Source organism: Cyprinus carpio, chromosome A16, assembly GCF_018340385.1.
Source record: "Cyprinus carpio isolate SPL01 chromosome A16, ASM1834038v1, whole genome shotgun sequence".
NCBI classification, from domain to species: Eukaryota; Metazoa; Chordata; class Actinopteri; order Cypriniformes; family Cyprinidae; genus Cyprinus; species Cyprinus carpio.
Window position 1 is genome coordinate 18,384,375 of NC_056587.1, and position 576,716 is coordinate 18,961,090.

The 576,716-nt window shown below is 35.7% G+C and overlaps 27 protein-coding genes, 4 long non-coding RNA genes and 1 pseudogene across 65 annotated transcripts in view; 8 read left to right on the plus strand and 24 right to left on the minus strand.

The window, feature by feature from the left end:
* Window positions 1-779: 779 nt before the first annotated feature.
* Window positions 780-27,261, minus strand: LOC122148033. Of its 3 annotated transcripts, XR_006162028.1 has the most exons (8): window positions 26,871-27,261; window positions 19,701-19,775; window positions 18,137-18,271; window positions 17,276-17,442; window positions 16,149-16,358; window positions 15,798-15,973; window positions 9,967-10,051; window positions 780-1,379 (listed from the first exon to the last, which is right to left on the minus strand). It is a non-coding gene; the product is annotated as an uncharacterized LOC122148033 (long non-coding RNA). The 3 variants fall into 3 exon arrangements; XR_006162026.1 differs by having other exon boundaries at window positions 15,798-16,358; XR_006162027.1 differs by lacking the exons at window positions 780-1,379; window positions 9,967-10,051 and adding an exon at window positions 12,378-12,896 and having other exon boundaries at window positions 15,798-16,358.
* Window positions 27,262-32,350: 5,089 nt separating this feature from the next.
* Window positions 32,351-35,363, minus strand: LOC122148073. The gene is made up of 5 exons (XR_006162069.1): window positions 35,252-35,363; window positions 34,642-34,742; window positions 33,303-33,370; window positions 32,907-32,963; window positions 32,351-32,813 (listed from the first exon to the last, which is right to left on the minus strand). It is a non-coding gene; the product is annotated as an uncharacterized LOC122148073 (long non-coding RNA).
* Window positions 35,364-58,381: 23,018 nt separating this feature from the next.
* dpys (dihydropyrimidinase) lies at window positions 58,382-68,701 on the plus strand. Its single transcript, XM_042773087.1, has 9 exons — window positions 58,382-58,837; window positions 59,793-59,951; window positions 60,161-60,340; window positions 62,954-63,143; window positions 63,604-63,760; window positions 63,930-64,071; window positions 64,203-64,345; window positions 67,960-68,167; window positions 68,283-68,701. The coding sequence occupies exons 1-9, from the start codon at window positions 58,586-58,588 to the stop codon at window positions 68,355-68,357; spliced, it is 1,506 nt and encodes a 501-aa protein (XP_042629021.1). The 5' UTR covers window positions 58,382-58,585; the 3' UTR covers window positions 68,358-68,701.
* A 391-nt stretch (window positions 68,702-69,092) lies between these two features.
* On the minus strand, window positions 69,093-72,893 carry LOC109087805 (dendritic cell-specific transmembrane protein). Its single transcript, XM_042773088.1, has 4 exons — window positions 72,824-72,893; window positions 71,356-72,432; window positions 70,115-70,447; window positions 69,093-69,630 (listed from the first exon to the last, which is right to left on the minus strand). Exons 2-4 carry the CDS (start codon window positions 72,418-72,420, stop codon window positions 69,571-69,573), a joined length of 1,458 nt encoding a protein of 485 aa, XP_042629022.1. The 5' UTR covers window positions 72,421-72,432; window positions 72,824-72,893; the 3' UTR covers window positions 69,093-69,570.
* A 494-nt stretch (window positions 72,894-73,387) lies between these two features.
* On the minus strand, window positions 73,388-223,522 carry LOC109087787 (regulating synaptic membrane exocytosis protein 2-like). 19 transcript variants are annotated; one of them, XM_042773089.1, is made up of 29 exons: window positions 223,311-223,518; window positions 222,702-222,862; window positions 203,273-203,305; window positions 201,997-202,101; window positions 197,813-198,023; window positions 196,354-196,365; window positions 188,061-188,338; window positions 162,981-163,801; window positions 154,220-154,413; window positions 150,886-151,005; window positions 149,018-149,117; window positions 148,434-148,557; window positions 146,988-147,034; window positions 146,015-146,127; window positions 144,539-144,586; window positions 142,886-143,016; window positions 141,750-141,942; window positions 141,248-141,401; window positions 136,927-136,995; window positions 133,927-134,062; window positions 132,817-132,882; window positions 129,436-129,627; window positions 127,743-127,852; window positions 126,788-126,820; window positions 78,541-78,682; window positions 77,476-77,588; window positions 77,253-77,354; window positions 77,020-77,159; window positions 73,388-75,856 (listed from the first exon to the last, which is right to left on the minus strand). In XM_042773089.1, the coding sequence occupies exons 2-29, from the start codon at window positions 222,845-222,847 to the stop codon at window positions 75,641-75,643; spliced, it is 4,149 nt and encodes a 1,382-aa protein (XP_042629023.1). In that variant the 5' UTR covers window positions 222,848-222,862; window positions 223,311-223,518; the 3' UTR covers window positions 73,388-75,640. The 19 variants fall into 19 exon arrangements, with proteins under 19 accessions (XP_042629023.1, XP_042629024.1, XP_042629030.1 ...); XM_042773090.1 differs by lacking the exon at window positions 126,788-126,820; XM_042773096.1 differs by lacking the exons at window positions 126,788-126,820; window positions 144,539-144,586; window positions 154,220-154,413 and adding an exon at window positions 154,583-154,650 and having other exon boundaries at window positions 141,750-141,921; window positions 223,311-223,517.
* Window positions 223,523-225,232: 1,710 nt separating this feature from the next.
* LOC109070255 (ddb1 and cul4 associated factor 13) lies at window positions 225,233-232,253 on the minus strand. Its single transcript, XM_042773110.1, is given in 12 exon segments — window positions 225,233-225,580; window positions 225,977-226,140; window positions 228,693-228,828; window positions 229,617-229,781; window positions 229,867-229,949; window positions 230,027-230,104; window positions 230,281-230,436; window positions 231,065-231,154; window positions 231,267-231,374; window positions 231,599-231,626; window positions 231,628-231,796; window positions 232,073-232,253. Coding segments are annotated over 12 exon segments (1,335 nt in total). The 5' UTR covers window positions 232,143-232,253; the 3' UTR covers window positions 225,233-225,492.
* A 723-nt stretch (window positions 232,254-232,976) lies between these two features.
* On the plus strand, window positions 232,977-235,482 carry zgc:101716 (uncharacterized protein LOC492784 homolog). The gene is made up of 6 exons (XM_042773111.1): window positions 232,977-233,232; window positions 233,789-233,884; window positions 233,963-234,106; window positions 234,184-234,470; window positions 234,577-234,709; window positions 235,203-235,482. Exons 1-6 carry the CDS (start codon window positions 233,128-233,130, stop codon window positions 235,458-235,460), a joined length of 1,023 nt encoding a protein of 340 aa, XP_042629045.1. The 5' UTR covers window positions 232,977-233,127; the 3' UTR covers window positions 235,461-235,482.
* A 127-nt stretch (window positions 235,483-235,609) lies between these two features.
* Window positions 235,610-239,202, minus strand: LOC109070256 (protein FAM83A-like). The gene is made up of 4 exons (XM_019086842.2): window positions 238,044-239,202; window positions 237,086-237,253; window positions 236,676-236,800; window positions 235,610-236,013 (listed from the first exon to the last, which is right to left on the minus strand). The coding sequence occupies exons 1-4, from the start codon at window positions 238,551-238,553 to the stop codon at window positions 235,815-235,817; spliced, it is 1,002 nt and encodes a 333-aa protein (XP_018942387.2). The 5' UTR covers window positions 238,554-239,202; the 3' UTR covers window positions 235,610-235,814.
* A 2,768-nt stretch (window positions 239,203-241,970) lies between these two features.
* LOC122148034 lies at window positions 241,971-244,894 on the minus strand. The gene is made up of 2 exons (XM_042773112.1): window positions 244,013-244,894; window positions 241,971-243,870 (listed from the first exon to the last, which is right to left on the minus strand). The coding sequence occupies exon 2, from the start codon at window positions 243,855-243,857 to the stop codon at window positions 243,156-243,158; it is 702 nt and encodes a 233-aa protein (XP_042629046.1). The 5' UTR covers window positions 243,858-243,870; window positions 244,013-244,894; the 3' UTR covers window positions 241,971-243,155.
* A 464-nt stretch (window positions 244,895-245,358) lies between these two features.
* LOC109087725 (uroplakin-1a-like) lies at window positions 245,359-250,832 on the plus strand. Of its 2 annotated transcripts, none has more exons than XM_019101928.2 (8): window positions 245,359-245,474; window positions 245,665-245,767; window positions 246,106-246,306; window positions 246,464-246,538; window positions 246,729-246,836; window positions 248,908-249,084; window positions 249,607-249,690; window positions 250,139-250,832. In XM_019101928.2, the coding sequence occupies exons 2-8, from the start codon at window positions 245,705-245,707 to the stop codon at window positions 250,184-250,186; spliced, it is 756 nt and encodes a 251-aa protein (XP_018957473.1). In that variant the 5' UTR covers window positions 245,359-245,474; window positions 245,665-245,704; the 3' UTR covers window positions 250,187-250,832. The 2 variants fall into 2 exon arrangements, with proteins under 2 accessions (XP_018957473.1, XP_042629054.1); XM_042773120.1 differs by having other exon boundaries at window positions 245,444-245,474; window positions 245,652-245,767.
* Window positions 250,833-251,543: 711 nt separating this feature from the next.
* LOC109087749 (rho GTPase-activating protein 33-like) lies at window positions 251,544-301,884 on the minus strand. The gene is made up of 24 exons (XM_042773113.1): window positions 301,732-301,884; window positions 283,366-283,434; window positions 278,437-278,471; window positions 276,905-276,996; window positions 275,503-275,587; window positions 273,427-273,513; window positions 273,078-273,215; window positions 272,136-272,228; window positions 271,610-271,732; window positions 269,713-269,790; window positions 269,542-269,623; window positions 269,266-269,328; window positions 265,709-265,858; window positions 265,524-265,626; window positions 265,194-265,338; window positions 264,685-264,767; window positions 264,470-264,577; window positions 263,126-263,271; window positions 259,234-259,390; window positions 258,888-259,027; window positions 258,714-258,788; window positions 256,522-257,267; window positions 256,203-256,383; window positions 251,544-255,958 (listed from the first exon to the last, which is right to left on the minus strand). Exons 1-24 carry the CDS (start codon window positions 301,748-301,750, stop codon window positions 253,230-253,232), a joined length of 5,727 nt encoding a protein of 1,908 aa, XP_042629047.1. The 5' UTR covers window positions 301,751-301,884; the 3' UTR covers window positions 251,544-253,229.
* Window positions 301,885-302,153: 269 nt separating this feature from the next.
* On the minus strand, window positions 302,154-309,370 carry LOC109087748 (RNA-binding protein 42). Of its 5 annotated transcripts, none has more exons than XM_042773116.1 (11): window positions 309,284-309,370; window positions 308,686-308,751; window positions 308,442-308,565; window positions 307,950-308,010; window positions 307,784-307,852; window positions 307,323-307,489; window positions 307,063-307,224; window positions 304,590-304,727; window positions 303,721-303,838; window positions 303,425-303,619; window positions 302,154-302,695 (listed from the first exon to the last, which is right to left on the minus strand). In XM_042773116.1, exons 1-11 carry the CDS (start codon window positions 309,358-309,360, stop codon window positions 302,583-302,585), a joined length of 1,290 nt encoding a protein of 429 aa, XP_042629050.1. In that variant the 5' UTR covers window positions 309,361-309,370; the 3' UTR covers window positions 302,154-302,582. The 5 variants fall into 5 exon arrangements, with proteins under 5 accessions (XP_042629050.1, XP_042629049.1, XP_042629048.1 ...); XM_042773115.1 differs by having other exon boundaries at window positions 307,063-307,221; window positions 307,944-308,010; XM_042773114.1 differs by having other exon boundaries at window positions 307,944-308,010.
* Window positions 309,371-310,497: 1,127 nt separating this feature from the next.
* On the plus strand, window positions 310,498-313,765 carry LOC109087780 (B-cell receptor CD22-like; the record flags this gene model as incomplete). Its single annotated transcript, XM_042773124.1, has 4 exons — window positions 310,498-310,655; window positions 311,993-312,361; window positions 312,686-312,952; window positions 313,524-313,765. Coding segments are annotated over exons 1-4 (918 nt in total), but the record flags the coding sequence as incomplete, so codon positions are not given.
* Window positions 313,766-315,485: 1,720 nt separating this feature from the next.
* LOC109087778 (neural cell adhesion molecule 1-like) lies at window positions 315,486-326,494 on the minus strand. Of its 3 annotated transcripts, none has more exons than XM_042773123.1 (17): window positions 326,358-326,494; window positions 324,930-325,001; window positions 324,036-324,236; window positions 323,809-323,946; window positions 322,739-322,882; window positions 322,528-322,645; window positions 322,222-322,376; window positions 321,306-321,439; window positions 320,946-321,063; window positions 320,658-320,825; window positions 320,451-320,570; window positions 319,905-319,907; window positions 318,566-318,693; window positions 318,275-318,440; window positions 317,971-318,166; window positions 316,943-317,050; window positions 315,486-316,531 (listed from the first exon to the last, which is right to left on the minus strand). In XM_042773123.1, the coding sequence occupies exons 1-17, from the start codon at window positions 326,419-326,421 to the stop codon at window positions 316,492-316,494; spliced, it is 2,073 nt and encodes a 690-aa protein (XP_042629057.1). In that variant the 5' UTR covers window positions 326,422-326,494; the 3' UTR covers window positions 315,486-316,491. The 3 variants fall into 3 exon arrangements, with proteins under 3 accessions (XP_042629057.1, XP_042629055.1, XP_042629056.1); XM_042773121.1 differs by having other exon boundaries at window positions 323,764-323,946; XM_042773122.1 differs by lacking the exon at window positions 319,905-319,907 and having other exon boundaries at window positions 323,764-323,946.
* Window positions 326,495-329,237: 2,743 nt separating this feature from the next.
* Window positions 329,238-337,738, minus strand: LOC122148035. The gene is made up of 4 exons (XR_006162029.1): window positions 337,004-337,738; window positions 336,003-336,102; window positions 332,137-332,230; window positions 329,238-332,025 (listed from the first exon to the last, which is right to left on the minus strand). It is a non-coding gene; the product is annotated as an uncharacterized LOC122148035 (long non-coding RNA).
* A 2,330-nt stretch (window positions 337,739-340,068) lies between these two features.
* Window positions 340,069-343,561, minus strand: LOC109087782 (sulfotransferase 2B1-like). The gene is made up of 6 exons (XM_019101972.2): window positions 343,282-343,561; window positions 342,662-342,870; window positions 341,338-341,464; window positions 340,959-341,053; window positions 340,684-340,864; window positions 340,069-340,582 (listed from the first exon to the last, which is right to left on the minus strand). Exons 1-6 carry the CDS (start codon window positions 343,418-343,420, stop codon window positions 340,467-340,469), a joined length of 867 nt encoding a protein of 288 aa, XP_018957517.2. The 5' UTR covers window positions 343,421-343,561; the 3' UTR covers window positions 340,069-340,466.
* A 2,858-nt stretch (window positions 343,562-346,419) lies between these two features.
* Window positions 346,420-350,893, minus strand: LOC109087783 (transmembrane protein 147-like). Its single transcript, XM_019101973.2, has 8 exons — window positions 350,734-350,893; window positions 350,257-350,369; window positions 349,635-349,704; window positions 349,469-349,534; window positions 348,855-348,991; window positions 348,602-348,686; window positions 348,279-348,400; window positions 346,420-346,729 (listed from the first exon to the last, which is right to left on the minus strand). Exons 1-8 carry the CDS (start codon window positions 350,884-350,886, stop codon window positions 346,609-346,611), a joined length of 867 nt encoding a protein of 288 aa, XP_018957518.2. The 5' UTR covers window positions 350,887-350,893; the 3' UTR covers window positions 346,420-346,608.
* A 1,152-nt stretch (window positions 350,894-352,045) lies between these two features.
* LOC109087738 (glyceraldehyde-3-phosphate dehydrogenase 2-like) lies at window positions 352,046-365,204 on the minus strand. Its single transcript, XM_042773126.1, has 12 exons — window positions 365,129-365,204; window positions 364,100-364,204; window positions 357,747-357,807; window positions 356,775-356,871; window positions 356,176-356,282; window positions 354,807-354,897; window positions 354,599-354,717; window positions 354,366-354,447; window positions 353,890-354,041; window positions 353,645-353,807; window positions 353,458-353,555; window positions 352,046-352,443 (listed from the first exon to the last, which is right to left on the minus strand). Exons 1-12 carry the CDS (start codon window positions 365,187-365,189, stop codon window positions 352,374-352,376), a joined length of 1,206 nt encoding a protein of 401 aa, XP_042629060.1. The 5' UTR covers window positions 365,190-365,204; the 3' UTR covers window positions 352,046-352,373.
* Window positions 365,205-394,815: 29,611 nt separating this feature from the next.
* On the minus strand, window positions 394,816-397,170 carry LOC122148036 (transmembrane protein 91-like). Its single transcript, XM_042773127.1, has 2 exons — window positions 396,644-397,170; window positions 394,816-395,357 (listed from the first exon to the last, which is right to left on the minus strand). The coding sequence occupies exons 1-2, from the start codon at window positions 396,968-396,970 to the stop codon at window positions 395,214-395,216; spliced, it is 471 nt and encodes a 156-aa protein (XP_042629061.1). The 5' UTR covers window positions 396,971-397,170; the 3' UTR covers window positions 394,816-395,213.
* A 7,719-nt stretch (window positions 397,171-404,889) lies between these two features.
* On the plus strand, window positions 404,890-407,934 carry LOC122148037 (synapse differentiation-inducing gene protein 1-like). The gene is made up of 2 exons (XM_042773129.1): window positions 404,890-405,320; window positions 407,748-407,934. The coding sequence occupies exons 1-2, from the start codon at window positions 405,129-405,131 to the stop codon at window positions 407,883-407,885; spliced, it is 330 nt and encodes a 109-aa protein (XP_042629063.1). The 5' UTR covers window positions 404,890-405,128; the 3' UTR covers window positions 407,886-407,934.
* An 8,983-nt stretch (window positions 407,935-416,917) lies between these two features.
* Window positions 416,918-419,553, minus strand: LOC109087773 (synapse differentiation-inducing gene protein 1-like). The gene is made up of 2 exons (XM_042773130.1): window positions 419,255-419,553; window positions 416,918-417,100 (listed from the first exon to the last, which is right to left on the minus strand). Exons 1-2 carry the CDS (start codon window positions 419,444-419,446, stop codon window positions 416,963-416,965), a joined length of 330 nt encoding a protein of 109 aa, XP_042629064.1. The 5' UTR covers window positions 419,447-419,553; the 3' UTR covers window positions 416,918-416,962.
* A 28,303-nt stretch (window positions 419,554-447,856) lies between these two features.
* LOC109092389 (synapse differentiation-inducing gene protein 1-like) lies at window positions 447,857-450,104 on the minus strand. The gene is made up of 2 exons (XM_019106170.2): window positions 449,648-450,104; window positions 447,857-448,175 (listed from the first exon to the last, which is right to left on the minus strand). The coding sequence occupies exons 1-2, from the start codon at window positions 449,972-449,974 to the stop codon at window positions 448,014-448,016; spliced, it is 489 nt and encodes a 162-aa protein (XP_018961715.1). The 5' UTR covers window positions 449,975-450,104; the 3' UTR covers window positions 447,857-448,013.
* A 3,514-nt stretch (window positions 450,105-453,618) lies between these two features.
* Window positions 453,619-455,658, minus strand: LOC109085357 (synapse differentiation-inducing gene protein 1-like). The gene is made up of 2 exons (XM_019099917.2): window positions 455,156-455,658; window positions 453,619-454,072 (listed from the first exon to the last, which is right to left on the minus strand). Exons 1-2 carry the CDS (start codon window positions 455,477-455,479, stop codon window positions 453,914-453,916), a joined length of 483 nt encoding a protein of 160 aa, XP_018955462.1. The 5' UTR covers window positions 455,480-455,658; the 3' UTR covers window positions 453,619-453,913.
* A 15,487-nt stretch (window positions 455,659-471,145) lies between these two features.
* On the plus strand, window positions 471,146-475,642 carry LOC109051380. Its single transcript, XM_042773319.1, has 12 exons — window positions 471,146-471,674; window positions 471,762-472,296; window positions 472,462-472,557; window positions 472,644-472,873; window positions 473,060-473,238; window positions 473,329-473,416; window positions 473,603-473,950; window positions 474,066-474,183; window positions 474,478-474,569; window positions 474,652-474,766; window positions 474,896-474,986; window positions 475,428-475,642. The coding sequence occupies exons 2-12, from the start codon at window positions 472,035-472,037 to the stop codon at window positions 475,471-475,473; spliced, it is 1,665 nt and encodes a 554-aa protein (XP_042629253.1). The 5' UTR covers window positions 471,146-471,674; window positions 471,762-472,034; the 3' UTR covers window positions 475,474-475,642.
* Window positions 475,643-479,759: 4,117 nt separating this feature from the next.
* LOC122148074 lies at window positions 479,760-480,679 on the plus strand. Its single transcript, XR_006162070.1, has 4 exons — window positions 479,760-479,775; window positions 479,962-480,011; window positions 480,134-480,177; window positions 480,553-480,679. It is a non-coding gene; the product is annotated as an uncharacterized LOC122148074 (long non-coding RNA).
* Window positions 480,680-483,944: 3,265 nt separating this feature from the next.
* LOC122148038 lies at window positions 483,945-488,331 on the minus strand (annotated as a pseudogene).
* An 18,200-nt stretch (window positions 488,332-506,531) lies between these two features.
* Window positions 506,532-522,191, minus strand: LOC109060980 (phospholemman-like). 3 transcript variants are annotated; one of them, XM_042773133.1, is made up of 9 exons: window positions 522,038-522,178; window positions 520,280-520,376; window positions 512,666-512,716; window positions 512,426-512,461; window positions 512,275-512,298; window positions 512,098-512,172; window positions 509,866-509,902; window positions 509,724-509,767; window positions 506,532-507,177 (listed from the first exon to the last, which is right to left on the minus strand). In XM_042773133.1, exons 3-9 carry the CDS (start codon window positions 512,697-512,699, stop codon window positions 507,158-507,160), a joined length of 270 nt encoding a protein of 89 aa, XP_042629067.1. In that variant the 5' UTR covers window positions 512,700-512,716; window positions 520,280-520,376; window positions 522,038-522,178; the 3' UTR covers window positions 506,532-507,157. The 3 variants fall into 3 exon arrangements, with proteins under 3 accessions (XP_042629067.1, XP_042629065.1, XP_018933703.1); XM_042773131.1 differs by having other exon boundaries at window positions 520,276-520,376; XM_019078158.2 differs by lacking the exon at window positions 520,280-520,376 and having other exon boundaries at window positions 522,038-522,191.
* A 585-nt stretch (window positions 522,192-522,776) lies between these two features.
* Window positions 522,777-525,956, minus strand: fxyd11 (FXYD domain containing ion transport regulator 11). Its single transcript, XM_042773134.1, has 7 exons — window positions 525,843-525,956; window positions 524,297-524,341; window positions 523,815-523,847; window positions 523,657-523,671; window positions 523,365-523,439; window positions 523,241-523,265; window positions 522,777-523,102 (listed from the first exon to the last, which is right to left on the minus strand). Exons 2-7 carry the CDS (start codon window positions 524,328-524,330, stop codon window positions 523,075-523,077), a joined length of 210 nt encoding a protein of 69 aa, XP_042629068.1. The 5' UTR covers window positions 524,331-524,341; window positions 525,843-525,956; the 3' UTR covers window positions 522,777-523,074.
* A 7,317-nt stretch (window positions 525,957-533,273) lies between these two features.
* Window positions 533,274-550,035, minus strand: LOC109072368 (serine protease hepsin-like). 2 transcript variants are annotated; one of them, XM_042773136.1, is made up of 13 exons: window positions 549,817-550,035; window positions 548,999-549,105; window positions 544,542-544,643; window positions 544,416-544,457; window positions 541,886-542,015; window positions 541,639-541,755; window positions 541,214-541,254; window positions 540,962-541,127; window positions 539,288-539,484; window positions 538,065-538,160; window positions 535,242-535,384; window positions 534,935-535,099; window positions 533,274-534,848 (listed from the first exon to the last, which is right to left on the minus strand). In XM_042773136.1, exons 2-13 carry the CDS (start codon window positions 549,015-549,017, stop codon window positions 534,795-534,797), a joined length of 1,272 nt encoding a protein of 423 aa, XP_042629070.1. In that variant the 5' UTR covers window positions 549,018-549,105; window positions 549,817-550,035; the 3' UTR covers window positions 533,274-534,794. The 2 variants fall into 2 exon arrangements, with proteins under 2 accessions (XP_042629070.1, XP_042629069.1); XM_042773135.1 differs by having other exon boundaries at window positions 549,811-550,035.
* A 4,027-nt stretch (window positions 550,036-554,062) lies between these two features.
* LOC109072365 (sialic acid-binding Ig-like lectin 14) lies at window positions 554,063-556,829 on the plus strand. Its single transcript, XM_042773137.1, has 4 exons — window positions 554,063-554,235; window positions 554,388-554,783; window positions 556,059-556,158; window positions 556,244-556,829. The coding sequence occupies exons 1-4, from the start codon at window positions 554,181-554,183 to the stop codon at window positions 556,266-556,268; spliced, it is 576 nt and encodes a 191-aa protein (XP_042629071.1). The 5' UTR covers window positions 554,063-554,180; the 3' UTR covers window positions 556,269-556,829.
* A 695-nt stretch (window positions 556,830-557,524) lies between these two features.
* On the minus strand, window positions 557,525-565,047 carry LOC109072366 (B-cell receptor CD22-like). 2 transcript variants are annotated; one of them, XM_042773139.1, is made up of 12 exons: window positions 564,717-565,047; window positions 564,583-564,632; window positions 564,000-564,356; window positions 562,918-563,175; window positions 562,158-562,427; window positions 560,419-560,688; window positions 559,563-559,832; window positions 559,156-559,237; window positions 559,022-559,070; window positions 558,827-558,925; window positions 557,961-558,062; window positions 557,525-557,842 (listed from the first exon to the last, which is right to left on the minus strand). In XM_042773139.1, exons 1-12 carry the CDS (start codon window positions 564,881-564,883, stop codon window positions 557,777-557,779), a joined length of 2,040 nt encoding a protein of 679 aa, XP_042629073.1. In that variant the 5' UTR covers window positions 564,884-565,047; the 3' UTR covers window positions 557,525-557,776. The 2 variants fall into 2 exon arrangements, with proteins under 2 accessions (XP_042629073.1, XP_042629072.1); XM_042773138.1 differs by having other exon boundaries at window positions 557,938-558,062; window positions 564,717-565,046.
* Window positions 565,048-574,686: 9,639 nt separating this feature from the next.
* LOC109072359 (ral guanine nucleotide dissociation stimulator-like) overlaps window positions 574,687-576,716 on the minus strand; it is a 24,108-nt gene continuing 22,078 nt past the window's right edge. For all 4 annotated transcript variants that reach the window (XM_042773142.1, XM_042773141.1, XM_042773140.1 and 1 more), the window contains 2 exons: window positions 576,455-576,569; window positions 574,687-575,696 (listed from right to left, as the gene is read on the minus strand). In XM_042773142.1, the coding sequence (XP_042629076.1) occupies window positions 575,515-575,696; window positions 576,455-576,569 (297 nt within the window). In that variant the 3' untranslated portion in view covers window positions 574,687-575,514. The remainder of the gene's footprint in view (window positions 575,697-576,454; window positions 576,570-576,716) is intronic.

Consider the following 576,716-nt stretch of genomic DNA (forward strand, 5'->3'; position numbering starts at 1 on the left):
AAAAAAAGAACCTTTTTACATCCTTGGAATCTTTCCATTCCACAAAGGTTTTTTTTTTTTTAATGTTAATTTTCTTTAGACTTTCTTTCTTTAAAAAGTTTTTTTTTTTTTTTTTTTTTTTTTTTTTTAAGAACTGATCACTGACAGGTTCTTCTGTAGCATTGCTCTGAAAACACCTTTTTGGAACCTTTATGCCATAGAAGAACCATTTTGCCCCCAAAAAACGTTCAGTGAACAGTTCTTAAAATAACCTTTTTTTCTTAGTGTGAAGAACATTTTAATAATATAAACAATCTTTTTTTTTTTTTCTCTCATTATAAAGACCCTTTTGCACAATAGAAAGTTTCCATGGATGTTAAAATTCCTACTATACCGTACATTTTCATGCTCCCATCATGTTTGTATATATATGTAATATATAAATATATAAATATGTCTGGTAAAATATTAAATGTGTTTTTTAAATGTTTCATATATAATATTTTATAATAATATAAACATGGTTCAACTTTAAAATCCATCTACTTAAAATGTTTCAAGAAAAAAAAAAATTTCTTGAAAAAATTGTTTGATTTATTAATCAATTAATATTTTTCCTGTATTTTCAAGATCCTTTTCATCACTGAAATGTTCTTTGGGAAAAAATGGTTCTTCTATGTCATTACTGAAGTGAATGTCACAAAACATTTTTTTCCCCGCAAATAACCTTTCAGTGAACAGAATCTTTTTTTCTAGTGTGAAGAATATTTTAATAATCTAAGGAACTTTTTTTCCCCACCTCTATCTGTGCAATGAAAAAATATGTTAAAAGTTCTTCATGTAACCATCAATGCCTATAAAGAACCTTTATTTTTAGGAGTGTAGGTAAATCCTCTTTTTACTCTGCAGGATAATTTCTCTTGGTTTCTCATTGTAAGTATTTTGCCTAGACTGAAAGCTGCCAATTATGATATTTTGGAGCCTCAATGTGTGTCCTGCATTGCTCATGTCGATAGTGTGAGATTATTTTATCATTAGTGCTTGTGTGTGTGGCGTTCTATAGAAACGTAGTGTGTATCTGAGTATAGCTACAGCATTATCAGTGTGCCATGTTCCCGCTGGTCATGGCACCGTGCCCCCTCCAGCATCCGCAGCGTGCCAACAGATGTCTGTGAGCGTGCCCGCTTCTCCACCCTGCCAGCGCCAGCCCTCTGCCCAGCAACACACTTCTACACTTCTGCTGCACACCTTCTTCTCTCCGGCTTTTTTTCTTCCCTTCTTCTCTGTGTTATTCCTCCATCTCTTTGTTTTCTCTGCACTCATCCTCTCCTCTTTTCACTGCTGATTTCCATCCCTCCATTTTGAAGCTCGTCTTCGGTTTGTGTTTTGTTTTCTTGGAGCTGAAATCAAGTAAAACACACAGAGATGGAGGTTAAAAATAATTTGACATTCTGTGAAAGAGGATTTAGTAAATAAAACAAATTGTTAGAATAATGATAAGAAATTAGTAAATTTTTTCTTGACTTTCTGAGGAAAGACAAAAAATTAGAAGGATTTTTTTTGTGTGTGTGTTTTGCAAATGCAAACACGATCCTTGTTCTCTTGTTTTTTTTTTTTGTTTTTTTTTTACATTTATTTTTATTATTTACTGTTTCAGATATTCATACCCCACTGTCAGATTTTCACTGAAACTAAAATATATAAATAAATAAATCACTTTGTAAAAATGATAAGTGTAATATTTTACTGAATCTTAAAGATTAAATTTATTTTTTAACAGTCTTTCTAATTTCTGGATTTTTAATATCTGTTACATATACTATAAGATAATTATAGGGAAATTATCAAGATTATTACAATTATATATATATCTGGTTAATATAAATTATTATTATTAATAATTATTATAAGAAATCATAAAAGGTATTCTAGGTGAAATACTATATTACTTATAATAGAAACAGTTCCACTAGTCAGTACTTACCCTAATTTTAAGAATAATTTAGATATTGCATTAAACATAGTTTGTTCCCGTTGTCATAACTATAAAACTCTGTTTAAATAAAATAGAAAATAAGTGATATTTAACATTTAGCCTTGGATATATACAGACAGACAATTCTGATAAACTATAATATGTAAATCATCTTTCTTAACTCTTGTTTTCTTTCAAGCAGTGAAAATGACAGTAAAATGCTAATTGGATTAGTTTTAATCTAATAACCTCTTCACACAAGCACTATAAAAAGTAAGAAGGCGCTATTGTTACCTTAATGAGTTATTTATACCTGCCCTGACCCATAAAAATTACTTTTGTTGTTGTCAGGTTGATTCAGCCTTATTAAATGACATTTCTGACTTATTTTAGATGTTACCAAATGAAGCAGATTATTTTAGGTTACCTGACAAAACATTTTTTACACTGCAGACTCAAAGAAATGACAGCAAGAGCTGTGAAACATTGCAACACTTACACTGTACAGCTTGTGAAACAGCATGTAGACCCATTAAGAGAGAACCAGATTTAATACAGTTACATAACTGATGGGTTTTAAGGACAGCAACAATTGTTCTGCACTTTTAATACCCATTTAATCATAATCTATCACCACTAACCGAGTACAAGATATCTTATACCTGATGATCAATGTAAGTGTGTATTGCATGGACAAAATTTTTGGAAAAAAAACTGAGAAAAGTTATTTTATTTAAAGAAGTCAAAATTATTATTTTGCATCCTGACCATCAGAAAGATACATTTTTATGTTTTAGAGCTTTTTTACATGATAATACAGGCCTAATAATTTTTATTGCATCTTACAACAAGACGATCAACATCTTTTACGTCCAGTACTGAGCACAATATCCTCCCCAGGGGATATATTTGCAGTCTTCCTTTCCGTTTAGGTTTGCGAGGATAATATTCCGTGGATATCAGTCACAAACAGCATATGAACTGGCTGTTCGCTCTGACAGAATAATTGCATTGAAATACAGCTGCACGCAATTTCTGCAATACCTTCATTAAAGGCTGCCAAGGGAGGAAAATACACAGAATATCGAATTGATTAATCTATAATTATTAGATTACAAACGGCCGGGCACAGTCCACAACAGTTGCGGTTAATTACATGCTTGCAGGGAGCACTTGCGCCCATGACAGATGTAACAATAACGGCATAATATCACATTTCTGAGCAGAGCTGCCAGTTAATCAGAGACCCTTATTCTAATGCGCATAATATAATTGTCTGATCCATAGCGTTTCATCTAAAACATCTGGACTAGAACATTTGTATTTGGTGCTATTTCTTTCTCAGTTGTTCTGTAGCGTGATGGTTTTGGTCAGTACAGCCGCAGAAGCAGCAGCACAACGCGACAAGAAAGAGAAGAAAAAATGCATCTGTGTGTATATTTTCACAGAGAGGTTGGGTGTAGACAGCTCTGAGAAGTGAATCTACATCTGCCAGCCTCCATGCAAATAGCGCCGCCATACTTAATGGTGAAACCTTCGATGAAAAACAGATAAAAATATTAAATATTCAGGCGTCCCTTTCACCCAGTATCAAAAGGCTCCAGATGTGCTGGGCCGTAGTTGTTATCGGGCGGCCAAACGACAGGCATTGAAAGACATTCCTCTGAATTTCAGACCATATAAAAGTGTTTTGTACGATGCAAATGAATGGTAATTTTTGACTATGGAGGAGAAACGGGTGGGTGCCAATAAACCCTATCATTTGGGACTAAAAGTCCACAAACGGGAGACACTTTGGATTCGCCTTGCCTGTCTTCCCGCGTTAGATGCCTGAGATTGCCGCGAAATTAATCCATTTAACAATCTGTGGCTTAAAATTTAAGGATTTCCAGTTTTTTTGTAATATCAATAAGTTCCAATTGAAGAGAGAATTCTTTTGCAATTCAGGCATGTGCGGGCGATAACGGAGGAGTTGGCATGGAAGGCAGGCAGAGATGGATTAATTATGCAGGGAACATGGAAATTCTGCTTATCAACGCTTAGCAAAGGAGCCCAGCTCACATAATCAGAAAAACCAGGATGAAAAAATATAACAATGCGGTGGCACCTTCCAGCTCATCGTCTTACAAGTTAGATTCTTCCTGTAATTAAAAACTAACATACAATTATATTCATATCTTATAGGCAGACTATGAGTGGTTATGTGTTAAATATCAGCAAGGGGTATAAGGGCTGAGGTGGGGGTATTTCAAAAACACACACACACACACACACACACACACACACACACACACACACACACACACACACACACACACACACACACACACACACACACACACACACACACACACACACACACACCATCTTACACAGGGATGGAGGTCTCTTGGGATGGATGGAACTACTTAGGCAGGAAAACTTAAATTATCATTTAAAAGCCAGGAAAGACAAAGCTAGCGGAGCTCAGAGACACCCGTTTATTTACTGCTGGCAAGAAGGGAGGATATATATGCTCTGCTGCATTCAGTTCACACTTATCACAGGAAACTTTGAAGGGAACGTCAATGGATAGGCTGCGCAAATCCCAACAGAGCATGTGTGATTCTGGCACGCGGACCTTTGGCGGTGTTTTCACTACAGAGATATGGTGAATAATGCCGAATGATGGGTCATTTCTACTTTTGCGTTTAGAAAACTGGGATTTTGCAGTAACGCTTGCAAAGCTCTTTGTTCCTGACACCGTTTGGTGTTGCAAGGAACAGGAATAAGGTGGCAAAGCTTAATCCAAAACAGACCCTGATTTCTGCTGTGTTTCTTTCGTTCTGTTAAAGATACCTCTGTTTCCAGTTTTGTTGTCCTATCAGAACTGCTGTGTGAGCCAGAATGACTATTACAACTACAAATGCAAGGATCATGGAAGTTTCAGCACTTCACTGACAGTCCTTTCGTCAGCAAACACCAGTAGCTTTTAAAAGGGGCTCCTTGCAAATACATTTCTCACTCGTGACCCTTCCAAACTTTTACATTTTAGCAAATTAACTAAATTAAATATTGGAACAAAGCATTCCAATGTGAGTTTCTTTGACCCGATAATTCTAAAAAACGCCTACATTTCATTCACCTGGCATGTTTTTTGATACACATGAGGTCTGATTAAGTTTGGTTGTAGTTTCTTCTCCTTGTCTTTCTTTTCTGAAAATGGTGCTGAGCCCAACTCTGTGAAAGAATGTACCAAAGACAAATAGTGTAAAGCTGAAAGAAATGCATTTAAAGGAATAGTTCACCAAAAAAGGACAATTCTTTCAGTATTTACCCTCATCCTCTCATGGTGAAAAATAAATCATAATCAACATCAGTCACATCAGTCACAACACAGGCCTTTTTTTCTTTTTTTTTTTTAATTTCAGCAAAGGGTATTTTTAGTGAAAAATCTTTAACAACATAAACCTGAGGTTATATTATTATTATTATTTTTTTGTTGTTGTGAGGAGCAAACCAAAAATTTAACTACTTTTGGAATATATAAGTCTTGTAAAATAGCACACTGAGCCCTTTCACTTTCTGACCACACTTTTAAAAAATTACCATGAATTTAATGGTAAAAGACTGTAAAAATGCTACAATAAAAACCTGTTAAATGGTTAATGGTAAGTTCCCCTACTATATACAGTATGATGAAAAACTGTATTGCACATTACATGCCATTTTACGGTAGTATACTGTTTTTGGAAGTGAAAAACATTGTATAATTTACAGTGAATAACCTGCTTTACATTTCAAATTTGATGTTTTTTGTTGTTGTTGTTGTTGTTGTTTTGTTTTGTTGAAATAACTATGTTTCTTCTTATTTTTTTTCTTATCAGTTGTGTACATTAGGGTTGTATGTTACATTTAATGTTGTTCAATTAATGTTTATTGGATTATTTCAGTTTCGTGTGTTACCATGATGGTGTTTAGTGTTTGTGTGAATGACACTGTGCACCTTCTATATATATATGTTAATATTTAAAAGCTGCTTGGTTCATCATGTGATTTTCGCATCACCACCTCTTTTGGTGCAGTGTATTACAAAAGTACAAAACAGATTTCAGTACTTCAGTGGGTTGGTACTGTATATTAACATTATATCAGTTAATGAAATCATGGTATTTAATTGTAAATTTAAGTTAAAACCATAAACCCTAAAATGCTGCTACTGTACTTTTTACGGTAAAATTCTGGCAACCACAGCTGCTGGTTTTTTTTTTTTTAAATTGACAATATGTTTTATTTATTTTTTTTACAGTGCATTTTTTTGAGCACTCAGACTACTTTCCAAAATACTAATTTCAGTTGATTCAGTTTATCTTCAGTGTTTCTTTATCTGAGTGCATCTGCATTCGTTTAACTGATGTTTACTCTCGTATAGGTACAGTACACACACTTCAGCAAATCTCTGTTTTTTGACTGCATTGAATTCTCTTGCCTGCTAAGATGTGCCTAAATGATCTTCCACCTTCCTGAAACACCTTGCGTCTGCCTCTTTTGACACAGACCAACAGATGAAAGAAACCAGGGTTAGGCGAGACCAAATCTCCTCAGTTCATTTGCAAGATTCCTGCAGCTTTGAGGGATGTACCGCACCTGTTGCCGATGTCTCGATTCCGTTTTTTGATCGGGACGCTCCCTGACAAAGAGCAGAAGTGGAGGCAGAATAGGAAAGAGAGAGTGGATGAGATCCTTATCGAAAACTCTCCACTGGACAATGCATTTTTCTCCACCATTCAAATGTATCTGCGAATGCTTGAGCGGTTCATTTCAGCCGATCCCATGGGGTGACAATGGAGAGGAGAAATGAGTGATGCTATCTCTCTCCTGATGTCATTTCCCTGATCCGCCTCATCCTCTGGCCCTGTGTACTTCCATTAATTAGAAAGCAGAGGGATTTCCACTCATCATCTCATGGCTTTCTACTTGTCTACTATCTTAAGACCTCTTTCCACTGCTCGGGGAAGTCAGAAGGGAAAAACAAGCATCTGTTTCGACCCTACAGCATTTAGGCTTCAGGAAGGAATTTAGCAATTTAAAGTCTGATAAAATAAGAAAATAAATGAAGTGGTGAAGCTTTGCTTGACTGGAAGTTTGATGGTTCACTTAAGAGGGTGTAAAATGTATAATTGGTAGTTTCGGATTAGTCTTATGCATAATGTACCAAAACACCTAAATCAAAATCTTTCAGTTCTACATAGATAGATAGATAGATAGATAAATGTCATAAAAATAATAAATCAAAAAGAACTGTTTAATCTAATAAAAAAATTACTGTTTTATCCAAATATATACAGATAGATATAGATTTCAATCATTATATAATTGTGAAATATTATATAAACATATGTAATAATATGTTACTCTATATAGTTTAAAAATATAACAAATATGTTTAAATATTAAAATAAGTATTAATAAAATAAATAATTTACAACTGTTCCGTCTAATTTAAAATTGCTTAATGTTTGTTGAGTATTATTCCATTAGCTTAGCAACATGCTAATTCCAAATATTAAAATATTTAATAAAAAAAAATCAACTAACATTTTTAATCAAATTAAAAGCACCCCACACTTTTTGTTAAATAAATACAAAAATAAATAAATAAATAAATAGTTGTAATAATACAATGTTTGGGTGCATATTCACCCAAAATACTTTGGAGGAACAAGTATTTAATAAAATACAAAAATCTTTTTTTGCAAAGCCACCAGAGGGTGGAGGAGGCAAAAATGTCATCAATTTTTCATTCTAAGCGGCAAAGCTAAAACGACCAATTTTTCCTGTTGTCTCTGTGTCTATGAGGACGCTCAGGGGCAAAGACCTGCAATTAGCAGATATGTGGGTGGGCATCTTCGACTGCATCGAAGCATGTTAGCACAATGACTGTAGATGAGTTTAGAGCGAGTCTGAGTCTTAGACATGTCAGTCTCCTGTCTGGAATATGAAGACGTTAACGCTGATTAGTCTCTCTAATTAAAGCACGCTCCCTTGACACCACAGATACATGAACTCAAGGCTTGCATGCAGTCGTGTGGGGGTGTGTTTGTATGAAAGATGTCGAACTGCAGCCCTATATTAACATGATGTACAGTATAGTGTTTGTGTCTCAATGCTCAAACTTTATTCATAGTTTGAGTGGAAAAGTGATGCTCTTTGTCTAAAGCCTTTCTCCTAAAATCCCTTATATAAATAAAAATAGATAAATATACTCTTAAAAACAAGCTTCCAAACATAAGTTTTCACAGCAATGCCATAGAAGAACCATTTAGGGTTTTCTAAAAAACATTTTAGTCAACACTTCTTAAAAGAACCATTTTTGCTTAGTGTGAAGAGCATTTTAATAATCTAAAGAACTGTTTTTCACTATAACTAACATTTTGTTCAGTGGAAAGGATCCAGTGTTATTAAAGGTTCTTCATGGAACCATCAATGCCAATAAAGAACTTTTATTTCTAAAAGATATCTGAGTATAGAGCTATACAATTAATGTGGATACTGTAGATCAGATTTTTTGGTCCTGGAAGAATTTGACAAGAATTGATTTCATATTAAAGAAGCTTATGCAACTTAATTGTAAAGTCTCTTCAAAAGTGCAATATTCACAAAAAATCACGACTTTGCTTCTTGGCATGTTTAAGAGAGTTCATGAGAGAAACAACTCTCTGGAATGATAACTGAATCATTGTTTTGAATTAAATTCTTTCTACGAATTGACTCAACATTGATTAGTTACTGTCTTGTGAAGTGAAAAGTTGCATGTTTCTAATAAACAAATCATAAAGATGGGTTGCTTCCCAGCTAAAATAGGAGTTCTCTATCCATAATATTGCGTTCTCCAGTGAATAGGTCATTTTATCTGAATCAGGAGAGAAATATGGACAGATCAAGAACCGTTTACAAGCTAAAACGGTCCAAACAAAGCTCTAAACAAATATCTGGGTGGATTTTGATGTAAGAGAACTACAGGGGATGGACTTTTCACTGGAGGAAGTGTTATTATGGATTATGATCTCATATTTTGGGTCAGAATCGATGGTTTAGTGTTAAAATGTTTCTTATAAATGCAGTTATTCACTTCACGAGATGTTAATTGATGGACTGGAGTCATGTGGATTACTTGTGGATTATTGTGATGTTTTTATCAGTTGTTTGGATTCTCATTCTGACGGCACCTATTCACTGCAGAGGATCCATTGTTAAGCAAATGATGTAATGCTACATTTCTCCAAATCTGTTCCAATAAAGAAACAAATTCATCTACATTTTGGATGGCCTGAGGCTAAGTATATTATCAGCAAATTAAAATTTTTGGGTGAACTATTCCTTTAAAATTGATCAATAAGTGAAATTTGACCACTTTTATGATTTATGATACAGTACTTTCATGGTGCTTTTGTGTCTTTTTTTTTTTTGAAGCTTGAATGCTTCAATAACTAATAATGGCATGGAAAGTCATGCATGAGGATGAGTTAATAATCCAAGAATTTTCATTTTTGGGTGAACTATCCTTTTATCCCCTGACGTATGTTCTAATAGGAGATGAATCTGATTGCGAGGCCTCCTCGTCTCTCTCACCCTCCCGCACAGGTTCATGACTGAGCAGAAAAGGAGACGCTTCATCTGTGAGATTAGCTCTGGCAGGCCGGCCGCTGGACATGGACTTCAGGACAGACTTAGTTCTGGGTATTGAGATCCATTCGCAGATGACAGATGAAATCTGTCTCCTCCGGCAGGACGTGTATCTGCAGGTGATACATGATCATAGATAATAGGACACGAGGTGGACGGTGGGGGATGGAGACCATGGGGCCCCTGATCTCTGCCATGCTGATGTCACTGCCGTAGGTGGCTCACTAACTCCACCCCTAACCTCCATACAACAAATCACATGCTTACAACCTATCCAGTCATCCTCACTGAGCATGCATTGAGTATGTGTGTGTTTCTGTGTGTGAGAAAGAGTAAGAGCAACTCACAGAAGTTTTATCTCATCCCCATCTGTGTGGTCTCAGGCATGATGATTTTGGACCTTGGCCACATCAACCTTCATGCCATCCAGAACTAGAGAAAAAGAGACAAAGGGAGGAGGTGAATGAATGTCATTTATAAACACTATGTTCATTTTAGTCCTATTTTATAGTAGGGTCAAATTAGGCTAAAATCTACCCCTTAAAGAAAACATTTCACCCCAAAATCAAAAACTAGTAATATTTTAAATAACAATAAATTCTAACATCTAAATTGTCATTATTTTGTAAATAAATAAAGAAATTGTGAAAAAAAGAAAGAAAGAAAGAAAAAAAAAAGTTGTAACATGTCTGGACACCTGGATGTTCTATTATTATTTTATAACCATACTATATATATATATATATATATATATATATATATATATATATATATATATATATATATATATATATATATATATATATAATATATATATATAAATATTATTATTAAAATGTTATAATTATCATTATTTCATAAACCTAGCTAATTTATTATTAAATAAGTTGTTATTATTATTATTATTATTATTATTATTATTATTATTATTTATAAGCCCTAGAAATTTATTACTATTTTATTTATTAATTTAAAAAAAAAATCATCACTTAAGACCATTTGTCTGTGAAGAGTCCTTTTATTTTTGGAGAACAGGTGAATCTCACAAAACATAATTCACTTCAATATTAAAAGCGAAATTATTTTTATACAAAGCAAATTTATCCTATTTTAAGGAACACTGATGCTACTAATACATATAAAACTGTAACTGAATTATAAATATGCATTCTAATAAATATATAGCTTTAAATACATTTTCTTAACACTGAACTCGTTATAAATATGTGATCTATTCCCAATTACATTAGCTTTATGTTGCATTCATTTATAGAGCACTGTTCTATCAATGCTAAAAAACAAATAAATGTTACTAAGCTATGTTTTCCCATTTTTAATACACAAAGATTTGTTCCATTAAGTAAATTCTGCATTTTCCCCAGTGTTTCTCTCTCTATAAGATGATCAGCCCTGGAGGCCTGTAGTGTAATATAGAGAGCTCCGACTCTCCGCTCTCCATTTATCTTATCACAGCAGGACACCTGTGGAAAGGGTGAACACTCAACAATTATGTGTTTCTGCCGTAGAACTAAAACACTGAAAACACTCTCAGGAAACCCATGGAGAAACCAATGGACTACATTTCACTGAAGTAAGCGAAAGAGAAATATAAATGTTTGGTTTTGAAAGTCTAAAAAGAGGATCAAGGTCTGAGAATGAAGAGCAATAGTTTTAGATAGTCTCAGTGTGTGTGCCAGACTTCATGATAATGAAAACTCTTGTCACGTGAGACTTTAATGAAAATACAGAGATTTAATTTCATCCACATTAGTCAATTCCATATGAAAAAAAAAAACAACAAAACAAATTCTACAACTCAGTATTTAGATAATATGTGATTTTTCCTCCCTCACAAAGGTCAAAATCCCAAGCTAATGCTCTATTCACAGGTTTTTATTCAAATGCTCTGATAGTACTTTTTAATTAATTTCCATAATGAAACACTTAATCAGCTTCAGAATCCTAGGCAATGATACAGAGATTTCGTAAGTTCTCTGTCAGAAATGAAACATTTTTCGGGTAAAAAAAAAAAAAAAAGAGAAGGAAAGAGAGCGAGAGAAATCCAAGACCTAATCCTGACTCCAAAGTCATCCGTCTACCAGCACTATATGCTTTAATTACCTTCACCTTGATAACATGCTTAATTGCTATTGCACTTTTGTTTGTTTTTTTTGTTTTTGTTTTTTTGTTTTGTTTTGTGCACCTCACCTTTAATGAATTAAAAAAAATAAAATGAAATGCTTTTGAGGCATTTATTATGTAGTTATATAGCAAAATTAATACAGCCTTAATTAAACTCATGTTTTTTTATATGTACAGATATTGGCATCATTCTGTAAAAGACTCAACTGTGAGGTGAGGATTAAATCCCTTTCATGTCAATGTAAAAAAATAAAAATAAAAGGAATAACATATAAATAAATAATTAAGTAGGGCTATGACATGTAATAATAATAATGTGTTGCTGATCCAGTGGGAAAGTTCAAACTGCATCGGTTATCAGCAGATGAAGAAAAATTCAACCCACTTTTTGAATATCCACAATAATATCTGCATTTGGCCTTTAGTTAGAATGAGAATGTTCTCATTCTTTGGCAAGTGTGAAACAAGAACTTATTCTGAACAATGTGATAAATGCTTACTTAAAAGTCTGTTTTATTAAGTATTTTTCTTTCTCTTGCATTGTGTTTGTTTTGGTAGGAGTGAGTAACACCTGTGTAGAGTCACGCTAATGGCCTTTTTTAACGCTCTGCTCAAACCCATTTAAGCACCAATCCTTTCACGACTTCCTTCATTTCTGATGTAATTTCCTCCCTGTAATTACTCTTTTCGTTCCCCTGTTTATCAGACAATGTACCTGCAATGGAAATATAAGACCTCGACTAGCCTTTTGCCGGACAAAAACAAAATTTAATTTGATGTGTTTGGCTGTCAAACATCATTGTTGAAGGGATGCAATTAAGACAATATTATCTGTTTTTATTTTAGTGTTGGAACTGGGACATGTGGAAGCTTTATGATAAGCAGTGAAATAAAACTGGCAGCTATCTGTAACGGTGACTTCAGTGGCTTCCAGCGCAATTAACGGTGCATTGGCGGTGTGGAGATTGCTGGACTGCCCCGTTAACACAGGATGCAGATGTGATCGTCGGCAAGCCAGGTGAGGAAGCAGTCGTTTCAGTTTTGTGTAAAACCACAGACCCCCGGGGATGTTAGATACTCCACTTACATGTACCTCAATGTCAGTCCCTCAAAAGCATTTCATCCAATTCATTCCCTAAAAATAAAAAGGAAAGAATTGCACTACCATGTTACGGTTAAAATAAAAAACAAATACATAATAATGATGATTAAAAAAAAACAGTAGCAAAGTATGTGTTGTAAGTGTAAAATTAAAAATATTTAGCTATTTTTTATTTTTATAATTATAATAATAATGATAAAAAACAGTAGCAAAGTATGTTTCATTAGTGTAAAATTAACCATTTTTAGCTATTTTCTATTTTTATAATTATAATAATAATGATAAAAAACAGTAGCAAAGTATGTTTTGTTAGTGTAAATTTAACTATTTTTAGCTATTTTTTAATTTTATAAATTTTCCAGGGCACATTTTGCACCAATTTAGTCCCTAACAAAAAATAAATAAACAAAAATAAATAGTATACTTAATATAATATAACATAATATAATATACAGTATGATATATATATATATATATATATATATATATATATATATATATATATATATATATATATATATATATATATATATACACAGACACACACACACACACACACACACACACACACACACACACACACACACACACATATATATATATATATATATATATATATATATATATATATATATATATATATATATATATATATATATGTATTATACATGTCCAAAAAATAAAAAATAAAAAAAATAAGTTGATACCTTTATACTATTTTGTTTCTTTCATTTTTTTCTTTTTAATTGTTTTTGACAGAATATTTTGTAGAAGATTTGCCAGATTAGCAGGGAAACCGCTAACAGCAATGCTGTCAGATCTTCTTTCAACATCAGTTGATAAAGGCAGCAGAAGGGCATTTCATTGAGAAGTAGAGGATTATTTAGAAGAAAACAACCATGCAAAAAGTAGGTTGTGTTTGTCAGGACTGCATCCCAACAGCTGAATTCATTCTCATTAGAGCCATTTGTGCAGCTTCCACAAATCCCAGGTGGCCTCTTTTATTTGACAGACTGCTGTGCAGTTAAAGTGTTGAGATGCAAATTTGTCTCCCATTAAAATCTGAATGCTTGAGTAAAAGAGGTCTCCTACAAACTTCACACGGCTTCATGAACATCCCAATCCATTGCTCGTGGTTAACAGGCACTGCATGATTTTGCAGATGCATTTTTAGGGGAAAGGGAAAGTGACTGTGATTGACAAAGAGGACAGCATTATTGTAAGGTTTACAGTGTATTAAAACTCACCATGTACAGTATGACAGTATCACGTTCCCAAACAACTTTACTAAAGTACATTAATCAGGATCTAAGAATCATCTAAAAAGAATATTGTTTTAATTTACTCACCCATGTTTTTCATTCTTTCAGTTATTTCTTATCCAGAACCTGTTCAATTTACAAAAATGTGATGTGACTGAACACTGTACTAAATATTTTCCAGCATGAATCCTACAGTACAGCGTGATCAGCTCGATTCCAGAGCTAATGACTCTTATGAACCTTTTCTTTTTAGTGAAAATATAGCAGAAAAAAAATTATATATATATATATATATATATATATATATATATATATATATATATATATATATATATAGCACAACCAGAAATGTTTAGTTTTAAATCAGATCCCATTAAAAAAACTTTCTGCCACTTTTGGGTTGTTGTACTATTTTGAGCAAATCCAGCTTTTCTCAGACACAAGCTATATGTGACTGTCAAGTGTTGGGTGTCCCAGCAAAGGGAAATTAATGGAGTTCAGGCAGCAGAATTAGTTCTTGTGTTTGGTAAGCGTCTGTGGGTGCCAGAGCGCAGGTGGACAGCTGTGGGGGACGTCTGTGTCTCTCACACTTTACTGCACAGGACTCTCTCTTTCTCTCTCCCACCGCACACAGAACATACTCTCTACCTGCCGCTTTAACATTCATATGCAGCGCTCTGATTGATTGTGTTGACAGATTAAAGTGTGAATCTGAAACTCCAGATGTTTGGAAGCACTGATAATTGTGTTTCAGTTCAGTATTTCAGTGTAATCCTAATGGATTTGAATTAGGGGTGGGGGGCAAAATTTTATCATGATATGAGTCCATTTATCACAGGAGTGGTATTTATAAATGTTGCATATCAAGATTTTATACAGTACACACACACATATATATATATATATATATATATATATATATATATATATATATATATAGTTAATCTGCGATAATGATATGATATGTATAGTTATTTCATAGCTTATCTAATATATTATTATTTCTCTTATTATTATTATTCTTTTTAGCCTGACTGATTTGTTTCCACTTTATTTCACTAATTAGACCATTCATCTGCAATAATGATAAAATCACCATAGAGCAATTATTTTTTTGCAGGAAATTTTACATGAAATAATATGCTGAATTTAAAATGAAATGTACTTATAAGTGAAAAGTACTTCTTTATATATATATATATATATATATATATATATATATATATATATATATACAGTATATACAGTACATCTTTTTTATTTTAATTTTGCAGGAGATTCAACAAAAAAATGGTCTATACAGTAATGCCAATTTCTGAATAATCTGCTAAATTAAACATTTTACAAATGAAAAGTGCTTCATTTTATTATTATTTTCTTTTTTGAAAACAAGAAAAAAATCTTCACATTATGAAAGGCTGGACTTAAAAGACTCAAGGTAAAACTAATAATGTTTTATGAAATGGATAGTTGTGAATGAATGAGCAACATTTAAAGCTGTTATAAACACCTACTTTTCACTGTTCAGTCAATTCCTGATGGATAAAATTAAGCCCTACCATTTTTTGTTGAATATTCTGATTTACTCATAAATACATCACTTTACTGAAGTTAAATGGACTGAAAACAATGTATCATGTTGATTTAATATCTAAAAGACTGTGCACTTCACCTTCAAAGAGTCTTGTACACAATTCTCTCTTGATCTTGATCTGATTGTCTGTACATTCTTCCTGTTCTGGACTGGATTGGGACAGCCGGGCAGATCAGACTGCAGAGCGACAGGCCTTGTTTCTTCACCAAACCACAATTAACAGGAATGGTTATTCTCCTTGTCCTCTGAGTTCCCTGCAATGCAAATCCCAGATAGAAAGGGTTGGAAAATTATGCGAAAACTTGGGAGGAGAAAGTGGCTCACGTCTGTTTGCCGAATTAATCGCTTTATAAATGGCTCCGGGCCAGGCAAAAGTTAACATTTGCAGTTTCAAAGGTTTTCAGCGCTTGCAATGAGCCATGAAATTACTGCATGCTGGTGAAAATGGCAGCTGATGAAAAGCCCACGGAGCAGGTCCCACAGGCGGACAGGCAGCACTGCGCGGGAGGGGAACGCAATCGCCCTCGCCTGCCCGACAGCCACGTGGAGGAAGAGGAGGCAGTGAAGGTGTTGCTTCTGAGGAAGTGCTTTCTGCAAATGAGGCCACCTGCTCTTCATCACCCAACCGCATGGAAATACCTATCAGAGATGATGTCCGGGTATAACTTCAAAAAAATATATCATAATATATCATAATATATATATATATATATATATATATATATATATATATATATATATATATATATATATATATATATATATATATATATATATATATATATTAGTTTAAAAGTAACAATAATGGCTTTATATATATATATTTATATTTGATATGACATTTTAAATTACACATACATGCTTATTACAGCCATTCATTTTACTAATTTTAAAATTAATTTATGAATTTACAATTTAAAATTAAATAAAATGAAAACAGTAGTTCATCCTTTTTTTTTTTGCATCATCATGCAGTTCTTAGAGACAGCATTCCAGATTGACCAGAGGCTGGCACGAAAAAAAAAGATTAAATAAAAGATTCATATTTAGATATGAATTGTACACTACATTCCAAGTCATCTAAAGCCATATGATAGCTTTGTGTGAAATTAAATGATAATTTATCCATCATTTTTTATCTACTGCAGCTCTCAAATCAAATATAACCCATATGACACATTAGAAAATATTAAACATCACTGGTTCTCAATCGTCTTGCAAAGTCATGAAGTCAAACAGGATTTGATTAGAGAGATGAAGATTATCAGTCAAAAATGGCTTCAATTTTATTTGTTCCTCACACAAAACTGTAGCATGGCTTCAGAAAACTTAGTGCATATGGACTACTTTTTTATTACTAGTTGAAATACACTTTGTCAAAAGGCTGTTCATTTTTTTTTTTTTGTAATATTTATAATTATATACACACACACACACACACACACACACACACACACACACACACACACACACACACACACACACACACACACACACACACACACACACACACACACACACACACACACACACGCGTCTGTTTGTTCATAAATTACCTGATCAGTCAGTCAGATTGACAGAATCTTGCAGACTCTTGTACACTTTTGTTTTCTTCAGTTTTATTGCTCCAGGTAATGACCCGTCCATGACCAATTACCCTGACGTAAACAACCTAGGCTTTTGTTCAGCACACACACGTTCAACGGGAACACTGCGGAGACGCCTGCAGGGGAAAATGAGGTGCAGCTCCATGAAATACTGAAACACACTGTGCCAAAAGTGAAGTTCCTCTCCAGTGAGGAGGTGTGCGGTGCTACGCAGATTGCCTGCTTCCACGGGCGTAAATATTCTGATTGATTTCAAACACTCTGAGAGACGCCGGTTAAGCATTTTGTCTGGAAACGAAGCGTTTTATTAACGGGGCTGCTTTTATTTTCGAGTGTCGGGATTGTTGACATCCTGCGGGTTGTTTTTTGGTTTTATTGTCAACATTCTGACTATGCATGCCAATTTATTTTTAGCTGCGTGTATGCATTTCTTTGTCTCAGTATTAACGTTTGAGAGAACTATGTGAGAGATGAAGTAAATATTCAACATGGTTGGATGTGCATAACATTTAACTCAGAGGAATCTTTCCTCAGAGATTATATGTTCAAACAAGTCTTTATCATGTTATCCTTCTCATGAAGCCCGTCGCATTGGGCTAAAACTAGAATGACATGGAATTTTTGCTAATCTAAATTTTACTAGGATGTTTTTTAGTAAATAAGTTTTACGTGAGCTTAATTTGATATCTCCTTCCTTCTGTGCTTTCCTAACACACCTTAGAGATTAACACTCATCTCAAATCTCTCTGTGTGTGTGTGTGTGTGTGTGTGTGTGTGTGTGTGTGTGTGTGTGTGTGTTGGGTTACTTACATTTACACTGGCAGTTCCGTCTGAGCTGAACTTGTCACATGATGCCAAAGCTGGCCGCTTTACCAATCAGTAATGATAATAAAAGCATTTTCAGGGGTGTTGCATACATTTACATCATCCAGGTCTAAAAAACTGCTGTAAAAATAATGAAAAGAAAGAGTGTTAAAGCTGTTCAATAACTGCAAAATGATTCACTAAATGGCCCAAAATTGCTCAGTTTTTACTTTGAACTATGCATTTTAATCAACTAATTCACTAAATTTCACCATGGCTGTGTTCATACATTAAATGTGAAATTAATTTGCAATTACGAGTGAATTGCAGGGGAATTCGTGCTGTTCCAGACATCACCTAATGCTGCTAATAGAGTTTCAGAGTATGTTTATCTAGCCGTTGGAGTATCAGTGACATTTAAATATGTTATGCCTGGAACAGGAATCGCTAATATGTTATTGTTAAGTCAGATTAAATGTGTACAGGATGTGTTGGATATTTATAAATGAGCACTTAATTAATTAAAGAATGTATTAGTGCTTAATGCGAGTTGTTAACTTTCCCTGCACCCTCATTAATATGAGCCCTATAGGGATTGCAGAGCTGCATTTCAGCATCCTGCAAAGCAGTGCTCACTCACTTTCCCTCATACTCCTCCCTTTTCCTTCATTTTTTTCTCCTCATGCACCTCTCATTTCCTGAGACTGATGGCTGACAAAGTAATTAATCACCTGCAGACGGGAAGTGTTTCCGATGTTGAGCAGCTGACTGGTCAGATCTGAAAAGATTCTTGCACTTTTTATATCTCAAGGTTTTGTTTTATTGAAACAACAAGATTTACAGTTTTTTTTTTTCGCTTTATTATTAGTGAAAAAACTTTGGCTTTTTTCACTTTAAATAAAGTACATTTTTACACAATACATATCGAAATAGATTCTTTTTTATTGAACTCTTTGTTCAGATCATCTTAGTTTTAAACATTTATTAATTCATATTTTTATAATGGCTTGTTATACTTAAGAGTGAAAGTCAGGGACAAGGGTAAAACAATAAAACTGAAAAAGTAAAACTATACATTAGCAGCAATAAATTATGAATTCATGATAAGAAGTATACAGGGCATAAAAGCTTTTTAGTTTGCCTTCATTTAAATTTTGTGAAATATAAGGTTACAATTTTGAATTTTAAAATCCAAATACAAGAAATATTAAACAATAATATATGATTTAATTGTTTTAGCCTTGTCCCAGAATTCCAATCTTTAACTATATTATAAAAACATACTAAAAATACTTAACTAATCTTAAACTATAAAAAATCCATTAGAAAAAAATGTATTAATTAAAACTATGTAGTTTAAACTATGATGATCTAAATAAAGAGTGAAATAAAAAATCATCAACTTCAATATTTAGATTTATATACATTAACACAAATTATGGCTTTCCCTCAGGTGTGGTGATTTTTAAATTAATTCATTTTTTTTTAGACGCTAGTGTACTTAGTTACCAAGGAGACAAGTGTCAGAGAGAAGAATATGAAATATGACACACGTATGAAGAAAACTCACCGTAAAAAACACTTTTGATCACCGTTGTATAGAAAAAAGCTGTCTGAAGATGCTTCAAAATTCTCCATTTGTGCTCTATGAAGAAATAAAGGAACATAGGTTAGGAATGACATGAGTAAATGATCATAGAGTTTTACTTTTTGGCAATAATACTCCATAAAATGATTTTGTAAATATCTGCAACTTCCATCAGTTATCTATTGAAATTAACAGAACTGGAAACACATCTGAAGAGTTCAACTCTCCGTGTGAATGACAAAAGCTCACAAATGTCACCATGTTCTCACACACACTTAACTGACGTGAAGAGCAGAGAAATGTGCAGCGACGACAGTCCCAACACAAGCTCACCGCTCAGAGCAACAGCATGCTGAGCAGTCAAAGGGCAAACAACCCCCCACGCCACTCGAGCACTTCCGCTCAGGCCTGTTCCCTGCGGAAGCCACCGGCTCTGCTACTGGCTCGTAATTACCATCGGCTCTCCAGAACATTCCGTGGCCTCACCATCTGTCCTCTCAGCAATGAGCAGAGAAGCTCCAGTCACCTCATGTAGCATTTAACAAATGGGAGGCTGCCACCCGACTCAGCCGAGGTTCAGGCACTACAAGGGGGCAACGCTCCCTGCCTGGAGGAAGAGTATGACTGGTGCACCTGGAGCCACCTTGAACCATCACGAGCAAAATCAAGACATTATTAGATGTCTAAAAAAAAAAAAGTTCAGAAAGTTTTGTAAATGCTGTGCACTACTGTAAAAAGTTTGCTTAATAAGTACTAATAAACATCCAATATACTAGTACAATGCATTCTAAGCAACTAGTTAATAGTGAGAATTGGTCCCTAATTGTGTTACCCATTTATTTACAGTAAATCAAATATACAGTAAAACAGTAATATTTCAGTATATTTAAAAAGGTAATTTATTCCTGTGATCAAAGCTGAATTTTCAGCATCATTACTCCAGTCTTCAGTGTCACATGATCCTTCAGAAACCATTCTAATATGCTGATTTGCTGCTCAAGAAACCTTTTTTTTTCCAGGATTCTTTAATAAATTGAAAGCTCAAAAGAACGGCATTGAAACAGAAATTTGTAAAATTAGAAGTGTCTTTAATGTCACAATTTAATGTCAATTAAGTGCATCCTTGAACTAATTTCTTGACTTAAAAATCATACTTAGTTATTTAGGTGTTAAAGGTGCCCAAAAGGAAAATTTATGTCAGTATTTACTCACCTTATTGTCGCTCCAAACCCATATGACTGAATTTCTTTTGTTGTGTGCTTCAAAAATTATATATATCAATTTAACTGAAACAATTGACATTTTCGCATGTTGTTTGGTGCAGCTAAGTTTGTATAAATTACACACTTCACCATTATATTTTTTTTCTTAATGATTTATCTGATCACACTTTATAGGCTTTTATCATTTAACATCCATTTAAGAGCTTCTTTCCAAGATCTTTAACACTATATAGGCCCATAAACAACCAGTTTTAAACTAATTAAGTACTAAAAAATAACCTTCCTTGTTACTGCTGTCTACAAATCATTGGTACACATTATTCTAAAGAAATAAAAAATTTGTTGAAATCTTGCTCTACCTGAAATGACTTTCCTTTTTGTATGACGTCATCAATCTTCTCAGTTTTACATCCACTTTTCTACTTACTTTAGTCTCATTTTTTCTTGTTGAATATCTTGTTTCACTCATAAATTAAACAATACAGAACTAAAACAAGTTTTATTTTGATTTAAAATTATAATTTTGTCTCCTTGTAAGTCTATATTGATTTACCTCATCCAGCAGGTCACAAAGTGAGCAACCAACTTGTTATTTTCACCTGAGGCGAATGTTGAACGCCATCAGAAAGCTTTGGAAAGTTCTGTCAGATCTGTTTTAAAGCAGGAAAAGTTGTTGCAGGCCAGAACAGAAGCCTCTGATCTGTGAGCCGAGACGCAGGGACAGTTCTCCATTTCTGACGGGCTAACAGAGAGAGAAAAGCGAGGGAGTGAGAGAGAAAGGGCAGGCCTGCCTTGCGTGAAGTTGCCTGTGATTGTGTATTCATCTGACCCTGAAGTAGACCGCAATCCAGACGCTTTCTCAAACGGTTGATCTTCTGCACATCAAAATCGCCTTGAAGACAATGAAAGAAAGTGTCTGTCTAAAACTTTTGTCTGGAATTTCTCCTTTGTGTCTGTCTCAAACACTGTTTACATTCGACTCGAGTTTTGGCTAATCATTTCAAAAGTGGCTTATCTTCATCATTAGGAAAATTAAACCTTAATCCATGCTATGGAAATACGTCCTGTAAGCATTCTGCTTGCGAATTATACAAAACTCACTTTACTCAATCATGTTTTTGCAGTTTCTTCAGCAATATGTCATTAAACCTGCTTGAAAACAAGCTCATTTCATTAAGTCAATGCAAACTTATACAGAATGGCTTGAGCTGAACACAATTCAACTTAAATGACACACAGCAAAATTGTGTAGTGCAGACCCACAGCACAGACAAAAATCACAAATGAGACCTCAGCTGTTTTTCATAGACAGCAATGAGATTAAATAAACAGAGAAATTGAGCCCTGTATTCTGTGTCCTCTAGAGATTCAGAGAAGATCTGTCAACATGTTACCAAGTCTGCAATCAGTAATTTCAAAATAAATTCAAGGATAAGGACAAAATTATCTGAGCTGTGTTCATTTTAAAGCCAATATGTGTTTACTGTATGTCTCAACCATAGATACAATGATAAAATAAATGCATATTTCTATATAAGTATATATAACATTTATCCTTATTTAATGTCATTGCTTCTGAATTTGAAGCGGTTTATATATTAAAGACACAATTGTTCATAAATTTGGGCTCAGTAAGATTTTTTTTTTTAAGAAATAAATATTTTTATTCAGCAAAGATGCATTAAATTCATCTAAACTGAAAGTAAAAGCATTTAAATGTATTTTAAATGTAGACTTCTATTTTAAATAAAATATGTTCTTTTGTATATTCAAAAAAATCCTGTTAAAATGTATCATGGTTTCTGGAAAAATATTGAGCAGCACAACTGTTTTCAACACTGATAATTATACAAAATGTTTCTTGAGCAACAACTCAGCAAATTAAAATGATTTCTGAAAGATCATGTGACACTAAGACTTGAGTAATTATGCTGAAAATTCAGCTTTGCCATTACAGAAATAAATTACATTTCAAAATATACATATTAACATAGAAAACAATTATTTTAAAATGTAATAATATTTCACAATTAATTTTTACTGTATTTTTGATCAAATAAATTTGGTGAGCAAAAGTCTAAACTTTTAAACAGCAGTGTGTAGTGTGTGAGTCTGATTGCTACTATCAACCAATGTAGGACATGTGGAGCCTTTGCGAAACCTGTCCGGAAACAGTCATTATTTTTGCGACTAATGCTAATGGTACAGTCTCTTCCACAAGAGCAACTTCTGTAAGTGCAGCGAGCTCTTTGACAAGCCTGACTGGAGACAACGCAGAGAAATAAGAACGGCTCTGCATAAGCGGGCCCCGCGGGGAGAGGCCTTTAGCTTGTTAGACTGAGCGACTCAACACGGCTCCTTTCTGCTCCTGCTGACATTTCCAGTGGCACTGTCTGCAGAGACAAACTCAGATGGGACCCAAGTGAGTCGGAGTCACTTCCACAGCGGCGACGCGTGCACCACCACAAGCTCTCAGTGTGAAATAAGCTCCCAGAGGAAGACGCGAGGAGACAACTGTCACCCGGGTCGGAGGAAGGGAGAGACTTTATCTAACTCACTAATGAACGATTGTCTAATTTTCATCAAACACAGTCACAAAGCCTTGGCCCTATCTTTCACGAAACACTGTCATGATAAAGGAATGTTAAGAGAAAGAGGGAGAGACGGAGGAGCAGAACGAAGGATGAGAACTGTCAAGAGGTCAGAGCAGGACTGGAAAAAAAGAAAAGCGTGGAAGTTCTCTCCCTCTTTATCTGTCGCTTCCTGTGCTTTTCCTGGCGAGGAATAATCTGCAAGTACAGACGATCGCGCGCCGCTGGAGATAAAACACGGATGACAAAATATCAACTTTCTGCTACAAAATACTCCAAAGCTGTTTGATTAGAATATCAGCAAAGACAGTAATTAATTTCAACTTTAATTACTTGCTGTACATGCCGATTAGATCGCAGGTCTTAGATGAGTTATTAAAACAGCAGGGAAATGTGCTTTGTGTGAATATGTGAGCATTAATAAAAGAGCGTGTTAATGTTCTTACCTCTCTTAACCTGTGTGCTGAATGATGAAATTACATCATGCACAGAGACTACAGGAAAGACCTTATCAGATCTAAAACACTTTGGTGTGTGAGTGAGAGTTCTTTAGAGCTATTTGATTTAACTCAGTGACCCGACTCTTTTGAATCTGTTCACCAAAAAGACTATAAAGATTTATTTACTGTTTAATACACAATCGATTCCGCATTTGTGACCCTGGACCACAAAACCAGTCTTAAGTTGCACGGGGATATCTGTAGCAATAGCCAAAAATACATTGTAGGACTTCATTTGGACAACTTTAAAGGCAATTTTTTCAGTATTTAGATTTTTTTTGCACCCTCAGATTCCAAAATTTAAAATAGTTGTATCTCGTCCAAATATTGTCCTATCCTAACAAACCATACATCAGTGGAAAGCTTGTTTATAAATGTATGTATTTATGTATACATCTCAATTTAGAAAAACTGACACTAAAGACTGAAGTTTTGTGGTCCACAGTCACTTTTAGTCTCAGTGGCCACAGTGTATGGAAATTGTGAGGAAAATTGGGGATACATGTGTTAGCTTAGTAACTGCTATTGAGGTGAATGGGAATGTGACTAATGTTCTCAATAACTTTTGTGCTTTATGTGTTAGGTTAATGCCACAATGAAACAGAAGTACCAACATATCTTTTGTTCAGCAATTTCTCATGAAAAATTGAGAGCCGGGTTTTGGTTCAATCTAGTGGTTTTTGATTGGATGGAGGCACATCAGACGGTTCGCAGTCGACTGAAAGAAATGGGAGGGTTTAAGAAGTGGACTAAATGATTGGAAAAGTACAAGATATGTCACCAGAGAGAAGCCTGTCACTGATTAAACATAAAAAGCACATTCACAAACTAACTCTTGGTAGTTTAATTTACCTGCAATCCAACTGATAGCTCTATCAGAATAGAAAGCCTTAATGTTAGCAAATAAGTCTGAAATATGATCCAAATTCAAATCTGACTGAATATTTGGAGTCGACGTATAGCAACACTGTCTCAACCAATAGCATGACTTGTAGGTGTGACTTCATTTGCCTGACCAATGGAAGAAAGGGGGAGTGTTCGGAAACGGACTCAAACGTGGCACTTGATAACTTTACAAAAACAAAAAATTGTGGTAGATATATACATACAAACAAAAAACACACCATCTACAATCAATGAATTAACACACATTTTTTCCTCAAATCTTGTGCCATGGAGCCTTTTTAAAGGCATTATTTTAAAATTAAAAACAGATATGTGTTTATGTTTTTAGAATTGAACAAAATAATTCATGAATATTATTAATAAGCACCACATGATCACTGCACAATGATTCTCTTTATACATTACAGAGGGTTTCTGTCTGTCCTGGCGAGCAAGCTTCGGACTGCTATTGCAGAGCTGAGTTAAGTTGTTCGTTTTAAATCCCATGAATCAGGGGCCAGTTGGGTCTAAGAAGGCCACAAAGCATCACTTGACTCAAAATGAACTTTTCCATACCAATCAAAGCATCATCAACCGTGCAAACGCATGAGCGGCCCATTTCTCAATGACAGCCTAATTAATTTACCTCACTTATAAATAAATTTTTAGCTCCTTTGGGCCGAACTCACAAAGCGTGGTGTGAAGAGTTTGTGGGAACGGCTAATCTGAAAATCCCCGCCACACAATAACGGGAGTGACAGCGGAAGGGTGAATGAGATAAGTCTCGGTAATGAAAGTGGACGCCAGAAGAAGCGGACAGTATGTAATGAAGAGAGAGTGAGGGAGGGATGTTTAAAAACAGTTCAAGAAGAAAGATAAAGAGCGCAGGGACGATGTTATCTGCAGGATTGAAGAAAAGCGCTTCAGCGGCCGAATGCTTCCAATCATTTAATCGGCGCGACTCCACCCAACCCCGTCCTGTTCTCCCTCATATGCCATTTCCAAACCCCAAACAGGCCGCTTTCAGTGTTTGTGAGAGAGACTGAGAGAAATGCTTTCTCAGGTCAAAGTCCTCTTACAAGGACACAGTAAAAGTTAGTGTTTTGTGATGACTAATAAAGATACACATTATAATTTTTGTTGTATCAAATGTTATTTACAGTGCTGAATATTGATAATTATTTTCATACTGTGGCAGATATCTGGAAAGAAATACATACAATAAATTGTAACCTTAAATTATTTTTAATTACTGTGCAGATGCACTTCCCAAAATCACATCGCTAACTGTAATGATTCCTTCTTTTCAAATAAGGGATTCAAGTTATCTGGTGAAAATTCCTGTCTTTTTTCATATTGCAATATACACTGAACAAAATTATAAACGCAACACTTTTGTTTTTGACCCCATTTTTCATGAGCTGAAATCAAAGATCTTTTTCTATGTACACAAAAGGCCTATTTCCCTCAAATATTGTTCACAAATCTGTCTAAATCTGTGTTAGTGAGCACTTCACCTTTGCCGAGATAATCCGTCCACCTCACAGGTGTAGCATATCAAGATACTGATTAGACAGCATGATTATTGCACAGGTGTGCCTTAGGCTGGCCACAATAAAAGGCCACACTATTAAAAAAGTCCCTTTATTTGTAAAAAAAATAAAGCATGCACAAATAAATATCCAAATATAAAAAAAAGACAGAAAGAAAAAAACAACAACAACAATATAATAGACAATACTGAAAAATATCTCAACACGTTCACATTTTGCATTACTCAAACAGGTCATAACATCTATAAATAACCAAAACTTTACACATCCCTTTAAATTAAGGTAAAACATTACCACAGGGGTGGTTCCAGTGAGAGAATGAACTGATTAAATTCAAAATCTGTAAGTAACTTGTAAGTGTTAAAGCATGCTGTGTGAACAGTGATGGTTTCTACCTGACCTTTTTACATGTCCATCTGTGTAGAAATGAGTCTTGGTTCCTCCTGTCTGTCTGATCCTCTGCCCCTCCACCTGTGAGAAGCAAGAGAAGAAAACGTTTATCCCTAAAATCCACTACAACTTAAATGTCATCAGCAGCTTTTGATAGTCTATGTCAGCTGAATCCATTAAAGTTCTGTTGGAAGGGTTATCTCACAGATCTCCATCTCCATTCTAGTCTGAGCTTGAGAGACACGCTCACAGACTGCCTACAAACCATCTGATGCATATTACACACAAAAATGTCAAAAGCTGGCTGCAATAGCAAGCTGCGATCTGATTAGCTGGCTTTATAAAATTTCAAGGAGTCAGTGCACTGGATTTATCAGTTCACCAGCTTACAAGTTTAAGGATGCTACAATGAAGGAAGAACTAGCACTAGATCTGATCAAATTTGATGGCTCATGGCATCACATTTTTTGGAAGATATTCAATATATAAAGTCACTTGATGACTTGATTAAAAGGAATTTTTATTATTAAATAAAAAAAAATAAAAAAATTATTATTATAAAATAATATTAATAATAATAATATTATTTATACAAACACACAAAAAAAAAAAACACACACATAAACCATAAAAAAAAAATATATATATATATATATATATATATATATATATAATATTATATTTAGTGACTTGTGAAATGTCTATATATATATACAGTATATGTGTATGTGTGTGTATGTATGTATATTCAGGCACATTTATAAATGCTAATTATTATATTGCTATTCTATTATTGTAGACATTTTAGAAGTGATTAAATATATGCGTGTGCTTTATGTATCAATAATAAGGATGTGATATGATTTTATTATTACAGTACTTTATTTAGATATAATTTATGATATTTATATGTAAGTCACTTATATACATTATATATATAAGTGTGTGTGTGTGTGTGTGTGTGTGTAAATACTGTATAATATTATTATCAATGATAATAATAATAATAATAATATTTATATTATTATTATTATTACTATAGGCTTTATAGATATTTACAATCATATAATAATAATAATAATAATAATAATAATAATAATAATAATAATAAAAATAATAATAATAATAATAATAATAATAATAATAAAATCAATTACTTACCCTCATCTCTTTCCAAACCCACATGACTTTATTTTTTGTAAGAGACACAAAATTATATATCAATACAATAACAAAAACTATTAAGCTTGATAAAACACTTATTACAATGATCGATCTGTATTTTATTTTTATAATTTTTTTCAGTTTGTTGTCTATGGAGTCGAGCACCAAACCAACATTTTGGATGAAGGGGAAACAACAGGAACAGAACAGGAATGTGCTGGCCTCTCTGTTTAAACAAAGATGATGATAAGATTTCAAGACAATAACAGAGGTGAGATAACTTAGCCACAAATAGCGTTAGTAGACATTTAATATGCTCCAAAAATGAGAGATCGGTCTGCCAGAGATACACATATCAGTTCATTCCTCTGTATCTGTGTTCTTTCAGAATCAGAACGAGCCTAGAGCAGAGATAGCAGTAAACAGAGACTGCGTTAGCATTGATGTGGTAGCATTGACCTAGATGTTTATTTAAATATTTAAATATAAATATTTAAATATACTGGGACAACAATAAGTTCGTTTTAGTCATGAACAACTCTTAAAAAAAATAAAAATAATTCAAGATTCAAATCACTAAGATGAATCAAAATCTCCAACAAGAATCTATAAACTATAAAACTATAAAACAAGACACTGTACACTATTATACACTATAAAACAATAAACTATAAAATAATGAGAAAAGTTCAATATTTGCTTGGAAAAAAAAAATATATATATATATATATATATATATATATATATATATATATATATATATATATATATTGCTTTGTTGGTTATTTAACACTCTTACTTTTGACCAAATGAATGTGTCCTTGCTGAGAAAACATAAATATCTTCACTCTTACTTTTGACCAAATGAATGTGTCCTTGCTGAGAAAACGTATTAATTTCTTAAAAAAACAAACAAACAAACAAACAAACAAAACAAAACAACAACAAAAACAACCCTACTGATCTTAAACCCTTTTTATTATTATTATATATTATTATATATATTTTCAGCATAGCAATGTGTTTAATATATATATATATATTTTTTATTGATTATGTTTACATCAAAAGAAAACATACCATTTTGTTGAATCATTTTTGTAATTTATGCAAATGAACGCATTCGCACAAGCACCGGCTCTGGAGAGGTGACTGATTTGAGAGGCGCATGGGTAGATGGATGCACAGCGCCCAGCACAGCGGTTCGGAGCAACAGAGAAATAATTAGCAGATAATAGCAGATTGTGCTAATGAGAGCAGCATTTGACTAGGACACTTCACTCGACCTCCAGTGTTTTTCTGGCTGTCCGAGAAAAACGCCTGATTTATAATTACACTCCGCAATGCACCATGAAATTGTTATTGTGGAATGCCTTTTTGAAAACGTTATCAAACAATTATTTTAATTTTTCCCCTGCTAACTGTTGCATTCGTGTAGTAACTGAAGAAGACGGGCACGGCCGCACTCTTGCTGCGAGGATGACGGTTCATGCAGATGAACGCCTCCTCTCTTCCTCCCTCACTTCCTCCCGCCCTCTTTCAAGGAATGATGCAATGGCAAATAAAATAATACACAGATAAAACTGAAATATTTTGTGACGTGGTGATAATCACTGCTAGCATACGTGCCACTGATAGCAGGCAGTTGCAAGAAGAAAAGAAATAATCCTTTTTTCGCGGGCTTTTAAAAAATGAATCTGAGTTGAATCACATCAAATGAGAGAAAAAAGCCACAACTCAAAGACAGCTCCAAGATGAGCCAACTCTAGGAGAAAATGACCGATAAAGTTCTAGCCAAAATATGATATCAGCCTGGGACGTGTCTCATTAGAAATGTGTGTATGGCGTGGAAGCAGCTCGCGCTATCTGCCGGTGCCTGGTTTGCCAGCTGATAAGAGGCAAATGCAAATGTCCTGATAAGAACTGAATGCAAATATTTATGATATGATATTCCCCGGGAATTATGTGTGGATAAAACAAAGTGCATTATTTCCGGAATTCCTTTTCAGGTTTGCCAAAATGCCCCCCTTTTTGCTCGGAATTTGCATTTCTTCAAAATAGATTGGGCCGCCGTATTATGTTAAGCTATTTGTTTGCCGAGGACGGTAATTAGTTACTGTAATTACAACGATGACAGTTTCTAAATTGTTTTTAAAGCATTACAGTGTGTCTGTGCCTGGAGATTGCAGTACTTATTTTAGGATTTAAGCAGTTGCTGGAAGAACTCCCACACGAGGGCCAGAGTGGGATGTTTTTGAACTACAAAGCGGCCATTTTCTGAGCAAAGACGGTTTTGAAAATGTCTGTTAATTTGCACTAATTGCTGCCTTGACTGTGTTTTGTAGTTCACTGGCTGATCGGGGACGTGTTATTGATAGGAAGTCTAGAGGGATCAAAATGGCCTCGCAAAGTTGATATGCGCGTGTACGGTCGGCGTTTAGGAAAGACTTTTATGCTTTGTGTCAAGGAACAAATTGTTAGTGCAGGCATGAGTGTAATTACGGAGCAAAGTCTCTGTGTTGCAGACGTGTTCTCAAACTCGGTGTACTTTAATCCTTTAAAGAGCATTTCATAAACGAACGGCCTAAAATTGGGGATTTGAACTCACACAAGCTGTTGTGTCAAATAAATGCACAACACAACTAAGCTTTTGAATGGAGAGAAGCTAGCTTTTTGAATACCTGGCGCTCCGCTCTGTTAACAGTTCCCAAATGTCTATATACTTCCGCTGATGGGGACAGAAGACAGTTTGCGCCATCACTGAATCTTTATTGTCAAGAGTTTGCAATTTGGTTGCACGTCACTACAAATGACTCGATATAGTCTAGACTCTTACGAAACGGTTCTTTTTTCATGCCTCAAGCGTAACAAGTTATCGAATTGTGTATTAAGGCTTTAAATGACATTTAAATTAATATAATTTCTGATTTGTTACTTAAAATGTTGTAATAAAAAATTTTAAATAAAAAAATATATATAATAAAAAAAAAATTTAAAATACCAAATATGTTTTCTAAAATAATTTACTATTTTTAATAAACAATTATAATATTTAAATAATCAATTTTATTAATGACACTAAAAGAATCATTCATTTAGTAGCTGGGGACCGTGAAATCGGAAACTGAATGTCATCTCTACTGCATGCTCGAATACATTTCTTTTTGTTTCAGTCAGTTGTTCTCCAAGTCTTCTCCGATCCCTGACTGCAAAACAAAAATAAGAACTGAACTTTTACAGTATATGATGGACTAACTTTTTGAATAGTCCACTTAAATATTTTACTGACCATGCAACTTTCCTTTTGTCTGTTCTTTCTGATGCAACATGTAGGAAAACTAAAAGATCTTCTTGTGGACCGCTGTAAGCATTTCTCGCGACATGCTTCTTTTATTACACGCATTAGCAAAGAGTCACCTTGACCATACGACAGCATGCAGAAAAGAAACATCATTGTTTTACAAGACTGATGAAACTAAATAGACTGAGGGAGTAAAATACAGAGGAAAAAGGATGAAAAGATGTTTGTAGACATTTTCCCAATGAGGTACGCTACAAGCCCCTCTTCAAATCCCAGCCCAATAATGAGAGTGGTGATATTCTCAGGCGTTCAGCTGTAAGTGTGTAACAGGATTTCTTACACTCTTAATCAGAGGCAGCCATGTTGTCTGTCTGATTCCCTAAAGCCCCGAGGAAGGCATCTTAACCGTATATGACGGCGGCCACGTTTTCTTCACAGGAGACACTTAAAAATGAGGGAAATTGTGGTCAACAAGCATGAGACAAATGTAAAATATATGACTCGCAATGACAGAGTTGCAAAGTTGTTTTACAGCAATACCTCATTTTTCAGTTTCGATTTGAACTTTGTCATTTAATACCCTGTGGTAAGAAATGTCTGTAGTCTCGACTGAATTTGGCTAATGCTTCCCTCCATTATGCTTCATTTAAGTGTCAACTTTCTCTCAGATGTATTTCTTAAAAACCCAGTGCACAAATAAAACGACTGCTGACATACAGTAAGAATACAGAGCTGTAAAATGAATGTGGATAGCTCAGATCTCTTCTGAAACTCTAGTGGAGACATGCAAGTTGACTGAAGTCGTTTTCTTGCGAGAAAAATAACAGCAATAATAAGAATCTGTTGCTATTGATTCATTCAGAGATCGCAGACTTTGGCATACTGGAAAATTAGACATTTTTGAGATCTTGTCAGAAGCTCTTCTGAGGTCTTTTTTTTCTCACTAGAAATTCCAAAAGGATGCTTTACTAAGGGTTTGTTGAGAAATGTTGAGGTTTTTTTTTCAACTTTGGTATCTTGTCAAATCTGTGCACAGTTTTTGAGATCTCTTTTGAAACTCTAGAGGAGGAGAAAAATTTCAGACTCAGTTGTCATATTTCTGTCTAAATGAAACAAATGAGACATTAAAGAGAGCAACAAATTACTCAGCATCCTCATATTGTGTGGAAATGTTTCAGTTCTTGGAAATAAAATTTCCTGCTTTAAATGTTGATGACATTAGTGTAGATAAAGCCGTCTGTGTCCGTAAACACAGAGCCAAAGGGATTTAGATGTGCTGGTTTTATCTGTCTTACACATTTTTTTTCCCGGAGCACCAGAATAGTACGCCTGCCCCAGGTTGTGGGGTGACCTCCCAGAATGCACCGCAGCGATGTAAACAGACAGCGAAGGATCATCCCTGTGCTCTGTTGATGCAGCCCCCCATTCAGAGCTTAATTAGCACTTTGCCACTCTGATCACTCCGCTTTTCGATTTAACAAGATCCCTCTGAAATTACACAGGATTAAGAGAAGTTGGTTAATAAATTAGGATGTGCATCTGAAATTTAATTGCATCTTAGACCATTAATTAACAAGCTACCTATGCAATAGTTACTGTGATTTCTGTTAATTAGTGGCCAGTTCTGATAAAGTCTCCCTGAAAAAAAGAGAAAACAATTAGCTTATGGAAGCGAGTGTCTTAAAAAAAAGAAAAAAAATCCTAATTGTTCACAGTAGAGGTAACATAGCAGAGGAGATAAGCATTCAAGTACACATTTTAATTAAGGGGTAAATCTAAATATTTGACGTTCATTGGGGAATTAATACGTACTCATTACAATTACTAAGCTCATTGCTACAATGAAAACAATACATCATGTTCCTGCAACTGAAACACTCACAATAGTTGATATTTTTTTTTGTGTGGAGGGGCAGATCCAAGGACGACTGATTTGTCCTTTTGTGCCGTTATCTGAAAAAAGGAAATAATACTCACCATCTTATTGCTCGTTCTGAACATGAGAGTATTCAGATGCAAACAAATCTCCTCATGACCGACAACATCTGTGGAATGAATCAGACAAATTAATTTACGCTTTAAGTAATTTACATTGGGTATCTGCATGACATCATATGATGAAGTGCACGGAAACATCACTGACCTTGAGAAAAGACACTACATGCCCACAATGCTCTCATTTACTGCATTCAAATCATGTCATAGTGATCTTTACAAGCTGATCAAATATGAATGACATTACAAATTTGTGTGTGTCATTTAAAAAAGTCATTGTGGGAACGAATTGGGACAGTAATTGGTCATAATTAAGCTTGTGAATGTAGTATATTGTACAGTCTAAATACCAGAGTAAATATATACTTGTACATTACATTAGAAAGCACATTAATAAGTATACATTGGTTAAATCTATGCTGTATATGATAGTAAATAAATACATATATATATATATATATATATATATATATATATATATATATATATATATATATATATACATATATATATATATATATATATATATATATATATATATATATATATAGAAAGAGAGAGAGAGAGAGAGAGAGAGAGAGATCTAGATATGTGTGTGTGTGTGTGTGTGTGTGTGTGTGTGTGTGTGTGTGTGTGTTTAAATATATATGTGTGGGTTTGTGTCTGTGTTTAGTACACACACACACACACACACACACACACACACACACACACACACACACACACACACATATACTGTATAGAGAGATAGATAGTATGTGTGTATGTATATGTATATATAATATAGATATATACATACATATATAGAGAGAAATATGTGTGAGTATATGTTTGCTGAGCATATAAGTTTTTTTTTTTTTTTTTTTTTTTCAGGAGGTAAGAAAAATATAATGAAAAAAAATCACAATCAAGAAACACCATGGCTGCAATTATATTCAGTTAATTCATCACTGGAAATGTAAAAAAAAAAAAAAGTATTTCACAGTATTGAACACAGTGTGCTCGGATGTATGGTGAACAGAAAATGTGCTCACTACACCCAGTATGCATGCCATATACTGCAGGAAGAGTACAAATAATATGGTAGTAAACTTTTCAAATCAGATTAATTAAAGATAAACAGTGATAGTCACAAACACTCTTGAATATACTGTACAGTTTATGTATTCCTCTCTCTCTCTGGTGTATATAGCAGGCAGTGAGAAGGCCTGGGGGAGAGAGCATAGACTGTCTGTCTGAGGTCCCCACAGGGACTGGAGTGTTTATGAGTGAGCACGTGTGTGTGTTTGTGGGAGTGTGTGCAGCTCATTAGCTCACTTACGTAATTCAGGAAGTGTCTAATCCTCCTGGAGAAGAACACAGCAGCATCAGAACGCCGTCAGCAACACGCAGCCTGGGAATGCAGCACAAGCCCACAGAGCACTGAAAATTTCAACACACATTTCTCATTTTATTATGCAGAGATTTTGACGGCTGAATCCTCTGATTAACTTATAACGTGATATAAGTCCATGTTAGTGGCTTGTAGTTTCGAGCCGCTCTTATCATTCATCCTGACTCACGCTGCACCATGACAGCACACTACAGAGCATCATTTAACCTTTACAACACACATATTGATCCGTTTTGGTTATCAGACCACGATCAGAGCGCCATGTTTCACCCAACTCAGGTTCACAATCACTGACAAAGACTGCTGCACAGATCCCTGCAGGCGTCACAGTGTGAAGAACTAACAGGCTTTTAATTCGCAAGCCTTATTATGATCATTAGCATATACACTTATACAGTGGCCCTGAAATGCATTTGAACACTTTAAAATCTTTGAATGTCATTGGACTAGATGCAAAATACCAAACCAAATCCCAAACAAATGATGCTAGTGCTTTTACCAGAAATAACTTATTTGCAATTGTAAGAAATCTTCCTACCTGGTCTCAAGGTGATTTTTAGTGGCTATGCTTACTCCAGCAGAGTAACCATAAGCATTAAAAAAAAGATAAAAAAGAAAATCACATTAACTATGAACATGCTCTGCTAACATTTGACAATCACAAAGCATCACAATACTTTCAGTCTTAAGTTCAAATATTGTTTTTGGGTAGTACATTTTCATGCCTCCATTATATGTTTATAACATCCAGGATAAAATATTAAACTCAGAATTTAAAAAAAATGAAAATCATGTTAGTTTTGATGTACAATGACATTTAAGTGCCATGAAAAATAAATAAATAAATAAAAAAGATCCAACATTTCAAAAATAAAGTTATAATAAAAAATACAAAATAACTAATAATAGTCATTGTACAAGTGAACTCAAATTGCCCAGAATAAAATCTTGATTTCAAAATTAAAGTTGTAATATTAGAGATATAAAATACATACAATTCAAATAAATTTTGTTATTGAATGCAGTGTCATTCATATATTTTTGTCCTTGACTTTAATGTAAAACCATATAAATATTGCAGCACATTTAACACATCACAAAAACAAAAGGCTGAGGACATTGTTAGTTTAAGCCCATGAGTTTCTGATTAAATCATCATGTAACAACTGAATACGTACAAAGGTGAAGGATGTTAAGCGCCGGTGATGCCTCGTATTCATGTGGCGAGGACAGTGATAATGCTGCTTACAATTCTTTAAAAACCATTATGGTTGTTATTATTATTATTATGAATGTAGGGGTGGTTACAAAATTCCCTGTTCATCCCAACCTGTCCTATGATGCGAATAATATCATCGACGGCACAAACCCCTCAACAATACTGACAGTGTGTCACAGATAGAGATGCTCACCAGAGAGCCTCTCGAATTTCCTCGACATGCTGATAACAGAAAGATTCAGCATCAAGAGAGCCACTTTAATAGGCTTCTTAACTCTTGATCTTGAGGCAAAATTAAACATACAGTTTAATTGAATCGCAGGTTCAAATGACAGTCATCCAATGATAAATTATTCTCTGTGCATATCACTGATTTCGATTCTTTCTCTTGCACAGGAAACAGTTTTCAGCCTTAATGAATTACACAAATTTCAAAATGAATGGCTGGCTGCTTCTGAGAGATATCGCAGTGCTTTGTGAATATTTAGATTTCGTGTTGAGATTCAAATGCAATAAATCCTAGACAGCAGCGTTCAGCTGAAAGCAGAAAGAAAGATCTTTGCTTTTTACATAAAAAGCCTTGCAAACCATTTGATACAGACTAGAATTAGAGAGTGTATATGAGAATATGTGTTTTTTCTCTTCTGGTATTATCACAAATTTGTATTTCAGTGAAATGATCTTCATCTCCGGGAAATTATCATCCAGCTTGCTCAGTGTACTTTACTGTCTCATGGATGAAATCTGTTGTCTGGGATTTACAGTGAAAACAGAGAACATTTGACTTTATTTCCAACTGGCCAGTTTTCTTCTAGTTCCATAGATAATCTACTTCTTTTATTAATGTTCCTATACTCCTCTTCAGTTCATTTGAAATTCATTTCTTGTTTGCTCTTGGTATTTGATCCTTTTAAAACAAACAGGCTACACAATTTGACAATTTGTCACTAAAAAGAATAAAAAAAAAAATCAAAATCTCCAATTATAGTCAATTTAATGACAAAAATTAATCAGGAAACCAACTATGAAACAAAACGTACAATTTTACATACATAAATATCAAAAACTTGAAATAAATAGTACAAATTTACATAAGCATGTGACAACTGACATCACTGTCCTGAGAAAACGTTATTTATAATCACAGGTAGGCTATTACAAAAATATGCTTATATTGCAGTTTTAGTTTGATGGGCAGAATATCTTTTAAGACATTTGTGAACCTACAGTACATACAAATCACCTAGATAAAAGCAAGCATTTTTGTGATAGGACTTTTGACTCAAAACTTTTTCCCGAAATACAGCCTAAATCTTCACTGGGTGACAACTAGCCCCGGTCTCCCCAACAATTCGTTGCAGTTATTTTTGTATATTTAGTAAATTAATTTAGTAAGTACCCTACATTTAATTACACAACTGCGTTTTTGTTGGTCACTACATATGCTGAATTACTTATGTGACTTCAGCGACACACGCAGAATTGAATAATTCAACTCGATCTTGTCCCAGAAGACTTCTCAACTGCATTACCTGCAGAACTTAAACAGACCAACGGCAGGCACAATAGCTGCATTCACACGCTAGTTTACATTTCAGCTCATTTTGACAAACCCTTCATGTGCACAAACACGCTCATGAAAGCGAGTCAGCGGAGGCTTTGTGTTTTCTCTGGCAGCGGAAGTCGATGTCGTTTGAGGCTCTTCGCTGCGAGCTGCAGGATTGAGCCGAGGGGCCCGACAGCTGTAACGCATCTCCTGGGACGGTCCAGAGGAGATCGGGCCGCGGTGACATGGCGCTCATTAGCAAGAGTGAAAGGAACCCCTCGCAGATGGCTGTCAGCGTTCAAAACACTCTCGGATACACCAGACATGTCAATTGAGGTTTGAGTTCCTTCTGCTTGATTTTATGACACCGCAATATTCAAGCAGCGTTTATTTCGTTCTTTCCTCCATCCAAAGAATGGAGGAAAATGGAAGACGGGAGCACGCTGACATCTGAAAATGTGTTTTCTAATGAGCGTGCCATCTACCTAACAAGAGTCTCGGCTTGTCATTCATCAACACAAATTACCGGCTCTGCATTTGACGTGTTCTCGCCGCTGCGGATGACAGCTTCGTCTGTTCGGCAAACAGAAAAGTGGGAAATATGGCAGCTCCTGTTTCCGTGGGGCCTCTGAAATCAATTAGTTTGTTTACCTGTCACAGTTCAAACGAGGACCACGCTACCACAAACCTCATCATTTCCATCACGCAGCAGTCACCTGCTCCTCTGGTGCTTCATAAATAAATGGACATCGGTCCAGATGTAATGTAATAAGAGTGATTCTATCAGCCCAGCTAGATCTCATCAATCTCACAGCAGCTAATTGCAGGGACACCTGGTGTGTTTATGCTCTTGGAGAGAGATGCCACAGCTCAAATGCTTCCTGAGGACCAGATTCAGTCTGAACACATAACACCAGACAGTTTCACCCTGCCAACTGAAACTAACTAAATTAAAGCAAGACATTTTAAGGCCTAAAACACCAACAAATCAAAGCGTCTTCGCTCTCATGCAGTATTGTGACTGATTTAGCTTTTTTGGCCCTCGTAAATAGTAGATATTGTTTTACAAGTCATGTTTTTGGGAGTAAAATATTTCATATTAGACCACAATACTCAAGTTATTATGGAAGCCCATTTCCACCATGGGATAAAAAAAAAAATAATAATAAAAAATTAAAAAAGGTTATCACAACTTTTTAGCTCACAATTCAGACTTTTTTCCACAAAATTTGAAGACAAAGTCAAAACTGTTATCAATGCAGAATTCACAAATTTGAGAAGAAAAGTCAGAATTGTGAGATATAAGCTCACAATTGCAATCATTTTTGAGAAAAAAAGTCACAGTTACTTTTTCTATTTTTTATTCCATGGCGGAAACAAACAGAAAAAAGTTTAAAGTAAACTTATAATTCAGAGAAAAAAGTCAACATTGCAAGACATATACTGAGAATTGTGAGATATAAGCTTGGAATTGCAAGGAAAAAAGTCTGAATTCTCTCACAATTTTGAAAAGATAATATATCTTGCAATTCTGAGTTTATATCTCAAAATTGTAACTGTCTTTTTTTTTTTTAGAACTGATTTTAGATCTTGCTAATTGGAGTTCATATCTTGCAATCCTGAGATTGTGAGATAAAACGTCAAATTTCGTTTAATCCTGTGGCTGAAACAGGCTTGAGGCTGCAATCCGAACATAGCGTTACTGTACAGGTCTAGAATAGAACTAAACCAACTGAAAATTAATGATACTTGTTACTTTTTAAAAATAATGTACCTAACACTGATGTACCCAACCAAATCTGCACAATAAATCTGACCTGTTGGCCATCGTTCCCTTCTGAAAGTCTTTCAGGTATTTGCTGAAGCTCAGTTTTGGTTCTGTAAGCAGTTTCGACTACAATAAAAGTGTCCGTGAACGTGCAATTGGTGCAGCTCAAGCTGGATTAAAAGTTGGGCTGCAGGATGGTAATAATACTGAAAGAGATATGAAGCAATGCTGCAGCTGACCTACTTGTAAAGCTCTCAACTTTTTCCCCTCTCATTCCACAACTCTAAAAATAACACACTGTCCAATCTCAGAAATATTTCAGGCATTCCTTTGACCTCTGGCCATCATATAACGGCACTCACAGCAGGGGTTGATTGCTAGTCAGAACTGAATTGAGAATAATGAACTAGAAAAAAACAGCAGCAAACTGGATGCATAATTTGAATTTAAGGGAAAAGAATTAAAAGAGAAAAAATCTACATACAGTATACTTGTAAACAGAGAGGGAGAGAGAGAGTTTTTTTCTTTCATTATGAGCAAAATCACACGCGTAGCAATGCGATATGGCTGTATATCAGCATGGTTGTGATTCGGCCTAAGCACAAGGCCACAGGCCGAGTGCCGAGTGCTGTATAAGTGATATTGCTCATTTATACAACAGTTATTTCTGGTCCTTGAATCTGATTGGCTTATTGCCTTTTCCAGTGGTGTTATATACTAGTTACAACAGAACTCCAACTGTTTCACCGTTTGTACCCCTCTGCTTGCAGTATTTCTCACAGCGAATGTCATGCCGGATGCCCAAATCCACTTTAATTTTATAAATAATACAGTTTTTGTCTCACAGAATGTAGTTTTAAGAGTTTTATGGGTGAGAATGTACTTTAGACTTCAACGTTTTCAGAAGTGTGAGCTCCAGGGCGTCAGCTGTTCAGTGCCCATGAACATGCTGAGAGCAGCCTCACCTCGGCCAGATCGATAAATAATAAAATACAAAAAAGTTTATAGAATTATATTACAATTAAATTAAAATACCATATAATTTTAAATTGGCGGTCTATAGTCCTTATTTCTTAGTCAACTTTTTTCATTTGAAATTACACAAAAATCAATATCATACATAATCTTCACAAATATAGGTCAGGATGAGCTAAATAAACCTATCACTGCATCCAAACCAAAAACATGCCTATTAGATCCGGTACCCACTAAATTACTGCAAGAGTTGTTACCTGTAGCAGATATTATTAACTCATCGTTATCTTTAGGTCACGTCCCAAAACCATTCAAGCTGGCGGTTATTAAGCTTCTTATTAAGAAACCACAACTAGATCCTAATGAACTGGCAAATTACAGACCCATTTCAAATCTGCCGTCTAAAATTTTTGAAAAGTTGTGTCTGCTCAATTGTGCTCCTTCTTGCAAAAAAAAAAAAAGACCTCTATTAAAAATTTCAGTCAGGTTTCAGGCACCACCATAGTACAGACACTGCACTTGTTAAAATTACAAATGACTTCCAAGTCTGCATCTCATTGCTAGTTTTACTTGATCGTAGTGCTGCATTCGACACTATAGATCATGACATACTCATAGATGGATTACAAAACTATACAGGTATTCAAGGGCAGGCTTTAAGATGGTTTAGATCCTACCTGTCCGATCGCTACCACTTTGTTAATTTAAATGCTGACCCATCTCAGTTATCACCAGTAAAGTATGGAGTGCCACAAGGATCTGTCCTAGGTCCTCTGCTATTTTCAATATACATGTTACCCCTTGGTAATATTATTAGAAAATATGGAATTATTTTCCATTGTTATGCTGATGATACTGAACTATATATCTGAGTAACAACCATATGCTATATAACAAGACCAGATGAAACTTCTAAATTACCTAAGCTAACAGAGTGTATTAAAGATGTAAAAGACTGGATGACTAATAATTTTCTCCTATTGAATTCGGATTAGACAGAGATATTACTTATTGGACCAAAAAGCAGCACACAGAATCTCTTGAATACAATTTGCAACTAGACAGATGTACTGTTACTTCTTCTACAGTCAAAAATATGGGTGTTATATTAGACAGCAACTTGTCTTTTGAAAATCAAATTTCCCATGTTTCCCCCAGAAAAGCTAGTTCATGCATTCATGACCTCTAGACTGGACTATTGTAATGCACTGCTAGGTGGTTGTCCTGCATCTTCAATAAACAAGCTACATGTAGTCCAAAATGCAGCGGCTACAGTACTTACCAGGTCAAAAAAAATATGATCATATTACCGCAATCTTACAGTCTCTGCACTGGCTACCTATTAAGTTCCGTATCAGTTACAAAATATTATTACTTACCTACAAGGGCATTAATGGTTTAGCTCCTGCGTACCTAACTAGTCTTTTACCACGCTACAATCCATCACGCTCCCTAAGGTCAAAAAACTCTGGACTTTTGGTAGTACCTAGGATAGCAAAGTCCACTAAAGGAGGTAGAGCTTTTTCGCATTTGACTCCCAAACTCTGGAATAGCCTTCCTGATAATGTTCGGGGTTCAGACACACCCTTTCTGTTTAAATCTAGATTAAAGACACATCTTTTCAGCCAAGCATTCACATAATGTATCTCATAATCTTGTACTGCAGTTATATCTGATCAAATGCACATTACTACTCCTTAGCTTGGGTTGCACAAACCATTCTTGCTTGGTTGGAACAGCAGCTACGCTAATTATTCTCTATTTGTTTCTCTTTTTCTGTCCAAAAAATTGACATCCCGTGATTACCGAACACCTGAGAAGAGATGTTGCAAACCCCTCAGAGGACCTCAGATGACGCCAACCCTGAAACAACATAAACTACCAAATGTTGCTACAAGTTTGATTGCAACATATAATCATTGCTATTAATAGTGTTCAATTTCATATATATATATATATATATATATATATATATATATATATAATTTCTGTGATTATTGTCTTAATTAGGAGAACTGTATATCTTATTAGTTGAGAAAAAAAATCTACATATCTAAAGAAAAATACATATGCATAATTAGGTTTTTTTTTTTTTTTTTGCAATGCAGCAAAATCATCATCCTGTCATTCTAATTCATGCTCCAATCCTACATCCATGAACTTAAAGGAAGCTAATTCATAATTTTATTCAGTCCTTATTGATAGATGCCAAGAGCTTTTACCTGCTTCCATACAGTATATGCCAGAACAGATATTCATGCAATGAAGATAAATAACGTTGCACCTCTCAAAAAACAATGCACATTTGTACTGTACAGTATATATTAATGCACAGATAAATTAAAACTAAGCTGACATGAATCTGTAATAGGCATGATAAATTCTTTACAAGCCAGCGTGACTCTCTTGTTTCTATTGTTGTAGGTTTAGTTGTTTTCTCCATCCAATCGGTTTATAAACTACAGAATAAAGGAAAGGCAGAAAGCAGTCCTATTTTCTCTTTTCAAACAGAGGAATTAATTTGCTTATGAGGTTTTGCTTTGTAAATAGTTTGTCAAGGCAGTCAATGAGCCAGGAACTATTGATTCCGAATCTGTTTTGGGTTTTTGATCAACTAATAATGGCTTTATTTATCTTATCTGGTGTGTTGGTGTGTCCATTTCTCTCACAGTATGCACATGGCTCTTTGAGATGAGATGGAATTAGATCTTAACACATCCAACCCTCTAATTGTATATCTTGGTGGGGTTCCATTAGCCCAAATCAAAGGGGATGCTGACACACAGTTACACAATACCACGGCTAGCTGCATCTCACAAAAGACGACCAAAATTCGCCTGACTGTGCTTTCTACAGAGCATGCGAACCAACTCATTAAAAGATGAAGTCGACAGCATCCTCCCAAGCAATTTGGTATTATACAAGTGAAATTAATAGCGTAAAACAACCTACTGGAAGAAGCTGTCAGCTGGAGTCCTCAGAGCTCTGCTGTAAACACACGTGTTAAACCTTACAGCAACGTGCCTGTTTAGAAGAAATGCTAGCAACTCGTAGAGCACCACACCACAAAAATTTGAGAAAAAAAGGTTATGGTTTCTATTCAAAGAATTCTGAAAAAAAAGGATCACAGTTTCTACAAAACTGTTAAGCAGCATACAGTAACTGTTTTCAACATTTGAGCAGCAATTTCTGAAGGATCTTGTGACACTGAATGAATATTGTCAATGTTTATGAAAGAAGTCTCTTATGCTCGTCAATACAATACACAGTAAAACAGTACTATTATGCAATATTATTACTATTATATTATTTAAAAAAAAAACTGTTTTATATTTTAAAATACATTAAGAATTTATATTTAATTTCCTGTGACGCAAAGCTGAATTTTCAGCATCATTAATCCAGTGTTCAGTGTCACATGATCTTTCAGAAATCAGTCTAATATGCTGATTTGCTCACTGGTTCTTATTTTGTCAATTCTGAAATCAGTTTTTGCTGCTTCTTTTTTTATCATTATAGATGTCTGTCACTTTTAATAAATTTATTGCATCCTTGCTGAATAAAAATATTCATTTCTTTTCTTTTTTTTCAGCATATTAGAATGATTTCTGAATGATCATGTGACACCGAACACTAGAGTAATGATGCTGAAAATTCAGCGTTGCACCACAGGAATAAATAACATTTTAAAATGTATTCAAATAGAAAACATTTTTTTTTTTTTTAAATAATAGTCATAGTAATATTATTGCACAATATTAATGTTTTTACTGTATTAGCTAGCATAAGAGACTTATTTCAAAATCTTAATATATATATATATATTTCATTTTCTTAGCATGTTGCTATCTGGTTACTGGGATTTTCATAATGACATTGAAATTATGTTTGGTGTGGTTGTTCCTTACTGACCCAAATTCAAGGAGTTTAAATATGCCTCCCTTCAATGTAGATTGGATTTATGTCACTTATATGCCAGTTTTAGCATCTTCTTGGCAAAATAAAATAAAATAAACATCATAACCAAAAAAAATAACATAAAATAAAATAAAATCACTTCAACAAATGCACAATTTAAGGAATAATTTATACAGCTCAAACGATTCAAGACAAGTTATGTTGTAAAGTAAAATTTTTAGGATTAGAAGTTCAAATGTTAAGCACAGCCAGAAAAACAGCAAGCAATACATTGAGCAAACCTCATATCTGTATAGACGCAGTGCTTTGTTCGGCCCAGTTTAAAGCAAACAAGTGCTTCTGTAGATACAGGCCTCTGTCTTGAGATTGCAGGTGCACATACAGCTGCCAGACCTTTGGGATGAGTTTTATTTTTTTGTCCTCTTCTCAGCTGTCACTCAAGATGATGGTCAGCTGCGGCTGGAGATGCACAGAGGCTGCTGTCATCCACCATCACCATCACCCTCTTTAACGATGGAGGTGTGTGCATCTGACACTCACTGGGGAGAGCGTGCAGCCTGGATTCAGTGAAATGCTATACAGAAACTTTGGGGCAGTAATGAGGAGATTTGACATAACTGTAATATTAACCAATGTGCAGCACTGTTTCTGGATTGGGACACGGTAAAGCAGTGAAAGAGGTGTGGGCCGGCAGCCTGCGGGGTTTTACTGTAACAACAAGAGCACAATCAGTATCCTGACATGAACTCAAGGCATTGTGGAGCCATATGACAGGGACATGTCTGTCACACCTAATGGAGCAAATACCAGAAATATCCACCCCACTTTATTCACCAAGGTAGAATTGCACCAGCCGTCCATAAATGGGGTCATAAAGTTCATACTTATAACTGTTAGTTTGTAACAAATTGTACTTAAAGGAACAGTTCACCCAAAAATGAAAATCTGCTGAAATAAGTTGAAATGACAATTTGCTGAGATTGCTGAGAATAGATTTGGAGAAATGTAGCATTACATCAACTGCTCACCGCTGGATCCTCTGCAGTGAATGGGTGCAATGAATGCTACATTTCTCAAAACATGACATATGTATGAGCAACTTGCTAAAAACCACTCATCTTAGAAACCTCATAGCAATGTTCTGACAACCTACAGCATCACCAGTGTTATTGTTAACAAAAACTAAAACTAAAAATCATTTTTGTTTACTGAAATAAAAATAAATTACATATATTATATGAAAAACTTCAAATTTAAATAAAAATTAGAAAACTAACCCGGCAAGTAACTGAAACTAAATAAATAATATATATAGAGAATAAATTGAAGTTGAAGTAATAAAACTAAAACTAAAATACAAATAAATAGAAAATAAAGCTAAACAGAAATACTTAAAAAACAAAACTAAAACTTAAAATAAATTTATAATGAAAACTGAAAATATAACAATAAAAAGTAATAAAAAAATGTATAAATACGATAATAGTGTGTAAATTATACTAAAACAACATTGCCTATCACAGAAGCAGCGGGTTTTGCACATAATCATCTCTCACATTTTCCATTCTAGTTCACTTTTTTAACTTTAACTACAAAGAGCCTATATTGGCATTGTGGGAAATATATGAAGCGACGGGGCTCTCTGGGATTATATAGAAAAAGGTAAGAACAATTCCTATACTTTGTCTTTATGTACCTACAGTTTTACACAGTTCCTTCCCTAAAACAATCAATTTAACTGTATCTATTCACCGTGGCTGATAAGCAGCCATCAATCACAATGAACATCCTTTGATGCTGGCATAAATGAAATATCACACTAATTGAATCATGCGGTTATGACATGCTAGTTTGTTTTCCTTCACACGTCTGCAGGAACAGACTTCAACAACAAAAGTACACGACAATGTCACATTTACACTTCACAGCACATTTCTTCTGTTTATCACGTGTTTGTATGATCTTTCGACGTCTTTAAATGAAACAATTAAGTAATTGTGCATAAGGTCAAACGCTACACCCACGCCGGAGCGAAATTGAATTTCAAGGGTGTTTTCTTTCATTTCCGTTCCCATCCTCGGCCTTTAAGACACAAGAGTATCTGTTCTTCTCCCATGTAAAAAAAGAACCCTTTATCAAAGCATTAAGATATGATTAGAGTGACATTTTCTTAAGAAAAGCAAAAGAGTGTGAGAGGGAGAGAGACGGAGTAGAAGAGCACAAGCGTGAGACAGACGGCATCGTGAAAGGAAAGGAGAACTCCATACTGCAGATCATATCGCTCGCTAGCATACATACTGATCTTTGAAGCAGCTTATTACAGAGTACACTAAGAAGACAAGTGGGTCGGTGTACAGATCAGAGGAGAGCGCGTGAATGCACCTGCTAGAGTTTGCTATCGTTGGGATGGTGTCAGTCAGCGTTGAGGCCTGCCAGCCGAGCGGCTTCCCTCGCTGTTTTAATATCAGACAGGTCTTGTCTTTCAACATCCGGAGGGACTAGTTTAAATTCATAGAAGAAGATTTTGCGATTACGATCGTGCAAACTAGAGAGGGAATCTGTGACATTGATGGTATATAAGTGAACATGAATTTGAAGCGCATTCTTTCCAGACAGTTTGAGGAGAGCAGGTGCTACAGATGTATGAGCCTTATTGCACAATGAAGAAAGAAAAGTTTGTTCATCAGAGTTACAGACTGAAGCCTTGCTGATGGACTCAAATCATGCATGTAAACCCAATCCAGAGTAAAATGACATTTTCATACTTTTCTATTTAGTCCTGATGTTCTGCTATAATATGAAAGCAAGCAACTGTATTATCAACAGACCTTCAGTTTGATAATATATTGGCCAATATGCTGATTGATTCTGCACAAAAATGTAGTAGCTTCTTTGTTTCTTTGCAACTGAAGACAGAAAGACATGAACATCTTGGTGTGTAAATTATCAGGAAATTTTAATTCTGGAGTGAACTAATCCTTTAACCAACCTAGACTACCATGGGAATCCATTTCCAACACTTTAGCTACCAGTTTTCCACTTTTTCATTCTCTCTGCTCACCATCTCATTCTTCCTTTCCTTCCCAAGCACTCTTTGGAATAACAGATGCAGATTCTGGGCACTGATGTGGGACAGTGAAGTCACACTCTTCCTGGAGCGTGTTCCCGCCAAGCGTGGCGTCAATCCGCACGTCTCCTGCTGAGTTGAGACATCTGACCTCTGCTTAATTAAAAGACCACACTATCTACAGCTCTGCACAAGAATCAGGGAGTTTGAGAATAATTCTTACTAATCGCTAATTAAGATTTGGCAGAACAACAAAAAGACACTTATGAAAGAGTCTGTTTTCAGAGATGGAGAAAAGGGACTCAGGTAATGTTGAACAAAAGTTTGTTATGGCAGCCACAGAAGTGAAGACTTCCTGTCTAAGAACTTACTGTATTTATGTAAACTACAGTTCAAAAGTTTCTTAAGCTCACCAAGACTGCAATTATTTGATCAGAAATACAGTAAAAATAGTAATATTGTGAAATGTTATTAAATTCTATTTTAATATATTTTGAAATGTAATTTATTCCAGTAATGCAAAGCTAAAATCATAATTACTCCATTCTTCAGTATCACATAATCAGAAAACATTCCAATATACTGATTTGCTGCTAAAGAAACATTTTTTTTTTTTTTTTTGGAAACAGTGATACATTCTTTCAGGATGAATAGAAAATTCAAAATAAATTTAAGATTTCTTAAAATATAAATATTTTGTAACATTACAAATGTCTTTACTGTCACTTTTGATCAATTTAATGGTTCCTTGCTGAATAAAAATATTAATTTATAATAATAATAATAAAAAAAACTTACTTAACCCAAACCTTTAATTAGAAATTAGAATTAGAAATGCAAATGCCATACAAATAAATCTCCTCAGAAGAAATGCACAAAAAAATTAACTTGCAATGATTTCAATATTTTGTAATTAACATGTAACTAAGCTAATTATGTATTGAAACATAACATCCACACACACAAATATTGGGTAGAGCAGTCTTTGTAGCTTTCAGTTTCCACTCTTCAGTGTTTGTTTAAACAGTTTAAAAAATTTTATATGCATTTCTGCTACTGTATAAAATAATTACAAATATTTTTATAAACATCTGTTTGATTTTTTCACTCAGATATTTTCCACTAAATATAGAAATGTTGTGCAACTGAAATAAGTTGAAGCTGAGGTACTAAAATGTCTAAAACTGAAATACAAATTAATTATAGTGATTGGCAAATAAATAATATCTAAAATAATAATAGTAAAAATCGTCACTGGGGCAGTAACCTCAAAAATAAACTATATCTTTCCCTAAAAGGAGCAAAGTAGTAGTACCATTAAGGGTTTAAATAAGGTACAAAGGTGTCCTTTTGAAGGTACAATTTTGGCTTATTTTTCTGAAAGCATATATGACTTACTGTACATGTGCTCTTCATTTAAGAACAAATGATTATTTGATTGAGATGATTATTATTGTCTAACTGTAAATAACTGTATAAACAGCACCATAACTCTAAGAGTAACTAATCTGTGTTTGGACATTCCCACAGGTCTGCTAGCATCCCTGCGGTTGGAGCCGTTTTCTTACACCATCTTGTGCTGGCTGCCTCAGCGCCATTGGCTGTCATTGAGTGCCGACGCTTGTTAAGAGGATATCATTATCATGTGCTTGTCACAGTAAGCTGCAGATTTGGTTAAATATAGCAATGATGCTTTGTTTCCGTCGCTTTTATTTGGGTGGAATAAAGCTGATCCCTCCCATGACCGTCTCGCTCAAAGCACAGCCAATATCAACGCTGGGCTGAAGAGTGATTGAGAAGGGTCTTACACGTTTCAAAGCATGCTGGGAAACAGGGAGCAGGCGTTAACCCAAAGTATTAGAGCTTACTAGACATGTCTGCATGCTTTTTGGCACTTCATAGAGAAACCTCTGATTTTGAGGTCTTTGCTTTGGCTGTACTGTAGTATTTTTGGTAAAGCTGATAGTGGGAGGCATATGAATGCTTTTGAAATTATTAAAGGAAGATTTCACCCAAAAATGAGATATTTCACCATTATTTACTCACTTTCATGACTTTCACCCGTATGACTTTCCTTCTTCCATGGAGCACAAAATGCAATGCAAAATTAATTACTGTAAATAATTGTCTATTTTTCAGTGAGTATATTAAAAGATATCATCTAACCTGGTAGCAATTTTATTGCTATCAAAACAATGGCACACAAAACCATACGCTCGTAACACATTTATCAGCTTGAAGATGGAGCGATAAAGGAGAGATTAATTTAGTGTGCATCCTCACAATCATTATCATCTCCTCTGGCGCTGTAGTTTTCCTCAGAGAGCTTGTAAGTATCTGCAGGATCTCCAGCACAGCACCTTTACATATTTATTTAGCTGTCATGTGAATCTGTGCAGATCATCAGGACTGATAGTCAGAGCAGGGAGGCAGTAATTGTTCTCTCTGATAACGGCTGGCTGCCATGATGCCCGTGAGTTCATGCAGTACAGGGCTTATAGGGAATAGAGATAGTAAACATTTCAGATCATTGTGACAGTGAAATTAAGTTTTCAGTATCATATAAGATATAACATACAGTGGGGTCTAAATGTAGTTCACATTCTTTGTTTTCCCATTTAAAGCAATAGTCCACCCAAAAATGTAATTTTGCTCACCTTCAGGCCATCCAAGATGTAGATGAGTTTTTTTTTTTTTTTTTCATCAGAAAAGATTTGGAGAAATTTAGCATTACATCACTTGCTCACCAGTGGATCATCTGCAGTGAATGGGTGCCGTCAGAACAAGAGTCCAAACAGCTGATAAAAAGATCATAATAATCCACAAGTGATCCACATGACTCCAGTCCATCGATTAATTAATGTATTGTGCATTGAAAAGCTACAGGTTTGTAATAAACAAAACCATCATTAAGGTGTTTTAACTTTAAACCGTCGCTTCTAGCCAAAATATTCATTATCCATTGCACTTCCTCTAGTGAAAAAGTCCATCCCCTGTTTTCCTCACATCAAAATCTACCAACATAATTGTTTAGAACTATTTCAGACTGTTTTTGCTTATAAACTGTGCTTGATCGGTGCACATTTCTCTCCTGATTCAGACGGAGTGACTTTTTCAATGGTGAAAATAATATTATGGATAGAGGACTCATATTTTAGCCAGAAACAACGGTTTGAAATTAAAAACGTTTGGATTTGTTAGTTACAAACATGCTGCTTTTCGCTTTACAAGACATTAATTGATGAACTGTGAGTCATGTGGATTACTTGTGGAATACTGTTTAGACTCTCATTCTGACGGCACCCATTCACTGCAGAGGATGCATTAGTGAGCAAGTAATTTAATGCTAAATTTCTCCAAATCTTTTTCAAAGAAGAAAAAACTCATCTACATATTGGATGGCCTAAGGATGACTACGTTTACAGCTAATTTTAATATTAGAGTGAACTATTCCTTTAAACCTGGAAGTAGAAAGTAGAGAGACTTCATGTAAAACAAAGAAACACTATAAGGTAAAATGAAGAAGACATTTTCAAGACTTCTAGGTCACTAATGAAATGTAAGCAAATTAGTGTCACTGACCATGTGAACAAAAGCTCAGATTGTGTTGCTTCCACTGAAGCACAACATGACTGCATAAGTTAACTGAAAAGCTGGTTTATTTAGATTTTTGTATTTATTTATTTTTTGAAAAACATCCTACATTTTTACTATCTAAAAAAAGAAGAAAAAAAACTCATTCTGTATGATTTATAAGCTTTTGTAGCTATTTGGTGTATATTCAGGTTTAAGTCCCCACCAGTATAGAAAAACATGAACATACACACATCTATATTTACATCTACATATACAGTACATATTCACACAAATACCTGACTCAGTATAAAATGAAAATGCAGATTTCTTTGTCAAATTGGATGCATGAGAACTCTGCTTCCCAGCATATATGAGCTCTTCCAGCTTTTATCATTTTTCTTGAACTCTGTGACATTTGGGGAAGAGCTGGCCCAGGTCATGTTTTACCTCCTGTGAAAGGAGAATATTAACATCACGAAGAACTTGAGACATGGAAAATGTCCTTTTTGATTCCCGGCCGATAAGAGCAAATATCAGCCTTTCTGTTCTAAACAGGATGTTATTGCACTGCTCTCTGATTTCACAAGACCACTGACCCACAGTCCTCTTCTACTTTTATAACATTGCCATTTAAAGTATTTTAGAAATACATCTCTGCGTGAGGATGTCACAAGGGTCCTGCAAATATCTGTCTTTGTGGATAAAATGTACAGATCACGGTTGAGGCAAAACTGCACAATTCAAATTACTTGCACACACACACACACACACACACACACACACACAGAGAGAGAGAGAGAGAGAGAGAGAGAGAGAGAGAGCTCATTCAGTTGCTCAATGATGCCATCTAGCTGTTCAGCATCCAGACACAAATAGAGATGCTCATTTCACCAGAGAGACAATAATAGAAATAAATGTGTGTATTGCTGTGATCACTATTTGTATTCACTGTGCCTTTTGTTCTTGGATTTCTCCAACTTCAATTATAAGAATAGCATTAAAATATCAATTAATGCCTTCAGTGGTAAGTAGATTTATTCATTCGAAATAAACATCAGATTGCTGCAGTAAATGATTTCTGGAACGTAATGTAGCTGGGGACGCAGGAGGCAGTTTGTGTGCGATTATCGGCTGAAACGTGTTTGCAAATCTTTTAATTACCCCAACGAGCAGCGGATTCAGAAGGTTCACAGGACGTACTGTAACTGGTGGAATCCAAAAGCATGTGTTTTATGATTTACATTCACCCCACATTCTTTAAAAACATTTCAGGACAAAATATTTGAGAAAAACCCTTGGTCACTAAACAAACAAGCAACAAATTCGAGCAAAAACATCTAAATACTGATTTCCTGAGAAGAAACATAATACGAATTCACAGTTATTAGCCAAGCAATTTACAATTACAAGGAACTTAGCTTGGTGGTTTGCACCTGTAAACATGTCATTTCAAGTGTTCATAATATTATAGTCTCTACATGCAATATGCTTGCAGGGTGTGAATAAAAGAGTAAAAATAGTAGATAGATTATGTTAGTAATCAAATCAATTAAAGGAAACACAATGAATGCAATAAATTTAATGCACTACACAACATATGCATTCAAGAACATTCATTTCAGAATGAAATGTAATTCACTGCCCTGTAATTTTATTTTTATTTTTTAAATATTCAATATTTAAGCCAGGTGTGTAACCATGAAAAATTGAAGCATGCCATACAAAATTGCAATGCATATCCAAGAGATATAAATTTAAAATCCTGAAATGGGTCCTAAAATGTACCGTGTGTATATTTTTGTGTATATTATTATTAATACAGCATTAAGCTAAATATGCTGCATAAACTGTAAAGCAGTGGTTCTCAACTGCTGGGTCATAATTTCTAGGTCTGTTCTGGAAAACAAATGCTAAAATGCAAATAATAAAATGCAGTCAATATGTTATTTAGTTTGAAATGCCCATAATATTTCCCATAATATTTGACATTGTTGATGGCAATGGCTGTGCATCCAATAAAAATTTAACTGTATTTTGCAGCAATTTTATCTGTCACTGTAGAAGCTGGATGAATAGGTCGTGTGGCATCTCCTAATTCTCAAAAACCATATACCAAAACCACACACACACATACACACACACACACACACACACACACACACACACACACACATATATATATATAAATACATTGCCCACACTACATAAAAAACGGGTTTAATTGCAACCATGATATGTTTTGTGTGGTGAATCACAGAATGTTGAAATGAGAAAACATTGAAATTCAAAAGAAATGTAGACAGAAAATCATTAATTTTTCTATTTAACCCATGCTATGTTATTAATTGTGCATTTTTTTTTTGCAGCCTATGCAGTTCATAAAAATTGCACCTTTGTTCATAATTATGAAAATATTTTGGTCCTGAAGCAAAACCAGTTGAAAACCACTGCTTTAAAAGTCAATATATTTCATTATAAAGATCCCCATAGCTTGGTTCTCAATCATAAAACAAAACTCAGCACAATAACACACCCTAAGAGAAACACAGGTCTGCTGGAGTCCTTCTTGTGCATACAGTCAGCTTCTGAAAAGCTTCAGCAGAGAGATACTGTTAAAGAGCATGTAATACTTTCTTGATTTAAATGCAGTTTTTAATTGGATAGAGCCCCATTATTTTTCAATACAGAAAGGGCAGCGAGGCACGCAAAGCTCTTGAATATTTCTGCAAATCGTGTTCGACAGCATAATGATTAAGCATGGCACTAAATTTGCCTCACAAAATGAAAAGCAAACTTCATGCAAGGCGTAATTTAATTGTTCCCCTTCACATTTTCCGCCTCCCATTGTTGGAAGCTTTACGTTCACTGAGTCTCTGCAGTGCTTGACATGCCATTTTGTGACACATTCAAATCCTGTGACATTCGAGACACTTTAGATGCTTCAATCTATCAAGGCAGAGATATACATGCTGTGTTGTTGTGATTTACTCTACAAACCCAGAAATCAAGATTTAATGAAAATACTATTGTTGTTAGATTCAACAATGTTTTCCTCTGCAAATAAAGACCTACTCGTTGAAGCTTCTTTTTCACTAGTTCATGTATTAACAACATGGGAAAATGGCTCATATCTAAAATAGCAATTGTATACCATTAAAAATCAGATATGAAATAGTCTTTAGTGGAAATACGTATGGTTATGATTGAGCCTTTCTCTCTCAATCCTCTGTAATACAGATAAATGTTGCCATCTGCTGGCATTCATGCATGTATTCCCACTGGTAAGGAGTATTCTAAACACATTTAAAGTGAACATGAAATCAAAATCCACTCTGTTTCATTTCTTAATGCATATTCCTGGTTTAATCGTGAATGAATCATAAAAATGCCTCCCCAACTTGCTCCAACTTCCTTTTCAGCTTTTTTTAGGATTTATTTTTCAACCAACCAACTGGTATTCCTCTATATAATATACCAATTTCTTAGAATTCAATCAATTCCTCATACATAAGCTCCACCCTGATTTTTTTCTTATTTTGTTTTCACAAACATTATGAAAGTAAAATGGTTTTGAAGCAGCGTTTCACTGTACTCAGTTTAACTTTACCTCAGTTTGTAAAAACAAAGGGAAATATGTACAAGAATACAGTACTGGAGTACTAGAGGGTTTAAAAGCAGAAATTTATTTTTTGTTGTTGTTTATTCATATTTTTATTATTCCATAAAAGTGCTATTTGATCAGTATTGTTCAGGTTTAAAGTTCAGATTTACTGTATTTACAGAGTTTACTGCATACTACTTTTAATTACAACTACTGGTAATACTACTGCATTTATTCATAGTGATTAATTTAGATCATTATATGTTACTATTTCCAGCAATATAAATATATGAAATTAGTAAGAGTAGTATGACACTGGCAAAAACAAGCAAACAAAAAAAGTTGTGGTTGCCAGATCTTTAACGTAAAAAACACAGTAGTAAAATTTTAGGCTTTTCAACATACTGCAGTAAATATTTTGAAGATGCGCACGTCATGCACTAAGGTTATTCATATATATATATATATATATATATATATATATATATATATATATATATCTATATATATATACTGAAACCCTAAAAAAAATCCAGTTTTTAAATTATAAAAAATAATTTTACTTGAAATAAAAAAAACTTTTATTTCTCGTTTTAATTTTAAAAATTAATTTAATCAATTAAGCAATATGTTACATAAAAACCTAATGCACAAAACTGATAAGAAAAAAAAGAAATCAAACTTTTAGTGTCAGAGATATTTCTGGGAGTGTCAGTTTTACAGTTTTTTTTTTCATATAAGATGACAAATTACAGTATTTTACATTAAAAGCCCTGTTAGATTTTTTTAGCTTTTAGTGAACTTACGCGGTTTTTATTGCAGCATTTTTACAATGTTTTACCATTAAATTGACGATAATTTTTTTTTACAGTGCATGCTACAGTCATAATATGAAAGATACTTTCTAAACGGCAGAGGCGTCAGACGCGTCTGGCAGCCGATGATCACGTTATACGAACGCAACTGCTTCGATAAACAAACAACACTTTCTGAACTCTTCCAGACTTGATGAGCGAAAGTAAATTCTTATCCCTGTCTGCAGAGGCGCAGTGTAGATGCCCTAGCTTTCTTAATATTTCATACTCTGATTACACTTCAAATCACCCTGTAAATCCTCTTAAGGCATGCAGAATTGTTCAGCGTGTGAGGGAGAAAATGAGTGAGAGAAAAAATAAAGATAAAGAGAGAGACAGAGAGAGGTTAGGTACTTATAAACCCTAAAGGCTTGCTTATCTTTCCAGCACATGCATCTTTGTGTCTCTCGTGCATGTCAGTTTTCTATTTTTTAACACAGCAAAGACAAAGTAAGCTGCACAAGATGCTGTGACAGTGAAAAGACTTTCCCTGAACCGGCTGATGGAATTCACAGCTCTGAGAATACTCCTTTGCTACAACAAAAAGACCCAATGGAAACCAACAACAACAAAATAAATCATTATAGTCATTATTTATACACTCCGTCAAATCACTGCAAGTAAGAACAATACTGCCAATGCAAATGAACCAATAAGCACAACAACAGCACAACTTTTTGGTGCAGCTAACTTAAAGACACATGACATGACACGAGAGCTTGAAGAACTTGCCCCTGATCGAGCACAAGAAAAGAGCAAAGGATGTTGCATCATTTGAATATTGATTCTGATTGGTAGGTTTGGTAAAATAGTCTTTGCCATCATCCTCTAAAATTTGTGAAGTGCAAGTCTGTTCACAAGTGATATTTGCCTTCATTTGCTTTGATTTGTCTTTGTTTTCGTCTCAAATCTTATTCACGCATGCTCATCACTGAACTGATATCTCATTTAGAAAGTACATTAACATTTGGGAAAGAAAACAAAACAAAAAACTGAAGGACAGTTGTTATGTGAAGAAAAAAAAGATTACGACATGAAAGAATGAATAAGAGTAGGCTAGTAGTTAATGCAATGCAAAGACTAATCAAAACAGAACTAATTTAAGACTTTACCCAGATAAAATACGAAATTGCTATTAAATGTATACACTACAGAAATAAAATATGGAATACTACCATTGTAAAATCTTTGTTCTCATATGTTTATGTACCTGGTACCTCTACAGTGCTGCAGAGGTCAGTGTCACAGCACTGGGGATTCAAGATGGCTTTGTTTTGTCCAAAATGTATGCTGTCAGTAACACACAGCATCGTCTTACTGCTACCTACAAAGACAATTAAAAAAACTTGTGATATTTTTCATAAGCATGTAATGCTTACTGTTGTATATGGTGACAGAGCCACACTTAAGAGGATATTTTGTTCGATTTTGTTTGCATTGTTCAGATGAATTGTATTTGTAGTTGCACTGGTAAACATCTCAGTGCAAGCACTGAAAGATGAAGACAATATCATATAAAATGCATTTGTTTAATGCATCAGTTTTTAAATGTAATTACATTTAAATTCAATTAAATAACAAAATATACTAATAAATTTCATAAGTTTTGTTAATAAATATAGAATAATTATAACATAATTATGCTGAAATCTAAGGCAGATCTAAACAATTTTTATTCAATATTTTTGCAATTCAAATTAGACACATTTGGAATAAGAGCAAGAAAAAAAAGAATATTCAAATGGATTTAGGTCAGTATCTGGAAGCGGTCATGTCAGGTTGTAATGACAATATTACATGAGTCCACTTAAGAAGAAAGATTACTCTAAATAAGCATCTCTAGTTTTATTGCTGCTTTTGAACTTTTATGCACATTCAAATTTTGACTGATATCCCAATTTGTAAGCTTTGAGTCAAGGTGTTGCATAATGATCTAAGCATATTGAAGCTAATTTGCCTTTCAAAATAGCTGAAAATAAGATGTCTGATCAAGTACTTTATTGTTCCTAGATGCATAGCACATTGCAGATCATGTCAAAGACACTGTACCATAAACATGTTCACTGATGATCAATCATATTTCGCATAATGTAGCATTTCTCTTAAAATGATTGAGAGATGATATCTTCAATACAGCATGCAAATATCAAGATATCTGCTGCTACTGTCGGGGAAGAAGTTTCATTTGGGATTCATGTTCCTCACACTGAATGTCTCTGAATCCCGCAAGCAGCTATACTACATTTCAGATCGTTGTAGATGTTTCATGTAGTCCACAACTTTCTCTGTCACGTTTATAGGCTTATACCACAAGAACTCAAACAAAAATGGGTAAATGGTGCCATCTCGAGGGCGGAAAATGTAACCACACAAAAAACAAAACAAACAAAAAAACAACGGAGAACTTGTGCACAATAAAGAAAACACAAAATATTACAGGATTTATAGTTCGTTTTTCTTGGATAAAAGTCTTGCTAGGAACCGTTTATTAATCGGAGGATTAACAGATTGAGTTAATAAAATATTTCATTTAAAATCAATAATTGATTTCGATCAAGCACTTGATGTCGGCCGAATGTACAGCAGGCTAAATTGCCCTTCCTATATTAGACATCCTTCAAATACTTTTTTATGCCATTTAAAAAGGTTACCATGATACTAGCTTACTATGCATCTGATCTTTGTTGTTCGTTCAAATGAAAAATCAAGGTCATGATCATCATATCAGATTTAATACACGAGACTATTATAATAAAATAATATATTTTTTTTAAAAAAAGTAAAAGAAAACTCTTTATAAAGAGTAAAGACTCAAAAATCTTTTTTTTTTTTTTTTAACTAACCATCCGTACGAACCGATTGCCTCAGATGAATCATGTTCATCATTTCGTTCACTTGTTTGAAACAGGTCGCCCAAGTTTCGCAGTTGTGTTTAATCACGTTTAAAGATATCCTGACACTTTTTGTTAAACACAACGTGTATGCTAAAGAGAATACGATGATATAAAAGGCATAAAAGTTTGTAGAGTCCTATATTTAGGACCTGGTGGCTTCTGGGAACACTCTGAGTGATGAATTGATTTGAACCTGTTCACTGAACCGAGTTCAGATAAATCATGCTCATCATGTCAGAAACAGGCTAAACGGATAGGTCGGTTGGGCGGGTTTCGCAATGAAATGGGTGAGAGGTTTTAAAAAAAAGCACTTCTAACCCAACACTGACAGACAGTGATTCACGTTTCTAGAGTTGCATGTTTATTGAAGAAAACAAATTCATCTGTAGAGCATAATTTGGACTCTTTTTAATCATCGTTTAAACGTGCATTAGTAAGCTAGTAAAAAGAAAATATGACAACTCAAAGCCGGATTTTAATTAAAGGAGGGAAGGTGGTAAATGAGGATTTCTCGGAGATGGCAGACGTGTTTATTGAAGATGGCGTTATCAGTGCAGTTGGCTCAGATCTGCAGGTAGCAGCTGGCACACGGGTCATCGATGCCACAGACAGACTCGTGCTGCCCGGTGGAATAGACACTCACACACACATGGAGCTGTCATTCATGGGCACCACAGCTGTGGATGACTTTCATACTGGTACCAAGGTAAATACAATTGATGAAAATCGTTTTGTGCATCCATTATTGTTCCTAAACTCATTTTAAATAATCATTTTAATTTTTGAAATGAAATAAAAACATTGAAATTACACATAATGTCTGGAGCCCCTATTGATGGCATTAGTCTCATGATTCTAATGATGTCTGGTTTGTTAGTAGCTCATTTGAGGTAATCCATTATTAAATATTGTATATTAAAACTTTGTTCTACTCATTTTTCCTTCCTTCTAGTTTCCCCTCTTTACTGTGACGAATTTACTGTATTCTTGCACATGGAGCAATTCAAATAAGCTCAGTGTGCTTGTAACAGAACATTATGGCTTATACATTTATTTTCACCTACTGCATACTGGCATCGTCACTTAAATGTCTTACAGGACAGAACAGTCACTTGAATGCCATTGGATGCATGAACTATGAACTTAGAACCTAACAAAATATAAAAGAAAAAATAGTTTTAACTTTATCATATTTTATACATCAGGCTTTTATGGCCCATATAAGGATTTAGTGAAAATAAGAGAAACATCAATATTACACAGAGGATGAAACTGAGCAAAAATATATGCATTTTGGTACAGATATTGTTATATATATGGCCAAAAAGTAAGATGATATATTGATAGCTTTTAATGTGAATCAGTGATCTCTATAACAGTATGTATATAAATGCATATAAATATCACTCGATAATATGTCTTAGTAAGCTGATGTTTAATGCTTAGTTTTATGATTAAAGCTCTGTAGTTTTATTATATAAAACTAATTTTGAGAGGCAAAACATATAATGTAATGCAATACAATGGTGATTGATAAAACAAACGATGTATGGATAATTAAGTAAACCTGAGTTGCTTCAGATGTGACTAGAGAGTTAATTTGTAACAATGTAAGTGTTGATGTTCCGTTGCTTTACTTTGCTAATACCATGTGTCCACAGGCCGCAGTCGCAGGAGGCACGACTATGATCCTGGACTTTGTCATCCCACAGAAGGGGTGTTCACTTTTAGAAGCCTATGAGCGGTGGAGAACAACGGCTGACCCCAAAGTCTGCTGCGATTACTCCCTTCATATGGCAGTAACCTGGTGGGATGACACTGTATGGCTGCTACCATATATTTCAAAATAAATACATTATATTTTAATTATGAACATTGCACTAAAGGTCATTTTTTAAATATGAATTTACAAACTGTTTCATTCTACTTAAGTGTGGTCCTCCCTCATGGTGGGATTACATGGGATTTTCCTCTGACTATAAATGTGATCATTAATATCATTAACATATAAATCTGGGACTTTCTCTAGGTCAAGAAGGAAATGGAGACTCTTGTTCATGAAAAAGGTGTCAACTCTTTTAAGATGTTCATGGCATACAAAGACGTCTTCATGCTGCGTGACCATGAGCTCTTTGCGGTATTTGCCCAGTGTAAAGAGACTGGAGCAATAGCTCAAGTCCATGCAGAGAATGGAGACCTTATTGCAGAGGTGAGAAGTATTCTGAGTTTATATTTATGACATAAAATTACAATTCTGCTTCTTGTTTGCAGCCATTCAAATTCAAGAATCTACCATGGAACTATGTTCTAAATGACACACAACCTTAAAAGGTACCCTAAAACACTAAACTTGATGCCAGATATGAGGGGAGAACCACTGTTTTCTCCAAATAAGATTTTGGTGAAAAGTTTTTAAAATAACCTTCTTTTTTTCCACTCTAAATATATATACATTTGTTTTTGGAATTGAATGGTTCCATGGATGTTAGAGGTTTTTCATGGAACCACAGATACCAAAAAAATAAATAAATAAATAAATAAAAAAACTTTCATTTTAAGAGTGTTGGATCTGTTTAGAAACTCTCTTTGTCTGTTAAGAGATCCCCCCCAACCAAAGCTCTCTGCTCTTTCGCCCCTGAGTTAAACTTCACCATGATTTAAGAAGAGTACACCAGTGTGCAGGTGTTTCTTGTAAATCATTCTTTAAATGCCAAGTTGATCAAGCCCTAAACAAACAGGCCATGTTACACAAGAACTGGCCTGTGCTTTTAAACTGCACACATTTTTTACAAATTATATCTGGTCAAAAGGTCAAGGGCATATTGTGCTGAGAACTGTTAGAAATGTAATGTTTAATGTGATTTTATTTTTTAACGAACAATAACCAGCTATTTTTATCTCGTAAATACTGACCACATTTATTTTTAGACAGTCTATTGCCCAACATGTGGCAAAAAGCAGTAGAAAGAACCAGATGTGTCATGTAAGTCTTAGAAAGGTCAGAGTTAATGGAGCAGTTTATGATATGCCACTAAAAGTACATATTTAGGCAATTTATACTGAATGTTAACATTAACTGAAATACATTTTGAAATCCTGGCATTCTTAGAACAAATCACATGACAATTACAAACATGTGAAATATGATTCCAGTGGAGGGCAGCACATGTATAAATGAGTTAATGAAGCTGTGTGTTGGCTGGCTATGTTTTTCACTAGTTTCAGAACGACTATGGTATAAATCATGTACAGGGAGACGAGGTGTAACAAATCGGTCAGTTAGAGCCTCAGGTAGGATAGAAGGAGTCAAGACCAGACTTGACAAAGACTAAAACACATATCTTAAACAACAACTCTAAAGAGAGACCGCAGGTTCAGGTTCTTGACCAGTAGTTTCTCAAAAGAAACTAAAAGATCCAAAACCAAAAGTGCAAAGGAATGCTTTTCCCTCTCTCTTTCTCTTAAATGAAAATAAACCTTAAATTAAATTCTTAAAGACACAGACCATAGTCTCTCAGTAGCCACACCCATACTTTCAGCATTTTTTGACATAGTCTATCCTTCCTCTTTCCCCTTCTTTAGAAACTCAAGTTTTTTTTATTCAAAGACTCTTAGTAAACTGTAACTTCTGCCTTCACTAATTTTCTAAAAGATAACTTATTAAATTGGTATTTACATTCAAAACAGCATCAGAAGAGGGTGACAGAGAGAGAGAGAGAGAGAGAGAGAGACAGAGAAGCCCAAAATCTAAAGCCAAAATCCTACTGACTTAGGGTAAAAAAGGTAACATTTTTCCTTGGTGTTTCACAAATCGCAAAAACAACTTTAAGTGCTGTATTATGCACGTCAGGCCAGTAGTTGGGAATGTCACTTTGTAAAGAAACATGTAATAGGCCTGGGCATGACATAACTGTTTTCACAATTTTCAGTGTTTTTAATTTACAAAGAGACAACAATGGTATTGTTTTCAAAATCATGTGCACTTTTAAACCCATTTAAAAAAAAATGCATTTTCAGGCTCCCAAAATACCCATAAATGTTCCGTTTTTAGTTTGAAATGGTGTCATGTAAACGTCCCCTTATATTGAATGGCATGGTGGTGAGATCTCTTGGAGTGTTCCAGTAAGCAACAACCGAGTCACAACTCACAACCTTAGCAACCGCATAAAACACCATAGTGACCAACCACATATGAATGCACTTAAAAGGACTCAAAACATCTGGCAACCACTTACAACACCTTAACCACTTACTAAAACATTCAGAACACCTTAGCAACCAGCTACGACACCATAGCAACCACATAAAAATGTACTTAAAACACCCACAGCATCTTAGCAACCACTTAAAACATTCCAGTTACCACATATGAATGCACTAAAACTTAGAATACCTGGGAACCACTAAGACACCTTAACATCTATGTAAGGTGACACTAAAGACATTCAGAACATCTTAGCAACCACATAGCAATGCCTTGGCAACCACCTATGACACTAAAGCAAGATAACATAAGAATGCATTAAAACACTCAGAACACCTTAGTAACCACATAGCAATGCCCTGGCATTGTGGCAGTGAGTTTTGCAAGGCAAGCATCACTCCTGTTTTCTTCAGAAAATGTAAAAATATTTTCTGCTTTGCAAGCACTGCTATTTCCTTCAGAAATGCTAAATATTGTTCAAAATCTTTAGATTATAGTTGCTAAATCTGAAGAATTTTATGCTGATGAAGCATGCTGAGATACAGTTGATGGCTGTCTCACAGAGCATGCATAGATTAGATTTTCTGTGAACATAGATTTGCTTGTGTTCTGACACAGGGGGCTAAGCGTATGCTCTCTCTGGGCATCACGGGTCCTGAGGGCCATGAGATGTGTCGTCCAGAGGAAGTGGAGGCTGAGGCCACACAGCGCGCCATCACTATCGCCCATGCCGCTAACTGCCCGCTCTACGTAGTGCACGTCATGAGCAAATCTGCAGCGAAGGTGGTGGCTAATGCACGCAGAAATGGTGGGTAAAATGAAATGAGACAAGGCAACATGATTATTGATAGGACAAGAGTTTCAAAAACTTACAGGCCTGAATTTGATGTTTTCTGATGCAAATCATAAAATCAGTTCAATTATTTGAAAAACAAATCTTTTATAACATTATAAACTTAACTCACTTTTGGTCAATTTAATGCAGCATTGCTGAATGAAAGTATTAAAAGACTTTTGAAAAAACTAAATCTTATTCTAAACCTTTGAGCAGTAGTCTATAGGAAATACAATAAAGTTGCATCCTACATTAATACGGTTTCATTCAGAAATTGGTAAGATTGTAGATTTAAAATTGGGGAACAACACCATTTAATGTTAATGACTAAGATGAGTTGGTTTTGGCACCTTTGAGGTGATTTCTACATTTCTAAACCAGATTTTCAAAAACTCAGTATTGATCCTTTATCACACTGATTGTTTCTTGTCAGGTCGAGTGGTGTTTGGAGAGCCCATTGCGGCTGGACTGGGCACAGATGGCACTCACTATTGGCATAAGGATTGGGCTCATGCTGCTAGTTTTGTCATGGGCCCACCTTTGAGACCAGACCCCAGTACCCCTGGATATCTAATGGACCTGCTGGCCAAGTATATGTGAACTTTCACGGTTTCAACATTTACTAACATTTCCGTACAAACTCGCATGACTTTCTTTTCTTCCATAGAATACAAAAGTTCAAGCATGTCCCAAGATGAAAAAGTAAGGAATATTAAAAGCATCATTAATGATGAGATGATAATGTGCATTATCTTACAGTGATGATCTAAGCGTAACAGGAACCGATAACTGCACATTCTCAGTGTGCCAGAAAGCCCTTGGGAAAGACGACTTTACCAAAATCCCAAATGGAGTCAATGGTGTTGAAGATAGGATGTCCGTAATATGGGAGAAGGGAGTGGTCAGTATCTATCTATCTATCTATCTATCTATCTATCTCAATGTAGTGCTGACCTTTAACTTTCTCATTCTTGGATGTGAGGTGCAGCGATCACAAAAATAACTCACAATTTGTGGTTTTATTTTCCCTAGCACAGCGGAAAAATGGACGAAAACCGGTTTGTAGCTGTCACCAGTACTAACGCAGCAAAAATCTTCAACCTTTATCCTCGAAAAGGAAGAATTGCTAAAGGCTCTGATGCAGACCTGGTCATATGGGACCCAAAGGCCACCAGGTAACTCACAGCAGCCTAGAAAACTACATGTGACCTCATTTACATGCCCTAATGAATAATGAGCCCTGCTTTATTGTGCAGACATTCCTAACAGCCAGACATTTAATATGAGAAAAAGACTACATCTACTTTAAATACATTTTAATAGATGGCTGGAGCTGTGACGTCAAAACCCAGAAGACTAAATCACTATTTCTATTAGGGATGGGAAGTTTGGATCATTTTACCGACTCGGACCTTTGAGTCTCGTTCAGCAAATGAACAAATCTTTTTTCGAGTAATTTCGTTCATTTTATCAACGTATAATTCAAATGTTACGTGTAATTTCCCTAACATCTACTAGTACTTATGCAAACGTTGATCACACTACAAACAACACAAAACTATAATGCTATAAAACAGAAAAGATTAATTTATTGTTTACCTGGTTCTTCAGTCTATGATTAGCTCACCTCAATAACCTCAATAACCTTATCTGAGAAGTCCTCCGGTTTGAGTCGTTCCTTCATCACGTGACAGCCCACTAAACTTAACCAATGCGGTCTGAGCCGTTAAGAGAATTGATTAGTTCATCTCTCGAGTCTTCTGGTTTATCGAGTCATTCGTTCATCATGTGACAGACCCATAAACTTAACCAATGCATTCTTGAGACGGAAAGGGAATTGATTAGTTCATCTCTTGGGTCTTCGGGTTTATCGAGTCATTCGTTCATCATGTGACAGACCCATAAGCTTATAAAAGGCTTTAACCTATCGTTTGTTCTTTTGTCACATGACGTGACAGCATTGGATAGAGAAATTAACTTACAAGCTTCCTTACAAATGGGTGCATAGTTATTATTATTATCATAATCATCATCATCATTATTATAATTATTTACTCTTACAGTTACTGAGTTTCTGGTCTCAAATTGTAGCTTTTTACTTCTTACAGTTTACAAATGTGTGAATTTCTGTCACGATGGTTATTTTCCATACACTGAATGTTGTAACAAAGGTAATAAAGAGTTGGTTGTTATTATTATTAAGTCTCTTTCCAGCTCAAGACTGCATTGGTTACGCTATGGGTCTGTCACGTGATGAACGAATGCCTCGATAAACCCGAAGACTCGAGAGATGAACTAATCAATTCTCTTTCCGGCTCAGACTGCATTGACTGAAACAGGTAAACTACTACTACAACCAGTACAGAACCTATAGAATATTGCGCATGCGCGACTGAACGAATCACTCCCCGAGACGACTCGTTCTTCCCGAGTCACATTAAAGATTCGTTCAAAATGAACGAATCGTTCAAGAACGACACATCACTAATTTCTATTAAAAAATAAGGTCTGTGGTAAACTTGGACATTTTGCACCCCCAATTATACGAATTTCCATAGTCAGGAATTGTTTTAATATTCCAATGGGCCGTTTTGTGACATCACAAAACCCGGAAAACAATGCTGTAGTCTAAACGAGCCGTTCGTTGTAGTTCTTGAAAAAGGATTTTTAAAAAATGAAATATGTCCCTTTGGAGTGGACTTTAAGATTTGTAACTTTGTAGATCTTTTTTTTATGCCCAAACATACACATTACACACTGACTAAAATTCAAAAAGTGAAAAAGCATAATAGGACCCCTTTAAGGGTTTGCATTTAAACAAACCACTAACCCTAAGTATTGGGAAAAAAATGATATCTGAAACTCTACAGCTTTTTGAGGAGATGTGTACTTTTACTTTTCTTAGTCATCAGACTTACAGTTTTCACCTGGTGGATAATAAAACAGGACAAATTGTCCCATAAACTTTGATTGAAAGAGGCACTTGAGCCAAGTTTGGATTGTATAATTTCATGGGCTTCAGCTTTTACATATCTTCATTTCATGACTTCTCAAGTTTATTTGTAATTGAATAAGTCAGCAATGTTGTTGAGCTTTGTACATCACTTTAATTGCTATGTTTTTGTTATTTGGCTGAAATGAGCCAATCTGCTTGATATATTTCAAAAATGAAATCTATATACCTCAGTTTTTGGAGGGTCTTTAGTCACATATTTGGACCTGACATAAATAGAAAACTAAATCTGTAAAGTTTGCTTTAAAATGCTTTGAAATGTATAAACATCTGTAGGCTCAAATACCTGGGTTGATGGTTAAGCATGTTTCTACATGAATGGGGTCATACAGGTTCTATAAGTGCTGGAAGTACTGAGGCAGATGTTGCCATGACGAAGCATTAATACAGCGGATTGGCTGCAAAGACGTGACCATAAATGGAGAAACTGAAGCGTTCTTCCTGCTCAAACGCGTCGTCTGTAAAGCGCACGCATGAGAGGAGAGGACGGAAACAGCAGACGGCCGAGGGTCTTATGTAATTGGGCCACGTTGCTGTTCCTTTTCCCCCATGAATCTGGGCTGAATCCTCCTCCTCCTAGGCAAATAACCAAATAACCATGTGAGTTAAGCAGCGAGGAGCAATGTGCTGAAATTTAGTGCACAGCAGCGCTGCATTAATCAGAGCTGAGCGCTTGTGTAAGAGACCGGTGACGCTTATGGGTCCATATTTTTCAATTAGGGTCAACTGGATGACTTGTATGTTCCTAACAGAAAATAATGGAAAGCAAGACAGTTGTACACGATATTTGCATTAACCTACACTTTATGTTTAGATTGAAACATAATTGTACATCACATTTGATTGGACTGACAGGTAATTCTATTATGAAATTGCATAATTATCCATCCTTAATTATTAAGACAAAGCATTATGATTTTACCACTTGTAAGGGTTAATCATAGGCACCAAGTGATTAATATTCAATAAGTTGTTATACCAAGTGTAAATGTAAAACCAAGTTTTTCTGCAAGCAACATAAAAAATTCAAACTTAAAAGAAAGAAACTGCAAAAGGGAAACTGTCAGACACCGTGAAAGAGAAGCTGTCAGAAGATAAGAATGAGTTTGCAATATTTTAGGCAATATATTTCAAGCAGTACAACCTTTACCCTCAAATTTGGGACTATAGCATTAATCATTTTGAAATGCTGTAATATTTATTGTCCTTCAAAGCATTATAATAGATGCAACAATAAATGATAGTTCACAAGGCATGCAATTTTTATACATAACAAATCAGTTAATGGAAACGTTGTACAGGCAAGTTTTTAGTCAAGCTGAATACAATGTGAAAATGAATATCCTTTGCACTGTATCAGTTGATGGAATCCACAACTTTAACTATCTTTCTAAATTAGCTCTTTAAGATGATAGCTGTCATCTTAATGGGAAAACTTATTTTTGCTGGTTTGTCTCAGTGCTGGAGACAGATGGCCATGCAGAGCTCATTCTTTGAACTGTGCTGATACAGCAAAAGAATGGTTAAAAAACAAGCTGAATATGGGAAACAACAGATTTGGGCTGAAAAACTGTAGTTTGCAATTTTACACACTTTAAATTGGCTCAAAGGTTCTTCTGCTGATTTATTAAAGTATTTGTTTTAATACCTACAGTACATGCTAATAATTATATATGTACACACTGGTTTACATCATATATAAGTGTAAGTCAGTAAGTAAACTTGCATATATTCATGTCTTTTGTTTTTATTTATGTAATCTTATGTTGTTTTTAGGGTGATTTCAGCAAAGACTCACCACCAGGCTGTGGACTATAACATTTTTGAGGGAATGCTGTGTCATGGGCTTCCAGTGGTCACGATCTCCAGGGGGAAGGTGGTTTATGAAAATGGGCAACTGTTCACAAACCCGGGCGCGGGACAATACATCCCACGGAAACCCTTCGCTGAATTTGTGTACAATAGAATTAATCAGCGGGAAAAGGTCAGATAAGTTTGGGCTCTGCTTTAAGACTGCCCAGCAGCATCCCCTAAAATTTGGAAGTGTGGTCATTGTGTGCAATATGAACTATAGTTAATGATTATGTCTGTTTTTTTAGGTTGGAAAGCCCAGTGCTGTGTGCAGAGAACCGTACACTGGAGAAATCATATCTGTAGCCCCAAAAAGATCCTGAATCACGGAAGAAAAATGTTTTATAAGATGAATTTGCAGTATACTATTAAAAATGAAGCCTCTAGTTACAACCAAAAAAATAGTTACAGCCTAATGCCACAGAAGATACTTTTCAAGCTTCACAAAGAAGTTTTTGGTGCTGCAAAGAACCCAGAAACCAATGCACTACTCTGAAGAACCCATAAAACCATATTTATGGGTTCTCTCTACAGTGGAAAAAGATGGTGCTTCAAAGAATGACTGAAGGAGCACTTAAGCATTAGTGATAAACAATGATCAGTTCTGAGATTCTCCTGTAAATTGTGTTTTAAGTCCTCTCCTAAAATTACAGTTTTGTCAGATACACTTCTTGTTTTTTTTTTTTTTTTTTTTTTTTTTTTTAAAGCTACAAAATGTTTAAATACATTTTTATAATCTACCAATGAGAAGAGTAGACTCTTAAGTAGAAGAGAGACTCTGAGAAGAGATGATTTTTTTTTTTTTTTTTTTTGAGAAAAGCTACTTTTATTCAGTTAGGATGCAACAAATTGACCAAAAGTGACACTAAAGACATTTATAATATTGCAAAAGATTTATATTTCAAATGAATGCTATATACAATATATATATTAAAAACAAATATAAGTAAATATTCACTGTTTACAACACTGATCATGAGAAATGTTTCTTGAAAATTCAGCTTTGCTATCAAAGGAAAAAATTACATTAAATATATTAAAATATAATATTTCACAATATACTGTTTTTACTGTGTGATCAAATATATAGAGCCTTGGTAAGCATAAGATCTTTCAAAACCATTATAAACTCTTACCAACCCTAAACTTTTATAATGGTTCTGTACATGTTTTGTATTTTATAGGATACAAGTTTAAAATGTACGCATATGCTCATTGCTCAATGACTTCCACCTCTATCTGAGTCATTTAACCCCTGAAGAGCAAAATGAAAACCATTGTCCCGGTCACAAACAGTGTGTGATGACCACTAGGGCTCCTTGGTCCATACAGCACAAATTGATCACTAGGGCCCAGTGGCCAAATATCCACTTGCCTCTTATACGCTGATCACTGGGTCACCATAAACAGGACACTCCTTTCTACAGTGCAATGAAAAGGTACACTTTTTGATAAAAAGATGTGTGAATGTTGTGTTGTCAATATACTCTATCAAACCTGCGATTATGGCTGGTGTGTTGCAAATTTCAAGTATATTTAAACAGCATCAGGGTTTGTCCTCTGCTTATGGAAGAGTAAGGGGCACCAAAAACTGGGCTGTGATAAAAAAGAAAAAAGATTTTGTTTATAAAATATACATTAAACCAGTTAAGGACAAAACATCCCCTGCAAGAACTTAAATACAGATGTTCACACAACGTTTTTTTTAATGTATACTAAATGTATCACAAAACAATCACAATGCAAATGTGTGCTGCAATACCATAGCATCTATCAATATACACCTTTTGCTACTGTATATTTCTGGAGAAGCAAAACTGCAGACTTGTTTTAAGAGCATATATTTTGAATTAAATGCGTTATTCTTACCTCACTGGTAATTTCAAAAGCATAAATAAAACTGAGTGAGGTTTATTCTTAAAGCAAGAAGAAATCCAACTATTTAAATATGGGGTAATAAATTTAAACTTAATTTATATTTTCTCCTAAAACAAGTCTTTGTATGTTGCACGCTCAAGTAAATTTATTCAGTTTTAATATATATATTATATTTACACGCACTAGTAAACCTGTGACCAACCTGCATGGCTAAGGTCGTCAGACTTCCTTCATGCTCTTCTGCTTTAGTTTTGCACCGCTTTCTTAAAATCTGTTCATGTAGATAGGCAGCTCTTTTCTCTGCAACATCTGAGAAAAACTGTTCGGATAGCAAAACCCTGAGCTGAACCATCTGTGATGACAGCAGAATCAGAACAAGCAGCAAGGCCAGGACCACAGTCAGAGGAACCAGAGACTGATAGAGCCACAGTTCCGGTTCAGGCAAACACTTCTTCTCAAACAGAGACACTGTGTAGGAAAAGTCTGCCCCTGTTGCATTTCCAACAACAGGTAAACCTAGAAATAATGTGGCTTCCTTTAAAAACAAAGGAGAAATGGAAAGAAAATAATTACCTATATGAAATTCAGACATCAATTACCCACCCTCACGTCAGTCTGGAGTTGTGTTTTTCTTTCTTTCTTCTGAAGAACACAAAATATATTTTGCAGAATGTGGTCCAAACAACACTGGGCCCCATTGACTTTTACTGTATGGCAAAAAAAAACAAACACAGATTTTTTTTTTCTTCTTTTTTTTCAAAGAAAGAAAGTCATACATGTTCGGAATGACATGAGGGTGAGTAAATTATGACAACATTTTCATTTTTGCATGAATTATCCCTTTAAACCTACAGAAATGAAGATGATTGTTGTGGCTACAGTATGTTTAAACTGGAGCAGAATACATTTGTCTTTTCTTTAGTTCACACACAATTCAGATATGAATGAGAGTGAAACTGGATTCTATAACCAAAGTGACTGTATTTACCAAAACAAGTACAAGGTACATTCAAAAACAGCTAATTATGATTGCCATTATATGGATAGTTATAAACGGTTTGATTAAAAGAGAGTGAAACCAGTTTCTTTAGGCCTTTCTACTGTACCTTGCTTTTATACACAGAATGTGAAAAAATATATGTGGTTATGTTCACACAACAGAAAGATATGATGGTTATTGCTGGTTAACATGCTAAATAGCTGTTTGTAAACAAATGCTGTTTGGGATTTTTTTATATAGTAGGCCTACTGTAGGCTAGTATATTTTATTTTACATGGATACTTATATTTTTCATTCTTGTTTTTTTTTCCTCTCTGAATACAAGGATTTCAACGTCTTTAGAGTGCTAAATACATATTTTCATACTCAGTTTAGTTATAGAAAAATAAAAACATTAAAGGATCCAATTCTCTGTAAAACAATACTGCAACTTTCTTGTTTACCTGAAGTTTTATTCCCACAGGAACATGAAGTGGCTCCAGTTCCCCGAGCCGCTTGCTCAGAACTACAATAAGCCAGTAAACCAGGGAGTCTAGACCGATAAACACCAGCCAGGTGAGACAGTGAGTGAATATGGGAAGACTGAACTTGAGCATGGCTTTCCACCACCGAACCGTCGGACGAATGGACGGAGTCACTATATAACGATGCGATTCGCTTTTGGTGAGCGGAAGAACGTACGGGTTTCCCTTTTCCCTTTGCTGCTCGTCAAAACAACGGAAAGTTTTGGTGATGTATATATTGTTGTACTTTTTGTCCACGTGGAATCTTCTCAGGTATAGAGCAGTGAGAAGTACAAGAAATAAAAGACCTAATGTTGGAGACATTATCTTTCCTATTGAAGACAAAGCGTTGGTCAGTGCTAACACATTTTGCGCGGTCTGGTTTAAAGCCTGTTCGGCCTCTGTGAGGTGAATTTTAAAGTCCTCAGAGTCCACCTTTGCTTCTAGTGTAAAATCTGCATGGTAATTCCCTAACGGCAAGTTTATAAAGTAATTTTTAAGTTGCTTTCCCACCCACTTTAGCATTTTAATATAATTCCCTAGGGGTTCTGTATTAACATCCAGTAACTTTTCCTCCAAGTTGCAGAGCAGGCCTTTTGCAAGCAGTTTCATGTTTCGTAACGTGTTCTGGATGTTGAAGAAAATCACTGAACTGGTTCCTAAAGTGAGAAGAAGGCTCTTCGTTTCTTTCATACCCATCGAGATCAAAACCAAGGCTCCGAAACAACGGATCCTTTCTGAGAAATACATCGCTGGGGTTAAGCTTATACAAAAGACACAAGTGAAGGGAAGCGAGACCTCCTGAGCACATCTGAAGGAAAAGTGGAAGATGAGGAAGAGGAAGGTGCTCAGAATAAGGCTGGTGCTAAAACAGGTCAACAGGAGGAGAAGTTTTTCCTTCCAGCTTTTTGTGGTTTTGGTCGTGTAGAGACCACATATTCTGGACCAGACCCTTCGTAGTCCTCCTGCCAGTTGATGCATTTTAGCTCCAATCATCATCATCATCGTCTCAATAACCTGAAAGAACAGAGATTTTGAAATGGTTAATGATTTCATCACTCTAATGTCTGCATTATTTTGATTTACAGTGGCCGCAAAACATATTTAGACACTTTAGCCACACTTAAAAATGTGATTATCATTTAATTAGCTAACCCAATATAAAATCAAGTGAATTATTTTGTAATATATAACAGCAAAAACAGTGTGGCTTAAGTTATATAATACCAATTGTATTATATAATATCATATAATTAGAAATATGTAATGTTGACTGAAGAAATGGTGAATCTGTTACAATACAATTTAGTCTATTTTATTATTTATGAGTTAAACACCATATCTTATTATTTGAAGTCATGCAAGTATTTCACAGTTAGTTAAACTATTTTTTAACTTTTAAACGTACCTTTTATTTGTCAGCAGTCTTGTCAGCTCGTGAGTGTGTTGTGACAGTCCAGCATTCATCTTTTTAATGTAAAAGAGGAGGAAGCGATTTCATCCCCCAGTGTTTTCCTTCCTTTTTTAGCCATCATCTCAGCACTTACTCATAACCAAAGAACAGCACGCACAAAAACCACCTCATGATTAATGTGTTTTCAGGGTAGAAAAATAACAAGTTGTTTGTGGAAAGCTGCATGCTTGCTTTCCAAGTATCTTGATCATTTTGATAATGCAGGGAAACAAAACAAATATTCTAGGGCAAAATTATAGCACTACATTTATGATATAATGAATAAATAACTTAAAACAATTATTATTTTATATATATATTACATATATATGTTTGTATATACACAGTACATTGCTATTTACCATTGATATATTCTACAGTATATAATGAAGCTTTTTTTCTCAAATTATGTATTTTCTACACTTTTTAAGTTAGGCTAAAGCTGTATGCATGTGTGAGTGTGTGAGTACTATATGTTCTATTGTTTTGCATGTCATGTCAAGAAACATTAGAGACGTATTGCTGTTGTTTGCGAACGCTCATTTTCCAGTGTAATATCCATTTTTTATTTTTTCATTTGAAAAATAACTTACATAAATCTCTGTACTCAACCATACTTGACCAAGACATAGCCTTGGCATGAACACATCGCACCAAAAAAAAAAAAAAAAAAAAAAAAAAAAATCCAACAATAGAGAAGGCATTTGAAATAGAACAGAACATACCTTTGACATCATGAGACATTATACCACTTCCATAACATTTGACAATATCTAGAGAGAGATTTCTATTAAAATTCTGTAGATTGTGACAGACGTACACATGAATCATAATTGGACAAAGCGTGATAAGTTTAAAAAAAAAAATCATATTGGTTAATCAGAAAAGTTTATTTTCAAAGGAAGAGGTGTAATGTCTCAGTGTATTATTTCCATTCAGGCAATAAAACTATGATTCCTAAACCTCTCAGATATAAGAAGCTCTGATTATTACTAAAAAATAGAAAATAAAAAATAAACAGGTCTTGGCTTGTAAATAAACTAACAAAAATATATTAAATGACTTGCTTTCTCGAAACGAAGAAATAAAAACCAAAGTTATATTGTGTGGCAATATCATCGTCCTGATGTGCATTTCTCTGCAGACAGCATCATGCTCGGAAAACTGTACAGCACAATACTGCGAAAGTCAGTGAGCTGCAGCCGTCTCAGGTAAAAAGATCTCGTGAAATTTTGGGCTCTTTTGTCAGGAATACTGCAGCTCATATTTCCGTAAAGATATAAAAATCCCTGGTCACGTTTTTCTCTTAAATTTGTCAACAAAGTATGATTTTACAAGGTGGAATGTTCATTCTGAATTTTTGCCCTTCTGGTCCGTGTGAGACCACTGCCTAATTTTCACTAAAATTCAATTCAGGGTGAAGGGGGGAGAGAGGATCGTCGTCGACATGCACTGTACAAGAAACTGCTTCTTTTTTTTTTCTCTCCAACTATCGTCTTTATCAAAACATGCTGAGTTACTGGAAGATGTGCCCAAGCCATGTTGCCAAAAACCCTTTTCAACATGCTTGTTAAACGAGTGAACTTCAAACAATATACAGACTAAAACTAGAAGAGCTGGAGGAAATGAACAGCCCTGAAAATGAAAATTAAAAGAACTGGAACAATATCGGGGGGAAATCTGACAAAGGAAGCAAGAAGTACAGAGAGTTTACCCTGGGACAAGGGAGAAGTAGAGAAACGTACAATTTGCACATCATCTTTAGCTTCATAAGGCTTACGCCTTTACAATAATAAATCATAGACATTTATTTTTTTACGACTTTGTCACATGAACAGATTTCTCACTGTAAATAAAATGTTAAACTTGTCATTTATCTGCTTGTCTGTAAAAATACAGTAGAGAGACCAATAAACGGTCTACAGGACACAAAACAAGGTTTCATGGTTTTCTTTTTTTTTTTAATCACACGGTAGCATTCACTCCCCATGAAAATCATGCACTAGTGAAATTTATCTTTAAAAATAATAGAAATTGTTGAAAATGGCTGATCTGATACATTTTTCTTTTCTTTTTTTTTCTTGTCATCTTTTTTTGTAAGTAGCAGTCTGAGAAAATTATTTTCTATCCACTTTTTTTATGTTCAGCTAAAGTTGTGTCCATGCAACAAAAAAACTTGTTATTTCTTCTTTAGGTTTCATACGGTATCAAGAGAAGTACTTCAATTTGATCTTAAAAGATGATTCAAACCTACATTTCATCTCTCTATTGACTGGGGAGTGAGGTGTTCATTCCCACGTCATGTTCTTGTTTTGTGTGTACATTTCTGGGTCTGTTGGCATGGCTTGACCCAAGGAACACTGTTAGCCCATGTAGATACAAATACATCAACATTAAAAGAAACATACATGGAAAAAGAAAGTTGAAGAGAACATTTCACCCCATTAAAAAGGGCTTCTGAAGAACTCGACTTGTCAGTTCTCAGTCCAGACTCATCTCAAATGGCTTCAAATAGATTCTAAAAGCAGGAATTGTGACGTTCCTCAAGCTAAGGAGGCCATTTTCCAGCTTCGTCTTGTCCCTGCCCTCTAGGGGTTGCTCTTTTTGCACACAATTTGTGCAGCATTTTTTGCGACCGCTTTTTTCACCCCTAAGAAACAAGCTCTGAACACACAACATCAAGCATGCAGTGTTACCGGGGGGGCGGGACCTGTCGCAAATCTCAAACTCCACCCAATGGCTGCTACAATAACGCTAGATTTCAGAAAACTGCTACGAGCGTCCGAACGGCCCAGACCCGCTGTCGAGAGATGACTGGGAAGCTCTTCTGGTCAACGGGGCCAAAGTTGGGTCGACCAATGAAGAGGGAGGAAAAAGCTTGAACCAGCCAATAACCATGTTTGACAAGTCCAGATCATCTAAAAGTATCTGAGCAGCTCCCATGAAGGATTTGTGGTCCATACGTCCATACTCTCCCCACACAATGATCTACGATTGGAAGAGAATAAACGGTCATCAATATCTAGTCACAATCACAGAAAAAAATGACAATAAATGACTATAAATTAGTGATAGGCTTAGGCCATGGCTCATAATAAAAAATGTAAAAGCTATCTAAGTCAATATACTGTAAAAAAGGTGTTGCTTTAAATTCATTTAAATTAGTACTATCAAACAATTATTCACAATTAATCTCATCCAAAATAAAAGTTTTTTTTGTTTACATTATACATGTATGTGTATTGTGTATATTTATTTTGTATATATAAATACACACATACAGTATATAATTTGAAAATATTTACGTTTATACATTTATATATTCATATTCTTATATTTTATATTATATTTAAATATATTTAATATATAAACAACATTTTTCTTAAATATATGCATGCATGTGTTTGTATTTATTTATACATAATAAATATACACAGTATACACATATATTATGTAAACAAACTTTTATTTTGGATGTGATTAATAGCGATTAATTGTTTGACAGCACTAATAAATATATTTAATATATAAACAACACATTTTTTTAAATATATGCATGCATGTGTTTGTATTTATATATACACGATAAATATACACAGTATACACATATTATGTAAACAAAAACTTATTTTGAATGTGATTAATCGTGATTAATCATTTGACAGCACTAATTCAAATATATTATCTTATCTTATTATGCTCATACCATTTATTCAGCAATTAAATTATTATTATATATGACATGGCTTTATACATAAAAAAAAAATACAACAAATATTTTTTTTTAATAAATACATTTATATTTAAATAATTTTTAAATATTATATATATATATATATATATTTCAAAACAGTTATGTAATATATATATATATATATATATATATATATATATATATATATATATATATATATATATATATATATATATATATATATATATATATATATATATATATTATTTAGAAAATATATATATTTTAAAATTTATACACACATATACATGTATACATTATATATACAATATACAATTTATATATTTTTTTTTAAAATTTAAATAATATATATATTATATTCGATTCAATTCAATTGTAGTAATTGTACATAATGACCTAAAACTGGTAAATAAAACCATTAGTGATGACATTTTACCTGTAAAACCTTTCCTCCTGGGGTCTCTTCAAATGACAGCTGCTGCTGGTAAAGAGGGTCTAGTGTTTTTCGTGCTACTTTTGTTTTCTTCTTGGCTATGCAGGCACCATTCTCTAGTAGATACACCTTTACGTAAGGGGCTGGAGAAGATGAACCACAGATGGAGTTTAATCGTGAGTGATGAGTTTTCAAGTGCCTAAGAAATCACCATCAGAAAGCGTAACCACACTCACCTGGCAGTGCCTTAGAACCTGGTTTTCCCACAAGGCCTCTGGCTCGGATGACCTCTACCTCTAGGGCTCCTTTCTTTTCCACCATCCCGATCTGAATGTCACCTAGACATGGAACAAATCAAGGATATATGAGTCACACATGGGTAATAATGCTGTAGGGATTTTGAGTGCTACTGGAGACACAAGTGAAGTGTGTATACAGAACCAATAAACAAGAGCTCACCCATAGGGGGCGTGGCTAACGTCTGTCTCCCCACAAGCTGGGCGGGGCCAAGTCCATCCAGGAAATCACTGAACTGACTGTCAGAAGAGAGTCTCACTCCAGCGAAAATGAGGCTGAGAAGAAAAGGTTTTGATTATTTTGATGCATTTACAGTGGAAGTGTCTGGGCAAGACATTCTGCTGGGTGTAAAAGCAGTTAAATTTGTTCTGCTGTGCAAAAATGTAGCTGTAATGTCATCAAAATTGCTGTTTTTGTAGATCAACTTCTTATTACTACCTGTAATGTGGATTTTTCTCCATGTAAATAGTTACTTTCTGGTGTTGCTGCATGTATTCTGTAAAAGTTACCAGGCTTACAACTTTAAATGACATGGCAGCAGGTGAAAGATTAGACAGACACTTATTTTATATAATGTTTTAATCCTAAAGTGATACTTTGTGTCAATGTTCATTATTATTAACATTTGGTGCAACACCCTGACCCATAGACTTTCATTATAAATTGACATTACTGTCAATGCAATTTTTGTTTAAATACAATCATGAATAGAATTTATTTTCCATCGTAAATGACAACAGGTCACAGATGTTTTATTATTATTATCATTATCATTATTATTATTAATATTATGTATTTTAATAATATTTTTTAAAACATGCATATATACAGTATAACATTTATTTTTACTATGATTATACATATTTTAATATCTACATTTATAATATACATATCATCATCATTAATAATAATTTATTATTATTACTATTAATAATAATAATAATAATAATTCTTTATTTTAATAATTATTTAAAATAAGCATATAAATAATATATTTGTTTTATTGCTATTTTTAATTCATGTAAATTTATTATAATATAAATAATAATTATTATTAATTATAATTAATAATAACAATTCATTATTAATATTAGTAGTATTATTCATGTATTTTAATAATAATCATATTTGATAAAAATTTATATACACATACACATGTACATACAAATACATGCATTGTCATGTTTGTCGGCAGGATTCTGTTTGCATGTGTGTTTTGTTACTCACTTTCCCTCTGAGCTGAAGCTGTTCATGCTGCCGTCAGTGGATTCGCGGCTGGCCTGCCGGGTCATTCTGCTTCTCATCTCTACGGCCAGTCCTGTCTCTGTGCTCCTCTGGATAGTGCTGCGCAGCTTCTTTCCTCCTGCTTCTACGGCGACAGAGAGAAAGAGAGACAGTTTGTCAGTCAGGATATCAAGACATCTCAAGCAGAGTGATGAAGGACACGTTACTGCACATCACCCAACAAGCGGCTCAGATGTGACCGCTGATGTGTTGTTGATCTAGACGGAGTAATATGAAGGTCCAGACACACATGGTTCTGCTCCCACAGGATGGACCGAATTCAAAAATTTCTTGTTTTTGATACAGTGCAGTTTTTCTGTTTCTATATCTGGCCTACAGACATGCTATAGTGTCAGTTATGTGAGATGCAGGGTGATTTGACACGACGGGTTACGCAGGTGCACTGAACCACAATTAGGCATGACGTGAGCAAACACCTCAACCTGTGTCAGCATCCTCTGAGCTGAACAATTCACAACTGACATAAAGAAAGAAGTAGTACATGTTAAATGCAATAACCAGCCTTTTGACTTCACAGGTGATGTGTGTAATGTATTTAATGTTAAAATACTTTCTTCTATATCAATTTAACATGCATAAAGTATAAGAAAGCAATTCTTAGGTTGACTTCCTAAGGATTGTAAACACTTTGGCGTTTCAACTCAATCAGTAGGGTTATTTTAAAGCAGGACTACCTATTTATAAAGAGCTTGGGAAACTTGTTTGGAAATAATCATTATTTCTGGTGCTGCTAGTGGAGCAGATATTACACACTTTTTAATTATATAAGGTTTCCCAATGTATGCTAAAGAGCTGTCACCATAACAAATGGGAGGAAAACATTTTTGAAATATATTGGCATTTTTCATTTTATTTTGGTTGTTTTATGCTTTATTTAGATTTGACAGCTAACTATAACAAAAATCTTATTGTATATGTAAAAAAAGAAAGCACACTGCATTCTTTATTAATACCCTAAGTTGCAATGTTTCATGCCACCTGTAAACCACCTACAGTTAGAGTAATGACTGTATTACTTTGCAAAACAGTAGTTTATTCCCGTTATTATGATTCATTGCACAATTTTACCCAAGCAATAAGTCACCTGAGGCTAAAATCACTGTTAAGCTGTTAAACGCGTTCTCTTGTTGCTTATTGCTTTATTTACTACTACTAAATGTCCAAAATTTATGCACATCCTGTTCTTTTAATGCAAATGCAAAAATACAACTTAATAAAATGATGCAGTAATGTGAGGGCTACTCAGAATGCAGAATTCATTTTAAATAGGTAGGAGAGAGAAGGCTGGCTACAGGAAGCAGACATGGCTGAGAGTAAACCATTCAATCTCAGGTCACACACGGCAGGGTTGATATTATTTTCATTCAATGTCATCCGCCTCTGCTTTCGGCCCTGAGAATAAGCTGCACACAAGAGAATGATGAACATAGCGGCGGATGTTACTGTCCTTTTCTGTACTAATAGGACAGTTGTGTATAATAATCAAGAACTTCTAACGGTTGTGGTCTTGTTGAACTTAACCGAAAAAAACCTGAGAAATAATGATGCACAATGTCAGAAGACTCAATTCAATCATCCCTTAGACTGACAGTCCACCCAAAAATTAAAATTCTGTCTTCATTTACTCACATTCATGTCGTCATTCCAAACCTGTATGACTTTCTTTTTTTCTGCAGAATACAAAAGAAGACATTTTGAAGAATGTTGGTAACCAAAGATTTTCAGTTCCCCTTGACTTCCATTGTACTCTTTGTCCATACAATAGAAGTCAATGGGAACAAAATCTGTTTGGTTACTAATATTCTTAAAAATATCTTCCTTCGTGTTCCACAGAAGGAAGTCAGTCATACAGATTTGGAACAACATGAGGGTGAGTAAATAATGCCAATTAAATTTTTGCGTAGACTGTCGCTTTAATGAGCCATGTTTTCTGATCATGTCTTTAAAAAGCTCTATTAAATGGTGTGACACTATCTTCATGACTATCTTCAAATTAAAATACTCCTATATTAAATTGTAAAGTATTTATACATCATTATAGTATTTGTGTTGTACTGGCTTTGATTTATGCTGATTTAAAAAACAAAACAAAACACTATTACAGTATTATTCTTGTAGTACAATAACAATAATAACCATCAAAGTACAATTTCTGGATTCATTATGGTATTGACAATTTTGGGAGAAATGTGCTTAATTGTAATGAAAAAAAAAAACTATATCCTTCGTTTTATTGGTTGCACCTACACTTTATTTGGTTGCACCTACACATCACCCAAAATGTATTTGTTCTGCAAGATATGAAAAGTCATCTGATATTTCCAATGATATTAACCTCTATAGCGATTGAAGGGGAAGAAAGAGAGATGCTGTAGAGAAAGGAAATCAAACACCTTCAAGGTCATAACACATGACGATGCTTGAGTCCCACCAAAACACACTGCATGACTATTAAGTGCTATAAAACCATCACAACAATTTCTGCACATGAATAACTATTTTCCTGACAGCCATGCACAATTCTTCTCATCATTTATGTAAACTCCACCAGAAAACCATGAATGACCATGAACCAAAATAAACATGAATGAAACAGTTGGTATGCTCTATTAAAACAAATATCCTGCAAAATGCATGAACTCTGACATGCAAGATGCTCATTTGGACATCTCCACATGTGACACATCTTACCTCCATCTTCCTCATCGAAAGAATTCATGCAGGGGAAGTAGACAGCCAGTGCTTCGAATGAAGCCGACAGACTCATTCGGCTCTGGGAGCGCTGCATGCGGCCGCCGGTGCTGCCCGCACCTGTGCTCGTGGTGGATGTGGCATCGTGGCTTTGCCTGCCCATGTTTACAGCCGGGCCGAATGGAGAAGATGCTGTTGTGCTGAGACTGCGGACGATGGGCTAAACTCAGAGTGCAGAGTGCTCTTAAACAACATTTAAACTGCAGCGGATGCAGGACGGGCACTCGCTCCAGTCAGGGTTGGTTTTGGGTTCTTCAGCTGGAGAACGTTCTGCGTCGACTGATCTCCCTGGAGTATGCAGCATTAGTGTGCATTCGTTCGGCGCAGTGAAGCTGTCAGCTCTCCTCAAGCTATCTCCTTTCTAACACACGCAGGAGGGGGGAGGAGGTGGAGCTTGGCTCCTTTTCTTGCATCCTCCCCCAGCCAATCAGAGGCAGTGGTGTGCCTCAGCACTTCAAATGCTCCTCCAGGCACATGAGCTTTACCCAGAGATACTGCAAATGTGTGTGTGTGGCCATTAGGAACCTGAGCATCTCTTACCCTGACTGTCCACATCCCAGTCACCCACAGTTCACGTGATAAACACACACACACACACTTGCACGAACACAGGCTGATAATTCCTCCTTTCTCTTCGGCTCTTAAAAAGACAAGATTTATTTCACCGTGCTGACGTGCATCTTTTATCTCCGGCCTCCACCTCTCTCTTCACTATCTCCCAGTGTAAATGTTTACCACAGTAGATGTCCGGCCACAGAAACAGCTGAATCACTGCTATCCCAAAAAAATATCCCTGCAAAATGCATTGCAAATATTTGCGTAGTCATAACAGGAATAGCAGCCATACCCAACTACTTTCAACAGTCACTCAAGGTGTCACATTCAGAGAGAAACAAGAAACTGTGTGTCTAATGCAGGCTAAATTACTAGGTTTTAGCATTATGCACAATTTACAACCATGATAGCAGATGCGTTCTAGGACAATGCTATGTGGTTTCTACAGTGCTATGAAGGTCGAAATCACCCAAAGTCTCTATGACAGGATTCTCAGTCTTTGATGCCAAAGACCTCTTTCCTAAAACATAATGACAGCTGTGGATAAAGACCCATTTATACTATATTTTAGGGCTGTCAAGATTCCTCTATTAAATTCGACTACTTGGTTATAAAAAATCCTCAATTGCATTGTGTCCTTGTCGATTACCCGGCAAAATACCGGAAGTGGCACATTCTACGGACGAGAATCCATGAAAAGCATTATTAGACCGTTTTCTAAGGCTGCACGAAATATTAAAACTATTTAAAAATCATAATAAAGCATAGTGCTATTGTGAATTCACAAAGGCTGTGATTCAATGAAATACATATATGCGCTACGGGTTTAATAAGCGCTTTATTTCTATGCCTGTAGGTTATGTGCATCCACTCAAAGTAAATGCTGCTCCACACAAACAGTTATCATTTACATGCGCGGACCGTCTCTAATTCCATCTTTGCAAATTTTGTAAGTCTGAGTTGCTTATAACGTTCATCTGAGAATATTGTGCATCATTTTATCAGATTTGTAAGGTAAATCATTTATAAACCTGCACCAAAACAGGAGAATACATCATTATCTTTCTAAATATGCTAACTGTTCATCGCAACTTCAAAATAAAAGTTTAAACCCTTGCTCTGAGTTTGCATGTTTTGATGTCCACATGTTCTTGTTCAAGAAATGACAGGAGCTGTAGCATTTCTATAATAGAAGTGGCCAAACAAATTTAAATAAAAAGTTGTTTATTCAATATTAAACGAGAGTTAAATTGCACCGTAAAGTGTAAAAACAATCGTCGGGCTGCTGTAGGCAACTGATATTAGACATAATGTACATAAGATATGATTGTTGTTTTATTACAATGTTTTTTTTTTCAGTTTTGTTCAATAAAACCATATGATTACTTGCTTTAGACATTTTATTTGAACCAATTATTATTGCCTCATTGCTATTATATATGTATTTTAAGTCATTTTAAAGTCTGTTATTCGCCTAGGTCTATTTTTTTTTTTATCACAAAAAATATCAGATTTCTTAATCATAAGAATAATTGACAGATTACACGATTACCAAAATAATTGTTAGGGACAGCACTACTATATTTATAAATTAATAAAAAAGCATTGTTAAAAAAAGTTTCTAAAATTAAATAATTGGCTTTTTTTGTGCTAAAGGCAGAAGAAAATATTTAAATATTATCTGCAAAATATTTAAGATGGATTTAATAACCCACCTTTGTTCTGCTATTATTGTAATTTTAGATAAATAAATGTGCAGATAAACATTTCAAAAGGTGAAAGTGCTTACGAAAATCTAATAATGTTTTTTAAACAATGTGCACATTGTCCATATATATATATATATATATATATATATATATGAACAATACACACACACATATACATAGAGATATACATATGATTTCTGAAGTATCATGTGACACTGAAGACTGGAGTAATAATGCTGAAAATTCAGCTTTGCATCACAGGAAAATTACATTTTATAAAATACATTTAAACATGTTACAATAGAAAACTGTTGCATTAGTGTTTTTACAGCCTTGGTGAGCATAGAAGACTTCATTAAAAACATTTAAAAATCATATTTCCATGCACACACACACACACACACACACACACACACACACACACACACACACACACACACACACACACACACACACACACACACACACACAAATACCGTATATATAGTGTCTTCCATATCTGAGTATGTGTTTTATATCTGTCACTATTGTGATCTGGTATCTGGTACTACTCTGTTCCATTATGATTCATTTTGACTTGTTTATGGCTCTTTGTGAGGTCTGACTTTCTTCTAGCAGACATGAAGGAACATAACACAGTGTACCGTTACTCCCAAACCTGCCAGAATGCACTCTCATCCTGATTCACTACCAAATACGAGAAACAGTACAGGGGGCAGAGGTGACATCTCATCATCTTCATTAAACACAGTAAAAGGAAGGAAGTAGACAATTACGGCCCAAAGACTGAACTAGCCTAAACTAGACCTTGACTGTGAAACTCACCAGGACTGACAGCCAGAGAATGGAAGATGTTTTTTTTTTTTTTTTTTTTTTTTTTTTTTTTTGTTTTTTAACCCAACGTATTAAATGCTAAAGTCAAACAAAAATTATAATGACCCACATGTACAAATTGGACAATCTGAGACTTAAGCAAAGCACAAGCAAACTCAATTAATTAAGTCTCCTGAGCTATGAAAGTACAACCTCTGAAAAAATAAAAGTTCCCTTGGGTTACCACATAGAGAAATATGCCAACATTCTCTAAATCTCTTAAACTTCTCTGTTGCAAGCAGTTTAGCTAATACTTAGCACATAACTTAATAATTCTGGGAAATGTTGATAAATGATTCATGATTCACATAAACAGTATGCAGTCTGAGACTTACAAGCAAAGAACTACAATATAAACCAAATGTAGTCAACACAATCAGTCATAAGGGTTCAAAAAAGTGCAGATTAGAGGAAAACATCTATGAATCAGTGTATTCAATCAATCAGCCACTACACTATAGTGGCTACTACAAAAAAATACAGATGATATCACTGGAAAGGCTGTACCACAGCTTCTTTGTACAACAACCACTTTATCATTAGCATTTCAAAGAAAAAAGCCTCTTCATAATGTTTCCCCCTGCCAGTTCCATTGTAAATATCTATTCATCTACGCAAGTTGGTCACAGTCATTCAGTAAATGGTTCAAGAGTTTCAACTGGCCTACAGTCCCATTATTTGGACAAATGTCAATTGTGTAGAACTATGGTTTTAAAACACTGTCCTTTAAAATGCCACTTTGAGGTGAAGAGCAAATATTACACAGGACTAGTTTATCTGCACCAGAAATTTCCGAACTTGTTTAAAGTGACCAAATAGATTACTTAATGTCATCTACATGAGAACAGCACAAACCCTCCAAATCTTCAAGCACAGACTTGCTTTTTTCATAAGAATTCTCTTCAAAAGAATTTTTGCTGTTGTTGTTAATGACTTTGTGTCAGTTGAAGAATGATGGTTCATATTGTAATTTTATATTATATTATATATATATATATATATATATATATATATATATATATATATATAGACAGTCTGCTCAAAAAAAAAAAAAAAAAAAAAAAACACAAAAATAAACATTTTTTATGATATTTTAAATACCGACAGAAAAACAGACAGTCTGCTCATGCCTGAGAGACAAAAACATCTCATACTACAGGAATTTTAAGAATAATATAATAAATGTGATTTGTGACGTTTAAAAAACAAGGGATATTTATTTAAATGTTCTTTAAAATCCAATAATATGTTCATTTATTTGTATAAATCATCTTTATATCAAAAACCATGTCCATATCGACAAGTGAAACAACTGAAAAAAGATCTTTACAAATATGACTGAGTTGAACCATTATGAATTATGATGTCCATATCAAACCAAATTTCAGATTAATAGAGGTCATCAATACAGCCTCAGAAGCCTCAAATTAACTGGCACTCAACTCGAACATGAAAACAAAACCCATGAAAGCACGGACAGACCGCTCACGCCTCAGACATGAGAACATCTCATATTACTGGAATTTAAAGAACGTCACGCATAAGAAAAACACTAAGATGTAATGACCTTGCAGTGCGCCATGAGATGGGGCAACAGTGTGTGAGACTGATGATGTTTTGACCAGCTCAGGCAGCCGTGTGCAAGAGTGTGTGTGTGTGCGGATAAACATTTCTACTGAACGACATGTTTACATCCTCTCATACCTGCCTTCATCTCTGCACTGTTTCATGCCACACCAGTTCAGAATAACCAGCACAACATCAGAGGATGTAAAAGTCATTAGCACAGGAACTCTTCAGAAAGCACTGCAGAATTGGAAATCTGCAAAAAATTCAACTATGTCATCACTGATCTTCATCGACTGTGTGTGCATTAAAAATCAAGGAAAGGTCTGGGTCATACTGCACCACAAAAAAATAAAAATAAAAATAAAATTAATATAAATAATTTTTTTGCATTGAGAAAATCATGGCTGTTTTTATGAGCATTACATTTCTTTTTCATTATGACAGTATTTGCATGACCATTAAACACATCCCCTTAAACTCTAATTACCATAATATAAATAATAATAATAATTATTATTATTATTATTATTATTACTGTTGTTGTAGTTGTTATCAACAAACTAAATTCAGTACAACAAATACCATCATAATAAATTATTTAAATTGCACTGTACAAATGTTCTAGAATAATAAGAATCATAAAATGATTAAATCATATTTTATATAATACCTTTTTATATAAGTTATAATGGAACTTCACTTAAATTTTTATTGTCATTTAAATCAAGTCAAAAAAAAAGTTTTGATTTTGATGTCATAGGTTTTCATCAATTGCATGTCTGGGATGTGAAATATGGCTGGACATTTCTTGACAGTTTTCATGATATTCATCTTTAAAAATCACCTTCAGTCAACATTAAATAGATATAATGTCTTTCTGTCAGCTGTGAAGTGATAAACCTCACACTTTCATTCTCTTAACATGTCTAATAAAGAGACGGGCGATTCAGATGGAGTGACGACCACTTCCTCTGCCAGTGTGTGGACAGATGGAGAAAGACAGAATAAACTCTTTAGTGCTTTACTAACAGCTCAGATCGATAGAACTGGCATCTGTGCAGCTGACAATGTCTGCAAATACCAGGGGTCACCAAACTCAGTCCTGGAGGGCTGGTGTCATGCAGAGTTTAGCTCTAACTTGCCTCAACACACCTGGCTGGAAGTTTCAAGAAGACCTAGACAGAGTTTGATCAGCTGGTTCAGGTGTTTTTGATTAGTGTTGGAGCTAAACTCTGCAGGACACTGGCCCTCCAGGACCGAGTTTCGTGACCTTTGGCAGAAACAATAACTATGAGACTCTGATCGAGATATTTGTTTTAAAGCAGACAGTCATCATGTACAGGAAAACATGCATGTGTAAAAAGATTCATTCTGCATGGCTGAGATTCAAAACAATATTGAAAACACATTCACAACAACAAAAAAGAAAAAAAAAGAACAGAAGAATATAGTTTGGTTTTTCCCTTCAACTGCTTAGTAACTCAAGTGTCAGATGAGGAACAGGATCACTGGACTATTTCGCATGACCTTGTTTTTGAAATAAGGAAGTCCATCTATGGCTGAGTCTTTAAACACAGAGACATTCATGAGACGTTCACTCAAGGACAGCAGACCCAATAAACAAAGACTGACTGCAAGACGCGTGCTTTCAAGTTCTTCGACAATGGGATCAAAAGAAAACTGAGAAAACAGCAGCACTACAATATTTTAGAGATGATGCAACACAAGCAGAAAATATGAACACATAATACTAAAGCATTCCGTTTTCAAATGCAATGAGTCATAAAAAGACCTCCTTGGTGTAATAGAATAAAACTGTTGCACCATACTAATGTTAGTTACTAATTCTTACAAAAAAAAATCTAATTAATTACATGCTATGTTAACTAATTAATCAAGTGAGCTACTTATCAACAATCCACCAATACCATTGTTGAAAACTTAGCTGATATCATGAGCACATTAACATATGACCTCACACATTTACATATCAAGGGATTTCAGTATTTAGCAATTTTATCTGTATATTGATCAATGACAGTATAAACAGTATGAAAGAGGTTAATCAGTCATAATCCTTGAAGAAATAATTCACAGTCCATAGGATGTAGATTGGTTTGTTTCTTCACCAGTACAGATTTGGAGAAATGTAGCATTGCGTCACTTGCTCACCAGTGGATCCTCTGCAGTGAATGGGTGCCGTCAGAACGAGAGTCCAAACAGCTGATAAAAATATCACAATAATCCACAAGTGATCCACATGAGTCCAGTCCATTAATGAATGTCTTATGAAGTGAAAAGCTGCATGTTTGTAAGAAACAAATCCATCATTAACACATTTTTAACTTCAAACAATTTCTCTATCCATAATACTGCTTTCGCCAGTGAAAAGTTGCCTCATCTGAATCAGGAGAGGACTGGACTCATGAGGATTACTTGTGGATTATTGTGATGCTTTTATCAGCTGTTTGGACTCTCATTCTGATGGCAAGTAATTTAATGATTCATTTTTCCAAATCTGTTCTGATGAAGAAACAAACTCATATCTTGGATGACCTGAAGGTGAGCAAAATTAAGCACAATTTAATTTTTGAGCGGACTATTTCTTAAAAGGCACTGTGGCAAAACTGTCAGATTAAAATTAAGCATCAGTGACAGTGACATACAGCTAAGTATGGTGACCCATACTCAGAATTCGTGCTCTGCATTTAACCCATCCAAAGTGCACACACACAGCAGTGAACACACACACACCGTGAACACACACCCGGAGCAGTGGGCAGCCATTTATGCTGCGGCCCCTGGGGAGCAGTTGGGGGTTCGGTGCCTTCGGTGCCTTGCTCAAGGGCACCTCAAGGGCACCTCAGTCATGATATTGTAGGCCTGAGACAAGATCAGAGAGTGAGGGTGGAAAATGGTTATGAAAAACTAAATTTTTTGGTGTAAGATGCCTTGAATAACATTATAAGTGGACTTCATAAGTGCACAAAATGCAACAACATGCAGTGGTACAACATGTAGCAAAGTACACAATATCTCATTTAATAAAGCACAGTTAGACCATAATTAAGCCAATATTGCATCTTTGTAAATCTGGTTCATACAGCAGTGCAGCATCTTATCATCTCTGTCACCATGGTGACACTCTGGAGGATATGCATTATCTTTATCTTTACAACCAATGATCAGTGATAAACCCATGACGATCATCATGACCTGACCTTAAAAAGCCAAAATAACATACGCCTTGTGAATAGAGAGAAAAAAATCTATTTTTAGATTACTTGAATGTTTTCTGTGATTGTTTGTGACCTGGAAATCTCAATATAATTTTTTTTCCTCCTTGGTAATAGTGTATTACCAGGGTCACGAAACACTAGAACACTATGCTAGTTATTCTGATTTGTTGTTCTTTGTTTGAACTCAATGATAAGTCTGCAGCATCTCCTAATTATTCATGAGACTGTGTGGTCTAATCCTATGAGAAGGCACTGTCTCATCATTATTTATGGCATGGATTTTTCTTATAACAGTCACTTCACGTACACCTTTCAAGTCCAAAAATGTGCTAGTATTCATTTAAATTGACTATATCCTATTTTTATTTATTTTTTTGCATCAAAAACACAGTTTAGCTTTTTATGATAATTTTCTGCCCTCTGATCCTTATAATTATACAGGCTTTTTTGATGCACTTACATACTTTCATACAATTTGTAAAATGTGATTATTCATGGGCTGTAGAAAAAAGCCATTAAATACTTATTATATTGTCTTTTAAGACTAAGTTTTGAGTTCTGAAATTTAAAGTTTATCTACTATTACAGTATTTATAATATTTTGAGTTAGCTTTTATTTTTATATTTTCAGTTTTAGTCGTAATTTATATTTGAGTCATTTTACATGCTTTTGGAATATTTATTAGATTTTTTTTCTTTACTTGATTTTATTTTAGCTTTAACAATTTTATTACTTCAACTTAAATTTATTTAAAAAACTTTAATAATTTTTATATTTTAATTTAACTATTTCAGTTATCAAAAACATTTTTAAATAGTTTTAGTTGAGTTTAGTTCACTGTGGTTCTAGCGCAATGGAAATACGTTTTTGCAACGTTGTGTTATCCTTGATAAATATTATATTATATAATTTTTTAAAACTTTTTTTTTGTCAAATAAATCTCAAAATCTGAATATAAAACTCACTACAAACAACTCAAACAGTGGCCCCTATAAAAAAATAAATATTTAAAGAAATAATTTTTGTTCATTTATTAAACTGCTACTGAAGAACTGCACAGGGGCCAAGAATAAAACTCTGAATAAAACTTTCCTTCTCCAAACACTAAATTTAGGGTTTGCTGAACATGATGTCCGCAGAAGAGATATGACAATGTGCATATCCATCGAGTCCACCAGACAAGATCTACAAGAGAACTGAGCTGGCTTATCTATGGCCACACATACTCACAAAACCCCACTGAGACCAATTACATCCTCGTCAAGCCAAAGCACAGCGCTGAGATCAGAGCTCAGAATAAGATGAATTATCGCTTCATCTTCTCATAGCTTTGCTCATTTCCAGGATCGACGGAAGGCGGCTGGGCTACATTCCACCTTCTGAGAGCCGTTCATTTGCATAAGATCTAGTGAGGGGATGAGAGGGGGCTGTGGAAAATCGGATCAGGGAAAAAGCTGCAGATCACCATGGCTACAGAGAATGTGACTTGCTCTGTGTCCGTTAACCAGGTTTGTCACACTGGAAGATACTCGTGTGCTACTCTCTACAGCTGCATTTCACCATACATGCCTTCATGCCTTCTGCAAAATTAAACATTAACTTACAACCATCATGTAGCCGGATTCTTGTCAGTAAAAGAGGGCATGAGTACCAAAATACCAGAGTATTCAGGAAAATATAGCCAAAAATAGTATTTTGTATTTTGGTCTGTTCTGATTAGTAGAGGCTTATGTATGTCAGCCAATAATTAAAATACTACTATCAACACCAAAAAATAGTAACAAAGCTAACAAATAAATATTTTCTTTGCATATTTCACTGAGATAGAACCAAGTATTTAACATCCAAAATGATATCCAGCAGCTTCAGATCTGTAAAGGTCAGAGATGTGTGATTATATGGAGACAAGTTTCTGAAGTGTGGCAAGAAGGAGCTGACGTATGTTCATTATCAGTACAGAATGTTTGTTCTACCAGACGATGGGTTTCATATGCTGCTCTGTCAGGTCAGTCTGAAAAGTTCTGACCATGTCAAGCTGTGAGTGACCCTTTGCTGGGACAAGCTCCAAACATTACAGGCTGAAACTTGTCTGTCTGAAACCCTTTGTCTGTTTAACCTCATGTTTATTATAACTTGTAAACACACTTGCAAAATGTCAACTTTCCATGTGAGCGGTGCTCTCAACAGCGCCAAAGGTCTGCTAGCTCCCAATGCATTATATAAATAAAACTAGACAAGTAAAGTTCGCAGACAAACTTTGAAGTTGGCTTGAGAAAGTCTTGTCTGAAGGTTTGGAATAGCTTTGAAATGCTTAAAGTTTAATTTTAATTGTTGAAACTGAAGTTTGGAACAGAGTGGGAACACACGTTTCTTGCATGATTTAATGTAAATTAACACGTCACAATCACAATTTACATGAATTAACATTGTGCTAGCATAATTTAACATGTCTCTAGCATGTTGCTTTCATGACTCTAGTATGATTAGCATGTTGCTAGCATGTTTCTAGCATGATTAGCATGTTGTTAGCATGATTACCAAGTTACTAGCATGCTGTTAACATGTTTCTAACATTATTAGTATGTTGCTAGCATGACTAGAAATTTACTCCCATGCTTCTAACATGATTAGCATGTTTTACTAACATGTTTCTATCATAATTAACATGTTACTAACATATTGTTAGCATGATTAACATGTTTTACTAGCATGCTTCCAGCATGATTAGCATGTTGTTACAATGTTTCTAGCATGATTACATGTTGTTACAATGTTTCTAGCATTGTTCTAACATCTAGTGTGTTACTAGCATGTTGTTAACATGATTAGCAAAGTTACTAGCATGTTGCTAGCATGTTTATAAGATAATTAACATGTTACTAGCAATTTGCTAGCATGTTTCTAACATGTTTCTAGCATGATTAGCATGTTGTTACAATGTTGTAAGCATGATTAGTAAGTTACTTGCATGTTACTAACATGGTTACCAATTACTAGCATGACTGTAGCATTATTAGCATGTTGTTAGCATGATAAGCATGTTACTAGCATGTTTGCTAGCATGTTTCTAGCATGACTAACATTTTACTAGCATATTTCTAGCATGATTAGCATGCTGCTAGCATGTTTCTAGCATGATTAGCAGGTTAGTAGCATGTTGCTAGCATGATTACCATGTTACTAGCATGCTTCTAGGCAGTATCTTATAAATATTAAATTCTTTATCTTTTTTTAACAAATAATCAGGTGCATATCCTTTAAAAAAATTTTTAGCCAGGTCACATCAGAAGGGCTCATAAAAAAACTACAATTAATTTAAACCACAAATAAAATAATAATAAAAAACAGAACTCACCATTTTAAGGGCAGATACAAGGATTTTGCGAACATTCATATAATTTATTAACCACTTCTGTCAGGACACAAAAATGTGCCTCTATTCATGTGAAGTAGAGTAGCATGTACTGTATCTGGTTCAGTTAAACAAGCAGGCCAGCAAGACGGGGCCGTCCCCTGCGACGCCGCATTACCCACCATCTGCCCGTGCCAAGTGCACGCCATCTACTCATCTGATGTACCTTCTGCTCTGCCTCAAACTCAATTGTCTGGGGAAAGGTTTTTAAGAGCCACTCAATGAAGCTTTTCAAGTGCCCGCAATATTTTTTTCCAGACTGTCCGTTTCCCAAACCACATTGTTAACAAATGAACAAACCATTAATCCTCAGAAAAACATGCAGCATGGAAAATCATCTATAATAAGAGCTACAAGATGCTAGCAGTAATTAAAAGAAAGTATTTTTAAACGTGCATTTGGAAACAGTATAAAGCGAACGCCTCCTGAATATCTTAAAGCCCAACACATGCAGCAATATGGAAACCCACTGCCCTCTACACGTTTAAGGACACTGGGACAAATTCACAAAAATGTTATGCTACCTTGCTACTTTTCAGTGCAAAACCTTTTTCAAATCAGAAATGCTCAAAACTTTACATTCCTAAAAGGATCCAACAGGGTGCTTTTGTAGCAAAAGGTTCTTCATGGAACCATCAATGCCAATAAGGGGTCATATGACATTGCTAAAAAGAACATTATTTTGTGTATTTTGTGTAATGAAATGTGTTTATGCGGTTTAAGGTAAAAAAAAAAAAATAACATTATTTTCCACATAATGTACATTATTGTTTCTCCTCTATGCTCCGCCTTTCTGAAACTCGTGATTTTTTACAAAACTCATTGGTCTGAAAAGCGAGATGCGCTCTGATTGCCCAGCTATCCAGTGCGTTGTGATTGGCCAAATGCCTCAAGCATGTGACGGAAATGTTACACCCCTTGTCATAATGTGATGTGTGTCCCGGTCAGAAAACTGGCGCGACAAGACAAAAACAATAAAACCCATTACAAACGAACCATTTGTTGCATCCAGTGGGGACATGATTATGGATTATAATAACTTTTACTGTCTTTTTACACGTTGCATTGCATCGTGCCGCGTAAACATAAAGCCATGTCTGGATTTGTGATCGGAGAAACGACAAACAACAAGCTACTCTACACTGCTCAAAACTTGCATTTGAATCATCAGTGGCAAATTCTTTCCATAAGTAAACGTACTTACAGACTGTGAGTCAGAACAGCCGGCACTGTAGTCTACTCTCCCAGAATCAGGAAACAGTCATCCATAAAATGTGCTGCACACATCTGAATATTTTGGTTGAACTGTTCTGGAACAGTGTTGTAAATACAACTTAACCACTGATTTCTATCCAAGTCCCAATACTCAATGCCAACATAAAAAGTTTCCCTTTTACGACGAAACAGCATCTCCACAACATGGCGCCGGCGGCAACAGCAAGAATAAAAGTTATACCTTCTTTCTTTGCGTGAACATTTAGGCGGTGTTATGCAAATCTTCCCACATCGTGACACAGACGTGAGGGGCCGTTTTTTAAACAAAGAGATTTAGGAGGGTGTGGACTAGTCTTAACTTTTAAAAAAGAATATCTCTTTGGGTTTGAGACTTTAGTCTTTGCAACTTTAGGGATCTTATCTATTCACGAACAGCTTGTAACACTCCAAAGAGAAAGGAAAATTTGAAATCGCCCTTTAAGAGTGCAATATAGATAAGCAACATGCACTAGCCTCAATGGCACCTAGAGTGAAAAACTGCTTCCTTGTCCGGGAAACATATTTGGATGGGTCTCGCTCCTGTAGCATATGAGCCCTCCATGAGAATCGTGGAAGCTCAAATGGCTCCAGGACTGAAGGCTGAGGGCACACGGATGAGATTACATCGATTACACTGATGGGCACACCAGCGGTTTCAACTTTCCCAGGATGCATTAGGTGCCTGTGGGATTTTTGAAAATCTATTATAGTGCTGCAGAGAGAGAGAGAGAGAGAGAGAGAGAGAGAGAGAGAGAGAGAGAGAGAGATGCTCCATCAGCTGTGGATGTGTGATCTTTTATATCTTCCTACAGGAAAGAAAAATGTGAGACTCTCAATATCTCAATTGTTTCTTCTGAACAGCAGTGGGCCAGAACAAATTGGAGATTTTTTAAAATCTGCTGCTCAAATTTAGCAAAAACAGCTGGCAATCAAAAGTCAAATTTCTATATGAACTCCAACTTCAAACTCTGACAAAATCTCACACAACCAAATAATCAGAGCTAACCTGTCCTCATATATGTTATACATTTGCACTCTTAACGAAAACAATTCTCTCGAGGAGAAAATCTGATACAAACTTGATTTATTTAAATGAAACTAGAACTAGCTAGATCTGCATGATAAATAGTATTTTAATTGTGATCATGATTTATGCTTCTCTCGATTAGCATCTGTCAGCAAGCATAATCATCTGCGATATTTGCCTGGTTATTTATCCAATTTTTTTTTTTTTCATTTGACACTTGCATTATCTTGCACTGACAACAAGCTTCCACAAGCTTTCATTCAAGTGGTTTGCCAGATGTCAAGAGCTTCTTTCTTTCATTTTACTCTCATGTTGCGTTCAAAAACTGCGTACAACTTCTGTCACTATGAAAAAATACTAAAGATTTATGTAAAAACACAAAACTTCTACTGTTTTGGTTTTTATTACAAAAATGTAATAATTCCCTTCTATTTTTTAGTATTATTTCTATTGTGTTAGTGCCTAATTTGACCCACATATTTTTTTCATGCAAAATCAGCTGCACAGATGCTTAAAAAAAATGTTTTTTTGTCATGACTTCTTGTAGTGAATATCCGCACACTGAGGTGCAAATAACTACAAAAAAATGTTTAATCATTTTTACTTACTTAATTATACAATAAATTTTGTTTTACCTGACTCTTTAGCAAATTGCCTATAGGTTTTCCAAAATGCATCTATGTGTCAAAACTGTGCACGCACATTAATGAAATGATAAATATTCAAGAAATACGGATTCTTAAACTTCACACTGTTTACACTGTTTTATGCGGTTTAAAAACAAAAAACAAAAAAAAACAACAACATTTGCAATTGTTGAATACCAAATATTTCAATGGTTTATCTTCTGAGAGAATCTACTTCTTGTAGATTTCATGTAAAAAATTATGTTTAGATAAGTAATAAATAAAAACTATGTGGAAACAAGATGTGCTAAAATAAACCATACAAGTTGACAAAGTGTAAGAATTCTGATGCAATCTAAAATGACCATAATCGTGATAAAAATTTTTGAGCAAAACAACAATTATCATGCAGCTCTACTAAGAACTCTTGAGCCTTAAAAGAGCCATATCCGAGCCAATCCAATCTTGTGTATTGTGTTTTGCCAGGGTGAGCATATAAAAATCTGCAGAGAGCACCGAACATCAGGTGTTTTCATCTGCACTTGCACCTCTGTCCTCTTTGCTGACACAGATCTGGAGGCAGGGGAAGATCAGCAGAGGTTAGATGCAAGATGGTTCTTCATGGAGCACTGGGTATAATTACAAGAGAATTCAGGCCTCCTAAATGCCTAGATGAACAATCATGTACCATAAATCAGAGCGATGATTCAGCTTGGTCATGAATAAAACTGCAAGGCTTCAGCTCCATGAAGCTCTCTCCTGCAGAACTTGTCATCAAAGATTAATTAGAGAGGTCCACAGGACTCCAGCGGTCTCTCATGGACACTCACAGTGCTGAGATACAGTAATTTAACCTGGAATATGAAGGCAAATTATTCCATGTAAATACAAAATGGACATACACTAAAATAGTAACAGCTATGATGCTACAATGTTCTGTGTTAAAATCAAGAAACATTTCTTGTTATTACCAATGTTGAAAACTGTTGTGCTGCTTAATATTTTTGTGGAAAACATATAGGATTCTTGACAGGATTTCTCATAATTCTCGTATGAATAGAAGAACAGCATTTATTTTAAATTTGAAGATTCTTACAAAAAAAATTGCCCTTTTGATCAATTTACAGCATCCTTGCTGAAGATAAGTATTCATTTCTTTTCAAGTAATATTGGGTTCAAAGTAACACAGACTGTCCATGGTGCCCCTTGTAATAAAAAAATAAAAATACTAATGCCCCTGCAAACCTAAATGCATTATAAAACTATGAGCAATAGCAAAAATAGCATAACTCCAGATAAAGATGCACGCATGCATTTTCTACAGTGTGTCTAATCTGCGTGCACCATAAAATAAGTCTTCATAGCGAAAAAGAAGTGAATTAGACGTAGAAGACAACAGTCTCAAGAGATCTTCAGTCCAGTGTGTGTATGCACATTTCACACAACACACAAAACCATCTTTTCACTCAGTAAAGGCCTGGAATAACCTCTTTTTGAAACATGTATCTGTGCAATATGCCCTCTCTAAGATGCTGTCAGGCTTTCTGAATTAAGCACAACAAAGTGGAGCAGGCAGCAGAGTCGGACTCGGCTGTGAGAAACAGGCCAGGGATTTCAAACCCCTGTATGCGCACGCCACCTAAAAGCTCTTGCTGAAAAATTGATATGCTCTATGATTCACATCTCGTGAGGTGGTGTTGTTGTTCAGAGCTGCACATCTCAGCCAGAACCAATTTCCTGTAGTCAGTGAAAGCGTGCCACTGTATTGAGCGAGACACTGAGCAGACGGCTCCAAATAAATCACCAAATAAAACAGCACACCGGACCAATAAATACAATTTCCACAATATGCACAATATATATCACTATATACTGTAAGTTTATAGGTTATAACTGGAAAAAGTTGAAGTACTAAAATTACTAAAATTAAAATAAAAACAAAAGCAAAATTATAAAAGCTAAAATATAATATAATTGCACATGCAGCATCTCAAATGCTGCTATGGCACAGCATTATTATTGTTAATTAAATATTAAAATTGTTTTCATGAATTGAAATAAAACTGAAATGAAATAAAATAAAATATAAAAATTAGATAAAAATCAAATTGGAAATTAGAAATGTTGCCTTTGCAACTAACTGAAATAAAATAAGTTGAAATTACTAAAACTAAGATTAAAATGAGAATATAAAAAATAATAGCCTATTCATATTATTAATAATAATAATAAATACTACATCTGGCAACAATTGCTAACAATAAATTATTACATTTATTTACAATTTTTACAGACTTTACTCAGTGGATACAACATCCATGTCCCTATTTATTTTGTGCCAATTTCCCTGAATTTAGAATTTTTGTTCTCTTGAACACACTGGATGGAAGTGCTGCTTTAGGCACAAATTTTTTTTGCAATATTTCGATTTTCTGCAAGAAATAAATTCACAATTTGGATGGAAACATTATATATAATATATGAACATAGCATTCTATACCATATCTTAGATGAGAACAACTCCAATTGTAATGAACAATAATAAATGATTTTAGAGAAATGCAAGAACAACAACAAAAAATGAATATTATGCTGCCAAATTTCTTCCAGAAACAACAACAAAACAACTGTGTTTGTGCTCTTTTTTTTTCTTTGCAAGCAAAACACTGTTAATGGAAGGATGCTTAAAGACATTACAGACAAGCAGAAGACACAACACATCCCACGAGATATGACAGAGTGCTACTGCCCCTGGCAACCAGCCCAACTTATTAAAAACACACTGCCAACCACCTGCCATGTGCAGGCTGAGCACGAGCCGTCTGATGGGCTGTGTTCATTTCTTTGGGCATGTGATCTACCTGCACACCACCATTCAGACCTGAGCCAGCCGGTGGCAGCCAATGAGGTGATTAGAGGATGAGTGTTGACTCCAGACGGCATAGAAATCCACTGACCTCAGGATAAACAGAGTGACATTTTCAAAAGAGTGTTTTTATCAGCCGCTCATTGACTCCAACAGATGAGATAAACATGACCACACTAGAGAATACACTCACGCTCCTTAAGTACAGCAAACCATGCAAACTCTGGACAGACTGAATATGGGAGAAAACACATTCTGTGCAGAAATGATGTGAAGCATAACTAGAGCTTAGAGTGTGCTGTAAAGAGAAATCAGTAATCTATAAAAGAACTAAGAAGGTGTCTAAGAACTGCTGTGTACTGCCAAAATATTTGCCGTTTTTATGAGATTTAATAGTGTATTCCATAAAAAAAACGTCTTGTGGTGATACCATGGTACAATGGTGGAGTCAGATGTCAATTCTATAATGTCCAATACCACGTTACTGAATTATTATTATATTACATGTTATTTAAATGGTAATCCAAACTAGTACTACAACAGCTGTCCAAAAGTTTTGAGGTCATTATGAAAATTAATCTAAATAAAATAATAAAAAAAAAAAAAAAAAAAAAAAAATTCATTGATAAAAAAAAAAAAAAAAAAAAAAAAAAAAATATAAATATATATATATATATATATATATATATATATATATTTCTCTCTCTCCGGGATGTTCAAAAGAACAGCTTTTATAAAAATTTAAATCTTTTGTAACATTTTAAACTGTCACTTGTCGTCAATTTAATGCAACATTGTATTACATTTCCTAATATTAACTTAAAACAAAAATACTTTGACCAGTTGCTTAAACCATCTTGTGTCTGTAGCATAATATTTATCATAATATCACAGAGTAATTCCAAAGTAAATTTCCAAGAAAAAAGGTACAGTATCAACATGGTAAATGTTTGAAAAACCATGCTTTTCTAGACATGTACTTTAGTAATACTATGGTATTTTCATATACATCATGATACTGAATGCTAATATATTCATAAAGTATGCAATTTACATTGTACAAGGTACTTCAAAGTATACCATAGTATATGCACAGTACATGTCGAAAAACAAGGTGATACCATGGTACTTTTTCGTGTACAATGAGAATAGAGTAAACTTAGCAAAAAAGTACCAAAATATGCCATGGTTCAAGCTATTTTTTCTGGACGTGCTTTGGAGTGCCACATAAATACAATTCAGCATCAGGGTATACAGTATATATCATAAGTAGCATGGTATTACCATCTGATGGCTGTGAGATACGCTTCAGACTGCAGCACCTGAGAATATAAAATCATCAAGAGGGCAACAGTGATGCTTCATTGACGGCTCCTTCCAGGGTTTGAACCTATAAAGTACCAGCCCAGAGCTTCAACCATCCTAACTGCAATGAAATATTAATGAGCGACATGGGCACTTTAAATCAGTTACCAAACAAAAACCATCCAGCAACCTGCCATTTCAAATAAAACAATCATAATGCAACAGCCCTCTACCACAACACAAAAATATTCAAACTTAATGCACATCTTCGACAAGAAGACTTGTTATTACTATGATAAAATGTACAAATACCATGTTTTTGGACATGTACAGTAATATAGTAATATCATGGTATTTTGATAGCACTAAATGATTATATTTTTATGACGTCAAAGAATACTATAGTATTGCAATGATAAATGTCCAAGCACATGACATTACCACAGTACATGTCCAAAAATCACAGTAATACCATGTTACTTTATGGCAGATGAAACAATCATAATGCAACAGCACAGAATGTTCCGAATTTTAACCAGCTGGATATTCATTAATTGCACACTCGACTGAAATGAAAAGCTGCAAACAGTTGGTGAACTTTTGTCACTTTAGAGAAACGGCAACAGAAAGAAAGAATGGTGTGAAACAGAGGGTCTCAATTATTCGGTGGTCCTCGGTCCTGCTCCGACCCAATTTACACTTTTGAGAAACAGGCTGTTTAAACAAAAGTTATTAGGTTGTTAGAGCTGATACAAGAAAAGTACGCTCATTTAAGGGTTGAGAAGAACATACAGACAACAAAAGGAAAATAAAGGACGCTGAGTTAGAGACAAACATGAAATGGACAGACGTTATTGGACTCCTACCTGTCTGGCTGAGCTGCGAGGCGCTGCGGCTTTTTCGGCTCAACCCCACGACTGCCGCCATCTTGGCGCCAATACTGGAGCGTCGTTTCTTTTCAACGGTTCCCACCAGGCTCACGGCCGTGTCCGACTGGCTGCCGTCAGTCTTCTCCAGACTGCACATGTCTCCGCCGATGCTGGTGCTCTTGGTCATGTTGCCCCCGGCCGCCGTTCCCATTTGCCTGTTTTTCATTTTGGACGTAAATTCACTGTCAGTGATGGACCGTAGAGGAGAGACAGAAAGAGAGGAGGAGAAGCAGTGGAAGGGAAGAGTAGAGGATGGATGGATGGATGAATGGATGGATGGATAGATCAATGGATGGATAGATGGATGATGGAAGAGAGAAAGGAGAGAGTTAGGTAAGTGGAGGGTGAAGGGGAACGGAGATTCAGGTCAGAATAAGGTCAAAGCCAAGGTTAAAGGGTTTAGGCCTCCAATCAGCTTAGGTTGCTTCACGGGAAATTATTGGGATGGGCCTCTGTTCTAGGTGTTAAGTTTTAGTAGTCTAACAACAAGTAAACTGAGTAAAATAAAGAACAAGGTATATTCAACTACCAACAGAGAGAAAACCTACAATGTTAAACAACCGTCGCTAGCTCTCTCAAAAGTGCTTATGCCCATGATGCACACTTACTGTCATTTGAAATCAAACATAAAAAAACAATAAACATGAAAATAGAAAATAAATATACAATGGTTACTGAAGCTACAGTATCTTGCTACACAAAAGCCTGACGTTAGCATGTTGCTAATGTACCAAAGCAATATTCATAGAATAATAAACATGAAAAACACATAGCACAGAAAGGTATAGGAGAAAAACGTATAATTTTGCGTAAATTTTAGCATTATGGGATTGATGGGAGCATGCCTATATTGCCTTAAAATGCTGTCTAGCAGCTCACTGTGATTCATTTAAGAGTCACAGCTCACACACTTCCCACAAACCATCCCTAAAAAAAGCATACAAACTAGCAGCAGTTCACCAGTTTCATTCTAACTGATATGAAAAACATTTCAGGCATGAAGCATCCAGTGAAATGACTGAGTTTGATCTGTTAAGTTCACTTATTCAGCACTGAAATGCATGCTGGTCTATATACCACATAGGCTGGTGTATTTTTCTTTCAGCATGACAAAAAAAAAAAAAAAAAGAGGACACGTGTAAAAAGATTACATTAGCATCTCACGTGGCTGTGAGCGAACTGTGAAGCGAAGAGACAAATGACTTCCTGGACAAAGGATCCTAATGAAATCTTAATGATTATAAATGTGTTTAAATGATACACATTCAGCCATAGGTCTGCTCTTCTTCATCATCAATGCAATTAGAGCCACAGAAACATACGACGGAAATCAATGAGCTCTGACAACATGTTCTTCAATTACTACAACTAGACTTTTCAAAAGGCAGCTCTGTCCAAAAGCCCTGCTCAAAATACAGCCGTGCCACATCAATCTGTCTGTAATCTGGTAATCTTAGACCTGAAACATTTGGGACTGATATATTTCATGAGAAAGAGTGGAAAATACTGTTGTAGTATCAGTATAGATCACTACACACACTACATCAGTGGACTTCTATTTATCACCAATCAAAAACACAGAGAAATCACACCAAATAAATCACATATGAAATCTCTTTCATATCTCAATTCTTTTTCTGAGAAAGCAGTGGGATTAAACAGAGACTTCTGTTATTTTTTAGTTTAAAGAAACTGCTAACAATGTCTCAGAATGTGCTTAGATTTGCCAAGACACCAAAAACTGCAATGAAGACGTTCTCAAACACTTCTCATCAAATGTACAGTATATTTATTTTAATGCTCAATAATCTTACTATATGCCAACCATCATCCTTTTTTTTTCCCCAAGCAATTTTAAGCAAACATCTGAGACAAAGTTTATACTTGCTTTACTTCTTGTCACCTGGCCTGGGCTTGCAGTGCATGCATCACACGCATGCGTCGTTTACACCGAAGCAGAGACAGACACATGAATGTGTTCTATGCAAACAGCACTGAAAAAATATTCCAAAATTATGGTTTGTTGCATTCAAATGATGCATTCAAATGTTGATTACAAAATGCATGCACATGTTACATTGTCAAAGCTGCTACAAGGGGTGCAGGTCTACTGTTGTCATTATGGAGCAATATGACTTGAGCAGAATCAAATGTGTAGAGTATGTTTCTAGCCTGATTGTAGTGATACGAGTCTCTGGGGAAAATCACAACCCAACACAACATTCTGAGAGTTAAATCACGGCTCTAAAGAGATACTATTACATTGAGTGATTGATTGGACGGGATGATTCCAGACGCTATATTTATCATGCGGACAGCTCCCTCCAGCAGTGCTGCATGTGAGATGCTGGCAGACTCTCACGTTTCACGGAGAGAAGTGTTGCACCGCCGCAGGGCTTCAGATGGCTATTACCCTTCTCTCATCACTGTAATGAGAACGGCTCAAAGCGATGTGACCGACACAAAACCCAGGTGGAGATTAACACTGGACGCCAATTTACAAAATCCTTTATGCTGCTGTGATGACAAGACACATCTGTCTCTCTGGATTATGTCTCACCACCTGATTGACAGAGGGAATTATCCGTGCAATAGTTTGCAAACAAATTCACAAAGACAATAAGAACATTATGTGGTTGTACGTAAGGGTTTATATGGATGGACAAGGACTAATCTGTAGTTTGAAAACCTGGCCAGAAGGTCAAAAACACTAAAGTCTGAGAAAAAGAGTGTGTCTCCAAAGAGTAACTTCTCAAAGGTGCACATCCATCCAGATATAAACTGTCAGCAAGGCATTGCTCCAGACTGGTTTCAGAAGTTTTATTAATCGTTTAGAGAGTTTCTAGAAGCAAACCATACTAAAATATTTTTTTTTTTATAAATGTCATGAAATGAAAATGGCATGAGAATAAGTCACTCCTCCAAAATGAGTTAAAGTAAAAATAATAATAATAAGCGAATAATAATAATAATAATAATAATAATATATATATATATATAATATATATATATATATATATATCTATATATATATATATATATATATATATATATATATATATATATAATATAAAACAAAATATATCTCAAAAATATTTTGAGTCTTGAACATAACACAGAACTGCAAACATATACAATTAATATACAATAGTAGTAGAATTGACAATAATAATATTTTGGGTCTTCAACAGTGTTATTTTAATATCACTGCCACACTATTATAGTTTTTGTTAATATATAGAATTAAATTCTATTTTTCTATTTTCGGTTTTCATTTTATTTGTAGTTTTAGAAATTTTGTTTTGTTTTTGTCATTCATTCATTAAGTTTTAGATTTTAGTTTTAGGTTATTAAGATTTTTTTGTTTTATTTATGTTAATATTTATTTTAATCATGTCTTTTTTTCATTTTTATCATCAATTTTCAAATATGTCTAGATTTTATTAATATTCAGATTTTAGTTAAATCTTATTTAGATTTAATTATCTTACAACATCAAACTAAACAATGAGGAATGTTGTAGCTGAAAAAAACAGTGCAAGTTTTTTTATATTTTATTTTCAGTTAAAGTTTACTTTGTTTTAAGTAATGATTTTTTAAAATATAGTTTTAGTTAACATTGAAAACACTAATAAGGTTAATAATAACCCTGTTCTTGCACAACTCAGAACATGCTAAAATATGAAATTATTATTATTATTATTGTTATAATTAATTGTATTATATTTTGAAAAGAATGACAATGACTTGAGATACAAAGTGCAACATTATACTGTAGATAGCAGCCAGTTAAACTGGACTGCAGGTGACGGGTAAGATGCAGATTTCTCTGAAATACTGCACACAAAATCAACTAGACTGTTTCAAAGACTTTAATCTTTAGATAATGAACTTTCTTGAGATGTGTGTAAAGAGCATGCAGAAGTGCTGCCACTGCAAGTGCGATTCAGCCTGCAGTGCTATCTGACAAACACACAAGACCTGTGTGTGTGTGTGTGAGAGAGAGAGAGAGAGAGAGAGAGAGAGAGAGAAAGATAAACACAGTTTGACTACACAACTAAAAAACTAGAAAAAATAAGCATTTCTCCAGGAATCGGTCAAACACCTTTAATATCTAAAAAGCTATAATAATACAAATCTAAATGTAAAGTATAATAAATGGTGATGCAAATTCACCAGAATTTAGCCAATCAATCAGAAAACAGTCCACAGTTTTAGATTGTACATTTAATTGCATCTTTTTTAAACACTTCTTAACTTGAAACCACAGTGACCAGAGGAACAAACAGGTCACATGGTCTGTGGCAGTGTAAAGAGAAGTCATACACTATCTGTAACGGATCATTGAGCATTCTGACAAACCGCATGGGTTGTTTACTGGAGGATTACTAATGCCTTGATGGCTTCAGGCACTTTGGTGTGTTTGAATCTGGTCAGCTCTAGAAAACTCTCAGCGATTAATAAAGTTGGCCTTCTGAAAAGGCTGTCAGTGCAGAGCAGTACCTGGTGTGATATTGTATTGAAGTACTGTATGACCATTCATTGAGATGCGACAGTATACATGTTAACAGATGTGCACTATTGAGTTAACCTGCAGGCAGGGCATTCATGACAAATGGCAACGCTGAATGACTCCTAGAATGAAATTATACTGTTCTTTTAAATTATTATTATTAAACTTTGGTTTGAAAAAAAAAAATGAATCTCTACCATAATTATATTGATATGTTGGCATTACCTGCTATGAATTAAATAAATATAAACAAATAAACAGACAAGACGACGTACATGCTTTGATTTGAATCTCTGAATCTTTGAACTATATCTTGAGCACTAAGTTAAAATGTTGGCCTTACCTGCTCTGCAAATAAAATAAAATGAAAAAAATAAAATAATAAATAAAGTAAAATACTTATGAGTTTTGATTTGAATATCTGATTCTTTAAAGTAAATCTCTTAATCTTGAAATGCTGGCCTTACAACATTGGCCTTAAAAAAAAAAAAAAAAAAAAAAACTCATGGGGATTGATTTAAAATATGAAATAAAATAAAGACTTATTTGGTGTGATTAAAAAAATAAATAAATAAAAAATTTTTGAATTAAAATAAAATTATGTTAACAGTATAGCAGGAAGGCAGCTCACTAGGTTTTGATACAGAGCCATAGTTTTCCAACCACCGCCTGATGACAATATCAGTTTCTCTAATCTGACTTACAGTAGGTCACCTGAGCATCACTGTCAGCAAGACCATGTGCCACTGGATTACACCAGGATCATAGGATGGTCACAAAAGCACATCCAGACAAAGTGGACATCTCTCTACCAAATGCCAAAGTCTCCATCCAAAGTTTCTCCTGATGGTTTTTTAGGAGGTCTTGGCAGATAAGACCATCCCTCAGGCAAATGCACTTGGAGCGTCGTAGTGTCTCTGCGGGAATGTTTTTACTCATCCACAGCTGAACAGACTGTTCCTTTTTCATGCAGATTTTGCTAAGTGCATTTTCATCTAGGCCACGATGTTCCTTTACACCAAACAAAACCTGCATGCTATTTTTTGTGTGCACGCAGTGGCTCAGGTCCATTTTCTTGATTTAGAGGCATTCTACACCTTAAATTTGGACCACTGAAGTGCTAAAACCAGAGTAAGCATAAAACATCCTCTCTCTTTGACGGAATGTGCGTGGTTTAAGGATTTATTTTTTCAGGTTCATGGCATTGCATCGCCTTGCTATGATAGTTATGCACTGCGTAACTGTAAGAAAATGCCACCATGCCTTCAAATTCGCAACAAACTTCAGGTCATATTTCACCATGAGACGTAACTCACATAATGTCTGAAGGGTGCGACCTGTATGAACGCATTATAATAACATACTGTGCAGGGTGGAAAGGGATGCAACAAATATGATGACAAAAAGACATAACAATGTGGGCACCATCTCTGTCCTTGAATTTATATAGAGGAGGTGATGCAGAAAATCAGTTTCTATGGAAACGGTGCCCTGGGTCCTAGGCGTTTCAGTTAATTGTCTGTCTAAATGAATGTAGCCTATTAAGGACTCCAAATTCAGTTATGGCATGAAATTCAGTCATAACCACTATTAATACATATTTCTTCATGTCAAAAACACAAGGGCTCTGATGGCCTGAATAAAATAAAATCTGCCCCTGAGCCGCACACTAATATCTATCGACACACAATAGTTTTTTTTTTTTTTTTTTTTTTTTTTTTTTTTTTTTGGAAACTGACATGGTGGAAATGTAATGGATGGAAGATGTTGACAGTTTCATCTTCATTTTACAATCATGGGGAAAAAACTTGGTTTTGCTTCAACAAACACAAAATATACATTTAAAATTGTGTTAACTATCATGCATCCTCTCCTAAAAGTTATCATATATAGAGAATGTGTCAAGATCTGATCTGTCAGCAAAAACAGGTCATGATTATTAAAAATCAAAAGAAAAAAAAAAGTGAATAGCTCTCAGTTCTCAGATCCATTCTAAAATGTGAGCTGCCCACATAGGTAGTATTTTAAGGCCTTATGTGTGCGTTCTTGCTTTTTTTTTTTTGTATTTTTTTTAAGGTACTGCCCTTCAGAAGCTACAGAAGATACTAATGTGTTTCCCAGAAGACAAAGTACAGTACAATTTACCCTGATCTTCAAATCTTCTTAATGTATCGTGTTTCCTTCTGGAGCATCAGTGAATGTTTGAACTGTTTGTAATAGTTGCGTATGAGTCCCTCAGTTGCCATCAGTGTGAAAATTAAGGGTTCAAATATGCAAAAGACGACGGAAAACCAAAGAATTTGCTTGACCTGGAGGATTTTTCTGAAGAACAGTGAGGAGTTTCACTGTTTTAACTATATATATAATTCTCACTGGGTTTTTAGAACAGCGCTATAATGTTCTCCGGTCTTCTCCATAGAGAACTGACCTTTAAATGAAATGTGATGCAGCGCTAAACTGCTGCAGGCGATGCTAATGAAATTTAGTCCCATCATCGACTTCCAGTCCTGATCAAAAATGGCAAACACTGAAAGTGTGGTAGAGACGACAGCATCCATCTTTTCTCATGCTTGAAAACAGAAAGTGTCTACAGCATCCTGCAAATTAAAAATGAGCTTTCAAAGCTTACTCAGATGGTCTCTTATTGACCTTTCTGAAAATTAGATGCTTATGATTGGATACAGAGCAGAAAGTCAGCATTAGTATCTGATCACATTATCACAGCAGCTTCGGTTTCACATTAATGATGAAGCTGAATGTAAAATAGCAATGAGATGATAATATTATCATTAACATTTATTAATTAAATGTTTAAAGAAGAGTTGTCCATTAAAACAAAACATGCTATAAACAACATAATTATGCTTTATGACCATATTTAAATCCTATAATTTTTCTACCGTCAAAGAAGCATTTCAAGTACCACCTAATGCAACTACAGCCAACTCGCCTCATCAGCTCAAAACTTACCCACTGCAGGCAGCACAGAATGAGACAGAGTCTATCAAACAGGATTCAAATTTGCATTTGAAAACAGCTTATATCGAGCACAACAAAACACATGGTCAAAATCAAACAGAAGCAACTGAAAAACTGACTGACAGATTAAAAAATTTATTTTTAAAGTCAAATTGCTGTGGACTGTAGGCTCAATATATTGACTCTGAAAGCCACTTTTGTAGCTCTGTTGAATTCTGCCACAATAACATCTTGGTAACTTTATTTAAAGTGCCCCTATTATGCCATTTCCAATATTGCCTTTCATGCAGTGTGTAATGTAGCTGTATGTGAATGTAAACAATCAGGAAGTTGTTAAGCCAAAAGTGCACGATAAATAAAGTTATTGTCTCCCAAAATAAAGAATCGACTCTCTACAGCCTAAACGTGTCGAATCCCACATCCGTGACGGCTACAAACACGTCTTTTTACTGATGGCTTCTCTAATCTCGGGGAGTAAAAAAAAAAATCAACGAGTTCAACATGAGATTCACTAAACGCTTGCTCTTGAAAGATGGCTCAGTACCTGTTTATTTGGACCAGTTGGCTCCACTGAATCACAAGTACGATAAATAATAGATGTTTATATTTTTTATTGAGTGTTCAAAATACGGAACTATGGCAATGAGCGCATTGTTTCCGATGCACTGTACGTGGTAGACCAATCAGAGTAGAGTAGGCTCACAGAAAGGAGGGTTTTAGAGAGACTGAATCTTTGAACTGCTTCGAACGAATCGTTTGAGAATCACTGGAAAATAAAGTGATATTAAATGCATATTTTGAGAAAACAAAGGGTTTTTTGACCTTGCATGCATGTAATCATATATTAGGAGACTCCCAAAACAATATTAGGACCCTTAAAAATGGTATAATAGGGGCACTTTTACTACATTAGCTAACATTATTGAATGCATTAGAAGTATTTTCATTATTCCATTTAATTTCAAAATTTATTAATGCATTATTAAAATATAAAGTTGCATTGTTATATTACTGAAATGAACAGTTGTATTTTTTATTAAGTAATTTTAACAAATATTAATAAATAAATGCATTGCTCATTAACCTTTTAACTGATGAATCTTATTGTTAAGTGTTTTATTGTAGGGTGTCTTAAATTAACTTTGTATTTTATCTGAATAAAATGTGATATTTGTACTTATTTTAAATTAATTCATTATTTTATTAATGGATTTAGTTATTAAGTTAAAGAGAATTAAACTTCATTTTCTTATCCTACTGTCAAATATTGTTTTTCTTGTTTTAAGAATAAAGGCTAATAATACCACAGAAACCAATGGAAATGAAAAAAAAAAAAGAGTTGAAACATCTTATGACCGTCTTATGACACAAGCTTCAGCAGCCACTCACAAACCTCACTGACTCTTTGTGCCTTGTAAGGCAATGCTAAGTAACCTCTTTATGGCTTTGTTTTCCTGTTTTCTTTTTTTTTCCACTTTTCAGTTTCATGTATATTAGTCATGAGATTGCATAACTAACCCACAGAAAACTGCCACTAGAACACATGCCTCTTATATATTGCAAAAAATCACCTAATGAGAAACAGTGCCTGTGGCTCTTCCATCATCGTCAATGCAATCGCCACTGGCATCGCTTCCTGTTTTCTCAAAGCATGCATTGGCTGATCCAACACGCCTCAGTAAAAAGAGACAGACAGAAAGATCACCATTGAAGGCAAACATTTTTTGCCTCTTCAGCTAAATCACTGTTCCTTATACACAATCTGAGTCCATCCATTCGCATGTTCATTTAACGCAATATGATCAACGATACGCTTCAAAGGTCTGCGTATGCTTCCAGTCACTTATTAAAGGAAATTGTGTTCCTATTTCCCTCATTACAAACTTGATCAGAGTCTAATGCATTGCTCAGAGGCCCAGATGACATGTGCAGTGTCAAAACTGAGAGATGATGAACATGAGCTCAGAAATATCACAAATATAGTGATGAGAGAAAGAGCTGGACTGATGGACCCCTGGTACATTTATGGGTGAATCTTATTTCATCAAGAAATCAAAAGAAAGGAGATATGATCTTTTGTATAAAGAAAATTAAACCTGTTTTTCATGACATTATTGGCATTATTTCATCACAATTAAGCCTGTTTTCTTGATTACTAAATGTAGTTAATGCAGTAAAGAAAATCTCATTTTAATTACTGTAATGCAATATTTTTCAATTTATTTATTCGTTCTCTTTAAGCTGTTAAGTTTATATTTTTTAAGTTTAAAAAGAAATGACATTACAGAACCGAACAGCCAGGTTTATTACAGTTAACTAAAACTACAATAAAACCTATTACAAACATTTGCATATATATATATATGTACTGTATATATATATATATATATGTACTGTAATATATATATATATATATATATATATATATATATATATATATATATATATATATATATATGTACTGTACTGTATATATGTATGTATATATATATATATAAACAAAAAAATTACTACAATTAAAAACACGATTAAATTAACTAAAATTTAAATTTATACAAAACTACTATAGTTTATATATAAACAAAAACTAGTAAAAAAATACAACAAACATAGAACAAAATTACTAAAACTAAAATATAAAAAAAATTACAAATACTAAAATAACTAAAATAAAGCATTTTACAGCATAGCAATTACAGTATTTTACTGTAATATAATTATAACTCTAAAAATCATGGTGTGTCATTTGTGTCAAATACTGTTTTTGATTTTAATGAGAATGGCTGTTAGCTACAGTATAAAATAAAATTACATCAAATACAAAATCTAACTCTAACTCCCGGTTTCACAAATAAGGCTTAAGTCTGGTCCTAGACTAAAATGTAAATCTGTTTCAGCTGAAAGAAACTTGCACTGATTGATCTTAAAATATGTCAGTGCCTTTGTTTTGTCTTAAGATGTACACCAGTAATGCTGGTATGTTTATAAAAATTACTTAAATGTCCTAATTGAACTATGGACTAATCCTGGCTTAGGCTAAGCCCTGTCTATGAAACCATGCCTAAATAACATAGAATAAGGGACTGCTTAATTGTCATGAAAATAAGGTCAAAATGCATTATAAGATCAACTGAGTAATTATGAACCTGTATCTGAATGGAGGCCTTTACGTGGGTAAAAGGGTTATTAGAAGGTTTGGAGACATTAAAATAAAACATTTCATGACAAGTTCTTAATAAGCCTCAAATAAAGCCATCATAAGTGTTGAATTTTAGTCGCAGCACATTAAAATACCATACAGACACTTAACACACACAAGCAGCAGCAGCACAGCGCTGAAACATGGCTGATACATTCATCATGAGCAGGTCACCATGGCTGGCCATCTACTGTATCTATACACTCCTTTCACTAGACTTGAGTTAGGAGCTTTAGTTCAAGTTTCCAACAAGCTATATCTGGAATACATAATTATTTAGGTCGTCCCATAATAAAGAAGGAATCCTTGACTTAAGAACGCAATTCCAAATTCTCCATGTTATTACTGAACTATGCTATGTTTGGTTCTCATCCTGAATGTGCACACTTTTTTTTTTATTCAAATATAGATAAATCTATCTGCTCTATAAAAAGAACAACAACAATAATAATAATTATAATAATAATAATAATAAACGTTGTTGTTGTTGTAAAAAACTAACACAAATTTACTAAAACTTTAAAATTAATATATATATATATATATTATTAATATTTTATATAAATAAATAAATAAATACTAAAAGTAACAGTAATTTTGACAAATCATTTAAATATAATTAGTATACTGCATTTTTTATTTTTTTCCCCCAAAATTACTATCACTTTAAGGGTAAAACTTGGAAACTCTGAAAACCATTCAAGTGCACCTTGTTTAGGCATGAAAAGAATATACAAGTAGTATGTTTATATCCTAAGGAATGTCTTGTAGTTATGGTATAAGATACAGCTGGTTGCCATGGCTATAGTTTACCTGAGGTCCGTCTCTGAGACCGTCCTCTGGGCCACACCCTCTTCAGACTCCTCCTCCAGCTCTGCCTCGTCTCTGTCTACACTATCTGTCTGTCTCCTCAGCTTTCCTGCCCTCCCCCCTCCTCTCTTCATCCCTCTGTCCTCCTCTAACCCTCCTTCCTCCTGTAACGCCTCCCCCACCGACTCCTCCCTCTCCCTGGAGAGGCTCCGCCCCTGCACTGCATTGCTGTGGTTGTGGCTGGCAGAAGTAGAAGCAGAGGTGCAAGCAGCATGCAGAACAAAAATGAAGCACAGTATAGGTGTCAACACTACTTGAATGTAAACTGTAAAGTAAGAATGAATGAGTGACAACACAACAAAATAACGCAATGCAAACAGTAAAAACAACAGAAGCCAGACAGTAAGCACATATGAGGAAACAAAATGTGTTTCAGAGCTTGCAGAACTTAAATATTGATGTCTAGTATGTTATATGAGAGTGTGCTAGGTTGCTGGTGATTATTATTTGCTAGCATTTCAGTAAAAGTAACTTTGTGTTCACTGACATGGAGTGAATTATGAAAATGTCGGACGACAGACAAACGCTATAAAAGTACACTGCCATTCAAAAGTTTGAGGTCAGTACGATATTTTTTTGAAGAAGTCTGTTGTGTTTACCAAGGCTTCAATTATTTAGTCAAAAAAGCAGAAAAAAACAGTAATATTGTTAAATATTATTACAATTTAAAATAACTATTTACCATTTTGAATATATTTAAATATGTAATTTATTCCTATGATGCAAAGCCGAATTTTCAGCATCATTACTCCAGTTTTCAGTCATTCTATATGCTGATTTGCTGCTCAAGAAACATTTCTTATTATTAGCAATGTTTAAATCATTTGCTACTTAATATTTTTGTGGAAACATGATGTTTTTAAGGATTCTTTGATTGAATGAAGAGCCTTTATCTGAAAGAAATCTTTTGTAACGTAAATGTATTTACTGTCAAATTTTTAATTAATTTAATTTATTCTTACTGAATTAAAAAAAACAATAATAATCTACTGTAACTGACCCCAAACATTTGAAAGGAAGTACATAAATGTAATGACTGTAAAATGTATAGTCTGCATTGATTTGAAGCCAAACTCTCCTAAACTGAACCCAATCCTGAACACCCTTAGACCCAGAAAATGATGAAGCCGGCAGAGCTATATTTCTCTCAGGCCATGTACACACTGCAGCTAAATCACTCCTTTTCTGAGTGCTTAATCCTGTTCTGCACACAGCAGGTATTTATAGGAGTGATAACCTCATTTTATAACCAAATGTATGTCTGGAAGATTCAGATATGAGATACATCTTGACCCATTCGTAAATGTGGATACCAGTTTAACAGATACTTATATCCAAAGCGACTTACAAATGAGAAACAAAAGCAATTCAATACAGAGCCAACAATATTTATAGCACTTATGTAGAATTCAATTTTCATGTCGTCAGACTAATATTTTGGCTAAGAACTAACTGTCCACTTTAACTGAAAGAGACCAACCACAGTCAGTTTTGTTTTTAGAAGCCATTTAAGACAATCGGTTGGGGAAAAATAAATGTTCATATGAACTGCTTTGAATTTCAATTTAACTTCCTTGCCTCCAACTTCAAATTCTGTGTACAGTTTCAATTCAAATTCAGGAATTACATCGTAATAAGGCATTTTCAGTTCTGAATGGTGCATAAACTGGGTAAATATGAAGACGACTGGGTAAATAAAGATGTTTCCGGGAAGACTAGTTCGACATTTCAAAGAAGTGGGTCAATGAAATTAAAACGGCAGGATTTTGCATAGTTTTTGCTAGTTATGTGTGCAATATGCATTTGACGGTCTACTACAGTTTACTACTGTAGTAATAACTGCCAAATGATAATGGTGTTTCCAGCATTGTTGCTATTGTTCACTAAAACTAAATCTAAAAGCATTAAAATCCTTTTTTTGTGTGTGTTTTTAAATATTGTAATAAAACTGAAACATAACAAAATATAAATATTAAGATGAAAGAATTAAGCTAAAAATTGAAATAAAGTACCAAGCACTAAAATAGCTAAAACTAAAATAGAAATAAAAATAGAGCTAAATAGAAATATTAAACAAAAAAAATAGAAATGACAAAATCCCATAAAAAATAAATAAATGAAAACTGAAAAAATTAAAATAAAAGCTCATTCAATAATAAATACTGTAATAATATAACTTTAGTTTGGTCCAAAACACTACAACTATTAAACTATTATTAACTATTATTAATTAGGAGATGCCAAAACATGAGGAATTCACTCCTGCAAATAAATGCGGTAGTCATTCACAAAACACTAGACAGTATGTACGTGGCCTCAAAGAACAGCCCTCGCTGTGAACTATACCTGGACTAAATTTAATGCACAGATTTGACAGTGATTCTGACTTGAGAAGAGGCCGTCTCACCTGATCTTGCGGCTGCCCCGCGGCCGTTCTGATTGGACTGAGATGTAGCTCATGCTGCTGAATCGAGATGCACTGCTGGTTCTCGACACAGCGGACACGTCGCTGACATCACTGTCCGAAGATTTGGCCGAGAGGTTTTCTCCACGCTGAGGATCCCTGCCTGAACGCTGCAGAACAAACACAAACACAACACATGCAGTCAGATGCTTAGAAACAGCAAACAGAAAATACAAAGGGGTTAAAGGGCAGAGAGGCTAAGTGGCGCTTTCTTTTTCACTTATCTGACCAATAGCAAATGGGGAGAAGGGCAAAAATGACGGTAGGATTTTTTTGGGGGTAATGTGAAACTATTGTTACTTTTCTATGCATTACTTCCATGCTAGTGGCACAGAAATTTCACACAAACTAAGAGCTTAATTTAAAATATATACAATGAATTAAAATAACGAATGATAATAATTGAAAAATAGTAACAACAGCACCAATAATCAAAACTGAACAACAACTACGATAATAATTGAAAAATAAATGATAACATTTCAAAAATAAATAATAATAATACATTCAAAATAAATAAAAAATCATTTTAAATATCAACAAACAAATAATAATAAATTAAAAATTTAAAAACAACAAACAAATAAAAATTAATTCATATAAATAAATAGATAAAACAATACATGACTAATAATAATACAATTTTAAAATAAATTAAAGCTCAAACTGTACAATATGGGTTTGATTCCCAAGGAATGCATGAACTGATAACATGTTTACCCTGAATGCAAAGTAGCTTGTTTTGGATAAAAGCACAAATACATACATTTTAAACACATTTTTTTTTTTTTTTAAGTAGCCTAAATAAGACAACAAGCATCATTAAAATGAAAAGCCATTGCGTTTACACTAAGGAATTCCTGGCTATTCTCTCTTGGATGGACATGGAGAGGTACAGTATTGTGGGATCTTATGTAACATTTATTTATAAATTGCTCATGGCTCGCTATGCTGATTATAAACATTACGTCCTAAATGGTGCCTCTATCAGACAGACCAAACAAATTGAGTCTTTACCTGCTATTAATAGAATTCTGCAGAACTCGAGGGCCAGTACAATGCTTTTCATACCACACGCTTAAAAGGATACAATGGGAAGGCGATATGGCTGTATATGGCACTGAATCTCAGTGTCCAGTGCACATAAATTCTAATGTATATCCTGAACAGAGACTATCCTAAACCTGGAAAACTATATAGGTCTATAAAATCTCCCAACTGCGGGAAGTGGGTCACCAAACACACATCATGTTTAATCTATGATCTCTTAAATTCAAATAAGCAATCTGAATGGCTGAAAATTGCTCTGCTTTTCTGACTACTTGGACCTAGTTTAACTAGTTTAACTTAGTTAGCAAAACTAAAGCTAAAAGCAAAAAGGAGCGAGCTAAACTGATGCTTTTTAAGGGGGTGAAAGAAGAGCTTGTAAAATAAAATTAAATAAAAATAATGAAAATAAAATAAAAAAAACTTTAAACATAACATGCACAAGCATGCATGCATATATTTTAAGATAAATCCAAACAAAAATTACCTTGTCTATATGAACATGTACATTTTTTTAAAGGTAGAGTATTTAAATAAAAAAATAATAAAAAATATTATTTTTCAATTATTATTATCATTATTATTGAAGCAACCAGGAGTATTATTTCACTGTGATGACCTCAAGTAGCATGATTGCAACTTAAACAGAAAAAAATTATTAGAAATACAAATATTACAACTAGAAAACACACTCGTTTATCGTTATCATGAGTGATGAACCATTTGAATCATTTAAAAGTTAGTTTTGAACAGTTTTTCACATTAAGTACTGGAGCATTAGACCACATTTACTTGCCTTGTGATAGTCCTGTTCCAGTATCCAGTCCCATCCCTATACCTGTTCATATTCATTCACATCCACCTCCACCTCCCTCCTCAACTCCTCAACATCCATAGCACCTATAGTATGGATCACAGCAGAAGTCAATGAGGTTGCGTGTTTGGAAGGCTGTTGAAAAAGTGCCTCACTAATGAAGCGTCTGAATAATGTAGAATGGTTTAATAAAGAAATCTTTCCCATCTACAACAGTAATGTACAACGCTGAACTAACAGCGCTAACTAACATTTTTCATGAGGTGTTTCATACAATGCAGCATGATCACAGCTAATGCTTCTTGGGGAAACTTAAACGTTAATTACCATCTGAGCATATGAGACATCTGTCTGTTTAATACCAAAAAAAAAAAAAAACCTTCATCAAAATGCCTGTCATCATTTTTAAAGACGTTATTATTAAAGACTCCACACATTTTCATACTGTAAATCATGCAGCACAGAGAAGTAAAAAATATATATAAATAAAATTATTGCAGCAAATTATAGAGGGGACAGTACAGTGTTCACTAATCAAAAAGCTAACTAATCTTTTTAGCTATTTTTAGAAGAGTTTGCTTGTGTAATAAACTCTTGACAAGTCACACAAACCTCAAACTTCACACCTCACCTCACACACTTTACCGCATCTGAATATCAAAGAGTCATACACTATTAATAAATCAGAGCATTAAATAAATTAAGTGCATGTGCAAAGTTCAATTAAATTATATTGTGGTATATTATAGTGTTAAGTATAATTAATATACGAAATAAATTTAGTGTTCTAATTTTTTTTTAGTATGTTATGTGGTTGCTAGGGTACTCTAAATGGTTGCTAGGGTGTCATATGAGACTGTAGCATGTTTTTATGCAGTGCTAGGGTGTTCGGTGTATTTTAACATTATTTAGCCGCTAGGGTATTCTAAGCAGTTACAAGGGGGTTGTTACAGGTCCTTACTGGCCTGAGTCTCTGTAATACTAAGACTTATATTGATGAAAAGCACAATTTCATGTTTGTTCGTATAGCAAAAAGTCATATAAATGTACAACTAAGCAGTCCGTTTGCACAAGCAAAGAACTACCCCTGTCTTTGTTGGCACAGGTGCCATAAATGTCAATAGCAATTTTCTCTTTCCAATAGCAATCGTGCTGTTAAGTAATTAACATGTTCAGCAAATTACCCAATGATTACTGCTCTCAGAATCATTAGATTAATTGGATTTAATTGCAGTGCTATAGCGAAGTTCGTACATGTAGGATATGTTTTGATCTTAATGCCACATTCACAACTGAAATCACTTTCAGAAAGCTTTGCAGCATGGGAAACCTTCCTAAAATTCAATCCATATTCAAAAGTTTAGATATCTGCAATGCCAAAACCACACAACACACTTCATTCTCTAAACTCTCTCTATTGCTTTTAAGTTGTTCAAAGAGAGATGGGGGGATGAAAATAAAAAAGGATGAAAGTGGATGCAAATAAAACTGAAATTGACATTAACACCTTCTGAAAATAGCTACGATGTGATACATCTGCACTTATGCTGTCATGAAGCCAGCTTCATTAGCTCAAGCCATAACCAAGAACGGGTTCAGGAGATAAAAATCCCATTCCTGTTCTCCATAGAGAAATTCATTTTAAACAACAAAGTAGTGAGATTCAATTTCATTTATATAAAATAGCCAAATTATTCATCATTCTGAGGAGTGATCCACCAATCAAAAAAGGAACTGTTACTGTGGAAACAAAAATCTCGATTAAAAAAAAAGTTAATCGTTGACGGTCCACTGCTATAAATCATTACGAAGGACAAAAAAAATCTAACTCAAACTTTCAAAATGCTTACATTTGTACGTACAATTCTGTTCAAAAGGTTGGGGTTAATAATGTTTGTTTTTGAAAGAAATTAATACTGTTATCCAGCAAGGACACATTTAATTTGATCAAAATAATGAAAATCTAAATCTAAATATTTTTTGTTGTTACTGAAGAGCTCTACTTCAAATAAATATATTCATCCAAAAAAAAAAAAAAAAAAAAAAAAAAGCATATTATAATGATTTCTGAAGGATCATGTGACACTGAAGTCTGCATTAATGATGCTGAAAATTCAGCTTTGATCACAGGAATGACATTTTTTAAATACATTAAAATAGAAAACAGTCATTATAAATTGTAACAACTGTAACACTGTTTTTACTATATTTTTAAGCAGCTTTATATTTTGTTATCTTTATATTTTTTCCCCGGGCGCCGCAGCATAAATGGCTGCGCACTGCTCCGGGTGTGTGTTCACGGTGTGTGTGTGTTCACTGCTGTGTGTGTGCACTTTGGATGGGTTAAATGCAGAGCACGAAACCTAAATATTTACACCACACCTGGCTGTATGTCACGTCACTGTCACTTTCACTTTAAGATACTTCTTTTAAAAACATCAAAAAATCTTACTGATCCCAAACTTTTGAAAAGTAGAGAACATAGGAATATTTTGCAATAATTTTCACATCTATTGTTTTATGATTGTTAACAATAAGTTAAAATGACTGGTGTACCATTATGACTAGAGCTGATAAGGAAACTCATGAGCTTCACAGCAAACAGTAACTCCTACAATGTGCAATAAAGAAACTAGGTGAATAAAAAGGGGCAGAGAGAAGGAGTGATGGATTTAAAAGCCAGAGAAGACAACCAAACAGCAGAAAGAGATGGAGTTCGCTTTTCAGGCACAGTCCCAGCATTTACTCCTCTATGGTTTTTACACTCATTACAACATAGAAAAATTATAACAGCTACTGTAGATTTGAATAGATTTAACTGTGTACTGCAGTTGAATCTCACAAAGCCCGTCAAAAAATGTCCAGCTCTATGTACACAATATATGTAAAAGTGTATTCTAATTGATACCGTATTCCGTTATTAATATATATAATTTTTAATGCATATTATAATTTATATGACATTAATTTAAAAATAATGTTTTAATATATTATTATAATTTACTTAAAGAAAATTAAACCTTTATATATATATATATATATATATATATATATATATATATATATATAGATATATATATATATATATATATTTACGTTTAAGATATTTTGCACTGACACAGTGCCCAAATCTCTTTACTTAAATTAGTTCTTATTTTTTCTTTTGAATTGGAGGGGAAACATGTGGGAACTTGCCTCTGCTACTGAATTAAATATAAAAAAGCTAAATAAGAGTTTCTTTTCTCACAATAGTTTTTTTTCTTCACAATTGCAAGTTTACATCTTGCAATTCTGACTCTTTTTCTCAGAATTGCGCACTATAAACTAGCAATAGTTATAAACATTTAAAGTCAGAATGGTGACTCGCAATTGTGAGAAAATATCAGAATGGTAAGCTTCTTTCCTCAGAATTAGGCTTCATGATTCACAATTCTGAGAAAAGAAGTAGGAACTACGAAATATAAACTTGCATGTTTCAATCATCTTTTTTCTTTTTTTATACCATGTACGGAAACAAGCTTCCATTGAAAATACATGTTCTTTGTGAGATTAACCCTAATATTCACACTGCTCACTAACCATTAGCTAGATTCTCTAGATGATAATCAGTATTCATTTTTTGGGTGAATTGTTCCTGAACTGGAGTGCGACAAACAGAGAGGAGCTGGGACACGGTGTAGAGGAAGACAAGAAAAGCAAAGCAGAAGAAAGGACAGACCTGAGTTTGTCCGACTGGGGGAGTCCGTGTCTTCTGGGAGGGTGGGGGTGAGGGGTGAGTGGGTCACATCACAAAAACGGACAGACAGACAGACAGACAGACAGAGGAGAGGGGTGTGAGAGGAGGTATGCAGAAAGAAGGATGAGAAACCAGGGGCAAAAACACACGGGAGGGAACACATCAACAACAACAACACCACAAACACCACACAAAAAATGAGGGAAACATACAACAAGCAGATAAAACCACAAACACAAGTTTCAAGTTCCATGATACAAACAGAAAAGATCATTAAAGAAGAGCAATTAAAATAAATCACAGTTCAGAGGGAAAACACAAAAAACAGCCAGTCCTGCTTCAAAACAAACCCTGAAACACTAGAGGAGTGTTAACAGAACATGCAGTCAGGAATGAATTAAAAAAGACCTGTGGAAAGAAAGGAGGATAGAAGAGAAAGGAGGAGGACAGTCTCCACAAACCCTGAAGAGAAATAACCTTCATTTGACAAGACCAGGACCTGACACCAATCGGATGCTACACAACACTCACAGATACATTATGCTACAATATCTAAGCAAAATAACAACAACCATTTACTGCACAAAATCATTGTCATACTCCAGGTGATTCGAAGTCTTACAGTAATTTTCTGGCAAAGCAGTGCTTTGAAATGTAAAATTGCTGCAACACGTGGTCCTAATTGGTTTAATTTTGGGGTCAGTAAGATTTTTTTATTTATATACACACACATATATATATAGGTGTGGTTGTGTGTGTGTGTGTTTTGTTTTTTTCCCCGAAAGAAATTTATAGTTTTATTCAGAAAGGAATACAGAAAATACAATATGAAATGTGTCTTGAGCATCAAATCAGCATATTAGAATGATTTCTGAAGGATTATGTGAAAATTCAGCTTTGCATCACAGGAATAAATTACATTTTACAAAATATTCAAATATTCACTTAAATTGTAATATTGTTTCACAATATTACTGTTTTACTGTATTTTTGATCAAATAAATGCAGCCTTGGAGAGCATAAGAGACTTCTTTCAAAAACATTTAAAAAAAAATCATACCAACCCCAAACTTTTGTGGCAGTGTACAAAAACATTAAAAAAAATCCACAAGCAATTTTATCATTGGTGGCCACTGAGTTGTTCTACCATTACTGACCCTGCTTTAGACACTCTGATTTGACAAAAAATAAATAAATAAAATAATAAATTTAAAAAATTAATAAATAAACAAAAATGCTTTGCAGCTAGAGTGGACATTCTGCAGGCATTTTTAATGTATATCATCTGCGGCAATGACTAATGCATCACACCATGAATGATGCATAAATCTCTAAATGGCCACAAGTTTTACAAATTAAACATTAATACAGTCACATCACATCAGAAACGGTCGCAACTCGCTTATTTTGCCTTAAACAATGAATGGACTGAAACTGCGCTACAAATTGCTGTCACTTCCCATTTACTGTAAGCATGCCCAAGCTAAATGCATCTACCTTAAAGAATATCAATAAATAAATAAATAAATAAATAACACTATAGTTAATCTCACGAACTAACAAATTAAAAAAAATAAATAAATAAATAAAGATTCTTTATTGGCGTTGATGGTTCAATGACGAACCTTTAACATTCATGGAACCTTTCCACTCTGCAAAAGGTTCTGTACAGTGGAAAAAGGTTCTTTAGATTATTAAAATGCTTTTTTACACTAAGAAAAATAATGGTTCTTTTAAGAACTGCTCACTGAAAGTTTCTTTGAAGAATCTAAAATGGCTGGCATCACTAGAAAAAAAGAAAAAAACTTTTTGGAACCTTTATTTTTAAGAATGTAGTGAGAACTTCATCCTACACTTCACTCATCTCTGAATCACCCTCTGGAGAAAAGTGTCCTGCTGATCCTACAGTTTAGCCCTGATCACAGATATCCCAGAATCTTTGTTTAGATCATTTGTTCAGTGCTGGTTTAGAATCTTTTATAATGCCTCTGGAGTCTAAGGCCACTTTGCGCTAATTGGACACTCGCCTCCTCTCCATATTTAAATTCTTGTTCTGTGTCTTCACAGAGACCACAATCTGCTGATACGGCTATTTATTTATTTTTTTCTCAGTTCTTCATTGTTCTCTTGAGCTGTGCTTTGATTCGCCGCAGCATTAATCATGCCACGACCCCGCATGCATGATCTTGTGTACCCAAGCACATTTTTTATGCATTAATCACCCTCAATATGATGTCATGCCCCACGGACGGATGCACTGATGGAACATTCATTAACCGGACCTAATATGGACCCTGTTAACCCCCCAACACACACACAACCATCTTATCAGAAAGCTATTCTGGACCGAAATCCTGAGAGCAAGACAAACGCTGTCCTGCTTTGCCACTGACGATGCTTGTCTCATTGTCGTCTCATTTGCGTTTAGCTCAGTAATACATTAAATACAGTGATACAGTGCACTTTTCTTTCTCTTTTTTTATCATCATCTTTCAAAAAAATAAAAATGTTCAGAGCAAAAGAAACATAAAATGCACACTAATTTAATGCACATCTCCAGCATTTTAAGAAAGGTTTTTAAGAAAGATTTTTTTTTTTTAAAGAAATTGATACTTCTATTCCACAAAGATTCATTAAATTGATCAAAAGTGACAGTAAACGCTTTTACATTGTTACAAAATAATTCTATTTCAAATAAAAAATAATAACATTTTAAAATATATTAAACTAGAAAGTTTCTTTTTAACTGTATAAATTAAAAATTGTATAAATTGCATAAAAGATCAAAAGATTCTTTCAAAATGACCCCAACTGTTTGAATGGTAATACATGCTTTACATTTTATTTTATTTTTTTTACTGAAAATAACTAATCAATAAATTGCATTTATGATGTCTCTTGAAGGAAAAGATAATAGAGCTAAACTACTGTGATTTATTTATCTAGACTAAAATTATAGATGATCTTTATTTTATAAATAATTTGGTTTTAGATGTAAAAGCAACCAAACAGTGTGTTTTCATTAATGTATAATTTATGGGTGGGTTTATCAAAAATAGTTGATATTACAATAATAGATGGGTGTGGAAATACCTAATAATTCAAACAAATACACAGCAATGTCAGTCCATGACCGTCAGTACAGAAAACCTTGTGCCAGATTGTCTATTGACCTGACGATTGACCTTCACCTTCCACATTTACTCCACCTGACTGTATTGATTGCACTTATTCATCCAGAGATTTAGAGACTGAAGCCAGTTCAAAATCATTCAGAGGAAGAGTGGAAAGAGCAGACAGGGTCAAGATCAGAGAGGTCAGAGGTCAAACCTGTCTGAGCAGTGGCGTGCGCCGCCTCCTGAAGGCCGTTGGACGAGTGACCAACACTGACCACTGAGCTCTGCTGGTCCTCCCATTTCACCTCTTATCATGCAGGCCATTGACAGAGAGACACAGGCAGCGTTAACATACGGCTCGATGTGTGTCAGAGAAACTGAGGGATTGCAATTCCCTCATTTTTGTGCAGGTACAGTGGCCAAACAGTGGACACACTTCCTTTAGTTTCACTTCAAAAGTGTGCTGGGACATTATTTATTTTTTTGGTTTGATATTTTGTATCTAATGCAATACATTCAGACTGTCTTAGATATTCAAATACTTTTTAAATCCACTACATATTTCATTCATCAGTGTTTGTTTCTGAAATACAGTCTCTGGACGTTACTCCTCTGCATTTAGTTTTTGCTAAAACAGTGTATTAAGCAGGCTTCGTAAAATAAATCAAAAGGTTGAAGAGGTAGACGGAGTAATTCTAGTGATAATTCAGCACCACAGCAGTGAACAGCTCCTTTCTACACATGATTGTGCGTCATCTGCTGGTTAAACCATGCAATTGCATCCTACTAATCAATTCGGTCAATCAGAACCACTGATTTACACTTATATCAAAATATTAAATTCTATTACATCTAAATTTTACTGAGTATAGAAACATCTTAAAATTACTTTAAACAGAACAGTCTTTTAAATAAGCTGAATATCTATCTGGTTGTATTTAGAGTTGGAGTCACTAGCTATAGCGCACAACATTTATCCAGACACAATCCAGATCCATTTAATTCAACACAATCTCTCTACATGTCCCTCATTATTCACAGCAAAATGCATTGAAACACTGACAACCCACACAAGATAGAGATATATGAAAGACGTGAAGAGGGAGAGAGTGACCTAGAAACAGACAGAGAAAAACTAGAAACTGACTCATCCATGCAGAACTCATGCAAGATCTGAGACGCATAAATCCTTCATCAACATTTTTGAGCAAAGAAAAGACATTTTAAAGATGCAAGGACTGGGCAATAAGTACAAATCTCCCTAAATTAACACAAGGAACAATTATTAAACATTTGCAATTCATATGTGCCAATATAACAACACATACTAATAAACAGCTACACTTAGCTATAAACTGAATAACAGAAATGAATCAAACTTAACAATTCTAACTCTAACTTTTTTTTTTTTTTTGGTATGCAGTAAGACTAGAATTGCAAATTAAGAAAGAAAATATGGTCAAGTTTGATTTCATGTTCAGATTCTAAAATGAAATGTAAATACACTGTGACGTTTTGATATATTACCCAGTCTTTAAGGTGAGGAAACATCCTATTAGTAAAGAAAATGAAGAGGAAAATACTGTAAAGCTACACTGCAAACACACGCCTGGAGAGACTTGCCTTTCCTGCCGTTGACCGCAGGGCCGTTTGGCCTCATTTCACAAGCTTTATCACAACAACAGGAGCAATGGAGTAAAAACAGTGCAAGAATTCCAACAAATACACAAAACACAAGTCAAATCCTCCTGTACACTTATTTTGAGTGCCATATGAAAAAAAATATGAGAGTATTTCAAACAGCTGATGTAGAGTAAATACCAGTTGGACAGAAAGCAGAGATGGATGCTGGGAAAGAGGCAGACACACACACACTCCAAACAGACAAGATCTTGTGACAAATACGACGGATGTGGCAGATGGGAGTGGAGGAAGTGTGATCGGCTGGAAAGAGTGCCTGTTTGTGTGTGTGTGTCTACAGCTAATTTTTCATTAACAAACCTAAACCTGATGTAAACCTGAAGTTATGTATGAACTGACCACAAACCAGAACCCAGGTCTCATGATACACAGTACCGTTTGGGGTCAGTTCATACATAACTCAGCTGAAGTCAAAGTAATTTTATTTTATTAATTTTAAGAAATTTATACTTCTATTCATGAATGTTGCATTAAATTGATAAGTGAAAGTAAAGACTTTTATAATGTTAGAAAAGATTACATGTTCTTTTGAAAAAATTAATCACAGTTTTCACAAAAATAATAAACTGCACTGTTTTTGACACTGATTTTGATAAGAAATATCTCCTGAAATTTCTGTTTTGCAACTGCAGGGAATTTTTTTTATTTTAATATATATATATATATATATATAACTGTAGTAATAATAATAATAATAATAATTGCTGTATTTTTTATCAATTAAATGCATCCTAAGATACGACTTATATGAAGTTGCCAGACTATATGTTTGTATATCAATCTATTAGGAGTTGGGCTAGAAACACAGTGAGCATTTAACACACAGTTACTCTACTGTAAGTCACTCAACAATTTGCTAAAAGAAGTAACAGAGTTACAAAATAAAAATAAACTATAAAAATAAACAAAAATGAAATTATATACAAACTTTTTTCAGAAGATTAATGATTCTCAGATTTTTTTTCTGAAAAAACAACAACATTCTAACACGTGTCTCCTCTAAACTTTTCAAATGTTTACAGTCTCAAACTGTCTACACTATCCACATTCATTTTATTGCTCCATACTCCTACTGCATGTCAAAGATGGTCTGCATCTTATTGTATATCTCCGAAAGAATCAGAGAGAAAAATGATACTTAACCGAAACTCCATATGAATAAAATTTTGCAAAAACACCATTTGAGCAATAATGCAAAACATTGTTAGCAAAATGGAACAACATCTGTAAAATCAACCAATGATTGCAAGACAGAAATCTCTGTGATTGCTTCTAAAACAACACAAAGGTCACTGGGAAAACAAAAATACATTTAGAAAGTCTTTTATCACAACATTACACAATCACTGTTACAGGAAGACAAAGGAAAAACTAAAAACTATCTGTTCACATATAAACAGAGTTTGCAATGGACCTGGCTTCATAACCTCTCAGAGAAAGCTCTGACGGTCCGAAATAAAGAGGGAATTCAGCAAATCTGACTTCCAAAAAGCTCTATGATCTAATTCTAGACCCGTCTATAGAGGAGATACCAGCTCAAGACCATTGCAGAAAGGTTCAATTCAATCAGAAGCTCCTTCTGACAGATTAAACCTTCACAGAGGTGTTACACACCTGGAGAAGGCTCAAGTTCTTCACCTCCATCTTCTGAGAGAGGAATGAAAGAAGGAAACATCAGAGCGCACATGCAACTAAACCACGCATGTCATTTAACATGATCATGTGTGTCTCCCGCACTCAAATATAACAACAGGAAGTGACTGGTGCACAAACTGTGTCATATTCAGCCAATGGGGTAATGGTGTAAACAGTGCAATGTTGTGATAATGCATAACGATCCCTATAAAATGACAACAATTCACACTAAAGCATTTTATTATTTTGGTTTATTACTGAAATGACAAGCTTTGTTGTCTTCTACTCGACACAAAGAGGCTCCGCCCACCCATGGGGGGAAACAAACTCTGTTACCAGTTACCCATTCATTTAAATGTAGATAACAATGATTTTAATAAATTTGGCTATTTTTAGAAAGAAACTCAGAAATTGGATTTTCCCTGCAAAAAACTAAATCAACGTTAAATCAATTTATTATTTTTATCTTTATCTTTAAGTCGATGTCTGTTGAAGTTGTACATGAACACTGAGATTACTGGAGCAATCATATTTATTGTACGTTATTTGATTATGTATGATATTTTTCATGTTTACTAACGTAGTTAACTAATGCTAACAGCTGTACCTTTTTTGTAAAAGTTGTAAAAATGTTTTCCATAGCATTTCTATTTATAAAAGTATATGTTTCCTGCACACATTCTTATTTCAACAGAAAATACATTAATGCTTTTTAGGCACGCTTTCTAAAAACAGTCAAATTCTTCATGTCCCCAATTAAAATGAACAGGTAACTACTGTAACTGGGATTTGATGCATTGCTGACTGTATTTATAGCAAACCATAACTTTCACCAAGTCAGTCATTCTGCAGTCCCATCTCTCAAATAAACATCTCTGCATGAGCAAGAGCCAACATGGAGACAAAAAGAAGCTGCACAGAAATGCAAACTTACTTCTTTCCAGCGTCCCTTTTGGAGGCAGTTGTGGGAGCTGTCGTCCTCTCCTGCTGTTCATGGGGGTCCCGGTGGGACTGGTCTGAACCGACCCACCACGAGGATGCGCCCTAGTAGACAAACATAATCACCATCATTATCGTTGTTATGTGCATGTACCTTAATGCTATAGCACAAGGCATTACCCTGAACATTGACAAGATTGCCAATTAAAACAGACTATTATAATAGGGCATTAAACAAGAAGGCATAACAACATTTCAGAGTTGCTCTATGAAGAATAAGCAAATTAAATGAAAGTTGATAACTTATGTAACTATACATTTTAAAAACAGGGAAACTAACAGTTATAAAAGCATGGGCTGATAAGGAGTTGTTTAGTCAGTCATATATATGATATTTCACATATACATATGCTGTAAAATCATGCACATCCATTGGAATGATGCTGAGGATTAAAATAACAATAATAAAACAAACATTATGGTTTGCCATCAGCATTTTGTAAAGTAAAACAAAATTATTTGTTTAATCACAAAGGTAGTAATACACATATATGGCAAATACATTAATATAGATGTCTGTTTGTTTGTCTGTTTTAATCATCGTACCAACTTCTATAGCCTTAAATTATCCTTAAATTATAAGATATGCAGTATAATAATAAATAACTTATTAATAATAAGATTTACACTACCATTCAAACATTTGGGGTAGGTAAGTTTTTATATATATATATATATATATATATATATATATATATATATATATATATATATATATATATATATATATATATATATATATATATTATTCTCTCATGCCCACAAAGGCTGCATGTATTTTGATCAAAAATACAGTAAAATATTGTGAATTATTATTATAATGTTTTCTATTTTAACACTTTAAAAGGTAATTTATTCCTGTGATGCAAAGCTGAATTTTCAGCATCATTACTCCAGTCTTCAGTGTCACATGATCTGTCAGAAATCATTCTGTTAATTTGGTGCTTAAGGAGCATTTCTTATTAAAACAGTTGTGCTACTTAATATTTTGATACATTACTGATGAAGAGAAAATTCAAAAGGAAAGTATCTTTTGTTTTTTTATGTGATAAGACATATTTTTGATCAATTTAATGCATCCTTGCTAAATACAACTATTAATTTATTTAAAAATAGTCCAACTAGTCTGCCATTTTATTCCAAACATTATATTTAGTTTATATGCTTAAATATTCAGTATTACTGTATGTACATTTACTACATTTAACAAAATGCTTGATGCTTTGGCACATGAAAGCGAGTCTTCCACAGTGATGCTGCAAGAGAAGTGTGCGTTTTTCTCCGCCATCACCAAAAACAAACAAAACATATTAGGATTCAAGACAAAATAAACCAAACGTGGGAAATAACAAATGAGTTAAATATCACAATACAGGCATAACAACCAATTGAGATTTCACACCACTCATTGAAAATATAACTGGTGTGATTTGCTACAAAACAAATCATTAAAAAAAGAAATGAATAGTATCTGGTGTATCTACAGATATGAGATGGAGCAGATATAACAGCACTGCTGCAGAGAAGACAGAAAAATCAAAGGGTTGGTTGATTGGATGCAGGGGATCTTTGTTAGCACATGAAGGATGTTTTGTTTGATTAGTCAGGTCTGTTTTGATCTGGGTCACCTCGATAAGGCAGGGGAGGGAGGCGCGGAGTGTCCTGACTGCAGGGAGGGCATCGATGATCTCATGTGGGGGCCGTCGAGTGGCCGTTCTGTGGAGCGAGAGCGACTGTACATGGGCCGCTCCAGCACGGACCGCTGGTCTGCAGAACGGGACCTGTGGTGATACTCATGCCTGTCTGGATCTCTGTAATTCCTGGAGAAACGTGATTGTGGGAAACAGGGCGATGTTTAGTGTGGGTGAGGTCGGTTGGGTCGGGCTGTCGGAGTCTCAGAACCGCTGCATGGCATTCTAAAAAAGTACTGAGAGACTAAAGTTGTCTCATCTTTGGCACTTGGAAGCAACCAATGTCTAAATGTAACCCAGCGCTTCTGTACTGTGACATACTTCAATTTGCTTATTTTATAAGAATGGAAGATACATTAACATCCTCAATAAATTCAGATTAGGACATTAAAATCCAAAATCACAAATTCTACAAAACTCAAATCACAGAAGCATACAAATAAACAAAAAACAGATTAAACGAATAAACAAGTTATTATTAAAAACTGTGGAAGGAAAGATTACTCTCAGATTATTCCCACATTTTTTACAGAAGGAAAAATCCCATCCATTTTATTCAGAGAGAAAAAGATTTTCAGAGATAGATTCTGGTTTCTGCATGTTTTATGAAGGTAAATTTAAGACTTTTGAAGACCTTTGTAAGATCAAATAAAGAACATTTTAGGAATACACTGAAATGTCTAGAAAGCTCAAAAATACAACTTCTAACAGATCTCCATTACTTTTTAATTTATTTTACAAAACAAATAAAAATAAATAAATCACACTACAAAAAAGTGATGTTCATCCCATGTATTTTTGTCTTGTTTTCCAGTGTAAATATTCTAAAGATAGTCTACAGATTTTTAAATCAAAATACATTTTCTTGAGAAGCAAAATAACAAATTCTTGTTTTATGAGATCATTTATACTGATCAAAGTGAGAATTTGCATAAACTCACCTAATTTTGTTCAATTTCTCAGAAAACAAGAATCCATATTTCAATTAGCATCTCAAGTATCAGACCTCCTTATCAATAATTGATGCTTTTTATAAAAAACATCCCTATGGAGAAAATGAATGGGAAAAATGCTTCTGAAACCAACACTGCTAAAACATTTGGCACAGTATAACTTGCAGTAATGCACAAGACAACACAGAGACATGTGTAGTGTATGAAAAGCTGTCCAGCATCAGAACACTGATGTATTAATAATTACTGACATAAACTGTGTAGTAAAAAAAAAAAAAGGTAGGTAAATACAAAAATAAATGTAAAACGTACAAACGTAAAAACATAAGCCAAGATGAAGACAGCTCATGACAGTGCAGCAGGGATGCTCTCGGTGTTGGATATCATCCCATATAATGTCTTCATCCTGAAACAAAAAGGCTGTCGACATGTTAGACAGGCCCCTTCATGTCACTGTACGCCTCTATGACGGGCCATCCTTGCAGGACGCGGTAACCTGACCACCACCCGCTGACTGATGGAACACACACTACTGCCGCGGCTGCCAAAAAGACACAGATATTTGGAACTGACTCACATAAATCTCAAAAGTGTGCATTACACACGCTCTCAACTTTATCAGGGTTTAAGGGAATAATTTTCAAAAAATAAAAATTCCCTCTCAGTCCACCCAAGCTGTAGATGAGTTTTTTTTCTTGCTTCTTTAGATCACTTGCTCACCAGTGGATGTTTTTAACAGCTGTTTGGACTCTCTTTCTGATGGCACCCATTCACTGCAGAGGAACCATTGGTGAGCAAGTGATGTGATCAAAAATCTAAATTTCTCCAAATCTGTTCCGATAAAGAAACAAACTCATCATCAAATTTTCATTTTTAGGTGAACTATATACCTTTAATCACACAACATAACTTTGTTAAAATGTTTTATAAATGTACATAAAAACATCAGATTAATGTACATTACTAGTGAATAACAAATGCTGGACAACTTTTCATACAAAACACTATGACCATTAATAAGCTGTAGGTAGTGAAGTACTGTATTTATGTCTGGTTTACATCATCTCTCACAGTTTATTAAAACAAAACCTGAGCTAGCTGTGAAAATGAGCGCTCAGATTCTTGATGATGATCTTATAAGAAAATGACAATGATGCTTTAGAAATGAATTAAAGGCATACAGTAGCTCACCATTCTTACAAAGACAAAAGCATGTTAGGTTTAATGGTGTATATATTTTCCAACTTTTTGGGGGGAAATATATACATTTGCGGGGACTGTGTACATTAGGACAGAGGGATGAGGAAGTATGTGTCCAGCTATTTCAGCTAGTTTTCTTTGTTTATCTTTACACCATGTATTTCCTAGTTTTTGGTTCGTTCAACCTCATGTCGACATTTATGAGCCACTGGTGACCTGTTGATTTCATGTGCACAACATCATTCTTATACATTAAAAAGTTCACACTTTCTGTATTACAGCTCATTGAATATGATGAAATGAATATAAAAAAAATAGTTTTTAAAAATGTTCAATTAAAATTGATTTAATAATGTAAAGTAATAATTCAAATAAAAACATTAACATAGTTAACATGAAGGGGAGAATTCATATGGGATGTTAATTAAGAAAATAATGATACAATTACTTTTTTTTTACATTTTTTAAATTTAAATACTTCAGTAGCTTTAGGAATTTTTTTCTGAAATAAATATTTTGCTTATTTTTGTGCTTTAAGCTATAGTAATTTATTTTCAATTAATAACCTAATCCATTCAACACTGAAACTTATTTTTTTTTTTTTATTAAAAACAAAGAACTTAAATTTTAAATAAATTATGGGTTGAGTCAGCTGTGAAGAGTGCTTTTTATGAAGTGCACAGTTTGGAGAAATTAGGTTTTAAAATAAATGAACAATTAAGAGTGAAAAATAAGTGAAATATGTCTGAAATTTTGTAGTGGTATTGTCACACCAAAAATAATTGCTTTTGCATGATGCTGCATCCACAACATGTCTGAGAACACAGTCAAATTACAAACTACAAAAAATTACTTGAATAAGCGCACGTTTAAGAAAGATGTATTATGCAGTTATCCTACAGGATGCAGTCAGTGTCACACATGAGGTTGTGAAAATTAAAGTTTCTCAATGTCAGAGACCCTCATGAATACAGGTTTTCAACTACACTACAAAATAGTATCAAACTGGTGGCATCTCATCACGTCACGATTATGAACATGTTAACCTGAAAACCTGGATTCGATAAAGTTCAGAGGAAGTGAGGGTTTGAGAAACGCTTATGTGTTAGTAGAGGCTCTTAGCTGGGAGGTTAATGGGGACAGACACAGGCAGCAATGGCTCTACCTGAGTTCCTCCAGCTGACTGTCATGAGGCTGACTGTGTCGGGTTCGAGGTAAGGTGAGAAAATGACTGCAGGCAGATGGAGAGGATTTATATGGATTTTCAGAAGAGATGAAAAGATTTGAGGGAAGAGAGAGGATCATGTTTTCATTGAAACTGATGATGATGGGATGAACCCAAACTTTTTATGTGGAAGAAATGTGATTACTCTTCAATGACACCAAAACTCACACGTCTAACTGTTTCAAGAACAAAGATCATTTTAAAACACTGTTCTGATAATGCCATTAAAGTGGCTCTAGAAAACAGCATTTTCTTGCACTTAATTGAAATTAAGCTGTTGAAACAATCAAATAAATAAATAAATGACATATAAATGCCCTTCAGGATGAAAAACTGCTACAAAATATAGCCAATTTAAAGAAAAAAATCTAGATCTATTTTTATTCCAGTGCTTGCTTGCTTATTAAGAAACACTAAATAACTTAATCACAATAAATACATGTACTATATCAATAATAATAACAACATTAAATAAAAAATAACATAAATTAATTACATTAGTAATAACAACAAAGAAAACAAACAATAAATAAATGAAATTGCTATATTAATAACAATAAAAAATAAATAAAATGTAAATAAATAAATACCATCATAAGTGCACTTCAGGATGAAAAACTGCTACAAAATAAAACCTTGAAGCAATCTAGTTCTATTTTATTCCAGCATTTGCTTGCTTATTAGGTAATCCTAAATAACTTTTCACAATAAATAAATAAAATTACTACATCAATAATAATAATAAAAATAAATAAAAATAAAAATAATATAAATAAAAACAAACAAACAAACTTGTCTTGTAACAAACTTCAAACTTGTAAGGCCAATGCTGGCTTACTAAAAATAAATAAATAACTTTTTATAAAACAAATAAAAACTCTCAAAAGATCGTTGTTGATTCAGTGACACTCACACACTGTTGTTACACTAGATCTTGTGTTGTGGAGTTCTTGAATCAAATGTTACTGTGATAAACCAACACCCTTAAAATGTGGTTCAAATGTCTATGAAGAGAAAAGGTTGAGACAGGAGAAGAGAGATCCGTCTTACCTCTGAGTAGGGGGCATGCTGGGAGACCGTGAGCGCGCTCGGTTGATGTCGGCTGACCGAGAGCAGTGATTGGACGATAAGACCTGCTCAGGCACAGAGAGGGTGGAGCTCTGGAGGTCCCTGCCGTTTCTATAGTCTGGAACAAAGAAAAGAGAAAGAATGAATGAACATCTGTGCACTAATCATCTGTGGCAACAAAGATTTTTCCTACATGTACCGTACTTCATTTTGAGCAACTAATGCAAAACTGCTAAATGTCTCCTGATAGCAGTTTAAATAGGCTTTAATAAATAAAGTCCTTCAAGCTAAAATTTTAATCGTACCAGACCATCTATTTAACAGTTTTTCATGATCTGTTGTATGCTGCTGTGTATTTTTCATAATAACAGGTTCTTAAATTGTTGTAAAAGTGATATTTTAAAGCTAATATGTTCCAGGCATGAATTAACTTACTCCTATTAAATCAGAAAACAGCTTTCACAACCCAAACAAGAATAATGACTTTTTCCTCATGCAAGAGCCATCAACCCACTCAGCCTGATGGCATTTCATTACCCAGCATTCAGTGCGGCCACGCTAAGGTCAGTGCCTTGCATGATTACAAAAGCTTGATGTTCAACTGACTGTATCGCACATTAAAACAGGCCGAAGGTAGAACATTGTATCAAAATGAAAGTTCAAGGAAGGATTTTCTATCTTTCCAATGGCTTATTATTTACTTTTTTATTAAGAACTTACAACTGATTCTAATAGAGTTTGATGTTTTGCTAAAGGTGTATACTCTAATAAGTATACTAAATATGTACCAACCACAAACGTTGGATAAAATAGTCAATTTATAACTATTTTCTCAGTATTAAATAAGTAAAATATTTCTTATATTTATCTATGAAGGACACTTTTGGTGCCTTTAAATTATACCCATAAATGGCAGCATAATGATGCATAATGCTTATGAAATAAGTCTATTATACTTATCAAGCCTGCATATATTTAATCAAAAATACTATAAAAACAGTAATATTGTGAAATATTATTACAATTTAAAATAACTATTTTGTTTTTGAATACATTTTAAAATGTAATTTATTCTTGTGATGCAAAGCTGAATTTTCAGCATCATTACTCCAGTCTTTACTGTCATAATGATCCTTCAGAAATCATTCTAATTTGCCGCTTAAGAAACATTTCTTATTATTCACAATATTGAAAAGTCATTTTTGATCAACTTATGCACCCATGCAGAATAAAAGTATTAATTAATAAAAATAAAAATAAAAAACGTACAGACCACAAATGTTAGTGTAACTTCTGTAACAACTTTTGTGTCGTCTAAAATGCTGTCTAACCAAGCAGCTCACTAGCATCTGGAACAGAGCTACTGCATCTATTACAGTACAAGTAACATTAATTTGGTCTGTCACGCACACATACTGTATGCACACCCTCATTCTGAACGTGCTCCAGCGCAGAGACTGCATCGGCACTGGTGCATCATGCTGCAATAAATGATGGCTGCTAAACACACGGGCCAGAAAACAACTACAGAAGCACAGAGCGCATGAAGAGAAAGCAGCGATCTATAATTCCTCTGAATGTTAATCATCTCCTCCCGGCGGAAAGCACTGCATCAGCACTTTACAACCGGCCCTGAGACTGAGCCAAAATCAATGAGAAAGAGAGAGAGAGAGAGAGAGAGAGAGAGAGAGAGAGAGAGAGAGAGAGAGAGAGAGAGAGAGAGAGAGAGAGACTGAGGGAGGGTTTCCCTCTATCACAAAGAGCACCACTGGAATTTTAAAAAGGGTGTGTGGATGTGTGGAGGTGTGTTTGTGTTGTTTAGGCTTTCCCTTCCCATCTGAGATGCCCGTACAGATGAACATTTTGGCACCAGTATTAGGTTGATGAGTGGTGAAGACATCTAAAACATACTACTGTACTTTGTACTGTGCACAGCAGGACATTAGAATTTATGAGGAATTAGTCCCACATCTTGTTTTAGTCAACTGAACTGCAAAAAGTTAAGACATTTAGATATGAAAGTGGATTAAAAATGCAAAATAGTCACATTTATTTGTGAGATTATAACTGGACGTCACTGGCTGAAATGTGACTGAATTTTTATTGCTACATATTGCTAAATATTTGAAACAATTATTTTTAAATTGCAGGCAGTATACAGTATATAATGTGTGATACAGAGTAAGAGGTATCTTATTATATATTTTTTAAGTATATACTTTGCAGCATTATTTTAAAAAAATATATACGATTGTAGCACTTATTAATATTATAACTGAATCAGATTTTATTTTCATTATTCAAATATTCATTCAAATTTTTTGTAATCTTTTATTTGAGTAATTATGTGCTTTTGCCATTTTTGTTATTTTTTGTTTGCTTTTTAAAATATTTCTATTTAGCTTTAATACTTATTTCAGTTTTTGTTTTAGTAACATTACAGTTTAGTAAAAGCTCTAAAGTTTTTTAGCTTTGCACATAAACTTATTTTATTTTAGTTAGATGCCAGAATTTTATTTTATTTTATTATATATATTTTAAATAGCATTTCAGCTTTTTAGTTTTGGTTCACCCACAAATATTGGAAAATAATATTTTTTTTAACAATAACAACACCAATACTGCACAATATTCAGCAAGTAGTAAGTCATGTAGTTTGCATTATGCAATGCAAATCATTTCAAACAGTAGTATGCTGCATATACATTACATGCAGAATACAATTTATACTACATAGTATAAAGTAAGCAGTATGCTATTATATTAAAAACACTCTAATACACTAATGCTTAAAAAAAAAATCACATGACCTCATCAAAACGCATGCGTTAAGTTATCATCATTGGGAAATTAACATGGTTCTGTGAGATGTTTGTCTTCAAAGGCAAAGACAGACATCATTTTGAACAAATTTAGCAGTAAATGTCTTCATCACCTCTGTCAGATGGTGTCATTTTCACTGTGTTCCTGCTGACATCTTACCTGATACGACGCCAACACCATCATCACCATCATAGTCTGAGAACTCGCTGTCACTGATCCTCTGAGACCCTACAGCAGAAAAACAGAGACACAGAGAGACGTTAGTCTCTAAGTGTTAGTACGGTCTGAAGCGAGACCGGATCATCTGATGTAGCTGTTCTATGATTTCTGCACTATAACCATATTTATATAATAACTCTGTTCCAAAATCTAATGAGCTTTAGATCTATGACCTACATATTGGGGCATATTCAAGATAATAAACAAAACAAAAAAAAAAAAAAAATTAAAAATTAAAACAAAAAAAACTAAAAAAAAATAAAAAAAAATAAATAAAAAAAAAATAAAATGAAAAGAAATGAAAAATGAAATGAAATAAAATAAAATAAAATGGACATAATAAGTAAGAAATAATTAAATAAATAAATGCTTCACCTCCAAGTATTGGTTAATAATATTTTTATTTAAACTTTTATTTGAATTGTATTTTTAATTAAACAGAACTATTTTTTATCAGCCCTTCAAGGAAATGAATGAAAAATAACATATTTGTAGTTGATATTAGATGTCATTATAGTTGTCAAAATCTAACTTTAATTTATTTTACATTTTCAATTTTCATGTAAAATTTTATTTTGTAATTTTTTGTCATTTTAGTATACTTAAACTTATTTCAGCATTTGCCAAGGCAACACTCTCATTTTCAAGTTTTTATATATATAGACATACACACACACACACACACTTTTTTTTTTTTTTTTTTTTTAAAGATAACACTGGTATAATATATGATATTCCTCATGCCTTCAAATGCAGCTCACTATGTTTTGGAACAGAACTCCTGCTTAACCACAGCTGACAAACACAACTGTTCATTCATCTTCCTCTGTGACGCTCATAAAAAGTGGTGAAGAAGCTTTCTGCACTCGAAATGCCTGTCTATTTCAGACTACTTCCAGATAACCGAACATGTCAGTCAGACGTCTCTCTCTCTTCCAAATCTACAAAACAAGAACAAGCCAGACTGAGCTTTGCATTACGTGAGAAAATGGATCTTCTTCTCCCTTCGTTTCAGTCAAGAGGAACAAACCGAGCTGAACGGCGTCCCTCAGCCCACAGCGGTGACGTTTGCCGAGTTTGACACTCTGAAGCGGCCGTTCCATCACTCAGTACAGATCAAGAATGAAAGCTTATCTGCAGCGCAGTGTTCACAGACACCCAGCCTGCAGTCGCCCACCAAACAGACCCTTGCGCTTCAACGGCGATGACGAGCCAGTAATAAACCTGCTCTCATTTCGTGCGCTCTTTCATAAGCCTGTCCTCTTTTCTCCTTCAGCTCTCTTGTCTATAAATCACTCTCTCTTTAAATCACTAGTACAGAGAAGTGTCAAAAGAGATTCACAAATTTATAAGGAATCACATGATGTTTTCTTGTGACGTCTTGATTATTTGTTAGGGTTACATATAGTTTATGAGACTTTTCTTAGGCAGCACAATGTATCACTGTCAGAAGTTTAAAATAAGTGCAAAATCTGCATTTTTACTAGCCACCCATCATCCAGGTTATCCAGTTCGTATTCAGTCCATGTTACCATTGCAAATCTTTGTAAGGGATGTCTTTATATCATCCTAATTATGTTGGAACATATTAAAAAAGATTTCTGGCTCTATGGTGACACTTTTCAAAACGATTAGCTAACTGCTGTCTGTGAAGAGAAAATTACTGGACTGAACATGATTTGCGGGGATTTTTCTTTGCTTCTGTCTCTTTGAATGAATAAAAACAGCTGCTGTAATTACAAAACCACACAGCAACCAAAAACCAAGAAAACTCACTCTTAAAAGAGAAGAAACTAAACTATTCAAAGGCATTTCACACAAAGGCGAGTTATACACAAAATAAAACTTTGTTTTAGAGATATTATATCATCACAGCTATACAGAATTAGTAACCACAAAGGCAGGGGGAAAAAATAAAAAATGAACAATTAGGACTGGGTTGTATGATGGCATTTATCGCAGCATGATAGAAAAGTGTAGAGTTCTCTGTTTATACCGCAGAAGATATATTTGCACAAAAAAAACGTTGACAAAACAAGTAACAAAAGAAACATGTTTTTACTGTCTGATGTACCGGTTTAATTAGGCATTTGTGAGATAAAGTTTTAAAAAAGGGAATAGTCACATTGTGAGGTATAATTTTGTATTTGTGATATTTACAGTCACAATTGTGAGATGTAAATTAGCTGTTAAGAGAAATAAAGTTGCAATTATAAGAAATAAATAGTTAATATTATTCATTTGTAGTATATAATTTTTTATTTGCGTCCATCACATTCCAAATAATAATAATAATTAAAAAAAAAACACATGATTAATGAATAAACTTTTTTTGTTCAAATGTCTGAGGTCAGTGAGTTTATTTATTTATTCAGCAGGAATGAATTAAACTGATCAAAAGTGAATCAAGGAATCCTGAATAAGAGTATCACTTTTCATGAAAATATTAAGCAGCACAACTGTTTTCAACATAATAAGAAGAAAATTATATTAAGAAGAAATGTTTCTTGATCGGCATATTAGAATGATTTCTGAAGGATCATGTGACACTGAAGAATGGAGTAATAATTCTAAAATGTAGCTTTGATCACAGGAATAAATAGAAAACAGTTATTAAAATTATAATAATGTTTCATAATATTACAGCTTTTTCTTTCTTTTTGATCAAATAAATGTAGTCTCGGTGAGCAAAAGAGGCTTCTTTCAGAAACATTAAAAAAAATCTTACTGACCACAACTTTTAAAAGTTTTAGTGTTTTTGTTGTTGTTGTTGTTTGTTTTTACTCATATGCTGTGACCATTACCATAATGTAAAATTATTCATGTTGTGTATGATTTTTGCTCATACCATCCAGCCCTTCTACAGATAACAACAGTAGACAGAAGTCTGTGTTCACTATAGTATATATGAAGAGATCAGACTGATCTGCAATAAAGAGGGAAAAACAGCAGCACTGGGGAGAATCAGAGGGCACTATGGGAAAATGTGACGGTGTGAGGACATGGTCCACTTCAGTCAGTGTTTGTTTTGTTTTTGATGGGAGTGAGAGGAACAGCAGGGTGGATCCAGAATAAAAAAACACGATCAGCCTGAGCATGCAGCGGTCATTACCTGAGCTGTACACAAACGGGCCTTTGGCTGCAGAAATAACCAGGTCAAGATAGAAAACAATGAATGTGGGACACAAACGCTCATACCAACAGCTGCAGTGTTTCAGAGTTCAGATTTCAGTTCAAATCACTGAGCGCTTATGAATGTGTGTGGTCGTAGGCCCGAAACAAATATAACTCTATGCAAGTATGTACGGTATACACAAAATGCTTTTAGAAACACAAGCTTGTTTTTGCTACTGGAGTTCAAATCATATATATTTTTACATCATTTTTGTCTGTTGTCATACAATTTCAAAAAAGGAAGGATTGCGAAATGAATCACAAGATCTTATGGAAAACTAGTGAAAACATGTTAAAATCACTAAAGGAATAGTTCACCCAAAACCTTAATTTGCTGAAAATTTACTTTCTTTCTAGTTTCTTCATCGGAACAGATTTGGATAAATTTATCATTACATCACTTGCTCACCAAAGGATGCTCTGCAGTGAATGGGTGCCGTCAGAATGAGAGTCCAAACAGCTGATAAAAACACCACAATAATCCACAAGTAAATCAATTAACATCTTATGAAGTGAAAAACTGCATGTTTATAATAAACAAAACTTGTAAAGGAGTTCTTTCATTCTGACGGCACCCATTCACTGCAGAGGATCCATTGGTGAGCATGGTGTATGCTAAATTTCTCCAAATCTGTTCTGATGAACAAACAAACTCATCTACATCTTGGATGGCCTGAAGGTGAACTCAGCTCATTTTAATTTTGGGGTGAACTATTCCTATACTTGCAACCTTGCTTAATCACTATCAAAATTATAAGGAATATATTGTGAATATTCAGTATAATGCCCAAAAAACATGTCCAGTATAATGAAAGACATTTAAAGGTAATTTTATCAAGTATTTGCACTTGCATACAACTGTAGAGTACATTAATGGAATAAGACTTTAGAAAAGATCCTTAGTTTTTTTTTATGTGACAGGAAAATCCACATTCTGCAGTACAAGCAGTTATTATTATATACAAAACTGCTACACACTTATATATGAGCAGTGTATTTATCTGAAATTTTCTGTCATATGTTTCTGCTTTGTGTGCATAAAAGATGTGGGCATGTGAGATAGAGAGGGAGACAGAGAGAGACATACTCTGCAGTCTGCGTGTGGGACTGTCTCCATGCAGCGCTCGTCTCTGAAGGCAGGGGGAGCTCTTCGGTAGGGGTACCGATGAGACGTCATGTGTTTGTAGCTTATACCAGTGCGGCTCATCATCCAGCATCGCCGTTTCCAGCTCTATGAGGATCTACACACAAACATTTGCTTCACATTCAAATGCTCGACAACATATCCAGCTTATCCCATATAGAAATTTAGTGCATGTCACTGAAACTCTAAATGCATGGTTTAACAACAGCTTTAAAAACTTACTAAATTATCTTTAGACTACAACAATAACACATATGCATTAAAAATATAATATGACAAAATAATTCTGATGATTAGTATTACTATTGTTGTAAAGAAAACTATTTTGTGATGCAAACTGTCACTAGTCAGATCTATTATTGCAGCAAGATCAGTTCTAGAGTTTCAGACTTTCAAGCTGCCGAAACCTCTAAATATCTGAGTCCATGATTCATCTTGTCCTCACCTCTCCCAAGAACTCGCTCTCCTCCTCTCGCACCCGGGCCTGGTCCCACAACGTTATCTCCAGCATGCGTTCCCTGAACTCCCGCCGGTGGACGGGGGAATACATAAAGGTCTGGTTCCATTTGGGCTCTAGTGATTTCTTTACTGTTTTTGTTCTTCTTTTGCTTTTGTCACTGGAGAAACAATGATTCAAACTGTTTTTATTTACCATCATGGTAAAAGAACCTTGGAACGAACACTGATATCAACAAGGTGAAGAATGCCATGGGAATGCCGAGCGGGACATGAAAGATCTACTCACAAGTGATTTCTGAAATAGGACATAAGCAACAATAAACTTTTTCAAAAGCAGTATGCAACATTATTGCCACATTACCACGCTATGTTCAATGTTATATTCAGTGTGGCATTCAGTAGCCATCTAAAAAAGTAATAAAAGTTTTTTTAACAGCATTTTTATCCAGTTTTGTATTAAAATCTGTGTCTGAAATTTTGTCCAATCATATAAGTAAAAAATAATCATTTTAAAATGGATTGAATTGCATTGTGGGACATACAGTAGCATCCCATAGGATTTTTACTGTTAAATGTTACTGTTTTTATTGACTGAAATAAAGCTGAAATAATATAAAATATAAATATTAGATGAAAAACTAAACAGAAATTAGAAATGTTGCCTCCCCAACTAACTGAAATTTTAAGTTGTAGTTTAAGCATTAAAATTATTAATTGTAAATAAATAAAAAGTCTTAGAAGTAAATTAATACATAAAACCTAAATGTTAATATTTTCAAAATAAAAAAAAGAAATAAAAAATTACAAAGACATAACTAAATTGAAAAAGAAAAAATTCAAATGAAAACTGAAAATATAAAAATAAAACCTAATTCAAATCATTAATAACAAGTGTAACAGAATATAAATAATACTAACATTACACTAGTATTTCAGTGTACTTTTTTGCACATTTTGCCAAGTCAGAAATATATAAACTTTGCATACTGTGCACAATATACATATTACATACAGCAAAAATAGTGTTATTAGTAAGGTAGTATGCCATTCTGAACATAGCCATACTGATTTTTTTTTGTTTTGTCTTGCACAGTGGCATAAAAGTAACTGCCCCAATCTCACCTTCTGTCAGGGAGGAAGTAGATCTTCACGTAAGGATTGAGTGGTCGGCCGTCTTCCCTTGAAGGCAGGTCCTTTGCACCCAGAATGGTGACGATTAGCTGATGGCCGACTTTGTCATACCAAAGTTTGACCTGCAGGGGGACAAACATCAAAAAACGTCTTTTTGAGAAGAAAAGGGACTTCTCAGACTTCGCATCATAAGCTGCTTCATTAAAACAATTAAGAAAAGAGAGTTTGATTGTTTTGTAGTATTGTACATGCTAAGATGATAGACCAAGCTTGGTACTCAGACAAGTATGAACGGGACAGAAAAATACTTACAAGTCAAACACACAGAAACAACACAAACTTAAATAAAACGCTAGATCTTCTAAACCAGTAATAGCAAAATAACTTTCTATAAAGTAAATGCCTACAAATGTCTGAGTAATGAACTGAGTAAAACATGCAATGAAGGACATTCCATACTTTAAGTTAAAAAACAAGGAAATGTGTTACAAGGAGAGCAGGGTCAAACAAATTGTACCATTACACATTCCCCAACAGAACCAGTGGTTGCTCTGCATTAAGGACGAATATATTTTCCAAAATAGAAAATCTGAAATATTGCTGAAAAATGTTGGAACTGTGTAGAGCTATAGGTATAATGTTGACATTAACAGTGCATTGCATTGTTGTTTTTTTGCTATAAACAACATTAAAATCATTCACATCATGTTTCTTTAGGTACAAGTGGGTACAATTTGCTTATTTCACACATCTCTGCATGTGAGAAAATAAATAAAACTGGTAAAACAGGTACTGTTAAAGGTGCCGTAAAATTATTTTAGACATTTTGCAAACTTGAGCTAGACTTATAAACTGAAATAGCCCTTTATACAATTCCATTCTCTGAAAGCATGTCAGGCAGCTTGATGTCAAAATGACTGACAGGCAGACAGGCTTTCTGACTGGCTAGATTTAGACTTTTTTTTCAGTGACAGAGGCATTTATGCTTTTTTTTAGAACACCTATTTTAGTAAGGGTTAGGGTTAGTCACGTAGCAGTGATATTATATGCGTAGAATAACTTACAGCACCTTTAACATATCCTTTTTAACTGCAACATGAAACTTCCAGCAATGTTAGTACCCAACAAAAAAGTTTTTAGCATGATTAGTATAATTACAAATGTGAAGTACAGTTTTTGAATCAAGTCAGCAAATGAATGAATCTCAAAAATATTTAAGCACACTGAATCAGTTCTTTCGAAAAAGGTACAGATGAGTATCAGGATTCAATGCAGTTTCATGTTACATGGAAAAAGAATCCAATTTTATGTCCCGGCAAACTCTGCATCACTAAAACTTTTAAAGAGACACAGTACTCCCTGCCCGGGTTAATGCCGCAGGTGAACATCTCACAGGGTTTGTCTGCCAACACTCGAGTGTCTCTTAAAACATTTTTTGTGCTAATCCATTGCATGCATATGATTTATGCCTTACAATCAGATAAATATGCTTAAAACAGCAATTGCAATGAATAGGTAAAGAGCTCTTCGAATGCACAAACTGAGATAATAAATAACTGGAAATGCAGTCGTTTTTCAACTTTGCATTTCCCAATGAATTAAAGCAATAGAAGAGAAGTGTATTTAGTAGACAGCAACGATTACCTGAACTTTAGGGTTAAAAGGCTCAATTCTTCTACTAAGGCTTTGGCTCTGGGTAAGTAAAGTGAATGAAAAACAACAATGAAGAGAAATGCAATAAAACTAACCTGAAATGACAATACCAGTTGTTAATGAAACACTAAGAAAGCCGAAAGGAGATTCAATCTAAAGACAATGGCTGTCAGACATTTGAACATATTGCATTGGAATATTCTGATTTCATTTACTATTTTCACTATAATGCAATTAACTGCAATCTCTTCTTCAGAGATTGGGAAATCAGTGATGAGGTTTAATCATTTTAGGACTGAATATTTCCTGTGCATTTTCTAGAACAACCCTCTAAACGGTTTCTTTAGTTCCATGAAAAGACTGAAATGTCATGTCTTTTCTACTAAAAAGTCTCAATGGGCATCTCTTCACAAGAAACATCACTGTTTACATTGAATCTCCCGTTCAGCGAAATACAAAGTAACAAGATTGTTATTTAACACACAAAGACACACACACCATAGAGTATTAGAAATGATTGAATTCAGTGAGATACAGAACAAGAATATGAGACGACACATTTGTATTAAGCCTAAATAATACACCATTCATTTTGAGATTAGTGGCACTGACCCAAAACTACCCATCCATGTCTATTCATTTGTCTATCTGTCTACCCAAAACTACCCATCCATCTATCATCTATCTATACATTACATTACATTTACATTTAGTCATTTAGCAGACGCTTTTATCCATTTTATTATATACATCTATCATTAGCCACCCTGGTTTCTACATATCGGTATCAGCCACTGGAAAACCAATTTTGGTCATCCATTAGCGGAAGTCATTGATTTTTTTTTCATCCAAACAGTATTACCTAGGGAAAAACCTGCACTTCATTTGTTTCACTTAAATCAACCAGCTTGTGCACTTTACACCAGAGTTTGTCATGTTCTACAAGCATGCTGGGTATTTTTACACACACACAATGGGCTGCATGAGGCCTGACTGTAACCTGATCAGGTTTGAGAAGACTACGGCAGCTTTGCCTGATCACTGATCCAATGCTTTATCTCTGATTAAAGCGATTTTAGTCCGAATGAAACTGAAAAGTTGTGAAATGTCCTATATTTTTCACCTCTTTTGCTTCCTGAAGGACACAGGAAGTTTTGTTAATGCTTGTACAGCAATCAAAGCACAAATTATGCAAATTACACGTGTAAGCAATGTTTTATCTATGTATTTATGTCAAGGAATGATGGGAAATGTAGTTGTGCTGCACAAGCCTGAAAACCACTAGTTTTTGGCAAAATTTATAGCTACTTTTCGTCAAAATACGCACTGACCTAAATTTTAAACTTGCAATTAAACTTGTTTCTGATATGAATCCTTATTTGACATAGGGAAAAGACTAAATTTGAACTTTCTAGAATGCAAAACACATTTTGTCCCCTGCACAGGATGTGATTATTGTGAACTTACTGTAAGCTGTCCCGATAAGTACTGTGGGGCATCCCGCAGCACTCCGTGGCTCATGGGAGACGTGATGGATATGGAGGGGCGCTCCATCTTCTGAGACTCAAATGAACTCGAACCTAGAAGAGATTCAGCGTTAAGTAGAAAAACATAAAATTATATACATATATATATTTCCAAACTAACCTTACCAACACTGTGTGTGTATATATATATATATATATATATATATATATATATATATATATATATATATATATATATATATATATATATATATATACATACACACATATACACACACACACACAGTGTTGGGAAGGTTAGTTTGAAAATGTAATAGGTTACACATTACAATTACAGTTTACCCTATTTAAAATGTAAAAAGTATTGTAACTATTTCAATTAGTAATTCAAGTAACTGATTACATTTGATTAATTTTTAATTAATGCAGGGTTAACATTACTGTAGTACTCAACACTGATTACTGTCAGACTTTCAAAATCCTTCATCACTTTAATTAGGATGATAAAGACCTGGTTTCACACATAGGGCTTAGACTAAGCCTGGACTGGTTCATAGCTCAATTAGGACATTTAAGTAATTTTTTCTAAACATGCCAAAGAAAAAAACATTACTGGTGTGCATCTTGAGACAAATTTATTTTAAGATCAATCAGTGCAAGTTTCTTTCAGTTGAAACAGATCAGATTTACATTTTAGTCTGGGACTAGGCTTAAGCCTTGTCTGTGAAACCGGGGGAAAATTTACATTTTAAATCACAGCCACCTAAATTTTAGATGTCAGCAGCTCTTTAAACATTGAAAATCAAATAAGCCAAAAAAAAAAACAAAAAAAAAAACAATATATAGTCAGGCGAGTAAACTAAAAAAAAAAACACCTGTAGAAATGTATAATTAATGTCTCACAGAATCTTATTGTTTATACTGTAAATACAAAACTGAGAAAATGTACTCACTGGATTCCAGTTGTGAGTGTGTGCTTTCTGGTATCCTGGGGATATCGCTGTAATGACAGTGGCACAGAGAAATCAGTGACATTTGCGTTACAGTTTTTAAAAAATGCTTACACTCAGTTTTTGAAACTATGGCTCCATTTCTCAAAACTCTACACACAAAACATGCAAAACGTCACAAATTGTATCTTGCAAAAGCAAACACTTCTTCAAAACCATTTTAACACTTCTTTTAACACTTCTAAAAATGATATTTTTGCATAGTAACTACGCACAAACAAAATAATTAGACATACACGGAAAACTACACACAGATGTGAAAAATGTACAACACTACTCTCGTGTGTCTCTTGCTTGTTTAGAGTGCACAGGAGTGTCACAGCACTCGCACATACATGCATATGCACATACACACTGTATATACAGTATGTGTGTACAACTGATGAATTTTACACAGTTATGCAACTGAACTAAATCAATACTGCACTGACTTGTGCTGTGACACTATTGATTTGTTAGAGCTGCTTCACAGCAGAATTTGAATTTGATACGATTGTGAAGCTGCTGTAAATAAATCTATATTGTATAAAGCACTTTAGAAATAAAGCTGACTTTCTGACTTGGGTTGTAAGCAAAGAAAAAAAAAGAAAGTCACATGATCACTAGGTGTACAGTAGGTCATCAGTAAATGAGAGTGGCATTTAAATGTTTCCCAAAGAGCTGTTAGTTTTGGATGATGTGTGTAATGTAGAGAACTGTTTAGAGTTTTGCAAACTGAGTTTAAAGCACATAATGTGCTTGTAGTTTTGCAGACTTGGTCTAAATATTAGGTAGATGAGTGAATGGTTTCACTGAGTGGTCCTCAAGTACCACTTTTAGCATCCAAGCGTAATGACCCTGAGCACCACATTAGTCTTGATGTGAAGCTTGTGGCAGCAGCCAAAACTCACAATCTAAAGAGAGTTCACTTGGTCATACGTTCTTATTCATTACAGTTAGGACGATTACGAGGCTAATCTGAGGGCAGCGGTTTTGTTTGTTTGCTCAGGTGCTCTAAAGCGGTCATGTCAGACATTCTTTCCCTGATGTCCACTAGTCATTTTAAACCAAAAAAAAAAAAAAAAAAGTTTGGAAAGAGTCTTGTAGGTTTGTTTCTGATTGCAGTTCATGAGGAAAATGCAATAAAAAAAGTTTCATTTTTTTTTTTTTTTTTTTTTTTTTTTAACCCAAACTGCTTCAGAATATGATTTTCATCTGTTAACGATAACAAAAATTTTTTGATTTTTAATTGCTTCTTTATCAGTACCAGCAAAATATTCCACGGTAGACGCATCTGTTGCATCTTTTGTATTCACAGTGTAATTGAATGTTTGTAAATGTAATTCCTGTTACGTTCACATGAAGACCAGTTTCATGTCACACTGAAGAACACTGTAGAGGATGTCGTACCCAATGGGTCGTGAGACCACTAGTTCCACCTGAGGCTCTGGCTTTGATTCTAAAATGATATTGTAAACTTCTTTAAATGTGGCTCCTTGCAACTGTCGGCCGTTCCACTCTAGGACCTGGTCACCTATGAAACAAGAAAATCACTGCAAAACTCTGCAAATCAAACACTCATGCTAGTATTCATTACCAGATTGAATACAGTAACAAACTGTCAGACTAATAGTCCACTAAGTAGAAGTTTGGGGTCAGTAAGATTTTCTTTTTATTCAGCAAAGATGTATTAAATTGGTCAAAAGTGACAGTAAAGCAGCATTAAAGCTTGCATAGTTAAAAAAAAAGGATGATTTGCTTTTGGGCCTATTGTATTTCTCAAAGAATCTTTAAAAAAGTATCATGGTTTCCACAAGAATCTTAAGCTGTTAATCAACATTAATAATAATAATAAGAAATCCAAATAAACAAGCAAAACATAAAAAAAGAATTATAAATAAACAATCAACACAAAACTGAAAACTAAAGTAATGGCTGTTGAAAATTCAGCTTTGTCTCTAACAATACATCAAATACTGAAACATAGCATGTACCTGGTCTGAGATGCCCAACTGTATCCGCTAAACTCCCTTTCCTCACTTTGGTGATGAATGCACAAAGTCGCCCAGACTCTGTCATCTTTCCCCCAACCACCTGCAAAAGACAAAAAAAAAAAAAAAATGTTTAGATAATGATCTAGTGATGTTGAAACTATAGTATATTAGGTTTTGCTTTTGCCCCAACATTTTTACCAAGAAATCCTAATGAAATATCACTGGTATTGTAGGTTTCATGACTCTATAATGAAGGTTTCATGTTGTTAATGTTTAGGTAAGCTACATAAACTCAATTTTATGTGAAAATATTTAATAGTTCTTATAGTTTTATGAAACTAGAGTTCAGAGAGAAAAATCTGTTTCGAAATAAACTGCACAAGTTACACAAGTTCGAGGGTGTGTATGTTATTTCTGTCCACGCTTTTGAAAGAGCTGACTGTTGGAAAAGGCCTGGAGGTCTGTTCCATAAACCACATGACCAATCAGTCTGTGAGCATCATACAAATCAAATCCCCACTAATGGCAGCCCAATGCAAACATACAAAGAAGATTACTAGCTGCCTCCAGGATAAAGATGGCTTTACATAATGAGTGGCATGGAGCCGAGGGCGATTGTGAGTGTGTGTGTGTGTCTCTTTGACAAACTGCTGCTGGGGTAACGGATATAATGCACACGGTAGCACTGAGCTGACACACAGTCAGCCATTCAGAAAGTTAGTTATCAGTAATGATTCTCTGTTTCTCTCTACTCTGCTGAACAATCCATGTAAGTGCTTTAACAACAAACACAAGCTTTGCATTTCTGCTTTTAAACCCTGGAAGCGCACAGCCCTTGTTTACGTCCACTGTAAGAGCTTTACTGTAACCATGTTTTGTCGCTCTTTAAATGTCAATAATAAATTTCAATGAACCTTTTAGACTTTCTCAGTACACATTTGTTAAAAGTAATAAGCATTCGCTCTTAAAAATAAAGGTACTTTATTGGCATTTATGGTTCCATGAAGAACCTTTAACATCCATAGAACCTTTTTATTACAAAGGTCCTTTATAATAGAAAAATAATCTTCAGATAAGAATGTTCTTTTAATAACTGTTCCCTGAAAAGTTATTTGAGGAACCAAAAATTGTATTGCTCCAAATAAGGGAAAAGAAAAACATAAACCCTTTGAAACCTTTATTTTTAAGAGTATATTTAGTATAAATCAAATCAAACAACATAAAATATAATTAAAAATTAAGTATAAATATAAATTAAAAAAAATTTCATCAATTTATAAAAAATAGTGATTTTTAAAAATTCTACAAAATTAATAAAATATACTCAACCTTAAAAATACATGGCCATGTTTAATTTCTCTAGAAGACCCACAATTAATATTTCTGGTTTTTAACAATGGTAGGAAATTATTTATCTGTAGTAATCAACATAAATGGAATAGTTCACCCAAAATAAAAATTATATATATATTGTAAACAGTGCTTGATCTGCACATTTTCCTTTTGGTTGGACTCTTATATTAGCTCCTTTTTTTTCAGCTTTTTGCTTCAGAAGACATTAATTGAAGGACTGGAGTCATGTGGATTACACATGGATTTTTGTGATGTTTCTAACAGCTGTTTAGACTGACGGCACCCATTCACTGCAGAGGATACATGCTGAGCAAGTGATGTAATACTAAATTTCTCCAAATCTGTTCTGGTGAAGAAACAAGCTCATCTACATATTTTCAAATTTCAGCAAATTCTAATTTTTGGATGATTTTTTTTTTTAAAGCAAGAACTCTCCTTAAAAATTAACTACACAACCACGTAGGATATCAAAATCACATATAGAGCATTTCCACACAGGTGGCCAAGTGACTCACTTTCAGTCCCAGAAGAGCTCCAGAGTCGCGGGGAACGCTGCCGTCCTTCATGCGCTTGTTGAGCAAAATCCTGCCAATGAGTCGATCTCCATCTTTGGAGGGCTGCCATGTGACCGGGTGCTGTCAGGTCGAAACCACAACAAACATCATTTCAGAACACACAGAAAGCTGCCAGAGCTGGTGCGGGGACGGCTGAGATGAATTTCATCTGATTTATTGCACAAACTCTGTTGTGATTGCAGGTGTTTCATGGGAGCAAGCCACACGTCTGGGACAAATCAAATAATGTTTCCTAGAGGATTAAGGGATTAGCTCCCCCAAAATGAAAATTCTGTCATCATTTACTCACCCTAACACAAAACAAAACCTAAATAATTTTCTGTTTCCGTGGATTGCATAAGGAGATGTTTTCCATACAACCAAAGAGGATAGTAAGTAGCAGTTGACCGATATGAGTTTCTCCAATGTCAAATGGTCGAACTGGAAACTAGAGAGCAAAATGGTCCATGTGCAAGTGACTTCTGAAGTGATGGGATAGCGTAGCATGAGGAACCAACTGAAATGTCATTCATTATTGGAAGCTGAAATTCTTGTGCTCTCAAATCTTGAGGGTGAGTAAGTGTCAGAATTTTTATTTTTTGATATTTAATGATTAAGCTGCAGAAAACCTGTCTTTAAATGCTTCTAAAAATACATTATTTGTTTTATTTTTATTTTTTACATTTAATGAATGTCTCTATTATAATACAATACATAAATGCTCGATTTCAGATATGAAATCGGAGAAAGATTTATAGGAGTGATCTGGGTTCAATACAAGTTAAGCTATATGGACAAAATCTATGACATGCTGTCAGCTACCACGAAAAAAAAAAAAAAAAATATTGAATCGTCCCTCGGTTGGTAAAACATAAAAAAACTGCTTATAATAGAAAAATATAATGGAGGTCTATGGGGCAAGGCATTCCAGATGGTTTAAAAGCAGAAATGTGAAGCTTGCATTTTTGCTAAAGTGCTTATATTACTTATTTCATACAAATTGGCTGTTTTCTGAGCTATAAGGTTGCCATTTTATTGGTGAGATTCTGCTTCAAGTTCTGCTTACATGTTTCTGGCATTACTCCTGTGGACACAGTTTGAGTCGTTAAAATACACAAATCACATCCCTTAATCTTCACACATACAGTATACTGCAAAAGTGGTTTTAAATTTTAATGCAAAAAAGATAAAAACAAATAAAAAAATAAAACCACCAGGGACTTGCACATTAAGTTAGTAATTCTATCACAGTGAACACATACACTATATAATGTTTAAAGTGGTTATAATTCATAAATAGTATTGTTGTAATGCCATGCCCCATAAATTTGCATTTCCTTTCATGCAGAAGTCATTTATACGTACAGGTTTGGGGTCTGTAAAGTTTTTTGAATGTTTTTGACTCACCGAGGCTGCATTTATTTGATCAAAAATACAGTAATTCTGTGAAACGTTATTAAAATCTAAAGTAACTGCACTGAAAATTAAAAAATATTAATTGCTTTAAAAACTCTTTTTACTGACCCCAAAATTTTGAATGTTTGTGTGTTTTTACAAAATGGCCAAAATTATTTTCTATTGTAGGTTAGGAGAGCTTAACATGTACTTAATCCAGAACATTTATAAATGCTTCATAAATATCTTTTTCTTTTTTCTTTTAGCTAAAGAGCTTATAGGTGGTGTAGAGTTTGTGTGATCTTCTTGCTGGGAGTGACATGCACCCATCACATGCAGAGAAAAACCCCCCAATGGCGGACAGATCCCGCCTCTATCACCACAGCCGAACCCCAACACCACATCCAGCAAACACAAGCTTGAATAATAGAAGAAGAAACAGACAATGTTCAAACTGAAAGCGAGGAGAACAGCATGGAAAGGCTCACGAACACAAACGGTGGAAACCAGTGATCCATAACATGGAGAGCAAAGGAATATGACAGTGAAAAGGGAAAAAAGAAAAACAAACTTTGTGGCAAAACGAATCCTAGCTGGCCATCTCGGAGCGAGTGAGCGTGTGTGTTTCGGAGCAAGTCTCCTGGAGTGTGTGTGGTGGGAGAGGGGGGTAAGGAGTGAGGATTCAAACCAGTGAGGGGGTCTGGGGCCCTACCGCGGCTGACGGGGCCACTAACACGACGATAAGACACAAGGCTGAGAGGGCATGCATCTGACGGGGGAACCCACATTCTCTAAGTGCCATGACAAAACACACAGTCACATGATGGAGTGATTCGCTGCTATATCAACTACGGCAAAGAAGCAAAGATAACAGAGCAAGAAAGAGGCTCTCCAGCTACAGCCACAGAAGAACAGAAATGTAAAACAGGAAAACTTTTTTTTTTACTTAAAAAAAGGGATAGTTCAAGCAAAATTGTTCATGAAGTTCCAATGCCGTATGACTTTCTTTCATGGAACACAAAAGGAAAATTTTTATGCAGCTCACAATGAAAGCATATTTTGACACTGAAGATGCTGAACAGCATTGGTTTTTGTGAGCCACATTTAAAGGAGGAAAAATGTGAATGTAACTTAAATATCAGTCAGTTTCACACAGAAATCAGTCATATATAGTATTGTTCAAAAGTTTCTAAAAAGTTGACTGCATTTATTTGATAAAAAAGAGAGTGAAAACAGTATTATTATTACAATTTAAAATAGCTGTTAATATGCTGCTCAAGAAACATTTCTTATCATTATCAATGTTGAAAACATTAAATTTTCTGCTGAAACCATGTTACATTTTTTCAGAATTCTTTGATAAACACATTGAAAAGAACAGCATTCATTGGAGATTAAAATCTTTTGCAACATTGTAAATGTCTTTACTGTCACTTTTGATCAATTTAATGAGTCCTTACTGAATAGAAGTATTAATAAAAAAAAAATGCTTAGTGACCACAAACTTTTCAGTGGCACTGTAGTTTTAGAAGATCTGAAATTTTGCATTCAAGTCGTACAGAACATTTTCCTTTTTGGAGCTTGACAGCTCTTGGTCACTGTATGCTTTTATTTTATGGAAAATAGCAGCTTGGACATCTTCAAAATATCTCTTTTTTTTGTACTCCACAGAGGAAAAAAGAAAGTCATATGGGTTTGGAACTACACAAATAGAAATAAATGATGGCAGAATTTTCATTTTGGGTGAACTATCCCTGCAACATCCAAAAAGAAGATCTCACCTAATATCATCGGCATTAAAACATCATGTGAAAATGGAACAAAATGAAGTAAATGAAAAGTTCAAACAAAACAAGATCAAATGAAATCAAACCAATGCAGGCTAGAGAAGTCCCAGTACCTTCTCACTATGGCTATGCTCCTCGTTTAGGGTAGTGCTACTGCATGTATCAACCCCCGAGTCTTTAACCTGGGGTTCACACCACTCAGCATCTTCTTCCAAAGAGTGGCCCCCAAAGCGTACCATTTTCTTTTGGCCCTCAGATAAGGTGTGTGACTGCTCAAAAGTTTGTCTTTTTCCCCTTTGACTGTCCCCTATAGACATGGGATAAAAACAGAAAGAAAAAAAAAACATGCAGAATTGAAAATAAATCAAAAGAACCATGGAATGACAAAGAGTGACAGAGAGAGGGAGAAAAAGACAGAGAGAGAAGAGCCAGGAAGAGAGAGAAAGAGGTGGGACATTAGGCTCCGCATGTCTCACCAAAGACATGGAGGAAGCATCGCTGCTATGCCACGTTGTATGATCCCACCAGTGGCCATCCAAATCTCCTGCGAGTGCCACATACACAATCACAGCACACACATACAGCAGAGGTAGTTTGTGAGGACAAAGGAAACAGAGACATGTGGGGAAAAGAGACACTTAATTCACTCTCATACTGTTAAATGTGTCAGTCACACTCATACTTACACTCACACTTCCTGTACATTGTTTGATACGCTCATAACCGTATTTATGCAGCCTAACTATGACAATTTAGGCAAGATAAAAAAGACCTGTCCCTGCTAACTGCAACAAAACTATAGAAGGGGTCAAACGTTTGCAGTGCTCAAAGAAACTTGGCTGAAGTCACTATCTTCTCTGTCTGACTAATAAGATCTGAAAAGATTTTGGGACTAGGCTCTAATACACTTAACTTGAAGAAAAACACACACACAATGTTGGAGTTGCCTGACTTGGCTTCAGTTTAAAATGCAGTCAGTGCATTTTAACTTTGTTAAACTGTGTTACTACAATTGGAGAGCTATGACATCACAATCGGATACAAAAAAAAAAAAAAAAAAAAGCAACCTTAAATATAGACCTTATGCACTAAGGAAACAAGCGCACAGCCAGCTTTGGAATTTTGTCTTTGAACTTCGGCTTTTTGCGGTAGCTCTAATATCTATAGCATCGCTGTTGAAGTAGATTAACTTGTTGTAGACTTAATGAAAATTATCAGGAACATTTGTAACGTTTAAAGCGGCTGCAATAAATGTCAGTAAACAGCTGCGTTTTTGAATGAACATTTAATTCATAAATTCACACGACCTTATCTTTACGCTGTGGAAATACAAGCCAGAAGACAACACACACAATGCTGAAAAGGGGCGGAGCTACATAAAGTCTATAACATAGGGCTTGATCAGATCAAACATGACATCATCCGAACACATCATCATATATGGCTTGATTAGATCTTGTCTATAAGCGCTTATCAGCTTATATCTAAAAATTAAAAACAGATATTTTTGTTTTTTTGTTTTTTTTTTACATATCATTATAGTTTATTAATATTTTGATATTTTATCATTTTTATATTTTCTGTTTTCATTTGGTTTAATTTTTAGTCATTTTGTTATGTGCTTTCATCATTTTTATTAGTTTTTTTTTACTCTTATATTTTTTTTCATTTGGAAAATGTAGAACTTTATATATATATATATATAAATATTTCAGCTTTAGTTTTAGCATTTCAACTTATTTTCAGTTAGTCAACATTTTAATTTTTTTTTTTTTACGTTTCTCATCTAACATCTCTATTTTATTTTAGCTTTATTTTATTTAACAAAACAGTAAATGCAAAAGTAAATATAATACCATGCAATATTTAACATCAGACATGCTAGCGCTCAACCTATGGAACAGCTAGACATGCCTTAAACATCAGATGAACAGAGCGACCAATCATGCAGCAGCTGATCTAAACATGGGACTCATTACATTAAACTTCAAAACACCAGTGCTGGTGATAATGACAGAGAACAGCAGACTTATGGGAATTAGAGCACACAAGAATAAAGGGGTAATTTGGGAAGAAGCCTAAAGCTACTCCTGTAGTACTCACAGACATCCACTGAATGCTTTGGTCCTTGAGAAAGTCATAGAGTATAATAGATGCTATGCATGGCAAAAAACACAGGGGGAAAAAAAAGTAAATTAAATATATATATATTTTCTAAAGTGCAGATTTTTCTAAAGTGCAGATCTCACATAATTAACTCAACCCTCAATTTGTTCTAAACCTGTACCTGAAAGTTTTGTTCGTCTGTTTAGCACAAAAGAAGTTATTTTGAAGAATGTCTGATATTTATGTTTCTAATTTTTAATGTACCAGTTACAGGTTTTGACGATAAACCAGGATAAAAAGTCCCAAACAATTAGTATTACCATTTCATAGTTTTATCATCATTAAAACCATACAATAAAAACAAACAGTTGCTGGTAGTCATTGACCTCCATAGTATTGAAAAATAATAATAATATGGAAGTCAGGGGCTACCAGCTACTGTTTGGTTAAGTACATTCTTCAAAATATCTTCTTTTGTGTTTAATAGAAGAAAGAAATTCATACAGGTTTGGAATGACACTGAGTAAATTATGACCGAATGTTCATTTTTGGGTGAACTATAGGGTGAAAGCAGGTAAATTAGGCCATGTTTTTTCCATTTATCTCAATGACGAAAGTGGCCTAATTAAGCTGGTACAAAACAAAAACAGTAGCTACACAATGCTATTCTCCTGGAGCCCTGCTGCTGTCTCTCTCTCTCTCTCTGTTGTTAAAGCGAGAGCACAGTGGTCTTAGCGGCTACGTTCTGGGATCTATTTCTCTCTCGCTTTCTCGTTCTCGGCAGAAGGCGGAAGTGCTGATTCAGGCCTGAGCACAGCTCCCAGGCCGCTAGCACATGGCTCTCCATCACTCTGACAACTCAATAAAAACCCAGTGTAAACTATTAATTGGATCATTAATTATTGATGCTGTTTTTACTACAAGTGAAGGGGACAGGAGAACAGAGAGAGTGACATGGCGTACATTCATAAAATGAGTATTGATATTTGTCTCCGTGAAGGTTTCTTATAGGACAGCTTTGACTAAAACTGAAGATGCGATGTGATTGGTTCCCCTTGGCATGACATGAAAAATGGGAAATTCATGATGAATGTACTGTATGCATACCAGGCTCTCTATTACGTCAAAATTTTTAGTCAACCCAAGACAGAAAAAAATATACAGTATACACTGTAAAAAAATTACTGTGAATTTAACGGTAAAAACTGTCAAAATGCTACAGTAAAAATCTGTTAAATTGTTTACGGTAAATTCCCCTACTATATTCGGTGAAAAACTGTATTGGACATTACATGTAATTATACAAAAGTATATTATATATAGTATAATTTACAGTTAATAACCGTAAATTGACATTCCCAGAATTCCCTGCGTTACATTCAAATTTGATGTTTTTTGGTTGAAATAACCATGATTCTTCTCAGTTTTTTCTTATCATTTTGTACATTAGGGTTGTGTGTTACACCTAATGTTGTTTAATGAATGTTTATTGCATTATTTCAGTTTCATGTGTCTCACCATGATGGTGTTAAGTGTCTGTGTGAATGACACTGTGCACATTCTATAATTATTATTTAAAAGCTTCTTGTGATGGGCTTTGGTTCATTGTGTGACTTTCTCATCACCACCTGCATTTGTTGGTTATCAGTGTATTATAAAAATACAAAACAAATTTCAGTACTTCAGTAGCTTAGTATATTAACATTTTATCAGTTAATGAAATTACAGTATTTAACTGTAAATTTAAGTTAAAACCGTAAATCCTAAAATGTTTCTACCGTATTTTTTACAGTAAAATTTCGGCTGTTTTTTTACCGTAAATTTTACAGATTTTTTTTTTACAGTGTACATTTCAAACAATTATGAATTTAAATGTGCTTTATTTACATTTCTCATTTTAAGTTTTTTAATTATTTACATTCAAATAAATTATTAATATTAAACAATTTTAATATAAAAATAGTTAATATTTATAATTTTTTACTAAAAAAATACAATTCTCTTTTTCACATAATAATGAATATTATCATTTTACTACACCCACAACAGATGACATATAGATAGATACACACACATACATGTGTATACAAGATATGATATGATACGATATGATATAATTAAGCAAAAAAATTAAAAAAAGAGAGAGAGAAAAATACATTCAGAAATGCTGGAAAATTGTATATTTTCAGTGCTATTAAGACTATCAGTAATTCTTGCGATTTCAACAAAACCACATCCATGCTAGCCAGTTAGATCATTTTAACCAGCGGACAAGTTGAAAAAGTTGAAAAACTTGACAAAGCAGAACTCGCATTCAGTTTCACAAAAATGTGAAAATGCATGTACATGACATGATGGGTAATATATTGCTATGTTTACAGTTGATGAGACGTGCAGATCTCTCTTTAATTACCACTCACTTAGACATAGTAAGTGTCTGCTAAGAACACAGTGTACATTATGTATGAATGTAACCCTGTGGACACAGAGATGGACTCTTTCAAACCTTTTCTCCTGTTCTGTCTACACATCTGCTGATCAATAAAGGAGAGAAAGAACACTACACTAAATCACACGAGGGTCTCCCACTGTACATCAACGTTTCTACAAAGCTTTAGCGCAGGCCGTCCCTTTTCATGAAGAAACTGGTTGTTTCAGCTGACAGTTTAACGAGCACAAGACATAAATAAGATGCATATAGCTGACTGCAATTATATTTGTAATGTGTCATCTGGTAAAGCACCACCCCAAATGTTTTCTAATCACGCATGCTTTTGACCATTACATAATTCGCCATGAATCTCACAATGTTTTTTGGCTGCTTTGAGAGCAGGTCTGAGTGCAGAGCGAGCCTAGAGCCAATCACAGTGGCTTATTCCGATCCGAAAACAGGCCTGCAGCCAAGCGGATGCCATGGTAACCTGCTTTCACCTCATTACATCTGATCTTCAGACAGTCAGACGGCAAAACAAATAACGTCAAAACCTTCATTCAGAACAGGAAGCACGAAGTATAAACTGTCTGCTAGTCTGCTCTAACAAAACAAAGAACAACCAGTTCATGGCTAAAGTCGATCTGTACCAGTGTCCAAAGACATCAGATGTCAAAAGTGACATCCAAGTTTTGGATACTGTGTTTAATGCAGTATTTTATTAAGCTTTTTTTCCCCCCAATTTTTAAATTATTTTCTACCCAGTTTAATATACTACACTGGAGGGTTGTAACCCTGTGACAATTTCCAAACCCTGCTCTCACTGCATCTGAATTTTTATACTGTATAGTATGCAAAAAGCAGTACATCCAATTAAAAGTATGTCTGAATATGCAGTAGTCATGAAGATTTACACCACCATTCAAAAGAGGTCAAAAGGTCAGTAAGATTTTTCAAAAATGTTTTTTAAAAAAAAAGTGTTGTATGCTCACCAAAACTCTATTTATTTGATTGAAAATGCAATAAAAACAGTAATATTGTGAAATAGTAGTACAATTTAAAGAAACTGTTTTCTATTCTAAACCTCTGGGGTCTGAGGGGGTTTGGGGCCCTGGAGAAGTTTTGACATGCCCTGACATTTGTGGGGTTTTTTTGTGCTGCTAAATATATATATATATATATATTTTTTTTTTTTCAGTATTATTTAATAGAAAATTCAAAAGAACTGCATTTATTTGAAAAAGTAATTTTTTTCTTGTAATATTATAAATGTATTTACTGTAAATTTACTGTATCCTTGCTGAATAAAAGCATTAATTTCTTTCAAAAATAAATAAATAACCGACCCAAACTTTTGAATGGTTGTGTATTTATGTGAAAATCCATCAGATGCCACTAGTGGCGCAGAAATATATTCATATTTCAATATGTTTGTGTCAGTAATGTGAGTTTGGTAGAGTCCAGCAGCAATGAGCAAAACATTTAGACTATCATAGGAAAATCTGAAATAATCAATAATAATAATCACTTTAGATTTCGTTGCATGCCAAATTTTAAACCACTAGTGTCACCAAACAAAATTACAAATTACTCTGTCCATCTGCTATTGGTCAGACAAACAGGTAGCCCCACCCCAAATTTACACCATTGGCTGACCACTGCTGCTATTCCAGACCAATCAAACAAACAGAAAAAAAGTTACACTTTTCATGGAAATCAACCTACTTGTAGTTGTCTGAACTAGCACATTAAAACTGGTATAGAAGTATTTTAACATTACATTACAATAAATAAATAATAAATAAATAAAATTACCCACACCATGAAAAAAATGTGTGTATTTAAATAAGAAGCTGAACCAATAATACAATGATGAAATCGTGTAGAAAGACTGATCGTCTGGTTGTAATCATGCAGAAACGCTACTATCCCTGTGCCATATCTCCACTGCGCTCGGCTCTCATGTGTGATAGAGCTGACGGGAAAGGCAGTCTTATCTGGCCTGATGTGCTCTCTCCTCCTCCCTAAAATTCACCTGACCTTCAGAGAGAGCATTACTCCTCTCCTCTGGTTATAAGTGTGACTGTGAAACCTGGAAAAGCAGAACATCAATAATGTAGAACTGTACGCTGGGTTTTGTCCTCGGGATGCTTATATAAGTGGCTCGGACGGAGTTCTTCTCTCTCCAGTTCTCTATCCCGCCTCCATCATCTGGACCCATTCATGCAACTCTGTTCAAAAACCTTACTGTTTGTTGTTTACACAGTAAATAAAGTGCCTGAGATACTCAGTTATTTCCAATATGTTAGCATGACATGTAGGTATGATAAAAAATATATGTTCAAATACATTAAGGTGCATTTAATTTTTTCTTTTCTTTTTTTTTTCACTGTTAAAAAAAGCATCACATTTCACCATATTTCACCTTAATTTAAATTAGCATAACATGAATGCACTTTAACAAATAGTGCCATGATGTAGAAATATTTCACAATTGAAATAATATATATATCCTGGCTACATAAAATAACATAACGTTACATAACATAACATAATAAAAATAATATAATTTTTAATTAGGTTTATTTATTTATTTATTTTTTTTGGGATGATATTTAAATATTACAAGTATTTGTCGTCCATGATTATTTTATTGCGTAAAGAACAGATAATGTGATAAAAGGGCATTTATTGAGATAAAGTGAGTAGTATTCAGCTGGTCATGTTTTCAGAATACAGAATCATCTCATCTCTCTTCATCGCATTTTCTCTCTTTCCTCTGTCTCTCTCTTTCCCACTCTATCCCTCTTCTATGTTATGTAACACAGCCCATTACATCTGATCTGAGGGAACCAAGACCCAGCAATATCCGTCACTGGAGAATAACCGAGAGAACACAACACACACACACACACACACACACACACACACACACACACACAAATATACAAAAGTAGCACACCAGTGTTGGAGAGTAACTAACAAGTATTTTTAAATGTTAAACGGCTGTGGAAATAATCAAAAACCATTCAAAAACCTAAACTGTGTGGCTATCTAATTCATTCTAATTCATTTTTTTATAGCTACATAATTAGATAAACAGAGCAGTTCAGCATTAAGTTTTCAACTTTAATGTTTTTTTTTTTTTTTTTAATTTAAATGTAGTTGAATTTCTTTAAATAGTGAGTAGCATGAAGCCTGTTAATCTACAGTTTCACTGTCAGACACGCACAATCACTCCAAGAAACACACACAGGTATCTGCTCAAACTCTCGCTAATCGCTCACACAACACAGGCCATTCACACACACTGTGAAACATCAGCATCAATCAGAGGTTATCAGCATATGAAAAATTATTCTAAAAGTTTTCATAATCTACAGTAGTTACTTCCATGTAAATAAAACTTAGCAACAATATTAGCAACAGCTTTAAACTGATTGCACCACAGTTCAAACATATGGGGTCAGTAAGATTTATTTAAATGACTTGTTTTTTATATTAATATTTTTATTCAGCAAGGATGCATTCATTTGAAGACCAAAAGTGACAGTAAATACAAATAATGTTGCAAAAGATTTACATTACAAATAAATGCTGTTCTTTCTAATTATTAAAAAAATAATAATAATAAAAAAAAATGCACAACTGTTTTCAACATTTATAATAATAATACATGTTTCTTTAGCATATCTGAATTATTCCTCAAGGATCATGTGACACTGAGGACTGGAGTAATGATGCTGAAAATTTGCCTTTGCCATCACAGAAATAAATTACATTTTAAATAGTGCTGTCAAATGATTAATCGCGATTAATAAATAAGTTTTTGTTTACATAATATATGAGCGTGTAATGTGTATATTTATTATGTATGTATAAATACAAACACATGCATGTATATATTTAAGAAAAATATGTTGTTTATATATTAAATATATTTATATATAATATAAAATATAATAATATAAATATATACATGTAAATACTTTCAAAATATATACTGAATGTGTGTGTGTGTGTATTTATATATACATAATAAATAAACGCAGTACACGTACATATATTATGTAAACAAAAACTTTTATTTTGGATACGATTAATCGCGATTAATCGTTTGACAGCACTCATTTTAAAATATATTAGAAATCAAATAGAAATTAGTCATTTTAAATTGCAATATGTCACAACATTACTGTTTTTACTGTTTTTAATCAAACAAACACAGCCTTTGTGAGCATAAAGACTTCTTTCAAAAACGTAAAAAAAATCTTACCGACCCCAAACTTTTGAATGGTAGTGTACATACATACATAAATTATAAAAAGCTGCATTACCTTTCTCGCTCACAGACTCACTCTCGATCTCCACGTCCTCACAGCTGGTGTACTCCGGCGTAGTGGCCAGTTCCTCCTCTGAGCTGCTCAGGGACACCTGCCTCATTTTGCCGCCCCTCTTGGTCTTGTGAGGTTTGGGCGGCGGCGGCCTGACGGACTCAGATTGGTCGGAACTGAGTGAGTCGTTCCGCAACATGCTATCCATCTTTTCTCGTTTATTCTTCCTTACAGCCGAAACGGGATCCAGGTGCTGCTGCCTGTGGAGGGAGTCCATGCCGGGTGGACTGTGGTTGGACCTCCAGTGGGTGTGTCCAGGACCTGGTGAGTAGTGGGGATCCCCCAGGGGCCCCAAGGGCTCCTCCATCTCTGTGTATGCCAGGGAGACATCGCTGTGGCGCCGTTCATGCCTGAATCGCGAAACCTCTGCATGCATGCGCATCTGTTCCTCGTAAGGTTGTGGTTTGACTGGGTAGCGGGCCAGGTTAGGGTCACTGCGGTAGCGGTTCTGGTACTCCTCCTGCCGTTGCCGTTGAAGCTCGTGCTCACTGAGAGGCGGGCCATCAGGCAGGAAGCCGGGTTCAGGTGGATACTCTTCCTGAGAGTGCCAGCCGCCCCGTCGAGCGCGGTACGCATTCCTCGCTACCTCCGCATCCTCGTAGGAGCGGCCGTAGCCTCCCCGCCACTGGCGGTCTCCGGCTCCGTAGTCAGACGGCGATCGTGGCATGCCGCCCGCCCCTGGGGCATACTGCGAACGCTCTGCCTTCTCCTCCCTTTGGTCGTATTTTTGGTTTGGATCCCTGGTTGCTGATGGGCTTCTTTTCCTGTCAGAAAAAGAGAGCAAACATTGCTATAGGAATTGCAGACATATATTGGAACACAACGACAAATAAAATTGACCTAAGGGCTTTTCACACTTGAAATGGTTAATCCATGGTCATCCAAAATCCTGGTATCTTGTTTAATGTTTTAACCTGCTCATACTTTCCCCAGGGTTAAAGGGATAGTTCAACCAAAAATGAACATTTTGTTATTATTTTCTCACCTTTAAGTTGCCCCAACCTGTACAAACTTCTTTCTTCTGTTGAACACAAAAGTAGATATTTTGAAGAAAGTTGCTAACCAAACAGTTGCTGGTAGCCATTGACTATCATAATAGGGGGAAAATACTATGGAAGTCAATGACTACCAGAAACAATTTGGTTAACCAACATTCTTCAAAATATCTTCTTTCTTTCGTGTTGAACAGAAGAAAAAAAAAAACTCATACAGGTTTAGAAGAACATGAAGATGAGTAAATAATGATAAAGAATTTTTTTTGGGGGGTGGGGGGGGTGAACTATCCTTTTAACAATTAACCCTGGTTATTCACACACTGATGTTTCACACTATACATTCCTAAACGAGTGTGAATCATTGGACAAATGCACCCTTTTTACATAAAGGCTCGAGCATTACGCATATTCATATTTTATGTTGCCGACTGTACTAAGTCTTTCCTGAGTGGACTTTCTGGACTTATTGTTTCTATTAACTTTTATTTCCGTTTTAGTTTTAGTTATTATATATAGTTATATATATTATATTATATATAGCTATAGCTATATTATATATAGTTAGGTTTTTTTATTTTATTAATATATGATAGAAAAAAAATCTAAAATATTTTTAAGGTAAAATCTTACTAAACAAGTCCCTGAGTGAGCGCACTTCATAAAAAAGTTTTCTACTTAATACCAGGACAGTCCAAAAAGAATTGTTGAATGGAAAGCAGGGTCTTGCAGAACATGCATAGAATTGGGTCTTCGCTTTTAAGCAAAAAGGCATGGGTCAATCTTGTATAAACTGACTCATATATTTCTAGACTTATTATGCATCAATTAATGATTGATCCACAAATTCTAGTTCAATTTTTTTTTTAATACACCTTTAAAAAGACCATATATTTTCAATATTCAATCAATTCCTGATGGATAAATTAAGTCCCATCCTACTTTTTTTTTCTAGTTCAGTATGCTGTTTCTTGTAATACTTTGGATTATATTAGAAAAATGGTTTGTAAACAAGCTTTCACACTGGCATTAAAATCATTACATAGACTACCAACAATATTCAATCTTTCAAAATCAGTATCAAAATCCTGTAATAAAACAGCGGCTCGCAGCAATTTCTTTTAAAAACAAGCAACATCTCATTTTAAAACAAATGCTGTTTTACAAAAAATAACCTGCCGCTAATGTGGTTACAACAGTGCTGGCTGTGTGTGTCGGAAAAGTCAAATGACACCAGTGTCCCCGGCATATGAGTTTCATCTTCAGAGGGAATAAGAATCTTTGACTCTTGAGATATGCTGGATGAAAAACTGCATCTATACAGAAGGGTAAAGTTTAGAGCCTTGAAAAGATACAATCCATCCACTGCTCCTCTATCTCTGAGTGTTTGTGATCCGTGTCCATATGACTTCACAGAATTTATCTGTGTTTAGCAGGGTTTGTGCAAATCTGAGCAAAGTCTTAGTATGAAATTAAACTTTTCTCATCAAATAATCTGAGAAAAGTCTCAATATGCACTCAAGTCAAGTCTGCTTTATTGTCAATTCTTCCACATGTACAGCACATGCATACAGAGTATGCACTCAAACATGTCTCAGTTTTTTATTTCAAATTAAATTACATGAACAAAGTCTCATCGTGAACTCAGATATCTCATATTCTCAAATAATCGGAGCTATACTATCCACATTCATTTTTTTTCTACAGTTCTAAACTATTATTGTATGACTATAATTATACATTTTTTTTATTTATTTCTCAGTAGGAATTTTAGGAGAATTGATACTAGAAATGAAACTGAGAAATTTAGGTTTCCTGAGCTCTGAAACAGGCTTTGTGATGCAAATATCGAATCACATCAAATACCACATTGAACATACTGAATGTTTTTATGACCTGGATATGAAGCTAGTGTACTTGCTAGCGACAAGAACACCAGAGTTCAACAACAGCTATCTGTATTTCTGCAGGGTGCTGTGATCTTTAGTGTGCTGTTCAAGGATCTGGAGCGATCTGTGAGCTGTTTTTGAGCGTGTACATGTACTGACTGATTAATGATGGTCTCTCCCGCGTCCCCTGGGCTCTGCTCAGGGGTTTTACTATGGCCGCCGTGTTCCTGTTGCATTATTCAACAGCAGCCTGACAAGTCGTGCACCATTCACAAATCAAGTGCAGCAGACGGCTGTTTGTGTTTAGGATCGTGTGTGAGGAATAGGAACGTGTGTTTTGAAATGTACTGTAGAAAGCTAATATTCATGACAATATACAGCCAGCATTAGTCATTATCACAAATTCCAACCAGGTAAGTCAGATTAGCTACACACACACACACACACACACATATATATACACACACACACACACACACATATACATATATATATATATATACACATACATACGTATATACATACATACATATATATATATATATATATATATATATATATATACACATACATGCATATATACATACATACACATATACACACACACATTATATATATATATATATAAAATAATGAAAACAGAAAATACAAAAAAAAAATTAAGAAAAACAATAACAATATCTCAATGATACTTAGTTAACACTGATATATTAAGATATCACAAATTTGCTTACATATAAAGTGAAAAAAGTGATGTGACATACAGCCAACTATGGTGACCCATACTCAGAATTTGTGCTCTGCATTTAACCCATCCAAAGTGCACATACACAGCAGTGAACACACACACACCGTGAACACACACCCGGAGCAGTGGGCAGCCATTTATGCTGCGGCACCTCGGGAGCAGTTAGTGGTTCGGTGCCTTGCTCAAGGGCACCTCAGTCGTGGGGTATTGCCGGCCCCAGACTCGAACCCACAACCTTAGGGTTAGGAGTCAATCTCTCTAACCACTAGGCCACGACTTCCCCATATAGTGTCATACTGTCCTACTACACTTTTCCTTAACCTGAGAAGTAGTTACATACACTTACATCGTATCTGAAGTATGTTATTTATATCCTCATTATTCCATTCGCCTTCCATTCACTTATTTTATTCATCACTTCTATGAACACTCGCACACACCCACCTAGCAGGCTAATGCATAATATCACACAGCAGTTTATGAAATAAAGATGCTCATTTAATCGCTAACATCACCTGCTCCATCCAAAGCACTAACAGCACAGCTGGGCAGTAAGTAGATGGACAGACACAGGTCACACATTACACAGCATTATTCCTATCTGCACACTAACCTACTACAATTTTTTTATCCTTATCATGACTAGCACTGCAGCTAACCAAGAGTCTGAGTGTGAAAGCTGTGCAGATAGAGGAAGGGAGGGTTAGAGGAAGTGTCATTGCGAACTGACCCAGTTACATGTGATTTTCACCCATGTTATCTGTTGTTTAGTGTGTAATACTGGGAGAAAGCTCCACAAAGCTCACCAACACAGATTATCCAGCATGATAACAAAAGTACTGTGGTGGTACTATACTATGGTACCACTGGCTACCTCTAAACGAAAGAAAAGAGAGAATTGAAATACACACCTTCCCTCGTCAGTCACAACCTTCCTGAAATGAGGCCACACAAACTGATACTACAAAAATCCACTGCAAGCAAGTGAAGAAAACAGAAATACAGTCCACTAACAGCCTCAATCCTTTCAGTAGCATTAGAATCCTCTCGGTTCTGATATCACGACGTTGTTTTCAGCCAGATCAAATCTTCCCTCACTGACAGTTGTGTAAAACCCATTGACTAAAATGTGTTGAAGAATTCCACGAACGCCCTTCTCTCTGATGTCAGTGACATCACAGCACCCACAGACTTATAAGCAGGCGCAAGGCATGCTGGGGGCCCAGAGCCCAGGGCAGGGCTGAAACAGGTTGTAGCGGATGACCTGTGAGCAGAGGTGGAGTTGTTTCTCTGGGACAGGGGCAGCATTACATGCTTCAGCTCAATGCTGATTGGTGGAGATTCCGGCCGTGGCCTGTTAGAGGATTTTTATTTAATCTGGTCTAACTGTGTGCCAGAACAAAACAGCACTCTCTAACCAAACAAATCACGAATTTGTGCTTTTTTCCCCTCGCTCGTCCTTTTTTTTTTTTTTTTTTAAAGACAAGGGCGATTATCTTTGTAAATCTAATTCTGTCTGCTTTGCAAAATAATAAATTGGAACATGCAATAGCTTTAAACATACACAGCATGAACATGTCCAAAAAATGTCAACATCCAAACAGACTACACTAAAAGTCTTTCTGTTGATGGACACACTGAACGATCTCAGAAACAGAGATGCTCTACTCCACTTTAAGCCTTTCTAAGCTGAAGCAAACTACTGTGAATACAGTGATGGTACTCGACGGTGATACCCTGGGATTAATATATACTGTAATCATGTACTAAATGATTATCATATTCACACACCATGGTAATTGTAAGAATACATGCATCAAAAACAATGTTATTATCACAGTATACTTACAAATGAATGAATGAATGAATGGAAATAAATAAGGTAGGTAGTGTAATAGCACCAAATGTACTGAACAGCACTGTATTCTCATGGTATGATTGAAAAAAAAAAAAAAGAAAAAAAAAAAACATAAAATAAAAAAACAACAAAAAAAAACAACTAAAAAAAAATTTAAAAAAAAAATAAATAAAAAAATAAATAAATTGTATTAAGAATAAAATTGTCTACTACCATAGTACATGTACCAAACATGGTATGACATTTTTATGGTTGGACTTAAAATGAAAGAATAAAGAGAATAAAAATTAAATTAAATGAAATAAAATAAATTATCTAAAAACCATTGTATTATTGTGGTATGATTTCAATACAAAAAATAAAAATAAAAAAATGACATGGAATTACCATAACAGGTACTAAACATGTATGCGAAAGAAAACCATAGTATAACTACAGTAGATATATAACAATAAATATAATATTCACCCAGCGGAACAGTTGGTAGCACAATGGCACTCATGCCCAGCACACTGTGAAGTGTTTCAGAACAGGCAGACACAGGAAGTAGCACAGCACTGCATCCCGCCTGTGCGCCACAGTGGTGCGAACGTCATTAACGGCCCCCTCCAAACATGATGCAGACAGCCATGTGTTCCTGTCACATTTACCCCATATCCTTTCAAACAGAAGCATTCAGGCCAACCAGGCCTGCTCTCGTGAAGCTCTAGCAGAGTGTAAAATAGGCCAAAACCCTGAAGAATAATGCAGGAGAATCAGTGCAGGCTGGGGAACGCCTCTTTCCTTCCACAGCTCACTAACAAGACACTTTCACACACACACACACACACATATTCATTTTCCTTTTATTGGGAGTGATTTTTTAATCTCCTTTTACTCCAGTTATTTGACATTTATGAGGGAACCAAGAAATAATGTACCTAAAAACATAAAATAAATAATAAAATAAAAAATATAATTAAATAAAAAAAAAAAAAATAAAATAAATAAAAGAAAAGAAAAGAAAAGAGTACCTAAAACAATGTTTTATATAATGGCAGGATTTTGTTAAAATAAAAAAAAATAAAAAAAGAAAATAAAATAAAATAAAATAAAATAAAAAAAAAAAAATAAAATAAAAAAAAAAAATTTTGATAAAATAAAATAAAATAAAATAAAATAAAAGAAAAGAAAAGAAAAGAAAAGCATGGTATTATTGTGATAGGATTTCAATTTATGACACTTGAAGAATTGTTGTAGTAGAATAACTGGATTTCCATTTAATGGGATTGAAGTGAAACATGAAACATCATTAGCAACTAATTTTACTTCAGTCATTTGATATTTCTGAGGGGAACAATGCATGTCAGGCCTTGATTAAATATTATTGATTGGGAATTTAACAGACCAGAATAGAATTATGTAATATTCATGATATCAAGTTTGAAAAACTCACTATATTTTAATGAAAAAAAAATTAAAAAAAACCTTCCAATATATTTAAAATAAAACACAAAAAAAACACATCTTACACAGAGAGGCCAGGAATGTGCATTAAGAAAATAATAGTGTCCATTTTGATGCCATATTGACCTCTGCTGTGGTCTGTGCTTGATTATTGAAACATACAGAAATATTAAAGTGGAAATGTGTGGCATTGCACAACAGACACCCTAAAGCATAAAGTGCTTCAGACAAACAGTGTGTAATTATGCATAATGGTGTCAACAGGAGCGGCCCAGACAGATCAGCCCAAACACATTTTACAGGAAACTGTAGCTGACAAGCTAAGCAATCAACACCAGAGACCTGCAATTAACATCTTGCGCTGCTCGTTGGGCCCAGGAGGAAATAAACAGGTTTGGAAGTGAAGTGTGACCAATTTGAGCCACATCAGAGCAAGTCTGTCCCCATAAAGACCCATCAAAGAGCTCAGATCCGCCTAACACACAAAAACAAGGACAGACGGACAGAAAGCAGCTGTGATGCTGCCCTCAAATCCTACTGGAAAGCTCCTACTGATGAGTTCAGAAAACGCAATTGTGGTGTGAATGCGGTGGGTTTCATATTTCTTTTATACTAGGGTCAAAGATGAGACGTCCTATTTTGGTTTTCGCATCAAATTAAATTTACTAAAGTGATTTTATATAAAAAACAAAAGAAAAATCTATATTAAAATTTTAAATTTTTTTTTTTTTTTTTTTTTTTTTTGCCTATTTTGTGTGTGTGGGTGTATGAATGTGTGTGTGTGTGTGTGTGTGTCTGTGTGTGTGTGTGTGTGTGTGTGTGTGTGTGTGCATCAATTAAAGCAGTGCATTAATATAGTACAGTGATTAAACTGACTAGGAACTACCTGAGTATTAAACGGTTTTAATGCATACCTGCCAGCCAATCAGAATCCAGTATTCAGACAGACCATGGAATAATTCAAATTCAAATTAAATAGTATTTTGGGAACTGCACTGTGATCCTTAAATAGAGTATTTTAATGTCTACTACTGTATTTAAAAAGGCAAACAAACTATTCAGGTTCCATCCTATTGTACTTTCTGGCTTTTATGACATTATTTTGTGGATGGAGCATTTTCTGGGGCAATATGAGTACATTTATGAGCATGAGAGAGAGTTCATTTTCATGAACACTCAGGAAAGCTAACACTCGAGTTACTCATATCTGAAACCACCTGCGCTTTAGCACAGCACTTCAGCACTTCCCCCACGTTATGAACAAGAACACATACAGTACACTCCTCTCTCTGTGTCTGCTTACTATGAAAAAAAAATACAATTCTAAACATTTAAGTTTCTGTTATGTCAAATATATATTTTAATGAACACATAGTACAATATTCAATTTGATAATCCTTTAAAATAAGATTCCATTTGTAAACAACATAGTTAACATGAACTAACAATGAAAAATACATGTTAATCTCAACATTTACTTACATTATTAAATACATTATTAAAATCAAAAGTTGTATTTGTTCATATTAGGTACGGTACTTTGAACTAACATGAACATTTTACTAACATTAACAAAGAATACCAATAAAAAAATATCTCAAATCATAATTTTATTATATTAAACTAATTAACTAATAACAACAAATTAAAATATATATTGTCAACAAAAATAATTTTTAATATAAAAACAGCTCATGTGAACATTGTTGAATTATAAATTTAAATCAATAGAAAAAAATCGAACTTACCAACTTTAAAATATCTATAAAAATATTAAAATCACGACTTGCCTGATGTCCCTAATGATCTTTAGAAATTCAATGTCAAAATAAAAAATATCATTAAAATCATCAAAATATTAACAACGTCGTTTAATCCTTTATTGCTACAATGAAAATATTTTTGCGTAGAAGCCATTTTAACTCATAAAATGCTAGTTAATTTCACAAATAATTACAAAAAAATTGCAAGTAACACATTGAATTAAACAGCATTTTGAAGTATAAAGACGGAAATAGTACTTTCTCATAAAACAATCAAATAATAACTTTTTACAATGTATGTCAAAAAAAAGATTATGGTTATGGTACGAGTTTCATGTTGGTAAGTTATATTAAATCCTCTTTTTATACTGCTGAAGAAGTTTTCATGCTCTGAGAGTTATGTTTTCATATCTTATATTTCAAAGAAAATAAAAATTCGATTTCCAGTTACATAAGGTTTAAGTTGATCAGATTGATAATTGTAAATCAAACCTTTAATGACCTTAATCAGGGTCTTATTTAATGCGTGGTTGACTGAAGGATCAGTGTCTGTGCCTCCAGCATGTTCTCCTGAAAAGCTGTTTGCGTCAGTGGTTACATTCCATTAGCACGCATTCATGTGGTCTTATTCTTTTACAAAGGTGGATGTAGAAATCTAACATTCACAACAGGCCTTGGATTTCTTTAGAAGGCCTGAGCTCAGAGTGAAATGTACGGTAAAATGCTTTTGTAGAAGAGAGCATGTCAGGTGGAAGAAAAATACTCACAAAGCACGACTGTAGCTCCTTTCAACACTCTGGTTCAATTTAAAGTTGGTTCGTTTCTGCACCAGTAAGCTTTCTGCCCATGCAGGGGATACTGAGCAAACCAAGACAGCCATTCTACCATCTATTTTTAACCGTCATCAATTATGAAAAAAAGCTCCAACAATAATTACAGAAACATGTCAAACGTGCAACACTTTCCTTTGTGTGCAGTGGCATTATAATGCAGCACTTCAGCAAGAAGAGAAAAAAACAGAGAAATAAAACCCCGGTGTCCATACGTCACGGCTCATGTCTGCGGTGCACTTACAGTAATTATTTGACTGATGTATGCAGGGTCCTGCTGTACGATCCGATGGCATGTTATGAATGGACATTCAGAGTGCTTAATATAGCTAGAATCATTACAGCTGAAAGACATCTACAGCACTGCTGATCTGCTCTAAACTGATAATTCCATATCTGCTTACAGAACCGATGCATTCCACCTTCTGCTCATATTACTGGATGTGTGCACAAACTGACTAACACTAAGAAAATAGGACCAAAAAGTAGCATGGTAATAACTTCGTTCAGGCAGCAAGTTTCTGAAACGATGACAAATGCAGCACTATACAGAAAATTCCACTGAAATTTCAGGGGAAAATGCAATAAAACACTGACGGACTTTGCCTGAAGAGAACACTGAAAATATAAACAGAAACTGCAACATTCTAAGAAAAATCTGTAAAAATAAGGGCCAATGTAAAAGAATTAATTTTCCATTATGATTTTTCACAGGCGTTTTACCCATATCTGAATTACGCATTGCATTGTGTTCATGCTTTAGGACTGAAGGAAATGTCTGTAAACTTAACAGAAAAAGGTGCTGGTAATTTTCTGCCTGGACATTATCAGGTTTTTTTTTTCTTTTCTTAAAGTGAACTTGAACAGACTGGATTATATATTTTTCTTTTTTATGTAATATAATAATTTCTATTTTACATAAACACCAACTGATGATAATATTTGGCAAGATACGTGATCAGTATTAAAGTCAATATTTTGTTGATAACCAAAAACGAAACTTATTAAAAATAAATTTAAATATATAAAAATAACTAAAAATAACTTTCAATAAAAGAATTAAAGCCAAAAATAAAATGTAAATATTAGGTTTATAAAACTGAAACAAAGAAAGAAATATAATATGGCTGGGCAAATAACTGCAAAAAGTCAAATAAGTTTAAGAACTACAATTAAAATGAAAAGATATTAAATATTACAAAAAATAATAAAACTATAAAAAACATAAAAATGACAAAAGCACATTAAACGTAAAAACAAAAATGTTATTAAACTGACTAAAACCAAAAATATTTTAAAAAACTAATAAAAATTACTAACATGTAAACTAAAATTGAAAAAAACTGAAAATATAAAAATAAAAGCTATTTCATAATATTAATAAATACTATAATAGTGTATAAATCATGCTAAAACAAAACTGATATGAACAATTTTTTCTAGCCTACATGTAATTTAAAAAACATTCAAACAAAAATAACATACTACAATCACTATTAAAATCAAAACAACATAATAAAAAAAATTCAAAAACTATTTTTTTTTAAATGTCATCATAGTAAAAATGCATAAAGGTGGACAAATCTTAAAATCTCTGGATTATTTGCACTGGCAGATTGACAACGGGTACCGTGGACATGGGCGTCTCAGCTGGTGGTCTTATTGAAATTCTCCGGGAGAGTATTTATAGAGGCTGGAGGTCCCTGCTAAATCACCCCGGGCCAGGAAACCATGCGTAGCCGCAGCCTGACTCTCCCCATCTGCTCCATCAACACACACACACACACACTATATGAGCTTACAAGATGCTACGTCAGCTCTGCTCTCCGATTCACTCACATCACATCACTTCTGTCTGACACGACGGAGAGCACATGGGGCAGAAAACAAACCCATTAAAGGGAGAGAGAGGGTTAAAGAACAACCATGTCCATCACAGCTACAAAAAGTAGCAATGCTACTAGCTTAACCACTTTTTATTAGCTCAGCTTATTACATGATAGTGTAGCTTTTCCACTAACAAGCTAATTTTCCCAACTACACACTTAATACGCGACAGAAGAACAGGTTCCTCAAAGAACACTTCAGTGAACAGTTCCTAAAATAACCATTTTTTTTATAAATAATTTTCCACTATAAAGAACCTTTTGTGGAATGAATGTTAAAAAGTTCTTTATGGAACCACGGATTCCAAAAAATAACCTTTATTTTTAAGAGTGTAGTAGCGGTTTAGCATGACAAAAGCTACATTTGTGAATTTCACATCATGGGCCTAAGGGCAATATTAGCGCTTAGGATGGCAGATTTTATACGAGTACTTTTGAAAACAGAGCTGTCCGAGGTTTACAGAGCATCTTATCGCTGACTAACCTTATCTACTGATTTTAAAATGTCCTTGAGTTCCTGCATTGCCACTGCAAATAGCCGAGTGTCTCAGCAACTGCCGAGTATAACCACAGGTTACCTGAGGGCATTACATTCACGCCACACAAAAAAGCTAAACAAAACTCTTTGGTTGTATAGGACGATTTCTCTTAGTAAAACACAAAAAGCCTCATGCTTTGAGCAGCCTGGGAGATAAATTCTCTGCTGAAACCTAATGACGGAGTAAACACATATTACACAGACTCTCTGCAATGGGGTCTGACCACAGAAGAAAACAAGATACAGAAGAGAACATCTATGTATGCTAAACCGCGATCACATCGTTCAATGGCTTTTCAAGGCTGGTCTCATTAACCCCCGATATCCCCACCGCAATCACACAGTAACCCATCTGAGACGGCACCTGCCTGGCAGCCATACGGCACACAAACTCCCATGTCTGCAAAATACTGAGATAATTAGCCTCATTCTACTGCCGCATGTAGATGATAGTCGCAGTGTCCTGCAGTGCCATGCTAGCATTCACCTAAAAAAACAGGATCCTGTCAACCAAAATTACAATCAACCAGTGGATAACTGCAACAATCAATCCTGCAATTGATAATGGAATTGGATTCTGGGTAAATATTAACAGTTTCCACTGCTAGTATTACTAGTTAGGACTACTAGGAATATCACAGATAAGAAGCTCTTTAAAAATCAATATCAAGGGCTGGATAATTAGTGTGCTTCACATGAGAAATGAACATGGTTATGGGAAGTCACACAAGAGGGTCATGGGATCACGAAGCTACAGGGGTAAAAACAAACAAAAAAAAAGTCAGCAAGCTAATTTTCTTAAAGAAATTAATAATAATACTCAGCAAGGATGCATTAAATTGATCATTGACAGTAAAGACATTAACAATGTTACAAAAGGTTTCTATTTAAAATAAATTTTGTTCTTTTAATTCATCAAAGTATACTGAGAAAAGCTATTTCCACAAAAAATATTAAGCAGCACAACCATTTCAACGTTGATAATATAGTAATAAATGTTTCTTGAGCAGTAAATCAGCGTGAAAATTCAGCTTTGCATCACAGGAATAAATTAGATTTTAAAATGAAGATTTTTTTTAAAAAAAACTTGTAATAATATGACAATATTACTATTTTTTACAGATTTTTTATTAAATAAATGATGACTTGGTGAGTGAAAAAGACTTATTTCAGAGACATTTACAAATTTTACCAACTCCAAACTTTTGGCATCTCATTTGTTTATCCTAGACATCCTAGAAATCTCAAAAAAATATTTCAAATTGTGCTCAAATTGGCCAAGAAATCAAAGTCTGGACTCAAATATATTTCTCAACAAAATCTTACAAGACTAAATGATCTGATCTATACTTCTAGAGTGGATTATCAACAGAAATTTAGATTCAGCTTTCATATCCATTGCATGAAATCCAGAGATGATATGGTGACAAATCCACTTTGGGAGAGGCACGAGATGTGACTGATAAAAGCGCGGAACATCTCGTGACAGGTGGAGGAACACATGCTCTATATATGGCTGTGACCATCAGCGGCAAACAGCTCCATAACATCCATCCAGCCAGAGCACAGAGTGAGACAGACAGAAAGAAGAGCTGGTCTTTCTCAATGCAGAGCCTGTGGTATGTGGGATAGGGACATCTGCTCTGTTTCATGCTCAGAAAGCGCAACTGATTCCCTGAAAGGATGATGGGAGTTTGTTTGTGGAACACACTAATGGCAAAGAGCTCTTCCTCAAGCTAGAAACTACTCCTCTACACCTTACAGAAGATCCCTTCACAGGACGTCCTCCGTAAAGTGTTTAACAGCAGAGGAATTTATATTGCTCAGAGGTTGCTCTCTCATTGATCAATGAGATTTGTGACCTTGGACCACAAAACCAGTCTTAAGTCACTAGGGTATATTTGTAGCAATAGCCAAAAATACATTGTATGGGTCAAAATTATCGATTTTTCTTTTAATGCAAAAAATCATTAGGATATTAAATACAGATCATGTTCCATGAAGATATTTTGTAAATTTCCTACCATAAATATATTAAAACTTAAGTTTTGATTGTAATATGCATTGCTATGAACTTCATTTGGACAACTTTAAAGGTGATTTTCTCAATATTTAGATTTTTTTTGCACCCTCAGATTCCAGATTTTCAAATAGTTGTATCTCAGCCAAATACTGTCCGATCCTAATAAACCATACATCAATGGAAAGCTTATTTATTTTGAAAAATTGACACTTATGACTGGTTTTGTTGTCCAGGGTCACATTTGTCTATGATGTTTCTTCTAAAAAATTCCAGAGGAAAAATAAATCCGGATCACATAGAGAAAGAGCTATAAAATTAATGTGGCTAGCAGCTCAGCTGACTTTTGGAAGAACTTGATGAGAAATGTTTGAGTTCAAATCTTGAGTTCAGTATCTGAGCACAATTTGAGACATGGCATTTGAAACTCTAGAACAGATTTCTGTATAAACTCTAGAATGATGAAACAGAGACCGACATCCCGGAACGCACATTTTCAAAGGAGAATAACTGACTGTAGCATTGTTTTTCAGATAAACAAGTATGCTAACTTAGCATGATTCTTAAATATCTGTAAACATATTATGGTATTTTTATGCTTTAGTAGAGTCAAAAACTTACATACAGCACCTTTAAAACTCAAACTGCTCATAAAGCTCTGCTCTGGCACTGGAAACTTCTCAGTTTCATTCATTTACCTCATCTGCGTCATTTGCCAAGTAATCTCAGATGGCGTTTACTGAAGTCTAATGAATAAACCTGCTGTTGTCTTTCTGTCTCTTTGTGCGGGGGACATCCCTCTCTCTCTCTGTCTCCCCCGCAGGTCTTCCTGTCTCACACATCACCCACAGCATTGATCAAACAAAGTTGCCATGGAGACGCAGCCTCGTGAAGCACTGTCTAGTGGGAAGGGATATTCCATTTAAGAGAAACTTCAAATAGGATTTATCTCTTCTGTTCTTCCCTGTATCTCTCTTGCTTGCTCTTTCTCTGCGGCCACCAAAATTTATTAAGCCAAATGATGCACATGGTCATACAGCAGAGGCTGCATCTTCAATTTAATGAAAGAATTGTGAAAAATATTGATTCCATGAGATTTATCCTTGCATTTTTCTATTGTCTATTCAAAAATCAAAACAGACAAGCACAGATATTTCAGCTACAAAATGATGTTTATATGGAGCCTAAAAAGACTTGTTTATAATTATCAAAATACATTAGAAAGAATAAGACTATAAAATATTATTCATATATTATTGGGCTATGCATTGGGTCATGCATCTCAAAAAAAAAAAAATTGCACCATTAGGATTCTTTTTTTCACATTGTGTCATGATTTCCATAAATAAGAAGGCAAATTCTGCTTGCTTAATTTTGAAAATAAAATGATTACTTGCGTATTTATATTTTTCCCCTTTCATTTGTGGTGAAATTACTACATTCATGACCGTTTTTGTGCAATTCAACGTGATATTGAAAAAAAAAAGTTATGTGAACGAGAGAGAGAGATAATTATTTTATAAATGTATAAAATGTAAATATAAGAACAAGTCTACAACAAATACAAGTCTCTCTCTCTGTAACCCAAAACAAAGACAACCCAAACATTACAGGCCCAACAACAACACACTCACTACACAAAAATGGGAACAATCACAGACATTTGGAAGAAGAGTTTCCCGGCCACATACAAGGCATCTCTAAGGCCCTTATGGAGTTAGCCTGAAGCGGAAAGAACATGGTGTGACTGAATCCGCTCTGGTTTTGGCAGACAGCTCTGTCCTTTAGTAACAGGGAAGTAACGATTCTCTAAGGAAAGACTCTGGCTAGACCATAACTAACCATACCTGATGTCATTTTGGTGACATTATCCTTAGCCCTTTGCCTGATGTCTACCATGAAAACACACAATTCAGGAAAACTCCACTTTAAACACTTTCTCTAAAGAACACATCATCTTGACGTTTCTCTGAAAATGAAACGTTTCTCTGAAATGAAATCGCTGTAATTCAGCAGAAGTTGGCTGCCACATCTTGCCTCCTCCAATCAAGCACAGCACAGGCTTTAAAGCCATGTGAGAATGAGAAAAGGCACAAGAACAAAGGGATGGTGGCACCAAACCTTTGGTGTGAGCGAAGTCTAGCGTGCTGATTTGCTGAGTGTGTATTTGTGCTGGCAGTGGAGGAGGCTCCTGCTGTAGATCCCTGGAGTAAAACGATGAGTTGCTCCCATGGCCTCACTCTTTAAAACACACCATTCAGCCTCGTGCCCTGAGGTCCTTCAGATGTTTACGGTGAGGTGAAGGACCACTTATACGCCTTTTGATGCTATAGCTAGATCTTAGCGGGGGATTTGTGAATGTCTCTCAAAACCTGCCCACTTCTCTTAAGATGCGAGGGCCAAACAATGATGCAAATGACTAGATAAAATGCTAAAATGAATAGTTATCTGATATGGGGTTTTTCAGTGACAGATTCTGATGCCAATATCTAGAGATCTGGATATACACAAGTTATAACAGTATTAAAAAAAAATGTTTTTAAGAAATTGTTATAAATATTGCAGGTATCAATACAACCTTTGCAATTTGTGAACAGAAAAAAATACAATTTAATGAGAGAAAATAAGATGTACACAAACTGTTTACTTTAAAACAATATATAAATTAGCATTTAAAAAAATCTTCATATGAAAGCTAAAAGTCACCAAAAGTTTTATGAATAACTGGCCTGTTTAAAAAGACAAAGCACAAATAATTAAGCAACCATTGATATGTATAGCCGTAGAGTAGGGTAAAACGCCCCTCTGCTGTTTTTCCCAAAATCACTAGATAAAGTCAAGATGAATGTTTGTTGTAACTATGATGACAAGAGTAGAAGTATTCACCGTGAAGCTTACACTGGTGTACCCGAGAGAAAACAGATTTCACAGTAAGTGATCTAATTTTCAGCAGAGAGAGAGAGAAAAAAAAAGTGTTTTAAAGCTTGTGGTTTTGTAGAATATCACAGTTACATGTGATATGATAATAGTAAGGCCTGTAGATAGAGAGCACGTGTGATTTAAGAAAACTATAATTATCTTTTCAGAAGAACTCTGTCCTGAACATCAAAACCTTTGCTTTTATCTTGAATTAAAATATTCGGACTTTAAAAATTTCCTCAAGTAGCTAGTAAGCATCAACTAACAATATTTTTCAAAAAGGCTATAGTAATTTTGTAATTCATAATTCATAATTATATTATTTTTCATTTTAAGCCAAATCTGCCTGTACTCTGATTTTGCTGTAAATGTATAAAAATATAAGCATAAGTATAAGCAAATAGCTTTGTCAGAATGGGGGCATTTTACCCCACCTGGGGGGCAAAACGCCCTCTTGGTACAAATAATTTTTTAGTTAAATATCAAATAACATAAATACTCCGGACATTTTTCACACATGGTTTATAATTTATGTCATTGTCACTAAAACTATGTTAAATATTTTGGATACATTTAATTTTTGTTTCACAGGAGAATAATTATTATTTATTTTTTTTTCTTTTAACACAGTCCTTAAGGGGGGCGTTTTCCCTCACTCTACCCTACACATCTAGGCTATGTAAGCAACAGCCAAATTTCCCCACAACTAAAAACAACTGCAACAAACAACCACTTAAAATATTAAAATATTTTTATTTATTATAGACTACAACCTGTGTCATTCAAAATGCAACCAACTGAAGAAATGTGTGTAATATTCGCATACTTAATTGCGACTGGACATCTTTCTTGCAATTATTAGCATACTGACCTCTGATTGGTCCTTTCTTACACAGCCGCCACTAAACAAGACGCGTGCTGAGTGTCATGACAACGGCTGCGGCATTTCATTTACACAGAAGCAGAGCCACCTCGGAGCCGCTTCGCATACACATTTCTATCTATTCGTGCCTCGCAGGCCCTGCTATTTCCTTCAGGATATGCAAATACAGTCACTTGTGATGTTTTACAAACTCACCCGATGGTGCTGAGCGCCTGTTCCAGGAGCTCCGTCTGCAGAATATTCTGCGGCGGGGTGAAAGCCCCATTAAAATGAGATAAAACCGAGCTACAGAACTGACGCAATGTCTCAAACTGCATTTTCCTTCTTCCTCTCCGCTATCCTGCGTATATTCCCTCTTTCCCTCAGACGAAACTCCTCCAGCGCTCCTCGCTCCGGACGCGCCGCATCTCCAGCGCAACATAAACACGACTCAACTTCCCGATGTATTCTGATCCCGGAGAAGAGCGCGTTCGGATGATGAGAGCGGACCGACACCGGCTCCCCCGGTCATTATGATCCGAATTTAAGCGAGAAAGCGAACGCGCAGCGTTTTCTAAACGCACCGGAGATCCCTCGCGCCTTTATTTATCCACAGTAATCGCGATAAACATCCATGCAAACGCACGCAAGCGCGTCGCGTCCTCGCGGAGACGCTGCTATCAGGATTCTGTCTCCCATCTAGCAGCCATCCGCTTTCAGGAGCACCAGAGCAGCACTACACATCCTCAAGCAGCACTACAGCGCATGTGGCTTGCTTGGGGAGGAGGGGAGCTTTCTTTCCGTGGAGAGAGATGCTCTGCACTAAAAGACAACTAATGTGTGTGCATACTTGATGACCTGAAGGAATAAGAGCGCTAGAGGAACAGAAAACGCTCTCGTGTGGCGTGCACAAGGAATAAGAGCGCTTTTTAACAGGCATTCCTACCTAAAAAAAATGTTCTGCATGCATTTAAAAGCGAAGCAGGGCACTTAGAAATTACATTTTATTGTGAGAGACATGTTAAAGGGGTCATATGATGCAATTTTAAGTTGTCCTTTCTCTTTGGAGTGTTACAAGCTGCTCGTGTATAGATAAGATCACTAAGGTTGCAAAGACTAAAGTCTCAAACCCAAAGAGGTATTCTTTATAAAAGTTTAGGCTCATCCATGCCCTCCTAAAAGGCCTCGTTTAAACACCTCGTTTTGTTTGGCCTTCCAAAAGAGAACACAACTAGAAATCAGTGGTTAAGTTGTATTTACAACACTGTTCCGGAAGAGTTCAACCCAAATATTCAGATGTGTGCAGCACATTTTACGAAGGACTGTTTCCTGAGCCTGGGAGAGTAGCCTACAATGTCGTCTGTGCACAAAGGTTGTTTCTATAAAGTGGGGCAGTTCCAACTTTGCAAGGACAGTCTGGGACTTGTCACTTACAGCCTGTAAGTACGTTTTCATATTTAAAGAATTTGCCACTGATTATTCAAACGTGAGTTTTTAAGCAGTGTAGAGTAGCGCTTGTTTGTTGTTTCTCAGATCACAAATGCAGACATGGTTTTATGTTTACGGGGCACGATATACAATGCAACGCATAAAAAGACGGTTGTTATAATCAGTAATTATGTCCCCACTGGATGCAACAAATGCCTCGTTTGTAATGGTTAATTAATATTTAATCAATACTCCCATCAACACTAAATCACACTACCAAAAGGGGCGTAACTTTCCGTCACATGCTTGAGGTATTCAGCCAATCACAGCACACTGGCTAGCTGGCCAGTCACAGCACACCTCGCTTTTCAGACCGATGAGCTTTGTAAAAATCAACGCGTTTCAGAAAGGCGGGGCATAGAGGAGCAACAATAATGTACAGTATGTGGAAAATAATGTGTTTTTGGAACCTTAAACTGCATAAACACATTGCATTACACCGAATACACAAAATAATGTTCTTTTTAGCAACGTCATATGACCCCTTTAAAGCAGCAGGATGATGCAACCTAAAATCAAGACTGCATAGTTCTACTAATATGTGTTTACTGTACATGCATTTGGAAGTATATTATTGACTTTGGGTATAATATAATATAATATACAACAATTATAATATACAACATTATTTTTAAAAGAAAATTCATGTATTTTTTGTAAAATATAGTAAACTTTTTATAAAAAATAAAAAATAAAAAAAACATTTAAAATGATAGAAAGGATAAACTTGCCGCAAAAAGTGAAAAGTAGACAGAGATAGATATAAAGATAGACCGAATGATTTAGGTACATTTAGGTAGACAAACAGACAGATAGAACTACTGACAAAATGATAGAATGATTGAACAACAGATAAATAAAATGCTTTAATGTTAGATTGAACGATAGTACAATAAATAGAATGATAGATAGATAAACTGACAGAATGATAGAACAATCGATAGACAGAATGATCGATCGACAGAATGGTAGAATGGTAGAACGATAGATAGATAGATAGATAGATAGATAGATAGATAGATAGATAGATAGACAGACAGACAGACAGACAGACAGACAGACAGACAGACAGACAGATAGACAGACAGATAGATAGATAGAGTATTTATAAAAATCTCTCAAAAAGAGATATAGATGCCCATGCCAAACCTAAAATGCATCAGTTGTTTAAAGACCAGTGTTTAAATCATTAAAATGTTAAATGGTCTATAGAGAGCGGGCAGGTGTGAGATCAGAATGCTGATATTGAATTCCTGCAGGTGCATCTTTCATTCTCTTAATAACCCTCTCAAGACGAAACCTCTATATCACAACATCAGCTCCCGTAGCGCTAAGCCAAGAGCATGATCTTGATTACATCATACTTAAAGTGAAACTTGTGCTGACCTCTTGAACAAACGACACAATATGCATGTCCGTCTATATATTGCAGAACCCACTGTGACAAAAGATCAGCACCCAACCATACAAATGACTCATGCATTTTGTATAATTTCAGCTCTAAAACAACCGCTGTTGTCTGTGGTTTAACTTAGGTGTCACGTTGCATCTAGCTACAATAAAAACACTAATGGAATTTATAGATGGAGAGGGAGGAGATACACATGCACGAAAGGCCGCAAAACCCAGGGAAACATAACGGCTGTAATTAAATCTGAATCCCAGTGTAATTATTATTGTTTCATCTAGCAGTTTCACCCACACTTGTGCCGCGTCTGAGCGTTCTCTCCAATGACACCTCCGAGACCAAGACAAATTAGGCTCTTCCCACATTATTTCAGGATATAAATAGCCTGTCAGCACTTTTTCAGGAGAGAAGAATCAGAGTTAATTTAAACATTCTTTAAGATTAATGGAAGTGCTTTTCAGTGATTTCCTGAGCTCTATTCCTGGACATCAAACTATTTAACACATTCTCTCAGCGAACAGTCAGGCATCACGTATGTCAAGTCATTAAAGTAGCACAAAACTATAGGCAATATGTGAGCTATATTTCTTGTCCTAGCAACATTTAAAGGAACAGTTCACCCAAAAGTGAAAATCTGGCTCACCAATGGATCCTCTGCAGTAAATGGGTGTCGTCAGAATGACCAAACAGCTGATAAAAACATCACAATAACCCACAAGTAATTCACACGACTCCAGTCCATCAATTAACGTCTTGTGAAGTGAAAAGCTATGTGTTTGTAATAAACATTTCAAGTAGATGTTAGCAAATCATTTATGGAGGTGGAGGAATTAACAAAATTCCTCATTTGGCATAAACTTTGAAAGCAGCTGCTCACTTTCAAAAATACAGTACTTGTGTAAAGTCAAGACCAATATAGAACTATAACACTCTCTGTTATACAACACTGAACAAATCTGACACTGCCTCGCTACCATATGGCAGGCACATTTTTAAAATCTAACCTTTTGAGGGTAACACCTTAAGTCAGACAGAAAGTGCAAATGAGCATTTACAGTTTTCGTGACAGAACACGGCATATGAACCGATCCGATCGAAAAGAACAGCACTGCTGTTACAGTAGCTTTTTATATATTTCACAGCAGAGAGGCGCTCATTTTGTTCTACTATGGGAAATGTCAGACTACATCCGTGAAAGCAGCTTAAAGCTCACCTGCTGTCCTGAGCCATTCACGGACATCTGCCAGGTAAGGAAGCCAGGGATGGGTAAAGAAACAAATGCATCGCACCAGACAAAATGACCTCAAACTTTAGGGGTAGGAACCAATACCCACACTCTAAAAAAATGCTGGGTTGTTTCAACCCAACTTTGGGTCAAATATGGACCACCCAACCATTGGGTTAAATTTTTACATTAAATTTTTAACCCAAAAATTGGGTTAGTCCAAATTTGACCCAAAGCTGGGTTGAAACAACCCAGCATTTTTTTAGAGTACAAGTATATGAGTACAAGCATTATTACAAGTTTAAATAGCTGATGGTAAAGAATACACACATGGAAAGCATTTCTAAAATTTTTAATTTTTGGTTTTGAGCAAGTTTTGCAAAGGTATAGGGTTTGACACCCAGTTAAAACACTAACTGATAAATTGTACACTACTGTTCAACAAGAATATGGAATTTAGCAAATAATTTTTTCATTTAGCAAGGAAACATTAAATTGATCAATAGTGGCAGTAAATACATTTATAAGGTAACAAAATAGTTCAATTTCAAATAAATGTTATTCTTTCAAACTTTCTATTAATCAAAGAACACTCAAAAACCTTTCATGGTTTCCATAAAAGTATTAAAAGCAGCACAACTCATTCCAACAATGTTGCTTGTGCAGCAAATTATTAAAATGATTTCTGAAGGATCATGTGACACTGAAGAATAGAGTAAGGATGCCGACAATTCAGCTTTGCCATCAGGAATCAAGAATAAATAAATGTTAATATATTTTTAACACAGAAAACATTTCCAATTGTAATATTATTTCACAATATTACAGTTTTTAATGCATTTTATCAAATAAATGAACTTAAGAGACTTTTTCAAAAACATACAAATTCTTACTGTCCCCAAACATGCGGTTTTAAAAACAAGCATACCAAAAAAATATCTATCATGTACACAGACCAACAATTAAGTGATGACAGATCTCGTCTAAAATATGCAATTTTCATTTCAAGTGTTTGTCATTCAAATGTGCTCCTGTTAACATAACGCACACTAACGGCAGGTGAGATCAACACACGGCCCAACATTCCTCTCCTCCACAGGTATTCAGGACCGGAAAATCATACCAGCACACAGTGGTCGCCACGGATTCAAGGGAGCAGGCATCTGTTTCTACAGAGACATCTCTCCAGGACTGAACCCTGACCCCTGAGCAGTGAAGCTGATACAGACATCCCAGCAAAAGAGGGAGAACATTTGATACCAGGGCTCAGAGAGACACTGCCACTGTGTGGTATACGACAGAATCACACTCGCTGCTTACACTGCATTAGCAACAAAATAGCAATGGCAAACAGCAGAAAAGCAGATGAAACCTGAACGAATGCATTGTGTGCTCCATCTGTTGTTATCCCAGCTTCAGTTTCACATAACCCAGGCTGAGGTCTATGTATGCATGTGTAGTTTCATGCAGCTACTTCTCATACATGGTTAATTTGATGTTAGATAATTTAACAAAATATCAAAAAATAATTGATAAAAGAAAAAATAAATAAAAGAAACACCATGGCATTCGTGCTTCTAAAACCTACAAAATGTCATGGGACACTTAAGTGTAATGTTTTCATGCAATTAGCTTTTTGAGTTTCAAGTTTTTTATTCCAACAATTAATAAATGTATTCAGTGTCCTAGCAACTACTCAAACCACCATAGCAGCCACCTAGCAACATCCTAGCAACCACCCAGAACACTTTAGCAACTACTTAGCAACATTCTACTAGTATCCGCCCAGAAATACTTAGCAACAGCCTAGCAGCACCATGGCAACCACTCAACCTAGAAAACACACAAAAAACTCAAGTTGCCACCATGGCAACTACCTACTGTAGCAGTGTTCAAGCAACCACTCAGAACTAGAGGTCTGCAAGCCTGTCGGGTCCCGGGCTAATCTCCTTTTATTGTGCGCCCATATACACGCAGAGCACACATAGGCTACTGTATGAAATACTGTTATACTGATTATATTATAAATATTATAGGATACATCGCCTATGTGATATTCAATGCATACGCACGCATTAGCATACAGGTGACAGTTGACCATGCTAGAGCATCAGAGAGAAGTTGAAACGTAGGGAGTTACTAAAAGTTCCCAATGGTTTGGGAAAAGTTGCATTTTGGAAGAGTTTTGATTTGATTACCACGGCAAACAGTGAGTCAACTGGTCACGTGCACTGCAAAAAAGCCCCAGCAGAAGTAATTACCATGAATGTGTCGGGGGGAAAATAGTAAGGAGATATTTGAATTATTTATTAATAAATTAGTGTTTTCTGAGTCTGTGTCACAAAGATGAAGATGACCATCTTGACCCGCCAGCTCCTCATTGGATGCGGCTTTAGAGAGAATTTTATATTATATTCATATTTTTGGTTATACTTTAAAAAAACAAAAACTTACATTTAATGAACAAATAAATGTGCCAAACGTTTTTCTAAATTAACTTAAAAAAAAAAAAAAAACGAAACGAAATATAGCCTAATCACTTTGACATTACATACAAAACTGAACTATTTTAGCTGAAACGGTAGCGTAAGCTGTTTTGGGAGAAGGTGGGGAAAAAAAGACAGGCTTGGGTCGGGATCGGGTCAAGAATTCAAAAGAGCTGTCGGACATGGGCCGGGCTAGGGCCTGAGTGTCTCGGGCCAGGGCTGGGCTAGGGCCTATATTTGAGGCTCGTGCAAGGCTCTACTCAGAAAAGCCTTAACCCCTTAGTAACCTCCAACCAACCACTGAGAACACATGAACAATGTCCTAGCAACTATCCAAACCAAAATAACAACCAACTAGCAATTTCTTAAAAACTGCATAGCAACACCCTAGTTACAACCCATGAAAACCAAGACACTGACTAGCAGCAACATAGTAATCGCTTAGCCCAGCAACCATTTAAGAATGTATTTGAAACATTCTAGCAACTGCTTAGTAACAACCTAGCAACTACCCAGAAAAAATGGTTCCTTAAAGTAGCATGAATAACTTGAGGAGTGCTGCTGATCACAATGAATGATTTCTAAACACAAGGTTATTGCAAGTGCAAAAGATTCTACATCTTTGCATGCTAAAATTCACATCAACACATTTCATCTGCACTCACCTGATGCTCAAAGGGTCGTTAGGCTTCAGACTGGAGTCGTTATTGAGGGACGCCTGTCGTGGGAGTCCTGGAGCTCGGCTACGGTCCCCTGGAGGACCGTGGTACAGCAGTGGGGCTTCCTGCAGTTTGGCCTTCTTCTCCTGTGGAGCCTCTTCGTGGCGGCAGCGAGGGTCACTCGCACCTGAGGGAAGGCCGTCCCCTGGGCTGCTGTAGAACCAGGCCCCTGACTTGGTGAGGATTTCTTGTTGTTTTCGGCACAGATTGCATACCCACATCACCTGATGATGAGAACAGGAAGTTAGAATCAAAGAAGAACACAAGATAGAGATCAAATCCCCAGTGAGATGAATGACAACTTGCTGTTGTGGGAGAAGCGATTTGTAGAGTTAAATCAGTCATTTCTATGTCAACTGTGAAGCCAGAGTGAATATTGGTATATTTGTCCTGAACCTCATACGCAGGTCCCACAACAAACAGGCTCAAGAAACTGTGATGCTGGTGCAGCTGACAAACAAAACTGCCAAATTACAGGTGAGAGGAAATGATGAATGCTCAACCAATGGCATGAGTTTGGGGCAGGAGCTACCTGGTTTGTCTGACTTATAGAGCGCTGCAGGGATGACGTATTTTTGTAGGCCAAAGCCCATAAACGAGTTTTGATTTAAGCATGGCTTAATGGGTTAAATGCTTGAAACAAGGTCTGTGGTTCAATTCTATGACATAAAATGCATCAGTAATACCCCTTGCAGTGTTGCGAAGTCTGCGGTTTTCCAGAGGAATTTGGCTACTTTTATACTGTTGGTTACAAAAACCCCTCAACACCGGAACAAGGTTTTGATCCCCTGAACGTGATTTTGGAGTGATTTTGATAACCATTTTCCCCCAGAATGACTTGGGGGGCTAGTTTGAATACCAGTTAATCTGTTTTTGTTAGATATATTTTAAAGCTTTTACTTGTCTAGAAAAAGGCAGTTCCTAACAAGTTATTAAATTGGACTGTAGAGGTGGTTGGGGACATTAAACGTCATGATACTGAATAAGAAAACTTATCTACTCACTAGTTCACTTTTACAGCCACAGTGTGTTAAGTAGCGCACTCTTGCAAACCATTCAAACTTTAGGGGAAATTATTTTAAATAAAAAGAGAGATGTCAGAAGCTAAATGGTGGTGACGTTGAAGTGAAGCGACAGCAATGTAGATAATTTACATAAATTTAGCTTTTTACTTCTAGCAAATGTATTTAGACTAAAAAGTATTTAGACAAAAGTTGTTAAATGATAGCAAAATGTGTAAGAATCAAACTTTTGTTAGTCACAGAGCTTATTTTCTGTATTAATTCAAAAGCCAATGGAAAAATCCTGTTGGGTTTTTGTCGAGGAAACCAGGGTAATGCTAATTTTGGGTTGGTGAAGTGTGGAGTGGGGTGGAAATGAAGTGGGTGTTTAGAAATGTATTTGGAAACAATTAGTAGTCATTTTTGCATCAAGTATCACTATTATTACTGTACTCAGGTCTTTACAACCTCTCAAATCTTCTGCTTCAGCAATCCTGAACATCTCCTGAAGTCCCATCAACGAGGGCACGGCAGCCTGACCTTGTTATCTACCCAGCAGAAATGCACTTAGCAGGCAGTTGGCATCAAAGCTGCCATCCAGTTTGCTGGTGGTAATTAAACATGATCTGAGTCTCACCCACACACACAGGCTTTCATCCATCCAGCCTGAATACATAACACCACATCGGCTCCCAGAAATGATGCATCTCACATAAAAAAAATTAACTTGGAAATTCAAATTATTTTCCAGAACTGTTTCTTATGTAAAGCTATGGTATGGCTGGTAATATAACACAAATCGTACTCAATGAACTACTGCAATGGTGCTTTTTGGAAGCTGATAGCCCCTGGTCAGCATTCATTCACTTTGATTCAATGGAAAGAGCAGCTCTTCAGAAGAAGGTGAGCATCACAATAAGTAACTGATGACAGAATTTTTCCTATATTATCCAAACAAGTTTATTCAAAACCAATAATTGTTAGGAAACTTGAAAAGTTTTATATGAGCTGGCCAATAAAATACAATAAAGTGAAAAGGTCACATCTTTCAAGTGGTTTTTGATAAGATCACAGTGAGCAATTGCACTGGGACCGGCTCTGAGACATACCGCAGATGGATGTGAGTGTTATTGTGATGAATGTTTGGTCAGTCAGCGATAGACAAATGAAAAGATGTGTGCAGTGAAAAATTGATAAAGTGCTGAGTGATCTGTCATTGGTGTCAAATGGCAGGGGACCTTTCTGGGTGAATCTCATGAAGCCCGTCAGGAACATGTTCAGGTCATGTTTCACCAAAAAAAAAAAAAAAAAAAAACTAAGCAATTGCAGCTAATGCTGATGCTGATGTAAGTGTTGAAAAAAAAAGTCATTGTATTACAGCATTTTTATTAATAAGAATCTAATGAGAATTACAATTAAGAATAACAAATTGTATAATAATAATAAGGCATCATAACATCACTTCTAAGGACCTAAAACGAATTAAAGTGAGCTTTAGATTGAACAAACATGATGCTATCAATGCTTATTTCTTGGAATGTATGACTGAATAAATAAATAATTATATGATTTGTTTTGATTAATGCAAGATTTGCAAATTGGAAATCATATGATTTGATTAAGCATCTGACTACCTCTGTGGGGTACTGTATGTAAAACATGAACAAACATCAATATGAAACTTGCATATTACTGTATCAAACAGCATAACCAGAGAGGTTGTCCTGGGCCACTGAATATTTTATAGATGTTTGATAAAAGTGAGGAAGTTCATGATGAGAGGAGTGTTATCATTCACCAGCTAAAACACCGCCTGCAGGTGGAACATGAATATTTAATGCGCTTCTATATTTAGAGCCCAGCAGCTCGTAATAGACTACATGCATATTCATACAGTAGGTTTTATTTTCTCTGAACTTAAAAAGGAGCAGTTAAACAAAGTGTTAATTATGCAGTGACAGATTCAAAAACAGACAGATCTCTAAGAGGAAGAAAGCTTATGCAGCTCAGTCCTCTATGAGTACGTCACTTTGTCAATAAGTATCTTAATTATTAGCCAAAATATTGTGCAAATTAAGGTCCAATATGATTTTAAAATTCAGGCTGTTTACATTATGAGATCCATAAATATCAAGCTTCTATTAAAAGAGTGATAGTGAATCTTTTTGTGTGTTTATTTTTTAGATTTGTTATTTTAATGACAAACAGTCTCCCAAATAACAATATGCAGCTTTTTCCATTGCCTGAATCTCAATAACACAATAAAAGCTTATTTATATAATCATTGTTGCCATGCTTACCCATGTCGGCTGTGTATTGTTTGGTCCAAATGGATAAAAATGATGTTCAATAAATCAAAACTCACGGACAGCTCTGCACAGTTTCATAAGCCAAAGTCCTGCGTAACGGGTGACCTTTTAGAGTTGGGGATCAAATGCTCCTTCTGCTGTCAAGATTGTGCTTCAGTTCAGATTTTGCAGGAAAAAGCGAAGAAAATTAATCCTGAGATTGATCCAAGTTGTCAAAAATAGTGAAATAAAAGCAAATGCTTGTGCAGGAAGATGATATAGAGTGATCGGAGCAGCACGTAATCATGTTTTTGCCACCGAGCCACACTAACACGGGTCTCATTATGGATGCATGTGAGCGCACAGCTCCACCGGGGCTGAGTCTGACTCATTACACATGCACAACGCTCACTAACTCTCTTCAAAGGATGCTGATTAAGACAGAAACACTAACTTCAACATCAAGATGTGTTAAATCACTGATGTGCATCAGATATTATGCTTGCAAAAACAATCACATTATACGAGTCAAAATCTGCTAAGGGGTAATAATGGAACAACAGCTTTAAAGTGATTTTTCACTATTATTAACAATAGGATCTGTATTTTCATGGGTTAAAATAAAAGATTTTTGTTACAATAGACAAACGTCATGCCTCAAAACCACTCCTTTTCTGGAAAAAATAAATAAATAAATAAATGTGCGACAACTGAATGTAACATTTTTGACAAGTCAAACATGTTAGTCTTCCAAATCCACATCATTCGTCTATCCATCTTGCATGTCTAGTATTTACGAGAAGCCTGCAGAGGTGCAGAGAGCACACACATTTGCTGGAAAACCCACCCTACAGGATGATTTAATTGTGTTCGCTTTCTGAGGAGGAGGAGAAAATGTCTGTCAAGCTGTCTGTCAGAGACCGTAACGTACCTAATACATAACGCATATGAGTATAAATTTGCTCTTCACTGAAACTGACAGGTGATTTTTACAAAATGTAGTCTACTCAGTTGTTTAAAAGATTAAGGCAACTATCAACGTTTGATAAAATCAATTTCCAATAAAAGTCATTTTTTAATTATTTGTTATATTAAATTAGGCCTTTGCAGATTTTAAAGCTATCGTTCACCCAAAAATGAAAATTACCCCATGATTTACTCACCCTCTAGGCATGCTAGGTGTATCAGAGTTATATTAAAAATGTTAAAAATGTAAAAACCGTAATCTCTAGCATCTGCTAATTGTCATTCATGCGTTCAGAGGATGCAGGCATAGAGTAAGCTTTGGTGAGGATATACTAGTCTCTAGGCTTATATTAAAATCCTTCAACACTTTTCTGCACATTTTTCTGTTTTGCAGGTCACTCCTCACCTGGAACGCACGGATGACAGTTAACAGAAGCTAGAGTGTGTTATTTCAAGAATTCTGAATCCATTTTGACAGCTTTTGCCTTAAATTTCCCTCAAATTTTATAGGAATAATCTAAAATGTAAGATACTATTTACTGAAAACCTCTTCACTGCATCATTCCACATGCAATACTGTTCAAGGAAATTATTTTTTTTTTTTATGTTTTTGAAACTTATGCTTACCAAAGCTGTATTTATTTGACCAAAAATACAGCAAAAACTTTAATATTGTGAAATATTATCACAATATCTGTTTCCCTTTACAAATGTTTTAAAAAGTCATTTATTCATGTGATGAATTTTCAGCAGCCATTACTTCAAGTCTTAAAAACAGGCGATGCAGACTATATTTTTATAGTGTTTTATGGTTTGTTTTATTGGTTTTGTTTTGACCTTTGAGAGCCTGACAATCATGTTGACTACAACGGTCTCTGTACAGAAAAGAGCTGTGTAGAGCTTTCCCATTTGTGTTCCACTGAAAAAGACAACAGCATGGAGGTTTGGAACAACACGAGGGTGAGTAAACCACATAATAATTAAAATCTTGTGTTAACTACTCCTTTAAATCTTTCCAAAATCATTAAAGAAAATAAACATAGATACCCACTATTTTCAGTGTCAGTGAAAAGCATCAGTGGTGAAATTTTCTTTTCTTCTCCAAACACTGACAGTTGTGGTGAAAGAGATCCTATTCGAGACAGCATCAATATTTACAGCTCCTGGTGTCTCGTGCGGCGATGGGAGCTGTCAGACATCACACACTGGAACAGGATAGCGCAGCTGAGTCGAGCTCATGAGGCAATGTCTGTGCATTCACTAAGACTGACTATATATACATCCAAAATCATCATGATGACGAAGGAAAAACGATAGCAGAGATATCTACCTTCACAGGAACGAATAACACTTTTGACAAATCTGTTTAAAATGAGATCAGTGTAATTTCAGTATTATTTATATACTAAGATTTATTAATATTTTGATTAATATTTTAATTTTAGTTTTACTTTTTTAATTAAAACTTAATTTAAGTATTATTAAATTTGTTATGTACTAATTAACTGACAAGCTGTTCATATCCAACCTGATAATGAACGTGGATTTGCGCAGCTTGTCAGTTAACAACAGCTCTGTGTAGTAACAGCTGCTCTATGTGAAATCACACACCTGATGGAATTTACCGCTGATTAGAAAACTGGCTTTAATGACGAGTTGCGCATTAGTTATTGGCCAATATTTATCATGCACCCCTAAACACAATGCTACTTTTGCACCAGCAGAGCAGAATGAAACAAGCGTAAACAACCTTCAGTTTTTCTTCGACCATCAACAACAACTACTAGGTTTAGATATTAAGATATTTCTATGTAAAACTGTCTATAAGGTTCAGAGAGGTAAGAATCACAAGTACTGTCTCCATTCAAACCCTTAATGATGTAAACCACAGAGGGGAGAAACAAAATCCAGTCACCAAGAACTAACCGGCAACCGGATAAAAGCTCGGCATGGTCCTGCTACTGCTGAGATACCAGAAAACATGAGGAAACAGAACTACAGACTAGAGAACCAAGATACCAAAAATCAGACAAACATCTAATACTCAGAAAACAGAGGTAAAATAAATAAACATGAAAACGTCACACTCTACCAGTGCTGCAAACTATAACCAGTAAGAGCTGATAACTCTTTGCTAAATGACCAGGAGACATCTCAATATGGGCAACTGTGGGAATGGAAATCTCCTTAATATCTCTTTTTTTCCCTCCAAGTAGTCTTGAGTCTAAATGGTGAGATTAAATACAAACTGAGACTTTTACCTCCTGCTTCTCAGATCTGTCAACAGAGAAATGCCCCAGTCACATACTATATCTTCTATAGAGTCTCACAATAGATCTCGACAATTTCTCAAACTGTACTCAGATTTGCAGAGCCACTAAATCTGCAAGTACTGTTTTAGAGCAATGAGAATCACTACTGATGCTACATTGATGATGTTTGTTTTAATTTTATGTCTACATTTTATATTTATACATCTGGACACATTATGGTAATAAATGCTTTCATTTTCTTCATGCAAAATATAATTTGAGATTTTTAGATTTTGGAGCAAAATGTGACCTGGTCATGTTTTTATGAAACTCACCCATATACTGTCATATTACTGGGCTTTATCAAGACTATTAGTGAGATCTATGGGGATCACCATAACTCAGAAGTGGGGCCGGTGTGTGACAGGTAACACTCCAGGTGAACCTGCTGCATCACCATCTGTGCTCAAGGGAACACGAGAGTGTTTCTATTGTTCTTCTGCACAAAGCAGCCTGGAGCTGGATGCAACACTTTTACTACACTGTACTCATGCAGCCAAAACAACATGCACAATAAAGAGGCTGCTGTTTGATTGCTCAGGGAGTTCTCATTTAACTATCAACTTTGTCCAAAAAAAAAAAAAAAACGAAATTCTGAACCTATAAATCTACATACAGAATTCAATATACAAATTCCTCATAAGAAACATCTGAGAAGCAGGATATTTAAGCCAAACCTCAATTTGATGCCACTGGAATGACATTGTTGGAACCAACTGTTTTAAATAAATAAATAAATAAAAATTATTATTTGTCTTATCAAACAGCAATAATACAGCTTTATTTTTGTTTCTATGCAAAAACAACAAAAATGAAAATTCACAAAGCTGTTTGTTGTTTATTGTAAAGCTATTATTATGGCTTTCCCTCTTTAAAATAATATGAAAATGTTCTGATGTTGAAATGAGGGGTGATGCAATGTCATCCAGTTGATAATAGCAACATCACAACCATTTCTCATTTAGTACAGGTTCTGTAAGCGATTTCAGCCATTTTGAAAACTCCAAACAATTTGCTATCACTATAAAAACTGTTCATCAAATTTACGAAAAAAAAAAAAAAAAAAAAAAAAAATATATATATATATATATATATATATATATATATATATATATATATATATCTATATATATGTTGTGTGTGTGTGTGTGTATATATATATAAATATATATATATTAAGAATTGAACCATTAACTGCAAGTGTCTATAATATAATATAAATATATGCACACATTTATATATAAACTAAAATATATAAATGAAGTAAAATATACAAATGTTTATGATATAAAAAAAATTATTTTATAGTAAAATACTGTATATTGTATTAAAATTGTTAAAATGTTGCTTTTAAAAAAAGTTGTTTAAGTAAAAGACATCAAAATGTCATCCTGTTATCCTTGAAAAATTGTCACGTATTTTTACAGTGTAACTTAAACCACATACTCTTTCCAAAAACCCATCCTACAAAGTCATGTAGAGCAACCGGACATGGATTGTTTCTGACTGGCTTAAAAAGGAGCCTATCTTACTACCTGAGATATTTCTGCTGCTCCAGAAATAAATAAATAAATAAAATAATCGCTTACAGCACCTTTAATGGAGGTGTGCAATCATCACACTTTTGCAAAAGCTAAATATCAAAGCATAGTCAAGAAAAAAGGGTGCTGACCACTTTATCCTCCTGTTGCAATTCCACAGGGAAGGAAACGCAAGAGAGAAAGACAAGGGAAAAAAAGAAGAGGGGAGAAAAAGTGTGAGTGACATTCAGACACACATAAAGAGATGTTCACGTACTACTGCAGCCAATCACATCGCCGCTTATTACTCTGAGCAAAGTCATTTAAAAGCACTAAGACTGTACTGGGAGAGAAACATCAAAAGGTTAGATAAGCAGTTTCTGGCCTGATACATCCATCGCCCCGGGCCAAGGGGCGCGGTGATAAAAACAGAGGGAGCATCACCCTCTTGTGGTTGTTGCGTTCCCTGCTCAACCCTCAAAGCGGCCAGCAGCAGGACATAACACAAGAGCAAATGCGTTACAATGAGTTGAATGATTTCTTTATGAAATTTTTAATGACAAAAAGAATCTGCATTGATAAGTTCAACTACTTAAAAAATAAAACATGGCTTTTAGCATCTATAAACATATCACACTGTCACAGTTCTCAAAAACATCTCCTTTATGAGCTGTAAATATTGAATATGCTCAGAATGGCATAATACACTATTTTTTGCAGTAAGTAGAGTATAGTGATATCAAATGCAAGTGATATCAAATGCAATTTCTAATATCATTGTAGCTTATTATTTGATTGGATTGCCTAAGGTTAAGACATTTTTACTCAGTACTGGATTAACCCTATAATAGCCTACTGTATCATTTTTTATATGATCAAAACTTTGCTGAAAAATTGTTGTAAACATTCTACTACATGTCATCGGATAGATAATTTATACTTTTATAGTAAACATGAGAATAACCTTTATATTGTTAGTAACATGTCAAGATGAACACTTACTAGACTGAAGCAAGGTTTACTTTATTATAAATAGTTTTTTTTTTTTTTTTTGAAAAATCATGTAAAAATGCATCACATACATACATCAGGCTTTTGAGAAAAAAATGTATCTCAATCATCATTGTATTGCACTGTATTACATGTTTTGCCCCCAATAAATACTACAGAGCTTTGATCATAAAACTACATCTTACTAAAACATATATTATTGATAGATACAGAGTGAAAACTATTCCTATTTATTTTATGTCAGCAGTCTGCAATAATGTTAAAAAAAATCTCATTGATTTACATAAGCTATCAGAATTAAATCTCAGTTTAGACATAAAAATGAAAACATCTGCACCAAACAGCATATTTTTGCTCAGTATGACCCAAGTCTGATCTCCATATTCTTACTACATGAGATACAAGCCTGGTGTACAAAATGATACTCAAAAAAAAAAAAAAAAAATTCTCATTTGCAAGTTATTTCAAAATAGTAGGTAGTGTGCAGTGCATACTTCGCAGTATGCTCTATTTCATTCTGAACACAGTCATCATTACAGTAATGACTAGTGTCCAGCTGAAGTCAGTGCTTGTGTGATCTGAGCAGCTTTACAGCTGTACCTTGTTAGAGCGTAGTGATACTCTTCCTCCACAGCGAGCGCAGAACTTGGTTTGGCAATAAGAACAGAGGTGGCCACAGCCGTCGGCAAACTTGGTTTTATGGCAGATTCCGCAGGTGGGTGCATCACTCTTTTGCTCCTGGGTGCTCGGTGCCTCTTCCCCCATCTTCTTCACCTGGTCCTTATACATTTCAAATTGCTGGTGCAATTTCCTGCAGGAAACAGAACGCAGCCAATCAGAACACAGCAAGAAAACACATTATAAGTGTAAATATGATGAGATATCAATATACTTGAAAAAGAGAACATAAAAATAGGAATATATTTGAAAAATAGGAAGGATTTTGACATGGGTTACAACCAAAAGGACAATTTTATTGCTCAGAGCTTGCTCTTTCATTGCTCATTAGACTTCATTGACTTCATTCATCATTTCATTCAAATATTAACTTAAAAACCTTAAAAAAAGACAATTGCTGACATACAGTAATAGTACAGAGCTATAAAACTAATATGAAGACTAATGAATCCCCATTTGCTCTCCGTGTCATCTCAGATATTTTTTTTTAAATAAATTAATACTTTTAATCGGTAAGAATGCATTAAATTCATTCAAATAATAATAAATGTTTATTGAGCAGCAAATCAGCATATTAGAATGATTTCTGAAGGATCATGTGACACTGAAGACTGGAGTGATGATGCTGAAATTCAGTGAAATAAATGACATTTCATTGGTGGCTGAACTTATCCAAACCAGATCACAAAGATAACACATCAAGCTCACGTGCATTCCTCATATCGACTGTAAAACTGAAACAACTGTCGACATGACAGTATTTATGAGCTGCCCATATAGTTCCAACTACAAAACCTGATCATTTATAAATACATTTAAATAAATATCAATGTGATCTTGAGCAGACAGATCACCTTCAGTGTGTTTATGGGACTTCTATATAAGGGTGCTGTTCAATCATGTACCCTCTTCATTACCGTAAGAGAGCAGAGGGGATCAAAGGCTTGAGACAGACCCTGAAACACTAGCTGAATGCATGCATGACACACATGCATTTTGTATGTCCCCTGTCAATCAGCCGTAGCCATGGAAACCAAACACTGGGGGCTAACGCCATAAGCTGTCGATTAGAGGAGGTTTGGTCCCACATCTGCCCCTGCAACATTCATTAGCAGGCTGAATTATTGAGCACACTGATCTATTTACTACAACAGAATGCCTGGGTATTACCCAGAATTCACCTGGCCACCTCCCACCAAACTCAAACTTGAACACATTCTCACGCTGCTAATCACTATCTCTGACAGGAGAGTTTGAATGCTTAATGCAAAGGAGTTTGTTTCATGTAAGTTTAATGAACACAAACGTCATTGAACTTTTATTAGTCTTTTTGGCTTCAGCATAAACCAATTAATAATAAACTTTTTTTTTTTTTGTGACAAACCATGTTTGTTTCACATATATTGTCTGTGATACCCAGAGATAGCTATTCATTAGCATTCCCATCCATCGCAATAGCATATTTAGCCCATTTCACACTTGTAAAATTAAATATTGATCACTGGTGAAACACCTTCTATATTGTAGTAAAATATTGCATATATATGTTGCTTTTATTAGAAAATGCCAGGGATAGTTTTGACCAGGGTTATAATCAACTAAACTTAAAACTATTAAAAACATTGTAAAAAAAAAATAAATTCAAATGTACAAACAGAATACACAAAATATTAAATTCTTAAAGAAATAACTAAAATAAGGGTAGCACTTTATTTTACAGTCCTGTTCCTCATGTACAAACTATGTACTTATTATAGTAATTACAATAACGATGTAATAACTAGGTACTAACCCTGAACCTACCCCTAAACCTAACCCTACCCCATGTAGTTACCTTGTATTACCAGAACTTTCTTAGATACATGTACTTAAATACACTGTAAGTACACTAAGTACACATACTGTAAAATAAACTGCAACCAAAATAAGTACATTGAGGAACTTAATTACTAACAGTAAATAAACATTTAGTATTAAAACTGAAATAAATTAAACAGTAATATTCAAAAAAAAATTGATTAATTAATAAAAAATGACAAAAGTACATAAAATTATGTAGAAAACTGGATATTCAAGTGAAATTTAAAATTTAAAATTTAAGTTAAAAAAGTTTAAATTAATTAATAGTAAATAATATAATTGATTAAAGGTATAATTATGGTAAAATGAAAACTATATATATATATGTGTGTATATATATATATATGTGTGTGTGTGTGTGTGTGTGTGTGTGTGTGTGTGTGTGTGTGTGTGTGTGTGTGTGTGTGTGTGTATATATATATATATATTATAAAAAAATAAATACACACACAAACACAAAAATACTAAATTAACATTTAAACTAACACTGGTTTCCATTGACAATCACAAGAAGAAAAAAAAACAGGCTTCTTACGCACAGGTACTAACTTTCTGAAGCTAACCGTCCAAACTTCTCAGCATAGTGTCCACTGAACATGATTCCTGTTTAAGTCAGTGACCTTTCACCCCTCTAAGATCAAATCACACCAATGAGCAGGTCTGCTTTCACCGACCCCTTGACCTCTGCCCTTTTACCCTCCGAAAATGTGCACATACAGTACCACTCACTGTCTGACCCCACGCTGCCCTCTCAGATGTACAGCAGATATCCTTTAGCAAATGCAATATTAGATTTAAGTCTGTGTCACAAGACAGTCTTCTGTCAGAAAACATGATCATATGTGTTTGGAATGACATGACTGAGTAAACAATGACAGATTTTACATTAAACTCAGCATCTATCCTCCCATATACACCTGGGCTCCAGACAGCAGTCAGGTGGATGATGGGAAGACTGGAGGAGCTCCAGAGGTCTGGCAGGTGCACTGGCTCAGGTAGCATTACAGACAGCTGGAGACCACAGCACAGCTCACCTCCAGAGATGCATAACCCATAATATAATCATACGCCATTCGTCACGTCTCATCTGACACACAGCAGATAGAGAAGTCAAAGAAACACGAGCCAGTACACTGATACGCACTCCCTTTATGAGTGACATTGCAGCCACCTGAAGACCTGCGCTTTACCCGTTTAAGCTACTTACAAATTTGTAGTCGACTTCTCATGTAATACAAAACCCATGCTTAATGCTGGTCTCTAGTGCAGATCTCGTAATCAAATCCAATTGATGGGCCATAATGAGCGAAACATGCCTGTAGTAGCTAGTATTTAAGGTAATAAATAAGGCCTGTCAATTTATCACATTCATTTAGCATAATTGATTATATTTAACATAATAAAAATAACATCATAAAATATACATAACATAATAAAAATAACTAAATTTCTCTACCCATATGAAACTTGCAACTTAAACTATTAAATATTTTTATTTTCCACTATAATGTAATGCCTTTAAATGATCAGACTTTAGGCACACTGGTAAGTTTTCAAGAAGGTTAAATTCGTTAACATGAGTTGATGCATAAGATATAATGAATGAAGCAAACAAATAATATTTTACAGCATTTACTGATACAGGTTAATATCTACATATAATACATGCATTATTTCTATAAATAAACACTTATCATTATGAATGAACATGAATATATTATTTCGTATTGTGTGTACAATTTATATTTTATAAATAACTATAATTTATACATTAAAATAAGGGGGAGTTTATATGAAATAAGGCAATGCAAAAATATTTACAATACAAAAACATTTGACATTTAATATAAAAAAGTGAATAAGCATGAATTAGCAATTAACAATAAACTGTAACATTTTATATTAAACTGTGTATCTATCCATCGATCTATAAAATTAATAATCAACAAATGCTGTAAAAGACATTGTTCATTCATAATGTCTAATGCACTGATTAATGCTAACAAATTCAATCTTATTGTAAAGTGTTACCAGCAAATGTATAATTAACTCTGATTAATTCATCAAAATACCGTTTAATTAATTTAATTTAACATTTTTGTGAACTGATAGCCCTTGACCATTTATTTAATAGTCAGAGTAGGTGAAAGGTGAGGCACAGAAATGCAACATAACTCAAATTTTGTCTGGGCAATGTAGCGTTTGGAGGGTTGAGGGCAAAGATAAATCCATTCAGTTTTACTTACGTCTCTGACTCCTTTGGAGGCTCTGTTTGCGGTTGGTTTTGGGACTTTGTCTGGGGCTGGAGAACATTATTAACCAGATCAGTGATTCCACTAAAGGGATACCACCTGTATGAACAAGCAGACAGCGCAACTCAAAATCTGGTCTTCTGGTCGACACACACGCCATTATCATCATGACAACTGAAGTGCTGCTACATTCATGAGAAAAACACATGTACAGGGCATGTACAGCTGCAAAAACTACTGGGATAGAGAGAAAGAAAGACAGAGTGAAAGACAGGGACAGCCTGGTCTCAGCCCACTGATTGGTCAGCTTTACGGCCAGTAGTGAAAACACACCGATTTATAAAAATCAATATTTATTACTTTTGGACAAATAAAAACTCTAATTACAAAGTGCACACCAATTCCACTATATTTTCCAGCATTTCTCATATAGCTGATCTGATAGGAAATGCTGTGCAATTTTCCCCAGATTTTTCTACTACTGTGGTAAAAACTATTTCATATAAACTGCCCCTAACTGAAATGTACAAACAAAATGTGCTGTGATTGGTTGCTGTACATGTCAGTCAAACTATCTCTTTAAGAGGGCGTTTCTTGGTTTTGAATAAAATAAAACAGATTTACTGAAAAATATGGTTATGTGAGACTAGAGAAAGAAGAAAATTAGAAAGAGAAATACAAAGATAGAGAACTGAGAGATGGAAAAACTTGGAGAAGGAAGCAGAGAAGCCATAGCGAGTTGAATTTTGAATTTTGCATCCATCAGCCAGGGATATGGTTGTGTATCCACAGATACAGAGAAAGAGACCAAACAGTGTCAATGTGCAACTCACAGAGTCGACAAACAAGCAAAATAAAGCAGGACTGATGCATCCAGCCTATATGTGGATGAAGCTGCCAAAAGCTTTTCAGATGAAGCCATGACAGACTGCGGGCAGCCAATCAGTAGAGAGAGGAAGGGAAAAGAGCCGCCAATCACAAAGGAAGCCACAACAAATGCACACGCCACTAACCAGCCAGGCAGGAATGTCAAAACCTTGAGGTCTCTAGCTAAGATCAGGCCCACACAGAATATGTGCATGGACAAAAACTGCAGAATTTGAGCCACAAATTAAGTTCTGCCCCTTTATTGTTTGTTAACTTTATGTTTTGGCTGATTTTATTATGATCTGACTTGCCAATAAGAGTATTCTGCAGCTTTTGTGGAAAAATGTGGAAAATGGGGGAAAAGTCATCAGATTCTGCCTAGGCCTGACTGAGTGTTACTTACTGGACTGGCTGAGACTTTGAATCTTCTTTGACCCTAAAAATAAAAACATAAGTGAACATATGAGCAGGATGACAACAGAAACAAAAGACAACAAAAGTGTCATTCTAATAAAAAAATAAAAATAAATAAATAAATAAAAACATAACAGCAAAATAAAGAACAATACAAGTAATGTACTGGGCAGTATGATGACATATGGCTTAAAAATCATAATTTAGTCATATCTTTGTTCTCATGGTAGGTTTACAGACAGTTGTATGAATTTGTTATGAATACAATACCAAATACAAAATTAAATATTACATATATCTTACCTTTTGATTTGATTATAAATCACATATAATATATATATATATAATCATATATATCATATATATATATATATAGATAATATATATATATATATATATATATATATATATATATATATATATATGATATATATATATATCTACGTTTTATATACCAGTAAGAATATGTTATGATATATAGCTTTACTGTGAAATAAAATTACTCATATTTAAGATTTAATAAGATACCAAACATTTTGCCACTGTGAATAAAATATCCAAACATATATGAGCATGATCATTTTAAACATGTTCACAAAAAGAAAACATGTAAACACAAGAAACATGCATAATAAAATATAACAAATATTTAAAATAAAAATAAGTAAATAATAGATAAAAGGTCAACAGAAAAAAGACAAGGACATTATCTTTCTGCAATCCACCGACACCTTGCATGAGTCGACACAGAAAAAAAAACACTGCCCACAACACACAGTCCATCAGACTCAATGAGTTGTGCTTAAGACTCAATTAACACATGAATACAATAAAATCTACTCCAAGGAAAGAGGGTTAATGAACACAATCAAGTCTTGGAAAAACTGTATATCAGTCCTGAATATTCATTCAAAGTCATTTCAGATCATGTTTTGCTAAATGTGGACTCCCTTGTTTACCTGTCTGGGATCTGTGCATTTGTGTGTGTTAGTTTTGTGTGTGTGAGGTGGGGGGAGGGGCTACACCAGAAGTTAGAAATGGTTAGATTATCTCCGGAAACATTTTGTGCAAAATGGTAAAACAGTGTGGCACTGCCCCCTAATGGTTAAATATTAAGGAACAGGAAAACAAAGTCAATCTCTGTCAACCTCTGCATCTGGATCACAGGAAAAAGTGCAGCAGTCTCAAACTTGGGAAAAAGTATAATAATAATAATAATAATAATAATAATAATAATAAATAATACACTATTATATATATAGAAATTTTGTACATTCGTTTTGTATATAGTTTTACTGTGTGGCGAGGCAGCTTCCTTCAGTTTCAGTCACACATTAGCACTGTTGTCGTCGTATTAAATTGCAGAAAAATTGCTTGAGACTTGACTTGCAAGTCCTACGAGTGATGTTCTAACCAAATTATCCCTCTTTCTTAGCTGTTCTCAGACTGTAAATTTAACCTCAAATGACTGTCCTCGCTCCTCCTCAACCCTCTCTGTTCTCTCTGTGGTGCTCTTGAGTGGAGGTGGAGACAGAGGCCTCACTGATGTGACAGCTATAGAATGAGAGCTGACTCATCACTTTAAATAACACACCCCACATCTCACCATTAGACTCTCAGCACGCTCCTCTTAAGGGAGTATTCCACCAGCTCCTTCTGTGGCCATACATTTGAATCAGTTGTGAAGAAACAAAACAGAATCAGTAACGCACTTACAATGGAGACCTAGTATAAAATCATTGTAGAGGGTTAAAAAAAAGCAGAAATACAGCTTGTATAAAAGTTCTGCTCCAGTTTTTACTAACATATGATATTTATATACATTCTTCCCTATAAGATTGTGTATTAGAGGTGTAAAACAGCCTTAAAAAAATCATCCTTTTGAGGGGGGACTAAATGGATGTACATCCAGTTTGTGTGTTCCTGAATATATTATCATATATATAATATATATGTGGAGTCTGCTCGATGCAAACAGTGGCTATGTTCAAACTAGCACTTTACCATCACTGTAGCCTGTGCATCTGTTGAACATATGCACATTTTCTGCATGCAATGCATTAATTATTTGTGCAGGAATGTTTTGGGGAATAGACACTGATTAACAAAGAAGATGCTTGCTGCCAACATATAGTATTGTTATGACATATACCAGCCCCAGCAGAGGCTAACAGGGCCATGCTAAACAACTAAACCATGACCCCTTTGGCTAACTGCTAACTTCACTTACAACCCCTTTTAATAGTAGTGTTTTATTCTCCCTTCCTCTTTCTCAAAGCATTCTGAACAATACGATATGTAACCAGGACTCATTATAATTTATATAAGGTCACTAAGAAATGAACATGCTCGACGGTACTGATAGTTGCCATGCTATTAGGACAGCGTGGCTTTGTGTGAGGTTCTCGTGTTAACGTTTACACAGTGGAAACACTAGATTATACATTCATACGCACATGTTGCCACCATCACCAGAACATGTTGCATATGAAAGCACTTCAGTATGCGTAGCACTAAGCTGAAGCACTAAAACTACTAACTGGAAATAAATTTAAAGTAATATTGAATTAAAATTAAACTTAAACAGTATTTAAACAACAAAAAAATAAAATTAAAATAAAAAATTGAAGCACTAAAATTACTAACCGGAAATAAACATAAAACAAAATTGAACTTAAATGAAACCTAAACAGTATATTTTTATTTTATTTTTTTTTTAAAGAAGAAAACAAAAAGTGCATAAAATTACTAAAAATTAAACAAAAAATAAAAAGGACTCAAAATATAAAAATAAAACCTTATCCATAATATTAAAATAGCATATACTGTAAATAATACTAAAATAACACTGACCCACAACCCTTGAATAAGTGCTGTTGCTCATTTCAAATGCAAAGTGGCAAATAACTACATAAGGATTTTACATAAAAGTATTAAAACCACATCAGCAAAAAAGTGTTTAACTAAAAGGGTCAGACAGCCATGTGTCAAGAAATAAGCAGAAAACAGAAAAAAAAAAAAAAAATCAAATCAAATGCATAATATGACCCGTTTTTCAGCTAGCACTAAAATGCTGCTCTGTCTAAAGTGTGTGTGTGTGTATGTGTACGTGTGGACACACTAGCCTCCCGCTGTCAGCGAAGCACAGAAGAGGAAAGTCCTGTTACATAACACAGAGCTGAATCTCTGCATGGGGCATAATTACTCCACAATTACAGCCGCCAGTGTGGCAGTCTGGGCTGGTCAGTGGGGCTGGCAGCGCCCGCGCTCTCCTGTCTGCCATCACTACCACAACACATCAGCTTCCACAACCTTCAACCTGAGCTTAAAGGAAAAATCCTGGGTTACTGTAATGAGTTCTCTCTCTGTGTGCAGTGGTCCAATTCATCTAAACTGTAGCAGGAAAGCTAACCAGAGGGTTTAAATGCAGAAATGTACAGCTTGGTAAAACATTTAGACTAATTTTTAAGTAAAAAATTATTCAATGACTAGCTGTAAAGTCGGCAGAAGAACAATGGCTATGTTCAGTGCATCATCCTAGCATACTTTTGACACAGGTGAAATGCTATCTATATATATATATATAGATAGATAGATAGATAGTTCAGAGCTCAGTAAGATTATTATAATTTTTTTTTAATTAATACTTTAATTCAGCAAAGAAAAATTAAATGAATAATAAAGACAGTAAAGACTTTGGCGTTGTTACAAAATATTTACTTTTTACACAAAGTTCTTTTGAACTTTATAATCACCATAAAATCCTGAAAAAAGAACAACAACTTCCAGAAAAACTATTAAGCAGCACAACTGTTTTCAACATTGATAATAATATCAAATGCAAATCAGCAGATTAGAATGATTTCTGGAGGATCATGTGACACTGAAGACTGGAGCAATGATGCTGAATATTCCATTAAATATTCCAATGTTAAAAATTCAAATAAATTCCATTTTAAAATAAAATAAATTGGAAACAGTTTATATATATATATATCTATATATATACACAGTATATACATGATGGATGGATGGATGGATGGATGGATGGATGGATGGATGGATGGATGGATGGATGGATGGATGGATTGGATGGATGGATGGATAGACAGATGGATGGATGGATGGATGGATGGATGGATGAGATGATGGACTGGATGGAATGATGGATGGATGGATGGATGGATGGATTGGATGATGGATGGCTGGATGGATGGATGGATGATGGATGGATGGATGGGTGGATGGAGGATGGGTGGATGGATGGAGGATGGATGGTAGATGGAGGGTGGATGGGTGGATGGATGGAGGATGGATGGGTTGATGGAGGATGGAGGATGGATGGATGGATGGATGGATGGATGGCTGGATGGATGGGATGGATGATGGATTTGATGGATGGATGGATGATGGATGGATGGATGGAGATGGATGGATGGATGGATGGATGGAGGATGGATATGGATAGATGGATGGATGGAGGATGGATGGATGGATGATGGATGGATGGATGGATGGATGGATGGATGACCGATGGATAGATAGATAGATGGATGATATTTCTATGCCTTTTTTTATTGAGATACGACAATAGAGAGCTAACAGCACTGGATGGAGAGAGGGGAGCGGGAGCGGCAAAGGACAGTGTGTGACAGGTGGAGGGACAGTATGAGACCAGTTCATTTTTATGAATGTGGAAATCTGCTTGTGCATGTGTGGCAACAGGTGGCAGAATCACTGCAGAAAAATGCCAGGTTAACACGACCTCCACTGAACCATCTGAGAGACCACAGAGTGCCACTGAATAAACACACACACACTTGATTAAACCACAGTACACAAGTACACATGTGTGTATGAGTGTGAGAACACTCTCACTTTCAGAATCTAGTACGTCATCTTGCTGCCTACTGCCTATAAGGCATAACATCCTCATAAGTGAATGATTTTGCATGTTTTACAAGAAAAGAACTCCATTAGCCACACATTTAGTGCTGATTTTAAACGAGCTTAGTTTTAGTAAGTTGCTATCGAGTTAAAATTTCTAATCAGAGTGAACTATTCGACGTGTGTCAGCATTTAATAAAGTATTTAATGAAATCATTGCTTCTTAATTATTTTTGCAAGTTCCAAAATCATTTGTGCTGATTCCAAAATTACTTTCCCACAAAATATAATGCAAAATATCATGCTTTCAACAACCCTTTGTATTATTCCTTAATCACCAGAAAAACTGACACAAAGACACAAATCCTGTTTTCCTCTGATTCAAGTTAATTTGAGTAAACTATTTGTTCAATTCTCATCTGAATTTCACATGTATGAATGATTCTTAAGACATTATTTTATGCCTAATCCATGAAAACATGATGTCTTCTGCCGTATATGTGAGAGTTTTACCAAATTCAAATAGTGAAAGAAAGCTACAGAATTTGTGGGGGGGAAAAAAACATATTTATAAACTTTATTTTAAGTATCTGAACATTTTCTCTACTCCTTTGCAAAAAAGTAAATACTTTTCGTTGTCATTAAAACTTTTGAAATTTGACTGCTCTTGTTATTTTGTTAAGTGCATTAAAGCTGATACATATATATAAATATTATAAAATATTAGGCCAACTTTTTTTTTTTTAGATGCAAGGTTGTGTTATATTTATAATTAACATCTGTCACCATCTTATTTTTTTTTTCGCTGCACTTATTGCATTATGAATTATGATTTTATCTTCTTTGAAATTGGCCTTAAAAAATTTATCAAAAGGCAGCAGCATAATTAAGTTTTGGAACCACAAAATGCTCCCTAACTAGGGTTTTGGAACACAGCCTCAATGTGGCATAACTGCATGCTAGAATGAAGGCTGTTCTTGAGCCAAAAGCAAACTAAATTTACAGCTCGCCCTCACACAGCGATGCCTGAAATAGCAGCCGAGTTCAAGGCGGCCCATCACAGAGGCAGACACCTGTTCATTAGGACCATTCAGCAGGATGGCAGGGGAAGTGCCTCCCTTGAACACATCTCCCTTTAAAAGAGGATTAGCGCTGGGGGAGCTCTCGATTCCAGCTGTCATCGGTTCCGCTGTGGCATCTGGATCAAAAAGCAATCTCATTTGAGCTCAGAGCGCCGTGATTGGTCGCGGCAGACCCTGGTTAACCTTTGAGTGACAGCTTTAAATCCCTCCTCACATTTAGCGACACCCCATATATCCAGCTTTCAGAAACGCACGTTCACTTCGCTGATCCGTAAGCAGATGCTATGACATGAACCTAAACACAAACAATCAAGATGATGAGCGTGTAAATCCCAAATGAAAATGGAGAATAGGACAACAAATAAAACATCTGTGGGTCAGTGATCATTTGCATTGCTAAGCCTTTTTTTTTTTTTTTTTTTTAATTTGTCCAGTCTGTTTATTACTAGAATCACTACTTTAATTTAAATAGGCTCCAAACCTATTTAATAATTGACGACCGGCCGTTGAATTATAATTGCACACCTCAGAACGTTCGTCAGCCAATCAGATTCAAGCATTCAACGGCCCCGTAGTATAATGTTAGTTAATGTATTAACTAACATGAACGAACCATAAACAGTGCTTTTATTACAGTATTTATTAATCTTTGTTAAACATAGCATTAATCTGTCTTTTTTTTTTTTTTACTTTCGGTTAACGGTTAAACGGTTAATATGGGCATCCCTATTATAAAGTGTTACCTATTTTCTAGTATTCTTTGATGTACAGAAAGTTCAAAGGAACAGCATTTATTTGAAACAACACATCTTTACCTTGTACACAATGTGGAACATAATGTGTGAAAAACTATGTGGTTACTCCACTAAAACACTTGTAAAAGAAAACTTTCATAAAACCACTAAAAATCATCTGGAGACCAACACAAAATCAGTCATTCTGAGAAAAATATCTTTTATTTTTAAGTATGATTTATTGTATGCTACTTGGTTTGATATTTTATCTAATGCTAATGCAATGACATTCAGACATTTTTAAGCATGGCTTAAGTGTTCAAACCCTTTTGGGGTCAACTTATGTCTACATGAAACAACAGACAAGCATATAAACTTAAGAAAATGAAAGAACCAACCTTTCAGCTCTACTGGGTCTCTCACTCAGTCACACACAGAGTCTCTCTCACACACACACACACACAGTTGTGCTGTTGTCATGCCTGTGGGTGGGGGGAGGGTGCGGGAACATCTCTTAAGAGTAAGTTACAATAATAGCCTACATGACTAACAATAGAGCGGTAATAGATACCCCCAGCATTGTTGGAGAGTGCAATTTCCTGTCCCTGTCCAGAACAAGCCACCAGTAAGTTAAACGCTGTCAGTGTGCTTAACACGTGTTAATGTGGCCACACACACACATACCGTAACAGCTGTGCCAAAAAGTCATTAGTGTGGTTACCAAATCCGATCGGACTGGGTCAGACATAGGACACCTATCATTTCCCAAGAAATTATATACAAAGTAGCCTTCATCCTACATAAGCAGTCGACCATCACAGCGTCATGGAGCACACTTGGACTCAGGCATCAACAAATACACTCTATTAAAGGAACAGATCACCAAAGAATTACATTTTTCATCATTAACTCACCCTCAAGTCATTCCAAATCTGACTTTCTTTTTTCTGTGGAACATAAAAGAAGCTATTTTTAAAGACTGTGGTTGACCAAACAGTTTTGGAGCCCACCGACTTCCAGAGTATTTTTTGTCCATTATATGAATGTTAGTGGGAATGTCAGTGGGAACCATTTTAGTACCAACATTCTTCAAAATATCTTCTTTTGTGTTCTACAGAACAAAGAAAACCATACAGGTTTGGAATGACATGAGGGTGAATAAATGACAGAATTAAGATTTTTTGGGGTAAACCATCCCTTTAAAAAATCAGGCATCAGCTCTCAGGGCTGCTGTCCAGGGTGCTGAAACTGATCTTACAGAGTTACAGACCAGCACAATCTAATCTTAGACAGACCGCCCATTGACTGCTCACTGACCGTCTGATACATAATGTACACTAAAACAGCAAGAGCTGCTGAAATAACCAGTTACAAACTGATAGGCCAGCTTTACAAATTACTAAGACAGGATGCAAGGTTTATATCATTAGAAAAAAAAAATCACTGTTTACAGGTTACCAGAATGCTACAATAAACACATCTGCGGAAGAACTAGTAACCAAGTCTGTGAGGTTCATGGCATTATTAAAGGTACTGTAAAGTGCCTCATCAAGGCTGAATTTATTTGATCAACAAAAGAGTAGAAACAGTAATAATGTGAAATATTATTACAATTTAAAATAACTGTTTTGTTTGAATTTAAAATGCAGTCTTCAGTCTTCAGTGTCACATGTTCAAAAAACATTTCTTGTTATTATCAATGTTGAAAACAGTTCTGCTGCTTAATAATTTTGTTATTCTTTGATAAATAGAAAATTGAATAGAAAAACAATGTACTGACCCCAAAGTTTTGAAGGGCAGTGTATATACTAACGTTTTCTGTCTACAGAATCATTTCTTACTAGTTATGGACAAACAAATTCTGATCGCACATTACTGCAAACACCTTGTGTTTCTGTACAATGCAATTTCCAGAGGTCAGGAACAAACATTTTTACCAGTTGATTTAAAAAAAAAAAAAAAAAAAAAAAAAAAATTAAAAAAAAAAAAAAAAAAAAAAAAAAAAAAATCACATTCTCAGATGACAAGTGAAAACCTACTAGCCATTGAATTTGCCATGAAAATCCTTTAAAAAATATATATTTAAAGCCAATTTGTAACAAGTAAACAAGATGTACATGAGCAGAATTATATATTCCACTAAGTTTTCCATCAGACACATAATTCAGATCACATATTTCTGCTAATTTAGTTTGTGTTTTCTGTATAGCCATTAGCAGAGACTGCAATGCCATATCTTACACACTGGTCAATGAGAGTAACGTCATCTACTTCATACAAACATATTCCTAAAAAGCACGACACAAAACTAAAATGTCAGACAGACTTTATGCTGACAGTTTAAAGCCTGACTAGATGAAACTAAGCCCAGCACACCATGGCAGAGCACTTGCCAATGAATAAACCCAAATAGATTAGTGGAGTTCTGCTGATTACATTAGAGATTTTCACTATAGGCTGTGGGTTGCACAAGAACAATAGTGTCTCTTTGATTCACAATTCTTTCTATACTCCTATCAATCAAACAGATGAGATCCACTCAAAAGGAAGAATTACTGAAGCCAACAGACTAGAAACCATGGAAACAATGCACCAGCACAACTTTAAACGGACAGACTGGTATGATCCAGCCTGTACAAGCACATAAGAAACAACACGGCGTGAAGAAAGTGCTCCGTCGCCACCTGGCATCTCAAATGATCCGATTGGCATCAATACACTACGATTCCCCAGTGAGAACACAATAGTACTGATCTGGTTGATCCTACAGTCTCAGAGGTTTGTAGTGACTCCGATTAGAGAAACTATTAAGACTAAAATCAAGAAACATTAAAAGAAATGCACCAGGTGATAACATCTTTACTGGATCCCATTAAAATACACTACTGCTCAAGTTTCAGGTCAGAAAGTCTCATCAAAGCTTCATTTATTTGATCAAAAATATAGTAAAAAGAGTAATATCGCAAAGTATTATTACAATTTAAAATAGCTCATTTCTATTTTAATATATTTTAAAGTGTAATTTATTCCTGTGATGCAAAGCTGAATTTTCATTACTATTAATTCATTACTATTAATTCATTTTTTCATTATTCTAGTCTTCAGTGTCACATGATCCTTCAGAGATCATTCTAATATGCTGATTTGATGCTCAAGAAACATTTATAATTATTATTATCAACATTAAAAACAGTTGTTGCTTAATTTTTGTGGAATGATGAATAGATAGTTTCAAAGAATAGCATTTATTTGAAACAGAAATATTTTGTAACATTATAATTGTCTTTACTGTCCATTTTTGATCAATTTAATGTGTCCTCACTGAATAAAGTAATTCCATTATATATTATATTTTTTAAAATCTTACTGACCTCAAGCTGCACAGTATGTTTTGTACAGTATGTTTTTTAATATATAAATAGGTTACGGCTCATTTTAAAGTTTGGTTAAAGAATAGTTCATCCAAAAAAAAAAAAAAAAAATCTACTTGTTTTATTGAGGCCACAGAGCTGATCAATAACATCATCCCTCTCCTTTTGTGTGAAAACGCAGTGTTTTTTGAGCAACATGAGGATGAGTAAACGATGACAGAAATTTTGAGTGAACTAATCCATGCAAAACACATGCAAAAAGTAATTTAAAAACTTCCCAGATGGAGCAGAGAGATTAGAATGAGAAAATGGGCCAGACACAACTAACACACAGCTAGAAAAAAACAGTTTTGCGTGTTTTTGCGTCCTTATATATATATAAGGACCAAACTTTAAACTGGACTCTATAAAGGCAAACCATGATGTTTAAAGTATCAACCAAGTGTGTTTGGCATCTGCTCATCAAACAGTCATTCCATGGTATCATGGGAGGTGAATGTTGCCCAGTGCAATGTGATCTGACTGTCAGTTTTTCTACTACCGCACCAGACCAAAGAGAGCGACTTCAGTCCAAAGCTATTTATAGTCGTCCATGAATAACGTGAGGCTCTTCAGGATTTGCATGCAATGAGTTTCAGATGAACCGGTGCCACGTCGCACTCTCACATTTCTGCACTCACTTTGACTGGGCAGCACACACAAGACCCACATCCCTCCATTGCCTCACTGTCCTTCTCTTGACATATACTGTTATGACGCAGGAAAGAAAAACACTTAGTCAACATAAAGTCATTTTATTTTTCAAATCTGATTTGTTTGCAATTAAAGCAGGATATTCAAGGATATCTGATTTTATCTACCAGACACTGACTGCATCATGAAAAGTAAGCGTTAGATAGTGTGGAAAATGTGACATCACTTGAAAATTAAAGTTATTTCAGAGATGGAGCACGTTTTAAATTTTGCCGAACGATTATGAAGATTATTTAGAATAATGTCCACCGCAATTGCTAGATTCCATAGTAATCACTATGGGGTTTTATCTAAACATAAATGTAAAACAAACTTAGAAACATCAAGGCAACATTTCTAAATGCTGCAAACTGATCAGTGCGTGCTGGGTCAGGCTTATGCAATAGCGGCAGCACCACTATATGGGTGACGTACTGCTCTGTGTACTACACTCACGCTGGGCGCTTCCGCTGCACAGGAAACTGGCTGAGTTCTGATTTACTCATACACTGCATATCACAGCATGTTAGTTTGAAGTCAGTTATCCAGTTGTGGTCAACAAATCTATCTTGGATCTTGAGCATACATAATACACATACCTTCATGTTTCATTCAGTAATGCTGTTTAATAATGTTTTTTAACTTTTGGCAGGCCAATTATAAAATAACAGGTTATATTACTTCTGTCTCATTTACCTCATGAAGCTGGAAAGTCAAGTCAGGAGCACTGCATTGTGGGTATTCAATAGATCATTTAAGTAGCACACTCCTTTTACCATTTCTGCCATATACTATAAAGATCAATTATTATTTATACTATAAAAGCATTTAATCAATATTTACAATTAAATTTACTATCAATTTAAATTCTATTTAAATTTTAGTTTGAGTAATTTTACTTATTTCTATTTAGCTTCATTTTATGTCAGTTTTAGTAATTTTTTAAGCTTTTCATCTAGCTTTTAGATTTTATTTTATTTCAACGTCAAGTGACTGATAGTGTCTATACATCAGCAGCAACAGAAGACAATTCAACAACTGAATTCAATAGAGTTACATGTTGATGAGCTAATGATGCAATTAATAAAGGTACAACAACAACAGCTTTCACCTTGTCTGCCATTTTGGATGGATATTTTCAGCTCACCAGATTCTGAAACAAAACATCAAATGAATGAAAAATAGTAAAAATCACATTATGACATGCATTAAAAGTGTGGACAACAGGAGAGGAGGACCGATGGTTACAATAGAAAAGAACAAGATAGAAAGAGAAAGAAATGAGAGAATAGGTAATGCTAGGTGACAGAACATGAGCGAGTCATGAATAGGAAGGCGAGCTGAAACGAGAGGAGGCCAGAGGTAATGCGGACAAACAGAGAAGTCCTGTGCAGCCGTCATATGGCTCACTCCATACACAAAGGCTTATTTAACTTAATCATATTGCATTCTAAGACATGCAATCCCAAAATGCACTGCAACAAGTTCAGTGGGAAAAAAATAAATAAATCCAAAATGGTGGACCAGTCTAGAAAAATTTTCATTTTAAATCCACATATAATTTATTCCATACTGAAAAGCATTGGAAATTTTATTTAATAACAACCTATTTTATACTTAAACTAATTCAAGTATTTCTTTATGTGAGCACCATGATTTGTATGATGGATTACTGCAGGGGTTCCCAAACCCACTTTTTTTTTGAACCCCCCAAAAAATATAAGATGCAAGATATTTACTTAAAGTTCCCCCTGAAATATTAAGTTAATATTTTAATAAATGAACAATACACTTGCATCTTCACAGTTCTGATGTTCAAATGACATGCAAATAGTTCTGATGTTCAAATGACATGCAAATAAACAGATAAAATATGTGATATTTTTTAGTATGTCATTTTTTAAATGAAATTATTAATAATTCCTAATTCTTAAAAGGTTATAACATTTCAAATTCTCAAGCTTTTATTTTGTCAGAATCCTGGGGAAGTGGCGTAAACTTCTTACCACAAAAAAGATGGAAATTCTGCTCTTCACTCTGAAACATGAATACTTATTTAAACAGCAGCCTTTCATCTTATAATAGCACGAAGCTATCACAATAGTTGTTTTATTTCAATTAACTGTGCAGCCCTAATCATATATTTAAATTTTGCATTTGGTTTTATTAATTATTAGCTTTTCATCAACTTATTAACCCCCTGCAGTTCCTGCCCAAACCCCCATTTGGGAAACCCTGCACTACTGCATATGTAGAGCGTTCCAAATCAGTCACATCTGAGGTTCCACTTTAGAATACTGTCTTATAAGGCAGCAGCCTGCTGTAGGCAGATCACTAGGTTTTTGAACAGAGCTAACAGACACACACTGCTTTTACAAACCAGTTCATTAAAGAATTAGTTCACTCCTGAATTAAAATTTCCTGATAATTTACTCACCCCCATGTCATCCAAGATGTTCATGTTTTTCTTTCTTCAGTCAAAATGAAATCAAGGTTTTTGAGGAAAACATTCCAGGAATTTTTTCCATATAGTGGACTTCAATGGGGATCAATGGGTTGAAGGTCCAAACTGCAGTTTCAATGCAGCTTCAAAGAGCTCTACACAATCCCAGCTGAGGAACAGGGGTCTTATCTAATGAAACAATTGGTCATTTTCTTAAAAAATAAAAATAAAAATGTAAATACTTTAAGCACAAATGCTCGTCTTGCACTAACTCGACTTCACACATTATGTAGTAACGTTGGAAAGGTGACACGTGCCGTAGGCAGAAGCACCAACCCAGTGTTTACAAAGCAAACATGCAAAAAGTCAAATGCTCTTTAGGAAAAAAAAAATGTAAACAACGATGTCGGATGATTTTGAAGTTGGAGGAGAAAATGAGATGGAGGTTTTTTTACCCTACCCTAGCTTTTTAAATCACAGATGAAGAACTAACCGCATGTGACCTTTCCAACTTGATTACATAATGCGTGAAGTTGTAGACGCCCATCACAGAGCTAGTGCAAAATGAGCATCTGTGGTTGAAAAGTATATACATTTTAAATTTTTTTTAGAAAAGAAAATCATTTCGCTGTATAAGACCCCTATTCCTCGGCTGGGAATGTGTAGAACCCCTTGAAGCTGCATTGAAACTGCAATTCGGACCTTAAACCGGTTGGGTCCCACTGAAGTCCACTATACGGAGAAAAATCCTGGAATGTTTTCCTCAAAAACCTTCATTTCTTTTCAACTGAAGAAAGAAAGACATGAACGTCTTATAACACATGGGTGTAATAAAATAACAAGAAAATTTAAAACACAAGAGAAAAAAAACTCTAAAACACCCTATACAACATATATCTCTCATATAAAAAGCTAATCAGAACAACACAGAGAAAATAGGTGTGTGTTCTGCAGCGTGGATTGAGCCTCGCTGCGGTCTGTCCCCATGGGGGCAACCACGATGAGTGTGTGGGGGAGGGGGATCTCACTCAGCTCTTTACATTGTAGTGGGGGATGCCATGTGTGTATGAGTGAGTCTACTATTCAGGCTACAATGTTCCTCACCTCCTCAGTGTCGGCATCTACAGACAGATTTGAGAAGGGATTCCTATGATTACTGATGAAAAAATTAGTCTTAGTCTCAGACAGCACACCCACAGTCCCATCCCTGACTGGCTGACGCATAAAACTGCCAAACAATAGCAGCAAATTGGCAGTTCCAATCGGGTTGACTCTGAGTCAGAGGTCCAGGGTTTGCCTGGAAACTGATGCATTTTTATGTAATGTTAATGCAATGAACAATTTTGAGGAGAAAATGTTTGTTAGATTTGCCTAAATTTGGCATCAAATCTTTAAAAGATACTCAGGTATTTGTTTAGTTACTTAAGAGCAAATAAGCTAGATTTCCATAATTAGAACGGTTTTCTGTACATAACTATCAACTGTGGTTGATACCTATTCATGTTAAGCCGGGCTCACACTACAGGAGTTTTAGGTCCGATTTTGCTCTGATTTTCCCTTCCCGAGAATCAGAGAAAAAATCTTTTAAATCAGGATGATCACGGCTATGATTACATCAGCACTTTACATCAGGATAGTAGAGAAACTGCTTGTGAAAGTTTTGTAATAACACGAGTGTCTGTATAAATGTCAAAAACGTACCACATCCGCAAGGACAAAGAGAAGCGTTGGGGTGAAATCGCCTCAGTTTTGAACATACCGGGTGAGTGTAGAAAGCTGCTAACATATGTAAACATTAGTTGCTGAAATGTCAATGAGGATCTGGTGCGTGAGATCATGTGAGGCACTACATCTGGCATGATAATCTTATATCTTGTAGTGTGAGATTCACCATGATTATCAAATCTTGTAGTGCATGTATGTTTAAGATTTGAGGGAAGAAAATCTGCAATGATTCTCCTTGTGTGTGCTGCAACAAGATGTCATAATCACTGAGACTAGTTAATAAATGATAAAACAAACAAATCGGCATTAAATGATGCCATATCTAATAATAGTTTAGTCAAATTTGACCAAATCAAATTTGCTCTCGGATTTCATCAAAAATATCTTAATTTGTGTTCCAAAGATAAACAAAGGTTTTGGAACGATATGAGGGTGAGGGTGAGTAATTAATGACAGAATTTTCATTTTTAGGTGACCTATCCCTTTAAGACACAGTTTTAACATGGTGACTATGTTTATGCAACTGGCCCCTGAATTATTTTTGTTTTTTCTAAATTATTTCTTTCTTCTTTTTTTTTTTTACTCTCTCAAAAAAAATCTATCCATTTTCAACTAAATTCGTACATTTAAACATGAAATCAAAATCATCAAAACATAAATAAATATATAAATAAATACATTAAGTAAGAACATATATAAAACAGAGAGTTGGTTCTGGGAAGCACACATTTATGAATGCCAACTTGAGTGCACTCACTTTCACGGGGCGCTACAATTCTCGTTCTCACCCATAGGCCTCAGTGATCCCAGAGGGAGAAGTGCAAGCCCTCGGATAATAGCACAGCAAATCAGCAACAACTGCTCTCCTCAATGCAATCTCTCTCAGTCAAATCTCCTAAACACCCTGTCTCTCATTCTTTCTATCTCTTTCATAGTTTATAAACACCTCCCCTGGCACACTCTCACTTTCAGCTACTAAAACTCTCCCTCACCCCTTGTCTCTCTTGCTGGATATGTTTCAATTTCTTTGTGGCTCTTCCAGTGAGATGACAGGAAGTTGGCAAACATTTCTACAGAGGGCTTCTTCATCTCTTCATTCTCCCAGGATTCCCTGAGTTGGCTTACAGCCACTGGTGTGTGTGTGTGCGCGCTTGTATTTACGTGTATGACTCTTTAAAAACATCCTGGAACATCCTGTGGCTTGGCTACCATGGATACAGAGATTTATGGTGCAAAAACCACAGCTAATTAGTGACCAGTCGACCAGTTATCCTGCTTGTTCTCCATCACCACCTTAACTAGACAAAGTCTGAGCCTGAGCAACACAGGAGAAGTCCATAACCACTAATAAGCAAATGCCATATAATACATAAAAACATACTGTAACTCAAAACCTCATTCCCAGTCCAAAAAGAACATTTACAGAAACTAAGCTGTAAAAACCGCTCATTCTGAACATCCTCAACATCAGAAAGATGCTTAATTAACACAATTATGATTGCCTACATTTACACGTCAACGCCAAAAACTCATCACAGCAAGGCAATACAGAGCTAGTATGAAGGATACTATCGTTCCTAAACACTAGAAGAACTAATGAAAAGAGTGAAATGTGGTAAAGTGAGTCCAATTTTGTGCTGTTTTTGTCTGTGTGTAGCACCTTCTGCTCTGTAGATATTTGCAATGAACAAATCCAACATTAAGGCATCTTAACTTAAAATCATCACTTCTGACCAAAATATCAGTCCATAATCCCTAATAATGCTTTCTCTATTGAAAAGTCCTTCTCCAGTCACTCTCTCACCTCGAAATCCACCAACATATTCGTTTAGAACTGTTTTGGACTGCTTTTACTTGTAAACAGCCCTTGATTTGCGCATATTTCTCTCCCGATTCAGAAAAAACTTTTTCACTGGAGGAAGCATGGTTTATGGACTCATCTTTTGGTTAGAAGCAACGTTTTAAAGTCAAAATCAATGGACTGGAGTCATGTGGAGTACTTGTGGATTATTGTGATGTTTTTATCAGCTGTTTGGACTCTCATTCTGACGACACCCATTTACTGCAGAGGATCCATTGGTGAGCAAGTGATGCAAGTTATCATACATAGAAGTCTTAAAGGCACAGTAGCAAAAAAAGGGCTGTTTAATTCAAAGGAGGTTATACAATCATTACAGAGGTCATCTGCAAAAACAAGTCTTAAATATACAGTAATGAAAGCAGTCTTTTCAACTTGAACCAGATATGACGAAAAACTAAATTATACACATAAGACCTTGATTAACCTGAGTGACTTTACTAGAAAAAATAATTCAAATTATGATATGACCCGCAAATGAAGGCATGGCCTTGTGGACCAGCGATGAGAATGTGATCAGGCCATGAGTCACATGACACAGGCAGCAGCTCTGCACATTCACTGTTCAGTATAAGTAACAGTCAAAGGCCAACAAGCCGCTGTGTTGTTGTGTAACTCTACACCGGCCGTTTGCACACTACTCTAGAAAAGATCAGAGGCCTTGTGACAGCGTCCACACTGATGCTAACCAACCATCACCCTCCCTTACATGACATCAGCACTTGAGTGGCTAACATTATCTCTCGCTCTCTCAAAACTATGAATGGTGGATGTGTGTGTTTAATAGGGAGGAATCAAGTGACTAACCTAACACACACACACACACACAAGCAGTGAGGTGGCAGTTGGCTTTACATCCATGACTCATGTTTACTTCACTTATTGCACGGTATCGGCTCTATTTCCATGCTGCAGTGTTAATATTTACCTAATGATAGAAGCACGTCTCCACACCCTCGCAAAAAATCCATGAGCTAAAGACATTGCACAGTTACTCACACAACTGCAAATACTTCCCTGTTTGAATCCTGCATAGTCTGTGCATTCATTTATTGCACAAAGTTACCAAATCAATAACTAGGGGAAATCAGATAAGCCATAAGCCATAATTCACCTTAAGAAAATTACAATGTTTTAAGAGTCGTTGCAAATAGAAAGAAACATTTTCAACAAGTCTGGAATCACTGACATAAAGCTGATCAGATAAATATTTATTACACACAAAAGGGCTGCTTAAATTATACTACTAATAAACAATTCAGGTCTTTAGGATAAAGCTCATAAGTAATGATCAAAGTTGTAAATAAAACAGATTACTGGAGCATTGGAGTTATTTACAAGAATAACATATTTCAGTATCTACTTCGAAATAGAACATTTTACAAATAATTACAAAGAAATGGCATGTAACACATTAAATTGAACATTACATTTTGGAGTAAAAATCATTTCTGCACCAAACTTTTTATTTTTCAGTGTTTTTATTTGATATATCCCTAACAAAACAAATCATCTTAGTTCCCACAAAAAAAAAAAACCTTTTTATAAAAATCTTTTAAAAAAAAAATAAAAAAAAAAAAATAAAAACCTAAATAAAAACCTATGGCCCTCAGGGGGTCACAAAAGGGTACTAGTGAACATTTTGGAGAAAAATATTGATGACTGATTATTGATAATCATGATTCTTTTATACTACTGTCAAGCCTAGATACAATATTCATTAGATTTACACATCTAACATTACTTTGAAGGTAGGAAAAGATACGCTATCAATGCTGTGATACTTTCCAAATAATATTTTGATCACCTCTTTTGGCTTTAATACAGCGACAACACAAAAGCAATGTTGTATTAATAATACTATTTTTCAGACAGTATAAATGTACCATTATACATTCAAATATACAGTTGTCTTTACAATTTAAAGTGACAGAGTCCGTCACAAGGTCGTAATAATAACAATATCCAGTGGTCCCTGGCATCAAAAATTTTGAAAACCCCTGCAATACTGACCTATTTCCTCTATTTCTGTAGATTAGATAGCTGTGTTAAACATCCACAAATGTGCACAAGAACATATTTCAGACAAAATCCAACCACTTAAGGCCTATGACAGCATTTCACTTAAATTCATTTTGCAATTATACTGGAAACAAAGTTAAATTCTCCATATTTCCTAACTGAGAACAATCATTCAGTGGGTTTGTAAGTCAGCGGACAGTGCCGTGGTGCTGAAATCTCTGGCGCCGCAGAGTCAATGCTCAGGTCAAAACAACATTAGGTATTCACATCGATTAAACTGGAACAGCGTGCTATTGTACTATGAGCTGTCATGAAGTGTGCGCTAGTAAAGGCGATAATGGCGCATAATACAATCCCAAAGCCAAGAGAATGAAGCGGAAGCCTGATTTCCATAGGACTAATAAACGCAAATGTGATTCTCACCAATAGACACACTGAGAATCAGCACTAAACCTCCGACACTCGGGCTCTATGTCAAACCAAACGAACAGAGATCATTCACACCAGACTTCAACCAACAGCTCGAGATATTTTTCACATACATGTGATCCGCAAAGCTCTTACTTCAACATGGACTGCTCCTTCTCCTCCTCTTTCTTCTGCCTGTCCATGACACCGAGGATGATCTTCCTCTCCTCCTCGGTGAGGTGGCTCAGGTCCGGCATCTCCGGCAGGACAGGCCCGCTGCGGGGCACGGCTGGAGCAGACATCTTTACACGCCGATGCTGAAGAAGATCAATAACCAGACTTAATCCATGATGAATGCAAAGTCTATTTGATCAATCATCAGTGGGTTTTGGTAGCTCAGGAATCAAAGCATCATGACCCACAGCAGCATCTCTGATGAACGTTATGATGTTTTAAAACACTAAAAGAGGGGGTTAAGTTATAATGCTACTATTGAAATGATAACAATGTAAGCTCTTAGACTATATAAGGTGGATTTTAGATCAATTAGATCAATCATTCTTTGAGCAATAGAAGAAGGGACACAGCTGGTCCTTTAAAGGCAATGGCTATTGAAATGATCGTATTCCTGTTAAAAAAAATCTCCTCTTCCTCAATACAAAAAGAATAAGAATAAAATAATAAAGCAGCGATCCATTATGAATAAAATAAGCAGATCACAGCTGTTATTCCAGATCTTAGTGAGGATGTGAAATCGCCTCTTGCCTTTTATTTGTCCATCATCCTGTTCAATCCCGTCTAACCCATCGCTGTCATCGTCCTGGAAAAGTTCTTTTGCATCTCATAATAAATGTGTGCTTCCCTTTTGAGTCCCTCTGCACTGGTGCCTCGCTTTTCTCCAGGTTTGGTAATCCTTGAAGATATCTTAAATACACAAAAATGGATGCAGCGACACAGAATCCCAATTGGAAATGTGGGCGGAGCAAAGCCGCCCGGCTGGGAGGCGAGTTTACCAATCGCACTATGGCGAAGGCTTAGCTTTTAATATTAATGAGGCAGCGTTTGCTTTCGGAAGGAAACCACTTGACGTCAACACGGCCTACTTAATATTCAAGAGAACAGCATTCGCCATTGGAACAGAGGAACTAGACGTCAGCATTACCTAATTAACATTTAAGAACTAAACCTTATTCACTGGCAGGAAAGAGGTATTTGTATATACATAACGTCAGTAGGTTTACCAGAGAAATTGCAATTAAGTGCGCCTTTATTTTAAAATCAAGCATATTTTTCTAAAAGTATGGATTGGCTGTTTTTCATAAATGAGAGAAATGTATTTTGCATAATAGTCTTAAAAGGCATTTAACTTAAATGTATAAGTACAGTCCACAAAAATTATAAAACTGGCCAATTTGATGGAAATCTGTGATTGGGGAACCAAGCCAGCACCATTGGAAGATAAGAACTCGTCGTCAGCATGACCCAATGAATACTGAAAAATCAAGACTTGACCATTGGAAGGTCAGGACGCAACGTCAGTATGACCAAATGAATATTCATCTAAACCTTTGTCATAGTAGGACTCGCAATTTCATTGACAGCCAGTCAAAAAATCATAGTGAAAAGACGGACTGGAATCTGCATTGGATCAGGATCAGCTATACATTCTAAAAATAACCCGAGCAGGGTCCGTTGCCAATAGGAAGTATAGACACATAATGCGTCAAATCATTACAATCTTTATGGAATAGCACTACATTCATTTTAAGAGATGATAAGGCCTAACTACATTTTAACACACTAAATTAAACATCATGTTGCTCATTTCGATTTACAGCTAAATAAAACATTCCTTTCAGCTGAATTAAATATTACTGAGGGGACTCTTTATTCCTTATGAGATTATGATACATGTGCTTTTAACCACAGCAAAATGTAGGATGGTCTTTATTAATATCATATCAAACATTACTAATTCAATGCTTATTTCATTAGTTGATGCTTTTTCAAATACTAAAACATGAAATTTAGATGCATCACGTTCTGACCTGTTCAATATCATACAATGTTAATGGCTTATCAATAAAAATTATAAAGCATTACCAGGGTCTTTGTTCAAAGCACCAGTTTCTTACTGTATATTCAATCCTGAGCCATGATTTCACACATCCTTTGGGTTGCACTGACTGTACATGAGCTTTAAACGAGAGTAGATTGAGATGATAGGATTATGGGCTAAAAAGGTGAAAAGTATGTTATATCTTATTAAAGCATTAAGACTTTTACAGGAAGAGAAAACAGTGCTGGTTCACATTAGCAAATATTACATACATAACACAAACACTGTAAAACATCAGGCATGCTTTTAAAGCTGTATTTAAAATTATATGAGATACAACGGACTCTTTACAATACTTACCAATCTTACCTTACCAATTATTACAGTTCACCATCAGACTCAAAATACACCCCGCATAACATCAGTAAGAACACCTACAAGGTAACCTTGCTCCAAGGTGCATACAAGTTACTTGATTTACATAGTGATACAGGTAATAGTAGAAGGTGATGGTAACATTCACTAGTGCAATAGTGAACATTTTGTAGAAACCCATGTTCACTTTCATCAATGTTTCATTATGTATTTCAGTGGTTTTGGAGTGAAGGCTAAATTGAAAACATGACCATTCACAGATAAAGATTATTTTAATGTTCACAATCAATTATAAAGACAGCAATTATAGTATGATTTCCAGGATGTGTGTCCATGTAAAATTCTTTAGATATGCGTGTAGTAAACAGCAGCAGTATGCCGACAGTTCTTGTTTACACTTAAAAACCTTATTATGGAAGTACAAGAGAGGAAAAAGGGTGAAATATTTTGGAGCTTGTCCGTGTGTAGAGAAACAAAAATCCATCCACCGAAAGCACCTCTTTAAATCTCCTCTTACTCCACAACAGCCACCACATGTTTCTCCTTTTCTGTCAGCAGGGGAACAGATCCCGGCTTGCTGTGTTTGCGGACATTTTGTTCCCTAAAATCACAAACACAGAAGCACAAACATTCAGAATGCCAATCAAACTCAAACATGGATTCATTTCCTTTTGCTGCCAGTACAATGGAGCCAAAATGGCACAAGATACAATGAGATTTAAAGTTGAAAAGTGTAATTTTTTTCCCCCAAGTTTTTTCAAAGTCAAGATACGTATGTAACACAAAGTTTACATTTGCAGCAAATTAATGAATTTCGGGGCTTTAATTGATAAGTCAGTTTTATTGATAGCTGATTGGACTCATTCTGACGGCACCCATTCACTTTAGAGGAGCAATTAGTGAGCAAGTGATGTAATGCTAAATTTCTCCAAAACTGTTCAGCAATTGTTCATTTTTAGGTCAACTATTCTTTTAAGATCTGGTGAAGGGAACTTACTTCCTGCGCCGGGCTTCCCTCATTTCCCGCAGCTCTCTCTTCTGCTTCAGGATGTCTCCAGGCAGGTGGCGGTGACGGGCGATGCGTCTCACCTGTGGATGGTGCTGAAATTTCTCTATCAGCTTCTTGTTGTAGTGTGTGGCAGCTTTTTCTCGGGCGGAGAGCTGTGAACAATGGGAGTTGTGTCATTGGTCAACATTACGGCAGGATAGCATATATACACACACTATGCAACAGTAGAAAAGATTTTACTATTGGTACAACCTGCTTTCAGATTTTATTCATGATACATTTCTTAGGAATGCACTTAAACACAAAAGTGGCAGCACAGATATGCAACATCTTGAGAAGTCTTTTCAATTTGGCAATCATCATAAAATCAACAGCAAAATGCACCACATCTATCTCTCCATCATAAAATTTCTTCAGCTCCCAGGCTTCAGCACATCTCACTCCACACCCCTCCATGGGCTTTTATTCTAATGAAAAGCAATGATTTTTTCAAATTGAATTTGTTTAGGGCAATCTAATAGCTGTTGATGCCATCAAAGTGCTTAGGAGGAAAATCGGAAGGCCTGTTCACTCTTATTTACGAATTTCTTGACATCGTTCACATGAGGGGGAAAAAATGAACATGACTCTGCTGTTTACATGGGGACATCCCATAATGGAGCTCTTCAGTTTGTAGTCCTAAAATTCAGAAGGGAATTAACATATCAACCATGTGATCATTCAGGAATTTCAAATAGAATTTTAGAATAACTTTTTTTATTATTTATTGGTTTAAAAACATTACTTGAAGTCGAAGAGACATTCACACTTTGTTCTACAAGGCAAGGCAAGTTTGCAACATAAGGACTACAACTACCACAAGAATAGACAAATATTTATGCAGCAACGTATTTTTCCTTTTACCGTACTTACTGTTATCATTACCTAAATCTAACTGAAATGAAGCTGAAATTAAATAAAATGAAAAAAAGAAAGAAAAAAAAAAATTAAGCTATGGTACTTAAATTACTAACTGAAATAAAATTAAAATAAAAAAAACTTCACAAATATTTAAAATATTAAAAAAGCACAAAAAAATTAACCAAAATGAAAATATAAAAGCTAACTCAAACAATTAAAAAAAACAAAAGCTATAATATATAAATATTTCTAAAAATTGCAAATGAGCTGGGTTTTTTTTTAAATTTATAATTCCAGTGAGAATTTAGGGGAGAAATGTAATTTATTGTCATGTAAATAATTTCTCAATACACTAATTCTAATAGTGCTAAAAACAGGTTTCATTCATATTATTTATATATATATATATATATATATATATATATATATATATATATATATATATATATATATATATATATATATATATATATATATATATATATATATATATATATATATATATATATATAAAATTGCACTTATGCATTTGGCAAATGCTTTTATCGTAAGTGCATAAGGTGCACATTTTTTCAGTTAATAACCTCGGCGATGTTAGCACTATGCTCTACTGTTTAAGCTACAGGAATGCTTAAGGAAAAATATAATAATAGTTACAGTAACATACATGGACTGCAAGCAGCATCTAATTTTCTATAGAAAGTATAACATTATAAGTGGACTTTCGGGATAGATTAAAGGGCTATAAATGTGTACAATTTATGTCTTTTGAAACAACAGACAAATGTGCTTATGTGCAAAAATCTGTTGCTGTGATTGTAAAACGTCACTCATAGAGGATCAGCCTTACAAACAGTGAATTTTCATAATAATAAAGTAAAACAAAACCAAACTGAAGCCAGTCTCCTTACGGTCTAAAGAGCTTCTCCAGACAGCAGACTCTTGATTCAGCATCTGCTCCTTTAATTAAATGCGCTCATGTGCCTGATAGTTTAATGTCTTCATTATTGTTCTGCTTTAAGTGATTGGCCGATTCAAACTGCTGATAACTGCAGTGAGCGTCTGATCTCTTTAAGTGAAAAGCATCGGAATAAATCTCTCTCTTAAAGTCCAGCAGGAGCCAAAAACTTGCCAGCGATGGGCCGCATGAGGGAATCAGATGCACTAGAGCTGATACGAAATGATGGGGAGAAGAAATTAACATTTACCTGGAGCAGAACCAACCCCTGCCTCAGCAGAACAAAAAGCTTTCCTTCGTATATTTACACAGCAAGTTTACTTAAAGTGACCACATTTTACAGTTTTATAACAATTCTTACAACAGTTATCATTAAAAGGCTGTAAAATATTTTAGCCAAACAGTCCAAGACTTAATCTAAACTGTTTCTGACTGCGAGCAAAACTAACTGAGCCTTTATTATCACTATATGAACTATAAAACTATACCTTTGGACATGTTTGGATTTCCTTGTAATTTAACTTTACTTTATGAAATAGGTGCAGGCAACTTTAGGGCACCATTACAAGAGTTGCTTTGACAAGAGAAATAAAACTCTAGAGCTTTATCCTGGCCAGGTTTCAGAACGTGGCAACACTGCCATAGAAATGCTTAATGAAAGTGATTTGTGAGTGTAATTCATTTTAAGTGCTTTGTGGGGTGGCCACAGGGCCAAATGCAGCAACCACCTGAGTGCATCTGCAACAAACTAACACCCTTAAAAGCTCTCCAATCAGGTATGAAACCTGGAGTCACTGAGTTAAAACTCCATCTGGTTGACTTAGACACGGGGGATCATGCACTCACCAGTCCAAGCTTCTCCGAGGCGTTGGCCTTCCAAAGCCGAATGTTCATCTCGTCAGAGCCGCTCAGGACATATTTGTTGTCAGCGGACCATCTCACACAGATGACATGCTGCATCCGTTTGGTGTGGTACACCTCCCTGAGGATTGTGGGAAATCACATTGAAAGCCACAAATGTACTCCATTTACTTTTGGTACACATTTTTTCCAAGAAAACAAAATATTTACCAATTTTTTTGAAACAAAATTCTGCTAGGATGCATGTCTATTTCAAATAAATGCTGCATATCTTTTTTTAGAATTTTGGTTGCGGGGTAACATTGGGAAACATATCCTAATTATTCTCTGACATTATTTTTACTTATATTTAGTTCTACATTGTAATATATTTAGATTAGCATTTGATTTTTATTGTCTCTTTAATATAAAATGTCAAGTTTTGTGTATTTTTTGTAATACAAAATAAAAAAAAAAAGGATTATACCAGACTTTTGAATTAGTAGTAGTAGTAGTATACCATTTAGTATAGTTTCCACAAAATATTAAAGCAAAAAAAATTGTTTTCAACAAGGATATTAATAAAAAATGTTTCTTAAGCACCAAATCAGCATATTAGAATTATTTCTGAAAGATCATATTCCACTGAAAACAGGAGTAATGGCTGCTGATGGCAGTTTTGCCATTACAAAAATAAATTACATTTTACAAAATTACTTTGTAATCTTTCTTTATGTTGTTTTGCATGACTACTTTGCATTGTTTTTGATTGCAATACGAATGTACAAATATTTGTCATGCCAATAAAGCATCTAAAAAACTGAAAACTGACACACACAGAGAGAGAGAGAGAGAGAGAGAGAGAGAGAGAGAGAGAGAGAGAGAGAGAGAGAGAGAGAGAGATCCTTGGCGTTTCAACACTACACTCACCTGCTGTGGCCTTTGTCTTTCGGAAAGATTCGGATGGTTTTGTCAAAGCTGGCAGATACAAATTCCCTTCCTGTTGGGGAATAATCAACATCCAGCACAGCGGATACATGATCCATGTGCACAGTCACAGGAACATCCAGATGCCTTATATCGTAAGTATAAAGGCTGTAGAAGAAACAGAAAAAGGTGATATGATTTATTTACTCTTAGTTCATTTCTCATGTAATGTTTTATGCTAAAATGAACTCACTTGTAGTCTTCGTTGGCGCAGGTAAAATAATATGCTTCCATTGGGTTCCAGCAAAGAGTATTGCTTCTCAATTGCATAATAACCTGAAACACAGTGTAATTTCATTAGTCATAAATGGCACTATTCATCCATGTGGGCAAAAAGTAAAAATATAGCAGACCTTTCTAAGCGGTGCAGATTCTCTGGTGTCATACAAGACGACACTTCTGTCTGATGCGCAGCTAGCGAGAAGTTCGGTCTGTAATGGGCAACAGGGCAGTTTGTATTATGTGCTGTATTATAGCCATTCCCATCAATCCCATGGTGGTCACCACTGGCTTTGACATATTTGAATCATTGTAAAGCTGCTTTGAAGCAATGCATATTATGAAAAGACCCATAGAAGTAAACTGAAATGAAATTAAATTAGATCACCTCCACAGGGTTGTAGCGGACGCAGCTGAAGCTGTCCACACCCCAGCTGAAGGAGCGGATGGGACTGCTTCTCTGCTCATCCCAGATATCCACAGTCTGCCCGCAGGTTACAAACGTGCCCTCCCTCTGGTGGTGGTCAATGCCAGTGAACACCGCCTGCAAGACACATCAGGCCTGTTAGAAACTGAAAACCTTATAGAACCCTAAAAGTGTGTGCATACTTATAAATATGACTAAATATAATTTAGTGGATAACACTGTAAAACATACCCTAATTATTCACTGACATTATTATTTATTATTGTATTTAGTTTATTTCATTTAGTTTGACACTGCAATATATTTAGATTAACCCCTGCTTTTTATTGTATATTCAATATAAGACTGTGATTTTTATAATAATAATTCATTTTTTGTAAGTCATAAAATTTTTCATTTTAGTTCAGTAATATTGTGAAATGTTATTAGAATTTAAAATAAGTGTTTTGGAATATATTTTAAAATGTAATTAACTTCAATGATGAAAAAGCTGAATTTTCAGCACATTACTCCAGTCTTCAGTGTCACATGATCCTTCAGAAATATTTGAGCTGCAAATCAGCATATCAGAATGGTTTCTGAAGGATTATGTGACACTGAAGACTGTTATTTTGAACTGTGATAATATTTCACAATATTATTTTATTACAATATTACTGTATTTTTGGTCTAATAAATGCAGCCATTTCTGCATATCATAATAATATATAATCTTCAATATAACATGCGTAAGTTGAAACTGTACCTTCCCCAGAATCGTGTTAATTGGTTCCTCCCGAACTCCATATCCTGGTGCCTCCCAGTTCCACTGTTTGATGGTCTTGTCATCTCCGACCTGTTGCATGACATGCAGATTTCACAAAGATGTAACAGCACAAGCGCTTGCTAACTGGATCGCATTCATCCATATCAAGGCCTCACGGGAAGAATATGCAGGATTAAAATACCGTGAAAAAGGAAGTGCCACAAAAGCGGGAACAGATTCCTCGTACAAATCCTTCATGAGCCTGAACTGTCCTCAAACACTCCTGCCTAGGAAGGTTCCACACTTTCACCTGTCAGGAAAAAAAATAAATCAAGTCATTCATCCATACTGAATCTAGATGGTCAAAACATAATTGCATAACTGAAGTTCATTAACTGTGTCCTTTGTCTTGTTGTTTACTGTATTATTGTATGTTGTTCTTGTATTGTAAACACCCTCAATAAATGAAGCTAAAAAGAGCTCCTAAAAGACCCTTAATACTCAAACAGCACAGTAAAATCTTTAAAGGGTTACCTCCCCATCGCAGGCACCAGATATGATTGGAAAGGCTTTTGGCGTGTTTGGTGATGCAGCTGATGCCATCTCTGTGACCATCTAGTGAAGCTACGAAAGGTTTGGCAAACACCCTCTCCAGTTTGGTGGCATTTAGGGCCCTGGTGTATTCCCTGGGCACCTCAAAAGGATGCAGGGTCGGGTCATAGTTCCTGGGCACTAGATAGGGAATATAATACAGTTAGTATATTACTTCCTATTACATCCGGGGAGTCAAACTCAATTCCTTGAGGGCCGGAGCCCAGCTGAGAGTATATTTAACCCTTATTAAACAGACCTGATCCAACTAATCAAGTCGTTCAGGCTTATTTGAAAACTACATGGTATGTGAAGCACGGTTGGAACAAAACTCTGCAGGGCTCCGGCCCTCCATGAAATGAGTGCGACACCCCTATACTACATCAGCCTTTACATATTGGCTTTATGTTTACATACCTCGTTGTATATCTCTAGTCGTCTCTCGAACATAATCGTCCGGGTTTCTACAAAGCACTTTAACTTTCATTCCAGCGGTTTATAAAACTAAACACTCAAAATCTTGACCAAACCTGCAGCGTTCAGAGAAATGTCGGACCATGTGTTTGTATCACGTAGCGCGCACTAATGTGACGTAACACATCCGGGTACTGCAACCATAGAAATACAATTTGGAAGAATGGCAATCAGCATAAATAAGAGGTTTTTTTTTTTTTTTACATAATAAGTTTCTTAATAAATATTTGCTTGTTGTTTAATGATGAATTATTTCGTTTTAAAAGCTTTAGTGAACAAAAAAGAGTGATTGTTTTATTATTACTCGTGTACTGTTGCTCTGCTGTTACTTGTCAGTTTTCATTTTCACAGAAGGAAATGTATTAACGTATTATATCATGTATTATATTATTTAAATGTTTAACAGAAGTATATATGTGTTGTTTTTGAAAGCGAAATGAAACGATGTAATAAATATATTTTTTAAATAATGTAGGGCGTAGCGGAATTAAAAACAACGTATTACATATTTTATGTATTCATTTATTAAAATACTAAATTTACCTCCGAGTGTAAACGGTATAGCGCGGCGCTGTCACGTGGTACCTGATACTTTTCTCAGCGCTGTAACAGAATGGACCAATCAATCACAGTCGATTGCTGGAGAAATAACCGTTATTAAAATGCGGTTTGAAGAGGCGAATTCAAAATCACTTTAAATTAATCGCTATAAGCGATTCTTTTTCTTACCATATAAATGTCTCCATTTCCAATAAAGGCAAAAATCGGATGCTTCTCAAAGGAGGACTGGGCTTTTTGAGCCACAATGGGCCCCTAGAGGCGTGAAAGTTTATGTCTCCTTGGGTTCAGAAGCGAGGTATTCTTATGAAAGGATATTAGGTTCTGATATACGTACACATGGACGAAAGTGTTGCTTTTCATTGACATTTCTGTAATGTTTGCGGGGTTGTGGCGTTTCTTGAGTGTGTGAGAGGAGTCTTACACGCGTGTTTTTAATCATGGAGATTCTGGGCAGCACTTTTGATGATTCTGTGTTTGAGGAATCACGGAACAGAGTCTCAGCTGCTCTTCCCGCTTACGAGCCCAAACTCTGCGAACCTCTGGTGGGTAACGTTACAACACGCAACATTTACAACAAATTACCGATAACACACAGAAAAGGCACATGTATTAACTTACACAACATTTACATGGCATGCGATTTTCATTTCAAAGAAAAGCATGGCATTACTACGGTAAGTTATTGATGGCAGCAAATGCTAATGATGCTTAGATATGTACAGTATTTAGCTGAAAATACCATGGTATGTTTTAGTCAGTGATATTTCACCACATTATAATCATAAATGAAATATGTGCTGATGGTAAGTAACATAACTTTGGTTATAATTACACATGATTGATGAAAATTAGGCCTATATGTCTTCATATTTATAACATGCATAATTATACAGGTGTTTCTGCGGGATTCACACGGTCATAAATAATGTCAGGATGTGTGTGCATGAATATATTGATAAATAATAGAGTATTATATAATAATGCATTTATAAATATTTGTACATATACATTTGTGTGTGTGTACACTAAAATAATAGGCCTAACTTAATATTTCATACAAATAAAATCCTAATCTAACATTTGTTTTATTATATCTAGTGGTTTTGTGAAGATGGAAATGTCGAGGACCCATTAGAAGAACAAAAAACGCTTAAGTTTCGAGGGGACCTGGCCTACAAGAGGAAACAGTATCAGGTATAAAGAGCTGAATTCACCATCCTCTCTCACTGATATCTGATTCATAAGCTGATTGGTGGGTTGTGTCAATGACAGGTGGCTCTGGATGAGTATTTATCCTGCCTCTCTCTCATACCTGCTGGAAACATATCAGTGAAGAGAGATGTGCTGGAAGGGATCGCACGATGCTGCTGTCATCTGGGGAAAAAAGAAGAGGCTCTAAATGCCTGCGAGAAACTGGTAAATATATCAAATTACTTACTCCACTACTAACTCGACTTGTATGTATGCTTTTGCTGATGATGTTTGATTGACAGAGGACAGACGTATCCAACACCTGCCACCTCACCTGCGTGCTTCAGCTGGAACTGAGTGTTCATGAACACTACAGAGATCTGACAAACAGCATCTCCAGCCTGCAGCAGCTGTGCTGTCTTCATCCGTACCATCCGTGGTACTGGCTGAATCTGGCCATGAGCTTTCAGAGGCTCCTGGAGTCTCCTGGGTGTCCAGAGAGATCCAGCACTGAGGAAGAACACGAGAAGCAGCAGGGTACAAATAACATCATACGACTAAAGACCATCATGTGCTTGATTAGAGCAAGGTATGTCAGCCACAACAGAACTAGCTGTTTTTATCTGACTTTGATGTTAACGGATGAATTCAGCGCCAGGTTTGTTCATCTTATTTATTTGGGTTTCTTTATTCAGGTTGTTAATTGAAATCCTACGGATTCAGCAGTTCTCATTTGTGCTGGAAAACAGCCAGAGGGCCCTACAAGACATTGAGGAAGCTCTACATGTTCTGCAGCCAACAGAAAAAATGCTTCAGACAGTCTCAGAGGTCAGACAATAAGAGCTAGTTTAAGAGAGATATGTCCTTGGCATAAAAAAAACAAAACAAATTATAACCCCAGACATAGACTACTCACACAGATCCACCTTTATTGATGCCTTTCAATTGATTATTGTTTGTGCAAACAGTATTTAAAGGAATACTTCACCCAAAATTGACAGTTCTGTAATTATTTACTCACCCTGATGTTATCACAAACTCAGAAGACATGTAATGTAGTGCCTGAACACCTAGAAAATCATACAGGTTTGAAACAACAAGAGGGTGGAAAAATAATGACATAACTTTAATTTTTGGATGGAATAAGTCATTGCAGTGTTTTCTGAATTCACTACTTTAATGTGATGTTAACCCATTGCTGTGCATCTAATAAGTTAGTTATTTCTCTAAATTTATACACATCTCTCACACAACTCCCCAAAACATCTGTAACGAACATCCATGGTCTCACATTAGAAACTGATTATTTATTCCGATCTAGGTGATGGCAGAAGACCTCAATCCAGAGAAGATGAGAGAGGAAAACCAAGATGGAGAGAGTTTATCAGGACTTTATATTAAAGACTTTGATGACAAGTGGTGGAACAAACTCTACACCAAACTGCAGGAGGAGACTCCAGCTTATCCATGCACAGACCACTGGAGGAGACATTTGAATAATATGAATATTGATTGCATTTTTATAATTGAATATGTATGTTTTATTGGAGTTACATGCTTTTACTGTTACAAAGCATAATAAAGTTAAATGTTTTAAAATATATAAATACATTTCTACATCTACCAAGTCTAATAAAGCATTACAGTATCCTGCTCTAGCACCAATGGGAAGTTGCAGGAACACCTGTGTTGTTTTCATTTCCCTGTTTTGGACGCCAAGTTTGGCTCTTCGTATTATAATCTTTGAAAAGTGGGGACTGACAAGCAATGGGGTGATGGATCGTGTTCCTCCGTGGAAGCCATTGAGATCTTTGCGGTCCAGTGGTGACGTTTGGATAGCTGGTTTGTCTGGCCAGGACTTGAGTTGTCGGGAAACTCGGGTTCCTGGGTTGACGAGGTTTCTGTTGTAGGTGGTCAGGAGTGTTTCCAGCAGTTACCGCCGGGCCCATCGGGATCTGGAGTTCCTCAAGGGTAGGCAGAGATCACCAGGATCTGATGTGTGGCAGGTAAATCCCGGGACTGGTTTAGAAATGGCATAGAGTCTACGAAACTCCAGGTCGAAAGGTTTAACCCCGCTGCCTTTGAAGAGTACGGCCAAGCTTCTGTGAACCTGCCAGGATAGCCAGGTGAGACTGTGACGGAGTGAAAGTGTCATCAGTGAAAAAAAACTCAGACAAGAGGCTTAGTAAAAGGTGAAGTTTCTGCATAAATAGCAGCACCATATGGAAAAGCAATCGATATAAATGCATTGGCTCAAACAGCAGTGTGAGTTTGTGGAGAGCACCCACACTACAATGGAAGATGTTGGGAGTGTTTAAAATTTGTCTGAAAACAGCATTATTTTTGCAATTACTGTGGTTTTTTTTAGGTAAAATTCATATAAATGTATTGGGCAAATGTGAATTTTTAGATGCTTCAGCTGACGATTTTTTGAAAATGCATTTCTAAAAGTATATTTTTGTATTATATCTATACCCTAAATTAAAAGAAAAAACTGTATGCAATTCTAAACTAGATTAATGTCAGTCGCTTTGGATAAAAGCATCTCCCAAATGCAAAAAATGTAAATGTATTGCAAACATTTAGCAATAGAGAGCCCACCTAAAGCTGTAATGATTAAAACAAAAATGTTTGAATGGAGACTGTATATTCAGCAGTTAATTGCAGAAAAGAATAGACCAATGTTTGATAAATGCATGTTAATACAAATATAGTGCTTCCTTCCAAGAGCTGTTTAAATAGTAAATTAGTATTGCATGCCAGTACTGATGGGACATTTGAGCGCTCAGATTACCTATATGAGCCAACCAGCACTTTTTTGCAGTCCACAATGATGAACTTCTCTTTCATCTGTCCAGTGAACTTTCTGCCTGATTTAGCACAGTATGTTTGACCTTGAATGCTACGAATAGACATTCTCTGTATGAAGAGATAAAGAAGTAAACATAAGCACATTGGCAAAAAATATAAAGAATCCATCCACATCTATTGTTTCATGATATAACCGAACTAACAGAAATCTGATGTCATGATGAAAAAAGCATGTTACATATATTGAAATTACATTTATTATATTAAATCAAAAGTTTTAACAGTGCCTATTACGTGTAAATATCAGGCTTCTGACCCCTAAACACCTATTGCCAGCAGCAACACATTTCATGTATTGTCAGTGAAGTCAGTTAAAGCAACAGAATAACTTACAGTAAGATGAGACTTGTTGATTTTTACATTTTCACACATGTCCTGGAACAGCTGTAAATTGGTGTGGTCCAGAATGAGATAGACAGAGACATTGCGTTTTCTTGTCGCCTCCAGTATGTCACAGAAAATCTCCACATCGCTGAATGTGTCCATAACTATCGCCAAAACCTTTGATGAGTGGAATTTAGGGAGCAGAAGTTACATTGCAAATTGTGTTTTAGACACCTGCACAGTCAAAAATGTCAGGCACTTTCCACAAATAGAGACCTGCAAATTTAATATATATAGAATTTTATATACAAATATACAAATAAAAGGAGATGCTTAAGCTTTACAATGCTGATGTCAGCTTCAGCCTTTCAGGGGTTAAAACAATTGAACAAATAGAAAACATATGAACAATTAAAATTTGACGTTTAAAAAAAAAATGCAACTCTTATTAAAACTTGGGACATACATTTTAAAAGTCTTTTTTTCTTTTGTGTGTGTGTGTAGTGCAATTTCTACCAATAAACAATTATCAAAAATTAAAAAGTCATAATTACGTTTTTTCAATATTAATAAATTAATATTAATATTGAACTGAACTGAGCTGGATAATGACACTATTGCACTCAGTATTGAAAAAAAAAACTGGTGTAGGATTTACTTTGAGAATTTTCACTAATTATTACAAAGCAACATCAAGTAACACACTGAACATATTAAATATGAAATTTTACATAATATTAATTAAAAACAAATAATTGTGCTAGAAAATAGTTGGATGACAAACTGTTCAATTTGTGCCTCCAATACTTAAAGATAAACAAGCTGTGGGGCACCAAAGTGTACCGTCTTCATGGAAAGTGCTGTTTGTAATTACATGTGCATCTCTCTAAAGTCACAAAAGCGATATTTGAAACAATAATGGCAGTAAACAATCCAAAAATGTCTCTATCAAATGACAGGTTCTTACTTTAGTTGCTTGCCTGATCAGTTCCCGCAGCAGGTTTTTCAAGGAAAAGGATTTGACTGAGTGGAAGAACACTTCCACACTAGGAATCCCCTGCAGATGGTAACTCCAGTCAGCCACCGGCCAGCCGTAATCAAGAACTGGAGGCTCACTCTCTGTGACCGCAGGAAAGTATGTCTCAGAAGAAACTGATGGAGAACTGGACATCTCTTCATCCCTGTCTGCCTCTTCACTGTCAGTGAGAGGCTTTTTAATGTTGTTTAAGATGTACGTTTTCTCCTGCGCTGACAGAAAGTTTGCTTCATTCTCTTTGATCAGCACTTCCTGGTATCCATCGATCCCTCTGTCCAAGAGAGCATCCATAGCCAGTCGTGTGCTCTCGTTGTGACTCAGATCCACTGAAGACACCATAGCATTTGGATTTCTCATCTCTTGAACTCTTCTTCTCATTTTTCCCGTCAGCTTTGGCATCAAGTAACACTGCACTGACAATCCATTACTTACAAGGTTCATGTTGTTTGCATACAAGTCCTCAGCTGACAGATGACTGGTTGACACTTGCTCATTCGGCTTTGATTTTTAGACATTTTTCATGCTCAAGGCCAAACGATTATCCATACAAACACGATGTGGTGCTGCAGCAAATGTCCCCAAGGTGATCATCAAATGTTCATAAATAATGCTGTGAGATGTTCATGCACTGTGCGTCTTTTCATCAGCAGTGCAGGCATTTCACGGCACACTGAGCAGTTCTGAACCAATCTGTCATGTTTTCATGATGGGTGAGTTTAAAACTGAATGTTAGTGCTGCCCTATGGCTTAGTCACTAACGCTCGCAGATGGCTTCACCCCCAGGCAATGGTGGGTGGGGTCCTGTGGTTAACAGGTGAAGTGTTGAGTGAATAATGAGACAACTGCTCTCATGTTTTCCATCACAGAAATGAAATGGTGTGAGGATATGGACGTCACATTCACTTCACCCATGCTTCACTAGGAACCAACAGACCTGTTCCTGTTTCCTGACACACCTGCTTAATGTAAATTCTTAATGGCTTTGTAGATCGAATTCTTATAGTGAAAGTGAACATTTCATGAAAAGTCATACTAAACTAAGCATACATTTTCCCACACCATTTGTGCTACATACATAATTTATACATCAAACCACGTGGCTTATTGAAGAAAGAACCGAATATCATAGAGACTTAGGGGAGGACCCTTTTGATTTGGGCCAACAAACAACCACTAATTCAATTCAATTCAAGTTTATTTGTATAGCGCTTTTTATGATACAAATCGTTGCTAAGCAACTTTACAGAAAATTAAGTTTCTACAATATTTAGTAGTAGCTTATCAGTGATGACTGTCAGTTTATGCGCATTCCGCAGAAATGTTCAGAAAAATCAATAAAAGACGTAAACAAACAGACGATTAACACTATTTACAGCAATTATGCAATCAAACTTATAGCAAAAATGTGGTAGTTCTGTGTGTTGTTTCAGGGTTAGCATCATCTGAGGTCCTCTGAGGGGTTGGCATCATCTCTTCTCAGGTGTTCTGGATCCAGACTGGAGCTTGTGTAAATCCTAGTTACCACGGGATGTAAATCCCGTGGCAAAGCAGAGAAACAAATAGAGACATAATTAGCGTAGCTGCTGTTCCAGCCAAGTAAAATTAATTAGTTTAACCCAAGCTAAAGAATAATAATGCGCATTTGATCAGATATAACTGCAGTCCAAAATTATGAGATGCATTTATTTGAATGCTTGGCCAAAGAGGTGTGTTTTTAAACTAGATTTAAACAGAGGAAGTGTGTCTGAACCCCGAACATTATCAGGAAGGCTATTCCAGAGTTTGGGAGCCAAATGCGAAAAAAAAAAGCTCTACCTCCTTTAGTGGACTTTGCTATCCTAGGTACTATCAAAAGTCCAGCGTTTTGTGACCTTAGGGAGCGTGATGGGTTGTTGTGTGGTAGAAGACTAGTTAGGTACGCAGGAGCTAAACCATTAATGCTCTTGTAGGTAAGTAATAATATTTTGTAACTGATACGGAACAGAGACTGTAAAATTGGGGTAATATGATCATATTTTCTTGACCTGGTAAGGACTCTAGCCGCTGCATTTTGGACTACCTGTAGCTTGTTTATTGAAGATGCAGGACAACCACCTAGCAGTGCATTACAATAGTCCCAGTCTAGAGGTCATGAATGCATGAACTAGCTTTTCTGCATCAGGAACAGGTAACATGTTTCATAGCTTGGCAATGTTTTTTTAAGATGGAAGAATGCTGTTTTTGTAACATGGGAAATATGATTTTCAAAAGACAAGTTGCTGTCTAATATAACACCCAGATTTTTTGACAGTAGAGGAAGTAACAGTACATCCGTCTAATTGCAAATTGTAATCTACGAGATTCTGTGTAATGTTTTCTGGTCCAATAAGTAATATCTCTGTCTTATCTGAATTTAACAGGAGAAAATTATTGGTCATCCAATCTTTTACATTTTTAACACACTCTGTTAGCTTAGATAATTTTGAAGTTTCACCTGGTCTTGTTGAGATATATACTAAGCAACCATCCAGAACACCCTAGCAACCAGATACATTAGCAACTCACTAAAACACTCTGAATGCCTCAGTGACTGCACAGCAACACTCGAGCAACCACCCATAACACCCTAACATTGCGGTGGCAGGTTTTGCATGGCCAAACACCACTTATCACATCAGAAAATGTAAATATCAAGTGTAAATACCAAAATTACTGGCTCATTTTTCAAACAAAATCATGAACAGAGAAGAAAAAATACCACACACTATCATAGCTTGCAAAAGGTTACAATATTTAGACCTTAGCCTAATTGCATTAAATATGGCATGTTTTGCAAATATGGTGGCACGCAAGAATTATTCTAAAGAAAAAATCTAAATGGGTAAATGTATATTCACATTATGCCTGAACAAAAGAATTCAGGAAGATATGGGTAGCCTGAAAATTAAAGAAGTGACAAATAATAATAAACACAAAAAAAAAAAAAATCCTCACTACACTAAATAAAACACATCATACAACAATGGTTCAAAAAAAAATATTAGAGAGATTAACAAACAAACAAAAAAAAAATAAATCCCTAACAAAAAAAACATGCTTGAGTATGAGAATATACCCTTTTTTAAATTATTTACATAAATTTCCAAGAATCTGATCTTTTCCAGAAAACATCTCCATCCAGTTGCTTTGCTGCAAATCTGGCAAAAGCAACTCTCTTATGACTCGGAAAGGCTGTATTCATCATCTCCTTAAGCTTGGGTAAGTCCAATGTTTCTGGATGATGAGCAGACACCAGAAAAAAGCTCTGCTGGAGACCCAGTTTACCCAGAACTTGCCTCACCTCTACAATGGATTTTTCCTCAATCAAGTCTACCATGGAAAGAACCAGGTAACATTCTTTCCCTAGAGAGGATGCTTGCTGCAGCAACTGTATGGCTCCCAATCTAAGCCTCAAAGGAGACACCAGTATGTATACATCACACAAAGAGAGTGCAGATGTTATGCGTTGAGATTCGGAAGAGCTGGACGCACAGGACAGGCTGCCAAGATTACTTATTTTTCCAATCCCAGGAAGGTCCCAAAGACAGACGTTGGGGGAGGGGGAGCGATACTTCACCGCCTCTTTGGTCATTTCAGTGACACCAGTTGAGGCTGCTCGCTCATCACCATTCTCCAGGCCCAAGAGGGCATTGACCAAGCTGGAGCTGCCACAGCCTGTATCACCCAGCACACTGATATCCAGCCGGAAGTGATCGAGACCTGCAAGGATGGCCTGAAGCTTGGAAGGATTGTCTGTGAGATCTCTCGGCTGCGAGAGCTTGGTTATCACATCAAGATGATCCTGGTTTATCTTCTTCGACCTTAAAGCAGTAGAGACCACAAACCTAAGAAAGTAAATGTAGCCAACTTGTTAGATAAATGTAAAATATAGTCTGCCCTGACCCAGATTCAACGCCTTAAAGCTTCATGAACAATGGATTTTCATGCTAGTTCATACTGTTTTTATGCCAGTTAGTGCTTGTTAACAACAAAACTAAGCTAGTGGGCCAACATAGACTTCCTTATGAGCAAACAAACTAGCTAGTTAAACAAGTTAATCAGCCTAGTATGGACACAAGCACACCGGCATCCCAAATTGGAGACCAATGTCCAAAACACAAAAAAGTGTCCAGCAACTGAACCCTGATTTTGAAGAGTTAAGCATGCTTCTGGGTCAACATCCTTTTTGGTCCTAGAACAACATTATTAACAACCAATCAGATTTTACGGTTAGGGCTAACATTAGGGTTAGAGGATTTCTAATGAACCTACAGTATCTTTCCCCCCTAGTATAAGGGTTAGGTCAAATCCTGCCACTATCCCGCAGAATTTGGTCTCCACCCTAACTAAACACAATTAAACCAGCTAATCAAGGTCTTCAAGACCTCTACTAGAAACTTTCAGGCAGATGTATTGGAGCAGGATGGAACTAATCTCTACAGGACATTGGCCAGAAGCAGGACTGGACACCGCCGGGTTAGGTTATGGATAGGTTTGGATTTATGGTAGGGATTGGATTCGAATTTAGGACTGGAATTTAGGAATTTAGGACACCATTATTATCAGCCCAACTTTTGCCTCTAAGGGTTAGGTCATTTTAAGGTTGGGTTTGCATTAGGGGTAGGGATTTGGGTTAGAACTTTTTTTTTTGACATGATTGCTGTTCCAGGACCAATGAACATGTTGACCCCAGAACTCAGGACATGTGTAACGAGCAATGCCTGTTATCTCAGTGAGGTTCAAATGGACAACATTTCATAACACAAAGAAGCTGGCTTACTGTGTGTCATCTGACAGTAATTTAGGAATCCGAAGTACCTTTGTAATCACCACCAGAAACTGACTAAAAGCCTTTTTCCGAAGCTCAGGCAGGGCTTCAGCAAGCACCTTCACGATATCCTTCATCTTCGCAAACTCTGGATCTTGGGGAGCGTTTGAAGTATTCTTGCTGTCTGCTTCTGAATCGGCTGTCTCTCCACATACTTCTTTACTTTTCTTTTGCAACTCCAGTTTGCTAGCTCTCATTCATTCCCAGGAGCAGGTCATGCATGGCCCTGTAGGCTTCTCCTCGACCAGGTCCCAGTCCCGCTCAGCTTGAACCAGAAAAAAAGGCTGATCTCTGCCATGCAATTCCATTTTGAGCCACATGTGGTCCTCCTTGTGCTGATCTGTAGTGAGAACCACTAGAACATCATAGCATGTGGAGTCATACTGCTGGTCGGTCTGGTTAATAATGGAATTTGAGGTTGGATGGCCTTGCACAGTCCACACACAGACATTTGGAATTTGATGGTGTAAAATCACAGAGTCAAAATCAGGAATGCTACTCCCTATATATTCTGCATGCTCTGCTATCCGTACACGTTTCCTCCTGCTGCTGCTCTGGAGATTAGTGTTTAAGTACTTAGACTTTATACTATGTTCCTCATCTGCACTTTCATCTTCCTCCCAGTCTTCTGCTTCTTCTTCCTCGTCTGTTTCTTCCTCCTCATCACCTTCATCATCAGTTTCCCATTCCTCCTCTTCGATTTCCTCACCCGGCCCACAGATTGCAGAAGCCAGCTGAGCATTAGCCTCTGGCGTTCCTCCAGTCACAGCTATGTCTAAAGGGAAACGCTCAAACAGTTGTAGAGCCGTCACCAGCCTGTCAAATCCAGGTGCCCTGAGGGAAAACCTCCAAGGGGCGAGCATACATTTTAATTTTTCATCTGAAAGTTTTTCTTCCATCTTCAATTGGACCCTGAAACAAACAAAAAAAAAACAGCTTACACTAGTTACACTGTGTATCTACTGCGAACACTAATGGTATACAGGCCTAATGGTTGAATTTGACAAAGTGTTCACAGATAAAATGAGAACACAATACAATAATCAATGCTCACCTGTTCTCGAGCAACAAGTAAGCTGCAAAAGTGCGTCCTCCGTCCTTAAGTTCTCCTGGATGAGTGTGTTTGCAGGACAGTCAGCTGTGCTAAAGTCAACAAGATTTCTAGATGGCATTGTAAACAGTTCTCAGGGCGTTTAAGTTTGTAAAAGCATCATGGTGTGCTTAATTCCATTTAACCTATTTATTTCTGTCTTTTGTCTTTTTTTCAATAGTTACTCCATACAGAAAAGTTTCAGGAGAGGTAGAATTCACATCCACACCACAGATTTTCCAGTCTTTATAATTCTACACATTGTATTGCACCACCAAAGACAAATAATAACTGTAATTTTTACAGTATTGTAGAATTTTGTAAAAAAAAAAAATTGAAATTGCGAGTGATGATTACACAATCATCACTGGCAATTAAAAAAAAAAATTCAAAAAATTCACACCATATTTAGGTTTTTTAATTAAGTGTTTTCAAGCACATCGTTTTGTGATTGCCAAAGTGTTTAGAGCATTTCAGCACATTGTTAAGCAGATAATAAGGTGTTTTGAGTATTTTTAGCATGATGCCGTGGTTGCTAGGGATTTCTGGATGGTTGCTTGCCGGCCCAAGTCAAACAAGATCATTATCAAGTCTTAATTGTGCTTTGGTTCATTAGATGACTCGGATTTGTTCAACACTAAGTATTAGAAATAGTTACAGTGATGCTTACCTTAGTCAGTACTACCACTAATAAGGAAAATATTGTGGCATTTATCATATCACATTACATGCTGTTGTATATGGTGTGATTCTCCAGCAGGGGTCAGCATTTCTCCCTGAGCACAAGAGCAACAGGTACATTTAGATGTAATACAAAAATAGCACTCCAAGGTAAGGATTTTAATTTAAAAAGCCTTTATAAATATTTTACAAATATATTTAATAAAATAAATAAAGCCACGTCAGTATTTGATTTCTACAGACATGACTTAAAGGTTTTTTTTTATATTTTTTTTTTTTTTTTTTTTTTTTTTTTTTTATATATATATATATAAATCCTACTTTGAGTGGCCTGGACTACTATTTTTGTTTTAAATTAAATATCCTTCATACCATGTAGCACTATTTCTATACATTGTTCACACATAAATTTAAATGTTTTTGAAATAACAATGGCAACTGTCACCATTTTCCTTAATATAGACACTCCTAGATTCATTTCGTAATCATTTCAATAAAATGTCATCTGGAATAATTGAAAGTACTTGGTGGTGAAAACACAGGGAGTGAAGTTGCCCATCCCATCTCTTGTGGCCTGTATAACCAAAAAAAAAACAAAAAAAAAAAAAAAAAAAAAACAAACACACACACAAAAAAAAAAAAACCCATGACAAACAGGTTTGACGTCATTAAAGTGTCCACAAAAGTAAATGAACGGAATACAGACAGGTAGAGGGAAAGCAGGTGCAATCTCAGACTGGAACAGGTGGGTCCCTCAGTAGCTACTTTTTTCTATTTGATTATTTTAAACAGCATATTTGTCCACTTTGATTTGCTGATGTGTTTGGTTTTGGATTTATTATCTTTATGATCTATACTGTATATTTTTTTTATTTTTCTCGGTGACCACAGATCAGACCATTACCTTATAAATAATCTCCAGTCTATTTCTTCAGGAAAGTGTGACGAGGCCAGACAGAAAAACACACTACAGCCATGGGAGCAGGAGCCTTGACATGTTTGATGTTTGTAGTTATTGCTCTGAATGCAATCGCTGCTGTAAGTCTGAAACAAAGATTATTTTTCTGTTGTAAAGACCTGGTTTCACAGACAGGGCATAGACTGAGCCAGGATTAGGCCATAGTTCAATTAGGATATTTAAGTCATTTTTATAAACATGCCTTAAAATAATAATAATAATAATAATTAAAAAAAAAAAAAAAAAAAAAAACATTACTGGTGTGCATCTTGAGACAAAACAAGGCCACTGACCTAACATATTTTAAAATCAATCAGTGCAAGTTTCTTTCAGCTGAAACAGCTCAGACTTACATTTTAGGCTCAAGCCTTGTAAGATGTCACTAAATATTTTATTGTAAATGTATTTTCCCCTTCAGGCAGCAGGACTGGCATTATTCGCAGTGGCCATTTGGGTAGCAGTAGACGGGTATAAACTTTACCCCATATCTGGCGTGTCAGGGAAAGATGATATCTTTGCTGCGGCCTGGATTGCCATTTTTACGGGCTTTGCCTTCTTCCTCACATGCATCTATGGCATCTTTGCTGCCCTGAAAAGAAGCCGTGGATTCATGATGGTGGTAGGTTTTCATAGGAGACAGCAATCCTAATATCTTCCATAATTACATTAATCACTATTATTCAATATCACCTTCAGTGAGACAATCAATTTTGGATTTAAAATAAACTATCACTTTAATTTATAACTAATTATCTTTAACTCTCATCCTTCCTCAGTACCTTATCATAATGTTCATCATCTTTCTGTTTGAATGCGCATCCGCCATCACAGCAGCGACCAACCGGGATTATGTGAGTACAGTCACCAGCCACTCTGTACTGTATTCCTGCTCTCTCTTCCTAAAGTTTTCTGTTGTTTACGCTGTCCTGTAAATTACAGTCTAAAATGTCATAATCATATGTAATGGAACAACAGCAAATTTACAATGGAGATAAAGTTAGCCTTTTCTTTATTTTTAAAATCCTCTTTCCTTTATTATAGCTGGTTGGGAACAGTAACTTAGTAAAGAAACAGATGCTGCAATACTTTGCGGACAGCAGCACACAAGGAAAGCAGATTACACAGACATGGAACAGAGTGATGGAACAGGTAAACAGAACACCAAAGATGACGTCTTGGCTTTAAACGAACACAACTGCCTTACAACTGTCCAAGGATCATGGTTAAACACACACACACACACACACACACACACTTAGTTAATTTTAGCAAAGAAAAACCTTAATTTTCAACATAGACATGATAGAACGTGCTTTTCTGTTGCCTTGTGAGAGTGGACAAACCAGTTTGATAAACCGCTGAGAATAACTGTTGCAACAGATTGATCATATATCTTCTTGATGGGTTGCTGGCTTCTTATAAATAGTAAGACTTGAGGTATACTGAATTTCAGTGGTTTTACCACAAGTAATGGATGCAGAGGGAATCAAGGTTGTTTTTAACCACCATAACCATGGTAAAAATCACTGCTTATTGTGTTAAGAAACAAAATTAATAATAATAATATTTTTTATATATATATACATATATATATATATATATATATATATATATATATATATATAAATATAAAAATATTATTATTATTATTCATATATATATATATATATATATATATATATATATATATATATATAAAATATATTATTATTATTATTCATATATATATATATATTAAACATACATATACTCTAATCAATACATTTACAAAATTTAATAACAAAAAGTTAATTTTTTCAACATTCTGTTACTGTTTTCTGCAGTGAAAAAAAAAAATGTTTTATTTTATTTTTTTGAATTCGCATGAAAACTTAAATGGTCAAGTCACCTTTATTTATATAGTGCGTTTAACAATACAGATTGTGTCAAAGCAAATCTACAGCATTAAATAGGAAAACAATGCGTCAATAATGCAAAATGACAATAGTAAACACTAATTTTTCAGTTAAAGGCAGTTCATCATTGAATTCAGTGATGTCATCATCCAGTTCAATTCAGTTTAAATAGTACCTGTGCAATCAAGTCAACAATATCGCTGGAAATTAAGTGTCCCCAACTAAGCAAGCCAGAGGTGACAGTGGCAAGGAAACAAAACTCCATCGGTGACAGAATGGAGAAAAAAAACCTTTGGAGAAACCAGACTCAGTCGGGTTCAATTCCAGGCTGCAGCAAAGTCACATTGTGCAGAGGACTCAACTGGTTCCTATGGTCTTGACCTGGTGGTCGTCTGAGACAAGGTCTCTACAGGGGATCTGTATCTGGGGCTCATCTAGTTGTCCTGATCTCCGCTGACTTTCGGGGCTGTAGAGGTCCTCTCTAGGTGCTGATCCACCATCTGATCTGGATACATGCTGGATCCGGGTGACTGCAGTGACCTCGGAATAAGAGAGAAACAGACTAATATTAGCGTAGATGCCATTCTTCTAACGATGTAGCAAGTACATCGGGTGTTATGGGAAGTGTTCCCGGTTCCGATTGTCCTAATTAATGCAGCCTATAAAATCCTTTAACGGATTTGAATATTAGAAATGTGTTAGTGAACAATTATGTGTAAGCCAGGTTAAAGAGATGGGTCTTTAATCTAGATTTAAACTGACAGAGTGTGTCTGCCTCCTGAACAATGTTAGGTACAGTAGGTTACTCCAGAGTTTGGGCGCTAAATAGGAAAACGATCTGCCGCCTGCAGTTGATTTTGATATTCTAGGTATTATCAAATCGCCAGAGTTTTAAGAACGCAGCGGACGTGGAGGACTATAATGTAACAAGAGCTCGTTCAAATACTGAGGTGCTAGCTAGCTTTTAAAAGCAAGATTTTAAAATCTATACGACGTTTAATTGGTAGCCAGTGCAGTGTTGACAGAACTGGGCTAATATGGTCATTCTTCCCGGTTCTAGTGAGGGGAATCTATCACCCTCACACAAAATTCCAGATTTATGTTGTCGATTAATTTACTGGATTCCGGCCGTGAAAACTTGTCAAACAACAGTTAATGTCACCACATATTTATTCTTTGAATTTTATGCTTACGAACACTCTAAAAAAATGCTGTGTTGTTTCAATATTAGAATTAATATTCAATATCAGAAATAGAATTCATCTGATGTACATTTTTCTCTTGATTGTACTGAGATTGATTAATCCCACCTTCTCCTCCATCAGGTCGAGTGCTGTGGAGCAGACGGTCCGTCGGACTGGATTCAGTATAACTCCACCTTTAAACAGATGTTCGGTTCTACATACATCTGGCCCCTCAGCTGCTGCAAGAGACTGAGTACCTTTGAGGTGGAAGATAAAGAAGGCTGTATGGTTGGCAAGGCCAGCACCATATTCCCAAAGGTAACGTTTAAGTCTAATAACACGTCATCTGATTTACAGAAGACAACAGACAGCAACAAACTCATTACTTGCAGGAAATAAAGGAGTTGGTTGTCACAGACAATGGTTCTCAACTGGTGTCACAACACAAAGTGGTCTGTTCTGATTGAAATAATTTAAATGCAAATAATTTAAATTAAAATATTGGCAACTAATTCTGACAGTAAAATAAACAGGCATATAAAAGAGATGAGAAAATCTTTTTTATTTTTATTAATCTTATAAATAATTCTGCATGATGTTGGGCCTATTTAAGTCAGGGCCAGATAAATACATTTCTTTCTTTCTTTCTTTTTTTTTAAGGATATTTTTCTCTATAGAATAAAGAAGATTTACCACTGGTGCACAAATTATAAAATTGTTTCCTGAGAACCAATGTGCAGTGATACAACTTCATATTTGATTCCGTTTAGATGCGCCACTTTACAATACTTCTTGGGGCTTCCGTGTCAATTTATTTGTTGTATTGTTTTGATACTTCAGGGTTGCTTCCAGCACATTGAATCTGTGTTAAGCCGTTACACCTGGGCTGTAAGCTGGTACGGTTTCTCCGTTCTCATGTTAGTGGTAAGTAACATAATCTAAATGTTTTCAAAATTTTCCTGCTTTTAAAACTTGCAATAAAAAAGAAGATAATTAAACCGTCACACCACAAAATGCTGTAAATCAGAATTTATGCAAAAATCAAAGATAGTGTGATGCATGTGTATTGTGTACGCACCAACAAACAAAAATAGCACAGAGGGAATGCAAGAATGTGTCCTGATTGCAAAATGTTTTGCTGTGGACTGTAGGGACACTCTAATGTTCTATGATATGAAAATAAAACAATATGTTGATTTTAAAGCTATTTTTTTACATGTATTTATATTAATACTGTTGTTTTATATATTGGTTTTTATAAGTATTAAAATGTTTCTGTGAACTAGAGAAATTACAGTACTATTATATAAGAAAAAGTCCATTGCACATTACTGGATATTCACTATTCCGATGCACTTCTTCTGTCCTACAGTTTTTCACATTAGTGATTGCCATGATATACTACATGCAACTGGAATAACTACGGACTTCACATGACACATTTGCCAGCTGCACAGATGCTTCCACTCTTGCAGTCACAATACTACAGATGATTGTAGACTGCACATGGATAATTGATATGACAAGTTTCATGCATTCTTGTATAATTATCATACATTCCGTTTTTATGTTGTCCTATAATTTGACCTCCATTAAGCACAAAAGGAAAGTTCCAGGTTCAATACAACTTAATCTTTTAAAAATTTATGGAGTAATGAAGTGCAATAATGTTCAAAGTTAAAAAAAGAACTAGTGAGCATCATCTCATTTTGTTGGTGGGAAAAAAAAATATTTGTAAGCTGCCAAATTAACATGCCTAAGTAACTGATTCAAATATATTCATTTAACATTTTTTATTATGGATATGTTTATTTTATTTTATTTTTCTGGGGTCATTTTAAACTTTTATTTACAATATTGATCAAATAGGTTCTTCAAGTTATTGTATGAATTTGTCTTTATGCCACAGTCTACGCTTATATTTCTTGTATGAATATTTAATATAAAAATTGCTTTGAAATGACTAAATACCAATGAACAGGACACATGTTCTTCATAGGACATCTGTATTTATAACTTACTTGACAATATTTCTGTTTATCAAATAAACGTGACTGTGCTGATGACTCTTCATGTGTCATTGACCGCATATGGAAAAGGGCGAGCAATCGCAGCAAATCCTTTGACAGGCTGTATGCAGGTACATGCCCTGGGAAATAAACAATCCTTAAGAAAGCAAGAACGAAAAGTCAACAAAAGCCTGGCAGCTCTCCACTCCCTGAACCACCCAAACCGTTACTGCTCAGGATAATTATCTAATGCCAATAGTTTGTAGATGTATCAGCAGAGAACAGAGGAGGGCATGTTAGCTTGCGTATGTCAGCTTTAATTTATACTCAACTGGGAGTGTCGCCTTATACTCAGAAACAGACTGGTTTTGCAGGATGCCCAGCCAGGAAAGACCTCAACTTCTCTCATATTACTGTCTACAAAAAAAAAAAAAGGCTCCCATCTCGGAGGGTGGAGACTGCAGCGCAGCAAGCCCTGTGAATTAAAATAAAACAAAACCTAGAAAGAACACTTCTTTTAATAGCAAACGCAAACATTCAGCCTCAGGACATTCGTCCTGGTTTGCCTCATCAACAGGAAGGTTATTTAGTCTCATGGTTAAATGCAATCACACTGTTACTTAGCAAGGTTCATTTTAAAACTTCCTGCATTTTGATTTTCTGTAATACTTACTTAAAGTACTTAAAAACACCCATCATTAGGCCACCTCGTCTGACCTCTGTACAAAAATGCTACAGTATGTTCAGAAATAATGACCAAACTACAGGTTTCGTCACTGACAGTGTCCAAGATTTTAATTCACATATTTGAAAATATTACAAAATAGGATGAACTGCCTTTCGCCAAGTGCTAAAGGCTGAAGGGGAGATTGTTGGACATGTATTTACCCTCAAAGCCACATGCATGAGCTTTCTCACTGGAACGTACAAGCTCACAGGTGTGCTGACATACATAGTTAGCATTAATATTTAGTGTTTTTTAATGAACGTGTCCCCTTGGTTATTCACTGCATAGATATGTATTAAAACAAGAGACATGCAAACACACAGTGTCACATTCTCACTCACACACACTCTTTTTCTCATTTAGAATTTACTAGTGTGGAACTTTGGAAAACTGTAAATAGGGGAAACTGGGCTTAGGACAGGGATTTTATCTAGCTCTTCAATATTTGTTTTCATAACGAATGATTATTTAAAAAGATGATCAATTATTTAAGAGAAGGCACCAATTATTAAACAAATCTTAAGAGATTCCATCCCTGGTCAATTTTAGAAGAATGTCCAGGACATTTTTAATGACCTGAAAGGTACTATAGTACTGAATAATAATAATAATAAAAAACACTGGAACATGGGTATCTGCGGTATCTGATAAAACAACTTTTCTAAGATTAAATTGAAATAATTCTTCTAGGACAAGTGTTGTAGGCATTGAAGGAATTTTCAGGGTTTTGTAGTGTATAGTACCAATTATTCAATTCCTCCTTCACAGAAACCCATAGATATCTGAGAGTGACACATTGTGAAATGACCTACCTGAAATACTTGCTTTGGATTAGAACGCCAATATTGATACACAAATCATCTTACACATTATTTGACAGTGAGCAGAAAACAGTACCTCACTCTCAATTACACACCCTCTCAAAAAATCTGCAATTACTGTTCCTTTTTATGTGCTTAACATCAGACAATCTGTGCAAGACACATTCATTCACATACACACTTTAAAGAAATTAAAACAAAAAACTCAAAGTCCTAATCTTCACATTCTTTGAAACAAATTCAAGAAAGGCAAAATAAAACTATTTCACAATAACTAATTTCATTGAAAACTTACAATAACTTAGAAAACAAAAACAATTAAAATGGAAATAATATCCCACTGTTGCAATCGAAGATAACAAAAACTAGCCATACTCATAAAGTTTCATATAACCACCAGCATCTCTTGAGGTTATTTATTTCGTACTTTGTGGAGGAAGAAAGACATATCAAGCTTGTGCCCCTGTACAGCATGACTTAGTGTCAAATAAGAACCTTAAATCAAACAAAACCCAAAGCAGAAAAACAAAAATTAGCCACTGAGCAACATCCTGTCAGAGTAATAGCAGCTATGTACTGTACCTCTCTGACTCCCTCTGCTGGACAGCACAGTGTGTTCTGGAATGTTTTCATATCTAAGCCACTTTATGGTTCACTTCTTTGATCCTTTTTCCACTCCAATACACACTAATCGCAGGACAGCAATGGGGTCTTTCTGAGACAGAAACACTAGTAAAGACATACCCCACTTATCTTTGTTTCTGTACATTCGGTCTCCCCTTGGGGAGGTTAACACAATTAGTTTCACAACGTGTTAACTTGTACAGGAAACATAAAAGTCTAGTGCTTACACTCTACATCATATCATCTAAAGACACAGGATTTTTTTTGTGGCAGTTGTGCTCTTTAGCAATAACTACGGGTCTGACTTTCAGTTCGGATGGTCCAGTCGGGGCCCGGCAGGCTTCCCTGCCGGTTTAAGCCTCTCTGGTTTCGCAACCCCGGAGGACGGAGAGAAGGATCCAGGACAACATCTCGTCGTGGTGTGTTGGGATACTGGGGAAGCACTGGCCCTGACTGGTATGGGTACTGGTTATATTGGTTGGCCACATTCTGGGGCCCATATCCTCTTGTCGATCCAAGCGCTAAGTTGGAGAAGGCCACTGTAGGTGGAGTGCATGTGTGGGAAGAGTCTGGGAGGCCTTGTGGGCCCCAATTGGGGTATGGGGGGTCCTGATAATATGGTCTTGGGGGATAAGGATTAGGGGTTGTGCTTTCTCCCCGGGCACCTGGGATAAAGTCTTGGCTCCTGTAAAACTTAAGGACTTGGTTGCCAGATGGCATGACGTCAAAAGCTTGTCTATACTGGCCTCCGGCAGATCTCCGCAAGGGGTCTTGACGATGGAAAGGTCCTGATCCCTCTCTAGGTGGCACCTGACCTTCAATGTGCCCTCGAGAGGGTCCTGGAGTGTAGATATTGTATGCAGGTGGAGGCTGCTGCTGCTGGCTAGGGTAGGGATTTGGAGGGTGCTCGAAGTGCGAAGAAGAGGACAAAGAGGACGGCACAGAAGGACCCTCCCTTTCATCCTCTGCAAGCTTTTCAATTAGCAAGGAGGCAATTTCCTTCCCAGTTAGGACTTGAGCAGGCTCTGAGCTGGTACTTTGGGGATCTGAGCGACTGCGGAAATGCATGGCATTGAAGGCAGACGCTGCTATATTGATCACTTTGGAATCTGAGGACACATCGTTCTGGGAAGGGTTATCAAAGATAGCTGTCTGACTTTCTTGCTCTGAATGCTTCTGTTTGTCATCCGGTGGTGACTTGGAAGGTGGTTCTAGCATCTTAGATGCTTGATGATCATTTTCGTCAAGGTCTGTGGTAGCCCAGCCCTTTGAATTAACCCCAGATTCTGGTGGGTTTGGGAAAGGGTAGTTGACGTAGATGTGCTCTGGCTGATCTTTTGTGATTCCTTGCACTGGTGAGGCCTGAGACGGCTTTAAAACAGCATGCTGATGCTGATTCAGTGGCGAGTCTTCCGGTCTGGAAGCCTCAAAGTACCGGTAACACACCTTCCCGTTTTCAAAGTAGGGGTGAAGCTGGGAGGCAGTGTGGTCTGCTGAAGGGGAACGTTGGGGGCGAATCAAGCTACGTTGGTGCACAGACAGAGGCACCATGCCAGTAGAGGAACCCACTCCAATAGATGCGGATATGGGATGCACTTCACTGCGGGACAACCTGACAGATGATGATGTCTGACGCAGGGGACGGGGGTGGGGAGGATGTCCTGATGATCCATCCTGAGAGTGATGGTGAGAATGAGAAAATGAGAAAGAATGAGAGTGTGCTGCGGCCCAAGCTCGTGTGGCCTCAGATGACCACAGCTGGGGAGCCCTACAGCCCCCAGGTCCTTGCGGGTTGTAGGGAGGAGGGCAACCCCTGGAAATAGGCCTTTGATTGGCTGGGTCAGTAAGACGAAGGTTTCCCTCCAGATCCAGCTTCATATTTTGATAGCTGTGGCGTGCATAGCTGGGTGGCACTTGTGGATGCTCAGGTGCACCAATTTCATAGTAAAAGTTCTCCATCTTGGAAGGGTCTTCAAAGGATGGGACAACCGGTCTGATTGGTGTGGACTGGGCCTGTTGCTGTTGTTGGGGAAGGTGTGCAACCTGAGCAGCTTGGCTGGCCATCCTGGCTGCATGATAGCGAGACAGCATGTCAGAGGTACTGCTGATACGCTCAGAGAAAGCTCTGGAAAGTGGTGTGTTCCCTTGCGGTGTACCTGCCAAACGTCGAATGCGACTGGCATCCAATGAGCGACGCATGTAATCATGGCGGTCAGTCTGAGAGAGTGGAACCCTCAAGGGAGCAAGATCAGGGGGCTTGGGTGGCACTTTTGGGCGAGTGGGCTGGAAGGCTCGTACCTGGGCCAGTGGAGAGCTCTCTGATTTAGAATGCAGAAGCTGAGTGTGTGGTTGGGGTGCAGGCTTGGACTGACTGCTAGACTTCTCCTGCTGAAGCTGTGGAGCAGAAAACTGCCGCCCATATGCTGGGGGTTTTCTCTGAGAAGGGACAGCTTCGGTGGAAGAGGGTGGGCTGGATTTTGAGGGCTGTGCTGGAGAAGTTGCTTCTTCATTCTTGTAAATGGGGCTTGGTGTTCGCTCATTGTCTTCAGAGGAACTGGCAGCTGACAACTCAGAATTGGATGTCCTAGAGTCAGAGACTGAGCTGTTAGAAGAGAGAGTCCCAGTGTCCTGCCCAGGTGACCTTGGTTTTGTACCATTTGATTTGTCTGCAGGCTTTTTAGTGGCAGTTTCACCATCATCATCGTCATCATCATCATTATCGTCATCACCCTCAGTCTTCCATAAAGACAAGGGGCGCACCGTGGAGTAGATCTGATTAGGATCAGAAGACAGCAGAGCACCCGCATCAGCAGAAAGGGACCTCTGGAAGCAGACATCTGTCTCATGGGAGGTTCCACTTTGACGGGGACGGTATGGAGGTGAGGCACCTTGTCGCAGTGCCTTGTTGGCACTTTCAGCCAGAGCCAGAGCCATGAGGCGTGCAGGGTTCTTGGGGGGAGGAGGAGGGGGCTGCTGGGATGGAAGGGGAAAACCAGTGGGACCCAAAATACCTGAATAAAGGTTTGAGAGTAAGGAATTAGTAAAAAAGTAGGCACATTAAACAAGAGGTTTCCAAACTTGTGGTGCATGTAAAAATATACTTAATTCAGAAAGTTCTCTCATTGCAAATGTACAGCAATTGGACAAAACCTGCATATGCTGGAAAATTACCCAAAATGATCATGTTTTCTGACACAGGGCAATGATGGTACTTGACAACCACTGCATTAGGCCATAATCAGAGTGTGTACTCACTAGGACCCTTGATTTTGGCAATGGGGCCCAATTTATTGCTGATCTCTTGCTGGCAGCTCTCCGTGAGTTGAAAATCACATGACCTCAGGAGCATAGATATCATTTGGGGTGGCTGAGGTGGTCCACTGCTTGGAAGTCCAGGTTGCAATTCACCAGCTCGTCCACCAATCATTTCCAGAACCAAAAGAGTTAAAATGGTTTACATGTAGTTCTCTGCACATTAAACTGGGATAGATTTCACTTTAAAGGTTTTACTCCAAATAATACCACTACATTATGTCTGTACCCCAACAAAAATCACCAAATATGTTATGCTCACCTTGGCAGGTACACTGATGGCGATCGGATCAGAGATGTCCAGAGGGGGGGATTTTGGCACTTTAGGTGAAAGTGCATGAACCACTTTACGTGTAAAGGAACGCCTCTCTTGAGGGGGCTGAGATGGGGGTGCAGAGTTCGCTGGAGCTGGCGCCTGGCTGTGGGATGGGCTTAGGTTTGATTCGCCCTGCTGGGCTGTGCTAGCGGAAGCATTAGTGACTGCAGATGGCCTGTGTTGACAGAACACTTGCTGAGGCGGAGCTGCTGCAGCCAGGATCAAACTCCGGCGGGCTGCAGCCTCAGATTGATTGAGAACTGAATCTGGATCTTCTGTGATTGAGCGCTGGCTACCAGACCGGGTGTGGGCTTGATGGCTCAGACACCGGTAGGGAGGGGGAGCGGACGCAGGAGGGGATTCCTTGCCGCTAGGATTGACAGCCGTGCTCACTAATCCTATTGGCCCATCTTCCAGGAAGGTGGGGCTAAAGTCTATGACATCTTCTCCCATCCATGAGGCAGATGGTTCATGGGAAAAATCAGGCAACATGTACACACCCTCCTCATCTTCATCTTCATTTTCCTCATCAGCATCACGGGTTTCCTCAGGCAGCAGGCTATCGTAAGAGCGGCTTGGATGAATTCTAGATGGGGAACGCTGGGGAAGGAGCTGCGGATCAACAGAGGCAGCCAGAGAGAAACCATCACTGCTGGAGCGAGGTCTTCGTAAGCGCTGCATCCTTCCCTGACCTGAGAAGAAAACAAAGCATCACACATCACTCTTACTTTTTAATACCTTCAATAATTTCTATATCCAATTTGGTAACACTTTATAATAACTTTCATTTAAAACACATTCATTATATAATCCTTAACAGATCATTAGTATATATGTGTGTATATATATTCACATAGCTAGAAATATGAAATAATGTTCTTGTTAATGTTTACTAATGAACTTACTAAACACTACCTAATGATTAACATGATTATTTCATGTAAATTGAAAAAATTACAAATGTCAGTAAACTTTCAGTTTATATGATCTTTTGTTGGCCCTTGTTTTTGTGTACAGTAGACCTCTATTTACACACCTTAACAAATAATCTATTAATTATTTGTACATGTTATTGCAGTACCCAATCTAAAGTTGAAACTTTTCATCATTTGCAAATGTTTATAAATGTTTATTAAGCATTAATAACTTTATAAGCAGTCATCTCAATGGCAAAAAGTGTCCCGAAAGACCTGAATTTACCCTATTCACACATCTTTACTAATAATTTATTAATCATTTGTTTACGTTTTTTCAGTAGCCAATCTAAAGTTGGAACTATTCATCATTTGTAAATGTTGTATAAACGATTACTAATCATTTAGTACCTTTATGGGCACTGGACTTTTAGCTAAAGTAATAAGGTTTGTGTAAAGATTGGCTGGTTAAGTTTAGCTTAATACTTGTTAAAGACAACTGATTGTAATTTTGGTGCAAAAAAGTTTTTATTTTGCCTCAACACACATTAGTATACTACTCTTCAGTATATCATTATAGAGGACAGCTATTCCTTGAATCATAAATAAATGGGAAAACAAAATATTTTTAAAAAGAAAATATTTGTTCATTTATCAAACCAATATAAAATAAACACATTGAACTGTTCCCTTATAGTAATCAAATTGACCCCGGTATACCTTTGACCCTTTAACCAACCCTTAAACCTACCCATACCACCAAACGTGTCCCTAACCTTACCCGTATCACACCTCAATTGCAGCAAAAGTTTTGTGCATTAACACAAGCTTTTAATCATTTTATAACATCTGTTAAAATCATTAATGGATTTTTAATAAGTGCTTGATCATTTGTAAGTATTTTAAGTGAGGTGACACTTTTTTCAGGACTCTTTGATGAATGGAAAGTTCAAGTTCAACAGCATACGTCAAACATACATTTTTACTCTCACTTTTAATCAGTTTAATGTATCCTTGCTAAATAAAAGTATTCAATTCTTTCAAAAGAAATCTTACTGACACCAAATCTTTGAAAAGTACACACACACATTTTTATAATGAGATTTATGATTAAACATATATTTACACTTTTTTACATACATTTTTTCAAATTTTAAAGTACTGATCTTTTAGGTCTTAAATCGTATTACACTGCTCCCTGGTGTTACCTAATGTCATTCATACCTGTTCCACTATGCTGAGATGAAAGGGACTCTTCACTCTTTGCTGACCTGAGCGTCACACTATCCACCCTGCAACCTAAAGCAAACATAAAACACTAAAAACCAGGTCATTTTCCTCTAACATCTATTTAGGATTAATTACAATCTAAAGAAATATGTAAGATATCTCTTATACCTGCATGAGAGGTAGTAGGCTGGAACAAAGAGGTGATCCTGGTGTGTTTGCGTCGACCTGCCGTTGTAGGTTTCCCAATGGCAAAAAACGTCTTCCAGCTCCCACCTGCCGACTTTCGGACCTTCATCCCTCTTTTCCTCCTAAAAGAAACAAGAAGAAAAATGTAAAATGATTTAGTACTAAGTATCAGCTCACCTATTAACTAAAATGTAATATACCATTCTTATTTTTTGTTTAGTGTAACCAGAAGAAAACAATATATATATTATACATCATTAATCAAAATAATTTAATTTGTATGTTAACCATTCCTTTAAAAGTCATTACTTTGTTCAAAGAAACCTACTTGTCAGCAGGCAGGTCCAGTACAGTGTGAAACTGACTGATAGAGTGGTGAGGAGATCCCTGAAGGAGAAGCGGAGCTTGTGTGCGAGCTTGCGCCTCCTCCAGAGACAGAAGCCTGGTGGACACAAACGACTTGGGTCTGGTCAGAGACTGTCGTGCTGTGCAGTCAGAAAGAGGCAAACCAAAAAACAAAAAACAAAATCAGATTCAGATCCATTAAGACAGAGGACAAAAGCGAGGAAATGCAATACTGCAGCAGAGAGCACAGCGTTCAACAACAAATACGATTCAGCATGATACACTGCAAACGGCAAGACACCTAAGCATCAACAAAAGACATCAGCTACTCCAAAGCTTCCATAGTCTGTGCAGTTCTACTGCAACAAGTTTTGCCGGAAAAATACATGGGCTGGCCAACAGACTGGGAGTTCACAAAATCATACATGGTTAAGGCCAAAAACAAACTCTACGCAAGTACACAAATGCACATGCTTTGCTAGTGCTTACTAAGATTTCACATGCAAAATGTGCAATACTAAGTAAAGTCAGGTAATGTACCTTATAGCTCCTCTTTTAACAATGTTGAGAATTCTTTACATATTTTTGTTACATTATGATTTGTAATTGAGCTTGTATATCTAGGAAAGCTCCTGTTTGTACTTGCGTAGAGCTTTTTTGGGCCTCGGCAAGCCTGTAAAGTCTGGGACATCAGACGAGTAGAGAAATCGAATATAAAGCCTGCAAAAGTGTCACGTTTTAGCATTTTGAAAAAGATTGTAACGCTTGATGTGCATAACATGTAAAAGCTGTCTGCTCAAAGCAATATTTGGGGTTAATTTGTAGAAGATACCTATGATTAATACAAAAACTTAAGCTGACATAACAGATAAAAAAACTAAATGACACTTTACCTTCTCTCATTGTCTCAGAGTTGAGTCCACAAACAGATACACTATAGCTCAGATTTTTTACTATAACATCCATCCCATTCACCCATCTTACCAAATGATTTTCCTCAATGTCCTGCTTAATGAAAACCAAATTTATATAGTGGAAAAGATCAATTAATAGCAATTAAAAACATTTTGCCTAATATTAAGATTTTTTTTTTCTCATATAAACAAAAAAACTGCTTAATAAATGTCAACAAAAGAATTTATTGCCTTATATCCACCAGTGTGCTGTACAGTTTTAACATGTCATTTACATAGGCAAAATATATCTTTACAGCTGTCCTTGAACATAAACAACTGTCAAAATAATCCATCCTTGTGGAAAATTACATAGCTAAATGGCATACACTAACGTTCTAAAGTTTGGGCTTGGTAAGATATTTGAAAGAACTCTTGCTCACCAAGACTGCATTTATTGGATCAAAAATATAGTAAAAAAAGTGCAACTGTAATATGTTGCAAAGCCATTTCTCCAGTCTTCAGTGTCACAAGATCTTTCAGAAATACTTTTGTTGAAACCATATTTTTTCTAGGAACAGAAAATTTAAAAGAACAGCATTTATATAAAATAGAAATAATCTGTAATATTGAGTATATATGTCCTTGCTGTCACTTTTGATCAAAAAAACGTGTGTCGTTTCTGAATAAAAGTATTAATTTCTTCCACAAAAAAAAAAAAAAAAAAAAAAAAAAAAAACTTACAGAGCCCGAACTCTTGAGTAAAAATCCATCCATCCATCCGTGAATACGTCTTACTGACTTATCAGAAACAATACATGGGAGTTTTTAAAGGGATAGCATCGATTCCCACTGGACCCGTGTGGGACACATTTGTGATGGTTGGACGCGCTTTATTGGACTTGTTTTAGACTACTGAAAAATAACACCCATTGACTGCCATTATAAAGCTGGGAAGAACCAGGATATTTTTTAATACAACTCTGATTGGATTCAACTGAAAGAAGAAAGTCATATACACCTAGGATGCCTTGAGGATGAGTCAAACATGGGGTAATTTTCATTTTTGGGTGACCTATCCCTTTAACTCAGCAGTATGTACAGTATGTCTCTATGGCCTATTAAGCTGGCTTGACCAGGTTTTTCCTGGTAGAACAGATTGTGATTTCAGTGTCCACTGCAGAGGGTCAGTCTGGATCTCATATCACGGAGAAGCGTCGTAGCTCTGGGTCCAGATAGGAGGGGTCAATCAAACAGGACTCCCCCCTCGCCTCCTGAAGACTAACCAGACGTGTTCGAGGCTGGCGTGAGATCTTGTGCTCCGCCCCTCTTGTCACTATGGAAACACACAGCTCGCTCTCAGTAAGCCTCACTTACACATGGGTGAGGCCCTTGTAAACATGTTCCACAGTGCTGTGTTAGCAAAGCTCATCACGATAGACTAACTTATGAAAATCACACGTATTATAGGGCTGAGAGACATTAAATATTTACAATTTATTTTCAATAATTTTAAAGGAAATACGTTTTATCACCTCCTTTGTATTGCAATTGGCAAATATGAGAGCAATATGAAAAACTTTTAACAGTCTCTGATTTAAACCTCAGTAAATTGCAAAAGGGTTTGGAAGTTTTTTGATCATTCCAAAAATAAGATTTGGAGTGAAATATATTCACAGAAGTCCCCATGTGGCAGTTTACATAATTTAAATTACTTTAATAAAGCATATTTAAGTAATAATTACTGCAACTATGCATATTCCATATTGGTGGATACAAATAAAAATGATTAATTATTCATTTTTTTCTGGTTAATTTTGTGCAAAACTGTGGAAAACACACCTTGAACATTTTAACTAGATTTTTTATTGTATATTAATTCTTGATTTAAAAACTATGAATTTGTATGTCAGCAGTGGCAGTTTGGTTGAAATTATGGTTCATTATGCATAAAAACATGACAAATTTTTTTTTTTTTTAGAGCAAATTCATATACTGCTGCTCAAAAGTTTGAGGACAGTAAAATTTGAAAGAATTCATTTTTTCATGAAAATATAAATTGATGTTCAAGAAAAACTTCTCAATTATCAATGTTGAAAACAATTGTGTTGCTTAAAATATTTGTGGAAAAAGTTTTTCAAGATGCTATTATAAATAAAAATAAAAAAGAACTAAATTTATTTGAAATAGAAATCTTTTGTAACTTTAGTTTCACTTTTGATCAATTTAATGCATCCTTGCGAATTAAAATTATTTATATAAAAAAAAACTGACCCCAAGCTTCTGAACAGTAGTGTAAATATCAAGAAAAATATCATTAAATAAATGTAATGAATTTATTTAACTATATCACCCAGCAAAAATATATTTAACTTATGTTGATTATTATAGATATTTCATATTGTGTCATAAGGAATGAAAAAGAAAAGACTGGAGGTCACAGGCCTTGTTGTAGGAGTCACATATCACTGTTAAATATAAAAACAAGAATAGCTGCATCTCAGAAGGGAAGAAAACAGTGGAGAAATTAAGGCCTGGAGGCTGCATCAGATACCACTTTAAACCAAGGGCTGGTAGAGGAAGTTATTAAACACATTCTCTTAATCTGTGGCAATTCCATAATGAAAACAAGCCAGAAGAAGCATTACATATGGTGCAATTGCTACTATATCAGTTTACCAGACAACTAAACATAGTGCATTGTCTGCATAAGCAGCATCCTAACTAAAGTTTGTCACTAAGATTGGCACATTACAGGATTGGCTTCTTCCTGAAGGATACAATATTGTTGCCAAAAGAAAGTATCTTTGAAGGCAGCATAATTAAAATGCCTATCTTTTTGCCAATGATGCCTTAAGATGCTGCTTATTTATTAGATTTTGGAACAAAACCAACATCACTGACTGTTTAATGAAAGTGCTGTTTTAAGACACCAGATGGAATGAGTGGTTTACTGATGAGTGTGAACATCTATCAACATACCTGCACTGAAACGGCCAACGGAAGTGAAGGAGTCACTGAACAGAACTTCCACATTGCTGAGCAGAAACTCCACTACCACGGACTGGATGCGCACTTCTTTAAATGGATCAGCGCCATTTAAGCCTGCTACTTCAATTTCTTTGGACCTGACACAAAACAACAGCAGATTCAGCTTCAGACAGAAGAGTTTTAATTTGAAGCCTGAGCTTGTACTCGTAAAAACCACAACGAAAACACTTCAGCTGAGGTGAGAACGTCAAAAGTGACAGAATACTAATCTCATACGAGTGTTTTCAGCAGTAACAAATACTGATATTTTAGCTAAAAATATTATAAATATTTTAAAATCTTGATATTCAATGATCATGCAGAGTTTGACTCCTAACCCTAAGGTTGTGGGTTTGAGTCTCGTGCCGGCAATACCACGACTACCCTCAACTGCTCCCCGGGCTCCTCAGCATAAATGGCTGCCCACTGCTCCGGGTGTGTGTTCACGGTGTGTGTGTGTGCACTTTGGATGGGTTAAATGCAGACCATGAATTCTGAGTATGGGTCACCATACTTGGCTATATGTCACGTCACTTTTTTGGGGGGGAGGGGTGAAATTAGGCATCAAAATATTAGGGCTACAGATGTATAAATGCACAGCAGAAAATATATATAACAAAATATTTTTAAATCTGGCACAGAAAAATAGCTGAAATTATAATTTAGTTCTCACTTACATTATGGCTACTTACCAATAAATTAGTAAATAAATAAACAAAATATTGATTTGAGCTGAAAAGAGACCCCTTTTTGACTCTGTCAGATATGAAACTAGCACCGTTTTTTAGTATTACAGTACATTAAACAAAAATATCTGACTGCAGAATTTTGTGCGTGACCAATAAGAATCAAGTATCTAGGAAAGCCATGTAATAAACTGACCTTAAAGGCATAAAAATTTAAATTCTGTCACCATTTACTCACGCTCAAGTTGTTCCAAACCTGTGTGAGTTTCTTTCTTCCGTTGAGCACAAAATAATATTTTAAAGAATATTGGTAACCAAACAAGGTGACAGTAGCCACTGACTTCCATAGTTTGTTGGTTGGCTACCAACATTCTTCAAAATACCTTCTTTTGGAACAACATGAGGGTGAATAAATGATGACAGAATTTTCATCTTTGTGTGACCCCTTTAACTGCTTCCAATATCAACCATAATCAGACTGATGATTATAGTTTGAAAAAAAAAAAAAAAAAAAAAAAGAATAATAATACTAATACTATAATATACACTAATATTATTAATTTTGACCGAAACAGATATTATGTAGATAAAATTCCATGTTAGGGGTTACCTGAGCAGGTTGGGGGCCCAGACTATGGCCAGGTTCTTAATGTGCATGTTCGTCTCTCCACTGCAGGTGGCCAAACGGGCCAGGTGTTTGATGAGGTACTCCAAAGTGCTGAAATAAACACAAAGACATCACTTACTGTCAGAAAACACAGCTCTTTCAATGTCAATAACAGGTGACACTGCTTGTGATCCATGTGTAGTGAGTATTGGGGTTACCGGTAGTGAGGAGGAGGAAGTTGCTGGATAACATCATGTACTTTCATCATTCTCTCCTCCTCCGTCATCTCTCCCATACATTCCTGGACAGACAGGAAGACACAGCTCGCTTAGGAACTTAAACATTACTTGAAGGTGCCCAGTTATACAGAGGAAGTCTCTGATTTATTTGATCAAAAATACAGTTAAAACAGTATTACTGTGTATTTTTTTTTTATGAACTCTTTTCTATTTTAAGATTTTTTTTAAATATAATTTATTCCTGTGATGCAAAGCTGATTTTCAGCATCATTACTCCAGTCTTCAGTGTCACATGATCCTTCAGAAATCATTCTAATATGATGATTTGTTATTATCAATGTTGAAAATGTGCAGCTTAATATTTTTGTGAAAACAAATTTTACATTTTAAAAAAGTCATATTGTAATATTGCCACGGTTAAAAATAGTTTTGAAACCCTAATTTTGCAGAAGGTTTGAACATAATTTAATAGAGCCGGAGTGACTTACAGCAAACTTGTCATAGAGTTGGTACGTGAGCAGAGGATTGGGCAGCTCTCTGAAGTAGAGTTTACACAGCGAGCCGACGCAGTGAATATCCTGCATGTACACATCTTTCGTCAGGTCTGGAACATTTTCACTGTCAAACTCATGCCTGATCAGGATGATATGCAAGAGGAAAACAAATGTCACGATCATGCATATAAATTAACATTTAAAGTGCGCACAGAATAAAGGAGTGATCAGAGATAACCTCTATATAAACTTCTAGAACAAATTATGTTGTTCAAAATCCTGAAAAGGAAATCAGGGCAGGATCTGGGACATGATTGGACACACCTGAGTTTCTGTATGTTGGAGGACACACCAGAGTGTCTGTAGATGCCATCCACCACTCCATACTTCTCTATGAACTCTGAGCAGCTCGTTAGGACCTGCGGCACTGAAATTTTGATCACACAAAATTATACTTTCTGCAATGTTCCTTTCTCAAAGCACATTAAGAAAATACTCTGTTTCTGTACCGTCTTGGCCGGAGTTGAGGAGATGTTCGCCAAGGTCGCAGCCGAACACTCGTTCTTTCAGGATTCCCCTCTGTTTTAGTTTTTGTTTGGTGGGTCTGGACTTCATGAAGGTGCGCAGGAAGCCCATCAGCTTGCCGTGTTTTTTGGACACTACCAAAAGGGGGTGACAGAGAGCTAATCAGGCAAATGAAAACGTGGACTGCACACTTTCACACACTTCATATTGTATACTGCTAGCTACACACTCAGCAGGGAGCATCTTTTAAATATGTTTCACTTGATAATATGTGTGTTCATTTAGGATACCTGCAAACACAGACAACACGAGAAGTACACAAAAGGGGTTTTAAGTATATAATAAAAAAAACAATAAAAAAAAACAAATTTCCAAGTGAATTTATGCAAAATAAATATTATTACATTTAAATTAATATAAAACATATACAATATACTTAAAACCCTTACATTTAGTTATGAATGACTTTTTGAATGACACTTATTATGTAAATAAATGGGATTGTAAATCTCTAAACCGCTTAGTAACAACTCCTGAGGTATATAAGGCTAAAAAATGCTACATCTACAAATTTCATATGGTGGCTGACAGGCCTTATACACTCGCCATTATTCACAATCTCATTAAAAAGTTACCTACAAACTTCACTAACAGATGAATTGAACATACAAATGAAGCCTTCACATGAGCACTCTTGACCCCTTGAGTGACAAAAACCACACAAATTAATGCACCTAAAAAAGCCAACCTGTAAACTCTAATCTATGAAGTGTACTACTCCTGCAGGTTGTGTTCCATATAAATCAGCCCTAAGTCAAAAAATCATATTACTCCGAATAGGCGATATAGCTATCCATCAATGGTTCTCAACATTTTTTAAATCATTTTTCAAAGCTGCTCATTTTTTTTTTAGAGAAACTAGGAGTTATATATTAAAATAATTATAAATAACTAAAATAATTACATTCCATCATTTCAGTAATTGAATGTTCTTAAGGGTTTACACTTTTTGTTGCAAATGAATTCTAGTTTGTGCTTACAAGGTTTTTACAACAATTTTTTTTACTCACAAATAGCAATTTACAGTTGATAAAATATTTTAGAGCTTGACAAAATGTACAGAATTCATAAAAAATAATAATAGTAATTTTATGACTTAAGACTTTATTAATTTCAATGACTTTTCCAGGTCTTGAAATCACACTTTCAAAAGGCCCTCTTATATCCAGGTTGAACAACCCTCTTTCTTAAATCAAAAGGTAATTGTTAAGGAAATTCTTAAGATAAGAAATATGATTTTGCTTATGTTTTGTCTTTTTTTAATCCATCGTGAGGCCCCCTAGTGAGTCCTGACCACATGGTTGAGAACCACTGCTATAGATACTTCACAAGCCTCAGGGTCAATGACCTGAATGAATGAAATAAATGTAGGTTAACAGTTAAACAGGTTAAATGAGGGCCTTTCGCAACCGTTCAGCAGACATCAACATGTCGGATATGCAAGTCATCATTAATTCCGTCTAAAAAGCAGCACTTTCAAAATTTAGCATCGCCATGGCTTAACCAGATATGACTAAGCCATCTCTTTAAGTTTCTGTTTAATGATAAGTGAAACTCATTTTGACAGTCCTTTCCACTGTTTGTTGCTGGAATCTCGTTGCAACGGGCCTGGTTAGGACATAGTGTTAAAAAGGTTCGATATCACATAGATCAGGCACGATCAAAATCAATCCTCACAGCCTACTAACAAATCCTCATTTATACAACAAGTGGCCTGTAATTCTTCAGCAGATGCTACAAAATGATGGCCACATGAACACTTGAATGAATTATACAACATTTTTGCTGTGTCTTCACCATCCAACACCCATGCACCGAACCTCCCACACTCTCTCTGCCTGCTATATAAACAACCACAATCCATGTTACAAACCCTGCTTGCCTCAAAGGATAGAAGGCGTTAGAAAAAGGCGGATACAGAAATGTTAGTTTAATGTAAGTATCCACTGAAGTTGTTACCAGCCAGGCTTAGGAACCAAGGATGAAGAACTGAGAGAGAAAGAAAGGAACACAATCGACAGAAACATCAAATGCATTTAATTAATTTATCATTAAATAATTTCATTAGAAGTTGCTGCTGTTATGTAGCAGACTAAATAACAACCTGGAATCTTAAATACAAATTTGTTTTGACTGCAGTGCCTTTCAACGCCATACAAATAACCTTGAAAACAGCAGTCATGCCAATATCATCTGCTCTAGAACATCAAGTCACCAAAGCATGCATTTCTGAGAAAAAACAACTAGGGCTGGGCGATATATCAGCTATTCATGATTCGTGGCTGACCGACGGAGGATTTTCAATGGTTGGTGCAAACAGTTTGGGGTCAGTAATCATTTTTAAGAAATGTTTCTTTATTAGCAAATCAGCATATTAGAATGATTTCTGAAGGATCATGTGATGCTATAGACATGAGTAATGGTGGTGAAAAAGGAATAAATTACATTTTAAAACTAACTACTAACTAATAATTAGAAGAAAAAAAAACAGTTATTCATAAATGGTAATATTTCACAATATTACTATTTTAACCATGCTTGATTCTGACTGGTTGACAATATTTATCAGTAAATGCACAGCTAAAGTAGTTTTTGGACCACAGAACCGTTCAATTTGGATACAGTATACACTGCCAAATTATTTTAGTTATTTCAAAGCCACTTGCAGCCTACTACAGTAAAAGAAACAAAAACCACATAGGGGTTGAAATAAATATGACAAACCATTTCCTTTATTATCTATGGAATGCATGCTCTATCTCTGCTCTCTCTTTCTTTTATACACACACTTACAGACTCTCACTTGACACAAAACGTGTGACTTATTAAAAAAGTCTTGTTATTTAAGAGGTTTCTCAGTAGCGAATGTAACGTTATTATTTTTGAAGCTGATAAACTTGCAGCTATGCTATTAGTAGAGATGATACTGTTTAATACAGCTGACAGTCACAGACATTTAAAAACATCTTGAAATAAAACAAATGTCTCGTGATGCGTTAACTATTGTATATAGGTGGAATAACTGACTCCAGACTGTGAATTACAGAAACATATTGCACATCCAAGGTGGTAATGCAGCTACAGTGCAGTATATATTGCCATTTAAAGTCAGCATGATATGAAAATATATTTCCTAAATGCATTTTTTAGATCTTATATGCTTTGAAATTGTAATGTTTAATTAAAATGCCATGATGTATGCTGGACTTCTCCAATCAGTTAATCTGCTTAAACCTGCTCTTGAAAGTTTGTGTACTTTTGGTTCCACATTTGAGTACAATGCTCACATCTCAACATCTAATCAACAACATTTTTTTTGTCTTTTTTCAATATACTGCTACACTCAGCTGTATGTCACAATACAAAATAAAAGATCTGCCGCAACTGTGGTTTCACCATGACTTTAATACTACACCCAGCCCTAATTGTAACTACTGACCCCCCCCCAAAAAAATAATAATAATAATAATTATAATTATACCTGATGTTGGAGAGGAAGGCCCAGTCGTGTTGGTAACACCAGGTTTGACACCAGCATCCACTTCTGAAAAAGCCAATAAAGATGAACAACCAAAATTATGTGTACTGAAGCGTTGATAAACTAGCAAGAAGAGTTCAGAAATGACAAAACTTTCTTAGCAATACTGGTTCTAGAAGTACATTTCTCCATCAATTTTGCAACTATAGATTTTAAATGGCATTTTTACTTCCAGGCCACTCCTGAGTTTTTGATACTGAAGAAGACTGTGCATGATACCTTGCTTACTGACAGGAGCGTTGACCAACTGTGGTCTCTTCTCATTGATTAATTCCACACATTCACTGGGAAAGAAGCCAACCTGAAGAAAAGAGAGGGGAAAGCTGGGCTCAAAGATTACAGTGATTACTGAAGATGGCCCAAATCCGGTCCTAAGGTTTAGATTGGTACCTGGAATCCATGCTTTCCTCTCCACCACGTGGTGTCCTCTTTGGGTGGCATGTCAATGACTGACAAAATATCACCAACCTTTAGAAAGAGGAACAAAGACACATACAAGCAATTAACCCACAAACAGACACACACACACACACATCTAGTAAGATACACATGCATATTACTTGTGCATTGAAACCACCAAAAAACTCTTCAAAAAAGTATATTAACATAGAAAAGGATGAAGACTGAGTCCATATTTTTCAACCACAAGCACATCAACAGCTGCAATCATGTGCACTGCAGAAAAAACACCTCATATATTCTCAAAAACATCCAGTCACAATCAGATTAACATCTCTATTCAAAAGCACTGTTGCGTGCCGAAATACACTTTGACCCAAAATGTATAAAAAAGAGGAAGAGAAATAAAAAAAAATAAAAAAATATCAGTTCCTATCTCTCAGTGGAGAACAGAACGAGAATCAAGCCTGAGATGAGAGAAAAGAGAAAAACAACAAGAGAGAAACTAAATAGGGAAAGTTTTGAGATAAATGTTGATTTTGGTTTGAAAAAGCCTTGCCTACATGTTAAAAATTCAACAGACAAACAGATAGATTAATACAGCATTGCTAAAGTGTTGCTAGGGTGCTTGGATTGGTTGCTAGGGTGTTTCTAGGTGGTTGCTAAGGCTTTTCTATGGGGTTGCAAAAGGTTTAAGAAAGGTCGCTATGGCATTCTATAGACTTTATTTATCTCTGCTAAGATGCGTGTAGTCATTTAAGAAAATTATTTTTTGTTTTATATTTATGTTTAAATATTATTTGTTTTGAAAGAAAACTGTCAGACCCAATTTTTGACCACTTCATACGTTTTGTTTTGTGGAAAGTGCTTTCTTTGAATGAATTTCATTTTGTATAATTTGTATCTTAATTTTAATCGTCGTTTTGTTGATCAATTATTTAATAAAATAAATAAGAACAGTAAAAGTAATGCATCGTGGAATGAAGTGCGTGACGAAATACAAACTAACTCTATGCTTCCGCGGCCTGGAAAAAAAGGCCAAAACAATGCTTGAAATGGTTGCTAAGTCTTTGCTAGGTAGCTGCCAGGTTTTTCTAATTGGTTGCTAAGGCTTTGCTAGATGGATGCAAAGGGTTTCAGAGAGGGTTTTATGGCATTGTTTCATGGTTATAGCTAGATAGATTTCTTGGTTGCTGCTAAATTGTTCTGGGTGGTAGCTAAGGCTTTACTAGGTTGTTATAAAGGGTTGCTAGAACATTCAACTTGAAGATTCAACAGACAGATAAATACAGCATTACTATGTGGTTGCTAAGGTGCTAGGCAAAGTCATAAGGCATTTCTAGGTGGTTACAAAGGGTTCCTGGGAGATTTTTATAGTCTTGCTATGTGGTAACAGCTAGATTGATCCGTTTAAAAAATAATGTCATAGACATGCAAAATTATTGAATTGTGACAGACAGAGAGAAAAAGACAGACTAAAAGTAACACAGAGAGAAAAGGGGCCTCAATGTGTTCTATGTTCGGGTCACCCCATTCTCTGGCCCAGAAAGAGATGCTGTATATGGAGTAGCGTATAGGGAGGGGGACAGGAATAGACATGACGGAGGAGGAAGAGCAGAGAGAACGAAAGTGTCCCAGGACCAGGTAGGCTGTGCATGCATGTGCAGAATAAGGACAGAACAAGAGAAAGAGAGAACTCAAACTGGGGACAAGGTCTTTTAGGAAGAGTTTGGAGTTTATGTTATAGTTTGATGTACAACACTGAATGGAGCAAGCAGCTAGTTGGCTTCGGCTTTGAAAAGCTAAAAGCTTTCATATGTCCCATCTCAAAGCCCTGTTTTGAAAGGAGATATATCAAAACATTGAAAAAATTAAGTGGTCTGAGTACCTCAATGGAGATCTCATCATTAGCCTGAGCAGTGTAACGCTTGATGACGCGAGCAGCAGCGATGGCAGGGACGTTTAAAGATGCTTCTTCTTTTAGCTGGAACCTGTTGCCATGGTTGTCAATCTGTGGAGAGTATGAAAATCCATTACCTGTATTATCACATGACTTCAGGTGGCCAAAATCTCAGAGCATGATTCATTGAAACATGTCTTAGACAAACAGATTCTGCCATTTTATTAACAAAAAGTAGTGTTTGGAAAAATGACAAAATCTCCTGTGATGAATGGGTACTTCATGCCCATGTCTTTCCAAAAAGAATATATTTTGAGAAATTATTTTTTTTTTTTTGTCCATGCAATGGAAGTCAGTGGGCTCCGATGTTGTTTGGTTTCAAACGCTCTTCAAAACATCTTTTGTATTCCACGGAAGAAAGAAACGCATACAGGTTTGGAAAGTCATGAAGGTGAACTATCTATACTAGTGTATGTTTGCATTCTTGCATCTCTTTCCTCTGCTTGTCTCTCACCTCCATCCAGGAGAGAACTGGCCCACAGTTCATCTTATTGTCCACGATCATGGAGAGACGGTTCAGATACTCCGACAACAGTGGCGTGAAGATCTGCGTGAACAACATGCATGTTCAAATGGCAAATTCATGGAGCAGTCAAATGTATCACTAAAGACTGATTTAAAGCAATGTTTAGGGGTCGATATGAGTTAAGCTGACTTAACTCATATGAAAATTTTTTCTGTAAGATTTCACTAAGATACAGGTCCACAAGGATGCAATAAATGTATTAAAATTGTTAGTAAAGACATTTATGTTTCAAGATATTTATATTTGCTAATGCTGTTCTTTTGAACTTTGTATTCATCAAAGAAAAAGAATACTGCGAAAAAAAATTCCAAAAAAATATTAAGCAGCGCTGTTTTTAACATTCAAAAAATGTTTCTTGAGCAGCAAATCAGCATATGAGAATGATTTCTGAAGGATCGTGTGACACTGAAGACTGGAGTAATGATGCTGAAAATTCAGCTTTGCATCACAGGAATAAATTACATTTGAACATATATTAAACTAGAAAACAGTTATTTTAAATTTTAATAATATTTTTCAATCCTATATTGTACTATATTTTGTATTACTGTAAATTCACACAGTCTTGCTCAACATAAGAGACTTCTTTCAAAAACATTATAAAATCTCACTGAGCCCAAACTTTTGTATCTAATCAAACTAGCAGATTTAAAATAATCAAATCATGATAAATCAAAAAACAAATAAAAGTGACATGTGAAAGATTAAGTGGTTTCCTTCCCAGCACAGTTCCTAAGTGTCCGGTCACCGACCTACATAACTGGCCGACGACCTCAATACAGAGCAGCTAACTCTGTTAGTGGTACAACATGAGCTACGTTGAAGCTAAATGTGGAAAGCAGCATTAGTAGCCAGCCTAGTCGTGCTCACCTCCACCCGGTCTCCGATCTCGCACAGAGCAGGAAGGGCCAAGAGCTGTGAGTAACGGCGGTCGTAAATACACTGATGCAGGTGGGCGTCCAGTGTCCGGAACTCTTCGTATGAACGCCGCACCATCCACGTCTTACCCTAGATTTCAACGAAAGAGAGAGTTGGGGAAAGAGGGGCAGAGAGAGGAGGGGGAAGTCAAAAAATTAGATGCCAACAGAAGAGTGGAAGATGCAAAACGATGTGTAGTGCACTGAATTCTTTCAGGTTTGATACAGTCAGATGTGTTTTTATTTGTGGCAGGAGTGGGTGTTTATTATTAGCACTGACTGGGGCATGTGTGCCCACTCACCTGGCAGGACACCTGCACGAGGAAAACCAGATCTTTGGCACTGCCTGAGGTCCAGCTGGCATCACTCTGCTCGTTGGCAAACTGAAGCTGAAGGTGTAAAGTGCAGACATTAATTCATAAAGGTGCAAAGAAGTTCAAGTACACATAAACAAATGTTTAAAGGGAACGTTCACGGTCTTGCATCATCATTTAAGACAGCATATTTTCACTATAACCACTTAATACGTTGTAAGAGCAACTAGTTGATTAGCCTTGTATAAATTAGGCAGGTTTTGTGTTCACTGATCCTGATCTGACATGTTTCAGATACGTACATCTCAATGGGTATTACTTTTATCATGCATCCCGTCATAATTGTGCATTTATGTATGAGCTTACAGGGTGGAAGTCCAATTTCAAGAGGCATTTAGTTGCACTTTCCATGTTTCATGTTTCTGACATTTTGAAATGAGTTGAAAGCAACAACTTAAACACCAAAACATGTCCTGAATTGTATCGGCTGTAACATCGCTTTCAGTCAGGACATATGAATTACTAGAAATTTGCTTGTTTCTCACATTTGATGAAATACAGCTACTCTCAAACACATGACCGTTTATGAGAAGCTGGGAACATCCCTTCACAATAATTCAGTCACAAAAATGGCTGTTTCATATCCATGTATCATGCAAACTTCCTCATTGCTTTGACAATGACTGTAATCAGTGAGATGTAAGTAGTCACACACTCTTATTCAAAGCTACTTACTGTTTTATACAAAACTACTTGAGTCTGGGGGTAGTATATATATATATAGTAGAGTTTATTCAGCAAAGATACATTAAAAATAAAGCAGCATGACTATTTTTATATATTTAAATAGAAAACATTAAATTGTAATAATATTATACAATATTATTGTTTTTACTGTATTTTAAATCAAAAATTTAGCCCTGGTGAATATATATTACAAGTTATGTACCATTGCATGACAAAGAACCACGGTACTAGTATGGTGCATGGCCAAATATATTGTACTGCATTAGCAAATATTACAAAACAGAAGAATATAAGAACTGCATAGGCCCTTTCTGTTTCATGGGGTCAGACCAAAAAAAGACATGTAAAGGTCTTTTATTTTTGTCTTTAGGGGGTTTAGACACTAATGAGACAAAACTCCCACTCCAGTCATGTTGTACAGTCAGTGCGCTCCAGGTGTGTGTGCGTGTGTGTGTGTATATGGCACTCTGCCATTATATAAAAAAAATAAATAAAAAAAATGCAGCACAAACACACAAAACCTTCTTAAATGGATCACAGATTTTAGACATAATGCACTTTGTGGCCGGCGGTTTATATGAGAAGAGCTCTGACATACTGCTGTGTATCTCTGAATTAAGTAAATGTTTCCTCTTCCCTATCAGAGCACACAAACACAGAATCGGAATGTGTGTGTGTGTATGTGTCTTATTGAAGGTCACAAAGCAAGGGTCTGTATCAGCCCTGGAGATGATCCGACTGCATTCTGATATCACCCAGACTCTAACTGTGATGCATCTTGACAACTGAACATGTATTTTACTAAAACACACACAAAAAATACATTTTATATAATATATGGTCTTGGTCTTTAATTGTGCTGAATTCATCATGTTATATTTCATCAAAATGTAAAAGATGAAACCATAGGTCATTTGTGCAGGGCAAAATAATATTAATCAATAATACCATAGCTTCAAATCACAATTTATGTCATTCCTGATAAATAATCTTTTCAGTCCTAAATATGGCAAATTATGTATATATAAAATATTCTAAGCAGTATTTTAAGGTATTATCATAATTGTGCTCCTGATGTAAAATACCTTCTTTTGGGCAAAATAATAATAAAAAATAATAAGAAGCTGATGCTTCTTTCTTACTAAATTAATAAATTTAATATATAAAAATTGTATTCTTTATATCGATTTATTATGAACAGAGCATTACAGCAGCAAATTACATATTTTGTGCATAAATGTGATCCTTCAATATGATGTTGCACCTAACATTTTATTGGAAAGCCAAGAAACTTCTAACTGTCTAACAAGATCTTACCTCGAGAGAACTGAAGTCCACATGTTCATAGTGAAAGTGGGCACAGTCAACAAGCTTGGGGAAGTGACCTTTCACAACAGAAAGCCTGGAAGCACAAGAAAAGGACCAAACGAGTTAACACACAATACACTTTCATCACAGAGAGCTGTGTGTGTTATAAGTTACACGTAGAGAAAACTTCAAAACCAGGTTTAATTTATCTGTTTAATCAAATTAGTCATTATGACATGAGGCACTATTGCTCAGCCTTAGGATTTACACCTGGAAAACAACAAATCACGCAGAAAAATCCTACAGCCTTCTCAGTGCTCTTGCAACACCCACACGCATGACAGTACTATGTACATTTCCTTCAGCTCTAGTTTGTATTTTCAAGTTAAACAGAATGTAGAAGCTTTCGGTATGAATAGCTTACTCGCAGCTTTCAGTAAGCTACTCATAAACACCACAGGGAAACTTTGCATCCCATTATCAGTTATTTCAGAGGGAAGTGAAACTCAGTTCTTCCTGTTTTACAGTGTGTTCAGAGCTCGACAAACCTGAAGTGGCCCTTCACTTCATCAACTATTAAACCAAAATAAAGTCGGTCTCTTTTGGGTCTTAAACCTTTAAGGCTATTTTACTCTTTGTTACAATTGCTTGCTCTTAACCTGAGTTTGAGGGTCTGTGTTACACTTCAAGGGTGTGGTTGCAAGGTGGGAACCTTAGTTAAGAAAGCTGCTTTAGAATAGAGCCCTATGATTTCCCTGATGTGGAAAACAAGGACAGTCATAAAAATGGAAATTACTGTACAATGTGGAATGTCAAGGAATTTGACAAAATTTAGATTAATAAATCAAAAGGCTATACACCTAATCAAACTGCAAAAAGACTACTATTGAGATATCAAGTCTACATGTCTACTACACATACTCATACACACATGTGACGCTCATGGTGTTTTCAGTGTCTGCGATCTCATATATGAGGATGCTCTAGCTCACTCATTAAAACTTTTTTTTTTTAAAGGAATATTACACAATATTAATTTTTCATAGTAAATATCCGTGCATCACTTTGCTTGACAAATTCTAAAAATGAATTAATGTGATTACCACCATTTTGATAATACATTTGCATAAAATCATAAAACAGAATCTAGGAAAAAAAAAAAAAAAACCACAAAATAAAAGCCTTTCGTATGGCACTGATATTGTTAATTGTTATTGTTATTAAAATTTTATTAAATCATTAAAACAGAATCCCAAAAAATTTAAATGGAAACCAGAATTAGGTAAAAAAAAAAAAAAAAGGGTTTCACAGGGCCATATTTAATATTCTGACATCAAATGAATGTATGTCATTGTCTGCACCAAAAGCTCTAGCTTAAAAACTACTGATGTTCAGACTTTCACTTTCTCACCTTTTGCTCATCTTCCCCTTCAAGTTGGCTGAGGCTCCCACAGATCGGGTCCCAGGCTCCCCAGAACTTTCCAGATTATCAGTGCTTCGAGCCTGTATAATGAGGTAGGAGGGTAGAAGAAACTATTTTTATGCTTTGATGGGTCCACGCAACAACACAAAGATCAAAGTCATCCATGTTTCGACAGCAAAAGTATGCATCATCTGAATTCAAAGAGAAAATAGATTATAAATCCTAAATCAGCAGTGATTTTACAGAAAAGATTCTCTGAAGATTCAAAGAGTCACTTTGATTTTAATGTTCAAATCACACTAAGAAAAGCACTAAGGGAGCAGGAAGAAGCTTATGAAGAGACCAGGACTGTTGTCTGCTGACCTCTGGTCTCATTTAGAATAAAAGCCAAGCATTTACACCAAACATTTTTTTTCAAAATGGGTGATCAGTGTAGAGCAGCATGGGTTCAACTTCACACTTTGACCATCAGCGTGTGATCTAAGTGGCCATTTTCAAATCTCCATGGGAAATGAGAATAAGATTTGAGATTTGTGATTGATGGTGGTGCACAGCAAGCGAAAAGAGCATCAACATACAGTATAAGAGAATATGTACATTGTATAGATAAATGGCAAATAAAAAAAAAAATAGAGAGTTTTTAGAAGATATATCAATACAATCAATCATACAAACAAAATATAAAATACAGGCATCACACATAAAAATGTAGGCCTATTTTATATTATAAAAAGATCAAAATAAAAAAAAAATAATTTAGCAATAACCATTTTATCAAAAATGATTTCATTAATATTATATTATAAAATATGCAAAATCAAATATAATGCCAATTGATTTTCTGTTGAACAGCAAAAAGTCTGTTGAAAACTGCATTGATTTTACTGTCGGCTTTGCCTCAAGCTTACAGCTGATGTTGTTAGTAAACATGATGTGACGTGCAGCTCTAAAAAGTTCAGTGCAGACACTCAGCGTTAGAGTTCCAGCATTACAAAACAGCGCTCTGTGCCTTAGAGCAAGAGCTGCGTACACACCGGATGTTTTCTCCCTTATTACTTCTTTTCATGCTTGTCTTTGATGAATAAAAGCCCTGGTGAATTATGGCTAAGACATGCAGATTAGTTCTGATAACAGCGGACCTGTCATGATGACTGTTTGAGTTTCATCAACCTGACAGGCGGTTTCGATGGAAACACCGCCACGGGAGCATTTGGTTGTGAGACAGCACTTCCTCGAACCCCTCGGGGGAAGCACAGATCTCTGCAGCCCTCCTTTAGGTTTGCACAACATCAGATAGTCACGGATGAGTTTAAACACTGGAATGAGGGATGACAAGAGTGGATCTGCCTGCTGCTTTACGCAATGCAATCCTTGTTTTCTTCCACAAAGGGATGGCAAATTAGGAAAGGCCTGCATACTGATAAGCCAATCATTTTAGAGGTGATGATCAGATTGATTTAAGCACTGTGAATGTGGCAGAACGGGAGAAAGGAGGTGTCGGACAGTTCTGTCATACTTACCTTTATTGCTAGCTGCTCTCCCCTGGGCAAGAAACCTTTAGAAATGGTCAGTAGTGCATAAGCATATTAAACAAGTATTAAACCTATACTGTACTGTTAAGCAAGCAGATGTGTGTGCACTTAATTTATTTTTATATAATCTCAAAGATAACAATGAACCTCTCAGTATGTGTGTTTAATTCTATAACTAAGCAGACGGCAAAGCACTGGCACAGGTGTAAACAAATATTGTGTTTGATTTGCATGCTGCAACTCTTAGAGGAGACAAGGAAGCAAAGCTAAAAGCACTGACACACCGACCTCAAAAGATACAATCACTTCTGTCAACCTCTACCTGACCAGCTCCTGATCACAGTTATTATTGATAATCAAAACTATTACAAAAACTGGAAAGAAGAAAACTAGCACTGTAAAGAATAAGTAAACATTTAGTAATCTAAAGCTATAAACATGCACTAAAATATCAACAAAAACTCAGAGAAAATGATCTTGTAATATGCAAAGTATTTTATTATTTTATTTTTAATACTGAATTGCAATAAAAAGCAAACTGAAACTAGTCGTTTTCCAAAAATACAAACTAAATAAAAACTATTAATGAACAGGAAAAACTAACTAAAACTAAAACTTTAAAATACAATCCAAAATAAAATTTTTAACTGGCCATTTACTAATAACATGAACAAAATAACTATCTATGAATAAAATAAAACAAAATCTAAACTGAAACTGAAAATAAATAAAAAAATAATCCAAGATTAAAAAAAAACAAAAAACAGTGAAATTAAGAGTGAAACTAAAACTAATACTAGTCATTGAAAACAATACAAAAAACTAAATAAATACTAAAAAAATTAACTTAGAAACAATAATACAAAACTAAAATTCCCCAATTATACAAACAAAATAAAACAGGTAAAAACTAATTATAAAATTTTCCAATGAGAAAAATTAAGTATAATTAAAACAAATAATTAAAGCCATATATATTTAAAGTAGAGAGACTAGAAATAATAATAAAAAAATAATAATATTAGCACTCGAATTCAATACAAAAAAGTGATTAAAAAACTAAAATTGGCCAACTGACAATTACAAAAAGTATTTAGGAAGAATTAAGCTAAATAAAACAGAAATTGAAAGTAATTTAAAAAAAAAAAGAAATATTTTCAAAAATATAATAGCCCTGCTTCTGATACATTTAAAAATAAAATGTTCTTTTCTGACTCAACCTGCTCCCAGAACCCCACCTCTACATTCAGCTTTGGACTGAGCACACATTCTTCAATCCGTTGATATCTCGGCCTTCACAGCACACGGCTTGAGGATCAGCTGAGATCTCAGAGGAGAGATGTCTGCCAAATCAGTGACAGTGAGAAGAGCTGCCTGCCAATGCCTCACCTATAAACCAGTGGAAATGTATTGCACACTTACACCACCGTGCATAGCCCTGTCTGAAGATATCAACTGGAGTCACACTGATTGTGTGTCAGTCATTATTAAGAAACGTTCCCTCTCTGTCCCTGACTGACACAAGGGTTATTGAGGTAGTCAACATTCCTGCAGTGAAATCAGCATTTTTAGACACTATCGTGTATCTTGTTTAAAAACATTCAAAACTATTTTTTGTTCCATTGCCTTAATATAAATAAAAACAGACCCCATTTACATTCTTAATACATGTCCCATGTCTTACTGAATATGATTCAGCAATCTTTCATCAAAACATAAATGCATTTCTTTTTTAAATAGCCAACGTAATTTAGAACATATATACAGAAGGAAAATAAGAATAATGCTTGCTGCAAAAAAGTTGCTATGCTTCTGGATGGTGTTCTGGATGGTTGCTTTTCGGCCCAAGACATTTTAGTTTCTAGATATGGCTCAGGGTTTGTCAAATCCCTAACCATGAGGATAAGCAACAGTAATAGTCACGCTTGCCTGTAAGTATTCCCTTCTGAATATTGTGTTAAAACAAAATCTAAACTGGATCTCCGAAGAGGCAGCAAGCTTTTATTCAACCCACAGTAAAAAAAAAAAAAAACTACATTTCAACCTTCAAGTGTTCCACATATAATGCTGTGGGTATTACTGCATGTAGCGACGGTAAACGTAGCTGGTTTTAACCAAGGCTGCAGTAATGTTCTGCAAACACGCACCTGACGGACCCGCTGTAGGATTTACAGCAAACAACACACCTGGCGGTTGGCATACGGGTTCACCTGAGATAAACTTGAAATGGAAACTCACTAATCAACCACGTCTTTCTAGTGCACCTCTTCTCTGCTGAATGATAAAACTTGCACTAGTCTTCTTTTCTACCACATCAAACCTTCTTTACTAGTCAGTAAGCCTGGAAAACCACTAATCCATGCCGTTTCTCTTGTGGTAACCTCATACAGTATGTGTTCTCCATGACTGGTTTGTGTTTCTCTGACAGACGCTGTTGAATACAACATACAGTAAGCTGCTCTTGAAAGCTGATTCAAATCTTACGTCTTAAAAACAAAAGCACACAAATTCATAATCCATTACCCAACTAACCAATTAAACCCTGAGCCAACTAGGTAAATATTTCCACATTCAAATTCTGAATCTTCCTTGCTTCATACCTTGTGCATTCTCTTCCTCTTGAACATTTCTTCTGTTGTTGATACTGTGAGGCAGAACTATGGAGGTCAACAAGGTCAAGTACTAGCCACACGTTAGCGGTCATCACCTCCCTATTTCATCGTTTCACCGATTCAGATGCATCCGAGTTCATTCTCCTGCGGTTGGACCCTCCACAGATAAGTGCGGATAGGTGGGCTTTCCTTGGATATTCCCATAAGCATAAACACACTCTCTCTTCACATATTCATCTATCTCGCCTTTCTTACCGTCTCAGACACACAAACAGCTCACGTTCAGAGGCACCTGTTGAATATTTGATGTGGCGATCTGAACGCTGGGTTAACGCCAGGCCTCTGTAACTCCTCAGCTGTTCGCAGGAAGAGAAGGGCTGCTCGGATGACAGAGCATTTGTGCCATTCTCTACACTCGTTTTTGGACATGTTAGGGATGTTCAGGCGCTCTTATTTAGGTGTGTCCTGACAGTTCAGTAAAGAAACATAAACATGTCCCAGTTTAAACTTGGGCTGCTCGATTAATCAAAATATAAACAAAATTGCAATATGCCTTAGTGGCTTAGTGTGCTCATCAATAAGGCTGTGGTTCAAAATAAAAGTTCAACATTCAAAAATTAAGATATTAAGAAGGCAATAAGTATTAGTATTGTACTTTTACAGTTGTAATGTAAAATAAAATTACTATATTATGTTTCTTAAGTACTTGATTTTTTATTTATTTTTTATTTAGAGTATATATTACTATTGCAATTATTTAGTTTTTATTCAGTAGTAATAATAATAACAATCATCATTATTGCTGGTGTTGTTTTATAGCCATATTGATGTTTAATCACAAAATTTTGGCCCTATAAACAAGCACTTGGATTTTTTAAATTGCATTTTAAATGGCAATTTTTAATCAGAAAAATACATTTCCTCCTCAGATCGTGCAGCCTTCGTTTAAACTGTTGGCTGAATGACTTAAGATAAAAAAAATCCTCAGCGTTGATCTAGCAGGCCTCTGTTTGTAGTTCTCAACAGGCTGACACAATCAGTAATCTATCATATTTCTGAGCAAAACAGGATAAAAATGGATGCTACATATCTGAATGAGACCGATAGGTTAAAGAAAAGGAGTTACAAAATAAAAAAGGATGACATCAGCCAAAAATGCAAAGAGATAAGACGCAATATGCCTTAAGAAGGTAAATCGGGTCAGTTTTGATTTCATGGTGACTTTAAAATGCGATCACCATTTCCTTATCCCTCCATCTGAAATAAATGCTTTGCCTTTCTAGAGGCCACAACTTCTGAAAATCCCATCTGAACCTGCATATTTACACATCAGAACACAAAGCCTATTCTGGTCATCCGATAATCAATGACCAGTGGATGCTATACACAGTTTATCTATCTTTTCCATTGCTTTCCGGAAGATACGCACAGACAACTCACAAACAAGAGCTCCAACTCAGTCAGACATCAGAAGTAAGATACAGAAGGGAAGGCAAAAAGGGACACAGATCACAAAACATGCACACACAAACAAGAGATATAATGAGTCTCATTCACTAACCATGCATATGCATGTATTTATGTGTACAACCTGTGTTTTAATCATTTTCATTTGAAAACAGATATACAAGTTCATTTTATCACTTACATTTATTTGAAATTATTTGAAATTCACAATAAACAGAACAACATTAATAAAATTAATATAACAATACAACATAATATAATGAAGCATTATATAATATGTTACTGAATTAAATTTGACTATAAATTTGATGTCACTTAGTTATATAATATAAAAATAAAAAAGTAACTAAATGACACTTACTAAGTCTAAATTCATAGTAAATTCAGAGTTTTTTTTTTTTTTTTTTTTTTTTTGCATATAGCTATTTTTGAAATTGGATACGTAAAAAAAAAAAGCATTTGAAGAGACTGACAAATGGTTAGTACAGGAGAGGGTGTACGAAGGCCCTTACATGGACATGCTTATTACTTATGTTAATTTCTTGCTGTAGACACCCCCTCCCTTATTTAGAATAGTCTGGATTTCTCAACAGTAGAATGAGGGTAGAAAAGAAAAAAACCCACAATTGTGAGTGAATGAGACCCTGTAAGGAGAAAGCAACATGCAAAGTTAAGAGGATGGGTTCAAACACTGTTTCGTCAAATGCATCTGAATCATCTTAATGCAGTGTTTTATCAGTTTACTGTTCCTCTTGCTCAGTTCATAACTGTATAAATGGAGTCAGAGTTGATCCCATCCTGTGTGTGAAGTGCATTAGCGAAGCGGAGCGGCACTTACCGGACATGTCTGCCAGGCTCATCGCTCTCACAAACATGGCGCATTTCCGTACCCACTGGGGTCCTGACACTTGACACAGAAATGGAGAATAAAGGCCATTTAATGTCAGCCATGAGTCTGCACTATAATCTTATACACACAAGGAGCTGCCATAACCCAAATGCTGTGGATTATGAAAATGCATGAGCCAGCATGAAAACAGCAAAAACAGTATGGATGGCTTATATGAAAGGAAGACACATTGGATCAGCTGGAATTAGCAAATGTGCAACTAGTGGAAACTTGTTTTATTCATATTTAGTTGTTCAATATACTTTTATTCACCTCAAGCCAAGGTTTTACCTTTTGCTGTTTAAAATTGGATTTTAGTACAATAATTTAACTATCCTGACATTTTTTAGTTTTGTCTGACCAGCAAGAGAAATAAAAGTAGTGCACGAAAGATTTTAAGAGTATGTCTTTAATTAACATGTAAATGAATTGAAATAAAGTCCAGTAATGATGTGAAAGGCCGTGTGTTTACGAGGTCAGTCTCATGTAGAGCTAAACTGCAGACTGCAGTAAATAAATGCAAAGAATCCATGAGACCTCCAGGCAGGAATTCTCTGGTATGGGGAGTGTTCTGCAACCATGGCAACGAGTGATGTAGGAATGAACTGTGTTTTTGTAGGAAGGCTTTTTCAGCTCGTGTGAGAGCTGCGCCAAGTTCAGCCAGTTAACAAAGACTTTAAGGCCAGAAGCCTACAAGTACACAAATATGAATGCTTAGCCAAGGCACTGCAAGCATGCTAGTCTAATGTACATAATAAATGTGTTATTGAGTTACTCTGGTAGAAACAAACCTCAGTAAACAAGAATAAAGGAACACTCCGACTTTTTGGGACTTTAGCTTATTCACAGTATCCCCCAGAGTTAGATAAGTCCATACATACCTTTTTCATTTCTGTGCGTTCTGTAAGTGTTATTTGACGCACCCACCGCTAGCCTAGCTTAGCACAAAGACTGGATGTGAATGGATAATGCTAGCATAGTAATCCCAATAAGTGACAAAATAATGCAAACATTTTCCTATTTACATGTTGTGATCTGTATAGTCACAGCGTGTACAAATAACAAGGCTATATGAGACAGAGACCCATTTTTAATCGTATAAATACTGGGAACTATATTCTCACTAGGCGTAGGAGCACAGCTTACGTTACTTGGGCGGAGTGGCTACTTGGGCGGAGTGATTAGCGCAGCACACGAGATGCCCTGTTGATGGTTCCGTAAACAAAACAAACGTGACTAACTAGCTAAGACGTGACTCGTGATCATGGCTGACTTTGAGGAATGTCAGACTCAGAGGAATTTTACTGTGTATCAAACCAAGATCCAGAACCATATAGTTTTGAGCCAGGATACACAGACGAGGAGTTACAAAGTGCTGTAGAACACTCATCTCATCCTGATTAATAATTATCACAGAAAATGTATAAAGAATTATTACAGGAATTGATATATTTGAAATGCAATTTATTACAGCTAATATATTCAACAGCTTATAATACAGTAATGTTAGATAATTGCATTACAATAGCCAAGAATATGGGGAAAAGTAATAGCAAAAGGCAAATAGTTTTTGCACAAATGAACCCACAGACAGTAACGTTAGCCTACTATTTCACAAACAGTTTTCTCAAAAAAGAAAACTGCCCATCCCCCTCCAATTCATTAGCAAGTTGAATGTATTAGTCCTGAGAGTTACATTTAGCGCCGCTCATTTGTTATTGAGCGATACAGTGTGTACACAACAACACAATAATAACAATAAAGGGGATACACGGAGCCCCTATTCACGTAATAGTGTCACTACTTAGGTTATATTACATTAGCATGGCACTGTTACAGTATGGCTAATGTTAGTCATCTCAAAACATAACGGAACACTTACCGCACCGCAGCAACAGGTGATCCAATTTGTCCTGTCTTTATTATCGATGGGATGGCTGTATCCTTTAGCACACGTTTCATGGTCCGTGTGGCAACTTGCATTTTTTTTCAAAATAGTCGTCTACAGTAAAATGTTCAGAGCAAACGAAATACTTCGTGATGGTGTTTACAGGTGTGTTTGGAACTAAACCCAGAACAAGTAGCCATCGATTCATCAGGTCAGCGTTTTTGGTTGGAATTCTATGAAACATCATAGTATTGTATTGGAATGTACAGCGCTCTCTCCACCCTCAATACCACGACTTAGGTGCCCTTGAGCAAGGCACTGAACCCCAACTGCTCCCCGGGCGCCGCAGCATAAATGGCTGCCCACTGCTCCGGGTGTGTGTTCACAGTGTGTGTGTGTTCACTGGCTCTGTGTGTGTGCACTTCGGATGGGTTAAATGCAGAGCACAAATTCTGAGTATGGGTCACCATACTTGGCTGAATGTCACGTCACTTTCACTTTCACATTACCTAGTCTCCCCTGTTTATTGTCGCAGCTCTTTACAATACAGCGAACACCCATGACTGTACACTATAAATGTACTATCTAGTAATTGCTGACTCTATTACTCCAACTCTGAGCGAACTCTCTGCTCCTCACCACGGCGCGTCTCGGGTGCTGCGCTAAATCACTCCGCCCAAGTAGCCCGAATTTAGCTCCGCCCAAGTAACATAAGCTGTGCTCCTACGCCTAGTTGAGAATATAGTTCCCAGTATTTATAAGATTAAAAATGGTCTCTGTCTCATATAGCCTTGTTATTTGTACACGCTGTGACTATACAGATCACAACATGTAAAAAAGGAAAATGTTGCATTATTTGTCACTTATTGGGATTACTATGCTAGCATTATCCATTCACATCCAGTCTTTGTGCTAAGCTAGGCTAGCGGTGGGTGCGTCAAATAACACTTACAGAACGCACAGAAATGAAAAAGGTATGTATGGACTTATCTAACTCTGGGGGATACTGTGAATAAGCTAAAGTCCCAAAAAGTCGGAGTGTTCCTTTAACTTGCTTATCAAGAATATCTACAAATGCATGCTTTGCCATGACATTAGTTCTCTAGAAAGAGAAAACTTACCACAGAAGGCATTTGTTTATCCTAACTTGTGCTATAGCACTTATTTGAGTAATGCTGATATTGCAACATGTACCACTACATGAGTGTTTATGTAGTCATTTGGAGCACATTCAGGTCTTACTCCCCAAACAGCCAAAAATAAAGAAACAATTATCACAATCTAGCTAGATAAACAGGCACTTATTTTATGTATTATTTACTTAAAATGTACAAAAAAAGAAAGCAAAAAAAAAATAAAAAATAGAAAAATAGAAAGTAAAAAATAGAAAGCATGCAACTTTACATCTAGACTTCTAAAAGATGATTTAAAAGTTTTGTACAGGAAACTAACATCCAATTATCAACAAAGCAGAAATGGTTATTAGCCTCTGTCAATATTAAAAATCTATTTTAAAATGAAAATATCAGTCTATTGTTTAGCTTGGCTGATAATATCAATAGAAGAAAAAAAAAAACACTCAAACATAAAATAAAAAATAAAATAAATCTGTAGTCATCCATCTAAGCTACTATAAAATGACTAATAAAAAAATAAAAATAAGGCACAAAAAATATAAACTAAATAGAGAAACTAATATTCTTAGAAATAGGAATTTACATATACACAGCAATCTTACTTGACTATTAGAACATTCTTATAAATAAGACTGGTAACAAAACAGAAACTAAATTAGCAACCCTTTATTTGTAAAGTATTTAATCGTCTGAAAATAGGCATTACCTCATGCTATTCAAATACAAATGCATTACCAGTACCAGTACATTTTTACTAAGCGGATGGTTGTGGGTCACCATAGTAACACTGCTAGCAATCGTCAGCTGTCGTTTGAACGTGGCTGAATTGTGCTGATATGGACAAGAGCAAGAGAGGCTTATTATTCCAAAGTGGTGCTGTCAAAGTCTGTACCATCATGTGGGTAGCGTCTCTATAGTAACAGCGCTGGCTTTGGTCATGAAGAAAGGCTTAGTGTGTGTGTGTGAAGGGTGAAACCACATGGCTGTTAAATAAAGCAACCAGGATGGATGTAGAGAGAAAAATATTCAAACGAACAGTGGTCTGTGTTTGTGTAAGTGTCATGTATTGCTTGAGGTGTTCTGGCAATAACCACACTAGAAATGCACAGCCCGAGCTGCGTCCAGCAAAGCACATGCTGTGAAGTCTGCCTGTAGGTGCACTGGATAAAATGGGTCACACACACTATTGTTGTCACTTCCTCCCACCATCTCTCTGTGCTGTCAGATCATGAGTAGTTCTGCTGTACAAACAGACACGCGCATGTACACAAAACACTACTGTGCCATTTGACCTTGTGAGCAGGGATGTAAATATTTGCTCTAATAATGATTCAGTTCAACGATCTTAATGATTCAATTCAGGCATTTTAAAGTTTCATTCGATTCAGTTATTTTGGTCTGATTCATGATTAGGGCTATGTCGATATAATAAATATTTTTTGGATATATATTACCAAAAGTATTCAAAAATATATTAATCCTTTTATTTAACAAAAATCCTTTTATTTAACAAAAATAAATGCTGAATTTTCAACACTAATAATATTAAGAAATGTTTATATTATTCCAAATAAATGCTGAATTTTCAACACTAATAATATTAAGAAATGTTTTGCAAGCAGCAAATCGGCATTTTAGAATGATCATGTAACATGTAAAATTTAGCTTTGCCTCACAGGAAAAAAATTACATCTTAAAATACATTAAAATAGAAAACTTTTTTTTGTTTTTTGCAATAATACTTAACAATATTACTGTTTGTTTGTACTATTTTGATCAAATAAATGCAGCCTTTTTTCGCTATTACATTTCCTAAAGAGGATTGATTCATTGCCATGAATCTGTTTAAATGAATCAATTCCTAATAATTCAAATCATTTTAACAATTTAAATGTATCATTCAAAAATGTACACAGAAGTCACAATCTGGCATTTTTTAAATATTAAAATATTTTAGTAAAACCATATGTGGATAAAACTGCTATACTATGTATTGTACATATTTCTATACTGTGTATTGATGCATATAAATTGAAATGATAAAATATTATTATTCCTTGTTAATTTAATGAAATGTGTAAAAAATGCCTTAATTATAATCTAGTTTTTTTTACTATTTACTTCACATTTTAAATCTACTTTGTTATAATAGCAGTTTGGTTAAAATGTTGGGAAAATAATATTGTCTAAAGGTCAAAAAATGATCAACCAGCCATATTTTAATCATTCTTAAATTCAAATAAAATATGTGAAAATTAATTGATTATTAATTCTAAAAATGCATTCCATTTTCATCAGATCATAATAACGTTGCTGCATTTTTACACCCCTACCCGCGATCCATTTCGATTCTCTCCCTACACGCTCTGATTAAAGACATGATGCAGGTAAACAACATGGGTTTGGAGAAGTTGACAGTGCAAACAGAACTAATGACTTGAAAACATGACCCTCAGATGTCATCAAACTGGAACTGGCTATAACGATCATTGTTTTTCAGTTACTGTTGCTCTCAGCAGGTGTCCTGGATCTGACCTCAAAACAATACAATACGACAGCAGCCATTAAGTCACTCAAGCAGAAGAGGTTACACAGGCTATTGTCAATTGTCTTGGAGAGTCGCCACCTCCAAACCTCCAAGACTGAGCATCTTTTTCCCAAGACCATTAAAAGGCCGATTATATGTGCAGTTTGTGGATGGCATTTCATATGCGAGAGCATATTCCAGTAAGATGTAATGTCTAATGGGGACACAAAGAAGTACTGTGGTGCTACTATAGTAAAGTGACGGTATCGGATGGCATGAAAGATCACCATATTAATGTATAAAAACATTTACATGGAACTTCAAACAACAGTAACACTACTGTACTTTTTTATTAGTGGAAAAGTGAGAAAGGTGCATTTGGAAATGGATGCACAAATAAGAAGAATCAACAGATCTGTTCAGTGTTTTTTCAGACTCCCTGCAAAGCATTTTGTATTGCATTTTTGTAGTTGAATGTTGACATTTTTTAGTTAAACACTACCGTTTATCATTGTTTTCAATTTCGGGTTATATCGATTGTGACAAATCTAGTGTTGTGAACATGTCACTCGCCTTTGCAGTCAATTTCCAAATCTCTGAATAATGAATCAGTTTAAATGAATGATTAAAACTAAGAGTCTTGAAAGTTCTATTTGTTTGTTAATCACCAATTAACAACCACTTAATGATGCCAAAGAGAGCTGAAACACTAGAGACTGATAGTACATCTAAAAATAGAGAGAAACAGACGATAACAGCGAAGATGGGTCATGACCCACCAGTTGAGAATGGCTTCATAAGGTTCAGTTCTAGCATTTTATTTTTGCCATGATGTAAGGAACTTCCTCTCCATCTCTCACCTCATGTGGTCCTGTAAATTTCTGTTGTGTTCAACTCTCCCCCACGGCCCTTGACCTCAGAACAAAGCAGCCTTGGCCTTCCCATTCACCCATGGCTTCTAAGGGCCCCTATTCCTTCCTCAGCCCCTTCCTAAAGATCCCACCCAACCCCCAGCACTCTAAAGGACCTCATTCATAGATCTACTGCTATCCATGTCTGTCCCCGCAAGTGCTGAACGCTCACTCAGGGAAGCAACTGCTCCAAAACCTCCATCTACACTCCCCTCAGATTCTAGCATGGGGCAGAACTCATGTGCCTGGGATGACAAAGGACAACTGGAGATTGGGTAAAACCAAGGTCAAATGAATCATGGATATTCCTGGAGTGGATCTTAGAAACTCTGCTCCCACAGTCCACTGTGGCACTGTAACCCCCCTTCTCACGTTCTGTCCTGCTCTCTATGGAGAATCAGGAAGGCTCAGAAGCGCTGCTGGCATACTAAACACTCTCTCTGCATCCCAGCTGGGGCCACGTGAGAGTCGGAGGAAGAAAAGACGACAAAAAATGAGGAAATGATAGAGAGAGCCTGGGTGTGAAGTCTCTGGAGTTAGACAAAGCGTTTGTCTGTTTGCATGAGAGTATTTGAGTGAATAAGTGGTGGTGATTAAATAAAACCGTGTGAAACTCGTAACAGAATGAAAGTTGTCAACAGATTTGAAAGTACTTGCAAGTAAGTTTGAATTTCCTCAACTTTACCTCAAATATATTTAAAACTGAATCAAAACTATAATCAGAAAGGGGAAAACTTTTCAAATTTTGTTTTTGTTAACTTTAAAAAGTATTTAGTTATTTATTATTATTATTATTAAAGAATAATAATAATAATAATAATAATAATAATAATAAATTAATTATAATTTTAATAAGTAATTAATTTTAAACAAGAAAAAAATGAATATAAATTAATTTTTATTTATATTATTAATTAGTATAAATAAATTAAGCATTAGGAAGGTCTTTCTACATTATTTACTGAAAAACAAGAGACTAGTTGCATGACTATTACTCAAATTAAATAATCACCAAAAAAAAAAGTATATATCCACTTTTATTTTATGTAAACAAGAAGCTGATAAGCTCACTTATTAAGCCTAAATTCGTTTGTGTTTTGAAGGCATTAGGAATCATATTTTCAAATAAAGCAAGGGTAACACTCATTTTACATCCAGCACACAGGGAATGACATGAATATGACGGTGGGCAAATGCATAAAGCGCAGCATAATTTGAAATCACGAGTTTAAAGTTTAAAGCATTTAATTCACACGGACCGACCATCACACAGCGAACACGCGATCATGCTAAATAAAAATGCACACTTCACAAGTGAAATAAAATGTTCATTAGCCATTCAAAGATTTGTTTAAATTATATAAATGCGTATTTGCTTAATGCTGATGGCAAATGAGAAAGTATTATAATATTTGCCTATCGATTACTAATAATATAAAAGCAATCGTTATAATACTTTTTATATACATTAATTCCTTGGTTTAATCATTCTATTAGACAGACTTTTATCCATATTAGACAGAACTGTTAACGATGACAGCAAACAAGAAGGAGAATGTAAGCTGTGTACACTCAGGCGCTGCTGCTCTCAGCACCGTCAAAAAAAAAGTCCCGCCTCGAACACACCGGCCAAGCAGAAAAACTTACCGGCCGATGCCGATATTTGAAAAATGGCAAATATCGGCCTTGGCCATATAACGGTCAACCACTAATTTTTAGGGCACGCACACGTGTGCTCATAGAGCGTTGCCTCTTTATAGGCCTTAAACAGTTAAATTTATGTCTTAAGTGAAAGCAAACAGCTGAGAAAGAAAACACATGTGTAACAGTATATTGGATCCTGGCAGCCCTTAAAGTCGCAAAGTATGTCCCCAGATTAAGAGTGAGTTTGTGAAATGTAATTTTTATTTTTGGGTGAACTTATAACTGTGTGAAATGAATGTAAGGGTCTTAAACATCATTACCCTCACAAATTAGCATTCACAGAGAGCTACATACTGACGTATGCCCTGTATGTAACGGTGGGGGTGGGCAAAGGCCATTTGTTTTGGCACAAAGTTCCTCTGGGCACGGGTTCAAAGCAGCTGCTTTTACAGGACCTGCGACTGCTTTAGAGCTTTTACTTCATTCATTCAGAATAAAACACAGATAAATGAAGTGGAGCGAGGAATGCAAATCCACTCCACAAAAAAACAACAAAATAATCAGCAACTACGACATGATAACAACCTAGGATGAAAAAACTTAAGATTGAGTTGAAAAAGACTCTAAAAGACAAAAAAACCTCACCATTTCCTTTGTACGTTAAACACACAGACCTCAAGGACATCAAATTCGGCTCTGAGCAGTGTGACGAAAGGCTGAGCCACAACATAAACTCACAGAAGGAAATGCAGCATGCCACCACAGAGAACAGAGTTTACATGAGCTGAGAACGAGAAGATACTTACACACACAGGTTAAACAATAAGGATTTTCTTTGATGGACCAGTTTCAGACCAGTAGTTCAGTTTTCTAATAGTCCTGCCAACATTTTAAAATTGTTTTCTTGACCAAAAAACCAAAACAATTTAAAACAAATAATTAGCTAGTTTTCTACTTTGGAATACTGGTCTGTAACAACAGCTACAAATAAATTAACTTATTTATGAAGGACTATCACAATTTATTTTTGCAATTTGGACAGCTAGATTTATTGCATATTAATTTTTTTTTTATTGCCATATCAGCAACTATGGCTATCTTTATGGAAAGATCAAAGTATTAAAAACAAATAGGCCTAGGCTTTTTAAAAATAAACTTTATAAGATTATTTATTTACTGAAGAACAAATGTTTTCCTGGGGAAATCTTTTTGAAAAACAATCATAAAGGAACTTGATGAATAAAACCATTGCCTTTTCATATTAAAAACAGGACAGGTCTTTAAATAATGTTTAATCGATACACAAAAATCACACGCTGGGGATTGTTCACCTTTAAATTAAAACACATTTAAACACGTTCAAAGTTTGAGGTCAGTAAGCTTTTTTGTTATTGAAAAAAATTTATATATATACACATACACAATTTTATTCAGCGAGGATGCATTAAATTGATCAAAAGTGAGAGTAAATTCATTAATAATGTTACAAAGGATTCCTATTCTGAATAAATGCTGTTCTTTTGAACTTTTTATTCATCAAAGTGTGATGTTTCCACAAAGATATTAAGCAGCACAACTGATTTCAACATTGATGATCCTAAGATATGTTTTTTGAGCACCAAGTCAACATACTGATTTCTGACAGATCATGTGGCACTGAAGACTGGAGTAATGATGCTGAAATGCATCACAGGAATTAATTCCATGTTAAAAAAAAATATTCAATCAGAAAGCCATTATTTAGAATTGTAATACTTTTCCACAATACTAATGCTTTTACTGTATGTTTGATCAAATAATGGCACCCTTGGTGAGCACAAGAGCACAAACTTAGGTAGTAACAATGCAGCACTGCAAATTCTCTCACACAACATCCTTCTTAAAGACTAGAATATAACAGTGTGAACGACGTCTTATCCCTAAAAATAATCTATGAGATTCAGTGAGAAAATCAAGAGATGTGCAAGAATGAGAGACACACAGTCTTTGAGAAATGTGGGCTGACAGGGCAGAACGACTCTAGTGGTTGAACTGTGACTCTGTGTCGTTTGTCCCGGGGGCATCAGTGCCAAGAGCCATCAGAGCTCATATCGAAGCCTGGGAAAGAGGTCACTGCCACAGCTGCGCCTGCTCAGGAACAGGCCATGAAATATGTAATACCGCAGAATATTTATCACAAGCCCCACCTAAAAGATCTTTTACCAATAATCTATATTTGAAAACCGGTACTGTACCATTAAATTTGTTAATGACAAACAGCAAAAATGCATATCATAAAAGGTATTTCATCTTGATAGTTCTTAATAATTATTGCTGATATTATCTGTAAAAATTAATAATGAAACAAAGACTTCAATTGCAATTGAACCTGCCAACAAGAACACTGTTGGTAGCCTTAAAATACTACTTAATTGACACTTTATTGAAAGCAAGACCATCTAGATTCTATATTGTCAGAAAATGAGAATGGTTTTATGCACTTTTTAGTTTAGTGCTTCAACATTGTCGCAGAAACTACATTTATTTATTTTTAACAAAGACATCATCTCTAAAACCCTCTACAAAACAACTTTAACAAAAAAAAATTGGTCAATAATTGTGTCCACTTGGCCAATCAGTATTATTTGTAGTTCCCCATTGCGGCATTTCCACCTCTGATTATGCACGGTTTCGGTTTTCAAATGTGAACTTCTTAGTAAAAACTGCATAATCATATCATAATCTAGATATCAGCTCTTGAAAAAAAAAAACAGTTGTATTTTCCGCCAGATTTACAACTTTAATATTTAATCTTTGTAATTTATAGTCATGCAGCACAGTGTTTGCTCTTAAAATTGCACAGGTTTTAGTACATTACAGAAATGTAAATCTGTGAAAGACTCACAAAAGCCCTGCAGAACTCTGGCATGTCTTAAACATCATCAAATGAGCACCATTTCAAACTTTGAGTTCACTTCGTTCCTTTGTCTCATTTGTTAAGATCTAAAGTGTTCTTTGCGCTTGAAGCCCAGACCTCACCTAAGGTGAGAACTATTTAAAACAGAATCACCACACAGAACAAAGACAAAAGAAATACAAAGCTACCCTGTAGGGCTGCTCCAGGGCTCAATAATTAAAGACAAATGAAATACTAACGATTATGCCACTCAAATGCCTGCCAGTCACTCATTCTGATGATTCAGGACAGCTGTAGGGCTGCTCCAGGGCTCAATAATTGATGTGAATGAAATATTAGTTCTCTATTTAAAACATCCAGAAGCTTAAAGGAACAGTTCATTAAAAAAGAAAATAATAATAAAAAAAATAATAATAATTTCTGTTAGTCAAATTCTGACTTGGGTGAAACACAAAAGGAGATGTTAAATTAAAGCAACTGGATGGGAAAATGTTCAGCGAATAAGGAGTTTTGCTCTGTTCCCTACAAAAAGCTATTGTATGACTTAAAAAGTCTTGGAAATATAGGGGTGTATGGACTTACTTTTAGTACTCCATGGTCATGTTTTATTTATTTTTTTTACCTGTCACTACTTAAGTTTCCATTAAAAACTTTCTTGCAGGAAAATGTTTAGTATATCAAAATGTCTATGATATAGCTGATTTAAGCACATTTAAGCACAGTTCTAGATGTTCAAGGGTGCGTTAAATCTATTCTGACTGCATACACGGTGAAATGGCCCACCCAAAAAAAAAAAAAGAAAAAGAAAAAAACCTTACACAAAGCTTTAACAAAAAGGATAACCATCAAATAACTTCATTACACACAACATTTTATCGTAAAAAAATGGGATGGAAACAGGTTTAATACAGCACAGTTTTCATTTTGTTTATAACAGAACAGCATAAATAGTGGATGGAAACTTAGCTAGTACTTTTGTTGCACGAAAAAAAACATGCATAAATGCTCTGCGTAACCTGTTGTGTTTCACAGAAGAATCATTGGGTTTGGAGCAACAAGAGGGTGAGTAAATTTAAGACTTCAACATCTGAAACGTAGAGGAAACTCTAAAAGCATGTGAATGAAATACAAACTTCAGTTTTTCTCTGAGGATTGAACCAGACATCACCATCTCCTAGCATCAGCTCTACACCTGTGAATATCCTCCGCCACTACAACAGCAAACTGTGAATGAATCATTAAATTCACATATACAGGTGCTTCTCAATAAATTAGAATGTCGTGGAAAAGTTCATTTATTTCAGTAATTCAACTCAAATTGTGAAACTCGTGTATTAAATAAATTCAGTGCACACAGACTGAAGTAGTTTACGTCTTTGGTTATCAGAATACTTCATAAGACCAATAAAAAAAACATTTTTAGTGAATTGTTGGCCTTCTGGAAAGCATGTTCATTTACTGTACATGTACACAATACTTGGTAGGGGCTCCTTTTGCTTTAATTACTGCCTCAATTCAGTGTGGCATGGAGGTGATCAGTTTCTGGCACTGCTGAGGTGGTATGGGAGCCCAGGTTTCTTTGACAGTGGCCTTCAGCTCATCTGCATTTTTTGGTCTCTTGTTTCTCATTTTCCTATTGACAATACCCCATAGATTCTCTCTGGGGTTCAGGTCTGGTGAGTTTGCTGGCCAGTCAAGCACACCAACACCATGGTCATTTAACCAACTTTTGGTGCTTTTGGCAGTGTGGGCAGGTGCCAAATCCTGCTGGAAAATGAAATCAGCATCTTCAAAAAGCTGGTCAGCAGAAGGAAGCATAAGGAAGCATTTGGCTTTCAAAAAACACAATGGACCAACACCAGCAGATGACATTGCACCCCAAATCATCACAGACTGTGGAAACTTAACACTGGACTTCAAGCAACTTGGGCTATGAGCTTCTCCACCCTTCCTCCAGACTCTAGGACCTCGGTTGGTTGTGCATCTTTTTCTTCCACACTTTTTCCTTCTACTCAAACTACTGTTAACATGCTTGGATACAGCACTCTTTGAACAGCCAGCTTCTTTTGCAATGAATGTTTGTGGCTTACCCTCCTTGTGAAGGGTGTCAATGACTGTCAGATCAGCAGTCTTCCCCATGATTGTGTAGCCTAGTGAACCAGACTGAGAGACCATTTTAAAGTCTCAGGAAACCTTTGCAGGTGTTTTGAGTTGATTAGGTGATTGGCATGTCACCATATTCTCATTTGTTTAGATGTTTTTGTTAAATGTGAGCCAAAATCATCACAATTAAAAGAACCAAAGACTTAAACTACTTCAGTCTGTGTGCATTGAATTTATTTAATACATGAGTTTTACAATTTGAGTTGAATTACTGAAATAAATGAACTTTTCCACAACATTCTAATTTATTGAGAAGCACCTGTATAATCCAAGTGATGCAGTTGAACAACACAGAGCAACAGCATGCATTGGATGGATGCCCAACCTTTTCATACAAGAAGAAAAAGAGCAGTCAGGGGAAGTGTCTGACAGACACACGACTCGAGCGGTAAACAGGAAACAGATGAGAAGATGAAAATGAAGATTGGCGGGCATCATACAGGCCTACCCTTTCTCTTTGCCCTCTCTCTTCAACATACAGGAGATCTTTATATAATTGCAACAGCCCAAGTGGCAGTGAAGGATGGAGGCGCAGGTTGCATAACACAGCTGTCTCTCATGCAAACAGCATGTTCTCTGAGGTTATGAGCATTTGCTCCATTCATGTCTCCATGTGGGGCTGTATTTGCATATTGATAGGCTCCTTTTAATTTCCATCCTTGCTTTATGGTTCCAAACCGGCTGTTTCTTTTTAAAAGACCAAAGAGAATATACGTTTGCAGAGAGACAAACATCACATAACAGCGCTGACAGGTCATCAATGAGATTATAACAGTTAAAAGGGCAGTTCACCCAAAAATGAAAATTAATTCCAGACCAGTATTGTATGGGAAAAAATTCTCAACATTCCAAAATATTTTCTTTTATTTTTCACAGAAGAAACATGAGGGTGTGTAAACTATGACATTTCATTTTTTTGGGGTGAATTCTCTCTTTAACAAAAATGAACATTCTGTTATTATTTAATATTTATTTGTTCTGAGCCAAAATGCGGTTATTTTTTTCTTTGGAGCATAAAAGAAAATGTTATGAAGAATTCACACTTTTTCACTGTATGCCAACATTTCATAATGCTCAAGCTCCAAAAACACTAAGAAAGTGGTCCATATGACTCAAACACAATATTCCAAGCCTTTTGTCATTATATGGAAAAAAAAAAGTTGTATAAAGGCTTCTATGTCACAAGGAATGTAAGAATAAATCATTTCTGAATGAATTATTCCTTTAAGCTTGGACTGGTAACCTTAGTTTAATATACAAGCTTTAGTCTATTATATAAAGTAAATGCATTCTGGAATACAGCCTGAATTCATTATTAATGAGAAAACTGTGCCGGGTCTTCAAGACAGCCCACATGAGGGCTGTGCCAAGCTCTACCTAGACATTTATCATCGAGGAGGAACTTTAGACCTCATTAGAGTCTAACTGAATTGATTTCTACTGCACACGCTGCCAAACGATTGCCAGTGTCAAGAAAATCCAATCAACACAGTCACAAGAATGAAAAAGAACAGCCTTCTGACTCCCAAATATCCATCGTAAATCTTCCAGACAGGAGTGTCCACAGAGACACTGCCAAGCTCCTACACATGCTCTCCACCAAACCAGGATGCTGTGGCGGTAATTAAACACCTTGATCACCTAGTGCTTCATCACACCCAGCGTCTCTCGCTCCAGTCATGGGTTTTCGCCATACGTTGTTCTGAAGTCTGACCAAGCCCACACTAAACCCAACCTTAAAAATGCAATGATCTCAATTCAACAAAAAGGAGAATTAACATCTACGGACTTATAACTAAGATGGCTACTTCAACAAACAGTGCACCTAAAAATACAAATTGCAATAATATGTCTCATCCAGTAAGACTTTCCTTCTTCTGTGAAAAACACCGCTGTCAAACAAGGAATCGTTCACACATAAAATTTCTAATTTGCTGAACAATTACTCACCCTCAAGCCATCCAAGATGTAGATGAGTTTGTTTCTTCATCAGAACAGATTTAGAGAAATGTAGCATTATCACTTGCTCACCAATAGATCCTCTGCAGTGAATGGGTGCCGTCAGAATGAGAATCTAAACAGCTGATAAAAACTTCACAATGTGTTTATAACTGTTTTTGCTTGTAAACACTGCTTTGTCTATGCATATTTCTCTCTTTCCACTAAAGAAAGCAATATTATGGACAGAGGACATTGTATTTTAGCCGGAAGCAATGGTTTAAAGTTTAAAAACGTCTTGAGGATGGGTTTGTTTATTACAAACACACAGCTTCACGAGACATTAACTGATGGACTGGAGTTGTGTGGATTACTTGTGGATTATTGCGATGTTTTTATCAGCTGTTTGGACGTTCATTCTGACGGCACCCATTCACTGCAGAGGATCCATTGGTGAGCAAGTGATACAATGCTGAATTTATCCAAATCTGTTCAAATGAAGAAACAAATTCATCTACATCTTGGATGGCCTGAAGGGAAGTAAATTTTCAGCAAATTTTCAATTTTGGCTGATCTATTCCTTTAAACTTTAGCCTGAATTAAAATTTTATTTACATTTTAATGTTAAGCTAAACATTAATCTATTCCACATATAAATCTGTCATTTGACTTTATAAAGCTTGGAAAAATAGCACACAAATTATATGGAATGCTTTTAAGGTGCTTTTTTGAGCTTGACAGACTTTGGTGCCCATCCACTTTTATTGTTTTCTGTAAATATTCTTCTCCTTTAGTGTTCCACAGCAGAAAGAATGTCACATTGGTTTGGAAAAACATGAAAGAGAGAGTAAACAAGGACAACATTTTCATTTTTGGATGAACTATCTGTTTAAGCAAATAGATTTAGCCAACAGACGAAACTCTACAGCTAAAAGACACCACAAACAAATTTGGTTGGTTGGTGGTTTAATGAATGCAATAATCCCTTCTCTTAACATGCCGAAATAATAAAATTTCCCTTGTCTCAACTCTTTGTGGTGATTTACAATGAACTTCAGCTCCACGTCACTGCATTTCAACCGTTGACTGGTCTTAGTCAATGTTGACTGAGTAAGCATCAACACAGACCAGTGCTTTCCCAAGAAGTCGAGCCATATGCTTGAACAAAGTAAGCATGTTTGTCAGTCAGTTAGTGTCTAGAAGAACCGGCAGGTCCACTGCTTTTAAACAAACCACTGATCAAACAGTAATCAGATCACCAAAATTAGACTAGATGACTCAAAGACCTTCTGTAGACTGTCTAAATGCATGTTTCCTGCCACCTGAAATATTCACGAGGGGACAAGGAGTTTCAGGACATGTCTTTGTTGGATAAGAATGAGAAATAATGATGCAAGCGCAACAAAAGAAGATGCATATGGCTGTCAACTGAAATGGATATTGATGATGAGCACATCACAATGGCAGATAAATGAAATTATACCCTGAAAAGGAGCTGTACTCCCAGTGGAATAGTGCTGGGTGGGTGGGAATGGTTAGCGGGGAGGGGCTCAAACCCCCCCACCAAAAACAAAACAAAAAACAGTGAACCCCTTTCTGACAACATGAGATGAGGGACAATAGCAGTTTGTCAAATGCGGTGTGTTGCTGAGGCTGATCTCGTAACTAATGGCAACAACAGCATCAATACAACCAACTCAATCAGTAGGAGGAAAGTGGAGGCTGTGGAAAACCAATGAACACTGAGGCTGATTGTGAAGGGTTTAATACAGAAATACAACTTACCACCATCCCTATCTCCTGCTTAGGCGGGAGGGACCAGCTGGGCTCCGTGTTTGGATCAGGATGCGTTTCCAAAGTTCCCTTCCCACATCAACGCTTTTCCTTACATCCTGGTTTTATTTTGCAATAGCGTATTAATAATCTGGGTCCACACCAGACGCCAAAGACTGCGCGCCGTTAGAGAGGAGAACCCCAATAAAGAGCGAAAAGAGGAAGAGGAGGAGGAAGAACGGTCCAGCGCGCGCTCAAGCAACTCCAAAAATCCCGCTCAGATACATACTGTCACCACTGTGACATCCGAAAACAATTTACTCAGAGAGGAGACTCAAATCAAGCTGATTTCCCGCAACAGCGGAATCGACCCAGCGTGTTCTCCCGCCCATCTCGTCTTCTCTGCTCGCTGGGAGAACTGAGGGGTTCTTCGCCGCTCTCAAAACAACTTTCGGGTGGACTCACTTTACATCGACGCGGTCGAGGACACTTTTTACGCGATATATCGACGCGTTACAAAATAATTAGAGCTTAATACCCTTATCTACTTCCGTCTGATGTGTTAGCAGCGCTGTTTGCTGTGTAAAGTCATACTTTCTAAAAGATAACCAAGCTGTTCCCCCCTCTTTTTTTTTCAGAATGGAGTGTTCCACGGAGGTGGCCCGTTGGACAAAAGGAAGCCTGTAGCGCGCCGCTGATCAGTAGGCGGAGGCGCGCAATCGTCATCCAGTAGAATTAAGAAGAAATTAACCTGAATATGAGTTTTAAAAAAAATTAGACCCTAATTTTGACCCTAATGTGGTTTCTCTTGTTAAGACAAACACTGGGTTTATTAACTATTTTGGCATGCAAAATGATAGTATTATGATACTGCCACGGTATTCTTTTAAGTAGCTTGCTAGTTTTTAAGTAGTACCATAAAATACCATAGTACATAAATATAGTAATTAGTCACTACTATGGTATGTATAAAAATACCAAAAAATATCTTGGTATCCTTTAATGTAGTTTAGAGTATCTTAGTATATGAATGGTAATCAAAGATTCTATATCAGGGTACATATGGAAACATTTTTATAGTCAGCAAGGTGCATCTCAAAGTACTATAATATTCCATGTTATTTCGAGGACTTCTAAAAAGACATAACATGTACCATAGTATTCTTTAAAGTATGCCAGGGTTCCTGGGAAATACTGTAGTACATGAATACGGTAACTACACAAACAAATATGAGAAACTACACAACCAAATATGAAACATTAACAGACTGACAATGAAATGACTTTTATAAACAAACAAATTACTAAATATGAAAGCATGAACAGAGACGGTATACACAGAACAAGGATATTTTTAAAAAGGCTCCTGAAAACATTTAGATATCATTAAACTTAAAATAAAGAGCTGTCCTAATTTTGATTAAGAATTCAAAACTCACATGTGGCTCTACGGTGCATTTTCTCTTGCCGTTGTGATGTGTGTATATATTCTCAGTTGTTTGTCAGACAGGTTGATGCATGAGCCATTTCTGCTTTTTCACACCAGCTTTAGGAAATGAGTCTTTTAGAAACTCATGCAAGTGGGCGTGTGTGGTTAGGAGAAAAATCATTTCGTTAGCTACCACCAGTAACTATGACATCTTTTCCCAAATAATTCATAAATGGTATTTTTATAATTGTGTTTACATTATGCATTAGTTACTAGTTATGTATTATTAACATTTGCAAGAGATTCTAAAAAAATATATATACCATACATGACAAAATAACTTTGTGAAGCCACCTGGTGGTTGTTTTTAGAATAATCAGTTGAGGAAGTCAACATTCTGAATAGGAATGAGTGCAATAAAACAGATACGAATTTAGATTAAAGGAACCCTTCAGTTTATTGAAAACATTTGCCTTTTTACACTTATTACTTAAAACTTCCAACTTATACAGCAACAAATGTAACTGCCTTCCTGAACTTTACAGTTAGTTGCTGAAAGATTTAAAAAAAAAATTGAGGAAGAAAACAAAACCAACATTTTCAACATCCAAACCAGTTTCATTACCACACTTTATGTTTAAAAATCTCTCGACGAGTGAAAGAATTTGCATGATTTTTCAGCATGCAGAGAGAGGGAGAGGTCTGTTTGTAATAATACACATGGAAATAAATCAAAAAGGGCCATATAAGAACCTGATGCTTGTTTATTTGCAACTACTGCAGGAGTGTGAGTGAGTCCTACTCTGTTCTATAGTTGCTGGATGACACACAGATCAAGTCCACAGTTTCAGAACAAATGAATTATCTCAGTCCCAACTTCTTTTTCTCCTTCTGTTTCTTACGCACGACCTCCAGATTGCGATCCTTCCATGAACTCTTTCTCAGTTTGATGGGTCTGCTGCCCACATACCTCCCTAAAATCAAAGACAAATGAATGTGTTAGAGCATGATGACCATAAAAAAAATCATTTTGATACAGTATCATCTCAAAATGAAGCTAATTTTCACCAAAATTCAGACAAATACACACAAACACACACACACATATATATCTATATATCTATATATCTATATATATATATATATATATATATATATATATATATATATATATATATATATATATATATATATATATATATATATATATATAATATAAAGCTGAATTTTTAGCAGTCATTATTCCTCAGTATTAAATGATTATATATTCAAATGTAATTTATTCCTGTGATGCAAAGCTGAATTTTTAGCAGTCATTATTCCTCAGTATTACATGATCCTGAAGTAATCATTCTAATATTCTGATTTGGTTCTTAATAAACACTTTTATTATGATCAATGTTGAAAACAGTTGTGCTGCTTAATATTTTTGTGGAAATATTTTGTTCTTTTAGGGTTATTTGATCAATACAAAATTCAAAAGAACAGCATTTATTTGGAATAGAAATTGTTTGTAACATTAGTAATGTCTTTACTGACACTTTTGATCCATTTAATGCATCTTTGCTGAATAAAAGTATTTATTTAAAGCATAAAATGAAAAAAAACAACAACTTTTGAACAGCATGTATATGCTGATTTAATGAACTGTATTTTTATGTATTGATCTGAACACGCATTCATTAATATCCTCATTAACTCACCATTCATTTCTCTCATGGCGCGCACATAATCATTGGGATCTTTAAAGCTCACAAAGCCATAACCCTTCGTTTTCCCAGTGCGCTTGTCTCGAACAACCTTTGCCTTCAGGAAGGATGGATAACGGCTAAACGCTCTCGCCAGAATGTCATCATTCACCTCATTCCCCAGATCGCCACAAAATATCCGGAAATCATCTAAGAGACCAAGAACGGTGATCATTTCATTTCTATATGTGCTTGGCTCCTTTATAAAGAAAAGTAAACATTTTTACAAAATTTACTAAATGTCCGCAAACCTGTTTCCCACTCTAATAGACTGGTGTCCTCCCATGAGACACCAGCTGCTACCCGGATGCATTTCTTCATCTTTTCCTGCTTCCCTTTCTTCTTATCTTCTGTGCTAGTATCAGCAGGCTATGCACATGTGAATAAGAAATAATTAGAGCAAAATTCATATCAAGAATTCCTATAAAGAGCTTTCATTTTTAAATGAACTTTCTTCATCCAGTGTTGTATCCACTGTTAAATAAAACTATTCAAATTTGTTTTCATTAATAAGGCTGAACTAAAACAGAATATAAATGGAAGGCCAAAGAATATAAATGGAAGGCCAAAGAATTCAACTTAAATTTGAAATGCTTCTTTGGCAACTAACAGCAATAAACAAGTCTGAATTTGAGGTGAAGTGCTAAAACTAACTATGAAAACTAAAATTAATTAAAGCTAAATATAAATACTTAAATTAAAATGGAAAAAAACACAAACTAAAAGTGAAAATATAAAATACAAGCCAATTTAAAATAGTAATAAATAGTATTAAAAATTACTAAAACAACCATGATTTTATCTTTTCCTCCAAGAGCTGTTTTATATATATTTTTTCATTATGCAAAATGCATAATTTGTGTAATGTGTAATTTCTGCATCATTAACAGCACTAAATGGCCAAATTGGACTAGATATTTCTTATCCGATGGAATGAATTTAGGGCAGGACTTTGTCTAAACAGGGGATGTATCTAAACAGACTCTGTCTAAACAGGGCATGTGTTTGAAAATTGTTGCTCATCATGATACAATTCTAGTGGTGCAGAACATTACTTTTTATAACATGTTACAGTATATGCTTAAATAAGTTTCAAATTTCATGTTGAATCATATTAAACCTCCACATGTGTAGGCTCAGGCTCCGGCTTGCTCGGCCCGACTGCGCTGTCATCAGTGGCCGCCTCCTTCTTTGAGTCCAGCAGCCCAGCTGCCATGACTGTGGCCTGCTGCTCCGCCACCAATGCTAACAACTCCTCCTGAGAAAAAGATGGAGAGAAAAGATTAAGATGATCGGGAACACATGACAATGGAAGCACAAGACTCTAAAAGGGGTCATGAACTGAGAAATAAAATTTTCCTTAATGTTTTGACATGTAAGAGGTCATTGTTCTATAATAACTAGGGCCGGGACTTTAACGCGTTAATTGAGATTAATTAATTACACAAAAAATAATGCGTTAATTAAGATTAATTAATTACACAAAAACATTTCCGGATTTTTAATAACTTATTTTTGCACCGCGGAACGTTTCTCACTGGATGAGTTTCGGCACACCGATTATACTGGAGCACCAACTAGCGTTCATGACTTCAGACAACAACAAACCACAGTGGACATGAACGAAGAAGCAGACGAGACCACTTTGGTTGGCCCCTTGGAGGGGAAATTTTGTTATAAAAAACGAACGGATGAAGCGTCGATAAGAGCATGGTTGTGTGCAAGCTATGCAACAAGGAATTCGCATATCAAGCAGCACATCGAGCCTCGTATCACCTCAACGCAAAACATATATTACATATATATTTATTGTTTTGGCCAAGGTTATTGAGAGTTGGACTTAGTATGTTATGGCCTCTAAGCAACAGAGAGATGTTTTCTAATAGTCAGGGTTTCCAATGTTCTGAATGTACTTGACAGTATTGTGTTTTACTTAAAAGACAATTTACAGAAGGTTCCAGTACCTATTAGCTACCTGAATTTCTGAAATGTACTATTTCTAAAATGTTTCTAAATATGCTATTGCTACACTTAATGGCAAAAATTGCACTGGTCTGCTAGACTTGGTTGAACAAAAATAAACAATATTTTGTTGCTTAAGCTTATGTATTCAGTCATTATTCAATGGTATACTATAAATCCATGTGAAAAAAATTACTTCTCACTGTTCTCAGGTCAAATATTTATATGCGATTAAAATGCGATTAATTTCTATTAATTAATTACAAAGCCTCTAATTAATTAGATTAATTTTTTTAATCGAGTCCCGGCCCTAATAATAACATAAGGTAAGTTTCAACTCAAAACTTCCTTCTTTAGGGCAAAAACACTTTTATTGAAACGAAGATCAGAAAAATACTCGTTTCAGATTTGATCACATTATGACATCATAGTGTGATGAAAGCCCGCCTCTGCAGAATCAGATCAATGCCTACTTCTAGATCACCATGTCTTTGGCCCCGCCCAATGAAGCATTAGTAAGATGAGAAGGAGAGAAGAGCAATACAGGATCACTGAACTAAAAATAACATTACCTTCCAAAGGATCCTAATCCTAGGAAAGTGCTTATTTATTTTCCACTATGTGGATGTCTCAGTAGAGCATTATTTGTTTGTTTGGTATATTTGACTGTGGATTCTTGGGTAAATCAGTCATAGTTTTGGCGCAGGCTTTGCAAACAGACTTTTAATGTAAGATAAGGACCTGACAGAGTAATACCACAACATGTAAGTAACCGTATTAATTCTTATCTGTGATCAGTGTTTTCTGATATGTGATGATTCATGTAAAGTCAGATGTTCTTTGTCTCAAAATAATTTATTGCCGTTTATGCGTCACTAAATCAAGCCAGTGATTTAACGGTCGACTAGACGTTGCTTCTCTCAGTAGCATGAAAATAATCAGTTGTTTAAATTGTGATTAAATATAAAGAAAGTGATCAGAGAACGCTCCCTTTATAATCGCTGGAGCTGTCAATCACAGCACAAATTTATAGCCAGTGCTGCAGTCTACACACTGCACAATAAATCTCTTATTTACATCGTGTTTGCACTGTTAGTTACAATAAAAGCATTTATGAGAGTGCAAAACCCGAGCTGCAATGACGAGATCACTGCATTCATGCACTCAACAGTCTGTCATCGGCTCCAGTGCTGAGCGCTGCAACCTTTTATGCAATGGGAGAAGATCTAAATATAATGCTATAATCAACACTCCACATGATTAGTTAATTTCAACAGCTGTAATAGTAAAAACATATTAAAAGTTTTTGAGATCTCTCCACATATAATACTTATGTCATGTGCGAAGATGTTATCCAATCATTGCAATGGGCTTTGAAGTCTGGGCAAATAGAACATTTTTGATGTAAAAATACTAACATTATAAGCGAACCTCAGGAAACATTATCAAATAAATAAAAAATGCAGTTTATGACCCCTTTAAAACTTCTCACAAACACACATGCTTGTTTTTATTATTTTTATTCATGTGTGTTTTGGTTTTTATATTTAATCATGTGGTGCTTTATATTAACTGTCAAAATGGATGGCATGGAAATGGTGAACAGGTCATACAATACGTTGATACTTTACCATGCGTGCTTGTTTCTGGCTCTTGAGGTCAGCTCTCTTAGGTGCAGGAGGTGCTGTGTAAACAGTGGGGGCCGCCTGTATGACACTGGGACTGATCTTCGGAGGGTCTTGAGCCATGGGCCGCGGTGGTGGCGAACTCATAGGGTTCATGCTTCCAACCTGCTAATAATTGAGAAAAACATTCAAGATACAGACGTGAAAGATTTTACAGTACAATGCAACCTTGAAATGATTACAATACTCGATCAGAAAATACCCACTGGTGGCATGGGTCCCATGGGCGGTCCAACTGGAGCCATCGGGGGCTGAGGAGGTCCTGACATGGGAGGAGCCATCATCATGGGTGGAGGAGGTGGAGGTCTGGGAAGAGGAGGTGCTATCATGCCTTGAGGAGGTGGACCACGCATCATTGGCATTCTCTGACCCCCTGGGGAGACATTAAAAATATGCATAATAATGTGTTAGGCTCTATAATGATATGTAAATGTATTTGAAAAATACTGAAGAAATAATTAAAATAACTTATAAAATAACTATTTTATGTATGCGTGTATATATATAGAGAGAGAGAGCTTTTTAAAAAATCCTCAACATAAACAAATAAACAGAACGCATCATAGAATTACAGATACCATTGACTTATTTATATATATGCCCATGTAACCATTAATACATAAATTAACAAAAGTTTTAAAGAATAAATATGAATGAATCTGAATACCTGGTCTCTGTAAGACGTGCGGAACAAATGCTGGACGCATCATTGGAGGCGGCGCTACTGCCGGTATAGCTACAGATAAATATCAGATGATTGTCAGCTGATTTCGATTTAGAAATTTGTCTTAAAGTGTGAAATGAAAAAAGTATTTATATAGATGTACCAGGACCAACAAATGTAGGTGGAGGACCAACGAAAGTGGCAGCTCTTGCCTCCAAACTCTGCTGGACCTACAAAAAAAAAATAATAATAATAATATTTTATTTATATATATATCTATATATATATATATATATATATAAAAAACAATAACTTGCATATAAAATAAGGAATTGATGATTGATTTAAGCAATATACATTTATTTTTCATTTAAAACTGGATTTTGGGATTCTGGGGAGAAAAATCATAGCTTTTTAAAATATATTTTCGATATTTATCATTTTTTAAAATTCAACTTTTCACTTAAGTTATTGTAATGGTATGTACAAATTTGTAATTAAAAACAAACAAGTAAATCAGAATAATTAGTCATTTATAAGATAATGCAAAATAAAAGCATTATAAAAAAAAACAAAATAAAATAGCACCCCAGCTTATAAAAAAAAAAAAAACATTAAATACAAGGCATATTTTTTTTTTCTTTTATGTTAGAAATAATACCTGTCTGTAGGTGTTTGTACCAATGATGGGCCTGACGATGGGTACACCTGGCATTGCCAGAGCGACTGGCACAGCTTCAACCACTGTAGGTGCCACAGGTCCTCCTAACACCTCCTGCTCGAACCTACAGGACAAGCAACAACATCAGCGTGCATCCTATTCTACACACTCACTGCCCTGAGAGCAATATTATGCTGCAAATAAACAGCTGGAATTGAACATAAGTGAAATGTGAAGAACTCACAGAGCCATCTCTGCCTCCATCTCCTTCAGGCGCTCCTCTCCGGATTTTAACGCCATAATGAGTCTTCTGCAAAAAATAAATAAAAAACAAACAAACCTCATTAAATAAATTAATCACATCAAATTAAATCAAATCACAGCATGCAAGCTGCAGCATGCCAAAAAATGCTGCACACTCCTATGATGCTTAAAAAGACGCAAACCACGCGTGCTGCACGTAAGTTTTGAGACACAACCAATCTATCTACAGTAACTTACAGAAAATAAATAAGAACAGCGTTCAGGAAGCATAAATAAAACAAAGAGATTCTGTCTGTGTTAAACTGGGCTTAACTGTCTAGTTAACAGTAATAAATACTGTCTGAATCGATTGATTATTAGTAAACGATCTAGAAATAATGTTCAGATGCCACATGATTCTGTTTTAAAGCTCCAGACTGAATTAAACTTTATCTAACGCCCCGCTACAGTCAACTAGCTTTAAAGGAATACATACTCGCCGTGACGTGTGTCCTGGTGAAGAAATTCAAGCAAAAATGTGGGAATAAAATAAAAAGACAGATGACCGTAACAGGATCATTTGTTTTCCTCAACGTTACCGCTTGTCTAGGCGCGGAAGAAACACGTCATGAGTCTTTGGTCCTTCTTCGGCGATGGCGCAGGAAAATGAGATCATGTTATAGGTCTCTGGTATCACTTCGTAAAAAAAGGAACAAAAAACAGAAAAAAAGAACAATTCCAAAACACTATAAGTCTATTTGCATTAGTCACTGTGTTACAGGAGAATTATTATTTAATATTATTATTCTTATTTAGACCGGACGACAAAGTAGGCCTATAGTTATTATATTAACTATATTTAATACTAATATTAGTGAACACCAATTGTATCATTGATTATTATATTTTTTAGGCATATGTTACTAATAACAGGTTTTCTAAAATCATTAAAAAAATGTAATTCATTTTAAAATGGGGATTTCCAGGCCTGGGAAAGTAAAGAAAAAATGAATAACATCTTAAAAGGTTTTTAAAATGTAATGTTTTTTTTTTTTTTTTTTATTAATACATAATCGGCTATAAATTACACATTTTGAGTGTTTTCTATATAAAATGAAAACTGATCTGTCAGTTTGGTTTATCACTAGTTTTGTTTTTTGAATGAGATTTTTGAACAAAAATGAAATTGATTAGATGGATTCGTCCTCCTCTTGGCAAAAGAAATGTTTTATTGAAATTAAATATTTATTATGATAAGTAATGATAAGGGAATTTAGAATTGAATGAGGCTTGTTTTGCCTTGACAGCAGGGGGCGCTATAGGCAAGAAATGCTCCATGACTTTGAGTCTGAACTCCACAGAAACAGTGCTGTCACAAAACACTACACCCTGAAGTAGTCATCACACTAAATAATTACAGCCATATTTTAAGAAATGTACAATAATTCCATGTTATTCTTACATAGATGTATTTTCCCTTTTTCAGAGAGAAAAACTGCAATATGGTGCCAAAACAGACTTGATGAGGACTGTAGAGGGGACTTTCTCTCAGTGTCAGTGTCCCTAACTTTCATTTCATTGATCACTTAATAAATTCTTACATCATCTCACATCTGCTGTCATTTCCTTTCTAAGTTCCTGTTTCAGATGCTGTTTTAAGTGTTAAAAATCATCAGTAGAGTTTCACTAAATAAACGTTATGGATATATCTGCTCACCATGCTTTAAATCATACCAAAGATATCAATCAAATATATATTTTTGTTATTATAGCACATATTTAGGGAAGTTTTCCTCATTGGAACAAGGATATCCGTTTACTGATGCAAGCTTAAATATATTAGACCTTTCATGACGTAAGACTGAAGCTTACTCATGTGTGTAATATAACAAGTGTTTTCTTCTTAGACAATACCGCTAAAGGGACAAAACATGTTTTACATCAGCATATTATTACAGCTGCTTCTATCAGGTGAGTTTTTGTATTTGAGTATTTTTAGTTGTAGATGATGTTATTGACTAAACAGATTGAGTAAAGCAGTGGTTCTCAGTCTTTCTGACTATAAGGCAAAATATATTTCTGCTGTAATGACAAAGCTGCTTGTTTTCAAAATTATACCTTATACTGTATATATATATATATATATATATCTATATATATATATATATATATATATATATATATATATATATATATATATATATATATATAATATATATATGTAAAATAAGTTAATATTAAGTATATTAGTTAAATAAATAGTTAAATAATACAAATAAAATAAAAAAATAATTATAAATAATAAAAATAAAATAACTATCTTTCTGACTATAAGGCAAAATATATTTCTGCTGTAATGACAAAGCTGCTTGTTTTCAAAATTATACCTTATACTGTATATATATATATATATATATATATAAAATAAGTTAATATTAAGTATATTAGTTAAAAAAATAGTTAAATAATACAAATAAAATAAAAAATAATTATAAATAATAAAAATAAAATAACTATCTTTCTGACTATAAGGCAAAATATATTTCTGCTGTAATGACAAAAGCTGCTTGTTTTTTAAAAATTATAACTTCTACTGTGTGTGTGTGTGTGTGTGTGTGTGTGTGTGTGTATATATCTATATATATATATATATATATATATATATATATATATATAAAAAGTTAATATTAAATATATATTAAAATATTAGTTAAATAAATAGTTCAATAATACAAATGAAATAATTATAAATAATTCAGTTCAAATAACTGAAATTATTTCAGGGCTCACACTGACCAAAGAAATTATATGATATTTCCAGTTGTTTATAATTTTGGGATGAACTGTTTCTGCTCAGTAAAATATTTTAGAGCTTGGCATAAAAAAAAAATTAATAACAGGAAAAAAATTTCCATGACTTTTCCATGCCTGGAAATCACACTTTTAAAATGACCAGGTTTCCCAGGAGCATGGAAATTATAGTTGTTGGTAGAAAAAAGTCAAATAAGAAACATGCATATATTTTTAGCTGATTTAGTTTATTTTGAAAATTGTTTTATTAAATTCTAAATAATTTTAAGCCATTTTGTGGCCACTTCATAAGTGTGCTGATGCTCCATATGTTTCCGCTGGTTGAGAACAACTGGACTAAACAGTTTGCCGCTGTACATTTTGGTCATATCCAGTGATTTGTAGTTTATTAGAATCTTTATTTTAAGTCCAGACTCCAAAAAAGTGCTTGTGGGTGAAGGACAAGGAGTAATGGTGACCAACTGAAAACCTAAACAAACATTTTTTTGTGTGTTTAGCTGCTGTGGCTTCAGTGTCAGTTTCATACAACCCTAAAAGCATATGTGTACTGGAAAGATCATCTGTGGATTTCAAATGCACCTTTGATTATCCGTATTATTCTACACTTGAAACAACAAAATGGTTCAAGCCAGAAGCTGATCAGAAACAAGACGGAACACAGGTTGGAATATCTGTCTATCACTCAAATACAGCAGAGATTCACCAGCTGTACAAGAACAGAACAGCTTATGCAAACCAAGACAGAAACTGCTCACTGCAGTTACACAATGTCTCCAAAAATGACAACGGAATGTATTTCTTTCGCTTTGAATATTCCTATCGTGGAAAATACACTGGACTAGGTGGCATACACCTCAGCGTAGCAGGTAAATGAAAGGCCAGTTTTGTTCAATGACAAATAAAATATCAGCAAACCACTATCTCCAACAAACACTCTAAAAATCAAAGGTTCCAGAGGTTTTTTTGTTTTGTTTTGTTTAGTTTATTGTAGCGATACCAAAGGAACTTTCAGTGAACAGTTCTTAAAAGATATAAAAGAACCTTTTAAACAATGGAAAGTTTGTAAAAAGTTCTTCATGGAACCATCAACGTCAATAAAGGATGGGATGCTGATGTTAGTGTAACCTAGTCTTTTTAGTTTTTAAATAGGTTTCTGATTGCATTTCATTAATTTACACTACTTTTAACAGTTCTACCTTTTAGAGTAACAGTGAAAACACAAAAGGAGAATGGACACATCCATGAAGGAGACTCTGTGACATTGACATGCGGCACAGAAAACTGCACCCCAAAACAAAAGCTGTTTGCCTGGTTTAAAAATCAACGTCTGATTCCAGAAGCCACTGACATTGAGTTCCGCATCTCTTCTGTCTCTCACCATGATTTTGGCAACTACTCCTGCGCTCTGAAGAACAGCAGCTCAACTTCAGCAGATGAAATATTGCTTGACATAAAATGTATGTTCACATCTCTTAAGCAGCACAAAAGTTTTTAACGCTGATAATAATGAGAAATGTTTCTTGAGCAGCAAGTCAGTCTATCAGAATGATTTCTGAATGATCATGTGGCACTGAAGACTGGAGTAATGATTACTGCTACATTTTAAAATATTAAAACAGAAAACACTTATTTTAAAGTGTAATGATATTTCATAATATGCTATTTTTACTGTAATTTTCATAAAATCAATTGCAGCCTTGGTGAGCATTCTTTCAGAAAAAAAAAAAAATCTTTCATAAAATCTTGCTGACCCCAAAACTTTGAATGGCAGTATACTTTCTAAACAATAGTTACCACTCATTGAAAATGGACTTTTATACAGAATGTATCCATGCTTCATATACTGTATATATGTCTATCTCACAGAAAGAAATGCTGCATTAATTTGAAATGAAAAAGCTAGATGATTTCAGAAGATTTCACTGACCCACAGTCACTGTTTCTGATGCAACATCTCTTTGCAACAGCAGCATTGCATGCAAATGTTTAAAAGTTCTCTTGCAAATATCCTGTTGCTTCTCCCCACAGATAGTCCAAAGAACGTTGAAATAGCTGTTTTGCCATCTGGAAAGATACGAGAAGGAAACTCACTGACTCTGATCTGTATGAGTAATGCCAATCCTTCAGTGACAAACTACAGCTGGTTTCTGATCAAAGAAGCAAATGTCTCTCATATAGGATTTCATCGTGAATTCTTCATCAAAGCTGCCAGCCAGAAGGATGATGGACAATACTTCTGCATTGCTAAAAATGACATAAAAACTAAAAACTCTACAAAAATATCAACAATAATATCAATGAAATATGAAATAAATAATTAACAAAAAAGTAAAAAACACATAAATAGCGCTTAGTCAACATTCAAATCCTGCTTACTAAATATTGTACAGTACATGTGCATAGTGTCCTCAGTGTATGAAAAATATCATGTAAGTGGTGTTTTCCTTATTTTTAGTTCAACTTTGAGTAAAAAACAAACAAACATGATTTTTAACATTAGTAATGTGACTTCGGTAACTCATCACACTGAAAATAACATCCTTATACTGCACATTTTGGAAAATATCACTTACTGTAGGTATTGTATGCATACAGAAAACTTGCATGAGACATAATAAGAAAATTATGCTATTCTGAGCAAAGTTTACACAAATTTATCTAACTTTTTTTTTCTTTCTATAGTGACTATTTATCAAAAATTCTTGCTGACTGCAACAGCTGTGTTTTTGATTCTAATGGCTGTTGTCATGTTTGGTCTCATTATTAGGTAAGTGGACACACAGCATGTGATAATATACTGTTGAAATGCAGAGAGAACATAAAGTTCATACGTGTTAAACGTCAACTGATTGCTTGAGTTTGTACTTTGTGGAAATGACGCTACATATTACACAAGCCCTTGATGACTTCATGTACTGCGTTCAGTATTGCGCTGCTCTGATTTCATGCATGCGCCAGTCAAACATGCAATTGGTTTACGCAAATCTTACACTTGCAGATAATACTAACCAAGTTACATAATAATTGTTGTGACCTAAAGTGTAGTATTCTGACCATTCTGAATTATTAACACATAATAATACAGTATAATTACTTCAAAAGGAATCTAGTCAGGATAGACGCCATACAGTATGAGGATAAAATTAGACGAGTCAGTAAAACTGTATGTGTTTACATCTTTACAGGAGGATACAGATTACATTAAAGAAGCAGCCCACAGAACAGGTATTAAACACATGAACAGTTCATCTTCTTTTAAATAAACAAAAAGCCTCTGTATGTATTAAACACAATCTAAATTAACACTAGAGAGTTTTCATCTCTGATCAGACACCTGCAGCCACTGCCACAGAGGAGATCTATGAGAACCTGAGAAAATCATCAGAGTCTGAGGGAAACTTTACCAAATGCGTGATATATGCAGATCTAAGTCTTCCTCCATCAACCTCAGACAGGTAATGATTAAAATGTCATAATGATGATTATTCGTGGAGGAAAATCTGTGGAACTGATTTATAAACCCCTTGTATGTGCTGACATATATCCAGCTAAACAGGAAGGTTCAGATATCGAAGGAGCATCAACAGGCTTCTTAAAAAAAAAAAAAAAAAAAAAAAAAAAAAAAAAAAAACGAGGCATAACTTGCTGCCCTAATTTTTAAGTTGAATTAAATTGGCTTGAAGTAATTTCAACATTTCTTTTGTGGACACATTGCTATTATTTGTAGTGTAATATGTACGTATATAATTTTTTTTTTTATTTTTTATATCATATCTTTATATTTTCATTATAAAGAATGTTATTAGTATATTATTTTTAAACACCTTTTTATTTTAAATAAAAGACTGTCTAATACATATAAACATTTCTTTTGTTTTGTAGACCACGTTGCATCAGTCAAGAGGGCGACACCGTGATCATCTACAGCCTTCTTAGTTACAAAGAGTGAATGAATCTTAGCACTGTGAATAATGAGATTGAGCAAGCAGCTGTTGTTGAAATTTCTCTCTTTTTATTCAAAAGAATCAAATGTTTATATTTGTGAAGAAATTTACACTGAGTACAACATTACTATAGGGTCACACATTACAATGAGTATAAAAGCATTAAAGAAATAATTTATACAATGTACAGAGAAGATAAAAAAAAAATTAATAAATCTATATGTACATCTTTTTGCATGCATCTGTATTTACATCCACATTTAACATCACTTAACTAAAACATTCAAACTTGGTGCATTTATGAAACAAATAAAATGCAATGTTGAAAAAAAAGTTGAAACAAATAAAATGCCAAGTTATATCTATATTAAATGTTTTTTTTTAATATATCTTTACAAAAATAATTATCAATTATCGTTCACATAAAACTGAAAATACATGTCTTTCCAAGTCCATTGGATGTCCTTTCTTTCACCTGTTCCTTTAATCAAGATTTTATACAAGCTACAAGCATATGTTAGATGTGCAATAAATTAACATTAGTGATGTCATTATGCTATGATATTATGCTCCCATTGTGTCAGTAATATACTTTAACATGTCATCATCATATTCTACTTAGCTGCATTTTGCTTTTATCTGCTCACTACTGAACTACATTCAGCTCAAGCAGCTTTTGTCACGTACAGTATTTACAGTGCTGGATCACACTCCTTTACATCCTACATTTAGTACAATCACAATTTAAGAACAAACATAATCTAAATCACACGGGACTTGAATGTTTTCCTGCAAATAACAGTCGTCCTTTATGATGCATGCATATTTGTTCCAGACTGCATCACTTAAATGTGAAATATAACATGTATGAAGTTTTATATCGTTCAAACAGGTTTCTCAAACACTCCCCCATCTGTCATTGGTCGGACAAACAGATTGTCCCGCCCCAAAACTCACATTATTGGTTGAGCCATGTTGGGCCACTGAAGTGTTTCAAACAAACAAATCAATGTTTAGCAATCATAGCATTGTGTCCTGTATAATATCTTCCTCTAGGCCTCTGCTGCTCGATCACCAGATTCTGGTTTCTTCCTACAAAAAAAGAAAGAGAGAGAGAGAGAATATCTCATTATTTCTACAATGCATGTGATAGAGGAAAATACAGAAGCTGCTTTCTGGATTGTTTTACTTGTTTTCTGGGGGAATGGATAGTAGAGAAAATAATAAAAATTGTAAAACAAGAGTTAAAAAATGGCAGTAGGAATAACAATTTAAATTGTAATTTAAAGCAATAGTTCACCAAAGATGAAAATTCTGTGATTATTTACTGGGATCTAGGCAGTATAAATCACCATGCACTGTCATTTGCATGCATGTCATAAGCAGTTTGGGTTGTGACTATTCCTTTAAACCTGGTTGCATAACATAAAGCCCACATGCCATTTTTTGTGAATGACAGCTTTGATGACCAGCTGCATTCATCCCTTTGAGTTTGGCACCTACTCGAATTTGGTAAGAGGCGCTTTGTCACACGTGACCTCTGAATGAATGCCATTCACTGCCCCATTGGATGACTGAAGCTTTGGGATGCTGCCTCGTGGCATCACGTCTCTGTATCAAAAGACACATGAGGACTGAAGCTTAGGGAGGTGGAATCACACATAAAACAGCAAATCTGTCTAAATGCAAAGCTCTAAAATGTATTTTTTAGAAAGAAAAAGGTTAAGTTTAAAAATCTTAGACACCATCTTAGATATAACATCAAAAGCTCATAAGGTTAATTCCTAAGAAACATCTTTATGTGCTTTTTGAGTTATTATTAATAATTTTGTTTATATATACTCTTGGTTTGTTAGTTCAAAATGATCATAAATTATTATTATTATTATTTGCTAATTAATTAATTTATAGAATTAATTTATCTTGGTTGTTATGTTAGTAAAAATGTTAATGTTAATTAACTTTAAAAAATTTGGTAAAAATCCTCTATTATCCTAATAAGTATGTCTCAACTTTTACTTTGAACTTTATACAATCTGACTGTGAAGTTTTATTTATGTTTTTGCCATTATGATGTAAAATTCCAATAACAGTGATGAATAAAGTCAAATCCATTTTTTTCAAATCCATTTAATTATTTACACTTCTGCACCAAAATAAAGTATCTTTGCACTTTTATGATGTGTAAAGTGCATGAAAAAATGAAAATTATGTGAGGACTTTCCTAACACGAAGGCTATCGTATGAATTCAGAAGTCTTTTAGACTTCATTTATGATAATCTTATTGTGCTTTCTGTCTATTTTGGAACGTTTTGCATCCACTTTCTTGTAGGATTTTTTTTTAAAATTTGTTTTCCTACAAGAAGGGGTTCAATTTTGGACTGAGCTATTTCTTTTAAGAACTATATGCAATCACCATAAACTAACGCTATGTACAAACAATAGTTCTTTGTTGGAAAACTAGGACAGAAAAGAACAGTCCTTTTGTCTTTCTCTACAGCATGGGCACTTGAGGATGAAGTTGTCTTACCCAGTGGAATGACTGGCCTCTTCATCCATCCCTTTAGACTCTGACACTTTGTGTCCAAATAGTTTACGAGCGAGGAAATTAAGCAGACCGCAGTGATTGGTGTAGCAACAGAAAGCATCTACTGATACCATCAGCACCAAGAAGATGACCATTACAATTGCCACCACACCTCCTTTTCCTAACGCCGGCTGACTGACTGCAAGAGAAGAAGAAATCAATTCATATCATTAAAGAGTGAAAAGGGTGAAGTATTTGTTAAACATACAATGCATAATATTATAGCACTTTCTCTAATCAATCCTACCAGGTTGTGGGATGGTGAAGTTAACTTTGGAAGTGCTGGAGGAGCCATTGTGGTTTACTGCATAAACTTCCATTTGATAGTTAGCATTGTACTGGAGATCATTCAGCTGGATTTTTCTGGAGTTTCCAGGAATTTCTTTTTTAGTCCATTCCTCATTCTCATTGTTCTGTTCCAAACGAGTGACATTTTACATTTAGATATATGGCTTGTACGTCACATATTTAAACAACATGAAAAATACGTATACTGGTGAGATAAATTGAGAAGTTTTTGGCTGGACTTCAGACTGACCTCTTTGTAGCGTACAATGTAGCGTAGGATAGGAGAGCCTCCATCTTTCAGCTGTTTAATAGGGATGGAGACTGAGTTTGTGTCCAGCTTTTTCTCACTCAGAGACAGAATAGGGCTGTCGGGTTCCCCTAAATGAAGGAAAAAAGAAACATCAAATAAAGGGAACAAAGAAACAGTGTAACAGGTTGATCTTAGGGCTGGGTGATTTTGATTTAAATTGATTTTATTATATTAATTTGTGCTTATTATTATTTTATTTTATTTTAATGATATTTATCATCAAATGATTTAATATCTATCATTCTGAAGTCTGGGGTTGGTACAAATTTTAATTCATTATTTTTAAAATAATTATTCATTATTATCTATAATGCTCACCAAGGCTGCATTTGATAATAAATACAATAAAAACAGATAAATTGCGAAATATTATTATAATTTAAAACAACTGTTTTCTATTTGAATATGTTTTAAAATTTATTTATTTTCTACTTGTGATGTCAAAGCTGAATTTTCAGCATCATTACTCCAGTCTTTAGTGTCACACAATCCTTTAGAAATCATTCCAACGTGCCGATTTGATGTTGAAAACAACTGAGCTGCTTAATATTTTTGTGGAAAAAGTAATAGTTTTTGAATTTTTTTTGCAGGATTCTTTTTCAAAAGAACACACACAAAAAATCCTACTGACCCCAAAATTTGGAACGGTAGTTTAGATATTGTTTTGCTTAATAGCTCATTTCTAAAATGATTTAAAATGCTTAATGCATAAGATTAAATACAGTAAAGATATAGTTAGACTGCATGTTTTCTACACTAATTAATTTAATGAACACATGTAAGATGTGAAGAATGAATCACTGAATCAGAATTTTGAATCACAGAAATGAATCAAACTTACCAACCCTAACAATGTTTTTTGTTAAATTTAAGAAATTGTGTGTGATTTCTTACAAAACTAGTCATTGGTCAAATAAAAAGCACATTTAAATGATCGTAAATCACCCAACCCTAGTTAATCTAAGAATACTACATTTGATGTTTCACTGTTGACCTCTGTATTATATTAAAGTTATCAAAGAATGTCTGGATCATAATTAAGTAATTGACAATCCAGTGGATAAGCTCCAAAATTATTCACTATAGTATAGATGTGCGAGAGCGGCAGACCAACATTTCATGCTTTCATGCTGAAGTAGTGATTTTCTCTGTTTTCGCTTTCTTCAGCATTGAAAACATGCAGGTAAACTCACTTTCACACGTCTATATCACAGTAAACAATTAGGCATGTGTTTTAGCCTATCAACTGGAGATGTATGCATTCAAAATTTTGATTTACCATCTACAAAGGAAGGTCAGAATAAGGCAATGGATGGCCCCGGGACCAGGAGCAGGTTGTAATGCATGGAGAATGGTCATCATCAAGCAGGTGGCAATTAGAGGAAAAATGGACAGCGGAAGCATATCATGAACATATGTGATGAGCAAACAGGCACCGATGCATGACAAGAATGACAGCATGAATCAACTACAATAAAATATCTTATTAAAATATCTGGCTAAAATGTCTTTGCATTATTTAAAAATAATATTGGGCCAGTAAACCAATGGCAAGATCCAAGTGGTCCAAAAGGTCCTATGGTGTGACAAATTAATTTTACATTTTCAGAAAGTACAAATATTTCATGTAGCCTCTCAATTTATTAAAGCCAATTTATGCAATGTCACAGCACAGGATATATCAACTATTTGTGTCCAGATTCCAATTGGCCTGCCAATAGCATAAAAAAGTCACATCAATATTAATAATAGCTATCAATATAAAAAAAGGTGGATATGAAGCGGATGAAGTGAATAGACAGAGGACAACTATGCTGATACTCACGTTGGGACTGTGTGAAGATCTTGTGTTCTGTGGAGAAGTTCCCCTGGTAGTGAGAGTTTTTGGCAGCAAAGCGAATGGAGTACTCTGTGTACGGCTCAAGGCCCGTGATCACCAGAGGATCTACAAATGTAAGCATTTCATCACACATTTGAATTTAAAAAAACATTAAAAAATCATAAACTTAACTTCTCTGAGTGACTTATTTACTTGTGGGCTTGACAGCGCTTTGACTCCAGGTGTCTTCAGACGGTTTCTTCCATTGAAGGATGTATTCGGTAATGGAGGACCCTCCATCCTGCACTGAGGCACTTTGGATGAGAACAGAAGATGAGGGCCCCAGGGCCACACTGAACTTAGTGGGTGTCCCAGGCCAGGCTTTGAGAGAGAGGAACAGAAGTTATTAATGAGAAGCCATATTAAACGTTTATGCAGGATTTAAAAATACCAACAAACTGAAAAATATCACCATTACTGAAGCCACTAAAAGAGCCTTACTTATCAGCTGGAAGTCCTCAGTGGCTGTTCCCACCGTATTGCTGGCTGTGCAGGAGTATAAGCCGCCATCAGAGGGCATTACATTTTCAAGAATCAGTTTAGATCCCTCCACATTCATCTGCCCATACATGTTCATGCAAACAGGAAAGACAATAAGAGACAGGAAAAAGTAATTAAGACCAAAGAGAAGAGTGTGGATCAAACTTCCTGTAGATACAGAATCCCCCGTCGCCACCACCAACATCAATTACAATCCAATTATAAAAATAATTATCTTAACACAAGCAAGATTTTATTGTCTTAAACATATTTCCAAAATGTTTTTTTGAAATTGCAACCTAAAATTTAGATGTTTCTCACCATTTGTTCTCTGGTAGTCTTCCTGAACCACTGTACGCTTGGAGTTGGATGTCCCGTGGCATTGCAGATCACAGATCCAGTTTCTCCTGGAATAACTGTCAGCTTGGTTTGATCCAAAACTACAGTTGGATGCTCTGAAAATGGTTGAAAATGAATTGAAAAATTTAAAAAATGAATGTAAATCCTTGACTGATAAGCCAACCACTGTAGGAAACTTCAATAGAATAACCTACCTATATTCAACAGCTAAACCATGAATATCAAAATATACACTGAGTCATAAATTTATAACTACTGTGGAAATATATTCATGTAATAAAGAGTCAAATTGTTTTTGTTTGGGTTTGGTCCATTGGAGAGTGTCAATTTGATGCTTGCATGGCACCAAATTCCCCATATCTGTGTTTGTGACTATAGTAAACACCTGACTTCAAGAAGTTAAATGTTTTGTTGGAATAAATCTTTGGCTAAACAAAATTTCCAAGAAAGGGAAATAAAGTAGAGTTGAGCTGTAAACACATAAATTCACTGCAATTTATAATCAGGATGACACACTTTTCACAACCCATTTGACTTAAGAAGGGAAACAGGATATTCAGAAAAAAAGGTCATCTTTTATTGAATCTTCATGAATTGATTGATTGGATCATGAAAAATGGGTGTTCCCATCCAAAAAAATACATTATGTAACATTTTACAACCAACATACAGTAGGCTAACTGCCAAAACTTACTTTCATTAGAACAGTAAACATTCATTAAGATGGGGTCAATTTTGACATCACGTTAAACTTTGTTACTGTATAGCGACTAAAAACAAATTAATGCAGACTAACTGCCCTCATGTGATGCCTCTGCGCTTTCAGCAATGTACAAATGCATCACTTCTTTTTTATGTTTCCAGAGCCTTGTTTTACCTGAGACTTCCAGAATAAACGTGGCGCTGTTTTCCCCGATCTTGTTGGTAGCTATGCAGACATACTCTCCAAAATCACTCCTGGTCACTGCAGAGATGGTGAGCTCACTCTTATCAGAGTTGAATTTGTAACGGGAGTCATCAGAAGGGGAAGGGCTGAGGGGAAAGATGCAGAGACAGTCTGTTTGCCACTATTTTTCATTAATACAACACAAATATTCTCATGGAAGGAGAACTAACAACTAAGAGACAAAGGGAAAGCTCTAAATATACAAAATATTATAGCATTTTATATTGATATACATACAGTATCCATGAAATATTTGGAGTGGGTACTCCTTTGACCAGGCAGGCTATAGACACAGTGGTGTTGGGTCCGGCAGAAACCTGTATTCCCTCCTGATTAATCAGGACAGTCGGTGGCTCTGGAGAATGGGATGTTTAAAGCAGACAGTAAGAGGACATATTCACCCAGGCAACACTAAGAACAAACATGTTTCATTCCTCTATGTCCTCACCATTAACAACAACAGAGATCTGGAGCTCCCTTACTATGGTGCGTCCCTTAATCTTGCCTTTACAAGTGTAGGTTCCACTGTCTTCTTGCTTAATTCCCAGAATCTGCAGAGACCTATCTGGCAGGATTCTGAAATGACCTTGTCCTGTACAAAGAGAAGAGGGAAGGCAGAGCGTGAGGAATGTCAAAGATGCAATAGTACTACTTTAGATTGATGAGACAAAGCCTTTAAAAGCCCACACGCACTCTTAAAAGGCCAGTTCACCCCAAAATCAAAAACTGTATCATTATTTAGCAAAACAGGCTCACTGGAAAAACCATTCACCGAACTTTTCATAGTCCCAACTGCCGTGATACATTAAACCACAAATGTTATAAAACATTGCCAGATTCACGTTCATCTGTTTCGGATAAAACTGAACACGCTTGCAGCTGCACTGCAGTGTTCATGTTAACATATTAGCATCCACGCCCTTCACGCTCATCTGTTTCGATATAAAACTAATTGCGCTTTTCGCGATACATAAACACAGAACATAATAAAATGTTGCCAGATTCACATTTATCAGTTGGATTTTAGCACTAATCACTGGACATTTCGCATTGAAAGTGCCATGAAATATGTAAGGAGCAGTTTTTAAGTCCCCCTCATATAATTCCAAACCCCGTGGAACACAAAAGGAGAAATGTGAGTAAATAATAATAGACTTTTCATTTTTAGGGTGAACTGTCCCATTAAGGTTGTCAATGGTGGCGTTTACTTGAAATGGGGCAGGGCTCGATGTTTTGGAGCTGTTTATTTTTGGCCTCTCTGTCAGACAGGAAGCAAAAACACACTACAAACTGTTCACAGATGTTTCCCGATCACTAGCAAGAAACATCTCTCGATTTGGTTGCAAATCGGTTAGAAAACGATTGCACAGGTCCTTCCCACCCCATCGCTGGATCGTCCACCATCGCCATCGCACTGCCATTCTGCCATCTACAGGCATCACTGATAGCTAGGAAGGTGAGAAGACCCCATACCACATAAAAGAGCAGAAGGGCCTGCAGCATGTCGATCCCCCCTACCGTCATCATTCACGATGTGATCGCTCCGATACCAGTCGATCTCCACCGCAGGCTTCCCAGACACCACGCAGGGAATGATCACTGTCTGGTTCACCAGAAATTCATGGTACGTCCGTGTGTTGCCAAAGTCTGGTGTTTCTGATGGTTGGACAAAATTTCACATGAGAATCATTCACAAAATTTATTCACAAATAAATGTGTTCAGGAACCAGAAGAAGGGAACCTACGGTAGACATAGATCTTGTAGTTACTCTTCTTACTCGTGCCATGATCATTTTCAAACACGCAGGTATATATTCCAGCGTCTTCTAATTCAAGGTTGATCAAGTTCAGTTTACCCGAAGACTCATCAATTTTCTCGACTACATGGCGATCTTCATCAATGGCTTCATCATCTTTTAACCAACTAATTTCTCCCTCTGAATCAGCTGAACCACGCAACAGAAAAGAAAAGAATTTATTTGTATGGCACTTTTCACAATACTTATTGTTTCAAAGCAGCTTTACAAAAACAACTTGTTTCAATGTTACAATAAGGAAGTATTCTGTTATCAGCCATAGATGAGTGTATGAATGTCCATATGGTATTAATTATCTATACTATAATAGCTGATTAAAGTCAAATATTCAGTTAAGCAGACACAACAACATGTGGTAGGCAGCAATAACTCGTGCTTGTAATGATTACAATATATGGATAATATTACAATTTATACTGTAATATTTCATATTTATTGTAATACTTTATATTTACTTAATATGCAATATTGTAATATTTCACAGATTAACAACAAAAACAGCACCTTGTTTATTTTATGAAAGTAACATTGTATTTGCAATATTAAACATTTTTAGACTAGAGATTGTTGTATGATATTTAAAACCCTACAAAAAAGTATTTGTTGGATTTCAAATTATAAAAATTTCAAAAAATGTTGACATTTGAGGTGAACTGATACACTCATCTGTTTAAAAAATAGCATCATTTCTTTGCACTTAGTTTGATATTTTGCAGCTAATGCAATGATATTAAGACATTTATATGTGTATTAGTTGTACAGATATAATTTGGGGTCATTGTTTGTGTCAAATAGTCAGTTCTTAGTACTAAACACACTAACCTTTGCACAAGAGCAGAGCGCTGCTTCCCACCTTCAGATCTTGGGCACTAGAGATGATGTCTAATTTAGCATCTAAAGTGAAAGGAAACACATAATCACAAATTATTAACAGCGAGCTTTACACTCTTCCAAAAATGTAGGGTTCTCCAAAGAACATTTCAGCAAAAACCACATAAAAAAAAAAAACCTTAAATTTTTAAGAATTTTAGTTTTAAACAAGTGGGTTTTAATGGTGCAATCAGTTAAAAAAGGCAAACAAATTCATAAATAAATAATAATAGTTCTCCATGGAACCATATTTTATAATAAAAAACCTATATTTTATTAAATTTTTTGAGATTAAAATGAATTTTAGTTTTAAATAACAAGTGGGCTGTGGTGGGCGGGGGGGGGGGTTTTAATGGTTTGGCCCATTTTTATTTTTGTTTTCATGTTCAAATCGTTTTATTGCATCGCTAACACAAATAGCTCTGCTACTAATATTGGCTTGCAGACAAGGAAAAGAGAAGCTCTGCTACTAATATTGGCTTGCAGACAAGGAAAAGAGTAAATGGACATTGGAAATGACCAGCTTCCCTTGCAAAGCAATATTTCTTCCTGTATAGCGATCAAAGACGTTAAGAAACAAAGAAGAGAGCAACAATGTAATGGCTTTTTTTTCAAAGGGAAACAAAGCGATATTGTAAGTAATCTTCATATACTTTTTTGTTTTTATATATTTTGATCTGTAATCATTGAAATAGTGTGTCAAATGTAGATTGATTCATCCTCTGGTTTATGCCATGTCAATTTTCATAGCAAGAGAAAAAGGCATCAGTTAAAAAAATAAGTTAACAAACAAATTAATAAATAAATAATAATAGTAATAAAAATAGAAACAAATAAAAAAATAAATAATAATAGTAATAAAAAGAGAAACAAATAAAAAGGAGGTAACATCAAACAGGATAAATTATAATATATAAACTATATTTTATTAAAATGTATATGTACACTTGAGATTAAAATGCTCATATTTAGGATGTAATATAAAATTTTCAACAGTAATTATATTGTCAGCACAGAAATATGAGTAAAAACTTTAAATTAAAATGCAACATAATTAAATTTGCTTTGTTTAAAATTTAAATGGTATAACAAATCCCATATTTCCAAATAACAAATAATAATGTGGCTATATTTATATAAAAATTTCTGAAATTGTGCATATTTTTCTGATGCAATTCATTTCAATACAAATGATACTGTCAGCACACCAATATGGGAGAAGACTTTAAATAAAACAATATACTTTAAAATGTAATTTTAATAATAAACCCCATTCCAATGTGGTCTCACACTTTTGGACACCACTGTATAAAAGCAAGTCAATATGTAACAGAGAAATGAAATTACACTCAAAGATTAGGAAAGTAAATCCCTGCTCACCTGTTAGTGTTGAGCATATAAGAAGGAGCCCACACAGCCTGAGCATCATCATGTTTGAAGTCATCTCTTTCAGAGCACGTCTCTTGGAGTCTGACAGGCAACGTGTTCCCCGTGGTTTTATATGCTATGACAGAGACAGAGAGGAACCTAGTTATCTGGAGGATCTGACTCCAAATTCCCAATGCTTCATTCAGATGAGGAAGCACAGGGATGCGGAGACGCGCTCCGCCGCCCAGACGCCAGCGGCCCTCCCCTCCTCCGCGCCGGATGAAACAAGCCCAGCGGTCCCCTGACACTTGATGGAGGAAGATATTTTATCTTACGATCTTGCATTTTATTGAAGATGATTAAAAATGTGCGGAAGATAAAAAACACATGCACACACACGTTCATGAATATAGGAAAACGGGAATAAATTATTTATTAAATCTGATTTTTTTTTTTTTTAATAGGCTATAATTTATTTTTAGTGGCTATAGGCCTAAGTAATCATTAATCAACAGTTATTTATATCATACTACTAACTAGAATATACTTTATCTAATACTAATACATAACTGACAAATAAACAAACAGAAGAACACATATAAGTTTACTTAAAGTTAACGTAGGCTACAAGTTAGCTTAACATTTTATGATTTATGAAGTGTAGGTTAGCTGTTGTACGGAGGTGACCTGATATTCAGTACTACAGCAAAATTTAAAGTTTAATATTGCTTTTATAGATAGCTTTTGCTGCTTCTAAGAATAGCCTATGAACTCATTTTGTGAAGAAAGTACATACTTTTGATTGTGTAACATAATAACAGTTTAAAGGGGTCATATGATGCGATTTAAATTTTTCCTTTCTCTTTGGAGTGTTACAAGCTCTTGGTGAATAAAGAAGATCTGTAAAGTTGCAAAGACTAAAGTGTCAAACGACATGACGATTTGAGATATGCTAATTCTAATTTCAAATACTATTAAAGGTATACTCCATTCCAAAATGAAAATTTTGTCATTAATCACTTACCCCCATGTGGTTCCAAACTCATAAAAGCTTCATTCATCTTTGGAACAGAATTTAAGATATTTTGGATGAAAACAGGGAGGCTTGAGACTGTCCCATAGACTGCCAAATAAATAACAGTGTCAAGATCCAGGAAAGTATGAAAAGCATCGTCAGAATACTCAACCGATTCAACCGTACCGTTATGAAGTGACAAGAATGCTTTTTGTACACAAAGAAAACAAAAATAACAACTTTATTCAACAATTCCTCTCCTCTGTGTCTCTCCAAATCAGTGTAGTGCCATTTTGACAAATCTGAGCAGTACGCATTCTGTATTAGCTGCGCCACAAGGATACGTTTTTTACATGTATTTTCGCTTTGTTTTGAAAACGAAGAAGATTGTACGTCAACCGCTATTCTGACGATGCTTTTCATACTTTCCTGGACCTTGACACTTTTATATATTTGGCAGTCTATGGGACTGTCTCAACCTTCCTGTTTTTCATCCAAAATATCTTAATTGTGTTCCAAGGATGAACAAAGCTTTTACGGGTTTGGAACTACATGGGGGTAAGTGATTAATGGCAAAATTTTCATTTTGCAGTGGAATAACCCTTTAAGGACTGATAGTTTATAAATTGGGCGCAGCAAGAGGTTATGAATTAAGAGAAAACACGAACTTGCTGAATAACCAAACTGCTTAATAGCTGGTAAAAAAAAGAAAAGAAAAAACAACGCAACTACTTTTCCATTCATGAATGTTTCAACTTTTTAAAAAATACACTCTTCGCGACAGGCAAATCTGCATTTATGCCATACTGCTCACAGTTTGTCTGGAATGATAAATATATTTTTATATAAAATATTTATCATAAAACCATTTATTAAGATGAAATCTTAATAGATTCTTAGATTCAATTCTTCGATAGAAATCTTAGATTAAATCTTAATCTTAAAGGTCAATCCCTGACCCTTGAAATCTTATCAGTTTATACCCTTGAAGATGAAGTCACATGGAAAAAGGACTACTATGTATCAGTAACTAAATGGTTTTTAACTTATACACAGATGTGTTTTCTCTAGGTTTAACACATACAAAACACTTGAAATAGATTTAATTCTATCCTCTAACCTAAAACTGTGTCATATTTTTGCTTGTTTAATGAAAAATTACATAAGTCTATTTGATCCAATGTCGTGATATGGATTAACACCAGTGGAAGTGTGAGATTTTTGTTTTAACCAAAAAAGGACTGTTCAACCAATCAGAAGTTAGTAACAATCCATTACAATGATGAAAGTCTTCATCCTAACACAAGGATGCAATGATTGCAGTCACGTATCGTAGTAATGTAATCAGCAGAAGAGATGGTTTATAAACAAACAAAAGGTTATTTTTGTCTTTAGCAGAAAAATCCACGTCAGTAGTTTGACTCACCTGCTTTGATAAATTAGAGCTCAGCACGTTTGCGTGCAGAAAATGATCACTACTGAATTTTGCCTGATTTTGACTAATTTAATGAATTAATACAAACGCACTTTACTGAAAACAGATCAAACTTACATTAATTTAACATTTAATTTTGCTTACAATAGCCAACAAAACTAAACATTTATTTTAGGGACATATTTTAGAAAATGTAGTAGCCTACAAAACTCTTTTATATGTGATTATTTTCTGTGAAGTCTATACTATAGATGTTAGTCACAATTTTACTTATTGAATTAATAAATATATAATAAAATCTAATCCTAGTCCATTTCTAGTCTATTTGGTCCAAGAGGTAAAATATACACACACACACACACACACACACACACACACACACACACACACACACACACACACACACACACACATATACATACATACATACATTTTGTTTTAAATAAAAGAACATTTATTAAATATTACGTTTTATTTACAAGAACATTTAGAAAATTTATCAGAATCAAACTTATGTTGGCTTGACAAAGCATTGCATACATGAAAGTTGACAGTCAGAGAAATATTATAAAGCTTTGTGATATAAAAGTTCAGACCAGATTTTGTGGTTGTACAAAATAAATGAGATAATTAAAAATTATTAAATCACTGATATTATGTTATATTGATATTTTGATCAATAAAACTAATGCTGACAAAATTTACAGAGGCTTTGGATGGTGTACAACACAAAGGTCATGGAATGATCCAGGCAACACATGATAAAAGTAAGTTTCCCTGAACTGACAGAAGAACAGTTATGGTCGAGGTCAACATGACTGATAAGTGACAAGTTTACTGCCTGTTATTCTCACTCTCTGATAAGTTTTCAAGGCTAGAACAAGTGTCAAATCAGTCAGAACACTCTCTAAATATTGACACGAAATCTCCGCTTTACTGATGTGAATAGAACTATGATTAATTCTATGTCTTCATGTAAAGCTGTAAGGCATAAGCATCTTCAATTACTTCAATTACTATGTGACCTATATAAGAAGTTTTATAATGCTCCACTGTGGAGCACGTCTGCTTTTTGGCAGTGATTGAGCACAATCTAAATGGGTCTATCTGGTGGCATTGGTTTATTTAACTGGAATTAAAGTGAAAACAACATCAGTCACAGCACAGAGCAGTCGAGCATGCAAAAGCTATGATGCAAGACCTTATCTTCAAAGCCAAAGGTAGAGAAAATTGAATTCATTTTAAGACCTTATCTCTCAAAATAAAAACCTCATCCCCCTGAGTGTGAACATCCTGGAAACTGACTGTTTTGAGATCCAAAATAAAGTAGCAAAGTTAGCATCCAAATTGCTTCACAATAGTAATTTTGATGGGAAGATTATCAGTAAATAACATAATTTTAGTCTGTTATTCATACTACAAAATTAAGGAATTTTCCATAGTGATTTTTTTAAAGGTGTTTTACCTGTATTTTGAATTTTTGCACTGCATTTTGTTGTATTTTAGAGTCAACGGAAATGTCCGTAAAATTTATGGATAATGTCCTTGCAGAATATTACCAGTACATTTTCTGTTTGTTTGTTTATTTAAGCTATTATTGTATGGCTTCAGATGATTTGGAATATAGTGCACAAGTCATAAAATGATTGTAATTTCAGCAGTAAAAGACTGTAAAAATTCTACGGTAAAAACTTCCTAATTGGTTAACAATAATTTCCATTAGTAAAAAAAAAAATCTAATTGGACTTTTCTTAATACCTTATACTTAATAAGGTTAAATTGACCATTTTTGAAGTGAAAAAGAACAATTCATCTTGTAGTGGAAAAAAACAGAAGTTGACATTTCCAGAATTTCCTGTGTGATATTTGATGGTTTTCCATTAAAAGAACTATTTTTCTTATCAGTTACTGTATGTACATTAGAGTTTTACGTTACATCTTATGTTGTTAAATTAATGTTTCTGGCATTATTTTAATGAGTTTTTATCTATGATCTATGTAGCTTGAATCATTACCACCTGTGTGTTTTTTCTTTCTTTCTTTTTTGTGATTCTCAGTGTTATAAAGGAACAGGCAAGCCACTTTATTTTAGGGACCAATTCTCACTGCTTGTTGTTTATTAGCATGCATATTACTAGCATATTGGTACTTATATAACACATGCAGTATTAATGCCTTATTCTGCACAACCATATTTTAGATTCCTTAACTTTACAACTACTTTACCTTACTAACTATTAATAAGCAGAGTTTATTGAGACAAAAGTTGTAGTTTATAGTTAGTTAATAGTGAGAATTGAACCTTAAAATAAAGTGTGACCAAAGAACAAAACCGATGTCAGTTATTGAAATGTTTTTGTTTGTTTTTTTTTTTTTTCCTACTGTAAAGGTAAGTTCAAATCATAAAGCCTAAAATGTTGCTACCACAATTTTTCTGGCAACCACAGCTGACATTGTTTTAGCAGAAATTTTTAGACTGTATAACACTACTTTTATGGTGTTTTATTTGCTCTTTTTGGTGCTCAGCAATAAAAAAAAATCCTTCTTTTTGTGTTTCACAAATGAAACAACACTGAAGGGTGAGTAAATGCTGATGATTTTTACTTTTGCCAGAACTTTTCTCTGAATCCCATCTTGGTAGCAACAAAGGCACAGTGTAATCTGGTTTTCCACCAACTGTGAGATCTGCGCCACTCCTGTTCCCTCGGAGAGACCTCCACACCTCTGACCTTATCAGCAATGAGGGCAACTGGCAAGCACGGCTTCCCAGCACCTCGATGCTTGATAGCAGGTCAATCAAAGGCAATGCATGGTCTCATGCGTCGGTCCTCTGGGCCTCTGGGAATGAAGTCCACCCATTAAGGCCCACATATCAGAGTGATAATCGGCCCCACTCATTTTCTTTCATTATGAGGGAGCATGTGCTTTCAAAGCTGGGCAGTGGGAGATGAAAAGAAGGTTGTCATTTTTCTTTTTTCAACACTTCTCTACATTTTAGTGAATTTTAGGCCTTGATTATAATGTATTTTCAATTTGAAAAGGATCCAATGGAAGCTCGGATGATCTGTAGTACATGTCCCAAGCATTTGCCAAATCTCCAGAGTAATGGGACTTCCCTTTTAAGACCCCCAAAACAATGAGCCCACTCCCTCCAGTTTAGGGATGCCACACGACGCCAGCTCCCAGAAGTGTAGGCCAGCAACTGTTCCCGTCTTTGTCCTTCTCTTGGCCTAGTAAACAAACAATAGTTGCACAGACAATGGGGTGTTAGTCTGGAGCCAATAGCGTAGTGCTGACATGTAATAAAAATATGCTAGTAAGAAATGCATGCAAACACGCACGCAGACGTTTTGGTTATTGTCTGAGACAGCTACGCTGGATGTGAACAGATGCTTCAGGAAGATCAGGCAGACGTCAGACTAACTCCTGTGATATCTGCACACACAGCCTAAAATTATATTTGCAAACGTGCTGAATCCCTAAAGACAGTGTATAGATGTCAAAAAAGGAATGATAGTGATTATTTAATTTTATTGGATTGACAAAATAATTAAACAAATTTGTAATTGATCCTCGAGCTGTCAGGCTACATTGAGCAAGCTAGCTGTTCTGTCTGAGTGTAGATCTATTACAACTGGTTGACCCCCCCCCCCCCCCCAGAAACCCCCCCCCCCCCAAAAAAGAATACAAAACAAAACCAAAAAAAAACATAGGTTTCTATTGGAAACTATAGCTCAGAAATGTCATTTCCAATACAAAAAAGGGGGGTATATAAAATAAATGTACATTTCTATTGGAAACTTAAGTTTCTAAGTTTCTAAACTCTAAGTTTCTATTCTATTTGAAATTTGAAAATTTTAGCTTATTTATTTTATTTTACTTTTATTTCTAACTTATCAATATTTTTAGATAGTGGACAACATCAGTCCCTAGTAAAGTTTTAAAAAAAAATAAAAAAAAAAAAAACACCCAGAAAGAACAGCATAAAATATATATTTATCAGATTGATTGTGATTCTAAAACTCCCATAGATTTCTATTGAAAACTGTAGTTCAGAAATATAATTTCCAAAAATGTAAAATGAATGAATGAATTAATGAATTAATTAATTAATGTACATTTATCAGAATTAATAGGTTTCTAGGTTTTTGGAAACCATAGCTCAGATTATTATTATTATTTTTTTTTTCAATTTTTTATTTAATTTTACTTTAATCTTTACACTGTAAAGAAAAAAACAAATCTGGTTGTGATGTTGCCAATAATAGTTCAGTGTCTGTATTATTAATGGCATGTTGGAAGTAATGTGATGCAAATAGGCAACTTGCATAATTTCTGAGCACGTCTCCAGTATTTTTATATTTTGTTTTCACTTTAATTTTAGTAAAATTTTAGTAATTTAGTTGTGTGTTTTTATTTTTATTCTTTATTTTTATTCTTTATTCTTTTTTTTTAATGTCTATAAAAATATAAAAAATAAAAATATAAAAACATGTTTTACATGTGTGACCATGGACCACATATAAATAATTAATAAATAAGCTTTCCATTGATGTATGGTTTGTTAGGATAGGACAATATTTGGCCGAGATGCAACTATTTGAAAATCTGGAATCTGAGAAAAAAAAAAAAAATCAAAATACTGAGAAAATCACCTTTAAAGTTGTCCAAATGAAGTTCTTAGCAATGCATATTATGAATCAAAAATCAAGTTTTGATATATTTATGGTAGGAAATTTACAAAATATTTTCATGGAACATGATCTTTACTTAATATCCTAATGATTTTTGGCATAAAAGAAAAATCTATAATTTTGACCCATCCAGTGTATTTTTGGCTATGGACTGATTTTGTACTCCAGGGTCACATATAGTGTCTTACCATTTTAAAATCATCAGTCATGATGTCCTCATAAAATATCACATAGCATGAAATATATTTTTCCATGCTTCCACTATCAACTGGAGGCACATTTATGCCAGGTTTAATTTACTATATGAGAATTTGGTTAGAAATTGGACAAACATTTACACACAAGTTGACTGACTTTTGGCAACTAAACTGGCAACTGTCACATATTTTTGTTATTATTATTATTATTATTATTATTGGTTTGTTTAGCCTAAAAAGGGGAGTCTTGGTTTAACTTTAACCCTTTGATGCATGCATAAATGTAACAATTTCTCAATAATTTCTCTAAAAAACTCCAAAAATTGATGTAATGACTTTTAGGGGCTTCTGATTAGCCAGTTGTCATAATTAGGTTTACTGGGAGTCTAATTATGTAAGTAAGTAAGTAAATAAATAAATACATTTCCCAACAGTTGAAAATATTACAAGAAAGAAAGAAAAAAAAAAAAAAAAAAAAAAAAAAACCACACATATAAAAATCCCACTGAAAATTTGTGGACTGCAAAAAGTGCATTGATGATTCAGTTGAAACACTTAAAAGCTAATGATCCACTGAAAGTCTGTTAATCAAAGCTGAAATAAAGTTTTTTAGTGATTATGGAAACAGCTTAGAATTAGAGGCCCTAATTTAACACAGGAAATGTGCAGGTTTGTGAAAAACTAAGTTTGAACGCCTTTAGCCTAAGTTTATCTAAACCTTTAGCCTCAGCTGTACAGTAACAAGTCACTGGACGATAAGTAAACATTTACACAACTTTACAAACATGACCTTTAGTGCTTTCCTTAACATAAGAGACTGCTGTCATTGAGTGGACTGGCTATTGATCCTGAGGTCTGTGATGGTCTGTGGTAATCTTTTAACCCTCCAGTAACCAATCTGAATACAATGCATGGTGATGCATCATGGCCCCCTGACTCCCAAAATGTCAGATATAATACAAAGACTATATGCTTTGTCTGCAGAAGGTAATATTTGCACAAAGCAAGAAGCCTAAATCTTAAAGTGCCCCTGAATCAAATTAAGTTCAAAGTCTAGAGTTATTAAACTTTCACCACACTGCTGGCAAATACAAACCCATTTGCTTGTCTTTGCCAGTGGTATATCAGTAAACCTGTGACCTGGTGAAAGTCCTCTGTGCTGCTACCGTGGAAATGCATTAGCCTTTATTTAAAAGAAAAACAAGGCCCAATTAAATACCCACACTGCAATGTTTCTTCAGAGGCCACCCACAATTCCAAGCAGAAAAATCTCAGAATAGAAAAGAAAAATAAACTAAGTTGGCTCAATCAGGAAACTACAGCACTACAACACTTGCTGAACCAGATAACAACACATAAAAACATGCCTGAAATAACCCTTAGTGAGTTTCTCTGTGTTTATTTGGAAAATTCATCTAAATTGGCAACTGGCATGTTGTTATTATTATAAATGAAAATAAAAAGCCTTAAAAAGTTTATTTTGGGGGGAGTCTTGGTTTAACTTTTTTTTTTTTTTTTATTCTTTTATTGTGTTTTTTTCTTCTGTCGCTGTCATTCTGTTGCACTGCGGAGCTTCTGTCACGAAAACAAATTCCTCGTATGTGTAAACATACCTGGCAATAAAGCTCATTCTGATTCTGATTCTGATTCTAACTTTAACCCTTTGATACATGTATAAATGTAATGATTTCCTTTTTTATACACTTTTTATACAACTTTATATGACTTTGGGTCAAATATGGACTAACCCAGCTGATGGGTTAAATTTTTTAATTACATTTTTAACCCAAAAGTTGGGTTAGTCCATATTTGACCTAAAGTTGGGTTGAAACAACCCAGCATTTTTTAGAGTGTAGGACTTACACTACTATTCAAAGGTTTTGGGTTGGTATGCACTTATTTGATCAAAAATATAGTAAAAAATAGCAATATTATGAAATATTATTAGAATATAAAATAACTGTTTTCTGTTTGAATGTATTTTAATATGTAATTTATTCCTGTGATGACATTTCTCCAGTCTTCAGTATCACACGATCTTTCCGAAATCATTCTAATATGCTAATTTGCTGCTCACGAAACATTTATTGTGCTGCTTCATATTTTTGTAGATTCATTTTTTTAAGGATTCTTTGATGAATAGAAAGTTCAAAAGAACAGCTTTTGTTTAAAATAGTAATTTTTTGTTATGTTATAAATGTCAAAACTGTCACTTTTGACACGATTCTGTCACAATTTAATACATTCTGATTCCTGATGTACTAGAAGTATGTAACTCACACTGAATTCAAAGGTCATCAGATTCACCATCCATACCTTGGAGCTTGTAGATACCTCGGGATTTCAAACGCGGCTCGTTCCTCATCTGGATATAAACAACATCCACATTAGCTGCTTGTTCATGCAGACTCAAGCTCTACAACAAGAGGGAAACTGTGAGTGAGCAGTTTTAAGTTTTAAAATAAAGTTTTTAGAAAGAGATTAATTTTTAATCATTTGTAAAAAAAAATTAAGCTTTGAAATAAAATAAAATAAAATAGAAAAATTCAGAAATAGTTGAATTGGGCCAGATAGAGGAACCTTTGAAGAAGCTAAAATACAGGTTATAACATATTTATGGTCACTATATAATTTCCACCCTTTCATTGGTCTCATTTTGATCCCTTCGCTATTATTCTAAAATGTGCAAAATCATAATAAAGAAAGTTTTAGAGATGAGAACAAACAAGACTGACTGGTTATATGTAAATGTTCTGAAGCTAACTGTGATTTTTTTTCTGTGCTTTTCAAGTGCATTTTTAGTCAGCAGATTGGGAATGATGAGAACAGAGTGACCTAATAAAAGGAAATAAATTCCTTTGAATGATTGAATTACATGAACACTGCCAGTGTATGTCAGATGGCCCTCCCTTTCTTTATCTCTGCATCCCTGGAGTGTCGACACTAGTCCAAATACACGCTGACCCTTTGTTCTTGAGAGAGTTGAGAGAGATGCTGTCATCCACACCCATGGACACCCACCATGCCATGCCGAGTCTTCCAGAGACATCAGAGAGGAGACACTTTGATATCCGTCTATTCTAGTGTCCATCCTGTCCTACTGATCTAAGCTAATCTTTTATCTGTCTGTCTGCACAGCGATGCACATGCGCACTGCGACCGCAAGTACGCCAGCTGTCTAGTACAGACAATACGTGAGGATATATGGTTCCTCCGTCCAATCACAAAGCAACAATGTCAGCATGCCTGACATCACATCCGCAACCTATACACATGAAAAAATGTTGTCAACATGCCTGGACGATGCCCATACTCACACGTGTGTCCCGCCCAAAGTGCCCCAATTACAGGAAATCACAGGAAGTTCATTAGCGTTATCGGTAAGGAGAGAGGCATAGAACCCCAGCACAGTCACGTACGGCAGAGGCCCTGGGGTGAAATGCCCTCAGAGGAGAAGACGTACGCTTTACCGGTTTACTATACACTGTTCAGCACGTACACAACAATGCAAGTGCAAACGTGAGAGCTGCCACATATGTCAATGCCAGTTTACTTGCAGCCAATCTGGCAACCAATCACAGTGCAGCAGGCTTCATTTAAATAATCTGGAAGTGAATGACATGGATGTGTTTGTTTACAATGATGTCATTTATGTGAAAAAGAATGTGCCTCAATCTCTGAAGATGACATTGTATAGTTTTATCTTATATTTTATATTTGATCTAGATTTTTAGGCTCTACTGTTAGTGTTATCTGTATGCACCGGGGGTCTGAGAGTAACGCAATTTCGATTCTCTGTATGTATGTACTGTACATGTGGAAGAATTGACAATAAAGCAGACTTGACTTAAAATAAAGCAATCAGCCAGGTTGAGCAATATAGTGATAACTGTGATAAAAACACGGCCTTGAGTGGACAATTGCTTTATATCAAATCAACATCTAAACCTAACCTATCAGTTTAGTTAACCTGTTAGAAATGATTAATGTGATCAACAACCTTATTTCACCCTGGTCATGCATATAGTAATCAAAAGAAATAATTCAAATATTAGAAATTTTGTAATTTAAAAAAAAAGATTAAATAATCACATTAAAATAAAAAAAAGTTTATAAATAAAAAGTTTATATGCATCCATCTCTCTTTCTCTATACAGTATATAAATCTTGTATGTGTGTGTGCGTATTTATTAGTACTTATAAAGCACACATTAATGCCTTATTCTGCATGACCATATTTTTGATCCCTTAATCCTATCCCATACCTAACTTAACAACTACTAACTGTTAATAAGCAGCAGATTAGAAGTTTATTGAGACAAATGTGAGAATTGGTCCCTATACTAAAGTGTAACTGTAACATGTTGTGCTATTTAAAGTGCACAAGAAGAAGTATTATCCAATTATAAATCCACAAGGAAAACACACAGGAGAATTGTAGGAGCACATGCAATGGTAAAGCGAAAATAACCTACAATGACTGAACAGAACAGGGAGTATAAATAAAGCTTTCTTTTGAAATATTATAAATATTTCTAATATTTATAAAGAAAGCTTTACAGATCTTGGAAAGGGTTTAAACAATGTTTCTCATGATTGTTTAATGAATCAAACAATTATTGCACACGCACATGTGGAACAGTCCTAAAGACAAAAACAAAGGCCACAGTTCCAGTAGCTGACATTAAAGAGACCTTTCTACTGACTCTGAAAAACAGCAGAAAATGATGCCCAGGGGTCCGGATCACCTGCGTGAACATGTCATAGCCCTGCTGCAGGACTGCAGATAAGGCCATACCAATAATCTGCAATACCTGTACTGTAAGAGGCCTAAAAGAAACAGGAGGGACAGCTGAGTTACCATTTAGTTGCAAAGCTGGTGGACACACTTCAACCTGACTGCTACTTTTGATACTGACCCCCGCTCTGTTCAGGGAGTCATTATTTCATTTCTCTGTGTTAAATGTCTATGAAACATGTTAAGAAATTCTCTGGAAATAAAAGCAATTGAATGTGAGAGGACTTTTTTTCCTAGTTTAAATAAATGTGTGTGTTTGTGTGCATCACTGCCAAGCCATGTCTTCAAAAAGGAGAAACAGAAAACAACACAAGTGCTGTTGGACAAGCTGATGAACTTGGCCTTTGGGGAAAGAGCATTTGTTTTCCCAGTACATAAAGATGCTCTGAATCAAACACACATATTTCACAGGTCATGAGACTTGAGACCTCTCAGATGTTTCCTTAAGTATTTCAACAAACTCGTTTGTGTTTATTGTTTTTCATTTAAAGGAATAGCTCACCCAAAGATGAAAATTATGTAATTAATTACTCACCCTCATGTCGTCCCAAACCCGTTAAGACCCTTGTTCATCTACGGAACACAAAATAAGTTTTTGATGAAATACGAGAGCTTTCTGACCCCATAGACAGCAATGCAATGGAAACGTTCAAGGCCCAGAAAGGGAGTAAGGACATTGTTAAAATTATCCATGTGACATGGTTCAACCATAATGTTATAAAGCTATGAAAATACGTTTTTTTGTTGTTGTTTTGTGGAAAAAAAAAAAAGAAAGACTTTATTCAACAATTTCTTCTCTTCTCTGTCAGTCTTTGAGGGTGAGTAATTAATGACAGAATTTTCATTTTTGGGTGAACTATTCCTTTAAGAGTATTGTGTTATACAGTAAACTGAATGTAGTTAGTAGTTTTATATTATTTGTTCCATGCAGAGATTTATGACTTTTGGTAACAAACTTCAGTATCCTGTTCAACTCTTTGAGACACTGTTGAGATCTCTTCTAAAACTCTATAGAGGACACACAATTGTGACTGATCTCGTTTGCAATTTTTCTTTCCTACAGGGAAAATGTAGCAATTGAAAGAATTGGTCACCCAAAAATATACATTTGCCGAAACTTTACTCACTTTAGAATCACATCACTTGCTCACCAATGGATCCTCTGCAGTGAATGGGTGCCGTCAGAATGAGAGACCAAACAGCTGATAGAAACATCAACTTCAAACTGTTGCTTCTGGTTAAAATATGAGTAATCTTTCCACAATTTTGCTTTCTCCAGTAGTTTTTTGTTTGGACTCTAAATTTCAAATTTGATCAAGAAACAAACTTAATTGAGTAAATCTCCAGCATTTTGTCATTTTTGGTTGAACAACAGCATTATTTTAACGAAAGTCAAGAAACCTCACACACAAATAAACAGGATGATTGTACTGTTTTATGCATAAAACTTCATATTAACAGCTCATATTCATGATTTTTTGTTATATATTTATATGAAGGTATACTGAAACATTTCTTATGCTTAGTGCAAAACCATGAGTAAAAGAGATGCTGGGTTCCCCTGATTAGATAAATGAAAAATGATAAGATAAATTACGTTTATTTCAATGTGGAATAAACATGATATTTTCAAATCATATTTCACTGTACAAAGCAGTCCTTTTCAAAAACACACACCTCATCATTTTGTGATCACAAAAGAATTAATTAAATATTACAGTGTCTGAGCTTGCAACTTCCCACAGTGCCACAAAACTGATGTTGGATGTTGCATCCTCTGTTTTGTTGCAAAACCCTGAAACTGATCTAACTGTCTTGCACTTTAATGTCTTATCATCTTGAGAAATTCCAACATAGCTCAGAACAGCAGAGGACGTCGCTGCAATAAACTTGAATCAACACAAAGTGAATTAAACAATCACATGTTCCATCTATGACTGTTTATTTTGATGTGCACCAAGATGTCATGACAAGAGAATCACTCATTCCTCATCCCACGGGAATCTGATGTTACATCCTTTCATGTCCTCTTGAATTATAGCCGTGAACTTGGCATCAAGCTCAGGGCTGAAGTGATTCTTCCAGTCTCCAGCGATACCTTTAAATAAGCAGAGCGTTTCATTCAAGAACAAATATCATAATGTCCAAGTTTTCAATTCAATTAGCAGCTCTCAGCTGATGCTTAAAAAACCTGGGTACCTTTTCTGAGGAAGGGTGACTTCTTGCTGTCCATAATATCTTCTGGCACCAGAGAGTAGTTTGACATTTTGTTTGTTTTCATATTTTTGAAAGTGCCATGACTGACCACACGATCCAGAGCCTCTGCGCTCAGCTCCCGACCAAGGAATTTTAAAATCCGACCCAGGACCTCACGAAGATCCTACAATTGCAAGAACCTTTATTTTATTACATTGGAAAGTTGCCGCTATATGTTTCTTTCTGATATCTGAATGAGAAGCATCGTTTCACTTTACCTGAAGCATTTCTTCATAGGTGATATATAGAATTCTGTCACCGAGCTCAGGGTTTCGCCAACTTTTCACATGGTCAGTCCACTTTCCGAACATAACTGTGCAAGCAATTGCAAACTGATCATTTCAATATTTAGATTTACACTCTCCATCTACACATATCATGTTTGATGTGTTTATTTTTAAGTACAGAAATGAATTTGCTTTGATAGTGCTTTTAAAGCAGTTAAAAGGGTGTTTTGGGGGATGATGTAAAGTGGACCTTAATACGGCAGCAACATCAATCTAAAAAACAAACACCATTGTTTAAAAGGTAGTTATTTAGCATTTTTACTTGTCACTTGAATACTGAATACTTAAAAAATGTATTCAAATGTCTCACCTTTTCCTGACAGGAATTTGTCAGAGAATTCTTCAAATGTTCCAGGGTCTTCAAGGAACTTTGCCATTTTATGAAAGTGGTACAATGAGACTAAAACATCTTTAGGATTCCGAGCGACATAGATTACCTGGAGATGAAAAACAAGATAATACAATTAGATACTTTGTTTTGATTTATCGAAAAAGAGACTAGTCTGGTCATGCATTTTGATATGAGAATACACTTTAAGAAAATGCAAGGATACTACAATATTTACAAGTAATGAAGTACTTTATTGAGAATTCTACAATACAATTAATGCAGGCATGTCATTTTGCACCATAACACACACACACACACACACACACACACACACACACACACACACACACACACACACACACACACACACACACACACACACACGTTTACTTACAGTAGCTGTCTAAATGGGGACATTACATAGACTCCTATTGTTTTTATATACAGATAGTTATACACTTTTTAACCTAAACCCACCCCTACCCCTCACAGGAAACTTTCTGCATTTTTACAATTTAAAAAAAAAATTGTTTGCTTTATTTTTATACCAGTTTTACAAATGAGGACATCCCCAAATGGAGTTTTTTGGCATTTTGTCAGGTTTTGCTCACTTTTGTCCTCATAAACCATATATACCAGTACACACACACACACACACACACACACACACACACACACACACACACACACACACACACACACACACACACACACACACACACACACACACACACAGAGAGTATACATTATACATGGGATAGTAGTTTTAACTGTTTTGTTATTTGCTATGATTAGTTTATGATTGTTTAGCTTTACAGGCTGTGACTAGTGATAAATTTATGAATGGTGACAATCACCAGTATTTAAAATTTTATAGTGACAACAAAACCTACTGCAGAATAAACCACCAATTAGTAAAATAAACAAACGACCACATAATTCATTCATGCCGCAGTGCATGCTGGGAAGTTAAGTGGCAACATCACATTGCATTAAAATGCAAATATTAAGCTGTCATTTATTTGCAATAGACTGTAGAAGTACGCCTGTAAATATTACTGTAAAAATATGGCATCTTGTAGCCACAAATAAACTGTAAATGAATACCTTTTTTCAACACTGATGAACCAGTCATTTCATTTGGGCAGTTTAACTGGCCTAACTTTTTTTTTTTGACAGCAGATGTCAACACAGGTTAGTGAATGCAGAAAAACGTATTGTTTCTTTCCCTTTAGTATGTCAAAAGTAAAACATTAGCTATACAGACTATGTATTTGTATGACAGTTCTGCTGTTTTCTGTACCTTGGCCTTTGACTTGAAAAAGGAGGAAGGCATCAAATTATACTGCATGTGGGAGACAATGGCTCGCGGTGAAGGGAGTTTATCGAGGACCACTGAAGCTCGTGTTTCCTCCAGCCATGGAGCCCTGTCCCAGTTAGGAATGGTTTCCACGGACGTCAGGTCTCCTCCATTCAGGAGCGGAGGAAGAATTTCTTGCATCCATGTAGTACCTAAAAACACACATTAAAAAAAAAAAAAAAAAAAAAAAAAAAAAATTGCATTTGAATTACAATGCATATAATAATGAACACTTCATTATGCATAATGCATTAGCCTGTGCAGTTCAATATTAAAATGAATGTAGATATTCTATAAAACAAAACAGAGTGATTTGCAGTCTGAAGAAGCTCAATATGCTGACGCTTAGATTCCATTCATAACAGAGTAACAGCAAAATAATAGTTTGCATCGTTTAACTGCTCCACAATATGCATAAGAAAAGAAAACGTTTAATTTTTTGCAAAGATTAAGGCTAGGCTATATGGGGTTAAATGTAATGCAATAAGTCTTTGCTTTCTGTGTTGCTTAATGCATGAGAGGAAAAATAAATTGTATGCATTGAAAACAAATAATGATCTTACCGGATTTTGGAAAGGTAACAGCAAAGACATCGTCATCTTTGACTTGGAAATTTTGGAAGTATTTGAGACTTTCCTCTGAATGAGCTACCTTAGGCAGCGGAAGACCATGGTAAACCAGATACAAATCGCTGTCCGCCATTCTCTGTTGACCGGACTTTGAAAAACAAGGAAGTTTTGCTCACCGCGCTCTGTGTGAATTGACTTGTGTTTGGAAGAGAGGAGAGAGCATGCATTAAGCCAACAGGATGCCATATATCTGCTGCTGACATTCACAGGAGTGTTTGGGTGAAAGGTTACTTGGCTCTTACAAAGGGATATATTGTGTGGCCAAAAAAAAAAAAAAAAAAAAAAACTTAAAGGAAAAGGATAGTTGCAAAGTCTTGCATAATGTATTTTTTTAAAGAAAGAATGAAACAAATACTTTATGATTACGATATCCATAATATCCAGTGTACACACACACAAAAAACACACCATGAGAAATGTTTATAACCAAACCTCATTGAACAAATCAAGATAATCAAAGATGAAAAGAATGTTCAAAAGGGTTTGAAGAAAAAAAAAAAAAACTTAAAAATCATTTAAAATAAAGTTCAAAAGAAAGAATGAAACAGACTGTAAAAAAAGAAAGAGAAAAAAAATATGTAACAAATCTCCAAAGAACAAACCAAAGATCAAAAGAATGTTTAAGAGTTTTAAGGAAAGAACAAAAACCTGAAATTTAAAAATAAAAAATTATATAAAAAAAAAAATAAAAAAAAAAATAAAAAAAAAAAACAAACAATCAAAAAACACCAATCATCTTGGCTTTTTATTCGGTTATTTTCAGAAATTATGTGCTTATGGAGAGGGAAAACAATGCTCTTTGATTTTAAGTCTGTAGGGCTGGTTTGTAATTACACATTCATTATAGCTCCAGGTAAACTTGATAGCTTGATAGATAGTTGATAAGAAGGGTGAAAATAAGTCCAGTTATCGGAGTAACCTTTCTATATGATGGCAAAATGAAGATAATGCACGCTTAGAACTTATCAACTTGTTGATAATTGCTGGTATCCATTACGGTCTTTTTAAAGCTTAGTTTAATGAACCAGCAGGCAACATTTCTGGAGGTTAAAATATAAAACCTTTTAGCCATTTTTTTTAAAAAATCTGAAAACAGCCAAATGTATAGGATATTTATCTTTATTTAACTATAGAATTGAGTGGGTAATTAAGGTAAACAAGTTTTTTTCCTCAAGATAAATATCGCCAACAGCATACATTCCTGACACACTTTATACTGGTCATGAAGACAGTTTTAACTGCTTTATGAACATCACAAGCAGATTTTTTTTTTTTTTTTTTTTTTTTTTTTAGCAAAGTCCAAACAGCTGATAAAACACCACAATAATGAGTTCCTAATAGTTCCTTGGTAAGGAAGCAAAACAAAATGTATATATACACAAACATACACACACATACAGTATCTCAGACGTGAGTACACCCCTCACATTTTTGAAAATATTTTATTATATCTTTTCATGTGACAACACTTGAAGAAATGACACTTTGCTACAATGTAGTGAGTGTGTACAGCTTGTATAACAGTGTAAATTTGCTGTCCCCTCAAAATAACTTAACACACAGCCATTAATGTCTAAACCGCTGAACAAAAAAATGTTCATACCCCTAAGTGAAAATGTCCAAATTGGGCCCAAACTGTCAATATTTTGTGTGGCCACCATTATTTTCCAGCACTGCCTTAACCCTCAGTCCTCTTCCACTCCTCCGTGACAACATCACGGAGCTGGTGGATGTTAAAGACCTTGCGCTCCTCCACCTTCCGTTTGAGGATGCCCCACAGATGCTCAATAGGGTTTAGGTCTGGAGATATGCTTGGCCAGTCCTTCAGCTTCTGTGGTGTGTTTGGGGTCATCATCATGTTGGAATACTGCCCTGCGGCCCAGTCTCCGCAGAGAGGGGATCATGCTCTGCTTCAGTATGTCACAGTACATATTGGCATTCATGGTTCCCTCATTGAACTGTATCATCCCCAGCGCCTGCAGCACTCATGCAGCCCCAGACCATGACACTCCCACCACCATGCTCAACTCTAGGCAAGACACACTTGTCTTTGTACTCCTCACCTGGTTGCCGCCACACACACTTGACACCATCTGAACCAAATAAGTTTATCTTGGTCTCATCAAACCACAGGACATGGTTCCTGTAATCCATCTCCTTAGTCTGCTTGTCTTCCTCAAACTGTTTGCGGGCTTTCTTGTGCATCATCTTTAGAAGAGGCTTCGTTCTGGGATGACAGCCATGCAGACCAATTTGATGCAGTGTGCGGCGTATGGTCTCAGCACTGACAGACTGACCCCCCGCCGCTTCAACCTCTGCAGCACTCATACGTCTATTTCCCAAACACAACCTCTGGATATGATGCTGAGCACTTGCACTCAGTTTCTTTGGTCGACCATGACGAGGCCTGTTCTGAGTGAAACCCGTCCTGTTAATCCGCTGTATGGTCTTGGCCACCAAAGATGGCAATCTTCTTTGCCTACGCCATCTTTATGTAAAGCAACAATTATTTTTTTCAGATCTTCAGAGAGTTCTTTGCCATGAGATGCCATGTTGAACTTCCAGTGACCAGTATGAGAGAGTGAAAGCGATAACACCAAATTTAACACACCTGCTCCCCATTCACACCTTTACATTGTAGCAAAGTGTCATTTCTTCAGTGTTGTCACATGAACAGATATAACAAAATATTTACCAAAATGTGAGGGGCGTACTCACTTCTGTGAGAAACTGCATATATGTGTATATATATATATATATACACACACACACACACACACATATATATACACACACACACACACACACATATATACACACACACACACACACACATACAGACATACATATATATATATATATATATATATATATATATATATTGCATGTTGGGTTTGGTTTGCTCATATGGTGATATTTTATGATAATTCAATTCTTCCATACAAAAACTGCAAATAAGTTTTGTCCCATGTGGTCTTTACTAATAAATTAGTTTGTCATTAGGAAGGTCTTTCTTGGAGTATGTTTCACCATAACTGGCTTCTCTCCCAAAACTGTCCAAGTATTCCTTCATACTGAAATCTAATATTTATTTAGTTAATTGAATAAAGTATGAACACATGTTCTCTAACAACAGTTATACTCTCACAGTCTCCTTGTGGCAGATAAAAAAAAGTCAACAGTATTTCAAGTAGGAATGTGGATTTGCTCTTCAAATACTTGAAATGCCCTTTGAGTTAAGGCACTGTACAGTATAAGTGTTTAGTTGCTGTGAACAAGTGTGACGAATAGGAAGAGTGAACAAAGGGAGATGGCACCAGTGAGCACAGCCTTCACTAGGAGAGCCGTCCAGCTGCCCAGGAGGAAAACATGAACGAACAGTCTGGAGAAGAGACACAAACATGGAAATATGTTATGTGCAGTAAAAACTCAAAACAAAGAGCATAAGATTTCTTTAAAAGGAGACCCAGTGACTTCATACGGAAAAGTATATCAACATATTACACTTATTTTTTTCTGCAGTTTATAGTGTGCATATATTATCACAACCGTAAAACACCCTACTACACAACACTAATACTGTAACCCACAATGCAATTTTACTGCAAAACTGAATTAAAAATGTGAAATAAATGCACAATGCTCACATGCAAGACGAAAAGGTAATTGTACAACGTGGCATTCTACTGTATTAAATGTTTTAAGCCGTGTAATGCATTTCACTTGCTATTTAAAAAGAAACCAGTAAGCAGTATACAGTGCATAGTATGCAATATTCAGTATGTAATAAGGTAGTATTTAATTCTAAACACAGCCAGAAACTAAAGCGGTAACGGCAATAAAATCACACTTATGGCAACAGTGCAACCTAGAGGAGAGACAAACAAGTGCATCAGTCCTCAAAAAACAGCTCCAATGTATTTAACTGTACTGTATCAAATCAGCATTTTTCAATCAATTGTGATAAATTAAATAAAAATAAATAAAATGAGAAACAAAAAAAACTTCTAATTATTATACAATCTAAATATCTAATTGACTCATTTGATTTACAAGTTAAATGAAATGATCAGTAGTAGATTAATGTGGGTGATTTAAATGATACAGAAATGCTGTCCAATGTTGAAAATTACAGATAATAATTTTTATGTCAAAGAACAAAAAGTGCCCCACATGGCTCTGGTGGGTTAATAAAGGCCTCCTGATGCATTCTTTGTAAGAAAAATATCCATATGTGAATTTGAAGTGAAGTGTGGCCAAGTATGATGACTGATACTCACCAGAAGAATTTATGCTCTGCATTTGACCCATCTAAGTGCGCACACACACAGTAGTGAACACACACCCCGAGCAGTGGGCAGCCATATTGCTGTTGCACCTCAGTCGTGGTATTGAGAGTGGAAGAGAGCGCAGGTTATTCACTCCCCCCTCCGACAATTCCTGCTGGACCTGAGACTCGAACCCGCAACCTTCGGGTTATAGGTCCGACTCTCTAACCATTAGGCCACGACTGCACCTTAATCTCTAGCTTTCGATAACTGTCATACGTGTGTCCACGAGAAAGTGCCATTCAGGTAGGATGTAGGCAGAGTGTAAGCTCTAGTGAGAAGGGACGAACGCGGAAGTGCAGAAGAGAGAGCAAAACAAAACACCGGTCTATTATTAACCCCCTGGAGCCACGGGGAGTACTTTTTATGATGGATGGATGCACTTTATTGGACTTTCAAAATCTCAACACCCATTCACTGCCATTATGAAGCTTTGAAGAGCAGGACATTTTTTAATATAACTTTGTATTCATCGGAAAGAAGAAAGTCATACACACCTACAGTAGGATGGCTTGAGGGTGAGTAAATTATGGGGTCATTTTCATTTTGAACTATTACCGTTAAGGCAAAATAAAGATAAACAAGTATGACTGTGATACTCACTCCATGAGAAAGCCCTTATAAACACACAATCCCAGCAGGATGGTAACAGGGAGTCGAAAGCTTTTGGGAAGGTCGTATCGAGTGAACATCCACACTACTGCTGCCATGGCAATATAATGTACCTAATATAATTTAAAAATTCAGGTACAGGATAAAGTAACAGAAGTGAGTAGATCGGACTTAAAAGTTGTGACTATATATACACATACATATATATATATACATATATAGCTCTGTTATAGTAAAATAAATAAATACATACATTTGTGATGCAGATTTTTTGATGCATACAAACACAAAAACTAAGTAAGCACATATCTTACCAGACTGATGTTGGAATCAAAGCTCATTTGAATGTATTTCCAGTCAAACTCAATGCCACGAGCTCCCACCCATAACGGAATACATCTGTTTAGAATGAAAAGACAACATTTTCTTTTTACAGTACTGATAATTTCTCAAACTTGTACTTCAAAATCTTGAACAAAAGTGCCTAACTTAATCATATGTGTTAAATTTTACTTGTTACTGCCATGATAGTGATTGACAGCGTATCTCTCATGATGATCAGAATACCTTGACATGATGAGTTCGGCTGTAGCCCAGCCCATAGCTGCCACCATGATCTTATATTCACCCTTCCCAGCATTCCTAGACATAACCAGATGAAGACCTAGAAGATCAGCCAAGTCCACAGTGGCCTTCATGAACTCCTGGGTTAACAGGACATGAATGAATGAAGTTAACATGATTATTTGCACTGTCAGCAAGTTGTGAGCACAAAGCCTTAAATGAACAGTTCACCCAAAAATGTACATTTGCTGACAATGTGCTGTTTCTTCATCCCAACAGATTTGGAGAAATTCAGCATCACATCTCTTCCTCTGGAGTGAAGAGATTACTGTAATATTTTTATCAGCCGTTTCGACTCGCATTCTGACGGCACCCATTCACTGCAGAGGATCCATTGGTGAGCAAGTGATGTAATGCTACATTTCTCCAAATCTGTTTTAATGAAGAAACAAACTCATCTACATCTTGGATGGCCAGAAATATTCATTTATTTTATTTTTGAGTGAACCATTCCTTTAATTCTTTTGCGTTGTAATATTTTGAATAAAAGTTATGTATATAAATGCACAGTGAAAAGCTCAGAAATGAATAAAAACAGTGGCACATTCACAGCTCACCCCAACAAAATCACACACGCCAGCTGCCCCCTCCCAGGTGGGGAAAAATGTGGCAAGAAACAGCATCTGGAAGAGATATAACACATTTCTAGAAAACCTCACAACATTCTCTCTTAGACCCACAAACATTAGAAACATCTTTGTGAGGCACAAATGGTTCACTCACCTTGCACAGCTGCACAAAGAGGTAGGTAGCACCTGCTTGGACACACCTCCAAAATGCATTATATTCAGATCTGACGAGAGAGAGAGAGCGAGAGAGAGAGAGAGAGAGAGAGAGACAGAGAGAGAGAGAGAGAGAGAGACAGTGAGAGAGAGAGAGAGAGAGAGAGAGAGAGAGAGAGAGAGAGAGAGAGAGAGAGAGAGAGAGAGAGAGAGACAGACAGAGAGAGAGAGATTGAGAGAGAGGGGATTGGAAAAGATTAGAACAGTGATCACAGCTAGAAGATCTTTGTAGCATACATCATGAACGGATGAAAACTGTTGGATGATTATACAGTAAAAAGGGTCACAATGAAAATTAATTTGAAAACACGTGGAAGAGTAAAACCAATTATGTGTAAAATAAATTATTTCCTGACCATGCCTCATACTGAACACATTAGATTAGCATATGGCATATGACTTAAGAAGATAATACTGTAAACTGATATACTTCAGCATATAAAACAAACATCTTAATGCATACTGCAGCACTCATATTGAACCAGTAATATCTATAAAATTCCATCGAACTTAGCTCGATATAATACTTCCATGTATGAAAAATATATTATCTTAATACTTACAATCCACTACATTTGTATGTAATGAAATATGGGAAATAGGCCAATGAAAAACAGTTTCCGAAATGAAAAAGCGTCATGGTAGAACTTTCAGTGTGCTTTATTCTCCTCGGATCCTGTTAATACAGAAAAACACCAGAAATATTCTCAATCGTGGTTAAATAAACTTTTTTTATAAGTTGGATACATCTGAGATGACAGATGTTTTATTTATTTATTTATTTTTTTTATCTACAACTATTACACCAATGTAAAGTTATAGCTATATTACATCGTTTTGATTTATTAAAACGTCAACATGTTAAAAAAAAAACCCACATCTAATAAGGCTAACGTTACATGGTATTAGACAGCGTGCTCAATACGTGAGAAAATACTCGACATATAATTATTATATAACTTATTATACAAGGCATTCGTATCTGGAACTAATTTAATACCTCTACCGTTAATTACTTAAAAAACTGCCTGGTTTCTTACCAACAAAATCGTGATTTTAAAATGACATGAGCAGGTCACAAAATCCTCCGGCGCATCACCTTTAAATGTCCGAGCGGAACCGCTATCTATCTTACTGTAGTTCCGCGTCTCACTCTGAACATAAATACAGCTATTAAAATGGCTAGGTTTCATGCAAGAGACGACTTGTTATATGCGTAACGTTACGTCCTTGCTATATATTGTGCAAAAGCAGTATGTCAAAAGAGTAGGAGGCCTGTCCAGTTTGTGAATCAGTGAAAGGGGACGGCTGAACACCATAAACGATTAAAATGACTGAAAAACGTATAATTTATTTAGGTTATTATTATTATTATTCAAATAGTTTGACATCAGTCTTTCGGCAAAGACGATAAATCTGCTTTGTTGTCATTTGTGGATGAAAAGGGGAATGAATGTGAACCGTCTTTAGCGTCCGACTATGCAATTTTATATTTATATAGTTTTCAGACTATACCCTTGTGAGCTTAGGTTACTGTATGTTGCGTACAGGGGAAAAAAAAACAGTAAAAACATTAGAATTTTTACAATAGAAAACTACTTAAGTCAAAAAAATTATATATATATATATTAAGTTTGATTATGTGTTTTGTTCTGTATCATACATCAGGCTTTCATGGCATATACGGCTCATCTTTAGGGGAAAAAATCTTAACTTTAGAGGCCTGAACTGAGCAAAAATGTGCAATTTAGTGCAGTTGATATTTAAATAGGCAAAAAGTAAGATGAAATTCTGGTAACTTGCAACATAAATCAATAAGATTTTATACAGTATGAAATTACTTACATATAATGCATATAAGTATCAGCTGCCACTCTAGATCTCCCAAAAGTATGTCTTATTAATATATTTGTATGCTTGGTTTTATGGTCAGTAGTTTTAATTGTGGTGGATGAAACATAAAATGTAGTGAAACAGTGATTATTGAGTTGAACAAATAATCATTCCTTCAGAAGTTTGTTGTATCATTTCTAACTCATATCTATTCTATTATTCTAATATATATATATATATATATATATATATATATATATATATATATGGATAATTAAGCAAGCCTAAATTGGTTCAGTCCGGTTAATGTTCATCTTGAAATGTTACTAGCAATATAAAAGTGATTCGATAGAAGTTTGTGTAGAATATTCTATGCAGCAAATGTTTGATCATCTTCATATTTAAGAGTCTTTAGAAATACATGTTGCAAACATAATACACAGTAAGCTTTATAGGGTTAAACTATTACCATGATTTGTATAATTGCACCTTATAAGAGACAGAATGATCTGGAACACATTTGTTTTTCCGAACACTTTAATTAGTTTCTTTTTAAACTGCATTACAGTAGTCTTTCACCTCATGTAACTTTGTATTAGTTGTTCTCTTTACATCAACACAATGTGATTACATCAAGAAAGGCAACGACTACAGCAATGCCTGTGGAGTGACACTGACACAAATACGTCAAAAGAAACTAACACGCACACACAGACGTCTACAGAGACGACCGTCTCGTAGGTGGGAACAGGAATGCTAAGGCTTGTCACTATGGCTTCAGCTATGAAATGAGTGCACTGAAAAGAAGGAATAGTAGGGCCTTTTTGTTGTCGCAGAACTTGGTGAGTTACTCTTTGGAGTGCATGTACACTAACAGGTCAGCAACACGATGGCTGTAGCCGAATTCATTGTCATACCTTTGAGAAAGAAAGACAAAAGAAGATTAGACCACTGCTTTTTCTGCAGACAGTTTTTGTTTAGGGCTGGGTCATATAGTTTAAAAATCTTGATTTTTTTTTGACATTTCACAATAAATGTACCTCTATATTTATGCATTGTATTTTCTCTGAAAATATTTTCTTTGACCTAATTGTCACAAAATGTTCAATGAAAAAATAAAATAAAATAAAAAAACTATATTTTACATAATTATTTAGCTATTGTTTTGATTTTTCACTTAATAAATAATTATAAATAATAAAAATAAGGAATAATATTTAATTATTTTTTGTATTCATATGCACCAATATAACAAGAATGACAATAAACAACAAATTATATCTGTATTAATTGTTTATTAATATGATATGGGGGAGACGGTTTTGATTTGTTTTCAATCAATTAACTGAAAAAGACCTTTTTTGAACTGATTTACAGAATTGAAATGAACTTCACTTCCACTGAAGTTGAAAGTAAAGACCCTATAAAAACATTGTTTAAATTGTTTCAACTTCAGTGGAATATTTATAATCTGCATGACTAGGAAAATTGTGAATTTGTGTCTTTAGAAATTGAAATCATTGCAATATTCAATATTCAAGGCTTTTGTTTTGTATCGCCAACAAAACATTGGAAACGTATTGTGATTATTTGATTTAGTCCATCCAAAAATCAAAGTTCTGTCATCATTTATTCACCCTCACGTCATTTCAAACTTGTATGACTTATGCTGAAACCAAAAGATTTTTTAAAGAATGTTGGTGACCAAACAGTTTCAGTTTCCATTGACTTTCATAGCATTTTCTGTCCATACTATGGAAGTCAACAGAGTAACCATTTGGTTACCAAAATTTTTCAAAATATCTTCTTTTGTGTTCTATGGAATACAGAAATGCATACAGGTTTGAAATGCATTGAGGGTGAGTAAATGATGACAGAATTGTCATTTTTGGGTGGACTGTCCCTTTAAGTCATGCCGTTTTTGAGCTTACCAGGAGATGAGTTTGACGAAGTTGTCATTGAGGGAGATGCCTGCACCGGCATCAAAGATTGAGGAGTGAGTGTCACCAATGAAGTCAGAAGAAACAACCTAAACGAAAACACAAATTAAATATGATTCCAATTTCTGTCTATTATATTTGAAAATATACATGTGAGTTTTTTACGGTTAGCACTTACTGAATCCTCTGTGTATCCCAGAATTCCCTTCATTGGTCCATGAGCGGCCTTCTTGACAGCCTCCTTGATGTTAGCGTAGCTGGCGGGCCTTGAGAGGCGGCAGGTGAGGTCAACAACGGACACATCGGAGACTGGCACACGGAATGCCATTCCAGTCAGTTTGCTACAAAGAAAAGAGAGACGGTAAACTTCTCCAATCGACTTCAAGATTGATCAGTTGTCTTTTTGATCTGTCTTGCACTGACCCGTTAAGCTCAGGAATGACTTTGCCCACAGCCTTGGCAGCACCAGTTGAAGCAGGGATGATGTTCTGGTGGGCACCGCGTCCATCGCGCCAGGCCTTAGCAGAGGGGCCATCCACTGTCTTCTGAGTAGCAGTGTAGGCATGGACTGTGGTCTGTGAAGAGTTATGGAAAAGAAACAATGAGAAAGACACATAGACAGCCATTACTCCTGTCTTAGATTTAATTATATTTACAGTAAATAGGCAGGGTTTTAAGTCCAAACGTAACTATCACACATCATGTTGCCGATAAGAACTGTTGTTTCAATGATATGTCATGCTTTTTGGTTTCTTTTTAGCCTTTATTTCGAAGAAGCAGATGTTAAATGTTTGTCTTAGTTCAAATCACTGAGTCAGAATAGTTGCAAAATGATTTTTGGATCCAATTGTGCATATATGATATAAGTAGGACTCACGTCACATCAGGCATCAACTTACCATGAGGGCCTCCTCAATACCAAAGTTATCATGAATAACTTTAGCCAGGGGAGCCAAGCAGTTAGTGGTGCAGGATGCATTGCTGTGATGTTTTCAACAAAACACACACACACACACACGTTAATATGGTTATTTCCTAATGTTGCACCAAAACTAAACAATGACTCAGTTACTTTCACATGCATTAAATATTTCATTTGCATGCTGACATGGATTGGACTTGGTTTGCTCACCTGACAATGGTCATACTGGAGGGGTCATACTTGTCCTCGTTGACTCCCATCACAAACATGGGAGCATCAGGTGATGGGGCGGACACAACCACGCGCTTGGCGCCACCCTGGATGTGAGACTAGGGGGGACAAATATCAGAAAATATAATAATAATAATATTAGATGCTATACATTTACATTCCAGATTCCGCTGAAGCGTGGACTTACTGAGGCCTTGTCAATGCTGAGGAAGACTCCAGTAGACTCGACTACATACAGGGCACCAGCATCACCCCATGGGATCTCAGCAGGCTTCATACTAAATACAACAGAGAAAAAATAATTAGCACGACACTACAGGCTATGTTTGAAATAGCATAGTATCATGCTCCTTATACTATTTTTAAAGTATTTTTTAACCATACATTTTTTTTTCTAAAACTGGATTAAAAATACCCAGTAACCATATTTTTTCTTGGGTGATAATTTGATGCTACCTCCCTCTGACCACAAAAGTGGACATAGGTTTGCTACATTTTTTGATTGGATTTTGGTGGACTAACATAAGTAAACTGTCCAACACCATCAGATAAAGATGCTAGGACAGCAGCCATTCTCCTCTTAGAGGGCAAGAAGACAGACCTCTTGTACCAGGCCCAGGAAGGACAGGATTTTCATTGGTCAAAATGCATGTGTAGTGCAACATCTTACACAAACTCAGCTGTTAATGGACAAATGAATGCATGTATGACAGTTCAATCTTTTTCCATCATGTTTGGACTTAATGCCTCCTGAGAGGAAAGAGATCCTCTATATTTAGAGTCTTTGTCCAGTGAGACAACAGCAGATGCAGCACCAGATTGACCAAGTTCTGAGTCTCTAGCCCAGAGAGGCAGAAGACATACAGACATTTGCAACAAGGTTAAGCTCCGGCGAGCAACCTTCACTTCAAAGTACTTTCGTCTGCGTGTTCCAGACTAAGGACCTTCTGCACCTACTCCAAGTCCACGTCTACATTCCAGATTGTAGGAGCCTTTGGTGCTCCAGGAGATCAGCATCCTACAGCGCTTCATGATCAAGGCTGTTGAAACGGATTCCTGCTCCTTTTCCCACTGCATTGCTACCAGCACAACCAGTGGAAGAAGTCACCACCACCGGACTGCTCACTTAACCACAGAGAATGTAAATATCACTTATCCAAACCTCTTCCAGAGACAATGGCATTATCTTATATTATCAATACATGATTTTCTATCTTGCTTTAGATATTAAATAGTTGATTGCGGTCGATAACAAACAATTGCATCTAATGCACTTTATTCCTTTTGCATTTATGGTATTCATTTAGTAGTTGTTGATTACTCTTGTCTATCTTTTGTTAATAACATTTATTTTATTACACTTGTGTCATCCTTGAGTTGATAATACAGTAAGAGGTTCAAGTTAGATATCCCACCATTCTTTCTTATCTGATGTACCCATAACTGCACCTTAAATGATACGTGATCAAAAATCATAATATTGTCATCTGTAGTGTAGCCATCACTACACTATTTCGCCTCCCTAGGTTGGCGAAAGCAAAATCAAAAAAGCGTACCACTGGAACACAGAGATGGCTTGACCGTCAACGATCAGTTTTCCATCCTCTTGGTGCACATCTCCCTTGTAACGTCCGTGAGTGGAGTCATACTTGAACATGTAGACCTGTAAAGCAAGATAAATGATTGAGATTACCTGATTAAGATGAAATTTATAGAGATAGAACTCACAAAAACAAGTTTATTTTTAAGCTAAAATAACTTAAAATGTATATTTAAAAATAATTAGAATAATAAGAGAGATCTGTGACATCATCAGAAAGGAAAATAATTTCAGCAGCATAAGTTCTATTACTAATATGTTTGGATTTTTAAATATATTTATGATATCTTTATAAGTTTTTTTTTTTTTTTATAATGTTGTGTACCAATGAATGGTGCACAATAGGACCAGGAATATGCATTAAGAAATTAATATAGGGCCAGTTTTATCTTAACTTTAAACGTGGATGCTAAAAAAAAATGCTGTTAAATTCACAGCAAAAGCTTGTTTGAAAGCGTTTAAAATCTCATGCTACAAAAACACTGCGCAGTGCAGGCCTATATGTCAGTTTAACACAATGCCAAGAATCATAATTTCTGCTTCAGTGAATCTCACCATGTACTGCAGGTCGATAAAGGGGTCGTTGATGGCGGTGACTTTAATTCCCTTCTGCAGGCAGGCCCTGAGGACCAGACGGCCAATGCGGCCGAATCTACACAAACACACAGCAGAGTTATTTAATGACACAATCATAAAGACACAATACGTTTTGTATCTGTTATTTTGAAAGATGCCTCTCATTCCCCCGCATTTTTCTGCCTACAAGGAACACAATAGAAAATTCCACTGAAGAACCGTGTGATTTCATTGGGCAAAACAAGGAAATATCTACATGTTGTTATTGAAATGTGACAACATATGAAAGGTAAAGTGAATAATTCATGTTTGTCAGGTGATATCTGACGGGTAAGACACACAGCCTGAAAGACTATGCAGCAGGAATGTGTGTACGTGCTTGTGTGGATGGAGGCTTAAGCTCATCCTGGGTAATCCTGTTCTTGTAATCATTCTGAATCAGGCCATTTGCTCTCTCTCTCTCTTTCTCTTTCTCTCTCTCTCTCTCTCGCTCTCTGCATTTTACAATCTCTATTTATGGAATTATTAGCTCTGTCCCAAAACCTAGTGAGCTGCCCTACTGTCTACTGCCTCTAAAATAACCTAATGGAATAAAAAGATAATCAGACCAATTTTGAAAGTTCTTCATAGTCAGCAACTTAAAGTACAAAGGACAGTCAATGTCAATTATTATGTTTATTCATTATTCATTTTTTTAAATTTTATACATTATTAGCTTTTCATCAACTCTTTTATCAGTACTTTCAGGTACTGAATAAATTCTTATAATAAGAACCACCATCTATACCACTGTTCATTAGGTATAGTATCATTTTTAGGTGGCTCACCAGGTTGTGGAACAAATCCTTTGTCAAAAATAGACTCAAGTTTTGCATTTAGTATTTAATATTTTGTTATGTTGTCTAAACATATATTAAAGCCTTAATCATGACAGATCAGATGTGAACTTACCCATTGATTCCAACGCAAAGATCAGACATTATTGCAAGAGTATGGATTTGTGGTCCTGAACCTGAAATAATAGAAAGCAGAAACAAAGCAGGCTTTAAGGACAACTGCATAAACTTTACAATGTACAATATAACTTTAGAATAATGTTAGTTTTACTGTTGTTTTGAACTCAAGTGTTTAGTAATGTATAGCATTTTTTGTACAGAACATGAATTTGTTTTGAATCTTATCGCAATGTGCCCATCAACTTCCACAAAATAAGAGAAAATTTTAATTTCATCTTGTGAAATAATAGCCTTAGTGTGATATAGACTGAATTTTATTTTTTTTAGAGTTCTGTGATATGAGATTTTAATCATACCACCCACCCTCACTAGCTCAGTGGCCTGTCTAAACACACTTGTGGGATTGAACTTCATGAACTTTCTCTGAGCCAATGTGGTGTTCTGGATGGTGGGTGGAGGCTTGAACCGTTCTCTAGTTTTTATTGTTCTTGGGTCCATTAGCATGCTGTCTGGGAAATTTCCAAACCTTGGCCTCACTAGACCAACATACTTTATTAGCCTGGCAGAGCGGAAGATCTATTGTGTTAAGACATTTTTTTATTCTCCTCTTTTCATGCAGAACAGGGGCAGCAAGTCATGCACTTAACATTTTGTCCTTTAACTTCCTCATGCGCACATAGGAAGTTGCTGAAATACAGTGCAGTGAAAGGGGTAATGTACATGCATTGCCAAACAATCTCCACTGCGGGCTTCAATATGCAACAAGTTGTTACATGCCCAACATGTAACATGTTTGCAGTTTTCTCTATTATCAAACTGAATAGCATGTGTGTGAGGATGCGTCTCATGTAATATGAGCCTGACTACTGGACCAAAGTCAAATATTTTAATATTATGTTATACTAAGAAGTACAAAAAGGAACAGGAGGATGTTTAACTGCAACTGGAAACGGATATGTGTGCATATGAAACAGGGATGTGACGTACTCAATGAAATTACAATGCAAAAGTTAACAAAATAAATTCAGTTAAAAGTGTAATAGCTTTTTTCTTGATTTAGTTCTGCCTTTTAATACAAACTGGCAATCTAAATCAGTTTAGGCTTTAGAAATGTTTATAATGAGTTGATTTCTGCTGTTGCTCTCTATACAGCTAGATGTAAAGTAACATCCCTGTGATTTACTTTTCAAAGGTATTTCAAACACTCCAAGACTGTGTGCAAAATAACTCAAGGGAGGGGCTCTAATGTGTTATACTTTGTTTGACATTTGAAAATATAAACACATTTTAGCTAACAGAGTTATAGTGTGTATATGTGTAGTCACAACAAAATATAGCCCTCAAAAAGCCCGAAGATGTGGCTAGTTGATGGAGAACATCTCATGTATTGGGTTTTTGTGAGCTATAGTTTGTTTTGAGTCCATGTTTATACTTTCATCAAGGCAAGTAGTGCAGAACCTTGCACACGGTCATTAATGTGACAAATGAACAGGTTTTCCATAGACACCATTGATTGGACCTCATCTGCCACTTCTGTCTCTGTGCACCATTGAAATGGCCAAAAATGACCTTCACGTCTGCTTGAAAAGATGGTCTAGGCAGGGTTTAAATTAAGCATCAACTGTAGTAAAATATTAAAGAAAAACCTTAAACTTATTTTATTTCAGCTGGTTTCCATTTCCAATGCAACGTTTCTCATTTTCATTTTGTTTAATTTGATGCACTAAAATAACTTAAACTGAAACTAAATAAAATTACTAAAATCCTAACTAATATTACAGTAAAAAGAAAATCTGAAACTAAAAACTTTAAAGATTCAAAATATTCATAAAATCTAGAATAGAATCTAAATTACAGCAAAATATCACTGGGTCTGGGATGTGGTTAATCAGAACTCTGTTACGGTTTGCAAATGGATATGAAATCAATCCTGTCCTAAATTAGAGTTTGGAAAATTGGCTTTTTTATAATATGCATGAAGCAGAAAAACGCATTTGTGATTCTTTGCATTTCAGTGCTAAGTTTTATAGCTAAATCCAAACTTGCAAAAGGTTGTGAGATTATGAGGTTATGACCTAGAGTTGGACACAACGGCAGCAGATTTTATAGGGAAGAGAAGAGCGTATGGGAAGTTTTATTTTGCAGGCATTGAACGATCCATCTCCCAATTCATGGCAGTTTCCATGAATATTGGAAAATCACCCTCAGGCTTAGAATACGGCAACCAATCAATGTGACACCTTGACCGAACAACCTAAAACAAGTTCAAATGTCTGGTTGTAACCATGGAAACCATCTCGCTCAGAAACTCAGTTCAGTTAGTGTAAAACACCATATGAATTAGCAATCACCTGCTTTTTGACATATCTTTATTTGTGTAATGCTGGTTGTACAAGATGAGCGCTGACCCTGAACTCAAATGCAAGCTAATGCACTACAACCAATGGCCCGCACCGCCAGACTGGATGAAATCAGAGCATTTATCTCAAGGGCAATGTAAAAAGAGATAAAGGCGGATGTCTATCTAGAAAATAAGGGGACTTGTTTTAATGTCAATGTCAAGCTTTCATAAAGTTATGTTTTTAAAAATTATGTAATTGTTGGATTTTTTTTTTCATTGTACTTTGGATCGGCAATATTGGTTGCCCAAGGGCATATCTATGAGGTCTCAAATCCATTTATAGCAAGTAAATGGTCCTAGCAATTGCAATGTTACAAAATCAAGAAACATTTTTTCAGTGATGATGAAAGAAGGAAGCTCAGTCTTTCACAGCATGCATAAAGATAGACCGTCCTTGCATCTGGTGATGCGTAACTGAAGACTGTAATCTCCTAATCGGCCAATGTTTGAGTGAACCATGTACTGCACCTGCCCTGCCTGAGTAATCCTAATACAAGTACCCTATGCTATGCAGTCTTGTTAAGCACTACCAGAATGCACTGCAAATGAAACGAGTTTGCAGATTTTGCTTCAAGCTAAAATGGCTGCATTTAGTATGCAGGTGCTGCTGGAGCAGATAATATTTATTGTTTTGCAAACACCATCTGACAAACTGATTTAGGTGCATGTTGACAAGGTCATTCAGTGCAGGAAAACAGTGGCATGTTGGCATCTTTAGTTTCCCTTCCTCTCCTTTGAATTCTTTTGTTCAGGTTTTTATTTCTTTTGGTTTTGGTTCTTCTGATTCTCCAAAACTTTCGCAAATTTTGCCACAATGTGTTATTGGAAAACTTGGACGACAAAATCAATGATGTGGATCAATGAGTCAGTGAGAACTGGTTTCCTGCCAAAAGGCTGCTGTCTCCAATTAGACCTGGATCAGATGACACACACACACACACACACACACACACACACACACACACACACACACACACACACACACACACACACACACACACACACACACACACACACACACCTCTGAACTGACCCTAAATTCAATTCCCCTACTGTTCTGTTTAGTGTCTCTCAGTCTTAGTATTACATGACACTACACATTAAATGTTCACTTTCAAATTATTATTAATTCTAGCTCCATAATCTGATTGAATAATACAACAGAGCTCAAGGATCAAGTAAAAATCCCATTGTTAAAAGTTGGCATGAAATGGAAATTTTATTTTGACCTAGTAATTTTGAATCAGAATGTTTCAAAATGTTTTTTAATTAAAATATATTTTCCGGTCACAACTTAAAAGTGAAGGTATTTGTTTCTGTAGAAGCCTCAAATCAGTGTGACTTCAATTTACTTAAAAAAAAAAAAAAAAAGTGTTAAATTGATGAATTCCTGGTGAAGAACTACACTACCCACAATGCTCCTGCCAACCATATATGGCCTACAGTTTAACTGTGTTATTTGGTTGATTAACTGTTTATTGTGCCTCTTATTCATTTTGTATTATTATATGAATTAATTGTATTATTTCTTTATAGGTGTTTCTATCATGTTGTTTCAGTTTCTCTGTATTCATTTTGCTCTCATTTGGCAGAATTGCTCAATATCCTGATGCAGTAGGAAGCAAGTCTTGACAAACCACAATGCCACACCTTCTCTTTTGGAGACGAGAAGACTGCATTTCCTCTGACCCAAAAAGAAGCCATTTCCTCACAGCAAAAACTCCCAATGTGACAGAACAAGGACACACAGACAGGCATAACCAGGACAGTTTTCCCGGGACACGCAAACAGTCATCTGAGTGGAAAATATCTAATGCTGTGTGGCATAAAGTGAAACGGGAACATTATCAGTGTCACTTTGCAAAAAAAAAAAAAAAATAAATAAATAAATAAATTAGTATGCAACTAAAGACATAACAAACGGTTATGGATGTGTTTTTATTCATATAATATTAATTATAAATAATTGAGAATTGTTAAATTTCTAATTTAAAGGTTTGCATATAAGGCATCCCGAAAAAAGTGCTGCATCATTCCAGCCAGGCAGTCGCAACAGAGGAAAGTGTGTTTTCAGAGTACAGTTCCAGCACATAAATGTCAAACATTAGGGCCAGTATTTGTGTGCCAATGGTCACATTTGGCTTTAGTCGCAGTGAAATAGCGATGCAAAAAAATTTAATTACCCCACACTGTAACCCACTACTCCCCTTCTTGGCTCCATTGAAGGAAATGTTTGAGAAGGGAATGTTATTTCTACTGTAAAAATGATTCCATCAAGGGTGATAATTACAGCCTGTAAAACCCTAGATAATGCACAGAATCTATGACTGTACTGTAGCTAATTTCTGTAACATTAAACATGCAATATGCATGCAGAACATTTTGATAACACACAATTCAAGATTTCATTCTGTGAAATCACTGCTTATTGTACGACGGTCTAATCTGCCTGCCTTGCCATCTGGACACTTTTGATAATGCAGTGTCAAACCAATGCACATCACATGCTGCTTGTGATGTCATGACGCATAAATCAGCACAACAAACACCTGATTAAAATTGTACTTGCTTCTTTTTCAACTAACTCCATAGTATGAACACCAAATTCATCTGGATAGGGTACCGTCCACTATAAGTGACACTTAAATGGCCAGCTGAAGGCTCTTCTGGTTGCCAGTGGCAACTGCAGAGTCAGACTGCAGAAGGTCAAAGAAGGAGGGATGGAGATGCGGCCTTGCATACGCATATATTATATTTCATCCCACAGTCTTCGAATTACACCTAAGCATTACAGAATATATTTATGCCATTATTTATTTTAAATTATCACAGCCTAATGGTTGATAATAATGCATAGCCTACCCTGCCGAAAACCACAAATCAGATCAAACCAGTTTATGTGGGTCATCTGGTTGCTTGAAAACCACTTTAAATCAGCTAAAACTGGTAAACCACATTAGGCTGGTTTCATGTGTTTTATTCAACGGGGAATTTGAAGTAAATGACTAAAGTTCCGAAGTTCATTATTGCTCATGATAACCAAGGTTTTCAGATCTGAGTCATGTTCTCCGATGCAGCATCGAACACGTGTCCAGTCACGTACATGAGGGAGAAAATCTCCCATGATGCTCGCCGAGTAACATGTGTCCTGTCCACTTTTACATTAAAATATAGGTTGAAGCTCATATTCATATTCTTGTATGGAGCATTCAATAAGCAACTATTATGAGAAAGACGTGTTGAATAATCACGAGGCATTATATCATTTGACCTTACATCTCATACGACCTTCATGATGCGAGTGATGTCCTTTGGGTCGGACATTATTTCTGTTTATCCGCTTTTAAATGCATTAGAACGCAAACGGCAGCTTTTATGTTCAAAAAGGGGGAGAGTGTTTCTTCTTCATTCATTATTTGTTAATGTCAGTATGTCGAATAAATATAACAACGATTTGCCTTGAAATAGGTACTCCAAAAAGTGCGCTCAAACGACACACGGTCGTATTTCGAGAACTTATTTAAAAATAATAATTCAATAAATTATATTTCCTCCCCTCTTTCGCAGCATCTTAGCAGATGGTACATTCTGGAACGATGTGACGCAATGAGTCCATCGCGGGCGGCCTGCAAGGCTGATTCTTCAATATATATATATATTTTTTTATAATAAATTACTAAAACGTCAAGGGTGTGATTTTTCTTATATATATATGTTCTGAAATAGAACAGAAAGCCGCATAAAAAGTATGAATGAACCACGCCTCCATATTTGCGCATCACGCAGAAACTTGCGGATTATGTAACAACTTCCCTACAATCCCAAACGCAGCAAATAACATCCTACAAAGCTAAATGTCATATTTAATTTTTTTTAATATGTGTATGACAGTCTGCAGTCTTGGAATTCGACACAAAAACGACGGAAGCCTATGAGGAAGAACTCACCTTCTTCAGTGATGCTGCTGCTGCTGCGGTGTCTGCTCAGTTTCCGCGTACTGCTGCTCATTTTTATACCAGACACGTGCCACCGGGGCTGGTCACCATGGCAACCTGACGTCACGTCGTGTTCGTGGGTTAATTTTAAAGAAGCGTACACGAGCTATCTATCACGAATGCTATGAAAACGCTGATGAGAGACTGGGTAAGACGATACTATACAAGGACACAGAGGGGAGATTTATAACATGCCTGAAACAAGCGCACTTCTGTGCTGTATAGATATGCTAGACTTCCAAAATGCAAAATTAAACTGCATATCCTCCATGCAAAATTATGCTATCTGGGCATCTTATTATATTTTACATTTCACAAGATAACCAGAGCTATTTAATAAAAGTTTTGCCCTTGAAAGTTGTTTTCAGTGTCAAAGCTCCTTGAGAGGATACAAGGACCACGTGTCATGATACAGATGCAGAATGAAAGATCATACACATTATTGACCATTAAAAGACCATTGGATAAAAATACAAACCCTCGTTTTGAAGGCAACTGGCTTATTCTGATTTTTCAAAGCATTGCTATGAAACCAGTGTGCATTTATTTTTGGGTTATTGTTCAGTTTTCCCCATAGATGCATTGTGACCAAAAATCACTAGAGGTTAACTAAAAATTACATAGTTCGTTAATTCAAGGATCCAAAAATAATTTTCACGTGCTCACACCACACATTTGGGATTTAATTGTTTAACATAAACCGTTTTCATAGCTTCCTATTGGATATTAAAGTGCACGTCCTAGTTACTGTGAAGAAGCAGAAGTGAGCTTGCATGGATTGTAACGTCAGGATGATGATGAGGAAAGTGTGGAATTCCGCGCGCGGTTGCACGTGGCCTTGACAGTGGCGAGCGGATGCGTATACGTGAGAGACGGCGCGTGCTGCAGAGACTGAGCGGTGGGCGGGGTGTCCGCAGACATACGGAGCAAAAATATCAAATTAAACATGCAAACTAAACATGAATGGTGCTCCGCATTTACCTGTTACAGCATTCGAGTTTTTTTCTCGTTTAAACAGAAGACCATTTGCGTTATTTTTCATATTAGAGCCAAGGAGACGTCGCCTTTCGCGGAGATACCGGGAGATACACATTAAGCGCCCTCGTGTGGTGTAAATAAGGAGAGAAAGTGATGTTAAAAATTGCATCATTTAAGTCATTACTTAATTTGGTAGGTTTTCTTTCTTTTAACAAATTTTACCTATGCATGCACATTGGGATCGACTTTTTTATTAAATAAACATGAACTTAAAATATAACAAACTTAAACTTGTTTTTTTTCAGCTAGTTGCCAATGAAACATATCTTATCTTATTTTAATTTAGTGCAACTTGATGTACTAAAATAACTAAAACAAAAATATAAATAAACAAATAAAAATTAGCCTACATAGATTTAAAAAAGGCCTACAATAACAAATAAAAACGACAAAACACAACAAAATTACTAGACCTTTATTTAAAATTAAAACATACAATTTTAAATGATTTTGAAAACACACTAATAAATGCCTTTTCTGACAAATGCATTAATGTAAATAAATTGAACTGTATTATCACGTTGTCATATATTTTGTAGGATATACATACATTTTTTTGTGGCCAAGACTATTGTTAGATATCTCTGTTCATTAACTTATAGCCTATTCTGGTTTTTGTGATAACCAGATAATATAAATAAACAGTTGCTAGAGATTATTTGAGGTCACTTTAATTGTAAAGACTGCTACCTTGGAGAACCCTGGGTTTTTAAAAAGTAAGAAGATATGGCCACAGTCTGATGGCAGATGGAGTATTCTGATGATGACTTTCATACCTTTTATGGACCTTGACACTGTTATTTACTTGGCCGTCTATGGGACAGTCACAAGCCCCCAGGTTTTCATCCAAAATATCTTAAATTGTGTTCTGAAGATGAACAGAGCTTTTACGGGTTTGTAACGACATGGGGGTAAGTGATTAATGACAAAATTCATCATCAATAAGGTGTGTACTGAATTAGATCTTTTAATATCTACTTTAAGTGTTTTCACATTAAACGGTTTAGAATGTAGGCTACCGCTGTTTTTAGTGATTGAAATATAGGCTATATGAATTTGCCATTGGCCAGGACTTGCATTTTGTTCAGATATATTTGTTTTATTTTTTTGAGATATGATTAAATATTTTTTGATTGGAACACACTCAAAAAAATGATTTTTCAGTTTTGTTCACTTTACCTGAACAATTCATGTTGAATTAATGCCATTTTGGCTATTTTTCATTTCAACATGATTGTGTCATGTTAAACTGACTTAAAACTGTCACTCGTCGGTTTAACATAAAGTTTTCATTTTGAAATAACATGTTTCAATCAAGTACCTCAAAATAAGTTTTACACTTCCCATCATGCTTTGCACAGGACTGGATATGGGGAGAGAAAATGTTGAAATAAAGTGTTATTTTATGCAGTTTTTAGTAAAATGTGATAATGAGACTTTTTCATGTCTAATGCTCTATTATATGGGCATTTTAAAAGACTTTATATTGGTGTATTTTGTGCGAGTTACCATTGTGGTGAAGTGTGGAGCTTGTGGTTGGGTTGAGGACCTGGATAAAAGAAAGTCTAAAATACTTAATTTAAAAAAAAAGCAACTTTAATGAGAGTGCTAGTGCATGATGTACACAAAGTAACATTCTTAAACTGCAAACAACTAACATCAAAGAAAAGTTTTATCTTACTTGCTAATGTTTTTATAACACTTTGGCTAAACTTGCATGGACAGTGGTTCTACATGATGTAAAATATTATCTCTACTCAGATATTTCATGTAGGATGAACTAAAGCAAACTGAGTAAACTCAACTAAAAGTAGACATGTCCTTGATTTATTCATGTCCAAATAACATGGTACAAACATGTGGAACCACTGTCCATGAAAGAATCATGTTCAGCCAAAGAGTCATTTTTTTGAGTGGAACAGATAGAAAATTGACAGGCTTGTGCTGCAGTTCTGTGGATGTTTTGCCCACCAGGTCTTCGAGCCAGTCACGTGACAGAAACTATGAATAGCTGTGTGGTGAGCGCATTGGCGCTGTTGTACTGTGGCTGCCGTCGTATCAACCAGGTGACTGCACACTGGTGGTGGTTGAGGAGAAATCCCATGATATGATTATAAAGTGCCTTGGGTGTACAGCAATACACAATAAAGCGCTATATAAATGTTTCATTCATTCATTCAAGAAGAAGAAGAAGATGTTGATGATGAAGAAGATTATAAAACTAAACTAAAAACCAGAGAAAATGAAAATGTTAGTGTGTTATGGAAAAAACAGACAATGATAAAAGTTATGACATAATTATTCCAAGTTTTATGTAGCCTAATATAAAGACAAGCAGAAAAAAAAAATTAATTGATGCTGCATTTACTTTAACAGTTAAAGCTTCCATTGTTTTAAAACAAAAAAATAATTAACTTTAAAAAGCATGTCTTTTAATTATGTATAAACAATGATATGGTGAGGAGTTACACTAAACATACTGAATCATCCCTCTCTGGTCCTCCAGATGGAGCTCCTCATACATACAGTAAAGTCTAAAAGCAATCATATAAAAAATACCTTGAGCAAAATTAACATTTAAAAGCAGAATGGAAAATCTTCTTGTATTTAAAACATAATATACTCATGTTTCTAAAACCCTCACTTTCTTCAACTTTCTGGTGTCCTACCATGACATTGCTTACAATTACGGTTTGCCATAGCGTGTAGTAGTTACGACAACAGCAAGAATGAGGTAGATTATAATAATCAAAATGAAGCTTAGGCCAACAGCAACACTGATGTGGTTGAGGATGCGTGCCATTCTAGAGTTTCTGCTTGCTATTTGCTGGTGTCCAAACATGTTAGCATCTCGAGTCTGTAAAAAAAGTAAAATATAATAATGTTATAACATGTTATCTTTGTACAGCACCTTTCTTAAATAACATACATAAAAATAAAATCAAAGGGCTTCACAGAATACGAAATCAATAAGAAAACTTCACAAAAATGAACACTAACAGTGTAAAACTTTGGAAATGAGAAAATCTTGTACAACTATCGATTTTTAGGATTTGCTGTAACAAAATCACAAAACATGTATCTTGATATTATAAAGAGTGGGGTAAATTGCACCAATGGGTAAGTTGACCCACCCCTTGCATCTTGCAACTGTACACTTTATTGACATGTGATGATGTATTTTGGAACCACCCATCATTTTCTGCCAGACTGTGAAAAGGAGAAACACATGAGGGGAATGGAGAGCACCCATTTACTTGTTTTCTGGCTTGTCAAAGTACAATTTTAGCATAACAAATGTTATGGTTGCTACATCAAAGCAAATTTATCCAGGTTAAAAATATTTATGATTCATATAGGTGATTTAGCAACATATAAAACCATACAAATCATTTAGCTAAATATTAGCCTGAACTGGTGAGCTACAGTTTCTAAAATGGCGGTTTGGGGCAAAGTGAGCCAAATGCTGCGGGGAAAAATCAAGTCAGCATTTTAACTTACCCCACCATAAGGCACTGTAGTTAAGTTAAATCTCTGAATTATAAACTAGTATTTTAATGTGATACGTTACTGGTTTAGTTTATCATTTATACATATAATTTGCAGTTTATTTGATAGGGACAGTGTACAAGTGCACCAAATCCGATTAAATCCGATTCAGTCGGATGGTCATTTTACACCCAGATGGTGCATCTTACCCACTGATTCGACTCGGGTCAACTTACCCCTAACCCGGGGCAAACTGAGCCATGGGAATACTTTTATTATAAGAAGCCATATTTTTAGAACCCTTTCTCATAGATACATTTTGATCATTTATGTTATCAAATGATAGGAATACTTCCATTGGGATAGGATAGGATAGATGTACATCTGTCATTGTACTTCTGTGTCATTTTCCCTTATCTTGAGGACCATAAAAGTAAAAAGTGGCCAATCTTACCCCACTCTCACTTTAATAGTTTACAGCATAAATCTATATTATATACTAATAAACAACTAATTTAGAACATTTATACATTTTTTTAACTATTTATAGGCCTACTATTAATTTGGTCTTAATAAAATATGATGTTATAGATTACTAGTATTAAGACAAGTGATTATAATGGGAAATACACATAATAACTGTAATGACCCAGAACTCGACATGGGATCCATATGCAGGCTTTATTGCAGAGACTCGTAGTCGTACAGGCAATGGTCAATACCAGCAATATCAACAACGTAGGAAGAACAGAGAATCAAAATCCAGTAACAAGCAAGGGTCGGTAGGTAGGCAGCAAAGGTACGGAAAGGATATCAAACAGGATCGGCAACAGGAAATCAAACACGGGTAATAACGCTCAGAAATGACAGACACAGCAAATCAAGACTTTGCGTTGATCTCCTGTGATAGTCCAGCTTTTATACACAAGTCCTGATGAAGAGCACCTGTGGCGGTGATTAGAGTCCAAGGATGGGGCTTGTGGGAAATGTAGTGTAGTCAGTGTAAATGAATGGATGGATGCATGTGTGTCAGTATTCAGGTGAGGGTGCCCTCTGCTGGCCAGCAGAGGGAATCACGGGGTTCGTCTCCGTGACAGAGCCCCCCCCCCCTGCGAGCGACTCCTGGCGCGAGGAGGCAAACGACGTCGGGGTCTACCACGGGGTCGAGGGGCCAGTCTTTCAGGATGTAAGCGATGAAATTCATAGATGAGATTGGGGTCTAGAATATCCTCAGAATTTACCCAAGAGCGCTCCTCTGGACCGTACCCCTCCCAGTCGACCAGATACTGTAGGATTCTTCCCCGACGTCTGGAATCGAGTAACTCCTGGACTTGGTAAGCCTCCTCGCCCTCTATGGTGATGGGTTGAGGGGCCTGTGCACGGGAACCTCCCCTCTCCCTCGTCTCTGGGACCAGCAGCGGGCTTGAGCAGCGATACATGAAAGGTGGGAGAAATACGGTATGTGTTAGGAAGTGCCAAACGGAAAGAAACTGGGGTTATTTGTCTAGTGATTTGGAATGGACCCACGTACCTTGGACTCAGTTTGCGGCAAGGAAGCCGGAGACGGAGATCCCGTGTTGATAGCCACACCCATTGACCCGGCTGGTAGTTGGGACCGGGGCGCCTTCGGCGGTCCGCTTGCTCCTTTTGCCTTCGAACAGCATGTTGAAGGTGAACATGAGCCCGATTCCAAACCTCCTCACTGCGTGCCATCCAATCGTTCACAGCCGGTACGTCCGTCGGATCCCCTGACCATGGGAACATCGGTGGTTGGAACCCCAGTACACACTTAAAGGGAGTCAGACCAGTTGAGGGTTTGAGAAGGGAATTTTGCGCATATTCTGCCCATAGTAAGTATCGAGCCCAATCGTCCTGATTCTGGTTGCAGTAGGTCCTGAGGAAGCGGTTAAGTTCTTGATTGAGCCTCTCTACTTGTCCGTTTGCCTGGGGATGATACCCATAGGTGAGGCTGACATTGACATTCAGAGCTTTGAAGAAGGCTGACCATAATTGAGAGGTGAATTGAGGTCCTCGGTCTGACACAATGTCTTCGGGTAAGCCATACAACCGAAAGACCCAGTTGCAGAGGTGTTCTGCAGTCTGAAGAGCTGTGGGTAGTTTGGGTAGTGGAATGAGTCTACAAAGCCTTGGAGAATCGATCTATGATGGTAAGTATGGTAGTGTGGCCCTGGGAATTGGGAAGATCCGTAATAAAGTCTATTGCAATGTGAGACCATGGTCGTTGTGGAATGGGGAGTGGTTGAAGGAGGCCGGCAGGAGATTGTTTGGACGATTTGTTAGTGATACAGCTATTGCATTGCTGTATGTAGTTGGTTGTGTCCTTGTGCAGAGATTCCCACCAGAAGCGGTTCTCCAGCTGATTAATGGTGGCTGTGATACCTGGGTGACCGGAAGATGGATGGCAGTGAACTTGACTGATGACCTGATCACGAAGATGTTCAGGGACGAAGATTCTGTCGACTGGGCAGGCCACTGGGGTCTCGTTCTGCTCCCTGTATTGTTGGAGCAAAGTCATGATGTCCCATTGAATGGGGCAATTACTACCTGAAATGGCAGAATGGGTTCTGGATCTACTGGAATATCCTCCTCCTCAAATTGACGTGAAAGAGCATCCTCCTTGGTGTTCTTGGAGCCGGGTCGATAAGTTACTGAGAAGTCGAATCGAGTGAAGAACAGGGACCATCTAGCTTGACGAGGATTAAGGCGTTTGGCGGTGCGTAAGTATTCCAGGTTCTTGTGATCTGTTAGTACTGTAAACGGGTGTGTGGCTCCCTCTAGCCAGTGCCTCCACTCCTCGAATGCTGCCTTCATGGCAAGGAGTTCCCGGTCCCCGACACTGTAGTTGCGTTCCGCTGAGTTGAGCTTCCTAGAATAAAAGGCACAGGGATGAAGTTTCGCGGCAGGATCTGGACGTTGGGACAGGATAGCGCCGATACCTGTGTTAGATGCATCAACCTCGACAATGAAGGGTAATGAAGGGTCAGGGTGGCAGAGGATGGGCGCGTTGCTGAATCGTTGCTTCAGGGTCTGAAATGCGTGGTGAGTGGATTCTGGCCATTGTAGTCGGTGAGCTCCTTTCTTGACCATTGAGGTAAGCGGGGCGACAACCGTACTGAAGTTCCTAATGAATCTCCTGTAGAAGTTAGCGAATCCTAGAAATCGCTGTAATTCCTTGAGGGTGGTGGGTTCCGGCCAGTTAAGAACGGCGTTGACCTTCTTCTCGTCCATGGCCACCCCTCCGGGACTTATTATGTACCCTAGGAATGTGGTGGAGGTCGTGTGAAATTCGCATTTCTCCGCCTTGGCGTATAAACTGGTACTTAATGAGGCGTTGAAGAACTGCTCAGACGTGTTGTACATGTTCGGGAAGTGTGTTTGAGTAGATCAGTATATCATCAATGTAAACGATCACAGATATGTTCAGCATGTCTCTGAAGACCTCGTTAATAAACGACTGAAACACAGATGGACTATTGACCAGTCCGAACGGCATCACAAGATATTCATAGTGTCCAGTGGTGGTGGAGAAGGCGGTCTTCCATTCATCTCCCTCCCTAATGCGAATGAGATTGTATGCGCACCTCAGATCCAGTTTGGTGTAGTACTGGGCAGTGCGAAGCTGTTCGAGGGCTGAAGGAACCAACGGAAGGGGGTATCTGAATTTCACCGTCATCTCATTTAGTCCACGATAATCGATGCAAAGGACGAAGACCACCATCCTTCTTTTTCACGAAGAAGAACCCAGACGAAGCAGGGGATGTGGATGGTCTGATGAAACCCTTCTGGAGTTCTTCCTTGATATAATCCTTCATGGCTTCGGACTCAGGTTGAGACAATGGAAAGATGCGACCCTTTGGAGGAGAATGCCCTGGCAGAAGATCGATGGCACAGTCATATTTACGGTGAGGAGGTAAGATGTTGGCTTGTTCCTTACTGAAGGCCTCCATAAGATCGGCATATTCCTCTGGCAGATCGGGAATGGACTCTTGTGCTGGAGCGAGTGACACGGAACAGACAGGAATGGGTTTGACCAGAGAAAGACAGTTCTGTTGACAATTGCTCCACTTCACAACTTGACCCTCTCTCCAGGAAATCTGAGGGTCATGCAGACGTAGCCAGGGTAATCCAAGAATCACGGGTGTGTGAGATGTGGGGAGAATGTAGAATTGAATCCTCTCCTTGTGAAGTAAACCAGCCGCCATCAAGATTTTGCGAGTGAGGTGAGTAATGGATCCAGAACCCAGTGGTCGACCATCTATTGTCTCCACTGAGAGAGAGGTAGAGCATGGAATCAGTTGAATGTTATACCGCTTAGCGAACTCCTCAGAAATGAAATTGCCAGCAGCCCCAGAATCGAGTAAAGCGGAGGTAATAACTTGTCTGTCGTTTATCCATAATTCAGCGGGAATGCTTACACACTGGGTATCACACATGGAAGTGAGAGGAGTACTCACCGAGCGTTGTGAGGAGGTAGATGCACGAGTGGGGCAGTTGTTACGTTGATGGCCAGGTAATCCACAATACATGCATAGCCTGTTAGAGATACGTCGATCTCTCTCCTCCATAGACAGGTGGTACGTGTTGATCTGCATGGGCTCAGTAGGTTCATGAGACGGCAAGAAGACTGGGTGATCAGTGCGACAAAAACTGGATCGTCGGGCACGTTGCAGATTGTCAATGGAGATGGTCAGTTCGATGAAACTATTAAGATCTCTGCCCTCGTCTCTGCATGCTAGCTCAGCTTGAAGATCATAATTCAGACCCTTGCGGAAGAGTACTTTTAACGTGTCGCTCACCCAGTTAGTTTGTGCTGCCAGAGTGCGAAATCGTAGGGCATAATCAGCCGCCGTCATTCTGCCTTGCGATAACTCCAATAAGCGATCTCCAGCTCCCTTTCCCTCCTTAGGATGATCGAATACTGCCCTGAACTGTTGTAGGAAATCCTGGAAGGAGGTGAATGCAGATCCATCGGAGCCCCATACCGCAGTAATCCATTCCAGTGCTTTCTCAGTCAGCAGTGAACAAACAAAAGCGATCCTCCCAGTATCAGTTGTATACAGCGTGGGTTGCTGTTCCACAAACAGGGAGCATTGTAATAGAAATCCCTTACACTTGCTGGCGTCACCGTTGTATCTCTCCGGGAAAGCGAGACGGGGATTAACCTGGGACGGCGTCCCTGCAACGTGGGCAATGGCGGACGCTTCCGGCGTTGGTGTGGCTGCGGGAGCTGTATGGAGACTCTGAACGGCTTTGACGAGTTCCTCGGTGATAGACGTCAGTCGATTCAGCTGAAACTGATTAGCAGCGATCTGACTGGCTTGGGCTGCCATGGTGGTATGAAGACCTTCATAAGCCGCTGGATCTTGTGTTGGCGAAGTCTTCTGTAATGACCCAGAACTCGACATGGGATCCATATGCAGGCTTTATTGCAGAGACTCGTAGTCGTACAGGCAATGGTCAATACCAGCAATATCAACAACGTAGGAAGAACAGAGAATCAAAATCCAGTAACAAGCAAGGGTCGGTAGGTAGGCAGCAAAGGTATGGAAAGGATATCAAACAGGATCGGCAACAGGAAATCAAACACGGGTAATAACGCTCAGAAATGACAGACACAGCAAATCAAGACTTCGCGTTGATCTCCTGTGATAGTCCAGCTTTTATACACAAGTCCTGATGAAGAGCACCTGTGGCGGTGATTAGAGTCCAAGGACGGGGCTTGTGGGAAATGTAGTGTAGTCAGTGTAAATGAATGGATGGATGCGTGTGTGTCAGTATTCAGGTGAGGGTGCCCCCTCTGCTGGCCAGCAGAGGGAATCACGGGGTTCGTCTCCGTGACAATAACAAGTATTAAAGTGTGACAAACTGCTAAATATTCTATATGATGATTTACTTGCTGGTTTACTGGAGCTTTGTATTCATGTTTGCAATGTTGAACTGATTTTAGCAGCCTCCCTTCGCTCTTTCTCTCTCTCTGTCTTCTTTTTTGTGAAGGCATTTTTTTGTCTACAAAGTGTGCCAACAACAGCAAATTTGGTATCTATATTAGATCTGATCGGGTACAATAATTTGATTAGACATTCTAATTCAAAGAACATGGATATTTTGCACAAGCACTTTTAGAAGGCCGAGTCATTACAGACAAAAACTACCAACTAATTACTAATTCAGTGGATCAAACACTGACTAATGTGGATCGTAATGCATCTTCCTGGTAATGCAACGACCTTCAGGGACTGTGGTCTCCACTCCAGAGAGAGGCACACAGATTGTGAGTGATGCGGCGGAGCGGGTGGGAAACACGGAGTGGATTAGCAGAATCAGTGGATCTTTAGCGGAGCGGTAACAGACGCTTTGAGCTGGGGGGATGGGGGATTGGTGAGAGGGGCACCTCAGCCAAAGAGGGCAAAGGGGCAGTGGCTCTAGCCACCTTAAGCATCAGTCTTTAGCATTTGCACTAGTTTTTGGAATCTTCAGATCTGTTGCTACCTATAGTACCTGGTTTAAACTAGATTAACTGGTCTGGCATGATCTATTTTTGTACGATGGTTTAGGGAAAGTAAGATAATAAATATAATTATACACAGAGAGAAGCGTTTCAGATGAGAAAGAATAAGATATTTAGATGCAATCTCCTTAAGGCAAGACACCAGTGGGAAAACCAATGTTTTTGGTCAATTTTGAGAATTTGGGTTACTTTGCTTCTATTACTATACATATCTTTAAAGGCTGTTTTCTCAGAATTATTTTTTTTTTCTCACACACTAAACCAGGAAGTTCAACTTTCTTGTTTATATCCTGAAAGATGTTACAGAGAGGTTTTCTTTATAAACAAAACATTTTTTTTTTCCGGCTGTTGACAGTATGTTTTGATTTATGGAGAGATTAAAAGAGAAACTAAATCCCTTCTGAGTAAAAAAAAAAAAAAAAAAAATCAAAACAGTGGAACATATGTTCTTCCAGTCTTGTACAGGAATTTTGGCTTGAATTTCAAAACTGGCTTAATTCCAAACATAACATTACACCCCTTGACTGTGGTCTCAATTAAAGTTGGAGTACTGTTGAAGGATAAAAAACTAGACATTTTGATAAATAACTTAAAGGGGTCATGACCTGAAATCAAAATTCCCTTGATATTTTGACATACAAGAGGTCACATCTTGTGAGTTTCAAAACTCTTTTGTTAGTCTAAAAACTGCTTATATTGAAGCCAATCTGCCAAAACGACAGCTTGTGGAATGTGCCACTTTATGACGTAATAGTGTGGCTAAACCCCGCCTCCGCAGAAGATCATCAATGCCTGCCTCTACATCACTGCCTGTTTAGCCCCGCCCACCGACTCACGCATAGTGTAAATAACGAGAGAGGCAAACGCAGGTCTACACAGAAATCAATCGATAAAAATGTTCAGAAGAAAACAAGACACTGTGCAGTGCCAAGTTGTGGAAAACACAGCCTTTGCATTGCCTTCCTTCTGATCCCAAAATTAGGAAAAAGTGGATGAACTTTATTTTTAAAAAAATATAAACAAAACGTCAGTAAGAACTTGGTCCTTTGTTCACTTCATTTTACTGCGGATTCGTTTACAAACAAGGCACAATTCAGTGCAGGATTTTCAGAAAGATTGAAACTAAAAGACGATGCTCTGGAGACTATTTTGAATTTGATAGTAATGTGGCACCACACAAATGTAAAGAACTGTTTTTATTATGTGCTCACTATTGTTTTGTCTGTTATTACAGATCATTTGATATGTAATGAGTATTTATGCGTTTTTAACCTAAATCACAGCAGCATATATTTATGAAGGATGTAGACTGTCAAACTCAGGCAACTGTTAGCCAATCATAGCAGTGGGCGTTTACTTCTGAGTCTATAATCTGCCATGCCTGTTCAAACAGAGCATTCTGATGAGGGGGTCAAAACATCAGGGCCATCCCAAGCAAAATTTGTTTAATTTAAAATCTTTTCTTTTTTTAAAAAAAGGGTTTGTTCTTTTTTTTTTTTTTTTTTTTTTTTGTCTTTTATATCTTTTTCATTAGATCAGACAACATCTTAAGCTGTCATATGGTCATGTTACAATATAACCCCTCAGTTGTTACAATGTGCTCCACCTACGGGGCATTTCCCTACCATTCTTTTGGGGTAAAAAAAACAAACAAACAAAAAAAACTATTTATTAAACAAGACCACATATTTTGTATTAGACAGGTGTGAAATTTATGTGAATAAAAATGAAGTGTTATGTTGTGCCCCACTCTCTGCTACATGTTGGACAAAAACACCCAGAAACTCTAATCTGCTTTGAATTTGTTTTTGTTACTAGAATAAGACCCTCACCTTCCCTCACCTTTGCTGCTATTTTTGTGTTGCTGTTGTATTTTTGTTATAATTTCTAATTGCTGTTTCAACACTAACACTATGTGTTTTATTGCTGAAATGTGCCGTTAAAGGGATACTCCACCCCAAAATGAAATTTTTGTCATTAATCACTTACCCCCATGTTGTACCAAACCCGTAAAAGCTCCGACTAAAACAGTAACACAATCTAACATAAATATTAATAAAACCTGGAGGCTTGAGACTGTCTCATAGACTGCCAAGTAAATAATAAATGAATAATAAATGATAAATAATATTATTTATTATTAAATAATAATATTAATATTAATATTAAATAATAAATGAATTCATGGGGGAAATTGTCACCAATCATGATAGAATCCTGATCTTGGGGGATTTTAACATTCCTGTCTGCTGTGAATCTAAACCACTTTCAAAAGACTTTCTTAATTTACTTGACACTTTTGACTTTCTGCAATGGGTGTCTGGACCAACGCATGTTCAGGGCCATACTCTGACTTGATTTTATCTCGTGGTTTATCAGTGTTGGACATTATTATTGATGATGCAGACTTGTCTGATCATAAACCTATATTGTTTTCCATGTCATTGGATGGGAATACTCATAGACATTCTCCACTTCCACGATGGAATCGTATCATCACTAACAGTGCTAATCAGGATATCAATTCCTCTACGTATCACTTGGGTGCCGATGAACATCTAAGTCTGTTCAATGCTACCTGTACTAATATTTTAAACTCTGTTGCACCACTAAAGGTGAAAAAACATAAACACAATTCAATACCTTGGCAAAATGATTTCACTCGTTCTCTCAGACAGACCTGTAGAAAGGCTGAACGTAAATGGAAAAAAGACAAACTACAATGTCATACAGTATGTCATGTGTCATATGATTTTTTAAGTGACTCTCTTTCTGCCTATCAGCGAGCTGCTAAAGATGCAAAGTGTAGTTATCTTTCTGAGTTAATTTTAAGAAATAGCCATAAGTCAAATATCCTAGTTTCCACAGTTGAATCTGTTCTTCGTCCAACTGTTAATCTGTTTCCTGAGACATCTGTCTCTCTTTGTGAGGACTTTGCAAAACATTTTAATGATAAGATTTCCCAAATTACATCTTTAAGCCTCTGTCGGCATACAAATTGCCAGATATTCCAATCACCCCTTCCACCTGGTCTGTCTTTGAGCCTGTAAATTTGAGTACTCTGATTGAGATTATGTCTACTCTGAAACCTACTACGTGTCCCCAGGATGTAATTCCTTCACGTTTCCTTGGACAGATTATTGAGACTGTTGGCCCTGACCTGTTGTCTGTTATAAACAAATGCCTCTATACTGGCACTGTACCTGGCGACTTTAAACTTGCCACGGTGCGGCCTCATCTTTAAAAAACAAGTTTGGATCCTACATTAACGGTTAACTTTTGTCCTATTTCAAACTTGACTTTTCTTTACAAAATTTTAGAGAAAGTGGTTCTAAATCAACTACAGTCTTATCTGACTATCAATTCAATCTCTAAAAAATTTCAATCAAGTTTTAAATCCTGTCACAGTACTGAGTCAGCTCTTTTAAGAGTTGTGAATGATACTATGCTAATTACTGACTCTGGGCAGTCTATGGCTTTGGTTCTGTTAGACCTCAGTTCTGCCTTTGATTTAGTTGATCATAATACACTTATATCACGTCTTGAAACATGTGTTGGCCTTCCGGGGCACGGTGTTGCAATGGTTTCGTTCATATCTCACCAATAGGAGGTATGTTGTTAGTGTTGGAAACCAATCCTCATCTGAGATATATTTAAAGTCTGGTGTCCCCCAGGGCTCAATTCTTGTTCCGGTACTGTTTTCTCTTTATATGCTTCCTTTAGGATCTATTTTTAAAAAGTTTGGGGTCTCTTTTCATCTGTATGCCGACGACACACAAATCTACATCCCTTTGAAGCGCGATAACAAACAGGCTTTAAAGCCTGTTTTAGACTGTCTCGACGAACTAAAACTTTGGCTTACAAGTAATTTCTTAAGCCTCAATGAAAGTAAAACTCAATTTATTTTGTATGGCTCAAATGACCACTGTGTACATGATTTTGAATCTGAACTTCTTACTCCATATAGAGCTACATTTGCAAGAAACTTACGTGTTTTGTTCGATAATAATCTTAAATTCGATAAACAGATAAGTGCGGTGGTGAAGTTCTGTTTTTATCATCTTCGTCTTCTGACAAAGGTGAAGCCATTTTTATGTCTAAAGAAGTTTGAAATGGTTATGCATGCTTTTGTAACATCACGATTAGATTACTGTAACTCATTGTATATCGGTGCTTCTCAGTCATGTGTGTCTCGTCTACAGTTGGTTCAGAATGCAGCGGCTCGGCTTCTTTATGGGAAGCGCAAACATGAGTCTATCACACAAGTTTTGATTTTATTGCATTGGCTGACAGTAAAATATAGAATTGATTTAAAAAAATTTCTGTCTGTCTATAAATCTCTCCATAATCAGGCTCCACAGTACCTATCTGATTTGTTATATCCATACACTCGGGCAAGAGCACTCAGATCCGCTGATTCTGGTTTATTGCAAGTTCCCAGGGCACGTCTCAAAAACAGAAGTTATAGTGCTTTTTCTGTTGTTGGCCCTAAGTTGTGGAATAGTCTCCCAATTCATATCAGAACATCCTCAACTCTGTCTATTTTTAAGTCTACTCTTAAAACTTATTTCTTCTCCTTGGCATTTAATATTTTTTGACTTGCTATGCAGTGATCCTTTATTTTAGTGAACCTCATCCATTTTACAGTGTGTGTTTTATAGTTTGTGTTTTATTGTTTATTAACTTGTTGACTTGTTTGTTTTGCATTCTCTGTGCAGCACTTTGGTCGACTTCAGTTGTTTTAAATGTGCTATATAAATAAACATTGTATTGTAATAGTGTCAAGGTCCATAAAAGGTATGAAAGTCGTCGTCAGAATACTCCATCTGCCATCAGAAGGTCTCCTCTGTGTCTCTCCATATCACCGTATGCTGTGTTACAAAAACTGTTCCATCCTTGTGGCATGGATGACACAGAAGAACATACACAGCATACGGTGATATGGAGAGACACAGAGGAGACCGTTGACAAAGGAATTATTGAATAAAGTCATTATTTTTGTTTTCTTCGCTTACAAAAATTGTTCTTGTCGCTTCATATAACCCAGATGGCAGATGAAGTATTCTGACTACGACTTTCATACCTTTTATGGACCTTGACACTGTTATTTACTTGGCAGTCTATGGGACAGTCACAGGCCTCCAGGTTTTCATCAAAAATATCCTAAATTGTAGACATCAAAGCTTTTACAGGTTTGGAACGACATGGGGGTAAGTGATTAATGACAAAATTTTCATTTTGGGGTGGAGTATCCCTTTAAGGTTTGCGCTTGAATTTTGTTCATAAAAACCCTCTTGTGAAATATCTATTGACTCAATGGCATCAAATCATTCTCACACTGTCCCTTCCTACTTCCTGTCATTAAATATTATGTTTCTCTGTGAAATACATAGCTTTGTAGAGGTATATTGCAGGTGTTTTTATGCAGCCACAGAGAATAGCTCAGTTTAACATCTCATCTAAATGACATTGTTTTTTACGGTCACATTCTATTTGCTGGTTCAAGTAGAAACCACAATATTCCCAGGTGGTCTCCCATCCAGGAAACTGGTCGGTGTAAATTGTTTAATGAGTAAAACTAGCAAGAGCTGTTGGATGACAGCAGTAGCATCATAGCTAGAGGGCATTTTTGCTCTGTTTTTTTTGTACTCAATAGGACATGCTGTGAATTCAGTTTTTGTTCTGTGGTGCCACACCTCTTTCTCTGTAAAAAAAAAAGTTACAGTAAGCCACAAAACAGGAACAAAACAGAAAACTGAGGAACACAAATATACCGAAAGTCACCTGTCATATTTTGCATGTGTTGTAAAAAAAAATCTGAGCATGTCTGAGTTAAGAATAAATAAAATTGAGTGAGCACACATCTTTAGATGTAACCCAGTCAGCAAGAATCCAACCTTTAATGTTTAAATGTGGTTGAAATACTGTCAGCTAATTAATGTAAATGAATGTAAAAAGTTTATATATATATATATATATATATATATATATATATATATATTATATATATATATATATATATATATATATATATAAATCCTATAAATCAACATTGAAATTATGAAAAGTAAGACTTTGAAACAACGTTACAATATCAACAATGATTCATGACATAAATAAAGGTTGATGCAGGCTGGGAATTATAAAGATTCATTTCTGAAGATTACAGACGTTCTTTACAAATTTGAACACTGAAATATGAACCTTAAATATTTTAGTACAGCCATATATGCATATGTGTGTGTGTGTGTGTGTTTAAGAAAGGTATGTATACGTTAAATGAAGTATATGAACTAATACTTACTGTGATGGAGTAAACAAGAGCAGCCGATCCCAGAGGTAAACAGCAGCACATCATGGTAAAGATGGAGTAGCCCAGGTAATCTGGCAGTGGATTGGCCAGTGGAGTGAACACTTCAACGGTAGGTTGCACACTGACCACATTCTGCCCAAGATATGACCCTTGAGTGTACAGGCCAGATCCAGCTCCGTATTGCTGGGGAGTGCCTGGATAGCTGTGTGAGAGAGGGAATCCAGCATCGGAGTACTCCGGAGGGCCCTGCTGCAGTGGAAGCAAAGACTGCCCTGTTTCTGAATTCCGCACTGTTGTAGACTTTCTGGAATCCATGTTTCTCTTGATGGCAATGGGCTTTTCTGCACTACTGAACAGTGTCTGTCTCTGGTGTGTACTCAATAGTCAGTGATTAATCTGTTGCTTTTATCACATTCCTCTTAATGTGACTGGTAGGTTGGGTTGCTTTGTAAGGGGAGGAGTGACAAGATTTTAGCATAGATTGAATTTACTGTAACTTCTCCAGCTTGACTGCAGGCGCCACCTAGTGGAATCAACATGTAACTTGATGAGCTCAGGAAAATTAAATATCAGGACAAAAAAATTCAATGTTTTCATAATTCCTGAGTATGTTTCATACATGAATCAGATCAACTCATTCTTCCGTTACACTAGCAAAGGTTGTCACCCAGCAAGCATGTTGTCATTCAATGCCCTAAAACACTAAAAACAGGTAGCACTATACTATGTTTTTATTTGTAAAATGTCCCCAGAAAATAACAATGACACCACTCTGTTTAGAGAATTCATTGCAAGTATATGTTACATGGTCCAAGTTTATATTACAGTACAAAATCTTTATATATGGTAATAAAACTGCAAGACTAACACCTAAGTAGGTGTTCAGCTACATCTAATTGTTTTGAAAGTATTTTTTTATTTGTAATGTATTTCAATACCCAATTCCAGAAAAGTTTGGACGTTTTGTAAAATTCAATAAAACCAAGAATATGTGGTATGTTTGTCTTTAACCTTCATTTAATTGACAAAGGCACCATTAAAAGTTTTTAATTTTGATGGCTGCAACACACTCCACAAAAGTTGGGACAGAGGCATAATAAAAGTGAAAAGGTAATATAATATCCATGTTAAACTGTTTTGAAATAGTCCACAATAAGCAGATGAATTGGTTATAGGTGAGGGGATCATGATTGGGTTCATATGGAGACTTGTCTTTGCCAGCAAAGCTGGATTGTGGCTCACTACTTTGTGCCAAATTTCATGAGAGAATTGTCAGGCAAATCAAAAATCACATTTCTCACTGCAAAATTGCAGAGAATTTAGGTCTTTCACCAACTACCATACATAATTCTGTGAAAAGATTCAGGGAATCCAAAGAAATCTCACTACCCGTAGGGCAAGGCAGGACAACTCAGTTGAATGTGTGTGACCTTTGAGCCCTCAGATGGCATTGCAAGAGAAACCGTCATGCTGCTGTGTGAAATATAGCCACATGGCCTCGGAAGTATTTCGGAAAACCACTGTCACTTAACACAGTCTGAGCTGCATCAAGAAATGCAACTTGAATCTCTGTTACAAAAGAATAAATCTATACATCAGTTCTAGACAGAGATGCCAGCGAGTTCTCTTAGCCTGAGCTCATCTTAGATTGTCCAAAATACGGTGAAAATGTCCATGAATCCATTGTCATGGTATATGGGTGCATCAGTGCAAAAGGCGTAGGTGACTTGGATATGTGTAAAGGTACCATTGACGGAATATATTTGGATTGTACAGAGACATACACCGCCATCAAGTCAACAATGACTATGTACTGTTGAGCAGCTGAAGTGTTGTATCAATTGGGACTGGGTTGTATCAATTGAGACTTGCATCCTTAATCCCTAGATCACTGTAAAATGTGTTATTAAAAGAAGAGGTGATTTGACACAGTGGTAAACATGAAAGTGAAAGTCGTGACATTTGCCAAGTATGGTAGCCCATACTCGGAATTGGTGCTTTGCTTTTAACCCATCCAAGTGCACACACACAGCAGTGAAACATGCCTCTGTTCCAACATTTATAAAGTGTGCTGATGTAGCCATCAAAATGTGTTTATATTTACGAAATAAAATTAAGTTGGCCAGTGAAAACATTGGAAAAGATGCAGTCACTGAATGTATTTTCTGCCAAAGCAATGAACATAATCCACAGTGTAGCTCACATACAGTAGACTGCTGTTGTACTCACTGTGTGAAGAGTTTTGAAAAAGTGACCCAAGTATTGAAAAATGGATTCTAACCATAGTAAAAAACTAACTGTAGTTTCTTCCTGTCAGTAGTCCATGCCTATACTCACAACTTTACATGCGTTTTAAGAGAAAACCACTAAATGAAAAACTTCTATCACCAATTTAAAAATCTAAATGTTTCTGTTGGTTTCTTCACTGTGGTATTATTGCTTGTACTTTTCTGATAAAATTAATTTCTCATAAATTGGCAGGTGCTGTAGGTGTTAACTGTCAGATGCACTGTTGCCTGCATGACAAATAGATCAAATGATAAGAATACTTTCATTGGGATAGGATATGATAGGATAGATACTTTTATTGTACTTCTGTGTCATTTTCCCTTATGTTGAGGACCACATAAGTAAAAAGTGGCCAATCTTACCCCACTCTCCCCATAAGTATTTGACATTTAATATTTTACAGCACAAATCTATATTATATACTAATAAACAACTAATTTAGAACATTTATACTATTTTTTTAACTATAGGCCTACTATTAATTTGGTCTTAATAAAATATGATGTTATAGATTACTAGTATCAAGACAAGTGATTATAATGGGAAGTACACTTAATTACAAGAATTACAGTGTAACAAACTGCTAAATATTCTATATGATTATTTACTTGCTGGCTTACTGGAGCTTTGTATTCATGTTTGCAATGTTGAACTGCCTTTAGCAGCCTCCCTTCGCTCTTTCTCTCTCTCTGTCTTCTTTTTTGTGAAGGCATTTTGTTTTTTTGTTTTTTGTTTTTGTCTACAAAGTGTGCCAACAATAGCAAATTTGGTATTATCTATATTAGATCTGATCAGGTACAATAATTTGACTAGACATTCTAATTCAAAGAACATGGATATTTTGTACAAGTTGTTTGCACTTTTAGAAGGCCGAGTCATTACCGACAAAAACTACCAACTAATTACTAATTCAGTGGATCAAACACTGACTAATGTGGATCGTAATGCATCTTCCTGGTAATGCAACGACCTTCAGGGACTGTGGTCTCCACTCCAGAGAGAGGCACACAGATTGTGAGTGATGCAGCGAAGCGGGTGGGAAACACGGAGTGGATTAACAGAATCAGTGGATCTTTAGTGGTAACAGAGCGCTTTGAGCTGGGGTGATGGGGGGATTGGTGAGAGGGGCACCTCAGCCTATTAGGGCAAAGGGGCAGTGGCTCTAGCCACCAGGCCACCCCCCTGTGCACGGCCCTGGTTTCCATCATACTATGTGACTGCAACCCAAAAATGTGGTTTCACATTTACTCTGATGAGGTACATGAAATATCAGGGGGTTTCATTTCACAACAGCCGAGCATAGGGACCATGTGACTTCTTGTATTTTAGGAAAAAAAAAAAAATTGAGAATTTTTTTTTAAGAATAAAATGTTTCCGGCTGTATTAAAGGTCACCTTGTATAACATCTCTCACAATTGTAGGGATTTAAGATATGGTCTCCAATGCAAACACATCTCTGAAACACATCAGACTGGCTTTTTAAGGGGATGGGAAATGAGACTCTTATAGGTTTATGGCATGTTACGCCCAAAGCACACCCATCACTCATTAAGAGAATTGGGGCAACCCTTTTAGACCATGCGCCGGGCGCGCCAACCATTTTTCCCGTCATTAATTTGGCAACAGTGGATTCGGACATGCCCTAAACATAATTGCGCCGTGCACAAGACCTTGCACTTAGGGCCCTAAGAATAATTCTCTATAGTGCCAAAGTCTTTCTCTCTAAGAATTTTTTTAATCATTATTATGGTAACAGAAACTGTTTAAAGGGCCAGTTAGTGTACTGAGAAGTATTGTTCCACAGGAAGTCATAAAAGCATGAGCTAAGTGGATAATGTGAATGTAGAAGCACAGATACAGGAAATGACTAGCATTTTGAGATGCAGTAATTGCCTTGTTGGGTAGAAGTAACTGAGAGGCCAGGAAGGAGTCAGGAAGGCTCAGTCCAACAGGGTAATTTTCCAGTTGCTCGAATTTATTAGAAACATGCCACCAATCAGTGATGATTTGAGAGTGATATTTCAAAAGAAAAAAAAAAGAAAGTAACAAAAACACAACAAAACAAGCAGCAGCTCAAACCACTTTATTTATTTTTTTTATTTTTTATTTATTTGTTCTGCACAGATATCACATGGATACAGTACAAGGAGGGGAATGAAACCCAGTTGGGTTTATACAGAGTTCCACTCCACTTACATGAATAAACAAAAAGGCACGCAGACAAATAAGTGACTACTAAAAAAGAGAGGGGAAAAACAGGGGTACTTCTTTCAGTTCATACACATCTCACAGCAGACATGTACTTCAAGTCAAACAGTTTCAGCCTTCTGCCCCCACCTCCCTTACAACTACAAACACACTGATTAAATTGGCTATTTTCCCACCAGACATTAATGGCACAAACATGGGGGAGCACATATCCCAATGTATTAATTCAAAGAAAAATACCTGTTATATACCATAGAACTACACTGAAACAGACTTATTTATATAACTGATATGTTACCACATTGCCCTAGGTTAGTGGATAATTCAGCAGCAAAAGTTATTCTAGAAAAATCAAGAGTGCAATAATTATATAAAAATATTAAATATACATACATATACATATATACATACACTATAAAATTAAAAGACGTTTCTTTTAAATGCATAACACAGTAATGAAGGCAGCAACATATGATAGAACAGAACAAAAAAGACTCTTTATTGCGCAAAAGTGTAATACCAGAGTGTATAGCTCCAATACAGAGCGGCGCAAGCACTTATGCGCATCATGAAGCAACACGGAGTCACAGCGCTCCGCATAAAAAAGTGAAGAGACATCATGCGTAGTGTATTATATCTGTGCAATATTTTATTGAGCCTTTTCTTTTTCTTTTAAATCTCAGTTATTGTGCACTCTTGAATACCATGGTTTTAGCAACCATAATTTTTCGGCAGATTTTGTGTTTTGAGCTTAATTCCTTATTGTGAACCTGTTCAGTTCTTTACTTTTTCATGGTTGATGTTTTAGAGGATTTTAGCGCAATTAAACTGTTTAACTGACCGTGATCCCGACTGGTTGGTTGCTGTCGCTTCCACTGGCTGCTCAATCAGACAGCGTTTAACGCGTTCTCTACCACTCTCATGGAATATATATTATTTCATGATTATGGATTTATTCTTATGGATCTGTTCTTTTACATGATCGATATTTTAGGGAGGTTTAACCCAAATAAAGTGCCCAAATGGCCGTGATCTGATCCCAACTGGCAGCTAACTGTCGCTTCCACTGGCCGCTCAGTCAGACGCGTTCTCTACCACTCTCTCTACAAGGAAATATATTATTTTATGATTATTAATATATTTTTATGGGTCTAGTCTTTTAATCTGTCGACATTTTATAGAGGCTTATTACAAATAAAGTGCCCAAATGGCCGTGATCCCAACTGGCAGCTGATTGTCGCTTCCACTGGCCGCTCACAGCCGCAAGAGCGCTCCGAGTTTAACGCGTTCTCACTCTCTCTACAAGGAAATCTATTATTTTATGATTATTAATATATTCGCATGGGTCTAGTCTTTTAATCTGTCGACATTTTATAAAGGCTTTTTACAAATAAAGTGCCCAAATGGCCGTGTTCCCAACTGGCAGCTGATTTTCGCTTCCACTGGCCGCTCAATCAGACAGCCCCCTCGATCGTTCCAAGGAATTCTAATAATTTTATTCCCCTAACTACAGTTGAAGGAGAGCAAAACACGAATCTGCCATAAATCAATGGTTCCCGATAGTGTACTGCCAGCTGCCAGGCTACTACTGGCAGGTCACGTGAACCATGCTCAACCAGCCAGTCACGGCGGAGCTGCGAGTGTAACGCGTTCACTTTTGCTGCAAGGAAATACATTGTTTTATTATTATTAATATATTCATATGACTCTATTCTTAATTGGCATTTTAGGTGAGTTTTTCCCAATTAAATATAGTGTGTTAACCATGCAGTTATCAATAAGACAAGTTTTCAGATTTATGCGGTCACCTGCAGGACAATCAGCAGATTACACCTTTAACTTTATTCAAGTGCAATGTGATTATATTATAAGGATTTGATTGTACTTTATTCCCAGTCTTGTTCCTGGAGGTCCCCCAACACTGCACATTTTGCATCTCTCCTTTCTCTGACAGACACATTTCAGGTCTTGGAGTCTCTACTAATGAGCTGATGATCTGAATCAGGTGTGTTTGATTAAGGAGACATGGAAAACCTGCAGTGTTGGGGGGCCTCCAGGAACGTATGGAATTATTATCCTGGACCTGCCATGATTCAAAACTGAAAATAAAGTTCTGAAAGGTTGTTTTCCAGGTTTGAAAGCTTGTAAATGGTGATCTGAAAACTGGTGTGCGAATTTGTGAAAAAAAGTTTTGAAAGTCTGAAAACAGAGTTTTGCAGACTTGCAAAGTGGTAAAAAAAAAAAAAAAAAAAAAAAAAATCTCTGCAAACATAATTATGTTTTTGAGTTTTCCTTCTTCAGAAGTGCAACACTCTTTTTTACGGTGTTGTGCAATCATTTTTTCAGAGTTTCAAATTTGTCAGTGTTCTCCCAGTGTATAGTTTGTTTTCCAGGTTTGAAACCTTGTAAATAGTGATCTGAAAACTGGTGTGCCAATAGGTGAAAAAAGGTTTTGAAACTCTGAAAACTGAGGTTCGAAAGGGCGAAATTTTTTACATTACATTGCATTTGCACTCCTATTGCAGACTATTTTTTCAGAGCCGAGTTTACAACACCCATTTTGCGGAGATACGCCCACACAGTTGCGAGCTTGCGACTCACGTGATTTGTGGCAGCGTTGTCACGCAGCTCTGCTCTGAAACTCTGAAACTCAGATGAGCGAAAATGAAGCCTCGCAACCTCGCAACTTAAAAAAAAAAGCCTGGAGGGAGGGCCTTCTGCTCTTGGCCAATGCTTTGCTGTCTGCTGTCTCAAATCACAAGTCGTATTTACTGGAAAGGTGGGATTGACCGACAATAATCCCTTATTGCACACTCTATTACTCGTTTTATTTTTTATTTTTTAATGAATCTATAAATGAACTAATTAAAAAGGGCAGAAAAAACGAACACCAGCAATGTATTGGACCCGGAAATAACGTCTCTATACTGTAGTACTATTATGTATATATTTATATAAAGTATATTATTATGTAAATTATCATATAATAGTATTGTATTATAATAATATTGAATTATAGTTATTATTTCCGAGTTGTCTAGAACGCAGCATTAGGTTTACATTAAAAAAAAACGAGGGTGTAGTAGGCTATTACAAACCATTCTATTAGGTGACATTTCAGCACTTGATAAACGGAGAGCGACTCCTAAGTAGCACTTATATCAGAGCTGCGTGCTGTGTTAAGTGCATTTTTGGGAATCGCACGTAGCTGTGCTTTAAGTGCTACTTAGGAGTCGCTATACGTTTATCAAGTGCTGAAATGTCACCTTTATAGAATGGCTAATAGTACACGATCGTTTATGGACTTTTGGGAAACAGACCGTAATATTAAGATCAGTCAGCCCTGGGCTGAGTTTCCCAAAAGCTTAGTAAGCGTAAGAAGTTCGTAAAAACGATCGTACGACTGATCTTAATATTACGGTCTGTTTCCCAAAAGCATCGTAACTTAAGTAGCACTTGACAATCATCGCAGATCTACGAGGGCTCTGTGCAGTCACCTGCAGGACAATTGGCAGATTACACCTTTAACTTGATTCAAGTGCAATGTGATTATAATATAAGTTATTGATTGATTGTGCTTTATTGTACACTTTATGACTCGTTTTCTTTATTTTTTTTAAATTAATTTATAAAAGAAATAATTAAAACGGGGCAGACAAAAATAGAAATACACATCTAAATTAAATGACTGAAAAAATAATAAAAGAAGTAATGTAGGAAATGCTTCAAAGACTGGGGGAAAAATATGTCAATGACTTGCTGAAAAGCACGAAAACCAGCTATGTATTAGACCCGGAAATAACGTCTCTCTCTCTCTACTGTATATAAAGTACATTATATATTATTATGTAAAGTATAATATTATACACTATAATATAATATAATATTGTATTGTATTATAGTTATTATATCCAAGTTGTCTGTCTGGAACGCAGCATTAGGTTAACGTCAATAAACGATCGTGTACTACAATTAAGAGCCATTCTATAAAGGTGACATTTCAGCACTTGACAAACGGATAGCGACTCCTAAGTAGCACTTAAAGCACAGCTACGTGCGATTGCTTTACGTGCATTGTTGGGAAACGCATGTGAAACAATAACGAACGATAGTAAAATTACTCGTAGAAAAGGCTCTTAAGCGCAAGATCAATCGTTATCGGTAACCGGCCCTGGCTGGCCCTGGTCATGAAACTTCAAGCTGTCAATCGAAAACTCATTAGCCAATGAGAACACACTTCTGCTAGCCCCGCCCCCACGAGAGATTTTTGCCAGAATGGCGAACAAAAACCAGAATCGTAAATTAAAACTCTGGAAGCACATTTGTAACTACAGATCAGCGAATGAAAGAGGGAAAAACAGTTGCAAAACATGCAGTGTACTATAAACGAAGTCAATGATTTTGCCTGCAATGTATTTTTTTTTTTTTAGTATCAAAGACATTTTATTCGGTTTCAATTTATAATTTCATAAGTTTCTTGAAAAATTACGTTCATTTTATTAGGCACAAAGGTAATTCCATAAGTTTCTTAGTGTTGCGCGTTTTGATTTCTCCTGGAGAGGCTGCGTGAGCCTCGCCTCATCAGCGCAAACTTATACTGTCAATACATGCATTCAGGGCATAATTTGTGCCGGAACAAGCCGGATCCGGATCCTGCACCTCCGAAATCCGATCCGGCACCTCATTTCGGCAGATCCCCCTCCTTACAGTATGCGCAAATGAAAGACGTTCGTGCTGACCAGACTGTAGGGTGCTGACCTGTAGCGTGCATGTGATGCAGGCATATTTCATGAAAAATCTTCTGTTATGAGCACGCTTGCCGCACATCTACATTTGATAGTTTGTGGGGATTTCTTTACTTATCTGGCCTAATATATTAAATAAATATTTGCAGGAATTTCCTTTAGCTATTTGAACTTGAAAGCTGCGGGAATTAATAAAAACTATAGTGGCGCTGTACGCTCTGTGCGTAGCCTATGAGCTAGTCAGATCTCAGACTGACCTGAGATCTGCCCCACAAACATTTCAGCAGTTATTATAGGTGTCCCGTGTTTCTGTCGACTGAGCCATGCCATTAATTACAAATTTACTTTCGAACCTCTCTCTATCGCTCTCTCTCTCTCTCTCTCTGTTTCTCCATTTGTAGCCAGATCTCATGAAAATATCAGTACCACGATTTTCTGCAAGCCAAAATTAATTTCTGCTTTAAATATTACGCCAAATTACAGAAACTCATGTTATACTACGCACTTTCATGAGATCAGATCAGCCAGTTAGGCCTAATTTGTGTGTGTGTGTGTATTCTATATATATATATATATATATATATATATATATATATATATATATATATATATATATATATATATATATATATTCCCACAATAAAAACAAAACGTGCTTTTGAAAAATAAAGAAAACAAATAGAGTGCGCTTTCCTTCTCGGTCTCCTTGAAATTGTGGCGCTGTCACAAAATGAAACGAAACTCAAGTGCAGGTGCATGCCTGGAAGAGATCCGCGTTCAGACGCACGCAAAAGTAATTACCATGAATATGTCGGGGGAAAATAGTAAGGAGAGATTTTAATTAGGCTATTCAAGTCAGTGTAAGATGAAGTTGCATCTTTACGGATTACATTATGAAAGATATTTTGTTTTCGATTAGAATGATTTCATTTTAAAGTAGCCTAGTAATTTAAAGCTTTCTATAGATATATGTGTCATGTCTGTGACTGTGAGGCATATATTTGCAGAGTTTCGGTTCATTTTTGTAAAGCGCTCCTGCTCAAGATGAGAAGGTAGAAAGCTCATCATGTTTGTTTTCTTTATTTTATAAAAGCACAACGTTTTGTTGATATTGTGAGTGTAGCCTTCACAGTAGACCTTTTAAATTTCCGAATGATGATGTGACCTATTACTCTTTTACTTTGTGAGCAAAAATGACTGCGTAGACTATTTTAAGTTGTTTCTACTGTTAAAAAAATGCAACTGACTGCGCAGGAGCCTCCGTGTCCTGCAGAGCGCTTAGCTTCGACTCTCCGCAAAAACGCTTGGATATATGCGCATAACAGCGCACATTTATCTATAGGTTAAATGTTTAAGCTAGCATTGTATTGAACTGTTTTATATCTATAGATTTTATTTTAGGCAAGTCGTGATGAGCTGAGAAGGCTAAACAGATCAAATAGCTATAGGCTATGATCATCTCACTGCCTGCTGTCTGCCGGACTCTTGGTCATTACTTAAAAACAAACAAGCAAAAAAAAAAAAAAAACATTACCGAACAAAAAATGCTCCAAACGCTAAATTAACTTAATAAAAAATCTAAATGAATTATAATCACTTTTCCATTAGCATACTTACTTAACATAACAATTTTAATAGCTGAAACAGATGTTTTGGGAGAAGGGGAAAAAAAAGACAGGCTCATTTCGGACTCGGCCGGTAATTCTGATAAACTGTCGGCCAACATGGTTTTGTTTTCTGTTGTTTTCCTCTGTGAACATGTACTTGATAGATGTATTTTCCCATTTTGTTGAGGTTAAAACGTGTGGCATTCGTTCTGCAGCACTTGAGCTGCCAGATCTCCGAGCTACGAGTCCTGAAGCACAGGTGTACAGAGGGTAAGAAAATGATGCTTGCACTCATCCACGGAACACTAGCAAAGACAAAACAATCTACTCACAACGAAGGACAGAAAAGCAGAGACATATATGGTAGTGGGGTACTCCGGAGGGTGGAAACAAAGGCTGCCCTGTTTCTGGAATCCATGTTTGTCACGTCACTTTCACTTTCATATATATTCATATATCTAGAAATATGAGATATTATGCTTGTTAATGTTTACTAATGTACTTATTAAAAATTATCTATTGATTAACAGATCATGATTTAATGTACGTTAAAATCCTTACAAATGTCATTAAACTTTAAATTCATAAGATCATGCACTTCTTAAAAATCTTCAAATGATTTTGACAGCTGGTTTACAATTATTAAAAGCTTCATTAATTAAATCATCAACAAACATTATTATGTTTAACTGATCATTAGTTAATGCTTACAAATGTCATTAAACTTTCAATTCATACAATCATGCACTTTTTTAAATCTTCAAATAATTTTAATAAAAATTATACAATGATTACAAGCTTATTTGTTAATGTACTTTTGAATGCAAACATGTCATTAAACTTCAGTTCACATATTTCCTAATGCTCTTTTTTGCATTTACAAATGTTGTGAAAAATGCTCTTTAGCTCTTTACTATTCAATGAACTACACTGATAAAAAAAATTCTGCTCGATTTACTTAAAACATATGATGATTTATTTTGCATAAATTTATTATGTAGATCAAACAAGACTAGTCTTTGTAAAAACTAATTTTTCTGTCTGTTGAAAGAATGTTTACACATAAACTTAATTTTAGTATTTCTTTAGTCATTTTTGTGTGTGTGTGTGTGATCTACATAACATTAAGAGTTCTAAATGTGTATTTTTGATTGAATTCAACCTAAAAAAATTTATTTCCATCTTCCAAATTTCAAGTGGGATCTACTTTGTTTTTCCAAATGTGTTAGTTTATTTTAAAGTTACATGTACTCAGATTTTCTAATTAGCAATTGAGTATTTCTCAGTAACATATGGTTATGTTAGTTATATTATAATCAGAATGTACACATCACTATGGAAATATGGTTATAATATAACTAACCTTACTTTGATAACTTTATTTTTACCTTGTTCAGTGTGTGTGTTACTCTTCATTTGCGCAGGGTTTCCAGACCAGACCAACGAAACACGAAGGGAAGTAGGGTAATTATTTTATATTGAGTAAATGAAACAAGGTTATTGTTGGTTGGGATTACTTAGATACATTTTGTAAAGAAAATTGTCTTGTATTTTGAACAAATACAGATTAATTCAAAACTAGATGTATGAATGTAAAGATAGAAACTTAACATTTTATAGTTAATATCACAGATCTAATTATGTAACATTTACATCCACCCAGATTAATTTTTTCAGTGTATTCATGTTAACATATTATTCATTAACTCATAATCACAGTCTGTAAAGGTCATATATTTGGTCTTCGGTTGTTGTTTAGACTTATATTGTTTTCACATCTTAACAAGTCATTTATTAATAATTTATTCACGTTTTTGCAGTACACAATCTAAAGTGGAAACCATTCATCATTTGTAAATGTTTAGAAACGTTTACTAATCATTCAGTAGTTACCTTTATGGGCATTGGACTTCTAGCTGCTGTAACAATGTTTGTGTACAGGGTGGTTAGTTAAGTATATATAAATGCTCCTTAAAGACATAATATACGTAATTTGGATGGGAAATGTTTTTATTGCCTCAACACTTATAGTATACTATATCATTAAACAGGGTATTCCTTGAATCATACATCAGCAGGAGAAAACAAATCAAAATACCTGTTCATTTCTCAAAACAAATGTAATATAAACAGATTGTACCATGCTCCCTTTTAGTAATCAAACTGACCCCTTTACACTTTTGACCCCTCATCCAACCGTTAAACCTACACATACCACCAAACCCTAACCCTAACCTACCCATATCACACCTCAATAGCAGCAAAAGTGTTGTACATTAACAAAAGCTTTTAATCATTGTATAACATCTGTTAAAATAATTTGTAGATTTTCAAGATGTGCATGATCATATGAATTAAACGTTTAATGACTTTTGTAAGCATTGTAATTTACATTAATTATCTGTTGATCATTAGGTAATGTTAAATAATTTTAGTAAACATTAACAAGCACATTATCTCATGTTTCTAGCTATATGAATATATATTAACTAATGATCTGTTAAGGATTATATAATGTTTGTTATTGATTAATTAAAGTTATTATAAAGTGTTACCCGAAATTCATTTTTTATAAATTGGCAGGTACTGTAGGTATTAACTGTCAGATACACAGCTGCCTGCATACACAGACAGACAGATTTATGCCCATATATGTACATACATAATAAAACTGTATGTAAAAAACTCAAATTAGCACAGCTGCATACAAGATAAGCAAAAAGTCTTAACATGCAATAATCAGCCTTAAAGCACATGTTGCAGGCTTTAATGATACACTGAGCAAATAGCATTTAAAATGTAAAGAATCAAATCTCTTTGTAGTCTGCATCCATCCATGACAACTTTTTCAAATTAAAACCAAAACATTGACGATAATCAACAGTACAAGGAGAACAAGGCCAATACCAAGGGCGGCATGATTCAGGATGAGTGTCGTTTTGGAGTTCTTTTCTGCTAATTCTCGCTGTCCTGAGTAGTTGGCATTTCGAGTCTGTGAAAACAATTGTAAAACATTATGTCAACCACTTCTGTTCTCATTCTGAGTTGCTTAGAGCCAATGGCAGATGGGGGAGTTCTCAAAAGAAGGGGCAGACATTTCTTAGTAACGTAATCTTATATTTTCATTTGATGGAAAGTTTCTGTTATGATGGATGGATGCAGTTTATTGGGCTTCAAAATCTCAACCACTAGTCATTGCTATTACGAAGCTTGGAAGAGCGGAACATTTTTTTTAATATAACACCAATTGCATTCATCTGAATGAATAAACTCATACAGACCTAGGAAGGCTTTGAGGGTGAGTAATTTGTGTGAACTATCCCTTTAAGGTTTTGTAAGAGAAGTCACAGAATTTTTGCTACAGGTGGGATTCAGTTTAAGGCACTTCATTCATTCCTATGGTATCCGTAAACGGTGATTGAGTGTAGCACAACTCTGACTGTAATGTGACTGGTTATTAAGGCACACGTGATCCAAGTTGACCGTTACGCTTTCTCCAATAGTAAGTAATACCAAAGACTATAGAATACCCAAGATGTGTCACTCCTATAGTTTTGAATTTGGAAAAATGCAATGCTCAATATGGCAGCTCTATTGAACGAAGCCCCGCCTTCTGAGTAAAAGAGCCAATCACTAATCTGTAAAGTCAGCGCATCACTGCAGCTGTCCCGTTTGCTATAGAAACAGTCAGCGCTCTGAGACGTGCGCTCAGGACAATTAGCATGAATTTTACTCATCAGTACATTTAACTTAACAGTGGTGATTTCAAATATGAAGTTTAATCTAAAGCTTGGGGAACAGTTTTGGAGAATTTTATGTTTCCCTATTCAAAGAGACAGGAATTGCACTTGCATGTCCGAGAGGCGTTTCAAAGATGGTCGCAGAGTGACATGACTTGACATGATTTTGGTAATACAGAACTTTGTATCTCCCAATAGTAAGACAATCTCTGGTTTTACCATGTTAAGATGACAAATTTGAATGTGTAGCCTTTACTTGAAATCATGCTGTTAAATTTACTATCATTATTTAAGTAAAAATGGTTTCCTAGTTTCTCTATCTTTTTATTTATACAGAACTACAACATTAAAAATAAATAATAAAAATAATATGATTTTTATTGTGTGGGGGACTTTTTTAAAAATGTAATATAGTTTTAGACAATAGATCAAACACGTGAAAAAAATTATATATATATATATATACATATTGTACATTAACTGTTATATAAATGTTAAAGGATTTAAATAAAAAGAAAGCACATGGGCTAATACTTACGGAGCAGGAGAAAACCAGGGCAGCAATGCCCAGAGGTAAACAGCAGCACAGCATGGTGAAGATGGAGTAGCCCAAGTAATCTGGCAATGGATTGGCCAATGGAGAAGCAATCTCAAAAACTGCAGGCTGTACAGCGACCACAGTTTGTCCTGAATACGGCCCCTGGGTGTAGGGGCCCTGGGGGACTGGCTGGCTTGGAAAGGAGGGAGGATATCCAGCAGGATTGTCTTGGTATGCTGTTGGTGGTGCTGAAGGATGCAACATCGCTGATTTCTCAGATGAGTTCCAGGCTTCTGGAGGCTGATTGAAAGACTGGCTGGAATCCATTTGTCTGATTATTGGATTTTGACTGAAATTTCCTTTGCCTTGTGCTCTGCTGAGACGTATTCCCGTTTTCTGGTTCAGTCTTCTCTGCACCGATGAAGGCAGTGAGCATAGGGAGGTGCGTTGTTGGTTGCAGAGGAGGAGTGACAAGAACTTTATTACTTTATCACTGTTTCCCTGGGATTGCAGGCTCCAACTGAGATTTAAATAGTTAAATAGTGATGGGAAGTGACGCGAACCGGTTCTTTCGGACAATTCGTTTCAATGAACCGGTTCAAAAAACCGGTTCATCGGTTCTTTTACGCCCTAACGTAATGACGCCACTCGCGATGACGTAATGATATCAAGTCTAATGTCCCAGGCCGGTGTTACGAGATTTTCGGTTTCTGAGATTTTCGATTTCAGTGGGCGGAGCATAGATTAATATTCATGACTTTTTCGGACATACGCGTGGAACGAGGTGCAACTGTGAATTTCATTTTTTTTTTTTTTAAATGGTCAACATATTTATAGCGTTGCACAAACCTATGCCTAAACCACATTTTTTCATCATTTTGTAACATAATGTTTTTTTTTAGTCTGCAGGATTTGTGCGGTCATCAATGACTGAATGCAGACATTCAGCACACTTAAAGGGATAGTTCACCCAAAAATGAAAATTTGATGTTTATCTGCTTACCCTCAGGGCATCCAAGATGTAGGTGACTTTGTTTTTAGTAGAGCACAAATTATGATTTTTTTAACTTCAGCCATTGCAGTCTCTCAGCCGTACAATGCTTGGTATGGTAAAATAATCTATGAGAGAAAAAAAAAAAACATGCACAGAAAAATCCAAATTAAACCCTGCTGGTGACGATACATTGATGTGTAACAGTTCGGACATTGCGTAAATCAGAAAAAAAAAAAAAAAAAAAAAAAAAAAAAAAAAAAAAAAATATATATATATATATATATATATATATATATATATATATATATATATATATATATATATATATATATATATATATATATATATATATATATCTCGATACTGTTCAGTTTCCTGCCACGACCAATCGTTTTGTGTCTTTACACGTCAATGTATCCTCACGAGCGCAGGGTTTAATTTGGATATTTCTGTGCATGTTTTTTTTTTCTTTATTTTATTATATTAAATGAAATTACATTTGTAAAATGTTAACTTAAACCACTGAAGTTAAGTTGGGCCTACATGAATCATTTACATTGCATTGACTGAAACTGGGCAGTGGATTTCTAGTTCCCAGCATGCTTTGCACAGGAATAGACCAGGAGAATAAATTTTGAAATTAAGTGCTGTTTAATGTGTTTTCGGCAAAGGGAAAGACATATTAAAGTTTGTTGTTTAGTTATTTTTGACATTTAAAAGAGTTTGTTTATGTTGATTTTTGAGGTTATGGTGAAGTATAGACTTTGTGGTTAGACATGAGCTGTAACTGCTAATGTTATAAGGATATTTTTACTTGATCATTACCAAAAACACATTCAACAGCACTTAATTTCAACATTTATTCTCCTGGTCTATCCCTATGCAAAGCATGCTGGGAACTAGAAATCCACTGCCCAGTTTCAGTCAATGCAACGTAAATGATTCACGTAAGGCCCAACTTAAATTCAATGGTTTAAGTTAACATTTTACAAATGTAATTTCATTTAATATAATAAAATAAATTAAAAAAAAAAAAAAAAACATGCACAGAAATTTCCAAATTAAACCCTGAGCTCGTGAGCATACATTGACGTGTAAAGACACAAAATGATTTGTCTGTGCAAGAAACTGAACAGTATCGATATCATTTTTTTTTTTTTTTACCTCTGATTCACGCAATGTCCGAACTGTTACACATCAATGTATCGTCACCACCAGCAGGGTTTAATGTGGATTTTTCTGTGCATGTTTTTTTTTTTTCTCTCATAGATTCTTTTACCATACCAAGCATTGTACGGCTGAGAGACTGCAATGGCTGAAGTTAAAAAAATCATAATTTGTGTTCTACTGAAAAAACAAAGTCACCTACATTATGGATGCCCTGGGGGTAAGCAGATAAACATCAAATTTTCATTTTTGGGTAAACTATCCCTTTAAGTGTGCTGAATGTCTGCAATCATTCAGCAGGTGACGACCGCACAAATCTTGCAGACTAATAAAAAACATTATGTTACAAAATGATGAACAAATGTGGTTTAGGCATAGGTTTGTGCAACGCTATAAATATGCTGACCTTTTTTTTTTAAAAAAAATATTCCATTAAACCTGCCGAGATACGATGGTGAACTGAAATTCACAGTTGCACCTGGTTCCACGCGTATGTCCGAAAAAGTCATGAATATTAATCTATGCTCCGCCCACTGAAAAATAAAAAATCACAAAAACAAAAAATCCTAACAACACCCTCCTGACACATTAGACTTGATATCATTACGTCATCGCGAGTGACGTCACTACGTTAGGGCGTAAAAGAACCGATGAAACGAATTGTCCGAAAGAACCGGTTCGCGTCACTTCCCATCACTATTTAAACGTATCTCAGTTGGAGCCTGCAATCACAGGGAAACAGTGATAAAGTAATAAAGTTCTTGTCACTCCTCCTCTGCAACCAACTACGCACCTCCCTATGCTCACTGCCTTCATCAGCGCAGAGAAGCCTGAACCAGAAAACAGGAATACGTCTCAGCAGAGCACAAGGCAAAGGAAATTTCAATCAAAATCCAATAATCAGACAAATGGATTCCAGCCAGTCTTTCAATCAGCCTCCAGAAGCCTGGAACTCATCTGAGAAAATCAGCAAGTTGCATCCTTCAGCATCACCAACAGCATACCAAGACAATCCTGCTGGATATCCTCCCTCCTTTCCAAGCCAGCCAGTCCCCCAGGGCCCCTACACCCAGGGGTAGGGCTGCTCGATTATGGCAAAAACCATAATCACGATTATTTTGGACAATATTGTAATCACGATTATTTAAAACGATTATGAGGGGGCCATATGACCAAAACTTTATATGAGTGGTTTATTTAAAGATAGTGATACATATCAAATATGTATTTCCTGTAAATAAGGTTGCTACAATTATTATATCTGCACTGTTTACTTCACTGGTTTGCACTCTATACCATGTGCCTTGTGCTGCTTTACTTATCTTTCTTTTTACATGACCTATTTGTATATTTGTATAGTGTTTTTTTTATATTCTATTATCTGTATTTAATGTTCTACTGTTACTGTTATCTGTATGCACCAAGGGCCTGAGAGTAACGCAATTTCAATTCTCTGTATGTATGTACTGTACTACATGTGGAAGAATTGACAATAAAGCAGACTCGACTTGCTATGACATCTACATTATAGAGACCAGCGGAATTTCAAACAAACAAAAAGTCCTCAAAATTACTGAAAATAATTAAACTGTCAGTAATAAAAAAAAGCAAATGAACAAATCCAATAGAATAAAAAGATACAAATTAAACAAACTGTGCTTTAATGTTTTTTATGCACGTTTCAAGCAGTATGATTATTTCATTTATTCACTATACCATTTATTATTAATGTCTCATTTCTGTTTAAGTTTGGCTTTAGTTTTGTATTTATTGCAGTTTATATGAAAAGGTTTATGCAGGTTTATTAACTCTTTACATTAATTTATTACATGACCTACGAAGGTATACATGAATAATCACCAAGCGCAGCATTTTGACACATTTTTGCATGTACTTGAGCGATTAGGCGCGCACCTTGAGCTGAAAGATGTCTTTAAATGTCCGTGTTCTGTTCTGTCTCTGAGCGCATCTCTTCCTGAGGAGCAGCGCAAGTTCTCTTTCACACTTTTAAATACATGAATAAATATACTTCGATAATTAATGCACGTCCCATTTTGCGAATGTCACGTTACATGATTTTACTGATTTGCACGGGAAATTGGGCTTTTATGGAGGAACGAAAGCGCAGCGCTGCAAAAGGGGGCGGAATGGGGCACAACAGGCACGTGCACAGGTAGGGCTCAACCTGTGCAGAGCACATGCCCTTTTTGCCCTTACACTCCGAAGAGCCCTTTTTTTGGTGGTGTTTTTTTTTTTTAATCAATGCTATTGGTCACCCTTTACGTCTGTCTGTCTGTTTTACAAATATTTAGCAAATGAAAGTTCTTAAAACGAGCTTGTGTAAATCTTATTCGATCCTCAAGCTGTCAGTAAGCTGATAACTCCGCCCCCTCTATATTCATTGAATCAACTGAAGTTCCACAGCAGCCGCACAGTAGACACCAGCTGAGCTGAACAAAGTTTTGCGAAGGGTAAATAAATATCTTGTTGTTTGAACAAGTACTACTAAAACACTATGTCTATAAAGGGCTCATATTTTATTTATTTGATGTCTGACTGACTCACTGACTGAGACATGTGGGACGTCGCCTGAGAGAGAGGGCTAGCATTTGCCATCTAGTCATAGCCAATACATAGCCAACACTTAAATAGCCTGTGCATACAGTAGCATTTCATCTTTAAAATGCGATTTTGGCCAAATGCATTTTAACCATTTTTTTACCATCGGAAAATCATAACAGGTGCGCCCCCGCGCTGTTTCGTACTGGAACTTACACAAAGCGACGAGTGATCCTCGTCACCTAGATAACATATATAAGAAATTTCTTCTTTGATTTATGATTGCTGATACACTTAATTTATTAACATTTAGGCTAATCATGTTATGGTATACTCTCCGCTCGTCCTCACGTGTATAAAATGTAGTAAAAACATGGTTTTACTACAGTAATGTAGTAGTAACTAAAAAAAAAATTACAGAAGATCACAGTGAAAATCTTTATATTTTATCATGCAGAATGTAATTCATGATTCATTCCAAGGCTTCATTTATTTGATCCAAAATACAACAAAAACAGTAATATTGTGTTATATTTTTACAATTTTAAATAACTGTTTTCTATTTGAATATATTTTAAAAAATGTAATTTATTTTTGTGATCAAAGCTGAATTTTCAGCATCATTACTCCAGTTCAGTACTCTTCAGTGTCACGTGATCCTTCAGAAATGCTTTTCACTGCAACTGTACTTTTCACACTATTTTTATTTATTTTTTTTTCATTACTGGCTTATTTTAGGGAAAGTGTAGTGAATAAGAAACCTTCAAGAGACCAACATCCCTGGTCCACCACAGTATCAAATTTTTGCCAGATAGGCGGATACATGTTGGATATGTTATAGTTACGGTATGGCTATAGTTTCTTATAATCTGGAATTGAGTTGTACATAATTACTTAAATTATATTTCAAAAAAGTTTGTCAAAAAATACTTGAATCATTGCTCACCTTCCCCTCTTCTCAATGTCATTCATAATCATGTTAACCAAATAATACAAATTAGCTTATAAAAACCAAAACAGAATTGCTAAAAAAGAGAATATATATAATTTTTTTCTTTGCAAAGTTCATAAAAAAAAAGTAGGGCTGTCAAATGATTAATTACGATTAATCACATCTAAAATAAAAGTTTTGTTTACATAATATATGTGTGTATACTGTGTATATTTATTATGTATATATAAATACACACACATGCATGTATATATTTAAGAAGAATATGTTATGTTTATATATTAAATATATTTATATATAATATAAAATATAAGAATATAAATATATAAATGTATATACATGTAAATATTTTCTAAATATATAATTTATGTGTGTATTTTATATATACATAATAAATATACCCTGTACACATACATATATTATGTAAACAAAACTTTTATTTGGGATGTGATTAATCGTGATTAATCATTTGACAGCCCTAAAAAAAAAAGTGCATGAAGTTCAAAAAAAAAAGATTTTGGTTTCTGTTTGGTTTTATAAGCTAATTTGTATTATTTGGTTAACATGTTTATGTATGAGTCAAGTATTTTTTTTCTCTATAAATGCAATTTAAAAAAAGAGGGAGTACACAAGAGCAATTTACAAACACAGGACCCTACAAATAATTATTGTTATTGAATTTGTCATGAAGATGTGACCTTTTCTTCCTTTTATGCAGGCTTACTAAATAATCTTGATATAAAAAAAGGGAGGGGGGTGCCCTTTTTCAGTTTCAGCACATGCCCCTCAAAAGGTCTGTGCACGGCCCTGGGGCACAATAATCGTTTTATCTCGATTATTGGATTTCCATAATCGTTGGAGGCCAAAATCGAAATCGAATCGTTTTTTCGATTAATTGCACAGCCCTACCCAGGGGCCGTATTCAGGACAAACTGTGTTTGCTGTACAGCCTGCAGTTTTTGAGATTGCTTCTCCATTGGCCAATCCATTGCCAGATTACTTGGGCTACTCCATCTTCACCATGGTGTGCTGCTGTTTACCTCTGGGCATTGCTGCGCTGGTTTTCTCCTGCTCCGTAAGTATTAGCCCATGTGCTTTCTTTTTATTTAAATTCTTTAACATTTATATAACAGTTAATGTACAGTGTTTGATCTATTGTCTAAAACTATATTGCATTTTTAAAAAAGTCCCCCACACTGATCCCACACATTAAAAATCGTATTACTTTTATTATTTATTTTTAATGTTGTAGTTCTGTATAAATAAAAAGATAGAGAAACTAGGAAACCATTTTTACTTAAATAATGATAGTAAATTTAACAGCATGATTTCAAGTAAAGGCTACACATTCAAATTTGTCATCTTAACATGGTAAAACCAGAGATTGTCTTACTATTGGTAGATACGAAGTTCTGTATTACCAAAATCATGTCAAGTCATGTCACTCTGCGGCCATCTTTGAAACGCCTCTCGGGCATGCAAGTGCAGCTGTCTCTCTGAATAGGGAAACATAAAATTCTCCAAAATGTAGTTAGGTAATTGTGCAGTAAATAGGTAAAAAAATACCAAATATCCACAAAAACACAGCATAAATGTATAGTTGAGAAGTAAATAAAAAATAATGATATATAGTTTGCCATATAAAAAATTATATTTCCTCATTTCCCCAAGGACCAAAAATGTAAACCCTACTTGAGGATTGATTAAGGGTTAAGCCACCGCTATTTTATACTACATCGTAAAAAGAATGGCATCTATGCTAATATTAGTCTCTTTCATTCTTATTCCGAGGTCACTATAGCCATACGGATCCAGTCCATATCCATTCCAGATGGTGGATCAGCACCTAGAGACGACCTCTACAGCCCTGAATGTCAGCGGTGACCCAGAGACAGATCCCCTATGAAGACCTCATCACCTCGACGACCATCAACACAAGGCCACAGGAACCAGACAAGTACCCTGCACAATCTGACCTGTGTTGCAGCCTGGAATTAAACCACGCCATGCAGGTTTCGTCTGGCCAGAGGAGAACTGGGCCCCCAACTCAGCCTGGTTCTCCCACATTTTTGTTTTCTCCATTTCTGTCACTGATGGAGTTTTGGTTCCTTGCCGCTGTCACCTTTGGCTTGCTTAGTTGGGGACGCTTGACCGATTGAACAGATACTATTGGAAGAGAGCTGAACTGGATGATGACATCACTGAATCATCAATAAACAGACTTTAGCTGGAAAACTGACTCTTTGTTAAACAATTTTCCTATTTGACACTGTAAAGCTGCTTTAACGCAATCATATTGTATAAAGTACTATACAAATAAAGGTGACTTGACTTGACTTGACATGAGTTCATTTGTAGGTCTAGTGAGGAATGATTTGGCCAAAAAAACTTTTCATTCTTAAAAAAAAAAAAAAAGGGTTCTCACTTGATAATCAACATATCTTTTTCTTCTAAAGAACCCATGTTGTAATGGGTAAATGTAATAGAATGCTGACAGAAGGATTAAAAAGAGGAAGATTCACTTCCACTAGGTGCCAAAAGTATGCTCGGGTGTGATGAAATAAACCTCTTAACCCACCTGATATTTCATGTATTTCGTCGTAAAAGTAAAACCACAAGTTGGTGTCTGCAGTCACAGAGTATAATGGAAACAGGGGTAAAGATCTTGTCACTCCTCCCCTACATACCTACAATTCACCTCCCATTTGCTAACTTCAGAACAGAAAAGACCGAACCAGAGAACAGTAATACATACATTGCTGCAGAGGCCAAGGCAGAAAGAAAATTACAATCAAAATCCAATAATCAGACAAATGGATCCCAGCCAGTCTTTCAGTCACACCCGGCCATATCCAGGACAGTGCGTGGTCGGTGTGCAGCCTGCAGTTTTTGTGACCCCCAATCCACCGGCCAGTCTAGTGCCAGATCACTTAGCCTACTCTATCTTTACCATGCTGTGCTGCTGTTTACCTCTGGGCATTGCTGCACTGGTTTTCTCCTGCTCTGTAAGTATATTAGTCCATATGTTTGTCTTTTAATATTTTTTTTATTTTTTATTTTTTTACATTTACAAGCATTACATTATGTAACATATATATATATATATATATGTATATATATATATATATATATATATATATATATAGTATTTATATATATATATATTATATATATATATATATATAATGTTGCAACACGTAATGCTTGTAAATGTTAAAAAAAAATATTAAAAGACACACACACACATATATATATATATATGTATATATATACTACAAGTGAAAAGTTATTGAACAGAGTTCTCCAAGCCTGCATTTATTTGATCCAAAATTAAGCAAAAGTAATATTGTGAAATATTGTTACTATTTAAAATGACTGCTTTCTATCTGAATATAATTTAAAATGTAACTTATTCCTGTGATTTCAAAGCTGAATTTTCAGCATCATTACTCCAGTCTTCAGTGTCACACGATCCTTCTGAAATCATTCTAATATTCTGATTTGCTGCTCAGAAAAACATTTATTATTATTATTATTATGTTGAAAACAGCTGAGTAGAAAATTCAGAAAAGGTCAGAAGAACAGCATTTATCTGAAACAGAAATCTTTTGTAATGTTATAAATATCTTTATCATCACTTGTGATCAATTTAAAGCGTCCTTGCTAAATAAAAGTGTATATTTCTATAATATCTTTCCTCAAAAAAAAAAAAAAAATATACTGACTCCAAGCTTTTGAATGGTATAGTACAGTATATAATGTTACAAAAGCTTTTATTTCAGATAAATACTGATCTTTGGATCTTTCTATTCATCAAATAATCCTAAAAAAAAAAAACAATACTCAACTGTTTTAAATACATGTAATAATAATAATGTTTTTTTGAGCAGCAGATCAGCATATTAGAATTATTTCTGAAGGATCATGTGACACTGAAGACTGGAGTAATGATGCTAAAAAGTCAGATTTGAAATCACAGGAATAAATTACATTTTAACATATTTTCAAATAGAAAGCAGTCATTTTAAATAGTACAAATATTTCACAATATTACTGCTTTTTGCTGTATTTTGGATCAAATAAATGCAGGCTTGGTGAGCAGAAGAGAATTCTTTAAAAACAAAACAAAAAAATCTTACTGTTCAAAAACTTTTGACTACATTTAGGTTTATTACTCTCAACAAAATGTTTCTGTGTGGTTGATCTCTTAACGGAAACTATATTGCATTTTTTTTTTTTTATCTCCTAAGTTGATCCCACGTGTTATGAATGATTCACTGCTCAAATAATTCTAGTGAATATGTACTTAAACAATTTATAATTTTTATGACTACATAAAGGAGATACATTTGACTGCCAAACAGGTGAGAGGATTGTTAAAGCTTAAGCTGTATGTTTGGTCACAAATATGTAAGCATTATCACACCACAGAATCTTTCATATATCCTGCTTATAACTGATATGGCTGGTGATTTCCTGTTTTTCGGTTTTCTGTAAATGACTGTTAGTTGTATAGAAAAAGGTGTGGCACTGGAAATCCCCTCAACAGCATCATATTTAACAGTTTTAAGAGAAAAAAAAAACTTAAATATCCTAAATTTAGGCTGTGTTAAAATACATACAACATAAAATATGGATTTATATATGTAAATATACATCCTCTTGACTACACCTAAGATATAGGAGCTGGTTTTTATCAATAAAAACTTAGTGAAATATCTTAAAGCAAATATTTAGGAGTCTGGAGAGTTAAGTCTACCAATATGTTAACACGTGAAAAAATATACTTACAAGCCAATCATTTTTAACATAGATGTAGCTCACTAACTGTGATTTTGTGACTGGATAAGCTAAGCTCATTGGTTGGTGAACTTGGTTAGCTATTTCTCAGGTTAACTTGGTTATCAATGTGCATAATAAAACAAAGCTACGTTAGCAAATTTATCCAAAAATCTGTTTAGTTTCAAGAGAAAGATAAGAAACCAGTGATAACACAAAGTTAAATTAATGTGCAATTTGTTGCAAACAACTAAATGGCTTAATAATTGAATATTGTAGTGCGTTTTACAAGTAAATACAGTTTCAGTCTTTTTACTTCAAAATTTCACATTTACTTCAGTGTGTTACTTATGGAAGACTTTTTCTGCCACAAAAGAAAAAAAAAATAATAATAAAGGTAAGTGCAACTTTTTATCTCAAAATTCTGAAATTTTTCTGGCAGATGTAATTTTATTTCTCACAATTCTTACTTTTATCTTGCAAAATTTACTATAAATAAAATAAAATAAAGTTTATACACCAGATTTGCTTTCAGTGTACCTCTTCCATCAAATGTAAATGGAACAATAAATGTTGACCATCCCCATCCGCCACTGGCTCAAAGAAATGAGAACAGAAGCAGTTGACGATATGTTTCACAATTGTTTTCACAGACTCGAGATGCCATCTACTCAGGACAGCAAGAATTAGCAAAGAAGAACTCCAGAACAGCGCTCATGCTGAATCACATCGGCCTTGGGATTGGCATTGTTTTTAGTGTATTGGTTATTATCATCCATATGGCGAAATAAAGATAAAAGCTGTTAGAGCTGACATGGCTGGATGCAGATTACAAACAGATTTGTTTGTCTTTATTTTAAATGTTACTTGCTCAATTTATCATTATTCTCATGCTTTAAGGCTGATTATTCTGTTTAAACCAATTTTTTTTTTCTAAATCAATTATAAAGGTGTTTCTCAATTAATTAAAAGTACTTTTATTTAAAGCACATGTAAAGTTGTGAGTATACACTGAAAAAAATAACTTTTAATTAGCATGTTTTACTCAGAAACATCTAAGCAACTATAACAATAAATATCATATAAACACCACATTTATAGAATTATTAATGTGACACTCATCCAAAAAGACTGCAGTACTTAGTAAACAACACACAATGTTGGTAACAATCTGTGGTTCATTTTTTGAGAATGTGTCATTTGAGTTGAACATGAACTCTGCAAGTTACTAAACCTAACAAAAAAGCAATGACAAAACAGTGTAAATCAGCAGAAAAACAGCAAAAAAAAAAAAAACTTTATTAATTATTCATGCCCCAGTGCATTATGGGAACAACAGTATTAGAAAAGTTGAGTAGGTTTTACTTAAAAAAAAAAAAATTATTGACTGTTCTAACCCCCCAAAAGACACACTTCATGAAATCATCCCCATCTGTGTCCTGATATTTCATCATGTTACATGTTGGTTCCACCAGGTGGCGCCTATTAGTCACCTTAATTGTAAGGTGATGCAAATACAACAGATTAATCTTCACCTGAGTACACACCACCAGAGATAGACACTGTTCAGTGGTGCAAGAAAACCACATCGTGACCAAGAGAAACATGGATTCCAAAAAAGTTCAGCAACAGGGCAGCCTTTGCTTCCACTGCAGCAGAACCCCCCTGAGTACTCCAATGTTGGATTCCCCTCCCTCTCACAGCTATTCCAGCACTTCCCAGCAATACAGAGCTCCGCTGGCATCTGGCCTGTACACTCAAACGTCATATCCGGGGCAGATTGTGGTCACTGTTTATCCTTTGGTCATAGGCGGAGTTTCACTTTTATGCGTGGGGGAGCACCCACTGGAAGACGAGCCACGAGCACTTTTTTATATGTTCAACATTTCACATATTCTACATTAAAAATACATTTAGAATGAACAATAACTGCTGAAAAAAATAAATAAAATAAAATTAACAAAAAGAAAAAAATAATAAAACCAATGCAGAAAAGCCGCCTCTTTTTCCGAATTGCATAGATGACCACTATTTTTCTTTCATCTCTTCTGACAATTTTTTTTTTTACCAATGCCTTTTATATCTTGTGCTGACTGCAAATTGTGGTTTAAGATTAGAGGTCTGATGTTTCAGAGATGTGTTTGCATGAGGTATGTAGAGACCATGTAACATGCCAACATCTGTCAGGCTTCATTTTTTTGTAATCAATAATCTAAATCGTTCGATTTAACCGGTTCTTCTTAGTGAACCAGTTGAACCAGTTCACCAAATCGGACTGAATTGCTTGAACAGGTTGGCGTCTCCAGTAAGCAACAAACTACATGTTACTTAAATGATTCACTTTTTTTTTAACGTGGCTGCATGCAGACACCCAACTGTACAGATTAATTTATAGATTTAAAACCCAGTCCTGAACCTGGAAAACCATGTTATGCAGAGTTCAGTTCCAACACACTTGCTTGGACATTGCTGCAGATCCTGAAGACCTTGCTTAGCTTAGGCGTGTTTATTTGGAAAGCCAAACTTTGCAGGACACTGGCCCTCCAGGAGCAGGACTGAGAGCCCTGACATTAGCTCTTTTACATTCATTGCAGGTGATTTATCAACACCTAGTACATCTTAAAATATACAGCTCATGAAAAATAAAAGTTCCAGATGGACAAACATTAAATGCATAAACCAGTGTGAATAAACTATACCTTAAAATAAATTTGGAGGTAGGTTTAAAAAGTCAGAATGAGAAGTTTTAAGTAGTTGTACAGCTTGAAGTGTGAAGTTTATTCTTGTACACAGATATGGCATATTCATGGCAGTACACATGAAATTCATGTATTTATTTGTCATTTAAACTGATGTAAACAGAAAAAGAGTAGACTGTTTTTTTTTAACCTGTCGCCCCCTCTAGTGGACATTAAGTATTAAGGCCTTCATTGTTCAGATAACGAAAGTCACTAGGATTTTTTGGGAAGGTAAGTCTGACCAGTTCTACAGCAACGCGAGTCAGACCAGTCTGAAGATCTGAGCTGAATTTAGTGAAACATTAAAGTTCTAGTTGGTGTCAATTACTCTCATAATAAATAATAATAATGTTTAAATATATGTTGGCTTTCTCAAGCCCAACAAAGAAGACTAAGAAGAGAAACATCAACCAATTTAATATGTAATAAAACTAATAATATTATAAGGCATGAAAAATAGGGATTTTATTTGCCCTAAACCCTGTTAATATTTGTCAGTAAGGTGCGTTCACTGATTCTACCTTCTCTCTTTTCTATCTAATTCTTTTCATGTGAACTGAGTTGGCTACCCATGCTTACATTCATAAATGTAAATGTTATTTCTAATTTTTTAATAAATTTAACTTTATTAATTTTCACAATTATTTATTAATGTCACACACACATACCTAGTGCCTTTTGACTTAAAAGACGAGAGTGGTAAATGTTACATATTATCATGGAACTGCTCAGTCCATTATTTATTTTTATTTCCACTTGACTTTTATCCAAGGAGACAGAACTATTTGCATTGTATTTATCAATGGGAAAATATTCATACAATACTATAACCTAGAAATAATTTAAAGGGGTCACTTGCAAGTCGCAGCAGCGCGAATTATGTGCCCAACAACATCTGAATCAATAATTATGCTAATTAACAGTGAGTGGTGGTTTCAGACATTATAGTACTGACTATTATTTTGCCTGAAAGAATGAAAAGGCCGTGCGGAGCGATTCGACCAATCAGATGAAAGGAGCGTTTCAGCGCCGCCCACAAGTGCGAATGAAATATTGAAGCCATAAACCAATTTGTAAACGTCAAACGAAAAATGAGAAATCCAGCCAAAATCTAATTTTCCGTTTGTCAAACTAAACGGAAAAACGAATAAACGAGCCATTTTCCCATTTCTTATATTGCATTCTAAATAGGAAATTAAATGATCAAAACGTACACGGACCGTACACGGACCGTAAATTAATTACTCCGGGATATTGGTTTATTTCGACTCAGAGGGAGTGTCAGCCACGTTAAAAAAGTGAAAAACTTAAGCAACTTGTGGATTAATGCTTACTGGAGACGCGAACCGCTTCAAACGATTCAGTCCGATTTGGTGAACTGGTTCAACCGATTCACTAACAAGAACCGGTTAAATCGAATGATTCGTTCGCGAACCGGACATCACTAATTTAAAATATGAGAATTAACCATATCCTAGCAAAAGGATCCGTGTATCTTTTGGTCATTGGATTTTTTGTTTAATATTGAAAGTAGAAAAATGAGAAACGGCTCCTTTTTCGTTTTTAAATTTTTTGCAAAAAAACGAAAAACAAGAATTCGGCTTAATTTGTAGTTTTTCTTTCAGGGGTAGAAAAATGAATAAACAGCTTGAATATTCGATTTCTACACGTGGGTGGGAATTAAACTTCCCTTTCTGCTGATTGGTCAGACAAAAAAAAAAAAAAAGAAAAAAAAAAGATCAAACTGTCATCAGTTCTTCTGCAGTTCCTCGCGGCAGAATACTAGTCCTCTGCTGCTGCTGGGGGGGATTTCATAGCCTACCATATTTTCTAAACTGTAAAGTCACTTTTTATCATGATATATACTGTGATTTATTTCTAAAATGACTTAAATAATGCATTTAACGTCAAATAACCTTAATGTAGACTTTTAAAAATAGGCGCATCAAGCAGCCTACTAGCTGTGTATTGGTTCATGTTTTGCGCTAAAGCAGTGCATTCTGTTGTTTTCTTTATTTTTCAACGGGACGACATTTTGTAGTCATTTTAAATGTACACAAATAAAAATATGCATTTTACCATATGACTATAAATGACAACTTATTAAATTATTTCCCCTCTTCAGGAACAAATCCAGGTGAACATCAACTAATTTCTCAATATTAATTAAATAAACTGTTTAGATTGCTGCATATTTCCTGTGCACTTCAATACTGGTCTGTGCTTGACAGTAGTCGCGTTTTTCTGTTTTATTTAACTAGGGTAGTCAGATGTTGTTCTAAAGGCTTATTAGGTCTACCTTCTTTTTTCCGAAACAGACACACACAAATGTCCTGCTCGCACTTACCCATTCAATGGCAGAGAACGGTGACTTTCACTTTTCATTCTTTAAGCGGATGCAAATCTGTCATAAAATAATATGCATCTCGGCGTGGCGTATGCTATATTCCAAACGTTTCTGAAGGCATACAGTATAAGGTTTGGTGAGAAACAAACCAAATGGCAATTAATTACATTTATGTAAATCTTGTGTTACATTCCTGTGTGCGAGAGCACAAGTGTCAGACAAGTGTATTCAGACAATAAATAAGACTCACAGTTACTTCTAATTTTATAGATTACATATTATTCACATTCACACACAGGTATAGAAATAAACAGATTTAACCAGGTGTAGAAAATCAATTGTAATATTCAAGCTGTTTATCAAGCATTTTTCTGCCGCGCGGAAAACCAGAAGGACTGAACGAAAAACTAAAAAATTAAGCCGAATTCTTGTTTTTTCAAGTTTTATTCCATTTTTCAAAAAATTAACGAAAAAACGAAAAAGGAAGCCGTTTTGTTTTTTCATTTTTTTTGCCAAAAAATTACAAAAAGGAGCTTGTTTTTCAAACACAAAATTAAACAAAAAATCAAATGACCAAAAGATACACGGACCCAAAAGGATGGGTCCATGTACCTTCGTATAATTCGTTTTTTAATTTAATATTGAAATCTGAAAAATGAAAAAATGGCACATTTTTCGTTTTTCATTCATTCAAACAAAACGAAAAATCAAGAATTCGGCTTCATTTTTTCGTTTTTACATTCAGGGACAGAAAACGAATAAACAACTTGAATATTCGATCTCTACATGTGGACGGGAATGAAACGCCCCTCTCCGCTGATTGGTCAAACATTACAACATAATAAGAGTCCTAAAAACATAATAAGAGTCCTCCGCTTCTACGGATTCTTAACGTGTTTATTTCTACTACATTTTATCTCTTTCTCTTCATCAAACAGCCAGGAATGCGTTTCCCAAAAGCTCATAAAAACGATTGTACTACTGATCTTAATATTACGGTCTGTTTCTCAAACGCGTCATAACTTAAGTAGCACTTGAAATTCATCGTAGATCTATGAGTGCTCTGAAGTTTTATTAAAGCCCTAAGTGCATCGTAAGAACAGATTTATGCGGTCACCTGGACAATCGGCAGATTACACCTTTAACTTTATTCAAGTGCAATGTGATTATAATATAATGATTTGATTGTACTTTAGTGTACACGTTGTTACTCGTTTTTTTTTCATAAATTAAATGATTAAAAAGGGCAGAAAAAATAGAAATACATCTAAATTAAATGATTGAACAAAAAAAAAAATGGATAAAATATGCTTCAAAGACTGGGGGGAAAAAATCTGTCAATGACTCGCTGACCTGCACGAATACCAGCCATGTATTGGACCTGGAAATGACGTCTCTCTCTCTCTCTCTCTCTCTCTCTCTCTCTCTCTCTCTCTATATATATATATATATGACTCATAGAAAACGCTCTTAAGGTCTAAGATCAATCATTATCGGGAAATGCAGCCCAGATTGACGAATGGCTTGACACACCGAGGCAGAGCCTAGACAGAGCTTTCTTTTGTGTAGGCATAAATTCTGCAACCTACCAGTGAAACATTTAGTTTATCTCATAAATATTAATTTACTTCGCATCCTGCACTTACAACTACCTACTAGCCTATACATCTTTGGCACACCGTTGTGCACTGCAGCGCGGGGAGAATGTATTAGACAAGCGCAGACCACTATTAATTTATGTGAACATAGGTAGTTTTAGACAATAAACTGAGTTTATTTAATTAATATTGGGTGTTGGCCAGCTAACTGATTTTCTCTGCCAACTAAACCCACACCACAGAGCCGCTGTGTGACTGACTCACAGTAGGTGCATAGAGTGGTGTATCGTTCCTTGAATCAGTCTTTGAAAGACCCATTATTATAGACAACAATTCACTGAGCAATTATTATAGACAGCCACTTGATTTTATTCCTGAATTAATGAATGAAGCATTTTGAACGAATAGATTGAATAAAAGGCTTCTTTATTAACACAATGAAATACCGCCACCTACTGGTGATATTACTTTCATAATTCAAGTTTCATTTTCATTTCATTTCATTTCATTTCAAATCATTTCATTTTGATCATTTCTGTATTAAAAATGTTGTATAAAACATTAATCTTATTTCATTATACATTTGTAATTGCTATGTAAATGCACGTCTGATCAGCATTAAACTGTAAATACATCTATAAAAGCATCTTCAGTCGCAGGATCTATATCTCTGAATACTGATTTAATTGGTAACAGCATATTGTCATATTATTCAATTTTTTTGAAGTAAGAATTTAACATTAAAGATGACATACAAAAGGTAAAAGGTAAAAAAAACGGTAAAAAAAAAACAAACAAACAAAAAAAAAAACAATAGGCTAACTGAAAATCAGGTGCCTCCTGTGGGAAAGTTAATTTCTGACACTGATCTCTGGTTTATTGTTTGAAGTGTTATTTCAGGGTTTGGATATGCTCTTATAATTCAAATGAGTTTACCTTCAATTCATGACGTCGAATTCAAAATAGAAAAAAATAATAGATGTGCTAATTTCTTTTCATATCTGTCATTTTATTTAAGTTCCTCCATAGTCCAAAATGCAGCATATTCTAAAACAAAAGTTATGACTACATGTTCACATAAATTGATAGCGGTCTGCTTCGCTACAATAGGCTACATTCTCCCCGCGCTGCAGTGCGTCACACAGCTTTGCCAGTCAGATTTTGATAGGTGGATACTAGCCTATAATAAAACAGGCGGTGTGCCAAAGGACCAAAAGGCTCTGCCTCGGTACGGTTTGTGTCAAGCTATTCTTTAATCTGGCTGTTTGATGAAGAGAAAGAGATAAAATGTAGTAGAAATAAACACGTTAAGAATCCATAGAAGCGTAGGACTCTTATTATAATTTAGGACTCTTATTATGTTGTAATGTTTGACCAATCAGCGGAGAGGGGCGTTTCATTCCCGCCCACATTTAGAGATCGAATATTCAAGTTGTTTATTCATAAACATAAAAACGAAAAAATGAAGCCGAATTCTTGATTTTTTGTTTTGTTTGGACAAATTAAAAACGAAAAATGTGCAGATTTTTCAGATTTCAATATTAATTCAAAAAACGAATTATACGAAGGTACACGGACCAGGATGGACAGAGCCAATCATGATTTTGTCTGAGCTATGAATAAAAAATAAAAATTATATAATTTATATTTTCTAATTTTATTTGTATTATCTTGTTATTTTAGTAGATAGAATAAGTAGCCTACGTTTTATGCTAAATTCATTGACGTTTTTTTTTTTTTTTTTAAATTCAGCAGTTATTGTTCATTCTAAATGTAGAATATGTGAAATGTTGAACATATAAAAAAAGTGCTCGTGGCTCGTCTGCCAGTGGGTGCTCCCCCACGCATAAAAGTGAAACTCCGCCTATGACCAAAGGATAAACAGTGACCACAATCTGCCCCGGATATGACGCTTGAGTGTACAGGCCAGATGCCAGCGGAGCTCTGTATTGCTGGGAAGTGCTGGAATAGCTGTGAGAGGGAGGGGAATCCAACATTGGAGTACTCAGGGGGGTTCTGCTGCAGTGGAAGCAAAGGCTGCCCTGTTGCTGAACTTTTTGGAATCCATGTTTCTCTTGGTCACGATGTGGTTTTCTTGCACCACTGAACAGTGTCTATCTCTGGTGTGTACTCAGGTGAAGATTAATCTGTTGTATTTGCATCACCTTACAATTAAGGTGACTAATAGGCGCCACCTGGTGGAACCAACATGTAACATGATGAAATATCAGGACACAGATGGGGATGATTTCATGATTCCTAAGTGTGTCTTTTGGGGGGTTATTATTTGCAATCGCTGGGAAACATCTCTCAAAATAGGTCACTTTTTCAAAATTACATCTACATCTAATTGTTTAGAAAGTTTTTTTTGTTTTCTTTTGTTTTCTTTTTGTCAGCAGTCCATGCTACACTGATAAAAATGATTCTGTGGTGAAGTAAATACTACTTTTTTATTGATTAAGTAAAACCTACTCAACTTTTCTGATACTGGTGTTCCCACAATGCACTGGGGCATGAATAATTAATAAAGTTTTTTTTTTTTTTTTTTTTTGCTGTTTTTCTGCTGATTTACACTGTTTTGTCATTGCTTTTTTGTTAGGTTTAGTAACTTGCAGAGTTCATGTTCAACTCAAAATGACACATTCTCAAAAAATGAACCACAGATTGTTACCAACATTGTGTGTTGTTTACTAAGTACTGCAGTCTTTTTGGATGAGTGTCACATTAATAATTCTATAAATGTGGTGTTTATATGATATTTATTGTTATATTTACTTAGATGTTTCTGAGTAAAACATGCACTTTAAGTACATTTAATTAATTGAGAAAGACCTTTATAATTGATTTAGAAAAAAAATGTGTATGTGCTTTCTGATTTGAGTATTTGACTAACACTTTAATTTCTGTTTAAATTGGTTGATCACTGAAAAAACGAGCACAGCTGCACACAAGATATTTAACATAAGCAAAAAGTCTAAACAAAACATTTTAGAAGTAAAGAGAACAAAAAAAAAAAAAAAAAAAAAAAAAAAAAAATTGCAGGGTAGCTTTCATTGGTTTAAACAGAATAATCAGCCTTAAAGCATGAGAATAATGATAAATTGAGCAAGTAACATTTAAAATAAAGACAAACAAATCTGTTTGTAATCTGCATCCAGCCATGTCAGCTCTAACAGCTTTTCTCTTTATTTCGCCATATGGTTGATAATAACCAATACAATAATAACAATGCCAATCCCAAGGCCGATGTGATTCAGCATGAGCGCTGTTCTGGAGTTCTTCTTTGCTAATTCTTGCTGTCCTGAGTAGATGGCATCTCGAGTCTGTGAAAACAATTGTGAAACATATCGTCAACTGCTTCTGTTCTCATTTCTTTGAGCCAGTGGCGGATGGGGATGGTCAACATTTATTGTTCCATTTACATTTAATGGAAGAGGTACACTGAAAGCAAATCTGGTGTAGAAACTTATTTTTATTTTATTTATAGTAAATTTTGCAAGATAAAAGTAAGAATTGTGAGAAATAAAATTACATCTGCCAGAAAAATTCAGAATTTTGAGATAAAAAGTTGCACTTACCTTTGTTATTATTATTATTTTTTTTATTTCGTGGCAGAAAAAGTCTTCCATAAGTAACACACTGAAGTAAATGTGAAATTTTGAAGTAAAAAGACTGAAACTATATTTACTTGTAAAACGCACTACAACATTCAATTATTAAGCCATTTAGTTGTTTGCAACAAATTGCACATTAATTTAACTTTGTGTTATCACTGGTTTCTTATCTTTCTCTTGAAACTAAACAGATTTTTGGGATAATAAATTTGCTAACGTAGCTTTGTTTTATTATGCACATTGATAACCAAGTTAACCTGAGAAATAGCTAACCAAGTTCACCAACCAATGAGCTTAGCTTATCCAGTCACAAAATCACAGTTAGTGAGCTACATCTATGTTAAAAATGATTGGCTTGTAAGTATATTTTTTCACGTGTTAACATATTGGCAGACTTAACTCTCCAGACTCCTAAATATTTGCTTTAAGATATTTCACAAAGTTTTTATTGATAAAAACCAGCTCCTATATCTTAGGTGTAGTCAAGAGGATGTATATTTACATATATAAATCCATATTTTATGTTGTATGTATTTTAACACAGCCTAAATTTAAGAATCATGAGCCAGCTGAATAAATAATAAAATGCTAAGTTTTTTTTTCTCTTAAAACTATTAAATATGATGCTGTTGAGGGGATTTCCAGTGCCTCACCTTTTTCTATACAACTAACAGTCATTTACAGAAAACCGAAAATCAGGAAATCACCAGCCATATCAGTTATAAGGAAGATACATGAAAGATTCTGTGGTGTGATAATGCTTACATATTTGTGACCAAACATACAGCTTAAGCTTTAACAATCCTCTCACCTTTGGCAGTCAAATGTATCTCCTTTATGTAGTCATAAAAATTATAAATTGTTTAAGTACATATTCACTAGAATTATTTGAGCAGTGAATCACTCATAACACGTGGGATCAACATAGGAGATTTAAAAAAAAAAAAAAATGCAATATAGTTTCCGATAAGAGATCAACCACACAGAAAAAATTTGTTGAGAGTAATAAATCTATATGTAGTCAAAAGTTTTTGAACAGTAAGATTTTTTTGTTTTGTTTTTAAAAGAATTCTCTTCTGCTCACCAAGCCTGCATTAATTTGGTCCAAAATACAGCAAAATCAGTAATATTGTAAAATGTTTTTACTATTTAAAATGATGCTTTATATTTGAATATATTTTAAAATGTAATTTATTACTGTGATTTCAAAGTTGACTAAAACATTATTATTATTACATTTATTTAAAACAGTTGAGTATTTTTTTTAGGATTATTTGATGAATAGAAAGATCCAAAGATCAGTATTTATCTGAAATAAAAGCTTTTGTAACATTATATACTATACCATTCAAAAGCTTGGAGTCAGTATAATTTATTTTTTTTTTTTTGAGGAAAGAAATTATAGAAATATACACTTTTATTTAGCAAAGATGCTTTAAACTGATCACAAGTGATGATAAAGATATTTATAAGATTACAAAAGATTTCTGTTTCAGATAAATGCTGTTCTTGTGACTTTTTCTGAATTTTCCGCTCAGCTGTTTTCAACATAATAATAATAATAAATGTTTTTCTGAGCAGCAAATCAGAATATAAGAATGATTTCAGAAGGATCGTGTGACACTGAAGACTGGAGTAATGATGCTGAAAATTCAGCTTTGAAATCACAGGAATAAGTTACATTTTAAACTATATTCAGATAGAAAGCAATCATTTTAAATAGTAACAATATTTCACAATATTACTTTTGCTGAATTTTGGATCAAATAAATGCAGGCTTGGAGAACAGACGTAATGCTTGTAAATGTTAAAAAAATAAATAAAACAAATTTAAAAGACAAACATATGGACTAATATACTTACAGAGCAGGAGTAAACCAGTGCAGCAATGCCCAGAGGTAAACAGCAGCACAGCATGGTAAAGATGGAGTAGCCCAAGTGATCTGGCACTAGACTGGCCGGTGGATTGGGGGTCACAAAAACTGCAGGCTGCACACCGACGACGGACTGTCCTGGATATGGCCGGGTGTGACTGAAAGACTGGCTGGGATCCATTTGTCTGATTATTGGATTTTTATTGTAATTTTCTTTCTGCCTTGGGCTCTGCAGCAATGTATGTATTACTGTTCTCTGGTTCGGTCTTTTCTGTTCTGAAGTTAGCAAATGGGAGGTGAGTTGTAGGTATGTAGGGGAGGAGTGACAAGATCTTTACCCCTGTTTCCATTATACTCTGTGACTGCAGACACCAACTTGTGGTTTTACTTTTACGACGAAATACATGAAATATCAGGTGGGTTAAGAGGTTTATTTCATCACACCCGAGCATATTTTTGGCACCTAGTGGAAGTGAATCTTCCTCTTTTTAATCCTTCTGTCAGCATTCTATTACATTTACCCATTACAACATGGGTTCTTTAGAAGAAAAAGAGATCTTGATTATCAAGTGAGAAACCTTTTTTTTGGCCAAATCATACCTCTCTAGACCTACAAATGAACTCATGTCAAGTCAAGTCAAGTCACCTTTATTTGTATAGTGCTTTATACAATATGATTGCGTTAAAGCAGCTTTACAGTGTCAAATAGGAAAATTGTTTAACAAAGAGTCAGTTTTCCAGCTAAAATCAGTTTATTGATGATTCAGTGATGTCATCATCCAGTTCAGCTCTCTTCCAATACTATCTGTTCAATCGGTCAAGCGTCCCCAACTAAGCAAGCCAAAGGTGACAGCGGCAAGGAACCAAAACTCCATCAGTGACAGAAATGGAGAAAACAAAAATGTGTGAGAAACCAGACTCAGTTGGGGGGCCATTTCTCCTCTGGCCAGACGAAACCAGCATGGCATGGTTTAATTCCAGGCTGCAACACAGGTCAGATTGTGCAGGGGACTTATCTGGTTCCTGTGGCCTTGTGTTGATGGTCGTCGAGGTGATGAGGTCTTCATAGGGGATCTGTCTCTGGGTCACCGCTGACATTCAGGGCTGCAGAGGTCGTCTCTAGGTGCTGATCCACCATCTGGAATGGACATGGACTGGATCCGTATGGCTATAGTGACCTCGGAATAAGAATGAAAGAGACTAATATTAGCATAGATTCCATTCTTTTTACGATGTAGTATAAAATAGGCATACAATAGCGGTGGCTTAACCCTTAATCAATACTCAAGTAGGGTTTACATTTTTGGTCCTTGGGGTCAGATAGACCCCAAATAAGGAAATATAATTTTTTTTATATGGCAAACTATATATCATTATTTTTTATTTACTTGAAAACTACACATTTATGCTGTGTTTTTCTGGATATCTGGTAGTTTTTTTTTTTTTTTTTACCTATTTACTGCACAATTACCTAAATACGCCATAAATTGGCTCATGAAAAAAATCACTTAAATGATGATCTTAATTAAATATAAATTGTTTTTGGACATTGCTCTATGTGTTAGGGATAGAATACTGCCATCTGCAGATTTGTGGAAAAACTTTAGGAATTATAGTTAAAAAAAAAAAAAAGTGCAATGACCATATATATAAAGTATAGGTCCATAGGGACTCATTTCATTTTCACTTCATTTTTCTCGATGTTTCAACTTCTCCTCACAACTTCATGATATATATTTTGCCAGTATATGCCAGTTTTGTTGATTTCATTTGCCAATTTCTAAAAAAATGCTCTCTGTTGCAGTTACACACGTGTGTGTGTGTGTGTGTGTGTGTGTGTGTGTGTGTGAGACAGAAAGTCCGTTCCACTTTGTGTTTATGCTCTAGGACCAGACCTTTATTTAAATGTAGAAATATTTAGATTTACACTGGATTTTTGAAAAACTAAAACATTTTTTAACATTTTCCCATTCATTTTTAATGTGGGGTCAATCTGACCCCAAGGACCTTAAACGATAAAAAAATTGTACACACCTTTAGAACAACAAAATCAAACCCAGATGTTTGTGCGTTTAGATAGATTATTTAGGAAAAGTCACAGAGTCTCATTCCCCTGATATGAAGGTAACAATTTTTAAAAATGAAGGAAAAGTCCAGTGGGGTCAGCTGGACCCCAAGGACTGATTAAGGGTTAAGACAGTTTTGTTGCCCAGATTTTGGTATTTGATGTGTTGTCGCTTCACCTTTTTCACACAGGAATCTACATTGTTCTAGAGATAATCCTTCATGATGCTTTCTAGCAAAGAATTGACTTGGGTCTTCCTTCAAGTTTCAACTGTTTAAAGAAAGTTGTTAAACTATACAGATAACCTTTTCACCGGTGAGTTTAAAATATTCTAGCTGTCCGGAGAGGGAGTTTTTTTTTTTAGGCAATGTTTCCGTGCCTTATGTTTCCATGACGAAGCGTAATGCTTGTCACGTGACACACACAGCCACGAAAACACTGTTTGACACATGTATCGCTTTTATTTTGTATTTCCTTTTTTATTTAAAATATTTACACACTTGCTTACCATGTCATCAACTATCTGATACTCCGATTCACAAATATGTGTAAGTGAGTGTGTTGTGTCATTTAAAAACCGTTATAAATAAGCTTGATCTTGATCTATAATGCAGCTGCTATAGAAACAATCAACGCTCTGAGATGTGTGGTTAGGACTGCGCATGCGCACTGGCTGATCTAGCCTGAAAAATAAGCTTTTTAACGCTATTTGAGGAAAATAAACAAAATGTATGATATAGTTGTTGTCAGATTTCATTGGTGATTTCAATTATGAAATTTAATCGCAAGCTTAGTGAACAGTTTTGGAGAATTTGATGTTTCCCCATTCAAAGAGATAGGGGTTGCACTTGCATGCCCGAGAGGCGTTTCAAAGATGGCCGCCGAGTGACATGACTTGCCTTAAAGGGACTTTGGCACCACCATGTTTGTTCACGCTGAGTCCTGTCAATCAGATTTACAGCATGTAAGTTCACCAATTTCTACCGAAATACATGCAAGTAAGTGGCTGGTGAACTGGGAGAAGAACAGAATAAACTTTATAGTTACTTACACTATGTGTATAATATCTGATATGAATAAAATACGTGTGCAAATTATATTTGAATGACTGTTATTGCTGCTTCCATAAACATCCGTGTGTATTTTACAAACTCTAAATGTATTGTTTTACTAGTACTTATGTGTATTTAAATGTTTGAAACCTAAAATAAACATTATGTGGTTAAAACACTGCAATTATATAAAAAATGCAGAGCGCGTCTCAGCGCCAACCAAAGCGCAAAAGCAGTTTGAATTTGACAGTTACGTGATGTCACCGAACGTTCAAAAACCCAAATGTGGGACCATACTCCCAGGGCCACAGAAATAAAAATCCCACATGTGGGACCGTACCGCTCAATGTGTAAACTAATAAACTCTGGTCAAAAATTGTGTCGCTCCATCTTTCTTACGTTCTTAAAGGAAAGGCCAATTCTTAAAGGTGCTTAACGCAGTTAGTAAAATGGAGAAAACCATTACAAAATAAACAGGGGGTACTCAACAAATGTACACAGACAACACAACTTAGACACACCATACAACATCTATAAGATACATTTTTACAAATTATGGCTCTTACACACATTGTGATTCAATTAGGGCTGCCCCCCTTAGTCGACTAATCGTTAGTCGACAAGAAAAGGCTTAGTAGCCACATTTTTTTTAGTCGCTTAGTTGCAGAAAAAATAAAACAAATCTACAGGAAGTGGCGAAGTCACGCATTCTGTGATGAAAGATCGTTAACAGCTGCTCTATGCAGTAATAAACAGGACATCGGCCAGGGCATCCAAACGCTCTCTATCATTCATCGACCTCAGATATGGATTATCAACTGAAACATGTAAGTAGTAGCAACTTCACATGGCCGCTCGCGCTAACGTTAACCTATAAAATTGTGTGATATTTCAGTGTTTGTGCGGAATGAGGAAGCGTGTGTCGGTGTGATCACTTGCACATTTGCAACATTTTTTGGTCATACAAATGAGTTATATATAGTTGTAAGCTTGAAAGACTGTTCTTTTATTTGTATGCAGTCACAATAACAAAAAACTTTGTGTTTTTGTAAAATAAACAAAGCAAACAGTTCTGCCGCGTGCGCGTTCTGCCGTCTCATCAAGGTCTTTAAACTTGAGCGTGTCAAAAAATAAAACGAAACGAAAATATAGGCCTATCTATAGAAAGTTAAATGTCTTCTTTTAAACAAACCAATTCAGATGGAAAACAACTATTCTCAGGTGATCTGATCTGTATGAAATATTAATATAAGTGCATCCACTGAGGAGATCGTCAGTTCATCATTGCAGCCAAAAATACAGCAAACACTGGTTTATCAACAAATTATTAAAATGTTAAGGCTGTGTCCTTGCTTTTTTTTCCTGATGCATTCATAATCATTACTTATGCCGGTGCGCTGTGTGGCAAACCTTATTTGTGCGCTACATAAATGCTCATTACTATGATTTATGGTTTATTAAAATAAATGTGCGATTAGTCGAGATGTGAGGCAGATAGATATTTACTGCTGGTCTACCTTTTATAGGTGGCAGCCATTTAAATTTAGTTTCAGCTTTAGTTTAAGTTAACCATAACAGCATTGGTTCCAAGTGATTGGTAAATTAAATGTTTTTACTGATGTGGCTAATATTTGTACCCTTTTTTTACAGCATGTCCTCTGCATCTATAGTGGGAGTTTATTATGTGATTTGGCAGCCACTGATTCTTATTTTGTCATTTTGGTCTTATTTGGTCTAATGGTCTAAAGTTGTTTTGGATATGGATAATTGTATTGCTATTTACCTGTTTCAATGTTATGTTATTTGCTTGTTTTAAGGCTAATGCCATATGCTTTGATGCAGGGATGCTTGCACTTGCAATACTTGTTTGTTAGAATGATTAAGCAACAACTGTGAAAGTTAGATATTTAAGTTTGACAGTGGTGAAGAGAGCATATTGCAACATAAAGCGGACTTGATGAGTTAGAGTTTGTTATAGAACTTGTAACTTACCTGATTTTTGTTTTATTTTTGCATTAAATGCTTTGTATTGTAACCAATAAAATAAGAGATTTTATTGTTACTACTGCCTCCCGTGAGACTTTACTTTTAACTAAAAACTGAGCCTCAAACAAGAACAACCACAAGGGAGTCTTCTACATCACTCCTGAAGGACTTCAACCTGCAGGCGGGTGAGTGCTTTATGGTTAAGGCTAGATTTGACTATCCTTACCCTACCTGAATAATCATAGGGATAAAGGTGTCATATGATGCGATTTAAATTTTTCCTTTCTCTTTGGAGTGTTACAAGCTCTTGGTGAATAAAGAAGATCTGTAAAGTTGCAAAGATTAAAGTCTTAAATCCAAAGAGATATTCTTTATAAAAGTTAAGACTTGTCCACGCCCTCCTAAAATGGCTAGTTTAAACACGCCCCCACATCTCTACGTCAATGTGTGGGAAGATTTGCAAAATGCTGCCCAAATGTTCACGCAAAGAAGGAAGGCGTACCGTTTATTCTCACTGTTGCCGCCGACTTCATTTCATGGAGAAGCTGTGTGTTTCATTGTGAAAGTGAAACTACTTTGTTTGGCCTTCCAAAAGAGCACGATATCCGCTTCGTCATGTCTAGAGCTGATCTGTGCTGGTCGCTGAGGAAATACATCAACTTCGCGCTCACCGTGGATGGTTGCCACAATCCCCAGCCGCTCTTTCGTCGAATCCGCCGGCCGTTCCTCGTTATAGCCTCCGGCTGTTCCTCACTCAAGCCCCTGGCCATTCCTCACTCTTTGCAAGGACAGTCTGGCGCTTCTGACTCATGGTATGTAAGTAGGTTTACATATGTAAAGGATTTGCCACTGATGATTCAAACGCAAATTTTGAGCAGTGTAGAGTAGCACTTGTTGTTTGTAGTTTCTCCGATCACAGATGCAGACATGGTTTTATGTTTACGTGGCGCGATATGCAACGCAATGCGTAAAAACACAGTATAAGTCATTATAATCAGCAATTATGTCCCCACTGGATGCAACAACTGCCTCGTTTGTAATGTGTTATATTGTTTTTGTCTTGTCATGCCGGTGTTCTGACCGGGACACACCATAACAGTATATGTTGAGGGGCGTAACATTTCCATCAGATGCTTGAAACATTTGGCCAATCACAATGCACTGAATAGCTGGCCAATCAGAGCACACCTCACTTTTCAGGAGCCTTTCCTCCAACAAAAAACGACCATATAGGTCGTTTGTGCAAGCACCTTATTACGACCTATATTTACATTTTAAAGTTAAGCGTTGCGTTTGTCGTCATGAAATGACGTATAACGTCATTACCAATCAAAATGCACGTTTATTTAAATGCAATGTGTGGACTTTTTACACTGATCTCACAGTAATTCGTACATAATTTACTAGGTGGCTTATTCGTTCGAATGACCACACCTAACCCCACCCCCTAAACCTAACCCTCCCAGAAATCATGCTAAATTATGATTTATTGAGCATATACATTTTACGTGCACGTCCGTTCTCTGGGATCAAACCCATGATAGCCTGATTACATATCAAGGTATAACACAATAATCTACCAACTGAGCTACACGAAACGCAAATCACAGTGCAAATAAAAGAGTACAAAACATTAATATGAAAACAACCTTTTGCCGATAGGGGCGCAATTGTAGTATACGCTCTGATGGGTCGTATTTCAGGGATTTGGACAAACGACCTATACGAGCGTATTAGTTGGAGGACAGGTTGCTTTTCAGTCCGATAAGCTTTGTAAAAAATGATGCGTTTCAGAAGGTGGGGCATAGAAGAGAAACAATAATGTACATTATGTGTAAAATGTGTTTTTTGAACCTTAAACCGCATAAACATGTTTCATTACACCAAATACACAAAATAATGTTCTTTTTAGCAACATCATATGACCCATTTAAAGGTGTAAGATAAAAGGACACACCGAGTAACATGACGCCCAACTTGCAGGGCCCAAGGTTTGAGTTTTAAGTTGAAAGTCTAGATACCACATTGAAGAGCTACCAGTAAGACCCATATAGACCAATCCAGAAAGGATTCAGTGATACTTATCCTGACGGTATTAGTATATTCCAGTCCAGAAAAAGGACTGAAGGGCCAGGAAATGAGGTTGCTACCCGTGAGACCTAGAGGGGTCTAGAGAGGATATAGAGTTGAAAAACCTGAACTAGGGGATGCTCTACTATGAAAGGTAAAAAAGCATAGAGAAAATCCAGTAGTATCTCAATACAGTCATATATCTGGGGAGACCACAGGGTAAACGCCTGGGAGAAAAGAGCCTTAAGGGCAGAAACCTCAGTGCAGGAAACAGAGCCAGGGCATATACTTTATGTTTGCAAAGTAGGGATGGACTGCAGAAAGTAGCCTTTCAAGAGTCAGAAGTTGGCCTAGCAGTCATACAATGGGCCCTAGAAATAGGAAGCCACTATGAGCAGGAAGTGACTATGCAGTGTAAAACCTCAGAGGTAGAGGGAATTATGAGCACGGTTCGTAAAAAGAACCTGGGCAAAATAAAACTGTACACTATGAGTGGGAAAAACCTGAAGAAGTCTCGGGGTGAGATTCCTAATATGGAGAAAGTTAGCATATATAAAGAGGCAATGACAGACTTTCAAAATACAAATGAGTTCCTGGTTACTTTACCACCAGTAGATGATGACAGAGATAGTGTAGCCACAGTTGCTGACCCACACACACCTCGGTCGGCCATTACAGAAATACAGTTACTGGGAAGAAGAGCCCAGAGAACAGACAAGGAGAATCAGGATTTGATCATCCACACCAGTTCCAGTGATCAGGACAACTCATAGAAACCTTACATTTAATGCCTCAAAAGAGTCAAGAGAAGAACAGGTTGATTTACAATCTAAAAGATTAGAGTTAAACTTAACGGAGGCTGTAAGGCAGCAGCTAGGAGGCAGGAAACAGGGTGAGGACCTCAGTGTTTACGCAATCCATATTATGAAAGCAGCTGAAGCTGCAAGACTTAGCAAAGATTCAATAACAAGGTTAGTATACACTAGTACAGGCCATGCTGTCTCTACTGAAGCCTTGGAGAAGGCACAAAAGTTGACTGGGACAGAGGATAAGTTTAAGCAGTGGAAAAAAGACTTATTAAGTATGTGAGTGTGAGTAGAAGATGAGATCCCTCATGAGGACAAGATTTGGTTGTTGCGTGAAGTAGGTAGAAGTACACCTGGAGGACACACATTAGCCACAATATTAAACAATGCCAGCAAAAAAGAAACTGAAAACACCTCAGAGTAAAAACTGCTCAGAGCAGGTTTATAAAAAAGGTAGCAGCATTAAACCATTTAAACCTAGAACAGGGGAGCAGAAAAGATATAATACTAGTTTCCAGAGTAGGCAGACTAATCAAAGTGTCCCTAGTTCTTGGAAGTGGACTAATCAGAGCCCAAAAAATTGGGGAAAAGGAAAGCCCAGAGCAGTAAATAAGACAGTGACACCTGTTAAGAATAGCTATATCCCAGATGAAAATGGGAACAAATGACTCCAGAAGATAAAAGAAAAATAATAGATTAAAGAAAAAAAAATACAATTACCCCAAAGAAAGCGAGGAGAAATAAAGTGATTGAGCAAACACAGAAGAAACAGGAGGTAAGAAAAGAGGAACAAACTTCAGAAGCAGAATAGGGAGACATATGCCTACTGAAGCAGAAGATTTGTGACCCCAGAGTGATAAAAAGAGAGGATCAATTATTTGTGGATTTAGAAGGAATTACATACCTTCCCAGATTTCTGCTTCAGTAGAGCCAATAGAACAGATGGGAATTGTATATATTCAATCATATGATGGTGAAGTAAAAGAGAATAAACCAGTTTTAAAAGCCAGAAACGGTAAGAGAGGTTCAACAGATAATAGGTATAATGGGGTATGTAAGAGATATTATCCCAGCATAGAGTCAAATGGCAAAACCAATATATGCTGCAATAAAAGGAGGAAGTTTGAATTGTACAAATGAAGCTGATGAGGCAATGCAAAGAATGAAATGAGCAATATTAGACTCAGGACAACTGGAAGGGAGAGTGGATGAGAAAAATCTGGAAATTGATCTAGGAATGGATCCTGTTGGATACCAGTTAATAGTAAGTAATGAAGGAAGTAATATGTCAATAAGAATAATTACAGGATCATGGGAAAATCCAGAGAAAATGTTTGCAGCAGTTGAAAAGAAATTAGCAGCTTTAAGTAAAAGATATCCAGAATTAAAAGGACTGGCCAGAGGAAGGACTGTGTTTGTTAACACTGACGAGCCAGTGATGGCACACTTAAGCAAGAATAAAGTGAAAGACAGCAAAGCCCAGACCACAAGATGGGGAGACATGCTTTTAGACCCAGACCTGAAAATTAGACACAAGGAACAGAAAAATTGTCAGAGGAAAAAAAGTATATTTGGTAAAGAATACAATTCTAAAACTGTTAAAGATGAAAAGGCATACTGGAGATACATAATAAAACAGAGAGGACAGGAGAAAGATAGAAATACTGTAAGGGAGAAATAGAAGGAATAGCACAGACAGCTGAAGTTAAAGCTGTGGCAGAAGCAATAAAGAAATTAAAAGAATTAGGCATAAAACAGGCTTTAATAATGAGAGATGAGAGTGAATGAGTATTTGCATATCTGGAAAGAAAATGGTTATACAAAAAGTAAATGAAAACCTATGGAGCACACAGATATCTGGAAGGAAATAGAGCAGAATATAGTAGGAATGGACCTTACTATTATACTGTGTTACTACTTTACTACTATGTTATACATCAACCAGGAGATAGTAAAGATGGAAGTGAGATGGCAGCTGGAAATAATGAAGTTGATAAATTAGTCAAATTGAGGAAAATAGCTGTAATACGAGAGGTAGATAACAACATTATAGAAAAAATACATGATCAGACGAGGCACCCAAGTGTAAACTTAATGGGAAAAATATTAAGTGATAAAATACATATTCCAAATTGGAGGAAAAAAATATCAGGATATACTGAAAAAAATGTGAAAACTGTATGAGAAAAGGATACAGAAGGACAATAAGAAGTGATTAATTATGTATAAAAAACAAAAAAAAAGGTGAATGAAGAATGGTCAGTGGACATAGCAGGACCACTAAATCCTAAAACCAAATTAGGAAATAAATATATGTTAGTGATAGTGGATGGTTACACTGGAAAAATTTGGGCTAAAGCTCTGAAATAGACAAGCGGAAAAACAATAATTTATGCCACGAAAGAGATATTAACTTCTTGGGGGAAACCAGAGAGGTTACAGACTGACAATGCCACTTATTTTGTCGGAGATGAATTAGGAAATTGGCTGACAGAGAAACACATTGGACTGAAGAAAGCATTACGATATAATCCAGAGAGTAATGGAACTGCAGAGAGAGGTGTTGGAAAAATAAAAGAATGGATGAGAGCCAACTTAACAGAGACTGTGATACACAAATTGAGGAACTAATATTTTATCTCAATCTCACAAATGTAGAGTGAAGAAAGCAGAAAAAACAAATAGAAACTGAAGACTTATGTACTGTATGGTAGGAGATACAGTTTGGATAGAATTGGAGAATAAACACAAAGACAAACCTTTTAAAGACCTAATAACAAAACAGGATACAATAACAAAAATAATAGACCAGCATACAGCAGAACTAAAAGAAAATGGCATTTGGTCTAAAAGATCTGTGGTCAAAGGTGACTAAAACAGTATGTGATAAACAGGATGTGCTGTAGAAGAAGTGTAGAAGAAGAAGTGAAACTTAAGAGAATGATTGACATACATAACCAGAGAGGAATTACAGGTGCATCTCAATAAATTCAAATGTTGTGGAAAAGTTCATTTATTTCAGTAATTCAACTCAAACTATAAATATAAATTTAATGTAGGATCTAGAAAAAATCTTATCGTGATTAAACCAGAAAAACGTAAAATAAATGAACAAAACCAATTTTTAAAGTTTGGGCTCATAAACATTAGATCACTCACACCCAAAGCAGTTATAGTAAATTAAAATATCACAGATAATAGTTCTGATGTACTCTGCTTGACTGAAACCTGACTCAAACCAAATAATTACATTGTTCTAAATGAGTCTACTCCACCAAGCTACTGTTATAAGCATGAACCCCGTCAGACTGGTCGTGGGGGAGGTGTTTCAACAATATATAGTGATATTCTCAATGTTACTCAGAAAACAGGAATACAGGTTTAAATCATTCGAAATACTTATGCTTAATGTTACACTGTCAGATATGCAAAAGAAATCTATTGTATCTCTTTCTCTGGCTACTGTGTATAGACCACCAGGGCCATATACAGAATTCCTAAAAGAATTTGGAGATTTCCTCTCAGACTTGTTGGTTACCGCTGATAAAGCGCTAATATTCGGAGATTTTAACATTCATGTTGATAATACAAATGATGCATTAGGACTTGCGTTTAATGACTTATTAAACTGTTTTGGAGTAAAGCAAAATGTCACCGGGCCCACTCATCGTTTTAATCATACGCTAGATTTAATTATATCACATGGAATCGATCTTACTGACATAGATATCGTACCTCAAAGTGATGATGTTACTGACCATTTCCTTGTATCGTGCATTCTGCGTATTGATAATAACTATATAGCTTCGCGTTATCGTCCAGGCAGAACTATTGTTCCAGCCACCAAAGACAGTTTCACAAATAACCTGCCTGATTTATCTCAACTGCTCTGTGTACCCATTAATACACTAGACAAAATGACCAGCTACATGGGGACTATCTTCTCTAATACATTAGAAGCTGTTGCCCCCATCAAATTGAAAAAGGTTAGAGAAAAACATACTGTGCCATGGTACAACAGTAATACCCACGCTCTCAAGAAAGAAACTCATAGTCTTGAGTGCAAATGGAGAAAAACTAACTTGGAAGTTTTTAGAATTGCGTGGAAAAACAGTATGTCCAGCTATAGACAGGCTCTAAAAACTGCCAGGGCCGAGTATATTCTGGAACAGCAGCTACGCTAATTATGTCTCTATCTGTTTCTCTGTTTCTCTGTAACTAGGATTTACACAAGCTCCAGTCTGGATCCAGAACACCTGAGAAGAGATGATGCCAGCCCCTCAGAGGACCTCAGATGATGCTAACCCAGAGACAACATACAGAACTACCACATTTTGCTATAAGTTTGATTGCATAATTACTGTTAATAGTGTTAATCGTCTGTTTATTTACTTCTTTTATTGATTTTTCTGAACATTTCTGCCGTATGCACATAAACTGACAGCCATCACTGATAAGCTACTACTAAATATTGTAGAAACTTAATTTTCTGTAAAGTTGCTTTGCAATGATTTGTATCGTAAAAAGCGCTATACAAATAAACTTGAATTGAATTGAATTGAATTGAAATGAAAATTGTGAAACTTGTGTATTAAATAAATTCAGTGCACACAGACTGAAGTAGTTTAAGTCTTTGTTTCTTTTACTGTAATTGTGATGATTTTGGCTCACATTTAACAAAAACCCCCCAAAATCTCAACAAATTAGAATATGGTGACATGCCAATCAGCTAATCAACTCAAAACACCTGCAAAGGTTTCCCAAGCCTTCAAAATGGTCTCTCAGTTTGGTTCACTAGGCTACACAATCATGGGGAAGAATGTTGATCTGACAGTTGTCCAGAAGACAATCATTGACACTCTTCATAAGGAGGGTAGGCCACAACATTCATTGCCAAAGAAGCTGGCTGTTCACAGAGTGCTGTATCCAAGCATGTTAACAGAAAGTTGAGTGGAAGGAAAAAAAGTGTGGAAGAAAAAGATGCACAACCAACCGAGAGAACAGCAGCCTTATGAGGATTGTCAAGCAAAATCAATTCAAGAATTTGAGTGAACTACACAAGGAATGGACTGAGGCTGGGGTCAAAGCATCAAGAGCCACCACACACACAGACGTGTCAAGGAATTAGCATACAGTTGTCGTATTCCTCTTGTTAAGCCACTCCTGAACCACAGACAACATCAGAGGCGTCTTACCTGGGCTAAGGTGAAGAAGAACTGGACTGTTGCCCAGTGGTCCAAAGTCCTCATTTCAGATGAGAGCAAGTTTTGTATTTCTTTTGGAAACCAAGGTCCTAGAGTCTAGAGGAAGGGTGGAGAAGCTCATAGCCCAAGTTGCTTGAAGTCCAGTGTTAAGTTTCCACAGTCTGTGATGATTTGGGGTGCAATGTCATCTGCTCGTGTTGGTCCATTGTGTTTTTTGAAAACCAAAGTCACTGCACCCATTTACCAAGAAATTTTGAAACACTTCATGCTTCCTTCTGCTGACCAGCTTTTTGAAGATGCTGACTTCATTTTCCAGCAGGATTTGGCACCTGCCCACACTGCCAAAAGCACCAAAAGTTGGTTAAATGACCATGGAGTTGGTGTCCTTGACTGGGCAGCAAACTCACCAGAACTGAATCCCAGAGAGAATCTATGGGGTATTGTCAAGAGGAAAATGAGAAACAAGAGAATCATTTAGATTCCATGGCTGCAGATGCGGAGAACTGTGACTCTCACCTCATCTTTACACAGCTCACTCTTTGGACTGGCACTATTATGAACGCAGGCTCTATCAAGCTGATGTATACATGGTCCTATTCCATTTGAGTTGTAGGTAAGATTCGGCTCAGTGCTCCGCAGGCATCTTTAAAGTCCATGTGAACCGGAAGTTGCTGCCTACTTTATTTCAGTGTAGTGACATATTTTCAGCTGAAATGGAATATTGTATAGAGGTCATGGTTTTGTTTGCACTCCTGGTCTCTGTCTCTCATAGCAAACTAACGGCTGGAGGGGTGTGTTTAAGGATATTCTGCCCAAGCCGTCAAACTGACGTCATCAGAAAAGGAATGCCATTCCAAAGCGGAAGTAAATGTTCAGATTTTGATTAAAGATTACGAAGACAAACAATTTGATTAATTGTTTACATCAAGACTAGCAATGTGCGCTAGTAAAGTCAATTTGGATTTCATGCAGTCTTTAAATTATAATCCAGGCTTGTTTATTTTGTGCATCTACTGGTGTTGGTTCATAATACCTATTGACTTTGTTGTGGAAGTTCAGCCTATCATGGCCTTCACATATCACAGCCTATCAGGGACTTCACTTAACATTGAGTATCTCTTCTTTTTATGGTCATGCTGATCTGGCTCATTTTTTTTGGGGGGGGGGTAGGTTTCCTCCATGGGTTCTGGTAGTTAGATGGAGTTCTATCAAGTGTGTGCAGGAGTCTAGCCTAAGTAATGTTTATGTATCTGTGTACATGCTCTTAAGTCGCTGCTAGAACCCTAATACTACCTTTATCATTTAACCTAAACTAATGGCCTCTCTTACTCAGTGCGGTGGTTTATAATTCCCATAATCCGCCATCAAATTGCTATGTACATGATCGCCCTCATCGGATTTCCGTCAAGATTAGACTCTAAACTATTTCATATAAAACTCAAGGTACAGTATAATACTCTTAGCAAACTACTGGTGGTGGTTCTTTCTCACGTGCTCCTCATGTCCAGTCTATCACGTTTTTCACATATAATGACCTATCGTGGTCCTCTACACACAAGGCTTTTACATCACATAGTTTATAGAAACGTGCGCAGGCTATCAATATAATTGCAGCCTGTCTGGCTTCACTTTACATGGCCTAACGAGGCTTCACATTACTCACCCTATAGCGGCTTTGCTCATTTTGGCCTATTGTGACCTTCAGGTAAGTGACTATTGTTTACGTAACTGTCTATTATTTTCAATCACAAAATATACTTAAACAATTATAACCAATTAAAATAACTACCCAATCTTTATGTATAATGACACAAAATTGAATGTCATTACAAGGGAAGTCGTGGCCTAATGGTTAGGGAGTCGGACTCCCAATTGAAGGGTTGTGAGTTCGAGTCTCGGGCCGGCAGGAATTGTAGGTGGGGGGAGTGCATGTACAGTTCTCTCTCCACCTTCAATACCATGACTAAGGTGCCCTTGAGCAAGGCATCAAACCCCCAACTGCTCCCCGGGCGCCGCAGCATAAATGGCTGCCCACTGCTCCGGGTGTGTGTTCACAGTGTGTGTGTGTGTTCACTGCTCTGTGTGTGTGCACTTCGGATGGGTTAAATGCAGAGCAAGAATTCTGAGTATGGGTCACCATACTTGGCTGAATGTCACGTCACTTCACTTCACTTCACTTACAGTCATTCGCTTATAATATGTATGCATTATGCTAAAATGTAATGCTGTAAGTTTAAGGTAAATTAAGCCAATACTGGTGGTGGTGGTGTCACACCTATTCATTACATCTACTCTTTCACTGCCTCTCCCGGCCTTCTTTCACGGCCTTAGCGGCTTTACTCTCTGCGGCCTCTTGTAGCCTTTCTCTCATGGCCTATCAAGGCCTTTCTCTCTGCGGCTGGTTCAGCTCAATTTACTCACCTTTAGAATCTGCGGTCTGTAACCGCTTCTATACACCGGCCACTACTGCTGTTGAACGTGGAGTTCAAACATCAGATATCAAGCTACTGCGAAGACGGTCATCCTCCGCATTCGAATCCTACATTAGACCTGAACCACAAACCATTTCAAAGAATATCAAGCTGTGCTCAAGGTAATCTATATGCAATTATAAGTACCCATTTTGCGGTAGAAATGGAAGCTTCAGTGCAAGTTCTACTAGGAAGACTTAATGCCACGTCACGTATTACAATTAGATCTAGCCAATCGGCACTCAACACGAAGAATATAAAAGCCCTCTACTCACCCTTCATTGTGTTTGCAGATACTGCCGTGACTTTTCCCTCCATCCTCCCCACCACCACCAGGTTGGCTCCGTCCATGCGGGGGTATGCTCCACCCTACCTTCGTCTTCAGCAGGATTAGCTGGAATCTACAACGTCTGATTCAAGCTACGGATGGGGCCTATGCCAAAATAATTCTGTTCTTTGTATTGGTTTTAAAAATAAATACTTTGGGGTTTATCTTCATCTCCTGAGTCTTTCTGGTAAAAGTCTTGCTGGTATAAGGGAGGCATAGGATGTGGGCATAGAATAAAGCTTGTGGTTTGTTGAGCAGTAGAGGAAATGCAACAAGTGTGTGCCTAGATAATGACAATTATCTAAAACAGCTAAGCCACAGCAGTATTGATTCCTGGACGTCAAGATGTCGAACAGGAATAGATGATTTGCAAAGCAAATGGTTTCTAGTTGATTATGTGTGCCTATAGACTTCTGGAAGGGGGAAAGCCCTCAGAAAAAGAAAGGTGCAAAACCTACACAACAGAAATCTGTTATGGAAAGAGAAACAGAAGATCTACTGACACACAGACATACTCTGATGATTAAGGTATTCATGAACTTGACTACAACATCAGAACCCGAAATGCGGTTGAAATGGAACTGGCTCGGGAATAACGTTGCAGGTTATTCTTCAGTCAGACATGACCGTTGGTAAAGGGGATAAAGGGGGGCCCTGGAAAACTCCCATTAACTGTTTTTTTTTTATGTTTCAGGAACTATGAAATTGGATGATGAAGATAAATGAGAAAATTGGGCAAGAAAAATTAAGAAATGGAAAGAGCCGTGCCTGCCCAAACCAGTATAGTAACTTAGTAATAGGGACCATAACCTTAGCAGGGATATGGCCTTTGGTTGATTTTGCAACCCAATTAATAGTAGTGGATTAAATTTACATACAAGAAGTTGCAAATGGTACTATAGTAGAGATAAAAGTCTTAGACTGCAAAAAGTCTACTTTAGAAGAATGTAGCCAATGTACAGAAATAGTGGAAAAATACACAAAAGGAACTAATACAATGGTAAAATGTAGATTGAGAAGGAAAATATTTAACATTACTCAAATAAGGAAAACCTATGCTAGTTTTTGAAGAAAAATACCAGAAATACTTTACAAAAAGTATTGCCATGACCAGATATGACGGAAAATTTGTCAAAGGTAGAGGAGAATATTAAACAACCCCTTGTCCATGCAATGAAACTAGTCGAAAATGGAGTTGTGGAAAAAATTAGCTAGTGCAGGATTAACCTGGGAAAAGGGAAAAAAAGTAAACACTGGTTATCATTTTGAAGAAATGCTGGAGGATTTACATGCAAATAATGGAGAAGAATCCAGAATTGTGGAAGAATATTTTAACTGAAAATGGCAATGAAACAGACCAAATGGTGTTGCAATTAAGACTTTGCACTGTAAAAAGTAATCACTGAATCTACTTAAGAAAAGTGAGTAAACTTAAGTGATTTTTAATCACAATTTTTAATTACACTGTGTTATGTGAACTTTCAGGTGGATGCAATAGTTAAACTAAACAACTTTAGTAAACAATACTTAAGAGAATGTAGTTTGTTGGATTGAACGTCTGTTCTACTTAGACTTATTTAGTTATCTTTACTTAGTTGTTATGCTTATTAGGTTTTATTAAGTTACAGCTACTTTCAAGGCAAATAAAACAATTTACTTAGTTTTTTTGAGTGACACTTATTTAAAATATTCAAGTAGCCACAAAGGAACCAGTGACATTAATAAACCAGTGAGAGGCAGCAGTGCACTAATATGTCGCTAATGAGCAACATAACAGAAGAAGAAAAGAAAAGAAAAGAAAAGAAAAGAAAAGAAAAGAAAAGAAAAGAAAAGAAAAGAAAAGAGTCTTAATAGACTTTTCACCCTTTTTTCACCCAAATTTTTTATTTTTTTATTTTTTAGCGTGATTAGCGTTTTCTTTGGTTGGGCATTTTGAACTTTGTTTGGATTCTTGTAATTTTCCTCCTATTAATGTAGCAATGCAATGTGAAATTTGAGTTATTAGACTTCAAGAGAGGAAAAAGTAATAAATAGATTGCTTTTAGAAAGTGTATTTTTTTGTGGTTACTAGTGATCTATTATTGATGTTATTAATGTACTATTTTATTTGCTCTTTTTGTTGTGTTACTACTGACACAAGACCGACAGATCACAGACTGAATTAAGAAAACTTAAATGGCTTAAGGAAACTCAAAATAAGTAAGGAATACTTTTAATATATTAGTAATGATTTAAATGACACTTAAACAAATAAAGTTAAGATTACTTAATTGAATTAAGGCAACGAGTTTGCACAATTGAACTGAGTAAACTAAACAAAATACTTTTAAAGTTAAGATTACTTAATTGAATTAAGGCAATGCATTTGCACAACTGAATTAAGTAAACTTAACAAATTACTTTTTAGAGTGTGGGATATTGTAGGAAATATAGGAGACACTATTAATGAAGGAATTACTGAAAAACTGTTAAAAGGACCTATGATTAAGTTCAATGGAAAAAAGGAGAGTCATCAAGGTATGAGGATTCAATATGAAAATAGGTGGTTATATGAGTATTACCCAATACTTATAGTAAGAGTAAGACATGCTAATATAACTGGAAGAGTGTCCTGGATAATACCTGAAGCAAAACCAGTATTTCATAATAGTCAGAAATTACCTTAATCAGGGAATTAATAGGTTGTTAGCAAAAAGGATTACAACAAATTTACCCATATTTATGGGGAATGTGGAATTTCAATAATCAGGAACAAGGAAGGTGTATGCCACCCTCCCCGTCATATTGGATGGTTGCAAGATTAAAATATGCTGAAAAGAATGCAGGATATAGGCAGTGGACTACAGAAGACTGGAAAGATTTAGGTGAAAGAATCACACAAGGATGGATATTAGTGGGCAAAGGATTAGAAAAAAAACATTTTTTTTTTCTAATATCTACAATGATAGATGCAGGACAAGAGGTACTGAATACATTAATAAAAGTGGTCAATTGGATAATTGATAATTGGTATGTGTTATAGGAATATTAATAGTGGGAGAATTTTTAATTTTTAATGGTTTTAATGGTATACTAAGGCATTTGCTGAAAGTTGTCTGCTGTTTTGCCTGCAACATCCTGAATGATAAGAGAACAAATGAGGATGAATATCAAAGAGGCGTTGCTACAAAATGACAGGAAAGATGTCAATATAAAAACAATGAGAAGCATAAGAAAGTTCAGACCTAAGCCACGTTTGCACCGCTGAAACTTTACCCAGGAACTAGGGACTTTGGGCTGGTACTCGGTGTGTTTCCACCACATTTGCCACTTGCTCTGATATCTCTTTAGTAGGCTGTTTGCAGATTTACCGGACTTGCGTCGTTTCGTCCGTGGGAGATCACACTCCTGAGGCGAACTCGCAAAGTCCGAACTACCGAGGATGCAAGTCCGAAATTTGCATACTTTGTATTTAGAAACATGCGCAGGCTTACGTCACCAGACTACTTGCCTAATCTTCACGGTACTTTAGACTGCAGTGGAAACGCAGAAAGCAACAGTTCCTGGTACAATTGTTCTGGGTAATTTCGGTGGAAACGCGGCACTAGAGTCTACTAACCTGTTGGTAGAGCTATAGAGAGACTAGTGAGACTGAAGAAAAAACAATGGCAAGCAACAATACCAATGATACCACAACCAAGATCAGGAGATCTGACCTTAGTAACCTTACAGAATTACTGGTAATTGTATTCAGTTTATTCCTTTGAATGTTTATTATGATTTGGGAAAACATGAAAATAACAGAAACAATAGGAATAGTGTTGCTACACATGATAAAACAGCATATAGCAAAAGGGTTATGGGTGATGTTATGATAATTTGGATTTACCGTAGCAAAAAGTTGTTGACAATGTTTAGATATTTGGAAAAACTTGTATGGTTTGGGAAAATTATTAGCCTTGCATCATGCTTAGTCATGTATTATTTGCCGGAAATGTGGTTATACGCAATTATTACAGAGGAAGTTGTACTTGTGATCAACTTGTGATCAACAATCACTTCACAGACAGCAGAGACACACAGTGCCTGTGGCAAGCCATTCAGACCATCACTGACTACAAGCCCCGCCACAGGCCTGTGATAATGACACATCTCTCCCTGATGCACTCAACCACTTTTATTCATGGTTTGAAATTCAGAATGATACACCTGTACAAAAACTGCCTATACCTCCCATCGACCAGGTGCTCTGTCTGTCTCCAGCCGACATGAGGAAGACTCTATCTAGGAGTAACCACGCAATGCTGTGGGTCCTGACAACATACCTGGCCGTGTACTGAGAGACTGTGCAGCACAGCTGACAGATGTCCTAACAGATATCTTCAACACCTTGCTGAGCCAGACAGTTGTCCCCATGACTCAAATCCACAACGATCATACCGGTGCCAAAGAAATCACCTGTGTCTTGTCTAAACGACTAACGTCCCATAGCACTGACTCCAATCATGATGAAGTGCTTTGAGAGGTTAGTCATGTACAACATCAAAACCAGCCACCCTAACACACTCGACCTGCTCCAGTTTGCATACCATCCAAACCAATCTACAGATGATGCAATTTCCTCCACCCTCCACCTGGCTCTTACCCACCTTAGAAAATAAAGACTTCTATGTTAGAATGCTGTTCATCGATTTCAGTTCAGCATTCAACACAATCATCCCACAACAACTCATTAATAAACTAAACCTGCTGGGCCTTAACAAGTCCCTCTGTAATTGGATCCTGGACTTTCTAACTGGAAGACTCAGTCAGTCCGTGTTGGCCACAACACCTCAAGCACAGCCACACTGAGCACAGGTGCCCCACAAAGCTGTGTGCTCAACCCGCTGCTCTTCATGCTGCTGCCCCACGACTGCACTGCCAAATTCAGCTCCAACTACATCATCAAGTTCGCGAATGACACAACGGTGGTAGGTCTCAGCAACAGCGATCAGCAACAGCGATGAAACTTACTACAGAGAGGAAGTGGCAAAGCTGGCTGAATGGCGTGGCACTAACAACCTGTCCCTCAATGTGGGGAAGACAAAGGAGGTTTTGATGGACTTCAGGAGAAACTCTGTTGACCACCCCCCACTGACCACCGACAGCTCGACTGTGGAGAGAGTCAGCAGCACCAAATTCCTGGGGGTGCACATCACAAAGGATCTCACCTGGTTCACCAACACCATGTCACTCTCCAAGAAGGCACAACAGCGCCTACACTTTCTCTGTCTGCTGAAAAGAGCAAGTCTCCCTCCACCCATCCTCACCACATTCTATAGGGGCACCACTGAGAGTGTGCTGACCAGCTGCATCACTGTCTGGTACGGGAACTGTAGTGCAGCAGATTGCAAGACTGGACAGTGAACACAGCTGCAAAGATCATCAGAGCCCCTCTCCCCTCCATCCTGGACATTTTGTCTCACACGATGCTCCAGCAAAGTCAACAGTATTGTGAAGGACCCCATCCATCCCTCCCACAGTCTCTTCCAGCTCCTACCATCAGGGAGATGGTACTGGAGCATCAGAGCCCGCTCTGCCAGACTGCTCAACAGCTTTTTCACCCTGCCCTCCTCTGAAACCCAACACAAACCCTCTACCTCCTGAAACATGGACCATCTCACCTCCTCCACCCCCCAAACACCCCCCAACCTTACCACATCACAGAAAAAAAACTGTCTGAATCTTTCTTTCTTTCTTTCTTTCTTTCTTTCTTTCTTTTTTAAAAAATTCGAAGTGTGCTACACACAGGTGAGTGGGCCTGTACAAACCACTTGTAGCAACACACTCTCCTCTATCCCCACTAGACACTTTTCACAAACACTACTGTGTGTACATAATCCCACAAAAGACTCAGTAATATGTGTGTTTACATGCTCATGCACTACAAATCATCTTACACTGTTCCCCAGCCAGCTGCTTGACTTACGATGTTTCTCTTTGCACATGTACAGTATTATGTGAAGCATTCGTATAGTTTGTATTTTTTTTAGTTTATGTATAGGTAAACATTTATATATAGTATTTATAGACAAAATCTGACAGTAGGTTAGGTGTGTATAGGTTTATAAAGTTTTACTTCATTGTTGTATTTCTGTATTTATATAGCACCATGGTCCTGTGAAGCAAGACATTTCATTCCACTGTATGTCCACACATGTAGTGGAATGACAATAAAGCTCAACTTGAACTTGAACTTGCAGGAGTAGTGGTTTACATAATAGTAGAAGTAACTTTGATAACCAAAAAAGTGTACTAATAGCAAATGGAGAGAATGGAAAATGGTCACTTTAACTAAATGGATAATTGGAGCAACTATTAGGTGTAAATGCAATGATGGGTACAAGAGGAATAACACCTTTGGTTGTAACTTATATGATGTTTTTAGAGGCTCCAAAGATATCTGGAAATAAAGGATCTGGTGTCTGGTACAGAAGCAACTGATGGATAGAAAATAGAAAAGAAATATTATGTAGATTATGGAAAATGTGTAAATTGGATTAAATTAAAAAGCGGAAGATGTGTGATTTTAATTATAGGAAATTTATACAAATATTGTATTGAGCAATTGTAATGACGCAATATAAAACTGATAAAAGAGATGTAGAAATTATTAAACAATTAAGTGTTGACATACTGAGATGTAATATGATGGGGTAAAAGACTGTATATTGGGAAAAAGTTGGTAAACCAATTTTTTGTAAATGCTTTACATTGAAGGTACAATAAGAAATTTAAAAGAGTATGGGATGTTTTATCTCATAGACAAAGGCATTGCTGGATTTGATGGAAGAGAAGCCCCAGGAACCCAGAAGGAAGGTGGTGCCAAGGTCTTGCTTGAGACTCGAATCCCAACAAAAATAAGAGAGACACAGAGGAGACTGTTGACAAAGGAATTGTTGAATAAAGTCATTATTTTTGTTTTCTTCGCTTACAAAAAGTGTTCCTGTCGCTTCATATAACCCAGATTGCACGTCTGATGGAAGATGGAGTATTCTGACGATGACTTTCATAACTTTATGTACCTTGACACTATTATTTACTTGGCAGTCTATGGGACATTCACAGGCCTACCGGTTTTCACCCAAAATCTTAAAAGACGAACGGAGCTTTTACAGGTTTGGGACGACATGGGGGTAAATGATTAATGATAAAATTTTCATTTTGGGGTGAAGTATCCCTTTAAGCAAAACATGGTCAGGTCAAAGTGTCTGAATATTTTTTTGTCCCAAATGTTTTAGCACTTTTACTGGTAGTCCACTGTATGAAGAATTTGTGGGTATTATATGTCACAGTTTACTTTTTGCTATACTCACTTACATAAATTAACTATAGTGTCCTTCACCCAATAATAATAATATAAAAAAATATATCTGGTGTCTGAATAATTATTGGTTTGACTGTGGATTAATTCTTGTTAAAACTAAAAAGTAATTTAGTCAAGAGCAGTGAGTGATTTTCACAGCAGCTAGTTAATTAGGAGCGGTCACATAAAGAGACAATACATCCATTATAATGATACACATCTGAATTCTTTCTCCACTGTTAACTTTCACTTAAGACATATGAGTGGGGGCCTTGGGCCCCTTTAATCATCCTCAGCCATGCGCCCCTATAATCGTCATCACCTTTCACCCCATTAGCGACGGCCCTGGTTACTGCTGCAAAATTGGGTCACATCAGATAATAAACGCAAAGATTCACATACTTTTCCACTGCATAGATATGTAATAATGGATAAATTTTGATCCACAGGAGTTTGATCCTGTTAAATGTTTAAAATTAGAAGTTGAATCTGGTGATATCAGTGACACTGCAAAAGCATATTTAACGTGAGTTTCCAACAACACCAGTAATTTATATTTTACCTAAAGTACATAAGTCTCTTACTAATGGCTGACCCATAGTGTCTGGTATTAGATCATTAACTGAATCCTTTTCAAATTTTATTCATGCCCATATTTGACCTTTAGTGGTTCAGTTGCCGTCATATCTTAGAGATACGGCCAACTTTCTTGAACACTTGTATGTGTGCGCACAGTCATTTTTTTGTTTGTGCACTTTAGTTTTTGTTGTCACCTCTATGTAAATCTTTAGGAATAAACTCTTGTTCAAAGGACCTTGAACTTTGCGTTTCATTTTGTGTGTGGATTTTTTGCCTTCACTTTTTGTTTTTTTCTATTCAATATTAATTGAACTTTGCATTTCATTCGGTGTGTGGATTTTTTTGCCTTGGCTTTTTGTATTCAATATAACATGAATAAAATGAATCTAGGCACCCAATTATAAACATACTTTTTTGCTTTACTTAACTGGTGCAGAATTTTTTTCATACTTTTCATTTAGTAACATTTACAAACAATATGAATGCTCCTGAGCCAAATTTCAGCTGTGCCAGATAAGGGTATGAGTACTTATGCAATGGAATCGTTTAAGTTTTTTTTATGTTTAATAAATTTGTAAATATGTTAAAAAACATTTTTTTTTGCTTTACCATTATGGTGTATGGAGTGTAGATTGATGTGGAGAAAAAGAAATTTAAAGCAGTTTAACATAAGGCAGCAAGATAACAAAATGTGAAGAAAAAAAATGAAGGCGTATGAATATTTCCGCATGCAAGGCACATTTTCTGGCACTATAGATTTCACAAGAAATCTGAAGTATATTTTACAGACTGGCGAGAATAGAGAAGTAAATGAATCACTGCAATTCACAGAAACAAATGGATTCCAGGCAGCGAAACATGGATTTGCAATTATGTCAATATGCGAATTTTATGGTAAAATCATACCCTATATATTGCATTGTTATATATTCTTTTGACAACTCATCAATTAAATATTTACCATCTTATATTCTGCATAACTGGGCATGCTTTTAAAACACACACACATACACACACACACACACACACACACACACACACACACACACACACACACACACACACACACACACACACACACTTAAGCACACAGTTAGATATAAACACAGTACACACACACACAAGCAGGCACATCATAGATAAAATCATGGCATTTATACCCTACACAGAGCATTGTACATCTTTTGAAGTGATTCAGTTCTTTGTTCTTGTCCTTCTGTTGGAGTGTTTTAATTGTTTAAATTTGTACTTTTGACTGCTTTATTAATTCTTCAAATTTATGCTTACGCTTCAGCAAACCTTAATTGTTTGAGTTCACAATCAATAACACTATCCACTACTATGTTTAAATTGTATTTTGTAAGTGCAGCCTAGATAAAAATGTCTGTTTCACTTGACCAGACGCAGTGTCGCAATTTGCCTGAAAAAGAAAAAGGGGTACTTAACATTTTTTAATCTTTTTATGTTTAAAACAACAACCAACATTCTTTCAAAAAACATAGTGGGAGATGCAAGAGACTTTTTGAATTTGTTTGAAGCATAAATTGTGTTGGTAGAATAGATTTATTTGTATTTACAGTTTTTCTCAATTGCCAACACACTATAACTGATTCAGTTGGCCCAATTTTCCAAACCATTCATTCAATTTTCGAAACAAAGACACGTTTCTCAAAACATTTAACACATTTCACCTATTTTCACACACATTCCAATTTGCTCAGTGTTTTCTCCAAAAATCTACAAAAAAAAAAAAAAAAAAAAAAAACCCTCACAATATACACACAATATACTGTAATTACCACAGTACCACAGCTTTGAACTTTCTTAAAGCTTATTGTTGAATTTCACTGTATCTGGTGTATTTAACATGCTGTATAATGTAATAGACATTGAGCTGTAAAATGATTCCTGATTTCCAAAAGAAGGATTTTGCAACAGTGTTATGAATTGATCTCACTAGTATGTAAGACTGTGTTGTAGTGTGTGTTTTTGAGAGTTTGTCTGACTGAGAATTTTTTTTTTTTTTTTAACAAGATTGAATGATTTTGAGTGGAGAGCTTCCTTTTGAACTAAAAATAGGAAGTATGGGGAATTGGGTAAGAAGTTATGGATTTGTTGAGTTTCGAGAAAAAGCCTATCGAAGGGAGCCTATCGATAGGCTCGAAGGGAGGCCTACAGAGAGCTTCTAACACTACAGCCAGGTCCCACGTGGGGACACGAGAACGTACCGGAGGCCTCAGCCTCAGCGCACCGTGGAGGAAACATGTAACTAGGTGGAGTCTGTCCACTGACTGGCCACTGAGAGAGGCATGGTAGGCCGCAATGGCCGCCACATAGACCTTCAGGGTGGAGTGGGTCAACCCTGCGGAGAAACAGGTGGCGAGCCTCTCAGCACCGCTACGTTCCCGGGTGGTAACTGAGAGTGGTGCTCGTGGGACAGTGGTGCTCACGGGAGACCGCTGCGCCCTGTAACGCCAGCAGGGCTGGCATGACGATCTCCTGAGGGCACTGAGGCGAGACGGACACCATGTAATGCGGTGTAACCCGCTGCAACCCAGAGGGGACTGCCCTCATAAGCTGTGGGCCAGTGGCATCAGGGCTTTTTGGCTGAGGACCTCTTAGCCTTAAGGAAAGTCCACAGATCCTTCAGCAGGTCGGCTTGGTACACCTGTAACACCGCCATGGTGTGCAGACATGCACCAGCCTGACCTGCTGCCGAGTACCCCTTGCCCACCATCACTGAGGTAGTATGCAGCGGCTTGGAGGACAATGCTGGAGCCTTTAAAGTCGTCTTATATCCGCACTCACTCATCCCTGACTACATTGCTGTAATGATCAGACGCGGGAATGAAGAGGCAGGATGAGAATGGCTTTGCCTCTCAAGTAGCCTACGTCTCCTTACTTCGAGAGCTACCAAACAAACCTATCATCTATGAAAACCCATAGATATGAAGCTGGATATGTGCAATGCTAACATTCAAAAGCATCAGTTTTCAAATCTTCTAGCATATTAATATTTTTTGAATTCATAATCTGATTTTCTTCAAGTAATTGTGCAAAAATTATGCTTTATTAATCGAAACTCTATAAATTTGTGTGAAAAGGAATAAAAGGTGTCTGAGTTTTACTGCCTCTAGTGTTCATTTATTTTGGGAACTGCAGTGATGTAATTATTGGTACGTATTTTGCGTCTCGCTAAAAAGTGTTCCCAGGTACATTTATGCTATGAGACCGTATTCTCAGTGGAAAGATAGTCTAGAAATACATTCCCTCGTTTTAATTAAAAGGTCCCCCTCGGTGGGCCCCCAATCAACCCTGGTGCACATGCATGTGCGGTCACTGTGATTCTGCCAACTCATATGTGTTCCTGGATCACCATCTTTTTTTGATCCTGGGACAACATTACTGTCAGACCTAATCCAATCCCTACCCCTTAACCTAACCCTACCCATAATTTATCCCTAAATTCAGAGGGAAATGATTGCTGAACAACAGGGGTGCAGAAGCACCTAACCCTTGTTGAAAAACAAAAACTGATATTACCTGTAAACGTGCTCCTCAGATCTGATTGGTTGTTTGGGACAAAGATGTTGATCCAGGAACATGTTGTACTTTGAGAAATCACATTCAGCCATGCATATGCATACAATGCATACCCAGACACAACCTCCCTGATTTGTATGCTCTCACATTAACATTTACGAATTTAGCAAATGCTTTCTGTTTTTTTTAAGAGGAGGATTGCCAAACTTTTTAGCATAGATTAAATTTACTGTAACTTCTCCAGTTTTACTGCAGGTTCCACCTGGTGGAATCAATATGTAACACAATGAGCTCAGGAAAATAAAGTCTTAGGACACAAATACTAAAACACTCCATACATGTCTCAACTCATTTTTCTATGACACTAGCAGAGGTTATCACCAAACAAGTAGCCTACATGCTGTCATAAAACAATGACCTAAGAACCTAACGCAGCATTATACAATATTTTCTTTTGTGAAATGTCTTTGGGGCAGCTATGGCCTAATGGTAAGAGAATTGGACTTGTAACCTGAAGGTCGCAGATTCGAGTCTTGGTGCTGGCAGGAGTTGTTGGTGGTGGGGAGTTAATGAACAGTGCTCTCTTCCACACTCAATACCCATGGCTGAAGTGCCCTTGAGCAAGGCGCTGAACTCCCAGTTGCTCCCCGGGCGCTGGATATAGCTGCCCACTGCTCCATGTGTGTGTTCACAGTGTGTTCACTTCTCACTGCTGTGTGTGTGCACTTGGATGGGTTAAATGCAGAGTACCAATTCTAAGTATGGGTTACCATACTTGGCAAATGTCACGACTTTCACTTCACTTACAAAACAAGAATGACAACTCTCTACTGTTTAGAATTCACTACAGTATTTATTAAAGATCCATGTTTACATTACAAATCTATTGACCTATTATTGAGCAAAAGTTATTTGATCACTGGGAACCAACTGTCTTTGTTTTGTAATTTTGGTTGTCATGCTTTTCTGAAGAAATTAATTTCTCGTAAAGTTGCAGGTATAGTTGTTAAATGTCAGACACCATTTCATGTGGTAACAACTTGGTTCTAAGGGTTAGTCTAGTTTTTTTACAGTTTGCTAAAATGTGGCTCATGCACTATACTGTAGGAATATCTGTTAATAATTACTTATGCAATATAATAAACAAAAACAAAAATAAATGCTGTTTTTTAGTTGGTCAAGCTTTTATTGTGTTAAACATCCAATAATCCGCCTTCACAGCATGTTTTAACTGTGTGAATATTGACACATTAAGCAAATAACATTTTAAACATTGAAAATGTTTGTATAATCTGCGTCCAACCATGATAGGTGTAACAGTTATGGATACTGTTGTACATTTTTAAACATCACAACATTAAAGATAATATACAATACAATCAAAATGAGACCAATTGTAAGAGCGACATGATTCAGGGTGCGTGCCGTTTTGGAGTTGCTCTCTGCTAATTCTCGTTGTCCTGAGTAGTTGGCATTTCGAGTCTGTGAAAACAATAGTTAAACAGAATGTCAACCGCTTCTGTTCTCATTCTGAGTTTATCTGAACCAGTGGCAGGTGGGGGAGTCCTCAAAAGAGGGGGCAGACTTCACTCTGTGGATGGGTTTTCTTAGTAACATGTAATGCTTCATTTTTATTTGATGGAAGGTTTCTAGGTTATACTGAATACAATTTACATAACCAGACTTCACTTTGTAGAGTTTGTTTCATTTTTATTTGATTGTTAAAAGCATTTTAGACATTATACCTTACACTATGCCAAAAAGCAAACAACATAATATGTTTGTTTATTTATTAAAAATAAGTCACACCAACATAGGGGTAGGTGATATACCAGCAAACATGATAAACTGGTAGAAATTTGTCAACCAGTAGAGATTTTGGACTATTGTCTTTGTAGAGGTTATACGCTCACACAACGTTTAAGTTGTATTTCTTTTCTTATTTTATAGTGCTTGAAGGCTGGTGTTTTTTTTTTTTTTTTTGTCTTATTGCATTTCATTTGTTTATTTGTTCTCATTTTATCACCAACTGTTTACTTTAGTAAGCTTTAGAGTTTTTCTTTTTTGCTCAGGTTAGATAGGCTATTTTGTGATATTGAAATTAATGATAAGAATAATCAGCCTGAAATAGTAAAATAAGAACTTTTTCTTAAAACCTTAAACTAATTTTTCACAAAGTCTGTTGTTGTTGAGATGGTCTCCAATGCCACACCTTTCTCTACAGCTGTCAGTCATTTACGGGAAACCAAAACTGAACAAACATATCTATCAGTGGAGCATGACAGTTATGGGAATGTTACGTGAATATTTTATATACTTTTTTTTGTGACCACAGGCTATTCATAGTACTATTAGTACATGTACTATTCATAGTAGCATATACAGTATATATATATATATATATATATATATGTGTGTGTGTGTGTGTGTGTGTGTGTGTGTGTGTGTGTGTGTGTGTGTGTGTGTGTGATTGATTAAGATTGATTAAATTAATAAACTGCTGGAAATTTGTCAACAGTTTTGGACTATTGTCACAGCACTCCACAAATTAATTAAGTTAATTCTTTATATATTATAAATAATTAATAATCCTTTTAGATTTTTTTTCTTTGTGTGGCTGTTAAAGGGTCAAAATGAATGAATGAATGAATGAATGAATAAATAAATAAATAAATAAATAAATAAATAAATAAATAAATAAATAATCTTGAACTTCTGATGATTACCAAACTCCTTACTCTTTATATGTTTGATTTACGTATTTTTTACAATGCTGAACACTGAAATAAAGACATGCCTAATTATTTTGTCTGTTCTATTGCATGAACCTTATTTTTCTGGAGAAGCTAAACATATTATGCTATTGTCATACGTAATTATGCTTATATAAAAGTAAAAAATAAAAATAAAATAGTTCTTAAATAAAAGGAAAGCACATGGACTTATATACTTACAGACAAGGAGAAAACTAGCGCAGCAATGCCCAGAGGTAAGCAGCAGCACAGCATGGTGAAGATGGAGTAGCCCAAGTAATCTGCCACTGGATTGGCCAATGGAGCGGCGGTCACAAAAACTGCAGGCTGCACAGTGACCACGGACTGTCCTGGATACAGCCCCTGGGCGTAGGGGCCTTGGGGTTCTGGGTGGCTTGGAAAGGAGTGAGGATATCCAACAGGATTGTCCTGGTATGCTGGTGGAGGTGCTGCTGGCTGCCACATCGCTGATTTCTCAGATGAATTGCAGGCCCCTGGAGGCTGATTGAAAGACGGGCTGGAATCCATTTGTCTGATTATTCGATTTTGGTTGTAATTTCCTTTGCCTTGTGCTCTGCAGAGGCGAATGTATTACTGTACTTTGGTGTCATATATCCTGTCAGTTAAGGTAGGCAGCATGTGGGAGGTGAGTTGTAGGTTGTAGGGGTGGAGTGAGTAGACGTTTACCTTTGTATCCATTATACTACTGTATGTGACTGCAGGCGTCACACTGAGGTTTTACATTTACTGAGATACATAAAATATCAGGAGTATTTCACCACACCAAATCATATTTTTGGGACCTTGTGACAATGAATCTTTTTAACCAGTTTCCTTATCCCTCCTGCCAGCATTACACGTCTGAACTCACAACATGGGTTATAAACTCAACCTTCCTGTGTTTAAAACAAAAAGCACTGTTAATTAATTTAAAAAAAAAAAAAAAAAAAAAAACAACAACAACATGCAATATGTACATTATTTAGAACTATCAGAATGGCAGTTATGGGGAAGTTACATGAAGCAAGGGCTGTATGTCAAGCACAATACATTTTACCTTTACTTTCACTTTTACTATACTGTAAAAAAATTGCCAGGAATTTACATGATTAAAGAGTATTATTTACAATAAATTACTGCAGTCAGAAATTTACTGTGAAATCAATGCATGCTGGGTCATTTTATTACAAATTACTATGAATGAACAGCAGAATGATGCTATCATCACAATAATTTACTGCTCTTGATTTACCAGGAATTCATATTATAAAGTTGTCTTTAACTGTGGCACTGTGAGAAATGTAGTTGTTTACTACTGTAATCGTTTTGAAGTCACGATAATGGTGATTGGTGATCCCATTTAATATTTAATAACAGTTTAAATAACTGATTATTTTCAGGCTACTAAGAGAAACGATGTGTGGTTGACCGTTAAGTCACTGACTTGATTTATTGATGCACAAACAGCAATAAATGATTCTGAGAGAAAGAACACCTGATTGTACACTAATCATTACACTGATCTCAGTTTATTAGAATGAACACCCCCACCCCTCTCTAAGTGACTTGATCTCAGTTGAACATTAAAAATCATAACACCAAATGTGTTTGTGTTTGTCAATTATATTTAAGGCCATATTAAAGGACACCTTCTGGTATAATAATCTCTCATTATGAAGGAGATTTAAGATATCCAATATAGAGGACCATAACAAAGAAGTACTGTAGACGAAGGATGACATTCTGTCTCTACTTGCTGATGATGTTGGCACTGAAAGTAAATGTGAAGCATACTGTCTACCACTAGTTTTTCAGAACTACTCATTCTGAGATGACATAGTCTCTACCAACATCATGCAAGAACATCTCCAGAACATCAGACCTTTAATCTCAAACCACAATTTGGTTGAGAAATACTTTTCATTTTACATTGGCAGTAAAGACTCCCTAACAAAATATCCCCCTGTAAAATAATAATTGCAGGTTTTTCCTGTTTAAGAAATTGTAAAGTGAAACAATTGACAATTTCACACAAAATATTATAAATTTGTACTGTTTCGCTAATGAAAATATTTCCAGTGTTTCGTTCTTAATTGATTTAGCATTTTTGAATGAATCAGGTTGATGACGCTTGCTTGTTTAATGAATGATTCGGCCATTTCGAACAAATTCATTACATTATAGTTCTATATTCAAAATTTTGTATTTAAAACATTATTTTCATAACATTATTTATTAATTTTTTATTGGAGTGTAAATTAATTCATTACAACTGAGCTGCATTAAACAGTCTAAATGCCACTTCAGATGCAGCTTCTGTGCCGCCTCTGCAGTGCAAAGATGAATTTTGATGATAATGCGCTTATTTGATTGGTAACAGCCCTATGATGCTTATTAGTGTAAAGAATTAAAGGTGCAATAGGTGATTGTCCTCGGAAACTTTTTTTTTTATACTTTTGTTATAAGTCTCTTCACATCCCGATAGCAATCATTAAGTTAAGTGGGCTACATGTATTTATATAATCTGTGGAAGGCGCAGGACTAGGAAATGTTCATCCAATCAAAATGTTGAGTCCGGACATTATGATAGGCTTTCCTACCTGCCTGTCAACATAAGTATTTGCATACCTTTGTGCACCCTGTTCGCGCAGACAGGATACGTCATCAGCACGTTCACATATGCTGTGCAGACAGAGCGAGAATGGCAGGCAAACATCAACAACCTGACCATCCTTCACAACAAACGACGTCAAGTACTATTAAGTTTTCTCACCGGTGAATGACACATGATGTATTGCAGTAATGTTGTGTCTGGTGGTCTGGTCTGTGCGCGTTCATGTGTTCAGGAGGCGTGGCTTTAGATGTCGATTTGCAGGGAGGGTGGGACATATGCGTTCAGTGCTGTCAGGCTAAGCTAAGCATTTTCCAAAATGTCCTACTGCACCTTTAAAAGACATTCTACAGTATGTAACCTGCCTGCCATATTTTGTAGTGCCATAGCTTTCTTACTAACAAAAAAAAAAATCTCATCATTTGTAAGGGAACAGAAACTGTTCAAATTGTATTGTTTATTCTATTGTTTTTCAGGAAGTGATAAAAGGAGAGGGTAACTGAAGGATGTGCATATAGCACAGATATGGAAACTGGTATGTTCCTGTGGCTCAGTGGTAGAGCATTGTTTTAGCAGTGCAAAGGTTGTGGGTTTGATTCCCAGGGGAACACATGTTAGGTAAAAAAAAAAAAAAAAAAAAAAAATGTTAGCCTGATTGCACTGTAAGTCACTTCGGATAAAAGCGTCTGCTAAATGCATAAATGTAACTGTTGTCTGTTTAAGATTAAAGGGGTGGTTGATTATGATTTCCCTCTTTTAACTTTAGTTAGTGTGTAATGTATAAACTACATCTGCAAAGTTACGACGCTCAAAGTTCAATGCAAAGGGAGAAATCACTGTTTAAGGATTCAAAAAAAAAAAAAAATGTATATACATATTATATATATATATATATATATATATATATATATATATATATATATATAACATGCAACAACCCATAATAGTAACTATTAAATGTATATATATATATAACATGCAACAACCCATAATAGTAACTATTAAATGTTGCATCATTATTGTTCCTTTTTCCAAGACTGCTTTCGCAGACTGTTGGCTATCATATTTAAAAGTTTATTTTATTGTCTATGTGAAAAAAAAAAAAAAAAAAAAAAAAAAAAAAAAACATACATTAATACTAATACTTACAGAGTATAAGCAAGAGCAGCAAAGCCCACAGAAAAACTACTGACCACATGGAGCTCCGTATTTCTGGACAGCCAGAAACATCCAGATAAAAGAAAAAAAAAAAAAAAAAAAACTTTCCTGGCTCTCATCTTAGTTCAAAAAAAAAAAAAAAAAAAACTGCCTATACACAACACATCAGTGTGACTGGAGATAATTTGACTCTGTTGTGTAGAGTGTAGAAAGAGTGGTATCCCTTTGACATCAAGCAGGACTACAGCCAATTGGATTGATGAAAGCACAGCTGGGCCCACCTCAGAGTGTTGCGGTTCAATAAGTGAGGCAGATTAATTCAGTTTTCGTTTTTGATATAAATATGAATGGAGAGTGCTCAGTTGAGAACATAAATGGTTATAAAAAAGAAATGGGGCATGTATTACTGGTCATTTAAAGTTTTAATTAAATACATAATCAGGTAGAGAGGAAGAAAAAAAAACATCAATACTTCTACATTGATAGTCACAGTTTACTTGGTTTTGAAACATATAACAATCAACTTTAAAGCAAGTTTTAGTAACATAAATTTTCACTAGAGATGAGCCAGACAGATCAAACAGACACAGTCATTCAGATGAAAATACTAATTCATTAAAAATTATACTTGTGTCATTATGCAATGCTATTTTTTGGATAGTCCCATTCCAGGTGTCCAACTATTATGTCTCAAACAATTATGGATCTGTTTGGTTTTTATTGTTGACAATGATGAGAGTGATATACAGCACAGCGATGACAATGCCAATACCAAGAGCAGTATTGTTAAGAGTGAACGCCATTTTGGAGTTTCTCTTTGCTAATTGTTGTTGTCCAGACATGTTGGCATTCCGAGTCTGTGAAAATAAATGTGAAACAATGTCAGTTATGCCACTTCTTTGTAGTGTTTACATTGTAGTAGGAAAGCTATAATGTGACCTGCGTCCTACTAACAATGTTTCTTCACGATTATTCATGAATCAATCAATGTTTCAACGGATGCAAAAGGTGCTATTTCAAAATGATAAATCAGCTTTTATATTCCCATTGTGACCTCTTATGCAATAATGGAAACACAAGGCAAGTTTCAAGTTTCAAATGCAACCATCATCTGTTGCATTTCCTTTTTCTGAACCATCAAACCCATTTGGTGTCTTTAATTCATACTCTATCAGTAAACTATAGCATGTTGCAGAACAACAAAAATGTGCTTCAGTAACATCACACAGAGAATGTTCACAGATGTGCACAAAGCTTTGGTGAAATTAGGATGTTCTGTACTTCCACACTTCTTTCTCAATAACAAAAAGTCACACTATTTACGTGAAAAAAAAAGTTTGTTAAAATGGAGACAAGCATCTGCTTGGTAAACAAAAATAAAATTATAAACTCTAACCATCTTCATCTAAGCATGTTAAGTTAAGAGGTATTGGCCTGAATTAACTTTTGTTTTGAAAGCTCACATTTCAATCATGTGAACATGAACTATTATGCTTTGCACTCTTTGGTTTCAAACATATTTAAACAATAAAATATAAATGTGTTACTTTGAACTATCAACTATGATCTCTCCATTTCAAGCCAACAAGCCTTTGAAGGGATATTTTTTTTCTCCAAAAATTAAAATGTAACCATTAATGTTAAAAAAAAAAAATAATAATAATCTTCTTTTATGTTCCACAGAAGAAAGGTTTGGAACCACATGAAGGTGAGTAAATGATGACGACATTATCGTTTTAGGGTGAACTTTGTCTTTAAATTAAAGTAATTTTAGGGGAAAAGATCTATAAATATTTACAAAACAAAACAATTGGGATTTTAATTAATAAAGGTTAAACTATTTAAAAATGGCATTTTATGATTGGACAAAGTTAGTGTATCTCATTTGTATGACACAAATAAAAAGTTTGAAATGGGTTAAGAAATTAACTAATGCTTACGTTGATAGAGAAAACCAGTGCAGCGATGCCCAGAGGTAAGCAGCAGCACAGCATGGTAAAGATGGAGTAGCCCAGGTAATCTGGCTCTGGATACACCAGTGGAGTGGCGGTCACATAAACTGCAGGCTGCACGGTGACCACAGGATGGCCTGGATATGCTCCTTGGCCGTACGGCCCTGGAGCTCCATACTGTTGGCCTTGATAGCCAGAAGTGCTCTGAAAGTTCCCTGGAGGAGGCTGTCTAAGATGGTCCTGGTATGGTTGCGGCCCAGGCTGCAATAGCTTGGATTTCTCTGATGTATTCCAGTCTTCTTGGGGCTCCATTGTTCTGTTTGATTAACCTTTTGTCTTATCTTTTTTTGTGATTTACAGAGATGGCACACCTTTGTGGACTCTGTAGCCCAGAGGAATCAAGTTCTTCCAGTCATAGACCTTAGATCTTTATGGTCACGTGGAGATTTATAGAAATCGAACGGGAGGTGGATTGGAGGTGGAGCAGCAAGAAGTGACAGCAAGTGTGACAGATTCAGTTCCCTTGTCCACACAGGAACGTACATACATAATATTTACATAGTATTGACTGCAGTTGCCACTCTCCAGAATTTATCAGGTTTAATAAAAATTAAAGTCTTTTTGAGGTCTTTGTGGATTTTTTAATTTATTGATTGTTTGTTTTATATATATATATATATATATATATATATATATATAGTCCTGTCTCCATTTACATAATTAAATAATTAATTAATTAATTGTTTATTAAAATAATAAAAATAATACTTATTTATTAAAATATGTAAATATATTTTAAACCTCTTTTATAAGTTATAATGCTGGTTGATAGTCGAAACCAGGCTCACTTACAATTGTTTTTGTTTATTTCAAAACTGAAAGCCACAGCTGAATATGAGCAAGTGAGTATTTAACCAGTTGTAACCTGTTTGGACTGCTTTACAAATTGGAAAGGAAAATTAGTTAATCATGATGAGAAAGACATGTTATACAGTTGTAATTACAAATTTTAAACTTTTTTTTTTTTCTGAAGTTCTTTTTTATTTAAAGAAAGTTATTAACATTGTCTCAGTGATCTTAATGGTGGTTAATAATTATAATATTGATTGGCTGATTGGCACCAAAAGAACAGTCTCAAGACCCTATGACAGTTTGAGTAGTACAAATATTACTTATTTTAATTATATGTTGTTCACATAACTATATTTTCTATATCTCTAATTATTTGAATATTTTTACATGAATAAAAAAGCAACTATTGGTCAAAAATTCAAGCTTTAAAACACTTTAAAGTGAAATATTTATAATTACATCTTCAGATGGCCAGTTGATAGGAGGGGCTGAAGTTCCAGGGCCTGAGCAATGAGGGGGCCTGTGATAGGTTGTGGAGGACAAGAAAAGTATGCCTAGATTGATTGGCCAATGGGAGCACCTGAACTTTTCCGGTGGGCCGATCGCCGAAACCCCACCCTCCTACACATTTTATTCATTCTTATCCAGTGTCTGTGCTATTTCTCTTGAAAATTTATGAGTGATCCAATGTCTTTGTACTTGTTTAAACTAGAGTTGCAGGTATCTTTTCATTACCTTGGCTTAAATGGAGCGCATGGGGAACAAACACCAAAAGCCATGTGATGAAACGGCGCTACCTGATTAAACCGCACGCAGCACACAGCACGACAGAACAAACTGGACTGGACCAATGACCTTGGCATAGCACTTATGAGCTAGATTGACGCTGTCACCATTTTACTGAAGTGATAACCAGCGCTTGACCCATATGATTTCAACATACAACATGTACACCATTATAGTTGAACAAAGACTCTGTCATGAAGCTGGATGAAATCAGATTAAATGGCTCCATATAAACTATATAAATGAATTGTGAACCAAGATCTTCTCGGCTAATAGGCCCTTTTCACATGATGTCACGCAACTTCCGTTCTGACACGAAGCAGGGTATTCTTACTAGAGTTCACCCAGACGCTTGTACAACTGCCACAAATACGATTAGAGTATGACTGCTGCTGTCTATTCTCGTCCTCATTCAGGGAGAGGCGTCTGGCATCTCAAACGAATTTACCGAATACCGATCGGCGAGATTTGCCACTTGAAGTCAAGGGAGGAGTTAAAAACAGAGCACTGCAGTCACTGATTCCTGCGTCAGTGGGAAATAATTTTCCGTTTTATTATTTAATGTAATTCAGAAATAAATATTAAATATATTAAGTTTATATAAAAAGCTTTTAGTTAAAAACAGATGCCAGCATTTGTGTAAATAAATATAAAATGCAGGTCATAGCTGTTTTTTTTAAAGATCACATTACATAAAGCTTATAGTGAAAATAAAATACGATTACTTATAATAATCAATAATAATTCACAAAGTAAAAACACAGTATACATGTAGTTAAAGCAAAAAAGTCCAAAGTTCTGTAGAACTACGAGGCTGTCCTTTTTGTATTTTTTCAATATTAAGCCATTTTATTCTTGAACTGGATAATGAGTTTCTTTTCAGACCACTTGCCTTTATGGATGTGAAATTTGGCATGTAGTAAAAAAGACTTAATATAAAAAGTGACTTGTGTCCATGTCATTTTCCCATAATTAATAAAAACAAAATCATGTTGTTTGTCTTTTTATTGCCAAACTATATGAGGAATTTAATTTACACAGTGTACTCCTAAATTATCCGAGGAATGACATAAACCGAAATATCAAGTGAAAAGGTTTCAAGTATGTATTTTGTGTGGACACATAATCATTGTCACATACAAATCTGAACGCAAGCAGTTGCGATGAGCAAGCCACCCATCTAAAGCAGATGCAGAGAAACTTCGCAAAAGAACTCAACTGTAAGTAGATTAACATTATTTGTCTTAACTCTTAACGAACACCTTTTTATATTTCAAGTTTTTTCCCTCATTTTCCCGAGAAGTCTTCGGTGTAAAGGTAAAACGGGAAAGCGGAAGTTAGCTGACGTCACTGTGAAAAGGGTCTATTGCTCTTAAACTGTCGAATTCACTCAAGGTTTACATAAACACTCATATATGTCCTAAGTGAATGTAAACAGAAAACTGGACGTGTGTAAGTACATTAAATCTGTGCAATTGAAAAAAAAAAATACAAATAAAAAAATTCTCACTGCTCTTGACTGATTAACTTTAACTTTGAATAGAATTAGTGTATACTGAATTCATACAATAAAGTCTACTTAAGTTTACTGAAAGTCCTACTTACTTATTTTAGCATTTAAATGTTCATTGTTCACTGTCATTACTGTCATGAATTTATTTTATTTTTAATATTAATATGAATTTCTATTTCTGTTTGTACTCAGGATCACAGCTTCTTTGTCTTCCTTTCAGAGAACACTGACAATCTGATTGCACATTACCACATTACCAGGTGAGTGAATATGGTGAATTTTGTGTTGTTTGATTTAAAATTACATTTATAGTAAGTGGAAAGTACAAATTTGAAAATACAATGACTAATCTTTCCTAAAATTAAAAGTTTTTTTGATAAAAGTTTGTTCGAATTATTTAGTCAAGTTAATGACTGCTTGGATGTCTTTATCAGTGAGCTTCATACATGTTTTAAAGTTGAGCCTGACTACCAAAAAAGCATAATATGCATTTTATTGTTTTATTGTTTTGTTAGAGGGAGAAATAGTCTTGAAAGGTGTTGAGATTCTGATAGGATTGTCCAGTGTTGCAATGCATGTGTTGCCCTTCTTGGCCTGATGTATTCTGTAAAACTGAGTTACCCCAAGCCACTGAGGTATAATTTTTTTTTTTTTTTTCAGAAAATCCTGCTTGACTTGACTTGCACAACTTGTCTGCAACACATTATGGGCTGCGTGGCCACAGGAGCTGATCATGACCACTCTAGTCCATGCCTGTGTTACACTAGGCGTGCCTTGGCACGTTTCAGAGGCGGCTTACCGCTCCACTTCGCTAAAGATATGCGCCTAGTCTAACGCAGTACAGCATTATACAGCAAAATCTCTGGTCAAACATAGATTTTTGATACTTAAGATAAAATGTTCATTTATTTAGCCTTTATTTAAACATGTAAAAAATGAAAGTAATACAATTTAATTTCATAACATGTTTAATTTGCCTTTCCTTTCCTTTCCTTTCCTTTCCTTTCCTTTCCTTTCCTTTCCTTTCCTTTCCTTTCCTTGTTTTTTAATGCTAATTATTGTTAAAATATGAAAAATAAGATTTTGCATATATTAACAGTACAACATATTGTATGCAATATGAAAATCTGCAAACGGAACAACAAATCTCACAATAATTCATTTACATTTAGTCATTTAGCAGACACTTTTATCCAAAGCGACTTACAAATGAAGACAATGGATCAACAAGAGAGCAATGATAGTAAAAGTGCTATGACAAGTCTCAGTTAGCTAAACGCAGTACAGCATTATTCAGTCAGCATTATGAAAACATTGCATGTGAGAGTACAATACTCAATATGCTTAATACATTTTTCAATCATTTGTTCTGCAATTTATAGAAGATGAGTGATGCAGTCAAGATGAGGCCCACCACAAAGGCTAAATGGTTCAGGACGAGTGCAATTTGAGAGTTTCTCACTGCTTTAGTCCTCTGTCCAGTACTGTTAGCAGTGCGAGTCTGTAAAAGTAAAGATAAAATAATAAATGCAAACCACTGGATGAGTGTACATGCAGAAAAACACACTATCGGAAAATCAGACCTTGAACCACAAACCCCAATGTGCTGTGAGAGTGCTTATTCAGAAATTATTATTTCAAAAATGGTCAAAGGGAACCAGGGTTGTTGTTTTTGTTTTTTAATGCGACTGCATCACACACCTCACAAAAATACTGTTTTACAACATAAGCATGTAGAAATGCTTCTTTACTTCTGTTGTGAACAATGCAGAGATTCGGTCATTCGGTCATGAATCTGACATATTGATGAGCTAATGACAGAGAAAGTGCAATTATCCTGACTCATCATGGCTTTGTATAATGCCTGCACACTACTGGTCAAACTTCTTTCCAGTCATTACCATGAAAACATTAGAATGTCTCTTTAGAATGTCAAGTGAAAATGTTTGCATGACAAAACCTATAAATATTGCAGCTCTAGGTTTTGGAACAGATCCAACAAACTATGATCATATTTTCATGAGTTCTAAAATGATATGACTTTCTAGAGAGTCTCAATGTTGATAACTGTTCTGAAGATTGCAGTAAGCCAGCAAATGCAAATGCTGGTTTGAGGTCAGCTTCATAAAGCAACTTCAGCATTGTGGTTTTCCATGCTACACTGCAGGACTTTCCAAAGCATGCACCTGACCTGATGCACTTAAAAGAAACATGAAAAAAAGGCTTTTGAGACTGAGATGAATCCAAACTGAAGAACCTGCTTGCTTCTATTTGACCTACATAGCAATCACATCTCTCTTTGGATTTCACTGCTAATACAGCACCAGTAAAAGGTCATGTTCTCCAAAGGGATCAAAATGAAAATATGGCATATGATATAATATTTATTTTATAATTTATTTTAATAGTATGAACAAAACACTACAGTTTGTTATCTTGAGGAAACTTAAAAAAAAAAAAAAATAAAGGGATAGTTCACCCAAAATTTGAAATTACCCCAAAATGTACTCAGCCTCAAGCCATCCTATACGACTTTCTTCTTTCAGATGAATACAATCAGAGTTATATTAAAACATGTCCTGGCTCTTTCAAGCTTTATAATGGCAGTGAATAGTGACTGAGATTTTGAATTAAAATAAAATGCACAAATCCATCATAAAAAGTGCTCCATATGGCTCTGGGGGGTTAATAAAGGCCTTCTGAAGCGAAGCAATGTGTTTGTGCGGGAAAAATGTCCTTATTTGAAACTTTATAAACTGTTATCTCTAGCTTCCACTAACTGTCGTACGCGCGTTCACGAGAGTGGCTTTCCAGTTGATTATGTAGGACGTTGGCGAACGTGTTGACAAACGCGGAAGTGACGAACGTGGAAGCACAGAGGAGAAAGCAAAACAAAACATTGGTAATGAATTAGAAGTACAAAACAAGGATTTGTAAAGAAAAATTATGGAGGATTTCGATATATAAGCCAAGAGGAGACTGGTTTTGCTTTGCTGTAAAATAAAACTTGGTTCTCGTGAGATTAGCATATTCTTACCGGAGCTTACAATATACGCCTACATCCTACATAGCAGAAGCTAGAGATTATGGTTTATAAAGTTTTAAATAAGGATATTTTTTATACACAAACACAATCGCTTCAGAAGGCCTTTATTAACCCCCCGGAGCTGTGAGGAGCAATTTTTATGATGGATCGAGGCACTTTTTCAAAATCTCAACGCCAATTTACTGCCATTATTAAGCATGGGAGAGCCAGGACATTTTTTAATACAACTCTGATCATATTCGTCTTAAAGAAAAAAGTCATATACACCTAGGATATGATGAGTAAATCATGGAAATTAAAAAAAATAAAAATCTTTAAATCAAGGAAAATTCCCTAAAAATATTATTCAGCAAAAATGCATCAAAGCAATAGGAAAATTGACAGTTTTGACATTTGAAGCATTAAAATGGTCAAAAGATTGCTGTTGTTTTGAACCTTCTATTTTTCACAGAATCCTAAAAGAAAGTGTCCACAAAAACATTAAGCAACACAACTGTTTTTAACTTTGATAATAATAAGAAATGATTTTAATGAATGTTTCATGAAAAAATCTTACTGACCCCAAGCATTTGAACGGTGTGTTTTTATCTACTTTGAACCTGCATGAACATGTTTGCAAAAGAAGAAATGGCTTCTGTGCAAGAGGAAGAAAAATAGAATTAAAGGTAAATAAATTAACTTTTACTTACAGCTCTAGAGAAATAAAGAGCGGCACTTCCCAGACAGACAAAGCAGAAAAAAATTGTAAATTTGGAGTAACACATGTAATCCGGCACAGGCTCAGCTGGTGGTTCTTGGATCATGCACTCAGAGGGTTGGACAATGACCACAGGCTGGATGCTAACAGGTTGGACGGCATGAGGATTTTTATCATGACTGTCCTGACGATATAGTGGAGATAATTCCTGATCCATGCCTGATCACTTCCACCCTTCTTTTTAAGATATGTTCTCTTGTTTTTCTGATGAAATATTGTGAGTCTTTTTTCAGGACCTTGGTCTTTTATGGTGAACAGTGTGAAACAGTATTAGGGTGTAATGGTGAACCGAAGTGGGCTAGACTTTAGTTTAACCACACAGTGCTCTCCAGATAGCACAAACTTTTGGGCCAAATGTGGCAGTTAGCTGGCATGGCTGAGCACATACAGTATGGGACATACTTTCACCATATATGTTTTGCAATGGCTTTAGAAGCTGAGGGAATGTTTTATTGGGTGTGTTGTATTGAGGTATATGGCACAGATGACAACATGCAACTGAGATATAACACACTGTGGAATATTTTAACCTATGGTTAACATTTAGTTTTTACTTGGAAAAATACACATCACCTGCTAGAGTCATGTGCTACAGGTTAATGTCAGCCCACATCTCAGCCTATTTCACAACAGTATTGGTTGCTTTCTTCCTTCCTTCCTTCCTTCCTTTTTTTTGTGACTGTGACTTGTGAAAATATGACTGGCAGCTATTTATATGCAGCAGGGACATAAAATTTTTTCTCCAAGGGGTCTCTCCAAGAGGCCAGAGCTGCTACAGAGGCCAGGTTCACCCTGACTCGAAGTCATCCATGACGCCATGCCTGGGGCGTAACTTGTGGTTTCAGCAAGTACTGTAGGGGCCTCATAGGAAGCAGGCCCAACTGTAGCACCGGTGATGATGAGGCCATGAGGCCTAGCATCTTTTGAAATGTCTTGAGAGGGCGATAGTCTCCATTTTTGAAGGAGGCCGTGAGCTGCTGTATGATCAGTGAACGTTCTGGCGTGACCATCACCCTCAGCTGGGTGGAGTCAAAAAGTGCCCCCAGGAATGAGATCCGTTGGCTGGGAGACAGCACGCTTTTGGCAAAGTTGACCCTGAGTCCCAGGCATTCTAAAATGCTGACCACAAAGGATATATAACATAATACATCAACCTCCTAAAAGAAAAATAAAACACAGTCATCGAGGTAGTTCAGAATGCGGACCTCAGAGGGGAGAGAGCTGCATCCATGCACTTCGTAAAAGTGCAAGGAACCAGGGACAGTCTGAAGAGGAGGACCATGTATTGATATGCTACTCCCTTAAAGGCGAATCTCAAGAATCGTCTGTGTTGGGGGCTATCTGGATGTGAAAGTTTAAGTGTCTTTCAGGTCCAGAGAGAAGAACCAGTCCCCTGGGCATATTTGCAAGATGATCTGATTCAACGTGGTCATCCTGAATGGCTCTTTCATGAGGGCGCGGTTCAGGTGTCTGAGATCGAGGATGGGCTGGAGGCCGCCATCCTTTTTGGGGATGAGGAAGTAACGGCTTTAGAAGCCACACTCACTCTGAGCTGGCAGAACTATCTCTACAGCTCCTTTTGCCTGTAAATTCATCACCTTAGAGCGCAGGACGTTAGAGTCCCTGCTCTGCACTAAGGTGGGAACCATGCTACTGAACCATAGGGGTCTCAGAGCAAACTGAAGATAATAACCTTGTTCTATGATCCCCAAACCCAATGGCCGTGCAGTTACACTGCGTTATTAAAAAAGGCTTAAGTTATCGGAGAGAATTAGTTTTTCCCATAAGTGTCTAGTGGCTACGTACGAGTGAAGTATTGATAGGGAACTGCTGTGCCTTGTTTATCTTCATGGTTCCCCTTGTATATTTCCATAGTGTTTAATTAGTTCCTCTCCCTTGTTACCTTATTACCCAGTTTGTCTCTCCCTTTTTATACCCTATATATTCTACTTTGTCTTTGCGAAGTGTTGTAAAACCATGTTCACACTACACAACTGTATTTCTGAGCAATTCCCCTTGTTTCTTACTGATAATAAAATGATTCCCTTCGAAATTAAAGCCAGATATGTTGCCCATTTTGGTTAAAATAGACAATATTTCTGCAGCCATAACAAATAATAAGGGTGAACAGCCACAACCTTGTCTAATACCTCTTTTGACCCAAAATCTTGAACATATACGTTGAGTAAGAGCTACAGAGCTGTTTATAAAGCATTTTAATAATATTTATACATTTTGGACCAAAACCAAAGTGTTTAAGAGTCTGAAAAATAAAAGTTCCACCATGTCAAAGGTCATATAGAAATCCAAAAATAAAAGAAACCGTCTTCAGTTAGATGACCATTTTCAATTAAATAAAAAACATGCTTAATATTATTACGAATTAATCTATCCTTTAAGAATCCTGATTGTGATTCCAGTTTTCAATCTAAAAGCTAGAGCCTTAGTATATATATATATATATATTAATATATATATATATATATATATATATATATATATATATATATATATATATATATATATATATATATATATATATATAATATATTTACACACACACACACACACACACACACACACACACATATATATATATATATATATTAATAGACTATTTAATATAATATAATTATGTACAGATTTTTTTGTTGTACCATGTTCTCTGTTTTGTCCTGTGTAGCCCCCTGGGCCTAGAAAAACGCTGTTTTGTTTCACTGTATACTATAGAGCTGAAATGATAATAAATACGCTAACTCTCTGACTGACTCTGATTCAAGATCAGATCAATACCATAGTCACTGTTTCAGTGGTTCAATGCTGGGGGTGTCTCTTGGAGGTTTTATTGAAGCATCTTGGAGAACTTGCCCCAGTTCTTCTGGATTTAGTCTGTCTCCGTTTCTTCTGTTTCTTCATGTAATCACAGACAGACTGGATGATGCTGAGATCAGATCTATGTGTGGAGCACTGACTGCTATCAGATTTCTTGATTTGTGTATACAAAAATCTCACTGGATTATTACAATTAATAATTTTTTAGCTGGTGAAAATACTAATAATTTTAATAATAAAGTTCTAATAATTTTGGCCACCACTGTACATGACCTCAAAGCTGGATATCTTATAAAATATATTTTAAGTGGTGATTTGACACTGGATGAATATACAGTATGGACAGACATCCTTCTAAATTTTGAATTATTGATATTTACAATATTATTCAAGATTTCTATTTATCAAATTCATTAATTGATATTTGGAGAAACTTAAACCTCACTGCCAGACACTTTTCATGGTTCAAACCAAATGCCACATCAAGATTGAGAATCGATTACTGGCTTGGATCTGATACTCTTGCAAGTTATGCAACATATTTCAAGTGTCCACTTAACAGGATCATTGTTTGATGAATTTAATTTTAGAACAAAGTAAAAAATCTTTTCATACTAAAGCATATTAGACATTTAATGCAGAGTTACTAAATCATAATGACTTTTGTACCTATACTAAAACAATTATAGCTGAAATTGAAGTAAAAAGTAAAAGTGGTATTAAATGGAGATATTTAAAACATAAATTGAGAGAATGCTTAATTACATTTAGCAAAAATCTAATAAAAAAGAAATGTGAAAAAGAAATCCTATTATTCAAAGGGCTCTGCACGATCAAAGCAGAGGAATAAGGGTCTCATCCTCTGATCTATAATATAGAACTAGATTGCTCATGACTAAAGTGAAGCCGCCGCGCCGCCATATTGGTAATCCCTAGTGTGCGTAAACGTTCTATTGAATTAATAGGAAATTGTATGATTTTAATGAGAAAACATCATCTAACAAGTCAGCGTTTATAAATCTGAAGTATTTCTGTACATTATTACAATGCAAACACCCTAGGCATGTAAACGGTTATTTTTTAAATGTCGGGAATTTCCCCTACTTATTAAAAAGCGAACATCATGAACATGATAAACATTAGACGAACATGACCTCAACATATAAAACAAACGACAACGTGCTCATTCTGAAATCTGAATTTATTCACAGAAATAACTGACTATATACAGTATTGATTTAAAGACAAATAAGGCTTTAATTCCAAGATAGTAAGTTAAGCTTTTCATTTCATTATAGAGCAACATTAACAACATAATTGTATTATTCATTGTAATTTATTCAAATCCATTTCTGACACTAATACGTTCATGTTTATAACGATCCAACACAAAATATACACAAAGAAATAGGCTATATTTTGTGTTGGATCGTTACCTGTGTCATCAGTGCACATCAGACACACCCACCTAAACGGTTTAAATATATCGCTTATACTACCCCAAAAGACCGTAAACACTGCAGATAACATCTGAAGTAAACATTAATTTACATACACATAACATAAAAACTAGTCCCGTTTGACTGATTTGCTTCAAATTTTGATTTTAGGACAGCGGTTTGAATGTTTTTTTACTCAAAAACCTTAATGTCTTTTTGATTGAAGAAAGAAAGACATGAACATCTTGGATGACATGTTGGTGAGTAAATTATAAGGTTTTTCTTTCTTTTTTTTTATAGGAAATTAACTAATCCTTTTTATGAAACAATTTGTACTCCTTTTATAAGAGCTCTTTAGGCATGGCCATATTAACTATTCAACTTTAGCACATGCATTGGTAAAATTGATGTATTTGTAACACGTCAATAATTTTGACCTGTGTTTTAAAACTGTAATTTTGTACCCTATAGGGTACCCAGTTTGTACCCTATAGTATGAGGCGCCGCGTAGGATTTAAATCAAACTTCGCTTATGAATACATGTATAAAACACGTGCATATACACCTATACATTACTCACATATACATGCATACTACGGGACGTTCACAAATACATATATGAAATACACATGCACACTAATATGAAATCGATACCAATACATATAATGTTAACAATGAATGCATACACACTTGTGAATAAACTTGCGTATACATATAAACTTGACGCGTGCATACACAAAAAGACACTCGCATATATGTATAAGCTCGATCCATGCATATACCACCTACACACACTCGCGCATACATATAAACTCGCTACATACAAACACAACTGCACATACTCACATATACATATAAACTTGATCCGTGCATATACACCTATTAAACACTCGCACATAAATGTAAACTCGATGCGCGCATACACATCCATAAAACACTCGCGCATACATAAAAAATAACATTTACTAACGTATACAGTTCTATGAGGCGCCGCGTAGGATTTAAATCAAACTTCGCTTATGAATACATGTATAAAACACGTGCATATACACCTATACATTACTCACATATACATGCATACTACTGGATGTTCACAAATACATATATTAAATACACATGCACACTAATATGAAATCGATACCAATACATATAATGTTAACAATGAATGCATACACACTTGTGAATAACTTGCGTATACATATAAACTTGACGCGTGCATACACCAAAAGACACTCGCATAAGCTCGATCCATGCATATACACCTACACACACTCGCGCATACATAAAAAATACATACAAACAAACACAACACAAAAAAAACTGCACATACTCGCACTTGATCCATGCATATACACCTACACTCACTCGCGCATACATATAAACTCGCTGCATACAAACACAACTGCACATACTCGCATATACATATAAACTTGATCCGTGCATATACACCTATTAAACACTCGCACATAAATGTAAACTCGATGCGCGCATACACATCCATAAAACACTCGCGCATACATAAAAAATAACATTAACTAACGTATACAGTTCAGATAAGAAAGACACATGCTTTATTTGTGTACATATATATATATATATATGCAAGTGATTTCATATGTAGATGTGCGTGAACTTTTCAGTTTAAACGGAAGGCATTTCAGTGTAAACGGAAGGCATTTCAGTGTAAAAGGAAGGCATTTCAGTGTAAACGGAAGGCATTTCAGTGTAAAAGGAAGTCGTTAAAGCGTGAACGAAAGGAAGTAACCTGTCTATATACCGCATTTGCAATCATGGATAGGGATCGTTATACAACTGAAACAATTAGCATTTTGCGAAATTTTCTTTCTTCGCCCGCTATTATAATAACACGCAAACGATGCCAACATCATCCGCCGGTTGAGTTCACGGACCATAATATCACACTCGACAGCAGTTAATTGGCAGTCTCGATCTAGAAAAAGGTGAGATTTTAACTTCTATGCAATCTTCATGAAATGCATCCAAACGCTATGCAAATTACACACACACAGAGAGAGTAAAATGTCCTGCCTCTATAGTTAAAAAATATAAAATGTGTTCCCAACTAAGTCCCAGTTTCAATAGTGAGTTTACCCATTTTCAGAATTAAGGATGTCAAGAAATTTTAAATGTGATTAATTAAAGTTTGCTTTTTGTTAAGCTGTATTTGTTTTTACAGGCCAAGGACACAATACCATCGGACTTTTAATAATGATTTTATACTGTTGACCTCTCCTGACGATAATGTAGTAGTAAAGCAAAAGAAAAAACAGCACTTGCATGAGATTGGACACATATTAAATGCGTTTGAATTTGACAAAACATGGGATAGAAATCATAGAAAAAGTGCCACATGATTTAAGGTAAACAATATATATTTTTAAGATGTTATAGTTATTGTAAATGTTTTACTGTGTGATGTATTATTTAAGGGTTTATAAGGGGTTTATTTATGAAGGGTATTACAGTAAACTTTTGAATGGGGTCATTTTTTTATAAATTCAGTTATTATTTTGTCTTGTAGAGTATATGTAAACATCTCATGTGAAATAGCTTATTCTGGACAGAACTAAATAAAAAAAAAATAAAATGCAATTTTCATGATCCCTCAAATTTTGTTTCAACTATTAATATTTTGCACATTCTGCAAAGGGTATGTAAAACTTATGAGGGAGGTTGTGGCCTAATGGTTAGAGAATCCAAAAGGTTGTGAGTTCAAGTCTCGGGCCGGCAGGGATTGTAGGTAGGAGGAGTGAATGTACAGCGCTCTCTCCACCTTCAATACCACGACTGAGGTACCCTTGAGCAAGGCACCGAACCCCCAACTGCTCCCCGGGCGCCGCAGCATAAATGGCTGCCCACTGCTCCGAGTGTGTGTTCATGCTGTGTGTGTGCACTTTGGATGGGTTAAATGCAGAGCACGAATCCCGAGTATGGGTCACCATACTTGGCTGTATGTCACGTCACTTATGAGTACAACTGTATATGGCCTAAAATAACCCTAACACCTATAAGGAAGCCCATATGGGAAAGAAAAAAAGTAAATCAATTAAACTTCATAAAAAAAAAAATAAAAAAAAACACACACACACACACACTCCAGTCTTACCAAGAGTAGTGGTCTTAAAGGATTTACGTACAAGGCCTTCAGCTTGAACACCTTTAAAATCAAGCTGCTATCCAGTTCCTGACCTTCACTTAAGGTGTAATGAGCTTGTATGGGATACATCCCATAAGTATTTCCAAACTGCACACAATTAAAACCAGTGGTACTAATAAACCCTTAAATAATACATCACGCAGTAAAACATTTACAATAACTAACAACTTAAAAAAAAAAAAAAAAAAACATTTACCTTAAATCATGTGGCACTTTTTCTTTGATTTTTCTTAAAAAACCGTTCTATCCCATGCTTTGTCAAATTCAAACGCATTTAATATGTGTCCAATCTCATGCAAGTGCTGTTTTTTCTTTTGCTTTACTACTACATTATCGTCAGGGGAGGTCAACAGTATAACATCCTTATTAAAAGTCCGATGGTATTGTGTCCTTGGCCTGTAAAAACAAACACAGTTTAACAAAAAGCAAACTTTAACCACATTTAAATTGCTTGACACTCCTTAATTCTGAAAATGGCAAAGCTCACTATTAAAACTGGGACTTAGTTGGGAACACATTTTATATTTTTTAACTATAGAGACAGGACATTTTATTCTCTCTTTCTATGTGTGTGTAATTTGCATAGCGTTTGCAGCTATTTCATGAAGATTGCATAGAAGTTAAATTCTCACCTTTTTCTAGATCGAGACTGCCAATTAACTTACTGCTGGCAAGTGTGATATGGTCTGTGAACTTTGCCGGCGGATAATGTTGACATCGTTTGCGTGTTATTGATGCTTTTGTATACCAGGGGTAGAAGGCTGAAACAAAGTGCGCGATTCAGATTGTGCTTCTGACTGCAGTTGAGCAGGCAACACATTCGATTCAACTGAATTGGTAATTAATCTTATAAAAGTGGGCGAAGAAAGAACATTTTGCAAAATGCTAATTGCTTCAGTTGTACCACGATGCCTGTCCATGATTGCAAATGCGGTATATAGACCAGATCAACCCAGTCTCATATAAAAACGTACCCTGACTACGTTGGTCCAAAGTGCAAAACGTAGAGGGGTTACAATAATGGCCCTTGAATTGTATGACTGTTACGTTTTTTTTTGCCTATTCTTTTCCTATTGTTTTGCGTCCAAGTCACGTGACTTTCAAGATTCCGACCGTGAGAACAAAAAACATGGCGGACATTTCTCTCATTTTTAGTGAAAAAAATCAATATTTTGAGTTAGTTTCTGCATAAAAGTTTTGATTACATTTCTAGCGAGAAATATATATTTTATTTTCATAATATTCACTCAGTGAATGTACATAATCACTCGCTTGCTCGTTGTTGCGAAGATTTTTCAGATCTCGCCAGAATAACGTGAAACTGCAACGTTTTGGTTGCTATGGACACCTAGCATAGCTGTGGCCCCAGATTCCACGAAGAAGAAGAAGAAGAAGAAGAAAACGAGGGAAAATAAGCAGGAAAAGGTAAACAATGAGGAAAAGGAAGCGTGGAAAAATAACTTGGCCAAGCTGAAAATGAATCACCTTGACCCCGAAGATGCCATATTCCTGGTTGATGCGTTCCTGGATGAGTGCAAGGTAAATAACATTATCTCATTGGTGGAAAAAAGCATACTAATTACATGCTAATTATAAGGTCTAAGACCATAATAGGCTCTGAGGTATAGCAGGGAAGAAGTATCAAGGTGCAAAACTGCAACACTCCAAACAAAGTGCAACTATACAGTACCAGGTTCAATGTCTTTATTCAAATGCAAGCTATAGTGCTGAGCTGAGCTGAGTTCACACATTAGAGCCAGTGAGAGTTTAATTCAATATTGTGTCAAAACGTTTAACTTTCTTTTCTATTTTTCAATGTATAACGGGTTTTCTAGAAAGGGCCACAACCGTTAGACTGAATTTTTACAATGTAATATTATAACATTGGTTTTATAATGAGATGTTTATAGGTGGTTATAACCTTGGTGGGTGGTGGTTTATTATGTGGCTTAATTGTTTATTTAGGTGGATCAGCATGGACAAACTAAAGGAGGGTCAAAACAATCCACAAAGCTGTGTGTTTGGCTCGATGAGGACAAAGATGGTCATCCTCTGCCAAAAAGATGTAGAGCTGGAGAGAAACGAAAGCGAGATTCAGCTACTGGTTGGTTTTTTTTGTTTGTTTTTTTCATCATTAGTTGCATTCATTATTCATTGAGCAAGTTCTAAATTGATATTTATATTTTTGCAGTTTCTTCAGCAAGCGTTAAAAGCGTGTCCTGTGCTCCGTCTACCAGCACAACTGAAGACACTGTGATCATTGAAAATTTTGGTTTTTTCCCTTAATACTTGTTTCCTCATTTGTTATGTGGTAATTGTCCAGATTTAACATTGCCTTCTTCCCTTTTAATTTTCAGACTCCCTCATTCAAGATGTCCGAGACCTCTTGGGAAGTGGTGCTGAACAACCTTTCCCCTCAGACTGGAGGAACAGGCAAACTACCTCTCTGGAGAATTGGACAGTAATGAGGCCCTTCATGGTGAACAATATGTTGTCATCTGAGAAGCCCAAGGAGGGGGTTTGCCATCACTGTGGACACAAGGCTGCAGTAGTGATGTGTAGGGAATGTTTACCGCGATCACTCTACTGCACAGCCTGTGACCTTTCCACACATGAGGCCCTGGTGCTTCATAACAGAGCATCCATGGTGGAGGGGTTCTTCAGACACCTGCCGCCATCCACTTTTGTTCAGCACATGGGAGGGAAATTCTCCTATCATGAAAAAGGTAGTTTTTAAGTCTCAGGTTATATAGGCTGTTTTACATTTTACACAAATCCTGGTTTACTCCAACAAACATGCTGGATGAAGTTGTGTTTGATAGAAACAACACCCTCTCTGTTGAGTTTTTGGTTTCATTTACTCTAATATGTAAACTAATTCTGTTTTTTAGATTGCATGTTACCAATCGTTCCTCCCTGCTGCGACTGCTCCACTGGGCAAACAAGCTTTTCCAAGGGAAAGCCAGTTATTTTAATTGGAATGAATGGTAACATTTTTTTTTATTATTTCTTCATATTGTGTTTTTTTTGTTTCTTGTGAACAAGAGATAATTGTTTTTGTCTGAAATTTCAGGAAGATACAACCTCTTCCTTCCATCAGTAAACTGCTCCTGTGGAAAAACCTTGCCAGTGACCATAAGTGATCTGGTTGAAAGTGGTTACTGGCCAGCCACTGTCAATTTTGAGACCTTTTACTTGGTGGACTTGTTCACCACGTATGAGGATCTAAAAATCACTGCCCCAGGGATGTCGAGACAAGCTTTTGTCAGCATGCTCGAGTGTCGTACAAAACTCTTCGGGCGAGTGAGTGGACTCATCATTTAATTATCTTGTTTGGATCACCTTTTAAATAACAGATTCATTGTTAGGACTTGTTGTTGCAATCCCCAAAGTTTCAGCACATATTTCTTGACAGAGCCCTTTCTTCATCATGACCACAGTCTAAAGCCAACCTTCAAAACTGTTTTGTTTTTTCACTTTTGCTCTAAGAGTGGTAAGATTTGTGGGGACACAATGCAGAGGGCCTTCCTCGAATGGGCCTATGCCAAATTTGAGGTAGACAAGCTGTCTCAGGTCCAGCATTTTCAGTGCCCTGCATGCACACCCTCCATGTTGGCAGTTGCAGTGGATGGGAACCGCAAATTATATCGTTTCAAAAGCCAACCAGGGTGTGTAACATTCATGTACAATGAAATGCTAGTGAGCCACAAATTACTTTTATACACTAAATTTAACCCACATCTATATATTTCTTTCAAGCCTGATGGGTTTTTTGATGGAGTCTTTTTGGCCAATGATGCTGAGGTGTCCTCCTTTGTTGATTACATCCATGGAACAACTGGACATGTAAGCTAAATTTATATTTCTTCATGTGTAACACCACAATTAAAAATTTGTATGAATGCTTGCCAGTTTTTCCCCCAAAATTTAAACATTATTTGGTTTGCATCAAATGCCATAATACCATGATTTACAGCTTATTTTGTAAAATGTAACTGTGTAAATGTCTGTATTTGCCCTCATCTGTTTAAGAATCCAGGGAAAGGGAGATGTGGTGCGGGTCAGTGGACCGCAGCACGAGAGTCTGCCAACAAGTCTGGAAGCAAACTAGACGAGGAAGGTGTTGAAGTTGCTGTCTGCCGTCATGGGGTTTTGCTGAAGGGACTGAATATGTTCCGTGGAGAAATATTTGCATACCCATTATATCTCCAGAAACAGCTAGCTTCACAGACCGTCAGTTTTTTTTGCTCTGATGTGGTCTGCAAATATTGGCCATATCTGCAGAAAGTTGTGGACCACTGTCCAGAGTTGGAGGACTTGCTGAACATGCGCCCATTTCTCTCCATCATGCATGCAAAAGCGCATTCATGGATGTGTGAGGTAATAATGACAATTAGATGTATTACTTACCATTTGCACCACACATTATGATTGTCTGTCCTCTGCCCCTACTTGTTGTTTTCCAAATTATAACATTCATTTAAATGTGTTACAGTTAAAATGGGGGGGACGCAATCAAGAAGGAGCTGGAACAACAATCGGGGAGGAGGTTGAACAGGTTAACAGCTTCCTCTCTCGAGCAGCCATATGTTCAAAGTACATGTCAAAAGCCGGTAAGCATTTTTCATGTAAAGTTGTGTCCAAACTGAGACCAAGTGGTTTGAACACTGATGCTCGGCCTTTGCATTTTAGAGTTCCATGCATAGGTGCTCCCTTAGAAAACAACTGTCTAGTCAGCACTTTTACACTGATCAGGATTCTCATAATAATAATTTAACTTCTGACACGTTAATTAAGTGTATGATTATTTCCAGGTTTATGTGACAATATTAGAGAATGATCAATGTAGTATCTGACCTGTGGTCCTCACTGTGAACCTAAATTACTGCACATACATTGTGTGTCAGTTCGCACAGACATGCTAACAATCCAGGCAAGTGGCTGGAACAAGCGAAAGGCAGAAAACCTTGACCGGACACTGGCCAAAAGATACATCAAGGTACAACTAGGAAAATATGTATAATAACATTTTTGTTTTTAAATTCTCAGCATTTGTTAACAAGGATATTTCTTTTGGACAGACTGTACAAAGGATTGCAGAGGCAACAAAGGACCTGGAGAAACTCACAGCTGAGTTATCTCTACAGCAAGACACAGTCCAGCAGTGGGTGTCTGATGTTCAGCAGTGGACCTCAGGTACTTTGAAAAAATTATTTGATGGGATATTTTAAGAATCATAGGCTCTGCTCTTGTACAGGGGATCTGAAAAGAGGCTGATTGTAAACTGAAATTGGCATTAATCAATTTGTTTGTTGTCATCCAAAGGAGCAACAATCCAAAATGACCTGCAGAGGACCATCGAGGGGCTATATTTGGGCATCAAACAGCGAAAATTTCAGCATGTATCGTCAGTCTGGTGAGAGCAGAAAAGGCAGCTAGTAATGCAGATTTGTGAAAAAATGAATTCACTACTGATTTATACATAGTAAAAATAGCAAAGCCTTTTATTAAAAAAAAAAAAAAAAAAACATCTTTTGAAGTAGGTTTACTACAAGTCAGGGCAGCATACTGAAAAACTGTCAAAATCATAATAAGGTTGAGTGCAATATCCAAATATTTCCAATATTTCTGCATAGTGCAGAGAAGAACCAAAATAACAAAAAAAAATATCAAAAAAACCAACCAAGCTTTCTCACAAAATTAAAAATGATTATGAAACTTGTGATGCAAAAATGATCACACAAAATCTGTCACAATAATCATAAAACATACACACATATTGTGAAGTCTTATTTTGTATGGTGCTTTTGTGTAGTGATCGTGTGAATGTACACTCATTTTTTGTTTCTCATTGTAGGTGGGAACAAGCGAAGGCATCAACTGAGAAGAAAGATTGCTGTTGAGAAGAAAGCCTTGGAAGTTGCCATCAATGACCACAATGCTACTGTGGGGGAAGTTGAAAAACTGCCTCCTCCCAATGAACTCCTGGCTGTGGACAACTATTCCTGGCCATGGGAATGTAAGTACTTCCTCTGAAATGCACTGAATACAAATTGTTTGATGCACACATCTTGATGTAAATATGGAATTTTACTAGTCAGTGAGCCACATAGCTCACTGATTGTCTGCCATACATAGCAAAACAATCAACAGCAAGAGGCATTGCTCAATTCAACTACAAAAAACTATAAACACATATCTCCACTTCACATGAGATAATGAGATCCTACAATTTGCACCAGAGTACAAAAATCAGCCTCGCCTCAGTTCTACAGAGAGCATAGAGTCCATAGGGCAGCATTTATAGACAGAAGAATACAAAAGACAAATGTACTGGACGTTTCCTTATGGAGCACAGTCCCTGCTAGAAAAAAGGGGACATTTGTTCTTATTACAGGAGGTGAATAATTTCCTCTTTTTGTACCATTTAGGTTGTACTAACCAGCAGCCCGCCACCGGTCCTCCTCCCATCCAGTCCACCACCAGTCCTCCTCCCATCCAGTCCACCACCAGTCCTCCTCCCATCCAGTCCATCACCAGTCCTCCTCCCATCCAGTCCATCACCAGTCCTCCTCCCATCGAGTCTATCACCAGTCCTCCTCCCATCCAGCCCATCACCAGTCCCTCCTCCCATCCAGTCCACCACCAGTCCTCCTCCCATCCAGTCCATCACCAGTCCTCCTCCCATCCAGTCCATCACCAGTCCTCCTCCCATCCAGTCCACCACCAGTCCTCCTCCCATCCAGTCCACCACCAGTCCTCCTCCCATCCAGTCCACCACCAGTCCTCCTCCCATCCAGTCCACCACCAGTCCTCCTCCAATCCAGTCCACCACCAGTCCTCCTCCCATCCAGTCCACCACCAGTCCTCCTCCCATCCAGTCCATCACCAGTCCTCCTCCCATCCAGTCCACCACCAGTCCTCCTCCCATCCAGTCCACCACCAGTCCTCCTCCCATCCAGTCCATCACCAGTCCTCCTCCCATCCAGTCCATCACCAGTCCTCCTCCCATCCATCCCATCACCAGTCCTCCTCCCATCCAGTCCATCACCAGTCCTCCTCCCATCCAGTCCATCACCAGTCCTCCTCCCATCCATCCCATCACCAGTCCTCCCCCCATCCAGTCCACCACCAGTCCTCCTCCCATCCAGTCCACCACCAGTCCTCCTCCCATCCAGTCCATCACCAGTCCTCCTCCCATCCAGTCCACCACCAGTCCTCCTCCCATCCAGTCCACCACCAGTCCTCCTCCCATCCAGTCCACCACCAGTCCTCCTCCCATCCAGTCCACCACCAGTCCTCCTCCCATCCAGTCCATCACCAGTCCTCCTCCCATCCAGTCCACCACCAGTCCCCCCCACACACACCACATCACCAGTCCTCCTCCCATCCAGTCCATCACCAGTCCTCCTCCCATCCAGTCCACCACCAGTCCTCCTCCCATCCAGTCCATCACCAGTCCTCCTCCCATCCAGTCCATCACCAGTCCTCCTCCCATCCAGTCCATCACCAGTCCTCCTCCCATCCAGTCCATCACCAGTCCTCCTCCCATCCAGTCCATAACCAGTCCTCCTCCCATCCAGTCCACCACCAGTCCTCCTCCCATCCAGTCCACCACCAGTCCTCCTCCCATCCAGTCCATCACCAGTCCTCCTCCCATCCAGTCCATCACCAGTCCTCCTCCCATCCAGTCCATCACCAGTCCTCCTCCCATCCAGTCCATCACCAGTCCTCCTCCCATCCAGTCCACCACCAGTCCTCCTCCCATCCAGTCCATCACCAGTCCTCCTCCCATCCAGTCCACCATCCAACTCACCACCAGTCCTCCCATCCTACCCATCACAGAACCACCTCAGCAGAAACGCAGTAAGTTCTGCTGATATTTTCAAATAGCATATAAATCATAATTCAATTGCTAGTCGTCTTTTTTTCATATGTTGTTTAATCACGGTATACATGATAACCATGTTAAACATTTAATCTGTCTCTCCTTCTTAAACATGAAAAATACTCTAAATAAGGAAATGTATTTAAATTTGAAAAAAAAAATACAAGTGACTGATTAGTGTGAGGTGACTTCTGAGGTGTTATACCAGTAACTACTGTAATATGTAGGTCTGGATAACTTGCCTTTCAAATATTACTAAAGGGAAATATAACATTTTTAAAATTCTGACAGGATGATTGACAGATGCTGAAGCAAAAACAAACTTTTGGCAAGTGAATTACTGAGGTGGTATCGGCCACAATGTGCCACTAGAACATCTTCAATCTATATAGGAACTAATGATGATGGAGAGCACTGTTGCACATCCAAAGTCTGCTGTAGGTGTTTGGTGCCTCATTTTTAGCTGTATAAAATTCACTTCAGTCTACTGTGTATATGGACAAGCTCAGTATGTGCACACACACACACATCAAAACATCTGGTTTCTGTTAAGTAAGGGATAATGTATAGCGAGGCAGTTGTTATAGCGAATACAACCACGACAGGCTGATCGGGACTTGGCCTCGCTATACATTATCCTATTCGCTATAACAACCGCCTCGCTATACATTATCCCGCTTATTACATGGCTACCTACCAAATAAATCAATAATTTTACACAAAATATTGATTTAAAAAGGAGTTTATTGATTTTAAAATGATTGTATTGCTTCCGTTAAAGAACACGGTGTCCATGGCAACGCTCTGTTTTTCATGGCAAAAGTGTGTTATACTTAGCAGTGGTCTGTTATCAAGAAATAACAGACCGCATTCTACATTAGAATTTAACCAAGCCATGTAATAATAAATGATAATCAACTCAAAATATGGTGTAACTTAGCAAGCTTTCATATTCTGTGGGCAGCGTGGATTCCTGTCATCGTAATCACTTTCTTATTTCTCAGTTTGTTTATATGTGTTTATACACTTATAAATTAGGCCCCTGATGATCATAAAAACCCCTATTCCAGTGAAGTTCCTACGTTCAATGAATATACAATGAAGACAAGATATTTAATGTTCAAACTGAAAAGCTTTATTGTTTGTTTGCAAAGATTCACTCATTTTGAATGTCATGGGGCATGGGTATGCCATGGACACTAACACACCCCCATGGCTTTTGAACTTAGCGTTGATAACAATCTGGGTGGTCCTTTTCCTCTTTATCCCGAGGAACACGACGTCCATGATTTCCAAAAACTATTTCAAATGTGGACAGCACTCGTAGCACTTGTAGTAGCGACAAACTATGTTAACTGACAATTGTTTTCCAAGGTGTTCCTGAGCCCACGTTAATATCCTTTACAGTAGTGATTCCCACCGTCACATAGCATCCCCAGAAGGCTCAGTCATTCACAACCAAGGATGACTTGCTTATGAATGAATTCCGGGGATGCCCCTTTTATGCCTAATCATGACACTCACGTGTTTTCCCAATGAACCTGTTCACCTGTGGAATGTTCCAAACATTCCCAGTCTTGATCCTGTCCCAGGTTTTTAGGAGTATGTTGCAGGCCTCAAATTCAAAATGAGTTAATATTAGCTAAAAAAACAATAAAGTTTTTCAGCTTGTCTTTGTAGAGTATTCAATTTAATATAGGTTGAAAATGATTTGCAAATCGTTGTATTATGTTTTTATTTTCGTTTTACAGTTGACCCAGCTTCATTGAAATTTGGGGTTTGTAAAACCCATTGAATCAGATTGACAAAATCTTCATACTTAGTAAATCATTCTGTGAGACACTGTGCTCTGTGAATCACATTATCAGTCTGGAAGACACATCTCCCATCAATATTGAGGTTATAGGATAAAGGTAATATGTGTAGGAGGAACTACATTCATTGTTTTCTTTTTTTTTCCCCTCATCTTCCAGGCTTTTCCTTCAATTGGTCACCTGTGTGTACATCTTGTAGTCTATAACCCTTGGTAGAGCGAAGAAGTGACCATACAGCATATGGTTAAACAATTTCCATGCATTTCAATGAGTGCCCTGCAAAAGATTACAATCTATATCTTTCCAATTGTAATGTGATATTATATATTTGTTATTGGAATAAAGGTATTTAGACCAGTATTCATTGTAATAACAGCTCTTCACAAATACATTTCCTTAATCTCAACAGATATGTCTGCAAACAATAAAAAGAAGCAGAAGAATTCTGCAGCCTCAGACGTGTCTACAAGGAAGAAACTGAGGGGGAAAAAAATCACCCAAAGGTTATTAAGCTTTCCGAGATTTACATTTCACCATTTCAAATCATACTTCAAATACAGTGATTCTTTTGCCTTAGCCAGATATACGTAAGTCATAAATATATCATGTGTTGCCTGTCAAAAATCATTTTTTAATTCATTGATGAAGATGTATGAGGTCAAACTCATGTACTTTTTTTGCTCTTTTAGAATGTAACCATGGGATCCTAGAAGGGGAACCTTACTACCCAGTGAAGAGGGTGATCTGCTTCAAAATGCAGAAGGTTAGCTTTACAATAATTAAAAGTCTTAGATGTACACAGTGGAATTGCAGCACCCCAACTGGAAACCCCTTAACCCCCTAACTTTGATGTTTTTTCAGGGGATCCAAATGAAGTTGGTGGAATGGGAGCCCTGTTCACTCTGGTATGTACAATTTATCATAGTTTTGATTGGAATAGCCTAATTCTTAGCACTTCAAAACTAAAAGTAATAGCCTTGGCTTGTATTTGTGGGCGGCTGTGGCTCAGTGTGTCGAAGTGTCCTTGGGCACTCTTCGAGAGAGTTTCACATCTAATGCTGGCTATTTCACATGCAAGCATGTCAGCCAATTAAATAATCCATGCCATGGGACCTTTAAGGCAGATAAACCTGACTGACACAAATAATATACATAAAATTGAAAAAATAACCAACAAATTCTGAGCAAAAGGGGAGGTCATAACCTTGTCATGTTTGTTTTGAATTTAATTCATGGCTGATGTAAAGACCTAAATTAATAACAATCTCTTTTTATTACAGTGGGAAAACTTGGCCGCCACAGTGGGTGACGGAGGAGAACACCACAAATTAAGGAAATGTTCAATCCCATTGTCTTGTTCCATAAGTTATGTGTATGTTGTTTACAGTATATTAAAAAAAATTAAAAAACCTGAAAGACTCCCACTTTGTAGCAAACCAGAGAACACATGCTGTGTTTACAAAAGCTTGACAGATCATCTCTCTCCTTCACACATAGATGATAGATAGATAGATAGATAGATAGATATTGCATACTTCAAATAATATAAATACAATTAATTCACCTCCATGCAGAAAAAAACTTGATAATACACCAGAAATAAGTTATTACCACTGATCTATTACTAAGACAAGACACGTGGTGGCAGCACTGAATATGTCATAAGAAACGTCATCAACTCAGTGGAACACTGCCTGGATATTTAAAATAACTAAAAGTAACTAAATAACTGGATAACTAAAAGTACTTCTTCTTCTTTTTCGTAACTCGTCACTTTGTCAACATTAGTTTCTCCCGCTGCCACGGATTAATGTGTGTGTGTGTGTGTGTGTGTGTGTGTGTGTGTGTGTGTGTGTGTGTGTGTGTGCGTGCGTGCGTGAGAGTGATTGATTAATGTGTTGATCAGCAAATCAACCTCAGACGCAACGCATATAGTGGGCAGGGGTTTGATCCGTCAGACGGAGCGAAATCGCGAGGAAGAGTATGTGGAATCTGGGGCCACAGCTATGCTAGGCGATAGCAGCGTCCATAGCAACCAAAACGTTGCAGTTTTACGTTATTCTGGCGAGATCTGAAAAATCTTTGCAACAACGAGCAAGCGAGTGATTATGGACATTCACTGAGTGAATATTATGAAAATAAAATATATATTTTTCGCTAGAAATGTAATCAAAACTTATTTTTATGCAGAAACTAACTCAAAATATTGATTTTTTCACTAAAAATGAGAGAAATGTCCGCCATGTTTTTTGTTCTCACGGTCGGAATCTTGAAAGTCACGTGACTTGGACGCAAAACAATAGGAAAAGAATAGGCAAAAAAAACGTAACAGTCATACAATTCAAGGGCCATTATTGTAACCCCTCTACGTTTTGCACTTTGGACCAACGTAGTCAGGGTACGTTTTTATATGAGACTGGGTTGACCATATAGACAGGTTACTTCCGTTCACGCTTCAACGACTTCCTTTTACACTGAAATGCCTTCCGTTTACACTGAAATGCCTTCCTTTTACACTGAAATGCCTTCCGTTTACACTGAAATGCCTTCCGTTTAAACTGAAAAGTTCATGCACATCTACATACGAAATCACTTGCATATATATATGAACACAAATAAAGCATGTGTCTTTCTTATCTGAACTGTATACGTTAGTAAATGTTATTTTTTATGTATGCGCGAGTGTTTTATGGATGTGTATACGCGCATCGAGTTTACATTTATGTGCGAGTATTTTAATAGGTGTATATGCACGGATCAAGTTTATATGTATATGCGAGTATGTGCAGTTGTGTTTGTATGCAGCGAGTTTATATGTATGCGCGAGTGTGTGTAGGTGTATATGCATGGATCGAGCTTATACATATATGCGAGTGTCTTTTGGTGTATGCACGCGTCAAGTTTATATGTATACGCAAGTTATTCACAAGTGTGTATGCATTCATTGTTAACATTATATGTATTGGTATCGATTTCATATTAGTGCGCATGTGTATTTCATATATGTATTTGTGAACGTCCCGTAGTATGCATGTATATGTGAGTAATGTATAGGTGTATATGCACGTGCGGGAGTGACTCATTATTACCTGCATTCACCCCAAACTGCCCTCCACCAGAGAATGAGAGAGCCACATAAAATAGAGTACAGTATATACTGTAGTATACCAGTGACTTAAAAATAGCAATGTTGAATAAGGGTTGAATAATTATGACATAGCTGTATTACAAATAAATACTACAACTCAAAAACATTACACTATATTAAAGTTCTCACATTTAATATTCTATACTAAACCGTTTAGAGATGGAAAAAAAACCTCTGGATCTCTGAAAAACAACTCTTTAAATTATTATCATTATTTTGTGTGTGTGTGTTTGGGAAATTCTGTGTTTTGTAATCATTTTCTGTTAACGCCACATTTCGAATATTTTCACTTTTGTTTAAGCACTGAGAAGAATGAAACCCTTTTTTTTTTTTAGACCAAAACAATATTTTAAATATTTTAACATACATAAACATCATTTGTATGTTCTCACATTAACATTTATAAATTTATCAGACGCTTTCTGTTTTTATTAAAGGGGAGGAGTGTCAAACTTTTTTTTAGCATATGAATTTACTCTACTTCTGAACTCTGAACCAACTTCATGAGTTCAGGATGGGGATGATTTCATGATTCCTGAGCGTTTTGGGGGATCTTCCTTCCTTCCAATTACAGTTTTTATTTACATTCTCTGGGGCACATTTCTCAATATAGGTCACTTGGCACTGCAGTTCATTTCACATTCAAAATGCACTAAAACTACCAAAACACCTCATACTTGTCTCAACTCATCAACTCATTCTTCTACAGTATGACACTAGCGAAAGTTGTCACCCAACAAATGCACGTTGTCACAAAACAATGACCTAAGCAAAAACAGTATGATTATACAATCTTTTCTTTTGTAAAATATCTTTGCAAAACAGAAATAACAGCTCTCTACTGATCAGGATTCACTACTAATTTAGGATTTTAGGATTCACTACTAATTTATATTAAAGGTCCATCTTTACTTTACAGACCAAAATTTTGAGTGAGTCCTCTTTTGAGATGAAATTGAAAGAGTATCACCTGTGTAGGTGTTCAGGTATCTATTAATGTGCATTCATTTGCAAGATAGTCATTTGATCCACAGTTTAGCCTACATAGACTGCTGTTGTGCTCACTGTGTAAAGAGTTTTGAAAAACTGACATATGGGCTTTCACTTCTGCATAAGTTATTTGCTTCGGTATTTTTGTCATGCTTTGCTGACTAAATTCATTTCTCGTAAAGTAGCACTGTTGTTAACTGTCAGACACACTGTTTCACATGGTAAAAACTTGGGACTCAAATTTCTACAACACTTAGCCAAACGCTTTTGCTCAAATGTAATAACTGAAATCATATTTTATTTATTTAGTTTATATTTATATATATATATAGAATTTTATCCTTAGAATTGTATCCTAACATTGTAAAATTGTATGATGGTTTTGAAAAATCTGTCACAATGCATTAAATGAAAAACATTTATGTTAAAAATTGTGTTAAAAATCTGAGAGAATACAGGCGGGTGGGTATCTAGGTATAGGTAGATTGAAATGTATAATAAAATGACAATTATATTTTTCATTTATATAGTGCCTTTTAACAATTTGGATTATGGATTTATTGATTTATGTCCATAGAAATATGTACATGCATAATTAAAATATATGTAAACAAATAAAAACATAAATAAAGAATACCACAGCCGCGCACAAGATAAGCAAAAGATCTAAACAAAACATCATAGATGTAAAGAGAAAATAAAACAGTTACAGTTTGCTATAAAATGAAGCTCATGCACTATGAATATATTTCTGTTAGTAATGACTTAAAATGCAATTCTATGATGAACAAAAACAAGTATAAGCTTTTAAATCAGCCTTTACATAGTTTTTTTAACTGCATGAATATTGACACATTAAGCAAATAACATTTAAAATTAAGAAAATCAAATTTGTTTGTATAATCAGCATCCAACCATGACAGCGCTAACAGTTATGGATACCGATTCATATTTTTAACCAACACAAACTCATAGATAATATACAATACAGTGAAAAGGAGGCCAATACCAAGGCTGACATGATTCAGGATAAGTGTCGTTTTGGAGCTCCTCTCTGCTAGTTCTCGATGTCCTGAGTAGTTGGCATCTCGAGTCTGTGAATACAAAAGTGAAGCAGAATATCAACCATATCTGTTCTCATTCTGAGTTGAGCTAATGGCAGGTGGGGGAGTTCTCAATAGAGGGGGCAGATTTCACTCTGTAGAGTTTTTCATTTTCATTTAATGGAGGATTTCCAGGTTAAAAATGTTTAAACACCATACCCTATGCCAGCAAGCTAACAACATGATATGTTGACGTTTATTTATTAAAACTAAGTCACACCAACATATCAGAAGTGGGCAATATACCAGCAGACAAGACAAATCTGGTGGAAATTTGTCAGCCAGAAGAGATTGTAGGCTACCTTTTTCCTACATCCCATGACGCTTTGCGCAAATTATTGGAGTAAATTCCATTAAACTGTAAACAATCAGCAATAGGTTTGTGCTATAAATGCAGTAATAAGCATTTTCAAAAACTGGATATAATGAGGTCAGAGGTGTGTAAGAATTTAGGCCTATTCCATTATATTTATTTGAGTAAATTTCTGGAACATTTGTACTTTTATGGATAGATTTAAACTTTAACTGGAGTACATTTCTAATGAAAACTGTAGGCTACTTTAACTTCGTTACGCTGGATGACGTTCTTCTCGTTACTTAATTTTAATGCAATACACGTTAAGAAATGGCTAGTTTATTCCAAGCGCACTGTCTCTCTTTTTTTTCTGGGTCATAAGCGATGCCCCTTTGGCGAATTAATCACTCTTTTGAGTCAATTCAGTTCAAAGATTTGATAAAACAAGTTGACAAAACTGTCTGAATTGTTTCGCGAATCAGTTCAAATGATTTGTTCAGTTCCCTGCACACACAGAATCGTCTGAAGCAGTTTTCCACTCGTAACAGAATAAGTGGATAATTGATACCAATTCTGCAAATGCATCCTATTGTTTCCCATCAATGAAATTCTTTAGTTGAACACCTGCATGTAGGCTACTGTCTGTGAATAGGTATAGCTATATTCTCTTTCCTTTCATACAAATAATAGCCTACATTTTACAAACCCAATTCCAAAAAAGTTGGGACACTGTACAAATTGTGAATAAAAAAGGAATGGAATAATTTACAAATCTCATAAACTTATATTTTATTCACATTAAAATATAGATAACATATCAAATTTTGAAAGTGAGACATTTTGAAACGTCATGCCAAATATTGGCTCATTTTGGATTTCATGAGAGCTACACATTCCAAAAAAGTTGGGACAGGTAGCAATAAGAGGCCGGAAAAGTTAAATGTACATATAAGGAACAGCTGGAGGACCAATTTGCTACTTATTAGGTCAATTGGCAACATGATTGGGTATAAAAAGAGCCTCTCCGAGTGGCAGTGTCTCTCAGAAGTCAAGATGGGCAGAGGATCACCAATTTGCCCAATGCTACGGCGAAAAATAGTGGAGCAAAATCAGAAAGGAATTTCTCAGAGAAAAATTGCATAGAGTTTGAAGTTATCATCATTAACAGTGCATAATTTCATACAAAGATTCAGAGAATCTGGAACAATCTCTGTGCGTAAGGGTCAAGGCCGGAAAACCATACTGGATGCCCGTGATCTCAAACTATTATGCTAAAAGTAGGTCAGTCAGTGTGCATTTCATTGTTTATGTTCAGATGTTCAGTAACGGCCATGAGCTGGCCCAGTTCTCCGGTTCTCAAACGAAAGCAAGAGCACTCTCAGTTGAAGCTGTAATAATACCATATTGGTGAAACAAATCTGGCAAACTATCCTGTGCATATATGTGTTCTGGAGAGCATCATGGGTTTCTTTTTACAACATGTTTTGCAGTGTTGAGCAATTTAGCCAATCACAGACATATCTGTTGATTTCTTAATTGCAACGGCAAAACGGAGGTGTTTTAGTGCATATTTAGTGCTATTTGTTATTATACAATGCAAATGACATGCAATGACATTTTGGTTTCAGAGGGGATGCCAGAAATAATGCTTGCCTCTTGTGTTTTTGTTGCAAAAATACCTAATTATGATTATTATTATATTCAAAACGTAATAATTACTTTAATCTAGCTTGCGCCAACATGCATATTTGCGTGTGCTTTCCGCACATCTACATTTGAAATAACAAACTTGAGCGTGCAAAAGAAGCAATATGTGAATGGCCCCTAATTCCGTACTGCCGCACTGTTGGAAGCGGCTTTCTGTGCGCATGTATCGAATGCCTGTGTTTACAGAGAGCTGCTTTACAGACAGCATCATGTGCATCAGGTTTTAAAGAGAAATAACTGCTTTTAAAGTGAAACCTGCTGCAGTCTGTGTCATTGATAGAAATCAAGAAGAGAAATCAATCACTGCTCTTCGATGATCTTCCGACTTGAATAAAGGTTAGCTTGAATAAAGGTTAATTTATATTCATTTTATAGTTTAGGCCTATATACAATTTATAGTTTATGTGAAGATTGTATGAGGTTCACTTAAATTAAAAGTTGTTATATTTTTCAAATCATATTAAATTTAAAAAAAAAAAGCCTAACGGCTTTCAATTATACTGTAAAGTTGAATGGCTATAGGCTAATTGATGACTAAAATTGAATTGAACAGATTGATGACTGCATATGAAAACGGAGGACGCATTCCAAAATATATGCGATTAATTGTGATTACAGAAAAATGCGTGATTAGTTAGTTACTTGTTTTAATTGTTTGACAGACCTAGTAGAAATGTCTAATTTCACAATTTAATATGCTACAAAAAAGCAGCAACTTACATGTTAAATTAAATGTAAGTATAAAGAAGTAGGCCTGTTAAAATAAAAATTAAACAAAAATTTCACAAAGTTGTTGTTGAGATGGTCTCCAGCGCCACACCCTTCTCTACAACTGTCAGTGGTTTACGGGAAACCAAAAAATTGGACCAACTCATATATCAGTGGAGCATGACAGTTTTGCAAATGCTACATGAATGAACTTGTCTTATTTACATACCTATTTGTGTGACCACAGATAAGCTACAGCAATGCCTCTACTTTTTATCTTTTCATCTCTCAGCTGTACTTCCTTTTTAGTTATGAAGTTTATTAAAATGCAGCATTCAAAAAAAAAAAAGTTAAACACTGAATACATATATTATTATGTTAAAAATATTCATAGTAACATATTTTATGTGTGTGTATTCACACTATGTATACACACACACCACAGATTGATTTTTATTTTTATGGACCTTATTTTTATGGAGAAGTTCTACAAGCATTTCCTACAATTTCATTATTATGCTTATATAAAAGTTAATGAGTTTGAATGAATAGTTCATAAGAAAAGCCCATGAACTAAAATACATACAGAGCAGGAGTAAATCAGCGCAGCAATTCCCAGAGGTAAACAGCAGCACAGCATGGTAAAGATGGAGTAACCCAAGTAATCTGGCACTGGACTGGCCAGTGGAGCAGCAGTCACAAAAACTGCAGGCTGTACAGCGACCACAGTTTGTCCTGGATACGACCCCTGGGTGTAGGGGCCCTAGGGGATTGGCTGGCTTGGAAAGGAGTGAGGATATCCAGCAGGATTGTCCTGGTATGCTGGTGGTGGTGCTGCTGGCAGCAACATTGCTGATTTCTCAGATGAATTGCAGGCCCCTGGAGGCAAATTGAAAGACTGGCTGCTGAGATCCATTCTTCTAATTATTGGATTTTGATTGCAATTTCCTTTGCCTTGTGCCCTGTATGTACGTAGCTATTGCTGTCCTCTAATTTCATATACCTTGTCAGAAGGCAGTCCGCAAATGGTAATCAATTTGTAAGTTGTAGGGGAGGATTGTCAAGAACTTTTCCACTGTTTCCATCATATCACGTGACTGCAGGAGCCACCTTGTGGTTTCACATTATGAGCTGCATGAAATAACAGAAGATTCAAAAGGGGGATTTCGCCACACTGAAGCATGTTTTTGGGAACTTGTGACAGTGAATCTTCCTCTTTTTTAATGTTTCCTCATCCTTCCTATCAGCATTGCAAGTCTACACTCACAACATGAATGCTTTAAACTCTTTTGAATGTTTAAATTGGCAAAGCTTAAAAACACATGAAAATGATAAGCTTTTGTGACTATGCGCAGCAGTGGCACGTCAACTGTCCTGAGCATCTTTTTAGGCTGGCCACAGCCAGTCGGTTGAGATGTGTTTGTAATTCAAGCAGGGGCGCAGATAGGATTTTTTAACTGGGGGGGACCAAGCTGTCCAGCAGTCAAATTTTTTCACTCCAGAAAAATCACCAGCTCAGTCATAGATGATAGTACAGGTGCATCTCAAAAAATTTGAATATCATAGAAAAGATCTTTATTGTTTGTAATTTAATTCAAAAAAGCAAACTTTCTTATATTCTACAGTCATTGCACACAAACAAATGTTTCAAGAGTTTTTTTTGTTTTAATTCTGATGGTTACAACTTAAAGCTTAGGAAAATAAAAAATTCAGTATCTCAAAAAATTAGAATATTCCTTTTTGAGCTTGATTAGTTTGATTATTTTGAGTATAAATACTGGGTACCTCTTGGGCTAGTTTAGAACATGCATCAGTTGTCCAGAAGACGATCATCAACACCCTCCACAAGGAGGGCAAGCCACAGAGGGTCATTGCTGAAAGGACTGGCTGTTCACAGAGTGCTGTATCAAAATATATTCATAGAAAGTTGACTGGAAGGAATAAGTATGGCAGGAAAAGGTGCACAAACAACAGGGATGACCACAGCCTTGTGAAGACTGTCAGGAAAAGCAGATTCAAGAACTTGGGAGAGCTTCACGAGGAGTGGACTGAAGCCGGAGTCAGCGCATCAAGAGTCACCACACTCAGACGTCTTCAGGAAATGGGCTACAGCTGTCACATTCCTAGCACCAATCAACTCATGAACCAGAAAAAAACGTCAGAGAAACATCTCACCTGGGTTAAGGAGAAAAAGAACTGGACTGTTGCTCAGTGGTCCACAGTCCTCTTTTCAGATGAAAGTAAATTTTTGCATTTCATTTGGAAATCAAGGTCTGGAGTCTGGAGGAAGACTGGAGAGGCACAGAATCCAAAGTCCAATGTGAAGTTTCTGAAGTCAGTGATGATTTGGGGTGCTGTGATGTCTGCTGGTGTTGTTCCATTGTATTTTATTAAGTCCAAAGTCCATGCAGCCATCTACCAGGAGATTTGAGCACTTTATGCTTCCATCTGCTGACAAGCTTTATGGAGATGCTGATTTCATTTTGCAGCAGGACTTTAGCACCTACCCACAGTACCAAGAGCACTTCCAAGTGGTTTGCTGATCATGGTATTACTGTGCTTGATTGGCCAGACAGCATGCCTGACCTGAACCTCACAGAGAATCTAAGGGGTACTGTGAAGAGGAAGATAAATAACATCTGAAAAACAATACAGAAAAGCTGAAGGCCGCTATTTTGAGAAAATATTAAATTTTTTTGAGATACTGAATTTTTTATTTTTTATTTAATGAAACTAATCAAGTTAAGGTTAATGATTTTAAGGATTACTGATTTTATATTTGCTTAATGATTTTATATTTGATGTATTCACATTGTGTCTAACAAATATGAGTGTTTATACTAACTGAAAGGATGATTTCACATATACTCATTTCACATATATTCATATACTCTGATGTTTATCTACAAAAATGTAATGTTTATTGAGATGATGCCCAAGACTGTTCACGATTAAGTAAGACATGTCTTTGACTGTCTTAAAGTGGCCATTGTGAGATTCTGCGTGAACAGCTTGTATCTTGTATCTTGTGTCTAGGGACATTGTGCCATTGTGCCCTAAAGTGAAGTGCTAAACTTAATTCTTGCTGACTGTGACATGTTGATCTAATCATTATGTAATGGAATTAGTTATGCTGGTCTGGCAAGTTTTCTCCAGACTGTTGATTGTTTCACTTCTGCAAACTGTAGTATATATGTGACCCACTGGGCACAATAAAATTGAGCTTAGAATGAACTGCACTTTGTGTGTCTCATTATTTGGTCATTCTCATACCTGGTCTCCTCTGCTCAGTAGCCTAACCTGAACCAGAAATTATAGTTGCGATCTCGAAGGCAAGAATATACGATTTATTCTTACATTTTTCTAAACTGCAAGTGGTAACCATCAGAATTAAAACAAAAAAACTCTTGAAATATTTCAGTTTGTGCGCAATGAATCTAAAATATAAGAAAGTTTGCTTTTTTGAATTAAATTTAAAAAAAATAAAGAACCTTTCCATGATATAAAATTTTTTTGAGATGCACCTGTATATGATCACTATGGTTACCGCTACAGGCACAATTGAGGCAGCTACCAGCTCCTCATTGGACCCTGGGGTCAGGAGTCATAGCACATACACACACAGAGAACGTAGACATCAGTGGCAGCACCATCGTCAGGTGTGTTTATTGACAACAGAACAGTGTGTAGTGAGAAGGTGGGTACAAAGTAATGGTTAGATTATTATTGTGCTTCAGTCTGCGTCTGCCCTGACCCGATTCTTAAGCACCAAAACAAACACATCCATACCCCAACAGAGAGCTAAACACACTGCAAATGACAAAAACACCTGCAAACTATGAAAACATCTTCATCAGTTTGACAACACGCGCTGCAAATACTCACAATACAAACAAATAAAGAAATGTGCTGCAAAAACACAGACCACATCAGAAATATTTAAGGGAACCGTAAAGTGAAAAACATGGCTGGGACATAATTTATCAATGTTTGTTTATTTTAACATCCTGATCATACGATTCCTTAGCTTTTTTGTTGCTGTTGTTGCTTTTTCTCTGTTGATATTATTAGCCTAAATAAGCTGACTAAATACACAATTACTGTAACTGTGAACGGTTATGTAAGCTGGCTAACTTACTTTTACAACTTACCTTACAAAAACTAACCATAACCTGTGGTTTTACTATTGAAATTAATTAATACATAAATTTATTATATAAAAAAGCAAACAAAAAATGGTTACTGTAATCATGCACAAATTAACCATGCATTTACTATTCTAACCATAGTTTAACCATGGTATTTGTACAACTGTGGTTATACAAATGGTAATTTTCGTTTTGTTGGGGTAATTTTGTTTGTGTTGAGTATTTGCAGCTCATTTCTGTATTTGTTTGTGTTGTAAGCATTTGAAGCTTGTTTTTGTATTTCGTTGTGTTGCGAGTATTTGCAGCACGTGTGCTGTCAAACTGATGAAGAAGTTTTCTTAATTTGCTGGTGCTTTTTCTATTTGAATGTGTTTTGTGAAGTTGCAGCACGTTAAGCTCTGCTAATTTTGAATAAAAGCGTATGCTAAATGACTAAATGTAAATGTAATGTAATATGCGTCCCGTGCACTCAAATTGAGCGCTCTCTTCTCGCTATCAGGACAAGACACGCCCCCTTACCGCTGATTGGCTACAAGTGTGTTTTGGGACTTTGTCAGACACTGCAGTCAAAAGCGTTTCAAAAATCGCTTAGTACCTGTTTGGGGTCATGACATGTTTTTTTTTATTTTATTATTATGGTCCCCTAGGTGCAATTATAGTATTACTATAGTTTAAAAAAAAAAAAAAAAAAAAACTTTTAAAATGTAGTGAATTATGACATTTTCCCACCCTGTTTCTCATCCTTTGATTCAAACAGTCTGTTTTTGGGTTGTTTCCCCTTTAAGAGTTCAGTGTTAACGCCCACTGTTATGATTGGCTAACTACAGTGCCTATGGATCAATTATTAACACCCCCAGCCAGAACATTTGTGGATTGATCGTAACTGTTTAGTAGCGGGTGATGCATTCGAAGCGATGGCTCTTGCAATGATAAAACCTTATATGTTTGAGCACATCTGCGTGGCATTGTAATTTTCCTGTACACAGACCCACTCGCTGTCCGTCGACTGAACACTTGTGAGGCGCGCGGCGCGACAACGATACGAAATGAGCGTAGTTGTCTTGTGCTGGAGGTGGACATATGCGAATGGTTGGAATGTCACTTCGCACCGTGACGTCACTTCTTACCATGGATCCAGAACTAGCTGTATTTAGAGCTTGATTAAATAAATGGCCTCGTTTATAATGGGGAGGACATCTTAAGCTATGAAACTTGCAGGACGTTTTAATGGTACAAAGACCTCTTATATTCCAAAAGATCAAGGCAAATTTGGTTTCTCATTTCATGACCCCTTTAAGGAACGGCGGCCAGGTTCGCCACTACTTAGACTAATGTACATATCGGAAACCCTGATTAATCCTCTGTTTACCAATAGAGCCTTTCATTGAGATAGTAAGGGGGACAGATCGGGTTACTATGAATCTGGGGGGGTCATGTCCCCCCGTCCCTAGTGCCATCTGCGCGCCTGAAATTCTGAATTCAAGTATTTATATTAGGGGTGTATATGTGTGAGTGTAGTTGTCAGGTCAGCTCACATGGAGTTGAGGAGTCTGATGACACGAGGGAAGAAACCGTCCTGCAATCTGACCGTGATGGCCCGAATGCTTCTGTACCTTCTTCCGGATGGCAGAAGGGTGTGCGGGGTCGCTAGTAATCGTAATGGCTTTTCGAATGCAGCGAGTGGTGTAAATGTCTGTGATAGAGGGGAGAGAGACTCCAATGATCTTTTCAGCTGTCCTTACGATCCGCTGCAGGGTATTGCGATCTGTGATGGTGCAATTCCCAAACCAGGTAGTGATGCAGGTGCTCAGAATACTCTCCACAGTCCCTCTGTAAAATGTGGTGAGGATTGGGGTTGGGAGATGTGCTTTCTTCTGGGGGCGTATTACAGAAAGATCCTAACTTTAAAATCTTATCTCATCTGTTTGGTAACCATGGTAATTCCAGTTGGACCACATTTAGGACAAAAGCTATTACAGAACAGCGTTTCTTAAGTGTGTTATCTTATCTCAGCTACAGATAGGAAGGGGGTATTACGGAAACCTCCTAACTTGACAAAAAATCCTCAAAACTGTCTTAACTTTAGGACAACTCCACAGATATCCTAACTTCAAAATTAAAAAAACTTCTTACAATTGTGCTGTCCAACAATGGCATTGCATTTATTAATAATTGAAAATGAAGAACGGAGATGTTTAATGGTAGAAAGGCTCTTGGAGGACCCTGAAGATGTGTTATGATTCTATTCCACCATATTTCCTGAAACAAGTTTTTGATGCAGTGGGTCCCTATCTTGTGACCATGATAAATCTATGTTTTGAGACTAGCTCTCGCAGTGTTGGTTGCTTGGTAAGAGACCTAAGAGTGGATGGTAAATCCTAACAACGCAATTTAGATTCCCTTTCAAGGGAACTTCGAACTGCGTCCTCTAGGGGTTGCTATGGGGAACACCTCGTCGTGACCCGTGTCTGAAGCATACAAATGAAAAAAACACCAACGAGTTGGCCGGCGACAGCCTCTGACGTCACTACCGGTGCGACTATAAAACAGGCACCGGGAAAACACGTCATTCTCTTCTTCGTCTTCACTGACTGTTTTGTTTGAAGCGTGCATCTGAAAGAACCGGTAAGAGCGCTCTTTCTCTGTCTATCATGGCGACTACTAGCAAGCGTTTAGACAATGTATGCATCCGTGTCGGCATTATTTGACACCCGATGACACACACGATCTTTACGTGATTTGTTTGGGTAAAGAGCACGCACGCGATGTCTTTGAGGAGGCAATCTGCGTGCATTGCGAGCGTTTTTTTCAAGGAAAAAGCTCCGCTCTCGTTCGTCTCTCATTCCGAGAAAAAAAAAAAAAAAAAAAGGCAGCCATCTGCTTCCCGCGGTTCAGGACCCGCCGCTGCTGAGGCACGGAGGAGAATGAGCTCGTGAGAATTTCAGGTGGATCTGTCTGAATGGTTTAAAGAGGGACTTTCCCTTTCGCGCTCATAATGGCATCAGACGAGAGAGAGCCTCGGGAGGATGATGTTATATCTTTAACACTTTCTGATACTGAGGTTAGTGCTTTGCTGGGTTTTTACCCAGGAAAAGCAGGAGATATTTGAGGATGGTGAAGAAGCTGAGGCTGAGCCTTCTCAATTCTCCTGCCCTGCGTATGTAGAGCTGTAGGAGTTTATGGATCGCGCCTCGATGAGCGTTATCTTTCCGACCATAGCCCTCCAGCTCAGGTGAGCCTTCCATTTCTGCCTGATCTCCATACAGAGATCGAAAGGAAATGAAAGAGGCCGTTTTCTTCTCGCATCCATCGGTTTCGGAATAAGAGTTTTGCCGACATCGAGGCAATGTGCGAAAAACGGCTATGAGAGGATGCCCCCTGCAGAAAGAGCTTTCATTCTGCGGGGGAGACATCCTCTCTTAATCTCCCTCCTTGCCATCTAAGCCCCTTCAAGCAATGCATCTTGCTTAAATGGCAGGGCATATGCAGCAGCAGGTCAGGCTGTGGTTTTATTACAAAATAAATGCTTCAAGCATATCAGCCTGATCTGCTAAGAGACCTGGATAAAGGCGAAAGCCTTTTTCCTGATCCGGTAGCCGAGCTGCGCCGCACCACAGGCCTCTCTCCAGGCTACCAAGCAGGCCGCCTCTGCCAAGCGCAGGACTATGGCGGCCATGGTGGTGGCGGAGAGACATCTGTGGATGAACCTGGCAGACATCGGGAAGAAAGAAAAGGCTTTCTTCTCGATGCTCGGGTTTCGCCTTCTGAACTTTTCGGTATTTCCGTTGAGACGGTGATCGAGAAGTTCGGGAAGACGAAGGCGCACTCCGCTGCTTTCAGATCCTTCGTTGCACGAAGGTCCAGGTCTGAGCCCGAACAACATAGGGGTCCTGGCCTGTCTCGATCTGAGGATCAAAGACGGGCACAGAAGGCTAGTGTCGCGACTCACGCTCCTCCCCCACCTGCGGGCAGGGTTAAGAGGAATTGTGGGTCACAAGGGGGTAAGTAGAACCTAAGGGATGTGATCCAGACGAGGCAGCGTTCTCGTCTGAGTCAGAGTGATACTGAGGTATCTACTCGTTCCCTTTAGGGATTTTTAACTTCTGCTTTTATCCTCCCCTTCCTAATTCCCCCATAACCACCAGCTCTCCACCTGATCGGGGTTAGGTGGAAACCTCTAACGCATAACAGTCTCCTATGCTGGACCTATAATGTTTTTGGCTGGTTCTATGTTCATAGCAACCACCTTACTGATGGTCCGGACTAAAAGGAGGCGCCCCTTGAGCGGGGCTCCAGCGCAGGAGGGTGGGAGTATAAAAATAACCCTTTCTGTATATACTTATATGCAAATTGCTGTTGGTTATGTCTACTAATAAACTCTGTGAGTTTCCTTTGCAGTGCTCAGTTACAGTGTTTACTAAACACTCGTCAGCACCAGCCATCCGGCTTCATGTTCCGGTATTAGGCGGCTGAGATCACAGGTTTCTGCGGGAGCCTCCTTGATCATCAGGCCTGGCACAGCACTGCAGGGAATTTCATGGATGTCCGGCCAGGTCACCCTGAGGGGTCTCCTGGCCGCTTAGGTGCTGTCGCATCCAGCGGGAAGTGAAGGTGCCAGTTACAGAAGTCTTCTTGTATATGCTGCCTCAGGTGATGCTCCCCTCGATAGAGGTTTATAAAATTTGAGCTTGCCTCTCCCGTGCGGTTCAGCGCCTCTGCGATGCTTAGGAACCTTTAGGTACACACGCTAAGCTCTGTGTACTTTCTGAAAACCACATGGTGGTCAGTGTGCATGTGAACACTTTGCACACTTTCTAAAAAATCCACATATTGGTAAGTGTGCACGCAAGACTCTGCGCACTTTCTGAAATCCTGTATGGTAAGGGTTACGCGCTCCGCCTCGTTCCCTTTCTTGAGATGATTAGACCTTGGTTCCTTGGGCTCCATTCAGCCAGTGTGTATTGGTTTATACACTTCAAGCATCGCTTCCCTCAACATGAGGGGCTATTCGGGCGATTCTCGTGGTAGTTTAGCAGCGCTCCCCTTTTCCAAGAAGGGTCGCCTATGAGCGTGCTACTCTGGATTCAGGAGTTCTCCTCTCATATGAGACTGAGTTCACTGTTTTTTTCCCAGAGCGCTCCAGCATTATTTCCACAGATCGAGTTGATGACTCTCAAACATACTTTTTTGAGATGCACCATTCCATCTATGAGCTGCTCTATCAGAGTGCCACGAGAGCCCTTCCATAGAACAAAATTTAACCCTCTGGAGTCGATTAACGCGTATACGCGTTTTGGGGTATTTTCTCCTGATAACCCCGAAAAGAACTTAAATTACACTTTCAGTTTTGATCGTACAGAGAAGAGCAATACATCAATCGAATCTGTAAAGGGTCTACTTTTTTTTGTATACAGACATAATAACAACAAAACTTTGTGCACTTATAAAATAAAGATAACAAACAAGGAGTGCTGTCTGCAGCCTTTGTCTGCGCTGATCTTCAGTTACAAATGCGTCATTAAAATGAACTGTAACTCAGTGAATACTCAACGAAGAGACATGAGAGAGATATCTATAGAAAGCCTGACATGTCTACTTTTAAACTAAACGAGTGCTGCTGAAAACAAATATTCTGTGATAAAGTAATCCATATGAAAACAACCCGATGTCCGTTTTTCACGTCTTCCTTCATTATCTTCTAATGCGACCACGCCCCCGCGCTGAACGCGCTTTTGAGATTCAAATGTTTCACTGAAGCGCGCGGCTTTTGAATACGCCCACACAACAGAAGACAACGCAGCGAGATTGTTCTTCAAGTTTTTTTTATTTTACTGTTTGCTTCGCGATGAGAGGAATAAGACATAATTCACCCCAAAAAGATGTGATGTGGTTGAGGATTTGAGATTTGGATTTCCTCAGAAAAAAGAATGAAGCACTTTATTCAGCAGAGATCATAAACATGAGTAAGTCTCTTTTTATTTATTTATATACTTGTACTAGTTTTCACATAACGTGTAAATATTTTTACTAGTTAGACTTTTTCCAAAGACTTTTTCCAAACTATGATTCCTGACTAAATGTATAATCAAGTGAAATATTATGAAGTTTCAATAACAATATACACTACTATACCATTCAAAAGCTTGATGTACATAATATAAATGTAACAATAAATGTAACTGTAACAAATGTAACAATCATTGCTGTTCTTTCAATTTATCCCCCCTAAAAAAACTAAAAAAAAAAATATTCTCAGCTCTTTTCAACATTAATAATAATAATAATAATAATAATAATAATAAAAATGATAATAATAACAATAAATGTTTTTTTAGTAGAAAATAAGATTGTTAAAAGGATTTCTGAAGGATTGTGTGACTGGAGTAATGATGCAAAAAATTCAGTTTGAAAGTCAGCTTTGATTGTTCCTAATAAACTGTTTAACTGCACTCACAAGTGAATATTAAATTATGTTGTGGGATAATTAAATATATTCTAAATAAACTACAAACATAAAATGATATACATTTATTTTGTCCTCACATTCTTTGTAACTCACCCCTCTCAGTGACACAGCTGACTGAATGGCTCATTATGCAGCTCATTATGCAGGCCTTTGTCTTCTCAGGTGTGAATTCATGATAGTTGACGCCTACTCGCATATGACTTTTACCAACAAAAAGTGTCTTCGAAAATTTAAATCAATATATTGTTTTCTGTAAGTGAGTAAACAAGATGATTTTCACATCATTTAGAAAAAAAAAATTCTAGGCTACAAGCTCCAGTTCTCCAAATTCCTGGGAACCAATTTTCTATATGTGTTTTATTGCCTTATTCAAGTGATTTAACATTTTTAGTTTTTCACTAACCACGCATAACATTTTTTTTTCTCAAAAACACAATCATGTACATACATGCTGCTCACATATTATTATAGCCTAGTTTGTGCTGATTACAGTGAGATTAGACTTTAGCCATTTAGATATTTATAAGAAACTGAAAAAAGCACAAATGTCAGGGCATGACAAAACTTCTCCAGGCCCCAAAAATACCCTTAGACTCCAGAGGGTTAAAATACATGATATGGTAAGTGTGCACGTGAAGTCTTTGCACACTTTCTGAAATCCACACTGTGGTAAGTTCGCACGCTAGTACTCTGCGTTCTTTCTAAAATCCTATATGGTGAGGACTTCGCGCGGTTGCTTCGTGCCCTTTCTTGAGTGCCACTCCACCCATGTATCCTCGGATACCTATCTAAACAGGGTGTTGCTACTGGAGATCTGTTGAGACAGCTCCTTCAGCAAGCTTTTGCGGAAGCAAGCTGTAGCCCCTGTGTGACAGGCAAGACTTAGTATAAAATGCTAGGTTCCTAGCCGTATCCCTTTAAAGGAATCTTTCCTGATTCCAAGCCTTTAGCTCTACCACCGGGCCGAGGCCCTAACAATTAAGTTGGGTATGTAGCTTAGGCCTTTGGCCGTAAGGCGTATTGTCACAGACAGCCGTCTAAACGTCCCGGGGGCAACTCCCATTGAAATGGTAGAGTTGGTACTTAGTGTTCGCCATGATTCTGGCCTGCACTCCCCTCAGCATGGCGGCGTGGGTATACTGTTCCCCATAGCGACCCCTAGAGGACGCAGTTCGAAGCTCCCTTGAAAGGGAACGTCTCAGGTTACGAATGTAACCATGGTTCCCTGAGTAGGGAACGAGACACTGCGTCCTCTAGCTCCCTGCCATGCTTCGGACGCAAGCTTCAGACGAAGAAGTGAATGACGTGTTTTCCCGGTGCCTGTTTTATAGTCGCACCGGTAGTGACGTCAGAGGCTGTTTGGTGTTTTTTCATTTGTATGCTTCAGACACGGGTCACGACGAGGTGTTCCCCATAGCGACCCCTAGAGGACGCAGTGTCTCGTTCCCTACTCAGGGAACCATGGTTACATTCGTAACAGACCTAATTTTCTAACTAGAGATAAGATACGATTTTGTGAAATAGGATAAGAATCCCAAATCAAGTTAAGATTTTCTTCTGTAATACGAATTTCTGAAAAATCCTAATTTAACATATCACATCTTAAGTTAAGACCTAAGATAATAAACTTTCTGTAATACGCCCCCAATTCAACGTCTCAACTGCTCTGCGCAACACCCTGAACAACATGCCTTAGAAACTTAAACAAGAATCAATATAGCATTAAAACCGTTCCATGTGTTATGTATTTCAGCAAAATCACCTGTTTATTGTAATGAATTATGACTATGAGAGAGCCCTGCTGGCATTGTTGCATCACAAACCAATAAAATTAAAGCCAAACCCTATATCCCTTCAAACAAAACATACTTTTCTTTTGCAGCAAATCAGACATGCTGAGATAAGCAGATGTATGAGTGTGAGAAAATATCATTTATGGTGTTAAAAAATAAATGATCAGTGGATGAGAACAAAGACTATAAAATACCCAGTTCCTATTCCCTGTTTTTATTTAAGCTCTATAATATGAGGCATGTTAACATTATCTTGGCATTTACTGTCACATACCCTATTGCTTACTTATCAGTGGAGCATGACAGTTATGGGGAAGTTACCTTGTTTATAATGCTTACATATTTGTGTGACCACAGATGCAGCTCAAGCTTTAGCCTCTCACCTGTTTGTTAGTCTGTATGATTTTTATAGTTATGAAGTTGTTTACGTGAAATCAACCTGATGGAGAATCTTTATCATTCAAGTGATGTATGTCAAGCAAAATAAATGGTTAGTTTTACTTTCATTTTTACTATACTTTCACTTCTGTTTAAACACTGGGAAGAATGGGACCCATACCGCCAACAGAACCTACTGTATATTTTTAAGACCAAAAACATATTTTAAACATTTGTTTGTTCTCACATTTTCTTTATGCATTTCACACACAATATTGTTAAATAATATTGAATGATTAAATGATTTAGCATTTTTGAACGAATCTGGTTGATGGCGGTGTTCACCTGCTTGGTTCATGAATGAATCAGTTGGTTTTAAGAATTTAATTTTTTTTTTTCAAAATGTTATTTATTTGAAACATTAATCTCATAACATTATTTATACATTTGTAATTGGGGCGCAAACGCATTCATTAGAACTGAGCTACATTAAACAGTATTAAACAGTCATTAAACATCTAAATGCCACTTCAGATGCAGCTTGCATCACCTCTGAAGTGCAAAGATGAATTTTGATTATACTGCTTTCATTGGATTGGTAACAGCTCTATGATGCTATTTAGTGTAAAGAATTAAAAGACGCTTTACAGTATGTAACCTGCCCGCCAGTGCCATATCTTTCTCACTAACAAAATGTTCAAAACAAAATTTAATTGTGGCCTACACATGATAATACCATGATAACACTGATTGGTACCACAAGAACTCTCAAGTCTCTCGCTCTTAACTTTGACAGTTTCAGTAGTAAATGTAAATTACAAATGTTTTAAAAATATTTATCTTTATCTGTAACTCTTTGCATATTGTGCTTTTTACATGGACAAAAAAAAAGTATAGGACAAAAAATCCACTATTCCAGCTATCAAGCTGATGAAACACTTAAAAGTGAAATATTAATAATTATGTCTTCAAAATAAGTGGGATTTTCCAAAAATCACGTGAAAGCAGCATAACTGCAAAAGTTAACAGACAAACCCTGACCCCCTGATTTCCTCAGACAAATCCTTTAGCTCTAGGTTCAACATATAATCAAGCTGGGCTGATAAAATGTACACTTTATACTAGCACAATTCTGAATTACCTTCAGTCCATTCAATTAATGAACAATTCATTTGTTCTAGCTCTTTGTAAAGATCAAAAATAAAGTTTGTTTCCAAACTTTACACAAATACACAAATTATTCACAAAATCTCTGGTCAAACATATAGACTTTTGAAACTTCAGAGAAAAAAAGAAAAGAAAAATGTATATTTATAAATGAACAGTCATAAAAAAGCTTGCCAACTACATTTGAAGTATTTATTTAGCATTTATTTAAGCAAATACAACATTTAACAAAATTAAACTTCATTTAATTTGTCAATTAAAACTTTCCTTGTAACTAACCTAAAAACAAACTTAAAAAAAATAAGAAAAAAAAAATATAAAAACACATAAACATAGTACAATGTTTTTTATGCAATGATGAATACACTGTTTTTTTGTTTTATGCAGTGATGAATCTATCCAGATCTGCAAACAGAACAACAACAACAACAACAAACATGGAAACACTGCATGTGAGAGTACAATACCAAATTTGCCTGAAAAGTAGATGGGGTTTAACTTTGGAAAGATAATGGATAAAGTTTTTGATCTGTTAGGTAAAATTTGTTGAGGAGATATGCTCCAATCATGACGATGCCCACAAAAACACTGACATGGTTCAGGATGAGTGCGTTTTGAAAGTTTCTCGCTGCTTCTCTCCTCTGTCCAGCAGCATTAGCAATAGGAGTCTGTGAAAGTAAAGGTAAAATCACAAATGTCAACCACTGGTTGTCTCATCTAGACACCTCATCTACTAATGTGCCAGTAAGAGACCAGCATTGCCCAGATAAATCTAATCAAGACTAATCTTTATTTCTTGTATGCTATTAGCTGAACACTATAGAGTTGCTGACAACTGTCACACACTGAACAAGTTTTGGTAGAGAAACAACTGTCATTTAGAAATTGCTAGTAAATTTTGCAATGAATTACAAACAATTTGAAAGTAAAACAGTTAATTAAACATGAAATTAGAAAGACTGAAATAGTATTTTCTTGTAAAACATACTTTAATAATTTTTGTTTTATGTATAACTGAAAAATCTTTTTATTTTATTTATTTATTTGTTTCATGGTGCAGTAAAGAACATCAATTTGTCTACATTAGTGACCATATGTCCTATTTTTTTCCAGACATGTCCTAGCCAGGATTTCTAAATTGCCTACAATGCCCAGGTTTTGGCTTGGTTTTCCTATATTGATACACTCTCAACAGTCATTATGTATTTACTCATATTTGCATTGATCTATGCAAATGCTGGTTTGAGCTCAGCTTAATAAAGCACCTTCAGCATTGTGGTTTTCCATTCTGCACTGGAGTACTTTCCAAAGGTATGCATCTGACCTGATGCACTTATAAGAAACATGAAAAAACACAATGGTTTTGTGTCTGAGGTTCAGTCAAAGCGAAAAACTTGCTTGCATGCAGTTGACTTGGAAAAGATTACCTTCCATTTCCAAAATAAGTAATAATAATCAAAATCAGCTGGTACAGCACCAGGGTCAAGGTCAAGTTCTCTGAAAGGGTCAAAATAAAAAATGTGGCCTATGAAATAACTTCAATTTTATAATTCATTTAAATAAGTATGAGAAACACATTAAAGTAAGTTATTTTGAGGTCAGGTGCTTTTAAAAACCTTGCACTCTTTAAACTAAGGACAAATTACCTAAAAAAAATACAAAATATAATTTCTATAAATCTTTAAGGAACAATGGAAGAGAAAAAGTGTAAAAAAAAAAAACCTTTTCAGGTTTCTCCTTTTATAGAAACATAAATAAATGTAAATAAAACAATCAATAATCAATAAAATACTATTTAAATCTTTATACTCTGATAATTCATATTTAATTCAATTGTGTTACTATTTCTTTATAATTATTTTTTGAAATTTTGGGGCAATTTTTTTGAGAGAAAATAGTTTCTACACTAAAGTCAAAATCAAAAACAGGTCATATTATTTCAATTCTTCAACATTTTTTACTCTTGTCAGAATAATTACTATATGTATACCTCCCAAAACAAAAACGATGTAATGTTTAGACAGCATACGTGTATACTATTTTTCTTCATTGTGTTTATTATACTGAATAGAAATATAATTTTTTCTTGAGCAGCAAATCATCATATTAGAATGATTTCTATAGAATCATGTGACACTGAAGACTAGAGTAATGATGCTGAAAATTCTGCTTTCCTTCACAGGAATAAGTTACATTTTAAAACGTATTCAAATGTATTTCGAATTGTAATAATATTTCTTCTTTTACTGCATTTTTTTATCAAATAAATGCAGCCTTAGTGAGTATAAGAGACTTCTTTCAAAAACAATTTTACTTACCGCAAACATTTGATTGTGTGTGTGGTTATCTACTTTGAACCTATATCCTCGTGAACATGTTCAGATAATATGCAAAACATTACTGCTAAAAATGCAAAGAAAACACAAAGCAAAATCAATAAAAACATACCGCTCTAGAGAAATGGAGAGCTGCAATTCCCAGAAAGAGGCAGCAGCACAGCGAGATAACATGTAACATGTAACAGAGTAACATGTAATCCGGCACAGGGTCAGCAGGTGGATCGTGCCTCGTGTTAGCAGAGGGTTGAACAATGACCACAGGCTCGTTGTGTTGATTCAGGACCTGGGGATGGAGCTGGATGCTCCTGGGATGGACTGCACGAGGACTTCCATCATTACCACCCTTAGGATATAGTGGAGATAAATCCTGGTCCATGCCTGATCACCTTCACACTTCTTTAGATATGGTTCTTTGTTTTGTATTGTGATTCTTTTCTCATTATTAGGCCTTTTATGGTGCAGTGTGAATGGTCATGGGACGTGGTAAAGGAGTGGCCTAGTTTTTAGTTAACCTACACAGTACTACTGCAGAAGCCACCCTCTGGCAGTATCATTTACAGTTTCAACGGTTGAAGGCCCCGGGGCCCGTTCTTCGTACCTCGCTTAATACATCGGAGTTGATTTGAAAAATGCCAGATCTAATCGTGATAACTGATCTCTGGCTAATTTGGTTCTTTAAACGAATTTGTGGATTACATCGCGTTCTCTTGTTCCCCACAAAGCGCAGATGTATCGATACTCGAAACCATGATCAGCAATGCAGTAATTGGCTGGCGGCAAGACAGCAACGTAATGACATCATATAATTAAAAAAGACACCTGACGAAAAGCTTGACAAATTTCTGAACCTTTATAAGGAAACAGCCAAGCGAACAAACTACATAAATGTTATAAAAGATAAATGAAATGTGCAATTTTTTTTATTTATTTTTTACATGATTCCCAATTATTTATATTCACGATTAATTAAAGCAACGCATTAATATAGAATATTGATTAAACTGAACGGTTTTAATGCATTAGCCTTGTCACACACACACATACAGTGGTGTTCAGTGCGGTCATACTGTATATCTGTTATTCAGGAAACTTTTGAAAAGTTTAAAATAAACTATTTGCATGAAAATCAAAAAGGCCTATTTTTTTATTATATCATTTAAAAATGTGTATATACTGTACAAAGCATTAATGCATTCTGTATAATCGACTCTGTATAATACAGAATGCATCGGGGGGGTTGTTGGCACAGTGGTTAACCAGAAAAAAAATGGCACGTCGACCCTTGGCGTATAACATCAAAGTACCGTGAGAGTGATTGGACAGCAGAGCACTCTTTAAGTTTTTGAATTGCTCTCATGGTACTTTGATGTCATACGCTGATCGGTCTGTACAGCGCCGATGCATCTGGAACAAGCCTCTTTTTTCGTCTGTCGAGTCCATGGTCGAGTCCTTGGAGGTGAGATGTCCAAAACTGGAGGTGAGATGTAAAAACTGGAGCCACTTTATAGAAGCAAATTAAGTTTTGCTTCTGATGAAATGACATTGACACTGTTTTTCATGTTTTATACTGCTGCTTGCTTTTAAGCAATAGCCCTATAGCAGTATAGCTGGTTTTGCTTCAGGATTCTACATTGATCATTCACATTGGATTTTACATTGACATTGTACATGGCGACCAAAAAACTGTTCATCATATGCAAGCAAAACTTTCCATTAGACACCACAGAAATCACAGTTATTCAACAGTCCAACCTTTAAAAACTGAATCATATTTTCAAGCTTATTTCTTTGGAAAGTCCACAATATCCTCCACTTCCTTTGTGACGTCTTTGAAGAAAGTGGGGGATGATAGCAGATTTGTTTATGACAATGGGGTGGTAAACCAGCCTTAATCCTGAGGTATCTCTAAAGTCATAGCGTGAAACACCTAACCCAAAACCACCTCATGCCAGTGAGAGTTTGCATGCATCTAGACTGCATTCAGGTTATGCACACAGAAAAAAAATAGACCACCAAAGTTGTGTTTCTCCAAACATAATTCAAACTGCAACAACACAAAACAAGGCATTTTAGGCAATTTCCAGTATTTTCTCAGATGTGGTCAAAACGTTTTTTCCCACATTTTTTCTTAAGTGTTTTTCCTCTTAAACAAAACACGCCAACCATGCAACAGCTCTATTCTTCCATGTTATAAACTGTTTGCAAAAAAAAAAAAAAAAAAAAGATTGATGATTAGCATCAAGATTCTCTTTCTTCTTTCGACGGTGTGAAAAAAATAAATATGGCTCTGTTGTTACAGCCAGAGTTATTATAGTTAACTAAAACTAAAATAGAAGTAAAACGTTAAAACAAATAAATTTAATTACAATATATAACTTACAATATATAAGTTGAAATAAAATATTTAAAAAAAAAAAACTAATTTCAGCTAGTTGCCAAGGCAACATTTGTCATTTTAATTTAGTTTAACTTTTGATCTAGCCTATTAAAACTCTAACTAAAATAAAAAGAAAAATATAAAAAAAGAATAAAAAAAGTTTCTAAATGTTACTAATATAAATTTGCATTACAGTGCATACCAAACAATCTTGCTCCGAATATTTGTTTGTATTTTGAATGATAAATTTAGAATAATGTTGTCAAAATCTAAATCTTTATGAGCATAACTGTATTTCACATTGCAATCATGATTAGCATTTGTATCAGATTATAGTTCCTGTGTAAAGCCTAAAAAATATCAGTGAGTAGAGGGCGCTATTGAGTAAATTTTTGCTGTTTTTTCCCCCACCATTATTCTCCCAGTCACATTTAGTTTTCACTGTTTTATCTAGCTTCATCTGAATAGCTTCTTAAAAACATTTCACATGCATGAAAATGATGTAAGAAATAACAGGTCAAATGATATAGCTAAATTCTTGTCTGATGCTTGCCTTAATCATGCAAAATCCACACAAATCTTGTGCTCATCTAAACAGCAGGCTGTCAGTCAGCTGGAGACAGAGAACAGAAAACATTGATACAGGTGTTTTGTGTCTTTTAGTTTATTTTAGTGTATGTTTGACTTTTTTTCACAAAACAGATAAAAACAAACTCTTAATACTACTGGCATGTCTGTGATGAATAGTCTGGAAATGAAAATAAATCAAGCACTTGACAATATTGCAATGTAAATATGATAGCGTGATCTTTTCATGTCTTTTATAACTAGTTACTCAATACCAAAGCAAGTCTGAACAGTAAACTACTACAGAACGCAACAGTGTAATATTGGATGGATTCACTACAACTTACAGTAATATTTGGTTAAAGGATTCCATATGAGACTGATTCAGTACAATGACATTGAAAGCCTTCCCTTACATACCTACATCCAAGATAATTTAATACAATTACTGACAGGATAAAAAAAACTATTTATACATTTTTTGGTAATCAATTTATATTAAATGATATTAAAAAGACATCTGGCATAAAAATAACGGTATATGGATTTTCACCTTCCTCCTCTGGAGCAGATAGGCAGTGAAAACACAGAAAACCTTCGTATCAGGTTCCTCATCTTAAAGATAAATGATTCCTCTGATAAACCAGCACATGGGATAAAGGTGGACGTCTCTTCTGACTGGTTCAGGTCAGCAGGTTTTTAGCATTCACTGGCCCTTGCTGAAAAACATAAAGTATTCAAAGTAATATCATATTTAAAAATATATAATTGATTTTACATGTTCATGATATGAAATACTATGGTTTATCAATTGGGGTCTTTTTTTATGAATATAAATTCTCTATATAAAATCTTATCTTTATTATCACATTTATTTATTTTATTATCATATTTTATAATTTTGTTACTTTTGCATTATTATTATTACATTTAAATGTAAATTTATTTTGTAAATGATTTTATATTTTCATATCATATTTCATCACTATTGCATTAAATACAGGTCCTTCTCAAAAAATTAGCATATTGTGATAAAAGTTCATTATTTTCCATAATGTAATGATAAAATTTAACTTTCATATATTTTAGATTCATTGCACACCAACTGAAATATTTCAGGTCTTTTATTTGTTTTAATACTGATGATTTTGGCATACAGCTCATGAAAACCCAAAATTCCTATCTCAAAAAATTTGCATATCATGAAAAGGTTCTCTAAACGAGCTATAAACCTAATCATCTGAATCAACTGATTAACTCTAAACACCTGCAAAAGATTCCTGAGGCTTTTAAAAACTCCCAGCCTGGTTCATTACTCAAAACCGCAATCATGGGTAAGACTGCCGACCTGACTGCTGTCCAGAAGGCCATCATTGACACCCTCAAGCGAGAGGGTAAGACACAGAAAGAAATTTTCTGAACGAATAGGCTGTTCCCAGAGTGCTGTATCAAGGCACCTCAGTGGGAAGTCTGTGGGAAGGAAAAAGTGTGGCAAAAAACGCTGCACAACGAGAAGAGGTGACCGGACCCTGAGGAAGATTGTGGAGAAGGACCGATTCCAGACCTTGGGGGACCTGCGGAAGCAGTGGACTGAGTCTGGAGTAGAAACATCCAGAGCCACCGTGCACAGGTGTGTGCTTTTGAACCAGAAACAGCGGCAGAAGCGCCTGACCTGGGCTACAGAGAAGCAGCACTGGACTGTTGCTCAGTGGTCCAAAGTACTTTTTTCGGATGAAAGCAAATTTTGCATGTCATTTGGAAATCAAGGTGCCAGAGTCTGGAGGAAGACTGGGGAGAAGGAAATGCCAAAATGCCTGAAGTCCAGTGTCAAGTACCCACAGTCAGTGATGGTCTGGGGTGCCATGTCAGCTGCTGGTGTTGGTCCACTGTGTTTTTTATCAAGGGCAGGGTCAATGCAGCTAGCTATCAGGAGATTTTGGAGCACTTCATGCTTCCATCTGCTGAAAAGCTTTATGGAGATGAAGATTTCGTTTGTTCAGCACGACCTGGCACCTGCTCACAGTGCAAAATACCACTGGTAAATGGTTTACTGACCATGGTATTACTGTGCTCAATTGGCCTGCCAACTCTCCTGACCTGAACCCCATAGAGAATCTGTGGGATATTGTGAAGAGAAAGTTGAGAGACACAAGACCCAACACTCTGGATGAGCTTAAGGCCGCTATCGAAGCATCTTGGGCCTCCATAACACCTCAGCAGTGCCACAGGCTGATTGCCTCCATGCCACGCCGCATTGAAGCAGTCATTTCTGCAAAAGGATTCCCGACCAAGTATTGAGTGCATAACTGAACATAATTATTTGAAGAAAGTTGACTTTTTTTGTATTAAAAAACACTTTTTTTTATTGGTCGGATGAAATATGCACATTTTTTTGAGATAGGAATTTTGGGTTTTTTCATGAGCTGTATGCCAAAATCATCAGTATTAAAACAATAAAAGACCTGAAATATTTCAGTTGGTGTGCAATGAATCTAAAATATATGAAAGTTTATTTTTTATCATTACATTATGGAAAATAATGAACTTTTATCACAATATGCTAATTTTTTGAGAAGGACCTGTATATGATCCTTAAAGGTGAAAAAAAAAAAAACTGAATAAAAAATTATTATTACACTTAGTTCATTCACATTCTTTTATTTTTACCCTTCCTAATTCCTAATTTAGTTTTTCATGCCAAATCATCTGTGTGAAATCAGAAAGTTGCAGAACTACAAAATATATATTTTTGCAGTTTAATTAGGAAAAAAAAAACATTTTCAATGGAACATTTTGAGGTGTGAGAGTCACAGTATGTGTCCATTGTACAATGAACTCTTTAATCTCAAATGATCAAGGACAATGACACCCCTTTAAATAATTTAAACTTTAATTAGCAGAAGTTTTTAACTCTGTTCTAATTCTTTTATTCTATACTATAGACAACGAGATACTGAATATATAATTAAATATTTATATAGCACATCTTTGTATCCTGTTTTTCCAACTCCACCCTCAGGGACCACACAGTGTAAATACACCCAAGGGAGAAAGTATGACTCATCCTGGAAACAGACCCACTGTATCCCACTGCATCACGGAAGAACTGGCACAGCAATAATTAGCAGATGGATTTCACACAGGTTTATAGTGACATGTTTTATAAGGGAACTTGAGGGGAGAGTGCTGATTTGCACAGCCCTGGCTTAATGTTGCTAGTTTATTGGTTGTAAACTGCACAGTTAGATGATGGCAGTCATCATACCTGTGTCGCTGAGCATCGCTTGAGTGTTACTTCCTGTCCTCCTCCTGTCAAAAGAGAGCTATGCTGTCAGAGCTTCCTGTTCTTTTATGTACATAAAAGTAAAACAAAAAATGTAAAACTTAAAAATGTATTCTCTTTATACCTCTTGTCCTGATTGAATTTGCATCTGCAGTGGCCACCTGTAATAGCGGCAGAACACAGGATATTTTTAGGTCGGGAGAATTGATGCAATTCACTGCACTCTCCCAGCTATAATTAGGTGCCAAGACCTGTATTTATTCAAACATTACAAAGGGTGGTCTGAACTCTTAAAAAAAATAATAATAATAATAGAGAGGATAATGTTAAAATAACATGAAAATAAGCACACAAGCAAAAGTTATGGCTGTATATATCAGCACGTCTGATTATTGTCAGTTTAACAGTAAATAAATGAGGAAAATCCAGTGTGTACTTTCCACAGATTCAGGATCTGCTGTTGATGGTTCAAAATATGCATCCAAGCCTCCATTATTAATTAGTCAATTTAATAAACAAGTAGGCTAGTTAATACTGTGTAGCTCACATTTTAAACACAATAATGCCAGTTAAAATTATTACAAATAGTTAAATCGTCCTATAAAGCCAAAACAGAATAAATGCAAAAAAAAAAAAGGAAAAAAAAAGTGATGTTTGTTTCTTGATAATTTGGTGAAAATGGTTGAATGATTCAATGTGTTAATATTGAGTAACTTACATTTTAGACACTATATTGACAGTTAGGTTACAAAAAAAAAAAAAAAAAAAAAAAAAATTAAGGAGGCTTAGTTCTAAACAAATCGAAAATCGATGAAAGTGATTACTTTCTTAATGATTCTGTGAAATCGGTCGAATGATTCAGTGACCCCTTATGCAAAGAAAATATATTTCCTAATATATGAATGATCAATATATTAAATTAAAAAATATACAGAATAATATGTTGTGTATATATTACAATATATTGAATAATACATGAGGAATTGCCGCTTTCATTTAGTGAAAAATAAGTTACAGTATATTTATATATCACAATGTATGTAATTTTATATTCAGTAATACACTTTATAATATATAGGTGAACATGTGATAAGATATGGTATTGCATGTGTATAAATATATTTATATACACACATACAGTATATGGAAATATATATTTGTTGACCGGTAGTCGAAAATTTTATTGCATTATCCCCATTTTAATGTCTCTGTGCTGGCTACCAGTTAAATTTAGAATAGAGTTTAACATTTTAGTCTTTGTTTATAAATCTTTACATGGCTTAGCACCAGGTTACCTTTCTGTCATGGTACTCCACCCAACAAGGTCATTTAGGTCTGGGGATTATCTTGGATTACTCACTGTTTGCAGGTTTAATATAAAACATAGAGGGGACCGAGCTTTTGCGATAGTAGGCCCTAAACTATTGAACAGCTTACCAGTGTCAATTCGAATGTATCATCTCTCTTTATTTTTAAATCTTAGCTTAAATCTTATTTATTATCTATGGCATTTAAGAATGAATGAATTTTACTCTGTGTATTTTACTTTGCTGATTGTAATTTTCTATTTTATGCATTGTTTCTAATGTTCTGTGCAGCACTTTGGTCAACCTTTGGGTTGTTTAAATGTACTTTGTAAATAAATAAATAAACAAACAAACATACATACATTCACATTTGTATGGGAACATGTATGTGCAATATATACTCAATAAAGGATCAAACATGATAAATATTAGATGTATTTTTGTCTTCATTTTTAAATATATTTGTATGTATCAATATATTACCATACATTGTCAATGCATATATTGCTTGAAAAATACACTGAACAAAATTATAAAAGCTACACTTTTGTTTTTGCCCCCATTTTTAATGGGCTGAACTCAAAGGATCTAAGACTTTTTCTATGTACACAAAAGGCCTATTTCTCTAAAATATTGTTCACAAATCTGTCTAAATCTGTGTTAATGAGCACTTTTCCTTTGCCAAGATAATCCATCCACCTCACAGGTGTGGCATATCAAGATGCTGATTAGACAGCATGACTATTGCACAGGTGTGCCTTAGGCTGGCCACAATAAAAGGACACTCTAAAATGTAGAGTTTTATCACACAGCACAATGCCACAGATGTCGCAAGTTTTGAGGGAGCGGGCAATTGGCATGCTGATATTTAGATGATTTTATATATATATATATGTATATATATATATATATATATATATATATATATATATATATATATATATATACACATACAGTATACTGTATGTACCCTTTATATAACCTAGATATACAGTATGTTACTCATAACTGTAAATTCGGTTATTTGTAAAATTGAAAAACACACTCACTTAGGAGAATAGTGATGCCAATCAAACACAGAACTGCTGCCAAGATCAGACCTCCGACCCGAAGTCTGTGATAATCTAGTTTAAGACAGAGTGAATAACAATCAAAGAAAATTTGAAAGATGAACTTGAGATTGATTATAGATGGGTGGTTCAAACTAAAAGATGTGTGCAACTAACCAAAAGAGAAGGGGTCGTTCTCTGCTGCAAAATCCAAACCAGAAAAAAAGCATTAAAAATGCATGTAACATTGTGTAATAATATTTTATCACAAAGATGAAAACAGAAAAAGAAAGAAGAACAGAAAGAATTGAAACGTGAAATCTCTTACTTGTCTGCTGACCTTCTGCTAACACAAGGGACAAAACTACAAAAGTAATATAGTATATTAGCAACATAGTATAGTATATTAGTGTGCGTTCACAGTAGTTTCTTAAAGGGTTATTTATAGTTACTTGTTGTCCATAAACTTAATGCACCTACAATGCATTTAAAGTTCACTAAAGGTAAGTAAGATACATGACAACAAGCAATATTTTTTTTTGTACCAATCTGGTACAAAAATACTCACGTGTCGAGAAAACTAGTGCCAAAGCCTTCATCATGACAGTGTGGATTTAACCTGCAATACAAAAATAGGTTTGCCATGAAAGAATAATAGCATAGATACATCTGCTCTATATTAAATAAAAAATATTCCTATTTAATATGTTAAAGCACGTTGTAGGCCTTATTGTGCATGCATGATGCATAAATATTAGTCCATCATTAAATCTTAAAAATTTATTCAAAACGGTTAGCGAAAATGTATGGTTTTTTTTTCACCTTGAAATACCAGTTTTAAAACAATTCTGATGATGCAATGACTTCAAATGAGGTATAAGGCTTGTTCCCTTTTGAATGATCTTCCCCGTTGCATTCACACGCTTATAGGGAAATTCCTATTTACTCTGATACTGAAGCCTGATTTGTTCACGTTCGTGTAGCTGCACAAACCTATGGTGCTTCAATCCGCCAAAAGGAGAGGGCCCAACCTCTATACAAGTCGGCACTGAGCACCATTCATCAAAATTTTTCTTCTTCAGGGATGAAGATCATCTCCTCGCTGACTCTGCAAGCAAGAAGCCGAAGAAGGAAGAAGCTCAGCTCAGCCTGCTGCTCGCCACTGTAGAAGGAGCCCCAGGCAGCAGAAGAATCCAGAAGCCTTCCCCTGCGGCCATCTGGTACGTCTAAGAGCAAATTTCTGAGCAAATGACAAACCACAAGTGTGGCTCATGCAGGGAACTCCTGTACGATGCAGATGGGCACAGTGAGTGCGTTGTCTGTCTGGGCAGCGCCCATGCAAAGGCTGGGTTCACTGAGATGGCATGCACTCACTGCGAGAGCATGAGTCTTGCCCTTCTCCACTCATTAATGAAGGTGATCCGCGGCACATACTCAAAAGAGCATTTCTACTCTCCTCATTACCACGAATATCAGTTACCCACCCCTGTGCGGCGGACTACCATTCGAAAAACTATAATCACTTGCAATCTGCCTTCAGGCTTGGAAATCTATCCCAGATAGAATGAGGTTACTCACTTCATAAAACAAGGTTATTCACTTCAGTTTGCTCACAGGCCACCTTGCTTAGGAGGAATTATTCAGATTGTGGTGCAGGACAATGATGCTCACGTTCTCCTGTCTGAAGTACAAACACTGCTTGCAAAAGGAGCCATGGAAATGGTTTCTCTAGCGAACAGGAGTGTGAAGTTTTTACAGCCGTTATTTCTTCATTCCCAAGAAAGATGGTGGGTTCAGACCCATTTTTGGACACAGGCATCTGAACTATTCGCTTATGAGAGGGCTGTTCAACATGTTAACCTAGTATGCGCTAGGTAATGTCACGCTAGTATGTCCCAAGGACTGGTTTCTGTCAGTGGATCTGAAAGACAATTACTTTCACATCCAGATACCCCCTATCACAGATCGTTTCTGAGATGTCTATGGCCCCATGCACTTATACAAAGTGCATAGACACATCTCTGCATTTTGAACTACATCGACGACTGACTGGTTTTAGCCAGGTCAGTATGGAAATCTTTGCACACAGGTTACTGCTGCTCAGCCACATATAATCAATTTAGCCAAGAGCCCCTTGTCTCCCAGCCAGCTGAGATTCAAATTAGGGACTTCACATCCCCTCAGGGCTTTCCAGAGGATGCTTGGCCTCATGTAGGCAGCTTCCCCTGTGGTTCCTCTGGGCCTGCTCAACATGCGGCCCCTTCAGTACTGGATCAAAGCCCGTGTCCCGTCCCACACTTGGTGTCTGGGACATTTTTTTCTCAGGGTAACCCACTGCTGCATCTGAGACTTGGACCCTTGAAAAACCTCTCGCCTGTTTCAATCAGGTGTCCCATTGGGACTTATCTGCAGAAGGAAGGTGGTCACAACAGATGCCTCCAACTCAGGTTAGGGAGCTCTGCATGAGGGCTCCTGGTCAAATCTGGAGCAGTGCTTACACATCAACTGCCTCAAAATGATGGCAGTTCTTCTGGCTCTAAAAGCCTTCCTGCTGGCCTTAAGAGACAACACTATGGTGGTAACCTATATCAGGTCAGGTCATGCTCCCTTCACAGTTTGGCTTGACTCCTTCTTTTATTAGCACAGTTCAAATTCCTCTCACTGAGAGCAGTTCATGTGCCGGGCAGACTGAACCGGGGGCAGACATGCTGTCCAGGGACAATGTAGCTACAAGTGTCCCACGTGTTAACCTTTCTACAAGAGCTGCTGCATAAGGGGCACACCCCTTCCATGCTCAAAGTGTATGTGGCAGCCATTGTGGTGAATCATTCTCTCGTGGCTAGCCAGTCAGTCCACAGAAATGACTTAGTCGTTAAGTTTCTGATGGGAGCTCTGAGATTGAATCTGCCTCATCCTTATACTGTGTCGACTTGGGACTTATCTATAGTCCTCTTGACCCAATGGGCCGTCCCTTTGAGCCATTCCAGTCGGACAACTTGCAGCGCCTGTCGCTTAAGACTGCCCTCCATTTGGCTTTAGCATCATACAAGTGAGTAAGTGACCTGTGAGCACTGTCAGTCAGTGCTTCCTGTCTTGAGTTTGGGCCTAACAAATGTAGAGTAGTCCTTAAACCGAGAAACGGCTATGTGCCGAAAGTGCTCTCCACTCCGTTAAGTCATCACCCTTCTAGTGTTCAGAGCTGGACTCATCACCCCAATCCAGATGGTGAGCAGGGTCCCAATCCACTCTGCCTGGTTTGGGCTTTTAGAGTGTATGCTGAGCACTCTGGCCTGTTAAGACACCCAGAGCAGCTCTTTGTGTGCTTTGGAGGCTGCTCTAAAGGGCTGCCGGTTACGAAGCAGAGAATATCTCGCTGGATAGTGGATGTTATAGCCTTGGCTTACGCCTTAGTGGGCTTGCAGTGCCCTGTAGGTGTGAGGGCCCAAGCCACCAGAGGAATGGCCTCCTCCTGGACTTTGTCCACCAGGATTTCTATTGGTGATATTTGTGCGGCCATTGGCTGGTTGTCACCATCTACCTTCACCAGGTTTTATAACTTGGAAGTCCCTGCCCTGCAGGCACGGATTTTGGCCACTTAATTTTTCCTAATCCCCTTTGTAAGTGGAGAGGTTTTTGTTATGTAGTCCTCAGCCTAAAAGTCCCCCATATAATTATTAACTCAACCATACAGGCCATTCCAAAAAGAACACCCCCGTTACTTACATAACCACAGCACAGTGCTATTGGAGGCTTTCCCCATAAGCATGGGGAACATAACGGGAGACACCATTTGAAAGGGAATGCTCTGGTTACTAACTGGTAACTTAACCTCAGTTCCCTGAGATAAGGGAATGAGTGTTGCATAGGCTGTTGTGCTATAAGGCTGCATGCAAATCGATGACTGGCGAAAATTCTGGCGAAATGGTGCTCAGAGCCAACTTATATAGAGGTCAGCTCCTCCCCTTTTGGCAGGTTGAAGTGTCCTTGGTTCATGCAGCTACACGAATGTGAACAAATCAGGCTTCAGTATCAGAGTAAACAGGAGTTTCCTTTATCTCAGGGAACCGAGGTTACGTTAGTAACCAAAGCATTTCTGGCACCATGTAAGTTTGGTTAGCTGGTAAGAAAGTCCGCAAAAAACGCCAGATTGCTTTATAGCAGCAATAAATGCACATGTAAAGCAGTATATTTACGGCAGTGAATTCCCCTCACTTAACTTTAGGGGGCTCCAAAGTCACAAAACTACATACAGTTGCTTTAATCAAAATGTAATAACTTGTTCCAACTCTCAAATGACTTTCATTTTTGCTGATGTCATCAAGCCCTCTTATTTTTTTTTTTAATTCCTCCACTCCAGCCACTGGAATTTATGATCCATTAATTTTCAAAAGCCCCTCCCAGCATTTTTCTCACTGAATATCCTTTTTTCTCTCTGACATAAGTCAGATTGACTAATGTTAAATGGATTGTAAATGTGATCTTAAGATTTTTACATTTAAACAAGGAAAATAATACTGTTAGGATCGAAAAGAAGATCTATATCTGTTGCGTACATGAGAGCTAATTCCCATTACGTTTGCAATTCAATCCAATCCATTATTCTCTAAATATAACATGATTCCCTTTAATGCCTGAATTATTGTCCTCTGCCAGCTTCACATCAACAAAAATAGGGTAAATCAGATGATCACAATCCCTGCCAATGCATCTGATCTGATTAAACATACCGGAGGAACAATTATCAGCTCTGAGAAAACAAAGCAGACCTGGATCAAATTTCAGCAAAGGCCTGGAGCATCTCAGCAACAAAACATTCATACACTAAACAAAACAGCTGCCAGGAAACGCATCAAAACACTAAACCCTTTTATATAAAAAGATGACCTTTAAGCACATTCTCAGAATGCTGGAGGTTTACATGACCTGACAGATGTAGATGCTGACTTATGTCTACATCATAATTAAAAGTGCACTGTGGAAACATGCTGCAGCACCTTTTGAGCTTAGCTAGGATTTTTCATTTCGTCTCTGAGAGACCAGAGGGAATGCTGTGCCCATCCCTACCAGCACAAGATGATGTAACAATCTCCACCTTCAGCTTCCAACCATGGTGGCAGAGAAGGGGAAAAATAATGGGTTCACCAGAGACATGCTGAGACAAAATAAAGTCCAGTATTTCAGGCCTTTCAGCAGAGCTGCCTGGGTCAGCATGAGCAGTGAACAAGGCAGCAGTTAATCTAGAGCTTTTCAAAGAGGTTTAATAAATCCCTGTGTCTGTTTATACCCTATTATCTTGACTTGAATTATCTAATTCGCTTCTTCCTGTAAAATGCATGCCACATTCTTTTTTTGTGTCATGAACAACTTATTATGGATTGAATTCATTTATTATGTTATATAGTAATCCTTCTTCATTAGATTAATCATGGAAGCCTGACCAGTTTGTTTATGTAAATCAAGTCAAATTAGATTCTGCATGCAGAACATGAAATTTGCGAACAGGTGCTTCTGTGATGGCGCTTCCACATGTTTATTAAAGGAGTAGTGCACCAATTCTGTCATAATTTACTGATTCCCAAATATGGTTTCAAATGTTTATGCTGTTATTTTGTCTGTGTAACACAAATAAAGGATTTTTAAAGAATGAACTATGAACTGTCAGCTTTGTGGTGATGTTTAGTGTCTGCAGGCTATGTGGTTTCTGTATTAGATGGCGACATGTGACAGTCTTTTGTTTATCGTCACGAGTTATCCAATCATTTTCAACTGATCATTCAAAAACACTGAATAATTAATTTGATGCATGCTCGCTTCAATGTTTTCTAATTCGAGACAGACAGTTTTGGCCTTTAGTGTTTTTATTATAGTGAATGTTTCTGTAAGTTGCATAAATAAACCAGCATGTGATGACAAGTGACTGTAATTTGGATATTATTAGCGAGCCACTGAATCATTCTCAACCGAGTCATTCAAAAACAATGATTCATCCTGACCAGGTATGTAAAGCCAATAACTTTCCTAAAAACAAAGCTCAAACATACCCTTATCAATAACTTCAAACAAACTTTTCTGTAATAAAAAAAATACAAAATAACTAACAACATGTTTATTGAAATGTAAGAGCATTAAGTTTTTTTAAATTACATATTTCTCACAGTTTTGTTTGTCTGATACCAAATTGCTTATCTACTGTAAAGGTCCTTTTTGGTGTGATATATAAAAACTGATTACTGAAAGAAGAAAGTTTACTGAAAGAAAAACGTAGGCTAATTTGTAGGCTCATAACGTTTTGTAATGTCTGACTACCAGGCTACATCCAACAGGCTGAAATAAATGAAATAGCAGATTGAGATAGCTCTTTGTCCAGAACCAAGCAGTGCAAAGATAAATCTGCCAAGAATCTGGCAAGAGAAGCTGTCTTTGTATTTTACAATTGTTTCAGGGGAATCTTAGAAACTTAAAAAAAAAAAAAAAAAAATCATTATACTGTACAAAGAGCAGAGAGAAAAGGAGAGAGCATTTCATCGCAACATTAAATCCTCATTCAGGAAATGAGAAATGTAAACTAGAGAGCCTAGGAATATTACTAACTCTCAGTGTCTGTCTTGTTGTGCACTAGAATTATTATTCTTTTTTTACTCAATTGTCTTGTTTTCCAGTACACACATCTAAACCATTCATAAATCAAATTATTTACTTGAGAAGAAAAATATTAACTATTGTTTTCTGAAAAAAAATTAGGTGAGTTTATTCTTAAAACTGACCCTAAAAAAATTAAAATAAAAACTCGGGATAAGAAAAATAAACAAAATTCAAAGAGAAAACAATATTATTTTTCTTACCCCACTGGCATATTTCTTCTTTTTTTTCTAATTTTCTAACTGAATCTAATTTTGATACATAAAAAAAAAAAAAAAAAAAAAAAAAATCATAGTAAATTTGTCTTGATTTAAGCATTTTTAGACATTTATAATGGAAAACTAGACAAAAAAGCTAAAATTATTATTATTATTTTTATTTATTCTTTTATTTTTATTTTTTGAAGTGAGAAAGGGTGTTTTACTATTTTTAAGTTATCTTATGACTGTGTGCATTTGACTTGCTCCAGTAGGTAACCTAGCAACCACCCAGAACACCCTAGAGACCACCTAGCAACCTGCTAAATATCATACAGAACACCTTTGCAACCACATATCGACATCCTGGCAACCGTAGCATCACTGTGGTGAGTTGTATAAGGTGCAAAAACATCTCTGTCTGGATGATAGTTCACTAGCAAACCTAAATTACTGAACAGACACAGATCAGTTCTACACTTCTCTCCTAATTAAAGTTTTTATATTTAAGTCATGTCTACAACTGGTTTCTTGACAAGTGTCAACCTAAAGGCAGTTATTTATAGTACTGCACAAGTTTTGAGACTGTATAATGTAGTGAATCGCTGAATAACTTTAAAAAACTTTTGAATTGTCAAGTTAACTAGGATTAAAAACCTTTTCATCTGCCTCATAAATACTGGTGTAAGAAGCAAATTGTGCATTTGATTGGCTGGAGGTCTGATCAGTCTTCATTTTATGGACACACCTCCTTCTCTGCACTAATTTGATCAGTCTAGTAATTATTGCAAGCAACTGCTGATGTGAATGTTGAGCTTAAAGCCTGTTGTTCTGTGCCGAAGATATGAAAGAGTTGTATTAATGTAGCTGCGTATATAAAAAATATACACTACTGTGCAAAAAGTCTTAGGACATTAGTATTTTTACAAAAAAAAAAAAAAAAATAATAATAATTTAAGTCAGTTATTTCTATCTTTTGCGGTAGTGTGTCAGTAAGAACTGTGTCAATGTCAAGATACTTCAAGAATCCTACCTGCAAAGCTACCTGGAAAACTACAGTATGAGCAGGTGCACCAAGGGCAAAAGCTGTTTTAAACGCGAAGGTTGGTCACACCAAATTAAACTCTCTCTCTCTCTCCCTCTCTCTCTCTCTCTCTCTCTCTCTCTCTCCCCCTCTCTTTCTCTCTCTCTCTCTCTCCTGCTCTCTCTCTCTCTCTCTCTCTCTCTCTCTCTCTCTCTCTCTCTCTCTCTCTCTCTCTCTCTATATATATATATATATATACTGTATAGTGTCTGAGTGGTAGTAAGCGGTGTAGTGTAGTTAAGTCACATTTGTTCTCACCTACTTTTTTTCCAAACAGCCCAACTCCTTATAAGACAACTTGACACAGTCACAAGGCACACAGAGGATGCAAGCCATGTACACAGGAATCCTGACTGCAGCTATATTAGGAACAAAATTCCACCCCTGAGAACAGGCTGTGAACTTTGATGTATTGTATGATTATACACTCCAGCACAAACACGCTGACAGATGACCTTTAGTAACACAGGCCCTTTAAAATGGAGTAGTTGAGCAATGATTTTACGGATTCACCTATCTAGAAAACTCTTCAGTTAACTAGATTTCCACTGAAGTTTACTTTTAAGCTTTTTACCTCCCACCTGCTCAGAGTGACGCAGGAAGGAACAAGACATTCTGTTAAAATGAATCATCATTCCAAAAACCACGATCCCGCCCTTTCCAGTAGTTAAACTAGTGCTGTTCTGTGCTCCCTTCAGCTAACAAACATCTGTTTCAATGAGCAGATCATGCAATAAGCCTTAAATCTTATCCCATTACAAATACATTTTAGACCATTTTTAGTTAAAATATGGCTATGGCCATCTAAATGTAACCCTTTCACATTTCAGTTTTCCTCTTTTTGTCATGGAAAACTAGAGGACTCTGATTATAAAAGCTAAAAGGTTAACCAATCAAAACATGCTTTGAGACAGGCTGTCATGGTGCATCTCAAACTTTAAACACCATGTTAGATGTGTTTATTTCATTGAAGGACTGGATTTCATCCATGTTTTATACACAGCGAGCTCATGATTTAGCCTCCCAGATTTACTCCAAGAATGGGTTTTTGCAGCGATGCAATAGAAGAAACATATTATGGGTTTCTCAAAGAACCTTTCAGCGAACAGTTCCTAAAAGAAACATTTCCACTATAAAGAAGTTGTTGTGCAATTGAAATGCTCCATGGAATTTAAAGGTTCTTTGTGGAACCATATGCCAATAAAGAACCTTTATTTTTAAGAGTGTACTCACTAAACTTGGTCTGTTCAGCAAAGAATTCATTTGCCTGTGATCTTTAAAAGTTGCAGTGATCCAGGACGCAGCTGCTTTCCAGAGTAAAGCTGCATGACATTCCAGTTTCCAAATCAATGGAGGAAAACCTACTGATACAGTGAGGTCCAAAAAGCCTGAGATGCCACTGAAAAGCTGGATTTAATAAAATAAATGCAAATGCAAATAAAGGTAAAATGGATGGTCAGATGTCCTTGCTTTTATTGAAGTGCAAGATTCTCTTGCATCATACTGGAGAATATGATTATCATATTTTGCCCATGCAACTCCAATGCTGCTGTCATTAAAGCAAAAGTTGGAGGTGCCAAATACTATGAAATTCATATATATTTTTCAGTTAGACTTCTCATGTATATTTTTATGCTGACAGCATGTAATTAGCAGAATTAAATTAGCATTAAATTAGAAAATTGCAAAAAACTAGTGGTCTCAGATTTTCGGACACCAATGTGCTACTCAGATAATATCTGATAATCTATACTCTTTTTTTCCTCTTAGATTTTTATAATAGAATCTTAGAATTTTTATTGTTAGATACTTATAACAATTGTAATGTTAAACAGACTATCAGCTGGATACAAAGGATACAAAGATTAAACACCATGTAAAGTATGAACACAAAACACCTTATAAAAAGTTTTCTGAATGCTGAATTATCATATTTGAATATATGAACTTGACTATCCATCAGCCGTAACATATGTTTCACTATATAGACATTAAAATGGAATCAAAACTGATTACTCACCCTTTTCTAGGATAAAGAAAGTGAAATATTGACGTTTGAAATGTGGTTGGGAAAGAACTACCCGTAAAGATCTAAACTAGATAGACTGAAACCCACACCCACCATCCGCTCAACAGGTTGGCTCAGTCCTGAGTGGGTTGAGCTTTGAATGAATGATCTTTTCTCTGTGAGAGCAGCTCTGATAGTTTTTAGTTTGTCATGCACGCTTAGGCTGAATTTAATCTGCTGGTGAGTGAACATAATGATCTAACAGAAGTAGAGGAATAGAACTCTCTAAGATAAGAAGTCTGAAAAAATGAAGTTTATATAAAGGAGTTTTCAGTATTGATTTTTTTACAGGTGTTTTTTTTTTTTTTTTTTTTTTTTTTTTACTTTAATTTACACATTGTATTGTGTTTTGTTTTAGGTTTGGAGGAAATGTGCATAAACTTAACGGAAAAGTTACATGTAATTTTATACCTGGACATTATCATTCTATGGATTTCAATGAATACAACATTGAGAAACAGGTCAAATCAATATAAAAATTACACAAATTAAATTATTTATCTAGCTATCCATTTATCGATTTGTTTCGAATATTCCCTCTATGTTTGAATAATACATTTAAGAATTTGATTCTACTTTGATTCCTACCTGAAAAAGACATTTGACTTTCATCTTGCACAAGGCCTGCCAGTGTTTGGACAAATCTCATCCAAAAAATTAATTCAGGCTTAAAAAATGACAACAAATGCAATTTTGCAGACCCATTACTGAGAATCTTTATTAAAGTGCCACTTTGAGAGATTGCTAAAATTTATAGAATGAATCTACAAATTCAAAAGCTCAGTTTTCCGGGCAGGGACGGTGATTAATGTATAAATTATATGGTTGAAAAATGTTGAAACAATGGAAAACCTACAATAAATTAAAGTACAGATGAGAAGTCGAGCTAGTCAGCCATCAGTAGTCAATATCTAGACAGAATAAAACAGTCTTCTACTCAATTAAAAATCCATTAGAAAGTTTCAGCAGATGATCCCTGTCCCTGATCCTTAGATTTTGCTTGCGTCTTCATCATTCCTATGTCAAAGAGATGAGGTACGTTTTAAATTATACCTATTTTTGTCTCTTATTATCATAAATAATATGTTTTGATTTCAAAGTGTACACAATTTCATTGAGATGTAAAAGTGTGACTATGACAGTGAGATGACCTACTTTCTTTTTGGTTTGCACTGCCCCCCTGTGAAGAGAACAATCTGTTACTCTTTTTGCATAAAATGTCAAACATATGGTTTTCTGTAGGTAGAAAATGCATGTGTAAAAATTCAGAGCTACTTACAACACAGAACTCCAACCCCTCCGGCTACAAGCAGGGCTGTGAAGACCAAACCCCCGATCCTCAGTGCCTCATAGTCTAAAAACAGAAGCATTTTAATCTAGCTTAAAAAGTGTTAAAAATTATAGATATTTTTATACATTCATATTTACCATATGTATACATTATATATATATATATATATATATATATATATATATATATATATATATATATATATATATATATATATATATATAAGTATTATAAGTTATATTTATAAGGATATCATGAGCATTTGCTTTAGAGTACTTACTGTAAACAAAAGGATCTGCACAGGCAAAAAAAGAGGAGAAAAGTTAGATTGCTATTAAAAAAAAATGCTGCCAAAAATCTCAATGTTGTCAGTACATGAGACTAACAGGATTAAACACTGAATAGCGATATAAGAAACAAACAACTTTTCTGTCTTACTCGCTTCAGCTCGACTGAAGAGTGCCAAGAAGACTGTAAATGAAAAAATAAAAAAAAGATTTATGAAAAATCATACACAAAGAAAATAATTAATGCCATTAACAAACGAATAAAGTATAAGACGTTTGGGGAGAAGATAATATTCTCAAAATATTGCACTCTTTTATGAAGATTTAAAATAAAAATATACATTTTGTTCTGTTAAATAAATAAACAATTTAAGTTCATGATGTATGTATGTCATAAACTGTATGCATATACTGTAATGAGAACTTAATTTTGAATTTAGAAAAGATACTTGTTTTCTAACCATCATTTTCTTTAAAAAAAACAAACAAACAAACAAAAAAACAATTGAAGTCAGTAAGTCCTAGTATACTGTAAATGTGGACAGAAAGTATTTTTTGAATACTTGACCTTCAGCCCCAAGGGCACAGATCAGTCTGTGACCTTTACTGTATACATAAATAGTCATGACTTACCTGTAAGGAGAACTAGTTCTGTGAGCTGGCTCATTTTTACCCCTCCTGATCAGGGACACACACACACACACACACACACACACACACACACACACACACACACACACTTAATGAGTTATTATATTTTTTGTCTTACAGTAATAATTCACACAAAAAATGCAAATTCTATAATATATAATTATATATATAAAACATAATTTTAAACCCAATATAATAACAGCTAATGACTGGGGTTCCAAAATGACTTGAAAATTAATAAAAGTTATTCAAATGACTTTTGAAGCTTTTCTGAAGCTGCACTAGCTCTCTCTGGTGCATCATGAGTTCATAGCAATGTCAGAAGTAACCATGTTCAATATGTGAACAAATATCTTTTGTGTTATAATTTTTTTAACAAATCAGTTGATTCCGATCACACAACAATTCTTGAATCAGACTGATTCAGTTCTCTTAAACTCACTAAACATAGTAAACAGATTTTGAAATAATTTTTCAGTATTCATCAACATAATGCCAGTGTCGGATATTTGCAGCACATATAATTAGATCGAATATGTTCCTTTCCCATGAACAGGTCAACAGTGAGACGTGGCCTACGAGATGAGGAATGTTTGTTAAGAACCTCCAGCTGTAAGTGCAGCTGAGAGAAAACAGCACTTGTGTTTTGAGAGTAAACATAAAAACAATGGGTCAACACAGTCGGGACGCAGCACGTTCCAGGACACTGCTGGTGTACCCTTGAGTGCCTGGAGGTGTTTTGGAAAGTTTGCCCTCCCACCTCCACTGGTTATAGAATCATCTCCAAATGCTTTGGATCTGTAGCTCACTGACCACACATGGACCCTGAAGTCTGGATGCCATTTTTGTTGTATTAATGTATCTTTTATCTGACTGAAAATTATTGAAGAGATTTATAGAGAGTTCACACAAGAATGAAAATTCTGACACCAAGTTGTCCCAAACCTGTATGAGTTTCTTTCTTCTGTTGAACACAGAACATATTTTGAAGATTGTTGATAACCCATCAGTTGCTGGTAGCCATTGACTTCCATAGATTTATATAAAAAATATTTCTTAAAAAATATCTTCTTTTGTGTTCAACAGAAGAAAGAAGCCCATACAGGTTTGGAGCAACTTGAGGGTGTGTAAATGATGACAGATTTTTCATTTTTGCATGAACCATCCTTTTAAATGAGGCTCCCTCTGAGTTCAGACTTTCTAGGGAATATTTCCAGGACTTTCATGTAAAACAGTTCTCGAAAGGTCCACATATCCAACATGGCAGGTGTGGGGTCACCTTCATCTATCGACCTGATTCTAAGACAGAATCTTTATCTAATCACTGTAAATTTTTACTTGAATAACGCAGAGCTGAAATTATGTATTAAATCACAAATGGCAATGATTCAAACATTAATGAAGATTTTCTAAAGATCCACACTGGCATGCAAGATAAGTAAATACTATTAAAGCTGGTAGTTCTTCATTGCATCATTCCCAAGTCACATTTAATACGATCCAATATATCAAAAGACCCTGATCTTACCTTAGCAGAGGAACTGATGGCTCTCTGAGCAGTGGATGTTGGATGAGGCTCCTCAGGTGGGCTAATCTCACAACCTTTCTGACTTTTCTATAACCTTTAATGAAAACTCCTCCTCACTGTATACACATAAACACAGCACAGCATATCAGATCGATGCATTTTGGGTGTGTGCATCATCATGTCATCATATCCACTGTTTAGCCCAAAACATGACCTGCATGTTGATGAATTGCACACAGCTTAAAAGTTGTCTAAGATGAAGGTTAACATAAGTACACCTACAAATCAGTGTCCTTTAAATTTTCTTTCATTGACTGTAGGCATTAAAGCTAATGTCCTTTTACCAACAGTCTCCAGTAATGTGACACTATGGGCAGAAGTGAGCATCACTCTGAAGGGCACTTTAAACGGTGCAAGCCATTACTGTGTCATATGTTTGGTTCACCCTATCCACCTTTTTCTACAACACGGAAGTAAGCCTATGGGTGAGACTTCCGGTTCATTAGCTGCTATAGGTAAATAATGAGGAGAATAACAATGTGCAGTAAATGGTAAAACTGTTTGCACTACAAACCAGTGTGTTCAAAATTAAGATAATACATTAAAATAATATGATGAGACACACCAACTTTCAATATCAAGCAGCAAAACAAACTGTTTTGTTCAGCTAAAAATAGCTGGACGGAGTGGACGCAGATGAGACCGGAAGCCAGACCCATAGAATTTACAAAGTGCCGCGCCCATTTTTATGACAAGAAAAAGGTAGATACAAAGACAAACATCATTGCTAATTTGAATTAGAATGTTACCTTTATATACCTTTATATATAAAATACATATTTATATATCATATATATATACTATATATATATATATATATATATATGTATACAAATATATATATGTATAAATCTTTCTACAATATATTTATATATATATATATCTATATATAAATCTTTCTACATATATATATATATATATATATATATATATATATATATATATATATATATTACAGTATGTATGTTGAATAAAAACAAAAAATGGAAATATAAAAATTATATTATAATAATATTATACATTATAAAATGTATAAAATATTATTAAATAAAATAAAAATACCCTAATTGACACAACATGCTGTTGTTGTTGTTGTTTTTATGAAAACCTTAATAGAAGCTATAAGATATTATAAGACCAGGTATATAGAGGGGTAAAAAAAAACAATAGTAATAAATAATTTATTAAAATAATATTAATAAAAACGAATATTAATGATATTAATATACTAATATTAATGAAAATAAACTATCATTAAAAAGGTTATTTATAGCACCATTAAGGATCTAAATAGCACTTTCAATGCATGGTTTTTTATGGAACCCTATAAAAAGGGTTCTGTTTATATGTATATATATATATATATATATATATTTATATATTTATATATATATATATATATATATATTAATATATTATGTGTGTGTGTGTGTGTGTGTGTGTGTGTGTGTGTGTGTACTGGGGCATTATATACTATATGTATTGTATTTTTTTGTATTCTTAGGACCTTTCTACAAGAATGTACACTAATGTTTCAATTTTTATATAAAGTCATATATTGCCATTTTGATTTTATATTTGGCAGTTTGAAAAAATAATTTTACCTCTATTTATTATCATGTAAGTGTGACTAAAGTCTCTAGAAAGGCTTCAAGTCAAGTAACCAAAGCAGTGGTTATAAGCAAAGTAATGTCACCTTTTAGGGTGTGTGCATGAAGAAACATCCTAATCACTGCAAAGAAAATTTTGTAAAATGATGTACATTTGTAGTCCAGGAATATTTTTTTTTTTTTTTTTTTTTTTTTTTTTTTTTTTTTACAGTACTGATTACAGTCATATACATAGAGAACAAAAATCTGCCCTACTGCACCATTCCAGAAAAAATGACATATTCTAACCGCAGTATTTAAGCCTGCACAGGCAGTCAGGGAGCTGCTCTCTATAGGGCATCTCCAGCAAACACATGAATCAGGAGCAGTCATCTGAAAGATTACACGGAAAAACTTATGCGACTCTTATCATTGCTGTGCTGATGTCTTGAACACCATCAAAAATAATAAAGAATAAAATAAAATGTAAAATAAAAAAATAAAAAAATGTACAGCAAGACTGAAAAAATTTTAAGATCTAGTTCTGCTGATCGATTTGAGCTTTAAATGTTCAGTGTAGGGTGACTTTTCTGAATATTTTAAGAACTGATTATAAACTAAATAACCTGTTAACTTTTTGTTCTCCAACATTTAGTGAAATATTATCTCTTAGAAACACCATTACTAAATGCAATGAATTTGCACATTTACATTTTTTGATTGGTGTACACACTGTGGAAACACACACCTGCCACTTGTTGATTTCTATTTGTTTTATTGGATTATTCTAAAATATATTTTTACTGGGGTCAAACTGACCCCAAATAAAAGTCTCTATACAAGATAATCACCTTCATGAAAAGTACATGCTGATAAAACAGAGAGTAAAAGCCTCAATAATATCTGTTTTGACAGATGAACATATTACAAGAATTTGAAATGAAAATAATAGGTTAATTAAATTACTCTGATTATTTTTTATGTGTTTGAGTCTCTAAAGAAAACAAAGCATTAAAATAAAGGCAAAATTAAAACAAAAATAACAAAATAAATGTTTTAGATTTGACTTTCTAATCTGATTTGAAATGTTCTCATCTACATTTCAGATGTTTACAATAATGTTTAAAATTTTAATTGATATAAGCATATGGTGAAAATACCATTCAACATGAAACTTAAATCTGACTGTGAGCTAAAGCAGACGGTTGTTGTGTGCTGTAATGTTACCTCTTGAGTGTTTACAAATGCTGGAGCACATATGCAAATAGTCAAAGCTTCAAAACAGGCTTAAACGCACATTTTCTGAGCCAAACTTTAAAACTAAATGCTCATGGATTGATAGCATAGTAGAATAGAAACACGGCCATTCCAGGGTGCAGTGAACCACCTGTGTCAATATTGACCCATCTACTACTGATCTACTCAACGCTACCCTCAGTTTGTGTGCTGTGAATTTTGTCATTTAGCCACTTAAAGCAGTATAAAATGAAATTAAATCAGTCAAAGTTGTGTGCAATTTACATTGAATTGAAAATAAAAAATAGCTAACTAAATAAAATGTATATTGTAAACAGCATGACAATGACACAGAGTACTTGACTATTCATTAAACAGCAGATCCTCGATTAAATGTTCCAGTGTTTGTATTTGTAAGATATACATTATTAATAGGTGGAGTTGCTTGATGATTAAATTGGATTAGCCAACATATTCTTGGATCAAAATCCCTCTTACTTTAGTGTAAGTTAGGGTTAGAAATGGAAATACAGTTATGATAGTTAATAAAAATGTTTCTCCATGACCAAAAAAAAAAAAAAAACAACAACTAATAAACAAAGATTTTGAACCAAGAACATTAGAAACTAAAACATTAATGGTTATGACCAGAGAAGTGAAGACGCCCTCTACTGGACAAGACTGAAACCTGAGAAACACAGGCCTTCTTTCAAATCTAAAGAAACTAATTGTATGCTGTATATTACATATATTATATTATGGTGTGTGTGCTATATTATAATTATAATTATCAGATCATAAGGAGCATGAGAGGGGTTTCAGTATTGCTTAGATTGTGCCGATTGCATGTCATCTTGGATTCCTCCCACCGACCCTAAAAACAAGACCAAACTTTAGAAACTGTTTGTAACTCAAAATCTCTTCATTTGAATTAGATATATGTGACCTTGGACCACAAAACCAGTCATAAGGGTACATTTTTTCGAAATTGAGACTTATACATCATATGTTAGGATAGGACAATATTTGGCCGAGATACAACTATTTGAAAATCTGGAATCTGAGGGTGCAAAAAAATCTAAATATTGAGAAAAATCGCCTTTAAAGTTGTCCAAATTAAGTACTTAGCAATTCATATTACTAATCAAAAATTAAGTTTTAATATATTTACAGTAGGAAATTTATAAAATATCTTCATGGAACATGATCTTTATTTAATATCCTAATGATTTTTGGCATAAAAGAAAAATCAATCATTTTGACCCATACAATTTATTTTTAACTATTGCTACAAATATACCCCAGCAGCTTAAGACTGGTTTTGTGGTCCAGGGTCACATACTTGAGTTAATATAATGTGCACTACATGTGCAAGTTTACGAGTAATGAGAAACTTACTGAAGCAATGCTGTACTTTCTCTGATCTTTTCAACAGGACATAAGCCACAACTATGGTAATGAGGGCAGCTAAAAATCCTCCAATCACGTATCCAATGAGCTTTGCATAGTAAGAATCATTCGCTAAAAGGAACACAGAGAGAGAGAGACATGAAGACAAGTGTCTGTTCACATTCACACACACACACACACACACACACACACACACACACACACACACACACACACACACACACACACACACACACACACACACACACACACACACACACATTTAATTGCTAGTAACATACCATACACATAAAGGTGTCCGATTTTGTCATCTAAACCATTGACCTTGCACAAAAAAATAGTGCCATTATCGTCTTCTGATGTTCCTGCGACTTCCCAAGCAGCTACGTCTCCACTAGATTTTGTATGACAGTAAGATTTCATTGACTGGGGAAAAGAGAAAGATTTATGGTCAATTTAAGGGCACTTTCATTTTACAACTGAAAAAATAAAAATACTCTATTTCTTAATAATTAATATATTATCTATCTATCTATCTATCTATCTATCTATCTATCTATCTATCTATCTATCTATCTATCTATCTATCTATCTATCTATCTATCTATCTATCAATCCATCCATCCATCCATCCATCCATCCATCCATCCATCAATACATCCATCTATCTATTATTTGTTAATTATAATAATAATAATCATCATTATTATTATTATTATTTAATATTAGGTATTACAAATAAAAATAAAACATTCCATAAAGTTATAGCAACTAGGAAATGACATAATTTGGAAATATTCTACGGTAGTAAATTATAATAATAATAATAATAATAATAAATATATATATATATAGTGTGTATATATATATATATATATATACAAACTGTTGTGTCAGCTTAGCTAATCCATTTAAACATGTTATTGTATTAAAATATTTAACATGAGTTTAATTAATTCAAATCATTAACAACAAAAAATACAAAAAAATATATAAAAATATATATATATATATTGACTTTACAGAAGAACCGTAATCTGCACTCTTAAAAATAAAGGTTCTTTTTGGCATTAAATGTTCCATGAAGATGTTCCACAAAATGTTCTTTATAGGGGAAAAAGAGTCCACGAGAAAAGAAAAAAAAAGGAAAAAATATTTAAGAATTGATTACTGAAAGGTTTTTTGGGGAACCTAAAGCGGTTCTTTTACTGGATCCACCCTACTGGATCCTTTATTTTTAAGAGTGCATAGGCAAAGTCTGGCTACTTTTTCATTTGGTTTTCATTGGTGATTGTGCACCATAATAGTTTAAGGAGAAGTCACCTGAGCAGGTAAGTATTTGGTTTTGTCTCCTGGACATGCCATAGAATCATTGACCTTTGGACCCATAATGTAAAACCAGATTTTTTGCCCATTCAATCCACCGACACCACATTCAAAGGTGACAGTTTTTCCGGTCTCCGAGGTCAGATTCTGAGGAACTATAAATTGATTCAGGCCTAAAGCACAGGAGAGAAGAAACAGCATAAGGAGGAGGGTTTTACTCATTTGACTAAGAAATTATGAACTTGACTATTCTAATGACCACACCTGTACACAAACTAGCCAATAATGTCTAAATATAAATATTTTCTTTTTTAAATCCTCTCATTTTAAGCCAATTAAAATATAAAGTTTGAAAAATCCCACTTTACCAACAGCTATTTGTAATGTCCTTTTAAACACAACAGCTTATTCAATGGAAGTTTAGAAGTCGGGGAACATGAACTATCCAAATCTATCACAAAAACTGTCATTTACTTTAACCATAAGCATTAAAATGAAACCTGAAAACACACCTTTGGTAAATGAAGCAAACTGCAGCTCTAAAATCAGAAGCCACATCAGATGGACAGCGGTTTGGGTCTTCATCCTTTTCATTTCATCAGTCTTCACAGGGCCACGAAAAGCCCTTTCTGCTGGTCCAGTCTCTCAAGCGATGGCTCAGTAGCAAAACAGATGAGAGCTGTGCTCTTTCTCAGTAGAAACTGCGCTGAAAAACACCCTGTCGGATGAAGGTTGCTCATTTACAAGGACCTCTTCCAAGAAAGTTTTAGGCTGGGCTGGGACATACACTATTCCAACCTTTCCAGCCACGAGTGTCGCTCTCTTTCCACTTCCTTGTGTGCTTAGGTCTGATTTCTTTATGCTTTCCCTCCATCCTAGCATTACTGAACTGCCATTTGAGTATAAGGCATTTTACTGCCAAAACTAAAATTTACATCAGCCAGAAAGACACATTTTTTCCACCCAGCAATGGTTCCATAGATGCCAAGGAGTTTTTCTGAATGAAAGAGTTATCTTGTACGCATTCAATTTTGCTATGTGTTGCATTAATTTGTACAAACCTATGATACCATCAGAAAATGGTGAAAATTAGAGCTGTTAACAGAATTGGAACAACTACAATACACATTATAATAAAGGCATATAATAATAATACAAATATTAACAATAATAAGCAAAACATTTTAGTGTATATACATGTTGGAATTAAAGGGATTAATCACCCATCATTAATCACCCATAGACTGCCAAGTAAATATCAGTGTCAAGGTCCATAAAAGGTATGAAAGTCATCTTCAGAATACTCCATCTGCCATCAGACGTGCATCTGGGTTATAAGATATGTGTCTGTGTCTCTCCATATCACCGTATGCTGTGTATGCTTTTCTGTATCATCCACGCCACACGGATGCACTGTTTTCTTTCAATTCAAAGCTAAATACAGTAGAAACAGTGCCTTGTGGCGCGGATGATACAGAAGAGCATACACAGCATACGGTGATATGGAGAGACACAGAGGAGACTGTTGACGAAGGAATTGTTTAATAAAGTCATTATTTTTGTTTTATTTTGCATTATTTTAGCTTTGTAATGTCAAAGGTCAGAATTTCTATATTGTACATATATTCATCTCAGTTTCATTAACAAAAACATAAGCATGTGTGTGTGTTAGATACATATATACATTAGATATATAAATTATTAACACACAGTATTATTAAGTATGATTTTATATAAAAATTATTAAATGCTTAGATGATTTTATGTCAAGTTTCTGAAGCACATACAAAATAACCACAAATTATTACTCTTTTAAATAAAAAATTAAGTCTTTATTTCAGCATTAAAAGTCATATTATGGGTGCAATATTTATATATGGTTGAAAAGAATTGAAAAGTAAAAGTAGTGAGATTATTCTGTCAAAGGTCAGAATTTCTGTATTGTACATATAGTTAGTTTCATGAACATGTTAACAAAAATATTTATATTTATAGAATAAAAGCTAAATGCTGTTTGAGTTTTATTGTTGTCATATTCAACAGGCCTAAAGAGCTACCAAATAACTACAAAATGTTACTCAGAAGGTTATGGTACAAAATCTGGATAACAATATAGCAGCTTAAAATATAATTAGACATACAATTGAATTAAACAGTGCATCGCATAGTAAGGAAGCTATTCATATGTACAACAATATAAGCAACAATACTGACTGCCACAGTGATGAGTTTATTCATGCTGCTTTCTAAACCAGTCTTTGGTTTGTATCTTTACATTTAGTGCTTGTCACTTCAATGCTTAACCCATCTTTAAGAAAAAAAGAAGAGAAAATAAAATATAATACATGTAAAATACATCAAATGTGTAGTTTTCATGAAACATTTTCAAATGTCACCATTCTGGTACACATTTAATCATGGCACATTTCACAGAGGCCTGTATTATTCGGCAAAATGCTTCTTACAAGTGCATGCACTACAGATTTTGACAGGACCTGTGCCACTAGTAAACAAATTTGATATAAATACTGTAGACTGATATAAAGTTGAGAGTCCTTGTCAGATTTAGGATTGTGATAAAATTGTATTTGTGTGTGTGTGTATTGCTGTCTGGAGTCCATGTTGTGTCTGTTTGTATAACATTATATTATTTAAATTAATAGAAATTTTTTTTTTTTTTTTTTTTTTTTTTTTTTACAAGTAAATGAACTAGAGCTGAACATGAACATGGATTTAATTTGTTTTGCTACCATACATTCTGTTCAAACCTGCAATAAAGTAGAATAAAATACACTATAGACTAAAGTTACTGTTTTTGTGTTTGAAAAAAAGATTATATATATGTATATGTGTATATATATATATATATATATATTATATATATATATATATATATATATATATATATATATATATATATATATATATATATATATATATAGACACACACACACACACACACACACACACACACACGCACACACACACACACATATTATGAGTGGTTTTGGGTTCAACCAAAATTGCTAATTTGATTAACTTATATATCGTATTGTACTGTATTTTGGTGACAGATTTTCAGAGAAAAATAGAATGTTTTATGTTCATGTTAATAAAACATGCTATGTTCATAAACATATTAAACCCCAAAGTACAGCATCAGAAATTGTTCTTGGCCTCCGTGAGTCAGATATTGTCCTTGGGACAGGTTGATCATCACAGAACATCTGATCAACACCAGACGTCTGATCTCAGACTGTTCCGAGCAACACATCTGACCTCAACAGGCAACATTTCAGTCTTATATTAAGCATTTTTCCACTCTGAATGGCTATGGTGTAACCGCCCGTGCCATTTTGTGCACCCCTGGGGAGTTTTCATACATCTATGGAGATAAATGTGAGAGAAAGTTTGTTTTTATTGATATGTAGATATGGTGTTGAAAGCGTGACATCATCCTGCATCACTCACCCTCATGGCTGTGGATATCCACGGCAGAAAGCGTGACACACGGGTGTAGACGCCGGGCTTTTTGGCCATGGCACAGCCTGTACCCCAGCTCACTACCCCCAGCAAACGATAGCGGCTGGTCTTAGACAGGACATCTGATGCTACAAAAGGACCACCGCTGTCCCCCTGACATCATATGAGAGATCTCATATCACTTCACAATTCCACACAGCCACATCATGCACATTAGGTATGAATGTCGCCCTCTAGTGGACGTGAGCTGCTCTGTCCATCTGGACTGATGATGTCAAAGCTGAGTGGTGGATACCTGGCAGGAGTCGGTTCCTCCTTTCTCATAACCGGCACAGAACATGGTGGTTGTGACTTGGTTGTCATAATAATCCGGGCCATTGCACACAGCATCACTGATGATGGGCACGTGGGCTTCCTGGAGGACGTTGGCTTGAGTGCCTGCAAGAGAGATAAAGAGACGTGAAAGAGGGCGTTTGTGTGAAACAAACTTTTCTGAAAGTCTCTAGAGTCCTATAGGAATATTCAAGCTTCCCCAAAACTAATGACTAATATTTAAAGGGATAGTACACCCAAAAATGAAATTTAAAGGGATAGTACACCCAAAAATGAAAATTCTGTCATCATTTACTCAGCCTCACATCATTCCAAAACTTGTATGACTTTCTTTGCTTTGGTGGAACATAAAAGAAGTTACTTTGAAGAATGTTGGTAACCAAGCAGTTTTAGTTCCCTTTAACTTTAACTTTGAATGGAAGTCGTTACCATCATTCAAAGCAGAAAAAACTCAATCATACAGGTTTGGGATGACATAAGGGTGAGTAAATGAAGACAGATTTTACATTTTTGGATGAACTATGCCTTTAAAAGCATTGCTGTTTATTACAAAATTGCATTACTATTGCCATTAATCACAGTGTGTTGCATTGTCCCTTTTTATTGAAAGTAACTTTTGCTTTACCCTTTCCTCACTGTTGGGACATAATACATAGGGCAAGGATATAAAACATAAAAATATATATAATTGTGAATGCCATGACATATACTCAGCTAACAGGGAATGTTCTCACTCACTTTGGGTTTTTGCAAAGTTTTCTCAAAATTACAAATGTTCGTCTGGTAACATTAATAGAACATTTGTTCAAAGTAGGTCTTTTTTAATAACATGGGCAAGAAAATGGGCTGCAACTGGATACCATAACCATGATGTTTCTACCTTTACGTTTTTGTGGGATTGAAAGGGTTAATATGCAACCTAGAGGGAGAGATATCGAATTACTCTTACATAACTTATATATAACTTATATACTTATATATATATATATATATATAATATATATATATATATATATATATATATATATATATATATATATATATATATATATATACATAATTAACATCAATCAAAAAAAAAAAAAAAAAAAAAAAAAAATATATATATATATATATATATATATATATATATCTATTACTTTTTTTTTTTTTTTTTTTTTTAGATTGATGTGTAATTATGTACCCAGTTTGGGTTATAACTAATCTATCTTCCAATTCAAAGATTGAACATAACTGGTGAAGAATTCTTTTTAAATGTTCATTAAACCAAAATTTCATTATTAAACATACCTAATGAATTTCATTCGACCGAAACGTTGTCATTAAACCTTTTTAATACTTTTGCACTAATTGACAGTGTGCGGGAATTGTTTTCTTTTTCCTTATGTAACTTACTATGACCAAATAGTTTCAGGCATGATTCTCAGTAACAAGTTTTCCGTTAGTAATTCAGATGCAAATTGATAACATTTATGTACACTCATCTATTAAATATGATCATTCTGACATGACATGAAGGCAGCCAATGTACCACACGCGGTCAATTACTACACAGACAACAATACATGACAATACATCAGTGTTATGAACAAACAGGAAATGTGTTATAGTAAATGGAAGCTTAGCAGGTAAGTGGGCAGCATCATGAATAAACATGCAACTTTCTAAGAATATAACTATATTTTGTACAATTTCCTAAAAGTATAACCATTGTAACTGAAACATGCTAGAATGATAACGATGCAGTGCTATTTAGTATTATATACTATCGTATTGTTCATATTTTGAATAGGCTTTTTTTTAAAATTCTGTTTAGATTTAATCTATATTTACTTTTTTCATCTAATATTTATAGTATATTTTACTTATTGTATTTATAGTACTTATGGAAAGAAAATTTCTTTAAAAGAAAATACTTAAGGGTGAATCGAATGTAATGATTTCAGACCCTTAATTGCATGTTATTTACAATTGATTCAAATTATAGTTTAAATTTATATTAAATGCAATTAACTGAACTTAAGAATGATTTTTAAACCACTTAAGTAGGACTTCTTTATATGTAATTTTATAATTACTTCTTGTCTTTGCGTACTTTCTAATATACTTGTAATTTTAATTAAAACCTGTATGTCCTGCTTTTAAATATATTTGTAAATATACATTTCTAATGAAGTTGCAATTGGAACATTTAAAATACACTGCATGTTAATAATACTGAACAGTTAAATTTATAAACAACCTTTGCTTTAGTATGTCACGTAAAGTACATCAAGTGTACTTCTTTACAGCTTGACGGAGGATTTTTGAAATGATTTAAAATGAACTTTAAATTAAAACTTTTAATTTGCCATCATAATAAAGTGCACTAAGAAACATTCATGATTGTGTACTTTCTTAAAATACACTTAAGTAGTGTTTTATTTCTTTTAATACTATCTTATGTACCTTTTTTATATAAAATATTCTTAAAGATTTGTACACAAAGATAAGTACACTACAAGTGCACATTCAATAAGATTAAGCACACTTCTTTTTCACAAGGGATAACAACACTGGAATGATGTTATAAGCCTGTTAGGCTTCTATCACAATAAGTGTATTGACTGCTAATTGCTAGCTGGTAACGTATGCGGTTCATTCAAGCACAGCAACACTCACACAGGTCACTGACACAAAGGTCAAAGCCAGCCAGACAGGCAGACAACAAGTCTCCAGTTTCAGGTAAAGAGATGATAAACAGTAGAACACAGCACCTATAGAGACACAGCATGAGATTACTAACCATAATACTCCATGTTACCCCAGCCGGTTACTGTTCCCATCTGCCCATCTGCCAAACGCTGGCCATAGGTAGGAAGACACACTGGCTGGATATAATCTAAAACACCAAAACAACTGATGTCAACTGAGAAGAAAACTGTTTTTACATGATCAAATGCAATACTATAAAAGAACACTAGAGGGAACGATAAGCAATTTTTAGCTGCTAATGCTCAATTTCCTTCGATTCACATTGGGAAGAGATACATTTTCAGAATCAAATCCAACATATTCCCTACAACATTCTAGTTAATGGTTACAGAACACTGCGGAGATGAGACACAGCTTTGTCCTTCTAGAAAATTATGCCCGTATTGTCTTCTGTTTCAACTCAAGGCCCCTTGGAAATAGAGGAGCTTTGTTCTCAGGACGAGCAACCTGAGACCGGAGCGAGGTTTTACTATAATGCTGTGTTCAGTCAGACAGACCTGTAACATACCAGTACCTAAAACAGACTGTGATTTAACTGAGCCAGTAAAGATTTGTCCTTGTTCCACAGAGACATTTCTTTTATGATTACATTCTTTTATGAAAATAATGTTGTATTGAAATGCCTGCACACAACACAACACACAAAGCTTAACATGACATTTACATTTAAAAGATACTCTTAATCAGAGAGGAAAAAACAAAAGTTTTCAGTCATTTTTCTGTCCAGACTGAAAGCAAATATGCATAATCACAGTGAGTCAGAACATATGTGATGTTTAATTAGGGGTGACCATGCATGCTGTTTTTCCCGGACACGTCCTGGCCAGGATTTCTAAATTGCCTGAAGTATTCAGGTTTTGGCTTTGTTTTCCTGCTTTCTTACTTGCTGAAGGGAATGATCGAAAAGTAGTTTGACCAATAACATGCAAGCATTGTACATAATCGACCAATCATGTGAGCAGGTGGGATCTCTTAGAGCGATGCAAATACACACACATATTTGGTGTGTTCAACTTGAAGCAAATTAAAGTACCGTGAGAGCGATTTGAAAGCAAGTAGCCGTCTGCTCTCTATAGCTCTCACGGTACTTTGTGCAGCGCAAAAACAAAGCCAAAACCTGGATATTTTTGGCAATATAGAAATCCTGGCCAGGATTTGTCTGGGAAAAAGGACATGGTCACCCTAGTTTAATATGCATCTATACGGAGTTGGATTTTGGGGAATGAAATTTGTAAAACTGAATGTAAAACTCACCAGTGAACTGGAGAGGTTTTGTCAGTGCCAGGACTGCTATGTCACGACTGTTGTCATCAATGTTGGCGTCGACGAACGGCAGGTAGCTGCTGTGGTAGACGACCGTCTTCACCTCAGCGATCACAACGTTCTTACTGATGGGAGTGTTGTAGATGGTTCCCATCAGAACCCGCCAGCGTGAAACATGACGATACCTCCTGAGGATACAGGCACCAAATTTTGTTGTTGGCTTGAGAAAGCCTAGCCAGAAAGTGTGAAGTAGTTTAAAAATGGTGAAGTTTAATGTTCTAAATATTTGTAAGATGAAAGTAATTTAAAAAACCATGAAGTTTCAAAGTATTAAAGCCATGCAATCTGTAAGATAAACATTGCTACCATTCTTTTTATCATGAAGCTAGTGTGTTTTAGCTTGATTCTAGATGTTATTAACATGTTTCTTACATAATTTAGCATGTTGCTAACATGTTTTAATGCTTTGCATGTTTTAACTCATTTCTAGCATGATTTAACACATTCTGATAGCAAGTTTTATCACATTGCTAGCATGTTTCTTGCATAGTTTAACACACTGCTAACATGTTTCTACCATGTTTTAGCACACTTTCTACCAAATTTTTCTACCAAAGTTTGATTGCAATATATAATAATTGTTGTTAATAGTGTTTGATTACATCTTTAATTGATATTTTCTGTACATTTCTGCCATTTGTACATTTACTGGCATAGTTTAGTGTGACCAAGTGTGCCATTTTCCCAGGACACGTCCTGGCCAGGATTTCTATATTGCCTAAAATATCCACGTTTTGGCTTTGTTTGCACTGCGCAAAGTACCGTGAGAGCTCTAGAGAGCAGACGGCTTCTTGTGCTTTTTAATCGCTCTCGCGGTACTTTGATGTCATACACCGATCGGTATGCTCAGTGCTGCTTCAAGTCCAACACTAATATGTAGGCTACATGTATTTGCATCGCTTTGACCATTCTCTGTAGATCCCACCTTCTCACGCACCACGATTGGTCGATTACATACAATGTCTGCATGTTATTGTTCAAACGATCATTACCTTCATTTAGTATGAAAACAGGAAACCAAAGCCAAAACATGGATATTTTAGGCAATATAGAAATCCTGGCCAGGACGTGTCCTGGGAAAATGGCACATTTGGTCACCCTAGCATAGTTACCACTGATAAGCTACTACTAAATATATATTTAAAACATATATTGTACAGCTGCTTTGCAACGATTTGTATTGTGAAAATCGCTATACAGATAATCTTGAATTGAACTGAACTTTCTAGCATATTTAAGAAACTGCTAGTATGTTTTAGCATTTTGTTAACATGATTTAAAATGTTTGTTGTGTCCCAAATGATGCAGGACATATTACATTATGCACCCCACCGTCTAGTGTATTAATTATATAAGGTAATTCTGTCACCCAATATCAGAGTCTGATAGCCCCTCCCCCTCCATCGTGCAATTAAAGTGCCAACATTCCAGACTTTTTTCAGTTAATTAAGTGCATCATCGAAACAAGTTTTTTATAATTTATACTAAAAACGGCATAAAATAGTGTATATGTACACAAATTGGGACACACCTGTTGATAGCATCTTTTAGCATGTTGAAAGCCTGTTTTAGTAAAGATAGTAGTAAAAAGTGTATGTCACTCACTCAGGAAAGCAATGTGCAGCACTGATGATCCAGCGATCTGAAATGATGGATCCACCACACTGATGAACTCCATCATACTGTAAGCTGACCTGCCACGGCCACGATCCCTGACGAGCATCCACTCCCCCCACGATCCGCTCTTCAGGCAGCATACGACGACCACAGTCTACAGCGATGGAGCGAACAAATCACAAACCATTTGCAGTGCAAATATTCAATATGCTACAAATATGCTTGTGTTGTAGCACTTACCCTGACAAATCACCTCAATTATCTGACCTTTGTCACATTTACTGAAACAGAAATGAAACATTAGAATGTTTTAGAGAGCTTACCAGTTTTTAGCCTTTAGTTAGTTTATTTTTTGTTTTTTAAGTTATTGTTTATTTTTTGTTAAAATTCAAAACTGAAATTTAAGCAACCATTACTCCAGTCTTTAGTGTCACATGATCCTTAAGAAATCATATATAATATTCTGATGGCCTTGATTGCCATTTAAAATTAGTTGTGTATTCTGATGGAATCCATTTTTGTAAGCAAAATATTAATTAAAAAAATATGGCATTATATTAAAACAATGGTTCATGGGGGTTTCAAAGTTGATTTTTTCATTTTAGTTTGATTATGTCCATGCAGTATATATTTAGTTTTAGTCGTATGAAATGGCAATGTCTTACCAAGGATAGAGGGCTGTTTTTATCTTCTTCCCATATGTTAACTCACTCTCTTTCACGCAGAAAAAATCTTTGTCACCACTATTGTCAAGAGCACACGTCACTGAGAAATTCACTGCTCTGAATAGAGAGGAAAACGCAAATCAAGATGTGACGGAAACAATTATCAATTTCAGCCATTAATTTGAACCGGCTTGACTAAATTTCTCACAGTTAGCTGTGAGCCTGGTAAGTGTTGTGTGTTTGTTACCTGACGAAGCCCATCTCCTCACAGCTGATGTTGGCGATGAGCTGGTTGGCGCTGGATGAGCAGACGTGTTTCCACCTCCACTGGGTGGAATCGAACACTCGCAGCCTCTGGTCTGCTGCGCTCACCTGCACTGCAAGACATGATCAAGACGGTGAGCATGTTCATACTGTTATAGATGACCTGACACACTCTCTATGTTGCATGAATATACAGTAGTAAACAAGCAGAATGCACTGTGTTTAATACTGCATGATACAATGCAATGCAACTCATTCAACATTTCCACTGTAAAATGGAAAATGTGAAACGCAAAATAATGATTTTATTTCTGAGATTATAACTGGATGCCATTTGTTAAATTATAGTAGCAAGTAGTAAGTAAGTATGCTATCAAAGCAGCAATGATAGACATTTCAGCAATAGCAATACACGGGACAAAATATGTGAATATGCATTAAGACTAGAGCACCCTCACTAATTTCAGAAGCACCCTCAGTGATTATTTCTGGAACCTTGTTGATACGCTTTTACTACAAACCTATATACAAAAACAACAAAATACAAATGCACTAAATAAAATAATTGAATAAATGCATTTTTACAATTTAAGCACTTAACTAAAATAATAAGTAGGCTATTAATAAAATAACTAGAGAAGGCTGACTATAATAAGCTTGCTTCCATTTAGTGAGATAAGCCTACTCCTCACCTGAATTAGAAAAAAAAAGCTCTTCTGGTCTTCAGTGATGTGAAGACAACGTTTGAGCATGTAAACACAATATCTGAGCAAGAGTAGAGCCAATTCATAAAAGAACAATGCATACTGTATTTAAAAGCACACAACCAGTTTTGTGAGAGTGAAGGAAATCCGCTTGCGAGTGGAGAGATTCATCCTCGCACATTACATGGATCGTGTAACATTATGTGTGCTCGATATTTGTAATATATCAGGCTATAGAAACCGCCTAAAATTAAGTATAAAGAGGAGAAGAAAGCTGCCCTAGGTAGCTGTACATGCCAGGATCCGCCACTGCCAGATGCAGTTAGAAATTTACTAAAAACAAGCCTATTGCAAGACATCTAGGGGGCACCTGGGGTGGCCTGCCAAATTTCATGGCAACCACATAGACATGCCCCTGAGTATACAATAGTGTAAATCAATATTATAAATCAGAATTACACATTTAAGAATATTAATTATACACTGAATTTTACTTTAAAATGTTAAATTATTAAATAATATAGTAAGTACTGAGTAAATACAGCTGGCTAAAACAAAAACTGCGTATATATATAATATGAAGAAAAAAAATAATATGAAGAAAAAAAAACAGGTTTTTAACATATTTGCAAATTTATTAAAAATAAAAAACTAAAATGATTCCATTGCATAAGTATTCAATTCTATCTTGGACCGTTGAAATTTAGCTCAGGAGCAGTCATTTTGCTTGTAGATGATACTACATTTTAAGTGAAGTTAACCTGTGGCAAATTCAATTGAATGGGTATGATTTGGGATGGCACACACATCTTAATAAAAGGTCTAACAGCTGAAAATGCATATCAGAGAAAAAACCAAGCGCTGAGTTCAAAAGAACTGCCTGTAGAGCTCAGAAACAGGTTTGCGTCAAGCCACACATCTGTGGAAGAGTTCACAAAAAAAATTCTGCTTCATTGAAGGGTCACAGAAGCATGTCGTCTCTGTTACCCTTAATGGAAGACGTTTGAAACAACTAGGACTCTTCCTAGAGCTGGCCTTCAGGCCAAACTGAGCAACTGATGAAGAAGGGCTTTGGTTAGTGTGGTGACCAAGAACCTGATGGTCACCCTAGTTGAGCTCCATGATCATATGTGGAGATAGGAGAAACCTACAGAAGGACAAACATCACTCCAACACTACGCCAATCTGGGCTTTATGGTGGAGTGGCAAGACTCAATCCTCTTTTCAGTTAAGACACATGAAAACACACTTGAAATTTACAAAACAGCACCTAAAGGACCCTCAGACTCTGAGAAAAAAGATTATCTGGTCTGATGAACCTCAATTCTAAGCATCAAGGAAACTAGCTCTGCTCATCACCGCCTCAGATTGGGCAGAAGGTTAACTTCCAACAGGACAGTGACCCTAAGCACACAGCAAGAGTGACTTATAGACAACTCTATGCATGTCCTTGAGTGACCCAGCCACAGCCTGGGATTGAACCCAATTAAATATTTCTGGAGAAACCTGAAAATGTGCATCTGCCCCCACACTTAACCTGACAGAGCTTGAGACTTGTACTTATACTTATGCAATGTACTTATTTCAGTTTTTTATTTTAATAAATTAACGAAGTTATTACTTGCTTTGTCAGTATGGTGTGTGGAGTGTAGATTGATGTGGAATGCAGCATTCTTTCAAAAAACTAAACAACATAATGTAGATATCTTAATTTAAATGAATTTATTATATATTTATATAATGTATATTAAATATAATACATAATAAATATATCTTATTTAAATGTGAGTACAAATGAACAATGCTTACCATCAAATAATCCAGTATCTTCTGTTGTTCTAAGATACGTGACTGAAAAAACGAAATCAAGTGTAAAGTGTCTCTGGAATGACTGCAGTATTCCATTAAATCAGCATGTATTGTAGAAAGTCTCACCAAGGGCCCAGATGGCGGCTCCCAGCCCTCCCAGTATGATCAAGATCAGAGCTACCGCAGCGGCCACCCGACACCGGCTGAAGATACTCATCCCTGGACCTCCTGTAGGACAGAATTCAATACTTTCAGTACAGGACAAAACATATTATTAAAGCAGTAGTTTAAGATTTTGTGAACGTTAAAATTCATGCCTGTGCACAAACACATAAAGCATGACAGAGCTGATGAAAAGAACAACCATGAATGAGATCAATAGTCCAAAGTCATCAATTCCTCACTGCTAAAGTAAATGTAGGACATCATCTCAGTGCCATGATCAGCTCTCTCTCCACACCCACACACACACACACACAGACCAGTGTCAGCATGTTCCTAGAGATGTAATCAAGTCAGTGTTAAGTGACCAATACCACAAAGATCATATCCATTACTGCATGCACTGAGCATTCACCAAGGCTACTTTTTAAATCACTTTATTCTCCAGTATTGCTCATTGATAATCATTATCATCCCAGACAAAACACATCCACGTGCAAATATGACTTTTATATACAAATGACATATGCATCCTGCTTCTTAGATGTTTATCCTGAAATAAAAAGACCCTGATAATCTCCTATAAGATGCTATAAGTTCAGAGAAAATCTCAACAATGTCATAGAGGGAACTGTGTTCAGATTTGCCAAGATACCAAAGTCTGGAATCAAACGATTTCAGTATCAAAGATATTCATAAAATTATATTTAAAACTATATATTAACAGCGTTGTGTGTGTGTGTGTGTGTGTGTGTGTGTGTGTGTGTGTGTGTGTGTGTGTGTGTGTGTGTGTGTGTGTGTGTGTGTGTGTGTGTGTGTGTGTGTGTGTGTGTGTGTGTGTGTGTGTGCGAAAACAACTTTTTTTTCTCCTAATGCATTTTTATTTTCTTGATGTGAATCAGTTAAAATGAAGGGGAAAAATTATGAATAATGAATAAATTTTCCTTTATCTCTTTATCAGTTATACAAATCAAAATTATTTAGGCATATTAAATATATATTACGTAATATATTTATATAATATAATTATATAATATATTTTTTTTAATGAGTGAATCAAATGACAGTAAAATTAAAGGAAATTATTTTAATTTAAATTTATTCAATAATATAAAAATGATTTTATATATATATATATATATATATATATATATATATATATATAATATATATATATATATATATGAATATTTATATGAATATACACATCTGACATAATAAATGCATCTTCATTTTATTATTTTTTTAAATTTTGTTTTACTTTTATTTAAAGCTAATGATATGACAATATTTGGAGCATGATAGGTGGATTTTCTGCATGTGTCTGGTGGTAAATGTATAAAATGCTGTTTCTGTCAAAAACAATATTTTTAGGAAAATGATATATAGGTTTAAGTCTCGAGAGCTATAAAAGGGGTAAAATCTTCCTTTGGGGGGTAATAGGAAATATACATGCCAGACTCAAACCTGCATCCCCTACATTGCAAACACATGCATTACCGTACCAATTAGCCAAGGCTCCAACTAAACTACATTCAACGACAAGAATGAGCAGGTATAATCAGAATTAACTTTACATGGACTTTTTAATAATATTTAGCAAACAAACATGTAGGAGATGAAACGTGTAGGATTTTGTGATTCATGGGCTTCAGATTCTGCTAAAATGCACAGGGGGTTCTGCACATGCAGCTGCCATGTGGACCATCACAAAACATGTGTTTTCCTGACTGTGAAGAGCTTGTGCAGAAGCTCCGGTGTGATGATTAACAGTCATCCCATGCGACATCAGACTACAGCAGAGACTGTGCTGTCTGATAACCCCAGAGCAAACAAACAGACAAAACAGGTTGCTGCAGCTCTGCATCAGGACTGAACTGACAAGCCTTTGGGTCATATGGACATATCACGTAGAAACAACTCTTTACAGTATTATGATCCTCATGACTTAAACAAGCACAAGAAAGGTATAAAAATCTTGGTTTACCCAAAAATGAAAATTCTGTCAAAATTCTACCAACATCAGCACACAAAAAAAAACAACTTCCAACTCAATGTCTACCAAAACAAGCATTTTAGGTTCTATTGTAAGGAGCCCCGCACATGACATGCAAGTAAAAATAAAAAAAATGTGCACACAATTTACTAATTCGTTCCCTCGATGTACTAAAGTGAGCACACGATTACTATTTTGTTCCCTCCATTTGCTAATTCATTCCCTTGATTTGCTAAATCGTGCACACAACTTAGCAAATTGAGGAAACAAATTAGTAAATCGTGCACACAATTTATAAATTGAGGGAAGAAAATAGTAAATCGTGCGCACAGTTTACAAATCAAGGGAACAAAATAGTAAATTGTGTGCACAATTTATAAATCGAGGGAACGTAATAGTAAATTGGGCGTGTGTGGGGCTCCGTAATTGACTTCCAGAGTCTGTACAAAAAATACTATAGTAGTTAATGGGATGCATCTGATTAACAACTTTATTAAAAATATCGCCTTCTTTATTCCACAGAAGAAAGAAAAGCATACAGGTTTGGAATGACAAAGTAAATGAGTAAATTATTAAATAATCTTCATTTTTGGGTGGACTATCTTTTTAAGAACAATGTGTGATGTGTTTGCTGGGAAATTCATTCATGCTGGAGCTTGATGATCCATTCTCTCGGCAGTTCTGAGGGAATCACAGGTCAAGGTCACAAATATTACAGATGGAAAGTGATGTTAGACGGATGTTTCTCACATGATGAGAAAAATGGTGGTGGGCTTCTGTTTTAAGTACCCTAAAGATAAGTACCCTAAAGTCACTAAAGTTATTTCTTACATACACTACAGTATGTAAGAAATATTGTACGCTCACACAGTTGTTACAGCAAATTAAAACCTAACCGGGTCATCCCCTTAACATGAAGGGAAAGAAATTTATTCAGCAGTAATGGCATTATCCCATTCTTTACACAAATGGTTTCTCAATAAATGATTTATGAAGTTGCAATTGTTTTATTGCCGTATTTCCAAATAAAGAGACAGCTAACTACACTAGCATTCAGTGGTCTTGGGTCAGAAATTAATACTTTTACTCAGCAAGTTAATGCATTTAGTTGATCAAATGTGAAAGTAAAGACATTTACAATGTTACAAAAGACTTCTATTTCAAATTTTGAACTTTCTATAAAAAGAACACTGAAAAAATATCAGGGTTTCCCCAAAATATTAAGCTGCACAGCTATTTTCAACACTGATTTGATCAAATAAGCGCAGCCTTGGTGAGCATAAGAGACTTCTTTGATGAAAAAATCATACCAACCCCAAACTTTTAATTAATAGACCGTAGACAGAATAAATGTAAATGAAAATGAGACTTACAATCTATGGCACGCACTGTATAAAGGTCCTACATCATGTAATTTACCCTAACTAAGGTGTAAAACGCAGAAAATCATTTGTCTACGTGAATTATGCCATTAAGCGCCTTTCCAGAGGGCATCTATTAACACAGCAAATTTTAAATCTAGATCATATGTTAGACTGAAACCCAGTATTGGTTGCAGTTCTAGTTGTGAAATGTCTTGGTCATTGATGCAAGCTGATAAACAATGCGCTTGACATCAGAGTATCAAGTAAAAATGAGATCATCCATATCTCACCTTGACTCTCAACTGACCCAACTTTGAAGACTTACATTAGAGGTCAGAACAAAACTGAAACAGTGTGATGTTTTCCTGTTTGCTCTCTCTCATTTCATTCCTGAGGATTTCCCAGCTGCCTCAGAACATTTCTACAGCACCTGCCACGACCCACGTGACCAGAGAACAAGTAGTACTTTTGTCTGAGTGGGGGTTTGTATGAGACAGAGCTTCTTCATGGTACACTGCTCTCTCTCCCTCACTCTCTCTCTCTCTTGCTCAAGATGGTCATACCTGGATGATTTGAGTTTTGCAGCCAAATTAAAACATTACAACGACCTTTAGCTTATATCGGCACTGAAATGTTCAAGTCTGGCCTCTACAATGAAATGCATCCACATTCTTTGAAAATGCTAAATGCTTACATCAAGCAAGCAGCAAGTTATGGGAAAAAAAAGTATGTTATTCTGTATATAATCAATAATCAATTAAGGCCTTAAAAGGTCTGAAATCAGAGCAAAAAATATTGTTAAGTAAAAGTTTTTTCTTTAGTCTAGTCTAAGAAAAACTTTAGAAGAAGAATTTAGAAAAAATTGAAGATTTTAGCTTTTCTGTGCAGGTAAACAGCTGTATGGGCACATCACATCATGTCTTCACACCTTTTGGCCTTTTGTCAAAGTAATACACAGATCAAGACTGACCAAAACAAATTCAGTACATGACCCATCACTGTTAATCTTTAACACAGCACTCGTCTGATGTCAAAAAGGAGAGAAATAGCTCAGTACTCACCGATCTTTTTCTCTGGCATTTTTATCCAAAACAGAAAACTGGAAAATAAGCTTGGAACAGATTCCAATGATTCCTCCTCAAAACCTTGATTTGTTGCTTCTCCAAACCTGAAAATGTCATGGAAAATGCTTATAAAAAGTAATCCGACCTCTGTCATGGACAAAGATGGGTTAAGCAAGTTAAATAAACCAAAGGGCAAACTGAGAAATAATTCAGAGAGTTACAGTCAGTGCTGCTATTAACATTCACTGTAAAAACATTTTCAACATAATAATAAAAAACAAACAAAACAAACTTTGTTGCCCTAAATTTAACTTGTGCATTCATGAATATCCTTGCTACTAACTCCTAAAAGTTTCTTCATTAATAATTAAATTCAAACTGGTTGAAGCATAATGAATTATTGAATGATTTATAACTTTAAATTTTGTTTCAAATTAAACACTTTTAGAGGACTGAAAGGTGTTTAGTGTGTAACTTGTGTTCAGCTACATATTCACTTTTTGTCTCTAATGTTTCCAAATATTAGCCTAACATTTATTTTCTTTATTTTTAATTAAATGTAAGTTAAAGGTTCTAAATGATTAAAAAAAAAACATCCAGTATAAAAATGAAAAATCAAATATAACGAATTCCGTCCTGATGGTCAGTTACATAATAAGGAAAATATCTGGAAAAATAACTGAAGTAATTGTTGGTATCATTATTGTATAGAAATGACAACAATGGAATTATAAAAGTTGAATGTTTTATTCGTTTACCTCCTTTTTTTTTTTTTTTATGCTCTTAATAGTAAAAACATAAGTTCTCACCTTTACCTCTTCACTTCAGGTTCTGGGATAAACTCTTGAATAGAAATCAAACAGATGAAGAAGTAAACCAGTGGTTTCTTCAAGATATTCGCGCTGACATTTCACTCTCCCCGGAGTCCTTCGCTCTTTTATTGTGTGTTAAATGAAGCTATTCTCCGGCAGGCAGGACAGCGCTTCTCCTCACTCGCTCTGCGCTGTTCACTGGAGTAGAAACCTCCCTCTTCCGGTCAGTAGCCAGTCTCAGGAGAGCGCAGGTGTGTAAGTGTGTGCAGGCGCGCGCGCGCGCTGGACAGGTGTATCTGTGTACGCGCAACTCACCTTCAGCAGGAGCTCATCTGATGAAGCACGTCATGAATGATTCGACTGCGTCTGCGATATGATGCCATGTGGAAAATGTGAGTAACTTTTTTTATTCGCATGCAAGATTAATAACCGAAGTTGACCATTACTTATAAAGATTATTTATATTATAACATTCTCAAAGAGAAAATTAATAGTTAATAATATTCATCAAGGGTGTAGGTTTGATTTTTTCATTGGTGGGTACTAGAGGTCAGACGACAGATTGAGTTACTCCAAATTTCACAAAAAGCTTATGGACGTAATTATAATAGTCAGACATTGAAGTGAATAGCTGTTTTTGTCTCTTTCCTGAGGAAGATGTTATTCACTTGTTTGGCAATGTACCCACACAGATACATTTTTGTCAGATATTCTTATTTGTATTTTTATGTTCCTAATCTCATTTTGTAAGTGACTTTTCTTTGTTTTAATAAAGATGTTTTCTTTGGATTTTTTGACTGCTTGAAAGAGAAAATAGGAAAACATAACTTAATTTCCTGCTAGCTAAATTTTACATACACATACAAAAATCTGTCACAAGGCCTCTCTTGTCTTTATTCAAAGTTAATCTAGACAAGTATTTTAAAACTATCCAAAGTTGATAGTAAAAGATGCATCTCTATATATTCATTCCATGTGTCTTCTTACGGTGAAAACAAAAACATGGTTATATAGTTAAACCACAGTAACCAGTTTAGCCAAGAATTGGGCTACTTTAACACTGTAACACTGGGTTGAAGGGACTCCAATAATATTATATCTATCCCCTGGAATGCAATTTTAGCAGGGTATCCCCACCAAAAAAACCTTGTATTTTACCCCACGGAATGCAATTTTTAATTGGGGACCCCTCGAAACGCATGGGGCTAGTTTTGATAGTGATTGGGCAGGTTTTATAGTGAAACCTGGCAACCCTGATGGTAACCACAAATTAAAATCAACCATAAATTATTAAAATCAAGATGGCGCCATATAGCTGCCTCAGTGAGGAGCTCTCCAGGTTTGTAATGTTTTTGTAAAAAAATTCCTGTCTATTGTTTTTCAAACACAAAAAGTTTTACCAGGGATGAACTGCTGAACATTCGGCAGTACACACCACACCGGTTTTTGATTACTCAGATGTTTTGCTGAACATTGTAGGTTCTGTTCAAGTGTTTTAAGACACGCAAGTGTGGGAAGCGAGCCGGTGTTGTGCAGAATTCTGCACCCCTGCCAGATTATGCACCCCATCTATGAAGTTGCTGACTGATTGCCTAATCCATAATCTGGCAGGGGTGCGGAATTGTGCACAGGGTTGTACAACACCAGGCTTCCAGCTGTTCAAAGCGGATCGTGACTCAGAATCAACAGAGAAATCACATGGTGGTGGGACAAGCCTTTACACCAACCAAAGCCTCACACATGAACTACTAAAATACAGACTACACGGTACATGTCCTACCAGAGGCAGTAATATACTGGACCACTGTTACACCACAATAAAGGATGCATATCACTGTGTCCCATGGGTAGCTTTAGGGCTCTCTGCTTACTGTCTGGTTTATCTTATACCAACCTACAGGCAGAAACTGAAATCAGATGGACTGTAAAAAATGGACTAATGAAGCAGAGTGGGATTTACAAGACTGCTTTGACTGCACTGATTGGAGTGTTTTTTATGCTGCTGCCACTGATCTGGACGAGCTCACAGATTCTGTAACATCATATATCTGTTTCTGTGAGGATATGTGCATCCCTACCAGGACTTAATCAGCTTACAATACAAAAAAAAAAAAAAAACTCAGCTCCGTCAAGCTAAAGAAGTTGCCTACAGAAGTGGGGACAGAGGCTTTTATAAATAGGCAAAAAAACACACAGATCAGAGTGGCTAAGAGAAACTTCTCCGAAAAGCTGAGAAATCAATTTTCTGCCAATGACCCTGCATCAGTGTGGAAAGGACTGAAAGACATCACCAACTACTTATGTGATGATCCTGTGTTCCTGTGGCTCAGTGGTAGAGTATTGTGTTAGCAGCGCAAAAGGTTGTGGGTTCAATTCCCAGGGAACACACATACTGGCAAAAAAATAAAATAAAAATGTATAATCTGAATGCACTCTAAGTCGCTTTGGATAAAAGCATCTGCTAAATGCATAAATGTAAATGTAGAAACTACAAGACGCCATCCCCCAGCACTGTGGAGAATCAACAACTGGCCGGTGATTTGAATGGGTTTTTATTGCCAGCCTGTCTAAAAATCTGTGCTGACCAGCTGGCCTCCATCTTCACACAGATCTTCAACAGATCACTGGAGCTGTGCAAAGTCCCTTCCTGCTTCACCATCATCCCCATCCCAAAGTAACCCAAAATGACAGAACTAAATGATTACGGACCTGTGGCTTTAACATCTGCGGTCATGAAGTCATTTGAGAGACTGGTGCTGGCCCACCTGAAGGACATCACTGGAACCCTTGCAGTTTGCTTACCAAGCAAACAGGTCTGTGTATGATGCAGTCAACATGGGACTGCATCATTTCCTGAACATCTGGACAGACCAGGGACTTATGTGAGGAACCTGTTTGTGGACTTCAGCTCTGCCTTTAACACTAACATCCCAAAATGGGAACATGATTTTATATAATATGATACTCATAATATAATATTATTAATTATTAAGCTCTTTAGTTCTTTAGATCGGCCATAAATACCATAGAGCCTACTCGCGCCCCCCCCCTCACCGGTTGAGAACCAGTGCCATAGACCATGTATGCTCTGACCATTTTATTATTTTCCAGTAATAATAATAATAATAATAATAATAATAATAATAATAATAATAAGATCTTTGATTATTTAATATAATATTAGAATAAAAAAAAAACATTTTACATTAAATATTAAGTTATGTTTATTTTAATGAATGTTAAAATATTTAGTTATAGATAGTTTTGTTATGTTACTTTATTGTTCATGAAGTAACATAACATTGGGAATTATGTAGTGACAAGTTTTTTTTTACAAAATCATGAGACATGGAAAAAAAACATGTAACTGAAAACATAATTGAATAATATCAGTAATTATTATAATTATTGTTGTGCTCTTCAGTTCTTATGACTATGAATATGTATTTTTTAGTAATAGATTGTTTTTCATAAAATAACATAACATGGGAATTATATCATAAATATATATATTTTCCGAAAGTAAATACACATGACATTTCTCACTCAGCGAGATAATAACAGCACTAATACACACAAGCTCTCTCTCTCTCTCTCTCTTTCTTTCTCTGTGTGTCTCTGTCTCTCTCGCTCTCTTTCTAATAACTTCATTAATAACTGCATTAGATTGCTATCAACGGCTCAAGCCTCCATTACCAGCCTTAAAATTATGTTTTGGAACCAGCAAAAGAGGCGTTTGATGAGATGCGGAAGAAATAATCCTACTCACAATAGCGATTTAAGTACAAAAACCGATGAATCCCTTTAAATATATTATCTGATCGATGTCTTGAAGTGTGGTAACCATAGTATAAGCGGAATACTTCGCGTCCTGGCCGCATCACCACCTCGGTTGTGCATTATTTTTCTAATAATTCAACTGATAGTTCCGGTCCTTGATTCTGATTGGTTGAGCCGCGTTGTAAATTACTCTACAAACATACACCTTTGTTTATTTCTGTGTGTTGCTCGGCAACCACTTTGTTGGAACCACATTGTTTGGTGAAAGAATACTGCTTTTATTTATATCATTACACTTTATTTAACTCTGTTTTATTCTGTGAAACCTTACTACTTATATGGAGTAACCGTTTTATAAAAGCAATAAGCCCCCGTGAAGCAGTGGTTTACAGTGAATTTATAAATCTGTAAACCACGGCTTCTTGGGGGTTATAGTTATATATCACACAACTACAAAAAATATGTAACTTGCAACATGCAGGAAATAATGACATAATAAGTGACGAAAAAAGGAGGAGGAGGAACTAAAACCAGACAAGGGTAATGTTTTCACATCTGCTCAGTAAGGAAATACTTGAGGCTGCAACATGATGATGAATCTCCTTGCAGCCATATGGACCCTGACGCCTTTGATTCTGTTGGGTAAGACCTACTGCACAACGACACAATGTTTCGCTTCTACTGCTTAGTATATAATTTGCTTGAGAAGGCACAGATAGGAATGCTGTTTACATTGTAGAACCGGCTGTTTCTGATTAGATTCCTTTAAAAGTACTCATATGCTTCCATTTCAGGCACTCTTGCTGCTGACTGGACAGTGCGTGTTCCTATGGATCCAGTCTATGCTACTTCTGGTTCTTCTGTAGTTTTGGAGTGCACCTATGACTACCCAGAAGAGTCTGACCAGGGAATACTACGCAAAGTGCTGTCAGAGATGTGGTGTCTGAATGAAAGCCGCTGCATTACTCCCAGATACGTGTACCACAGTGCAGGGATATTCCCTGAGCCCTCATACCAGGGCCGAGTCAAGTACTTGGGGCAGACAGGAAGCAAAAACTGCTCTCTGATGATATCTGATCTGAGGTCAGAAGACAGCGGCGTGTACGTGTTCCGGTTCATCACCGACCACCTGAAAGCCAAGCTACCAGGACAGAGAGGAGTGAATCTACAGGTCACACATCAGATAAAATGTAAGAACAGTCTCTTATGCACTAGACATGCAATATTTCATCTTATATTGCACATAAAATAAAATGTTCCAAAAGGAGGATGTTGCACAGAAAAAAAAAGGGTTCCTCAAAGAACTTTTCAGTGAATAGTCCTTAAAATGACCATTTTCTTTTCTTAGTGTAAAGAATACTTTTTCCACTATTATGAACCTTTTGTGCATTTGAAAGATTCCATGGATGTTAAAGGTTCTTCATCAAACTATTTAATAATAATAATAATAATAATTTATATTATTATTATTATTATTATTATTATTATTATTATTATTATTATTATTATTATTCAGAGTTATAAAAATTATTATTATTATTATTCAGAGTGTGAGAAGTGCATTTAAGTTGCTTATTTTGTTCAATGAAAGTTTTCAATCATTTGTCAGTACTGTATGGTTTAAAATCATTTTAGGAAGAGGATAAATAAAATTAAATATTTCAGACCCAAACATCTAGGCCTAGTAAAATTTCCATTCTTGGCCTGGAAATCACAATTGTAAAATTTTCTAATATTTTCAAAATTTATAAGATCTCTTTAATTTTCATCATATATCTTTATGAATTTATAGGTCTGTTAAATATATTTAACAGAATATATTTTTATTGTTAGTTCATGTAAACTAATGCAGTTAACTAATGTTAAAGGAACCTTATTGTAATGTTACCATTAATTATTAACCAGGTTATTCCTCTGTATTATAAAATATTTATTTTGTGTTTAGGATTTTATAGTTTACTAAAACCCCCACAACAATGAAATATGATTGTTTAAAAATCCAAATCATATCTAAAATTATGCATATTGTCAGTTGACATAAACATGTACGACAAGAAAAAAAAAAAGGCCAAAACTAATGGATTGGCCAATATCTTTGTCTGTTCTATTATTCAACTCATAAAAGCAAAACTTCCTTTTTTAGTCCACAGCAAATGTCAGTTCTTCACAAGAAGATGTTTCCACAAAGTTGAGGCACTTCCTCAGAGAAACCTAGCTTTCATGACTTTGACTGTGGCAGATTCATATCAAAAACTGTGACCAGTTTACGTGACATTATTTAGCACAGATAAACAAATGTGTCAGCCAAATTACTGACACTTTAAAATGTGAACATTGTGGCAATGTGTTTGTAAGCTTGTTATTATTGTAAGCTTGTTATTGTCTTTCTAAAGGAAATGTAAAATAATATAAGACATAATGTCCATATTTAAAAGTATTATTTGATTGTCTCAAATTCTTCACAGCAATAAGTGCATCTTCATTCACTACTGGCATTGTGCTTGGAGTTATTATAATGGTTATCATAATAGCAGGCATTGTGGTACTCATCAGACGCAAGTCACGGTAAGCAAAGCATTTACTCAATAAATGTCTTGTCTGGCATCATTTCTGATCTTAGAAATTAATGGAATATGGCTTTGTTTTTCAGGGGAGAGAGGTCAATATCACTTTAAACCAGCTATTACCACGGAGGATGAAAAAAATTACTTTTGACTGTAAACAAAACAGAGATGTAAACCAATAGTTCTGCTTTTTTTGTTTTGTTTTTGTGTGTCACTTTTACATTCATTTTATAGATTTTTGCATCCATTACAGTCTGTATTATTTATCTATTCATATTATTTTCTGCACATCAAACGGTATGTTTCATTCTCATATTTCACTTTTTGCAGTCTTATTTATCTTTTTGTAGTCTATTGCAGATCATATTGTATTTTACTTTTTGCATGTCACTGCCGCTGTGTTGCATGTCAGGGTGACAACACTGCCTTCAACCACTGAACTAGTGTCTGAACAACTCTTTTTTTTCACAGTCTGTAAAAAGAGAAAATAATGGTTATGTAGTAAGCAATTTTTATTAAGCCAGCAAAAAAAGAAAACAGGAAAGAAAACCACCTCTCATTCTACCCTCTTCAGCACATCATTTTAATCAAAAAAGCATGTGGTATTGTTTCTAAAACCTCATTTACCCTAAAAAATTACTATCAATCTGTTGCTATTTTCTCACCCTTGAATTGATGCTTGCAAATTGCATAGAGCATAGATTTATTTGGTCATGTCTGCGATTTTATCAGATTAAAACAATGCAATTAATTAACAAACAACACACACAATATATTTATACCATCAAGTTTTTTAAATAGAAACAGACCAGTACTTAGTATTTTGATTTTAATTTCAGTAATTGCAATAAATTGTGTATTAATGCTAGAAAATATATGAAAACAGACTTTGTTGGCATTGTAAGAAATTATTATTTATTTGGATCTTCCCGTGAATTTATCATGTCAGTAATTTAATATTTAATTGGGATGATTTTTTATTTTTTTATTTTTATTTTTTTTTATGGGTTTTTAATCGTGTTACACTCAAACATATAGCGCATACACTACCATTCAAATTTTTGGAGCCAGTAAAATGTGTTTTTTGAAATTATTATTTTTTTCAGCAAGGATACATTGAATTGTTCAAAAGTGACAGTAAAAACATTTATAATGTTCCAAAAATGTCTATTTCAAATTTCTACTTCAAAAGTTATTTTGAACTTTCTATTTATAAGAATCCTGAAAAGAATGTATCAGAGTTTCCACAAAAATATCAAGCAGCACAACTGTTTTCAACATCAAAACAACAATAAGAAATGTTTCTTGAGCATAAGAGACATCTTGTAAAAACATAAAAAAAAATCTTCTTGATCCCAAAATTAGTTTTGAGCAGCTGGATTTTATTAAAGCAAACTGCAGCTGGACACAATTGAACAAAACATCCAGTGGAGATTTCACTGGTGTGGCCTATTTTCAAGTCTCTGACATTCAGGCTACTTCAAGTGGTCCATTAGTAAGTACATGTAGTTTAAAAAAATCCCTGTGGTTTCACAATTTCTTCCATTAGTTGACCACTTCAGACGCCAGACTCTTCCATCTCCTCTCTCAGTTGCTTGGCAAGAACAGTATAAACAGCATTAGGACCATCTTTGAGCTTCTTCTCTCCATCTAGAGGTATTTTTGTGACCTTCGCCTTTTCCCAACTGTAAATAAAGATGACAAACACAACATCTATGTCCTTAATATGACCGAGGACTGGCGCAAACCAGCACACATGGACTATGTAATTGTGTTTAACCTGGGCATGCGAGAATAATGCACCGTAATGTAGTTGATTTTTCCCTGTTCCTCCGCTCTCTGCGCAGCTTCTTTCAGGGGCACGATGGAAGGGTGGCTACTTTCATAAATCTCCTCCGGCTCCTCCTGAACCAGACACAAAATAAAACCCTCATGAGTTTGGAGAGTATGACTCAATTCCTTAAAGGGGACATCTGATGCAAAAATTCACTTGTAATGTACATTGTGCTTGCTTATAAATGTGTCTTAGCAGTGTGTGGACACAACCACCCTACAATGATAAACCATTCACTCCTTTTTTAATTCCCAAAAAAACAACACAGTCTCAATTATCAAGCCATTTTGATTTTCTGAGCAGTATGATATCATAGTGCTTAGGCCCCGCCCACAACAGCTGACATACTGTCCCGTATTAGCATATTTATGCATATTTGGGTTTTCAATATCCCATTTAATATCAAGACTACAATCAGTGCACCAAAGAACACTATACAACATAGCATATAGTGCCTGTCATGCAATACTATTTCTGGTATAGATCTTCAAACTTTTGAAACACATGATTGTTTTTGGGCTAATGCTGTTAATAATAAATTGTGCAATGGAAGAAGATGAGGCTGAGACTTTTTTGTTGAGCAAAGGTGCTGAGTTTTTTAAAAGTATAAACCTAAAAATTTTGAGATAGGAAATTTAGCTAATAATGAATTGGGACACAATTCACGTATTTATAACAGACTATAAAGTATGTGCACTGGAAACAAGATATATTTTTCAGTTTGTAGTAAGATACTTTATCATAATAAAAATGGTCTTTATACCACCGGGCATTATTATTACTTATTCTACAGAGACTGACATTAGTGAACAAAGCTCTGAACCAAGAACATTACCGGAATGTCTGACATCTTTGTGCCCTTGAGGAGAAACGTCTCTGAAGTTGATTCCCTAAACAGAGTGTTGTCCACTGGCAAGTCAACTATTGGTGAACACTGTTTTTTTTAGGAGAAACAAGGCATTCGATTAATATGAACATTTTAGGTTAGATTCAAATCAAGCAATGACAGAATAAGATGTATAAAAATGACCTGTTTTTCTTCCTCAAGATTTTCAGTGTCCACGCGATGCATGTTTTTACTGCAAAAGAGATGTGAAATGATGTGTGTAAGATTAGATGAGAAGATCAGATATTTACTACTAAAGCCAGCAAACATAAAATCACCTGATCATGACAACCACGGTCAGTGAGATCAGTCCGACAGAAACACCCACTGCAGATGCCAATGCAATCACCTTCAGTCGTCCTGAACATGCACATCACAGCATCTCAATCATGGCCATACAGTTCATGCAAATCTTTCATCTGATGAACAGTAAGCGGCACCAGGAAGTAATTATATTTATGTCCATATTCACTAACGCCACTTATACTTAATACTTAGTGGTAGTGTGTGCATATTATATTTATATGATACATGAAATGTGTATGTATATTAAATGTAATTATTTTTAAACAGCAATAACACCACTGTTGAAGAAACAATACAATATCATATTTAAAAGCGGCAGATGTTTGATGCTCAAATAAACAAACAATAAACATGTTGGTGAACTGTGTAATGCACTGACCTCGAACTTTCACCGTCAGAACCGGGGAGCTGTGTGCTCCGATGCGGTTGCGGGCCTCGCAGTAGTACTGGCCGCTGGCTCCAGGGCTGATCTCAGCAATGGTGTAGCTGGGACCCGATCGAGTTTCCCAGGCGTCAGCCGCATTGATCCGGTGCCAGGTGTAGTTCTCCACCGCCGGATTGGCCTGACTGATGCAGGTCAGCGTCAACGAGCTGCCCGCTTCGATCACAGTGGAAGGCCGTGCCAACACAGAGGTGTTTTTGGGGGCATCTGAGAGTGAGAGAATGATGGAGTGGAGTAAAAAAAGTGCAGTAAATGGTTATTTGCTTACTATTTGCACCACAAACCATTTAGTATATAATGGAAGGATAACTTGCAATAAACTTGCAATTCAAGTTTATTGTTGCAATTCTGGTTTTTTTTTTTTTTTTTTTACAGTTTACATCTCACAATTCTGAGTTTATATCTCGCAATAATGATTTTTTTCTCTGAATTTTGAATCTAAATCTTGCAATTCTGTTTTTTTTTTCTCTGAATTCTTAAAAAAAAGTCTGAATTTTGACAAAAAAGTTGCAATTTTGTTTTGTTTTTTAATAGCACAATAGGCTTCCATAGAATTGCAATATCTAAATTCACAATTCTGAGAAAATAAACTCAAGAATTCTAACTTTTTTCTCACAATTCCAAGTTCATATCTTACAATTCTGACTTTTTATATCTCTAAAAATAACGGGAAATCGATGACACCAGAAGCCTCGCACAATCAAATGGCCACAAGTGCTCTTAGATTAAAAATAAGGTGGACAAACTTAATAATATCATTTCTGATGTACATTTACAATAAGTATAAACTTACAAAGCACTGAAAGGGAAATAGTGGGCGATGTTCCCATGCTGAACCCGTTCCAGGCAGTACAGTAGTACTGTCCGGCATGATGGGAACGCACGCTAGAAAAGGTGAGATTTTGCGCATTGCCTTTGGTCCAGGGCTGACCGCCGTTCACTTTGTACCAGGCGTATTTCTCTATGGGAGGGTTGGCGTTGCTTCTGCAGGTCAGATTGACAGCAAACCCTTCCATGATGTCTCCTTTAGGACTGATGAGGATTCTTGTGTTTTTTGGGGAGTCTGGAAACACATGTAAATATATTTTACAATACATCAAAGCATAGAATAAGTCCCACTGTCATTGCTCACGTACTGAGCAATAAACATACTGTTCAAATGTTTGGGTAAGGGTTTTGGTAAGATCTGATTGTTTTTGAAAAAAGGCTGCTTGATCAAAAATGCATTAAAAACAGTAACACTTTGAAATATTATTACAGTTTTTTCTATTTGAATATATTTTAAAAAGTAATTTATTCCTGTGATGCAAAGCTGAATATTCAGCATCGTTACTGCAGTCTTCAGTGTCACATGATCCTTCAGAAATCATTCTAATATGCTGATTTCCTGCTCAAGAAAAATGTATTATTATCAATGTTGACAACAGTTGTGCTGCTTAATATTTTGTGGAAACCATGATACATTTTCTCAGAATTCTTTGATGAATATAATAGAACAGCATTTATTTAAAAAACAAATGTTTCATAACATTACAAAGATCTTTACTTTCACTTTTGATCAATTTAATATTGAAGCCTATTTCCACACTGAATAAAAAAATAATAATAATAATAGTGACTTTTTATCTCACAATTCTCAAGTCTGACATTTTCTCATTTTTTTGTTCTGGGAAGTTCTTAACATGTTGCTATGTTGTTCCTATTTTAGGTGGTTCACTCAAAGGTAACCCACTTAGATATGGTATGGTTCCCTTTTTCAACAAATGCCATTGTTTTATCATTTACAAGTTGAAATTTCAAAATTTTGAAAAGAAGCAGCATACGTGTCCTACATAAACTGCACAATGTGAGGTCTCAGTCATGCCCATGGCATAAACAATGTGGGATGAGTCACGTATCAAAGTTTAATACTGAATAATTGAAACACACCCCTAACTCTAAGTATTACCAATGCTAGTAGTGATGTTTGACATAACAAGTGAAAACATGAAGTAAATACTCCTTTCATGGCTGAGCATCATGTGGTTTCCCGATTTGCCCTATATCTGTACACTTGATTTGAACTTTGATCTATTGGAGGGTGGCAGACGCTGTGACATAATGTCCTGCCAGAATTAAAGTTATTACACAAGTACCAGTAACTGAAATAAATCTGCACTCACAAAGACATCAGATCAGCACCAGTGGAAAAATAAGTCTGATTAGGGAAATGAAAAGTTCAAATGTCTGGTGGCATTTCCAAAACAGGCTGTCATTTTGACCTATTCACTGATAAACTGCACATCCTGCAGTTAAAAGTTTCAATATTTAGAGATGCATGCTGAAAGGTTCTTTAGAATATTATATTCTTTAAACTAAGAAATGGTTCTTTTAATAACAGTTCACTGAAAGGTCCTTTGGGTAACCCAAAATGTTTTTTCTATTGCACCCCCCCCCCCCCCCCCCCCAACCCCGGAACCTTTATTTTTAAAAGTGTATGCAATGCTTAAATAGTTTTTTTTTTCTGGCTACATAAAAATAGAGGCAACCTACAGGTAACATTCAGTAAAATCGGTCTGGACCGGTCTGTGCCGAGCGGGTTGCGGGCCACACAGAAGTACTCTCCATGGTCCCTGTAGTTCAAACTCCACAATCTCAGCTCAGGTCTAAAGCTGTCTGGCACACTGCCGCTCACTCCTTCTTTAAACCAGGCAAAACTTTCTGCTGGCGGAGCTCCATCACTACTGCAGGTCAAAGTCACCGAATCGCCCTCTCTGACTGCTTCTCGAGGGGTAATCTGTACCGTGGTGTAGCGAGGAGCATCTGAGACACATAGAAAGCGAGAGGTGAAATGCAATTTCTAATGGGAGAGGGCGGCTGACAGTAGAATTCAGTTGAACACCCGGCTTAAATCACTGTATTTACAGTTTTATGTATTTAATACACAATATTTAATGCAAAGTTGATTGCTTGAATAGCTTTTTTACTTGATATTAAATAATACATGTATAAAATCAGCTAATTTAGATGTTACCACATGCAGCACATTTTATACATGTTTACAGTTTATAAAGTATATGTCCTATTCAATGTTTTGTTGGATGTTTATTTCTTTTTTCTTATGCTCACCAAGGCTGCACTTATTTGATCAAATATATATATTTTTTTTATTTCAATATATTTTAAAATGCAACTTATTCCTTCTGTGACAAAGCTGAATTTTGCCATTACTTCTGTGTTCATATATATATATATATATATATATTAAATTACACATACAGAACTATTGTCTATATCCAAAGACAATACTCACATCCAAGAGCCAGGGTGACTCCCGGTGACTGAACGTTTTGAGGTGGTATTGGACGGCAGGTGTAGGTACCTGCATGCTGACTGTCAAAGTTATAGATGGCTGACAGCTTGTTGGACTGACCCAAATTGATCCCATTCCGATAAAGGGCAAAGTTCCTGCCAGGGGCGGCACAGCCTCGTGCCACACAGCTCAGGAAGACCGTCTCGCCAGCAGCAAACATGTTGCCTATTCTCGGTGGATGTATATGAACCTGAAGCTCTGGAACCAGGGCAACATTTCACTACATAAGGTCCATACTTGCTAAATTATTTTAGGAACAGGATAGTTGGTTTTCTCCACAATTATATGCAAATAAACAACAAAAGAAAAAAAATAGTTTTAAATTTCTCCGTAATTACTAGATTTTTAATGGAAAATGTGTGCAAAACTTTTGCTACAATTAGAAGATGTTGCCAGGCTGTTGCTTTGTGGTTACTAGTGCGTTGGTCTAATAATCAAGTAGCCCTGCCCCCCAAAAAACAATGGCTTTATTAAGCTACCAATCCACTGAAAAGTTTGGGGTCAGTAATTTTTTTTTTTTAAATTATTTTATGTTTTTAAAAGAGACCTCTTATGCTTATTTGGAAGAAAAAAAATCTGAAAAAAAAAATAAATAAATAAATAATAAAACTAATATTGTGAAATTTTATTACAATTTCAAATAGCTATTTTATATTTGAATATATTTTCAGATGTAATTTATTTCTGTGACGCAAGGCTGAAATTTCAGCATCATTACTCCAGTCTTCAGTGTCACATGACATTTCAGAAATCATTCTAATATTCTGATTTGCTTCTCAAGCATTTCTTTTTATCAACATTGTGACACCTATAATATTTTTGTAGATTTTTCACATTTATTTGAACATAGATTTTTTTGTGTAACATTACAAATCTGTCACTTTTGATCAATTTAATGAATAAAAGTATTGTAAACTGTACTGACCCCAAACTTTTGAATAGTAGTGCATAGTTGCATCTAAATATAAAACTGTTTTTTATATTATCTAACATAAAAAATAACCTTTAAAATGTGGCCTCACCTGTGACGGACAGTGTGATGGCATCAGGAGAGGTCCATCGTCCCTGCTGGTTGTCAGTCTCGAATCTGAAATGGTATGTTCCTGCATCGCTCAGCTTCATGTTTGTGATCTGCAAACTGCATCTTTTGAGGCCCCCCATGTATTTGATCCTGTCCCTGTATGAGGGGCTCAACAGATTCCCATCAGTATGGTAGGCGATTTCCCGTCTGCCTTCTGCAGAGATGTGAAACCATGTGACCCGCGTGGAGCTGAAGGGCGAGGGGTAATCATAGCGGCACGGCAGTGTTACAGTGGTCCCGGCCCAAGCGCAGATGTCCGTCCTGGAGAAATACACTACCCATTTACTTGCCCCAACTCCTATAAAGCAACAGAAGAGTAATCAGAGGCCGGGTATTGACCTTAGTAAAGTGTGCACTGTTGACGCCAGGGGGAAAAAAACAGGAAAAAGCACAGATCGATACAATATAAATAACCTGTGCACCAAGGGCACTCAGGTAACATAAGAGCACAGAATAGATTCAGAGTAGCTGCAATATGCATCCATTTATCTGTATTAAAACACAAGATACCTGTCCAAAATTACCTGACAGAAGAAGCACAGAGGTCACAATTATGCACCCCCACATCTCAGCCCTGTTTGTGTGTAAAAACAAGAAAAACTGTAAGTAAATTCAAGAATACTCAAGAAATTATTACCTGGTTTTGATGTAACACTACCTGGTTCTGATGTTCTTCAGCAAGCGCTGCCAGCCGTCTGTGGATACATGGACATGCACATGTGTTAAAGAGGGAGCTGAATGGCACCAGACACACAGTGTGGGATGCTGAGCCAGAGAAAGCAGAAGTTGAAGGGTGGTGACACGCTGGCCATCCCACTGTCTCATCTCCCGTCTCTCTGAGCCTCTAAACTCGGTCTCTGTCTCCAGCGAAACTCTACGCCACCTTCAGCGAGGTGCACAGGGCAATAACCACAAGTTGCTGACATCCACATCCCTCCTGTTCACACACACACAAAACATGTTAAGGGGAAATGAGGCAACAGGAAACATGTCTTTTAAAACACATTCACTTTGTTTCACACATTCACGCCTTCCTTAATTACAAAAATCAATCTTTTCTTATTTTAAAGGATAGAAATGTTTTCTTAGCCCTGCCATTTTTTCAGAAAGTTGTTTACAATTTTATGACAGGGAACATATCGTTTTTGTGCTTAAAATGAATTAATTATTAGGGTGACTTCGAAGAATCTGTTTTGGAGGTGTCAAGAGAATAATAAAAAAAAAAAATACACCACAGATTTTTATGAAAATGTACCACAGCAATCATAGTGTAACTAATGTATTCACACTAAAACCAGTAACCACGATACTGAACTAAAATTAACTATGGTTTTACTACAGAAACAAGAGTTTAACTGTGGTAATTAAATAGCTGAAACCACAAGTAAAACTCCCTTTTACTACTGTAAAAAATACTGTACTGTATTTTATTGAAATCTACTACGATTTTACTACAGAAACATGTTTAACTGTGAAATTTTTATAAAAAATGTATAAAATGAAAACCTACCTTTTATAGAAATAATCTATTGCTTTATTACAGGAACAATAGTTGTACTGTAGTATTTGTTGTGAAGGCATAATTACCACAAGCACAACCCTCCTATATGAAAATGAATTAAATTTGTGTGCTCATGGTTGTGAATACATCCATGTAACTACGATTACAGCCTCGGGGTGGTATCAAGTCATAAGATTATTTTTTTTTTTTTTAAACACCTCAGCGACCTCTTGTGGTAAAATGGGACACTGATATACCTTTTTTCTGCTTACATCAAATAATACGCACGATTATTTAAATTTAGGCATATATGTTTACATTATCTTAATAGTAGAAAATGCAGTCTAAAAGCAACGTGATTCGTCATAATAGATGGAAAGAGACGAAACATACGTTCCTAAAGTATTCCACAATATACTTTTCAGAGGACAAAAACTAATCCCAGAAGGGAAGTTCAAAAGTACATTAATAAAGAAATTCTTACTTTGCTGAATGAGCTGCTTAATAAGCAGATCAAGCTTGGCTTCAAACTGCCATCAGCATTAATACATTTATGACATGAGGTTGAATATGCCGTAGTTTCAGACAGAAGCACAGACTCGATTTTATTTTATTACGAGTGATTTTGAAGCATTTCTTAAAGTTACAAAATAAAACCTTCTAAAAGGACAATAATTCTTCTTATAATAATTGTTCTGATAGACGTTTCATGTTGTTTTGCGTGTGGATTTCGCGTGTTTATGAATATTAATTGGATCAATCTCACTTCCAGAAGGACTCTGCTTTGTTTGTGACCAGAAGTTAAGTAGTCTATCTGAATTAATATTCATAAACGAAATCGCTTCTGGTGTAAGATGCGGTTATTTCACCTGTGCTGCACTTTTCTGTATGTCGGTAAATTAAAAAAAAAAAAAGCTTCCTTCAGGAGGCGCACTGGCGTACAGTGTACAGTAAAACATTTGCATAGTTTAAATACATAAATTCCAAGGATTGTCATCTGCCATGCAAATGGTAACCCGCACCAGTAATCGCTAAAATAGTAGCTATGCCTGCGTCCCAATGTGCATACTATCCATCCTACATTCTATGTGATATTAGTAATGTTCAATACTATTTAGGGCAGATAGGGTGGATAGTACACACATTGGGACGCAGGGTATGATTTAAAAAAAAAAAAAAAAAAAACCTGATTAACTCACCATAATCGACTTGGCGCTGAGATATAACCTGATTGGCGCTGAGAAAAGTAACTCGTGGCAAGTTGGCACCGTCTCCTTCGAACTCCTTAAATACATGAATAATGACACTGAGAAAATGTAATAGCATTGAATTCAAAATGGACAGTAGAAGGTTCAAAGAAGAAAACAATTATTACCGACCCAAAATAAAAACAAATGGCCACCAATCCTCTAAATGCCATTCTATCCACTATTTCTATGTCTGCATGTGAAACTAATGGACCTTCTACAGTTGACGACATGAGAATTAACTTTCGCTCTCTGATGGACTGACAAGATCCACTTTTTCACTACCAGTAGCAGGCCTGTCTACCATTGAGTTAAGGTTAAGATTATGCCAAACTTGTATACCGATAATAATTTATTAACTATTTCATTTGTAGCTCAGTCATGCAGTTTGTTATTAGACCTTAAGCAATATAACACGTGCATTAAAACTCAAGTAGCGTCAGGAGGAGCTTCTTCCTCCATCTACTGGTTGGACTGGTTTGTGTATAATTTTGTATATATAGTCTATATATATAGTCTATATATATAGACCTAAAACCACAAAACTTGCAGCATCTTGAATCACAGTTGTAGAGGCACAGTTCATCTTTGTACACTGTATGTTTTCTGTATTTTTTTAAATACCATATTCCATAGTTTGTCCAAGTCCATATTCCAAGTGCTATATATTCCTAGTGCTATTTATTTTTTCTGTGATTATGATGGGTAGTTGACATGGCATGTCAAGCAGTTTCCAGTGTACACTATACTGTTCATATGTTTGGGGTCAGTAAGATGTGACAGTTAAAGGTACAAGTGACAGTAAAGACATTTATAATATTTGAAAGAAATGTATTTCAAATAAATTCTAATTCTATTCATCAAAGAAAAACAGGATTCCACAAATTATTAAGATGCACAATTGTTTTCAACATTGATAATAATAAAAATGTTTCTTATTAGAATGATTGCTGAAGGATCATGTGACACTGAAGACTGGAGCATTGATGCTGAAAATGCAGCATAGCATCACAGGAATAAATTACATTTTTAAAATAGATTCAAATAGAAAAACAACATTTAAATTGTAATAATATTTCAAAATATCACTGATTAAATGAATACAGTATTGGTGACCATAATTCATAAAAAAAAGATGACCCCAGACTTTTGAATGGTATAGTGTACTTCAGCTAAAACTACTTGAAATTACTTTTTTTTTTTTTTTTTTTTAGTTATTTTCTAAGTTTTGTATATGCAGTTTCATGACCTTATACTGATTAACGTAATTAACTTGTTTATTCACAGCAGAACAATTTAAGTAAACAGAAATGGCTACTTAAAGGGATACTCCACCCCAAAATGAAAATTTTGTCATTAATCACTTGTAAAAGCTCCATTAGTCTTTGGAACACAATTTAAGATATTTGGATGAAAACCAATATATTTAGCTTTGATTTGAAATAAACCAGCATATCCTTGTGGCAAGGATGACATAAGAGCATACACAGCATACGGTGATATGGAGAGACACAGAGGAGACCGTTGACAAAGGAATTATTAAATAAAGTTGTTATTTTTGTTTTCTTCGCTTATAAAAATTGTTCCGGTCACTTCATATAACCCAGATTGCACGTCTGATGGCAGATGGAGTATTCTGACGATGACTTTCATACCTTTTCTGGACCTTGACACTGTTATTTACTTGCCAGTCTATGGGACAGTCTCAAGCCTCCAGGTTTTCATCCAAAATATCTTAAATTGTGTTCTGAAGACGAATGGAGCTTTTACGGGTTTGAAACGACATGAGGGTAAGTGATTAATGACAAAATTTTCATTTTGGTGTGGAGTATCCCTTTAATGTAGCCTAATAGTACTTTGTATTAATATTAATAATATAATATTTTTTATGGAACAAATGTAATATAATTTATTATAGGTTAAATATTTTCTGTGTCAATTTACAGTATATAGAGTTATATTTTATTGTTATATTTGGTTTAGGATTCACTTTGAAAATTTTCACTCAGGAATTGCTAGTAAAGTTAACAAATAACTACACTGAAACCACAAGTAACACTGAATTTAATTAACATGAAAGTTTAAAGTAGAAAAACTGAAATGGTGTATTTTCTTGTAAGACATATTTCTATTGTCTTATTTACAAGAAGAATGAAATCTTTTTTTTTACAGTGTGGGTTAATAACTAAAAATAGTCTATGTAAAATGTATTCATCTCTGTGAAGGGTAAAATTTCCCTTATTTCTGTCTCTCCTTACCAGGTTTTACTTGTACAAGCTCCCACACCCACATCATGAGCCTGTGCAGGACTGGCGGCAGTATCTTTTCATGGATAGAGAGAGTGAGGGATTGATGGGAAGACTTTAGTTAATGACAGTCAAAGAGCTGTTGGTAGAACAGTAGGGCCTTTATATGAGGTACAGGTCTCACTCTTTACATAACATAAATTATCTTAATTTAAAAAATGAAATATTTACATTTGCTTAAACCCTCTTCTGTTCTTCTTTCATTATCAGTAATTTTCTGGCTGATTCTAGAGAAGCTTACTCAGCATATCCTGTTCTGTAGTCTGCACATTTTGCCAGTTTTGCAGAAGTATAAAAACACTGAGTTTGCATTTACATTGCAAGGTTTAATTATAAATCTTTGTAAAAAATGTATTGAGATTTAGAATCACATTTAAAAGTGGCTCAAGTCAGATACCAAACAAGTTTTTTTCTGTTTGCACACACACATTTTGGAGATGCAACCAGGTCTTGTGGCCACACCAAATGTGCTGTTTTAGAGCAGTTAACTGCTTAAAATGCTATTAATGGAACACAAACAAACATTTATTGGAGGATCTTGTTAATATACAGCACACTCTTTTTCTTTGTTCCAGGAGCACGCCTCATTCCCCCCTCCTAAATCACAGGGACTGTTTTCATACCCCAGTTCTGGCATAAGTAATGGACAGAATTATATCCTTTCGAGCACTTTCAGACCATAGGTATGACTCCAATACATGTAACAAATTAGTGATGGTTAAATTTTATTTAATTTTTTTTTCATTAAGTGAGTCTAAACACAGGGATAGTCCACCCAAAAATTCAAATACGTACCCTCATGTTGTTCCAAACATGTAAGACTTTCTTCCACAGAACATAAAAGAAGATGTTTTGAAGAATGCTTCTAACCAAACAGCTGTGGTTCCCATTGAATTCCATTGTATTTTTGTCCTTACAAAAGGAAGTCAATGGGAACCAAAAATGTTTGGTTAACAACATTCTTCAAAATATCATCTTTTATGTTCTGTGGAAGAAGGAAAGTCATAGGTTTGGAATGACATGAGGGTGAGTACATTTTTATTTTTGGGTGGACTATCTCTTTAATGCTATAGTTTGTGACTGTAAGTATGAATCATGTGTGTTAAAGAGAACAAGATTAATATGATCTATGCATGTTTTTAATTTTCATATGCTTGATTTAAAGTGAGCCTGATGTTGGAAATGCTGCTTGAAATGCTTCTCACCTAACCTTTTCATGTGCAATTTCTAAAGACAAAACATTTATGGGATGCAGTTGCCATAGTGACTGTTAGAGTAATCCCTCTGACACAGTAACCATAGTGATAACACCTCTCACTGTGCTGCTCTTTAGGTCCATTTTGTCTTGTGCTTAGTCTTGTAAATCACAGTATTATCAGACTTTCAGATAAAAGTAATAAAGAAATAAGCCAGTATTTAAATTTTTTTTAATTATTATTATCAGTTTGGATACCATAACCAGCCTACATTTAGACAATAATTATTATTATTGTTGTTGTTTATTTATTTTATTCTCTGTGGTTTGTCTTTCTTATGGTAATGTAATCAATTTTCATATAATGTAATTTATTTATCTGTAACATTTCTTTATTATTATTGTTGTAAAATAATAATAAGAATATTAACAATAATAATAATTACAAAAACAACAATAATAAAAATACTAATTATTATTGGCATTATTTTTATATTGTAGTTTAATTAAATTTTATTTTGTTATTTTGTCGTTTGTCTTTCTAATGGTAATGCAATATCATTTTATATAATGTAATTTATTTCCCTGTGATATATTTTTATTGAATGCAATTATTTATTATGTACACACACACACACACACACACACACACACACACACACACACACACACACACACACACACACACACACACAGTCGCTATATATATATATATACATATATATATATATATATATATATGTATATATATATATATATATATATATATATATATATATATATATATATATATATATATATATATATATATATATATATAATATATATATATATATATATAAATATTTGCTTGTGCTATGATCAAATTTTATTTTATTTTTTAAAGGTGTTAAAGAAGGTGAAGAGTGTAATTTCTGCAGTATTAAACTATAAGGCAAAAAAATGTCTATTTTGAATCCATTTTTAAACTTATGTGACGTGACATACAGCCAAGTATGGTGACCCATACTCAGAATTCGTGCTCTGCATTTAACCCATCCAAAGTGCAAATAAACAGCATAGAACACACACACACCGTGAACACACACCTGCAGCAGTGGGCAGCCATTTATGCTGAGGCACCCGGGGAGCAGTTGGGGGTTCGGTGCCTTGCTCAAGGTGCACCTCAGTCATGGTATTGCCGGCCCAAGACTCCAACCCACAACCTTAGGGTTAGGAGTTAAACTCTCTAACCACTAGGCCACGACTTCCCTTAGACTTCACCACTTCTGGTGTTTAAACTAACGGGTAGCCAAACCTCAAACTTGAGACAGTGTTGCAGTTAGGTGTCTTTAGTGGCACCAGAACTCCACACATTAGCTTGAACCTTAAGAAGCCAGAAGTGCTTTATGGGAATTAGGCTGGGATGTGTATACAGTAGTAAAGATGTTTTTAATCCTGAAGGGCTTATGTTGTATTACATCAAGGAAAATGATAGCACTTCATGTGCTACTGCAAAATATGCTGAATAACTCAGGGTGACTAAAGCATCCACTAGTGAGCTCAAAAAGAGGCCTAAATAAATGAATATACTGTAGCTTCAGTACATTAAAACAAAGAAAATGGGAGATTAGTGTAAATAATAATAATAGTAATATGTATAGTATACATTACCATTCAAAAGTTTTTTAATTTTCTTATTGATCAAAAATACAATAAAATATAATCAGAAGTTTTCCTGTCATGGCTAAGCTGAATATGTGTGTGTGTCTATGTGGATTATTGGAGTGTATTTTACAAGAAAATACTATTTCAGCTTTTCTACTTAAAAATCTCACATTTAATTCAATGTGTTGTTTCTTTGCAATTTCTTTATAAATAAAACAAAATATTTTCTGAAATTATAATATATACGCACATGTTTTTCATATTCTTAAATAATATATTTTATTTAAAAAACACTAGAAAAAAATTTCTTGTAAAATATATCCCAATAATCTTACAACTTCTTTACAAATAGATTAGAATAATCTTCACAACCTCAAAAAACAATCTTTTAACAGTGTAATAATTATGCAATTTATTACTGTAAATAAATAAATAATTTATTTATATTTTATGGCTGCAGAGAAGAAAAATGAGCAGGACACTAATAAACTAGCTAGCCACAATTGTGTACTGGCTAACACTGAGAACCCCATCATAGGCTTCTACCCCAACACAGCTGCTCATAATCAGCACTTAGGTGTTCTCATTGGTGTAGGAGGGATAAAAGTGCTTAAGCAATCAGAGAGCGATCATTTCATTTGATTGCAAACACACATACAGACACGCACAATGCTTTCTCTCTCTGATGCCAACCTAAACAGGCCATGGTTTATGTACAGAAAACTGTATTACTGTGGTACCTTTTAGTCAGTCTATTTTAGCAATATGTTCTTATTACTATGTCCAGCAACAGTAGAATGATAAATACATAAAATCATAAAATCCTTGAAGTGTCATGGAAATTAATAAAAAATAAATAAAAAAAATCAGACATTTTTGTCAGTATAAATGTTTCTATTTCTGCTTATTGTGAGTGCAGTATCTACAAAATTATTTTTAACAATCCTTAAATTACATGTGACATATAGTTTATACAATAGTTGGTTGTGTCAGGTAAATAATAAGATCTTGAAGGCAAGAATCAGGTCTGAAAGCTGTCAGTTGTATCAAAATTAAAGTTTATTACAAGAATAGGAGGTATGTAGTGCATAAAGGTGTCAGAATACAGATCTGACGGTACATGCTTTTCACTGTGCAACACACCGGAACAACAATCACACAAGAGCACCTGATAATAAGGCACTTAACAAACATAGTGACCCAAATCAAAGACCATGATCGGAATGGAATACTAGCTTACTAACTCAATACATCTACAATTTTCAACAAAGAGTAATCGAAACAGTTGTTATTTTTCCAAGATAAGCTCTCAAAACTGTAGTATCCTACATTTGTTGTCACATGACCTCATCAGATAGCATGTGGCGACCAGTTATCATCTTAGGAAAATAAAAACTCCTTTGGCAAATGTAGTAGGTATATAGACGTTTGCATACTATATGTGAGTGTAGTATGATAGTATGCTGTTCTGAACATAACCAAAGACTGAAATGAAACTGACCCCTCTTCCGTGCTGAGAGCTCTCGCGTGCCTCAGGTCCCACAGAGACATCAACAGCACACGAGAAAGAGAACGCAAGGTTCATTAGGGTACAAACAACGGTGTTGTTTTCTATTTTTGATGATGGTAGCGTTATGCATTTGTTGGTACAAAAATAATGTCACAGGCTCAGCTTTGTTGCATTTTTTAAAGGAGTTGATTTGGTATCAGAGAACAGTCAGAACTGGAGACCTGCAGTACAACAAACTTTCGGACTCTGTCCCAAAACCTAGTGAGCTGCCTACATAGGCAGCACTTTAAAGCATTCTAGGTGCTCCACACTCAAAGCCTGTTCCAAATGTAGGCAGCATGATCATGCTATTTTATTCAATATTGTTGTGCTACTGTACACACATTACCATTCAAAAGTGTGGAGTCAGTAAGATTTTTTTTTTTCATGTTTTGAAAGATGTCTCTTATGCTCACCAATGCTGCATTTATTTGATCAAAAATACAATAAAAACAGTAATATTTCTGAAAAAATGTACAATTCGAAATAACTATTTTGTATTAGAAAATATTTTAAAATGTAATTTATTCCTGTGATAAAAGCTGAATTTTTAGCATAATTTTTTCAGGGTTCTCTGATGAATAGAAAGTAATAAAAAATTAGTAGAAACAGAAATATTTTGTTGCTTGGGATGAATTTAATGAAGTGTTGCTGTTATTTTAGCATCACTGAGATACTATTATTGTTTTTATTATAAATATTTTGAATCTGTTTTTATTTACAGTTTAGTAATTTAGTCATTTTAGTAGTTTTGTTTATTCATGTCTATACAATTTGTATACATTTTTATTACAATGATAAATGTTGCCTTTCAGTTAGCTGATATATATATATATATATATATTCCATTTTATTTAAGTTGACACTTATTTCTAATTTTAGTTTCAGATTTCGTTATAATTAACTTTAATAACCTTGTTGAATAAAAGTATTAATTTCTTTCGAACAATTTTACATATCCCAAACTTTTGAAAAGTAGTGTGTTATTATTCTAACTAGATTATTGTAAACAAACTACACACAACTGAAATCAATTGTAAAGTCTCCCTTCACTCTTAAAAATAAAAGTGCTTCACAATGCCATAGAAGAACCTTTTTGTCTAAATTAACCTTTACCATCTGAAGAACCTTTCTGTTTCACAAAAGCTTCTTTGTGGTGAAAGAAGGTTCTTCAGATTATAAAAAGGTAAGAAAGAGATGGTTCTTTAAAGAACCTTTGACTGAATGGTTCTTTGTGGAACCAAAAAATGGTTCTTCTATGGCATCGCTTGAAGAACCTTTTAAAGCACCTTTATTTTTAAGAGTGTTGTTCGGCCTGCCAATGAAGAGTGTTTCAAATTGGTCACTTATGAGTTTGTTGGCTTAGATTGTTTTACACAAACTTTTTACTAGGTTTTTGGAACAGAGTCACCATAACCATATACCATAGCCATGAATAATTCTGTATAAATATTCAAAGAGAAAGCGCATAGTAAGCAACTATCAGCTGCATACTTGGTGAGGACATTCAAAAGCGGCAGTGGTTTTTGCGACTCATCTTCAGGTAGGTGGCCGTTTTTCAGTAGCTTTTTGCCCATGCAGAACAGCTCAGGGTTTTGAAATGTTAGACAGGTGTAAGTACCTTCTGTAAGTGTCTATTTAATTATGCTGGGATCTTTTAGCTGCTCTATCTCCATTTGATGTTCATTAATGCAGAATTTTGAGCAATATTCTTTAACCAATGGACTGCTAGCTTTAGAGGTAGACGAGGGAAGCACTGGAAATGCTGGCATCAGCAAAAGGTACATGATTCTGTCTTGAAATTCATTATGGATTTATGAAATGCAAAAACAGTGCAACGTTTAGCAGTAACTAACATCTTAGAGCCAAGCTTTTACTCAGATTACTAATATAAGGACTTATGAAAATGACTTATTTGAGTCAATTCTAGAGTTACGTCAAAGAGCTCTAAATGAAATATTTTGTGTCTTTTCTTTTGAAAGTACTTGGATGTGAATATCCTGTTTTTATGTTAAAATAGTGCCCGGACTAGTCTTCTGCCCTTGGCTTTGATTCGTGGAAAAGTTGAGCTGGTTTCGTTACCAAGATTCGGAGACCCTGCTGGTGTATTTCCTCCTCTTCTCCTTAACAGGAAGTCTACGCTAGCTGAAGACATGGCATAGAAGACGTTTCCTGTGGAAGGTATTATTAACTCTGCAGAGGGAGAAATGAAAGACAAAGAAATACTCAGAAAACCATCAAAAAATAAAAAATGGTGTGCTTTTTTCATAATCAGTTTAAATAATTTTGTTAAAATGTTAATTTTTTTTTTAATATATTTCTATAAATAATTGAAAATAATTTAATTTGGATTAAATTAAAATATACTCAAATATGTTAATTATGTTTTCATATACTACTGTTCAAAAGTTTTGGGTCAGTAAGATTTTTTTGGAAAAATCTATGCTCACAAGGCTGCACTTTTTGTAAAAAATAAAAATAAAAAATTACAGTAAAAAATTAGTAACATTATTACAATTTAAAAAACTGTCTTTTTAATATATTTAAGAATGTAATTTATTCCACATCTTTACTCCAGTCTTCAGTGTCACATGATCCTTCAAAAATCATTCTAATATGCTGATTTGATGCCCAAGAAACATTTATTATTATCAATGTCGAAAACAGACTTTGCTGAACAGAACGTTCAAAAGAACAGCATTTATTAAAAATAGGAATCTTTTGTAACATTATAAATGTCTTTACTGTCACTTCTCATCAATTTAATGCGTCCTTGCTGGATAAAAATATTAATCTCTTAAAAAACACATGTGAAAAGTAGTATTCATATTCATTTATATTTTATTACATTTTTTATCATAAGTTTATAATGTCACCATGTCCAATCAACATTTTATGGTGTGTTTTAAAAAAAAGTAAAGCACTGTACGACATGAAAAATGTGACATCACCTTTCCCTTCCGGCAGCAGTTGGATCAGCTCGTATTTGGAGGCTTCTTGAGCATTCTGGTTGTGCTTGTCTAATGCAGAACTGATTACAGTGGGTGATTTATCATTACTGGTGACCTGAGGCAGCACAGAAAAGAAAGTATACATTAGAACAAAGAGCGACTGCATCCATATTAACAGGAGCTGACATGAAATGCCAAAGATTGTCTGATGTAACACTTGACTGGTGCTGTGAAATACAGCCATTTTAAAGGCCAAAATTCT

What these genes read in the sequence shown, in the direction of transcription:
- dpys (XM_042773087.1), top strand. Translation starts at nt 58,586, where the DNA reads ATGACAACTCAAAGCCGGATTTTAATTAAAGGAGGGAAGGTGGTAAAT. An exon ending in CTAATGGACCTGCTGGCCAA is followed by an intron (nt 63,761 to 63,929) that starts GTATATGTGAAC and finishes ATTATCTTACAG; the next exon opens with TGATGATCTAAGCGTAACAG. An exon ending in GAATTAATCAGCGGGAAAAG is followed by an intron (nt 68,168 to 68,282) that starts GTCAGATAAGTT and finishes CTGTTTTTTTAG; the next exon opens with GTTGGAAAGCCCAGTGCTGT.
- LOC109087805 (XM_042773088.1), bottom strand. Translation starts at nt 72,420, where the DNA reads ATGATGATGATGATTGGAGCTAAAATGCATCAACTGGCAGGAGGACTA. An exon ending in CTGTGGGAATAAAACTTCAG is followed by an intron (nt 70,448 to 71,355) that starts GTAAACAAGAAA and finishes TTGTTTTTAAAG; the next exon opens with GAAGCCACATTATTTCTAGG. An exon ending in TGACGACCTTAGCCATGCAG is followed by an intron (nt 69,631 to 70,114) that starts GTTGGTCACAGG and finishes TTTTTATCACAG; the next exon opens with CCCAGTTTTTGGTGCCCCTT.
- LOC109087787 (XM_042773089.1), bottom strand. Translation starts at nt 222,847, where the DNA reads ATGTCTGCTCCAGCCGTGCCCCGCAGCGGGCCTGTCCTGCCGGAGATG. An exon ending in AGTTGGGCATCTCAGACCAG is followed by an intron (nt 148,558 to 149,017) that starts GTACATGCTATG and finishes CTTGTTTCATAG; the next exon opens with GTGACCAGGTCCTAGAGTGG. An exon ending in AGCATGCCCCCTACTCAGAG is followed by an intron (nt 132,883 to 133,926) that starts GTAAGACGGATC and finishes ATCTGCCTGCAG; the next exon opens with TCATTTTCTCACCTTACCTC.
- zgc:101716 (XM_042773111.1), top strand. Translation starts at nt 233,128, where the DNA reads ATGGAGATTCTGGGCAGCACTTTTGATGATTCTGTGTTTGAGGAATCA. An exon ending in CCAAACTCTGCGAACCTCTG is followed by an intron (nt 233,233 to 233,788) that starts GTGGGTAACGTT and finishes TATTATATCTAG; the next exon opens with TGGTTTTGTGAAGATGGAAA. An exon ending in ACAAGAGGAAACAGTATCAG is followed by an intron (nt 233,885 to 233,962) that starts GTATAAAGAGCT and finishes TGTCAATGACAG; the next exon opens with GTGGCTCTGGATGAGTATTT.
- LOC109070256 (XM_019086842.2), bottom strand. Translation starts at nt 238,553, where the DNA reads ATGAACCTTGTAAGTAATGGATTGTCAGTGCAGTGTTACTTGATGCCA. An exon ending in TCAACAAGTCTCATCTTACT is followed by an intron (nt 236,801 to 237,085) that starts GTAAGTTATTCT and finishes CTCTTCATACAG; the next exon opens with AGAATGTCTATTCGTAGCAT. An exon ending in GTGCTGGTTGGCTCATATAG is followed by an intron (nt 236,014 to 236,675) that starts GTAATCTGAGCG and finishes ACTCCGTCACAG; the next exon opens with TCTCACCTGGCTATCCTGGC.
- LOC122148034 (XM_042773112.1), bottom strand. Translation starts at nt 243,857, where the DNA reads ATGGAAGAAAAACTTTCAGATGAAAAATTAAAATGTATGCTCGCCCCT.
- LOC109087725 (XM_019101928.2), top strand. Translation starts at nt 245,705, where the DNA reads ATGGGAGCAGGAGCCTTGACATGTTTGATGTTTGTAGTTATTGCTCTG. An exon ending in GCCGTGGATTCATGATGGTG is followed by an intron (nt 246,307 to 246,463) that starts GTAGGTTTTCAT and finishes ATCCTTCCTCAG; the next exon opens with TACCTTATCATAATGTTCAT. An exon ending in TCTCCGTTCTCATGTTAGTG is followed by an intron (nt 249,691 to 250,138) that starts GTAAGTAACATA and finishes TCTGTCCTACAG; the next exon opens with TTTTTCACATTAGTGATTGC.
- LOC109087749 (XM_042773113.1), bottom strand. An exon ending in TCGTGCAGGTGTCCTGCCAG is followed by an intron (nt 273,216 to 273,426) that starts GTGAGTGGGCAC and finishes GTTGAAATCTAG; the next exon opens with GGTAAGACGTGGATGGTGCG. An exon ending in TGGGCCCCCAACCTGCTCAG is followed by an intron (nt 263,272 to 264,469) that starts GTAACCCCTAAC and finishes GTTTTGTGTCAG; the next exon opens with GTCCAAAGAAATTGAAGTAG.
- LOC109087748 (XM_042773114.1), bottom strand. Translation starts at nt 309,360, where the DNA reads ATGATCTCATTTTCCTGCGCCATCGCCGAAGAAGGACCAAAGACTCAT. An exon ending in CTTCCGCGCCTAGACAAGCG is followed by an intron (nt 308,752 to 309,283) that starts GTAACGTTGAGG and finishes TATTTTTTGCAG; the next exon opens with AAGACTCATTATGGCGTTAA. An exon ending in ATGGAGGCAGAGATGGCTCT is followed by an intron (nt 308,566 to 308,685) that starts GTGAGTTCTTCA and finishes CTTGTCCTGTAG; the next exon opens with GTTCGAGCAGGAGGTGTTAG.
- LOC109087778 (XM_042773121.1), bottom strand. Translation starts at nt 326,421, where the DNA reads ATGACTTCAAACATGATGATGCTCAGGCTGTGTGGGCTCCTTCTTATA. An exon ending in AAGCGCTGTCAAGCCCACAA is followed by an intron (nt 320,571 to 320,657) that starts GTAAATAAGTCA and finishes TTACATTTGTAG; the next exon opens with ATCCTCTGGTGATCACGGGC. An exon ending in CTTCACCATCCCACAACCTG is followed by an intron (nt 318,167 to 318,274) that starts GTAGGATTGATT and finishes CTTCTCTTGCAG; the next exon opens with TCAGTCAGCCGGCGTTAGGA.
- LOC109087782 (XM_019101972.2), bottom strand. Translation starts at nt 343,420, where the DNA reads ATGGCGGACAGCGATTTGTATCTGGTTTACCATGGTCTTCCGCTGCCT. An exon ending in TTTTCAAGTCAAAGGCCAAG is followed by an intron (nt 341,465 to 342,661) that starts GTACAGAAAACA and finishes TTTCATCTCCAG; the next exon opens with GTAATCTATGTCGCTCGGAA. An exon ending in CCTATGAAGAAATGCTTCAG is followed by an intron (nt 340,865 to 340,958) that starts GTAAAGTGAAAC and finishes TTGCAATTGTAG; the next exon opens with GATCTTCGTGAGGTCCTGGG.
- LOC109087783 (XM_019101973.2), bottom strand. Translation starts at nt 350,886, where the DNA reads ATGAAACCTAGCCATTTTAATAGCTGTATTTATGTTCAGAGTGAGACG. An exon ending in ACATACAAATGTAGTGGATT is followed by an intron (nt 349,705 to 350,256) that starts GTAAGTATTAAG and finishes CTCTCTCGTCAG; the next exon opens with ATCTGAATATAATGCATTTT. An exon ending in TATAAGGGCTTTCTCATGGA is followed by an intron (nt 346,730 to 348,278) that starts GTGAGTATCACA and finishes TCTCTTCTCCAG; the next exon opens with ACTGTTCGTTCATGTTTTCC.
- LOC109087738 (XM_042773126.1), bottom strand. Translation starts at nt 365,189, where the DNA reads ATGAAAAATAACGCAAATGGTCTTCTGTTTAAACGAGAAAAAAACTCG. An exon ending in TTATCGACCTGCAGTACATG is followed by an intron (nt 356,283 to 356,774) that starts GTGAGATTCACT and finishes CTTGCTTTACAG; the next exon opens with GTCTACATGTTCAAGTATGA. An exon ending in GTCATTCCTGAGCTTAACGG is followed by an intron (nt 353,808 to 353,889) that starts GTCAGTGCAAGA and finishes TTTTCTTTGTAG; the next exon opens with CAAACTGACTGGAATGGCAT.
- LOC122148036 (XM_042773127.1), bottom strand. Translation starts at nt 396,970, where the DNA reads ATGGATTCCAGCCAGTCTTTCAATCAGCCTCCAGAAGCCTGGAACTCA. An exon ending in CCCTGGTTTTCTCCTGCTCC is followed by an intron (nt 395,358 to 396,643) that starts GTAAGTATTAGC and finishes TTGTTTTCACAG; the next exon opens with ACTCGAAATGCCAACTACTC.
- LOC122148037 (XM_042773129.1), top strand. Translation starts at nt 405,129, where the DNA reads ATGGATCCCAGCCAGTCTTTCAGTCACACCCGGCCATATCCAGGACAG. An exon ending in CACTGGTTTTCTCCTGCTCT is followed by an intron (nt 405,321 to 407,747) that starts GTAAGTATATTA and finishes TTGTTTTCACAG; the next exon opens with ACTCGAGATGCCATCTACTC.
- LOC109087773 (XM_042773130.1), bottom strand. Translation starts at nt 419,446, where the DNA reads ATGGATCCCAGCCAGTCTTTCAGTCACACCCGGCCATATCCAGGACAG. An exon ending in CACTGGTTTACTCCTGCTCT is followed by an intron (nt 417,101 to 419,254) that starts GTAAGTATATTA and finishes TTGTTTTCACAG; the next exon opens with ACTCGAGATGCCATCTACTC.
- LOC109092389 (XM_019106170.2), bottom strand. Translation starts at nt 449,974, where the DNA reads ATGGATTCCAGCCCGTCTTTCAATCAGCCTCCAGGGGCCTGCAATTCA. An exon ending in CGCTAGTTTTCTCCTTGTCT is followed by an intron (nt 448,176 to 449,647) that starts GTAAGTATATAA and finishes TTGTTTTCACAG; the next exon opens with ACTCGAAATGCCAACTACTC.
- LOC109085357 (XM_019099917.2), bottom strand. Translation starts at nt 455,479, where the DNA reads ATGGAGCCCCAAGAAGACTGGAATACATCAGAGAAATCCAAGCTATTG. An exon ending in CACTGGTTTTCTCTATCAAC is followed by an intron (nt 454,073 to 455,155) that starts GTAAGCATTAGT and finishes TTATTTTCACAG; the next exon opens with ACTCGGAATGCCAACATGTC.
- LOC109051380 (XM_042773319.1), top strand. Translation starts at nt 472,035, where the DNA reads ATGAGGCCCTTCATGGTGAACAATATGTTGTCATCTGAGAAGCCCAAG. An exon ending in TATTTTAATTGGAATGAATG is followed by an intron (nt 472,558 to 472,643) that starts GTAACATTTTTT and finishes CTGAAATTTCAG; the next exon opens with GAAGATACAACCTCTTCCTT. An exon ending in TGGCCAAAAGATACATCAAG is followed by an intron (nt 474,570 to 474,651) that starts GTACAACTAGGA and finishes TCTTTTGGACAG; the next exon opens with ACTGTACAAAGGATTGCAGA.
- LOC109060980 (XM_019078158.2), bottom strand. Translation starts at nt 512,699, where the DNA reads ATGATGAAGGCTTTGGCACTAGTTTTCTCGACAC. An exon ending in GGCACTAGTTTTCTCGACAC is followed by an intron (nt 512,462 to 512,665) that starts GTGAGTATTTTT and finishes TTACTTTTGTAG; the next exon opens with TTTTGTCCCTTGTGTTAGCA. An exon ending in GAACGACCCCTTCTCTTTTG is followed by an intron (nt 512,173 to 512,274) that starts GTTAGTTGCACA and finishes GTCTTAAACTAG; the next exon opens with ATTATCACAGACTTCGGGTC.
- fxyd11 (XM_042773134.1), bottom strand. Translation starts at nt 524,330, where the DNA reads ATGAGCCAGCTCACAGAACTAGTTCTCCTTACAG. An exon ending in AGAACTAGTTCTCCTTACAG is followed by an intron (nt 523,848 to 524,296) that starts GTAAGTCATGAC and finishes TTTCATTTACAG; the next exon opens with TCTTCTTGGCACTCTTCAGT. An exon ending in AGGGGTTGGAGTTCTGTGTT is followed by an intron (nt 523,266 to 523,364) that starts GTAAGTAGCTCT and finishes TTCTCTTCACAG; the next exon opens with GGGGGCAGTGCAAACCAAAA.
- LOC109072368 (XM_042773136.1), bottom strand. An exon ending in AAAACAGCCCTCTATCCTTG is followed by an intron (nt 541,255 to 541,638) that starts GTAAGACATTGC and finishes TTTCTGTTTCAG; the next exon opens with TAAATGTGACAAAGGTCAGA. An exon ending in AATTGAGGTGATTTGTCAGG is followed by an intron (nt 541,128 to 541,213) that starts GTAAGTGCTACA and finishes CCATCGCTGTAG; the next exon opens with ACTGTGGTCGTCGTATGCTG.
- LOC109072365 (XM_042773137.1), top strand. Translation starts at nt 554,181, where the DNA reads ATGATGATGAATCTCCTTGCAGCCATATGGACCCTGACGCCTTTGATT. An exon ending in GGTCACACATCAGATAAAAT is followed by an intron (nt 554,784 to 556,058) that starts GTAAGAACAGTC and finishes AATTCTTCACAG; the next exon opens with CAATAAGTGCATCTTCATTC. An exon ending in CTCATCAGACGCAAGTCACG is followed by an intron (nt 556,159 to 556,243) that starts GTAAGCAAAGCA and finishes TTTGTTTTTCAG; the next exon opens with GGGAGAGAGGTCAATATCAC.
- LOC109072366 (XM_042773138.1), bottom strand. Translation starts at nt 564,883, where the DNA reads ATGAGACAGTGGGATGGCCAGCGTGTCACCACCCTTCAACTTCTGCTT. An exon ending in CTGAAGAACATCAGAACCAG is followed by an intron (nt 564,633 to 564,716) that starts GTAGTGTTACAT and finishes ACACACAAACAG; the next exon opens with GGCTGAGATGTGGGGGTGCA. An exon ending in TCTGACGGTGAAAGTTCGAG is followed by an intron (nt 559,238 to 559,562) that starts GTCAGTGCATTA and finishes GTGCATGTTCAG; the next exon opens with GACGACTGAAGGTGATTGCA.